Source organism: Aulostomus chinensis, chromosome 3, assembly GCF_037954235.1.
Source record: "Aulostomus chinensis isolate RoL2024-O1b breed Wild chromosome 3, RoL_Achi_v1.0, whole genome shotgun sequence".
Taxonomy (NCBI): domain Eukaryota; kingdom Metazoa; phylum Chordata; class Actinopteri; order Syngnathiformes; family Aulostomidae; genus Aulostomus; species Aulostomus chinensis.
The window spans coordinates 11,870,504-12,447,219 of record NC_141322.1 but is presented as its reverse complement, the minus strand read 5'-3'; the positions used below and the strand labels follow the sequence as shown (position 1 = coordinate 12,447,219).

General features: G+C 42.7%; 16 protein-coding genes and 1 long non-coding RNA gene across 51 annotated transcripts in view; 7 read left to right on the top strand and 10 right to left on the bottom strand.

Moving 5' to 3' along the window:
• slc2a9l2 (solute carrier family 2 member 9, like 2) overlaps positions 1–66,750 on the top strand; it is a 116,479-nt gene extending 49,729 nt beyond the window's left edge. For 16 of the 19 annotated variants that reach the window (XM_086198696.1, XM_086198698.1, XM_086198700.1 and 13 more), the window contains 7 exons: positions 6,871–7,003; positions 12,353–12,540; positions 13,932–14,042; positions 21,806–21,907; positions 22,377–22,452; positions 47,452–47,579; positions 63,626–66,750. In XM_086198696.1, the coding sequence (XP_086054822.1) occupies positions 6,871–7,003; positions 12,353–12,540; positions 13,932–14,042; positions 21,806–21,907; positions 22,377–22,452; positions 47,452–47,579; positions 63,626–63,868 (981 nt within the window). In that variant the 3' untranslated portion in view covers positions 63,869–66,750. Of the gene's footprint in view, positions 1–6,870; positions 7,004–12,352; positions 12,541–13,931; positions 14,043–21,805; positions 21,908–22,376; positions 22,453–47,451; positions 47,580–50,692; positions 50,969–63,625 lie in introns of all 19 variants that reach the window. The other 3 variants (XR_015112060.1, XR_015112059.1, XM_086198708.1) reach the window with 3 other exon arrangements.
• Positions 66,751–116,328: 49,578 nt separating this feature from the next.
• drd5a (dopamine receptor D5a) lies at positions 116,329–120,404 on the bottom strand. Its single transcript, XM_086198688.1, has 2 exons — positions 120,272–120,404; positions 116,329–120,078 (listed from the first exon to the last, which is right to left on the bottom strand). Exon 2 carries the CDS (start codon positions 119,404–119,406, stop codon positions 117,985–117,987), a length of 1,422 nt encoding a protein of 473 aa, XP_086054814.1. The 5' UTR covers positions 119,407–120,078; positions 120,272–120,404; the 3' UTR covers positions 116,329–117,984.
• Positions 120,405–121,091: 687 nt separating this feature from the next.
• Positions 121,092–128,858, bottom strand: otop1 (otopetrin 1). Its single transcript, XM_086198689.1, has 6 exons — positions 128,357–128,858; positions 127,986–128,122; positions 127,637–127,695; positions 127,355–127,485; positions 124,639–125,546; positions 121,092–122,642 (listed from the first exon to the last, which is right to left on the bottom strand). Exons 1-6 carry the CDS (start codon positions 128,727–128,729, stop codon positions 122,472–122,474), a joined length of 1,779 nt encoding a protein of 592 aa, XP_086054815.1. The 5' UTR covers positions 128,730–128,858; the 3' UTR covers positions 121,092–122,471.
• A 2,142-nt stretch (positions 128,859–131,000) lies between these two features.
• tmem128 (transmembrane protein 128) lies at positions 131,001–137,882 on the bottom strand. The gene is made up of 5 exons (XM_086200644.1): positions 137,730–137,882; positions 136,131–136,263; positions 135,674–135,835; positions 133,841–133,969; positions 131,001–131,708 (listed from the first exon to the last, which is right to left on the bottom strand). The coding sequence occupies exons 1-4, from the start codon at positions 137,827–137,829 to the stop codon at positions 133,870–133,872; spliced, it is 495 nt and encodes a 164-aa protein (XP_086056770.1). The 5' UTR covers positions 137,830–137,882; the 3' UTR covers positions 131,001–131,708; positions 133,841–133,869.
• Positions 137,883–138,274: 392 nt separating this feature from the next.
• lyar (Ly1 antibody reactive homolog (mouse)) lies at positions 138,275–142,263 on the bottom strand. Its single transcript, XM_086200643.1, has 8 exons — positions 141,653–142,263; positions 141,461–141,575; positions 141,182–141,289; positions 140,969–141,052; positions 140,386–140,689; positions 139,923–139,991; positions 139,683–139,768; positions 138,275–139,591 (listed from the first exon to the last, which is right to left on the bottom strand). The coding sequence occupies exons 1-8, from the start codon at positions 141,772–141,774 to the stop codon at positions 139,448–139,450; spliced, it is 1,032 nt and encodes a 343-aa protein (XP_086056769.1). The 5' UTR covers positions 141,775–142,263; the 3' UTR covers positions 138,275–139,447.
• Positions 142,264–142,351: 88 nt separating this feature from the next.
• On the top strand, positions 142,352–148,623 carry zbtb49 (zinc finger and BTB domain containing 49). Of its 4 annotated transcripts, none has more exons than XM_086200640.1 (8): positions 142,352–142,401; positions 142,722–142,953; positions 144,039–145,150; positions 145,252–145,298; positions 145,377–145,450; positions 145,756–145,838; positions 145,932–146,093; positions 147,025–148,623. In XM_086200640.1, the coding sequence occupies exons 2-8, from the start codon at positions 142,769–142,771 to the stop codon at positions 147,759–147,761; spliced, it is 2,400 nt and encodes a 799-aa protein (XP_086056766.1). In that variant the 5' UTR covers positions 142,352–142,401; positions 142,722–142,768; the 3' UTR covers positions 147,762–148,623. The 4 variants fall into 4 exon arrangements, with proteins under 4 accessions (XP_086056766.1, XP_086056768.1, XP_086056765.1 ...); XM_086200642.1 differs by having other exon boundaries at positions 142,363–142,953; positions 144,039–144,283; positions 144,367–145,150; XM_086200641.1 differs by having other exon boundaries at positions 142,371–142,401; positions 142,734–142,953.
• Positions 148,624–155,245: 6,622 nt separating this feature from the next.
• Positions 155,246–184,408, top strand: synpra (synaptoporin a). The gene is made up of 6 exons (XM_086198686.1): positions 155,246–155,391; positions 155,521–155,586; positions 179,709–179,833; positions 182,483–182,681; positions 182,826–183,017; positions 183,089–184,408. Exons 1-6 carry the CDS (start codon positions 155,374–155,376, stop codon positions 183,338–183,340), a joined length of 852 nt encoding a protein of 283 aa, XP_086054812.1. The 5' UTR covers positions 155,246–155,373; the 3' UTR covers positions 183,341–184,408.
• Positions 184,409–186,151: 1,743 nt separating this feature from the next.
• On the top strand, positions 186,152–195,244 carry LOC147267697 (interferon-induced GTP-binding protein Mx-like). The gene is made up of 12 exons (XM_086198684.1): positions 186,152–186,514; positions 188,103–188,240; positions 188,325–188,479; positions 190,095–190,233; positions 190,312–190,510; positions 190,595–190,673; positions 190,773–190,895; positions 190,975–191,116; positions 191,193–191,351; positions 191,732–191,808; positions 191,899–192,117; positions 192,739–195,244. The coding sequence occupies exons 1-12, from the start codon at positions 186,328–186,330 to the stop codon at positions 192,961–192,963; spliced, it is 1,842 nt and encodes a 613-aa protein (XP_086054810.1). The 5' UTR covers positions 186,152–186,327; the 3' UTR covers positions 192,964–195,244.
• Positions 193,038–196,212, bottom strand: thoc7 (THO complex 7). The gene is made up of 8 exons (XM_086198687.1): positions 196,089–196,212; positions 195,745–195,865; positions 195,533–195,660; positions 195,245–195,331; positions 194,601–194,658; positions 194,439–194,505; positions 194,266–194,335; positions 193,038–193,200 (listed from the first exon to the last, which is right to left on the bottom strand). The coding sequence occupies exons 1-8, from the start codon at positions 196,105–196,107 to the stop codon at positions 193,139–193,141; spliced, it is 612 nt and encodes a 203-aa protein (XP_086054813.1). The 5' UTR covers positions 196,108–196,212; the 3' UTR covers positions 193,038–193,138.
• A 1,619-nt stretch (positions 196,213–197,831) lies between these two features.
• On the top strand, positions 197,832–232,961 carry atxn7 (ataxin 7). 5 transcript variants are annotated; one of them, XM_086198680.1, is made up of 14 exons: positions 197,832–197,974; positions 199,413–199,507; positions 203,563–203,775; positions 203,969–204,037; positions 214,610–214,714; positions 223,318–223,609; positions 225,560–225,683; positions 225,765–225,888; positions 226,053–226,135; positions 227,011–227,291; positions 227,419–227,599; positions 227,792–227,913; positions 228,036–229,188; positions 229,607–232,961. In XM_086198680.1, exons 3-14 carry the CDS (start codon positions 203,571–203,573, stop codon positions 229,622–229,624), a joined length of 2,757 nt encoding a protein of 918 aa, XP_086054806.1. In that variant the 5' UTR covers positions 197,832–197,974; positions 199,413–199,507; positions 203,563–203,570; the 3' UTR covers positions 229,625–232,961. The 5 variants fall into 5 exon arrangements, with proteins under 5 accessions (XP_086054806.1, XP_086054804.1, XP_086054805.1 ...); XM_086198678.1 differs by having other exon boundaries at positions 225,560–225,888; positions 229,607–232,960; XM_086198681.1 differs by lacking the exons at positions 197,832–197,974; positions 199,413–199,507 and adding exons at positions 206,341–207,094; positions 207,413–207,544 and having other exon boundaries at positions 203,720–203,775; positions 225,560–225,888; positions 229,607–232,960.
• Positions 232,202–236,856, bottom strand: psmd6 (proteasome 26S subunit, non-ATPase 6). The gene is made up of 8 exons (XM_086198683.1): positions 236,586–236,856; positions 235,939–236,144; positions 234,586–234,731; positions 234,277–234,496; positions 234,032–234,140; positions 233,758–233,926; positions 233,162–233,239; positions 232,202–233,078 (listed from the first exon to the last, which is right to left on the bottom strand). The coding sequence occupies exons 1-8, from the start codon at positions 236,728–236,730 to the stop codon at positions 232,982–232,984; spliced, it is 1,170 nt and encodes a 389-aa protein (XP_086054809.1). The 5' UTR covers positions 236,731–236,856; the 3' UTR covers positions 232,202–232,981.
• Positions 236,857–238,183: 1,327 nt separating this feature from the next.
• slc2a9l1 (solute carrier family 2 member 9, like 1) lies at positions 238,184–246,186 on the top strand. The gene is made up of 13 exons (XM_086196738.1): positions 238,184–238,207; positions 238,503–238,586; positions 240,475–240,570; positions 240,750–240,910; positions 240,979–241,103; positions 241,679–241,808; positions 241,959–242,107; positions 242,945–243,132; positions 243,229–243,339; positions 243,764–243,865; positions 245,303–245,378; positions 245,465–245,592; positions 245,721–246,186. Exons 1-13 carry the CDS (start codon positions 238,184–238,186, stop codon positions 245,904–245,906), a joined length of 1,560 nt encoding a protein of 519 aa, XP_086052864.1. The 3' UTR covers positions 245,907–246,186.
• A 10,145-nt stretch (positions 246,187–256,331) lies between these two features.
• On the bottom strand, positions 256,332–342,623 carry prickle2b (prickle homolog 2b). Of its 4 annotated transcripts, none has more exons than XM_086198675.1 (9): positions 342,408–342,623; positions 341,613–341,698; positions 268,951–269,134; positions 263,941–264,054; positions 263,449–263,586; positions 260,930–261,133; positions 260,243–260,429; positions 258,614–259,483; positions 256,332–258,527 (listed from the first exon to the last, which is right to left on the bottom strand). In XM_086198675.1, the coding sequence occupies exons 1-9, from the start codon at positions 342,447–342,449 to the stop codon at positions 257,584–257,586; spliced, it is 2,769 nt and encodes a 922-aa protein (XP_086054801.1). In that variant the 5' UTR covers positions 342,450–342,623; the 3' UTR covers positions 256,332–257,583. The 4 variants fall into 4 exon arrangements, with proteins under 4 accessions (XP_086054801.1, XP_086054800.1, XP_086054803.1 ...); XM_086198674.1 differs by having other exon boundaries at positions 256,334–258,536; XM_086198677.1 differs by lacking the exons at positions 341,613–341,698; positions 342,408–342,623 and adding an exon at positions 274,537–275,015 and having other exon boundaries at positions 256,335–258,536; positions 268,951–269,130.
• Positions 342,624–348,176: 5,553 nt separating this feature from the next.
• On the bottom strand, positions 348,177–360,135 carry LOC147267691 (A disintegrin and metalloproteinase with thrombospondin motifs 9-like). The gene is made up of 12 exons (XM_086198673.1): positions 360,045–360,135; positions 359,720–359,896; positions 355,515–355,685; positions 355,133–355,327; positions 354,101–354,230; positions 353,626–353,720; positions 352,539–352,633; positions 352,256–352,389; positions 351,751–351,842; positions 351,309–351,413; positions 350,326–350,425; positions 348,177–350,213 (listed from the first exon to the last, which is right to left on the bottom strand). The coding sequence occupies exons 3-11, from the start codon at positions 355,605–355,607 to the stop codon at positions 350,336–350,338; spliced, it is 1,029 nt and encodes a 342-aa protein (XP_086054799.1). The 5' UTR covers positions 355,608–355,685; positions 359,720–359,896; positions 360,045–360,135; the 3' UTR covers positions 348,177–350,213; positions 350,326–350,335.
• Positions 360,136–364,196: 4,061 nt separating this feature from the next.
• On the bottom strand, positions 364,197–393,388 carry adamts9 (ADAM metallopeptidase with thrombospondin type 1 motif, 9). The gene is made up of 28 exons (XM_086198670.1): positions 393,148–393,388; positions 392,527–392,933; positions 390,890–391,034; positions 388,657–388,997; positions 388,014–388,097; positions 387,804–387,928; positions 387,528–387,568; positions 387,345–387,450; positions 385,505–385,651; positions 384,711–384,852; positions 384,101–384,205; positions 382,750–382,895; positions 382,159–382,340; positions 381,928–382,064; positions 381,005–381,122; positions 380,713–380,808; positions 379,502–379,668; positions 378,082–378,211; positions 375,481–375,607; positions 375,178–375,388; positions 374,906–375,070; positions 373,960–374,121; positions 372,060–372,179; positions 370,647–370,751; positions 370,398–370,565; positions 368,008–368,256; positions 366,927–367,088; positions 364,197–366,773 (listed from the first exon to the last, which is right to left on the bottom strand). The coding sequence occupies exons 1-28, from the start codon at positions 393,242–393,244 to the stop codon at positions 366,585–366,587; spliced, it is 4,374 nt and encodes a 1,457-aa protein (XP_086054796.1). The 5' UTR covers positions 393,245–393,388; the 3' UTR covers positions 364,197–366,584.
• Positions 393,389–402,784: 9,396 nt separating this feature from the next.
• On the top strand, positions 402,785–403,957 carry LOC147267689 (uncharacterized). The gene is made up of 4 exons (XR_015112279.1): positions 402,785–402,901; positions 402,993–403,098; positions 403,748–403,801; positions 403,901–403,957. It is a non-coding gene; the product is annotated as an uncharacterized LOC147267689 (long non-coding RNA).
• Positions 403,958–438,052: 34,095 nt separating this feature from the next.
• On the bottom strand, positions 438,053–571,784 carry magi1b (membrane associated guanylate kinase, WW and PDZ domain containing 1b). Of its 7 annotated transcripts, none has more exons than XM_086198663.1 (24): positions 570,943–571,784; positions 514,623–514,739; positions 484,899–485,018; positions 482,255–482,497; positions 479,082–479,307; positions 478,368–478,450; positions 477,631–477,666; positions 474,719–474,776; positions 473,766–473,890; positions 472,572–472,691; positions 470,550–470,735; positions 469,767–470,426; positions 461,450–461,481; positions 460,943–460,987; positions 458,086–458,332; positions 454,715–454,806; positions 453,993–454,185; positions 452,697–453,071; positions 450,808–451,011; positions 448,046–448,139; positions 446,953–447,040; positions 445,983–446,126; positions 443,213–443,351; positions 438,053–440,021 (listed from the first exon to the last, which is right to left on the bottom strand). In XM_086198663.1, the coding sequence occupies exons 1-24, from the start codon at positions 571,238–571,240 to the stop codon at positions 438,793–438,795; spliced, it is 5,154 nt and encodes a 1,717-aa protein (XP_086054789.1). In that variant the 5' UTR covers positions 571,241–571,784; the 3' UTR covers positions 438,053–438,792. The 7 variants fall into 7 exon arrangements, with proteins under 7 accessions (XP_086054789.1, XP_086054793.1, XP_086054791.1 ...); XM_086198667.1 differs by having other exon boundaries at positions 450,808–450,975; XM_086198665.1 differs by having other exon boundaries at positions 458,092–458,332.
• Positions 571,785–576,716: the final 4,932 nt, after the last annotated feature.

Below are 576,716 nucleotides of genomic sequence, written 5' to 3'. Positions count from 1 at the left end.
GATGTCTTTGGACTGTGGGAGGAAGCTGGAGTACCAGAGAGAACCCACACAGGTACAGGGAGAACATGGAGACTCCACACAGAAAGACCCCGTGCTCGAGCCAGTGCTCGAAGAACCCGGAACCTTCTTGCTGTGAGGCGACAGTTCTAACAACTGCACCACCGTGCCGCCCCACCTAACAAAGTTAAATCTGATATTTTTAAACCGGGGACCTCTTTGTCCACCATTTGTGGGTCTGAATGATTAAAAGGGACAAAAAAACACAGCATTGGGTCGAAGAGGAATAAAGATGCATGACTGGTAAGGCATGAGGTTGAGTGCCTCCATGGAAGCAATGGAAGCACCTCTACTGAAGGCTCTTGCTTTTATCATTGCCATGATACTTATTTTAGCTTGTAGGTAATAGGTAATAGGTCCAATCTGTGTGTAGCAGGTAGACGGCATGCATGTCATGTACCTATATCCACAATGATGGACTTTGCTCTCAGAACTGTGTTTTGGTGTCCAGTTGTTGCTGCTATTTTTCTGGCAGGGTTCATATTGGTGAGATATCTGTGACCTGCCCTGGATGCCATTAAGAATGTGCACAACGTTTAAAGTCCTAACTGCAGCAGGTTGGCTCTTTTCTGTGCCTCTTGACGACTGCTATAAGAATAAAGTGGAAATGCCAAAACAGGGTCATTAAGAAGAAGATGTTTCTTTAGATAGATTTATATTTGTCCTTTCCTTCAATTTGTATGAGATAATTAAAGCTGCAAAAATGGACAAAAGATGCAATATTTCTAGTTTTTTAGCTTTTTTCCCTGCGATGCCTTGTGCAATCCATCATGAGTTAGCTGCTAACCAGCTAACAATGAGTGACAGCCAATTAACTCTCACTGCCTGCTGTGGAAATACAGATTTTCAAGTGTTGCTGTTTGTACCAAGCCTAGCAATGATGATCAAGGACCAGGTTCATTTCTCACTTGAGGGTTTTGTCAGGTGAGGTGATTAAGAGTGACCTAACACTAATAGTGTAACTTGCATAATTGGATACTCAAAGATATGGTCCAGTTGGCATTTTCATTACGTCCACCTGAGAAGTTACCTTCTCACGCATACCCTCCTGTCTGCTTTTGTCGTCGTTGTTCTCCTGTAGCAGTTTACACAACCACGAATGAGTTTTATCTTTCACTCCAGAATGACATTGTACACCCTGTGTCCTCAGCATTCTCACAGGAGATAATTGAAAGGAAAAACTGCAAGGCTCTTGGGACACATCAATAAACCATTTGTTTCCTTTGTTTCGTTATAGAGCAGGATTACTTTGGATTGCAGCTGGATGTATGTCTCAAGGGATGATGGAAACAAGGCTCAAGAGGGGCTTGGAGGCAAAATTATCAACTTTATATATTTGTATTATTCTGGGCAAATAATGAAGTTGCGCACTTCCCATACATAAGAGGAAAAATCATTACATTTAACTGTTGATTGAAATACTGTACCTTGACAGCAGGGTCATCTTCTCTGCCATTTTACGTCCCGAATGAACAGACCATGTCCTGGCATTTTGCTGGGTTGTAACAGCAAGACTGTGTCTTTTCTCCAGTCCATGTCTCACATTCACATTTACACCGCTGAATCCACAAACATGAGGACCCGAGGCGAAACTCTGTTAGCAGGCCTAAAGTCACGGTTAAAAACCCAAGGTGGCTGCTTTTGCTGTTCAATTCTTAAGACTCAAAAAATTCCTGTCAGAGGAGATCAGGCATGGTAACCACAAATCCCCCAAAACACACTTGTATATAGCAGCTTCTTTACTTCTTTGTTTTATCCTTCCTTTTGTATGATTGTCATTGTCCATTGGTTCATGGACTCCTCTACCTTCACTTATTTTTGAAGAACAACATTTTGGCCTCCAAAGGGAAGAGCATTATTGTCCCCCAGAAAACAAAAACAAAAACAAAATGCTCAAACTGTGAAGTTTTCTCTAAAGCAAGCCTGAAAAAAGTCTGTTTCTGCCTACACCTAACAAACCATCCATCCATCCATCCAGTTTCTGCTATCCCGTTAGAAGCCTAGCAGCTACGGGCAAGAGGGTTCACCCTGGACAGGTCACCAGTCCATCGCAGGACCAACACATAGAGACAGACAACCATTCACACTCACAGCCACACCTACAGTCAATTTAGAGTATCAATCAGCCTCATCCCCTCTTGATGTCTTTGGACTGTGGGAGGAAGCTGGAGTACCAGAGAGAACCCACACAGGAACAGGGAGAACATGCAGACTCACACAGAAAGATCCTGTGCTGGAGCCGGGACTCGAACCTGGAAACTTCTAGCTGTGAGTTGACAGTGCTGACCACTGCACCACCGTGCCGCCATTGTCTGTGTCTCTTGTCGGTTAATTGGTCCTCGTCTGCCCCTTTTGTCCAACGGTCAGCCTGAGTCCCTCCCCATGTCTTTGCTGACACAATGACGTTTGCCCTTTTTCACCTCTTTACGTGCTGCTGGCTTTGATATTAGCAAGTATGTGTCATAGCTGGCCATGTTTAGGAAATCAGAAGTAAATTGAGTGACAAGCCCTGACTCTATCCTCAAGATAATCTATCCTCTCCATCCTCTGGTCCAACAAAGGAATACTGTGTGTGGGTTTTTATTTACAAATTTTCCTACAGTAAATGTCATTTCAAGTCGTTGTTTTCGGTGGAGTGAATTTTAAAAGTTAAAAATAAAGTTTTTATTTTACAAAAAAACATGAAGAGCCCAGAATGCTTTGAACCAAGGGTTTTGTGTAAACACCTCAAAAACAAAGAATCTTATTGACTTGCTATCAGCTTTGTTTCTATGGTGCTGGCATGTAGTTTGAACAGATGTTGTGGCACATCCTCTGATGCTGCTGCTGTGATCTGTGGGTAATAATGATGTAGCTGGTGGCAAAACGGTACCCGCCAGTGCCACCCACCCTTCTCAACTGCCCCCTGGTTTGAATCATTAACATTATCATCCAGACATAAAAGAAAATCTTGTATTTTTTAGTATTAGGTTACTTTTGAGGACACTGTCAATTTTTAGTCTTGCTCATTCTCTTTTGTAGTTGGACCTGTGATGCATTCTTCCTCTGTGCCCTCTGCCTGCCAGAACGACCGTGACCTGAATCGGAGAAATCTCCTCATCTCGCTTAGTGATTGGAATGATCCAGGGGTCACGGCTGGATGTTGAGAACGCACAATGAAAATTCTACATGCTGAATTAACTGGAATTACATGTCAGACATGGTATCAGCTATGAAAGTAATATCAAACGACATCCAGCTAGTTCTCTCCCTATGCCGGTCTCGTCCTGGCAGCTAACTCATCCTTCACTGTCTCACTTAAACCCCCCTGAAACCTCCCCGAAGCGCCTCATCAATCAAGCTGTTATAATCATAAATGCCACTGAAAATTCAGCAAAACTACAGGGGCCTGGATGAAGAGCTTGTAGTCATTTTGCAGCGTTTTTCCCTTGAGCTGGATGGGCTAAAACCTTCCGCAAATAAGGCACTAATGACTGGCTGAAGTTCTCACACAGCAGTAGCCCAGGCTGAAGCCCCTTTAATATCACCACAGTCAAAAAAGATTTTGGTTTCATTGAGCTGATAAAATGCTCCAGTGGGGTCCCCAAATTTATAGGAATTCAGGCAGAACGTGGGGCAATGAAACAGGCAGAAGAGATGAGCCAGTGATCCAGGCTACACGTGTCAGCATCAGATAGGCTTCTGTTGTGTCTGAGAGGTGATAAAAATCTATCGAAACAGTTTGGCTGGACTTGGTACAATAAGTGTATCTGCTTCCTCCAGAGAAAAGCCATCTTGAGAGAGTTTTACTTTTCACAGATGGAGAAAAATACAGTTCTGTGGTAGGAACCTGCCCATCTCAATCCAGCCCTCAACATCCTCAAAAGGAAATGATCCTCCCAAAAAAATCAATGAAGGCAGCAATGAATGTCTGACAAATATTAATTTATTCTGCTAGATTCCGACAGAGGGTGCCGTCTACATTTGAAATGGACTACAGGCCACAAGTTGATTCAGGCTAGTAATATTAGCATGTGATGGGGCGTCAAAATATAGAACGCACTAAGCATTTGAATATTTTTTGCAAGTTCAAAGGCAGCATGTTTTGATATAACAGAGCATCAATCAAGCGTGCTAGCCAAGACACAACTTGTTCATGTTGGAACGAAAAAAGCACTGAAAATGTCTTCTAACTTCATTGCCTTGGAGAATATTTTCACGAAGCCATCTAAGAATCGGCAATGAAAATTTACACAAGACCTGCAAAGGGGAAGCAGCTTGCAGATCAGAGTCAAGCTGATGTTGAGGGCCGGTTGTGTGTAAACGGACAAGCTGCATACTGGCAGGCTTGTTGAGGCAGGGGGCGTAGAGAAAACAGGATTAGCATGTGAAAAGTCAACAAGAACACAAGCTTTGAGTGAACAATTCAAAGTGGTCGAGGGGCAGAGAAAAGACTGGCGAAGAGAATCTGGGGTAGATTTTCTGCAGTGATGATGAGATGATGATATGCAGGTGATGAGGAGGAAACAGTGAATGCCCTCAAGGCGCAGAGAAAAACAAACCCGATGCAGGGACCCACAGGTCAGATTAACATACAAATGACTAACATGCTATTATAATGTGTGCATGATAGGTACCTTGTTAATTTGGTTTTTTTTTCCATGCACCTCCAAAATTATCAATATTCCTTTGCCTTGCAATTAACAAGTCAGTCAGTGTTTTCTAGGTTATCTGATTCTTATCAAGGTTGATTCGTTTTTTTTTTGGTTGCTATGAGAATGAAATATCAAATTTCCAAGTGCATTGTACATCAGACAATCTATTTCAGAACATTATATAAAAATGTATTTATTGTCAGGCAGAACAGCCTCCAAGAGGTCTAATCTGCCCGCCCACTCTCATCTCCAGCTGAGATAAGACGACCTACAGTGCATCATCATTGAGTGTTTGTGCAGCATTCTTCTGTACTTGGCTAATTCAAGATACAATGTACAGAGGATTATAGAGAAATGTTGGAACCTTAGCAGATTGTTTTATCAGTCAGAGAAAAACAAATATGTATCTTTGATTGCTTTCATATTCTCATAAGAAATATCTTTTAAGGGCTTTAATGAGAGAAGGGCAAATAGTCTCAAACCTTCAAAGAAGAATTGCATTCTGCTTCAACTGTTGTAACTACCATTTTTTTCCCTTCTAAACAGTATCCACCTGTTCTCAGCAGCAGGCAGTTATGTACAGCAAATAAACAAGTGTACAATGCCTGCTCAGCACCAAACAACAGACAGATTAAAGCTATTATCTAGCTGATGACCAATAAAGTAGTTAGAATTCAAAAAAACAAATACTTCCCTCAGGAGTTGGCGGAACGAAACAGAGATAAAGGGAGATTGGGTGTTAATATTGGACGTCGGTTCATTGTGTGAACAGAGACGAAACTCTTACTGAATGCTAATGTTGCTCCAGGCGCCTTTAGGCAGTTGAGGTTATTGCCAACAAGTACAGGTTAGGTTTTACTCCAAAACAATCAGGTTTATTTTTCACACAACTTGATGGAGGGATGACACATTGTTGTATATTAAAGGGCTGTTGCACATAATTGATATAATCAAAACCCTTAAAAAATAATTAAACAAACAGATATTGTTTCCCCTGGGAATTTTTTATTAATTCTGTAGAAATATTACTTGTACCCCCCTCTCTGAATCTTTTATTACCGTGGAATATTTTTAGTACAGTGTTGGAGAATGAATTATACAGTACAGCACATGTGAGTCTTGACATTGTGATGACATTTTGGTCGACTAGCACTGCACTGGTTTTTCTTTAGGTTGGATGCACAGAAGTTGGTCGAGTTTTCTCTTCAAAGGTCATCTTTCTCCATAGTCTTTGCTTCCCTACTCCAGTACTGTAATACTCTGCTTGTGGTAGCTGTGTGCCGTGAGGTCGCTGGCTTTATCCTTTGTTATCAACACGGACCAATCCAAGCGTTTCCCTTAATATCGATCATGAGTCTGGAGACTATTGTGTTCCTATAATGCACTGAAGGATGACAACTATAAAATCAAATATTTAGTTGTAGTTCTCAGTCAAACCTGCAGTTCTACACAAAAAAAATAAGCTATGATATGAGTCAGATGTTCTTTGTTGTTTCTCTGTATTCTGAAAACCCTGTATTTCACATTTGCTACTATTAATCTGCCAGACTTTGATAAATATCCCCCCTCTAAGACATTTTGTTAAGAAATAGATGTGCGCTGGGATGGAGATGATCTAAATGGCTATCCTCCTCCTCGTGAATCTGCTTTTGACTGGCTATTTGTCTTCGCTGGAACATCCAGCAGCCCTGTACAATTGCAGTACAAACAGAATTTTTAATAGTGTCCTGATGAGTAGTGGATTTTTTTTGTGCTTCACCCAGCACGGAACTCACTGGTAAAATGACCAACTCACTCTGTGAGTGAGTTTATTACATAGATTCTAGAACTGTTGAGGGTCTCAGCTTCCTCCTTCTGTACCGACATGAATGGAAATGTTCTGGGAAGAGATGAAGTAATCAGAGTTGGAAGCCATCAGTTTACTGGCGAGCGACCAGCTTTCATAGTTTCAAACAGTCATAAAGTTGCGGCTACATCTTCTCTTGGGGTTCTTGTAGACGGAGAGCCCCAGGTGCCCCCAAACAGACTTTTTATAGCAAAGTATATCATTTTTAGACAATTTGAAGTCTACACCTTATATTCTGCTGGCACAGTAGCTTGTGGTTTCCTTGTACAACATGATTCCACTGCATCTTTTTTTGGCCCTGATCTGATTCCTTTGTGGATGTTTTGCCTGCAGGAGTCCAGGTGGAACTACTTGTTTTCCTTTCTGGCGTTGCCTGCACTGCTGCAGCTGTGTGTGCTGCCCTTCCTCCCAGAAAGTCCCCGCTACCTGCTGATAGAGAGGAGGGACGAGGCTGCTGCAGAAAAAGGTTTATACACAATACATAAATATGCACTTAACAGATATACATTACGTTAGCACAATTACCGGTCTGCTTAACACATACAGGCTGCTGCACCCGCTGTCATCAACCTAATCTGTGCTCATTATATGGCTACGGTTCTGAATAGTTCCCATGTTGTACAGAATCTGAAACTACAAGGCTGAAACATTTTGCACAAAGAACCAAATATGACAATAGATTTGGTCATCACAAGCACTCACTTACTGATTACTCTCAAGTGTTCGTATTTATTGTTTTTAAACTGTGGTCCATGCATTGTTTTTGTAACTTCAGTTACGTAACAGTGCTGTTCTGAGTGAATGGTATGCCCAAGGTGGTAATGACGCAACAATTACAGCGCGCATGTCCAAGTACAAAGCAACCAGAGTAATTTGTGAGTCATTGCTGTTTAATGTCCTAAAAGATTAAGAAATGTATTAATTATGCTTTTGTGCTAATTATTTAGAAAAAGGGAACAAAGCTCCCACCTTTTTAGAGATCCCCTCCGGTCATGTTTTAAGAAGTACACTAGTAATGTGCTCAATGAGTTTTGTCTGACATTTTTCTCATGTAATATGCTGATTGCTCATTATGTCGTGAGGTAGCTGTTTCCCTGGATCCTGGCATCACAAGATCACATTTGAATTGGTCCGTCTGGTGATTCCGACTAATCGGTGGAGGAGATGTGGGCGCCACCCGCAGTGGCGGTTTCTGAAGAGGTTAGCATAGATGCAGCTGTCGCATCAGTGACATCAGAACTGGAGAGTATTTAGAATTAGAAAGAGTAGCAAAGGTCACTGAGGCTCCCCTCTAATGACTGGCCTCAGCCTCTCCACAGTTTGTTGGTCTGATTGGTTGAAGTGAACCCTTTGACCATGATTGACAGATTGTTTATCCAGTAACCTATCAAGTCTTTTTTCAAAGCGCTTTTCGAACCAGTGTCTTCCCTTTCTTCAACTTCCCGAAAGGGTTTGGTGAAACAAGCCTCCTGACTGGTCAGATCAGGTTTCTGGTCCTTTGTTGAAAAAATCCAGAATCTTTATTCATGTAAATTTAGAGTACAATTCAATAAAGTTGTTCAAATTGAAAATGATCACGTTTTTATTAGCTTAGTTCAGTTCATCTTTAATGAAATTGCCCAAGTATCGTTTTTATGTAGTGCACACAGTCACTGAGTCCAATAAGTGGACTAAAGAAGTAGCTGAAGAAGTTTAACACTTAGGATTTTTTTTTAAATGGGAAATTCGTACAGTTACATAAGATTTTGCGATAAATATTTGTTCCAGCTTTGCCATGCCCTGAGAGCACCAGCATTAAAATCTTTTGTCCCTAAGTGTATCCATAAGCACGCATCTCAGCAGAATTCAGTGTCTCTTAGGAGAACGTGTGTGCTCTCGTACTCCACGAGCACGCGTGCATCTTCTCACTCAACCAGCGTGTTTGTGACAGTAATTACTGTATGGAGTGAATATAGAAACTACGAGGTTGTTAGATAGTTAGATCAATAACATGAGGAGACACAGCATGAGGTGGAGGCATCCCTCAAACTGCATGCATTAATCAAGCCTACAGAAGACTTTGATGTCATTCATGCACTTGATCAGTTTTGTCTCTGGGGTGGTTTGAGCTCTTTGATGTGGATGATGGTTATCTCTGATGATTCCGGTCGTTGTGCTTTTGTAAGCTGAACCATCCTCTTGGTGTCAGTGTCAGAGAACTTTTGGACAATTCAGTGTTTTATGCTGATAAAAGTCATTAAAATTATGAACATCCTTTGAACAGCATTTTATGCTGTGGCAGGAAATCAATGACGCATGTGACTATTTGCTAAATCTGATCCACAAGATACTAATGGCTTACCGAAAGACATAATCCATTAATGTCATAGTACTTGACATTCAAATGTAACTTTAATGAATTGGTGGCATCTGCTCACTTGTCTTGGACAAAAATAACCTATTAATAGCTGATGGAAACATAATAAGTTATCTAGAATATTATGGGATGCTTACACCACAGGTGTCCCGGAACTGAAAGGGAACTCATGAGGAAAAAACGGATTTCACTGATTACAGAATTGCCTGAGGCCAACATGCATGTGGAAATGAAAAAAAAAACAACAACAACTAACAGATTACATTGTTAAAATATTTTTAATAAGATGGCGCTTTACATAAATGCCCCTCAGCCTCATGCATCTACCACAAAACAACAAAAGATCTCAAGAGGCATAAGAGCTACATTCAGGGTTTTCTACTGTACATTGACTCTGACATAATCAACCTCCAACATGTAAAAGTGTAATAGAATGGACATTAAAACTAGAATCCCAACTCCGCTACGACCATGAAGCCCAGGTCCAGTGATTTTGCCCAGCTGAAATCACGGCAGCGCGAAGTTAAACTTCTCGTCATTCGGGTTTTACTTGGTGTCATTACACCTCTCCATTCAGTTGATCTGACCTGTCACTCACCCACATCCTGGTGTCTGTGTGCATGTAGTCAGACTGCCTCACACCAAAACACTTAATAAAAAAAACTTCAGGTTGCTCCGGGCGAGTTGTAGTTTCCCCAAGTAGATGCACCGGAGCTTATTTTGACTGGAGGTCTGAATATCAAGTCGGAACTTTTGACTTCCAGCGGCGTGATAATGTTAATGATGAAAACGTGTGACACATGAGAGCGGATGAAATGAATGAATCTTGCTCTGGATTCATTTTCAGCTCCAGTCACATTTATATAAAGTATGAGTAGTTGAATATATTTTATTTTATCTTTTTCTGACTGCTACACACAGAACGTGGATGCAGTAACTCTGTGTGTCCACCTTTCATCAATGACACAATGGTTCAGCTGAAAACTGGGGCAAGAAATCTTGACCAACACAGGTTCAAAAAGGAGCTCCAATTTGGTGAGAGAATAGGAAATGTCCTCTATCCAATACATATATTCCAGCTTATTCCTGTTGTGTCTTTGACAACATGGGGAACATTTATTTGATGTTTAACCATTTTGGCAGTGAAATCAAATGCATCACAAAAAAATTGGGATTTGCATTAAAAAAGTTAACTTGTAGGATCATAATTCAACCTTTCCATCAGCTCTGAAGTGTGCACATCAGTATGAAAAACAAGCAACAAGCATATTGTTGTTATTACTGGGAAAAGGACAACCTGCTCATATTCCCTGCTGTCGGCCAACGTTTGCTGGCATGACCTGCACTGCAGATCCCTGTTTTTGGCTTGTGTTACAGCATTGCATTTAGGGAAATTGCAGCCAACATGCACAAATCTTGAGGGGTGGCCCTGTAGTGTCCTATTATCATCAAAGTGTCTGACTGGAACAGCATGTTCTCTTGCACCCCATCTTGTCTCTTGTCAACTTGTATATCTGCGGAGGTTCTGCCCTCCGTTTAGAGGTTACAGAGGTTGAAGATGAGATGGCATTGTTGTGTCAGTGTGATTACCAAAAGTGCTTTAATTTCAGGATTGCCTTGACTCAACAGCATTTAAAGCCTTGTGACAGTTATTTTGCTCTAACTCTTATAAACACTGCGTTATCCCTCCCAGCATCAGACTGTAAATATCTTACCTTAACATCTGTTGGAATTTACAAGCTCGGGGCCATAGGGTGTGGAAATATTATGAATGATGAAAATAAAACTCTTAGTTTTCAGTCTTTTAGCACGGTTCGTTGACAGTAGCATGGTCAGAAATGCACTACAGTGAACTTACAGTAGATTCCTTTCTCACATGCCGTCAGTTAGGCTGTTCGGTCCATGACAGGCTCCTTGTTTTGTCTCTTGCTTCTGTCTAGTGGCTCTATGAGGGCTCCGGACACAGCATTGATATGCAGTGCCCCACTGTTCTCCTGCAGGGAAAATAAAATAGGTTCCCTCTGTAGGGATGGTGCTGCAGTTGCACACCCCACCATCATCATATAAACATCAATATCCTGTCATGGCTCACCGCTGACATCACCCCAGTATGATTCTTGATTAAAGCAGGTTGGCATATTGTCTATCAACAGGGTGATGCAATTGAATACTCATTTATATGCGTTATTCTAGATCATATGATTTACTGAGGTAAGACCTTCAAGTCTTCAAGGTGATTAGATTTGCTGCTTTTGGTTGTGATCTTGTTTATCACCATTGCAGATAGTTTTATGTGATACATATTTGTCATACAGTATAGTTTATCTTTAGAAGCAAATAGCTCAGTAATTGTCTCCACCAGGTTAGAGCGTGTTTCCAGATGGCTTCATTGTTTAACAGAATGTGTGTCATTATATTAAAGGCTGAACTCCTGCATAACAATTGGTGGGGATAGCCAAAGGACAAGAATAGTTCACATCTGGGAGTTGCAGGAGAAATATATTTTCCTAGACATACTGCCAAGTGTACTATGAGTAATGGCTTTTTCACTAGAACTGGCCGTCTCCGTCTCTGACCTCTTCACGTCTTAAAAAGCAAGCAGCCACCCTGCAGATCTTGGAACAGAGTTTAAGTTGGCAGGTTTTTCCTCCTCCTGTGTGGTCACTGTCCTCGCCGTGGCATCCAACTCTCACATCCTCATGACCTCCTTTTAGTCACTGCCTGCATGAAGAATTTACTATTCTGGGATGTGTCTTGTACCTGTACACGCCTAGAGGTCAACCCGGGGACTCTACAGCAGATAAGATTAAAGTGAGGAAGGAACTGTCATTACCTCTGCTTTACCACATTCAAGGAATTCAAACAACCGTCAGATGGTCAAGTAGAGAAGGACTGTCAACAACCTGCTTAGACGGTTCTGTGTCACCTCTCAAATAGAAACCTGTTCAAAACAGGAATAATGTTTCTCTCTCAGGTGCCATGTATCAACTACAGGATCAATAGGAGTGCTTTCTGGCAAAGTACATCTGAAGGACTCTCAACGTTATCATTTTCAGTTTGAAATTTGCCTAAAATATTTGATTTTAGACATTTTTACAAGTTTATTTTTAAAATTTATTGCACTGAAGTCTATAACAAGTGAGGACAACACTTCTATATTCAACGCTAGAATGTGGACGACTGTTGTTGTGCTGGGATCTGCAATAAAGCCTCTGGAATCTTACAAGGTTTGGATTTTTAGCTAGCATGAGTGATTAATTTTTTATCCAATTCTGAAAGGATTTTTTATTATTTGCTATGACATACATACTTTGATCTCAGCACGATGGCTTTTTTTTCTTTTAGTACTCTTAAGCCATCCATGATTTATTTCGATATTTTTAACATTTTGGATGTGTGTGTGTGTGTGTGTGTGTGTGTGTGTGTGTGTGTGTGTGTGTGTGTGTGTGTGTGAACCAGCCTTTCAGAGGTTCTTGGGGAAAGAGGATGTGTCTGAGGAGCTGGAAGAGGTCCACGCGGAGGCTCGAGCTCAGGAGAACCTACACGTGGTCTCTGTGCTCCAGCTGCTGAAGAGTCCAACTGTTCGCTGGCAGCTCATCACAGTCGTCATCACCATGGCCTGCTATCAGCTCTGTGGCCTCAATGCTGTAAGCTGCAGCTCTTATTGTACTTGCTGCCTAGCTTGACATTTACAATGTTTCAGCTTTTTATATAAATGAAACATATAATCATACATGGGGGCGGCATGGCTCAGAGGTGGAGTGGCTCTCCTGTATATTAGCCAGGGACTGCTATAAGATGCTTGTCACACCTTCTATTACATTCAACCTTGTGAATCAGTTTTTGGTTCTGAACAGGTTTACAGAAATGTGAGGAAAGAAGTATCTGCTCTTCTTGGAACACAGACTGAGAGCCGGAGTCCAGTATTTTATCTTCAGATTGTCCTGCTCAATTACTTCAGACAGTGTCCAATGTTTTTTATGTACTTTTTTTTGTTACCTGTCAAAATAATGAATGGACAGAAGAGTGTTTGTTATGGTTTAAAACAAAAATTGATTAATGGATCACTCTGAAGTTGAACTTTACAATTTCCTAGTAAGTACAATTTGTGCTCTATTAGGTCCTCACCCATCAACAAAAGTATTGGCAGTGTTTGTCTTTTGAGGTTTTAGGTTTGAAATGGTCTGAATGTGTAACTGGACATACTGAAAGTATGTTGTAATTTAACAGCATCGGTTAATTTATTGTGGATGTGGTTGCTGATGTGTCGACGGCTGATTCAAATTAAAGCTGTTTAGCCAGAGGTTCATTACACAGGTGACAAACAGGCCTCAGAAACCTCAAATGTTCAACATGTCACTCTCAAGCGTCTTTGATAATAATAAAATAAAACAGTCCAGACTGGAATGTGAACAAACCCAGTAGTGAGGGGTGTCAACAGCAAACATGAATTCATTCTGAAACAAACTTGTTGGACATGAACACACCTGTACAGATGCAATCATCTGATTATTTGCAGTTTCTAAGGCTGTGATTCCTAGAGTCCTCCTAGAGGGGTATGCACAGTTACTTTATGTCTGTTTGAAGGCCAAAGTCTCAGTGGTATCCTCTCTGAGTGAACCAGCGATTTTGCCCTCTGCGTTTCGTGAAAACCAGCTCCATCTTTTTCTCTGATAAGTCTCCCTCTTCATGCCTAAATGAGGCACCACACTCAGGTCACTCTGAGGCAGACTAGAGCCATGAGCAGTCAGGAGGTGACACACCCGATGGGTAATGACTGTTTGATTCTGGCTTGGAAAAAAAATCAGGCCAATATGTTGCCTTACATGCTAGAATATGGCCTAAAAGATGTAAGTCCGCACCCATGGATGCATCAGAAACTGTCCTGACGGTTGAATCCATCTGCTTCTTCAGCATTAATGCTAGTGGTGCCAGCAGAGCCATTGGATGTCCTATCAGAAAAAAAGTTTGTGAGCCACTGGTATATGCATATAAAATGATTAGAGCACGTAAGCAAAAGATTTTGTATCTTCTCTAGATCTGGTACTACACCAATGGGATCCTACGGGAAGCCGGCTTTGCCGAGTCAGTCCTCCCCTACATAACTCTGAGCACAGGAGCCATAGAGACGCTGGCTGCCATCATCTCAGTGAGTATCCCATGTAACATTCTTTGTGTAAAATGAGGTAAGTCATCAAATTATTAAAAGCATGGCACAGAGAACACATTTAGCAAAGGCATTTAAAAAAATGAAGTTAATTACTGAGAAATACAAAAGCAAGTACTGTATAAACTTAACAGTCCAGGAGAGTAACACTACCACGGGCAGCTCACTACTGCATTGTACTGTAGATTTATTGTACTGTCCAGTCGCAGTGTTTTATAGCATATGTGGCGCGGCTGTTGAATCTCTCTGGTCTCTGACAATATAGTTGCCAGCTATGTTCCTGCCAAAATTGATTGATTAAGAGAAACTGTGAGCTGGTCAGACAAGCGGCCGAGCAGAGCACATGGCCTCAAACAGCTGCCAGCTTGTTGCATTTCACTCCGGAGCGTTTTGATTGACTCCCTGTGCTCTGTGCAACACGCCGTCGCAAGACATAAAAATGGGAAGTAACAACTCAAAATGATGAAATCCATGATAAAATAAGATCAGTATACAGCTTTTCTTCCTGAAGTATACAATATATTCAATCAAAAAAAGAGCTCTATGACTGCGGGAGCTGAGTCCCTCATGCAGCTGCTGGATATCTCACCCTTCTACCAATATTGGCTTGTCAGTGTGTCAGAAAATCAGAGACTACATTTACGTTGCACACAGAAAGTCAGTTCGGCGACACCGGGGTGGTGTTGCTGTGTATTTTTTTCACCTAGTAAATCTGTGTGTGTGTGTGTGTGTGTGTGTGTGTGTGTGTGTGTGTGTGTGTGCGTGCGCACGTGTATGTGATTGTGCCCTGGAGATGATGTAGCAGGAACTACCACAGAGGAAGGGTTTAGATGTCTGTGGACAGACTTTGTCACAGTACTCACAAACCTTTACATGTGAATTGAGATCGGGGGGGGGGGGGGGGTGGTTGTTCCCGCGGTACTGAGCGAGTACCCATGTAAGCAAGGAAATTGCTGCAAGTACAGGCAGTTTAAGACAGAAAGCAATAGTTAAAAAAAAACAAGTCTTACCTTTTGCACATTTTCTACCAGCCTCTAAAAGACCAACGTCATATTTAAAAAGTGTAACATCCCGCATTTGAATCTCTTTATTTTAGAGAAACCAAACTCTGTAGTTTTTGTCAGTTTTAAGGATTGTCAGGTCATCATGTACAGGTGTAATACAACCACAGCCGCGTACCAGGCAGTATATCTGTAGGGAATTCTCTCTGTCGTGCCTCTTCATTTAATTATACCCTGTTTGGGCTGCTATCTATTTTTCGGATTCCTCTCAGCATGAGTACAGCAGAGCTTACTTTGGATCCTCGGCAGTGAGAACACCCCTCTGAGTCATTTAGCTGCCTCCTAATAAATGCAGAAAGACAATCTTTCCCTGAAAGCTGTCTGCCTCTTTTCCTTTTTGAACGGTAATAGAAAACATTGTCTTTTATGCAATGCAAGAACTATTTTTTTGTTGTTTTTGTCTATGGAATAATTTTAAAGTCATTTCCTAACACTTTTGAATCTCACCACATGACACTGATGACCTTGAGGGAAGTTGCTCTACGACTACAGATGAGAAAGAACAAGACTGTTACTAATGGATTGATTTGCTGAAACCACAGATAGACTATCGGAGTGATAATGTTATATGACACTTGATATTATATTAGGAGATAAAGATGTATTCTCACTGCAGTGACCAGTCTGCCCTACTGTAAAAAGACTGAAGTAAGGACATGAACCTCCACAAGTAGGCTTCATTGTCTGTCTGTCATTGAGTAACATCTGCATCAAAGAGAAGTTCTAGACATGATTTTCTATCTTCAACATAACGTAACATGACATTTTTGACATTTTCTTGATTTGTGACTAAATGTTAAATTGAGTATTAAAAAAATTGAGAATGAATGATAGTGATGACATGAATTTTAATAAGTAGTGATCATTCACAATTTAAGAGACTTTGGTTTTCAACTCACTGGTGACCTGCCCAGGGTGAACCCCGCCTCTTGCCTGCAGGCTGCTGGGAAAGGCCATTGCTGTAACTGAGTATTTATTATAGTGGAATGTTATAGTGAACACCACATTAGAAGCAAACAAGTAACTTAAAAATAATACAAGATGCTTCATGCACAGGAGCGACTGAGTGGAAGTTTGAAATCATATTAATTGTGTTAGGAAGAGTTTGGCAGTTAGGAGTGTTTGCTGAGCTGTAACACCTTTGCATCGACAGAGAAAAAAGGGTAGGTTGGAATCCCCTTGGGGGATAGACACAGTTGGTGGTGGAGTAAAGCCAGTAGATGGAAATGGAACCTCCCGGAGGAGTCACCAGGGACCTCCGGAATAGCAGGTGGTGAAGGTAGGAGGTGGATGGCAGGAAGTACAATACTCGGATAGGTTTCCGGAACGGGGTGAGGATAACTGGTGCTGCGGAGGAGGTGGTTTGCAGACTCGCTCTGGATCAACAGGTTTCCTAGGAGCTACTCTGTGCAGCTCAGAAGATGGGTCTCATGCTTTTTTGGCTCTGAGAATGAGGATTTCCCCAAACTTGGGCATGCTCCTTTAAGGATATTTACCAAGGACTCAGTGATTTTTCCCTCTAGATGCTTTTTGATAATTACGTGTTGAGGTTCTTGTAGAAAGGGTCGTGATTTGTTTAAACGTACAGTATAAAATATGGGAAGGGGGAATTGAAATTTATTCAGAAAGTAGAGGCAGCTTGCCTCTTTCCATCACCACGGACTGACCTCCACAGGAGAGGAAACTGAAACTGAGAAACTCTGGAATGAAATCACTAGGTGCCTGTCTCATTTTCCACCAAGCCCTCTCCTTTGTGCTCTCTTTTTATGCAACTCCGGATATCAATGAATTTTTTTGTGTCAAGTTGTTTACTGTTGCCTGAGGCAAATGAATATCTGTTCATGACCATTTGGACCCTTTTAGATCTTTCCATTTGGTTTGTATGTTTTCATGCTACCTCTGAATTGTACATCCGACTGAATCTAAATGCGGCTTGTATTTTCTATTTTATCACTTGTTTTTTGATTGAGTATACGCTCAACCTAACACTCATTAGAATTTCTTTGTGAATGCTTTCTAGCGACCTTCTGCACCCTTTTTTTTATGCCCTACTGGGCCGTCGCCCTTTCACTGTGCACACTTGTCACTATACAGCTGGATGGTACACAAGACTGGTGGAGTGTGTGCCAGCCCACATTAAATCACACACGTTTGGCTCTGTCGTCACTCTCGGCAGCCCTTTGGTTAGTTCACATCGAAACACAAACATCTTATCATCAAATATAAAAATGACCTTCTGTTTGACTTTCTGGTTTGACATTTGTGTAGAGACGGGAGTTTTTTTTTTAGCTTTGCATATGCATTTTTTTTCCCGTTTTTCAGTCATATTTGAATTTTCCAGGTAAAGGGTAAATTACATTCCAGTTGAAGAAAAGGAAAAACTCGTTCAACAAAATGTATCCACAAATGACTTCCTCTGATGGGAAGAAGTTATAATTTCTTCTGATGTGGACCACCTGCAGCCAGGAACATTGTAAAGCAGATGGTTAGTGCAACCACATCAGTACTATCCTTTTTGTTTTGCACATTGATTTGCAGTTTCATTATCACCAGTGTGAAAACGATCAAAGAATCAATGTGTAATTACTAGGGGTGTAACGATTCATTTTAACAACGATTCGATTCGAATCACGATTCATGGTTGCTGATTTGATTCAAGGACGATTTTAATTCATTTAGAACGACACGATTCGATTCAGCGTCTTGAAATCGATTCAGTAACTTCTTGCCAAAACTTCAACTTTTTTGACTGTGAAATAAATACCTGGATACTGGACAGTTCAGGCGAAGTTTCATAGATCTCTTCTGTTTGTTTTAAGGGAATCAGGTTTAAAATAATGGATATTTGGATTTGTAATTTTTGTGTAATTTCTTTTGCCCAAGCTGAGTTTTAGCAGAGTTTCTTTGTAAACATACTAGCGACACTTGAGCTTCCTGCTGAGCTGGCGTTCCCTTGCTCTGCTGCAGCAGCGGTAACACTGGAGGAGTTGCCTGGACGGTCCTGGTCGGCCGGCCGGTGCCAAATCCCATGGCACCTCAGTAGGTGGTTGAACCGATCAGTCGTGTTGCCGTTGTTTTTTATTTCACATTTACATGTTCTACAAACAGCAACCGACTTATTTTAAACTCCTCCGTCTTCGTAAAAGCCAAAGTGTTTCCATGCACTTGACCGAAACGATGGCTGGAAAATTTCTCTCTCTCCTCTGCCATCTGCCATGCTGTGTTGTTGCTGAGATTTGAGGCAGACTCAATCGAGTAATGTTTAACGTGTCTAAAAGCGCCAAAAACCCAAGTTTGCCGTGCTTAAATCCAATGTACATTTTCACAGTATCGATTTAATCGATTCTCTACCATTTAAAACGATTTTTAATCCATATACAGCATGTCGTTTGGAAGGCCACTTGCCGAGCACACATTAATGCAGTTGAATAGTAGGAATAGATATCAATTCATTGATCTATAGATGAATTGTTACACCCCTAGTAATTATGTAACAAACTGCCTGGTGCAGCCATTGCCTCAGCTTGCAGAGACTGTGTGAAGGGCCAGTGGTGCCCTAAGCTGTGGCCAGTTGTCTTTAATGGCTCATCTCCTCCTTGATGTGATGAAAAATGACTAGACATGTTAGTCCTGTCAACCATGAGGGCTGAAAACACTGGTCTGCAGAGAAGGAGGATATTGGCTTGTTTATTCATGTTGTGAGAAATGTGCCTTTTAATCCACTATAATCAGTAATTCATTGATTTCTGTGTGACTAAAATCAATTCCTGGAGATATTTCAACATGTAATATGCAAGATGTTATTAGGATGGCTTTGATTTTCTTTTTTCTTTTTCATCAGAAGATATTACTTCTTTAAAGTTAGAGTTAATAACACTAGGACATTCGCTGAAACCAAATTAGAAAAGTGGACCCATCTTCAGTCTCTCTGGTCCCATCCCTGCTTGGTAATGGCACACGGGCACGCGCACGCGCGCGCACACACACACACACACACACACACACACACACACACATTCTTCCAGTTGTCAGTCATTTCCTTATGTCCCACTCTATTTAATATACAGACACATACACACACAGCCTCATAAATATTCATTCTCTTACACTTTCAGAGATCTTAATGAGCTGCAGTTTTGCTGTCGGTGGTGGTGTGTGTGTGTGTGTGTGTGTTGTCGGGTGGATAGTGTCTGGGAGGAAAATGTCCTCTGCCTTCAGGGCCAGTGGGATGTGTGAAGATAGACACAGCACATACTCATCGAGTAGGTTTTACTAACTTTCTTGGGGCAAGTCATTGGTATGAGCCCCTTTTTCCTTTTCCCGTCCCTCAACCATCACAACTGTACGTCCAACCAAAACCTGAACATAGTCACAAATAGGGCTGCAACGATTAGTCGACGTTGTCGACAAAAATCGACAATAGAAATGGTTGACAATGAATTCCATTGTCGACTATTGTCGCCAGAGGGGTTTTTCCAATAGAGTGAGGCATCTCACTGTATTATAATCTCTGCCGACACTTGCGCATGCGCAATAGCGTCTCTGTCGCTGAGCGGTAACATACAGAAATGGCGGCGTCAACATCAGGTACGCGTACCAAAACTTCTAAAGTTTGGGAACATTTTAACCTGGATACAGCGAATAAAAAGACTACTTGCAAAGTTTGCAAAGCAGACCTTGGTGTCATGGCAGGACCTCGGTGATGCAGGAACATTTGAAGAAGCCCGTCGGGCAGTTGAACGAAACGGAGTCTGACTCGCCTCGGTGAGATTCAAGTAACGTTCAAGCTAGTACGGTTTTTATGACATTCATTGTACATTTTATCAGCGTATTTTCGCTATAAAACCGAGCTTGAGCGTTATGCCAGACTGTGCCTGACAAACGTATTTTAAATTAAATACATGCAGTCCGAACACTGTGCCTAATTGGTTTTCGATAGGACATTTTTATTTAATTTTTGTACGAATCCGCAGTATGTTCAATAAAAGATGTATTTTTCATTGTACACATCTTTATTGTGTTAATTATCATCTGCCACATAATTAAATCAACTTCATGCTAAATTTAAGAAAAAAGTATCCGATGAGTCGACTAACCGCTTCAATAGTCGGTGACTAGTCGACTATTAAAATAGTCGGTAGTTGCAGCCCTAGTCACAATCCGAAGGTCTTCACTCTGTAACAGCCACAAAAGTTGCGAGGTTCACTATCCCCCCCCCCTAAAAAAAAATAAACACATCAGACACCACAAGTATTAGGGTTCTCACAGCTGCAGTTAAAAGTAGAGGCAACATCCTGAAAAAGCAGCAGCAGCAGCTCTGCAGACACTGTCACCACCACACATGTCTAGAACCACAAGTCGTAATTGAGCCGGATTCATTTTGTATGAGTCTGTTTTTTTAAGGAAAATGCTCGGACTCTACCTTTAGATACGGCCACATGCACAGCCACAGAGCAGTATGTGCACAGAGAATCTCCTCGTGTTATCTTTGCTTCGGTATTTCCAGTGAGAAGATCAGTGGTACAGGGATGCATACTGGACAAATACCAGTGACCTTTTCCACAGCCCCATCAAATCCCACTGGCTTGGTGAGGTGAGACGTGCACTGCAGAGGCCGTGATTGAAGATCATGCAGCTCTGGCTTTGCTTCAAGCTCAGTTTAAACATAAAGATAGCTGTGGATAGTTCCTGCCTCAATCTCATGTCCCTCGCTGCATCTACAGTATGACCACATAGAAAAGCACCCGGGAGGAGAATAAGAGATGCATGTGAAATAATTGATGAGCCATAGAAGTATTGTACACAGGTCTTTACCTTGGCTCCCGGAGGGCTTCAGTGCTGTGATTGCAGTGGAAAATTAGGTCTTACTTGACCGTGCATTTTATGGAATTCATACACTTTTTTTAAACACAGCTTTCCACATTATACTCAGATCACTTTGTTAATTTGACGTATTTTGGAGAATGATCACACTATGACATGGAAAGGAGCCAGACAATACCACAAATCAAACAAGGCTTACTTACTATGAAGGCAATGGAACTGAGAATCACCCCAACTTTCCTGCCAAATTCAAAATTCATTATAAAAAACTTGCTATTCACTTCAGCACTGATATGACTGGTTGATATAAACCCGGCTTTGGCTAAGGTGAAAAAAAAACAAACCTTTAGGCACAGAGTGGGTGCGTGACTAAATCTTTATGTGCGTATCCTTCTATACGTGACGTGATAAATCATGTACAATGCGTTGTAATGTGATTTTCTCGTGGCAAGGCCATTTTATTTCCAGTCTATGACCCATTTCCAGCACAGAACTTCACAAATCATGAGTATCACAGAAAACACAGTAAAGCTAAACAAGCCAGAAAATATGGAATGAAGCAAAGGTTGGAGGGGGAAAAAAAAGGAATCAATCAATAGAGATGTGCTCCCCGTTTGGAAAATCATTGCTTTCATTATAGGTTGTATCTTTGCGTCCCTCACTGCGTTGTCAGAATATATAACTTCGATTTACATAAATAGATGAGATACACATAAGATGTCTTCGTATTTCACCTGCCTTTATGACGGTAATTGGATGTGTCATAAAAAAAAAAACAACCCCACATGCAGCTTTCTCACATAAGCGCTCCAGGGAGTACGTCTAATATCGTGCTGCTGTATGCTCTCTCTCTTTCTCCAGGGCTTAGTGATTGAACGCATCGGGAGGAAACCCCTCCTCATTTTTGGGTTCTCTGCCATGGCTGTGTTCTTCAGCCTACTCACAGTGTTCCTCAATTTCCTGGTAAGCCACTCTCACACTGACCCCATTCAGGTGAAGTGCTGTCTCAATGCACACAAGTGTTCAGGACTGTGCTCCAATTACACCATGAATGAATGACCATTGGGAGTCCTGTTTCAAGGAAACCAGGTTATCATGTATCAACACTGCAATGTGCAGTCGTACAGATGTAAAACAGGGAAATACTCACTCGCACATGACATTAAAAGTATTGAACCTCATCTGGTACACCATTTGAAACAAACGATCAATACTTTGCCTGATAAGTATCGATCAGCGCTATAGGGGAAAATGCCATTCATATGTGCCCATTAGATTTTCATCATAAAACCCCATGAATGCACTTGTCCATGACAAATTCCCTCTAACTGTCTAATCTCACTGAGAGCAGAGATTTAATTTTGAGAATTTTTTCAGATGACATCCTGATGATAGTGGCTACAACATCATTTCTCTCCCTCTGTCGTCCCAGGACAGCATGTCATGGATGCCCTACCTCAGCTACATCTCTATCCTGGCTGTGATTGCTTCATTTTGCTCTGGACCAGGTAAAACCACTGACCCATTTTATGGGCTGACAATGTCTTCTCGATTTGTCTTTTTCTCTTAAACAATCTTTCCTCCTCGTTCTTACTTCTTTTTTTTTTAACTGCTTTTAAAGGTTCTGTATTTTAATTGGATTGTATTGGTTTGATTCTTTCTGATGCAGCCATGCACAATCAGAAGTGGGTATCAATAAGTATTCATCAGGGAACAAACACTCAGCCCAGACCAGCTCACAGCCTGGTCTGCGACCGGGATCTGGGTGAAAGGGATCGCTGCAATTATCAAAATGTATCAACACCAAATTTGAGACCTCTGCTTTGCTCCAAAAACTGCACACTTTATTTTTATCTCAAAATGTAGGTCGTACATGTTCAGCACATTCACAGTTGATAATGCTCAGCCAGATGTGCCCTGATCAGCACACCTGTGTCCGTCTGGCAGCAGCCTCACCACCGCGCCCCCACTCTCACCGCCCACCCACTGTGTTACTGTAGCTGTTAGCCTGTCCTCACTACTCAGTCAGTATTGGTACCTAAAACTGTCTAGACTTTAATCTGAAGAAGAGATAAAAACAAAAATTCTTTGTTCTAGATACCACATGTACACTCAAAACCACTCTTTAAAAATGGGTTAAAGGACTGTGAGGGAATCGCTTTGGCGGTCAAAGGTCACAGTCACCTCACATGAACACAAGAGTACATACTTCCTTGTACCTTCTTTAACTGAAGTAAAGTGAGCTCACCCTTGAGCCATGACTGGTGAGCACAGAACGTCACCATGCGGTTCAATCAAGTAGATTCCCACGGTGCCAGCAAATATGTGATGCACTTCATTTCCTACACACTGATAGCAAAAAGACAACCTCTGCTGTCCAGGAGCTTGTTGGTACTGGTACCACTTCACTACTGCTTCTGGATCAGGTCCTAACTGTTCACTTTTACTGGCACATACTCAAATTTTAGAGCTCCTGGACTAACATATGAAATCATCAGCAAACCACTGCCAGTTATCACATTCAGAATATGTGGATGAAAGGGCACCCATGAGAGTGTCCTCCATTTATTCTGGTGGTGTCCTGACGATAGACACCATATTCTGTAGGGGAGACAGACACACACTGTCTCTCCTGTGAGCTGCTCAGCCCTGTCACATTACACTTCCACTTAACCTCTCTATTGTTGATGCCTTGCTCAAGTGCACATCTGTGGTTGTCTTCCGGGGTAGAAGGATCGATTCCCATTTCTACTACACAGCCATGATTTATGGCCTGTTGAAACAAATTAAGTTCCATTTCGGTACTAACCTGGGAGGGGAGGACAATGAAATGAAGGGTGAGCCCAGGAGTGCTTAGAGCTTGTGAGTGGATCGGTGAAGCTACTGTTTGTCTGAAGATATGTCACCATGGAAACACTCGCATACATTTTCGCAAGCTAAGTAGCCTCAAGAAAGTAAAAAGATTCAGGGATTTTTTTTCCTTCATAAAGGAATAAGGTGCTTTTCATAGTACTTCTTTGTGATCACGGATCAAGTTTAAGTTTATTTTTATCCTAAAGGAACTCTAACCTTGATAAGTGAACAGGCAACTGCTGCAGCTTCTCTCCTCCAGACATTAAATCCACTCGAACCTTCATTCATAGTTGATGTCGGTTGCAGGAGGCAAGATTTGCAAATGTGCCCTACTCAAATAAACTGGACACGCTTCTTGAAATGCAGCAGAGATTTAGGAGCCCATGTGATGCTACTGAAGATACTCAGCCTGGTCTGGATGACGGGAGACACTGTTAGGAGTCGGGCCGGTTGTCTCGTTTCACCCCAAAATGTAAACAAGCATATTAGAAAAAGCAATAACTCAGCAAATCTGTGGTTAGGTTCTCATCAGAGAAAAATATTAAAATAACATATTAAATGTTAAAGAGGAAAAATCACATATTTATAGCCTGGCTCTTAATCTCCTCCACTGCTGCTGTGACGGGTTATTAAGGTACAGTAGTGTGTGGAAGAAGCGGCATCATTTGATGTATGGCGGCTCAAGTATCAAGATGTCTTTATTATCCGCAGTGGAGCAGTTTGTTGTGCAGCCAGCAGAGAGAACCCATTCATACACACATAGACTAAAGGACATGGCATGAAAACTCAGGCAACAGTGGACATAATAACATAAAAACACATGATACAATAAATCCAACATAAACCAATAAATAGAGCCAGTTAAAAACACTCAAGTGATAGTGTTTAAAAATCTAGTGACAGTGGGTACAAATAGTAGTTATGTCAGACAGGGAGATTCTGTCTTAGTAGATGATTAATACTTTGATGATGATGATGATGATTAGAACTGATATTTAAAGAATGCAAAACTGATCCTGCCGGGGGGGCTGCAACCGCTGAATGGAAGCTGCCGTATATTTAGCATCTAAATGGTTCTAATTTTGCTTGAAAAAAAAAAAATCACGACTTTCAAATGTGACGTATTTACAGCAAGCGTGTCTAGTTATAGGGAAGTCATTTACAACCGCCTGACCTCCAGCAGCCAATCAGATTCCAGTATTCATAAAGACCACGGTCTAGAGTGGGATACTCTGAAGGTACAGTGTTTATTGGCTGTTTAGACTTAGTTTTTACTTGGGATGGGAACGACACAGAATTTTGAGAGTCAATTGTCGAGACCCACATGTCAAATTTTGTCAAATTTTCTGCCTTTTTTAGCACAGCAGCAGCGTTGCAGAGGGCGGACATGTTCTACACTGCGCTGCTTCATTTTAGCCTCAAAAACACGTCTGTAATGTCCAATCCTGATCATCAAAGCAGCGATAATAAAAATGTAAAATGTCGAGGCTTTACTGAGGTAGAACAGTAACATTTATTTCCTACAGGACTACAAACAAATATCCTCTTTTAAACTGTGTTGTGCATGAAAAACCAAGACAGGGGCATAAGCGCTCTTATCCACTGGTCGTCACATTACTTTTTGCCATGCGGAGTTTACAAAAATAAAACAGCCCATTCTATTGAAGATATTTAATCCTATTTCATAAGGGATAAAAGCGGGACTTTCTAATGTTTATTTGAATCGGCAATGTAATAACTTGAAAGAAAAAATGCAATTCACAAATACACATGAAAATCCCACAAGCCCTGCCCCGCCCAACATTTCAACTCTATTTTTTTGTTGAAAAAAATGTCCCATCCCTAGATTGTAGAGTAATCTCCTGGTGTGTCTTTTTGACCCAAGCCAGTCAGTTGACAGTTTTATAAAACAAGTGTAGAGGCTTGTTTGCCTGTCTGGCTGTAAAGAAGTGCTAGAGTGGAGACGGTGTCTGCCAAATATTTACCTTTGTGTCTGTAGTCATACTGGCAACTCAACCAATGCACTTCGGGGTTGTAAGGGAGCAAAACTGCCTCTTAAAAAGCGGCTTCTTAAAGATGTGAAGTGGATCAGAACTTTTAACCAGATTATTTGAGCAAGTCTGGGCGAGTGTTACGTTTTCATGCTCTTGAATAAACATGTTCATTTATTACCAGCCTATGTCACGGTCTCTTGTTCTGATAGTTGATCTTCAATTTGGACTTTTGTCATGGACTGATTTTAGGACAGACAGTATGCTTGTAGTTTTTGGTTGTATTTTTCCCATTGTATTTCATTGACCTTTATTTCTTTTCACTGTTGGAGCGTCTCGTGAGTTCCTGTTTTAATTTGGAAATGTCCTCTTGTGTCTGTTTGCTGTTCTTGCGGTCTTTGTCTGTTTTCCCTCCTTCTCCGTCTGATCGCCTGTGACTCGACTGCGACTCTTATCCATTCAGCTCTTCCAGTTCTCTCACTTGTTTCCTGTTTTATCTTTCCTTACATTTTAGTTTGGTGCTTTTCTGTCACTCATTGTTAGACTGTCGGCTCCGTTTTAGTTGCTGCTCTGTTTGACTGCTCTTGATGCCTGACTTGCCTCCCTCATTCTTTATTTCATTTGTTTAATTTATTGCCTGTTGTTCCTGCACTCTCCATTTGTTTTACTGGATAAATAGTTCACTCCATCTATCCTACATCTCCCTCTGCATGTGGGTCCATCTGTCCTCATTTCCACCACTGAATGAGATAGACAATTTAAAAAAAAAAACATTTTCCGTCACTGGAGGTGGAGATTCTGCTTCAGTAAGACTCGTGAGATAAGCTCAGTAATTAGGAGATGAGTAAGAACTTCAGAATGACTTCTAAAAGACTTTTCTGGCCATTATTCAACACCCTGAGGGAATATTGATGAATTAATTGCAACAAAAATACACTTAAATCCTTTATTAAATTTCTTGAATTTCTGGCATGCAACCATGAGGAAATAGTTTTAGTTTCAAATATATGTTGTGTTATGGATTGCATTACGGGTGGTGCAGTGGTTAGCACTGTCGCGCGGGTTCAAGTCCCGGCTCCAGCACAGGATCTTTCTGTGTGAGTCTCCATGTTCTCCCTGTTCCTGTGTGGGTTCTCTCTGGTACTCCAGCTTCCTCCCACAGTCCAAAGACATCAAGAGGGGACGAGGCTGATTGATACTCTAAATTGACTGTAGGTGTGACTGTGAGTGTGAATGGTTGTCTGTCTCTATGTGTTGGTCCTGTGATGGACTGGTGACCTGTCCAGGGTGAACCCTGCCTCTCGCCTGAAGGCTGCTGGGATAGGCTCCAGCCCCCCGCGACCCTTAACAGGATAAGCGGTAGAAAATGGATGGATCGATGGATGGTGTGCATCACGGCTGTCTTTCAAACAAATGAATATATACTAAATGCAAATACAGCCAAAAGGCTATTTTTCATTGGCTATAGTGTTAAGCGTCTTAGAATGCTAAAAATAAAAACACAGTAGCACAATGATAATGTTAAATAAAAAACATAAATAAATAAAATGTTTGTATTTACAAAAAATAAAACAGTATAATTCTTAGATAATTCAAATACAACACAAAACCGATACAGCCTGAGCTGTTAAAAGTGGCTAAAACAGTGTTGAGGTGTTGACCCTTTTTCTTCCATCCACTTGCTTCCTATTAGCCCTGTAAATGATCTGTAAATGACATGATAAATGGCATATTTACAAACAGGTCTCCCCTGTGAAGGACAATCCCAAAGTTTGATATTTATTTCCTCTAATACTACGTGGCATGCTTCCTGGAGTTGTGTCACCTCCTGAGATGATTGTAGTGCAGAGGGAAAAAAAAAAAGTCTTTAACCTGAAATCTGTGGTAATCCCCTGTGGTTTTGCTGCAAGAAGAGGACAACAGCAAAGATGTTTTGGATGAATCAGCCACAACATTTGAAAAAAATTGTACCAGCTTGGGTTGAATTTGACTCCCTGGGGCACACGCCTGTGTGATATACAAATATTTTGAGACATGGCGTGCTTTCGCTGAAGTGGTTGTGTTTTATTGTCCACTAATTGTGTCGTAACACTTTTTTTTAAATCCATCATTCTGGATTAAACTACTCCTGAATATGCTGAACAGCTGTGAAACGACTACGAAGTCGATTTCGCCTTGTCTGTTTTATGATATTGTTATCCTAACATCCTACTAACACACCCTCTCACTCTCCTCTCTTGGAAAGCTATTACACAGCTTTAGCCACATCATTACCTTCCTCACTCAACAAGTGTTTAATCTATTTTCAGCAGTGCGAGTAGACAAAAATACCCCAGTACAGTGGAGTTCCGGCGAAGTTGTCTAAGGTCACTGGAGAGCAATACTGCAGGTCTACGCATGCACCTTGATGATTGACAGTGTCACTTAGGAGGATTTTGATGAAATTGTTATGGTAGAAATGTTATCTTGGTTGCACAAACATGTAAATAGTTCAATTACAAATGGAATTAAATAACAAAAATGTGTAACACAACGTGGGAATTACACAACTGCAAAGCTGAAAATAGTTTTTGCCGACTCCGACAGAGCAGCTCGACAGCACAGACTGCAGAGAAAGCTTTGAAGATCTCTGGGCTGCTGTGTCTCTCACTTTCTCTCTTCCTGGTATTTTCTGCACTCTGCGAAAACTGTAATGTACCCCTCCCCTTTGCCCTCCTCCTTAGGTCTCCACTCTGCTGCAATTGATAACCACCACCAGAAGGGCTGGTGAGCACTGCCAAGTACCGCCTCATTTCACAGGTGCAGGAGTTCATTCCTTTCAAGGCCTATTGTCTTACTACTGACGCACCGTAAACGCAGCTAAGACACTGGTACAATGTTATTTACAGCTTGGGCTTCTGACTCGTCTACTCAAACAAGTGATGAAGGAACAGCACTTTCCTTTAGCTCCAGGCTAGCCGCTACTCCACCTTCTTACTGGCCCAGGTTATGAACACGGTCCTGTGTGAAGTACCGTGAACAAACGAACACATTGTTCACGTATGGTTCTTTTGCTCCCTCCAGCCCCGCCTGTTGTTCGCCTCTTCAGGAAAGATAAACCAAATTTCCATCACACCCTAAAAACATTTTCTGGAAGCCATTGCATGATGTCACACTATGATGGGAGTGGGTTACAGCAGTAAAACCTCCTCGGCTTAGTTGGGCGGGTTTAGGGCTGTGTGCAGGCAGGGGGTCCGACCATACATGTATGTGGGAATCTGGATACACAAAGCTAACTGCAATAGCCTGCAGGGCTTAATTCCAAATGCACATACTGTACTGTGCATCATGATGTGACACCCTGGCATTGTGTAACATGAGTATCTGACGTTGCATCAACATTTACTGTTTGGAAAAGATGAAGTGCATCAGAAGGTCAAATACATGTTTTTTTTCTCCCGTTCATTTGTATATCTGGGGAGACTAAATCTAACTAGACAATCTCTGTAGTTTTTCTGTGCCTGTCTTCATCATCCCAACAACAGTTCATGCAGTCAATGTCCAACTGTGCATTGCTGATGCCCCGAGGACAAACACTGCTGAGGTTTGAGTTCAGGGGTCGAGGATGATAAAGAGGAGCGCATCATATTGATGTCGGTAGCAACTTCAAATTCAGACATTAAAATGCGAGCCTCGAGATCACTGGTGGAACTCCGACACCTGCTCGCGCTGTAATGAGTGTTTTTATGGAACCAAAGTTTGCTTAAGGTTTCTTCCTCGGTGAAAACAGTCTCATAAACTTATTCGCTATAAATACATAATTGAGCACATAACTTACTGCTGCTACTGTTTTGGCTGAGAAGTGGTTTTGTGTAATTAATCTTTGTCTACAGATTTGTTTCCCACATTCATGGCAGCAGCACTGATAAGATGTCAGAAATGAAGCATTTGCCGCTTTTTAATCGAGTTATTTTTCTCCACACATTTTCACGCGTGAGCACTGTTTGTCACCCACATGTCCCAATGGCTTAATTCAAAGCAGCTACCAGGACCTTTTAATTGTTTATGTTGTCCTGTCAGATTAATTCTGATGCCTGTATTTGAAGGGCCTCTAAAAGCACTATTGGTAGAATTCCTAAAAAAAATTAAATAAATAAAGAGGCAGTGAAATAATGACTACTGAGCAGTTGTAGCTTGGCTTGTAACAAAATGTTCTTGCTTTGGTCTCAGTATTTGAGCAGTTTTTTTCTGTTTTGTTTGTTTTGCCGTTTTTTTTGGATATTTGTGATAATGGCTATCTTTCAGTAATGACCTCAAACTTTGACATAGGATCGTATCTGTGTCTGGGAAAAGGAACATTGTTGAATGATTAAAAAAAAATACAGTTATACGTTTCATTCGGGATGATTGATCAGAGCACGAAAAGGATTGTTTTTGCAGATTTGTTGATTTAAGATAAAATGATAACTCCAACAACATAATGAGATTGTTCTCTATAATACAAGAGTTGTCAGAGACTGCCAGCAATGCTAAGGCTGACATAACCCCCAAAACTAATGGACTTCAGGATAATTCCCCAAACTGCATTTATTCATACTGAGAAAGGCCACTACGATTATTTTGAGAAAAGTGTCCAACAACAAGGTTAGTGCAAAAAGTTCAAATCTGTGGATATATTTCCAACTTTACTGAACTTTCTCCTCCTTGTATTAGCTGAGATTGCTTGGCTCTCAGCGGGCTGTGTGCTGGCTGACTCGACGGGGGCGACCAGAGAAAATAACGACAAGGCTTCGACAGTCGAGGTTACAGCACAGAACCTCGCACTACCTCCCTCTTTGTGTTAAAGTTTATTGTGCTGTTATAGTTCGTTGAAGAGAATCCAAAAAAAAAAAAAAATTCTCTTTTATTTTTTGGAAGTCAATTGATTCTCTTGGGATTTCATGATTGTGCTGTTTGATATTTAAAAACATTTCCAGAAACTTTGTTTGGGGTTACAACACTTTATAGAGCATTATTTTAATGCTAAATCCAAATATATATTTTCAAAAATGGGAGTGTCTCATCCAGCATCTTGTTTGAAAATACACTGCAAATATACCATCCAGGCCTTGTGTTTATGAATTGGTACTGGTGTTAAATTACGTGCTTATTCTTGAATGCTGCACCTGACCTTCCAGTGGCATGTATTTTGTGCCTTAAAGTGGTTATGTTTTTTCTTGCGGTCTGGATTTATGCTTGTTTTTATCGTTGCGGAAGGCAGGCTGACCTTGTGCTAGTTGCTAATCTGGTTAGTTTAGAGAAGAGAGGAGGCCTGGCAATCATTAAAGCAGCCCCTATTTAAGCCTGCCTTCCTTTTATCTAAGGAATATTCTATTTGTACTTTGCCTTATGTTGGTTTCATAAGTAGGAAATGGAAAGCCACCATAAAATATTAATATTGTCTCTTCAATTAAAAATAAATCCATCCAGCATATTTGTCACCAGAGCTTTGAGTCAGATTATGAAACGTTGTTGTTTTCACAGTTCTCTGTAGTTACTGGTGATATTTGACACACATATGAAGGAGCTCAAGGTCTTGAGATTCTGGATCAAACTGTCTTCCTAGAGACAGACACTCACTGATTTGGTTGGTGTCAGTAGCGTCTCTACTTGCTTCACAACTGTTTAGACGAATACTGTATGTCCTTGTCTTTCTCCAGCATTTCTCTAAAATATGTTTTTATCAATGAAATTCAACATTGTAACTGTGACTCTTGCTAAGACGCTAAGCTTCCTCTCAGAGATAAACTGGATGAAGCTACGATTTAGGGAGTGTGCGACATGAGTGAGTGTTTTTTCTGTTGTTTAGCATTTTAAATGCAGCTCATTTGCCATATAAACTTGAGTTAATTCATCACCGGATTGATTGCCTGTTATAGAATTTTTTTTTTAGTTGATTTCTAATTGTGCCAGGCAGCGGTATGAAGACCAACCTCCCACTATTTATAGGTGGTTATATTTATTTAGAGACAGTAGCAGACTCCTGCTGTCGCCCGCCACCTTGTCTCGGCATGCTGTTGAGCGTTTCTCTCACCGCGTCATTTTACTGTGAAGTTACACTTCATTGCTGTTGGCTGTGATACAGAATACATGTTTTCACAACCTTCTCTCATGTAGAAGGACAGCCTGAAACCAGTGGGTTGTTTTTGACATGTGCCAAACATCTGAATTTTAATTGACATTGGCAGCTGCTGAAGTTCCCGGTGAGAAATGTTCAGCAGATTTTTTGCAGATCGACAGATTTTCAGATGGTCTCAGTCAGATGGTTGACAAGGGGAACTGCTGCCTGTAAAAGCAAATCCATTCTTCTGCCGCACACCAGAGCTGGTGAGGAGCACCCATGGCGCAGATATATCAAGTCAAGGTTAATTGAGTCCATTCACAGCTGGAGGCTGTAACTGGGACTCACCCTATAGCTTCTTTGAGCAGGCCATTTCTTCAGCTGTGACCATAGAGATGGACGGACAAAGGGTATGGAGGTCATACTTAAAAGATAAAGCGCACAGGGAGAGTTTCTTCAGGGCTGCTGAAAAGTACCATTTCTTTCACTTTGTGGCTTTCTGACAGTTCATGTTGAGAACAACAAAATAAAACTCTTTTTGTTCAAATTAAATGCAACGATTTTCCTCACTTAGTTAATGAGCTGACGTTCATGAACCCTCTTCTACTGACTGCAATAGACCACTCAAATTTTCCCAGTCCCTGGCCAGGAATGTCCAAAACATTGTAATTCAGGCAGAGAGCAGCGGCTCTGCAGACCCGTCCCCATCAAACATGTCTTGAGGTCCGTGGGTGGTGGCTGATAACTTTGTATGAGTCAATACTTTGTTCTTTAAAGAGAAGTCTGCCAGACTCTGTTCAAAGGGTCAGAAGCTTCTGGTGAACCCTTGTTTGAGCCAGGAGACTCTCCTAGTGTCTCACTACCTTGTGTCCTGGCGGCTGCCCCGCTCACTCTGGCTGAGGCGTCCAGCAGAACAGCCTCAGTGCTGGGACGCCAGTTCCACCCGTGGATGAAGCTCTCCTCTTTGACCAAGTGCACTTGTGAAATGGCTTGGTTGAATTCTAGTGACTTGGATTGTCCCGGGGGGGTGCTGTTTCAGCTTTTTTTAAACTAATAAGAACCTTGCAGATGTTACTGCATCTGAAACACACCGATGACCTTATAGGAAAAAAAATGAAGAGGAAAATAGTTCTACAATAAAGACTTTAAATTCAGGGTTACTTTATTGAGGTCCCACAAAAGTAGTGGGATTGCAGTGGAAAGATTCAAGCTGCTGAACAAATCAATCAATTGTTGATTAAATTAATCAAATATATCAATCAATTGTTGAAGAAATGAACTGTTAATGCAATTCATCAAACATTTCAATTGATTATTTATGCAATTCATCACCTACTTGATCGGATCATTTGATAAAAATCTTAAAATCATCATAAAAAATCATCAGATCACAAGAGAAATACTACCAGGCACACACATCTCCTGTCTTCGGTGAAAGTCCTGGTGCTGATACCCCCGAACCTCCTGCGACACAGAAGCATAAACGAGGCTCATGGGCTAAGGAATGGGAGCTCAACTTTGCATGATAAGACCTAAGATATACACGTCTGAAGTCCTTTAATTTTCTAAAGTCCGAAGTGTCTGTGTGTGTGTGTGCGCGCGCGCGCGTGTTTGTGTAAAAAGTTCTGGAGATGTGACACCATAAACACCTTTTAATGTCCTCTTCATTCATATTCATTCCTTTCACAACTGAAAAGCCCACTTACACTTTCGTGAATGAAAAAGTTTTTCACACCCTCACCGCGGCGCTTTAAACTTCAAATCTGTTTAGTGCTTCTGATGTATTTATTTGGTAACTTGAGACAAAAAAGAAAAAAATAATTGAAAGTGAAAACAAAGCTGCTGCTGTTCTCCTTCACCTCTCCCTGTGGGGTGTCCACTTGAATCCAACCTCGTGTTTTCTTTTCCTCATTATTATTTTTCTCTCACTCCCTTCATTTCTATGCTGCAATGAGCTTCTTTTAATGAATTTTGATCTGAAATATTGAGCCTCTCTTCTGCCAGAGATCAAAGGAATGGCCAGCTCTTACAGTCGATGAAACAAAGACTGGTTACGTCATACTTTCCCTGTTTGAATGGATGAAATATTGTATTTTATAATTGTGGATAAGCGTCTGTGAGCATCTACTGGGATGTTTCCATCCAAGAATGAACACTGAGACGAGACGGGGGGGAATTAATCATAAAATTAAAAATATGGTCATGACGTATGCATGATATTGGATTTTGTGCCAGATTGTTGGACAATACAAGTTTATTCGATATTTACATATTTTTTCATACTGAAAAACACACAAAACTAATTTGATTTTAAAAGCACAACATTTTTTTTTCATTCCTAAACAAAATCCATTGCTGAGGCATTGAATCAGAATCATCATAAACAGCAATATTGATCAAAAGTGAAGAAGCTAGATCTGAGGCAATATTAATAGCTGGCATTGCTCCAATACCGATATATAAAAAATGACCCATATCTATTGATACAGATGATGTTCCTTTATGAGGCATTAGTATTTGCCAAATAGAGTAAATGCACGCGTTTAAGGGGCTCCTGCTTGGGTTCATGTCCCCCTGCCCTCACAGATGAGTTCAGCTCCTTTGTTGCAAATGCAAAGTGCCACTCTGCTTATTTGCTCATACGTCAATATCAATTCATAATTCCCTTTAAATTATAATTTGCACCAAAGGCACGTTTGTAAAGTGCAAAAAAAATTAATTAATTAAAAAAACCCACAAGGACAAGGTTGATTGATACTCTAAATTGACTGTAGGTGTGACTGTGAGTGTGAATGGTTGTCTGTCTCTATGTTGGCCCTGTGATGGACTGGTGACCTGTCCAGGGTGAACCCCGCCTCTCGCCCGAAACCCGCTTGAATAGACTCCACCCCCCACCCCCGGCAACCCTTAACAGGATAAGCAGTAGAAAATGGATGGATGGAAAAACCTACAAAAACAAACGCTGAATTTCATCATGTGTTCAGACACCAGTGCAAGTTAGTGTTTGTTCCACCTTCTGTTGCATAATCCTCTCCAGTTGGTACAGCCTGTGGTTTATGGAGCATTAAAATGAAAAGAGTGAGCTTAACACTTTGCAGTCATGATTTTTTATGTAGATGGTAGAAAAAGTAGGAAAGCCAATCGGTCACAACCTTCTACCAACCTGAATAGGTTTATCTTTCATGATCAGATTAATAGAATAATAAAACTACATGCACCAAACTTTTAAGCTGTGCCATGATGGTTTGTACTGTTTGTACACCTGTAGTTATGGTGTAATACGTTTGTGTTCATTATTTGCACTGTTAAATATCAAGTATTAGATAACTGGAAAGTGCCTAAGGTGGGCAGATATTTCTGTCACTTATTGCTGTGAAACAAATGATGACTAAATGGAGAAGGAATACTCCCTCAAGCAGAATCTACTTGAAAGCATCTTTGATATGCACATTAGCATCGTTAGCCCTCCTGTCAAATTGATATTGTAAATGTAGCCTTTCACTAGAATCATAAGGTGTGGCATATGACCTGCTACATTTTTGTAAATCAAAGGGAAGGAGCAGTTTTTGTTTAAAAGCAAGCACCAACAATGAGTGAACTCTGTGTACTGGTTGCGTACGTACTTCCTGTGATTATGCAGTTTTTACACGGACATACTTCACATATGTACATGTGACTAGAAGGAACAATAACGTTTCGCCTATATGCATTTGTTTAAAATGCCATATATAATGTGTGACTCATAAAATGCCTTATATCTGTGATGGTCGGTGGAAGAAACAAAAAAAATATTTTTTTTGGAAAACGAAAAGTCCAAAACATTTGAAAACAAAGAATGCTATTTAATTTTGTCTTTTTTGTTATATTTGTTTGTCACCCGCTACCTGGTCACGGTTGCTGAAGCACAAAGCCGAAAAGTCCACGCTACCTGCTCATGCTAGTGTTAGCAACAAACAAAGCAAGACTGTAAACAAACCATGATTGAAGTTACTTCCAGGTTGGATTCAGTTGGACTGAGGAAGAGTGAGTCTCCAGTGGGTGGTATGAGGTGAAGTTCTCAACGGTAAAACCATTAATCCACCGCACCTCAGACGGAACCTTTGAGACAAACATGCACAAGCCACTGATGCAGTTCATGTCCACGATTTAAACATTGGGTCATTGTGGTTCACAGTAATGGAGATAAAAATGGTGCTGAACATGAAATAACTCTGGAAGCAATCGTCATGAAGCCGTCCCAACTCCTGTGTTGTCCTCAGGATGAGCGCATGGTTCTTCTTCCCTGCTCTGGTTATTCTGTGGACATGAGCAGCGAAGAAGAAGCATGTGCTCACCCTCCACAGAGGAAACTCTGGTTGATGATGAATTACACTCTGGTGCTTGCAATTCTAAAACTTTATGGTACTTCACTCTGGGGAGAACCTGTTGAATTTGTGGCAGATTTGTCATCAAGTGGCAACAAGAATTTAATTTGCATTGTGGGGGTTGATCCAGGACGAGGCTGATTGATACTCTAAATTGACCGTAGGTGTGGCTGTGAGTGTGAATGGTTGTCTGTCTCTATGTGTTGGCCTTGAGATGGACTGGTGACCTGTCCAGGGTGAACCCCGCCTCTTGGCCAAAGGCTGCTGGGATAGGCTCCAGCCCCCCGTGACCCTTAACAGGATAAGCAGAAGAAAATGGAGGAATGGATGGATGGGGTTGATCCAGAGACATCTTAAATTTGGTCAGATACACCTCAAGAATCCAAGTGAGTCTTTGTTGACAGTGTAGAAATTACACTGTGACATGTCATGTAAAGCAACTTAAGTGTGTGCTCTCTAGCGCCACCTAGTTTTAACTGGGCAAACACAAGTTTAGATTCATGAATGCATTCCAGCACATGTTTAATGTTTCCTCCTGATTGTCGGATGTGTGGCCCCTCATTTTCACTTTTCCCAAGCCACTGTGGTCCACTGAGGAATCTTGCTGCCCTCCCCGGCTGTAGCTGAAGAGAGCTGCTACACTACTGTATTTCTAACTTTGGTCATTATGGGGTTGTTGAGCTGGTACTCGGTTGAAAAAAGTTTGAGATCCACTGCATGCACACTATAAGGGTGTATAAGATATATCCTTATACATATTATGTGTGTGTGTGTGTGTATATATACTCTTATACATATTATGTATGTTATACATACATTGGATTCTTAAGTGTTTCTGACTTGATCTGAGATGGATCTGGATCACCCGCCTCTACGCGGCATTAGTGGGAGGCATGGCTCAGGGGTAGAGTGGCCGCCTGGTGACCATGTTGAAGTGTCCTTGAGCAAGATACTGGACCAATAATTGCTCCTGATGAGTAGGTTGGCGCTCTGCATGGCAGCCTCCATCATCAGTGTGTGAGTGTGTGTGGATGGGTGAATGAGATGACACTGTAAAGCGCTTTGAGTGCCGCTAAGAAAAAGAAAAGGTAGAAAAGCGCTGTATAAAACTGAGTCCATTTGAGTCCATTTACGCAAAGTCTACAAAACACTTGCCATTTGATGACAAATCTGTCCCAGTATTTGGCACCTTGGGTCATTCTGCCTAATTTTCTCATAATCATACTGACAGAAAAAAAGGCAACAGACAGTACCCCTCGACTCCAAGACCTGAGAACCCTGTGGACCCTTGTACTGTTCTTCTGCAGTAGCAGTCTTTCTTTGAGCTGTCACACACAGACACATAAAATGGAATGAAGGCACCATTTGGACACCGCAGGGAGGATTATCCCTGTACTTAATCTGTTTTTTAATCATAATTGAGGCTGTATTATTTGTCATTGGAGCCCTGAAAGCCAATAAACTGTCAGAGGATTTGAGCCAAGAATAATAGTTTTTCAATTATATTATAAATTTAAAGGCAGGATAAAAAAATTTGTTCCTTAGATTTCATGCTTGTTCGATGATAAATGCTGCAAGATGTAACGAATATGGAATACAACACCAGTTAGTAGGCCACCATGAAACACTTGACAATGTGTTTGTAGGAAAGGAGTGATGTTTCCAGTTATCATGTTCCTGTTTTCCCAGCGCCTAAATTCTCCCAGGAAGGTTGTAGCATGTAGAGACACTGAGAAGTTACCACATAGTGCTGACGTACAGTTCATTGAGGAATGAGATTCATAAACATGCATACGGGGCAGGCAAACACGCCACTGGTCAGAGTTCCGACAGATGCCAGTGATAAGAAAACTGAGTTGCATCTGTTGCTTTTTAGGAGCTGCAAGTGAACCCAAGCCAAGGTGAAGCTTAATGGTGTGTGACAGGCAGTATTAAAACCAGATTTAATTAAAAGAGTAAGGGAAGTTTGGGAAGAAGTAAAGGCATTTGAGTTTGCAAGAGACCAATAAAAATCATATGTGCACCTGAATTTATTTGTGTCAGGGTGTGTATCCATTTTTGGTGGCTCTAATTATTTTTGTGTTTACTCCCCCATTTGGCTAATGTTTAATTTAACTTTATTGCTGAAAGATATCACAGGAGCAATTTGAATGTGCATCACTTATCATAGCAAAACAAATCTCTAGATTTTCCTGTAATTCTCCGCTGGACCTGGTTTAATTACATTTGACGCATAAATGGGTCTGAGGAGAAGAGTGCTGATTGTTGTCCTGCTTTTATGGAGTTTATTTCATGCCAAAAGATTATTAGAGCAAAACATGTCAATGCTGACTCACAACAGTCTTAATGTTGAAAATAACCAACGTTATTTCTGATATCAACCTGCTTCAGAAACACACATTTTATATATATCAGACAAAGACGAAAGAAAGTGCGAGGTTGCGCTGAGGATTTGCTCAAAATGTCCTGAGAAGTTCCACACTAACAACTGCAGGTGGCGCCACGGGTCAGTTTGAATGTCCAGGTGGTGGACATAGGCTCACAGTCCGTTCAATAGAAGCTCACTCGCTCATAGCGCCACCCGCTGCTCGTGGAGGTAGCTTTGTGTTCAAGTTCTGCGGCAGGACTGAAGTACTTTAAGAAACAGACAATGTTTGACAATGTTGACTGGTTCAGGGCCAGTGCCCACCCATCCCCCGGAGACGCCACTGTGTAATTTGAACCCCACATAAACGATTTGTGTAACAACTCCCACTTGTAATGTTTTGACAGAAATTTTCTTCCCAGTAAATATTACTTTATCTCTTTGGAATTGACTTTGTAATTGAATGTTTCCTCTGTGTAACTCGACCACCTAAAGTGGAAGGACATAATGTTTTCTTCACAAAGACAACAGGACCGTGACTTCGATCTTCTGTCAGTTCTGTCAAATCTGTCCTCTACAGGGTAGAATTTATTCTCCCTGGGGATCTTGAACAGTAGGACTCCTCTCTTCAGGATTCTTCCCTGGCTCCACATCACCAGGTGAAGCAGGTTTTTCCTCCACTATAGAATGGATCTGGCTCAGTAAACAGGGATCTATATATACTGGAATTCTGCACAGTTGTCCAAGAAAACTTTAATGTCCCCGGGGAACATTTGTCTTTACGTTTAAAAGTCCACCAGGAATACATTATATACAGTACAGATTCATATCACATACACTGCCCTCATGAATCATGGAAATGGAAAAGGACACGATAACACTACCAGGGGGTGTAGTGTGAAGCAGGGGAAACAAAGGACAGTATAGTCATGCAGCCCTGATGAAGCCATCTGGAACTCAGCATGTCTGCCTTTAAGATGCCATGACCTCCTACAGGTGCTGAGGATCATAACAGGTAGCATGGTTGTCATGATACAATAGTTGAAGCAGAATTATCATTCATTTATGTCCATTACAGTGATTCAGAGAGGAATAAACACAGAATTCATTACAATTGAAATTGCTCCTGAATCAGTTTCTTCTGTCCACTGATAGTCACCACTGTCGACTTCAGACCTTGTTTTGGTGTCATTTGTGCTGCCTCGTGATAGAATTGCACTTCTCTACCTTTCCAGTAGCAGTGACACCTTTGCAGCGGCTGAAGGAAAATACGGCCCTAGAACAGCAAATCATAGAAAAGACTCAGTAAAAGATGAATAAAACATCTTGACAGTTCTCATAAAATAGTCCTCTGTTCCTCCTCTGCATCCCAACCTGAGACTTGATTCCTCTCCACGCCAACCTCTGGTGACCGAGATTCAGCCCACCCTCCACTATACTATTATCCTCATACATACCTTTTGTCATCTTCATCACAGTGAGAAACTTACCGCTAAAAAGTTGCAGCAATTTTCTAATGAGGGAATCATCATTTTGTAAAAAAGTACATTCTTTGCAAGAAATCACGATCTGTACCTCAAGAATCTGATCTGATTCAGTCTTTCTCTTTCGGAACACTTGAGAAGTGGGAACCAAATGAACAGTGTTACGCCTGACAATCCTAGAGAAGACATCATTTACTGTATAAGCTCCCCCGGCAGCGCCTGACACCGGTCCCTCTGTAGGACAGATGACACGTTGGAAGAAAGAATTCAGGGACTTAAAGCTCACACAATGTCAGAAGCCTCCCTTGATAAAACTGGCTGCTCCAGGACATGTAGTCTGAAGACACTGCAGTGTTGACGCCGTTGACTGTGGCATTATCCCCATTTTTTGGGATGGAATTAATTAACTGTGACAAATAGTTGTGGAAACTCAAGTGGAAAATGAAACGAGTGAAGTGAAACAAATAAATGTTCAATATCGGGGTCACACAGTGTCCTGAGCATCTACAGGTCTGATGGGATTTGACGGTCTGATGTGCATCAGATGCAAGTGTTGATTATTGCTGTGTGTAATCCAGGTGCAGGTAAAGGAGGCAATACAATATCTCAGTTGACAGTGACAGAAACTTTGCATGAGCCTGTGGTTCATCGGTTATAATTAAATGACTGTGTTGGTACGTCTGGAGATGAGGAGCAAAGCACAGCTGCCTGCTCTTTAGTCTCAGGCGCTTACCACCCCGCCTTCCTCGTTTCTACAATCAAACAGTCCTGTTCCCACAAGTGCCAGCCTCCTCACCAAAATCTCTCAGGATTACCAGTGGAATTACATTCGGCTTCAGTGCTGCCACATTAGAATTGTAAAATGGTAACTTAGTTGCACTTTATTCCAAGATGTTGGTTGAACTCACAAAAAAGTGTAAGAAACATCAGGAAACAAAGTGTTGTATCTGCAATTTTGGTTTCAAAACAGAAACCCCAATCAGCGCTGTGCAAACCACTACAATAATTAAATACAAATACGCTAAAGCTCTCGCTAGAAAGAGTGATGCGAATTTCATATAAAGTAGAACGACTTGACAAGCCTTTACGAGAATTCAGGTGCAGTTTTATCTTTGCCCCAATACTGACTAACCCTGACACTTGGATAGAGGAGGACGACTTTCATTTCCTCGTGACTGCAGGCTCCCCATTTATCCTCCAAACTTTATACTCTGACTAGCTGTGCCCATTCCCTGACAACCATGGACTTATTGTCTCAGGATTTAAATCAAGGTCTTCCTTCCCCTGCACAGTAAAAACCCACCAGCATGATTGCTACTGACAAGGTCTTCAGTGATGCTCTTTTTTAAATCCAGAATCGGCAAATGAAGCAGTCAGAGTGATTTATCATCATATTTTCTGTCTCTATAAACTGCAATGTGATATTACATCTAATGAGGGCCACCAGTATCTGTCCCAGCTCTGCTTCCTTCTGGGCAACCACTCTGCTTCAACCCTCAGTGCAATCTATAGTTCAAGCTGGCTGAGCGAACAGGAACCTAGAGACCATGCTTGCACTGGCAGAGTGTGAGCCTCGCTGCAGCCGTGTGTCACAGGCATTTAGCCATCTGAATGTCAGACAGGCCTCAGAGAAAAGAGAGTGAATTGGGTGTATCAGCAGCTGAGGAGTTTGTCAAGCTCTCTTGTAGGAGTTGCCAAAGCCACGGCCACTCTCTCTCTCTCTCTCTCTCTCTCTCTCTCTCTCTCTCTCTCTCTCTCTCTGCCAGGACAAGTCAGCTGCATTAGGCTGATGAAGGAATGGCTGTCACTAAAGCACCTTCCTGTCTGTGTCACAAAACAACTTCCAGGCTCTGGTTTGATTAGGAACTTTTATGTGAATTTCTTTTCGACTAGCGGTGGACCAGTCGAGCATTCAGGTCATAGTAGTCAATAGGAGATGATGTTGATGGGTAAAATATAAATGTGGGTGATTATAAATTGATAAATGTGGGTGATTATAAATTGATAAATGTGGGTGATTATAAATTGATATTTTTAGTACACGTCCTAAATTAATTTAAAGTTTGATCTTTTGAGGCTTAAGTGGGACTGCGTGGTCCATCTAGATGTATGTTGAAAATAAATGAGACTATCGTGACGTCTCATTATTACATGATTAAGTAAGTACTCAAACAGTACTTCAAATTTGTATTATTATCCATCCATCGTCATCTTCTGCTTATTCCTACATTAAGGGTCGCGGGGGGGCTGGAGCCTATCCCAGCGTCAACGGGCGAGAGGCAAGGTTCACCCCGGACAGGTCGCCAGTCCATCGCAGGGCCAACATAGAGAGACGAACAACCATTCACACTCACATTCATACCTACAGTCAATTTAGAGTATTCAATCAGCCTAGTCCCCAATTGCATGTGTTTGGATGGTGGGAAGAAGGCATTTTACTATTTCATGAAAAAGATTAACTTATTTTGAATTTGATGGTAACAACACCATTCAAAAAAGTTGGTGTCACAAAAGGTTGACTTTAGGACCGAGGCAAAAAAAAAGAAAAAAAAAAAAAGAATTTCAAACTTTGATGAGTGTAATCACAGCTTTCCACTTCCATCCAGTCTTTTTTATTTTTTTACAGCACAGTTTATTTTTCTGTTTCTACTGTCTCCATGTGTACTGTGGACTCTGTTGTGTTTTCTGTGTTCAGATTGGTTTAATAGCTGCGTGTTTTGCATAATATAGAACTGAAAAATCACTTGTGACTCATTCAAGGTCTTTAACTCTAAAGTGTGAAGATCTGTCGCAAACTCTCACACAGTCTGTGTTTTTGTATGAGTAATGTGTGTTATTCAGTTCCCTCTGCTGTATAAGTCTGCCTGAATGTGTTTGTGTGGGAGGGCAGTGTGACGCGATTATCCCATTATATAATAGTTAGATTTACAATGTGGGTTCTGTCATTAGATAGTATCATTATATATATATATGAAGGTTTCATGTGTGAACAGTGGCGTAAACCACGAGTCAGGTTCCAGCGTCATACAGCTGATTTAGAAGGGAAGAATATTTAATAGCCAGTGGGACTCAACTCCTCTCAGCCATCGACTCTGATAAACTATACAGATGGGCTGGTTAGAACTCCTGTCAGAACCAATCGCTGGTGAAAAAAGCAGTGGCGTCTGGTGCCGCCTTCTCTCACCACTATCCTGTCATCTGTGGCTCTCTGCCTGAGGCACCACAGATCAAGGCTGCGGCACGGGTGACCCCCCCCCCCCCCCAAAATGTGGTGTTGAGGGAGGTCAAGCAAAAACTGAGGCAGTACACTAGCTAGCGTTTTAATCCAAATCAAAAGGAACAGCTGTGTAATTTCTGTCAGATCAGTTTATTTGCATTCAGTACATTAACTGGACTTTAAAAACACATTTTATCACATTAGTGAGACTAAAATGTTACTTTTATAAGTCAGAATAACATACCAAAATAAGGTGGTGGGTGATTCCCTTCCACATGTTTGCTCCAGTAGCCCTGCACGTACTGCAGACCTCCAAAGAAGTGGAACAGCGCACACCCAAGTGAGGCATCATCATGTCGAGTGAAAACACCACACTGGAGGAGACACACTTTGTGCTGTCTCAGCCTGAGATTGAATTATGAGTCAGTTGTTTGAACATAATGCAGCTTGCTAACTTGTTTGGTATGAAAATCAAACTGGAATAAAGTGTGATTGCAATCAGCTGTCAGGGTGCATACTGCCACCTACTGCCCTGCTAGCACACGTACTCCAGGCAAAAATGTATTCTTCCTCTGGTTCACGTATACTGGTAACCTGATACTCCAGATATTTTGTTACACAGAACCACCTAGGAAGTCCTCAGTAGAAACTGTGTGGAAATGGGCAGAAACCTGTAGGTTGAAGAACAAAAACCATAGAGACAACCATCCATATAGAAAAGCTCTCAGTGGTGTTCTTTGCTCCTCTTTCAAAGATACTCTGATGTAGATTCTGCAGCTTCTACATTGACCTCTGCAGGACCTGTCACTACCGACAGTCTTGCTGTCGTCACTCCTAAACCTCGCCCCAATCTCCTTGAAAGACGCTGATTGGCTGTACCATTTTTAGAGAGGACACAACCCCGGAAGCACGGATTCACGTGTAATCTTGGGGTCTTGTTGATTCAGTAGCTGGACTGCTGCCTTGTAAACCGACTGGCTATCATATGAGAAGGGAATATACACCAATACTGATGTAAATGCTATAAATGGAATGTGTTAATGGAAAAGTTCCTAAGCACACAGATTCTGTTTTTTTTTTTTTTTGTGTTTGTTTGTGAGTATTGGAGCTTTGAACCAGCAGAGTGTGTTTGAGCTGCCATGTTTGTGGCACTCTGGGAAGTAATGCATCCATGGACCACCTGCTCAACGTGACATATGCATCCCATTTAAACATTTCAAGCCCTTTTAATGACTGATGCATTATCAGTTTGTTTGTATAAATTCCTCCTGCAGGAAAAAAAAAAACAAGATACATTTTTGTGTAACAAAAATTCAACACTTATCAGTGAAACAAGCTAAAATTTTCAAAAGGTCTACAGGATTAATAGTCACATGCAGTAATTAAGGAAAAGTAAAACCTAGAGCTAGAGTTTTGTGTAACAAAGCAGATAGTTGTTTATTCTCGGCTTTATTGCACACTCATCAGTGAGCTGTTGTGGTGTTTGGCTGGAGGGGAAACCTACATAATTTAATCCCACATGATTCAACACATGCTGTTCCCTCTGAGGCCCACCGCAAGCACACACTGGCCAAATGACATAGATAGTCTAATTGGTGTGTCGTCCCCGAGAGCGTCCCAGCCTTCGGAAACTACGTCTACGAAAGGCCATGAATATAAATTTGGCTAACCGTGAAAGATGCTGCACTTGATTAGCACCCTCAAATGAGTTGTAAAGCTGAAAATAACTTTTTAGCATTTAGGCTCATTATTGTGTGAAGTATGTTGATTTGTTGTTGGCAGACGCCAGGTTTAGATGTACAAATGTGTCATCACACCAAATAAAACCTTTGGCACATTAATTCACATGCAGACACATGCACACCTTCAACTTACAAAAAAAAAAAAAAGAATACTTGATCTCGCTTCCTGTCCCTCGGAGCAGCATTTATATTCTTCACACGCATACAGGCCTCACATATTTTAAGGTGTGCAGCTCCCTGGAAATCACTACTTTGTGCTAAGGGGATTATCTTGGCACAGATATAAACCGAGCATTCTCGAAAAAAAAAAAAAAAAAGCACACACACAAACACAAACTGAGCAAACCATCTTTGCGTCAAGTGTGATGCACATTTGTCTTTTCCCGGGAGAGGTGAGCTCAGTGTCTTCATCCTGCAGCAAATCTCTTCCTAATGGACCCCGATGTTTGCTCGTGATGCTGGTGGCATCAGTGTTAAATTACTGCTGAACGGTGCTTACAGCCACTTCTGAGTCCACCGCATAAATGGCGTTTTCATATTTGGTATTGTGGATGTTGTCTCAAGGACCTGGATTCCTGCATAATGTGTTGGTGTCACACACAAAATCAGAGCTGCTTTTAATCATCTGGTCACTTTTTTTGAAAAGCGAGTCAACCTTTTCCAAATGATATGAGTGTTTACTATCACAAGCAATTTAATCAAGAGGGTGCGGGGGGGCTTATCTGATGAATGTAGCTCATTAGACGTCTTCTCAAACTATCAGACGAGAATAAAACCAATGGAGGAAATGCAGCATTCTCGTGATGTCCATGTTATGATTCTTGTAACCTTATCTGAAGGTTTTGTGAGAATTTTTGCTGGTAAAAAAGCAACCAAACCATATAAAATGTCACAAAACTAATTTATTTTGCCTCTGTATAGGGCCGTTATCATGCAGTTTAGCCAAGAAAACAGAGAGGGACACTGTGAGATACGTGGTTATATCAGTCAGCTTTCTCAAGTTGCAAACATACAGTATTTCACACCATGGCTGCAGCCTTGCCCTGCTGTGAACTCTATCTCCACCACCAATCGATTGGCTTGCAGCTTATTCAAGTGAAAGGAGCAAAATAGTCAGAATGAGACATCATGTATGAAAGTAGTATCAAATAGGTTTAGGCTATGAATATTTCTGTTTGTGTCTATTTTCTATCATTGTATCTTATTATTTGTTCAAAGGAAAGTATCTAAAATGTTTAAATCAAAAGTTCAGTTCTTCTTTGAGTCCCGGTGGACAGAGAGATATCACATTAACACGGATGGGATGGACGGACAGGGCAAAAATGTAATGCCTGTAGGCCATGGCTGTCACTGGGTTCTCTCCGGTACTCCAGCTTCCTCCCACGGTCCAAAGACATCAAGAGGGGACGAGGCTGATTGATAATCTAAATTGACCGTAGGTGTGACTGAGAGTGTGAATGGTTGTCTGTCTCTATGTGTTGGCCCTGTGATGGACTGGTGACCCCCGCCCCTTGCCTGAAAGCTGTTGGGATAGGCTCCAGCCCCCGCTCCCCCCCCCCCCCATTATGGTGAGAGTCTTCACTACTGAGGGAAAGAACAGACACTTTTAAATCGACTGGAACTGTAAGACGGTGAGACATCAATCTACTGAGACAGTTCAAATTAAGGAAATTCTGTTGAGAAGTTTTTTCCCCTTTCAACTAACTTAAATTGAGCCCTGTTTTTTGAATTGCTCCCAAGTTCTCTCTATTTAGTTTGCAATCAGCTGTCAGGATGAATTACTGGCTTCCACATATGAACTCAGTGGAAGTATTTCAATGATAGTCCTCCGGTTTGACGTCATCCCTCGCCGAAGCAAATGTCAGTGTGTGCTCCTGGAGGTTTGGAAATGTTGGTTGCACATTGTACTCGGGGAAAGGCCCGAGGGTCTTCTGGCTTACAACTAGGGAGCTTACCTACCTTTGTTACAGGATTCATCTGCGACCGCCTAATGTCTATAAATCTCTCATCAGATGGCCTGAGATGGATTTAAAGTTTGAAAAGATCTTACGTGGACGTGCTCAAGGTTTTCAATCTAGTATATTTCTGCTTTTAGTTTCAAAGTGACCATGATACAATAATACGAGCTAAGGACATGGAGAGATGTTCTGAATAAAAGCGATGATGTGTTGTTGAAACTGAACAGGACATGACACTCTTGTGTCAGAGAGGCACTCATGCACAAAGTAACCCATTCATTACACGCTGTGGGGAGCGAGAGAGATGAAAAACAGATATAAAATACACATTCAAAAGACTTCTAGCAGATTGTGTGAATTCACACGCTGTTCAGTTTATTGAAATCCATGAAGAGATGATTTTCTTTTTATCTGGTCTCAAAGCACTAAGTGATTTGTGTCTTTTCTTTGTCAGGGGGCATCCCATTTATACTGACAGGGGAACTTTTTGAACAGTCCTACAGACCTGCCGCTTTCATGATCGCTGGCACCGTGAACTGGCTGTCCAACTTTGCTGTGGGCCTCCTCTTTCCGTTTATTCAAGTGAGTGACCTCCTCTCTGTCCACACTCATGTAGTTCACGATGATAACCTTGTGAAAACAGAAACTTGTGTATTGCTAATTGTCATGAACACAATTTACTGACTAAAAACAAAGCAAACCGAAGCAAAGGGAGGAGATAGATGATACGCAGGACTGAAGTGAATGTAGTCGTGTACAAAATTGTGAATTTAATAGGTACAACTACAGTAGATTAAATCAGTGTAGATTAATACCCCCAAGACTGTTTCTTTGATTGAGTCTGACTGAGAAAGCACATTCTGTATAACATGGTGTGATTGGGTTTAGACAAAAAAGACTTGATGAGGAAAAGATCATGTTTGGGTTCAAATGAGCGCTGCTTCGATGGAAATTGGAACACTGGCCGCTGGAGAAACAAAGCATTGAACAGCTGACTCCAGCCGGAGCAGCACGGTATCGCCTCACTGCTAGAGACTGTAAGAAATATCTAGCAGCGTGGCTCCTCTCTGCCACCTCCAACGTGCGCCTCCTGCACTGTCATCATCTATCTGCTCCCTCCACCTACGAATACAGGCCTCTCTCCCTCTTATTGACATTGTATGATTTTTTTTTCTTTCCTGTAGTCTACATGGGGGGTCAGTCATATCCAATATACCAATATTGACACTGACATTGCTGATCAATATCAGTACTTATCGATACTCTTTTAGACACCACTCTCAATAGTTTTATGGCAAATGCAATGATTCATTGTCTTCCACTTATTCCTTTCTATTAAGGGTTGCGGGGGGGGGGGGGGGGCTGCAGCCTATCCCAGCATCTATGGGCGAGAGGCGGGGTTCACCCTGGACAGGTCACCAGTTCATCACAGGGCCAACATAGAGAGACAAACAACCATTCACACCTACAGTCAATTTATAGTGTCCAACTAGCCTAGTCCCCAGTTGCATGTCTTTGGACTGTGGGAGCAAGCTGGAGTACCAGAGAGAACATGGAGACTCCACACAAAAAGATCCCGCGCCTGAGCCAGGGATCGAACCCGGAACCCTCTTGCTGTGAGGCAACAGTGCTGACCACTGCACCACCGTGCAGCCAGCAATGATATAAAAGCTGTTATTTTTAACCATAAACTGAGCAACTGAATGACTTGTATGATTTGTGACACCGGCTTTTCAAATGGACGGATCGTTTTTTTGATATTCTAATAGTCATTAAATATATATTTAAAAAATGAGATGACAGGATTATATGACTTGACATATTTTTCTTTTTACTCTTGCTGCAGTGCAGGTAAAATCTTCATGGTACATTTAGTAACAGTTTGGCTGTTTTCTGAATGAGGGCAGTAAGAAATGTAGTCTTTGTTGACACTTTCAATAAAAACATGCAGGGACAAAGACAGCAGTCATTGAAGAGAAAACTGGAGAGATGCAGAACAGCAAGAAGGCAGAGCCCAGCTGCTGTTTGTTTACGAGAAAATTCTTTTGCTTTGTTGACCTGAGCTGAACAACACAGATGAGGTACAATATTTCTTCTCTCCTGCTGTCTGTGTTCACACTTCCAAGTTCCTTTATTTTATCAGCCGTATCTACACTGAAGCTGTTCTCAGCTACATTTTTGTCAATTTCTGCTGATAGTAGCATAATGAAATAATGACTAAGATGACTATATTTCAACTTTTGGGCTTGTTCCTCTGGGCAGGACAGACTGATTTTAAAAGCCAGTTTGGAGGCTATAATTTGTGCTGCTGTTTACTTTTACTGGGTTACACTGAGAGGTGCTCCCAATCAAGGATGTGTCAACCTCAATTCAAATAACAGGGATAGACGAAATGTAAGGACATGCAAATGGCACTTGAATGGTGAGTGAAAAGATATGAGACACTCTGGAAGCAGCGCAGCCACTCAGCGCACAAGTTTGTCTTTATTTCCTTTCATATTGTGTCAATCAATATGAGAATTTCACTTCAAATCTGCAAAATAACGGAGCAAAGCCTTGAACCTTGTCTGTGTCAAACAAATGCTGGGGGATTAAGACTTAATAGATGTATGAGTGAGTCATCGGGCTTCCAAATACTCTCACAGGCTTTTAGACAATATTTGTATAGGATGGTGAGTTGGAACTTTAAGTGTCTGGCAGTGTCGAACAGCTCATCTGTGGACTTTGATTGCTGCTGTTTTGTTGCTGCTGACATGCTGCTTTCACTGCTCAGCCCTGGTAGACAGTTTTCAGCGAGTGAAATCAGAGACATAACAGGAATAATGATTGTAAAGCCTGAAGTTTTTTCAGAGCCCAATAACAGATGTAGTTTTTAGAAGCCAACACAATAATTATGTTTAAGAATGTGATCAGGGGGCTGCACGGTGGTGCAGTGGTTAGCACTGTTGCCTCACAGCAAGAAGGTTCCAGGTTTGAGCCCTGACTCCAGCACAGGATCTTTCTGTGTGGAGTCTCCATGTTCTCCCTGTTCCTGTGTGGGTTCTCTCTGGTACTCCAGCTTCCTCCCACAGTCCAAAGACATCAAGAGGGGACGAGGCTGATTGATACTCTAAATTGACCGTAGGTGTGACTGTGAGTGTGAATGGTTGTCTGTCTCTATGTGTTGGCCCTGTGATGGACTGGTGACCTGTCCAGGGTGAACCCTGCCTCTCGCCCGTAGCTGCTGAGATAGGCTCCGGCCCCCCCACGACCCTTAACAGGAATTAGTGGAAGACAATGGATGGATGGAATGTGATCAGGTTAGTAGAGAGTATACCCACTAAGCTTAGAATGTAACGGAAAACATGTTTTAACAATCCCCCCCCCAAAAAAAAATTACATTTGAGCAGCAGCCAGTGTAACTGGACAGAGCTCCACCTGCAAATCTATGTCGTTATACATCAGTACTTCTCAAATAGTGAGGTGCCGGGGGGGGGGGGGGGGGGGTTCTGAGAGGTAGGGGGGACTTTCAGTATCCATCCATCTAATTTCAATACCGTTTATCCCTTCACATGGTCTCTGGGGGGAAGTGAGGTTCAAACTAGTGATCCTTTGGTTGCTTGACAATCACTCAACCTCTGAGCCGTGCCACCTCTGACTTTCAGTATTAGGGTCTTTATTCATGTCTGAATGATAAACAAGCCTCCTGTCACCAGGTGGCGGCAGTGCTCAAACTAATCAACAGGCTGCCTATTCGACCCAGTAGAAGAAGTACACCAGCGCAAGAAGATGATGGAGGAGGAGAGATGGATCGAAAACTTGATGACATTGGCAAGAGGCCGGTCGTTTTGTGAGCGCAGCATCGATCAATAAAAAAGCATCGTTAGCTTTGTACAAAGCTGCACACCTCATCACAAGGTGCCAAAAACTTCACACGATAGCAGAGGAGCTCATTCTCCCCTCAGCATTGGACATGGTGACATTCATGCTAGGTGAGAAAAATGCTTGACAATGAACACTATCCCTCTTTCCAGTGACACAGTCAGATGACATATATCTGACTTTTCATCCCTTCTGATAAGCTAAAATATGGAGATATCAAGAACCACTGGTATACGCTAACATTACTTAACTTCCAAAAGTTCCATCCATCCATTGTCTTCCGCTTATTCCTATTAAGGGTTGCTGGAGTCTATCCCAGCGGCTACGGGCGAGATTCAACCTGGACAGGTCACCAGTCCATCACAGGGCCAACACATACAGACAGACAACCATTCACACCTACAGTCAATTTAGAGTATCAATCAGCCTCGTCCCCTCTTGATGTCTTTGGACTGTGGGAGGAAGCTGGAGTACCAGAGAGAACCCACACAGGAACAGGGAGAACATGGAGACTCACACAGAAAGATACCATGCCCAAGCCAGGACTTGAACCCGGAACCTTCTTGCTGTGAGACCACAGTACGAACCACTGCACCACCGTACAGCCAACTTCCAAATGTTCTCCATTCAATTTAATTTATGGTTATATTCTTATGGTATTCTCAAAGTTCCTAAACTTTAATTAAAAAGGCTGTTTCAAAGGATAAGATGTGATGTTGAGCTTGCAGAAATGACTTCATGACCAGCATGGAGGTTTGATCTGCTCCTCTGTGAGAATGACTGGCAATGATAATGGCTGTGATTTTGTTTAATTCTTCATCACTGGTTATTTACTGAATTGTTTGATTTTTTTATTGGACAAAAGTCACTCTCTGCTGCCTCCTGGCGCTCTGTATTTCAGATTCTTCTCAATCCTAACTGCATCAGGCTGAATTCTTCTGGCAGGATTGTTCTTTGCAGGATTCTCAATTATATTCTCTTCTCTTCTCTTCCTCCTTGTCAAATCTTTACATTCATCTTCACCAAAATATTGCAGGTTCTCTACCATGACAATGTGACAGATGAGCGGTTGATCTAAAGTCACATGGCTGGCTCCTTTTTCATTCTGGAGTCACAAAGGAGTGATGCAGGAAGAAAAAACCGTCTTCTTTTTCGATATTACAGTTCCCTTTTTTTTCTCCATGTGATCTTAACAAAGATCACATGTAAGGTATTTCAAAGAAATTGACTCCTCGGTGTCGTGCCGGTACTCGTGTCCTTGTGTCAGATTGTGTCCTCCTGCTGTCTATTCCTCTGCAGTACCCTCACATGTCTCTCCCAAGGACTTCAGCTAAGTAGATGCAACTTAATCTGCTGTTCTTCTGACCTCTTTGACATTTTAAAACAACTATAAATACAATGTGCGCCTTCCTGTCCCTTTCATCCATCCCTCTTTACTCTCCCTCTAACTCGTCAATCCCCCAAGGTCACCATTTACTGTAAGTGTTGGAGTGTCTCCCTCTAAGCTCACAGGTTCATGGAGGGGCATTTCCGTACACTTGACCCCATTCGAGGATAGTTCAATATGAGTGGGTTTCCTGTATTTAAGTGTCTATTTTCAGAGCGTCAGCTTTAAAAGAGCTTGTTCTGTCTGTTTGATACCACTCAGATCCATTATGTTCGTTGAGGAGACAGCCAGCAAAAGCTCAAACCAGAGCCAACGTTCACACTTCCCAATTCCCAACAACGCCTCACACGTAACGTCGCACGTACCATTATAAAAGAGGCAGCCTCGGGATGGCTTTTTGGAAAGTCTTGTGCATGTGTAGATGGCAGGAGCATCCCTCAGTGTTACAGCTAACAAATGACCACATCCATCCACAAAATGAAATGTCACTATGACCATTTGTAGTTTAATGGGGAGTTGAGGAACACGTCAAGGTGTAATAGCCTTCCAGGGGCTGCGCTGTAATTAAAGGAACTTTGGAGAAATATATTTAGTTGCCACGTGTCCAAGAGTTTGATGACACCGTTGAAAGCATAAATAACTCTGGAGCTAAAGAAGAAGTTGTTAAGCTGAGCCTGGTAAACGCTGGTAAACACTCAGCACAGCTTTGTCTAAAGCTAAAAGTGACGATGTGGGAATTTGTTTTCCAAATGACTCACGTTCATGAGAGGTAAAAAAAACAACAACAACACCAACCTTGTAAAAAAAAAACAACATGATAATATTTCAGGATTAAGTATTTTGGTGGGCACACAGGAAGTCTATCATTTTGATTTAATATATCCATGTTGTATAAGTTTTACCATTTACAGTCATATTTCAGTGGTTTTCTGATTAAAGTGAATGGTGCCTCTTCAAATACGCTCAGTATCTTTTCTATATTTACCAAAACTTCAGTGATGTATAATTAATGGGGTTGGCAAAGGCACGCTCGTGGAGAGGTGATGAATTTCCCTTTTAAATACGTTTAGTCCACCTGAATCCTCCTGACAACAGGGAATCCTACGCTGACGTGGTTTCTACCAATATTTCAAAGCAGAGAGATGACAAATGCAGTCAGGTAAATAAAACATTCTCTGTTTCAGAGTTCAGTCCTCAACTCCACATTAAAAAGTTAAGAGAAGCAGCGCGTGGTTAAACAGGACGTCCAGATTTTAACGACTGCTGTAGGCTACAAGGATGTTCCACAACACTTTAAGTACACAACTTTACATCCAAGAGAGGTGGGTGTTTCTACAGTCTACTGTCATAACTGTGCTGTGAGATGAGGACGAAGGGGCAGAACTTCTCCCTGGGTCAAAACGTCCCACTGACATTTGACATTTCAGTCTGAGTGAGTTAAAAAGTCGAACCCACGCTGATGTCTATGCCTCTGTAAGTTGACAGTTCTCTTAACTTATTTGGGCATTTTCTTTACCTGTTTCCACTCTGGAGTTTGTGTGGAGAGAGCCTGGGGCTTGTCTTTTCATTGTTTATTGACCGTAATCTCTCATCGACATACTTGCAGGATGAGATGTTTCCCTGAAGGCTCTCATCTTTTATCAAAAGATTTTGGTTTTTGTTTTTTTGTTTTTTAATATATGTGGCCAATTTGTAGTTGCATGCCACAAGAAAGTACTCTGCAGGACATAATATTGAATTAATGACTGAATAAATGTTTATCCAGAAGCAAGTCTCATAGCAATTTACGGGTTGGGGGTGTGCTCGTAAAGAACGCTCCGTTAAAAAAGCTATGTTTTTTTTTCCTTCAATGACCTTTAAAACTCTTTGGCTACCTTGTAGCAGGAAAAGTTAAGTTAATGCATCAAAACTCTGAGAGGCAGGGTTGTTAAGGCATGGGAACATACTCAGATATATTTCTTTGCATAAAAAGCTACTGGTAGTAATTTAGTTTTTAGTACATGACCAAAGAAGCTGAAGAATTTGTAATCTTGGAATTTTTTTTCAATCTGGCCTTTGTGCCAAGAAATATCACAGTGCACATAAATAAGCATCATGGCTGCGTTACTCAGGAATGAGTCTGACCTCTAGTCGATTGAGTTGGATGAAGGCTTATAGCCCCAAGCCTTCAACACCTGTCTCCATTACAGCTTGAATTTATGTCTGTTCACAAGTACACACACACACACACACACACACACACACACACACACGCACATTCAGCTTCTACGCTGCAGCTGCTGTCATTCAGTGGCTAACTCCTACTGCAGGAGCTGACTAGGCCAACACCAAGCCGACCGACTGTGCTGTACTGCTCTCAGACTTCATACCTAAGAAGGTAAACACGAGATGAAACTGATTAATGACCAGTGAAAAGTCCATTAGGGAGCTCATATCCTCTGCTTTAAAAGCTTTGCATAATTTGGGCCGTTACAGCCCTGTAGCTGACCAGATCGCTCTTTTTTTTTTTTGATTAAAAAGAAATTGCCATATACACACAGACAGAGGAAGAAAAAAATAGTTAAAAATAACTATACTATACAAACAAACAACGGCAAGACAGTTTTGCCAGAGATTCCACTGAGTTATACCCCTTTCACACTGAAACACGCGTGTCAAAGCGGGTTTTTGTGCCCGCGTTTGCTCGGCATTAGAGCGCATTCAAGCTTCCAGCAGACGCGGGTCTGAGCTCCCGCTGTGAGGGCTGCGTGCCTGTGTTTTTCTCTCTCGTACGTCATCGCGCTGACAACGTCATCATTATGCAAAAAAGTGCACCAGAACACTGCGAGGTAAACAACAACAGCATGGACGTCGTCGAGTCGTCGAATGTTAGTGTTGTCGCTGCGTGCATTGCAATTTTGTCTGTTGTGCAAAGCGTACCAACCCAGGGACATCAACAGGAAGACTGATCTGATTGCAGAAGCCAAAACTTTATTGAGAGATGAGTGAGCAGCTCTCGCAGCCCAGCCTGATTTTTTTTAATCTATTTTTTCCCGGAGCTTCCACAATGACAGGCGGCACAGTGACAAAATCAGAATGCGACAGGAAGGTCGTGTGAAACCTGAGACAACACGGGTTGCTTTTTCACACAGCAGGTGAGCCGAGCAGAGCCGAGGCAAGCCGCTAAACACCCGGGTCACTTGGAGGGTCGGTGGACGCGGGTCAAAATGCTGAGGCGTCTCTTTCAGAGTGCCCAAACACCCGTGTTCACCCGCGTTTTTGGTGCAGTGTGAAAGAGGCTTTACATGAATCTAATTATTTTCTCATCATTCCTCAATGAAAGAACTTTCGTCTGCAACTGAAAGGGTTCAGATTCTCAGTTTTTGAACTAGTTTATCCTAAACAGTCTTCAGACTAAAATCTGTGCCTCTTGTTCACATTAATATTTGATGAATGTCCCTTGTCCCTCTAGTCATCTCTATCGTATCTCACAGGCCTGAGGCTTCACTTCCATCATCTTTAGTTCTATAAAGTCCTTCAGCCAGTGATTCAAATAAAATCAATTAGACCGCCTTAGTCTGGGTTTCAGGAGGATGATAATTTCTCAGAAAGGAATACCGGTACAGCTAACTGGATCCAAACAGGAATGTAAGCTGCAGCCACTGTCTCCTTTTCAGACATGAGGGGAGAATATTCAAGTCATCAATGTGAAGAGTAAATTTGCAGGAGTAACCCAGGTTTTTGGGCTGCACAGTGGTGCAGTGGTTAGCACTGTGGCCTCACAGCAAGAAGGTTCCGGGTTCGAGTCCCGGCTCGGGCGTGGGATCTTTCTGTGTGGAGTCTCCATGTTCTCCCCGTGCCTGTGTGGGTTCTCTCTGGTACTCCAGCTTCCTCCCACCGTCCAAAGACAAGCAATTTGGGGACTAGGCTGACTGATACTCTAAATTGACTGTAGGTGTGAATGTTTGTTCGTCTCTGTATGTTGGTCCTGTGATGGACTGGCGACCTGTCCAGGGTGAACCCTGCCTCTTGCCAATAGATGCTGGGATAGGCTCCAGCCCCCCCGCGACCCTTCCTAGTGAGGAATAAGCGGAAGATGATGGAACCCAGATTTTCATGTTTAAACAGAACAGGAAGCTGCCTTCTTCTTTTTTTGTGCATGTCTTTCAGCCAATGATGAACACTGACGTACACTTACAGGCAGGGTTTCTGGTACTACTGTACCAAGGACGTATTTAAAGAGATAAACTGGACGAGTTAGATAAAGGTCAGCCACAAAGTTTGAGATCAGAGTGAAACTTTGCTTGCGGCATGCAGGATATTGTAGTGACGGCGGGTTGACCTTTTGTCAAATGTTTTTTTCTCCACTGCCCCTGCAGATAAACCTAATTTTGTCCTTTCAGTCAGCTGCACCAATGTGTCATGAGTTGGAGGCAAAGAGTGAACTGAGAACTGAAATAGCTGAAAAGGACATATCAAAGCCTCGCGTAGTGGTGTCTTAGAAGGGAAGAATGATTTACAGTGAAACATACACACACACACACAAAAACACACGTACGCAATCATAACAAAGGGCAACACACGCCCATGGCTTTCAATCTCACGATTACAAGTGTTATCCCCCAGTTTTCAAAGGATGATCGGATCTGTGGTGTCATTACTGAACTAAGCCTCCATGCAGAAATCTTTTTCGGAATCAATTTTCTTGTTGTGTTGACTGTGAACACTTTAAAGTTGTTCTGCAGTACCGGAGCAGTCGTTTGATGAGTGAGGCCGCGTGCTGTTGGATGTAGTGATCACAGGGATGATGTGAGGATGACAGTGTCGCTCAGTGTTTTGTAACAGTGAAAGGAAAGGAAGGTTTCTTTTTTTTGTAAGAAAACTCCAGAGTTACAGCAAAAGCGAATTCAATTCAAATTTGTTGCTCAACAATATTCAGCAACTGGAGAGAACTTGGGTATCATCAACCACAGCCAAGAGCAAATTCTGGCAGTGGTCACCAGGCTTGTATGAATGAAGATAATATAATTCATCACCGTCGCCTCACAGCAAGAGGGTCCTGGTTTCAAGTCCCACGTCCTGTCTGTGTGGCGTTTGCGTGTTCTGCTTGTGTCTGCATGGGTTCGCTTTGGATGCACCACTTTCTTATCCATCAAAAGACATGTATGAGAGGTTAAAGCTGACTAAGGTGCTGCAGAAGATCAGGAATTGGCCCCCAAGTGCTGCACACTGCCGCTCACTGCTCTATGCAGGATGGGTTAATTGCAGAGGACAAATTTTGCTGTACTATGGACTTGAAAATAAAGCTTTCTATTAATTTCTTAAGTGATCGTGATGCAAATGAAATTCAGTGTGCTGCTGCTTTGTTGGTAGCAAGGTTAAGTTGGACTTTAAATACAAACTTACCCTCAAAACATCTGTGCGATCAAAAGTCCTTCTTTCCAGAGTCGCCTGTCCTGACTTCAGTTATACTGGAGTGACAAATGTGAGACTGCGTCATGAACACTGGACTTTCACTTGTTGACACTTGATTTATACTCGGCACAGATGATGATTGATGAAAGGACTTTTTTTTTTTATTATGGTCAGCGTCACGACCAACAAAACATCCAACTTTATTGGTCACTACAAAACCCACGAAGGACTTCAACTGGTCCTTTTGGTGAACTCATCAGCTAGTTAAACATTAGCTCGCCATCTAGTTCATTCTATGTTTGAGTCAAGATCCAAGTCCATCATACATTTTACTCAGGCAACACACGCCCATGGCTTTCAGTCACACTGTTAAAAGTGTTATCCCCCCAGTTTTTCACAGGATGATCGGATCCATGGTGTCATAACTGAACTAAGCCTACATTCAAAACTCTCTTTAAAAAAATCAATTTTCCTTTTGCAGCTTCCACTGTGGAAACTTTAAAGTTCGTCTGCAACATCAGAGCAGCCATTTGATGAGCGTGGCCGTGTGTTGTTTGTATCAATTGATCACACGACCCCTTTGTTCGTTGTGGAGCAAAAGAAAGCTCAGTCAAAAGCTGACACTCAATAACCTTCAGTGCCTGGAGAGAACTGTCGTGAAATAATCAGCGTACTCATGAAAATAAACATATGTAGGTTCAAAATAGCACACGCCACATATCAAACAAACCCCATGACAAACACATTCAAAACACACTGTAACACAACCACCCCCCCCCCTTCCCTCACAGAGATCACCCCTCTGACATCACGCTTACGCGATAATATGGTGTAAAAGGTATAGAGGGAAACAAATTAAAGCTAACAAATTCTTGAAAAATAAAACTCAATCCACGTGGCTCATCCGTGGGTCAGAGCTTATATAACAGCCTCGAGATTCTTCTGAAAGCACGTGTCGTTTCGCCAAAGAAGCTCATGACTTCATCAAGCCACTGAGTATATTGAGGGGATCCACATGAATCCGCTCAGACATGATGCATGTTTTTGCAGCTGTAATTGCTGGTCTAATAAAACTCTCAGAGGAGAGGATTCATATCGGCCATGACCCTCAGCGTTATAATCACGGGAGCTGCAGACTTTTGTTGAACTTTCTGCAGGTCCGTCTTTGCGAGTGTAAGTTATTTGTGCACCGGAAGATCAAAGGAAAGTATTTATTACACATAATGTGCTGGTTAGTTTTAATGAACAAAAAAATTGTCTTGAAGCTTTCGACATGTAGATTCATGAATAATGAGTAGTATTAGTCGCGCTGGTGACGATCGATGTTGAAGCAGATACGTAAACACTTCTGTGTGAGATTGAAGTGTGTGTGTGTGTAGTTTTTTTAGTTCACAATATTCATGTTGTGCAGTAAAAAGCTAAGACCCAAAAAAATGTCTCAACCTTCCCATTTTAATGTGGTTGAACCTTTTCGCTTTTTAAATAAAAATCCACAAACTTTCTTTTTTTTTCTGGACACATCTCTATATTGTTTCATCTTCAGTCGCGGGCCCCTGTCTTGACCCGCTGTCATACTAAAGCAGAACAAATAGATTACTAGTATCACACCACAGGATTCCTAAACGCATTATCATGCCACCTGACTGACAAAATGCACCATCAGCGTTTTTTTTCAGTCCGTGGCGGAAGTCGTGTTGTCAGCAGCATTACGATCCACCTCTGGGGCCGAGTCTCACCACTTAAATGGAGGGTTGTAGAATGAGCCCCTGAAGAATCCATAAATCTCAGGGCAGATTCGGTAGATATAGATGGATAAAATGTATTCAGGACACACAAGAGGTCCGTAGCACAATAAAAAAAATTAAAAAAACAGGCAAATACAAGAGATGTCATAGACAAACAGAAATCCGCAATAAAACGAATGTTCAAAAGGATCAACAGTCGAGGTAAAACTGGAGTCTGGCAAAGCGTAATATATTTAAGTGAAAGGAGCAGGATGGAAAAATTACAATTGCTACAATATTAATGGAAGAAATGAAACATAATTTTAATACACTTTTTACATTTGTTTATACGTCACCATAGCAACATATCATCAAGTGGAGCCTGTTTCGCTGTCCTGCCAAACCGTCAGACCTTTTTTTTTTTTTTTTAAACTCTTTCCAGGAAATGTTGTCATTCTGCCTTCTGCTTGACTCCATGTGAACGCAGCATCGGTGTCGCCGCTAGCATCCTCAGATAGCCAGATGTACATCTTTACATGAGGTTCCTGGGTACAACAGGGCAGGTCGATACACCAACACTAACCACCATTTTGCTTACGCTGCTCCACGGTGGCCCGGTGTGAGCAGCAGCCTCATACAGAAAGTTCTAAAAAGGGTACAGATTATGAAGACGGACGGCGTTGGAGAGTCAACATATTAATAACAGCAATAATAAATGACATTTTTGGGGGGGGCATCGACCAGATTCATCTCAAATTTGGTCAGAAACACCTTAAGAACTTGCTGATTAGTTTCCTCTTTTTTATGGCAAACGACTGTTGGCGGTCAGATTTTTACCAACTTCACCTGAAGACATCGATAAACTGAACTTAAGCTGTTGTCATCGGAACCTAGTAGTTACTAGGTTACTGTACCATTAGTACCAGTAACTACTAGTACTACTAGGTTAAGCCAGATGGGACATATTTGATTTAAATCAGAACTTCAAAGTGTTGTCTTCATGTGATGCATAACATACGTATTTAATATGTGTTCTCTAGCACAACCCAATAAATAGTGGCCATGACCCCAACAACACAGGACGGCTAGGCAGCCAATTAACAAGACAAACAAGCAACATTTTCTCAACAATTCATCACTTTATGATTCATGTCAGGAAAACAAATAAAAGTTTTCTCGTGTTACCTTACACCGATTGTACATCGGCATCCCCTCTCCACCAGCTGAATGCTCCAAGAAATACAGTCTTTTTCAAGATAACGCCTAGAATTAGAATAAATCACTGAAACCAGTTCGGAGTTTGCCTGTAAACATAATTGCCACAGCTGTCACAAGAAAAGGGAACATTTGTTTCTATTTTTCTTTGTTTAGATGATATAGCAGGGGGTCCCCAAAGTTGAGGTGAAACAAAGTTCGATTTTGATGAGTTTGGATAGACCATTCGTGTGTGTGTGTGTGTGTGTGTGTGTGTGTGTGTGTGTGTGTGTGTGTGTGTGTGTGAGAGAGAGAGATTGTGGGAGTCATGATCATCTGGGTTTTGTTCCCCCATAGACCCTACAAAATACCTGCAGCATGATTAGTTTCTCCTGTTCCTGCCGCATCCTCGGTGTCTTTGGAAGGAGAGGGTTTGATATGATAGATCATGGCTTGATGAATGACAGAAACAGAGCCTTCGCAAGTAAAACTTCAGCTTCTTCATGCTGTGTGTTGTTAGCTGTTGTGTTGATGATGCAGTTTTTTTCATGGTACCGAGTCCTGATCGAAGTACTCAAAGACAAGTTTGCTTATTCCTGGAATAGATTAGTCAGAATGATGCTGGCCTTGAGGTGGAAAAATACCGCAGCTCCACTCAGACTCGTCACCAAAACAGAAGTCTTCGTGTGTCTCATCATTAACAGCGGCAGCACACCAGCGACTCTGATATTATGATGTGTTTTTCATTTGCAGAGAAATAGGTGAAATAAAGTCAAAATTAGAATTTTTTTTTTAAAGTGTATAGTGTCAAAAATATGCCTCTGTGAGCTCAATGTTCCTACAGTACCCCCTGGCATAGGGTGGTCAGTAAACCAGGACCAGACAAAGTCTCTCTGCCCTCCACAGGTGTATGAAGGTGCATGGAGGTGTCTCCTGTCCAGCGTTGTCCATCCTGTCCTAGACAGCACAGTTGTACTCAATGTCTGATCCCATGGTCCTGTCCATCTCCGTCCTGTCTCAGCAAATGTTGCCTCTGCCCCCGCCTCCTGTCCAATATTGAACAGATCATGGATCAGGAAGTGAAGTGGTCATCCAGATCCATGTGATCCTGCACACAGTCACAGAGAAGGTTGTGACAAAAAGGTAGTTTTAGAAGGTTCATCACTACCAAATATGAGGCTGGTTATTTTGTTAGATAAAATCTAGTTGTGACTTTTTTTTTAGTGATTACACCTTTCTTTCTTTCACGTCATTGCAACTTTTGGGCGACCAGACTGGAATCCTCTCTGTTACAGGGTCGCTACAGGGTCGGACTACTCTGCCGTAGTGGTAAATGAGCTACACCAAAAAAAAAAACTTTAATTTTCAGAGGTAATTAGCTATAAAGTTAATTTTGGTTGCGCATTTTTATTTAGTTGGTTATTATTGTATAGTCACAACATTACACTCGGAGGTGCGCGTTAGAGTGATGAGTGATTGAGTGATTCTTGCAGTCTGACTGCATGATTGTCCTGTTCAAATGGCATTCAAGCACACGTTCTCATGTAACATTGCTGAAACAAGGGAAACCCTGTAATGTGCCGTGAGTGGTTTGAGGTAGACGGGAGATATATAAATAGTGTCCGTGAACCATCTGTCCTGGACTGCAGTCAGCCTACTCTGTCTTGTACTATCCCCTCTTGTCTTGCCCTAATTCATCCTTTCATATCTCACCCCACCCCCAATCGCTCTATTTGTGTCACGTCTGGATGCAATATGTTATTGGACTTGAAAACAAAAAAAATATGGTCTCTGTGTGTCTCCATTGTGTGCACTAATGAGTCCTTGTGTGTATGTGTATGTGTGTGTGTGTGTGAACATCTGAGTGAATCCAGCTGAGCCAAGCCAACATATCAAAGACTCATCCCCTGTGTCAAAGACAGAACAGCCCCATTCTACTCAATCCACAAGACTTTCGCCTCATGACAGACGGAGTGTGTGACCGAGTGTGTTTGCTGATGACTCATCTCCTACAATGACTGGGAGAGAAAGGCAGCGTTTTCAGGGGAAGTTGTTAACTTTGCAGATGAGCATTACGTCACAGAGTTGACATGAAAACTGGGTCAGGGCCTTTGTACACTGCTCCGTGTTTGTGTGTGTGTGTGTGTGTGTGTGTGTGTGTGTGTGTGTGTGTGTGTGTGTGAGAAATACATTCAATGCAGGGAAACGGTGTCAGAGACTAACAGCAGTGGTGATATAACAGCTAAGTAGTTCTTCATTCAGGTCACGGGTATTTGGAAAGCAGGTACATGGTTGAGTTCTTTCCCTTCATGAGCAAGAGATTACAGGTCAGTGACACACTGGCAGGGGTCAGTCAAGTTGATCTCCCCCATGAAAAATCTCTGTCTGTCTCTCTATCTGTCTGTCTGTCTCTCTATCTGTCTGTCTGTCTCTGTCTCTCTCTCACAAACACACACGAACACACACACACACGCGTGTGTGCACAACCCTAAATCTCCCTCTGGGTAATCAGTCAGTGTGCATTTTTAAATCTGTCACTAATCTCTATTATTGGCGTAACTCACTGGACAAGGTTAGCTGTTTCACCGTGGGTCCTTCAATGTATTTAAACACACAAACACACACATTGTCCACATATGTATCGAATACACAGACTTTTGGAGCGTAAAACTGCCGGCATGTTGTTTGTGTTCTCCGCATGACGGATGAGGAAACAAATGGTACAGACGGAGTCAATAAAAGTTAAGGAGAGTTCAAATGTGGATTTATGGAGGGGGCGGAAGGGTACATGAACCCTGCCACCTGCTTCAGCCTCCTCTCTGGTCACAGATCATGGCAAATTGAATTAAAAATCACTTTGGGAGGCGTTTTGTGCCTTCAGCAAACACTGTAGAAAGGGGAGTGAAGGAGGAACCTGAATCTTGTCAGTGAAACATAAAGAATCGTTTTTATATCTGACTCAAAAATAATTTCCTCGTGTTCTATTTGGGGACTTATGAGATGTGAGCTCTACTTTTAGAAGCATGGTTTGGATGTATCTAATAGCTGTGTGTTTTCTGTTTGTATAGGAGGCTCTGGAGTCTTTCGCCTTTCTGGTGTTTGTGGGGGTCTGCGCCTTTGGAGCCATCTACCTTTACATCGTCCTCCCTGAAACCAAAAATAAAACCTTCATGGACATCAGCCAGAGTTTTAGCAAGATCAACAAAATCCCCATCCCCCCGCCTTGCCATGAGATGGAACTGGTTCTGGACAGTAAACTTGATGCGAACGGAAAAGAGCAACCTGTCTGTAAGATAGAGAGTTCCCTCTGAGTCAAGGAACCACACAGAGGTGGATGACTGAAATAGGAACTGAAAAGTTTGTTTGTACATATTTATTTAGCAGTACAGCGATCAGCCAAATGAACAAATTATCTCAATAAAAAAGATATTTATTTAATATGTAAATGTGGCTACATTGTAACCCTGCAGGAGACGCAGAGCACTATCATATTCTTATAGAGTCCTGTTCGTGGCCGTCTGATGAATTCAAATCCAATCTTCTTGTTTTAGCTCTCTTTTGTTTTCCACGAACTCCTGAGGGAAATATCCATCTGGCATGTAATGCTGGGCAGCTACCACGCTTTTTGGGGGATTTTTCCACTGAAATCAGCAGCCTGACGGAGCTGAATAGTGCTGCTGTGGGAGAAGAGGGAGAAAAAAAATCAGGCAGACAATAAGCTTAGAGATGCTCAGGGAAGGGAACTGGTCGGATGATTCATTTTTCTCATTTTTTATTTTATCTTTTTATGTGACCTTTTGTTTTTAAAACCTGTTAAAATCAATTGAGAATAAGTTGTCACTCGCAGTGATGACCTGGCGAAGAGGTGTCAGCAAGAGCAGATAAATAGAACAGTCAACACGGACGCACATACAGAAGACAGCAGCAGAAACACAATAAGACACTGCTTTGTGAAGAGCGTGGACACCAGACTATAACTACTTGCAGATTATGTTTATTAGATATGATGCGAGAGTTTTAGTATGTTGCATTGTGTTTTTGCAGCTGAAAAATGAATGGAGCGAGGAGCTTGGAATGATGAGTGTCATGACATCACCGGTTTTTAAATGGTAGCTGCTGCAGCATATCTGCAGGAGGTTTGACAGGTGGGGAGGGAATGAGTGCAGCCAGTGTTGCAGCCACCTGCTATGGAGGGAGTGTTAATCCATCAGTTTAAGTACACGGTGGTGAAGGGGTTAGGTTCCAGGGTGGTGGAGTATGTCAAGATTACGAAGGGTGAAATATCAAGATTTACCACCATGGTAACTCCGTCAATCAAAATGAACAGTCTTCACAGTAACCCATCCACCTGAGGTCTCAAGATGTTTCTGACTGTGGAGCTGATCAGTCCACATGGAGGACATCAACGCACAATACATGCAGTTTCCTGTTACCACCAGGTGGTGCTAGGAAGACTCTGCCCTGCCTTGAGTCCTGTATGTGCCCAGGTTTCTAAACCCGAACTCACCCACACCTCCATCCATCCATTTTCTACCACTTATCCGGTTAAGGGTCGTGGGGGGCTGGAGCCCATCCCAGGTGGGGTTCACCCTGGACAGGTCACCAGTCCATCACAGGGCCAACACATAGAGACAGACAACCATTCACACTCACACCTACGGTCAATTTAGAGTATCAATCAGCCTCGTCCTCTCTTGATGTCTTTGGACTGTGGGAGGAGGCCAGACAAAGACCCTGTGCCTGAGCCGGGGCTCGAACCTGGAACCTGCGGACTGTGAGGCAACAGTGCGAACCACTGCACCACCGTGTCACCTGGCCCACACCTTTAAAACGCAATACCAGAATCCAAATGATACCCACAATCATCTCCAAGACAAATCTGAATCGACTGACACGACCCTTGACAGTCTCTCACTTTAGCGCTCCTACAAATGTGTTTCCTAGCTTGCGGTCATCAAAAGCAAAAACTTTTGGCCTATTGGCTCCTGACAATGTTACAGTATTATCACAGTCTCTGATCACACCAAATTTCTCCCAAATGTCCAACTTGTCCTCACATTAAGTTTTGTCCACAAATGTCATATTCATTGGCAACTTTTTTGTTTTTTTGCCTCATTATCTGTTTCACTTGCTCGCAGCAGCCGCTCGCTTTGCCAGATGCTGGGTCAGATGGGTAGTGGGCTGTCATAATAAAATAAAATCCTGTATGTGTTTCGGTTCTTTTTTTATCCTTGCCCTCACATGTGAATTTTTATAAATAGATCAGGTATCTGACCTACTTCAGGACTCTAATCTGCCCAGAAATGTAATGGATATTCTTCCATTGCACACCAGGTTTGTTGAAAATCGGCGCCGTAGCAATCCTGCAGACAGACAAGCGCCAATTAAAACACGACCTCCTTTGTGGAGGAAAAAATCCTAAAAGGGAGCGAAGCAGGCGCGTGTCTGAGGAGCAGCGTATTCAGCTGGATTATCAACCTAATGCTGATGTGTTAGTTAAACCTCTAATAGAGAGCAGAGTAAAGCTGATAGGACAGTTTTTTGAACCCTATCCAAAGCTGAGAGGAGTCCAGCAGATGGTGGTAGCCAACGGCGGAGGTGATGTGAACAGAGGCAGACAGGCGGAGCTCTGAATAGCAGGTGCCACAGTAGGGTGTCCTGAACATTTCAAAGTCTACTTCCTGTGGGGTTAAAATCCCCGACCTCGCTTGCACACGAGGACACAGATAGAAACGTGTGAGCCATGCTATGATAAAAGGACGTTCATGGCATTGTAGAGGAGAGGTGGGGACGTCTGACTGTTTCAGTAATTCCTGATTCCTCGTTTGGTGTCACAACATAGAAGTAGCACATTTAAAGTTATGTTCCTCTGGTGAGTGATCACTGCTGGGAGACTAATTATGTTACACTGTAGCTGCAAAGCCACAAACAATGTAACAGCAATGCTGCCTTTGAGAAATTGTTGTGTTCCTCTCAAGAAGTGTTGTTGAATGTTATGTCTCTAAACAGATTATGGAAAGTAGGAGATGGGTGGGGCTGTGTAGCTCCTCACTGTGTCAGGCATTGTACCTAATAAACTGACAAGTGAGTATTTGTCAAAATGTTCCAGTTTCCTTTGGCGTAATCCAACTGGTGCTGTAGAACCGACACTACCCAGGCTAACATGCACCTGCTCATGAATATTAGTGAGCATTCTTGCAACATAAATTGGATTATTATGGACAAAAGCTTGTTGCTCCTATGTCTGTGCCTTGTGCCTCTTTTTTTCTTATGTGTATTTGGTCCCAGGGCCGGCATGGCTCAGAGGTAGAGGGGCCATCTAGCAACGGAAGGGTCACTGGTTCGATCCTCACTTCCCCTGGGGACCGTGTCCTTGAACAAGATACTGAGCCCCTAATTGCTCCTGATGGCCCTGTGACTGACTGGAGACCTGTCCAGGGTGAACCCCCCTTGCAGTCCTTCGTGGATAAGCAGCATAGAAAATGGATGGATGGTAGGGTATTTTGCAGACTGACCAGCAAGTGGATCATTTCAACCTCTGAGACCAGCCTGGAGGTTTTGTGAGAATTTGTACTTGACTGTACCATAGCTTCAAGAAAATTCTTCACATTGGTATTTTATGAAAATGATTGGTGGGCGGCACCGTGGTGCAGTGGTTAGCTCTGTCGCCTCACAGCAAGAAGGTTCCAGGTTTGAGCCCCGGATCTTTCTATTTGGAGTCTCCATGTTCTCCCTGTACCTGTGTGGGTTCTCTCTGGTACTCCAGCTTCCTCCCACAGTCCAAAGACATCAAGAGAGGACGAGGCTGATTGATACTCTAAATTGACCGTAGGTGTGACTGTGAGTATGAGTGGTTGTCTGTCTCTATGTGTTGGCCCTGGGATGGACTGGTGATTCGTCCAGGGTGAACCCCACCCGGGATAGGCTCCAGCCCCCCACGACCCTTAACAGGATAAGAGGTAGAAAATGAATGAATCAATAAATGATTGGTATGAAGAGGCCTCCATTGGCACCTCTATTAGAAGACCGCTCTACCCCCGAAGCCCTTTCAGTCACAGGTGGTGTTTGTTTACCACCGTTGAGCAGTACAGGTTTTTTTTCCTGATTGACAACATTGAAAATGGCAGAGTTGTTTGTGTTCTTGTTACATGAAAACAAACAACAACAAAAAACACAAATAAAAACAAAGAGGAAATGAAAAAATGAAAAGTAACAAATATGCTACTCAAATTTTACTGTTCATCAAATGGTAAGTAGAGTGTACCACCAAGTGTGACCAGGAATGTAACTCACTCAGATCAGCCTATTTGGTCAAGAGTGTGGGAAGCATACTGTATGCATGGAGGAATTTCAGTGTCTGTGGAAATCGAAGGGCGGTCGATCACCCTTCACCGGGAGAATGGTAAATGGACTCAATTTTATATAGCGCTTTTCTACCTTAGCGGTACTCAAAGCGCTTTACAGTATCATCTCATTCACCCATTCACACACACACTCACACACTGATGGTGGAGGCTGCCATGCAAGGCGCCAACCTACTCATCAGGAGCAATTATGGGTTCAGCATCTTGCTCAAGAACACTTTGACATGGTCACTGGGGTCAAGGATCGAACCAGTCACCCTTTGGTTTCTTGACGGCCACTCTACCCCTGAGCCATGCCAAGAACAGTAGGAATGCGCATTATAAAGAGGCTTCTCTTTAACAGAATATATTTTGTGCAGTTGTCAACAAGTCTCAGGCGAAGAAATGGCTGATTTGAAAAAGCACTGAGGTGGTACAAGCTTTTTTTTTTTAATCTGTTGACAGCCATATTCACCTCGGCAAACTGGAGACGTTGAGTTTTACAATTATTAATTCAATTTTCTTGCAAAGTCAAACAACACATTGTTCTACTGAGTGGATCAGAGGCTTTTCGGTGAGTCAACATGCACATTAGCAGCATGCAGAATTTGTCTGACCTGAATTGAACCAAGCCTTATTAGTACCATTGATTAGGCCTCTGTTTACCCTTCTATTTCTAGAAGTACACTACAAGTGAAGCAAAATTTAATTGAATATGTACCCAATCGTAATCATGGCGACCATTCAAGAACCAACAACCTGGGGCTCATTGCGCAACTACTGCTCAAGCGTGATTGACCTTGATTAGTATGTGAGTTTGTTCAATCAGGCAGCAACTCACCACCTCTCACCACTGAAGAAGTGGAAGGAGGAGACATTCTTACTGATATGCCGCTGCTAGCAGATAGACTTTCACACCTGAACTCTGGACTCCATTAGGCCAGACATACCTTTTCACGACAGCTATATGAAGACTTCCATCAACTGCAAGATACAATTGTGAGCAACTGTAATAACTGCTTTTCAGTACACAGTGTTGCAGTACCACTGTACATAGACATACAGTATATTTGAGACTCTACATACTCCACTGCTGTACATACTTCTTCCTCTAACTTTTGTGTATTATTTTTATATATTAATTATTTTTTTACATTTGCACATACCTCATATTTATCTTCACATACTATTTATGTTAAATTCTCCTTGTTCTTGCTGCTGTAACAATGTAAATTTCCCCACTGTGGGACGATTAAAGGTTGATCTTATCTTATCTTATCTTATCTTATCTTATCTTATCTTAGACGACCACTCCACGCAGGTCTGTGGAGGTTCTCATGAAGGAGCTCAGCTAGCCTGCCTCAACTCTGTTACTGCTTCATGCACGTATGAAAGACAGATTGTTTAATAGTGCATGACCTGAATATTCAGTTATTAGTTCATATACGGTACGTTCTTCTTCTTCTTTAAATATGAAAAAAGGTAACAGTAAGTATGCGTCGATATTGTGGTGGCCCACGGTCAACTGATCATTTAAAAACGCCTTCCAGCTTCCGGTGCCCTCATCTCAGGCGAGACTACAGATGCTTTGTAGCTCAAATATGGTATCGGAGACAGTCTTATATAAGGTCCTGTAATTTCGTCTTCAGTTGACAGCGCATGAGAAGGTGGTTAAAGTGGGGCAGAATCAAGGTGGAGCATCCATGTTTAACCTTCTGACCTTCACCTAATGAGGTAATAATTCAGCTTTGAAGAATAGCAGGAGAGTCTTAGCCAGTCCACTCTCATTTGCAGTTCTTGGAACACGTATCAGACAAAAGGTGTTGTAAAGGAATTGCCAGAAAGCTTCATTGTTCAACTTCTCAGAGAAACTCTGTGGTTTCACTCAGTATGTCTGACTGAGCACAAGCCACAATGGTGCGATGTCCCCCTCCTTCCCTGGCATGGTGTCCCTGGGAAGAGTGATCAGGTAAGCCGCTTCGGCCAGATGCAAAGAAATCTGTAGATTCATGAAAGAAATGTGCATTCATAATATTTTCAGCAGCTTTCTGAAATGATGTGTCCGGAAGGTTTTATTTTACAAATGGACAGGTCGCTACACTAACTCATTCCCACATGAACTGCTGTTGCTGTAGATTCATTCTTTATGACAGTGAGAAGTAATGTTTGAGGAGGCTGGCTGAGTGTTAGCTGTTTGGCTTGGTGGGAGAATAAATATAAACCGTGACAAAAATGAAAAATCCCACTCTCATGTTATTTTCTTACACTTCATTCACAGCCTGCAGCCAAACACCCTGTTTACTCGTGGTGTGAAATACGGATGTACGACCAAATTATATATTAGTTTATGAACAGCATTTGTTCCTCTGGGCCCTGGACAATTCCTGATGTTTCAAAGCATGATTGAAAAAGACAATCCCCTTTTGACAGCCTGTCCGTTCTTCACTACAGCCAGAGATGCAAAAAATAGAGCATCTTCTCTGTGTCATCTTATCTTCCAAAGGAGACCTGCCTCTGCTTGTCTGGGCCCAAGGTCATAGAGGCCACGGACAGGCAGAGCACAGGTGAAATAGATGGAAATAAGTAGTGAATTTCTGTTGGGTGCCCACATTACAATAACATTAGTAATCCTATGTATAAAATGATACGTTTGCTACCTCTTGTCATTTTGTTATCACTCAAAATTGAATGGTTAGAAAAGAAGATGGCACTGCACGCCAAGAGATATAAATTGAGCCGAGGAAAAGAGAACAGCAAATCCCCAGAAACATTTCCTCAGCACCATTGTATCAATCACTTTTACTGCAACAAATTACCTTTGACAAATTACATTCTGAAGAAAATCAAACAATCATTCTCCAGCTGCAGCAACAAATGGATCATTTCAGTCTTTCTCCATGTGACTTCTTTCACACCTTGTCAAGACAAGAACGGATGATGTTAAAGTGATTCAGCAGAAATTTTACTGGGGATGCGGAAATGTGAGTAGCTATCACAGGAATCCCTGGATCATCAGCGTGAAATAAGCCGAGCAAATACACGATCAAACCAGACCAAGACTGCTGTTGTCCTCTGTGTGACCCTTGTGCTCACATTGAAGGGAGTCACTGGACAGTGTGACTGACCCTCTCTCGATTGCACCTGGACCTCCAAACGACGGTGGACCGTTTGCGATCAGGTTGGAAGGCTTTAGAGCAGAGACGTTTTGACAGAGCTGCGATCTGTGACGGCGACCCTGGGCTGACGTTAGGATGAAGTTAGTGGGCAGATGCCCCTTTTTGTCTCTACTGTTCATCAGGGCATCGCTCAAATGTTAGCATCCCACTAAGAGCATCTTTTCCTTTTCCATCCTCTAATTCCACTATGGCTGCTGGCACAGCTAAGGCTAATGAAAATAAAGTCAGTGTGTCTGGTAGCTGCACTTCAGCTTGATTAGTGCGACGATACTGACTAACAGAGCTAACAGTGAGCTACAAGCTTAGTCTAGGGTTTGTCCTTTACTTGCAGTATTGCCATTTTAACTTAACAATAAAGGTGAGCTGTTAGCTGTCTCCAAAACTGAGCTACTAGCTGTTATCACTAACTTGCTACTCCCACACCCAGTTGTGACATACAAGAGTCTTGCTGAACATAGGAACAACATGGTCATGTATTAAAGGGAGTTAACTTTTAGATGAGTGAACCAAAAGTCAACATTAGTTGTTTTTCTGAGTTGCCATCTGTTGATCACAGGCTCAATGCACAGGAGAAAAATGGCCATGAGGCCATTCACTGACATTGTGTTCCTTGAGAATTGGGCCAAAATACTTCTTCCTGTTTGGCAGCATGAACAGGATTCTTCTTCATAAAGTTTCTGGTCTTCAAAAAATACTTGCTGCAAGATGTATTGCACTTCCTAAATGTGGGTGGCGTGTTGGCTTTCGGGGTATTTGATGCAGTGGTAATGACAGGCCCGGGGTTGAAATCTTTCATTTCCAGCTGTCATCCCCTGGTTTAGGGCTTTGTGTTGGGGGTCTAGCTGAAACCCTTGTTCCTTAGTGGATGATGTAACGAGTAAAGCCCAGTTCACGCTACACAATTTTACATGTCCACTTTTTGTCGCCGACGTCGTATGCGACCTCCCAGTCCATTGTCTTTGAGCTGTTCACACCTCATTGCTTTTGTTGCGGAGGTCAGTAGTGCCTCACCCCGATTTGGGGGAGGGAAGTCGCCGACGCCTAAAATTGTGTAGTGTGAACTGGGCTTAATGACCGCCGCGACAGAAGTAATGAGGTGTGGAAAGCTCGAAGACAATGGACTGGGAGTTGCATGCGACGTTGGCGACAAGTCCTGGACATCTAGCACTGCTAGATGTCCAGGACTTGTCGCAGTGATGTAAACGGAGCTGCAGCCGATGAAAGCAGACATGGGAGGTACCGCGAACCCAGACGAAAAGAGCTCTGGCAGCGGGGGAGCCGCGCATACCGAACAACAACAAAAACTACGAGAGGCATGGATTCTACAAAGGGTTCGCGATATCCGTGGACACAGGAGGATCTGGAAGGCTTGGTCGAGCATTGGCGTGAGCACCCCTGCCTTTACACTGACCACGTTTGCCAATCCATTCCTTCGCCCACACTCTCTTCCTCTTTTTTTGTTTTTTCGCTACATAGTAGCGCACAAACGATCTGGAGGGCTGCGTTCTTCTCCGCGTCCATGTTTACAATGAAAGGGGTGTGCGCTGCGTTCAAGAGTTTCCTGGCCAGCTGGGCAGTCAGCCACGCCTACTGACAGGGAAAATCGTGTAGTCTGAACACTCCTGTCTTCCGACAAATCTTGTAGTGTGAACAGCGAAAAGCAGGGCGTGTCGCTGACAAAAAAAGTTGTGTAGTCTGAACAGGGCTTAACAGGTATTGGCTGATTATAGAGCCAGTACTTCACTATATGGGTACTCACATTCTAATGTTTTGTGTGTCAGCCTTGGTCTGATGTCTACATGAATTCTTGTCTTCTTAAGCACAGACAAGGACACGGGGTCCCATTTCTTTAAGGGGCGTGGCCAACACTTCCCTGATGACAGGCAGTGACTCTAGCATGTCCTTCCTCCACATGGCTCAAACTTCCCCGGATCTGAGGTCAGCACAGAAGAGCATGAAACCACTACTATTTTGGAAGTGGTACAGTTTGATGGATGAGGCAATTTGGAACGCTTGTCTGTGATGCCACCTGACCTCATTACCTCTTCCTTTTAGGATTTGGTGGTGGTTGCACCTCCTTTGTGGTGACCCCACTATGGGACACAGCCAGAGCCTTTGTGGCATGGAAATGCAGTAGAGAAAGCAGGGTGGAGCTAAGGGGGGGGGGGGGGGGGGCAAATATTGAAAACTTAACAAACAATAACTCCAACATGAAAAGAAACTAAGTATTTCTACTGTTTTGTCTGATTTTTATTTATTAGGTCTTTTATTTTTTGGTCTTTAGTCAATCTTAAATCATGACACATACGAGTACTGTGTATTTTATTTCACTTATCAGGACAGCACATTACAATCAACATCTCTGGCGATGTGGCAGTCCGCCAGCTTGCACCCCACAGGTGCCGGTTCTAGCTGCCCCACCATCTCAACAGGCTAAGTTAGAGTTGATTATAATTTGTCTTCTACTTTTTAGCAGCTGCATTTTTCAGCATGAAAACACTTTTTTTGCTCAATTCTGTACACGGCGAAGGCATGGCTGACCTTGGGATCAGGAAAAGAGAGAGAGAGCAGGACTGAACATTAAATTTTTTTTTTTTTTTCAAAATTAAGGGCTGTGTCAAATATTACACACAGGTGTCTTTCTGTCTGCAGGTGTGATATTTGAGGACACAAATTGGGGGTGGGATCTGGGGGACTTAGGAATTTTTTTTTTTAATTATCCATCCAGCCCTTTATTTCAGGCAGGTACAATAAAGATGATTAAGATAGCCACCTTTTTTTCTGTATTTTAGTGTGGCATAAATTTGCGTATCATCAGCAAAACAATGCTGGAACTAGAATTTGTATTTGCATGTATGTCCCAGTGACGGCATGTAGCTACTGAATAATGAAGGGGGCGAGGATGGAGCAGCAGAATGCCACAAGTCCGAGTCAGTCACTTTGCTGATATAAGAAGTTCTAGGACCTGAAACCTTGTTGATTATTAATGTTCATGCACGAAGAGACCGATGCTGTTCAAGCCTCTTTGAGAAAACTCTCAGGTGTGATATCTGAACGAGGTTTGATTTGATCAGTAATTCCTTTAAAGTGTGTAGTTAAAGGATCTGAGAATACTCGAATTGATTTTTGATTCAATCTTTTATGACATTTATGTTCATTCTGGAATAACTCAGAGGTAGAGTAGCCGTCCAGCAGCCGAAGGGTTCGATCCTCACTTCCCCCAGTGACCATGTCCAAGTATCCTTGAGCAAGATACTGAACCCCTAATTGCTCCTGATGGCCCTGCGATGGACTGGGGACCCGTCCAGGGTGAACCCCACCTCTCACCCGATGTCAGCTGGGATAGGCTCCAGCGCCCCTGCGACCCATGACGGATAAGCGGTATAGAAAATGGAAGGAGGGATGGATGGATGTTCATTCTGGAAAAAGGATCAAAATTATTCACAGATCACTGGAGTGCCTGTGGGAGAAGGAGAAATAATTCCACATTCAGTGGTTTGGAGGAAAATTCTGGCATTAGTTTACTGTAATAATATTCGTGAAAAATGAGACGCTGGCCTTTTTCACTGCTCACTGATATGTAGACACTTTTCATGATATCCCAACATACCACCAGCAGATTTCCATCGATGCGCCACTCGTCTGCATCTTTTCTCTGCTTCATGAAAGCTTGGAGCTGAGTTTGGAGGACACAAAACTACAGTTGGAGTTTGAGCTGGAGGAACGGACAAGGGTGGGGCCCTCAGCAGGAGATTAAATTTGTGGTTGATAATGACTATTAAATAATCTGCATTTGTAGGGAATCAACAAATAATGCAAGAGATTTTTGGCTTCCGGTTGAACAACTATAATGTCTAAAATGTATCAACAGTCCGTGAAAACTCCTACAGACGAATAGGGACTCTAGGTGTCTTCATTTCCTGTTTCACCTCAGATTTACTTAAATGTGTTGCAGTTTGCTTAATCTCCTGCCCTGAATAATGTGTGTTCTGAATTAGCTGTTCCCAGTCTTCCCAGTTGATTTCTGTAACTGCTTCAGTTTCTCAAATTTCTGCCCTCTTCCTGTCAGACTTGTTTTTCACCATCTTTGCAAAATAAACCTTTGTAGACCTTTCATTCGCTGCTCTTAATGCTTTTTGACTCTTCATTCATTTTGTGTTTTGGCCATCACACTACCAGCTATGTGTCTTTTCTGTCTTTGAGGCTTTTTTTTCCAGGACAATCATCATCTCATCCCCGTGAATGGATGGTGAACCTTGAACGGAGCTGCCAGCTTTACTCCATGCAGCTGTCAGCCACAAATGATCAGCATCTACTGCACAAAGTTTCTTGACCGTTTCTTCCAGAACTGTTTTTTTAGTGAACTTTTTAAGGGTTTGAGTAGCAGGAGCTGCTGCTGCATTCTGCATTCCTGACTGTTGTGCGTAGAGACGGACCTCTGCAGAACCATAGAGAATCATAACATTAACATGACGTGGATACACGCAGATGTCCAGCACTGGACTGCTTACTCCTGTTGCTTCTTTGTGCATAAAATAGACTGAATAGATTCCATAGCAGTAAAATTATTTTTAGAGTTTGTAGTGTTTGCTGATGTCTTTTGTGGACATTACAATGACAAGGGGTGACAGGGTTGTGGTATTTTTGTGGTTTTATATACTTTCAACCTGTTTTTTCAGGCAGCTTTTACTGAAGATTAAGAGCTCCACAGTGTGATAATTAAGTTACTTTTCTGTATACTGACCAAGACTTCCAAACATCAAACATTCCCAGTGAAATGTGATGACTAAGATATGTGAAAGATGATTATAGAGCCCCATCGCTCTCTCTGTAAAGATCACAAAGTAATCATTTCATTGAAACACATGGGGCTGCACGGTGGTGCAGTGGTTCACACTGTCGCCTCACAGCAAGAAGGTTCTGGGTTCAAGTCCCGGCTCCATCACAGGATCTTTCTGTGTGGAGTCTCCATGTTCTCCCTGTTCCTGTGTGGGTTCTCTCTGGTACTCCAGCTTCCTCCCACAGTCCAAAGACATCAAGAGAGGACAAGGCTGATTGATACTCTAAATTGACTGTAGGTGTGACTGTGAGTGTGAATGGTTGTCTGTCTCTATGTGTTGGTCCTGTGATGGACTGGTGACCCGTCCAGGGTGAACCCCGCATCTCACCTGGAAGTCGCTGGGATAGGCTCCACCCCTCACGACCCCTAAAAGGTTAAGCGGAAGAAAATGAAAATCACTTTTGATGACACATTAATTATGGTTTTGAAGAACTGTCCTGACTACTGTCCTCCATGAGCTGGACCCTCAGCATCACATCTCGTTTTAGTGGGGGTTTTTTCATCATCATCATCATTCTTTTTTTGCTTGGATCTGAGAGCTTCCTCTTTCCCCTGACTTCTATTTCTGTGCTGTCTCAATCAGTTGGTGTGTCCCACAGCTGCACAACGGAGAGTCAGCGCTGATTAAGAAAAGACAGAATTGTCACCTGTGGCTGAGCACATTTCCAGGCTGACTGACATGTTGTGACGTGCTGTGCTAGCGGGTCTGTATCTGTGAGCTATTGTGAGAGCATGATGAGGTTGTTGCTGATGAGTTGTGGGACAGTGGGAGTTCAATTCTGACATAGATTGGACTGGTCACCCTCCCCGAACTCAGTGTCAGCTCTCAAAACGAATGAACACGAGGTGTAGAGGACAGAGGGGAGCGTTCTTGATCTTTTTGTCAATTTTGAAACCAATAAGACTCATTCTCTGACGGATACCTGATGGTCACAGCACCCACGTTGTGGCTCTGTTAGATCCAATCATGCAATGATACACACACTGATGATATTTCACTAAAACTTAGTTGTTGTTGCATTTCCTCTCTGTTGCAAGTGGCTGAGGAGTCAACACCATATCAGGGAAGATGGAGGGGTGATGTCACTCTGGCCAATGATGAATTGAAGAGTAAATTCAGTCTTAAGACTGTGTTCTGCTCAGTTGCATAGTCGCTCCTTTATTCTGTCTGTTCTTTCCTCACGCTTGCTTAGTCTCACTCTAGCTGTCAGTTCAGGCTCAGCTGTCTCTTGCTGATCTCTTCTATCCTACAGCTCGCTGACACGTTCTCATAGCTGACCAATCACATTGCTCCACATCTCTGTCCTCCTGCCAGCTCAGTGTGGTTGCTGCTGTAGTGCGTACCCCCCCCCATCACTGCCCGGTCTTCACGGGGTCATCAGCCCATTCATCTGATTCCAGCCTCGCCACATCTTCCACCACCATCACTATCGGTGATGGACTCCATGGGGGGGGGGGGGGGACTATCACTCCACTGCTCTGGATTGGTGTCCTCAGGGGGTCAAAGTGACAAACATTTGTCTGTCATTTCTGCTTGTGTTTAATGCCTTTCATTCTTCTTAAATGTCTCTCCTGTTTGAAATGACGTCTGTGACCACTCAGGAACAGCACTCTTACTCGTGTTTAACTTTAAGCAGGAATGTAATTCAAAGAGTTCATCCCTGTATAGGCACCATTAAGGGGGAAATTCACCGTAAAGAGCAAGTGATCAAGTGTTTTGTTTTTTTATATGAAGTAAATAAAAGCACAAGAGCCTAAGGTGATAAACGAATATGATAAGCAGGATGATTAAAAAAAGCAGGTTGGGGCATAAAATAAAATTATATTTAGATTAATGTTAATAAGAAGGAAATGCTATGATGATAAATGCATGATGAATATTAATTGTAAGCCAATACAAAAACTAGTAAAACATATGTTAGTGTATAAACAGTCAATAAATAAGTAGATGAAACTCAGTTAAAACACAGACTAAAGAGGTAGGTTTTAAGTTTGCCTTTTTAAATCTCTACATTCTCTGAAACCCTCAGATCCTCAGGCAGGCTGCTCCACAAACGTGGACCGTAATAATTAAAGGATGATTCACCATCAGGTTTTGTTCTAAATTTTGGGATGATTAAAAGGCCACTGCTAGAAGACCTTATGGTTCTCGAGGGTTCTTAAGATGAGAGCAAATCTGGTAAAGAAAAAAAACGAAAACAGTAAAAGGATCGAAAAATCAATTCTGAAGTGGACATGAAGCCAGTGTGGAGATTTTAAAATGTGCTCTCTTTCTGTCGTCAGGAGCACACCTGCAGAGTTTTGCAGTATTTTCTATTCAGAGATATTCCTTTCAGGAAGACCAGACAGAGGAGCACTGCAGTTGTCAATCCTGCAGGTAATGAAAGCACACATTAGGGTCTCTGTGTGGGCTCGAGAGAGAAACGGTTGAACTGTCTCAGTGTCCTTAAATGGTAAAGTGCTGTTTTGGCTCTAATGTGTGGTTGAAAACTAAGATTCAAATCAAAGATGACACCAAGGTTGCTGACAAGGATGAAGCGCTAGTGTTCTCTAGTGCTCGTGCTAGTGCTCTCTCTCTGAGCTTCAGCACCAATAATTATAAAAACAATGATAATGTACTGGCAGTGAAAAACATTTGAGCATTGCACATTAAGCATTGCTTATTGCCCTCTGTATTTCAAAAAATAGTCTGTTATTGTTAATATTACTTATTAACCAAGGGGCAGCATGGCTCAGAGGTAGAGCGGCCATCTAGCAACTGAAGGGTCACTGGTTCGATCCTCACTTCCCTCGGTGACCATGTCCAAGTATCCTTGAGCAAAATACTGAACCCCCAATTGCTCCTAATGACCCTGCAATGGACTGGCGACCCGTCCAGGGTGAACCCCGCCTCTCACCCGATGTCAGCTGGGATAGGCTCCACCCCCCGCAACTCTCAACAGATAAGAGGTATAGAAAATTGACTTATTAACCACGATCCTCTGAAAATGTCCTTTGCTCTTTAAGTGTCAGGATGTGAGGTGGAGCAGGACTCAAACACAGAGATGATCAAGTCAAATAAAACAGTTTCGGTTGAACTCAGGCAAAGCGAGGGACAGGATGGTGTGAGCAACAGGAAGGGTGACATGAGACCCTGACAAGAACTGGAACAAACAACCAAACTACAGCTGTGGACACACAGCACAACTTTCACAGTACTAAGTAGATTATGAAAAGACTGACTGTCTTTTTACGGCAACTGACAAAATGGGGATCACACATTCAACAACTGGGCCAGATGATGGATCACACACTACCAGACTGACTCCAGAGTCAACTTGGGGAAAAAAAAAATGCGTTTGATTCGCTCCTTCTCAAGTCTGGAGGGGTCGCTGTCCTCAAGCACTTGCAGATTTCAGTACCTACCCTTATAAACTTGTGCATTGCTGTGTCAACGTGCCACACCAGCTGCACACAACCAGTGACGACTGGTGCATACTGGAACATACTCGCAACTGGGTATAGCTCCAGCTTTACAAACAAACTCAACTAATGATACAACAAGAAACAGGCTGGAGAAGGTAATGGTGGGGGGGGGGGGGGCGCTGGGAGCATGGCTGTGACTGACAAGGACGGATCTGCTAACAAGACACAGGTGAAAGACTAAAAATAGGCAAGGAACAGATAAAGAGTGGAAGCATAAATCTCAGAGGGGAAGTGATTACCAAATAAAACAGGAACTAATTGGACTCTAATCAAAGCCAAACCATAAACAAGGAACCACAAGAAACCCAAAGATCAAAACTGCCTTGGATGATAATACAAACTAAGGGCACTTTCTCACCTACTTTTGGACTTTCCAGATAGTCGGGAGCAAATTGACAGATGTGAAAGCTCCACCGCACCACGGGTCGGACAAAGGACCGAGTCTTTGGTCCTGCCTCAGGAGGTGGTCTCGGTACATGTCATGTTTAAACATCTCATTCCCGCCGAAAAAACATAAACAAAGCAAAGATGAGCCGTGGTAATACTTGGGGGGAGGAGGAAATTAAATATTTCATTCAGGTACGGTCAGAGGACGAAATAAAAAATGAACTGGAGAAGACCCACCGGAACTCGGAGACGTTTCGTGTTTTTTCGGAGAGGAGGGGGGGGGGGGGCATGACAGAACAGCGGAGCAATGTCACCTAAAAATGAAAAAGTTGAGGCAGGCATACAACAAGGCGTGCGATGTGTAGGAATTTTTCAACAAGTCGTCATTAATCAATCAGAAGGACCCACAGAGTATATGTATTGCGCTGTTCAAAATCCGGAGAGGACACCTTCCAGTTGGTTCAAAAGAATTTATTCAGATTAACAGGAAAGAATACAGAGCTCTGGAGATCGTCTTCCCCTATGCTGGAGTCAGCATACGCAGATGCGTCGTCCCTGGCGTTGGGGCAAGAAGTCCAACGATCTAACTATCTTCTCCAGTTTTTCTGTGTTACAGGGGAGGTGCTTATGTGATCGCTTCTGCGTGCAAGTGTGTATTTTTGATCTTCATGTCTGTTGCAGGATCTTCTGTCTGACCCCATGCCAGTCCCTTCTGGTCCATCGTGGCCTTGTTGTTGCAGCTGTAAAGATTAAAACCTCTTTCCGATTTACGGCCATGCTCTTATCCTTCACGGCCTCATCCCACCGTAGAAATTCTGTGGACTCTGTTCTGACTTAATTGGCTTGAGGGAGTGATGCTAGCATGAGCTACACTCCCGCTATTCCCTGTTGTGACCTTTTCACCTGTCCACTCTAAACAGTCTGGTCTGTGCTTCACTGCTGATAGTAAGTGTTTTTCTGTTGTCTTATATCTTGGAATGTCTATCTGTGTTGTCTCCAGTATTTATAAGTTCCTCCCTAGAGTCGCAATGGCACCAACTAATCCTGGTGCTTTGGAGATTTGTAGGACCCCTCTGTAAAACACCTTTTACTACTTCCAGATGTTCACAAGGTCAAATAAGGTGACTTGCAGCTAAGTCATCGATTCTGCCTGGGATGCATGAGCAGGAGATCCCGGTACCGCTACTAACACTAAAGAAATACATTGATGAACTAAATACAGTGTTGGAACCTTTCCTACCTCTTTGGGAACTGCCACAGAAACATCTTTATTACAACTACCTTGTGTATCCTACACTCTATTTTAAGTGAATGTATGTATAAATTTAACTACAGTTTAAGCAAATATATATAAATTTGTCTACAGATGCCATAAGAAAGAGTGGGGCGTCCACCAATGACAAAGTGAATCCGCAGATCCGTGGTTGATGGTAACTTCTTTGCTGCGACCAAAACAAATACACCGCCAGAGCACTTCCGAGGCGGTAACGTCAGACGCACGCTCATCCACAAGCCAATCAATGACAGGCGCAGACCTTGCAGTTAATGGCGTCATGACGTAGGTAGCTCCTTTGGTCCGCTTTCATTATAGTAGTGAGAAAGCGAGCTTCACTGGAATACATGAAAACAATGTAACAACAACAACAAAAAAGTCCGGACCTTGTACCAGACCATGAAGTGAGAAAGCGCTCTAAGTCCATACTTCACGATGGGACTGTGACACAAAGAGCTCACCCCTTGCAAACACTGTAAGTGCAGTCAAATCATTTGGCAGACTTGTGCTTTCCCCGGGACCACAGGTAGGCGCACATCTGCACGCTCAAGGACTGCACGGCCCAAGTTTGTTTTCCATCACAGAAGATGAAGTTAAACTGAGCCCACCTGTGAACCAGCTGCTGAACTACCGACATCATCTGCTGAAGAACCATTTACACCTGCGATCAGGGAGATGCAAAATAGTTTAGATCAATCAATTTCTGACATTTCTGATTTGGAAAAGCTTCATGCACAGACCCTTGGTAATAGGTTGGTGTAATCTGAATGTGATGATTTCCAATATAATGTGTAACTGAGTCTCGAAATGTTAGAGGATGCAAAAGCACTTATAAATATCTTAGGAGTGACTCATTTATACATACACATCATTTACCACAGTTGAAGAACAGGCCAGAATATTCATGAATTATTTAAACAATGTTAATATTGTGAGATGAAAATGCAACATTAACTAATTATATAATATAATATAATGTAATTATATTGTTAATCATGAACTCATATCTCAAGACCCACCGCTACCCTGTTACCACATGGCTGTGATATTGAAACTGCTGTCAAACCCACAAAACATAAATTCTGAATGACGAGTCACAAAAAGAGAGAGAATTCAGCTCGCCGTCACAGCAGGAACATCTCATGATAACTCAGAGTCAAACTAATGCATCAGGTCACGGCATAGTTCGGTCGGCCAAATGGGAGAGAGATAATTGTTGCTCATCTCATGAAAAACTTTCCAAAGACAGTGTGCCAGAACGCCATCTGTACAGCTGCTGATTGCAGCAACATACAAAACAGGACCTCAGTGTGGAAGTGAGCCACGTCTTTTCCTTTCAGGCCCATAAATAGATGGCTGATGTTCAGAAGCCTCTGCATGCTTTTGTTTCCTTCTGCCAGCACATGATGCTCATGTTTGTTGATTTATGTCCAGGGACTTTGTGAAAAAGTTTTGTTTTTTGTTTTTTTTACATGTTTTAAGCATATCTGAACCAAAATGATTAGAACTATTCAGTGTGAAGGCACTGTGATTTAAAGGTCTCTTATTGTATCAGATGAGCATTTTTCACCTGCTGCAGCACCAGTGACTCTCACAGTAATTACACTGGATTCGCCTGTGTGTGCACGCTAAATTCCTGCAACATGTGATGCAGTAATATAACTGAGATTACACATATATCGATATAGATATAGAGAGAAATATATATATATATATATGTAGATACATATATGTATATATGTACAAACACAAAATGTATATAATAATAATAATGAAAATAATAATGATACTATTATTTATATGATACATACATATATAAACATACTGTATAATAACACATACACACATATAGAATATATGTACATACTGTCTATATACACACACATGTGCAAATGTGACAATACTGGTAAAATCGAGATATGCTGACACTGGCATAGTTTGATAGCAATGTCACAACTGCTGTCATTACAGATTTACAGGGAAACAGGACCCAAATGCAGATGGCAACCAAGGGCAGTGCAAACAAAACTTTTTTCAATAATCAAGACAACATGTGGAGTTCAAAGCATCAACGTATAGGGTCAACAGGTCCTGGACAAATTTATAGTACAAACAAAACCAAGTTCTACACAAGACTGTAAACTAAGGAGTTACGGGACATTTGGAGGAGCAGGGAACACAAAGACAAGACATTAACCACAACATAAAACAGGAAATCAAGACAAGGACCGTAACAGCTTTGACAAAGTAGACAAAATCAATTTGAAACATTTGATGAATTTATAGTTTTCATCTTGCTAACATTTATAATTATCATTTTAATGAAATCGACAAAAAAAAATCCCTTTCACTCGAGGGTTTATTCTAATTATTTGTATGCATTTCCTGCACTGACAGCAGAGGTGTCCTGAGAGCAAAGCCTGCACTGGGAGCAACCCCAGCTCTGGTCTGCAGCCAGGGGGTCTCAGCTCACTGCCCCGATCGTGAATGTGAGTGAGTGAAGCGGGCAGGTCTTAGTGACAGGTGAATTGCAGTGGATACAGTGTGGCACATGCGGCTACAAGCACCTCCTCTCTGCAAAAATATTAGACAAAGATAAATATCAACATTTACAGAGGTTATAAAATTATATCCATTCTTTCTGTTTGTCTCCATTTCCCTTTGGCAATGTAGATTCACAGAGTATCCCACCATCATGGTTCTGATATTACCAGATTCAATACAATACATGAAAAGATATTGCCGGGATTATACTGCAATACATTCTGAAAAACAACGTTTTATCTGTCTTCTCATTTTGATACCCAATATACAGAGCCATTACTCCTTTGACGAAGCTATTTCCAGAAATAACACAACCAAGTTTAGGAGTTAATGGCTTGGGTTTGGAGATGGTGACTGACAGCTGAACACCAGCTATCAACACTGGACGAGTGATTATGTGGAGATGTGGCTGGAATAGAAGCAATAAACATGGATATTAGAGGAGGGATAAGGGAATCGATGCAGGATGAATGGTATGAGATGAAGAGTGAAATAAAAACAACAGCAACAACTTCAGCTTCACCTAGAGAGCAGAGGCACACACTAATACACAATATGCTGTACAACAAGACTTAAGAAAAAGTCACAGAACTTGATTTCTTCCATTCAAGAGGCAGTACATATACCCATCATTCCAGCAAGATCTTCCAGCAAATGTGAACATTTAACTTGAGGACAGAAGGTTGCTTTTATTCCCGATTATCTTGTAAAACCCTGTGTCTAAATCTTAAGGCCCAAAGTGAAACCAGGCCAACAAGAGACCTGCAGTCAGAAAATATACAGACGCATCATCAAAGTAATTAGTTGGCCTGTCATCACACCTTCATGATATCAAATTGATTCCACATCACCAGGAGGAATAAAGGCATTTTAATTCTTCGTTGCACCTTGGATTGTTTTTGTAAGGCGATGTTCATCTTTACATTTGTATTGAAAGCTCATCTTACCTGGGTGACACAGTGGTGCAGTGGTGCAGTGGTTCACACTGTCGCCTCACAGCAAGAAGGTTCCGGGTTTGAGTCGGGCACATCTTTCTGTGTGAGTCTCCATGTTCTCCCTGTTCCTGTGTGGGTTCTCTCTGGTACTCCAGCTTCCTCCCACAGTCCAAAGACATCAAGAGGGGACGAGGCTGATTGATACTCTAAATTGACCGTAGGTGTGGCTGTGAGTGTGAATGGTTGTCTGTCTCTATGTGTTGGTCCTGTGATGGACTGGTGACCTGTCCAGGGTGAACCCCGCCTCTCGCTTGAAGGCTGCTGGGATAGGCTCCAGACCCCCCCCCCCCCCGCCCCCCGCGACCCTTAACAGGATTGCAACACATGAAGTAAATGCAGTGAGGGGCCTTTTATTTCATGTCCTTAACAGGATAAGAGGAAGAAAATGGATGGATGGGCTCATCTTACCAATGTAATTAACCCCTCACAAGGTAAAACAAACACAGTGTATCTGTATGTGATCAACACAAGATCCTGCAGCACTTCTACTCCTTTGCCTTCTTGATTACATATAGTTATATATGTTGGGGGGGGGGGGGTTCAGAAAATGGTGTGAGCTCCGTCTTCAAAAGTAATTCCAACTCAGTCGTGATGTGATGTAAAAATATTTAGCTAATTGGCATAAAGATATGATCTCTATAAAGTGTTTTTCTTATGATGGACCGACGTCTCAGTATTAGGCATTAAATAAATCCTATATTCACTCCTCACTGTTCTATTTTTAGCATGGGCCAAAAGATGGTTAGCTTAGCTCAGGAAAACAACCAACCTCATGCACTTAAGGATCAGCGCTCACTGAAACATAAAAGATGTCATTGAATATTCAACCAGAACACATTTTCTGCAGGAGCCATTAGCAGGCGCTGCCCCCTCAACTGTTCTTCTCCTGTGGTCATTGAGACCTTGAAGGATTTTACTTTTATTGCCCAATTTCTGATGCAGATATTAGAGTAACTGATTAGATTACATTTAACAGTGATTGTACCTCATGATGAAGAAATATTGATTGATTAGGGCTGCTTTGGCTGGTTGCTTGGCTTGTGGAGCGATCGAGAGACATTTAATATTCTCCAAACTGGTCTAGGAAGGTTCAGCATTGCAACACATGAAGTAAATGCAGTGAGGGGCCTTTTATTTCATGTCAAAATGTCTTTTCAGCCCCCTGATTTTTACTGTGGAGAGATTTATTACAGGTACTGAAATCCTTATTAACACTAGCAGCACCTCTGTGGGTTGGGGCTGCAAGAGACACAGTCTTATTAAATGTTTTATATTATGTTGCGCTTTCAGAGGTGATATTGTTATAGACCGGGCTGAAGGATAAATGACCTATCTGGAGATATGCTCAGAGTCAGTCCTGCCCCACTGATCCCTGCACAGCTATAATGAGAAGCATCTTTTCTCTTAACCCCACTGAAGTGCTGACACAAGCAGTTTTGGAGTCTTCCACGGGTTATTTCGGCACTGAAGAAACTGTTCAATAAAACCTGACACTTGTGTAAAGGGTTGAATGTATTTTTTTTTTAAGAACTGAAAAATAACAAACCTAATGGTCTGCTTTAACTTTTCGTAGAAGTCTCTGTCATATTTGACTTTAGATATCAAATAGTAATGTAGAAAAATATTTTTCTCAGATTGAGGAAAGACAAGAAATTCTGTATTTTCTCTTTGTTGGAACTCTCTGGTTAAACACTGTTGGTTTTAGAGCGAGTAAAAGAAATATTTTCCTGGAAGGCTGAGACTCTTGAGAGTCTGTTGCAGTGATGAATAATAGATGACCTGTATTTCTGTCTTCTGTCTTGTTCTGATGAAAAGATAACAGTTATTATAAAACATACTTCTCGCAGGGCAAAGAGGAGACAAACTTGTGAGCCTATACCAAGAGGGAACACAGCATGTAACAATATCAAAAAAAAAAAAAGGTTGGGTTGACCTAAAAAATACACACCTTTAAAAAAAACAAAAAAAAAAAACACTACTGGCAGCGGATGCAGCAATAAGAGCAGCAGGTCAATGGCTGTTTCAAGCTTTACTGGTCAAAATCTATCAGCAGTGTCACCCTGAACAACAGTCTCTGAGATAAATAACAAAATAACCAACCATTGATTAGAAAGACAGCCCTCCTCCGATAAGACAGATAACTAATGAATGCTGCCATTGATCTACTTTGAATGATAAGATGATTGTCTTTAAATCCCTCAGTTAAGGTGCACTGAGCTGCAGGGAATTATTGTGAAGTATAATAAAAAAAAGAAATTGCAGCAACCTCCTGCAGTGATGAACTCAATTAAGTATTTTTTTTTTATGTTTTACAGCAGTGGTTCTCAAACTTTTATAACTTATCAGCAATATTTTTTTGTCAAGTACCCCCTGACACGCGCAAAACATTTTTGGTAGAAAATAAAGAGGTACAGTGCTGTGCCATCAGTGTTGATTTATTAAAGTTAAACAACTAAGAGCAATGATTTGCTAGCGTTGGCTAGTTGCTCCCCTCTCCTACTTCCGGTACTTCGTCAGCTCTGGTTTCGCCTTCTTTTTCACGAGTTTCTCTGTATTTTCAGCCGCATTGCTGCTGCGCTTTAGCCACATCTCCATCGTTAAAGTGCGTCGTCATGGCAACGGCAGGTTATTGACGAGTGATGCTGGATCAATGTGTAAAACTAACTTGGTTTTGGGAGGGTCCGTTTTTTTTTTAAGGATATTAAAATTGAATACTGAATATAAAATTCATTGTATGAACATACATTTGGATTTTATCAAACTTTTTCTGATATTATTATTTCTCAAGACTTAATTATTATTAGGATTACTGCTTTTTTGAAATATATATATTTTTGTAAAGCTTCACGTACCCCCTGGATTACCTCCACGTACCCCCAGGGGTACACATACCCCCATTTGAGAACCAGTGTTGTACAGCACTAGTAATCGGTCTTTGTAGAGGGCCACACCGATTGTGAAATTCTCAACGGATACCAACATTTGTTTTTTTTTTAAATGTATGTGTTTTATGCCGGGAGAAAAAAAAAACTTCAATAAAAAAATCAACAGCTATCTTCAAGTTATTTCTGAAATATCTAAGCTAAGCTCTCACATTGACAGACAAACACTGACCATTACCATCTGCGAAAAGAAATTCTCTTTGCTGATGGCAGTCGACATCGGCTGATGCACGGAGTTTACTGCAACTGGGAGGTAACCATTGAACTGGCATTAATTCCTTTTAGACAAAGCTCATGTGACATGATCATTTTGCATATAATTTTAAGTTTTGCATGCAATTGATTTGGACTTTTAAGATGAGTGAGCGCATTGAGAATGAAGGATGAGTGACAGCTGGTTAGAGTTGTGCAGCGAATGACAAGGGAGAGAGGAGAGTGTCGACCATTAACCTCTGACAGGCCTCAGAAGGGAATGATGTATGGAAGTAATATAGGACACTAATCCTGCTGACTGATGGAGAAAGGAAGAGGAGCGCCGGGATACCACTCAGAGACTGACAGCTGGCTTGAATACGCAATTTAAAAAAGACAATGTACATTAATCAACATTCAAATGCATGTAAATGTATATGATTTAGTCAGAGGAGAACTTGTGATCTGTGGTATTTGTGCCTGATGTGTTAATGCATTCAAAAATACAGCATAGGCGCACGACATGATGATAAATACATGATGGATGACAGGAATATTCAGCTCATATGTAAATTACTTAACTAAAGGATTATACATGTAAGGCCTCCAGGTTGTGTTGTCTTCAACTGTTTGTTGCATGTGACAGTGTAAGTGTTGACTGGGATGGCAGCCTTAGTTTGTCAGGGAATTCTGACCTGCGTCCAAGAGCAATCAACGCCCATTAAGAAGCCCTACTGTCTTCCCCCTCTAAGAATATGCAGGGTATCTTTAAATAATCAGGCGAAGCTGGTATTTAAGGCAGGTTGAACGCACATTCCCCTCCCATAGGTGATACAGACAGGATGGGGCCCACCTTCTAACAGCCTCTCTGGTTTTCTCTGACAGCGTCGCTCCAACCGGCCCAAGGCACAGAGTGAGACCGGAGATTAGATCCTTTGAAGTTTTACATGTAAAAGTTGCACAACTTGACATCGACTAAGTCCACCGGGCGCAGAGGGAGAGAAGGCTAGAATCTGCCGAGATAGGAAGATTGGTGTGTTTGCTTGAAGGCCTGTAGCTGGCAGACAGAGAGGAGGAGGAACAACAGCTGCATAGGTACCAGAGTTCAGTTCAGACGTGCTGGAAATTTAAACAAACTTAAAGTTTTATTGCTCACTTTATTGCTGAGAGTATGATGACAAGATAGATACCACTCACAACAATAAATCTGATATGCTGGGAGACTGCGAGTTCCTATTTCCATAAAGACAGGAAGGAGGGGGAAGCAGCCTGCTGTTCAAATGCATCTACCAACACCAACTGCTCACTCATTAGCAGCCTCCTTCAATTAGTACTCCCCAAAAACAACAATTTATGGACTTAATCAGAAAGCAAAACAAAAAAAAAGTACTTTTCTAAAATGTCCGACTATGGTTGAAAATTAAGGAAATTAATATTTCAAACTGTAGTTGTAAATGGATATCTGTTGTCGTTTATAGACTTTAAATGCTCTGAAGCGAAAACCTGAAGTCAAGAATGTTCCTGTTATTATTAAATCCACTGAATTCTCAAGTGTATGTACCTAAAGATACAGCAGGCGTTCCACCGAGTGAATAATAACCATCCTGTGCTCGCCATAATGAGTACCTATTGCACTCTTGGAGCCACCGTGCAGTCATTTGTCTCAAGCACTCACTGGTAACAAAGCTATTTGGAGTTAGTCCTGTTTAATGGTCATTATGGTCCAGTGTTGGATGCTTACAGAACACTTCTGTTGTTTTAGAGTGAGCCGAAACACAAGCTAACAGTGTTTTATGAGGATATAAAACAGCGTTGAGTTTCAGGTAACATTTAGGGAGAAGAGCAAGTAGATGGATGCCACCACTGAGCCCTGAGACAGTTCGATGTGGGTTAGGGAGATTAATCTGGTTATGTACAAGATACAGGATTTAATTTTGTGTGTATGCGCGTGTGTGTGTGTGTGTGTGTGTGTGTGTGTGTGCGCGCGCGCGCGTCTGAGTGTACAAAACATTTTGGCTGGTTTTCAGAGACCGGGTTTCACGGTCGGGGTTTGATTTACAAAAACAGATAAAACTAGAGTTTGCATAATTCAGCCCTATTTATTGTTATGTTTATGTTTATGTTTTTCTTTCCTTGGACAACACTACACCCACCCACTAAGTTTAGTGGAAATTGGTTTCATACTTTTGTTTCTGCAGACACACAGCAAAATTCCATCAAAACCTTTTTTCCTTTTTAGAGGGAAGAACTTGCATTTGATACTGAGATAAATCCCTACGCCACCGCCCATTTATCGTCGTCGTCGTCCTCCGCTTTATCTGGTGGGTCCAGGTCGCAGGGGCAGAAGCCCAGACTGTCCTCTTCCCAGCCATTTCAACCACCTCTTCTGGGGGTATCCCGAGGCGTTCCCAGGCCAGCCGAGAGATATAATCCCTCCAATGTGTCCTGGGTCGGCCTAGGGGCCTCCTCCTGGTTGGGCACGCCTGGAACACCTCTCAAGGGAGGCATCCAGGAGCCATCCTCACCAGATGCCCAAACCACCTCAACTGACTCCTCTCGACATGGAGGAGCAGCGGCTCAACTCGTGAATCCCTCCTGAATGACCATGCTTCTCACCCTGTCTGTAAGGGAGAGCCCAGCCACCCTGCAGAGGAAACTCATTTCGACCGCTTGTATTCGTGATCTCATTCTTTCGGTCATTACCCAGAGCTCATGACCATAGGTGAGGGTTGGAGCATAGATTGACCGGTAAATCGAGAGCCTCGCCTTCTGACTAAGCTCCCTCTTCGCCACAACGGACTGGTTTAGCACCCGCATCACTGTGGACGCCGCCCCAATCCGCCTGTCAATCTCCCGCTCCATTTTACCCTCACTCGTGAACAAGACCCCGAGATACTTAATCTCCTCCACCCGAGGTATGACCTCCCCCCCGACCTGGAGTGGGCAAACCACCCTTTTCCAGCTGAGGATCATGGCATCAGACTTGGCGGTGCTGATTCTCATCCCAGCCGCTTCGCATTCGGCTGCAAACTGTCCCAGCAAGAGCTGGAGGTCGTGGCCCGATGGCGCTAAGAGGACTACGTCACCTGCAAACAGCGGAGACGACACCCTCCCGCCACCGAACTCGAACCCCTCCACCACCCGGCTGCGCCTAGAAATTCTGTCCATAAAGGTTATGAACAGAACATTTATCTTAAGCACTAATTATTTCAGATCAATGCAGTGACAGAGATAAAAGATCACTTAAATTGGAATTGGGCTTTGACCAAAACAGCTATTTCTCAGGAGCTGGATTAAGAAATATGAGCAAGTGGTCAAAACCTCAAATGGATTTTAAATGGAGCTCCGTTAAATCTGGGAGAAAAATGCTGAACAAATTTGAGCTCTTATTTTGAACTCTAGGATTGCCCATTTAGTTTCTATCTGTTGTTATTTAGCTTCTCAAAGACAAACTTAGAGATCAGAAACAGGCCACTGAGAACCCACAAGCAAGCCTGAGGGTGAATCTTTCAACACTTAAAGGGAGTAAATCATTCAGAGCCCAGTGTGTATTTCATACCTACAAGTACATATAGAATAAAACATGGTAGGATCCCTGTGGATGATTTACGGCTGCTTCTGCAGTATGAAATATGATTTTTTTTTGTTAGTTTAGCTGTCATCAAATCAAGTGTGTCTTTCAACGCACAGAAAAATGGAAGATTCTGAAAGGACGTTCCACAGCAACAGGCCGAGCGCTTACAGTGAATAGAGAGTGCACACAAACTGGCCTCCAGCATCCCAAGGAACTGTCACATTGATGCAGTACACTCAGACAAAATGTTCAGAGCACGTAATTCCCTGACTGAGCCACTTTCCAGAAAATAATGTAAAGGGTTTCTTTCAGCCAATCACCAGCCAGTCTTTTTTATAATGAAACTCGCCCCAGAGGCATCAGATACGGCACGTTTGATCTTGTGCATTGTGTTACTGTGTGTGTGTGTATGCGTCCGTCTGTGTGTGCGTGTGTGTGTTTGCGTGTGTGTGTGCAGAGCATGAATCTGTGCATCTCTGAAAGATTATAAACCAGGGATTTAGGCCATGGTTTTCTGGGTTATACCTAAAAGCCACCTGTCTCTCTGTCTACAACACAGAGGATGATTTAAAATATTAGCAGAGAAATAAGTGCTCATGAGAATGGAGAGGAAATCTCTCTCTCTCTCTCTCTCTCTCTCTCTCGCTCTCTCCCTCTCTCACTCTCTCTCATTTAACACATCAACCTATAAAGCCGAAATAACCCAGTTTGCCCAAAATAATCAGGTGGGCGCCTGTCACTGAGTGCTGCATGTTGTCCGTCACAAGAGCCGAGATTAAGACCTTCTGGTCTCTTTTCAGTTTAGCATATTTATATGCACAGTAGTTAAAATGATATATTACACAATTAAAAAGTTATATTGCAGGAGAGGGAGAGAAGCTCAGCAGGCTCATAGGAAGACCGTCCCTTAACTCTTAAAGTAGTTAAGAAGCCAGCCATGAAACTATTCTGAGCCTATAAAGACACTGCGCTAAATGAGCTCGTCAGAAGCTTGCGTGGCAGCATTTGGGGAGATTTGCTTCATTAAACATCGCTGCCTATTTCTCTTTTAGACTGATGCATAATGAGCCCTGTCTTCTAATTTTGTGTAAAAGTAACACTTTGTGTTGTACTTTTTTAGGATGGAAACTGCAGGGCTGAACACTTCAATCAAAGTCTTCTTTGCCATTCAAAGAGCTTAAGCGTGGTATTGATTATGAGTCTACGACATTTCAGGGGAAGGCGACACAAAAGACAAAAGTGAAGCTCTCTCTTTGTCGGTGCATTCTGCCTCATTATCCTATAACTTGTGGGGAAAATGCATCAGCAGTCAAAAGCTCACATCACTACAAAGGAAACTTTAAAGAGACACATTCAGTTTGTTTTTTTAAAGAAATGGGATGTAATTCGTGATTTTTAAAGATGATGCAATCTCCTCTACAATGAAGTCCTGCAATAGTAGCACCAGAGTTATATTTATCTTCAACTTGGACAAAATTAGAACTAGAAGTATATTTTATGGAAGGAATAACGACAGAGGGCATCTAAGCCAGGAATTTCTCATATGATTTATTTCAGTCTCTTTGTGTGAGATGCTAATTGTATGCCTGAACAATATATTATGTGCCGGCACAATAGATAACAACAAAGGCCTAAAACCTAACACAATACCTTCTGTTGCTTTGCGCAGGGTTCATGTGCACACTTTCACACAACAAACATAATCCGCAACCAAACAGCGACTCCACAAGAACACTTCTTCGTGTTGGCGATGGTGAAGGAATGGCACTAACAAGCTTTGTGTTCCTTTCAACAACAGATGGATTGGCTTGGAAAAATCTATTTATACTGTTGCTCTCATTCCACTGAAGAGGTGAAAGCCTAAAGCTGAGCCTTTTCCTTAAAAATCCTAATTTCCTTGTCCTTAAACTGGTTGCTGGTGACCCGTTTCGATTCTGCAAAATAAGGACCCTCCGATCCGCTCGTGTGAAGGACACCTAATCAGCTTAAAGCGATGAAAATGATATTCCGCTTCTGTTATTTACTCTGTCTACTGAACTAATTGTTACTGCCTCAGCCAGCTTGAGCCCCCAAATTGCTAAACGTCTCTTAAATTCAGCTGCAGAGATAAAATACCAATTTGTTTGCATAATTAATTATAGCTCAACCACAGAGTGCTACCACTGATATTGTTAAGCTTTCAGGAAATAAATCAGTTGTCTCACCATTCAATTGTTTGCAAAATTCTCCAGGAATCTTAATATGCAATTGTGGTCTAAGAGGCAAGGCTTGAATGTCAAGGAGGACACATCGCAATGTCACATTTAGATTCAGGCAATTTATGGAGGAGCAGGATTTTAGTTCACTTCAAATGCTGCTTGCACGGCAGCAGGATGGGTCTCTCACACCTCACTGAGCCAAGGAAGTCAAAGATCATCACCTCTGCAGTGTTAGAATACAGATTGCTTGCCATCAAACTATTTAGTTTCATTCTACAATGTGTTAACTCGATGTTTACCCCAGTGTTGTACTGCTGCATTATTTGCTCGCTCTATCTTGTTAAGGGTTGCGGGGGGGGGGGGTGGGGTGGCTATCTCAGCAGCCTTCAGGCGAGAGGCGGGGTTCACCCTGGACAGGTCACCAGTCCATCACAGGACCAACACATAGAGACAGACAACCATTCACACTCACAGTCACACCTACAGTCAATTTAGAGTATCAATCAGCCTCGTCCTCTCTTGATGTCTTTGGACTGTGAGAGGAAGCTGGAGTACCAGAGAGAACCCACACAGGAACAGGGAGAACATGGAGACTCCACACAGAAAGATCCTGTGCTGGAGCCGGGACTCAAACCCGGAACCTTCTTGCTGTTGGGAGACAGTGCTGACCACTGCACCACCGTGCTGCCTGCTCTAAAGCAATATTTCACCCAAAAAGTGCATTTTGTAACGAGTGTCTTGAGCTCACAAAATGTACTCCTATGTTACTTTTCTGTGACTTTAGCCAGGTATATTTAGTATGACGCAAACTTGAAGCCTGAACTTCTTGGCCAACTGCAGACAGCAAAACTGTCCAAAAACATCAGATTACAATCTCTCAAGCATCCAGTATGTTCAGTAATCCACATACACTGAGATCTATCTGATCTAAAAACAAGCTAAATATAATGCTTTCCACCAAGGGCTACAGTGATTCCTGAGCATACAGACAGACCATTCACTTGAACATTTGTAAATTGATATTTTTTCTGTTTAGTTGCTGTAGTTGTTGCTATCAGTAAGTCACCATTAGCTTTAAGCCTAATAAAAGCCAGTAAATATTTGTGGCTGCTTCTTTCTGCAATCTGGAGTCACAAGGAAGTGATTAAGGTTGGAAAAAATTCTTTGCAAATTCAACACGTCTCTGTGTGAGTAACTGAAAGGCAAAAGCATTACTTTAAAGGTTGTCCTGCTTTTACTGGTCCATAACTCCTTTTTACAAATCAAACTTTCTACTTGCAGAAATTTGGGAATCTACTACAAGTACACAGAGAGATCCTGTGCCCGAGCCAGGACCTTCTTTCTGTGAGGCAACAGCGCGAACCACTGCACCAACATGCCACCCTGTATAAAATTTTTTAAATTTTTTTCTCCAAAACGAAATGTCTTTATATGCACATTAACATGAATCCATCATAGCGAATGGATAAATGACGGCAGACGACGTCATCTTTCAGTCAGCAATGCACACATAAGCATACTTAAATGATTAAAGCATTTGCAGCCAATGTAATATTTGAATTTTTAAAGTATGTGCCTATTGGGTCAATGAAATGGCAAAGTAAAATATGTTTGGTCAGCAATGATTTTAAAAGTTGAACAAATTTATAAAACCTGTAAACTTTTTTGAAGGTGTGCCTCATATGCGTTATCTTGCAACAGGGGTTTATTCTACTTCACTATGACTTCAAGATCTTTTACTCTGACAGCAGCTATAGTCTTTCACACACACACACACACACACACACACACACACACACACACACACACACACACATTTACATGCTCTTTGTGACTTTTTAATCAGACATCTTCCCACCATGTCTGCTGATGAAAGGGAATCCTTGGATGAGCTGCATCGGATGTTAGAGGAGCAGTGCTGCTTCTTTAGCTCCATGTTCCGTCCCCAGTGTCCTGCTAACATTTCCCCTGACTTCTTTATAAATAGCTTTTGGACTGAATCTTTTCTCAATTTAGTGTTGAAGCTTGGAAGTGGCAGTTCAGGCTGTGACCTCCCCTGATGCACAGTTGTCTATAGTGACGTCCTCCAGCCGTCCCACCTGCCTGGCTGATGCTGTATCTCTGTATGGGGAAAGCCCATCCCTCTGAACCCTACAGAGATTTTGTGGCTGTGTTTCTTCTGACGACAGGCAAATTGTTGGAAAAAATTAAGGAAAATAAATAATGACATGATCACATAAAGCATGTCTGTTTATTACAAATTCCTTAGAGGTCGAAATACAAAACAGAATAATGTATTCAAGAAACAGATGGGACCGAAATGAGGCTTGAAATGTGTGACTTGATACAAGTTTACCTCAAATTTGGAGCTGTTCTGTATGAAAGATGTTTTATTTTCAGGCCTAAAGCAACACTTTGTTTGTTGGGGGACTGATATATTTGTGTCTGATGTCCCACTGACATCCTTTGACTGATGTGGCTCTTCATTGACCCTCCAGACACTTCACTTGATGAGAAACCCTCATCTGTCAATGTGAAGCCACTGAAAGTGAGAGAAAGAGGTTTGAAGAGGTTGTGTGTCATGAAACACACACACACACACACACACACACACACACACGCACGCACACACAGCTCTGCACAGCTATCTTTGTTAGGATATTCCATTGATTTCCATTCATTTGGACAGCCAAACTCAAACCCTAATCCTAATCCTGACCCTAAACCTAATCACAAACTAATTTTACCCTGACCCTAAAGCCAAGTTTTGACCCTCTACCAGCCTTGTGAAGCTGTTAGGACTGATTGAAACGGCCTCACTTTCTAAAAAAGTCCTCTGTTGCTTGAAACCAAATCCCACTTGTAAGCAATTATAAGAACAGATGTTAGCGCTGCTGTGTTAGTGACAACATTCATTGGTCCTGTATATTCCTCATCCCTCTCACCTAAACATGACAACCGTGTTGACTAATCCCAACCCCTAACCTAACCTGCACCTAAACCCAATTCTAACTGTAACCCAAAAATCAAGTCTTAATCCTCAAACTGCCCCTTAACAACAAATCCTCCTAATCAATACAACCTAACATGTTGTTTGCTCGTACCTCGACCCAGTGGAGCGTTACTTAAAGTGGCGACCCTAGCAACAGAGCTTTTCAACATGATCTCAGGAATATATGGAAAGGTGTGTGCTGACGACACATAATAGCAGCCAGGGGTTTTGGTTCGTAGGGTACGCGTCACCCTGTAATCTCAAGATCAAAGCCCCAGCAGGACTGATTCGGAAGTCAGGTCAGAGGACGCGTGCGGTGGCATCTGACAACAGAAAAGAAGAAATCCCTTTTATTTCTGTGAAATATTTAATAAGCTATGACTGTTTAGCCAGCACTGTGGTTAAGGTCTGGTTAGGTTTAGGCACAAAAAAATACTTGGTTAGGGTTAAGAAATGATTAAACTACAACTCTATGACACACAGCTGAAAATATAATGGCGTCTAGTAAAGTGAAGAGAAACACAGAGAAAACGGATATCTAGTTTCTACTTTCATTGACTTTTGACACTGGCGGTCATTACTCACACGGCTGCTAGAAGTCGTGTTATGTCTTAAGCACTGGTTATAATAAGCTGCTTGTAAAAGCAACCCAGAGGGTCATTTTCCCGGGGGGGGGGGGGGGGGGTGTCTTAGAAAGTGAGGGCCGAACACTCACTTCCCCAAATTGTCCTCACAAAGATGGCTTAAAACACAAACTTAGCTGAATTTAAAAAAGCTGTACAAGACATTCCACTGACGTATGAGAGCCTAACCCACCGAGAAAAACCATCACTGGGATGTAATTCCGGTTCTGCATTCTGTTCCAGCTGATTCTTGTAAACTTGGAGAACTGATTCATCCCCTGAGCCGAAGGGCGTTCTCATCCAGCAGACCTCACCATAACAGCCTATTGTTCACGTATCACTCCTGTCCCACTATGTGGGTCAGCGTTACTTACTGAGGCTGTCGGGCTGGGACGTCACCTGATCTTGAAAGTGGACATTTAAGAAATTATATGCTTCTGCTGGTGTAATCTGAGTGACGAGTCCCACGGCAGCCTGTTAGAAGTAACCCTGTAAGACTGCAGGATGAAGAGATGAAGTGATGACTGCAGACAGTATCAGGATCTCTCTCCTCTCCTGTAACCTGTGACCTACTTTCAGGAAGACAGAAAAGAATGCTGCCTCTTTGTTTGATTTGTTTAGACATGTTGCATGAGAAAGAGATGATAAACGAGTTTAAGTCACAAGTTCTGATACAAAAAAAAAAAACAACAACCCAAAAAACAAACTCAAAACGAAACAACATCCATATTTGGCATCAGATTTATAAAAATGAAACAAACGAAAAGAAACATCTCAATAGCTGAATCTTGAAGAGCATTTTCAAGGTTCTGGTAAGGATCCTTGGACTTTCACTCTGCCGCATCATCACGTTCGTGAAGACACTGCTCTTAAAAACTGAGTATTCATCAAAATACTTGCAGGAGAAAAATAAGCATGTCAGCACTTAAGAAAGTAGTGAATCTTAAAGTTTTTCAAAGTTAGCTGGATATTAAAAACTTTGGCTCACTCTTGTCTCGACTGTCCAAACCCCAAAGAGTCGACTGCAGTTGAACCAGTCTGTAAACTGGTTTTGTTCTCTCCTCTATCTGACTGACATGGAGCGCTTTGAGTCTGAAAATCGTGAGGTTACTTACACAAAGAGCTCTCGATGTCAATAACAGCTTTGTGTGTGGCCTGGTGATTACTTGGTCTATTGATTGTCATGGGATGTGCTTTTTTATGTGTTGCCATTAAGTCTGGTTAATTGGTATTGTTTTAAGATGTGATCCCTCAAAACCAAATTTGTTTTCCAAATGATATAAAGAAAATAAAATAAAAAAAATCTGTAATAATCTAAAATCTGTGGTTTTGATGGTTATGTTTTATCAGTCCAGGTTGCTGTTGGCAAGTTTTCATTTCTACTTAAAACTTTCCTTTAAGTGTCATTTCTATGAAGATTAATATCGAACGCAGAGCGAGCAGCCACTACGTTAAACACTGGCGGTTTAATACGACAGCTCTGCACTAAATCCTCTCTTCCTGAGGATTATAAATTTTTAGAGATCTGTTTTTATTTCAATGGTCAATTTGGAGCCTGTATTTAGCAGAACAGTGTGGAGATTATTATACTGAACATTCCATATAAATACCATGAATATGAATAGATATTGGCGAAGTGAGAGATTTTGAGAAGTAATCCAAATACATTTAAGTTTTCAATTTATCCCCTTTTGATGCCGAAGTATGAACAAAGAACGTTTTTCTCTGTTTGCGTCTGCTCCCATAAATTGCAGCGTTTTTGCACCTCTCAGCCTCCGTATTTTCCTGACAAATGTAAACGGGCCGATAATTCGTGGAGAGACTCACTGTTGCTGCTGCTGCACGTTGAGAGATTGGACGCTACCACACCCTACATAGTCAGCAGCTTGAACTGCCAGGTTGAGGCTCAGCTCGTCTAGTCGAGCAACGCTGAACTGTCCGTTGGATATAAAAACATTAAAACTAGCATTCATCTGTGACACTCAGACAGGAAGCTTCTAAAATTTCAAGATTTATAAAGCACTGAACAATTTGGCGAACAAATCTTTCCAACGAGTCAGATTCTAGTGATTCAGGTCATTAGTGAACAGTCACTGCAAATCAATAGAATACTGATTGATCACCTTTATCCTATGACATATTTCTATCCTAATAGGAGTGTTCTCTTCCAGGATAAATAGAGAGGGGTCACTGAGGGCACTGAGTATGAAAATGGAGGGAATCATTAGCTCTGGCCTTCACGGTCACATCTAAACCCAATTGAACGCCTATTTTGGATCCATCCATCCATCCATCGTCATCTTCCGCTTATTCCTTACTGGTAAGGGTTGCGGGGGGGCTGGAGCCTATCCCAGCATCTACGGGCGAGAGGCGGGGTTCACCCTGGACAGGTCGCCAGTCCATCGCAGGGCCAACATACAGAGACGAACAACCATTCACACTCACAGTCACTTTAATCCAATGAGCCTAGTCCCCAAATTGCATGTCTTTGGACGGTGGGAGGAAGCTGGAGTACCAGAGAGAACCCACGCGGGAACAGGGAGAACATGGAGACTCCACACAGAAAGATCCCACGCCCGAGCCGGGACTCGAACCCAGAACCTTCTTGCTGTGAGGCCACAGTGCGAACCACTGCACCACCGTGCAGCCCCTATTTTGGATCCAATTTTCAAAATTCGTGTTAGACAGCACTCTCCTCTACATTAATAAATCAAATCAAAATTCATGTCTGACTCCTGATCAGTGTTTTGCCAAATTTTGGAGCTGATGGAAGTGATGCTGTGCAAATCAAACAAACAGACAGAAGCATGTGCAGCCAGGGAACTTTTTTTTGTTTTTTTTGTTGCAGATTTACACGCGGAGGAGTTCTGAAGTGGTTTGGCAGGGTTTTTTTTCCCCCTCCCTATGACATTTGCTTTATTTGCTGTAAAACAAAAAAACAAAAACATCACGTGAGTTGTTTTTTTTTAACTTGTTAAATGTTTAATAGTGAACCCAGGGTACTGTGATACCCAGTCTCACACATTCATTTCCACCTGCGTTGCGCGATAGACGGAGAGGATTAGCCGCTGTTTCACAGAGGGTCACTCCTCATCTACTTACAGGCTGGCAGAAACAGGATCTGTTAAGTGCTTAAAGAACATGCACACAAGAGTCCGTACACACAAGCTCACGTTTGACCTGAAACAAACACGAGAACAGAGGATGTTGTCATGTTACTGCAGGTTATGACGCAACCATACTGCGTCTCTCTGGGATAACTCTAGAGGTTAGGGGTTCCCCTAATTACATTGTACACTGTTGAAAACACACAGTCTCCTTTAATAGTCTCTTGGAAACCAAATTACATTCTTACCAAAGTTTTAAAGAACTAAAGGTTGTTTTTTTTTTGTTATTAGAGTGGAAAAAAATTACCATAAAGATTAGTACATATAAAAAAAAAAAAAACCTCTGCTAAACTGCAGAGGCACCAAGAAGAAAGGTCAAGGAAGAAATCATCCAAAGGGACTGAGAGAACCATGTAGTTTATCAAAGCACCTAATGTCAAACAAACAGAGACCGGAAGAAGCCTGAGGATCACTCACAAAACCTTGAACGGTTGGAAGATGCAGACATGAAAGAGAACACGAGGGAGTTTAATGATGAATAAATCACAAGTAGCTCAAACTGTTAAAAAGCAGCAGCTCTGAATGCGATCCTGCAGAATTCCCACCGGCACAAAGACTTTTCAGGTGAATCAACCAAGTGAACAAAATAATTTCTTCTATTCAGAGAAACATAATCCTGATCGGCAGCATCAAGCATGGTCACCGTCACTTTTCTGCAAGATATATTTCACAGTTGAATGCACTCGACTTCAATTGGTTGTTTCAGGTGATGTGATGAAGCGAAAACCTTGATGGAACAGCCCGGACCAACCATTGAATAAACTTCAATATATTTGGTGTTTGTTGGGAGTTTATTGAGAGTTCTCAGTTCTAGTATTCATCTGTCACATAAACACAGAGGTCAAGTAACATAGGAGCCAGATAGACACCAGCAACAGCTAGCTCTGATGTAACATAAAAATGCTTTTAAACTGGAATAGATGATTTTATGGCCACTTGGGGGCAGCAGAGACAAGTTGTGGTCACATCAAATGGCTTGGGAGTGACATCATTGTTTCACTTCCTATCACTTCCTCTCTACCTATCAGTTGTTATTGTAATGCTTAACATGCTCGTAACTTGTAATGCTTCACTTTTTTCACTTTCGCCTTTTCCTCTGTTTTGGACCGCGCAAATTATTCAGGGGACATTTGCAATCCAAAATTTCAAAAGCAGGATCTGAAATGTCCTCGAAAATGACCACAACTTCTTAACGGTGCAAGTATTTTGGGATTCTTTTGGAATTCACGAAAAGAAAATCCATGGTTCCACTACACATAGCATAGAATAGGTTCATGTTTTTTGTTTATTTTATCATGATTATTCAGTTTAAAATATACCATGAAATTGCTCTGTAATTTTTGCCTCTCCTTGCCTCTACAATTTCCCCACTGAGGGATAAATAAAGGTTTATCTTATCTTGTGTTATTTTATCTTATCTTATCCGTAATGCTCAACTCTTTTCTCCTAGCTACCTGGTTGCAATGTGTCTGCCTTAATTGTTCTTTTCACCTCTAAATAACACTTGCAGCCTGCTTCCTATCCCCAAGAGCCTGAAAACCCTTTACTTGACTGGAGGCAATGTCAACTCAATGCTTAATATGCCCTTGAGAAAAGTCAGGAAAATAATCCCCTGAGACATGTGGGGTGCAGTTGTTAATAATGATCCACCAAACCCTGGTGAAGATTGGAAATTGCATTTTGATGGAGCAGATAATTTAGTCCCACCACCAGAAACAGACAGTGGGTGAGACATCCAGTTTAGACATTTAGGTCAATTGATGAGGGGGTGGGGGGGGGGGTGTCAAATCCGCCTTCACCTCCTTATCGGTTTGATTTATTTTCAGCATACATTTTAAAAGAAGCAAGTCCCTGTTCTGAGAAGCGTAAAATACAAATCAAATCTCTGTGTATGTAACACATAGAATGTAAAAATGATTTCATGACTCAACACATCGAATGATGTGGAAGATTCAATAATTTTGGGTGGCTGAGAAGAGCAGCGAAAGCCCAGTAAGATAAAAAGCTTATTTGAATGTAGGCCAGGAAAAAGTGATTATTGTAATACTCCTGTAACATAATTCTTTCCCTGTACCAGTACTTTACATTCACCCACTAAAATTTGCTTGTCTGATTTTAAAAATATGAAAATCTCTTTGTAGCTATTAGTATAATAATTTTACTTCCCAATGGAGATTGTTTTTTCACACCTGGAACAGATCAGACACTTATTCGGCATCATTACAGAAAAAAGTGACAGACGAGAATTAGCCATTAGCTGAAGGCAGCCCCTTTTAAAAAGTCACGTGCTTTAAAAATCCATCTTCAGCTCCTGTTTAGGGTCATCTGGCATCAGGCGGGGCTGAGCGAGTCAGCAGCCTGTGGCAGGGCTCGCATGTAGAGACAGACAATCATTCACACCTGCAGGCAATTTGGAGTCTGCAATTAACCTAACGAGCAGGATTTCAGCAGGAAGGAGAACATGTAGACTCCGCAGTGGCTTTAAACCCCGAACCTTCTTGCTGGCAGCAGTGCTAACCTCTGCGACACCATGCTACTCATCTGCTGCAGAGAAAATTTGAAAGTGAGTGGATGTCTCTCTCTACATGTGAGCCCTGTCATGGACTGGCAACCTGTCCAGGGTAAACCCCGCCTCTAGCCATAAAACAGCTGGGATTGGCTCCCCTCCCCTCCCCCACCTGGACCCTAAACAGCTGATGAACAGCTGACAATGGATGGATGTGTTTTGAGATGAAAATATACATGTGTGGATGTATACAACAATGACTTACACAACGGAGGTTTGAGTCGTTATGGTCTCATAGATATGACACTAAAAAAGAGACCCAATCAATAAAACACCTTTTTTATACTTGAATATTCTTTTTTACACTCTGTATTTGTTTCATCGATGTTTGTCTGTTAGGATCTATGAAAAGATCCTCTGTCCTCTCTGCCAAAATGGAGAAATACAGGAGCTCAGTCTCACCCACCAGTATTCAGTAGTCACAAGTTAAAAAATGATGACAGAATTACAGGCCTGGAACAACTTTTAATGTGACACCGCTGCCAAACAGACGCATCGATCTCTGCTCTCCACTTCTGATTTAATGATTCAACATGGAGGCTCATGCTCAGGCATGATGATTAAACTCATCACTGATTACTTAATCTTTTTTGTATTCAGTAGAATATCCAGCTGTAACCAGAAACAAACGATTCTACAAGATAATTGAAAAGAACCCCTGTCTCCCAGCTCTATATTGCTACACCATGTTACTACATTATAACGACACTATGTTGTTGCAAACGTTGTGTACCGGCATTTTTTTATCCAAAAAAAGTGATATAATAATCCAAGATTGATGTTACATACAGTACAGTTGCCAAATTAATTTCTCAGCTCTATGATGCCAGTTCTGGTTTTATTACAACATCCTAATACTTGTCTGTGAGTCACAATCCTCATATAAATGTCGAACCTGCGATCATTTATTATTGGGCCGTTCCATTAAAAAGCTAAGTGCCTGTCTCATTGTCAATGAATAATAAATGTTGGCAGTCCAGATAAGCTGCAACCAGTAAACGACTGTACAAACCCGCATACACCACCACTCAAAAGTTGGGACACACCTTCTCATTTAATGGTTTTTCTTTATTTTCACGATTATTTCCATTGTAGATTCTCACCGAAGGCATAACTTAAAACATGTTATATTTCTAGACTCTTCAAAATAGCCTCAATTTGCTTTGATTACTGCTTTGCACACTCTTGGCGTTCTCTTGTTGAGCTTCATGAGGTCATCACCTGAAATGGTTTTCCAACAGACTTAAAGGAGTTCCCAGTGCTCTCCCTGCCTCCCCTTCCAGAAGCTTCCTTCTTCAACTGTTAACATTTCCATGTTTCCCACATTTTGCATTGTAAACTGTTTTCTTGTCTGTAGCAACATCTACTGCACGTCTGTCCGTCCTGGGTGAGGGATCCCTCCTCTGTTGCTCACCCTGAGGTTTCTCAGATTTTTCCCTGTTAAAAGGGTTTTCTATGGAGTTTTTCCTCAGTCGATGTGAGGGTCTGAGGGCAGAGGATGTTGTTATGATGCCATGTGAAGCCCTTTGAGACAAACTGTTGGTGAAAACGGGCTATACAAATAAAATTGCCTTGCCTTGCCAGTGATGATGAGCACCTGTTGGCCCTTTTGCCTTCACTCTGCCTTCCATCTCATCCCAAACCATCTGGATTGGGTTTAGGTCAGGTGACTGTGGAGGCCAGGTCACCTGACACAGCACTCAGTCAATCTCCTCCTTGGTCAAACGGCCCTCACACAGACGTGTTTGGTGTCGTTGTCCCGTTGAACAATAAATGATGGTCCAACTAAACATGTCGCTGCAGGATGCTGTGGTAGCCATGCTGGTTCAGGGTGCCTTCACTTTTAAATCCCCAACAGTGTCACCAGCAAAGCCCCCCCACACCGTCACACCTCCACCTCCACGCTTCACGGTGGGAACCAAGCATGTAGAGACCATCCGTTCACCTTTTCTGTGTCACACAAAGACACAGCGGTGGAACCAAAGATCTCAAATTTGGACTCATCAGACCAAAGCACAGATTTCTACTGGTCTGATGTCCAGTCCTTGTGTTTTTTGGCCCAAACAAATCTCTTCTGCTTGTTGCTTTTCCTTGGTAGTGGTTTCTTAGCAGCTGTTTGACCGTAAAGGCCTGACTGTCTCCTCTGAACAGTTGATGTAGAGATGTGTCTGCTACTAGAACTCTGTGTGGCATTAATCTGGGCTCTAATCTGAGGAGCTGTTAACTTGTGATTTCTGAGGCTGGTGGCTCGGATGAACTTATCCTCAGCAGCAGAGGAGACTCTTGGTCCTCCTTCCCTGGGGCCGTCCTCATGTGAGAGCTTGATGGTTTTTGTGACTGCACTTGGGGACACATTCAAGTTTTTTGCAATTTTCCAGACTGACTGACCCTCAGTTCTTAAAGTAATGCTGGACTGTTGTTTCTCTTTACTTAGCTGATTGGTTCTTGCCATAATATGAATTCTAACAGTTGTCTAACAGGGGTGTCAGCCGTGTACCGACCTGACTTCTGCACAACACAACTGACGGTCCAAACCTCATTGAGAAGGCAAGAAATTCCACAAATGAACCCTGACAAGGCAAACCAGAGAGGTGAGAACCATTTCAGGTGATGACATCATGAAGCTCACTGAGAGAAGACCAAGGGTTTGCAGTGCTGTCAGCAAAGCAAAGGGTGGCTACTGTGAGGAATCTAAAATATAAAACATATTACAGTTATTTAACAATTTTTTCCTTACTACATAATTCCATATATCGTGCTTCGTAGATTTGATGTCCCCAGCATTATGTGATAAATGGATACAGAAAGAGAGGAAGGATGGTAGGAGAAGACAAGGACCATGTAGATCTATGGAAGCACAAGGTTAGCAGGAGCAAACAGAGAACCAGTCCTCTGATCAATACTGCCTGACAGGTTGTTTATTCTTCCCCTCAAATACGACCCAGTTGAGTGTTTCCTAAATCAGTGCCTCCAAGTGGCAGGGCTTCACAGAGAATTGATCTATGATCTCACGAGTGTACTTAAAGATCTGTGCGGACGATATATGCTCTTAGGCTATGCATCAGTCACTCCATGGGATAAAAAAACAAAACTGCAGGGCCGATCCAGACATCAGTCCACAGAACACCTGCAGTGACGTCTGGCAGCAGGAAACAGGTGATCCCTTTTCTCGCAAGTGGAATATGCAATATTTCAAGATGGTTTAGACAGTGCTGTGGTTAAGGTCTGGTTAGGTTTAGGCATAAAAATCATTTGGTTTGGGTTAGGAAATGATTAAACTACAACTCTAATAAAAACTGAGATGCTGAAGTGGCTAGAAACACGGAGCAAAACAGATATCCAGGTTTTACTTTCACTGACTTTTCAGTGCAAAATAACTTGCTGACTGTCCGTGTTAACTAAAGGTTAACGTAAGTATGGGTCATACTTCATAATGACGTGATTGAAACAACAACCCTGTGAGTTGTTCTCCAGGGGAAGTCACCCTCCAAAGAGAGAGTGGTGACCTTCAGGACCCCATGTAGGGGACGTTTCCACATCATCTTCCGATTATGGAGGACCTTGGGCCCATTTCAGACCCTGAGTCCTGAGTGTTCAGAGCACCAGTCGACACTTCTAATGCAGGTGTGAATGCACCCATGAAGATTTCATCTCGATAGAGTTGGTCAGGGTGCGTTACGAGGAGGTCTGGCCACATATGACCACATTCTCTTAGCAGTGTGAATGTAACGTGGGCCACATTTAGAAGACTTCCTCATCAGGTGATTCCCTGAGAGAACATACATGTATCATTACTGTAGCACAAAGGACTCACAGAGACGCTGCTCAGCGATTGTGCTGTTCACCACCTGTCTCTGGAGCTGCAGGGTTTATTGTAAACAAGAGCTTTTCCATCCTGAGACAATGGATGGCAGCGGAACACACTGGGCTGCTATCAGGTTACAAATCTGTTGCACAGATTATCAATCTGAGAGATATATATGTTTATCTGTACTGTACATTTTTGTGATTACAAGCTAGCCACTTGTGATCAGATGACACAGGATGCATGCCTGAGCTCCCAGAGGGTAATGTTGTGGTGTCTGATAGGCTGGTACTCATATTTGCTTTTCTCTTGGAAATGCACCATGTGTTTCCTTGGTATTACATCAAAAATTTGCATAAAATTCACTTGACAGTTCGATGAAAATCCTCTGCACTACTGAGCATGCAATCTTTAAAGTAGCAAAGATGAGAGACAAAGCTTATTTATCAAAATACCAGAGACAACTCTTTCAGACCTAATATCACTTAAGTCTGTACTTTTATTTTCTCTGCTAGTTTATGACTGATGATGTTTTTCTGTGTTTTTTTAAGGGAGAAATTACGCTTTTGTTGATTTTTCTATAGCCATAGCTGGTCCACTAACAGTCCACTCATTCAAAAAAACAGCAAACCCACTTTAAACTCACTTTACAACTCGGCATTCATGTGTGCCATGTTCATTTGTCACCAAATCCCAACTGAAGTTGCAGGAAAAACATTTTTGAAGCTAAATATGATTTTACTATGTTTGCCAATGTTACATACATTTTGTGACTTTGTGTGTGATGACAAAAATGTATGTGATTATAGTACTTAACCATGAAGGAACATTTAGTAGGGATTTGTGTTTATATAGTATCGTAAATATGGATTGACAAACGTAAGTACGTGAGGTTAGCTCTCTTTTTTAACAGTCATTCCAGCCAAGCAATGAAATGCTGTTTGATAAACACCACAGGCATCAGAGCGGCATGTTAACTATCTGAACCTGAAAAATGAAGTGATGACAAAATCAATCAGGTTGATTGGTCAGGGGCCTGTACCTTTTATGTGTTTTGACCTCTAATCTTAACCTGTCCTGCAGCATAATCTATGACAGTAATATGTAGGTTCTTCCTTGAAAATCCTGATTTGATATTACATCAATGGGGTAGCTGGAAAGTTCCCCTGTTGTTTGGAAGATCAAATGTGTTTTGGGCAAATAGTTACATTGCGTGTAGGTTTCCTGACATTCTATCCAAAAAAAATGTGAAGAGAGAAAATTGTGGCTGTGATGATGAGTTTATAAGATGATTTGAACTCCTTCTCACGCTCAAGAACAGTTGTGGTAATGTTAACGAAAGTTAAAACAACCCATGTATCTGCCCTGGGATTCAGGTCTACACCTTTGGCTCATGCTCCATCCCTTAGCTTAGAGATATTTGGCTTTGTAGTTTTTGTGTAATCTTGCTGGACACACAGACAAACAGCAGTAAACACATCGTCCTTAGAGTTTTAATAAGAGCCAAGCAAGGACGCATATTTGCACTGATGCTGTGTCACCGTGCCTGACCCAGCATATTTGTGTTGAATGAAGGCACACATTACACCTCCTCTCTCTATTCATAATAGATATAAATATTCTGTTTCCAGAGAGAGAAGGGATTGCTACCATACATTTCCGTCTAATAATTTTACATACCAATGAACAATTTGGAATTGTGCATTTTATTTGGTCATTAGACTAGTCCTTGATCCCTACGGTGACCAGAGAAGTCAATAGACATTGAGATGGGAATACAACATGATGTCAATAGCACTGCTCCTGAGTTGCAATTAGCACCTAGCAGGAGCAAAATATGCCTGATTATAATTGCATGCAGGCAGCACAAGCTTTAGACTAATCAGGCTTTTGATCAGAACGTCGATGTAAACAATCAGTGTCCAAATGGAGCCTAGACAAAACAGAGGTTTGACTGTATAACATCTCTATACACGTCTCTGGAGACATGCTCACATTGTTTTGATCCTGCGTGGTTGTTGTAGAGCACCTGAACAGCTGAGGTCCAGAAAAACAAATTGCTGGCTCATATTCAAGTCTGAAACTCTCTGGATGCAGAGAATGAAGAGAGCTTCTTTTTATTTGATCTTGGAGTCCTGTCTTGAACCAAATCAGAGATGTGCGAAGACAAGCAAAGTTGTGAAGCTCTTTTTTATCAAATGAAGCTCAATCAGAGCATGTTGTCCTCAGTAAGCTGCTCGTGCCTTATGCAGCCATGTGACACATCTCGTGTGAGTTTGCAGTACATTTTAATGATGATTGATGTCTTGATCTCAGTCTTAGCAGAGCATATTAGGTCTACAGGTTAAGCACAAGTTGCCATGGCGATAAATCCTGATGAAAAATGGCCCACCTTTGTGAGAGGTTGCCTAACTAACCCCTTGAACCTGTTTGGTGATACCTGCTCCTGATCCTGTTGTCTTTTATTTTAAACCCAGTTTGTAATTCCCTTATCAAGCCATCATTGCGACACACTCGGGAATCCGGGAATGTGCAGAATCCATACTGGCTGTCTGAAAGATTAATGAGGGACAGCATGAGCATGATACTGAATCTGTTTAAGTTTCTGCTGCCAAAAAAAGCTAAAAGTCTTTGTCGCAAATGAAAAAAAAATACATCTGCAAAAAACTATAAAGAAGTATTGCAATATTAAGTCCCAGTTCATTCATCAAGAATTTCAGTCAGAGAATAGACTCCTGCCACTTATGAAGCAGGAGCAAATGAACAGCACAAGTGTGGTATTTCACATAAATGAGATGGATGAGGAAGCTGTGTCCATCTGTTATTACAAATGAGAGTCTGATGTTAATCACTCTGTAATGCTGCTGCACTGCTGCTAATTCCTCCATCAATATGAGATGGAGAGGTTCTATACTCCCAGAGTGACCCCCCAGTTAAGGTAGCAGAGATATCCATAAAATATGTTTTTAATGTCGAAATGTCTTTTATGCAATTCTTCATTTTGCAGTTAAGGTCCTGTGGAAACTCATAATAATCAGGACATTTGGTCGACTGTTGTGGGAGGAAGACAATTGACGCTAGCAGAAGGATTTTGGCAGAGGCAGACGGCGGCTTTTTAGAGGAACACCGGTGGATTAGAGTTTCATTCTTTTGTTATTGAGATTTATTTTTCTCGGCTAGTGTGCAACTTATTTGACTGATCTGCATTGATCTGCAGAGAAGATGATTTAAGTAGAGTTCATTTCATCGAGAAGCTCGCAGTTTATTGGGCCAAACTGCATGATGGCAGTGACACAACAAACAAAAAAAGTGGAGACAAAACTAGAGAGCATCTTTTAGTTGGGTCATGACAACATTTAAGTTCCTTTGGGTAGTACATGACAATTCAGAGCTAACGAGTCACACAACGCCCGTCCTCTGACTCAGCCTGAGTTTTGCTCTCACACAGTAAAGGTGCCGATGCTGCCTTCCTTACCTTCTGGCCCAATACGTCCGGTCATATACTCTCACCACTGATAATCAGTACAAAAAGGAGAGATTTCTGCTTCATTATCTACAAATGCGCACATTCTAAGGCTTCTGGATTGTTCTCTTCATAAATGCCCTTCACACATTGAACAAAGCAGCTCCTAGATTGAGCTCCTCAAAGCAGCTGCATCAGAATGTCTGCCTTTTCATTAATGAACACTAACCATTGTCGAGGGGAGGGGGGTCACAGGGGGCACTCCAGTGAGAGACAACCACTCACTCTGGAATAATAGCATTTATGATAATGAATCCTTCTGCTTGCGTCCTGTCAACCCGGAGAGGGACGACCTTTCTTGGAGGAAACGTTTTTCACATCACATTATAAGTGAGACATTTATTAAATAAATAATCAGATATGTCTGTATACCCTCTAATAACACACACACACACACACACACACACACACACACAGAGTAAAGGATTTCATATACTTCAACAAAAACTTTATGACTCTTGCCTCATTGCTTTCCCTCTCATGTTAAGGCTGTGCTGGTAATTTCCCTACTGGTGCCTCTGTTGAGACAATTCTTTATTGTACGAAAACAAGTAGTTAAGATCTGACACGCAATTTGTCTCATCACTTCGTAGGTGATGGAGGAGAAGAGAAGACGAGAGGAGAAGTTTTCTGGGCCTGTAATGATTATGCGTCTTCATTTCTTGATAGCTGTCATATGATTAAAACTACTTGGCTTCTCAGAATAGAAAACTACCTCACAGATGTAAAACTAGTATCTCATGCAAAAAAAAAAAAAAGTGTCACGTTATTAATGCAGTGCGAGGTTCTTTATTACTTTATCTGTAATGTGACTGTGTTGTTTGACTGGCTGGACAGCCTTTCTCACGTTACTGTGGGTTACGTTGTTTCGTCTTTGTAATGGATAAGGAAGGAATGCCCCAACAGCAACGGCATTAGAGTTTTTCATTTTGTCGTGAATATTTAAGGTTACAAGGAAGCATCATTTGGATCTAGGAACTGGAATGTCATCCTTTTTATCGTGAAGTTACAACTTTATTTTTCGCTTCATTATGACTTTGTTCTCGTAATATTACAACTTTTTTCTCGTATAATGATTTCTTTAATCTTGAAGTCTCCAAAAACTTTTTTTCCTCAATATAGCTGTAATACTTCATCGTGATCTCAATCCCCCTGTATGTTGTATTATCCATCTTAACTGCAACGTGACAAGTCAATTCCAGCCAAACTATGAATACATCCCTTTTTAACCCATAAAGAACCGGCATGTAGGAATTAGGGGTACCGGCAGAAATGGATGTACATGTTGCAGTACTGCCATCTGCTAGTTTACAATGGGCAATGACAGTGACCACGCAGAATGCTCCGATTCATGACACTGTCCTTTGTAGAACTCAGCCCCCCATGGTAAGAGCTGGTGTATTCACTCAACATGTCTAAAACAATTACAAGGGAATCACAACAAGATATACTGTTCCTCCGTAGTATTTATATATGTCAGTATTCATCACTGACGTTTCCTAGGTAGTTGAATTCTACTGCGGAAACTACTGAATGTGACAGCAGGTTGTCTCACATTCTTGGAAATTAAAGACAGCCTGACAATAAGTACTGCTCACCACTGCTGTCCAAGTGTTATTATAACCCTCAATACACAGAGTCTAAATGTGGAATCATGGCATCGCTGTAATAAAGTAACAAATGGTCAGTTATTTGAGCAGAAGTATGCAGCAGGGGGATTTAGCTGTGGGTCTATGAAAGCCACAGGACTACAATACCATGCAGTACAGAGTGGACCGGTAACCCTTTGGAAAGAGACACTGTTCTGGTATTTTCTTTCCATTCCAGCTCACTGACAGTAATTCAAAACCAAGAATACGTCAGCGTTTGAAAGCAGATGGGGTGGTTGAGAGCAGTGAAAGAAGAAGTATCAAAGAGGAAAACCTTCAAAGCTGAATGGTTCCATGGCTAACTAAGTGTTTGTGATCAGTAAAGACACTAGGTTCGAAGACAGTTTCTTTCACCAACGGTATGTAACGTGAAGTCACTGAAATGAAAGTTTATTTGATAGAAGGACAGTTACAAACTCTTTACATGAAATTAGATGTGAGAGGAGGTGCGGGGGTCATGCCCAGGTCAGTCAGACTACCTGATTTTAGCAGGTGAGGCCTGATTAACACTCACTGGAGTTTCATTCACCCGCCACTCATGCAACAATAGTATAAGCTCAAAGCAATCTTTCTCACCCTGCTCCTTTGAGAGGTGAAAAAAACAGGAAGACCCCCCCACCCCTGTTTTTCCTCAGGTGACTGATGTCATTTAAAGATAAAGACGGAGAGAAGCATGCTGAGAATTGATAAAAGATAGAAAAAAGAAATGCAAAATGGTGTGTGCATAAGTGTGTGTATCTATCTATCTCACTGGAACACTATCTGGTAGATGAGAATATCCCTGTGTTCTGGGGGTTTCTGGGTGCCCTGGTGGCTTGGTCCTGACCTGCCCTGGACTGGGGGCGTGATGTTCTGGTCCCCCACATCAGCTACACTCAGCTACCCACAGCATCCAAGACAAACCGTAGCACACACATACACACACATACACACATGCATACACACATACACACATGCGGTGCACAACTGATCCATAATCACACACTCAGACATTTATTTTTAAATTATATTAACCCAAATGGTAAATCTGCACTGGAAATTCTGCAACCAATGTTTTTCCTTTTTTTTCTCTCTGTTGTTATTGTTGTTACTGTTTTTTGTTTGTTTGTTTGTTTTTCTGCTATTGTTGTTTTTTTTGCCCCCCCCCCCTGCCTTGTCTTCCCTATCCCGTCCCTGTTCTCTCTTCCTATCCACTCCTGAGCCTCAGTCCGGTAGCTTTATCAATGAACCAATACCATTCCAAATAAAATTAAACACATATGGCAATAGGAGGAGTTTATCAGATTCCTCCTTTGCGTAAAACTGAGTAAAACTTTGAGTAAAACTGCTTCAGTACAACAAGGCACCAGGAACATCGATACTGCTTGCCCCAGCTACTGAACAGGACAACAACAACACAGATCACCTACTCTCAAGACTGTATAAACACCATGCTGTGGTGACTGGATACCTACAGCAGAGATGCGCTATCAGATCTGGAACATCAGAATCAGGTGTTGATACTGCTGTTATTCCTATACCTTTTGGCTGATTTTGTGTACTCATGTCTTTGATCGCTGACTTTGATCCAACAGCTCTTGCTTTGATCTGACTCGAAGCTATGAGACCCAGATGATGTCACTGGGTAGACACAGGAGGGCAGATATCAGTGCATCAATAGATTTAAGAAAATGATTTTGTTTGGCACAGATCCCCACAAATATCTCCCTAGTGACATTTCAATCATGTTTTTGATTAGGATGTGAATAGTGACGCACTAATGGTGACTTCTCCCAATATTTTGATTAATATCAGATTTGCAATATTAGCTAACCAAAGGCCTAGGAGACCATTCCTCTGTGTGTGTGAGTGTGTGTGTGTGTGTGTGTGTGTGTGTGTATTTGTGTGTGTAAGAGAGATCGAGACATCGAGGAGGGATTCAGAGTAAATCTCTCATAGCACCGCTGCATCTTCATGTTTTATATGTGGACATTTGTGTGTTGCATGCGCATGTGTGTACATGGGTATGAACATGAACATGTGTGTGTGAGCAAGAACAAAGAGTGTGATTTTGATGAATGTGTCCTGACGGATAGTGAAAGCCCCCCTAAGCTTGCCTCCACTTCCTCTCCAGCCCTCCTGTCACGGCTGAATATCGAGGTCAAACCACCTTTCATTTCTGTTCCACACAACAAGGACACAACAGAGAACAAGTAAACATCACATCCCATTGGAATTCTGCTCTTTCCTTATTTTTCATCACTTTTCAAAGTGTTTTCATCAGAAAAAAATGGAAACCCCTCTAAATGCACGGTTGATATCTTTTTTTAAAGTGCAGAAAATCTCAAATCTGTCAGGTGTCATAATTTCACTTTCAGCTGAATTCAAAAAGCAGCTGCATGGAGAATTTAAACCCTTGGTAACCTCTAACTGTACCCCTCTACGAAACCAGTGTTTGTTCTACATTTGCCCCAGTGGTGTTGATTTTGATGTTAATCACAGCCAGAAAGGACATTACCAATATTTCAGGTCTGACAGACATAGCCTCATCCACAGATCACTCCCCACTTCTTATTTCCTGTCAAGTCAAGTCATGCATTGAATCAGCAACAAGATGGAGGTGGGAGGTGAACGCCGCTGCCTCAGGGCTGCCTTAACAGGCTTTCATCTGGGTGTCATTTCATCTAATTCCCCGAGCAGCTGTGCAGATTTGGTCTGATGATAGAATAAAAACAGATTGTCTTAATTTCTGGAAAATGTGACAAGTGTGGCACTTTAATGCAGAGAAGCAATGTCGTTTAGAGAAATTCACATGTGCTCATCTACTGTAGATAACAAATCCCTCATGTAACCGCAATGCCAGGGTTATTTAAATGGTTTCTGCACATATTTTAGCCTTTTTCCAGTAGAAGTTTTGCAGTGTGGCACATCAGCGAGCCCTCGTCTGACAGGGAACACAGCCAACAATAAAGACGAGAGGACGATGGAGTTATCAATTTATTAGGGCCTGAGCCAGAAGGTACTTCTGGCGAAGACCCTATTATGTTTGCTCGGCAGAGCAACACATTAGCAGCACTAAAAACACTAAAAACACACACTAAACAGTGTCCCAGGCCCCCCCAACACCCATGAGGCAACTGGGCCAGACGGCCCGGAGCCAGTTTTCACATACACACCCATTCAAAACCTGGTATTATACTGTTCTTGCTCTCAATGAGTGCGCGCTATATGCGCATAATGCGCATAACGCGCATAATCTAATTTGACCCCCTGAACATGCATGAAATTCGCTGAAATTTGGCACAATCGTTCGGTATGTCTCAACATTCACTAATCAAAAACAAAAACGCCACTAAAGTCTATAGCGCCACCTAGGGAGCCACACAAAAAAAAGATAATTTTTTTTAATTTCGCGCGCTATAACTCCTCACACAAAACTCCCACAGACATGGGACCAACACCGTTGGACTCGTCTCATCAAGACGAACAATTCTTACACTCTGACCCCTCACCTATCTCCAACAGAATGTCCACAAATTGGACAAAACTGTCAAAATCAGGACTTTTTTTACTCCCCGAACAAAATCTATCTCCTCCTAAACCGTAAATGCCAGGGCTTCCAAACGTTCACACATTACTCTCCCAACTGTGCTCTTCAAAAATCTTTAAAGGCTAATATACTACGCGCTCGGTTTGGATTTTATAAGCCCTCAAAGTGGGGGAGACACGTTTTACGCTTACAATGGAAGTCAATGGGGAGGCCGTGTCCTCTCATGGTACATACTCTCGAACAAATGCTTCTCACGTCTATACCATACATCGCACAGCTTTTAAAAACATATCACTGTATTCCTGACAAAAATCCCTACAAAAATATGGTATTTTGTGTTACTTTCCACCAACGTAGGCCGAGTTATTCAGCTTTTACACACTACATTTCTCTTAATCCTCCACTCTCTCCACTCTAGCACAGATCAAAGAAAGTGCAGCGGGGGAGGGGTTCTTAATGGGCCAGCTGGCAGCTCTGCTCTCAGCTCTGCTCTCAGCTCTGACAGAGATGGCAGAGATTTGTTTACTGTAGTCATGGAAACCACAATTGGCACTTCTCTGCCCTCATGTACATATTCTCAAACAAACACTTGTCGCTTCTAAATTAAAACACTCACACCTTCAGAAAACACACCATTGAATTCCTGAGAAAAAACTCTACGAACTGATGTCTTTACATTACACTTTTGACCAACATATGCAGAGTTATGACTGTGTTTGTCAGTAAAACTGCCAAATCCTCCTCTGCTCTCCACTCTGACAGAGATGGCAGAGAGCGAGCAGAGAAGGGAGGGGCTCTTAAAGGGCCGGCTCTCAGCTCTGCACTCACACTGTGCAGCGCACTGAGGCTCGTATCTCCTAAACTACAAGGCCTAGGGATTTGCCGATTACACCGTTGGATTCGGGCCGGTGTCAAGGACGCGGCCGTAGGCCGCGTGGGGGCTCAGGCCCTAACAACGCTGCTTGCAGCTTTAATTTGAATTGGGTTTTGACGTTACACTTCAGCACATATACTGCAGCAAAGATGTAGAATTTACTGCTCACAGGCATGGGGTGTTCTGTTTATGCTCTGGTGGTTAGACCAATTTAAAAAAAAAAATACAGCTTTGAGTATGATAGATAATGAAAGCCTCCAGAAATAAAAGTGAATTTCAAATAAATTGTAAGACTGGAATTCACAAATTTGCAGTCCTATATTATTTAAATTCATTTGTAAAAGGCTGTTTATAAGAGATAGGACTTGTCAATGGAAATGGCTCCAGGGTATTCTTTTGTTAACGCACTCAAATAACTTTGGCCTGATTGATCATTTTGACTTAAAATCGTCTAAAAAAAGGCCCCAGGGTGAGAAAAAGATGAACCTCCCCGTCACTGACGTTACAGTGGAGCTGAAAATGAGCCAACCTGTAATGTTTGTTCATTGGAGAACCTCGAGGAGTTCCCCTCAGACAGGAAGACAGCAGAACACTCTGTTCCTCTCAGCATGACAGCATTTTATTAGGCAAATGATGACACACTTCACTGTTTAAAGGACAGCATTATACATTCATGTCAAGTCTTCTATACAGTACAAAGACACAGCACAGAGGTTCTGTGACATCCAGTTGCGTTGGCCCAGCGGCCTCACATGTAGGATCTCTAGAGCGACAAAACACTGAAACCTTTTTTTTTCTTTTTTTTTTTTTCTTCTGTCAGAGTAGCTGATTCACACCTTGAAATCTTTGGTCATGTAGGACAATCGATTCAAATATTTGAAAGTCATTCTTTCTTTTTGTTGCTCCAGAGAGATTTGAAATGTTTAAGCGGTTTTGGCCTTAATTAGACATGACTTGCCTTTTGATTCGATTCACTTGTCTTTCATTTGGATTAGTGGCTCCATTATGTTTGTTTATAAATTGTGTGCATTTACATAATCCATTTTTCCATCAAAGCCTCTGCCCATCTGTGTTTAGATCAAACGGCATAAGTCCCTGTGGGGCAAGCAGGAGTGACTGGGGTAGATGCTGTGGGTAAACACTGTAATACTGCATTTTGGCATCATTTAACTTAAACTCCATTCAACACTTCATCTCTGAAAACAGGTCTTTGAATGAGCTGTAAGGCGCTGAAATGACTGTCTTGTCTTGTTTGAACTGTCTGTAAGGCTACTCTCAGTTTTCAAAGCAGTGGTGGAGAGGCTGACACTGGATACGCGTGAGGTTATTGAGCAGCAAAAGTTTCCAGTACGAACCTTGGTGAGTCTCTAGAGACAAGGACGCTCCCATTAAGAAGCCTTCATTAAAAGATCAGCTTAAACGACACTGAACCTTTGAACAAATGAACACAGACTTCACTTGCCATGTAAATAAACACCTACACATCACTGTTGTTTTTTTTTGTTTTGTTTTGTTTTGTTTTTGTTCCCAGGACAACAACATTACATCCCATATTTGACGCAAAGCGGCAGCAGAATGGTCTGGTGGTCACAGCGACATGCGCGCTGCCGAAGTGTCCGCGAGCAAGTCACTGTAGATCCCTCATATGCTGTGAGGGTCACTCCGCGGTGACCTGCAGGCTCTCTGGAGAAGAGCTGCTGGGACAGACGAGATGAATGAACGATGGCGGTGGTATCAATATATCCAATTACGCACGGGGAGATGCTGGACTCAGTGTAATCCGTTAGGGGTGAATGGTGACATCCTATCAAGGCTGATATCTGCCTCGCAGTCCTCCAGGTCACACACCGAGTCTGTGGCGTTTTCGTTGTTGACAGAAAACTGTGAAATTCGGTCAAAATGTTCTTCATGCTCAATACATTCAACCACGTTGGGGATCATGTTGACGTAGGCGTTTGCGATTTCTTTGTGGATCAGGGTATCTTGGTTATAGGAGACCAGCTCGTTGCTGATGTTAACAGTTTCCACTGGTGTGTTGGAGCAAAAATAGCGACAGCCTAATAAACTGGCGAACGCCTTTCTGAATTCTGCATTGAATGCGTAAATGATGGGGTTCAGGGAGGAGTTGGTCCAGCCGAACCACACGAACACGTCAAAAGTAGTCTCGCTGACGCACGGCAGACCAGCGTCCCGGTCTGTTGCTGGCCTGTCACAGAACGGGACCATGCAATTTAGGACGAAAAAAGGTAACCAGCAACACACAAAGACACCCATAATTATCGACAGAGTTTTGAACACTTTGGTTTCCCGTTTGATTGACGTTTTCAGTGTGTTGTGGTGTTGGCACTCTATTCTGTTAGTCCTGCAACTTTGCGCGTGCTCTGCAGCTCTCTCCAGTGAGGCTATTCTTCTGATTTGTATTTGTGCAATCCGATATATTCTGGTGTAAGTCACAATCATAATCGCCACGGGAATATAGAAACTTATCAAAGATGACGATATAGCATATTCTCTGCTCAGGCTGGAGTCGCAGTTTTCCTCCGGCTGTCTACTTGTGGAAGAGTTGTGCGTCCCAGTCGTGTCGTCATCACTGGCTTTGTGCCAGTTTAGCTGGACCGGTATGAATGAAATGAGCACTGACAACGTCCAAGTGATGCTAATCATAACAAAGGCAACTCGCTGGGTCATTTTCCTCTCGTACCGGAAGGGGCTCGAGATGGCCCAGTATCTATCCACGCTGATGATGCAGAGGTTCAGGATGGAGGCGGTGGAGCACATAATGTCAAATGCGACCCAAACGTTACAGAAAGTGCCAAACGGCCAATAACCCGCCACCTCTGCCACAGCCTTCCATGGCATCACAAGGACGGCTACAAATAAATCCGACAAAGCTAGTGAGACGATGAAAATATTGGTGACTTTGTTCCGCAAGTGGCGAGAGCGCAGCACCGCGGAGCAGACCAGGATGTTCCCCAGTAGTGTCCACAGGATGAGCACAGACAGCAGACAACCCGTCACTGTGCGCACGACCATGTCCTTCCTCTGGTCGCTTGTTGCCTCCGTTTCGGTGCTGTTCCACATAATCTCCCCAAGCGGTGCCGGCGCAGAGTCAGTCACCCGCACCGATGATAGGTACTTAGCTGGGTTCTCCATTTGTCTCTTCAAGTAAAACTGCAGTCCATTGCTTCGCATGTGGGAACGGGCGCACTCATCAGCAGCTCACCGCATTGTCCCCGTTGACCTGCTCGGTTGCCAGCCTGGTTCAGAGTGCAAAACAGACGGTGTGTAAGCGACGTGCCAGGTGCACTGAGCGGCTGAAACGAAGAAAGCATTGGCGAGCGCATGTTGCAGCCTCGCTGGCCGGGTCGTCTGACCTGGCTCACTCTGTGAGTCCCTCAGTCAAAGATGAGCGCGGAGCGGCTAAGAGAGAGTCCGAGCAGCTACCACACTAAGCCATTAGGGCTGGGCGCGTTAACCATCACGCCTCCTTTGTGCGTGGTGTTACGCACAGCGTTACATTAAACAGGTGTGAAGAAACCTTAACATTTGAAGCGGTTTAAGTGGGTGGAAACTCTTCACTGCGTCATTACAATTCGTCTGTAGAGCTGGATTGTGTCTGCTTGTTGTGTGCAAATCTGACATCACACAACACTGTGATGAACGCGCTCATAGAAGGAAGTTTACAGACGACGTGCTCATAAACACCAGACTTAGATTATCTTCTCAGACACTCCCCAACACTCCTCCTAAGAATTACATCAGATGGACCAACGCGGTGTCCTGCAGCCTCACAGAGCTGTCCACGGTGCTGAAAACGCAGCCAGCCTAGCGCACGTCGCTACCGTCGTCCCGCCACAATCTCTCCTATTAAAAAACAAACACAAACAAACAAACGAAAAAAATCGGATGCATAATTTTATTATTCGGCAACATAATCCCCAAAGTAGGACTTAGGATCATCGTAAACACTAATGCTCGGCTGAATAACTTTTCAGCCTGATGTAAGGAGCTACATTTTAATACCGCTTAAGCCTACATCCAAAGTATCATTGAGTACCGGTAGAGTTGGTAGTTTGCCCCCGGACAGGAGGTCAGATCCCATCCACTCGTCAGATATGACTGCAGGTGAGTTACTTTCACACCCTCGGAGGGCATTTATAGCGACAGCTCGGTGCGCTCTGCTTCGCCGCACATCCACGTAGCGGCAGCGGCAGCGGCAGCAGCGGCAGCGGCAGCGGCAACGGCAACAACAGCAGCAGCAGAAGCGACGTTTCCGGCTTTGAAACGTCACGGTTATTTTTAGACGTGTCTGCGTGCCTGTCAAATCGTTCTGACAAAACGTCAAAATAATCTCCCGACGCCCGATGCCAAATTCTCTGGAGTAACCTAATCTCAGGATGTCGTGTCAGGAGGCAATCTGCGTCCGACACAGTTACATGTTGGGAATTTGCTCCAGATATTAGAGGCAGTGATTCTGACGAAGTTTCAAATAAAGATGATGATGATGATGAAGAAGATGTTTGCCCCACAATAACTTCAGCTCGTTCAGCGCGTGTATTTTCTGGGTACTGCTTGATTAGTAGTTTGTGTACCTACTTATTGTCATTCTCTTGTTTGGTAACGATAGGTCTTTTTTGGTTTTTTGATTGTATCGAGTGGTGGAATGTCTTCTTGTGTTTTACTCGTGGAAATGGAGCGTTTGCACTTCCCGGACTCACTCCGAGTTACACAAACACATGGCGCCACCTTGTGGTCGTCATATTAAAAAAAAATGAAACTCAACATAGAGAACAGATAACCGGCGAGAACATGAGATGTAAGAAATACGACCAGTTTTGTTTATGAAAAAAAAACTATTCTTTATTCCATCACTACTGTACAAATAATTTCATATGAGCACCATTTCTTATGAATTTCATAAAATCATATCACAGTGTCTGAATGATGATTTTGATGGAACGAGAGTATTTAAAAAAAGATGACTTACTAGTAAGATTGCTGTTTTCACCTAATAAAAACCCCACATGTTGGCACATAACGAGAAAATGGTGGATAGCACCAGGTTGAGAACTTGCTGGAGGGAAATTAAATCTCACCACAAGAATGATTTGTGTGTTATCATAAAAGGAAATAAGTGGCATCAGTCTGGTGTTGTACTTTTTTGTTTTCCTGGAACTCCAGCAGCAGTTTTGAAAAGTCTTGGGAAAACAGACACATCTGATTAGATGGTTTCTCATGTTATCTACATGAATTTGAAGGTCGAGTTGTTATCGGACTTTTAAACTCCCAATAACACAAAGGTGTAATTCACACAATCCCACTATGAATCAAAATAGTGCTCCTGCGCCATATAATTAATTTTACTCAACCTATTAATCAATTTCACAGAATAGAGAAATAATCAGCACACATTAGGGCACTCCTGAAGGGATGAATAACTGAGAGAGGCTTCTGTTACCGCTGAGAACCAAAGTCCAACACTTTAATACCTCCACCAAAGGGGATCATACCAAAACTTACCGATGAAGCTCAGCGTAGGGGTGTGGAACCAGATGGATTTTGGGGCCACACCCAGAGAACTTGGCAAGGGTTTGCACTCACTGAGCTCACTTTGGGTTCGTAGTGCCTTGCTGAGCTAAGATCGTCACTATCTTTGGCAGATATCTCTGGAGGTAAGTGAGAACTTTAACCATTTATAGTTGCATATTTCAAATGCAGATTTAAAAAAAATATATATTGGTAAATGATGCATGATGGCACTCGTGGTTCTTCGACAAACAGCGCTGCTTCTCTGATATTTGAGACAAACAGGTGTATCAGTGGCCTGACTGTACTAGATTTATTTATGAATACAAGTGAGGATCTATTATATACTGTAAGTCACTAAGAAAATGTGTGTGTCGGATATAGCATATACATTTTAAACGATGTAGCAGTCGGTAAAACCTACGGAAATGTGACAACAGAGAAAAAGAATACAAATTACCCTTTTAAATTGTTGACATGAAAGATATTTTTCATAACAGTCTTTAATAAAGCTCACAGTATATAAGGTAATTCTTCAAGGAATGCAGGCTTATCCCTAAATTTAAGGAACTACGTTTGTTTACCTCCATGGCTTGTTTTCAAGTCTGTTGGAGAGTTACCGAAACGCCCCCTCTGAACGGTTGACCTACGCTGTGACACACTCTGAGGAGCCGGTGGTGACAAGCGTTCTTGCGCGTGTTGTCTGGCATTGTCAGTCTTCTGTTATTCTGTCAGACCCGGCGAAAGACCTCAAACAGGGAAGCAACAGAGTGCATGCGGTAGAAAAGTTCCAAAGGAACAGCAAAATTGAGCACTGTGGTCCATATGGTGAAGCCGAATGTCTCCTGTTCCAGGCCGTTGTCGTATTGTGGCCGGCAGCCGAAGGCAGGGAGGATCCACAGCTGAAAGAAAAAAAGAAAGAAATGTTAGTTGTTTGAACATCGGTATGTTTTTCTAATCATAAAAAATAACTTTCAGGGTGCTCTGTAGAGCGTATTCTTTTGCCAATACTAATGTTTACATTTTTTTTTAGCATTTTTTCGTAATTGTAAAAAAATTGAGCTGCTTCAACATGTCACGTGTCCTTCCTAGGCCCGATTTACGCATCTTCACTAAGCTTCATGTACTTTTATTTAATTTTGTCAAATGAATCCAGCCAAAATATTTGAATTCTTTCTTTGTTGGCCAGTGACAGGCCCCTCCACCAAGTTTCATAAAAACCATCCCGATAACTTTTGTGTAAATATGCTAACAGATAAAAGAAGAAAGGCTGGAGGGAAGATATTTTTTTCATTCAAACTGTGAAGGAACTGATGGCAGTAAAGCAAAGAGATCAGAACTTGAGGAAAAGCTAGTTGGCCTCTGTCAACTCACAACAAAATCCACTACCGACATCAATGAAGTGCATAAATGAATCAATAATATATTGTTTGTTTAATCCGTAAACAAATCAGAGAGTTAAAACACCAGGTTGCTGTTTTCTAGATGTTCATTTCCTTAATTTCCTGGCGTCTCCACTAATTTTCTGGCTATTTTTTAGGAGCCAAGTAATAATCTAGCACATAGCTTCCAAAACAAAACAGAACAAAGAAGGCAAGTTCTCTTTTTTTTGCAACAGCTACAACAACAAAGCAAACCAGCCCCAAAAAGGTCCATTAACAGGCTCTTCTTTATCCAGCCGTATGCTCAGTAATTCACAAACACTTTGATTAGGGCTAAAAAAAACCACAAAACTATAACACTCTTGCATTACTGTGAACAAGAGAATGTGAGCAAGTTGACTAAACTGAATGCACCAGCGGGTGGTGCTCAGCGCTACCGTGAGCAACAAACTCCAAGTGTTAAACTTTGTTTTGAGCGCTAATCAAAGTGTCTGTGAATTACTGAGCATACCGGAGGATGAAGAGACCTGGATTATACCAGACAGTGAAAATGAGTTTGTAAACTGTTGTTTTTTTTTGACAGTTTTACTTTTGTTTTGTTTTGTGTTTTTTTTTGTAGCTGCCATCAGTTAGACAACATATATATGCATATCTATCTATCTATCTATCTATCTATCTATCTATCTATCTATCTATCTATCGATAGATAGATAGATAGATAGATAGATAGATAGATAGATAGATAGATAGATAGATAGATAGATAGATAGATAGACAGACATGTAAAAGCGAAAGTAGCAGGTCAACCTACTGCTCAATCGACCTGAAGAGATACTGGTTGCGCTTTAAATTTGACTTTAAATATTGTACTTTTTTTATGTTGTGAGACAAAAGCAGAAGTAGCAGGTCAACCTACTGTTGAAACGTTGGTAGCACTTACTGTACTTTTATTTAAAATGTATTGAATATTGAAAATGAGAGCAGGAAAGGTTAATCTCCTGTTGATTCAACCCGAAGTGTTGGTTGCACTTTATTTGAATAAAACACAAATGCATTGGCCATTAATTGTTGTTTACTTGTTGTTTGTGTATATACATAATTCATTTATGCCTATTTCCCTTACAAGAAGCAACAGGAATCTAGGAAACTTCACCTGCACTGTCCAGTGTCCAGGGATTTATTTCACAGTCACACTGGTGGAATTTTTGGGTAAAAAGTTACTGAATCGATTTCAAGTCACCCAATCGTTTTGGATGGTATCCTTCTAAATGAACCAGTGTCGTCCTTGAATCGTATGGGTCACCACAAATCGTTATTAAAACGAATCATTACACCCTAATATATAATAAAAGTGGGGTATCTATCTCCTCCTTTAACTCTCCCCCAGAAGGCAAGCAAATGTATTCTCTAAAAATGATGAACAGCTAAGGGTAACTAAATTTATACCAAAAAACAAAACTTCTCATCAAGCTGCTCTACATTCAATAACTGATCATTATTTGTTTGGCGGACTCACCGAAATGTTGCACATTATCAGGAAGACAGAGATGTTCTTCAGGATCTGTCTCTTAATATTTGGAGCCTCTTCTAGTCTGTGTCCCATCGGCTGAGGCACCTCGGAGGGTTTCCAGGAACACCTGTACACCTGTCCGCTGTCTTCCTGCTCGTTATCCAGAGTGACACAGGTCCTGTCTGGAGCTTCATAGGGTCGGTTAAAGATGCCGTTATACGACGGGGCCAAAGAAGAGGTCACTGAGAAGATTTCTGGCGCCACTGGTAACTCGGGGTCCTCCCTCTCCCTTTCCTCCTGCTGGCGGTACAGAGACTCTACAATGAAGATGTTCTGGATGTACCGCTCCACCACAACAAGCAGAGAATAGACCAGGTTGGTCCAGCGGTAAGGGGGGCTGCTGTTAGCGCCCAGCACAGCTATTATGCTGCACCATGACATGAACCAGGAGCCGATAGAGGATCCAAAAAGCAGCTCTGTGTCCAGCTGCCTGGACGGGTTCTTGGACATGTCCAGAGGCATGTGGTTGGCTCGGTATATGAGCAGACCCGAAGCCCCAACAGAGCACATGAACACCAGCATGATGATGCCGTAAATGTAGAACATGGAAACGGCCGACTGGAGTGTTTTTGGGGACTCCTCCACATGTGTGATGTAAACCACCAGAATCCCAATGGTACTGGCGAGGGCAACTAGACCCAGAATGGGACCAAAGGTCAAACCCCGGGTTTTTGTTGCCAGTCTTTTCTTATTGGAAGACAGGTCTATGGTCCGTCCGATATTCTTCCACATGACGAAGAGCATGGCGGAGACAAAGATGTGGTACTCAATGTTGAAAGGATAGAGATAGTAGAGGCTGCCAGAGAACATGGAGCAAGTGCTGGTGGTGCAGTTACAGCAAGGCTCCGAGTGAACTGCAAGAAGACGTCAAAAATAAATACAAAAGCATGAGGATTGAGAGAGAAATGACACTTATCAAACACAGTTTAGCTTTTAACTGACATTACCGCCCCCATCTATCAGGCTTCTACTGGTAGGAAGAACAAGAACACAAGGCACAATTTTCTGTTTACACAAGACTTGATGGGACACCTCTGATAGAGAAAAGCACCTAAAGCTGGTAAGAGTGAAATGCTTTGCTCAATGGCATACAGGTGGGCAGCATGGCTCAGGGGTAGAGTGGCCGTCTAGCAACCAAAGGGTCGCTGGTTCAATCCTCGACCTCGGTGACCATGTTGAAGTGTCCTTGAGCAAGATACTGAACCCATAATTGCTCCTGATGAGTAGGTTGGCGTCTTGCATGGCAGCCTCCACCATCAGTGTGTGAGTGAATGGGTGAATGAGATGACACTGTAAAGCGCTTTGAGTGCCGCTAAGGTAGAAAAGCATTACATAAAACTGAGTCCATTTACATAGGGAGCATCACAATCCAGCAGAATATCTGATTTAAGGACCCTTAAAATAAACTAAAAAGGTTTTTTGTGTCAGCGACACGGTGGTGCAGTGGTCAGCACTGTTGCCTCACAGCAAGAAGGTTCCGGGTTCGAGTCCCGGCTCCAGCACAGGATCTTTCTGTGTGGAGTCTGCATGTTCTCCCTGTTCCTGTGTGGGTTCTCTCTGGTACTCCAGCTTCCTCCCACAGTCCAAAGACATCAAGAGGGGACGAGGCTGATTGATACTCTAAATTGACCGTAGGTGTGAGTGTGAGTGTGAATGGTTATCTGTCTCTATGTGTTGGCCCTGAGATGGACTGGTGACCTGTCCAGGGTGAACCCCACCTCTCGCCTGAAAGCTGCTGGGATAGGCTCCACCCCCCCCCCCCCGACCCTTAACAGGATTAGCGGAAGACAATGGATGGATGGATGTTTTTTTGTGTCACCAACTGACAAAGCATATAATCAGGTGCATAAAAAAATCCATGACATTCATTGTTTTATTTGAATAATTTAAAGTAAGAAAAACATCCAGTAGTTTACAAGAAACACATGAAGAAAGAAATGTATTTTGCTGCTTTTTAGTTATGTTAACAATTGTGATCTAAAATGTAATGATTTATTTGGAAGCAGTTACAATGAAAGTCCCCTCTCAGGTGTTGGTATCCATGCACATCTACTCTTCTTAAAACCCACCACAACACGCTTTCGTAATGCTGTTGCCTTCTAAAGTTTGTCTCAACAAAACCCTGCCGTGTGCCCCCCCACCACCACCACCACCCCTTGTCCCCTCCTTCCCCCTCACCCCCGAAAGGCCACCACTATGGTCCTGCACCCTTTAATTAAAAAGGAACAACAGTCAGGGTGCAGCCAGCCTCACAGTCAGCCGGATATGAGGAGGAGCAGCCGAACCCCCCAACCCTGGGCTTAGATGTATCAGTTACTGTAATTGCAGCACCCTTGGGAGTAAGCAGTCTGGGACAAAGCCGTCTGAGGTCAAGCGGGGGTGGGGGGGGTGGGGTGGGGGTTGCCAAGGAGAGTGGTGGTAGCTGAAGTGTGGGGAAAAGGCTGGGGAGAGGGCCTCAGGACTCGTAATACTGTGTGCCTCCTGAAACCTAATAGAGACGCGTTCGACACAATCAGGACCCGCTGGGCTGGCGAGCTCACCTCCTTCCCCTCGCAGCCCTCCTCTCCCTCCTTCTTCTTTCATCTATTGAAGTGAAGCTCTCAAGTGAACTATTGTACTTTTCTTCCAGGTACAAGCCAGCAATCGACCCCTTGGCCCTTACCTATGGTGAGGTTCCCGTAGCCCAAGGCAGAGAGCCTTCTCTTATGGTTGTTCAGAAAGTGTTCAGCTTCTGACATCACACCATTGCACCACAGGAGGAGGTTGGTAAAAACGGCGTGGATTACACCGAATCTGAGGGAGTTGAAGCATTAAAATTCAGCTTGTTTTCATGTACATGCATTGTTTAGAACAGCAGATTATTTTAGTTTTGCCTGATGTCAAATTGTTTTCTATTATTAATTTAACGACAACTGAACCCTGAGTACACGATAATCTAACATACCTCTCAAATGTCTCAAAACTCTTGATGACATCCTTGATGTGGAACCAGAGGAAATGCACCTAAAGCAAAGAACAAAAGTTCAAAACTAGTAGATTGACACATTATTGTCCAAATGTCTTATAAGTGGAGGGGAAAAAAAGACTTCGAGAGTTCTTGAAGTCACTTTCTTGTCATTTAAAGTTGTATTAAAACAACATAGACAATGATAGGATTAAAGTGTGGCAGCAACTCAACAACTGCAAAGAGGTATTATGCAAAGACTCAGTCCACACAAACACTGGGGGAAGAGCATCACTTTCTTTTCATGAAACTGGATTATACATATATGAATATAAATGGAGACGTTTACCTGTGCGATGGTGTGAGTTGCATGAATGACAGGATGTACCCCGAGTACAGCAGACACACAAGACTGGTAACCAACATAATACCCGATTCGGAAAGCGTCCATAATCAGCGAGAGGAGCGCAAGTAGAGTCAAACCACCTGCAGAAGAGGAAGTGATTGGTTCACAAAATTAACTGATTAAATATTTGTTTTGGCTTTAAGGCAAAACGAAGGAGTTTATTTTCAGTTGCTTTGCACACTGAGATCTGTGACACTTATAATAATAATAATAATAATAATAATAATAATAACAATAATGATAATAATAATAATAATAAATAGCAAAACAGCGCCAATATGCGCATTTACTGCTGCGTGATTAATGAAACTCACCTCTTATCCAGCATGTGCTTGCGTGCACATCTTTGTCCGTCCGCGTGTTTTTCTGTCTGTCCCGCACCAGGATGTACCACATCATCCAGATCAGCTGGAGGATCATGAGGCAGGTGACGAAGGACAGCAGGTGGTCTTCCTTGACTGAGGGGCCATGGTGCGCAATGGCCAGCATCAACGCCGCCCCGATCAGCAGCACATTGGTCCCGTACTGTGCGCTGAGGATCTCTCCGTTCTTCCTCGGATATTCTCCTGATAAACTCTCTTTCAACTTGGTGAAGGTCTTCTTGTCGTTCTCGGAGCTGGAGGACGAGGAGGAGCTGTGGCAATACTTGTTCAGACACATTATATCCAGGCCGTTGTGTTCCACCATGGTGAGAAAAACGCAGACAAATCGCGGTGCCGGGAGAAGAGTGAAGTCAAAGCCGCGCGCTATAAGTGCATTTGAGGGAGGCCGGGAGTGTAACCTGTTGCTACAAGGTGGGGATTCAGCTGGATAGGTACCGTGCCAAACATGCTCATTCAATCTTCAGGGTCCGGCTCAGTGGTCACGCGTAGTTTCGATGTCCAGCCACGCTGAGGATGAACTTGATAGATTGTAACAGTGAAACTAAAATATCTCGAAATGGGAGATTGCGCTTCCGTCTCTGGTGAGCTTAGACCCCCGTCTTCTTGAAACTCCCATATGATTCAGGGTCAGCTGTGCCAACCATTCACCGCTTCAAGAAGCAAAAGCGCGGATTTATCCCCAATAACATGAAGAACAAGAAAAAAAAACGAGCTTCACCCAAATTCAACTCCTCGGTGCAGCTGCCAGCTTGCCTCTCCGACCCTGCCTGCTGGAAACCTCTCACCGAGCAGGACGCGCAACAAACCTGCGATTTCAAAGTGGTGAAAGACGAGTGACCCGTCCTGACAGCGCTCCAGCGTGCCAGCCACCCAGCTCTTTATAGTTCCACATGGCTTGAAAAGTCGGTTTTTAAATTGAGAGAGCAAAATCGGTGGTCAAAGTCAAAGTGGGTGTGTCGATATATAGCAGGGGCCTGTAGGGCGGATGCGCAGTTAGCAGGACAAGAGGACCGGTGACCAACCTGAAGGGTGACTGGTGTGATGACCTCTACTCTTTAATCCAATCTACCATGAAAAACCATATGATTAACAAGTGACTAATCATCAGTAAATTGGCTACATGAACCGGAGTGACAATTTAAGGCGTCTTGAACTAAAAAATCTACAACAAAAATGTAAATGAAATGTTAACGACGGTGGGACAGGCGACCTGTGCTGGTCGAGATGGGTCTCAGATTAAGAACTGTTGAACAAACGCAATAAATAACTTTGAATTAAGATTTCTCAATAGTGAACAACAGGTCTGAATAAAACTATTTTCATACAGTTGCACAAATGAATCCCCCCCCCCCCCCCCCCCACACACACACACACACAAAAGTCAACAACCCATGGACGTAAAGCGTGGCCCAAGCGTCAATGACGCGCCATTATGTTGATGGACAGTTAAACAATAGTCAGTTCACACACGCTGCAGTTTTTAATCATTGTTGTTAGGTCTGCTAAAATGACAAAGACACACAATTGTGTCTCATTAGCCTGAACTATCGTCCCACAATCGCGAGCTGCATTACACAAAAGCATCACGAGGTCTCCGGTCCAGATCAAGCTCCGATCCCGAGGAACACATCCCCTCCGCATCCGCCGTCTATCGACGTCTTCATCATTGAGAAGATGAAGAGAGAGCAGACTATCGGTGCGCGTTAATGGGCGGTTGATAAGGCGTTTTGATTTAATTTGGAAGTGATCCAATTAGCTCTAACTTCCCCGAGCATTCTCGCTGAATGTGAATACAGTTTGACAACGAATCAATACCAGCATGAAGAACGGTGAATGTTTAACTTTACCTCCCAAAGCAAATGCATTTAAAGGGGGGCAGAGACGCGGCGCGACGAGCTGTTGCACCGACATCAGCCCTCTTCGTAGACCTGAAGTGACAGTTTTGTACTTGATACTGCACGTGTGCGGCGCCCCGAACGTCAACCATCTGCTGTTGGAGACGTTCGTGATGTTTTATTGACATTTTGGATCGTCGGCGACGTTTGAATGATGGAGCCTCGCAAGAGCAGTTGTGGTTATAATTCATGGAAAAGACAAATATAGTAAAAGATTTTGCGAGTGCACTACCGTGTTAGTCATAATGAAATATTCGGTATAAAAGGTATGCAGTTTTTTTTAAATTAATGAATACTTTTATATTTGATGTATTTGTGCTTTTACCTTATTATAAATTAAGCACTGCTACTTAAAATGTCATGTTGACGCGGTAGTGTTAATCAGAGTACTTTTTGTTCACCTGCTGACATTAATTACACTGCATGATGAAGTTAAACACAACCGTGAATACTACATTCCCATATTTTGTCATAAGATGTGTGCAGTTTGCATTTGTTTTCAGCTAAAGTTCTTCTTTAATGCTCCTAATCATCTATCGTCTGACCAGAGCATCTTTTTTTAATCAAAGTCTACCTGGATTATAAATTTATTTTGTATCTTAGATGTTATCTCATGTCCACATGTCTTGAAGAGTTGTACTGGTACTGCAACAAACAATTCAAAAAAATATTTGCAAATATTAAAGTAAAAACAAAAGTTTATTCCAGAAAATACACTGCTGAATATAAGTTCACATTCCTTAACACAAAGTGAGAAACATCCTCCATGTCTGTAAAACCAATGAGCCTTTTTTTTTTTACACAAGAAACTCAGAGTGGTCACAAGCACAAAGGCAATAATAAACTCAGAGAAGATTCAGTTCTTGAGTTTTAGAGCTCAAACTCACTCACGCAGAGGCAGCGGTGGGCAATGACTTGGGAACGCTTTTGCAGTATTTGTACTTGGAGTATTTGTGTCTTTGAAAACGTATGACTTCCCACTACAACTCTATAAATGTTGCTGTCATTATTTTTTTCAATAAGTGAACATCAGAGCACCTGGCGGTGATCGTACTGACAGCAGATAATCGCAAAGGTTCCAAAGCTGAGGTCTTCTCTTACGTGGGTGTTGAGGTTTTCAGACATGAAGAACGACGGACATGTTTACTGCGAACATGCATCAACCCCCCCCCCCCCCAGAGGACTCGCCCTCCGACCTGACAAAGCATGTTGAGTTTGAAGTGTGTGTGGCAGTGGGATGTTTAAATACATTTATAATGGCTGTTCCTTTTGTCAACGCGACTCACGTCAATTCAATGCAATACTGTAGGCTTTGTGTAGCATCGTGGTTCCAAGGGAAGTTGATTTTTATATGAGGTGGTTTCAGAGGGCTACGGTTCTGTAATCCACTGCGAAAAAAAACAAAGCAAAGCATCACTTGATAGGAATACTTAACAATATTCAAGTTTTACTTCAAAGCAAGTACTCTAGTACTTTCATTCAAATCATAGAAATTTTACCAAACGGTTTCCACTTGTAGTTGTTTTTCAATCAGGAGTATTTATACCACAGGTGACCAAACATTTTCACTTGGGGTGTCAAATTCAAAGGTGGGCTGTGAGCAAAAAGTAAAAAAAAAAAATCCCTTTGTGTGTGTTCCATTGTGGTCGCATCCTGTCACTCTGCCGCTTCGTCCGACAACTCCAAATTATGAAAAAAATAATCAGCTTATTCAAAGAGCACTTTAACCTCACAAACAAGCAAAATCAAAGATTTATATATCTTTAAAAATGATGTGTGTGTGTGTGTGTGTGTGTGTGTGTGTGTGTGTGTGTGTGTGTGAGTGTGTGTGCTTTACTTTGGACAATTATGATCTACGTAATGACTCAAGGTTCAGGAGTTGTAGTTTTCCACCACTGCCAATATTAATGCCACTAATAATTCAACGTAAATGAACTTTACCCAATTGAAATGTCAATGTGTCAGCTGTGACACAGCCGTTCACTGAGGAGCTCATTCATCCCACAAAAGGTTTGCAGAGCACTCAGCACAATGCATTGCGTGCCTTGTCATTCGTTATTTTGACGTTACTCTGGGAAAACACCGTCATCAATCGTGCATCCTAATGTTGTAACTGTCAGTGAGTCCAAACCCCCACAGCGATCGGCACCTCCTCGCAGCAGCAGGTACATTCAGGATTAGTGCCAGGAAGAGGAGCAAGATTCTTTTTTTAATCATCATACATTTTTGAGATAAAGTTTTAACAGCCGGGTCTTTGGTATGAGAGACCTGTTCCACGTCTCGTTATGACCTCTTAGATCAATTTGATGGGCCGTTTGCTCAACCTGTTCAACTTTAAAAGGAAGCAAAAGACAACTCTGCGAATTCCTATTTTCTCCTTTTTTACTCTTATTCATACAGAAGTCTCATCTTCAACTTATTTGCTTAGCACCGTGATTGGTAGGAGGGTTGGAATACGGGAAAATGTCAGATTTGTTGTATTTTGTTTCTTTTTCAGTTGATAAAGTTGGGTAACATCAAGTTTACCAAAAGGTTTGTGTGAGGCTCAAACTCAGGTCGCCTACGTGGGAGAGCTGAGCTCTGAGCTCTCGGCTAACATGACGATCGTATGTGAGTCACTGGATTGGTGTTATCTAGTTTTTGTACTGCCAGTGTATGTATCAGTACTTCAACCTTATTCTTGAGAATTCCAATTTTCTCAAATTGCGTGATGAAAATTTGTTCCCCTGATTTCAAATGTATTCTCAACATTTGGTCTTTTTTCTCAACATTCAGACTTTTTTCCCCGAATTGCAAAATTTAAAAAAAAAAAAAAATCCTTCTCCTCTCAGCCCCCCCCCACACACACCTACACCTACACACCCCTGGTCCTATCACTCTGCTGATAAGTGGCAGCGACGTCATTATCAGTACAGTAGGAGCCGAGGATGCAACAAGTCCACAAGAAATCAGTGACACTGGAGACAGATTTTTAAACTCTACTTGTAGTCAAGCAGCAACACAAAGATAGTTTGCTTTTGTTTTAATGGCCAGATATATTCTGCCGCTGTATACGGAAGTGTCATCAGCCGGCCATACTGTTCACTTGTTGCATAAGTAGTTACACATTAAGTACGAGTGTGTTACAAGGTATTTTCAGCACAGCCCATGTGTTGTTAGCAATGTTTCAAAAGGGAGGCGAGTGTGTGTAGAGTGATGACAGTTCACAGTTATGAATGTGTTTGTATGGTGGGTGTGTGAGGAGATAAGGTAGAGGGGTTTGATGGGGAATTGCTGTGAGGAAAAATGTGCGCAGTTGCGCACTTAAAAAAAAAATATATATATATATATAAATTCATGCGTAAGCAACAGAGGAGAAACTAGAAAGACAAAATTCTAAATTGTTGAGAACAAAATGGAGCATCAAAACAAAGAAAGCATTATGTTTTGATTCTCCAATTACAAAACAGTAATAAAAAAAAGAAGTTTGGAGATAAGGTTTTAACGATTTAAGATCAAATAAAAAAGTATTCTAATTTACATCAGGCAGAAGATCCTCAGCTTCCACATTCATCCCAGCAACGAGATGAACATGACCACACCCATGAACTGTACGAAGAGGATGAGCGGAGTGAAGAAGGACCACACTGGCCAGAGTGCTATGTTAAAACTGCAAGAGAAAGACAAATAGTGCTTCAAAAAAAGATCTAGAGGCTGAATTTAATCACAAGTCAAATATTTACACAGGTGCCTCTCACACTGTGTTGTTACAGTTCAAGTAAAGGAGGAATGTAGGAAGATAGAAAGAGGGAATATTATACTAAATCCAAGCCAAAGCGATTCTGCTCTACGGAAGAAACTGCATCCGGACCAACTCGACCCCTTGAAGGATTGAGGGCCTTTGCACACTGAGTCTGTTTTTTTTTTTTTATCTAATATTTTAAAAAAACAAAACAAAAACAAAAAAACTCATGTGGTGTCACCCATATTTACTCACTGACTCCGAAGCTTTTGTCTATTAGTATTTTCTCCAGACAGGTTCTATTTTCAGCAATTTTTTGCATCCGTCCAAAGTGTTTAAAGTGTTCTTGGGCTATTCAGAGCCAACGTAGCCTACACTGCAAATGTCATCAACCGGAATGGCATCGAAGAAGCTCATTCGTTTCATGGACTTTAATTTCAAAAAGTGACAGAATCACAAAATGGATTTAAAATATGCATTCAAAAATAACAGACTGAGTGCGCAAAGGCCTTAAAGGTGCACTAGGCCTCGTTGCGTGGGTTCAGCGCGATTTCATTTTTGTCTCAAATGGTGGGCGTGTCTCCTTGATCCCCTAGCTGCCTGACCCCTGAATACACCACGAAAACGCCCGGTCTCTGGAGACAACACAAGGCTCACAAACGGCAAACAAACACTGAGTGCACAGGATGTGCACATAAACATAAACAACGCGTTCCAAGATGGATGGGGGGGGGGGGTTTAGTGCGTATGCATGCATGTATATTGGGGAATAAGCAGAGTCGCTTGAATGGCGCAGTGGCAAGCTGCTCGATAGCTGGACGACGTCTAACAACTCAACACATGCACTTGAGGAAATGGCCGAGGCACGACCACAGAAAAGACGCTCAGATAAATATTGAGTGAGAACGAAGACCGCGTTTACATGGGGGAATCGTTTCAGAGATGGTGAGACCTCCGCCAACAGAAGTGCGTCCTATCCCCTGCACAGTTGGCTAAGTTCTTACTTGGCAGGTAGTTAAACGGGAAGTATGGTTGTTGTACATGCATGCACTGCTCACTTGAGCCTTCATGCCCATAAAAGGCCATTCATTTCCACATCGATCCCGTGAGCTACGTATATCAGCTGTAACTCATAACCGAATATCGTAAAGATAGTGTGTAAAGACTTAGAATATAAATTTACTCACAGAACAGTGGGAGTTCGCTCACTCATCTTAGCGACATTAGCGCAGCACAGGTCCGGTTTCCATGTCGATGCGCGTTTGTGACATTTACAGAAACACGGGGGGGGGGGGCGAGCTTGCTCTGTTTTTGTTTGGTATTTACAACGAATGTCAACAGAAGTGATGTCACAACGCTTAGTGCACCTTTAATTGCAGGACTGGTGTACTGTCCCATATCTAAGCGTACCAAATATATTGACAAGGAGGTAACTGTGCAGCTAATATCTGCTCACGTCCCATCATGTACCGATAGAATTACAGGTTCACCAGGCAAACAGGAGCAAGAGGCGTAGATCAAGCACTTGGAAGTCCGATCTAAAATACTTCTTTCCCTGGCGTCTAATGATACTATCCTGTTGTTCTTATTGTAAACAGAAATACAGTTCTTTTATTTATGTGTTCATTTTACCTGCAAGATGCAGCAATAAAAACTGCAGTGGTGATGGGGGGTATGGCCGGGTACTGCTGCTCATAGTGCTCGATGCCTTTGAACCACTCCAGATACACGATGCAAAACATGGCCAGAGACAGGCAGACGGCAAGGAGTATCAGACCCACGTTGAACCACCAACTGGGGAAAAAATGACAAGGGAAGAGCACGTATTTTATCTCCAATTTTGTACCTCTTTGTAATAATACATATAAATAAATTTCAAAATAAACTCACTAAAAGAAACAAGTGACAGTGTAAGATTTACCATAACTGGAAGGCTGTCACAGAAATTACGACCTACCAGATCTGCTTCACTTTGGGCTTATTTTATGAACATTTAGAATAGCCGCACCAGAAGCAAAGATGTCACACACTGCCGAGCATTCTGTGAAAAGCAGTTAAAGCTTTGAGATCTGAAAGGTTGCCCAGTTACCTCTTGATATCATCGTTCTCCATGATGTTGCGAAAGAAGTCCACATAATAGGTCACGCTTATAGATGTCAGGATCCAGAAAACAGTGTGTCTGTTAATTCGGGGAAGTGGTTTGACATCTTTTTCTTCTTTATCTAAAATATAGTGCAAAAAAAGAAACAAAGGGATTTAAATCTACGTGTGCGTCTTTAGAGAAGAGTATATTAAGAAAACCTGACAGGAATAAACAATAATATCTGCTTGTCGTCTGACAGATGTGGTTAATTTTTCGTTTCTGTATTGGCCCAGTGGTTGATAATTCTCTTCTTCACTCATCATGTTTGTACACGTTAATTACCTGCATAGATACTTGCAAAGTAGCATTTCAGCCATCCAACAATGCACTGATGCTAAGAAGCACTAAAAAAAGCTACAGATTTGTATTAAATTTACTACCAAAAATCAGAGTTATCCGGCTTTACCAGGGTGTACTAAATCCTCGGAGACCATTCTGGTTTAAGGAACGTTTGAGCTGTAACCGATAGCTTTCTGTGAGTTAATCTTTCTTCTTGGAGAACTATTAATCTCTAATTAACTGGATTAAACGTATCAGTCTGTTGTTGGCTGCTGAAGTGCTTAAGCATGATGGGCTTCTCTGTGCTGAGTCTACAATGGACTCTGTGCCCTAAATAGGAATTTGTCCTACATCTTTCATTATTACAAAGTTATCCCTTTTGTACATCCATCCATCCATTTTCTATTCTTATCAACTAAGGGTCACGGGGGGGGGGGGGGGGGGGGGGGCTGGATCCTATCCCAGCCAACATTGGGTGAGAGGTGGGGTTCACCCTGGTTGACCCAGTCCATCGCAGGGCCATCAGGAGCAATTAGGGGCTCAGTATCTCGCTCAAGGACACTTTGACATGGTCGCTGGGGGAAGTGAGGATCTAACCAGCAACCCTTTGGTTGCTAGACAGTCACTCTACCTCTGAGCCATACTGCCCATGTTATCCCTTTTTGTCCAGCTCATTTACAACCCAAGATATACTATAGCAAGCTGTTGAACCACAAGAATCCCATGCGGGATGTAGACTGAGATAAGAATGGATGACCACTTAAGAAATCCTATACTACAGAAACTGGCAGAGAGACGAGCTTCGAATTTGGGGCAGTGTCTTCTTGTATTATGTTGCAGTGCTGACAGCGATTGCTCGCAGTCAAAACAATCAAGAATTGCTGGATGACAGCCAGTCAGAGCCTCAAAGTTGGGATTGTTCACTGTACGAGCTGCCACAAACCCACTTCATCTAATTGTGCAGGTCAGCAGCCAACACAGGTCCATCACGGGTTTGAGAGCAGCTCAGGATAGCTTGGTGAGAGGAAAAAACATCTATCCCTAGACTGACTACATAGAGAAGTAGTAAATAAACGAGACATTCAAGACATTTAAATGTATTTTTTGGATGAATTCTCTATCAATAAGTTATCCTGTATCAACCGACAAGCTGGGCTCACTCATCTCCATCACCCAGTGCTGGCTAGCTTGTTAGCTCTATCTGCTGGCAAGCTACATCTACAGTTAGCTAGCCAGGCTAGCCAACGCTACATGATTAACGCTTACTCTTTTCATCTCCGTCAGCGGATGCCGTTGTCTGGAGCAGAAACTCCGCATCTCTCTTAAATCTATTCCGCAACGTTGCCAGTTCGCTGTCGTTCAGCATTTTCAAGCGGGTAACAGCTCAAGAAACTAAGGCACTTCCTGGTAGACTCCGAGTCGCTTTTTATGACGCACTTGGAAGCGACGGTTGTAGTTGTTTTTTTTTTAGACGTAACCACCTACATAATCAGACCCCAGTTGAATTGAATTGAACCATGAAGTGACAGAACACACCAGTAATTTCACTTTAGTCATAAAAACGGATGAGCACTGGCCTGACATGAATATTAATATATTTTTCTCTCAGTCTCAAAACACAGAAAGTTCCTCAATGAGTCTGATGCTGAGTTTTGCATTTGATTATAAAATAGGTTGTTCAAGGGTTTTTTCTTCTGCTTAAGGAAGACATTTGATCTTAAATGGATAAAAGATGAGTTGAGCCTTTGGTTGTAACCAGAATTCAAGATAATCTTTATGGATTTGAATCTTAAAACAAGCACACATTACAATGGTTGAAAACAGAGATATGTTACTTTTGCTAATTAGTATTAACCTGCATATTTATTCTGTCATGATAAATAATATTTTGATTAATGTATCAGCTCAAGTAAACTTAAAATACTGGGGACTACTGCAGAGTAAAACCATTTGCTCCCATCCCTTATAAACTTTGCAAAATGCAAAGCTAAATCGAAATTGTTAAAACTCTCATTTTGATATCCAGGTAATCAGTTACTTCAGATTTAAATTAGGTGATATAGCTGTTATTAAGGACAAAGTTCAGGGTTGAAACAGTCATGAAAAACATAGTGGCCCACGTAGTGGATGCCCCCGTATCCAGTGGCAGAACTACAACACTCAGATTTGTTTTGCAACAGTAAAGGTCAGTCTCAGTTTCTCTTAGCATCCTGTGGGGTCTGGATTTGACCAAAAATATCAAGCAATATTGAGTCCAAGTGCGGACTTGAACACACCATTTTAATACTCCCAAACTTGAGCAACAGCTTGACTAATACCCAAAGTATGCACTATACAATTACAGGTAAGCAGCGTGATGAATGAGCAGCAGTGTTAAACCTGCCGGGATTAGTGGAGCTTCATAGTGAGGCATATTTCCTCCTGTAGTTGCCAGTGTGTGTGTGTGTGTGTGCGCGCGTGTGCACGCGCAAGGCAGAGAGGCTGCTCATTCTAGCAGTGAAAAATCAGACAGCATTAAAACTTCACCTGAGGCTGACACCAAGCGTCTTGCTTCTATGGAGCTTCTGTGTCCCTGGCCAAGTGAACCTTGTTCGGGGTGCCGAGGAATGTGCATTAGCTTCGTCCCGTGTGAGAGTCAAATTCACCTCAGGTGCACCTCTCTCATTTCCCTTCCCCCACGACAACATCCAATCCCACAGATAAGATGCAGTTTCCCAGCCTCGCCGTGGGCTTGGAATGTTGAGTCTCTCACAATTGTCATTTGCTACATTAAACTACAATAAAGCTGACCAGGCCATCTGCAATTAGTAACACCACCGAAAATGAGCAGAAGAAATAATTATATTTTGACATGATTTAATCTTCAAGATTATGTATGCCATCTGTATAAAACACCCAAGGAAGAATTGCAAACAACAACACCTTTTAAGATTTAAAATTCTTGGACGAAATTGCAGTTCATACCAAAAAGGAAAGCTAAATCATCAAGCTTTGTTTACAAGTCTAACTCTGTCTTTCACAACTCGAAACTTGGGATTCTTCTCAATCTTCTTGTTGAAAAGTGATAGCACCTCCTCTTTGGTTTTAAAATTTCCATCCCCAGTGAATGAGTTGTACGCAGCCAGGACCTGTGTGAGAGAATGAAACTCTTCTCATCACGTTAAACCAGCAAACAAGATCCGTAACCTCATGTCAATGGAAACGACTGCAGGCCCTCACCTTCTTCCGGAGTTTCTTCAATGCCAATTCCTGGTTGGGTGATTCTCTCAGTACCGCCTTGATGGTTCCTTTCCAGTTAAATGGGCCTGTGAGCGGTAGATGAATAAGCTCTTAAGTGCGGAGAATATTCACTCAAGCTCATCACTCACTGTCAACAAAAGAAAACAACACTGACCCCTGGTGGCGTCATTCTTCAAAACACTCTTACTTACTGATGGGCTTGAATCACAACCATCTCACCTTTGGGAGCTGCTGACTCCTCAGTCTCCTCTGATACATCTAAGTCAGCCGCCTCTGTTTTTTGGTGCACTTGGAGAGAAAAAGATGGAGCCGTTACCTACTTTGGAAGGAAATTCTAAAATACACAACAGCACAATTTTCTACATGATCTATACCACAACAAATGTCAACAACAAAAATAACCAATTCGATTTTGACAGATAAAAGGAAAATTTGTTATAACTTGTGAGGCTGCATATTGCATTTTTAAAAAATGTGATCGATAGTTCAGCCAAACTGAGTGTTAGGTCTCGCACACTTTCCATGAATTCTCAAAAAGATTACATGGACCTTGGTATGCTGATGAAAGCGTGGCCATTCAAACCTTGATAATAACAACACTTTCACACAGCTCCAATAACAGGAAGTTGACGGAGAAAATGAAGGCAACGGCTCACAGGAAAACCAACAAACACCTACTTACCCTTAATCTTCTTGCTGGATGTCTCCTCATCGACACCATCTTCATTTCTGTCTTCCTCACACTCGTGCGTTCTCTTTCTGTTCTTCTTTTTCTTAACTGCCTGCTCCACCTCTGGTTGCTGAGCAACGACCTCCTCAGGACCTTTCCCCGCCGCCTGCCTGCGGGCCTCTCGACGCTCCTGTTTGGTCAGTTTCTTCTTCTTGATATCTGCGTTGCCATTCTGCTTTGCAATTCCATTAGTGTCCACTTTGACCTCAGCTGCTGTCTCTTGAACTTCTTGAGGCTTCTGGGTGGCATCAGGAGGCTGTCAAGTGATGAAAGTCATGAAATATAGCATATTTTCTCTTTCTTTGATGGAATTTATTACAACTAAAATACAATTAGCTGGGCAGTTACTGTACTAACAAATAGTTGGTTACAGTAGCTGGGCCAGGAAATGGGATTTCTTTGATGCATGTGTCTGTGTACTTGGAGTTTATCAGTATACTACACAAAGTTTTCATCTGAGTCTGCATGGCACTGACTGATATTTTGAAAAATCAAAAAGAACATTTGAAAAAAAACAACAATCCCGCTTTCTTACATTGTCAGCTGTCGTATTGAGAATATCCCAAACTTCTTCATGCAGACTTGGGTTGGAAATTTTTAGGCTGTTTCTCATCCAGTTCTGAGGAGAAATCCACCGTTCGTGAATGCAAACACATTGTGTGAAAATTATCAAATAAATAAATAAATAAAAAGACAGAACTCTTTGTTAGACAGAAATTTTCAACTTCCTTTTCTGAGGAGTACTAACCTCAAACTTGGCCTTTTTTCTTGGGACGTTGTCATATGCGCTCACTTGTTTGAGCACCTCTTTAAGCTTTGCGCTGACTCCAGGTTTATCCATGGCTGCATGAACCCTCTAAAGAGAAGAGTCATCAGGTTCTAAACAACACTTTATTTATCTCCGACAGTGCACATTAATCGACATTGTACAATCAATGTAAACGTACTAGAGTTAGCTAAATGGGTAATAATAATTAGCCTCATTATTGACACACATTATTCTGGAACAGTGCGTGACATGGTTTACCTGAATCCATTGCTGCTGTTTCACGTCTCCTTTGTTTGCTTTGGCCGCAAAGCCTTTACCTCCATACTTCTGATCTTCACTTATGCATTTGATGTGGTTTTTGTAGTCATCGCCCCTGAAAACGAGAATAAACTGCACACTTTAATCACCTCCGCTAGCTAGACCCGCCGAAAAACACGATTGAAAGCCTACCAGAAGTCTTTCCCACAGTCGATGCAGGACAGAACCCGGCAGCCTCGGCACATGGTCACATGTTTATCGACCTGGGCTTTTTTCAGGGATTCACCACAGGCGTTGCACGTGAAGAACACCATTTTGATCGGCTTCCCTGCTACGATTACGATGCCGATTTGAACCGTAGAGTTGGCGAATGCTCTATAAATCGTCACGTACACAAAGAAATGGGTATCCCCTTATCGGAGGCGGTGTCTTGGTCCACAGCTCCAGTTCGGGCCAACGTTGTCCAAACCTAGCAAATGTTGAAGTAAACCAGCTACCCGGATGTTAGCTGACGATGTACTTGGAGATATAACAGCCGAACGGTGCGATGTTAACAGCGTGTTGCTTTTAATTCGCATTTAAATGCCACGAACCACATATTCCGACCCATGCGTGTAAACTTTTCAAAACACACGTGACGTTCAATTTGCCTACTTTTAAATCGTCCGTGTGGAAACACAGCTCAAGTAAGGTTTCGACCTAAAATAGATGCCGTTTCCTGAGTAAAGCTTTTTATTTTTATTTGGAAGAGTTATCTATAAATAAATTACACATATCATCATATACCATCTTGACATGTTATGACTATATAGCAAATTATTATCGGTTCTGTCTCAAACTAATTTTTGACGTTCATGTTTACGCTGCGGGAGGCGGAAGCCGCACCCGGAAGTGATGTAGGGTTATTACCGTGGAAAAGTGACCTATCATCCAAATAAAAGGTGATGTCCTCAGATTTGTGTGTGATAATACATTAGTTTTTAACTCTGCTAAGCAAGCTGGATGTTAGCCTTTCATCCCCAGCCAAATAAACCACTCGAGTGGGACTGGGCGCAACAGCCTCTCGCAGTTTAAACGTGGCTAGTTAACGTAGCTTTCTAGTTAACATGTTAGCTGTTTTTCTCAAATTTTTGCATGGGTGGTCTCGTAGCGATGACAGTAGAGTTAGCGCGGTTGTTGTGATATGTATGAATATTAAAGCACTTCTGAAGGCTGGCACACTCACATTGGTTTCTTTCGGCGGTACTACTATAATTTATAGCGATATTTACAGAAATATTTAATGTCCAACCTTGGGTGGCGAGCTGGATGACAGGGACGTTGGAGTGTGGAAGAGTGACCATGGATACCCTGTCTAGCCACAGCTCCTACCTCCTGCAGCAGCTCCAGGAGCAGAGGATCCAGGGGCTGCTCTGTGACTGCATGCTGGTGGTCAAAGGTGTCTGCTTCAAAGCCCACAAAAATGTCCTGGCTGCGTTCAGCTCCTATTTCAGGTATGTCTCTCTTTCTCAAACATGTTCATGTAATATAGCGTGTAGAGCTGGGGATATTCAATTATATTCAAATACCACTTAACTGCATCCAAAAGGGCTACTTGTACTCTAAATTACAAAAATATTATTACAAGGGCGGCCGGATGATTTAAAAAATGTGTCCAAATAATATGGTTCATGTCAATTAATCTAAATTAATCTCATATCCTTTTGTGTCAAGCATTTAAAAATATATCAGTCTACATAGATATTGTGCCAATAAATATTCACATATATTATGTGCAAGTAAATAAAGTTTAGAGGTGGAAGTCTTTTTATTTTCCATCATTCAGAACTCTTTTCACTGTTAACAAGGATTATGGCCATATGAATCAAAAATATAAGCCAAATATTAACTCCAAAGCATTTCCGGTCACAATTATACAGCTGCTAACAACAACATCGGCTTCCATGTGGTCTCATTATCATTTATTTACTGGCAAATTACACTCAGCCAAGACATATTTCTGCCCTCTGCTGGTTCTTCACAGTTCTCCATTTACAAATCCATACATGGGGCCCCATATAAGCCATCTATGGTGCCATGCAGTTGGCGGATGGGGTTATGTGTGCGCCATGCAGTATTTAGGTATTTAGAGAATGAGTAATCATAGCGCAAACCATGGCACACGATGCAAAGAGGCATTCATAAGACACATAATTATTCACAGGTGTGTCTCGGGCGTGACATCACCCAAACCAATGAGAGTGTCTCCTGTCTTCCCCTCCTCCTGCACAAGGTGAAGCTGCGGACGCACCTCTTATGTTTATATGAGGGAGCAGCAGGAGCATCTACTTGTCTATTTGATGCACCCTAAAATAGCAATTGACCAAATACCAGCCTCGTCTTGTCTATGGCTCAAGCATTTTCTGGTGTTCCAGAATGCAGTGCTGTCCAGACCACGCCTCATTACCATACTTAAGCACCTATTGGCACAGGTGGAGCGTAAGGTCATGTGGTGGTTAAAGGAGAGGGCTCTTGGCATGAATTAACCCCACCCCCCGATAGTGTGGCATTACAGCCTTTGTTACTTTGATCGTTCCAGATCGTTGTTCCAGAATTCCCCCAGTCAGAAGAATGAAGTGTTCAACTTGGTTATCCAGGATGTCAGTGGCATCGGTCAAGTTTTGGACTACATGTACACCTCCCATCTTGATATCAACCAGGATAACGTACAAGCTCTTTTGGACATTGCTCAGTGTTTGCAGGTTCCCAACATCCAAAGCATGTGTAATGCTTTCCTCAAGCCTTGTCCTCCACCAGTGGAAATCCAGTCTTTCTCTCTCCCAGGTATGCTGAACTCAGAGCACGACTGCCTCCTGGGTAGTAGTCTGCCTCATGATGTTGACCTCCACTGTCCCTCTGATGCACAGAGGCCTGGCTTCAACAGTGACATGGACCAAACCAAACGGATGCCACTCTCTGTGCCTAATAGCAGCTCAAATTGTGACACAGCTAGCAGCATTCAAGCACCTGTAGAAAAACAGTTAGTCCACGGCTACAAGCTGCGGAACTTTTACAGCAAGCAGTACTTCAAACAAAGTGCACTTCAAGCCTCAAATCAAGGCCCAGGCCCTTTAGTGTTGCTGGACGAACCACAGTGTCAGCTTGGGGTCACCCAGGGAGGCAACACACCTGTGTGCTCAGGAAACACAGTTCAGCCTAACCCTCCCTGCACATCTCTGGTCATTGACAAGAACCCAGTCTCCAGTTTGACCCCCTCTGACAATTTAATCACTCCAAGCTCCGACCCAGCTGACTCCCTGTTCAACAAGCCAGTACGTCCAAAGAAGGCCGTGTATCTGAAGAAGTACAACTACCTGCGCTCTCAGAAGGCTCTGGAGGAGATGTGTACAGAATCAGTCAGTGAACCCATCCTTAGCTGTCCCAGAGAGTCTCATCACAATGAGCCCGTGGTCCATATGGGACCTCTAGAAACTCCCAGTGAGAGTCTTGTCTCAAGCAGAGAGGAGGTACCTGAGACGCCAGCAGATCCACAAGTTCCCAGTTCCCCACCTGTAAACCACGAGGAACAAGATCCAAAGACGGCACCTGACCCGCCACAGCAAACAGGACACAAGCAATATTGTTGTGAGGTGTGTGGAAAGATCTTCAAACATCCGAGCAACCTGGAGCTGCACAAGCGTTCCCACACTGGTAATTCAAGTCTCTACCCGAAATAAACATGAAGTAAAGTTGCACGTTGCACTCTATCACTGATTTTTAACAACATCGCATGTATGTGTTGTTTAATGCAGGTGAGAAGCCCTTTCAGTGTAATATTTGTGGGAGAAACTTCTCACAGGTACGATCTGGTGTTTTCATTGTTATGTCATGTATCTCTTCTTAAATAATTATGTCTCCTGATGCTGTGTGTTTTCAGGCTGGAAATTTACAGACACACTTGCGGCGACATTCTGGGGAGAAACCATACATCTGTGAGTTGTGCGGTAAAAGGTAAAGCCCATTTACTGTTTCTTACATAGATATTTTGAAGTGTTTGCATTTAATTCTCATCGGATATTTTCCATTCTCCGGTATTAAGATGAAAATAGATAGTTATCCAATAATATAGAACACAAACTCGTGAAGGAAAGGCTTTATTTTAGTTTTAAGGCCCATCAGTGGTGTTTTTATAGTGAACTCAAGTTTAATTTCAGGCATCAACACGGAAAATGCCATTTTATTTTGCTTGCATAGCCCAAATCTAGGCTCAAAGATGTGTCTATGATCTCTTAATAATTTCAGTATTCATCCTGCAGCTTTACTGCATCAGGAGACGTCCACCGTCACAAAGTGGTCCACACAGGAGAGAAACCACATCTGTGTGATATATGTGGTCGAGGTTTGTACCATCTCTAAATACGTGACCTGGAAATTTGGATGTTGTGTTTATTAGATTGGTGTTGTCTTCACTGTACTTGTCATGTTGTTTAAGGTTTTAACAATTTGAGCAATCTAAAGGAGCACAAGAGGACGCACGCCACAGACAAGATGTTCACCTGTGACCAGTGTGGTAAATCCTTCAACACACACAGGAAACTTCTGAAGCACAAAGCTCGCCACGCTGGGGAAAAACCACACAGCTGTACCACATGTGGTAAGGAGCAGACTGGGTCTTGTAGCATTCTTTTCCATTATCCTGCAAGTGTCTTTGTTTGCTACTGGTATTTAATGTCGTTTGTATACATCAAAATTGATTTAATGTTTCTTCCGTCTTCTTTTCATTGTTGCTATACCTGTTTTGGAAGGTGGTGCTGGTTCCGTCTTTGCCCCCATTAAAAAATAGATCTTGTGAGTGGGACTACCTGGTTAAGTAGTATAAAAATCACTCACATTCTTGTTGTGTTATAAATGTTAGAATCAATTAGACAAGCTAGCAGAACACAGTCAAATTCAGCCACCACAACCCATTTCATTGGCCGTATTTGTCTTAAATGAGTTCAATATAAGTGAGATATGAGAGACCATTCAATGACGTGAACCATGTTTACTGTAGTATGGGTTGTGAATGGAGGAATGGGGGGGGGGGGGTCTGGACTCAGGATGAGGTCATGTCTTCATGTTCAACGTCCTCCTGCAGTTCCTAGTGATTAATAGATGAGAGACAAAGAGTTATATAGATGAACGTTAATGCCCTCACACACATCTTTGATGATTAAAGTAAACATATGTGGCTGTGGGAAAACATGCAGATTCTGCATAGGAAGAGCCTCAGGAAGACTGGGGACTGGGCCCAGGACCATCCTGCTGTGATGCATTGGTGCTAAACACCATGTTGCCAGCTGAAGAAGAACAGAGAAAAAGAGGGTTTTGGGGCAGGCTTTGAAAGCTGGATTGGACAAGTGGGTGTGGAGTTAGTGTAAGTCAGCTTATGTAAGTTTGCTTCGAAATAATGAGGCAGGGGTGTTTGAATTGGTGCGGCTCAACCCAACTTGAGAGCATGTAGTGAATGCAGAGTTTGAATTCAGTATTGACTGCAGTTTATGGCTGCTCTGGTTTCACTGATGTCTTGTTCTCCATCTTTGCAGGGAAGTGCTTCATCGGCTCAGGGGACCTGCAGCGTCACATACGTTCTCACACTGGTGAAAAACCCTACCTCTGTAACGCCTGCGGAAAAAGCTTCACTCGCTCAGCCATGTTGCGCAGACACAGCAGTATGCACTGTAAAGGTGTTCCAGCCGACCCCCCCGTGACAGACGAGCCTGACCACACCCGGAGCTCTGACAGATCCACTTCTTTTCCCAAACCTGTCAATCAGAGTAAAGCACCTCCCCCTACCAGTGAGGAGCCATTCTCTGCTATGATTCCTCACACAGGACCAGAGAAGCCTTCACCAACTACCGCATCACCACCCCAACATGCACCCCATATGGACAGTCCTTCCAGCATGCACCTTAGCCCAGCATCTACTCCACCCTCCCTTCCAGAGCTGCGCTCCCTCGTGCCCCATCACCTCCTCTCCTCCAGCCACCAGGAGAGAAGTGCCTCTCTTCCTGCCTCAGACCACATGAAGATGACTAAACCACAGCTCTCTCAGGAGGCTGTTTACGGGCCTTTTATGGAGAATGGAACTATGGAGATGGGCCGAGGTCTGGTGGGGAGACACTACCTGCCTCATACAGACAATAATTGCACTTCCCTTACAGGGACAGACAGACCCAGCAGTGGCTCATACAGGTCCAGTGACGGCCAGTTCATCTCCAGTGTGACTTTGTGGGGCCTGGCGATGAAAACTCTGCAGAACGATAATGAAATGGAGCAATGAAGTGTTTCCTTAGTTAGCGAGACTATACCCTGATCAGAGGATGTGCTCTTCACAGACTGAGTCAGCCTGATTAATCACAACTACAAATGCAAAAATAATTTTACTAAGCCAGCTTGAAGTGATGGTTACAAATTATCCACAGCTGGAAAGATGTAAATGTCTAAATCAAAGTGCTTCCTCGTCTTTCCTCATGAAATCACAAATGAAAATGGGATGAAAATTCCATTTGCATTGTTTCTTACACTGCAGTCACTGATGGTAGAGCAGATGGATGACCCCTTGTGACATCACTGGTTGGGATGGAAGTATGCTTGTGTGTTTTAACCCATAAAAGCCAGTTCAGCAGCACTTTCCCAGGTTCCGTCGTGCTCTTAAACATGATCCTGGTGTGTGTTTATGAAGCTAAAGACAGAAGCGCACTTTCTTCATGACCTGAATGAAGGCCACGGGATGGTCAAACAATAAAGTTGTCCGACACACTACAAGTGTTTTGATCTCTTTACACTCTTGGAGACAGCAGCCAGGGGAGCCGGTAAATATGTACCAGACCACAGGAGCCTTCCTCTCACACCGAGGGATTCCTTAACTCACGTCCAAATTCAATTATTTATTAAAAAAAAAAAAAACAAGTTTCAAGTTATTATTGATGAATCCAGCTCCAGAACTTTTTTAAACAAAATATTATGCCATACAAATCAGTTTTAAAGTGAAAAAAACAGCTGAATCTTGATACCAGGGTTTATGGAACTTGTTATTTCATACCGGTATTAATAATCTTTCAGAAAGTTTTTACATGCATAACTGCACTCGAAAAGATGGTGACGTAGAGGAGTATTTTGAACCTCCGGTGTAACATGGTGTATGAGAGTTTACAATAAACATTGTATTTCATGCCTGTGTGTTTTTAAGAACAAAAAGTAAAGTGGGGGAGCTCTCGCAATTCTTGTGAAAAATACCGCACAGTTTGCCTGTGGGGGCCTTGACAGGACCACCCTGTGTGACTGAAAAGCGGTTTGTGCGCTACTGGGGTAACGAAGATGTACACTGTTTGCTAAACTTTAGTTACACTCCTACATTTACTTCAATGTACTTCTCATTATCACGGGAGCTCCCTCTCTTCATTCTTGTTCATTGAACTCTGCCTGTGTGGTTTCCTTTGTTCTTTTTTTTTACACCTGGCTAAGAGAAATATCTCTGGTCACATTCTATCACAGGTGTGAAACAATCTTTTCAATCACCTCAAGCAGCTTGTAATGTCTTTGAGTTCATACTGATAACAGGCAAATGTATTGATAAAGCACCTTTCCAGCTCAGGGCGATCAAAATCAAAATGATACAGTAAAGGAGGGAGACGTGGGACGGGAGTTTGTTTGTGCCAACGCGGAGGCTCATTTTATTGTTGCACTATTGGACAGGCTCATTCATGTATGTAAATGAGTGTATATCAAATAAAAAATGGATTAAGAATAAGTCACAACATACAGAGTAAAAGCTTAAAACTTAAATGATTAAAGTCCAAAAAATACAAAAGCAACTATAAATCCAATAAAATAGAAATATTTTTTTGTTCCAATGATAAGAACAGCAAGGATACCTGGTCCTTGTGCAAGAGTTTCAAATCAATGATTGGGCCAAAGATTTGGTTTCAGAAAGAGCTCCAAGGGTGATGAGGTGTCACGTTAAATCGACAAGGGAGAAAACCTTAGATATTTTCCCTTTTCTGTATCCTAAAAACACATCATGAAAGGTATAACTGTCGTTAGCAGAGAAGCTACAGCTGACACGTTTGTGATCCACAACAGCATGTTATGTAATGCCCGTCCGTGGTAGTTGAGTCCCTCAAGGAGTGAACACTGCTCATGGGATTGATTTGGTTTTCATGGTGACTGAGTATGTTGGTGACATAGCTGTCACAAGTATTCGGAGTGAAACTGAATCATACTTGTGACAGCTATGTCACCAACATACTCAGTCACCATGTAAACCAAATTAATCCCACGAGGTTTCACCACTTGCTCAGAAAAATACTGCGCAGCAACCCCACAGCAGGCGACTGAAGAGCATTCACTTCAAGATAAGCGGCTGATAATCGACCATCATTGTAACAACATACAGACCCTGTCACCCCGGGCCTGCTGGATGATGGGTTGCCTAGCAACACATGGGATAGGCCTGTTGATTCTCCTTCATTACCCTTTAACATCGGTCTTCAAACCAATGATTGGTGAGAGACAGGAACCTGACCCTTAGAGTGTGTGTGTGTGTGTGTGTGTGTGTGTGTGTGTGTGTGTGGGTGGGTGGCCTTGTTTAACTGTACTTCCGGCATCCAATATGCTTCTGGGAGTTTCTGAATCCATGTGCCCTCCCGCTTTAATATTTATTGATTTCCTTGAATATTTCTTTACCTTTTAGGGTGAAAATGAGACACACTACAAAAAAGCATTAGGAGCACCCCTTCTTTATAACGTGGACACACAAAGTGATATTCCTTGAGTGTTCAGTGCAACTGCTGCAGCAGTAGAGCTATGAATAACGCTGAGGGGGAATTCTGCCTTCTTGTCAATTCACCGTCTCTCACTCACCCCATCATGCTAAAGCTAATCCTGATTATGTATGCCGTCCAACTGCTGCAGAATGAGACCAGGCCTAATGCCATTTTACCCAGAAACATTTCCAAAGTCCGTCTTTTGTTTCAGAATCGAATCATGTTTCATTGTTTTGTTATGTCACAGGCATGGAATGGATTTAATTAACAACTGATTGTGACATACAGGAATCAGCCTAAATATGTCTGTGACACTTCAGAGTGAGATGAACCAGGTTTGAGCCTCATATTTCACATGTACATCTTTGAGACGGACGTATTTTCATTCTGTTTTATGTCATTTTGGTTTTACGCTCATCTACAGTAGATATGCTTTTCTGAGAAAACAAGAATTCTCTAACAGTGGAGCTGCTCTACTACCTCTGCAACACAGTACTGGGTTTTAGTATTGCACTAAAACTGCATCAGCACCAGAGGATGGGGACAAGCTCTGGCAGCGCTTCCAGATGAGCAGTAATTGCTGTGGAGCTGCGGCGTGTTGCATTGTTGGATGAGATGGATAAGTGGCTGACCTAGTCTCTCCACTATAATTCCTCCGCGTGTCGCAATATGAAAGAGGCTTAAGCAGAGGGGAAGAATAGTGATTGTTCCTGCCGCTACTCGCCTGTTTCACTCAGCTCTCCTCCCCTGTCTTTCCACTCGGATGGTGTCTGTTTAGCTCCATCCGTTCACTTTAAGAGTTCCGGGCAGGTAAAATACACCCAGCAATCAAGCAGGTCCTGCAGGCAGTAAAAAGACTACCCTAATCTTCCTGCTTAATTTGTAGCAACAACCCCCCAACAAAATTACTAAAGAACTAGCAGGGTTAAGTTCTCACAACATTGATTGACTGACACATTACCAGTAACATTTTATATATATAAACAGTAAATGCTGGTAAATATTGGATTCATATATAAATCACAGCCCCTACATGTGGTGAATTACTTTTAGAAAATGGCCACTATCTTGAGGTTAATTATTCCATTTTGTCTGCTCCTTTCCTCAGGTTCTAATGTGCACTGAGACACCTGTCAGTGTGCGCGTGAGACAGGTGGTTGCAGACTGTTGTCAGCTGTATTAATTTACCCCACACGTGACATGAAGTCATTGAAAGAGAGTTCTGAGAGAGTTTATCTGGGTCCCTTCAGGTGCTTTGAGTCTATTTCTAGGTTCTTGAATTGTCTCAAAATGAACCAAACATTCAAACTAATTTCAGTCCCTATAAGGACATAAATCATATTAGAAAGAGAACATTTGAACTCTACATTAAAGACTTGCCTGTCCCTTTTAGCACAAACGGTGTATGGATAAATAATACAAATGATCTCATTCTGGTTTGAAATCCCCCAAACTATTGGTTCCTGGAGGGCTGTGGCACCCTACTTATATGTTTACACTGTGGTCTTCTCTCTGCATAACATTTCCATCATCTCAAAAACTGTGCACAGGCGGGTCTCAGGACAAGACCCCATGAGAGCTGTAGTGGTTGTGAAACAGATAAAAGGATGAAATGCATTTGAGAGACTCGGTTCTCCTTGCTTAGATCCTTTTGATTTCATGTGGTGAATGTATTAGCCAATCAGATCCAATGATTCCCTAATCGCTTGGACAGAGCCCTTCAGGCAGTGAGTGTGTGAGCCTGTGTGTGTGTGTGTGTGTGTGTGTGTGTGTGTGTGTGTGTGTGTGTGTGTGTGTGTGTGTGTGTGTGAGACCAAGATAGAGGCAGATGGGGGGGGAATGAAAGAGTAGAAGCAAATGAACGATGTTGTAAAATTAGCCATGCTGTCAGAGCGGTTTGCGCTCAGCTATGTAGGAATTGTCATCAGTGTAGCAGAATCTGAGATGCACCCTCAGTCTCCTGGGCAAACCCATTAGATGACAAATTGCCCTCGCTCCTCTGGTGAATCTGGATGCAAACAGCAATCAGGCAGTCAAGAGTCATCGCACAAAGTTACCTGTATCTATATATGTGTATTTATTTGTTTGTGTGCATGCATGCATGAAGTGGAGCTGGGATTCGTTCCTGGCTCTCACAGATTGCATAATCTCCATGCAGCCAGTCACATTTCCAGTAGGATAAATGCTGAGACTGGTGGGAGTGCTGCTCCTTAGAAATGACTGTAAATTTTTGAAGGTGGCAAGTGATGTCTGTGTCCAGATTATTCATCCATCGTCATCTTCCGCTTATTCCTACACATTAAGGGTCGCGGGGGGGCTGGAGCCTATCCCAGCATCAACGGGCGAGACGCGGGGTACACCCTGGACAGGTCGCCAGTCCATCGCAGGGCCAACATAGAGAGACAAACAACCATTCACACTCACATTCATACCTACGGTCAATTTAGAGTATTTAATCAGCCTGGTCCCCAATTGCATGTTTTTGGACTGTGGGAGGAAGCTGGAGTACCCGGAGAGAACCCACGCAGACACGGGGAGAACATGCAAACTCCACACAGAAAGATCCCGTGCCCAAGCCGGGACTTGAACCTGGAACCTTCTTGCTGTGAGGCCACAGTGCTAACCACTGCACCACCGTGCAGCCCCGGATTATTCAGTTCTACTAATCAGCCAAAGATATTAAATACACACCTTTCTAGAGTTAGATGAGATTATGCATTCCAGAATGGCACTGACAGTTCATACAGTGAGATTGTGTTATGTTTAATGTGGTGTTGTAGTTTCAGGAACCTCGGGAACAAACAAAAAAGAGCTTTCTTCCATTCTTATGCTCTCTACCTATTCTACATACGGTAACAACATACTATGTGCGGCATTAATAGGCCACAGTCCACATCCACCCAAATAATTCAGGGTTCTGTTGATGCAGACCTGTTAGCCAGAGGCCGTTTGCTTGGGTTAGCTCGCAAACATGCATTTTGCTACTTTTAATTTGGGCTTCACGGACCGACCGGGCGATCAGACCAAAATGACCATGTAACTGTTTGCATAAGCCACTTCTAGCCACATCACATCTGTTTCCTCACTGGCTACATTTTGAAAGGTTGGCAGCAATGGACGTCGAAGTTGAATTTATTTGGACTTTGAGGGAAAAACTTGCAGCGATATCTTGCCTGTGCCAGCTCTGCATGTACTCGCATTTGTGTGTGTGTGTGTGTGTGTGTGTGTGTGTGTGTGTGTGTGTGTGTGTTTTGACTACTCTGTCTTTCAAATGCAGTGAGGGTAATACTTTATTATATGCGACCACTTGTGACCACCATTTTGATATTTGTCTGTTCTGTGCAATAATAGATAATCAGGCGGTTGATGTGGTATAGTATAGTGTTGTTTTGCGGGTTTATAGTGTTAACAATACGCACTTTCTTTGTCCCCCGCTCCTCAAATACATGCTTCCTGTCCTGATGAGTCGCCCTGAGCATTTGCTGGCCTGCTCCAAATAACAGGTGGATGTTCTTGTTACAATGACGATGGAGTATCTTAGTATGTATTCATAATATCTACAGTGCCACTGACCAAAATGCCACAACCAGTAAGTGAGACATGGGTGCTGCTCAGAGAGACGATGAGTCAAATTCAAAGAATAATTTGTCTACAATGACAGAAAAGCTTCTTTCCCATGAGAGTTTTCCTCCAGCCTCAGCATACAGTACTATACTGTACTGTACTGTACTATACTGTACTGTACTGTACTATACTGTACTGTGCTGTACTATACTGGACTGTACCACACTATACTGTACTGTGCTGTACTATACTGGACTGTACCGTAATAAACTGTACTGTACTATAGTGTACTGTACCGTAATATACTGTACTATTCTATACTGTACTGTACCGCAATATACTGTACTGTACTATACTGTACTGTACCATAATATACTGTACTGTACTGTACTATACTATACTGTACTGTGCTGTACTATACTGGACTGTACCATAATATACTGTACTATACTGTACTGTGCTGTACTATACTGGACTGTACCGTAATATACTGTACTGCACCGTAATATACTGTACTGTACCGTACCGTAATAGACTGTACTGTACCGTAATATACTGTACTGTACAGTACTATACTGGGCTATACCATGATATACTGTACTGTACTATACTGTACTGTAATATACTGCACTGTACCGTACTATACTGTACTACACTGTACTGTACTGTACTATACTGTGCAGTATTGTACTGTGCTTTTCTATACTGCACTGTACTATACTATACTGTATTATACTGTAATATACTATACTGCACCACATTATAACATACTATAATCTTTTATACTGTACTGTATTATACTGTACTGTACTATACTGCACCACACTATAATATACTATTATCTATTATACTATACTGTATTATACTGTACTATACAATACTGCACCACACTATACGATACTATACTGTATTATACTATACGATACTGCATCACACTATCCTATACTCTGGCAAATGAAACTATATTCTACAGTACTCTACTCTACTCTATTATACTATACTATACTATACTATACTATACTATACTATACTATACTATACTGTGTGATAGCAGCAACAGCCTACAAGGTCATTGCAGAATTTGAACAAACACATTTTTTAATGTGTGCAATGTGAGCCTCAATCCAAATTATTATAAAGTCCAGATAAGAAAGATATTGATTAGTCTCATTCCAATCAAAATCACATCACGTGGCAAACCAAAAATATGTTATTGATTTAGCAAAGCATTGACAGGGCACATTTGAGGTTACTGAGAAAATCAAGATAAATATATAAAGAAATTAGATTGACATGAGTACAAATCAGTTCCATCCAATGACAAAAAAATGAAGGCGTCACTCCTCGCGGGGGACCAATCCCTGTCTGTCTCCATGGCAAACCAATTTATGGGGGGGGGGAAGCGGTGGTGGTGGTGGTGGTGAACGAACTCGGTTCTTTCCGGCTGGAGTCGGATTAGCGCCGAGAGCCGCTGGACTGTTACGCGCGACACATCAATCGGGTCTCGGTTTGCGGGTTGAGATTGTTTACATCCTATCAAAGAAGTAAGAAAGTCCTGCAGGGATGGACACCGCCAATCAGGTCAGTAAATCGATGAGTGACATGAACAGTTTGATCCAGATGTGTGCCTAATGATCTAAATTGACTAGTGTATCGTTAATTGATCGCCCAATGGAAACAAAATCACCTCTCTGCTCCCTCTTTTTGCAGCTCGCATCCATGGGGACGTTTCAAGTGCTTAAATTACCTCTCGGATTTATCCGTGTTTTGGAGTGGGTGAGTTGGAATTTTTTTTCTTTTCCCCCCACACACGTTAACTTCATAATGCAGTGCAAATACGACGTTGAATTACATAATATGGGGTGTATGGTGAGTGTGTACGGTGAGATTATTTTACAACCAAATTATATTTGGTTGTAAAATAATCTCTATATTTTATATATATATTTTTATATTTGACACGCAGCTCGCTATTGCAACTTAAAGTCACATCTGTCTGCTCTATGGCAACTGAATAGTTTGTTGTGATGGACATTCCCCGAAAACCAGCTGGAATCATGTTACCGTGACTAAGTGGATCAAGTTTATGTCAGGATTTATAGCTGTGATGTCCACATGCCAAAGTAAGACGCGATGGCTTTCCAATCATGCGTATTTCTGGATGTGCCAGTCCTGTGCGCTCCTGCGTTCGTCCACCCCCCAAAACATGTCCCATTTTACCCGAAGTGAAATGATATAACAAGAATCAACAATCAGAGCTATGTGTCCCAGCTTTGACGGAATCAAATCTTAACCACCTCTCTGTGTCTGGCTGTCGTTTGGAGTCTGTTTCTCATGTTTGTTGTGCAGCGCAGAGAAGCCTGAAGGCAAAAAGAGATAAGTGATTTTCTTTGATGTGAGTTAGGAGAAATTACTGTAGCCACGAGGGGATTCAGCTTGCACAGATAGGGAGTGTGTGTGTGTATGTGTGTGTGTGTGTGTGTGAGTGAGTGAGAGAGAGATTGTCTTTCCCACTTTTATAAATGGTTTAAAATATGCAGAGAATCCTTAAGCAGCAGAGCACATCTCAGCTCCATAAACAAAATAAATATTTGGACATTCAGAAAACCTGAACGTCAATCACTTCGGCTCGGCACATAATATTCTGGTCAAGCTAAGACGCGACCATCAGTGGCGAGGTGAGTTCTCCTGCGCGTCCCTCTCGGCTGTTTGTGTCTTTGACTACATTCACTGTGATATTTGTGGGTCAAAGCCAAAGACCAAGCAGATGATCCAAAGCACCATCTGTATGATGAAGATAACACTCTGTCATACCTCCCTTGGTGTCTTCTCATAGCTGTGTGTGTGTGTGTGTGTGTGTGTGTGTGTGTGTGTGTGTGTGTGTGTGTGTGTGTGTGTGTGTGTGTGTGATGAGAGGCAGCATCTGGGACTGCACCTGTGACATATTGATCCAGTGATAACCTGGTTATGTTCACTGAGGTGTAATTACACAATCTTGTAAATGTTGCACATTGTTCCTCCTCATTTATACACAGACGTGTGCACAACCACCTCAGGGGAATCAGCCGCAGCAACACAGTCATTACGCTGTTATTAAAGTGACCTTTTGAGAGGCAACTTTTTCTCCTGGTCGGCTGGTCAGTGAGCTCATAAAGATGCAAACAATTCAAATTATGACCCAGGTATTCTGATTTATTCTGCACTGGTGGTGAGCTTTTTTTTTTTTTTTTTCATTCTGAGTTGAAGCTTCACGGTCTCAAAATCATTTGTTTGTCTCTGATTCCAGCTCGCAGCTGCCTCAGTCTGATTGGTACAGCAGTTTAGAGAATTCTCTCTGGGCTTTACTTACGCAAAAGGCCTCTTACATGGTGTTGTTCTCTTGAGAGCAACTTTTATTCCTTCAAATTAAAAAAAGATTAAAGAAATTAAACAGGCCAAATTATGACAAACCTACACGCGTGGATAATTTGGTTTGCAGCTCTTTCCCATCAAGTCACTTCCAAACACCATCGTTCTAGCTGAGAAGGCCTTGTTTGATCCAGATGAGGTGGTTTTGTAACATTCCGACATGATCCTGAACTCTTCTGTCGAGGTTAGGTAAGAGATTATTTGGCAGAACATCCAGGATCTCCGGAATGTTAGGGTAATATCTTGGGGAGTCTTATCAATGGTTCCTGTTGTTCTTCAGTTCCTGTAATGTTGCTTTAACTTGTGCAAACATTCTAGAAAGTTAGGGTAAAAAAATCCAATCAAATAATTTTATCGACTGACTCGTAATGTCACTATAGACGCCGGGAATGGAGAGAAGACAGGATGTGTTTGATATTCCAGGAACATTGTAGACCGATCGACAGTGGATGCCATTATTCTCTTTCTTTTAAATGTGTCCACCATGTAACATCCCCCTAACCTGTATGGAACTGACATTGGGATTTCCAGAAACATTCTGAGACTGTTTAAAGGAAACATGCCATCGCTGAGATCCACTGAATAACCTCAGAACCTGCTGAATCTTCCCTGGTTGTTGTTCCAGCTAAATAATTGAGAAGATATCATTCTTTACACCAGCAGGGATGTTCTCAGAGCATTCTGGGAATGGAAAGCTTGTAGATGAGGAGCTTTTTCTTTTTTTTAGACGACTTGTAAAGGGTCCTACGGGTTTATCAACTTTACATCCTGAAAGTTTTCTTTGTAACATTGAAATGTTACAATAATAGAACCAAAAAGGAAAGCTGTCCTTAAATTATATCAACAACTTTGAACTTCAGGATTGTCTTGAAAGATTTGGGATGTCCATCATCTTTCATGACATTCATCCTGTTGGGAAAAAAAGCAAACAAACATTTCTAGATCATTTTGCTGACACTTTAAATTGCTGTGACATCAATATATATCTATGTTTGTCACTCAAGTCAATTTGCAGCAAACAACCCTTCCAAAATCCCCTCTATTTTATTACTCCCTTTCAAACAAAATCTTCCTTCCAACCATAGATATATTCAGGTGCAGCCACTGCCCAGATTATCTTATGTGAAATATCTGAAAAAACATATAAGTAATGTCAGCTTCAGTACTTTGTGTGTTTGCGGCGGCTTCATTATCTAAAGGCCCAGAGTAAATGTCTTTGCACACTCCAACTCTGGTAGAAACACATGTCTGTCACTTTGGTTTGTTTACACTCCCCCCAGGCAGCAAAGGCTTTTGCTTCAGTAGCAACTGACATTTACTTGGCTAATGACAATGAACCTATGACTGTGGGTTCTGATTGTCATGTGGACTCACATTACCTTCAGTGAAGAGGGTTGCAGGTATGAGTGGTCTCTTCCATCTTTGTTCAGCGCCGCACAAAAGTAGACTGATTCATTATCAGCAGTGTCTGCAGGAGATTCTGGAGGAGGTTTTCAAGACATGATTGCATGTGTGTGTGTGTGTGTGTGTGTGTGTGTGTGTGTGTGTGTGTGTGTGTGTGTGTGTGTGTGTGTGTGTGTGTTTGGCACACTGTCACTGGCTGACATATTCTGCTCCAAACAGCTGTAAGGTCCCCTTCTCTCCACCATGGACCAACTCATGCAGAAGCTGTCCTTTGAGATGTGCCCAAACTCTTCACTGCATGGTGTGTGTGTGTGTGTGTGTGTGTGTGTGTGTGTGTGTGTGTGTGTGTGTGTGTGTGTGTGCGCGCGTGTGTGTGTGCGTGCGCGCGTGTGTGTACGTGCGTGTGTGTGTGTGCACGCCCAACAAAGATGGGAAGAGAAAACGAGCAAAACTGTACAGTTGATTGAGCACATGATGCAAATGATATACATGCATTTTTTATGCACTGAAGCGTCATTGTGGCTGTATCATCTCACTCAGTGCACTTTTTCAAGTAATGTATCAACTCAGTATCTTCCTGTACCATCGCGCAAATCAAACGGGTGAGTCACAGAGAATGAGTCCATCATGAGTGTCATTTATGACTAAGGGTCCCCCCATTATCCAAAATGAAGCACTGACCCACTGTCCAGTGATGTCATCCTCAAGACTTTGCTGTACTTCGGTGTGGCCTGCCGTAGGGTGGACAGAGTACAGTGTGTTTATGTGTGCTAGATAGATAAAGGTTATGTGTCACAAGGGTTGTATGTGTTAAGATATACTGGAAAGTGTGCTACTGTAAGTGTTCTACTAAAATTGTAGTCTGAAAGTGCAGATTAATGGTTTTATTTTCTGATAAATTGATTCATTTGTCCAGAGAAAAGAATAAAAACTTAATTATTCAATGAATGAAATGAACACATAAGGACCCAGGTTTGATTGAGGAGCATGAGTTAAGTAAGCTGCACAGGGTGAAGTGGTCTGCCATGGAGAGGCAGGACTATCATGGTGATCCTTTGACCCTATTGAAGTGACAAAATCTATCCACTAACAGAAAGACAGACCTCCAGATGTCCACATGACAATCCAGAGACATCTCTACATCAATCTATCAATCGTGAAATATAAAAGCACTAGGAACTGCAGCATATATATCCATCCATCCATCTTCTTCTGCTTATCCTGTTAAGGGTCACAGGGGGGCTGGATCCTATCCCAGCATCCTTCGGGCGAGAGGCAGGGTTCACCCTGGACAGGTCACCAGTCCATCACAGGACCAGCACATAGAGACAGACAACCATTCACACTCACAGTCACACCTACGGTCAATTTAGAGGATCAATCAGCCTCGTCCTCTCTTGATGTCTTTGGACTGTGGGAGGAAGCTGGAGTACCAGAGAGAACCCACACAGGAACAGGGAGAACATGGAGACTCCACACAGAAAGATACCGTGCTGGAGCCGGGACTCGAACCCGAAACCTGGAACCTTCTTGCTGTGAGGCGACAGTGCTGACCACTGCACCACCATGCTGCCCCAGCATGTGTTTCTGCTGCAATAGTTTAATCAGTTTAATCTCAGTGAGCTGCGTCTGTCAACGCAACCTTGGGAAATGTGACTGTGACTTGAAAAAAAAGAATTATTTTCAAGTGAACAAAAAAATCAAAGCATTTGTATGCATCACTGGCTACCTTGACATGGACACGACCAATTCCACAAATAATATTACTGCACATAAGCTGATATTTTGGTTAGGGTATTTACATGAGTTTCATCTAACATTTCATTCCATGACTGACGACACCCAGCCACATAACATCCCTAAAACCTACATCTAAGTTTGAGTAGTTTGACTAAGTGAGAACCTGGACGCACATACACATAATGACGGGTTTTACGGGTGTATGTGTTTCAAAACGCTGCAAAATTTGCACCACATATCGTGGTATTTTTCTTCCTTGGGTCATCAGTAAATCACTCTCTGTGTCTACCAAAACTCAGGATTACAGGGAGTGATACTTGCCATTAAATCACAATAAAACATGTCACACTCTCACAACAGGAGGTTGAATTCACACATAATATAAAATAAAAGAACCAAAATAAAAATGTGATAATGGTCACGTTTAAAAACAGCTCAAAGTTGTCATTTATCAATGTCATCCTTTCCACTGATGTGATCTTAAGGCTCAGAGTGCATGTGGTTGTGGTTGAGCTCCTGGTTCTGTGGCCTTTACTGAGCAGGACCAGTGAGATAGTGCTCCACCATCTGTGACTCCGACACCGAAAGATTTACCTGTCTTCTCCTGTTGGACAACACTTCTGCTCAAACAAGGCAACCCAACATTGTAACTGACAGAACACTGGTGTGGAGACAGTGTGTCTACGCACACAGACAACCTGAAGCAGTGTATACATACAGTGACATCTCACACATGCGTGTAAACAGCATTATTGCAGTGAGTGAAAGTAAACTAGTTTAGGTGATTATAAAATTTGATTTGACAAAATAAACACCCTCTCTGATAAAAATCTGAATCACAGATACATACGTTGTAACATCATTCAATATGTTAATGCCATTATAGCATTTATATTTCAGTTGGGATGTTGTGTATATCCATCCATCCTACCATCCATCCATGTTCTTCCACTTATCCTGTTAAGGGTTGTGGGAAGGGAGGGTGGAGCCTATCCTAGCAGCCCCCAGGTGAGAGGCAGGGTTCACCCTGGACAGGTCACCAGTCCATCACAGGGCCAACACATAGAGACAGACAACCATTCACACTCACAGTCACACCTACGGTCAATTTAGAGTATCAATCAGCCTCGTCCCCTCTTGATGTCTTTGGACTGTGGGAGGAAGCTGGAGTACCAGAGAGAACCCACACAGGAACAGGGAGAACATTCAGACTCCACTCAGAGAGATCCTGTGCTGGAGCCGTGCTGTGAGGTGACAGTGCTAACCACTGCACCACCGTGCCGCCGTTGTGTAAATTTAATATGCAATTTGTTTTTTGTGGTCTGAAGATGAGCAAGACCAGAATGCTAGTCTTAAGGGTTAGAACGTGTTGTTTGCATGAAATCTGTGTGTGTGTGTGTGTGCGTGCTCATGTGCATGTCTATCTTTTCTTGTGTAAACACCCCCTTGACACAACACCCCACTATCGGGACATTGTGGCTTGTGAGAACATTTTCGGCCGGCTGTTTGAACTTTAAAGGGCTCTTTGAAGGTCATGACTAGGTATGAAGACCAAGGTTAGAATTAGGTCAGGTCTTGGGACAGGGTTCGGCATAGAGATGTGGTCACTAAGGTTAGGGTAAGGTAATAGGTGTGCCCTTCTTTGTAACCAGCAGATTTAGGGGGTGAACTTTCCTCAGGAGCTGTGGTCATTTGCTATGACAGACTCACTTTGAAGAGTCTCATGCCTCCAGAAATATCTCGCAATATGGTGTCTTGTATCTTCACCATCCTCTCCAAATCATTGGCGAGTTGCTTCCCTCTTCCTCTCTCTCAAAGTTCCTGCATCTTAAATGAGATTGCTCTAACACAACAGCGCCCTCTTGTGGAAAGTCAGTAGCTTGACAATCACCTATCTCTACAAACATTATCATACCAGTTATTTACTGACAACAGCTTCTTCAAATTAAATTTGCCATGGGAAAATGTTATAGTGTGTCTCTAGTTCAGGTCCGGTCAAGTTTAGAACAAAAACACTTCATTATGGTTAACACCCGTCTCTGCTGCAAAGTCTAGTTGTCATTGGTTACAATCACTATCCCAACCTGCCTCCTATGTTGACTTACTCACCACCAACCATCACATGGCATTGTTAAACCAGGGAATATGAGTTCCACAGCAAAAAATGATCCAAATTGATACTTGCCATACCACCACATAATGTGGTTGCAGTCATTTACTTTTTTTTTTTAAATGAGAGCGCCTTCTCGAGATGAAGGAAAGCCCCTCTGGTGTGCAGGAACCGCCACAATGGAGATCCTTTTCTTTCTCTTTAGACTGTATGCTTACAACCAGTACCATGCAAATACAGACTCTCACTTGGTGAGGATGAAATACACTTCCTGTGGGTACCCCCATCTTAATAAATGCCATGACTGTCACCGCAGGGTACACAGGATAGGTCCCAGCTAGGTCACCTGACTTAAGTAGCCATGGAAACCCTGTAGGGCGAAGAAGGCCACCAAGAAGGGACAGTGTTACAAAAATAAACGGAGATTTTCTGCCTACTTGTGGTCATTGGAGCTTACAGAGAGAGAGAGCAGAGAGATAGAGGGGGAGATGAATCTGGGCTATGCAGGGCACAAAGCGCCCCCCTTGCATGGAGGGATTAGCTACCACGAAATGAGCCCCTGAATTTGTTCTGTGGTGCTGCGACCAAAGCAAAGATCAGGCAGCTTTCACATGAAGGCTTGTGGATGGAGGACGTTACATTTACAAACAGAATAAAAATAAAATCCCATAACCTATATTGAATATATTTTCCGACCACAGCACCGTCAGCTTAGGAGTTTTTTGCCATTGTTTTGTAAAAGTCCAATTTATATCTGCATCTTTTTGTTCACGTGTGCTGCCAATGTGCGTTTGTCATTTTGTTTTCTACTAACTGCTGCACTATGCTTAAACTGTCCGCCGCAGCCAGAGCAAGTATGTCTATGTGTGTTTGTGGACTGTGGCTAATGCTTCTGCCTGAGTGGAGCGGGTGAGATATTTTTTAAACTCTCACATAAACACACACATGCACAAAGAGGTTATACACACACTCTGAGGTACACATGCGGCCATGATGCTCAACCATGGACTTATACAGTGGCTGAGTTGAAGTGCTGTATGAATACAAATGCAAACGTATCCGCTGATACAGTCACATATTTTGTTGTCACACACGGGTTTCTACATGCACAGGACAATATTATTTTATTTTCAACATATCGCCAGCTAATAACCAATAATATACATAAGTAACAGTATATGTATACGTATGTAACGTTAAAACCTGAGGCACATGAAGGATTTTTTTTTTATCTTACTGCTTCTGTGGATGGTTAAAATATTCCACAGGAAATGTTTTGACATCCTGATTAAATGACATCAATACACTTGGAACAGAGTTTCTTTCTTTCTTGCTTTCTTTCTTTCTTTCTTTCTTTCTTTCTTTCTTTCTTTCTTTCTTTCTTTCTTTCTTTCATTCTTTCTTAATTTTCATTTCAACAACTGCTCTTTACATTGCATGACCATCCGTTGCTCCTCTTAGATACCCTAAGAAATCAATCACAGAAACATTTTTGTCTTCTGCTTTTTTTCTCTAGCAGAGGCTGTGTAGGCCTACACATGCTAAATAGTTAGCGACCCACATATAAACTAACATGCATATGAAGAGGCAGCTAGTTGGTTTAGCTGCCATGTTCTGTGTGCAGTTGACTGTGCTAATATGCTGATATACATTCCGTCCAACTAGGCTGATTGATACTCTAAATTGACTGTAGGTGTGACTGTGAGTGTGAATGGTTGTCTGTCTCTATGTGTTGGTCCTGTGGTGGACTGGTGACCTGTCCAGGGTGAACCCTGCCTCTCGCCTGAAGGCTGCTGGGATAGGCTCCAGCCCCCCTTCCCACGACCCTTAACAGGAAAAAGCAGAAGAAAATGGATGGTTGGATGGACATTCAGTCCAACATTCAGAATTAGACATTTTTCTGAATCAACATCATTTTTTTATGGAAATTTGGACTCAGAATTGTTTAATCAGAGACAAATTTTGACAATGGAGAGGTGAAACATTCATAGTGAGAAAAGAATTTATTGCCCACAATCTAAATTGATTTGATTTCTAAAATGAGGAGGAGCAAGGTGAGAAATAAAAAAAAAAAAACACTTCTGTGAATAAATAGATTTTGGTGTTTTGTGAGCAAGCGGGTGTGTATTGTCAGAAAGGAGGCAACATCTTTGTGGGGTTTTTTTGTGAAGTGAAGTTTTGGCTCCATTTAGCATTCTCATCTGATGAAAATATCTGGCTCTTCATCTGTTAAATGCTCCACTTGTTCACCATCTAAATACGAACTGTGTCTGTTTGAACACAGGCTACAGTGGCTTTAGTAGAGGTTTTTTTTCTCTCTAGAAAACAGCTGCTTGCTGCAACCTAAAATGACACTGTGAGAGTAGCGACACAGAACCAAGATCACAAAATCACACAGTAGCAGCAAAATAATGAGATGAACCCGGGAAACCAGGAGTGGCTGAAGGTAAATAGATTCATACTAAAAAGCTGCTCTGCTCATGTAACAAATTGTTGATATTGAATATAGCATTAAATTTAGTAAATTAGTGGGACATCTCTCTCGCTCTCTCTCTCTGTCTCTCTCAATGTTTCTCTAGTTTTATCTCTATCTTTTTGTCCTCATAAAGAATGTCCTAGATCCTTCTTCTGCTTGTCAGGCAGGAAGAGGACCTGAACATTAATTTTCTCATCTTGAGGCATCCGCTTGATACGGTTATGGTACGATCATCGTCAATAGAGCAGGTCGACGTAATGTGTGTGTGTGTGTGTGTGTGTGTGTGTGTGTGTGTGTGGCATCTGTGCAGAGATAGGAAAAAGTCAAGTGCAGCTCATCAGTAAGTACAACTCTCAACTCCTCAGGCATGTCACATGATCCTCGGCATTCGGTTCCTCTGACGCTATTGTCTCTTTCTCTTGTTTCAGCAGCTCCTCCATTTGTTTTTGTGTTTATTTTACCCTCAACCCTTCTCCTCTTTCGGACTGCGTGTGTAGGTTTGGGCTGGTTGATGGTCAAGCCTGAAGCCACTTCATAATCCTCACCAGCTTCGGCTCATTTATGTCTCCATCCATCCTCAGCGGTGGAAAATCATTCAGATAGAGGCCATGACGTGCCTGATCAATTTCAGCAACAAAACAATTTGTAACAAATATTTCATTATTTGGCTGCACGGTGGTACAGTGGTTAGCACTGTGGCCTCACAGCAAGAAGGTTCTGGGTTTGAGTCCCGGCTTGGGCACGGGATCTTTCTGTGTGGAGTCTCCATGTTCTCCCCGTGTTTGTGTGGGTTCTCTCCGGGTACTCTGGCTTCCTCCCACTGTCCAAAGACATGCATTTGGGGACTAGGCTGACTGAATACTCTAAATTGACCGATGGTTTGAATGTGAGTGTGAATGGTTGTTCGTCTCTCTATGTTGGCCCTGCGATGGACTGGTGACCTGTCCGGGGTGAACCCTGCCTCTCGCCCATTGATGCTGGGATAGGCTCCAGCCCCCCCGCAACCCTTAATGTGTAGGAATAAGCGGAAGATGACGATGGATGGATTTCATTATTTGTGCCGAACACCTGAACAAATACATTCTTGTAATTTTGTTACATATGCAGGTGAATTACATACAATATAAAGTAAATGTTCCCAAACCTTTCAACACGCTACAACCAAAAGACAACAATCTAAACACATTTAAATTAAAAAGTGAAGACTTCTTGCTACTGTGTTTTAGCCCTTTATCCAGCAAGGAACTACAGACTTAACTTCAACAGACACCTATAATATACACATAAATATACATAAATATTTATTTTATTTATGTTCCATAAAAAAAAATGTTAAAAATAAATGCTCCTTTGAGTTTACATGTGTATTTCTTATATATATATATATATATATATATATATATATATATATATATATATATATATATATATACACGTTTTTAGAAAATGTTTTGCCCTGTAGACAGAGGAGGAACCATGTATGGTAACTTCTATGATCTTGGTTTTCAACATAAAAATTTTATTTTAATTTAATGACACTCTACTTTGGTGGCACGGTGGTTCAGTGGTGCAGTAGTTAGCACTGTCGCCCCACAGCAAGAAGGTTCCAGGTTCAAGTCCCAGCTCCAGCACAGGATCTTTCTGTGTGGAGTTTCCATGTTCTCCCTGTTCCTGTGTGGGTTCTCTCTGGTACTCCAGCTTCCTCCCACAGTCCAAAGACATCAAGAGAGGACAAGGCTGATTGATACTCTAAATTGACCGTAGGTGTGGCTGTGAGTGTGAATGGTTGTATGTCTCTATGTGTTGGCCCTGTGATGGACTGGTGACCTGTCCAGGGTGAACCCTGCCTGTCGCCCGAAGGCTGCTGGGATAGGCTGCAGCCCCCCCCCCCCCCCCCCCAATGACCCTTAACAGGAATAAGTGGAAAAAAATGGAAGGATGGTTGGACGGACACTCTACTTTTGTAATTTTTAATTTCCAAGTATTTCATTGAGTGCCTGAGAAAGGCTTAAGCGTGGACTGTGTACCGATAGATTAAATGTCTCTTATGTCTGTGCAAATGATGCCAAATATTGTGGATGCAGGTGCTGATATGTTGTTCTGGTGATGTCATGTGGAACCAGAGCACTGCAGCAATTTGGGGAGGGAGATGGTTATCGAGGTCATATGTTTATGACAGTAGAGGTTTTTTTTTTAATGGTGTGAAACAGAAAATCACAGTTACAAAAGAACATCTTCTCTAAACATTCTTATCCACAGTTCCCTTCACTCATGGGAGCCAGTGTGCCTTCTTTATGGCATCAAGTCACTGATTTAATTCTATCATGAATAACAGACTAATGAACAAGCACAAGCATGAAAAGAATGACCAAATGTGACAGAAACCGTCTTTCGTAGACATTTGTTTGACATGTAGTTTGATTGATTTGTTTGTCTCATGTCCCATCTTTCAGATTTAAGAGCAGAACTAAAGGCAGTTCATTTTGGTGAGCTCTCATAAATCTTTAGGTCTAGGATCACAATTTTTTTTGTTTCTACCCGAGACTCAGCTTCAGTATTCATGCGCTTACAAATGATTGTGTCACAGCCTGATTTGCATACCTGCCCAATCTGCGTGTGTGAGCATGCATCTTTATGCATGGCCAACTAAATCAGACCCATGTGTGAACCAGACTGGGCAGCTGCAGACTTCCTCCTCCTCCTCCTCTATCTTCTTCTTTGCCTCTGTGCTTCTTTTCTGGCCCTACCTGCTGCTCTGGTTGATAAATCAACCTTATCAGACAAGAATTCAGGAAATTGGCTCTTAATTTCATGTCAGACATTTATAACTTGATGAGGCCATTGATGAAGTGCTACGCACACCTGTCTGTTTAGCCCCCAGAGCTGTTGAGACACAAAGGCAAGTGAAGGGGTGGTGATCTATTTTTTTTTTATACCCCAAACCGTGTGATTTCATTTTCATGCAAAAAATGTTGAATATTGATTAAAATTTTTTTTTTAAATCATTCTATTTTTTGTGGTTCGGGGAGAGCAGTGTCTTGAGGAGATTAGCATCGTTGCCCTGTTGTTGGTGGCACCAATTAATCTACCCCTCAATTTGGTGGGCTTTTCCTTGGCCTCTACTTCATTTCTCCATCAACTTTGGTGAAAATCAGTCTTATATTTTTTTTGCGTAACCCTGCAGACAATAAAAAGACAAAGACCTCTGCGATCATTTCCTCCTCTGCAGAGCCAACTAAGTTATGGTCTTCCCGTGCGTTTCATGTATGTTAAGGGAGATGAGGGCAAACAAGGAGATGTTTCAGAGGATTTTTTGTATTGCAGATGTTTTTTTATTCCTCTACCCAAGACTCTCTTTCTTGTGCTGTTGCTCTCCCTCTCTCTCTTTTCCTTTCTATCTCTTGTTCCCCGAGGAGCCCAGCTGGGAGAGGCAGATAAACACACAGGGGTTCAGGGCTTAGCACCCACCCTCCTTCTACAATGCCACGCTCTCCTGTTCAAACGATGCAGCCAGAAATGAGAGGGGCTAAACCCAGAGAGGAAATCACAGGGAGAGGAGGCAGCTGCCGGAGAGAGAGGGAGCGATACTTATCTGGGGATGCTTGTGATAATTAAGAGGGAGTGTTTATTATCCCCCTCTTCTGGTCACTTCTCTTCATCCATTTGTTTGTTCAGATAAGCACATGCCACCACGTGCATGTAGAGTATGTACTCGACTTTTTAGCTGCATATAATTTAGCTGCATATGTTGAGTAGTGCTTTTTAATGCGTGGGCACTGAGCAGACACACGTGTGCTACTCTGTGTGGATTCTATTCTAATGCAGGAATTCCTTGCCGTGTTTCCAGTTGTACACTTTAACATGCAGGTAAACTAGAGATTATGGGCATTTTTCCATAGGAAGAAATATAATGGTTATGTACACATGGGCCTTATATCTTTATCGGATATCACAATGTTCTCAAACTGTCAAGTAATTCTCTTAAACAACACATCTTGCTACTCTCACTTCTTTATTTTCTGTGTCTTGTGGTCAACTCAGCACACAAGCTTTACCTTCAAATTGTATGTAACTGCAGATTCAACATAGCCTGAATGGTTCTGACCACCTTAATCCGAAATATCCCTTTAAGTATGGTTCAGTCTGATCCACACTTAAAAGGATCTTTCGGATTTATTGAAGTGGGGTTGTATGAGGTAGTCATTCACAGTTCCTGTTTTACCTTCAGTCGATGAGTTTCAGCTTGATTCTCAGCAAAGATGCCAGAAATAACGGAGGATTTGGTACTGCAGAAAAAATGTATTTTATATGCCAATTAAATTATTTATTTATTTCAATTTGTTTTTTGTGGACATGTGTACAGTCTGCAAACCTCCATTCACTGCTGATGTCCACACAAGCAGTCAACTCCCTGCCACAGACACTCTGGTCAGTTGAGGTGAAGACCCCATCCACGATGACAAAAACTCTGGGTCAAATGGAGCCGCACCCACAGACTCTGTTGAAGCTGCTTCCTCTGGCTCCATCAGAAGTCTCTTAAGAAACATTTGAATCTTCTCTGCCCGGCGCTATTGCATCTGGCCAAAAGTAATCTCTATGAACAGATACTGTATATAAGTACAGAATCTGTTGGCAAGGCTGGTTTCAGCTCGAGAAGCTTTGACCAATCAAATTCGAGAGTTCATCCTGTACAGGTCACCAGTCCATCACAGGGCCAACACATAGAGACAAACAACCATTCACACTCACAGTCACACCTACGGTCAATTTAGAGTATCAATCAGCCTCGTCCTCTCTTGATGTCTTTGGACTGTGGGAGGAAGCTGGAGTACCAGAGAGAACCCACACAGGAACAGGGAGAACATGGAGACTCCACACAGAAAGATCCCGTGCTCCAGCCGGGGGACGAACCCGGAACCTTCTTGCTGTGTGCCGCCGTAAATACAATTGATTAAAGTAAATTTTAATTCCTCACATTTTCTTTTCCTAACAGTATGAAAAATGTTGTTTATTAAATTGCCCACCACTAAATATTCAAAACTTTATATCAGCACATTCACTTAAACTCTGACATCAAAGGCAGAGATCAAAGCTTTTTTGGTTTCTTGGGGTCTTTTTTGGAATGATAAACAGATTCAGACTACTGCCACCTGCTGGTGTGGAGAGTTTTCTCACATGTCATCTTTGCATCGGGTTATAAAGTGACATTGATTTGTTTGTTATCCCCATTAGAGAGGATGCAGCTCTCACGCACAGCCACATTGGCTTCACCTTTCGGTGCCAGAGACTTTGTCTTCTTCTTTTTTTATAGTCCATGTAGTTACTGTATAAACACATAAAGGGTACATGAAATAAAATGTTGTACAGAAGATATCGTAGTTTTCCCCAAGTTTTAACAAAGTGGTTTTCTATGATAAATCATAGCCTTGCTACTAGAAATAGGCTTACATACACTTTCTGTTGCAATTATTGGATTTCTGGAGGCAAAGAAAGGGATCACGTCATTTTTTGTATGCTGATATCAAATTTCTATTGGCATGGAATTAAAACCCATTTTTAAATGGGGGCTGGATTTCTCTAGGAACATGGTGGTTACAGTGGCTAATTGGCCTGAATATTTCTGAGATGTTATCTCTTTAAAAGTACAGAGGATCATGCTGCCAGACTTCAATTTATGAAGAGTCAAAGAGTGATGCTTTGCTTTTTCATAGTGTTTTCACATGACTGAAATGAAATGCACCTCGGTGATAGTGAAACTAAAGATGCAACTGGCAGATGTCTGACATGTTACCAAGCAGCTGAGCACTGGCATCATAATTATAGGCTGCCCAGCCTGAAAGTTAAAAATGAATGGGATGCTCATGTTCTTTTGTTTTTGATGGTTTGTTTAAATGATAACTTGTCTATTTCTTTTGCCGCCTTGTGAAACACAGTAGCTTTTAAAAAGTGTTGTATAAGAAGGTAATTATAGTCATTTTCGTGAGACACCCATCATATCAGCTGCAGAGGAGGAACCGTATCTTGTGTTTAACAATATGATTTGGAAAAAGTGAAGGCATGTTACTGTCAAATGAGATTCATGCAAGTAGTCATCGGGTTACATTCAAAGTCAATGCAAAGACGTGATTTCATAGTAGGCAAAATAATGTGCACACACTGCCAAGATAAAACATATGAAGCAATCTGTGTCACTGATGAGGCATTATCTATGGTACTCATTACAATAATGTTCTTGGAAAAAAGTCAACATGGGAGATAAGCTGATCAATGCAGGTTCCCCCAGATTTAAGTTTGAGAATTTAAATGGATGAAAAAAAAACACCAGAAGGTATGAGGGCAGGGTGGCATAGTGGTGTCACAGCAAGAAGGTTCCAGGTTCCAGTCCCGGCTCCAGCACAGGATCTTTCTGTGTGGAGTCTCCATGTTCTCCCTGTTCCTGTGTGGGTTCTCTCTGGTACTCCAGCTTCCTCCCACAGTCCAAAGACATCAAGAGAGGACGAGGCTGATTGATACTCTAAATTGACCGTAGGTGTGACTGTGAGTGTGAATGGTTGTCTGTCTCTATGTGTTGGCCCTGAGATGGACTGGTAACCTGTCCAGGGTGAACCCCACCTCTTAGGCAAGGCAAGGCAAGGCAATTTTATTTGTATAGCCCGTTTTCACAAACAGTTTGTCTCAAAGGGCTTCACATGGCATCATAACAACATCCTCTGCCCTTAGACCCTCACATCGACTGAGGAAAAACTCCATAGAAAACCCTTTTAACAGGGAAAAATCTGAGAAACCTCAGGGTGAGCAACAGAGGAGGGATCCCTCGCCCAGGACGGACAGACGTGCAGTAGATGTTGTTACGGACAAGAAAACAGTTTACAATACAAAATGTGGGAAACACGGAAATGTTAATAACAGCTGAAGAAGGAAGCTTCTGGTAGGGGAGGCAGGGAGAGCAAGCCAGCTTGATGGGGGACTGGATGGCAGACTTGTTCATGGAAGGGGAGGCAGGGAGAGCAAGCCAGCTTGATGGGGGACTGGATGGCAGACTTGTTCATGGAAGGGTAGCACAGGCCGGTGTAACAGTAGGGAATAAGGGGGGGGGGGCGATGCAGGCGGCGGTTGGGGCTCCGGTGGATCTGTGGAAACACAGAGAGACTGCGAGACACCAAGGCCAAACTACAAAGTGCAACAAGTAAAATGTGCAGGGAGGAGAGGAGGAGAGAGGGGGAGAGGAGAGGAGAGGAGGGAAGGGCTCAATGTAACCTGATGTGTCCCCCAGCAGTCTAAGCCTATAGCAGCATAGCTATCAATGGTTCAGAGCTACCTGAACCAGTCCTAACTGAAGGCTCTGTCATAGAGGAAGGTCTTAAGCCTGGACTTAAACGTAGTTAAAGTGTCTGCCTCTCTGACCCATGGAGAGAGCTGGTTCCACAGTAAAGGAGCCCGGTAACTAAAAGCTCTACCTCCCAGTCTGTTTGTATTGATACTGGGAGTCACTAAAAGACCTGCATTCTGGGAGCGGAGTGCTCTGGTCGGACAGTAGGGACTAATGAGCTCTTTCAAATAGGATGGAGCTTTATCATTGAGAGCCTTATAAGTTAGCAGAAGGACTTTGAAGTCGATTCTAGATCCTACAGGAAGCCAGTGGAGAGAAGCTAAAGTGGGAGAGATGTGTTCTCTCTTCTTAACTCCCGTCAAAACCCTCGCTGCAGCGTTCTGGACCAGCTGGAGACTCTTTAGAGAGTATTTAGGACATCCTGACAAGAGAGAGTTGCAGTAGTCCAGCCGAGAAGTGATAAATGCATGCACCAGTTTTTCAGCATCACTCTGGGAAAGGATATTCCTAATCTTAGCGATACTTCGAAGATGGAAGAAGGCGGTCCTAGTCACATGCTTTATGTGGGAGCTGAAGGAAAGGTCCTGGTCAAAAATGACCCCAAGGTTCCTTGCAGTTGTACTCGAAGTTAGGGTGATGCCATCTAGAGTAGAGATCCGATTCAAGAGTGTGTCCCTGTGGTGTTTAGGTCCAAAAATGATTACCTCAGTTTTATCTGAATTGAGCATTAAGAAGTTAGAAGACATCCAGGATTTAATGTCTTTCAGGCAGTCTTGCAGATGAGTAAACTGGCTTGTGTCGTCTGGCTCCATCGACAAGTAAAGTTGTGTGTCATCTGCATAACAGTGGAAGTTGATCGAGTGCTTCCGGATTATGTCACCTAATGGGAGCATGTAAAGAGTGAAGAGAATCGGTCCTAAAACTGAACCCTGTGGTACACCATATGTAACTCTGCTATACTCCGAATGGTCATTATTAACATTAACAAACTGAAACCTGTCATATAAGTAGGACTTAAACCATTTTAGGGCAGTTCCTTTAATCCCAATGTCATGGTCTAGTCTCTGTAGCAGGATGCTGTGGTCGATGGTGTCAAATGCAGCACTGAGGTCCAAAAGGACAAGCACAGAGACAAGACCTCTGTCTGAAGCTATAAGAAGATCATTCGAGACTCTGACCAGTGCTGTTTCAGTGCTATGGTGTTCCCTGAATCCAGACTGGAAGGCTTCAAAGAGCTCGTTGCTGTGCAGATGTTCATGTAACTGCTCCAGGACAACCTTCTCAAGGATCTTGGAGATGTAGGGGAGGTTGGATATTGGCCTATAGTTGGCTAACACATCTGGGTCAAGAGAAGGTTTTTTAAGTAAAGGGTTGATGACAGCCACCTTAAAGGCCTGTGGCACATAACCTGTGACTAAGGAAAGATTAATTTGATTTAATATAGAAGTGTTGACTAGAGGGAAGGCATCCTTAAGGAGGCTTGTCGGGATGGGATCCAGCAGACAAGTGGCTGACTTGGAGGAACCGACTGCAGAAGTTAATTCTGACAGGTCAATGGGGGCGAAGCTGTCCAAGTATGCACCAAGTCTGGGAGGTGCTTCTATGGGGACTGTAGTCTGTCCTCCATTACTGGCAATCTTCGTTCTAATATTCACAATCTTTTCAGTAAAGAAAGAAAGGAAGTCGTTACTGCTGAGAGTTGGGGGGATGCATGGCTCAACAGCACTATGGTTCTTGGTGAGCCTGCCCACGGTGCTGAAGAGGAACCTGGGGTTGTTCTTATTCTTTTCTATCAGGGACGAGTAGTAAGCGCTTCTGGCATTACGGAGTTCTTTTTTATATATTAATAAACTCTCCTTCCAGGCTTGGTGGACTTCCTCGTGCTGGCTGGAATGTGTCTTCCTTTCCAGTTGTCTGGTCTTCTGTTTTAAGGCACGCAGCTCTGGGCTGTACCAGGGAACTATTCTTTTCTGGTTGATAACCTTCTTCTTCAGGGGAGCTACGGCATCAAGTGTCCCAAGGAGTGCTGCTGCAGTGCTGTCCACAAGATAGTCTACCTGCGAGGGGGTGAAATCAGCATAACTGCCCAATATATTATTACAAGATGTGGCAGCAAGCTCTGCTGGAATAAGCTCCTTAAATCTAGAAACAGCAGTGTCAGATAGACATCTACTGAAGCGGGACTTTTTCCCAGGTAGAATATAATTTGTTAAAGTAAATTCAAATGTAATTAAGGAGTGATCAGACAAGACGGGGTTCTGAGGAAGAACTGTGATTCGGTCAGCTTCTATTCCATAAGTGATAAGCGGTAGAAAATGAATGAATGAATGAATGGATGGATGGAATTATGGTGTATTTCACGTTTGTCCACTGCAGGCACATCTGCGCTGATGGCGAGGAGGTGGGGCTGTTGTCTACATGACTGCCAGTACATCTCACCATGCTCATGCTAAAATGGGACAGATGTTCACTGGTTGACAAATTGGTCTGTTGGTGTTGAAAGCAAGACACTATCAGAAGAGGGATGTCCTGTGACAGCTAGCATAGGCTGCACACAGGGCTAATATGTTCATGTTAACCACTATAGAAACATCCAAGCTAACTGCTACCAGTCCCTGTAATAGTTAAACATGAAATATATCATAATTCTCCAACAGTTCCTATCACATCAGCAAATTATTCCAACATTTGCAGCCGGGCACAGTAACCATTCCCGCTAGCAGCAAAGTCTAGCAGCGAATGCTTGCAAATGTTCACACTTTATTTTGGCTTTATACAGATTTAATGCATTGGATTTGAGGTTTAAATACCAACATTCTTGTATGGTAGATTTTTGAAATTCACATTAACAGTAGCATTGCCATAACACCAGAAGTGTCGTTCCTCTTAAACACAAACAATCCTTCGTCAGTTTGGCCCAATTCATGCAAATGGCTTGGATTAACCCAGAGGATCTTGTGCTGAAACCAATTCTACTCATAGGAATATCGTTGGTGTGGACATGTTGTCGTTCCTTTGCTAAAACCTCAGTGATTCCATGTTAGTTATGTGCCAAGATTAACACATGTAGCTGTTATTGTCAGCTTAAACAGCAGGCATAAACAACCATAACATGACTCACTCTTGTGTTTCTGGCACATATTTAACACATACTTGAATGAACTTTTCATGCATATTCCCAGCATGGCGATAAGTAGTGTACTGATACATAATCATGTATGATGTAACAAAGCAGAAGTTTATTGAACAGTGCCCTCCAGAGAGTGAGGAGCCACGTCTTCCCCCCAGCTTCCATCATTCTGCATGTCCAGCTGCCTGAAATATGAGAGGGGAGGCTCCTGCTAACCAGGCGTCAGGTCTGATTATGGTGATCATGGTTGTGAGAACTCTTGAGGCTAGAGGATCTTTATATAGAAAACTGTGCTGAGAGAGCATATTAAGTGCAGAGGGTGTTCGACGGTTCGATGTGATCATGTTTGTTTCACGCTTAGGTGATCAGAGTAGAGGCCTGTTTATCGGTTTGAGCCTGAAAAAAGTGCTGTCCTTCCATTCTAATGCAGATGAAGTAGGAAAGTAATAGTTCATGACCAGAAGTAGAAAATGTCACAATCTTAAATTAGAGAACATGCACCGTAATTTTCTGGGAGTTTAGATCTTCACACTAGTTGCATCTGCAGCTTTCCAGGCAGTGCTGTCAGCTTGTTTTGCAGCCTGTTATCACACAGAAGGACTAAAGCTCTTTCTACTTGTAGGGTATTGCAGAATATTGACACATTTTTTCAAGGTCAATATAGATTATCAGAAAGTCAAGCACCTCTTCCATGGACACATCATGCATCGACCTCCAACCAGAGTTCTACTATCTTCCATGATTTCTTCAATATTTTCATCAAATTCTGCTAACAGGTGGATAAACAATTGCATGTGATCACATCAACCTGGGCAAAGACAAGAAACAATGGCTTAAGACCCATCCACATAAAGGTGGAAGGATTTTGCAACCTGCGCTGCAACCAACCGCTAAGAGGTGATCAGCAGCTTTTGGCAAACAAAAAATAAATCAAAACAACAAACTGAATTCTGATTTCATAGTCACTCTGTATGGCGCTTCAAGAGCTGTACATAATGAACACATTTCTGGCTCTATACACATGCAGCACCAGGAGGAATTAGCCCTTTGACCAAGCTGATCTGAGGCTCAGCAGCACGGTGGTGCAGTGGTCAGCACTGTCGCCTCACAGCAAGAAGGTTCCGGGTTTGAGTCCCTGGCTTCAGCACAGGATCTTTCTGTGTGAGTCTGCATGTTCTCCCTGATCCTGTGTGGGTTCTCTCTGGTACTCCAGCTTCCTCCCACAGTCCAAAGACATCAAGAGGGGACGAGGCTGATTGATACTCTAAATTGACCGTAGGTGTGACTGTGAGTGTGAATGGTTGTATGTCTCTATGTGTTGGTCCTGTGATGGACTGGTGACCTGTCCAGGGTGAACCCTGCCTCTTGTCTGAAGGCTGCTGGGATAGGCTCCAGCCCCCCCCCCCCCCCCCCCCCATTTATATTATGATCTGAGGCTCATAATATAGGAAGCTGTTAGTTTGATGTGTTTGTAATGAACGTTCTACTGTCTGTCTGCAGTGGTGCACCCATATTGACAGTGTATTTCCAGAATGTAACCTCCAATTAGCCTGTAGTGACAGTCGTAAACTGATGTCTAGAAAATAGTTTGTGCTGCGAGGTGAGTTGTTCATTAAATATGTCTATAGCTTCATTTGAGTCAGCTGTGTAACACTCTCTGTTATAATGGTCGATGATGGATAGTATGATGGTGCAGTAGTAGAACAAACTGGAAAGTCTTGTACTTATATTTCCTAATATTTCCTCATGCTATTTAGTACTTTCATTACACTTCACATCACAATACCTTTGATTCCCTGCTCACTGAACAAGTATTTACATGAAAAATATCATCTTTGCCCTGATGTATCTCCTTGCTTCATAGGAGACTCCCTTCATATAAGTGGTGATAGAATATCACACACACACACACACACACACACACACACACACACACACACACACACACACACACACACACACAGAGCCATATACACTGACAGCTTCTTCCTGCTTGTGTTGGTCATCTGAGTGTTTCTGGGAGCCCTGCATGACGAAGAGTCTCCTCCATGTGCATGGTTATATTTGCACCGGTAAGTTGAGGTTTTTCATCCTAGTTAGAGATTTTTCCAGCATATGATGTTTCTGAGGTTTTGTTGATTGTTTGTTTGTCAGACCAGCCCTATAACTCTGTCTTACTTTATCAGATAGCTGTTATAACGGCAGCGTAAATCAAATGTTTACAGGTAGCGTTACTCTGTGGAGTTGTAATCACCTGCACATGCAATTTCATCATTTTATCCATCAGATTATATTTGATGTAATATAACAACACATTAATTTCTTTTGGTTAATGAACAGTAATAGCAAAATAAAAGACATATTCAATTATCGCACCCTCCTGCGGTGCTGGAGTCAAACCTGACTTTCCTAAATCGTAACTCTTTTGTTGTTCATTTGATTGCCTCAATGCCTGCTGGTGTTTTCCTCCACACCGTTGAAGGCTTTTGAACCGAACTGCAGTTTCAATGACTTTTGACAGGTTTAGTCAACAACCTGGATGTTCCTGCTCAAACACGACCTCAGCAGGAAAGGATTTACCCTCAGCAGACTTCAAACTGAACACTCGACTGGATAAGTTATCGAGCCAAAGACATACAGGCAGAGAGTTCATGCTTTTGTCATTAAATACTGGTTGGGAATTAAATCGAATAGAATAGAACAGAATAGATGGATAAATTTGGTGATGATTTCTTGTTTTCTGTTAATATAAAATCAGTTTTTCTTATAAAGTTGTAATATTTGTCTCTTTGTGTTTGTGTGTGTTGGTACCAGGACTTATTGGGGGGAAAAAAGTGAGAAGCAGGGGATTTTTTTTCTTCATCGTGCACTTTGAGAAAAAAAAAAAGTCAAAACGTTTAGGACAAAAGAGGGAATGTGAATAAAGTCAAAAGTACAAAGTTATGTTTTTTCCTCATTATGCTCTTAAAAGAAGAAAATCGAAATGTCAAGTGCAAATGTGGAAGAGTTGAGAGTAAAGTTGAACTAATTCAGCAGAGGAAGATTTTCTTTTCACTGTGCACTTCAAGAATAAAGATGAGATTTGGAGAATGAACTTGACATTTGTCGCTGTATCTTATTTAGTTGAATTAATTGACCTACGAAGGGCATTTTTTTAGGGGCAGTCATGCACTGTTTGATATGGTGTTAAAATGTCAAGATTATTCTAGCTGGATATACTTTATTGTCAATATTTCCATTTTTTCTTGATATTTCCACGTTCTTCTCACAGTGCAGAATGGAAAACTATATCCCTCCCGTTTTCAACTTCAGTCTTGACAATTCATCTTTTTTCTTGAAGTGCATCAGGACAAAAAAAATCGTCCTTTCGATGTTTTCCCCTCCTCCCTAATGCTCCTTCGTAAAAATATACGCGAATGTGATTATTTTTATCAATGAATTAATTACTCAGCAAATAATAAATTTGATTTTTTTTTTAATCTGACCTGACTGCCCTTGTTTATATGCTTTATTTGTAGAGGTTTTCTTACTGCTACACATGTGCATGCTAACAAAGTGTTAAGATTCTCTGCCTGTCGAGTGCACTCTAGTCACAGGAAAGTCACTGGTGCTATTGTTCGACCAGGAGCTAATCCTGAGGGAGGAATGTGGAGTTCTATTTTCTTTAATTGAGCATGATGATGAGGTCATCATCAGGTGACAATGGAGGGAGCCTCGATAGTGCTCTCTTTCACTCCCTCATTCACCCAAGTGCTGATGTGGCCTTTGCGTTGATGATAAATTTGCTGTACGGTGAAATTATCAAGATGTCAATTGAAATAAAGAATAGTTTTAATTTCTGTGTGACTTCAGCTAAAACTGTCAAGATGCATCACTGAAAAATGTACAAATGAATAATTGTTAACATGTATTGTTTTATTGAAGAGAACCACTTGAGCCACTGATTCGATGTGTTCTGTTTTTATGAGTTTGTAGAGGTACGGCAACATAATGGTGAGCTGATCAACTCAGAGAGGGTGACAGAATAGGGAAGCGTTTGTTTTTTTGACCAGGAAGGACAGGTTGTAAAACCTACTGAAGTGTGTTTACTTTATCAAATTAATTTCTCCTGCGATGTGCTTTGATGCCTTCTGTTTTTTTAAAAAAAAAAGCTTTTAGTTTTGTTTAAAGTGCGCAAGCAAATGTTGGTCTGGAGAGTGAAGCTTTCAAACATTGCACCAAGTGGTTTATCACCTAATTCACATCAGGTGTTGTTCTGCTGTCAAAAGCGTCTTTTTTTTCCCCCTTCTCTCCTTTGCAGCTCTTTGCCATTTTTGCATTTGCAACATGTGGAGGCTACAGTGGACAGCTGCGGGTTAGCGTGGACTGCATGGAGAAAGCCAGCAGCAACCTGAGCATTGGCATTGACTTTGCTTATCCTTTCAGGTGGGTGGACTCCAACTCAGCCCATAGCTGCATCATCGACCATGAGAGTGATGAGAGTGTTCATTCTGGCACTAATACAATAAATGCCCCCTCAGTTTTTTTGATGGTATTTTTTTGGCCACATTCATGAAATGTTCTTATGCGCAAATGTGTTCCTAAGTCTGATGGATATTTGTAAAAACACCAATAAAGCCTTTGCAAAGCTGGGTAATAACCTGTTTTAGCTGTAAAATAGATGTCAGGAGCAATGTTTTAAAATAGCCATCAGGCTTTATCTGCTGCCTGCCTGTAAGGCTAAATTGAGGGCCAAAAAGTCCAATAGTTTGTGGGAACAAATTTCTGTGTAAGAATAGTTTTGGAAGAACCAGAAAGTTAGAAATAACCACCAGGCTTCGCTTTCTGACTTTTTATGTCAGGGAGAGGCTTTTCCATCTTTTTGTAATTAAATTCTGATTTATGTTTTCAGCGTCTTTCTTTCTATCTGCAGTAGATTAACTTATGTTAATCATCAGCATTAAACATTGTTGTTTCACATCTTAAAGAGGTTTTAAAAAAATACTGTGATGATTTCTTGTTTATTTCTTTTTATCATAAGCCGAGTTAAACAAGCAAATTCAACATTAAATGCGGTGGAAAAGTTAATCACAGCCTTTCCCCCTGACCCCATGCGTGGATTTGGATCATAGACAGAAAGTGTCATATTTGGCTGATATTTGTGACTGCTGTTTTCATCATTACCTATGAACAGTTTAAAGGGGAATGATTTCTAAAGTTAACTATTTTGAATACTTTTTACAGCTACATTTTGAGTACAAATGCAATTAATGCTTATGATGAATTAAATCCCAGCCTATGACTGTCCCTGTTCATTCCAGGGATAGTAGTTACAACCAGGGGTGAAAGTGAGGCGGAACGGGCCGGAACGCAGTTCCGGTAAAATATTCACGGCCGGAACGGAGTTGCCTTAAAAAAAAAGGAGGAGAAGGGAGCTGTCAAAATCCCATATTAAATAAAGAAAACGACGTCCAAAGGAGGCTGCACGGTGGTGCAGTGGTTAGCACTGTGGCCTCACAAGAAGATACGGGGTTGGCGTCCCGGCTCGGGTTGGGGATCTTTCTGTGTGTAGTTTGCATGTTCTCCCCGTGTCTGCGTGGGTTCTCTCCGGGTACTCTGGCTTCTTCCCACCATCCAAAAACATGCTTTTGGGGACTAGGCTGACTGATACTCAGCCTAACTGATACTCTAAAGTGACTGTAGGTGTGACTGTGAGTGTGAATGGTTGTTCGTATCTCTGTGTTGGCCCTGCGATGGACTGGCGACCTGTCCAGGGTGAACCCTGCCTCTTAGCAGGATAAGCGGTAGAAAATGAATGAATGAATGAATGAATGGATGGATGGATGGATGGAATTATGGTGTGTTTCACGTTTGTCCACTGCAGGCACATCTGCGCTGACCCTTAATGTGTAGGAATAAGCGGAAGATGACGATGGATGGATGGACGTCTGAAGGAGGGTCCACTCTGAACGCGGCTGACACGGCGCGCTGCGCGGGGTGGGGCGCAAGCACGCGCAACGCTAACAAGCTGCTAGGCTTGGTTTCAGTGTGAAACCGCCTGGACACGGAGTCGTGCCTATGAGCTCATCTCCGCATGCGAGGCGTTTCTGGTTGGCTGACAGGCGGTCACGTAGGTCCAGTTACCAGCATTGTTAGTTTTGATTGGTTAAAACCACACGCGTTCTGTTTTCACGGAACGAAAAAAAGAGAAAGAAAACAAAACAGAGGGCAAAATCAAAGAACTCGGCTGCTGACTACCTGCTTTGGCACAATGCAAAGTAAAATAAGTGACATGTTTAAGCGAAAATGTGACAGAGTTGAAGAAGCAAGAGAAAAAGTTAGCAAAATTAGACCCACAGAAGATTCAGACTCAGAGCCACTCATTGATGAGAGTGAGTTCCAGGGAGAGACTGTCTCTGTGGAGTCTACCAGTGAGAGCCTACAAGAAGAAGAAATCATTGAGAGATGTTGATGATCTGTTTTTTCATGTATGCATGTCTGCCTGTTCCCTGTTGTTAGCACTGTAGTGGGCAGTTACTGTGAAAAGCAGTTTTCAAAGCATTTCCGGGGGTCGCGCGGGAAGGGTGGGGCTATGGGGGCTGCAGTTGTGTGGGGAATAGATACCCGAAAACTGGAATAAAAATCACCCCAAACCAATTAAAATCCTTAAAACTTCGTCGGCGGTTGCGCTTTTTTTTTTTTTTTTTTTTTTTTTACACGCGTGCGTACGGTTCCGGCAAGACTTTTAAGCCACTTTCACCCCTGGTTACAACAACTGTTAGATGGTAACTTTATTTCTGGACAGAATGAATATGTGCTGTTGATTGTTGCTGACCATGGGGCTGGGCTGCAGCCTCCGTATTGATGAGGAGTGACACGAGGTACCTCAAAATTCATTTACTGACCACGGGGTCATTTAGGTTTCTCAACATGTAAGATTTTTCCAGTCAGGGAGCATTAAAAGACTCAAAAGGCTCCAATTAGAATAAAGTCAGCAACACATGACAGGACTGCTTCTTTAAATAGTGCTTCAAACATCATTTTGGGACTTCAGAGCTTGGGTTTGACCACCGTGACTCCTTCTTTATTTGTTAGGCTGCACCAGGTGTCCTTTGAAGCACCTGTGTGTGAGGGTATCAGGAGGGAGCGCCTATTCCTCATTGGAGACTATTCATCCTCAGCAGAGTTCTTCGTCACAATTGCAGTCTTCGCCTTCCTCTACTCCCTCGTGGCCACCATCGTCTACATCTTCTTTCAAAACAAGTACCGTGAAAACAATCGCGGGCCGCTCATCGTGAGTATATTTATTGTCAATAAAGAAGACAAATACCAGTAGCATAACCATCATTCTGAGCAAAGACAGACATCAAAAATTTCTGTGTGATTTCTTCATGTTGCCTGCAGCCACCAATGTCTGTACTTGTGTCTCTTCTCTCAGGATTTTGTTGTGACAGTGGTGTTCTCCTTCTTGTGGCTAGTCAGTTCTTCTGCTTGGGCCAAAGCTTTGTCTGATGTCAAAATAGCTACTGATCCAGATGAGGTGCAGCTCCTCATCTCTGCCTGCAAAGTTCAAACCAACAAATGTGGCTCTGTGCAGGAACCACGCTGGTCCGGACTCAACACCTCAGTGGTAGGTTATAACCTGGGAAATAAATCAATGATGTTGAACGCCTACCTCTCTCACGATCTCCCTCCCTCCAGGTCTTTGGCTTCCTCAATTTTGTTCTTTGGGCTGGGAACATCTGGTTTGTCTTCAAGGAGACTGGTTGGCACAAGGGTGCTGGGAGGTTAGCAGGTGGAGCTACAGAGAAGCAGGCTGGCACCTTCAACCAGCAGCCCTACAACCAGGGGAGCTTTGACCAGTCAGGGAGCTACAGCACCCAGGGTAACCTTGGCCAGCCGTCTGAGTACAGCCAGGTCGGAGGTCCTACCTCCTACTCCAATCAAATGTAGTTTGCCTTTTTCATTTCCAGAGTGGCACAATTCTGCATTTCAAACAGGGCAATCGGCATGTGTGAGCAAGGAAGTAGATTTGTCATCAATCCGTGCAAAGAAAAAAAGAAGAGGAGAAAGATGGTCATGTAAAAGATGGTGTCAAAGGAAGTTGATACAAAGTGCACCCATTGTACATACTACAAGTGTTGTTGAGTATTGTACAAAATTATTGCATATAGTCTTTTATTCCTTCTCTTTTAGGGGTGTTGAATGCTGAATGTTGTACTTCTTGTCTTCTGGAACATATTAGTGTTGTGCTCGGTGTTCGACTTTCTCTGTTTTCACTGGATATCTTTTTAAACTGGTTTGGATTTGTGGAAGGAAAAGTGCTCAATGTTTATATGATTCCTCAAGTTTCAAAAATACTGTTGACTATGTGCATGATGTGTGTATATGTGAAATAATTTAAAACATATATATATATATATATATATACACACACATATATGTGTGTGTATATATGTATGTATATAAAAATATATGTATATATACATACATACATATACACACACATATGTATGTGTGTATATATATATATATATGTTTGATGGTTTACAAAACTGACATTGCCCTGGCATATGAATAAACATCTATTTTAATCAAACAGGAAGAGAAAACGGGTATTTCTATGCCATAGCCTGTACAGATTCAGGATATTCATTAATGACATTTCTCTGATATGTTCATTACTAAGACTACAATACAGTCCTACTTATTCATCACACTGATTTTGAAGAAAATCCCAAAGGATAAACCTGAAGCAATAATTCACGCAGTAATGTGCACTGCACTACATATTTTGTGTCAAAAATGTTTTATAAGGTGTTGTTTGGCTCCATGGTTGAAAGTACACAATTGTATGATTTATTTCCTTTTATTTCATAATGTACAGTAGAGGAAGATTGTTTCCCTAATTGTTTACAAGTGACTGCGTTTGCAGCGATTTACAGCTAAGAAACAAGGTATACCTCCATAAAAACTGCCAACATGTCCATGGACATTGCTAAAGCCCAGCAAAAAAAACAACAACAACAACAAAAACAACACAGCAGTACTACAGAGTACAGAGGAAGCTCATGTCTATACATATTATATTACTGAGGGTTTCCTCACTTTAAACTCACATTCCAGGTTCATACAATCAGAGAAGATGCATTCATGTGTAGTGATAATCAAAGGATAATACATGGCTGCTGTTCGTTTTATATAAATATGACTTGTGCAACCCTGTTTGTTGACCTCCTCAGTGTGTGACTTGCATCAGTGTGTTAAAGTGGATTGAACATCCATGTATGTATAATAATTGTGACGTCCATGATAATGTGTACAGGTCCGTACAATTAGCTCATGATGGTGTGTGATATTCTAAAGGCATTCATGCTAATAAAGAAGAATACATTTGTCAATAAACTACTAATGATTGAGAGCCTTTGTTGTTGCATGTCCTTGTTTAGAAGCAATGGGAGGAGAAGAAGAAGTTCTTTACATGTTAACTTGTTGACACGAGTCAAATGTGCTGCCTTGAGACCCGGATACTCACAAGGAAATGTCATTACTGACTGGTGAATCACTCACTTATTGTGGGGAACTTTGACATTAAGGTACTCATCATTGTCTTCCTGCTTTGTCTAAACCACGACTCAACTAATCTGAGTTGACACTAATTTAAACCAGCGTTACAGTGCGCAAGTAATATAAGAACAGTACTTCTCACCCGGTTCGGTTCGACATTGCACTGACCTGTGGCCGTGGGCCCAAGGCCCTTCTGCCTAAATACAGAGCACAGTCTCGTGTTGCACTGGGGGCCTCATGCACATTTTGGCCATTTCTCCTCCTTGGGACTTGATCAGATTCTTTTCAAATTTAACAGTCAATAGTACACCCCTGGCCCCTGACAAATTATCACCACCCAGGGCCCCTGGGTGGTGATAATTTGTCAAGCTTCAGAGTTTTCACCCCACTATGTGAACGTGGCAGAGTTTAGATCTTCTGCCATGAAAAACGTCATTAATGTAACTCCTCCCTATATTATATGATCTGTTACAAACATCCCGGGGTCCCACCCTGAAGACATCTATAGGAAAATACTGACCCAAAGCACCACCTACTGGTCTTGACAAAAACCATCTGATTGACATCAAAATTAGACTGTACTGTACTTATGCAGAGGCTCAGGCTGACCGCTTAGTATCAGTATTATTAGTCGTGGTATTCATGTCAGTATTTCAGGAAAAACATTCTTCTTATTATTATTAATCATCAGCATTATCAATTATTTAATACTACTACTACTAATAATAATAATCACCAGCATTGTTTTTTTTTTTTTTAATCTCACTAATAGCATTATATTACTTACGTTTAATGCTCATTTTCTGCTCAATTTTGTCAATATGGCAGTTGGGGAATGTTATTATTTTTAGCTACTTCATCACTGTTGCCATTTTTTCCGTTTTAGTGCGTGTTAGTCTCCCAGTCTCCTGTCTCTCAGTCTTTCTCTCGCCTTGAGTATTTGCTGCATCTTTGTCCCCGTCTGTCTGTCTCTCTATCCCTCTTCTTCCTTATAACTACAACTGTCAACAACTGCAAAATGCACATTATTCAATCGTTCATACTCTACTTGTAGAGTGTCATTAGATGACTTGTATTGGGATTTGCTTTTATCAAAGTAAAACTGACTTTACTTCCTTATTTAAAGTTACCTAAATGTGACGACAGGACGCCCAACCCAGCTCCTGTTCAGTTCTCATCCTCGTTTCCTCGAGCCTTTTCACTGTAACCGCAAGATAAACGAAACCTAAAGTTAAGTTTCAGTTTCCTCAGCTCGCTGCAGCTCAGCTCTCCTCTCACTTCCATCCGCTCGCCAGCTAGAAATATTATTTTATTCCCGCCTGCGAGACTTTGTTGAACATTTGTCCCAGTTCGGGATACGAGCTGTCATCAAGATGAACACCCTGAACCAGCAGTTTGAGGAGAAGGTGCGTCCCTGCATCGACCTTATTGACTCCCTCCGCTCTCTGGGTGTAGAGAAGGACCTGGCGCTGCCTGCTATCGCCGTTATTGGAGACCAGAGCTCGGGGAAGAGCTCCGTGTTGGAGGCGCTGTCAGGGGTGGCTCTACCAAGAGGAACCGGTAATTTACCTCAGTCTTTCTGTCTTTCTTGTCCATATCCATCCATCCATCCATCTTCTGTACCGCTTATCCGTTCAGGGTCGTGTGGCGGGGGGGTTACATCATAAATTGGCATAAATCAGGCCCTGGTACTCAAGGAAGGTTGTAAACCATTACAGGCGATTAACTCCTTGAGCTATAATCACAAATATATGCCAGCTGACACTATCTTTCGTAGAATTTTTCCATTGTTGTGACTTACTACAACAGGCCCAAGCCGCCCCAGAGAGGCAGGGAGAGGTTATGCAGGAAGATGGTTGATGAGATATAGAAATCACATCTGTTTTTTTTTTAAAATGGAAAAAATAATGTGTTTATCTTGTATTAATCAAATTGTTTGTGTATGAATTAGTAGGGGCCATAGCCAAAAAAATAAACAAAAAAACAACTAAGTCTGATAATCATGAAATAAGGGAAAGTGGATTTTTCATGTCAGAGGGAGTCAATGCACACCTGACAAAACAGGTAATTCCCACTTGTCACAGAAAGCGAGGAAACTAATCGGGGTTCATTTGCTCAGTTATTCAGTCTGTATCACAGGCGTTTTTAGCAGAGTTTTAACTTAGATTTGAGTAAAAATCCTGGTTTATTTATTTAGAAGGCTGCACGGTGGTGCAGTGGTTCGCACTGTCGCCTCACAGCAAGAAGGTTCCAGGTTCGAGTCCTGGCTCAAGTACAGGATCTTTCTGTGTGGAGTCTGCATGTTCTCCCTGTTCCTGTGTGGGTTCTCTCTGGTACTCCAGCTTCCTCCCACAGTCCAAAGACATCAAGAGGGGACGGGGCTGATTGATACTCTAAATTGATTGTAGGTGTGACTGTGAGTGTGAATGGTTGTCTGTCTTTATGTGTTGGTCCTGTGATGACCAGTGACCTGTCCAGGGTGAACCCTGCCTCTTGCCTGAAGGCTGCTGGGATAGGCTCCAGCCCCCCTGCGACCCTTAACAGGAATAAGTGGAAGACAATGGATGGATTTATTTAGAATGTTCAGCATATCATATAAAATGTACTTTTTTGTTGAGCTGGCATGTCCATTTGCTGAGGATGTGATTGATGAAAAGGCTGCATTATTCCATAGGGATACACGTACACACCAGGAGATGATTTTGATGATCTGTCCTCACATCATCAACATCAAAGCTACTGCACATTGAAATATCCACTGTATTAAATTTACCTTGTTTCATGCGTCATTCATGTGTAACATTCTTACGTTGCAGTACAGGAAACTTTCACTTTTTTTTTAGCTTCAGTAATCTTCCGTGTTCCGAGTATCTTTCTAGTTTTCAAGTGTGATGAAATAATAAATGAATGGAAGACATTCAATCGTTATTATTGTCTCAGCCAGCACGTTCCTCCCGTGTCAGTTCTGGAAACTCTTGAGGAAATCTTGGCTTCCATTTATCAATACAGATAAAGTTCCTAGAATTGAACTTGTAAAATGTGCCGGAACTTAAAAAAAAAAAAATTCAAAAACATCAGCAAGGAAATTATGAAAATAAAATGATAGACTGCATATCATCTCTTCTTCAGCTGTTATGTATTTACACAGGCATTGTGACAAGATGTCCACTCGAACTGAAGATGAAGAGACTGAAAGAAGGAGAGAATTGGAGTGGAAAGATAAGCTACAACGACACTGAAGAGGAGATCGAACACCCTGATGATGTGGAAAAAAAGATTCGCAAAGGTGCAGAATGTCACTGAGAGAAGCCAACCCAATGTTTTCCTCTCAACACTTGAACCTTTTATAATCGTCATATCTCGTCGACAGCTCAAGATGAAATGGCCGGGGATGGTTTAGGCATCAGTGATGACCTCATCAGTCTGGACATCGCCTCCCCTGATGTTCCAGACCTGACACTCATTGACCTGCCTGGCATCACAAGGGTGGCTGTGGAAGGACAACCACAGAACATCGAAGAACAGGTTTAGCTGATGACTGTCCACACCACTCCAGAAATGCCCAACACACATCAGCTGTTTTCCATTGGGACTATTTCCTCTGTCTTTCTCTCTCTTGCGCTCATTCAAATATATATATATACTTTATTAGGCACACCTGTCCAACTGCTCGTTAACGCAAATTACTAATCAGCCAATCACATGGCAGCAACTCAATGCATTTAGGCATGTAGACATGGTCAAGACGATCTGCTGCAGTTCAAATTGAGCATCAGAATGGGGAAGAAATGTGATTTAAGTGAACTTTGAACGTGGCATGGTTGTTGGTGCCAGACGGGCTGGTCTGAGTGTTTCAGAAACTGCTGATCTACTGGGATTTTCACACACAACCATCTCTAGGGTTTACAGAGAATGGTCCGAAGAAGAGAAAATATCCAGTGAGCGGCAGTTCTGTGGGCGACAATGCCTTGTTGATGCCAGAGGTCAGAGGAGAATGGCCAGACTGGTTTGAGCTGATAGAAAGGCAACAGTAACTCAAATAATCACTTGTTACAACCAAGGTATGCAGAAGAACATCTCTGAACGCACAACACGTCAAACCTTGTGGCAGAGGGGCTACAGCAGCAGAAGACCACGCCGGGTGCCACTCCTGTCAGCTAAGAACAGAAAACTGAGGCTACAATTCGCACAGGCTCACCAAAATTGGACAACAGAGGATTGGAAAAACGTTGCCTGGTGTGATGAGTCTCGATTTCTGCTGCGACATTCGGATTGTAGGGTCAGAATTTGATGTCAACAACATGAAAGCGTGGATCCATCCTGCCTTGTATCAATGGTTCAGGCTGGTGGTGGTGTAATGGTGTGGGGGATATTTTCTTGGCACACTTTGGGCCCCTTAGTACCAATTGAGCATCGTTGCAACGCCACAGCCTACCTGAGTATTGTTGCCGACCATGTTCATCCCTTTATGACCACAGTGTACCCATCTTCTGATGGCTACTTCCAATAGGATAACACACCATGTCATAAAGCTCCAATCATCTCAGACTGGTTTCTTGAACATGACGATGAGTTCACTGTACTCAAATGGCCTCCACAGTCACCAGATCTCAATCCAGTAGAGCACCTTTGGGATGTGGTGGAACGGGAGATTCGCATGATGGTGCAGCCGACAAATCTGCAGCAACTGCGTGATGCTATCATGTCAATATGGCCGAACTCTGAGGAATGTTTCCAGGAGCTTGTTGAATCTATGCCACGAAGTATTAAGGCAGTTCTGAAGGCAAAAAGGGGTCCAATCTGGTACTAGCAAGGTGTACCTAATAAAGTGGCCAGTGAGTGTGTGTGTATACACACGTGTGTGTATATATATATATATATATATATATATATATATATATATGTGTGTGTATATATAGATAGATATAGATATAGATAGATATTCATTATTCATTGGAAAACAGGAATTTTGCTGAACTCAAGATCTGCTTTACATGAAATCCCCAAAATAGGGTTCAACCTGACCTTTTCCATGAATAAGACCTTCAGAGTAAAATTCATAAAAACCCCAGCATGGCAGACTCAAGTTCAATAGTTAAAATTTGATTGTTTGACAAACTTCATTTACTTATACTTTCAGATAAAGATGCTAATCCGGCAGTTCATTACAAAACAAGAAACCATCAGCTTGGTGGTTGTTCCTTGCACCATTGACATAGCAACCACAGAGGCATTAAAGATGGCACAGCAGGTGGACCCTGAAGGAGAGAGGACACTGGGTAAATAGAGCTTACTCTGAATGTTTCAACACAAATTTATTCCTAGACTCTCATGGAATCTTCTCTGTTGTCTGTCAGGTATTTTGACCAAGCCGGACCGGGTGGACAAAGGCACAGAAGAGATGGTGCTTGACATTGTCCATAATGAGGTCATCCCACTGAAGAAGGGCTACATGGTCGTCAAGTGCAGGGGTCAGCAGGAGATCATAGACAATGTCTCTCTTATCGAGGCAATCGAAAGAGAGAGACTTTTCTTCAGCAATCACCAGCATTTCCGGTAAGTTCCTTCTTTCTTTTACTGTTTATACATTGTGGACAGGTTGTATCGCATACCCTAACTAGTCTTTTACTTTTGCTCCAGTGCTCTTTACAGTGAAGGGCATGCCACAATCCCTAAACTGGCTGAGAAACTCACCCTTGAGCTGGTGCAGCATATTGAGGTATGTTCCTCTTGCCATCTTGCAATTTATTGTATAAATGAGCTCAACTTGAGCACTCCGTCTTAGGTGTTAGAGCTCTAACTCCTGTATGACTTGCAGAGAACTCTGCCTCACCTGGAAGAGCAGATAGAGGAAAAACTAACACAGATTCAGACAGAATTGGAGAAATATGGCACCGGACCTCCGTCTGAAGCACCGGAGAGACTTGTCTTCCTCATTGATGTGAGTTCCTTTACTTCACATGATATTTACCTGGCTGCACAAACATGCAAGCAGAGTTTCTCTTTCTCTTGTGCACCAGAAAGTAACAGCATTCACCCAGGATGCCATCAGTCTGACTACAGGAGAGGAGCTCAAGTGTGCGGACAACCTCAACATCTTTTCTACGCTCAGAAGAGAGTTTGGGAACTGGAACAACTACTTGGAACGATCAGGAGAAAACTGTGAGTGTGGCATTTAATTTTGTCTAGTTTAAAGCTGTCCCTTCAAAAGACTGGGAACTTAATTTCTGTTTTTCAGTTAACAGAAAGATTGGCAAAGAGGTGGAGGACCATGAAAATAAGTACCGTGGGAGAGAACTGCCAGGTTTTGTCAACTACAAGACCTTTGAGCTTATTATCAAGGAGCAGATCAAACAGCTGGAAGAGCCAGCTGTCAGGAAACTCAAGGATATAGGAGGTATTGACTGATTAGCCTCATGAGTGTATTTATGTACGTTAAATTGTATAATGCTATGTTATGTTTTAGGGTTGTCTGTCTGTCATGGTCCATCCTTCCGTCGCGTTCGTTAACCTCATATCTCTAGAACACCTTGAAAGAATGTCTTCAAATTTGACACAAATGTCCAGAGGGACTTGAGAATGAACTAGAATGATGTTCGGACTCAAAGGTCAAGATCGCTGTGAAAGGCTCTCATTGCAGGGGCATACAAAGCAGTATTTCTAGTTCTTTGTTATTTCTATTTCTCTGGATAAGTAGACGTGCACTACTAATTTTTGACTCGTGTTCCTGGATGGAAGTCAAGTTTCTGTGGGTTTTGGTGTTCCCATCTCCTCTAGATGCTGTTAAGAAATTGTTCATTCAACTGGCCCAGAGTAGCTTCACTGGATATCCCAACCTCTTGAAAACAGCCAAGGTAATCATCTTCAGTTTGTTTATCGATAACTTCCTTTTGTGCTTTTCAGGAGTCATTTTTCATCTGACTAACCAGAATTGAATTTTTTAGGCAAAAATTGAAGCCATTAAGCTCGAGCAAGAGTTGACGGCAGAGTCCATGCTCAGAACCCAGTTCAAGATGGAGCTGATGGTTTACTCTCAGGACAGGACCTACAGCCGCTTTTATAGTGAGAGCATCGAAGGCGAAAATGGCCATCGCAAACTGTGTGGCATCGACTATTTTGCCACATTACAGCAGCTGAAGTTACACATCGAGTCCTATTACAGAGTAAGTCTTCACTTCAAAAAATGATTCACAGAAAGACAACCCTGTTAGTGGCTTGACCTCAATACTCAGTCCACCTTCCGTAGCTGAGTCCAACGCTGGTGCTTCACTGCACTTGCTACAGATGGCAGGTTCCTGATTATGTTAAGCTCCTAATTTTTTTTTTATTTACGAAAATTTAAAAAAGCAAAGTTTAATGAAGCCTACTTCTACTGCCATTCTAGGCTTTCTTCTAATTTATTTGTACAAGGTTTTTGGACTGGCGGTGGTTAGCACTGTCGCCTCACAGCAAGAAGGTTACGGGTTCAGGACCAACACATAGAGACAGACAACCATTCACACTCAGTCACACCTACAGTCAATTTAGAGTATCAATTAGCCTCGTCCTCTCTTGATGTCTTTGGACTGTGGGAGGAAGCTGGAGTACCAGAGAGAACCCACACAGGTACAGGGAGAAGATGCAGACTCCACACAGAAAGATCCTGTGCCTGAACTGGGACTTGAACCCGGAACTGGGACTTGAAACCTTCTTGCTGTGAGGCAGCAGTGCAAACCACTGCACCACTGTGCCGCAGTAAATCAACTTTTGTCAGAATGTTCTCTCTTCTTCTTTTCCACCTTCAGATTGCTAGCCAGCGTCTGGCTGACCAGATCCCAATGGTGATTCGCTACCAGATGTTGCAGCAGTCTGCACTCCAACTGCAAAGGGAAATGTTAAAGATGCTTCAGGACAAGGAGAACGTGGATGTCTTGCTGAGGGAGGAGTATGACATCGGCCTGAAAAGGGCCTCCTTGCTGAATCGCCTCAGTCGGCTCATGAAGGCCCGCACATACCTGATGGGATACTAAAGGTCAAGGTGTTATTGCTGCTTGCTGTTGCTGTGATCAACTTTCCGACACTTTTTAAATAATTGAGAAGACACTTATGGACAAATGTCACCTTTATTCAAAAATACATACAAAAAGTAACCTTTGACAAAATCAGAATCATGTTAAAAGGCGTTGACATTAACTCCGTATGTGGTTATTCGCCGTTCTCTGCTGGACTCTCCTGGCTGTTGTCATCGTTGTCTGATTTTTCATCATCTAGGAAGAGATTCAAATGATAAGTGATGAAAAAATACAAACATGTTTTAAAGAAAGACCTTTAGTACCACCTGGCACGCAGTGCATGAGTTGAGGTTTACTTCATGTAATGTTTGTTCGTTAGTATTACAGACTGGGCCCACTGTCCCCATCAGTTCACTTCATTTCAGGAATATCTCTGCACCGTTTCTTCATGTGTACTTAGACCACTCAACCGGATGTCCTTCTGACAACTAATGTAATATTATTTGCCTTCACTGAGCCTTCTTTGAAGCTGTAGGAGCATCCTACTTGGAAAACTCCTGATCTTGATCAGATTAATAGATTCCTGCGCTCAGTTAGTTGTGACTGTTTAACAGCTGTGGTGGGGTGAGGAGACAGGACTCTTATGATTTTAACACTGTGGATGCTAGTAGCTAGTATGGACACCTTTTTTAATGTTGTATCCTTTTTAATTTCCAATATGTAAACACTGCTCTAAAAATGCAGATCATTCTATTGGCTGCTCCTGCTCCTTAATGACGGTTATCTGTATCTTGTTTATATTAACTACCTTTTAGTTACCATATCACACGTGCTGGTCAACTTGTCAGAAAGATGTTAATAGAGCTTGCATCAATCATGGCATTAGGCTAACGTTGGTTAATCAAGTCACATTGTTTCCACATCGCTATTTATCTTTACAAAAGACCTTCCAAAGCCCAGTTCTCGTTTGAGGAACGAGCCAGCCAGAGGATGAGGAGGGGAATTGAGAGACGAAGGTTGAGCATTAAACACGCAGTAATTTACAGTGTCAGTCTTCCCTGGTGGTGAGTGAGAGGAACAAATCTGACGCTACAACCGGAAACACTGCTCGTCTGTTGCGTTCGACTTAAACATGAGTGTAGCGCTGAACACAACCGGTCCAACTCATGAGACATCAGCGGCCTTTTTGTGTACTTAGGGGGACAAATTGTGCCAAAGCACTTTGATGTCAAAAGACGTACATGTAAGGAATGTGACATGGGATGTCTGAAGATTCACACCATGCAAGTACAGCATCCAACGACATCCTGATCTACTCACTCTCAAGTGTCTGCTGAAGTTCCTGTATGGTGCTCAGTAGCACATGGAACTGCTTCTTCCTCAACTCCAACTGAAAGACACCAGGAAGAACACATTTAATCATCATTTCTTCAAATCTGAAAATGTAAAGGGGTTCGAATCGACGAATAAAACAATATTCTTTTTGGCTTTACCTTTGCATCCACGTTCTCCTTAATGTGAGAGAGCTGCTGGAGTTCTTTGTCAAGCGCCTCCAATTGTCTGTAAGAGCATGATGTTATTATCATTGCCGCTCTGACGAGGCGCTGTAGAACTCACCAATACTGGGATGATAAGAATAATAATGGATGGCTTACTTCAGTGTTTCATGACGATCCGGGTGCTGCTGAATGACCTTTGCCAGAGCATCGTATTCTACATGAGGAGGAGGACAAAGAAACGGCATGTACATAGATTAGTTTACATAATTCTGACAATGTGAGCACTCGTGACAAACATTCACTCGTCCTGAAGAATTAGAACACAGCCTTGCTTTACTCCTTTATATATTAGTGAAAATGTTTCCACTGATATTACAACTGCAATGTGACTTGCAATATTTGAGGAAATGCTGATTTTTTTACACCATTAATATCATTGAAAATATTCATGGTGTAGTATTCATGGAGTTCTGTACAAAAAAAAGTTGTGTAGAGTATGCGTGTAGACTGGATGTGCTGTACCACAATATTTCAATTTAAAATGGTAATTTGACTCAAGGGTCTCACAATCACAGTTTAATCCAAAATTGCATTATGGTCTACTGCAGTTTTAAAATGCCTTTTCACAGTAATCATAATCATTTAATATTTGTCCAAATACAATGTTATATTAAACATTGTGGTGCTGCAAAAATGTCCTTTTTATACATGATCAATTAAGTCGCCCCAGCAAACACACTTTGGTAAACATACCAAATGCATTCAGGCTGTTACAACAAAAAAAATTAAAATATTCTTACCTTGTCTGTTCTTTCGTATTCTCTTTGCTCTCTGAATTTCTTTTTTGCATTCTGCTATCTTTTCATGTGCAGATGTAATATTTTGTTCTGGGGGAGAAAATAGACATTATTTCACTCCTGGGCTTCAACTTACAGACAAGAAGAACAAAATACACGAACAACATGAATAGGAACTGTCCGTGATTGCCAAAGAACATGAAGGAGCGGTCACCAACAGTGTTTGTACTGTGGGGTGTGGGATGGAAATGTGCAGTATCACAGTCTGGAAAAATATCAGGCTTCCTCTACCTATGTTAGAGTAGATTTTTTCATAGTTTTCCATTTCCCGAAGATTCATGTCATACACCATCAAGGTCTTCCCCATGGAGAATTCACATTGGGCCAGTGAACCCAACATCCGCTGGTACTGTGTGAATCTGATTAGAAATAGGAGACGCTGGATGAGTCAAAGCAGATTCATGGAAAAGAGCCCAAGAACGTGACCCGCGGAGCCCACTCACCCTTCCTCCGGGGTCCCAGGCGAGTTGCACCATTTGATGAAAGTCTTCAACAGCAAATTGATTCTCCGGTCATCCCCAGCTCCATCCCCGTCGATGAGAAGACGCTTCCGAATAACTTCATCTAGAACAGAACCCACACCGTAAGTTAAACAGCCGGCAGGTAAATAAAGAGCCGCTAAGCTAGCCAGTACTTAGCTAGCTGAGCTAATGGGACGTCTCCGGTCTTACATGTTGCTCATATAAACTACGGATAAGAAATTAACATTTTTCTTGTTTAGGTACATACTTCCGCACATAGATTACACAAGAGATTCAATAAATTGGTTAAACTTGAAGTTATTTACCATCCGTAACAGCTCCCATATCAGAGCCGTGGAAGTATGAATCTAATAAACTTTATTGAACAGCGCAGGCGTCTCAGTATAAACGCTTGGGATTGGCTAGAGAAGCGAGCACGTGATACACTTGAAAAAACTTTATTTACAAACATTGACGATACAACATCAAAGAGCAGGAATAAAAGCTGAATGGCAGATCATTGCAATTTAGCCAGCACAAAACTCAAGTGGAATAATACTATTTTGCTATACGCACTGCAATTGCATCATTATTAAACAGTTTAAAAGTTTTGATGAGTCTCATATTATGAAAAAACTAAATTTTAGACTGAATGTGGTTTGTAGGAGATAATTCTGAATTAAAGACAAGCTAAAGATTGACTCAACAGAGAACTGACACAGTCTGCTTTAAACTACAAACCTGAGTGATTCTCACTTTAAAGACAAAAGTTTTAAGGACAAAAACATTTTTTAATAAAACAAAAGAATTATAATAAAAAATTTGAAGCTGAGGAAGTTATTTTTATCTGTTGGAGGGCATAGAAAGACAAATTTTAAGACATGACAATTGTCAGGGTTTCCCCTATGAGACTTTAATCAAGTAAAATATCAATATTAATCCACTTGTGTTCACCTCACACACAGGGGAGCTCTGGGGGTTCTTGTACAGTTGTGGTAATAACCAAAGAGGGTTTTTTCACATCAATTGGATATGAATCACACGATTTCCTGGGTTTGGAGGTGTGCCTGCACTGTTTAGCTGAAACATATTTAGGTCTAATTTTCATAGAAGCATGCACAGTAGTTATATTTATTTCATGGTACTTGACTTTTTAAAAACAAATTATGTTAAATGTTTCATTCATGGCGGCTTGGTGGTGCAGTAGTTAGCACTATTGCTTCACAGCAAGAAGGTTTCGGGTTCAAGCCCCGGCTCCAGCACAGGATCTTTCTGTGTGGAGTCTGCATGTTCTCCCTGTACCTGTGTGGGTTCTCTCCGGTACTCCAGCTTCCTCCCACAGTCCAAAGACATCAAGAGGGTACGAGGCTGATTGATACTCTAAATTGACCGTAGGTGTGACTGTGAGTGTGAATGGTTGTCTGTCTCTATGTGTTGGTCCTGTGATGGACTGGTGACCTGTCCAGGGTGAACCCTGCCTCTTGCCCGAAAGCTGCTGGCAGAGGCTCCAGCCCCCCCGCGACCCTTAACAGGGTAAGCGGAAGAAAATGGATGGAGTTTCATTCATCTTCGCCACTACTAATCAAACTAATGATGCACACTCCTTTTTCAGGGTGAGGATACTGTAAATGTCTGATTTTTCTATGGCAAACAATGTTTAAGTCTTTGATCATGTGGAAAGCAGCAGCGGACCACTTGATGTGAACTACATCATCATCACTACAGTACACCTACCTAAAATGATCGAGGCCTTCAAGTTTTGTACATAATGGCCCTCTTCTATACGTTTGACTACGTGCTCCTCTGTACTGCATATGAAACTAGGTATTGTTTCGAGCAAAGAATAAGAAAACGTAAACAAAATTGTATTCTTTGGAGTTTGTTCACGTGGGGATAATTAAAGGCCATATTCGTCTCGCCGGTAGTACCAATTATTGACCAGCAGGTGTCAGTGTGTCTATGTCAGAAAGTAAAAAGAGGGAAGCGTTTCGTGGGCTCGTGGAACAAAATATGCGCGCGTCTTGACGCAGTGACGTTACCTTCCCAGAATGCATTCTGGTAAACAGACATGGAAGCACCAGGAGAAGACCTCCACAGAGGCTAAGCACTGTACTCGCTGTTTCCCGCTGTGTCCTGTCCCCATCGCTCACTGCATCCAGCTGATTTACATCGGCCCTGGATTACGTTTACATCTACTGCATCCAGAAGCTTGGTAAGAGAGAATCTGCTGTCGATCGGTGTCGAGGGCTTTTGACTTCTGCTGTGCTGTCAGGCTCCTGCCAGCTTCCTCGCTAACGCTAATCATGGCTGGCTACAGGCTTCAGCTAGCAGGGCGATGTAGCCACCACTGCCCTCTGGTTACGTTTGTACCAGCCACAGAGCCACACTACATAAATCCTGCTTTAACCTCACATCTGTTAAATGTGGACGTTTTTTTCTTCCGTTGTATAAAGAGTTCCTGTATGATTTGGTCTTCCGTGTAATATTAATAATCGGTAGTTTGGTGGAGGTGGGAGCAATGCTAGCCTATAAAACTCCTGGCTCTTGCTGGTCTCTGCTAGCTAATGTTAGCAAGAGAGCTTCCCTGTCAATAACAAGTAGCCACTTCGTTTCTCAATAAATTACTTTTCATGGCAGCTGAAACACTATTTTTTGAAGAGCCGAAAGCACAATGGAGTTGAAGCTAAATCACGAGTGCTGTTAAACTAACAATAAAAGTTAGGAATAGATAAGATATTATATTACTTTGTCAGTAAATGCTAATGTTCCTTTATAAATACACCCATTGAACACAAGTTACACATTTGTGATTCACTCAATGTAAATATTTGGGACTTTGCTTTTATTAAAGGGCAAATTATTTCCGAAATAAAAACAAAATTGAACAAGTTCTTTTTTTGAAGAATTATGCATACCAATTCATTTAGAGCAGAGATCAATGGCTGACGAAATATTTAGGAAACATGGGAATATTATATAATCTTTTAAATCTTGTGTTTTTATTATATTTTAATTGACAATTTCTTATGTTTAATGTCAGTCAGATAAATGGAACGTTTAGACATATTTTTGTATTGTTGTGCTCACGCTCAGAAAAATCAGTTTAGCAGTACTTCAGCAGTGTGCAGGTTTCATTTCAATGCCAAAATTCACAGCAATACAGAGAAGTGAGTCACCCCAGGGAGCATAACTCACGTAGCTGCTAATGGTATGAAATTATATACACTCAGTGTTTCGTATGTGGGCACAGCTGTCTTCCTTAGCTTGTTCGAATGCACTTTGGATGCCATGATGTTGAAGTTTTTTAGTGTATCTACTTCCATGCCAGCATATTCTCATGGTTGTGAATTTAAGCAATGCTTAAGAACTTTTTCATAATTGAATGGTATTATGGTAACTGTGTATTCTGTATTTTGATAGAGGATTATTATGAGGTTGATTTGGAGTGGTGCTTTGTAGATTGAATTTCTGTTTAATGGTGAAGAACTCCATTGCAAGCCCCAGGGAGGACAATCTTTCCTTCCAAACACAGTCCTGTAATACTAAAATAATCAAGACACAACCAAACAAACTGATTCTGACTTGTCTCTTCTTGGGTGTGGGTGTGTGTGTGTGTGTGTGTGTGTGTGTGTGTGTGCGTGCTCTTACAGACTTCCTCTCCCTTGTGTGGCAGCCAGCGATCACCTAAACTGATGAGGATTGGCTGATAGTTAAAAATAAACTCCTTTTTTTCTCATTTGTCAAGGTAAGATTTCACAGCCTCTCCTTATGACACTCTTCTTTGATACCCTCATCTCATTTGAATGAAATACAGTTGGACAATGTATGAGTTACAGTAACAACCCAACAGCAGCAAAAGAATTACAGCCTCTAAAATGACCATTCAAATATATCACCTCTTTTGAATATGATAAAAAGAATTACAACCCTCAGGGCTTTTGAATTATACCGCATTGGATTTAGCACGTGAAGCAACAAACACATCGCCCTTTGGCTTGAAACAACCAGTGTTCTGGTTCCCAGCTTTACTGATGATTTGTGTAAATTAATGACTTAAGTTATTATAACCAAATACTTTGTCTGTTTACAGATATCACCAACTAAGGTTTCAAGTAATGTTTTTTTTTTTCTTTCACTAGATTAAAGACAAAAATGCTATTTATATTATGGAAAGATGAAACTTGTGTTCAAGTCATTCATTCAACCCTTATTTCAAATCTTATAACACCACTGCGGGTGAACAGCATGGGCTGTCAATGAAGGAAAAGCTTTGGCTAATCTTCAGACACCTGATCCAAACAAAATGTCCGTTCTGATCTGTGGAGGTGGGTAAACGGTAATTACACATTATAATCAATTAAATTTAATATGCGTTCCTCTTAAAAACAACTGTAGACCAAAGATTAGTGTTTGTGGGAGGTGCATTTCTGCGTTCATGGTACTCAAATATACACTGATAGTGGAGGCTACCATGGAAGAACCAGCTCACTAGGGTTCTGACTCAAGAAAACTGGACTTAATTAAGTATCGTTGAAGAGTGGATAAGCTAAATGGTCCGGATATTTTGCTTGTTATGTTTGCTCACCTACTTTTATGTATTCAGCTATTTAACAGATTAAAATGTCACTGACCAAGCAGGTACCTTTAACATGTATATCTTTCACCCAGTTGCTAAATTTAGACCTATTTGGGTCCAGTGCCTGATAAAGAGGATGTTGAATGGTACACTCAAACCCAAACATCAAGCCATTCCTCCAGAAACATATGATTGATGTCTCTGGTTTCCTACAGGCTTTTTGGACTGTTTTCGAAGCCAGTTGTCATTACGAGGGAATTCTGTGATTAATATTCCGTGTGAACTAAACAGCTAACATCTGGAACTATATATTATAGCTGAGTGCTCTTATCTTTTTTTGAATAGAAGGCTAAACTAGATCACCCTCAGTGAGTTCATGTAACAGATAAAGGCTAGACGCTAGAGGATATGAAAGCACAACTTTTCCGCTTGAGACACTGGCAGCTATCCTTAGTACAAGCCTTTAGATTTGAATATCGACATTTAGAGTTGGTCCGATGAAAAAGCCTCACTTCTGAATGTGAAGTCCAAGGTCTTTTCTTTTTTTTTTTTGTACAAGGTTCTTCAATTTGGAATACACTCAATTTTTCTGCCAAGTATTAGGAAGACTTTCTATTCTTCAGAAACCCTCTGATATAAGCAAGACAATGTAAAATGGCTGGAGAAACTAGCCTTGCAAATGTTATAAATATGTGATAGAAAAATGGTTTCAGAGAATCACGTTCCACGCAGGGCACTTGATGGATACTACAAATCCTTCACACCATGTTTTAGTTTGGCTAGTCAGGTTAAGAACTCATCTATTCACAAGATTCAGCTTTTCTTTGTCAAGGAAGGAAACAGCTTGAATGTCTCTATTTTTAGCATTTGTCAGTTAAATATGTGCGTGTGTTGCATTTATTAAAAACATGTACTTGTAAGTAAAACCTCAACAGTGGTAAACTTGATTGCCTACATCATGATGGGGAGCTGCTCAGGCACTCATGACTTTTACTAAGCAGTAAGACATCATTTCCATTTCTACTGCAGGCATTCTCTTTCATTAACAAGCATGACCTGATGAAGTCTGGCTTTAATTGCTAGTGTAGGCAAAGTTCAAATTAACTTATCAGTAAATGTTTCTTGAGTGTTCTTCAGTGAGAAACACATTATTGGTAAGTACCAGTCTAAAGTTTGGTCCTACTGATATTCGTCATCACATTGATGCTCGTGTATGAATTCCTTAGCAAAACTAACTTTAGTTTTTGGATAATTTTGTAGTTATCAAGGGAGGCAGGCAGAATCCAGACCGTCCTCAGTCTATTATCCTTTCATCACAAACCTTGAACCTAGACCCTTGGACCCCCTGAGACCTCAGACTTCATACTCTGCACACAGAGATCACGTTCACATTTGTTCCATCTCAGTCTATTATTGTGACTGAGACATCATCAGGGTGGTTATAATCACTGACATCATCCAATCGCAGTGCTTCTTCTGACTACGCGTTATATCACCATTGATATCATCCAGTCATGATGCTTCATTGCTTGGCCGTCTCCAAGGGAGAAAAACAATCTCCTCTGGATGGGTGTGTCCAAATTTTGGGCTGGTACTATCATGCATTTAAAGCAAATGTAAAATTTTCTCTTAGAATAAGAATTAAGTTGGTTAAGTTATTTTTTTTTATTGAGGCAGCATTTGACGTCATTTAGCAGGAACAGGAAATAAGTTTGTGTTACTGCTGAATCATTCACAAGGTTGTTTGAATATTTATCTCTACTGGAAGTGTAACTTTTCAGCATAAAGTGTTGATAACTGTTTTGCTTACCTAAACCAACATCAGCGAATGTATTCTACGTTACCTAACAGCTAACTAGATCATTTTCCCAGCACAGCACTTTGGATTAGTTGAGCTTTTTTTTTTAAACAGTCATGATGAATGTTGAAATGTTTGCATTTGGGTTTTGGGGTCCTGGGAACAGGAGAAACAGAGTAAATGAATGGAGAAACATGAGGACCGTGGCCCATATATTGGACATGAGTGATCACTGAATGGTTTGAGTGTGAACACGACGCAATCCTATGCTTTGGGCTTCGTTGTCAGCAGCTATCAACTCTGGTAAACACCTATGGGAGATTTTGGACCGATGTGTTTGACAGCACTTTCTACCGTCATCATCAGAAAAACAAAACAAATGAGGGAATATGTTTGGGAGAATGGGGGTTTAGAGCTCCCGAGACTTTGCGTTAGGTTATCTTTTGTTCGTCTACCAGCCTGCATATACATTATCACATATAAGATAGAACTGAAGATTCCTGACCAACAAAGAAAAAAATATCAGGTTCAGTGTAGGGATCCAGCAGTATGGTTTTCTTAGGGGCGATTATTGGTAAGTGAAGGAGTGAATGACTGATACTTGAGGCTGATATTCAGTTACACAAAATATTTAGTTTCACTGCCATATTTACAGGAATACATACCCGAACACAAGACTGCCTTTTAGATTAACACATTTAATGGAAAGTTTCTTTCGAGACAATTATATGAAGTTTAAATTTAAAAATAGCATATTATTCCAAACTTTGAACATGCTGAAAAATAAAAATGCCCATAAAATAACATTTTTTTTTAATGGAGGAACATGAACGTGTATGAGACTGAGGGGGGGGGGGGGGGGTAACACACTACTCAAAAGAGCTTGTTTTTTTTCCTTCTTCTGGTAAACTACAAAGTAAAAATTAAATCACCCAGCTGATAAAATTATGCTGATAATGTGAAAATGATATATATTTAACCTGATTTTGGCCAAAGCAATAATCGGTCAACCCCTATTTGTCACGGAGACGAGCGTTTATGGTGGTAATAACCGAACGATGTGTATAATCATGCTTTTACATATACAAGTTTACATTTATTATAACAGCTACAGCGACACAAAGTCCTTGAGCCCACATTTGCTCTTCATCGGCTATAGAAGTATACAAATATAGGAAGTTGCTAGGCATGATTTCCCATGAACCACCGTGTGTAGAGAAGATTAAAGCTAACTTAGCCGGGAAGCCTAGCAAGACTTTCAGTTGCACTTGCTCGTCAAGTGGCCACACACATAGTTTCTTTTTTTCCCTTCCTTTTCGAGGGGCGTGTGCGGCGCGACAGCACCGTATAGCCGATGTCAATCATCGGAAAAAGTCCTCCTATCCCGAGCGCCTTCACCGCTGACTCTTATGTTGTTACATTGTAGCGGAAAGAATGTCGGAAAGGGCCGAGGATGACGTCAGGGGGGAGCAGCGCCGAGCGGCCAGGCAGCAGCTGAAGCAGCAGCAGATCCAGCGGGGAGAAGGCTCCACAGCAATGGCGACTGTTGCGGAGCGGAGATCCTTGCCTAGTCCAGAAATAATGCTGGGACAACCCTGGAGCAGCTGGGTCGACGCCGCCAAACTCCACAGCAACGACGGTGAGTTCCCGAGCGTCCCGAATGTGCGCGTGGAAGCGAGGCGGAGCGCGACAGTTACCAGTCCTGTGTTTTTTTGGCCGATTGCATGCAGTTGTTGGTGGTATATGAAGAAACGCTACTGGTAGCAACAGCACGAGCAGACAAGCAAGTGCAACTATTTATTGGTCTCTGTGTCGGATCGCCTCATTTCCAGGTGCTGAATCGGAGGAAAGTTTCAAAGACTTCGGAAAAAATCGAGAAGCCATGCGTTTAAGCAGAGAAGGTAAGTGTTTTCTCTGTCTCAGGCCAAATGTGTATTTTGGTTCTGGTGGTTTGCACACACACACACACACGCGCACACACACACACACACATATATACGGATTCAAACTGTTTATCTCTCATCCAAAATGTAAACCTACTCAGCATAAAGCATTGACCGGATAACTGGGTACAATTTGTAAAAACATGGGTCAGTGTTTCATGTTCAAGTTGACATTTACACCTATCCTTAAAATAACTTTACAGATACAACTTGAGGCTCTGCTGTTGAGTAGAGGCCCAAACATTAGCGCTAATAACACAGTAGTAGTGTCTTTATCTATGCATGTAATCGTGGGGGATTATTCTGGAGATCACAACGACCACATCCGACAGTTTGCGTGTATTCTATCATACATTAAGTCCTTCAGCTTGAAGATGAGCGAGTTTACCAATCATTTAAAACTATACACTGTATTTTTTTTAAAAAAAACTCAAAATGAAAATATTAGTCAAACTGCGAGTAGGAGTTTCATTACTCTACTTGTCATAATTCTAATTAAATGGCGTGCCCTTGATTTCAAATATACCTCAACATAAAATATCACTAGCAGTGTGTATTTAATTAAAATTTTTTGAAAGAAAATAGAACAAAAAGCTCAAGTTGAATTTCACATGAATCTATTAACAGACTGACGTGAATGGCTCTGAAATGCTTGTTTATATTGATTCAGGCCAGACAAATGTAAACCCTGATCTCAAAACAGTGTAAAACAGCACCCAGACTCTTCCGATAACAGTGTGATAGTGCGATTATGCCTCTGCTTCTGACTATGATGCAAGGTTAAGTGTTCGGATTATCTCTAGATGTCCCTCTCAAGCTAAATCGGGTTTAGCTGATGAAACGTTACCATTTCGCATGCTGTGTTTAGGAATGAACGGTCATGACAGAATAAAGGGAACAGACATCTAAGAACAATGTCAGTGGCAGACGTCTGCCTTCTGACTGACAGGATGATTCCAGAGCAGTTTTTGCTGCACTTAATTTTGGAAATACTGTACCTTGCTTAGCGTTAGCTGGTTTACTCTGCTGTCACGCTGTGATGAGCTCGTTTAGTTACAAATCAACCGTCATGCTGCATTTCTCTTAGATTGATGTCAGAAAGAGCCGGTTAAGAATTTACAGGTTCAGGTTACTGACAGTTAAATTAATGAATGTTGAATCAGCATTAAGATATGATAACTGAATTTATGTTGAAGCTTTGAAAAGATCCTGCCCTTATTCTCTTCACATGCCGTGCATTTCAGCATCACATCTCATAATTTGATCCTGTTCAGACCTGATATCGATTGATTGATTGATTTAGAATTTTTCCTGAGATTCGATCAGTGGGACCATATTCAGAGGTGGTCTGGGCCCCACGAGGTCACTTTCTTTTGTCAGCGTGGATACAAATGTGTCCCAGGCTACGTTCAATAACGGTTCCATCAGCTGATGTTCTTTGTCAAATGGAAATATGTACCGATAAACATGCAATGGTGCTGTCTTATCACATCATTGGCGTATAATGTCTGATTATCAGCAAAGCCCATAGAGATATATTATGGATGCGTGAAATGTCTTGGGCAAATGATTTGTCAGGAACATGCCAAGGAACAGACCCAGTCCGTGTTGTTTTGATTTCTCTTTCTTCTTCGTCTTCTTCTTCTTTTACGTTCTTAATTATAAACGCATGGAAATATCACGGGGCTGTGCTCTTGTTTTAAGTCAATGTAGATCACTCGTCAGCTGATACCTCTCTCTCACTCACTCTCTCTCACTCTTTCTCTCCGCAAAAATAAATTTTACACCAGACGGATCATCCAAAACAACACGGCACTTCCTTGAGAATTTAAAATGTCATTCACATAGATATGAGCGGATGTGCTTGTCAACAGAATTCACAGCAAAAATGAACATGACATTATGGATACTGTGTTTCATCTCTTTATGAGGGGCGGCATGGCTCGGATGTATAGTTTCTGACTACTATTGAAGGGTCGCTGGTTTGAGCCCCCCCCCATGACAGTGTTGAAGTGTCCTTAAGCAAGATACTGAACTGCTGAGTGGGATGGCACCCGGTGTGGCAGCACCAGCAGGAGTGCTTTTGAATGAAGCAACATGTAAATATAGCTAAAATAGAGAGAGTGCTTTATAAATTAAGTCCATTTACACATTTTGAGCGATGTGCTCATGTGTCTGCTGTAATGACTGTTGTGAGTAAATAAGCCAATTAAAACGTTATAATCTGAAGTAATTCAGGTGTTTATTGTCATATTGAGCAGGGAAGTGAGATCAGATCACCAGTGGCCACATGGATCATAGGAGACGTGAAGAGACTCATTTAAAGCCGAGTGTGAATCGCCATCCTCAGATGTCCAGTCGTGATGGGCTCACCCAGAACAGATCTTAATATCGGTCTACACAAGGCTTCCCTCAGCAGTCAGGACTTTTATCTCTTCATCAAGGACACATGAGCAGCACATAATAATGTGACCTTGTTGTTATGGGATGGTCATTGCTGTTACTGGGACACAAATAGAAAGCATTTTTGTTTTTTCTTTAACTGTCTCAAGACTCTTTTTCTAGGGGCGCTTTCCTGAAATTGTATTATATTTTGCAGAAGAAATGGCACTAAATACACACAAAACCACTAGAACCACCTCCAGTTACTCAACATTAATCATAGAACCGACGACAAAGTGATGACTGCGGCGTCACTGATTTAACAGGTTTTTGACTTGAGGGACTTCTGATGTATAGTACGCCCTCCCACCTTTGGTAGGGCCGCATGCGTGAGAAGGAGGTTGTCTAATTATAAGGTCTAACACTATTTTTCCAGAACAGAATATAGGAGAACCACCATGAGATGAGAACTGCTTCTTAATTGTTCACTCCATATTCTTATACCACACAACTGATCAGTTCCTTTTGTCACATTTTTTTGGACACAAAAAAAAAACCAACACATTACAAAGCCTTGAATTTCTTCACACTGCTGGCAGTTGGCAACAAGGAAGAGTCACGGCGGACAGGGAGGTAGGGTCAAAAATGTGGCTTCAATTCATAAAGATAGATGACCGCAATGATAGCTTTAATGTCTGTGAAATGAAGCTCAAGTAGGGCGGAAGCACAGTAAAACATTCTACACAGGACCTTTGCTATATACTCTACCATAGAAGATACAGAAAACCTATATGCTAACAAATTTTCCTTCATTTAATCAGGTTGACACAGTTGCTGACGTGCAGTCTTTTTTCTGCGCCTGTTACTGCATTCAGGTGTAGAAATGATAACATGGATGCTATGTGTGTACCTATGTACGCTGACATTTTTTTTTTTTTTGACTTCTCACAGAAACCCCCCTCTCAGAAAAAACCCACTTGAGGTCAACATTTACCATCCTTGTTCTTGAGTCATATCTTGGTGGGGATTCACCATCAGTTAAGATGTAAAAGTATAAAAGGATGCATCGGAGCAGTCACTCAGGTCTAGTAATGGTGCTAAACAATATTCTCTAAATAAACCAAACAAATTGCGATGATTTGGGCAGATATTATGAGTGATTTTAGTGGGAATTGTCATTTTTGCATACATTTTCAAAATATTAATAAAATTGTTGATATGAATTTTGCTAGGTTCTATACGAAACTAGTATTAGCGCCGCAAGGTATTATTTATAATAGCATATTGTGAAACATTTCAACTTCATCAAAATTGCTGTTTCTGCCATTTAAATACTCTCTTGGCCGTATTGCAAATTCAATTAATTATGCAGTTATAATTTTGGCCCACACACGATGTCATCGTTGCATGTCCAGCCTCAGTTTTCTTCTTTCCATGTGTTGCTGTAAAGGAAAGGGTTAATTACAGGCTACTTATCTACTATTCACTTATCTAATGTTGCACTTTCATTGGTCAACAATGCAGCCTGTGTGCACACCATAAGACCATTGCACAATACTAGTGACAAATGTCCAAGAGCCTCCCAGCAATGCTTCCATACTTCAGTCTTCAGGGTTGCACAGAATATTTTCATTATTGTGATAGATATTCATCTGTTTGTGGAGATGGGTCATGATTTTTAAATATTAAAATAGATAATAGTATAAATAGAGAGTCTGAAAACTGATTTCCTATGTTTTAATCTGCGCTAGCTAGTATTGTTACCACCAGAAGATGTCAGTAACCCACCTGAAAGCCGTTTTCCTGCCTCCGTTTCATAACAAAAAGAACATGTTGCTGCTCGTGTCATTTCCTGCTCAGTTCAGCAAACCAAAGAACCATATTTGTGTGCTGGTTCAGGGGGGGAAAAAAACCCATCCAGACTGTTGTCAGAAGGCAAAAGGGAGACTTTAGTTTCTTACTGACCAAGGTTGATCATGCTAACGTAGCCCCTGCTCATGTTAACAAACAAAACACAGGAACCCGACTTGGTACTTGAGCTATACATGTATTATACGCACGTAGTAGTAGTAGAAATGTAGATGATTGTGGCATAATGGTTCACAAAAATGGTAGGTCTAATATGTAGAAATCTAAATATATAGTATTTTTTTCTGTCTTTTCATTAGGCAGAGGCTGACTGAGCAAACTGTCTTTGCTAAATAAACTCTCAGTGAAGGTGTAGCATTTGGAGGATCAACTGTACACGTTGGAATTGTCTGTAATGAGCTGATGTTCGTTTTTGGCTGAAGAGAGGGAGCTTTGTAACTTTGAACATGTGTTTAAAACCTGTGTGCTCAACAACAGAGTGGGGTCACATTTTTACAAAAATACTGACCATGTTTCTTATTACGTCGGCTCGGAGGAAATTGTTAGCTCGTTCAAATTTCTCCCCAACAACCACTAACAGTATTTGTCACTCACCGGCATTTTCTCACCTTTGATAAGAACAGAATATGTGCACACACTTGGCTCACAACATTAAAGACAGGAATCAAGATTTTAGACATTTTTATCACAGATTCTGTCTCTGTTTTAGAGCAGTTATACATCTGATATTGAAAACATTATTTTGCTGGAATGGCTCATCCTATCCTAGACTGACTGCTTAACAGGGAGGGATATCGTCCCAATCAAAACTCTACAATTATCAATCCACTGTTGTGGCATCACTTGATCTGACACTGGCTTGAGATGTAGCAGCGTCAATCAGTGATTGGTGAATGTGTCATTTGGTGGATCAACACGTGCTGCTTGTGGCACTGGTGTGTGTTCTCAGAATGATATTCATGCAGAGTGTGTGTGTACATGCTTGGTAGGGGTATTACAAGTGGATGACTTCACCTCTCCACCGTGACTCATACCGAATTCCTCCTGTGGTATAACCATCATTCTAAAACACACAGACGCACACAGTGTGAAATGCAGGCCAGCTAATGACTAATGAATTTACTCATCATCAGTGTTGTTTTTTTAATGAATATCCTGTGGCACTGTTACACTCAAGGTAGCTGGGAAACGTAGTGCTGTTGTCAGCCACAGGTCAGATTCAGCCTGTGTGTGTGCTGCTCAGAGGCTGCCAGAGCTGCTGCTATTCCACCTAGATCATTCATCACTGCCATGGATGAGGATGCTGAAATTAACTGGACTCTTTCATTCTCTCCTTCTGTCCTGTGCTCACAGGCTCTCTTTTCTCTTCCTCAAGCGCAGGTCCTTTACTCACTCTCTCTTGTCCTTACTTCTTTGCTGTTTCAGTTTTTTTCCTCCACTGTGCTCATTTCTAGGCGTTGTTCGGCCTCTTTCTCCTCCATGATGACTTCCTTTTTATCCTTTTCATCTCCTCCTCGCACAACACAAAAATGGAGATTGAGAATGAGGCAAAGGCAGTGGCATTAGACCACTTTTCAAGTCGGGTGATTTTAGCAGTACAGTTTTGCTTGTGCCAGGCTGCTGAATGGACACTGGCAAGTGGATCTGGCCAGGCTGCTTTTATGATTTCACAAACAGTTGGGAGAATTCTCCCAAGTGAGCAATGTTGGCAGTTTGGGAATGAATTTCATTTGACCTTGGTGTTGGTGTAGTAAAGGATTGTGATTGGCTTGTAGGGCTGAGCAGCTCTTGGTTTGTACCTGTGAAGAAACCAAGAGAATCCCCTCTCCTAATTCTAATGAGTCAGGATTGAGACTATGAGGTTATTGATAAACCAACATTGTTTCTTATCTGACTTCAGATGGCTTGGTCTATTGGATAACGACTCATAAAGAGAATGAGGTGAAAACAGATTCATGGTTGTTTCAGATGGGGTTGGGTGTGTGTGTGTGTGTGTGTGTGTGTGTGTGTGTGTGTGTGTGTGTGTGTGTGTGTGTGTGTGTGTGTGTGTGTGTGTGTGTGTGTGTGTGTGTGTTGGGGGCGGGGGCACTGCACTGATCCCCTCCTGTGAATAGACACAAGCAGATGAGCACTCAACTACTCAACACTAGGCGCTCTCTGCGTGGTTACTATGGAAGCTGCTCTGTGCACTACTGTATCAACATGTTCTCCTTATTGGCTATTAAAATAAATCTTCTAGGAAATATTAAAGGGCTATAATGACATACTAACTTGATAAATTAGCTGCCAAGCACACTAGTAAGTTGATTAGACAGTTCTTTGTGAGTGTGCTGTGTTTACTTTGTGCCAGTGTGGAAGAACTGTTCCAGCTAAGATCCTTTTGTAATGAACAAGAGCAAATAGTGTAGGCCACTATGGGTGTAACTTCATATTTGATTTCAAGACTCAAGCACTTAGAATATCACCATCTAATGAAAGAGCTCTAACAACACGGCCTCATCTCTTTCACTGGTTTAAGCTACGCATAGTAGAAAGTTCCAGTGAAAGTGAACAGCAAGGTGCGTTATGAGAGAGTGATAAAGTGATATCGGTATGAGAGGCTTCAACTGCGCCAACAAATTTGTCTGTGTTTAATTTGACACCTGCATTAAGTAGCTTTAAGTGATGTGATGCCTTCAATGTCGACTGTTGGGCACCAGTATGGAAACTGTGCGATTTAAATTTCACAAGATACATGATGTGTTTGGATAGGTATTTATAAGTAGCAGTAAGACTATCAACTGTATGTGTTGAATTTGCCTCCACAATGGCAATTATACATTTAAGCTCACATGTACCTGTCAATAAAGTAATAAGTTTATGTAAAACTCAGTGGGCCCTGGTGCATAATGAGAACTTATCATGATTTAGGTTCCTTTTGCTAACAATACTTATGTATTTCTTAAAGATATGATATTGTCTCATACCTTGAGTCAGGTTGGTTTTTTTAACGCAGAGAGAAGAATTTTATCCGCACCCTGCCAGGCTCAAACGTTTTGAAATATTGTACGTAACCTGTTCCTGGCCTAAAAACAACATCTTTGATTTTGTATTCTTTGCAGATATTGTCATCAGCCCCCATTATTATTCTGGCTCTAAACTTAACTGTAGTTTAAATATGTCTTAAAAAAAATTGGCTTGGAGATTGCAAGGCTTCCAATAGGCTACCAGAAAGTGTGAGACAGGCAAACCAGCGTGTGAATACTCAACATTGCTTTGCTGGACATGTTCTCCTCTGCAGAGCAGTGAGACCCTTGATTGTAAACATCAAATGCGTGCTTTTCTACTTGACTTATTTATAATTCACGTGCCTTTATCCATGAAGTGATATTTGCCTTTTTCTGTGGCCAACCCAGCCACTGTGAAAGTATTTTTGCTGCACTTATGCTGAATGAGACACTTGGCACTCTGTCTTCAGACAATTGACACCTATTAAGTAGCAGCAGGTTTGTCAATTCTTCCACACAAGACTGGCACTGGCCTCAGTGAGAAGGCATTCTTCAGGTAGACCCTTTTATATGGTCTTTGCTTAATGGCCCTCTTCCCTTCCAGACTCAGCCAGTGACAGTTGGAGAACCCTTGATGGCCCTGGTGGAGTACGTATTGGAGAGGGGCTCCACTTCTCCCCTCTTGTATCCTCTCCACTGCTCATCTCACCATAAAGCCCCAGGCAATCTCTTAATTAGCCCTCTTTATTCTGAGGTTTCTGGTTGTCTGTGCCAGGGTAAATTTTGATCACATTCTGGTGAGAGGCGGCACTTCCCTCTCATTTGCCTGAGAGTGTCTTGTGAGGCTTGGTTCAGCTAAAGGGTTTGCAGACAGTCAGCCCCTTGTATGTGCTTTACTACATTTGAGCTTTTCACAATAGGAAAAGTCAGATCTGAATTCTCCTTTACCTCCAGTCATGTTGAATGGCACCGTGTAGGTTAAGGGGTTCAATAGTATATTATTATATCCATCGATCAGATTCCATCCCAGGCTCAATTTTCAGAAATCCACTTTCCTAGGAGGTATTTCCCGCTTACAGACACTGTGCACATGTTTTTTTGTTCTTGTTATTTTATGTGCAGTGGTTTCAACCGCGGCACTGTTCAGATTGGTATATCTACGTGACAGCTCGTTTTGTGAGAGCAGGGCTGAATGCCGGCAGAAAAACGGACACTATTTTTCAGTACGAATCGATCGGACAACAACCAATAGAAATGGTCATTTAGGGCCCTGGTATTCGTGCAGTCTAAACTGGCACAGTCTATGTTGCATGGCTCAAATGCCTGTGGGACGTGTGCAAGCCATTGGAATTGGTAAACGATGAATAATCTGGTTGTCCTTTAAGTCGCAGGAACATTACTGTGCCATTGAATTTTCTTGTTGAACACATTGCATCAACATAAGAATGTACCTGATCATGCCCCCCCCCCCCCCAGATAAACTCACCCACAAACACTGGGATGGGTGCAGGGACCTTTGCAATAAAAAAAAAAAAAAAACAGCAAGAAAATAAAGGAGCAATGACATCTTCGTTGCACCGTGTGCCACTTTAATTTGATCGCAATCTAGAACCCTCGATGGCTACACTGTCCTATAGAAGACTCATTTGACATCAATAAACAGGAATAATAAGTTTGCCTATTTGTGCACTTCTGAATAAAACAGGAGGCAGACCATTACATTACAAAAATCACACCAGTAACGCAATAGCCAGTGGATATGTGTTCAGTCCCCCAACCCTGAGGCGTAGTACACAGACTTGAGGAATTTAAGGTCTGCTAATTCATGTCATACATTTTAAGAGTGGAGAGTTGCTCAGTGGTGTCTAGCGTGTGTAAACTCAGGCTGGCACTATGGTGTTCGTAGGTAAACAACTCTGGGTTCGTTACAGCTGATAATGAGCGCTACCTTGTCTTAAGATCTAACTTGTCTGGTTGTCTCAGGGGAAGCCGTGGAACTGACTTCGGAGGGCAGTGGAAAAGCAAGCTCAGAAACTGAATTTTTAAGTGTTTTGTCCCAGTCGTTTAGTTTAACAGCTTTACTGTTGTTACACGCAAATGTTGTTTATGAATAACTGGCTGTTTGGTTGCCTACTCTTCCTGAGCGTAATGATTGAGGCTAGTGGGAATTGCAAAATGTAAGAACCCTGCTATATGTTTGACCTTGCTGTAACAATTAGAAAAACCTGCCCCCCCCAAAAAAGGTTTGATTTGTTTTTTTGTTTTTCATGTGTTTTGAAGCAATAGGACACGTTGCAGATGTGAAAGTATCGGTTCTCTAGCGCTGTGTCATGGGCTTCTTGCATGTGTTAACAAATTTAATATTATTTCATTACACCTCCTTGCATTCATCACAAGCTAAATTTTGATGATGTGATAAAATAAATTTGGACTCGTGGGATTGTGTCCAGCCCTACTGAATTTGGAAGCTTCTCTGTAGCTCGTTGTGATGTTAAACTTTGCGAACACCTGTTTTGTTTTTTTGTTTTTTGTTTTTTTAAATTTGATACATTTTTTTCCCTGATAGTGAGACGTGAAAATAAATTTCACACATATTACAGTAGATGACATGCAAGATTTTAAAAAGTTTGTAAACCTCAATTAAAAAAAAGAAAAGAAAAGAATTAGGCCTATTCAAATTGAACAGTAGTATTCATCAGAGAATTGAGATACATTTCTCTGTGTTGGTGACACCAAAAATCACACACAAAAATTTCCAAAAATTCTCACCGTAGCAGAACAACACAGGGCTTAATATGTATGAAGTAATATATACAGTTTCGTAAATGCAATTCGTGTTTATGTTGGAGAAATGAGATTTGACATTAGGTAACCTTTGGCTTGCCAGCTTGGCTGCTTCTGAACACTGCGTTCCTCATAGTTAACCTGGACAAGTTCTTTTCGAGGGGCTGTCTGTATGTTTGTGAGCAGGTTTTGCTTGTTAAGTCACGTTGAGCATGATCATCTGTATTAAATGTTCTTAACATGGATCACATGTTGACATGTGTGCTCTATGTGTTGTGTAACACAGTGGTACATGACCTGTGCCCAGGACATGAGCATTTTCCCCTTTGTGGTTTGTTGTGTTATGCAAAACAATTATGCCATCTACCTGAAATTACCCTATCTTTAGCTATTATGCTGTTATGACAGCATAATGGATATTTCGCTGTCTGCTGCCAACTAGGGCAGCAGGTGAACACCTATCTATTTTGCCTCTCTCTTACTTGTTGATTCTTTCCCCTCCATATAGACATGCCCATATTTGGCCAGTGTCCCGCACAAGACGACTTCTACCTGGTGATGTGCAGCCACTGTGGTCAAGTAGTCAAGCCCCAAGCCTTCCAAGCACACTACGGTGAGTCTCGTGCACCAAAACACCCATTCGTAACCAAAAACAAATACAGGGCTGTTTGTTGAGAGTAGAGACAGTAATTCTGCAAAGTAGGAAGTCGTAGTCAGCATTTGCATGAAAGTTGCTTTAACCGTACCACCACAAGACTGTTGGGGACATTTCACACATTAACACTCTCTGTGGTATTACTTCTCCCTCTGCCCTGATACCCGCCCACCACTTCCCTCCTTAACAAGGTAACCTGAGAGGGAGCACCAGACTTTGATTTATTTATTTACTTGAGTGTATGTGCATGTGTGTGCTCACAAATCCCCTGTTAATATTTGATATGACTCTGTCTTCTGAGTGTCACACTGTTTTTTTAACACCTACCACTCAGATCAAATTTCTGCATTTGTTGATTCCCAAGGGGTGTGCACATGTGTGTGTGTGTTGGTGTATAGATTTCCATTGCAATATGAAACGTAAAGTTACTAGATAAATTAGGGATCTTTGAATAGTTACCATCACGTTGGACCTCACCAAACAGTCGACAGTATTCACTGCAAGTTAAGTTGAGTTCACAAACGCCCACCATTGCTGTAAGAAACGAGCTGTCTGTTCACCCTCTAACTTATTTCCTTGAAATGGTGAAAGTGGCAGCATATTAGTAAAAAGTCCCATGTCCTGTCATGTAGGGCTGTTTGTTTAAAGACAGCTTTCCTGAAGTCGCTGCGATTTCAATTTTAGACGATGTAAATAAAGTCTGTTTATCGGGCCTTGTTTTGACGGCAGCTTCAACCTTTATCAGTGTCACATACACTTCTAGTTAGGTTTGCCACAGTCATCGGTGCAAGGTTTTAGTCATTCAGAGTACACACTGATAACATAACTAATTACTATGCTGCCGTTTTTTTTATAATGTAAGTTACTTAGTTGAACTTGAATTTTCTTAGAGTTTATCATTGTAGTGCTCTGATATTGATTTTCCTAACAATTGATGACCAGCATTTTAAGCCTATGATTTCTTCAAAGTACCGGGAAAATCCAAGCTGCGTGGTTAAATGAATGTCACTTTTCTTGTAAAATGTTCACAGTGATTGCTACACTAGCGCTGTCACGTGGAGTAACTGGTAGGAATCCCTACTCAAAGCATAATAACCAGAGATTTCATACGATAGCAGAAATTGTTCAGATTGGTCTTATGTTTTGCTTTTAACATTCTCCTCTTAAACCTTTTATCAGAAATACAGACAGCATTGATGTGTTATTTTTAAGTGCGTGAGTGTGACTAGCTTGTAGTCAGCCACCAGAGGGAGGTAGAACAGCATATGGCGCGTAGAGGAACTGACACAAACTCTACACTAAACAATATGAGTTTGATTGTCTGCATCAGACTGTTGCTTGTGTGTGTATTAAAGCATCAAGCTGTTTACCTGCCTGGTGTTTTTAGATGGTAAGTAGATATGCATGGATGAGCATGTCTCTGTCTTTGAGGTTATATGAAATGATTGTGAGCTCATCACATTTGGGAGGGGGGTATTGGTGATGAAGACTGTGTCCGCTCTGCTCGGTGATGAGCAGTAGGGTCCCCGCTGATTATAGATGTCCTCAGCTGATCCTGAGGCCCCTTTGAAGGATGTGAATGTGCTAATCACTCATCAATATTAGAACCTGCCATCACTGTATTCTACAGTGGTTGTGGGCACTGTGATGTGCAAATTTAGTGTCCTACATCTGTAGAGTGAGAGATTGATTTTCCCACTGCATATATCCACATCCATCCATCCATCCATCCATCTTCTACCGTTTGTCCTGTTAAGGGTCGTGGCGGGGCTGGAGCCTACAGCTGCTTTCGGGTGTGAGGTGGGGTTCACCCTGGACGGGTCGCCAGTCCATCACAGGACCAACACATAGAGACAGACAACCATTCACACTCACAGTCACACCTACGGTCAATTTAGAGTATCAATCAGCCTCGTCCTCTCTTAATGTCTTTGGACTGTGGGAGGAAGCTGGAGTACCAGAGAGAACCCACACAGGAACAGAGAGAACATGCAGACTCACACAGAAAGATCCTGTGCTGGAGTCGGAACCTTCTTGCTGTGAGGCGATAGTGCAAACCTGTGCACCACCGTGCTTCCTATATATCCTAATATATGAAGAATCTTTTTAGAAGCTGTTAAACAAGAGACTGTTTTGTGGGTTTTTTTTTTCCTGGTCTGTCAGTCAAACACACGGTAAGACAGTATAAAGAAAAGCAACATGGAGGGCAGTGCCAGTGTTTTGATGGTTTCTATTTGATATCTTTTTGCTGCAGGCTGTTTTTTAAACACAACGCTGACTGAATAATGTTTATGCTCTGCTTGGATGCAGACAAGTTGAATTTCTGGCTGAGATGACAAAAAGTTGCAAAAGTTAGCAATTGAAGCGGGTTGCAAATCGCTGCGTCCAACTGGCCTGTGTGTTTACATCGCTGCTGATCAGAGCTGGAGCTGATAAATACCCGTGACTACTGCAGGGTCATTTGACCTGAGACTGAATCCCGATTTAAACCCTTTCCCATTGCAGACTAAAGCCTGCCGTTAGTGGTTTTTGGTCTGTGGGAAAGGGGCTTATGAGTGATTTAAACAAACTTGTGGGAAAAATAGGAGCGATCTTTTCTCTCTTTAGAGGCAACATTCATTTCAGGAGTTGTGTTCTTTTGTTAGAGAGTGGGAGACAAAACATAGCTGCACTGAGAACGAAGGGATCGATCAGAGCAGACAGAGCAAAGTTGGACGCTGGTTTGCACATGGATGGGTGGGTTTCATGTTCCTTCCCAGAGGTTACGTCTCCAGGAGGCAGGTGATCAGCTGATAGCAGGTCTGGGGCTTCGTTTTCCCACCACAGCCACGTGACTCTGTTAGAAGCAGCATCATCGCTGAAATTATGGAAGGAGGATTGGTTTCAAATAATGCTAGCAGCTAATATTTACACACACACGCAACAGCCCAATGCAGCAAGCGCTGGCTATGAACATCTGGTCTGAGATCAGTACATCAGAGAACCTTGCTGACACAGAGCATGTGTGTCTATTGTATTCATGCTCATGAAACAGATTTAACAAATCAGTGTTTCAGTCCAATTATCTGAAGTGTGGCCCTTTGCTTACTTTGGGACTTTCGTTGAGCCATGAATTTGTCATTTGGATACTGCGGTTCCTCATAGCGATCTGTCTAGCGTGTACTCTGCCCCTCCCTCAGTGTCAGCCGGTCCTCTCTGCAGCTCCCGGTATTGGACAAGTGGTTTAGTTATGGATAGACAGAGTTCCACAGACTGTGGAGAAGCTTGCAGATGACTGATACAGAGCAAAAATATCAAAACGTTTTACGCATTTGAAAACACCAGAGTAGTGTCGATGCCGAGCTTAAACATAACACAATTTATGCATTTTAAACTGAAAACATTTTCATGTGGGTGTTGTCTAAGTCACACAAAGGTTTTAGGGCCTTAACGTGTAACACGCGGTGCTTTGACAGCAGAGAGGCTACGTTGGAGATGACAAAGTGAACAAGGTGAAGTGAATTTAATCGCTCCTATGATGGGTGCAATAAAAGCTTTGCACCCATCAGTGTGGGAGTAGATTAGCTGTGATTCTTCTCTGTTCCCCTCCCTCTGCTGTAATGGAAAGGCCCTGTGTGGCGTCACTATGGGGCAAATACACAGAATGAGGCGCCGTTGATAGTCAGGATTTTTTTTTTTTAGCCCATCTGTCTCCTGTTAGATGTTTGTGCTTCTCTGCTGCGGCCGAGCCCAGCAGGAGTGACTCTAACCACAGAAAAAGAATCTTCAAGTTTGGTCGCTGTTTTATGCATTCATTTGAACTTGTGGAACAGCAATGTGTCTCCTTGCATTAGCCGAACAAAGGCGCACAAAAAAAAATGTTTAGACAAGCGTTTTATCTACACATTCTAGAAGTCATCAATATTTAGTATATTTACCAGTGGCAATAGATAATGTTATTGTTGCGTATATATTCTACAGAAGCCAGGCCATGTTGACTAGAACATGATGGCTTCAATGGCGGTAGTTAGACCATCACAATCGTACATTGGTGTTTTTCTCTCAGCCCCACAGCCAGGGATTCCCCCTAGCACTGAGCCAGCTGTTTGTCAATGTGAAAGAGGATATTATGGCTCCTCCTGTTCCTTCAGGGTGTTTTTTTGTTTACACACACACACACACACACACACACACACACACACACACACACACACACACACACACACAAACCTTTTGTCCTCTTGGGTTTGCCTTTAGTTGTACAAGAATTTGAAAGCAGGGAGGGCTGTTGACTGTGATTGAGACAGGACAAGATGGGGGGGGTGGCTTCAGGAGCAGAAGAAAGGCAATTGTTCTGCTGCTGAGAAGGGGTGGGGAGTGGGGGTCAGATCAGCAGTGTGTTGTGAATGGGTGTGTAGAGGGATGCCCTTGGGGGAGAAAAGAGCTCTCTTAAAAGCATTTTTTCCTCCTGAATCAAGGCATTTAGAAAAAGTCTTATTGGTTTGAATGTGTGTGTTGGGGTGGGGGGGCAGTGAGACTGGGAGCAGCATGTGTGTCTTGGTTCCTCCACTGTGTCTGCAGCTACCAGCTTGTTTGCAACTCATCTGCTGAGACGGATCTCAGGCTTAAATCCCAGTTTCCTGCTAATCCATGGAGTGGGCCCACTATGATACTGTACCTTGTTCACACTACACAATTTTAGCCCTGATTTTCCACCCGTTTATGGTTGTGGGAGATTACAGACAAAAGGACCGGAAAAGAGGCAATTCAGCATTTGCTGGAGCATTGGGAGACGCATGCGAACAGACTCCCTGATTTGCCACAGAATCTTCCCAGTTATCTAGGGGGCTGAATGTTGAGACCTGAGCGCTGTAAGCTACAGCCGTGACAGCCAATGAGAGCGCAAGACAGATTGTGAGGGGGAACCTGTGGGAGGGGTTGTTAAAAAAAATGTAGTTTTAAGACCGGATAGGCTGGTCAGATAGCTGATCTTCTGAACTACTATTTAAAGATTCTTGATTCAGGTCCCAAGTTGTGTCAAGGTGGGTGTACACTGCAGGATTTTAGAAATACACACAGCACGACTAGATTGATCCTGACGTATTGCCTTGGATGTGCAGACTTATGGTCATGCCTCAGCCTGCTTGCTCACACAATGTGCCTGGCACCTGCAGACCGTTTTGGATATTGAATAAAGATTAGTTTGAAAGCTGTGTCTTGAAGAAGAACTTAATGAAGTTAAAATTGTTGAAAAAGTTCTACAAGTTTATAAAGTGTTTTATAAAGCCAGTGTTTCTCTTTTTCTTATCTGTCATGAAAGGTGTGTGTGAAAAAAAATGCCCTTAAGTTGGGGAAACCACTGTGGGAGTGTGTAATGAGTCGGCAGACCAAAACTCTGAATTCTGATGGACGATGAAACTGAAATCTGAGCTGTGTTTGAAATGTATGGCGGGGCTGAAATACGCTGGTCCAGCTTGATGCCAACATTCCACTCACACAAAGACAGCTCATCTGGCTCACGGTGAGGGGGAGCCTCTGCAAATTTAACTCTCCTTCTATGATATAACCTACGGGGTTTTCCCCTTCCTTGTTCGTCTCGGTTTTGTTCAAGATTTCAAGTGTGGACAACAAGGGGATCAGTGGACATGTCCCCATGCGTCTCCCCTAAAGATCAAAGAAACACAAGCGTCTGCGTGTCCGGATGGGGGATGCTAACTACTTTATTGTTGTTGTTGTTGTTTGCTGAGTTGAGCTGACTGTAGCCAGACAGCTCGCAATCTATCATTATGTACAATTTATGGCATTCTATTTATTTCCACAGCATTTATTTTTCCTTAGGCAAAGAGTAAAATCTACAAAGCTTAAAAGCCTGGTGCTAACATCAGTAGAGCTGTAACATTGCTACTGATAGTGATTTACACCCATAGAAGCAGAGGGTGAGCGAGTGTCTCAAAGTTCCTGATTGATTTTCAGTCTTTTTTTTTCAGCTTTCAGGGACACTTGTGATTCTGTCTGTGATGGCTGAAATATGCTGAGCACGCTCGTGTGATGACACAGCTGTTGCATCCTGTTTTAATCAGCTGGAGCTGGAGCACTGACCAACAGGTCTCTGGTCCTGTGTTGCTGCTCTATTTTATTCCCCTCCTGGTGAAGACACTTCAAAAAGAAAAAGAAAAAGAAAAAAAAAGAAAAAGACAGAATTGGATACAAAAATTAGTCCAGTTAGTCTACAAATGATTCAAATGAATACCTCATATACCAGTGGCAATGCAATCCAGTGTTAGATTTTTTTTTTTCCCCATTACACATTAAAATAGATAAATCAGTGTGAAACATATCCTGTTGTTTAAAATGATTAAAATGCCCACAGTGAAGCTGATAATGGCTTTGAAAAATACTGGCAATGTAAACAGCAGGAGTAGAAATCTCCTCCTTAGTCACCACAGTTGGCCTGCAGCTGCACTCAACACAGATGGAGCTGGTGCAGCAGGTCAGGAGGCCTGCTGCACTCAGTGTGCTAACACAATGTTTTGGCTATCTGTCCGTCTGTCTGTCTGTCTATACATATATGTTTATGTTTAAATATATATGTATTATATATGTATGTATATATTTTTTATATCCATGTATTCCTTGATAGCTGTGAAATGATACTTTGTGGTGGAAATATCAATGAAATCGTTTGTATACATCTGTACTCTACCCACTTGCTAAAAATAGCAAGAGCTGAGAGCTTCCTTTGAAACCCCAGTGTCTAAAATTATTGTGGGTGTACACTCAAAAGGGAATAATGTTTAAGGATTTTCTGAAACCTTTTTTTTTTTTTTTTTTGAGGAAAATATTCCATTTTGCATGAAAGCAGTCAGTGATATGAAGTTTTTCTCTTCTATTTTTAACTTTCCCTCCACCAGTCAGTATCATCCTAACCTGTCATGCTGTCTTTTATCACAGCGCTCAGTAGCTGTTGGATGAAGCTCAGGCAGGAAATGAAACTCTTGACCTGTTGGCTGTTTCTAATTCTGGCTGAGCGAGTGTGGATCACAAATGCTTGTTGCTGGTGTGGTAAATCGTGGTGTACTTTTAGAGGGGGGTTTCTATGTCACTTTGTGTCTTCCCTTTTCTCTTCATTCACAGACCAATTATTTGCAGTTGAGGTTAAAGATATTTCTCACCATATTGTTTGATCTAAGCTTTATAAATCTTTTTTCTGGAAATCTATACACCTGACATGTGATGTTTGAATGGACCAGTGGCTTTTTGCATCTTTAAGAAAACGGGAGAGGAGCAATGGCTTATCTTCTTCATAAAGGTTCCCTCAACCATGGCTGAAATAGCCATATTATTGCTTTTATACTCACCAGAGTCCCAGATATGTAGGAAAACCAAATGCCATCCATCTGTGTACGTAAATCAGCTGGCTGACTTTCACAGCTGTCTCCAGGATGTCATCTTATGTACAATTCCAAAGTGATCCTGAAATAAGCGTATTGTCCTACTGTTATGTATAAATTCATGCTTTGTCATGTCAGGTCTTTCCGCAAGATACTATCACAAGTATTGGTAAGCAAGTTTGACAAAAGAAACAAAGAAACCTGGAGTAACAAACTCTGCCGGCTTGTCCGTTGTGGTCGAAGTAAGGTCTGGAAGAGATTTAACAACTGTAGATGGAGGTCATGAGCGGAACTCGTCCCCACAGACCACACACAGAAGGGCCCGCTGGTGCTGATGTGGCTGGCAGCAGGGAGAGAAGCAGAGGGCGGCGTTCACCGTCTGAAGCCTCATTCACACATGTAGCCTTTCCCAGAGGTGCTCCAGCAATTTCCCTGAGTTCATGTGAGAGTCAGAATCAAATTTCTGGGAAATCTGCACTTGATATTTCCCAACCCAAGATCTAGTAACCTTGCAGGGGATATGCCAAGAATGCTGTGTTGTGAGTGAAAGCAGGAACATTACTGGAAAGAGCCTATTCCTGCTCTCCACAGGACATCTTGGCCCACCTAAAACTGGCATTGCTGTGTAAATGTGAACAGGGGGGAGACAGAGCTGCACGTGTGACTAGTAAAAATTACCTGTGGTGCCTGGAAGGATTTCCTGGTAATTTATTTGGAATAAAGATTTTATTTTCATTCCATTCGCGGTCTTAAAAATGACACATAGATCTTAAGATCACAAAATAGGAATTTCCTAGACATTGAACAGAGAAATTAGGAGGCAGTTTTTGTGCGTGTATTTCCATTATGTCTGAGGGGAGACGGTGGACAAAGCTAGAAATATCGTGTTCCTGCATGTGCTTGTTGAACAGGTGGTTTGATGCCTAAATACTTTCTTTTGACTTTTCCTTTTTGAAGCTTTTATCGCAGTGACGAGTGTAGTTTTCCTCAACTCACCACGGCCAAGCTGCTCTCTGACTACTGTTTGCTCCTTGCGTGTGTGTTTGTCTTTCATTAGCTATATATTTAAGTGTCTGGCAGTTGATTTTGATAATGTTACAAGCAGAAGGTAAAGTGTCATCAGTTATGTTCATTGTTTGGTTCAAGCGGGACTGTCGTTTCATGCCAGACTGGTTTGTTCTCTCAATCCAGAGAGAAGACACAGTTTGGCCAGCAAGCCGGCCTCCACCTCGCCCTTCCCTGTGTTGGGCAGAAACCGGAGTACCGGCAGTGGGCTTGGACCTGGACTGGGCTCTGGGTCTGTAGCTGGAGTGGCAAGTGGAGGGATTCTTGGCCGAACTTCCACTGCTGGATCCAGCTTATCTTCCTCTTCAGCGTCATCGTCCTCCAATCCCAAACTCCTCAAACCAGCCAAAGAGAAGCTGCCAGGCATTCCACGAAGACCTACCTTTCCCCACTTCAGGATGCTCCAGCCAGACAAGATGTAAGTTTGACCGCATCACTGTTAGTATTGTCTGGTGATACAGATTGAAATTTTGGAGATGGGCTGTCAGGTACGCAATGTCGAGATCGTATGCTGATTCTGAAGTTCTTCACTCATCAGTTGACTTTGTGCTCAAATGGGATATCAGAATGATGGTCCAGATGCTATTCCTTAGTTGGCACAGGACCATTAAAATAATGAAACACGAGAGAAGCCATCAATCCTTACTTACAGTTTAAATGCATTTCTTCCAATATGTTCAAAGTTAAAATGTTAGTATTTTGTGCTCTTATTTTAATAACAGGTGCCATGCGGTTTGCTAAGACCGAATGACAAAAGTTTAAATACGATATCAACAAAAACAATAATAAGAGCTCTGATACCGGAATCAGAATTGGATTGGAGCTGCAAAAAAAATGCGGATCAGAGCGTCTCTACTTCAAATCACCTCAGTTTTGATTTGAACTCAAATGATAAAGATGTAGCAAGTGTGTTGCTTAAGTCCTCATTGATAATTTCACATGATTATCTCACAGCATTGAAAGCCTGACAGCCATACATGCTGCATTGACTCCTATCACAACACTGTGACATACTGTATGGCCCAGTGAAATGTCTGGAGAGGATGAAGAAATAGAAACCACATAGACCTGCTGATAGCTGTGATTAATGTGGTGATCACAAGGTCCTCTTCAGTTGTTTTGCCTTTGTTTAACTGTATAATACTACCTTGATTTATATAGAACATCTAATGCAAGAAGTGCTCTTCAGTGTAGTTTATGATACATGCATGAATACACGTGGCTGAGGGAGTACAGGACTTTTATAAATACATGACATGCCGATTTAAAATGCCATATTTGAATATCACTCTAATTAGGCCGGTTCACAACAAGCTGATGGTCAAAGATGCGATTCATCGGTTTTACATTTTGTAATAGCAAGTACGATGCAACACATGACAGGAACGGTAACATCTATAAAACAGAACTATAGCAATGTAGGAACAATACAGTATTGGTGCCAAATTTCTGTCAGATGCAAGAAAAAAATCTTAGTGGATTTACTATCATTCACGAATCAAATCAATTTTATTTACCGAGGCCAAAATCTTGAATCACAATTTGTCACAAGGAGAAGGAGGAGACGCAGCACTTTTTTTTTTTTTTTTAAAGTAGAGTCCGTTTCATGGTCCAGTGCAGCATGTAAACACAACGTTCATGTAAATCAAGCCCCTCCTCCCAGACTGAACAGCACCAGAAGCTTCCTTCCCCCAGCCCCTCAGTCACTGGTCGCTGGCTAGGCAAGCTAAACACCGACAAGGACAGGCTAAATGTGGGTTAGCACAAGCAAACAAGGGGTGTTTGTCCCCTACCTGCTCAGCAGCAAGCACGCCAACCCTGCATTGCTCTAAATCCCCAGCGTCTCCTTCAGTGCTCAAAAGCAGGTGAAAGCCAAACTGAGATTCACTCATGTTCTGGAAGGAGCTTCATCTTCAGCTTCACCTCAGTGGGGATGCATTTCCTTTTCTATATTGCCATGTGCACATCCGCAGTTTTCTGACAAACTAATATTGTCTAGTTGCTGTATTCGATGTCACTTGGGCGCTGTCATTGGCAGGGGGTTATGTACCGACTCCCTGACCGGAAGCATCCCGACAAAACATAAACGTAAGATAGTCATCACCACACCACATTTTTAGAGGCCAACAAGTGGTGATTGAACCAGATTAACTTTTAAGTCCATATTCTTTTTAAGGAAAATGATGCATATTCTACCTTTGTCTTGTGTGTTTGACTAATTCTGCATCATCAGAGTTATCTTTTGTCCCTCCAGCCCCATCCATATGTGCACATTTTTCTCTTACCATGCGTTTCTCACTGGCTCTCTGTGTCTAACTCTCAGCTTCGTCCTTGCTGCCCTCTTCATTTCTGTCGCCTTCTCTTCCAGCCTCACCCCGGCTGTCAAGGTGGAGAAGATGCATCTGAATGTGGACTCGTCAGCTAAACTGGTGCAGGCCACCTCTGCTCCCGCCACCACCTCATCCTCTTCCACATCCTCTTCTAGCACCACTGTGAGCTCCAACACTACCACCATCACCACCTCCTCATCATCAGCCCTTAAACCAGGCCTTAACTGTCCCTCCATACCAAAGCCTCCCTTATTGGCCCCGGGTCAGATCCCCAACGGAAAGGGCCACCTCTCAGTCCTCTCAGAGAAGAAGCAGGACGGCAGCAGCAGTGCCAGTAGCAGGCGCCACCTTAACAAGAAAGTGGCAGGTCAGTTTATTTATGGCATGTAGTTTCATAACTTTTGAGACTTTATTTTATAAAACATGTTTTTACACAACACAAAGGAGGAAAAACTAAGGGCAGTTGATTTGTTATGGTGTAAGGTAAGTCAGTCCTCTTCTTTCTCACGACTTTCCTGTTCCTTTGCTTAGAACGCGAGTTCAATCCAGATATCCACTGTGGTGTTATGGATGTGACAGCACGGAAACCATGCACAAGATCCTTAACATGCAAGGTAAAGTAGTCTTTGTAGCTATCTCTGTATATGTAGAACTTTAAATAATTATAGTATTTAAAGGACTATGTTGTTGAGATTAATTTCATTGTATTATGTAATGAAATCCCATGAAAAAACAGGTCACTCATTCAACTGTAGATTTGTTACAATTCTAGGAGCAGAAAGATTTTTGTAGAATGGACAAAATTACAAATCTGTTGAATGTAACAAGCAACGCTTTTTAAAATACTTCTGAGACAAAGACTACATTAAGTGTGCACCATATGCCTGTATTAATCAACGGCTTCATGTTTTGGTCACTTGACACATATCTGACACAGACGACAGCCGGCTGCAGCCCTGTGCTATTCCCAGTGTGCTGTGATTATGCCTCTCAATAAAAGAACGCTTCTTTTCATTTCATTATAAACTGTGATTCGAAAGTGGAGTGTTACAGCCACAGAACAGTTGCGGGGTTTTTATTTGCCCTCATTAGTAGAGCGAGGGAGACCACCAGGAGAATGCAAACCTTTTATCATCTGCACCTGTATTTTACTGATTTGTGGCGGGGTCCAAAACATATGAGGAACCATCCTATTGAACAGCCAGTTCTGAGTCAGGTAACGCACTGGTATTCTTTATATGGTGTTGAAAAAGCATCAACAGGGCAGAGAATTTCATCTGCGCATGAATAAAAAAGCAACTGATAATAATAATTGTTATCCTGCCATATTGGGTTATTTTCAGCCACAATTATGTACTGTTGTGATCTGGTTATGGGCAAAGACCACTATTTGTGTCACATCCCTTAAACATGGTTCTGGAGTGAGGCATCTTGGGCTGTAAGGATAATAGACAATAATCCTGAAATTTGACCTTTCCACTGTCGCCAGACACATTCCTTAAGCCAGCGGAGGGCGGTGCCAGGGCGGAGGAAACGCTTTGACACGTTGCTGGCAGAGCACAAGAACAGAGCAAGGGACCGGGAGAGGGAGAGAGAACTCCACCAAACCCATTCCCAGCAACCCCCCCCTCTCAGGGACCCACACCCCTCCCCACACCTCACCGCTTCTCATGATGCCCACCAGGTGGCTCATGGCAACGGTCCCGCCCCAGACGCCACAAAGCCTTTGCTATCCAGCAAGCCCAGATTTCACAGCCCTGGTCTTCCACGGTGAGTGCTCGTCAAGTTCGTGTTGATGCCTGACACACATGGTTACAATTGAGAATTTGACCCATTGGTATGGTTCTCAACCATTTGCCAATTACCTTGGCTTTCTCTCTGACCCTACATGAAACAGCAATCACGGGGGTGGTACCCCCGGAGACCCTGCAGTAGTCCACGAGTCACCGCATCATCCCCAAAGTGCTCCTGACAGTTTTTCCCGACCCTCCAGTGATGAGGGAGAGAATGAGGAGCGGGAGGAGAACACTGACAAACTGGACTGTCACTATTCAGGTTATCACCCTCGACCGGTAGCTGTAAGTCCTCTCAGCCATCACTACTCTCACCACTACGCTTCTTCATTGTAATGCACCACGCAATTGATTGCAGATTTTTGATGTGTTTAAACCAAAATGTATGTATGAGACCTAAGTTGTTTAATCACTAATTAAAGAGAATCATTGTTGATTACATTAAACTGGTCATTGATGACCCCTTTCTGTTTCCAGTACTGTACCTTTGGAAGTCGACTGTTTGGGAGAGGCTGTTACTCCTTTGACCGGCGATGGGACAGAGTGCGGTGTGCCCTCACCACAATGATGGATAAGCACGTCAACTCTCAGATGTGGAAGTAAGTCTGTCCTCCTCAGGTGTGATGCTACTTAAAGCAATGTAATAATGGAATATTTGGCTATTCTGTCTACTGGTGAGATAATATTTGTAGCTAACGAATGATGTCCTCACTTGTTGCAGAAAAATCCCCTTGGCCTTGGAAAACACCACCTCCTTTGCACCTACGCATAGGACAAGCACAAATTCCCACAGTAGCACTCCCTCTTCAGGCTTCCTGGGCCCCCCTGCCACCTTGCCCCAGACTCCCTACAGCCAATCTTATGAGGGCAAGTCAGTGCTCTCCTATGGGACCACCTTAAATGCCCGCAGCTCCCCACAGGGAGGGGCTGAGCACCCGGCCTACGGCACCACACAGGCCCGACAAGTGTCTTCGTCGCCGCAGATGCCTTCAGCCCACTTGTCCTCATCCTCTTCTTCTTCAACTCCTTCCCTAGCCTCAGGCCGGGCGCTTAAGTCCCGCTCCTCCAGCAGCAGCACTACCAAGTCATCGTCGTCCTTCAGGCCCAAGGAGATCTCCTCTGGCTCCTCCACACCTGTCAACCCCAACTCAGCTGGTGGGGGCAGCAGCGGAGCTAGCAGTAACAGTAGTAGCTCTAACTTCAGCTCGGGGAAGAAAAGAAAGAACAGCTCTATCCTCTCTTCATCCCATGGCTCCTCTGAGTCCTCTTCTAATGCCAACTACTCTTCCTCCTCCTCCTCCTCCTTCAAGAAGAATTGTGCAAACGTCGGCAGCTCAGGGAGCACCCACCACCACAGTTCATTAGGATCTTCATCCTCATCTTCATTATCCTCCTCCCACAGTGGAGTTCACAGTGTGGGGCTTAACTGTGGCCCCACCGTGCGGACCAACTCCCTTAGCCTCAAGGCTGAGCCTTCCGGAGGTTCGGCTGGTGGCTCCTCCGGGCCGTCAGCACGAGGTCCTCCCTCAGGCAGTCCTGCAGAGTCCATCAAGCGCATGAGTGTGGTAATGAACAGCAGTGACTCCACCCTTTCTCTGGGGCCTTTTGTGCACCACCAATCCTCATCTGACCACCACACCAGTTTCAGCCACCACTCCTCAGACGGGCGCCTAGAGGGCAAGAAGCGCAAGAGCTCTCCTGCCTCCAGTGGCATTAACAGTGGAGGTGGGGGAGGAGTGCTAGGAGGAGGAGGGGGACCTGGGACAGGTAGACCCAAGGTGGCCAAGTCACCTGCCATTAACAACATCCATGGGAAGCATGGAAGGAGCATTCCAGGGACACCAGGGCTGCCCAACAACTCTCATTTACATCAGGTGAGTTTCATAGCGTCAGGATGTATTTTGATTGTACATGCAGGCTCCTGCAGGGTCTCCAGAGGGCTTAGATTTGATCAGGATCATCTTGATTTAAATGTGTAGCTGAAAAAAAAATTGGTCGCTAACATCTAGAGCCTAGCAACCGAGAGCAATTTTCTGACCTTTTTGTCAGTATGGCTGTGAAATACGGCTTACATTTTATTCAGAGTGGTCTTAAATGTTATCATTTGACACCTGCAGGAACCCTGGCATGAGTGTGTTGATGGATTTTGATATATGTAGCCTGAAATTGTTAGTATTGATTAGAATGTAGTGGAAATTACTTTGGCCGATTTAAGAGAAGTCAGCATCTTGCCACCGAAAGGATCAAATAACCACCACACTCACATGGTTCTGCTTTCCTCTCCCTCTGCAGCCAAAGGCTCGTCCCTGACAGCGGTGTCCAGCTTCAGTGAGTGGAAGTGGCAAGCAGACCGGGAATAGTCCGGAGCAGTCTGCACACTGTTCTGGACTGCATGAGGCCTTCTAAAATCAAACCCACATTACTCTCAGTTTCCCACAATCCTCAGGGTGGAGATGATCTGGACTGCCCAGTGAAGTCAATGTGGTCCTTACTATTTCTCCCAAAGCCATGTGTGTTGGGGAGGGGCGGTGGCGCTGGATGGGATAAAGTCAAACACGGTGCGTCAGGGGTCTTATGAGCCAGCCGTGGACCTCCCATGCATTGTTGTCCCAGTATTCTGAGAGGTCTTCCTTTCTGGCCCGACGTTGAAGGAACAATAGCAACAGCCATGGGTCTCTGGAACTCATTTGGTTCCAGATTAAGGGCTGGAGCAAGCCGTTGAGATGCTGAGCAACTGGGGAGACACCAAGCCGATCTCTTCCATGTTTGTTAAAGAATGAGTGTGTGAATGTGCGTGCGTGCATTGCAGAGTATTTTTCTCATGTCAGATTCTGCTGGACTACTGGAATTTCCAACTTAATTACACCCCTAGCGCCTGATCTCAGAAGCCTTGGAAGGAGAGCAGGAGAAGCAACAAACTTGCAACACTTTAAATGACACACAATCACCTTGTTTCACTTTTTCATCGGTGCGACTCCGGTGACACGATGAGCAGACCCCCCCCCCCCCCCCCCTCCCGGGCTACATGCGGTAGCTTCTGAAGAGCCAGTAGGGACGACCTGGTCAATTCTTTTATTACCCAGAATAATTATGCAAGTGTTCCTGTTTTGTGATTTCTTATGAGCTTTTTACACTGAACTACAAAGAGTCTTTGTAGATGTAGTGAAGACAGTTGTGCTTTCAAATGTGAAAGGGATGCCTGATGCGCCCATTCGATTGAATATTTTGTCAGAGAAATAGTTTGATCTCTAGGACGCCTGTTCATTTCTGAATCTTTTCATTGTGCAAGATGATAGCCACAGTAGACCTACCCCCAACTGTGAACAGCACTAAATAACTTCTTTGTCCACAGGCACTGCTTAGTTGCTCATAAAGCTCGCCAACTACTTGTTTGTTTGTTTTTTTGGGTTTTTTTTTTTTTTTTTTATGTTTAAGTTGGATAGTCTTGCCTGTGATGCGGCGACAGCTTGTTGCCTGTGTGGATATCAAGAATCTGTGCAAACCCTATTATTGCCACAAAGTTTTCTCTTGAATAGCGTAAGAGAATTACCTTTACCCATAGAGCTGTGTAATCCACAGCTGCTTGTGGGCAGATGTGAATTGTAATGGGTTTTTTGTTTTGTTTTTTGTTTTGTTTTTTCCCCCAAGTAGGGAATCAGGTATGGTACGTCTTAACTGGAGCAAACTTTTATGCACGTTAGCTGTCTTCTGTGGGTATGATTGTCCCTCCAATGTGTAGCCAGGAACCCCAGCTCTGGTCGCCTCGCCGTAACGCTACTCTACGCTGGTGCAGGCTGAGAAAGATCTCACAGTAGAACGGATAGCCAGGCATTAATACTCTATTCCTTTGTCAAAATGGAGTCTTAAATCAGGCAATACTCTCCCATCTCGCTGGGATGTTGCTTATTTAGAGAGGTAGGTTTTATGGTGCGGGATTCATGGAGATAGCTTCATATTTCAACTTTCGGCAAAACCTGTTGATTTCTGGAAACTCCACTGATGTCAGTTAGTGTGGAAAGTAGAGAACTTTTTTTTTTTATTAAACTTTAATTTAGCTTTTTTTTTTCTCTCTCTCTCTCTCTTGTGCATATATGTATCAACCTTATTGAAGTATCCCTATTTGAGAATACATATTTTGTCAAATTGTACATAGTGAAATATGTATTTTTGCACAGGCATTTTTCGTACACGCTGAATTTTTTGGTACAGTTTAAAATAAAATTTAAAAAAAGTCATTATTTATTTAGTAAAACAAGATTTAAAAATAAAAAAGTCAGAGAACTTGATTATTTGAAGTGGTTCACTGCCAAGTCTCTATAATGCAATACGCCTATACGTAGAAGCTGAAGCATCTCATGAATCATGTACTGAGATCCTCTACGGAGCTAAGGTGAAGTGTTGCCACTGTAGCATGTGTCTGTATGACAGAGGACACCTTTATTCACTTTTCAAGGTCTCAATCACATGTGCTTTTACAATACATTTTATGTTGCCTATGTATCAACACAATAACAAGAAAAAAAATGTACATACGCGACCCAATTAGCCTGTGATTTTTGAAATGTCGCGCAGGCTCGAAGCTGTCCAAGACCACCTATGACTTTGTCGATGGTGTACCTTAAACACATTTCATGATTGAAACACTTACGTTCTTTTATAAGGCTGAAGGGACTAACGCAATCACTGCAAGGGAGAGGAACACTTCAGTCTACCTGCTTGCATCATCATTGCCAAACAAAGTAATTTGAATCACAGCTTTTAAAGAAATAGCCGCTTTTCAAAGAAATATCAAATTAAGAAAGTGCCTGAATTTGTTTCACCCTGACTGTTTGAGGACAGTGTTCTTCGGGTTGTTTTACCTTACTTGAATGTTTCAAAGTGTTCAGAGTTTGCTTTTAAATCTGCCTATTAACCCTAAATGTGGTAAAAGGAAAAAAAAAAAAAAAAAAACCTACAAAAAAAAAAACCTGAGCTTGCAAGCTGCCCAGTATGAAACACTTAGTATTGTGCGTTTTTGTGAGGAGGGGAGACAAAGGGTCTAGTTTTCCAGATGAGACGCGAAGATTTTTTTTCTGTCGGCGTGTGGCTTAAGACCCTTCTGGTTTACTGGGAGTTGTACATTTAAACATTCAATCAAGTGTTTTGTTTACCCTGAAACTCCACTGGCATCCTGATTTGCTTCCCTGTTGAGGGAAGAATTTGTAGGGATGTTTTGTTTTTTTTTTAAACTAGCACCATAGACTTGGAATGTGAAAGTGAGAGAGAGAATACAGCTCATGTGTGGGAGGAAAAATGAAATCCACCATTCATATTGCGAAAAAAAAAAAGTGTATAGATTTCTTTTGTATACATCAAAAATCATTTTCAGCTAGACTTATGTATTGGCTGCTATGTAATTCATGAACAAAACATAGGTTAGAATTAATATTTAAAGAAAAGATTGTATAGTATATTTGTTTTGTAACAAGTTTCTGTAAATAAAATAATTTATACTGTTATTTATATGAAATTTTGTCTCTGCCTCTTTCAATAAGCACAAGAGCCTCAGATGCCACGTCAACAGTTAAACAAATTTTTATTATATACACAGTATAAGATTCACTCTGTCAGACAAACTACAGGTGTGTTTATACCAAGAAGAAGAACGAATGATGATACGGCCTCCGGTTACATGTTGATAACTCTCGACAACTTCTGGACTCTGTTGAGCAGCAAGTCGCCCTTCTTAATGGTTTCCTGGTACTGCCAGTTTTTGCTATCAGGTCTGAGGGAAAGAGAAAGGAAAAAAAAAACACGTTATGGAAGTTCCTACTCAGCTGAAGTTATTTTGGTAGCAAGATTTCTTACCTGTTGGTTTCCACGATCTCGTTCACTTTATCAATTTTGCAGTGAAGACGGCCGGCAGCGATGAATCGGGACAGCTCCCTGAGGACAGAAGGAGAGAGTTCAATCAGACAGTTGGAACATAGTTTTCTAAAAACCTGAGCGCAACAGAAATTATGAGCGATCCACTTAATGATCCCAGAGTAAAAGCTGACAAAAACACCGCATAGGTAAATTTCAATGAAGCAGATTTAGAGCCGGTGTCCGTGTGTCCTCCTCTTCATGCTACAGCTGTCAGGCTGATGGTGGCGGCAGCCGCCATCTTTTTCTGAGGGCCGTCATCCTCCCAGTTAAAAGATAAACATCAAAGTAACATCTATTTCCTGTGAGGGGAAAAAAAACAAAAAAACACTGCAGACAAAGACCCTCAGGTTACCTTCCAACACATACTGTCACCTCACTGCTGTATGATGTGATCCAGCTGTACACAGACAATCACCACCTTGCTGCACCAGAAACGGATACAGCCCAGCTTTATGCAGTGCTGTCGAGCCTCAACTTGAGTAAAAGAGTCACTTTCAGACTCAGGTGTGACCGCCACGCAGTAGCGTTGTACTCACTGGTCGATGAACTCTGTGCTGACACCAAAGGCTTCGGCCATGTAGCCCAGGGTCAGGGAGCGGTAGGACTCGAGCAGCTGACTGTAGGCCTGGATCCTCATCTCCCTCACATAGTAACGGTAGTGTGGAGCAAAGAGCCAATCCTTCTTCATCTCTTGTTCAACCATGGCTGTGTGGTACGATAACGATGATGAGGAAACGATTAACGGCCGGGGTCTTCAAGTTACCGCGTGGCTGACAGGTTGTACACCATGTTTTCTAAAATAAAACTCACCCAGAGACTGGAAGAAAACAGAGTAGCGGCACTCGTAGAGGGAGAAAAGATACTGGCGAACAGCAGGCAGACTGTGCAGCACCTCCAAGATCTCTGCTCCTTTTATTACCTGAGGACAAACGGGTTGGAACACTGAATAGCAGCCATCCTGTCACTGCGTGCGGATGCTATGATTATGATACCACCTTGTTCTTCAATAAGTCACTCTTGGAAAGTCTCAAACACACACAGGACCTCTTGCGTACCTTTTCACGGAGGTCAGGCCTTTTGAGGGCGATCATGCAGACGTAGACGGTGTAGGTGACAAACGTCTTGTAGTCCATCAGCTCGTAGGAGGTGAAGGTGGACACTGTATCAAGAAAGAGCTCGGCAGCCTGCTTGAAGTCCCTGATGGCCACGCAGTAGAGACCCTGGTAGACCTTTAGACGATTCCTCCTGTCCCAGTCTCCTCCCTCCTCAATGAGGCTGCGGGTGAGACGTGCAAGAAGGGCGATAAGGAAGAGAAGCTTCTCAGAAGGGTCGTAAATTTTCACAGAGATCGGCGCCTTTATTACCTCTTGGCTTTCTCAGAGTTGCGTGTGATGAGGTCGCTATCCATGTAGAAGAGGCCAATCCTCAGCAGGTAGAAGACAATATCTAGTCTGTGACCCAGAGCTACAGTCTTGTCATACGTCTTTCTGAAGGCTGTTAGGGCGCCCTCCTGTGGAAGCACGAAACAACCGCGTCAATCTGTCCTACCACTGTTCAGGTTTGAGTCCATACAAACAGGTACATCTAAATCTCGGTAAAAGACTGAAAAGGGCATCACAATATAACTTATTCTTTAACTATAAAAATGTTAACGGCGATATGAAATGACAACCAATAAAAACTGTCAGAGCTCAACTCTCATTAGCAGTGAAAGCCACACAAACAGCCCCTGACCCAGATGAGGAGCTTTTAATCCTCACCATTAAATACTAACTACGCCGGTATGGTCGAGAAATTTGAATTTGATTCACATGTCAATACTCCATTGTTAACACAAACTTAATCTACAAAGGTGCAAATAAAAAATAAAAATAAAAAAAGAGCCTTACCCACCAAACAGATTACAATATGGGAAAAAAGCTAGGAATGATATTTTGAGTTGTACACCATAAAGGTGATGATTGCACCAACAACTGAAAACAAAAACTGTCCAAATATTCTCTTGACACTACAAACCTTTGTGGGCCTACGATCACCAAAACTGAGCAGGAATCAGTAAGAAAAGAAACAGCTTGATTCCCAAAATCAGTGATGATGATGATCATGTCACCATATTAAAGTTCTACCTGCCTCGTAATGTTGCCTTAAAAAATATGACCATCAAAAATAATAGAGATAACAATCAACATAAAAAAAACCTCTGGTTTTGCAACCAGTTTTAAAATTGGTGGATATATAGCAGAGGTAGCTTAGAGAGGAAAAACTCTAGACTAGTGCACGTGTAGTATACACTTATATATATATATATAATACAAACTAAACAAACACACATCTTGACCAAGAGGAGGATTTTTGTATTAATGGTTTCATGTGCATCATTTTAGCTAGAATGGTTCAGCAGACCTCAAGAGGTGCAGGGCAGGTCTTGTAATCAGAGGGTCACTGGTTTAATCCCTGGCTCTTTCAAATGCTCTGTTGAAGTTTTTATAATCAAGGCACTGAAGCACTAATGACTGCTGTTGGTGATGGGAACGTGTGTGTACGTGGGTGTGTCAGGGCACATTTCATGTGTTTATCATCCGGCCATATTGATGCAGGGAGAGAGCACACACACAGATCAGGCCAGTTATCCTAAACTTAGATGGCGTGTTAAATATTTAGCTGTGAACTCTGCTACCTGGGGAGGAGGAGGAGGAGGAAGGGTTGAGGGGTGCTACCTTGTCTCCGATTCGGATCAGATATTCAGCTTTGGACATCATGGCATCTCTGATCTCGCTCTCTCCGAGGTTCTTCTCTGCATCTTCCAGAACATCATCCAGGCGCTTCAGCTCCTCCTCGTTGGCCTTCTTCATCTTACTCAGCAGGTCACTGTCCAGCTGCCACTTCAGCTCCTTACACAGGGTCTCATAATACGGTGCCATATCTGGAGTAGAGATAAGTCGGGCAAATATTGGTGTATAATCACAGTTAGACGGGTCAAAAGCAAACATCATTTACATGAACCAGACAGTGACGCCTCCAAGCATTTTAATATACCTCAACATATTCCCCGTTCAACGACTACCCTTTTCTGTCACCGCTCAATATAAAAATAATTATAATTAAGTTAAGACGGGAAAGTATTGGACATTAACCATCTGTGTTACCCAGTCGTCCAGTGATTCTCGAGGGATCGTTACTTTCTATCTTCTATTAATTAGCAAGCTAAGTTTCCTGCAACGCTACAAATGCAAAAGTGAAGTTGCGGGTTCGAATGTTAGCAGCATTGAAGCAGCCAGCATTGTCCGTGTGAGTAAAAGAAAGTTTGAATTGTGCCGTTGGGTGACCAGGCAGTAGAGGCTAACGAAGTGAAATGCTAACTCACTGTTAGCTTTGATAGCATCCATGAGCTCCGTCTTCACTTTAACATCCTGTCGGTGACCATCCATTGTGAGCAGAAACTTGAGCTGCGCTATCCGAAGATCGGGGTTCTTGGGAAGACCCTCTTCCTCCAGATTCTCTAGCGGCATTTTTTGGCAAAAATTGTACGAGCTAAAACGCAAAAACTAAAGGCTGTCTTTGTGTGCACAGGAACCTGCTAGTCTACGATGACTACGGAAAACACCGAACTGTTGTTTCCGCCGGGCTGTCAGTCAACGAGGGGCAGACAAGAGCGGAGGCTCCCATTTACCAAGTCTATTGCCCCCTGCTGGACATGACTGCGAACAACAGCTCGCATCAGCACACTGCCGGTATTTTACTGGAAGTGTATTAGTTTTATACTGTCCAAGTCTCCAATGATGAATTTATTTATTGGGTATTTTATCGGTTTTGAAATAAATCTACAAGAAACCAATAATAGCAACTGAAAAAATAGCAATTAAAAGGATATCTCGTCGGTGACCCAAAGCCACTCTTGTCATATTTCACAAATGTCTTTCTGTAACAATATGTTATAATACCAGTAATATAAAAAAACAGAATGATTAAACACTTTTTTTTTACCATAGAGGAAAACATGATCTAAACGTCTAATACTGAACGATCTCAATTGATTTTGTTAACAAATAAACCAGGATTGATAACTTTATGGAAAAATTGTTAAAAAAAAAAAAAAAGCACTGTCACCTCACAGCAGGAAGGTTCCAGGTTCGAGCCCCGGCTCCAGCACAGGATCTTTCTGTGTGGAGTCTCCATGTTCTCCCTGTTCCTGTGTGGGTTCTCTCTGGTACTCCAGCTTCCTCCCACAGTCTAAAGACATCAAGAGAGGACGAGGCTGATTGATTCTCTAAATTGACCGTAGATGTGACTGTGAGTGTGAATGGTTGTCTGTCTCTATGTGTTGGTCCTGTGATGGACTGGTGACCTCTCCAGGGTGAACCCCACCTGGGATAGGCTCCAGCCCCCCCAACCAACCCCTTGACAGGAAGTGGTAGGAAATGGATGGATGGATATTCTTCTCAAAAAGCGCAGATAAAAAAATAATTTTTTTTTTCAGTGGCATAATATTGATCACACACGATTATTTTCATGAGGGGGATTTGAACAACATCTAAGGGAGGGCACAGAGGTACTTGTTTAAAAAAATTAGCAATTCAACTTTAGAAAGATAAACCCTCTAATAGACCTTCCTACCTGACTGAAAACATATGGTACCTGAACACACCATCAGAACCTGCTTGGCGATATGAATTTGGGACATGATAGCTTTTGTTCAAGCTAAAATGGTTATAAATTGCACAAATTTGCATCATCATTTTCTTGTTATTATTTCTAAGAGCATGTATACAGTGTTAAATTCTAAATGTTTTGATGGAGTTTCCAATCTTCCACAGTTTAAAGTCAAAGTAATGGTCGGGGGGATTTCTGGTAACTTTCTTTCGAGTGAGAAAAACTGAAAAGTTAATCATAACCAGCCTGAGATAATTAACTCCATGATGTCCATGAAGTCTGTAAACTAAGGTCCATGATACTGAAGACAGAATGGACACCCTGCTGAAGCAGCTGGTAGGTTTTTATGACGTATTTGTTTAATTCAAACCAGAATGGATTTTATAGGATGTGAAAATACATTTCCAGGACAATTTAACTTGATAGAACATCAAAGTTTGCTTATACACAACCTTTAAAACCTTATTCAAATGTTTCTGTTTTTGCTGCATAATCCTACAGTTACACGGCAGAAAAGTGTTCATACATAATATCACTTAAAAAATCTGTTTCTGAGGAATGTGACGTGGTGTGTTTTGTAGTTCTTCTGAACTCAGTGACTCATCCAAACCTTTTGCTGAGTCACTCCAAGCACCTGTTCCTGTCTTTTCGTTTCATTTCTTTCCTTCTTCTTTTTTTCCGAAACATCATCTTTGTAGTGCTGGACTTTCCCCCTGTAAGTGTGACTTTTTTTTCTCTTTTTTTTCCATTTACGAGTGTTTCAATCAGACTGCCGTTTTGTTGTTATTTTTGTTTTCCCATTGAATCTTTCCTCAATAGTCCTTCGGTTATATTCACCGATAAACCTACATTCACTATGAAATATTAGATGATTTGAATGTAAGAACAATTTTCAACAGGTGATCAATTGCTTGGATAATCAGCTTATTACCTGCTCCTTCAGCCGACTCTAGCAGGGTATAAATGTAAAAGTGTGATCTTCAGGAAACTAAATCCATTTATCTTTTACGCTGAGCAGCATCTGTTTATCTGTTTATTTCTAAAAGAGACATTTACTTGATTTTCTGAGCGTTTAATACAAGATGGACGATGTTGTCAGGGTAAATAGGGTACTGCAGTGAATCCAGGAGGGTATTGTGTCTACTCTACCTCTTCATTTAGATAGAACGCTGCATAAAAATACTACATTTTCCTTCAGAGGCTGTAATCCTGATGGAGTGGACTTTGCTCCGTTTATTGTTATTGCAAAAACTATATTCCCCTCATTTCGTAGATTTTATTCGGGGGATTTTGTTAAGTCTGTCAGAAGATCCATTAGACCGCAGGAGGCAAGGCAAGGCAAGGCAATTGTATTTGTAGAGCCCGTTTTCACAAACAGTTTGTCTCAAAGGGCTTCACATGGCATCATAACAACATCCTCTGCCCTTAGACCCTCACATCGACTGAGGAAAAACTCCATAGAAAACCCTTTTAACAGGGAAAAATCTGAGAAACCTCAGGGTGAGCAACAGAGGAGGGATCCCTCACCCAGGACGGACAGACGTGCAGTAGATGTTGCTACAGACAAGAAAACAGTTTACAATACAAAATGTGGGAAACACGGAAATGTTAATAACAGCTGAAGAAGGAAGCTTCTGGTAGGGGAGGCAGGGAGAGCAAGCCAGCTTGATGGGGGACTGGATGGCAGACTGGTTCATGGAAGGGGAGCTGGCCGGTGTAACAGTAGGGAATAAGAGGGGGGGGGGGGGCGATGCAGGCGGCGGTTGGGGCTCTGGTGGATCTGTGGAAACACAGAGAGACTGCGAGACACCAAGGCCAAACTACAAAGTGCAACAAGTAATGGTAGTGACAGTTCCAAAAATGTGCAGGGAAGGAAGGGAAGGAGGGATTTTAAAGGTTTAAATTGATTTTATTCAAGGTTTAATTTACTTTGGATTCAAATCTGCAACCTCCTGTAACAAACAGCACAAAGATAAAGAATAAAGTACACAAATTAATTAAACCACAGTTGCCTCTGTGGTTTTAAAGTGTGGACAGAAACAAAGATTTTTCGATAAAATAACAAGTTAAGTGACCTGTCCAGGGTGAACCCCGCCTCTCGCCCACCCCCCCCCCCACCCCCCGCGACCCTTAACAGGAATAAGTGGAGGAAAATGGATGGATGGATGGATGGATAACAAGTTAAGATCAGGGTGTAGTAGAACAGGTTGCAGGACACTGTCTCTAAATCAGGGTGGGGTACTTTTACTCTTACTGCTTAAGGATTTGATGAATTGATGATTTAGACTGCAGTATTTAGTATTTTAGAATTCGCTTCATTGAACTTGTGAATCCTGAACTTGTCTGTGTGGCTAAAATCCAGGATGATAGTGTAACGTGGTCATCACGCAGTCAGAAGGAGTCAACATTAACCTGATAGAGTTTGCAAACATCGTCATATCTATAATCTAGATTATAACATAGAAGGTCACACAGTCTTTAACATCAAAGAGGTTGGGACAATCAAAGAGAAACGCACTTCTGTTAAATCTGGTGATGCTCAACTTTTCAAATGGGAAACACCTTTGTCTCCCCACCACTCTTTTTATTCCTGTGTGTTCCAGACTCACGGGAATGCTCTGTTTCTCATCATTATTTTGGGTATTGGGGGAACCTTTCAAGGTGGATACCATATCACTGGCCTGAGTTCCCCGTCACCGGTGAGACACATCCATTATCTTGGTCTTCATGTCACACAGGACTCTCATATTTTTTTTCCCCGTTTTTTTCTGTAAATTTAAAAACTGTCGAGTTCCCCCTCTGAACTATGAACGAAAGCCGTATTTTCTTGATGTAAATGAGAATTTATCCAACGCCTGGTTCTTCCTGAAATCTGCAGTTCATCCAGCGCTTCATCAACAGCAGCTGGTATGACAGATATGAAGAGCCTCCGCCTCAGCAGACGGTCACAATCATCTGGTCTCTCATCGTCTCCATGTTTGCTGTCGGCGGATTCCTGGGTGCTGTCAGTGTCAAATTTATCTCAGGCATGCTCGGAAGGTAAATGAGAGTCAGTGAACACAGCATGTAGTCTAATAATCTACTCAAGATGTGCGTTCCTTCACCAGAAAAAGGGCCACCATCTGCAACAGCTTTATTGCCATTGTTGCAGCAGGGATCATGCTGTCAAGCAAAGGAGCCAAATCTTTTGAAATGATCATTGTGGCAAGAATCCTGTTTGGCTACTCATCAGGTAACAGAGTTGATACAACAATACACTTATCTGTTGTCTGAGATAGATCCCCTTCTCTCCTGTGTGTGTGGAGGACAGCCCCTCAGAGAACAGCTGACCGCTAGTTAGCTTAGCACAATGAATAGTAGTGGATGGGGTGTGGAGCATAGCTTTTTATCCTGTATTTATAGAATAAGGGTTGTGTAAAACTTTGATTATGAAATCCCCAACAATATGCTGTAATTTTAGAATCAGACACATAAGTAGCAGAACTACTTTCCTACTGGCGCCGTGATTCGATGCAGCATCTCAAAATAACTGCAAACAAAACCGAATGACTAGAAGAGAGACTGCTAGCACTGATCACGGCCATCTTTCTAAGAGAGGATGAGGAGGATTACCTCTGCAGGTTGTGAAACTGATCCGCTATGCTAACTTGCCTGTAACTATTTTTCATCGTGTTAAGCTAACTTGCAAGCAGGTGGGCCTCAGCTTCCTACACCCACATAGGGGAGAAGGGAACTAATTTCTTTTACTGGCTCTAAGGCCCCAAATGTTAGCGCGTTCTTCATCAGAGAACCTCTCACCACATGCAGGTTTAGGAGGCAGCACCCATTTAATGTACCTGAGCGAAATTTCACCCAGAAAGATAAGAGGCATCGTTACTCTGACCTCAGCCACCTTTGCGTCCCTTGGCAAACTATCGGCGCAGTTTTTTGGACTCAGGTATGAACCTATTTTCAATATGTAGACAAATCAGAGCCATTCTGTTATTAAATAATGTCTTCTAGAGGAGAACCTGACAATATTTAAGATCTGAGACATTGTTTTTGAATGAAACATATGCAAAGTTCTCATTTCCCTGTTTGTTCTCAGTGTGATCCTTGGACGCGAGGAGCTGTGGAACGTCCTCCTCTGTCTCCCTGTATGTTTCTCTGTGCTTCAGGTGCTGGTGTTACCTTTTCTTCCTGAAGCTCCCAGATATCTGTTCATTGAGAAAGGTGATGATGAAGCTTGTAAAAAAGGTAAAAGCAAAAAGAAAAGAAAGTAAATCATATTTTTCCTGAGACTCATCAAGCAAAAACATTGAACAGTAATTCATGTTTGGCCCACATCTGTTCTCCTATGGCTCATATTTGGACTTGAATGAATGTCTTTATTAAGGCTGAGTGTTGCTACCATCAGGCAGCACGGTGGTGCAGTGGTCAGCACTGTCGCCTCACAGTAAGAAGGTTCCGGGTTTGAGTCCCGGCTCCAGCACAGGATCTTTCTGTGTGGAGTCTCCATGTTCTCCCTGTTCCTGTGTGGGTTCTCTCTGGTACTCCAGCTTCCTCCCACAGTCCAAAGACATCAAGAGAGGACGAGGCTGATTGATCCTCTAAATTGACTGTAGGTGTGACTTGTGAGTGTGAATGGTTGTTTGTCTCTATGTGTTGGCCCTGTGATGGACTGGTGACCTGTCCAGGGTGAACCCCGCCTCTTGCCCATAGCCCCTGGGATAGGCTCCAGTCCCCCACGACCCTTAACAGGAATAAGTGGAAGAAAATGAATGGATGGATGGGTTGCTACCATCTAGTGTGACCTACATCAGACCCGAGTCAATACAACAGAGCAGCATTCGACCCACACAGCACTTACCAGTGCCGTAACTGAGCCATAAATGCCAAACGTGCCCCACGTTAGGCCCAAATGAGGCTGCCGTGCAGGAAGTACCTTCAACATGAGTATTTGAAATAAATGTACAACAGATTTTTTTTTCTGTCCTGGTCTGGTCCACCAACATCATTGTCCTCTTCTACTACTACTAAGCATTAAAAAAACAGCCTGTCTGACGGATACTTTGATCTGCCTTGGCACTGCAGCTCTCCAGAGTCTGTGGGGCCGAGGTAACTTCAAGCAGGAGATGGACGAGATGCTGGTCGAGCAGGCGGCCATCGAAGCAGTGCAGCCAAAAAGTGTCCTCCAGCTGCTGAGGGATCGGATGGTCCGGTGGCAGCTTATTACCATTTGTGTCATCTACTGCTGCAACCAGTTATCAGGCATGTCTACGGTGAGGATGACCTGAAACCTGCCGTCTACAGATCCCTCCATGTTCTGCTCTTTCCAGACACTGATAGTTGTCTCTCTTCTCTCTCTCCACCCCCAGATCAGTACGTTTGCTTTTGACATCTTCCAGAAAGCAGGAATACCCAAAGATCAGATCCGCTACGTCACTCTTGGTCTTGGTGGCGCTGAAATCCTCACCTCGCTGTCCTGTGTGAGTGTGCCCCCCCCCCCCGAACTGGCCTCCTCTTCTTTGATATTGACTTGATGGGGCAGAGAAATGTTGCTGTTTCTATTTTACGTCCTGAGCCGTTGACTAAAACTGTGGATGACTCAATCATATCAATATTCTTCTGAATGGTATGAAAATGAACATGTAAAAATATACATAAGTTGCTAACCAAACAGCCAAGTGAAAGTAAGTACCGCAAATCTTCCTGGCAAGTTTTTCCTACACAAGTGGCACTGTGAGCAGGTAGGAAGCCAGAGAGGGATGATGTTCTACTTTTTTTTCTACTTTTCATTTAATGGACACTTGAGCCTCAAACTTTTTCAGATGAGCGAGCTAAAAATACATCTGTTCAATTAGCTTAAAATCATTAAAACCATTGTTTCTGCTTCCCTCTCTGCTCTCGCAGGGTTTGCTCATTGAGAACACCGGCAGGAGGCTGTTGTTCTGGGTGGGTTATGGTGTCATGTCTGCTAGCTGGGTGTTGGTCACTGTCATGCTCAACTTGAAGGTAAACCTGTCAACTTTGAAACAGATGTAACCGTAGCAACGACTGACCCTCTGTCAGGTCATGCTGAAGTTCTGTAATGTTTTTATCAGTGACTGTAAAGATGACAGGACAGATGGAGGCGGAGTTTGGGGTTAATATTCACATGTTTTGAAATCTCCATCCATCCATCCATCCATCCATTTTCTTCCACTTATCCTGTTAAGGGCTGCTGGAGCCTGTCCCAGCTGCCTTCGGGCGAGATTCACCCTGGACAGGTCACCAGTCCATCACAGGACCAACACATAGAGACAGACAACCATTCACACTCACAGTCACACCTACGGTCAATTTAGAGTATCAATCAGCCTCGTCCCCTCTTGATGTCTTTGGACTGTGGGAGGAAGCTGGAGTACCAGAGAGAACCCACACAGGAACAGGGAGAACATGCAGACTCCACACAGAAAGATCCTGTGCTGGAGTCGGAACCTTCTTGCTGTGAGGCGATAGTGCAAACCTGTGCACCACTGTGCTTCCTATATATCCTAATATATGAAGAATCTTTTTAGAAGCTGTTAAACAAGAGACTGTTTTGTGGGTTTTTTTTTCCTGGTCTGTCAGTCAAACACACGGTAAGACAGTATAAAGAAAAGCAACATGGAGGGCAGTGCCAGTGTTTTGATGGTTACTATTTGGAGGAAACTGGAGTACCAGAGAGAACCCACACAGGTACAGGGAGCATCACCCAGAACCTTCTTGCTGTGAGGCGACAGTGCTAACCACTGCACCACCGTGCCGCCCTTTTGAAGTATGCATTTCCGATATTTCAGCCTTGACCAAAACAACATGCAAATATCTGGATTATTCATAAATTGAAACTGCTTTCTATAACAGAAACAGTGAACAGCACAGAAATCTCAGAGGCTGTTAACCCACAACTTAAGAAGATTAAACAAATAACAGAGAGTTAGATTCAAGTGCATCACATTGGGGAAAAATATGAGTGAAGTCAATTTTTCTCTGGATCTCCAGATTGTAACTCCCTATCTTAAGATCTTGGTGTGTTTAGAGGACGAACCTCCAGCAGGGTAAATACATGATTTCCTGAGAAATTAATGAAAATGTGTACAGACAAGAGAGAGAGATTTGACTGACAGAAATGTCAATCAACACGATAAAGCTTAATCACAGATGTATCATTAAAAAAAAAAATTAAAATGATCTCTAATTAGTCAAGAAACATTGCATGGACAGTGACGGAGATCTGCGATCTCTGAATGCAGTTCTATTTTTACGTACAGTATTTACCATTTGGGTCGATAGACGCTTTAATACCAAGCTGAATTGCGAAAGTCTTCAAATGCGAAATATTTGCTCTTGATTGCTGCACAGGCAGCCATTAATTAAGCTGATATTATTCTTGTTATTACTCCTATTCACATGGTCACTGTTGCCTTACAGGATTCCAGCTACTTGTTTCCGTACATCACTGCAGGTTCGATCATCCTCTTCATCATTTTCTTCTGTGGAGGGCCTGGTACAGTAAACACATGAAAGAAACACCGCCTTGCAGAAAAACTACGTTTGCATGTAACTGTAGGAGATCACGTGTGCCTGATCCAGGTGCCGCGACAGGAACTCTCAGCAGTGAGATCTTCCTCCAGTCTGACCGGGTTGCAGCATTAGTGCTGGTGGGGACCCTGCGCTGGTTGTTCTTCGCTGTGATGGGCCTCGTCTTTCCGTTCCTTATTGTTAGTAAAAACAGCCTGAAAGCAGATTACACACCAACCTACTGTAGGATAGACATTCACAGTAAAGCACGGTACCTCATTTTAACTAAGGCCTTCGTGAGCTCATCCTGGTGTTTTCTCCATCCCAGAACGCCCTGGACTCGTACTGCTTCGTGATCTTCGCCTGCATGTCCCTGCTGGGTTTTCTTTATACCTTCTTCCTCCTGCCTGAGACGAAAGGAAAGACCCTGATGGAGATCACAGAGGAATTTCAAGCCATCACTTTCTTTGGGAAATCCTTCGTAGGGGGGAGACAAGTGGAAACTAAGTTATGAGACTGTAGCTACTGTTCTTTTCGGCTTTCAGAGGAAGAATGGCTGTGTGGCCCCTGTGCGTGATTATTTACGTTTTTGGAAAATCATGCAAACGCCTCAATCAGTAAATACTTAATCCTCTACATAGAGCAGCATAGTACTTTGAGCACAGCAAATAGAGCGTTAGGACTCAAGCAAAACTTCAAGCTCCCAAGAACTGTTGTGTTTTGTGTCTTGTGTCAGTAAACAGGGGTCACTTCTAATGCAAGTTTCTTGTTGTTTGGTTACTTCCATGATTCTAAATACATCCTCCTTTACATCAGCAGCATTTATTTTCCCAATGAGTTCTTCTCTAAGAAAATCAGTTCACATCAACACCCTAATAAACTAAATAAAATACAACATAGTTCAAGAAAACTGCAGATTTAAATTGCTCGCTTTAGGTTTAGCATGACAAAATTGCACGGAAAGAGTGATACGTTTTTCTTTTATTAGCTTTTTTATTTCTAAGGTGAATTTTACTCTATGTGACAAGCACATTTTGCACAAAAATATTTATATGAAACATAAAAGCCCAAACAAAATCTAGTAGTGATTTGTTGTCCCTATTTCAAATTACTACTAGCTACTGAAAGTAAGAACATCAGAATTTTTGTATTTTATGAACATTCAAGGAATTTTTGCACCAAATTAAAGAAGTTTTTCCGATATTTTCCATCCAGTACTGATGTCTGGTGCTGCCTGGGACTGATAAGCTGGGAGCTTTGGAAAAAAGGAAAATAATCAAGTTAAAAAAAATTAGAATTGCATTCAGATATTAAATGCGTTAAGACGAAATAAAAACAGGTGTGTATTTTCCCGTGTAGTTCTAATATCTCATTTTGCAAACAAATATTTATATCAGACAACTTAAAATGAAATAAAAAGGGAGGTGTCCTGTATTTCAGCGCAGCACTATATAGCTTTGGAGTCTTATGATGACAAAATCTGAGAGCTTATTAAAAACAAACGTCGATTTTTGTGTGCAAAGGTTTTATAAAAAAGGTGAACTATTTTGCACTGAAATATTTATGTAAAAAAAAATTGTATAAGTAAGAAAATAAAAAAAAACAACAACAACACGTTCCATATTACCCTTCTAGTATCAATAACCAAAAATAATCCTAGGTGACATGGAAGCCTTCGGTGAGAAATTAATTAAAAAAAAAAGAGGGTTCAGACCAGTTCAGATGATAAACAGTAAAAAAAAATCAACCTGGATCAATACTGCTGAGAAACACAGTCAGGGAGAGAATCCAGGAAAGTACACGGAACTGATGATTGGACGGTTATGATGGTTTGGTGCCGATTCGAGTAGGTGTAATGACAAAGCCTTGTCAACAGATGGCGGTGTTGATCTTCTGCAGAGGTGCACCAAGACGGTAGCGACAGCGATCAGGATCGATTAAATTCAGACTCACACAAGGAGCTGTGGGTGCTTACGTGGAGCCGAAAGTGTAAAAGAAGTTAGGCTAATTTTATTTAACGTTTAGCAGGGTTTGGCACAGTTCGTTAACCTTGCTATTAGTTTTCCATCAACACTGTTTGAGGATTTTTCATCCATATGAAGCTTATTGATTTGGTGCACCTCAACTAAACTAATGCAATATAATGCCACCGCCCTGTAATGAAGCCTCTCTTTATCAGGATTGTGATGTTCATCTCTCTGTTGGAGAGTTTTCTCTTACTGCTTATTTGATTTGATTTATTTCAATTTACCTTTTGGAAGTTGTAAATTTTGATGAGATGCATTCCTCGTGTCTGTCTCATGAATATGAATTAAAGAAAATCTAAAAGTCAGTGTACATATAAATGTACAAATACCCAGATGTCTCTTCTGGATAGAATACACTGCTGAGGGTCAAAACCATGAAAGTCAGATTTTACAATAGTAGCAGCCTTTTATATTATCTACAACTTAAAGGTGCCATAGAGAGGTTGAAAGGGGTATTAATGACTGACTGAACTGTAACGTAACACTTAAGCCAAAATCGCATTGGTCCATTTTCCCGCAGCGATTCAGAGAAGGGGAGATAATTCAAACAGAGGTTATGACACTGCCTCACACTTCGTGTGTCTTCCCCACAACTGGGGGACGTTGAATAAACACCAAAAACATGAAAACAATGATTTGCATTCTAGGTGACCTTTAAGAAAAATATTCAAGGCCTACTCTGGAGGTGAAAAGAAAAGTTGAAGTATTATTCACGTCTGTCTCCCTGGCAACGCTGAGCTCACAAGCAACACTGCAAATGAGAGACGAGAGAGCTTGGTTGGATGTACTACAGAGGTTAGTCACTCAGCAGATATTCCACTTGATCAAGCTGTCCACTCTGCCTGAGGATGGTGGTCGTATTCATAAGTAAAAGGATATATCTATATTTGAAATAAACACGAATTAGAATACATAGCTTTGTACTTAAAACACTGCAGCAGGTAATGATGGTGCTCTTCTTATGTATGGTAGCACCATCTCAAGATGACACCCTGGAACTGGGGGAGTGTTTATGTGGAATCCAAGCACACTTTCTGTCCTGCACTTTTTGAACAAAGGGTAACTTAAAAAAAAAAGTTGCATTGAGTTGATTCTCAGAAAAAGAAGAGGACCGTTTTTACGACGTGACGACCCTTGAATCCTGAACCATAAACTTTCATTAAACGTCAAAGAGTAGTGAAGGTAAGAGCCAGGTGGCCTTCCTGCTGCTGAAGAAGTCACAGAATTTAGATAGCATGGGAAAGAGGATATGGACGCTTACATTTGTTGGGAGATGATTTAACGTGGGTTAGCAAGTGCTGTTCTGTGTGAACGTACGTTTTGTTTTGTCTTTTGTAAACTGGTGGTATTAAAGATCTGTAAAGAATTTTTTCCTGAATTTTAAGGCCTACGCTGATTTCTTAAGAGTCAATCAACTGAATGTGGCAACTACATATGTCAAACCATAGCATTGTGCTTTCACTTCAATGGTAATATGACCTCACACCTGGTGAAATCATGAAGATCAGTTGCAAAAAGGGAAACCGTTGCAGACAAAATCCCCTGTACAGTCCATTCTGCCTGTTTTCTTAAGGAGGGTTAAAGATATCATGGAGCTTTTAGAGCTTGTTAACTGTCGGCTTGCTCTTGTCCCCTTACCTAAAAAGGAACACATACTTTTGAGGAAATTTGCTCATTTACCATCTTTTCCAGAGCCAGATGAAAGACCACAAAAAGACTGGATGACAGCGAGTTAGCTTAGCACGATGAATGGTAGTGGATGGTGTTAGCATGCTTCTGTAACCAAGACTTCCTGCTTTCCTACGGTGCCGACTCTTCTCTGCTCTCTCTCCCTCATCGCATGCATGTTTCTGCTGATAATCTTGCTTGTCCTTTGAAAAAAAAAACCCTGAATAATCACAAATCATCAAGACTGGGATATGTTTGTAGGTATAGTGGGCTGCTGCGAGATTTCAACATTGGACGGCCTACAAATGGAACCAGCCTGTAGCTACTGAAGTGTAGGGGCAAGATGCCTCCTTTCTCCACAGCAGACTTCCACAAATTTCAGCAGATGATTGCAATGCTAGAAGCCTGAACTCATCTGCTGGAGGTGAATATACAGATATAAGGACCATGTTGGGACGACGCCACTTTACCATGGCCTCAAAATGGTTATCAACAGCGTGTTAAAATGTAGCTAAGTAACGCCAACAAGACTCCCAGGACAAATATTGATTAATTAATTTATAGGTCGCCCAGCACCCAGAGATTTGTGATGGGACTGTCTGGCCAGCACTCCAATCCCGGCAGAGCGCCTCTTCATCCTGCTCTCAGTAAGACACAACCATGTGCAGCTGCAGAAGGGAGAACCAGCACTGAATGGAAAAATTAAGTATACAAAAGACTTTTAAGCATAAATTTAAGGCAGAAGAACTTTGCCTCAACAAACCTGGAGTAAAAGTGCTTCTGATGTGTTCCACTTCCTACGTCATCTCTGTTGCCTCTGCCGAGGACAAGAGACATCAAGACAAGAGGAAGACATAGCAGGGCTGGTGAAAGTGGAGGTAAAGGTGAGAAGTCTTTGCCAAAAGCATACAATTAAAAAACAACTATCATTATCAAAGTTTCAAACAAACTCAGCGATTAGCTGATTGAAAGGGACCCCACAACGTTGCGAACACTGTAAAAGGTGGGCTCATGAGAAGTGAGTGCTGAATATAAAATCTCACAGTAATGAGAAATATTTCCTGATGAACAGTAAAGCCAGTTGGCAAATGGTTCTGTGCCAGCTTCACAACAATGACAAAACAATTAGCCACCAGAGCAGCAAATTTAAAACTGCTGGTTCAAAGTTACCGTAAATACGGTAAAAGACATCTGACAAGGTCAGTCGGAGGTCACTAAAATCAGTCTTGAGTCAGCGTGTACATTTGCAAAGATGATTTCGGACTCCATAGTTTTTCTCAGGACGCCTGCCTGATCCAACCAGAAATGACATGTTTAGCCATGTTTTTGGCATTTTCATCACGGGTGTTTTTAATTTGTCTCTTTTAGTAATCCCTCTCTTTCCTTCCCTGCTCTCCTGCTCTCTTTCCCCCCAACCGGTCAAAGCAGAAGGCCGTTCCCATCAAGCCTGGATCGGCTCGACGTTCCTGCCTGTTAAAAGGAAGGTTTTCGTCGCTCATGCAGAATTGCTGGGCACAAATTAAATGATGCTCTACCTGTAAAGTTTTGCGAGGTAACTTTTGTTGTTATTTGGTGCCACACAAATGAACTGAGTTGATTATTAAGGTTGGCTACTATAACCATTAACTGACACTGCTTAGGAGTCATTAACCAATTAACCAGCTTATAAACAGCCATTGACGAGTGTCTGGCCCACTGCAGTCATCTTTTTTTTATATGACAGTGTTTATTTTATGTGCAAACAAAGAATAAGAGAAAATGAGGATTCACTCACCTGCAGTGCTGCCGTGAAAGGACAAACTTCTACAACGACTCAACCACCACCATGGAAGGGGGCCTGAAATAGGCCTCACAACAGCTCAGGTTTCAGCCTCATATTAGTCACTTAATTTCTATTCGTTTTTGTTGAGGACATGAACAGTAGCATCCGAGTCTAACTAGGAGATTAAGAAGATCAAGAATATAGTTAGTCTGAAAGGTCAATCCACACAAATGAGGCCAAGCTGTTGGTTGTTGTACAGACAACATATTTATGCTGGCAAAATGACAAAAGTGTACATTTGCAGAACTCAACAGCAACAAATCTTTAAATAAAACAGAAAATAACCAGAAGACCAGATAAATATTATTAATTTTAGTCCCATAGACCATTATTATCATTAAAGTACTCTGGTTTTAGCATACTTTATGATATTTTTCCCCATATGATCCATCCATCCAACCATCCATCCATTTTCTACCACTTATCCTGTTAAGGGTTGTGGGGGGAGCTGGAGCCTATCCCAGCGGCTATGGGCGAGAGGCAGGGTTCACCCTGGACAGGTCACCAGTCCATCACAAGGCCAACACATAGAGACAGACAACCATTCACACTCACAGTCACACCTACGGTCAATTTAGAGTATCAATCAGCCTCGTCCCCTCTTGATGTCTTTGGACTGTGGGAGGAAGCTGGAGTACCAGAGAGAACCCACGCAGGAACAGGGAGAACATGGAGACTCACACAGAAAGATCCTGTGCTGGAGCCGGGACTTGAACCCGGAACCTTCTTGCTGTGAGGCAACAGTGCTAACCAGTGCACCACCGTGCCGCCCCCCAATATGATATTTAAGTATAATTTACATGAATGTAGTAGTATTGCCATTTACAATGAACAAAAGAAATCTCTTTTTATTCTCAACTTGCCTGCACGCTTCGGAGCACTATTGAACATCAAGGAGTTTCAGTATGACTGATATTCATGAGAGAATCATTGAAACAAATTGAATAAAATGGTGTCCTGCATTAAATGTAGAGAGCGGTGGGGATTTCATACAGGTGGTGCACAGATGGAACCCCTCCTGGGTCCTGAGCTTGTTAATGAGTCGCAGGGAGGAGGGGTGCAGCGGGCAGATACCGTGAGCCAGACGGGACCCGCTGGCAATGCAACACTCAAGTAGCCATCATGATTTTCTTAAAGCGAGCTGCCCCTTGGGCCACTGGGTCTGTGGATTAACCCAAACCTGGCAGCAGCTCAGTGTGCCACATGTCAGACAGCAAAGCCTGGAGAAGAACTGTTACTATTTTCTCTCACTAAGATCAACAATAAGGCCAAATGAGATAGATCCCCCACTGAGACTTATTATCAGCTCTTATTAATGGTGCAGCATCTTATGAGTTATGATGCAATTTTTTTTTTTTGCGATTAACAACTTTGCAAAGACCGAGTGAAGTCTGGCGAAAACAGGGATTTGAGGGTTGGATACAAAGTGCTGACAGTCACAGATGAGACGAGGTGAGGGCAAAGGTCGTGCTTAAGTGGGTGAAAAGGCATCTTGAGATTAGAGGGTTAAATCAAGGTCTACTAGACTAATACTGGGCTTGACTAATATCCTATCCTTTTTGGTGGTATAAAACAGCATAATTCAGATTATATTAGAGAGGCCATACACACCATATAGGCCATACTGTACATAGCTACTTCAAAGAAGACGAAAAGTTTCCTGAGCATGATCCGTACTCATTATGTGTCCTGAAACATCCCAGTGAATGTCAGAATGAAGTCAGGTCAGGTAAAACTGAGATGGTTGTATTCATTCTTGCTAATTGAACACACATGCTGAGGCTGAGGAAGGAGAAAGAGAGAATGTAAGGCTTCAGTCAGTCCAGTCACGGGTCTCCTATTCACAAGCCCAGGATATGTGTGTGTGTGTGTGTGTGTGTGTGTGTGTGTGTGCGTGCCTATGAGAGCAAGCTGCTTATATACTGTGTGTGTGTGTGTGTGTGTGAGTGGGTGTGCGTGTGTGTATACGTACGATAACCCACCACTGGCATTCTTCATTTGTAAATAATTGAATCCGGCTATTTTAGTTTGCTCAGAGCGCAGCTATAATTTGCAGCCATTCTGCTGTTAAGGACCGGTAATTATGGCTTTTAGAGTCTCCCAAAACAAGTCCAACAGCTTCAACTCATGACAGCTGTGCATCTGGGCCTTCAAATACACACACACACACACACACACACACACACACACACACACACACACACACACTGTTTGTTATTCGGCTCAGCAGTGACTAATTAATACACACATTTTGACCATTATGTTTACCCATTAAAACTCAGTCTGTATTTTGAGGGAGATGCCCAAAAAATGTATAATTAGAGAAAGATGTTATTTAAATTAAACAAACAAGGTTCTTAGCATTAACTAAAAATCAAAAGTAGGTTTTCTAAGATTTCTTATTGTGACTTGGTGGTTGATGCAGAGTTCTTCTCTAGAAAGCTGTTCTCATCACAACTCAGGCGGAGCCAATCGTCGCGCAGTGTGATGTGGAAACTTGACGCCTCACCCATTCAGAGTGGACTGTTTTTAAATTGCGTTCACACTGCAAGTCTTGATGCTCAGTTCAGAGTTTTTGCTCTTATCTGGTTTTGTTGTCTTGCTGTTCACAATGACTTTTAATTGTGTATCATACCTCACTGTAGTGTGAAGTGCTCAGAAGTGACATGCATGTGCAGAGGAGCAATATGTCACACACAGCTCTTAGTATACAGAAGTAAACAGGGACTTTGAGGCCACGGATGTGAGCATTTTACAATGTAATTTCAAGTTATTGTGCTGTGGCGGCCTGGCAAATGTTAAGGCAAATAATGGGTAGGAGAAGAATGAAGAGAAGGAAATTGTTTTTTGTAATTAGGCAGTCTGTGGAGTCAACAGCGGCTCCTTCGGTGCAGAGGTGTGTCTGCCATGTTTGTTTTGTCACTCCTCACGTACCGTCTGCGCCGGTGTCGATTTAGAATGAAGTAAAAGTCGCATTGAATTCTGACACAGGTTGAACATGACTATTCAAACTGAGGTCACATTCTAAAAAAAATCGGATCTGTATCTTATTTAGACCCACAAGTGGTCCAAATCTGATTTGAGAAAATCTGATTCCATGTGGCTTGTGCTTTTCTCATTGTCATTAAAAAATGAGATCCGGGTCACATTGGTTCAGGTCACTTGGACCCACTGTGTGAGCTTAGGCCTAGAAACGGGAAACATCATGTATGCGTATATCTGTGGATTAGAAATTTTTCAATTCAGAAAGAGGATGCAGGACTTTCATGAGACAATGTAATTAAATTGCGGAAAAAAGTCAAAGATTGTTATTCACGCCCTTAGAAAAGAAGCGCTGTGTGTATTTTCACAGTCACTTGACTTACTTTCTGTTTACGCGGTACACCTCAAAGCTAATGCATGGATGGTTGTGTGTGCCCAACACACTGACTACTCTGTGCAGCTTTTAATGAACCAAAGTGCAGGAAATGTAATTGAGTAGATGATTACTGTGGGAAGAGACCGGCAGAAAAATGAGCTCGTCACAACCCCTTAATGAAATGTGACAACTTGCTGTAGTTAAGCTCAGGGGGGAAAAAAATACCGTCAGGGATCTCGTATTATTGTCTACGATTTTTTGTTTCTCGTCTAACAAGGCTCTCTCATTTAGCAGAGCTTCGGTTTAGAGATCTCTGAAGTTATTTTTGGTGTAATTATCTTCATTATAGAAGCCATTTTTCCATTAATATTATTTAGTTTTCATTGTCAAGTCAACTTTTCTACCCAAAACTAATGAAACTTGTTTTGAGGATGCAACCGCCATGGACTGCAGTAGTGGAGGCACTCACTCTTTGAGTGCCTTGCTAAGTTTGCTACTGAACTTGTGCGTTCATGTTTTAAAAGTCTCCTTAAATCCAGTTCAAACCCATCCTCAGTTTAGGTGATTATGAATGAGTCAGAATGTACAAGTCTGACATTTGTAGTATTAAGAACAATATTTTCTTTTATGAAAATAAGAAAATGTGCTGGGAACACCTATCATGGAAAACGAGCAAAAGATGCAAGAAGAAATACTTTCACTTTCACCCAGTCACACTAAGTGGATTATGTATCATGGAATGGAATCTTAAGTGGCGAATTTGAAATTTAGACCTGCTCTCTATTGGTAATAGCCTATAAGCAGGAACCAATAAAACTTCCTTCCTGACAACTCTATTGTCTCGAGACTGCAACTTCTTTGTGTCCTCAGTTGATGCTGGCTGAACCAAAACACCCGTGGAACCTATTGACTTGCAGTGAGAGCGTGACTGACAATGTGACTGTCGCACCTGCAGGAATCCATGTAAAGGTGAGTATTATCTTCCTGCCATCCGCGACCTCAGACGTGGCAACTCCCAGAAAGCATACGGCTACATGCTGTGGTGCCCCGCATTGTATGTCCTCCATTTATTTTTAATTCAACACAAGCAAACACAGACATACACTGGAGGATAAGACTTAAAGAAACGAATCAAGCTCATGTCAAGAACAATAAAAAGTCTTGTTACTGAGGACAGAGGCTGGTGTGTGTTTTGGAGACAATGGTTGCATGATACACGTCCCAAATTTCAGCTAGCGAATGATAAAGCAGGTGGAAACGCACATCTACAGACCAACGCATGAGCAGTCTGACCTCTAATGTTACTCACATGTTTGGGTTTTGGTGTTGCATCGCTGACTAAATTAGATCCTACCCCACCCCCATCCCCATGGGAGTTACCCCCGTCTCCCAGAGTAAACATGAAAACTGGAGCACACGCCTTGGAAGTTGAGGTCAAGTGAAGTAAATGCAGCAGTCATGCTCAAGCATTAGCGCTTCAACATTTCTAATCAAGAGGGGTGCTAACACAACTTGCTCCAAACATACGTGTGAGTTTGTGAGGATTATGGGGGCTGGCGCTAATCCCCTGACCACATGGACATCAGACGTAATCCAATTTACAGTATGACACTAAGATACAACCTGATATGACCTATATTTACAAAAAGAGAGGTGAGCTTTTGCATTTTCACGTTGCTTTCTCTTTTTTGTAAATTGGAAAAATACTCCATGAAGGTTCAAAAGGTTGAGACTTAGCAAGCTTGTTAATGTTTCTATGGAAGAATAATTCAAAGGTGTTACATTGCTGTCAACTCTGTGACACTTGGTTCTCAGTCATTACTTTTTTTAATTTATGGTTTTTAAAAGGTACGTAGAACCTCAACTTCTACCCTAATTCAAGCCCCAACATAGCCTTTCTATTTTACTATTATAGGGCCACTGGTAAAAAAAATGGACATCTTTTTACAACTGGCGGAGAACAACTTCTGCTTTGGATTCATGTTTCAGACCATCTGCTCATTTATTTTATACAGTCATGCATGGATACAATGACAAAACTACAAAGGAACTTCGTAGTTTGTGTGGTGCAACCCAATGGAAATCCCTATTGAAGTTACTGTTGGCGGCACGGTGGTGCAGTGGTCAGCATGGTCACCTCACAGCAAGAAGGTTCCAGGTTTGATCCCCGGCTCCAGCACAGGATCTTTCTGTGTGAGTCTCCATGTTCTCCCTGTTCCTGTGTGGGTTCTCTCTGGTACTCCAGCTTCCTCCCACAGCCCAAAGACATCAAGAGGGGACGAGGCTGATTGATACTCTAAATTGACTGTAGGTGTGACTGTGAGTGTGAATGGTTGTCTGTCTCTATGTGTTGGCCCTGTGATGGACTGGTGACCTGTCCAGGGTGAACCCCACCTCTTGTCTGAAGGCTGCTGGTATAGGCTCCACCCCCTCCCCCCGCGAACCTTAACAGGATAAGCAGTAGAACATGGATGGATGGAAGTTATTGTATTGAGCTCACTAACTACTTTCAGATTTTCTTCAACCTGTAGAACTGATTGGCAGCAGCAGTTCAATCCAGAAGCAGGTTACACTCTTATTAACCTCTACACCTCATTATCATTAATTAATCCATGAAACAGATGGAGAAGGTAGCTCTGTGTGCACCAGGCAATGTGCTATCATTCTCTTGAGACATACACCAGCTGTCCGTCAAATCACTCACTGAAATACTCCTTTATTCCAAATGCAGGATCAGGTCAGCCAAATAAAACATGCATACGTTGTCATTTTCTATCTCTACATTATACATATTTAATACATAAATGATTCTATCCATACAAAATATAAAAATATGTGAGGCCTCATTTACAACCATATTTACACTGATGTCCTTAACTTAAGTGAAATTATTAGTTCATTTATCTATGTACATACTATGAACTGAAGACAATAGTACAGTATATCCTATATCTAAATCACATTACATGAAAAAGCTAAATTGTACCAAACAGGCTCACTTTTTTTTGCTGCATGGAGATTATAATAATATAAACAAAATTGTACATCAGCGTTTGTAAAATGTTGAGACTTTTTAGAGCGGTGCGTGTTACTGTTAGCCTTAATACTCAGGAGATATTCCAAAACATTAAAATGAAGAAACGTGCAAACACTGGTGATTTTTCACTGATTACCGACTGCAGTTTATCACTGACTTTCAATTACATGATATTAAACACTTAACAACACTGAATAAATGGACTGTTGGTTTGTTTTCCTTTGTTCCAGATGGAGGATGTTAGTGTACACAAGCTGGATGACAATGTGATGTCAACCGTTAAGAAATGATGCAGTTCTTGCTTTTCCTTCGTTTGCGGGTATGCAACTGCCCGCTGCGGTTGGGACCTCCCATCCCTGTGTTGCCATACTTATGGACGAGCTCCTGGTTGCTGAGGTAGCGCAGCTGGATGGGTCTAGGTATGGGTTCTCCCAGGAAGTATCCTTCATCCTCTGATTCAGAGGATGAAGAGCAGGTGGAGCACCAGTCATCATCATAATCATCCCAGGAGTATTGGTTCAATCCCGTACGACGGCTGGCTCCAGGATTCTGAAGTGTCAGATCAGATGTGGTCCTGGGGCACTGTCTGAAGAGTTGGGGCTGGTACCTTCCACCTCCTCCAACTCCAAACTGGTCCCTGGCACTCCTCGGTGGTGGGAAACGGTCGTAATCCTCCCGGACATGCAGCTGCGGTCTTTCTTGAGGTCTCATCCTCCGCTCGGCCACTAAGTGGAGAGCATTTTCTGAACGAGAGCGACGGGATCTACGAGAGCGATGGTGGTGGTGCCGGCGCCTCTGGGGAGTCTCCTCTGGTATATCTATCCGGATACTTGCTCCCCTTCCGCCTCCTCCTGTGATGCCAACCCCACCCACCCTGCGCTCACTGATGGGTGGCAGGCGGGCGGCATTGGCGCTGCTCACCAAACTTACCCTGTCCTCTTCCTGGAAGGTGAAGCCAGGTGGTAAATGAGTCATCCCCAAACCCACACCCATACCAGTGGGCTCGCAGTACTGCAGTTGGTACTGGGAGGATCTGGGAGGATCCATTTCCATGTAGGGTTGACTGGCGGTGAGGCTGTGAAGGGACTCAGAGCTGCGAAACTGCACTGATGAGTTGAGGGTGCCCATGTTGCTTTTCTCTGACACATTCATTCCGGAGTCTTTACTCAGGTCTGGCATGGAGAAACGAGACAGGTGCTCTTGGCGCTTCCCCTCTCTATCGGCTGAATTACCTGAAAAGAAATAAGAACTTTTATTGATTGTCATCCCATTGTTGTTAAAAGAAAACATCAAGTTCCATCACACCCACCTGTGGTGTTAGACAGGGCCAGGGATTCCATGGATCCTCTCGGGGTCTGCTCCAGAGGGGTCAACTGTTCAGTTAGGTTAAGTGCATTGATGGGGTTCCTGCTTCGTGCTACCTGGGTTTCTACTGGCAGCCCTGAATCCCTCTGGAAGCCATGCAGACTGATGGAGCGCTTGTCTGAGGAAAAGCCGTTATTGTGCTGCGAGCAGTGAGACACTTCAGTGAAGCTCTTTTGGGTCCTCAGCTTGGGTGGATAGTAGTCCTCTGGACCGGGTTGTTGGAACCATGTCTCATTTAGAGAGTGGCCCTTCATGGCCGAGACAGGTGGTCTCTTCAAGCCTCCGTTTTCCTTGATCCTGTGATCCTGCTGTTGACTGTTCTGTCCAGTGCAGGGGGGGTTGTAGGAAGTCCTGACATTACACTGGCTGAGGAGCTGGAGAGGGGTGGGAGTGGCAGTCGGGTCTGACTGAGATTCATAACTGTAATCATCACCAGCTTGCTTCTGGTTCTGCCAAGCAGGCGGCTCACGAGTCAAACTAGGAGTTTGGCTAGAGAGACTCAGAAGGTCCATTTGTATAGACAGAGGGTCCACCTCCCCTGAAAATCTCTCCGTCTGCACCGCGCCACCACTCTTTCCTGCCTTGGAGCTACGTCTGGACTCTCTGGTGGAGCGAGCGCTTTGGAAGGCAGAGTCAGAGGAATCTGAGCCATTGGGTTCCTCCCCCAGACTGCAAGAACGCGAGCAGAAAATTTGACCCTGCTTGGGCAGGAAGGGGCGGCCCAGCAGGGAGCGTTTACATCGGGCGCAACAGAAGCAGCCCTCAGTGGCATGCCAGTGCTGCCCATCGTATGTCATCTGGCCTTGGTCAATGCCTGCAGGAAAGGTAACCAGTAAATGAATTCAAATGACAGAACGCATGAAAAATGCACAAAACAACATTAAAACATTAAGATGCCTGTCTTTATTAAATAGCTTGAAATTATAAAATGTACTTAATGTCTTTATTAAATATGCTGTTTCTTAATCAGTGAGAAAATGCAGTTAGAAGCAGCAATCTAACTGCACTTGAGGGAGGGAAAACTCTTTATGGAGCTTACTCAGCCATAAATAAACATCTTGCATTTTCAGTATGTTTGCAGCACCATGCAGGGAGAAAAGCTGCTATTTAGTAATGGCTGCCATCTGTTGCAAGCATGTTTTCTAATGCTTTTAATTAAAACTCTTTTATTGTGCCCAATATTCACATATTTACCCATATCCTATCCGGCAAATAATTAGAGAGGCAATTTGTTGAGAGGCATGCATCCAAAATCACACCCGGGTTGGAACACACAAACACACACACACACACAAACGCGTACACACACGCACACGCATGTAAACACACACACATACACACACACACACACACTTGCTCTCTCTCTATCTGCTTCAGTCATAACTTTGCCGCAGGTTGGTATTCATTCACAAGATACATAGGGCAGATATTCCTCACCTTAAATTCCCAAGCATGGATAACATCATTCAGTGATAAACTACTATTTGGGCTACATGCTTTCTACCCCTTTCTCGTTTGTGTTCGATATAAAATTCTTACATGAGAAAATATATCAACATATTTTGGATCATACCGATATGTTCCCCACAGGAATCACAGTACTCAGCGTAGAGGGACTCGAAGCAGGAGCAGCAGTAGGGCCGTCCCTCTTTCATGATGTAGCGCTGGCCCCCCAGCACCGTCTCACACTCAAAACAGCAGAAGTGCTTCATGTGCCAGTGACGCCCCTCTGCCTCAGTGCACTCATCCGCAAAGATGATCTAAGGAGAGAGGAACAAGAAGAGGGGATAGTTTATCACAGGTCCTCAGAGCCAAATCCTCAGTTGGTTTATTAGGATGTGCTGAATGACAACACAAAGGCTCGGGTTGCCCTCTTTCCCCCTCCTCACACAAATTAGTACTTTTAGATCACCCTCTCTGTCATGTGCTGCGGTGTTTAGAGAGTTGGCGGAAGCTAGATGATTTACCTTTAATTGTGCTGGTGTTGAAACAAAGTGCTGCCTTTCACGTGTCAACCTTGCCCCCATTTAGAGACAGAGAGTCATGTTTGGGAGATCACCATAATGAGGGCTGACCTTATTAGATGGGAAAAACCTTGTATGCGTTTAGAAGCAGAACCTGTGAGTGTCATATGACAGCGGTTTGGTGTGCATGTAGGCAAGCATATGTGCAGAAGGTGTGTTCATGATTATAAATAGCTCTACACAGTCCCTCATAACATCCGTGTTCGTGCTCGTATGTACATGTGATGGGCGTCTACCTCGTCGCAGGCGGTGCAGCGTGGCTTCAGCCTCTCAGCGTGGTGCCGGCCGCAGTAGATCTTCCCTTCCTGGTAAAAGTAGATGAGGTCCACCAGGAGCTCGCTGCACATGTTGCACACGAAGCAGGCGGGGTGCCAACACAAACCATGACCGGCCCGAGATGCAAACACAGCAATGTCCCCACCGTTTATCTGGCCACCACACTACAGAGAGACAGGGGAACATCATTTTTAGCAAACTGTAGTGGCAGATACCAATTTCTAGACCACTGTGTACTATTTCTTCATGACAATGACTAAGAAATGAAGCACCATCATCTCATCTGTCAGGAGAAATGTGCATGTAACTGGGGACCTGTCTTGGTTTTGGTCAGGAGCCCAAACTGGACCACCTGACTGTGAGGCAACAGACTGAACCACTGGGCCCCCGTGCTGCCCCTGTGATGATGAAGACTTCTTCTTCAGTTGAATCCAGAACCCAACCCTGACCTTAATCATGAATGAAGTCCTGCTACATAGGACCAGCCTTTGACCCCATTAGGACTTACAGGTCAGGATAATGTTAGTGTTCATACCAGAAAATGTATCCAATAGCTAACAAAAACCAAGTGGGTGTACACACACACACACACACACACACGCACACGCACACCAACTGGGGAAGGACCTTTAGTGTAGAGCTGGAACAAGTTATTGATTAAAGGGATCTTCTGTCTTCAATTGCTAACCGCTCCCTCAACACTGGAGCTCATTCCCCTCTAAGATCTTAACTGACTAAAAACAGGATGTACAGCTGGTTCCACTTCTGACAAAATGTGCTATTGTTATTCAATTTTGGGGGGAAAAGTGTCCACTAAATGACATAATGTCATGCAAATGTGATGTAATGGGATCATTTATACGGGAATCAGAGCGACTTAGCGCTGGGCTGGCTTGTAATAACACTTTGTTGCTCTTGAGGCCACAGTCACCCCACAGAGGAGTGCGCATCCTCCACCCAAAGCTGAAGACCACAGGTGAGTGTTGGAATGGAAATTAACTGTTTAATATGAAGCAATCACCCGTTCACATACTCTCAGGAGAAACTTAGTTTGGCTGGTGTGTGTGCTTCTTAAAGGTGAGGTCACATGTGATGAGAAAGACGGTATCCACATCTCTTAATACATTCATAGTTCAAAAGCCCCACGAAATAGTATCATTACTACCTTAATGTGATGGAATCCCTGTCAAATAGAGCTGCTGCTATGGGCCATTAGATAGCAGGATAGTGAAGGGCAGAGAAGCAGAATGACGTCTTAGTTACAGCTGGGAGTGTCGTGTGAGGTCATCACCGATGCAGTTTTCCTGCCAGTTTAAGTGCCCGTTTTTTTCTTTAACGACATCAGTATAACTGTGTGTTATACAATTTCACATTAAAACTAAAGACCACAAGGGTATCTGTAAGTGTGTGTGGCTCACACAGAGAGGACGTTGGGTGGCTGCTTTCGTACACTAGTGGGGCCAAGTGGGTGGAACGGAAATTGAGAGGGATGTATTGGAGGATAAAACATAGAGTGGGAGCAGCGTGGAGGTGTAAAGGTAGAGAAACCCAAAGATAAATGACAAGGACTGCTACAGAGATTGGGGGGGGGGGGGGGTTCAGATGGGCAAAGTACATTTAGAGGGGTGGAAGGAGGATGGAGGTACAAGGGGGAGTTACAATCAGGTTATCTAACCGGCACCAAGCCCACTGCTGCTAGGAGAAAGAGGTGAGGGGTGTGTGTGTGTGTGTGTGTGTGTGTGTGTGGTGAGGCAGTCTGCTAAGTGAAACTCTACTGGAGCACCAACACGGCAGAGTGGCTCCACGCCGCCGGCAGTGTCTGCGCTAGCGTGTTGTTAAAAGAACACTATCCATTGCACTCTGACGCCCCTTAAGGCCACTAAAAGTGTGCATGTAGACGAAACAGTAAATATTTGATGGGCAGCCTGGTGCTGCTGTGATGAATTGGTTCCAGGGGGATTTGAGGCAGTTTGAAACCACGACTTTTTTTTTTTCTTCATGATTTTGAGCGCTTCTTTTCTTTTATTGAAAAAAACAAATTATCTCAAAGTGACATCATTCCTTTACCATGATCCATATTATGGGGTATATTAATTTGAATCGTCACAATCATCACAATCATCAAAAGACTTGGAACGTTCTTGATAAGTTTTTCACCGCCCAGTCCTACGTACAGCAACTTAAGAGCAGGACTTCAATAAAAGGCCTGAGATAAGACTGACAAGGTCACTCTGATGTGTCTTCTGCCCTTTTTCTGTCAACATAAATCACATCTTCAACACAATCACAATGGTCTGAAATGTTACAGTCGATTCAGTATTCCTGTCACGAGGCCACATGACACCTTTGACCTCCTCATACTTTAAACACTTGTGACTCAGGAACCATATTTTGAAGAGGAACACTGAGTTGTTGTAACTACTTCCTGCTGTCTCGACACTACACACTGATGATGGTTTCAATATTTCTGTGAAGCTACCTGTTCGCAGATGGCCCCCGTAATCGTCACGGGAAACGGTCGAACGTTGCCGCGGCCGAGGTTTTCACGTTTCCGTTGGTTACTGAAGAGCTTCAGTTCCCGTTTCTCCTCATCGTCCAGACTGTTACAGTAGCGCACCTGAACACACAAACAAACACGTTAAGAAGTGTTACGCAGCTACAGAGGCACTAGTGGATGTTAACTCAGGCAGTGTCAGCATTTCCTTGTCACTCTCAAGACCAAATTAACCACGAATGAAGTGAAATGCAGCGTGGAGATGCTGAGGGCTGCTGATCTCGACATCTATCCTTCTACTTGACATTAAAACAATAACGGGCCGCTACAGAAACACTTCTAATTCCACTCCTGTCTGTCTCCTCCTCCTTGCTCCTCTCTTATCTCTGAAACACCCTGAAGGAGAGGAAGGAGAGGAGAAAGATGGATGGATGGACGGACGGCGCTGATGGGGGAAGGGTGAGTTTGGATGCTCACCTCATTGTCGTGGGGCGGTAGCTGATGGAGCAGCTGTTTGATGCGGTATTTCTCTCCAGGGCTGTTCACGTAGGGCACCTTGTCCTCAGGCAGGGAGCTGTAGTACTGATGAACCTGACACAGAGGCAGAGAGAGATGACGAGATGTGTCTGGAGCTTCAAGAACATGCAATCTGTCTGGTCGTCTGAAAATAGACGCCAGGAGTGCTGCTGATTAATATCAATGAATCACTCTTATTTTGAAAAGCAGAGGTTTTTATTTGATTACATGAGTGACTGAGCAAACATGCCACTTGGTGATTAAGCTACATCCTCAAGATCAATAATCCTTAAATAGAAGTACACTGTGAAAAATATAAAACTGGGAGTGACTAACACACACACACACACACACACACACACACACACACACACACACACACACACACCTAAAATCACTGATTTATGGCCCACTAGCTAAAACCTAATGGAATCACACCTCTCCATCTTGACCCATCCTCATGGGAATGTATCACTGACCTGTCAGATGTGCGCGCGCACACACACACACACATACACACACACACACACACACACATACAGACTGAGAAAGTGATTAACTCATATGTGTGAGACGGTGTGTGCATACGTTTGCAACAGCAGGATTAATGCTAATCTGGTCATTCTAACTGACTGGCGCATTCCTTACATTACAGAGGCAGACAATGAACGTCATCTCCCTATTATTTATTGCAGTCTATCCATGGCACTGTAACCAGCCGGGTGGGAGTAGGAGGCGGGACTGAGGTGTAATAGAGGTCATGCTGGGGGGCAGATCCAGAGAGCTGCAGGATTTTAAGGAGTGATTTGAGGACAAAGGTCAAATACGGGGAGAAGAGCTGAGGGGGAATTAAAGATGGAAGGAAAATGTTTAACTCCTAAAATGAGAGAATCTTCAATCTAATGAGATGACCAAATACACAACAACAGAGGGAGATCAAGTCATGCGGAGATAAAAGAGGGGATCAATAGTTGCTGACGGGGTCGAGACAATCTTAATAACCTATCTGTCTCTTGAATAGATCCACTGACTGGAGACCATCAGCTCTGCCCTTGGCAATAACACACAGTTCGTCACACTCACAAACACACCCATCAACTGGCATAATGCAGTACGCAGGGAGCAAACACTATTTTATAATATCAAAATCACATCCTTTATCAGGTCTCTTGTTTCTTGTCCTGGAGCATCACATTCTGTCTCTTTCCAAGCTGGCTGCTACGGTGGAGTCTCTTTCTGTTACCCAACACCTTCTTGCTTTTGTTGGTTTCCTCAGGTGTTGGTGAGGGATGTAAGATATGTGTCCATCAGCATGAAAGACTGGGTGGTCAAAAGCTGACGAAAGGGAGGAAAGAGCACATTGCTGCTTCGCACTTCATGATAAATTACCAAACATGCTCCAAAACACAACACGGATACATCCTGGAGGTGAAAGGCCCACAGCCCTGAGGAAAAAGATCTCAAGGCAGATGCTCACGACCGCATATATATGCACGTCATGGATGTACGACAGCAGCGAGAGCCAGGAGGAGCAGCTTGTGATAATAACTGTAATCAAAAGCAGAAACTAAAGACAGGGCAGGATTTTCAACCGGCTTTCTTTTAAAAGCTAAAGCAAACGGCAGATAAGGGAGAGGCAAGACCGATCGTTTCACACAGCTGGTTTCTATAACTGTTAATGTCTGGACAGCCAGACAAAAAGTCACCAGAAGGCATCAGTTCTATCAACCTTTCAACATTTACTCGACACATTATAGTTTGGAGTACACACTCAAACAGCGTACCATGGTTTTTATTCCCTATTCTGTCTTCATGCATCTTAGCTGAGGAGCTGCCCAGATACAGACACCTCACTTTGGTTCATTTAGCTCAGATAAAACCCAAAAGTGCATGTAATAAAATGCAGCTGCCTGTTTAATCTGCATCTATGCTTGCTAGCACAGCTCTGAAGGCAGGAAGTTGCTTTGAACTACATGCTAACGCTGACAAAGCTAATATGCCGGTGGGATACATATGAGGGACACCAGTGTGCGGTCATTTGAACTTGTTGTATGCTAACAGATGTTATTAAAGTGTCGCCAAGGCTGATGGGGATGTCAGTATCAATTTGCTAAACACCCTGTTAATCTAAGCTGCATAATACATCAATATATATATATATATATATATATATATATATATATATATATATATACACACACACACACACACACACACACACACACACACACACACACACACCCTATTGTGATACCTTTACTCATGACAAGAATTGTGATACATAATTTGCCTAAAAAAACAAAAATTCAAACTAAATTCTGAAGACTTAAAAAAAAATTACTTCAAAATGATGACATCACACTTTTCACAACCATTCAGGACTGACGCGATGATAGAACTGATTATCTGACGGGATTTTGCAAACCTTTGCTAATTTAATATATCGATATCAAAAATGGCCTCTAAATATTTTTGATATAAGTTCGATCACCCAGCCCTCAGTAGCGCCATCAAAGACGTGAACATTTTGAAATGCGTTTTCCTAATTTTTCAAGTGATTGTTGCATGCTTTCTAGAGCCACATCATATACCTCTCTGGACCCTATCATAGTGTGATCGCCCCTTGTGATCAAAAATCATATATGTGATCAGTACTTCATGTTCGTCTGTAAGTTAAGACGCTACGCAGGAGGCACATCAGTACACTGCAGCTCCTGTTATGCGATGGTAGGAAGACAAACACACACCTCTTCCAGACCACTGCTGAGTAACATTCTTGGTCTTGACAAGCTGTGACTTGGCAACGTCCAGGAGAGACGGCGAGACGGCGCACGAGTAGACAGCGACATCTCCAACATGCTCAGTAATGAAAGAAGCCTTGAAAAATGCAGATGAAGTTTCGTTTTCTTTAAATAAGGCCACAACTACGTGGATGACGGTTCTCCCTCATAATCAAATATCTGACTGAATGAATACCTCAGTCCTGGTCTGCGATCTCTGGTTACACAGCAGACACTGCTGCTGGTGGAATAAAAGACTCATACAGAGCGTCGAGTCCCCGCGGGGAAACCTAAATCAACTGTTTAGATCTATGAGATTAAATAGAACCCATCTCTACCTTATATGGAGGAAGGCTGGGTGATGAAAAGCCCCATATTAGGCAAACCTCCGGCCCTCTACCGGAGGTCCCACATCAGCATAAAACTTGTTGCAGTGACACCACATGAAACATGATCACATTGACCATAGCCGTGACAGATTTTCCATCAGTGCTGATTATTTTTATCTCTGATTTCAGAGACAAAAATAATTACAAGGCAGTCATTGTTAAGATTGTTAAGCCTTGTTGCAATGCTTCCTGGCCAGCTTCAATTATGGCCCGACTGCTCGTCAAATGGTATCGCTACTAGACGAGAACCTAATTGACTTCAGGGTTAGATGTGTGACCCTGGAGTGGGGTAGTGGTGGCGGTGGTTGTGGTGGTGGGGGGATGAAAAATAGCAGCTCTGGGTCTCGAGGTGAAAACAGAGGGATGTGCCAGCACCACACTGACCGGTTCATCACCCTCAGCTCATCAACAAAATGGAACCAGCTTCCATTAACACTTCTGTGTCCTATAAATGAGGAACCCTCCCATGCGTGCACACCCACAGTTCAATAAAAGAGGATTTTTTTTCAGGGGCCGTGTTTCTCATGTTTAGCAAACCGCCACGATGAAACTTACTGTAAACATGTTTGTGGACGGAATGAACTGGGGATTAATGTGATTTTGGAAGCCTCATAATCCTCGTTATCTACTAGCCTGCAGTGGCTTCAGTCAGGGGGACGGCTGAGCGTCATATGGTGACATACAGGTCTGATGGAAAGTATGAAAGGCTGGAGAATGTACAGCTTATTAAACATGCTGCTGGTGCATCAGAGACATGCCAGGAGGAACATGCCTCACAGGAACAGGGAGAACATGCAGACTCCACACAGAAAGATCCTGTGCTGGAGCCGGGACTCGAACCCGCAACCTTCTTGCTATGAGGTGACAGTGCAAACCACTGCACCACTGCACCGCCTTGTCTTTATACCGTGTGAGTAAAATATAATCTGTGCGCTATCTGCAATCGCTCCTTCATAATTAATCTACAAACAATGCTTCAGGACAATGCTGCCAAAATTCAGCCTGCCATACAGTAATGTTACATCTGCTCTCCAAAAGTTGAAAATTGTATCAATAATAATAACAGGTTTAATAATAAAAAATGAATTCAAAAAACCCACTCTTAATCACTCCTTTTGCTGTTGCATTTTGTGCGGCAAAAATACTCTTTAAACATGTTGGATCCCAATTTATTATTATTTTTCCCTCACTAGAGCAGGCAAATGAGTAACACTTTTCTCAAGCTGTCATGCTGAGAAAGTAATAAACAGAAAAAAGGTAATTCAAAGACACCATCGTCGTGTGTGGCCCAAAATTCACTTTCAGTTTAAGCCGTCCAAGGGAAAATGTTATGAGCAACATCCAGCAGAGATAACATCGCTTGAGTAATTTTTTCTGTTTGCATAACTTAAGAGAATCTTATAGAAATACTCAAGGCTTCAAAAAAAAAGAAAGAAAGAAAGAAAGAAAGAAAGAGAGAAAGAAAGAAAGAAAGAAAGAAAGAAAGAAAGAAAGAAAGAAAGAAAGAAAGAAAGAAAGAAAGAAAGAAAGAAAGAAAGAAAGGCTTACAGCCAAAAATACATGTGAAGTTTGGGGATGGAGGACTTATCTAATTATTCTGAACTTTTTAGAATGTGGGCACTCTTTGATTTGATCTCTCAAAGGGTAACATCAGTGACAGTTGCGCTTTCATAGCACACAAATCTCCTCTCAACCTTGAGGAGTCATTCAAAACGACAATTCTTTGCAAAAAAAAAAAAAAGAAAAGAAAATTTTGCACCCTTGTCTGTCTTTGTGTGTCTTCCAGTGAGACTGTGAAGTACCTGTTCTGGTTTGAGTCCCGGTGGTACCCAGGCGTACTCCTCTAAGGCACAGCCTGAGTCGTCGTCCGAGGTGGAGTTCCTCTGGAAGTCGTACATCAGCTTGGTGACCGTCTTCTCCATTTCTACAGGCATGGCTGTCACTGCATGCTCCTCACGACGACACTTACAGTGCACGCAGATCTTCCTAGTACACGTGAACAGAGGAATGACAGCCATCAGGACCATCCAGGGTAGTACCTCTAGATTATACTGGTCACCCAGCACAGTGAGACTGCAAATGAAGGACTGGTTATACAGCTTTCTAAATTATAGGCCAAATGTTTAAGATTTGTGGTTTCAAAACTTTTAATTTAAACTCAGTGCTTAAGAATCCACACTGGTGGATTGAAAACAAACACTGCTGAATAAATCACCGTAGAACTTTTAGGGTGATGGTGTTTCAACACAAACAGTACGTCACACAGCAGTTGGTGTCTGGACCTCTGGGGCCCGTCATAAATTACAAAAAACAAAAATAACTCATTTTTGCTTTTTAAAAGAAAACCGTCTGTAAAAAAAGAGAAGTCAAATCTATCGCCCAAACACCACAGCTGTGGACTTAGTAAAGCCCCATTGAAAGTTCTGTATAACTCTAGACTTTTACTTAAACACAAGATGGGGCCTCTACCCATTAGGGATGTGAACTTCACACAGGCCAAAGGTCAAGGCCTCCCACTGCAAGTCTCACAGTAAAAAAGTTGGTGCCATGAAAATAGTGCTCAACAACCCTCAGAGGTACCAAGAACAAGGATATAATCACAAACAGGCTATGGAAATTAGCAGAAACCAGCTCGTGACAGTGATGGAAAGCAGTACTGTACAAACAAACACACACACACACACACACACACACACACACACACACACACACACACACACACACACACACACACACACACACCTATGTGTAGCACAGGGTTAGCAAGAAACATTAGCAGCTGCTAAGCCAGGACAATGATCCACTCTCATTAGTCAAGCAGCTCCACCCAGCTGTAAAATGGAAAGTATCAATTTCCATAGAAAAGATGATTGGGAGTGTTTGACGCTGACTCTCCTCCTCCTCCTCCTCCTCCTCCTCTTTCATCTCCAGGTGTGTCAAGAGAGTCATAAAGGGAGTTGTTATGTTTCACACACTCAAACATCTATTCGAGAGTGTTGTCACAAAAAAACAACAGCTATGGATTACTCTTTGGAGAGACATTTAACTTGTGAGACATCTCAAACCAAAAGCAGAACAGGATGTGGGTGAAATTCCTCAGTGCATAGATTAAAATCCAGATCTAGGCCACCTTTACTTGCTCTGTGGGCTTGACACGCTGCATGCATACAGATTCCCGTGTCCGTGACAGCTCTAAGCCTCCCAATGAAGAGGAAACTCTGGGTGGCCACAAGGTCGCATCCCACTAACCCTTGTTGCCCCTCAGGCGGCCCAAACAGGGAGACAATCTCATTACCTTCCCAGACGGACGCCTGCCTGTCTGACAGGGAAGCTTAAAGACACTGAGGACACTGTTTGACAGAGCGACAGCTTGGCTGCTTGAGGATGTGTTAATGTAAAGTGCTTGGAACGCAAAGCAAGTGGAGAGCTGCCAGAGACTCACCTTGTCTCTTGTTCAAACTTCCTGTCCAAGGTTTAGTCTTGGCTAACAAAGCACCGCAGTGTATTTGGCTAAACACTGATGGATTCTGATGACAGAACGAACACGAGACATGCTACACAACCTCTTGCAGCTCTCCAAGTAAAACATTCCCCTGCGACATGCCACAACTGGTCATATGACATATAAGGATACAAATGTAAAGGTCTCAAGCTGGATGAATGCTCCATCAGCACTTGAGATTCCTTACCATCCGCCAGAAGCCTGACTGCCTATTACTGTCATCTCCAGCTTTCAACGCGCCCCGAGCAGAAAGGCAGACATCTGCAATTTCTGCTGCCATTGTGGAAGGGCAAGCCACAGGGTTCACCAACTGAATCCATAAATATTAGCAAACCACACGCGGTGGCCAGATATGACGTCGGTGAATACTGATGGAAATGATAAATGAACACAGCCATCACAGCTGTCAAGCCAGCTGAATGCTACGTTGGTGTTTGGCAAATCTCCTTCCCATTTAGGAGGGAGCGACAGCCAGGGGCAACGCCGTCTCCCTCGCCGCAGCCCTGCATCTTCACTGTCACGGGTAATTTAATGCAGACAAACAAACGTGGATGAGAACACGCTCACTCAGGTTCGCTAAGAGAATTTAATGTGCAAACTAATATATGTGATGAAGGAATTCAGGAGGTATGTACATCTCTCACGCTGTTCTGACATCATGCCAGGTGATGTCCAGCTACTTCTGCCTTTGGGTGAGGAGGAGCTCTTACAGATAAGCGCATACAAATAGCCTGCGGGGACCTGAAGGGAAACATTTCACACCGCATTCCTTCTTGGAGGATACATCTCAACGTCCTGTGCCTCAAAGTCAAACTCCACAGAGACGAAAACAGGCTCCGACCCACCCTCTAAATCCAGATGTTTGATGACCTTCCCCTAGTGATTCACCTCGTAAACATCTGATCTCCCCACATCAGCACTGGCAGAGATACTGGAGGCCTACAGAGGCCGGCTGCTCCTCCCCTTCTATACACGAGTCGCCTCATGCAAATGCCTGGGATTTCCCCTCGACTGAAACCTAATCCCAGAGCTTCCCCTTGTAATCTACATGATTTCAATTAGAAGAGTTTGGGAATATAAATCAGGTACATCACTGTCGACTCAGAAATGACTCCAAGGTAGAGCGTAGGAAGTAAAACAGGCTTGAGTTTTTTTGTTTTTTTTAACTGAACCTCTCCGTCATGCAGGGAGATTTAAACACTGACAGACCACTGGTCAGCCAGAGGCAGAGGTTCACAGACCGGGGGGTATTTGGAGGGACAGTAATCCCCGTGACAATGATGTCAGTGGACAATCATTCACCATTTCAGGTTAATTATCGTCTGTTTCTTTAGATTAGCCCCGTAACCTTGGCAACAGGTTGTTTTAATAGGTAACTAGTGTCTGATAGGCTGAGGCCAACCCTGCAGGATAATTAGCGTGCATGCTCTGAAGTCTGGCCGAACAAACTGTCATGAAGGCGTGTTTTAAACCAATAAAATGAAGAAAGAAGCTCGATTTACATAAATGGAAAAAAAGGTCAGAGGATCAGTCAACCCAGGCTTTAGAAAAACATTTGACGGTATTTTATTTGAAACTGGTCATAAAAGTTTAACCTAAGAGTTTGAAGCTGGAGTCCAATACCAAGATCATGCATGAGCAACTCCCTAAACCATTGCTGCTTTTCCATGGCATCACTCTCCACGGTCAGATTATAATCCCATCTCTAAATGGCAGCTCTACACAAACGCGGGCAGATGAGAGCGCAGAGAGGAGAGAACAGCTGGGTGCCCGCTGAAGCCAAGTCTTTTATTTTTTCTTCTCTCGTTCGTCTATGCTTTTGTTTTCTTTGGAGGAAGACAAGGGCAAACATCTTTTCAACCTTTCAAGTCCTGGTGGGGGCAACATGTCTTTCCAGGGTCTAGAAGTCGTCGGAAATCTCTGGAGATTTAATGAGTCGCTCTTTTTCGACCGAAGTACAAGGATACAAAATCTATACCTGCACTTGGATGCCATTAGGATTTAATCACAGTTCAAACATGAGTGGAGGTGTTCCTGACAAGAATCAGGCTGGACGGAGATGTTTTCCATTAGCGGCCAATTAGTAACAACCAGATGCGACGTGTTCCTGACTACAGAGATTAGGCCAGCATCCACCTGTCATAACAGATTACTGAGAACCACAGTCCTGTCCGCTTGTTAGTGTAGCCTCTGGCCCATTAGCCCCAACCAGACCAATGATCTGCTGCACTTATGACCAAAATATTACAAACTGGTTTGCATTCAATTAAAAAAAAAAAGAGGCTGAAAAAATTCCACATCTCAGGCTCAGGTGACACACCTCAAGGATTATTAACCATATTTTGGGATTAGGTGAAATAATTCTTAGTCATAAAGGGAGGTGGACATTTCGGGGGCTATAATCTTCAAAATATATAATTACATCCACTTTTTGATCGCCAATAAAGATCATGCCACTTATGGCTACATCTTTTAGTCTCATCAGCGGCGGAATCATGATTTATTAATGTTGTTCAGTACAGTAGAACGCCACTGGATTTAGACATGCTAACGCACTTACCCACAACCAATAGCTGACGCAGCAGAAGCCTGGAACTAGCGGGGTCAACTGAGCCTGTGACTTCACGCAACGGAGACACAAAACTGCACACCCACATGCACATGGATGGACACCAAAGAAAACACATGTCCAGACTCAACAGGCGAGACATTTCAGCCAGAATTTCTTTTCCTCTCTCTGTTCCATCAAGTCATTGAAGTCTACATTTCCCCCTACTTTCTAAGAATTAAAGGGGCGTTTGCACAAGTACCAAGAATTTTACTTAACATCAGACAGGGATGCTTTTCCCCCTCAGATCCACTGTAGTGGAGCTTGAACCGCAGAACTTCTTCGTTCAGCATTGACTTGTTCCATAAAGTGAAAATGCGGTGAATGGGAAGAGAGGGACTCAAGTAAGGAAAAGTGCTTCCAAGAAAACCTCCCTGTGCTCCGGGCTTCAGACCATGCTGACTGGAAACTGCCCGCCAACAAACAGCAGCATGTATTAAAGGGCTCTAGGGTCCGTGTTGCTAATGAAACACTTTAGAGGAATTCTCACCACAAATCCGTCATATTGGAATATTAAGTGGGATCTTTTTTTGCCAAGTCTCAGTGGGAAAAAAGCAGTAAGCGATACTGAAATGTCAGGAATCGTGGTTGTGTGCCAGCTCAGCTTTTACAGTCGCGGCACTCAGACCTGCAACAAGCTGCTCAAGTGTCAATCAAGCTATGAGCCAATCACGTGACCCTTTACGCTAGTAACCTCTAACCCCTTAACAACTCAGTAAGTCTGAATTGACTCTTGTCGTCATCTCGGTGAGACAACAGCAATGAAGCTGCGCCACTTGTGACAACTTCAGCAAACTCTTACGAATCCTACATGCGAGAATAACATGCAGGCGAAACACGGTGGACCAGAGGAAAGGAGAAGTCAGAAGCCTGTTGTTCTTTTCCGTGCCTGTAGTAATTTACAAAGCAGCCGACAGTCCATATGTCACAAAGGCTGCGCAACAAAAGACTTTCTGGCTGGAAGGCGCACAGTAGCCTGACCACTGCGCTCCAGGGGGGGGTGGGGGATACAAACCAGCGAGAACACGTCCGTAGAGGGAGAATTACAAGTCCAACAACTCCGCGTTTCTTTGGCTATTTCTTTGGGGAAAAAAGTCATAGCTAACTGAATTGACTTTGCAGGAGCGAAATAATCTTGAATAAAACTGGCAGCCAGCTGTAAAATGGTAACCCTTCAAGTTTTCCTTAAAGCTCATCTCTTCCGTTACGCACAAAATGCCCCCAAAGGGCTCGCCGCAGCAGCTCCGACAGGACAGAAATCAATAGTCTGCTGCTTACCTTCTCAGAAACTGTGGCAGAGTGGAGCCATAGCTTTGACCTCGGCGCTGAAGATGTTAAAAAAGCCTACGTCTTCCTCATCCCAGTAACGGTAACGCTCCTCAACAACGCCGCCGCTCTGCCACGAAAACAGCGCGCTGCGACCCGCTGCTGGCGTGGACACCCTCCGCTACATCCACCCCGTCCCTTTAAAAAGCTTTTGTCAGCCTTCTGCTCTCTGCAGACACACTCAAGTTCTACAGATGAGCAGAGCGCGTCAGCCAGGAGCCAACTTTCAGTGCGTAAAAACAAAAAAGTCCCATTTCCAGAGATCCGATCCGAGAGAGAGAGAAAGAGAGAGAGGGAGAGAGAGAGAATGCAGAGAAGGTTTTCACTCCCAAAGAAGGGAAAAAAACAACAGAAATGTCCTTTGTTTGTAACATTAAACTACGCCGGAGAGTGAGACGTACGGAGCTCTCCAGCCTCCGAGCTCTGTACTGACCGACCCGCAGCGCTTTAATCTTAAACCGGTGTCAAGCAACTATAATAACACGACCGCTTCCGGTTGAAACCTTCACAACAAAGGCACCGATGTAAGCGCTCTGGTTATTTTAAAACTCGTCCCCTACAGCAGAATATAATGTCATACAGTAATTAATATCATAGCTGCTCTGCTGTAACTCATAAAATTGGGTCTGTACATTCAAAACTTTCATATTAAAATACAATTTAATATGTAATGAATTCCCTTCAATTTGGCAAACTGCAAGCCTTAAGAAAAATATTTATTCTAAATATTATTTAATTTTTTTTTTCAGATTTTAGCGTGACTGTAATCACCATCTGCTGAGAAAACAGCAGAGACAATGAAGCACGATGACAAAAGAAATATTATGTAGTTGGAATACATATGAAAATGATGTTGAAAGCAAACGTATGTAACGTTATCAACACAACCTACACACTCATTCGTAGCAAACGTGGATCCTGGGTGATTCTTTTGTAAATGGTTTTGCTACAAATGTGTAGTGTTTGATGAGCTGCACACAAAACCAGAGTACATGATATATGTCAGTAAGTAAGAGAGTATTACCATACACTGACGATTTTGCAAGTTTGATCACGTTTATTTCAAAGGAATAGTTGTTAACTTCCTATTTTAGGTTGGAATTTCACTGGCTGACTTGACACACACACACACACACACACACACACACACACACACTCTCTCTGTCTCTCTCTCTCTCTCTCCTCTCCCCTTGGTGCATACTAATACTCAGGAGTGATGTCAGCAAGTCAGCATCCCAACACTGGTATAATTAGCAGAGTAAATGTCGGCTCTTCTGACATCATTTGCATGTGAATCAAACCATTTCCCTGAATCAACTGGCCTGGGGAGGGAGGGAGAGCAACAGAGAGAGAGAGGGGGGGGGGGGGAGCTGCAGGGGGCTGACCTGCATTGGGAATCGGGGAGGCGACCTGCTGTAAACAAAACAGTGCTGTTTAACATAAGAAATGGACATTAGCTGGAGAAAGTACAAAAGGCTTCCAGACCAATGAATGGAAAACTAATGTCAAGCCAATTTAGCGTTCATCTGGGAGTATTTTGGGGTCAAATTATTTGCTAAACAATTATTAAGTAGTTGACGAATAGTTGACCTTTGTGTAATAAATGCATTATGTACTCGTGTTGCACATTCTTAATTAACCAGAATGCAGGCAGCTCTGGAGAGCCCAATTAAATCAGAGCACTGATCATCACACACAGTCATTTAGCCGAGCCAACCACCAACACTGCCGCTATTTTGGCTCCTTCATAATCTCTCGAGCATAATTCCATCTCGCCTCTCTCATTGCTGAGTGGTGGGAGTAGAGAACCATGTCCCGCTGCTCCTCCTCATCTGCTTGTGTTACGCACAATGTGTCAATAAAAAGGGAAAAAGTCCAAAGATGGAACAAAATCAAAAAAAGAAAAAAAAAATTCTGGCAATTAAATCTGAACAGATTTGCGGAAGGATGACAGCATACAAGTTTGTTAGAGAGTAATGAAATCCCAATTTCCTTTTCCAAAAGTACCCTGAGACTGCCTCATGAACAAACACCAACAGAGGAAACAAACGACAAATGGAAGAGAGGAAGGTAAAAAAAAAAAAGAAAAACCCTGCGTCCTTCCGAAATGACGTCTGCATGAGTAGGATTATTTTGTGAAGGACAGCGCTGCCGTCTTCTTCTCTCCTCATGACCTCTTCCACTGCTATTTTCCCCACTCAAAGATGCCTTTTCTTTCACATGTAGAGAGGCGATTTGCCTCGTACGTAAGACCCAGCATTTGATGGCAACCCCTTCAGAAATGTAAGAATGGCCTTTAAAACTCTGACGACCTGTAAATAACAGTCTACGCCATGGCAGTGGTCTGGTTTACATCAAGATTCTCTGATCCACATTTTGAGGAATTGCATCAGACAAGGTTGATGGGAACAGCAAAATGAAAATAAAACAAAAAGACTTTTGCAAAAATGTTCATACACTTGCTTGATTTTCTTTTTTCCTTTTCAAGAATAAAGCAAATGTGCCCAACAGCAGGTAGAAACCCCACCCTCGAACGAGCTCTATGAAGTGCAAGTCTCACTCGTGCGACTGACCCGCCGTTCCCACTGCAGACGTCTTCACCGACGTTCCCAAACTTCACCTTCATCCCTGCACAGCTTGCAAGACGGCTATAAGCTGGTCAGAAAAATGACAGTTTGCCCAACTGAAGGTTGTTCCTCTCCACCTGTCCCCATTTTCTTCTTCTACGCTGTTGTTACAGCAGCACCCACGCATGAGCTTGCCAGTACCACCATCTTCTGACGGCATTATGGAGCCTATTTGATTCACTTCAAACCAGTTGATGGGAACATACCTTATACACGATTCCTTTTTTGTTACATATCCAGTTGGTTTAAATTCTGAGTGACATTTCAGTGGAAATACAATCACAGTCTTTTACTTGCAGCAACCACAGGAGCTGATGTGGGGGTTTGTTTCGCCTTCCGTACGTTGTTCCATTCGGATATACTGCACATTTTAACATAACCTTTTAAGAAATTCTACTTAAGAAAGTGCAAATGTGTATTTTTGCCATATATGACTGACTACTGCGAACACAGAATTTTCTTTATTCCATCTTATAGAGCTTCTTTCATTCAGCCCATATCAAGCTTGTATCGATGAGCACCAATTATCGGGAGAATATTCTCACAACCTGGCTGAGATAGGAGTTTGCTACTCTCACGCTTTAATGAGCAGAAGTCCTACCTTTGAACTGGGGCTTTTGCCCTCCTATTAAATTATTACGGTGTGAAATTATGCTCTGAATAAAATCAATTCATTTCCTTGCAAGTGAAATTTGTCTTTATTTGATAATGCCAGTTAAATGCTCACTTGATCCAAACTTAATTGGAAAAGATGTTTCCATTTGCAATGGAGCAGCAGATGGAAAGAACCAAAAAAAAAAAAACTACGCAAAGCCACGTTTCTCAGATTTTGAAGTCTCCATCAGTCAAAAGTGATAATTCAGAATGAGCTTTATGCCTGCGTGGATCCCAGGCCATGAGCCGAACTAAGCCTCTGTTCAGACTTGGCACTGACACGCCCAGAGTGACCTGATAAGAAGTGGGCAGCTTTAAGAATGTGCATTTCCACCTGTGTCTCCAAATGCATCTCTAGCAGTGACTTGTGATCTTACGTCTCAGTTTGATATTTACATAAACACATATATTGTTTCCATTTGTATTTGGAGGGATCAGATGCGACATTTTGCGTTTACCTCAAGGGACTTGAGCAAGTACAACGCTCGCATTGGTTTTTCTTCGGCATTTGGATAATCTGACTGGAGAGAGTTGCAACAAAGTTATTTTCCCCATGAACACAGTTGGTTGGAAATTAAAAGCAGGCCAAGATGTTTGACGCACTTGTACGAGGTCTCTATGGGTTTCTTGAAATCAGATGTTATATAATAACAACATTCTGCTGTTGGCACACAAAGAGGACTTCAGTGGATTAGGTGGTCCTTCAATGTGGATAAATTTATGTTCACACTACTCAAAGATTTAGGCAATCGGATCTTAATGCGAAGGGCTTCCCACCTGTGCTGAGAGCTGTCCGCTTGAGACCGGACCAGTCGGGACGCATCTTAGTACCAGGTCTGAAAGTAGAGGCCGTGTTGGGCGACATGCCACAGATAGCATTGCATCTACAGACTCCTGGCATGCACTGAGCCTCAGCTTGGTAATTTTAGACAGAGGGCTAAACAGGTTTACTCCCTTCTGAGGCATGCATAAGCATACTGTGTCTTTTGTTTCTATCAAAGCACAGGATGAGCGATATTATAACTACATGTTACTCCGGGGCCTATCTGAAGAATGTAAGAAAGTTATAGCGCCTGGATGGATCTTATCCTACACGAACATTATTCACGTCTTACCAAGGAAGGAATTGATTTATATGCCGTCTGATATGGTCAGAAAACACTGCTGATAAATCACTGCCTTTATCTCAATTTGAAAAGCGGCCAACATCCCAACATGGCTTCCTCATCTTTATTTCTCATCTGCTTTTTTAGGAACACCAGTCTGCTCCACTTTCATGTGGCAAATGCTGATGGCTATCACTCTAGAGTCAACACGCAAGGCAGCTGGGAGTCACCCCAACAGCTGAAAGCCAAGACATGTTGAGAGGGAGGGAGGCTGCTTCCTCTCCCATAGAATTTTTCTTCCCACTGATGGAAAATGTTTATTAAGCAAATTTCAGATTACCCTAAATCTCGTTTTGGGCTGACTGCTCAACTGGTGCTCCAGGCCATTTAACGTACTGATGGCAGCAATGATGTTGTGGGAGGGTGTCATCCTCGCACCAGGTACAGTACGACATTCCCCAGCAACTCAGCTTGCTAGTATTTGCTACCAGCCAATTAACAACAACAACAAAACCTCATTGTAGCTTTCTTTAGATTATCATTGCTTCAATACTAATTGAGAAATTAAAGCACTTGTATTGCTGATCCTCTGTCTCCAAAAAAGCAAAAAATGCTCACGTGATCATAAGCTCTCCAGAACCACAAAGCAAAAATTGGTAACGAGCTTAAAGTTTAAAAAGGAAGTATCTGCAAAATAAAGTACTTTTTCACATAGAATGGTATTTTCAACCCCCTCTAAACCGTGTTGACTGAATTCACATTTCGAAAACACGGATGAAGGAATTCCTAAAGGGCAGTATAAGGGCATGGCTGGTTTTCTCAATCTGACACTGTTGATCAGTATGGTTGGAGGGACTTGACATTCAGTGGGGTTTTTTGGGGTTTTTTTGGGGGGGGGGGGCTGGACAGTAATTATTTAAATTAAAAACACAATGACCTACCCTGTTACCACGACATGTTTGTGCTTTGGCCTAACTGCTTTGCCCAGACAGCAGATTTATTCCGATAGAGAACCAGGGGCTCACTGTGGATCCTCCTGGTCTGTACCCATGTTCCCACCAGATAAGTGGCCATTATTCAACCCATGTTGAACATTAACTGGATTAATGCTGCACGGGTGGAGGGGTGAAATTGTATTTGACCAAAGGGAGGAAATGGCAAGGAAATGAGGAGAGCAGCCAGCTTGGCTGAAATTCTAATTAGCTTGGGGGTTCGTTAGCACACAAACTCCACTCATGCAAGCGGCAGAGGCCTTGCTGATACAGAGGACTGGGTACGATTTTAAGCCAGAGAGGACAAAGTAACGGGGGAAAGAAAAGGAGAGAAGGGGGGAGAGAAAGACTGGGCATGGACAATTAGTTTCAAGCATTAAGACCCAGGGAAAGGAGGCGACCTTGTAGCATCACTCCTCAAGGGGACTGGATCTATTTCTGCCAATCCTGGCTCACTTACACAAGAGCTCTTCATCAGAGAGGAAAAACACACTCCTGCATGAGTCCTGCACTTCAGTCTAGCCATCAGACCATCCATCTCCTGCGTAGAAAGCACTCTCCAGGGTGACACAGCTCAGTTTCCAGCTAACTGTGCCCAACAATGGCGGTTTGTCAATGAGTTTTTCTCAGCCATACTGTACATGTGGATTCTGATTCAAAACATAACTAGGTCATGCTCTAGTTAAAAGAAACAAGGAAAAGGGAGGAACACTTATAGGAAGTAAAGAAATACTCTCGTGGATACAGTGGGATCCGAGGAATGGCAAAAAAAAGACAATGAAACATGTGTTTTCCTTTTATGATTCCAGTGTCAAGGAATTAAAAAAAGACATATTAAAGAAGTAATTTTGCTCTCTGAGAGCTCAACATTCAAATCTTTGCAGGAATATCATCTTCAAAAAAAAGTCATACACGTAGTCACCCAATTATCTCCCAGCAGCACATAAAGCCACAGCAGTGAAGCAGAATGATCCCGTGCCTCCATGAATGAAGGAGCCACCTCCAAACCTCCCACACTCAACACCCTGCAGCCATGTTTCTGACTCAACTCTCTCTCGCTCAGCCTCCACTGATGTTCCTCTTCCTCACCTTGTCATCAAGACCCAGATGAGTGCTGTGGGTGTCAATGCCAACTCTCTCTCTCTCTCTCTCTCTCTCTCTCTTTCGCTCGCTCTCTCTGTTTATTTCATTCATATAAATTTCTTCTTCAACTAAACCTCTTTTGAATTTAATTTCTGGGGCTCTACTTAACAATCCAAGTCCTGGCCCTTGCCTGTGGCCACAATAACATACTGACTGACCAGATGTTCCATCATTAATAATGAATATTAGCATACTCATTATTTCAACCACAATTGCAGGGTAGCAGCCTTAGTCATGATATATGATCTTAGCTTTTATTTTCAGAGGGTTGGATAAAGCCACACTGACACAAAAGCCTTTATGTGGAGTTTGAGGCTTTGTATGAAGTCTTCTTTAGAGGGATCCCAGGTAAGCTGAATATATATCCAGTTGTTAAGCCACTGGAGTCAGTATGATATTTGCCGGGGCTTCTTAAAGTACCATAATGTTAAATTCAGTCCTAAAATGCGATAAAAATAAAAGTGAAAGAGAAAGTTAGGAATAAGAGGACAGTCTTTGCGATTGTGATTGAACACTTTTCTTTTGCCAAGTCGGTGGTTTTCATGCCCCATTCTCCAGATCTCTCTGCGTAATAGTTTAAACTCAAACATTTACTTAAATAAACTCCAGCACTCAACTATGTCAAGTTTAAATATTTAGCTTAAAATGACTTGTGTGTAGAGCAGGGGCGGACAGGATTCGGTCCACGCTGGGACATGCTAGAAAAATGTATATGAATGTGGTACTTTGCTTCTGTAACCATGAGTTTGGTTTTCAATTCGTTGTCAACACATTTCAGTGGGATGGATGAAAGAGGTTGTTTCAACACACTGACTGATGGATGTCTTGAGTTTTTAAATCATGAAACCAGACACTGTTTATGTGTGGGTAAACGAATGCATGACAACAAGCGGAATTGTAAAATTGGGTTTAATTTCCTTCATACTGGAGCCTGAAGAACTACTACAAGTATGGCAGTTTAAGATTCAAAGACTTTACATGTTCGTGAAGATTTTTTAATTAGTGGCTAAACTGGAGGAATACTTTCACATTCATAACACACACACACACATCCTTGTACTTATATCTTTGTGAGGACTTTCATTCACATAATACACTCCCTAGCCCCTCACCCTAAACTTAATCATCTCAACTGACTGCCTGACCCTAACCTTGACCCTAAACCTAACCAGAACCTGATTCTAACCTCAACCCTAAAACCAAGTCTTGACCTTCAAATGGCCCTCTGAAGATGTGAGGACCGGCTAAAATGTCCTCACTCTGTTGGTTAAATACACACACACACACACACACACACACACACACACACACACACACACACACACACACACACACACACCTATGACCAAAGACATAGCAGACACAAAGAGTCTGGTAGATTAATCAGAAATCTGTAAAAGGGCAGCTGAAAGATATGAGGCTTAACCCTGTTGACACACTGGAAATGTGAAAAATATAACCTGAGCACTTCCCTTCATCACCTGCTATGTAGAACGATGAAGGGAAAACCAGTTGCTGCTTTGAAATCTTGATGCAGCAAAGAAAGGTTAATTTGACAAATGAGGATGTGTTTGCCTTTACAGTCGGCTTTGGCAGCCTGCACCGGCTCCTACTGAGTGATTATTTAAATAATTACACTTTTTTTTCTTCTACCTTGACTTATCTTACCTAGAATGACCAAAACTGAGGCATTATAGCAGTTTCATATCAGTTCTCATGCTGCATAATGCGAAGAAGACACCTTGACTTGAATCCAGATTTACACACTTTCTTTTCATGAAAAAAGTTTAAAAGTGACATAACTGATCAAATTTGACTCGCCATACACCATCATGTGACGTGTAAATTCTCAAAGTGGGAAACGCTCTTTGGTCTCATTCAAGCTCTCTAAAGCCCCGCTTGATCAGGTCTGTGACGGCGTGATCAGACTCGACTGACTGGCATTAAAGCAAAAATCACTGTCAATCAGATTTGAGTGTGAACGTCACTCTTACTCAGACAGAGCAAATTCTGTGTTCGTGGCCTGTATAGTGAGAAGCTGGATTCAGACAAACACAGAAAGAAATACTGAAACAATTGAAGACTGAGTGGATCTGGGATGGTGGCACATTGTCACTTGTTTCACTGCAGTAATCCTCTCCACAGATGTCCCTCTCACGAGACAACTGTATGTTTATTTACAGCTGAGTTCTCCAGACAGGAAGTGAATGAGCTGCGCTAAAAGAAAGAGATAATCTCTTGATGAGATCATGGTGGCATATCGGGAAAAAATAAAAGGAGATTAAACTCAAATCTGATTTCACGCGAAGGGAGTCACTGAATACAGATATATAAGAGACCGATAAAACCATGGAGACCATATTCTGAAAGCCTGCGCAGACTCATCACGGGTCAGTTTTGGTCAAATAACAGAGATTCATTTTGAACTAATTCCCTCATACCTCTGTTTAATCTCATTATACTATTTACCCCAACACAGAGGGATGGAGGGAAAGCAGATCTCTCTCGCTCACACACACGCACGCACACACACACACACACACACACACACACACACACACACACACACACACACACACACACACACACACACACACACCCTGTCCATGACAATACAGCTCCCACCGTTGTCTCCTCCCAGAATCTTGGAGGTTATGGATCGGAGGAGAAATTACCATTATGTGTGTGACAGGCTTGCGGTGTTGGAGGATGAGGACGTGAACCAGGGGCTTATTGACTGATCACAGCTGAGAACTGAGACTGTAGGCACGTAGAAGAATGCAGAGAAGGCACAAGAGGAGGAATGAGTCACACTGAGCCATCAACACCCACTGTGATCACGCTCACTCAAAATCCCATTAAACAACTTTTATCAAACCAAGGTCAAACTTTCAGAGTGAACACAAGCAAAGATGCCAATCCATCACTCCTGCAGCTTTTTGAAATACTGCAGGCTTGTTATGAATAGGTCTAAGTTAAGTTTTTCTCAAGGTAGCAGCACTGAAGTCTCGATCCATCTCTAGTTCTCCACTGACTGCTGCTCCCCTCACTTCCCTATTTAAGGCATGGCCCATTAGGAGGCACTGAAAGAAAGCAGTGCCCTGAGAGAAAGTAAATCACCCGGCCCACTGCTGTTTACACCATACTCAGCCCACAGCTCAGGCCACTGTTTATTTGAACTGTGAACCTCCATTTGAGGTGTGTGAACATCAGGCGTGTGTGTGAGAAACAGAAAGAGAGCGCATGTGTACCGCTGAGGCGTGCAGGGGGAGGGAACAGTTCCATACAAAACCCAGTGTCTTGCCCTCCGATTTCTTTCACACCTCTATTAACACACTTTTCTCAGCATATTCATTTGGTCTTGGCGCTCTTTGGGTTCTCCAGGCCACAGACAGGCCTCTGTGTTGCCCAGTCAGGAGCTGCAGAAGTCGAAAACAGACCTCTTACACCCTCATGGTCCTCCAGACATAACAATGTCCTTTCTGCTGACCCACACATGACATCACAGCTTCATTTATTCACACGCTAACAGCCAGAACATGCATATTGAGCAAGAATGCATGCAACTGAATGCTTGATTACACTGCTGAATATTACCAATCAAAGGAGGCTTTAAGGTCACACACACACACACACACACACACACACACACACACACACACACACAAACACACACATATTGTGGAAACAGTGAGGTTAGTGTGAGATCAGTTGAAATGGTCCAGAAGGGTTAAAGGATAAGAAGACTTGAGCATCAATGAAGCCACTGTTTTAAAGGTGCAGACTGACTGGAAGAGCGAAGAGGAATATGAAAGGCTGCCAAGAATTCAGACACGAGAACAAGGACACACACTGATGGGATACACACACACACACACACACACGCGCGCACAGAAAGCTGTGCTGAACTAATTGCTTGTTGAACATAGTGAAAGTTGCATTTACCTATTGGGAGTATTTTATTGAGACCAAATGTCCATTTGTGTGCAAGTGTCTCTGAATTAACAGCACAGGCATCAACTGTCCACATACAGACACTCTAACAATCCCACTGTTAAAATGTGACATGACATCCCATTGTAATGAGTCACATAACATCTACTTTGAATTCAAAGGGTGGGAATCATCACCATCAGGTCTGTTTGTCACACCAGTTAAAAAATAACTAGCCTCAAAGTACTTTTTAGAAATGTAATCATGAGAAATATCTCCTCTCACCTAAAAGGTCTGATTGATGGATGCTTAGGTGGAAGAAATACTTAAAGAAGAGGGGGAAAAAAATCCTCTTTCGGTAGTTTAATTGGAAAAAAAACTTACGAGCCTCTGTCGCTGGCCTCCATGAGTGCCGACGCGGCAGGGGCTGCACACAAATACAAACTTAGGCCAGACAGAAAACATACAGAGGGACACTGCAAACAAACGATGTTGAGGAGGCGTGTGCCAAAAAGCATGTGTACAGGCTCACAAGCACACGACCATGCAAACAAACATCAGTTGCTGTTCTAGCAAATCCATCAGCTATGGGCAGCCTAACACAAAGTGACACTAATCTGTGAAAAAGCAGTGCTGATACCCGCCGTGTCTAATCACATCACAGCTCTGCAGCTCAAGTATGTTTGGTGCTTGCTCTGGCTCCTCTCTGGTATCCGGGGCAGCGTACCAGTGAGTAAACTCTGGATAGGAAAGGCTCCTCTGTGTTAGTGTGTGTCTGCATGCCAGGCACAAGACTGAAGCTGGCGTGAGACTGACTCACATTCAGTGTGCCATTCCTTCCCTGTAGCGATCACACCAAGAGGCTAGCTGGGAGAGAATGACAGAGAGAAGAGAGAGAGAGAGAGAGAGAGAGAGAGAGAGAGAGAGAGAGAGAGAGAGAGAGAGAGATCATAAAAACAGATCATAAAGGCAACATCAATGGGTGAAAGACTGAAAGAGAGAGAGAGAGGGAAACATAAAAGGGAGCGTGAAAAGCAGGAGGGCTTGTGATACAAAGCTTGAGAGGGAAATACAATCAGGAAGTAAAACAACAAAAACAAAACTCAAACACATGACAGGGACACAGTATCACCAAGCCCATCCATCTGCAGCGAAACAACATGCCAATACATTCATGCATTATTTAGATTTGACCTGCAGATATGTCTAACTGCTGCTTTCACCCTCCACACCTCCAGACATATGGTGTGTTAAACAGATTTTCTATTAGTTGACCAACAGACTCTCACTGGTCTGCTGCAAGAGTATCAGCCTTTCTGAAAAAAAAACAAACCCAAACATCTTATGCCATTTTCTATAAAAGTCAAAAGAGCAACCTTTCAAGCTCAAGCTGACTAATTGACAGTTTGCATGCTAGCCAGCTCAAAAAGCTTATTTGACAGACAAGGGTAGCAGAATCCCAGCTGGTTAGCATGTTAGCGATTAGCCAGCTCTGGCTACATTAGTTACGGGCAGTGACGTGTGCCATTTTCATTTCCCAGTGTCTTTAGTCGATATGTCCAATAGAAAGCATCCAGCCTCAAAGCCAGCCTTTTTACTCAGAGACCTAAAGAAAATCTGGCATCGATCTTGATTGATCATGTGCTAATTTGCATGTAGCAGCTGCATCTGACCCTCCTTAACCACTTCCACAGCCCAGAGGTCTGACCAATATTTCAGTGTGCTGCTTTACCATCTTGAACTCTATTGATTACTCATAAGAATCAACCATATTTCAACTGATCCTGAGGGCTTTTATTTTCTCAAACAATAACTGATCAATACATCGATGAGTCAGCAGGGATTGGTGAGAATGACCACTGGATCTTTGTTGGAAAATGAAATAGCGTATAAAGATTGACAATAGTTTGGGGAAATCTCCCATGCGGAGAAGCGGATATGAGAGAGCAGAATTTTTGATGACAAAGCAAAGATCTCAGGGTGCAGAGAGCACATATGAACCCCTTTCACATCTGGGACAAATTTAGCCCCCATGTGCAATGTATTACATATTTCTGGAAAAGAAGCCACGCTCAAGTCTGTAATCTGTCGACAGGAGTTTGCTATTTGTGTTTTGGTCATTGTGACTTCAGCATGGTGAGCTTTTCTGAGAGGAGCTGACAAAGATGTTGATTAAGTAACTAGAAAAGTAAGGAGAGCGAGAGAGAGAGAGAGAGGCACCCAATTGATTACAGATGAAGTAGCAAACCTACAAGGTCAGTGCTGCTCTCCCATCACCAGGCTTCTCACTCTCCCAGAATTCTCAGCTGTAAATGGCTATTTTAGAGCAGAGGGGTGAAATTCGTCACTGTCCTGGTTGGCAGGTTGGGTAAACTTTGAGATCCTGTGTCGGCTTGCAAATTCTGGTCATCAACTTGAGGAGTAGTACCTAACTTGGCGGTGGATGTAGCGATGTGGCTGGACAATACAGCCCCGCACTGACCTTTGTCAGAAACACAAGAGGAGTAGATAACTGCCAGCGCTGGCTTATGGGGGAAAAAAAATTCTTCCATGCACAGAAATGACAAAAATGATACAACGCTCATGTTTGTATGTTAACATCTGGTTACGGACGACTGGTTTAGCACAAAGGGTGGAAATGGGGGCGGGGGCAGCTGTCCTCTACCAGCATCTCCAAATAGCCATAATTAACACATTATATAATGTTTATTTGACTGAAACAAATGCAAAATGTGAAACCAACAACTTCAGCTTGTGAGATTATTCATCAGCTGTTTCCAGCCGCAATCAAGTCTTCATCTTCTGAAACCATTTTCAGATTAAATTTACAGACATGGGAGTGACATGAAAACTCTCATCGAATTCACAAAAATAATGAGCTTTTCAAAAATGTCCAACTATTTTTTTTTAACAATGTATACAGTGCATTTCGTTAGCATATTCCTGAAGCCTCTGATATTTTAATATGATGTGATGCTACTTGACTATTAAAGGCTATCACCAAAATTGTTGATGGAGCTTTTCTTTTTAAATGGTATAACATAATGAAATCCAATGCTCATTATTTTTGTAGTTATTCCAGTAATTGATATACTTCAGTGAGGACATTTCTTTAGGCAGTTTTACATAAAAAAGAGAAAGAAAGAGCTTGGAAAAATTAATCGTGAGGTGTGGCTTTGGGAAATATGTATTTATTTGTTTTTTTGCTGCAACTGCATCAGTAATTCAATTATTTTCACCATGATTATGAAGAACATTACCATTCCATGAATCAAAACTGCTACACTAGCCCAAAGCCATTAAAACTCCCATCACACAAACCAACAAAGAACAAAAACATGGCTTTAATAACCTAATTAACATGAACACTGGCCCGCCCAAAAACCTCTGCGCAAACCTCAACCAGCCTGTGTTTAGAGTCAGCACCCTATTCGTGGCTCGCTACTGTGTTCAATGGCTTTCAGGGAAGAATGCTTACCAGCTGAGCGGCGGTGAGGCTACTGGCCAAGCAGCCACTTGTTAGGTCTGTGGGGTTACAAAGCCACATGTCTGCCTGCACCCACTTAGAGCTCCACCGTGGTCGACTGTTGAGCCAAACCTCAGAGGTCAGGGATGCAATCAGCTAACGGGGGTGTATGTGTGTATACTGTATGTGTGTATGCCCCCTTACCCTCCCATTCATCCTACAGAAATAGGAGCTGGATGTAAATCTGAAGCAGTTGTGCTCTAGCCTAAATAAGTACAAGCTGAAGATTAAAGGTTCCCACTTCTACAGTAAAAAAAAAAACAAAAAAACAAAAAAAACAAGCTAAATAAATGAAAGCATTCAACATCCTGCAATAGAGCTAATTCTATTAACAAGCTTTTTCAACCATCTTTTGCCCAGTCAACTAATAAAATATTGGCCACAGATGCCTATGAAAAATACTCAAAAATAAAACGCGAAACAAAATTCACAGATACAATGTGCTATGTCCTTGTAACAAACAAGGAAATTCTAACTTCTTTGGCACAGGGTGAGGTGAGGCACAGAAGAGTCGTCGGTCGATTTATAGTCCAACACACATTCGTATTCATAAGGTTTGGTTGGATACTTTAACAAGTAAACTGTAAAGAAGAGCACACTAAGGCCAGCAGGGTTTCCATGTGAAATAAAAGGATATTTTTAGAAAGACAGAGATCCAGCGACCAGATTTGGACTCTGTCACTGCACAGATTGTGAACAATTAAGCCGGAAAGGCAGGTGGTCACTAATGTGTCATATTGAGACAGACATTGAATCTGGCATCAGAACACACGTAAGAAAAATACGGCCTAAGCTCATTTATGTTGCTTGCTGAATTCAACCAGGATGGAAAATGGTGCTTCTGAAGGACATGCCGCCGTAACGGTGTCACAGCAGGGGATCTGATGGTAATAATGTCACTTTGAGTTATTGTTGTTCACTCAAGATGGCTACATTCCTATTCAGCATTGATTTTGACAGATTTGGGTTAAATCTCAGGTGCAAGCAGAGAGGAGAAACAAATTTCAGTAGATCTTTGAGCACACGTACAGTATAAGAAGACCCAACTTATAAAAGTAGAGATTCCCATCCAGCTCATCATCTTTCAATACCTGCCTACCACACAGCAGCAAACCTGTATTCACTCACACACACACACACACACACACACACACACACACACACACACACACACACACACACAATAAATACAAACACATCAATAGTGACAGAAACAAAAGGATGGAGATAATACTCGCTCTCATCCGAGTGACTCCAGCAACTCCATTGACAGAAACGACAAGTGTACTTGCCATACATGAGTTACATGAGCATTTAAATGCTGGTTTTGTGTGTGTGTGTGTGTGTGTGTGCGTGTGTGTGTGTGTGTGTGTGTGTGTGTGTGAAGGCAGCGACTTCTCGTGCCAAAGGATCTAACTGTATTATACAACATTAATTAATTGCCTGAATCTGTTTCCCATTATGTGTGTATGTTTGTAGGTGGGGGTCTTCAGCCACATGCAGCGCTGCGTGGGGGGTGCGGTTTGCTGCGATTACATCAGAGTTGGGGCAATGAAGGATAATTTTAATGACCAGAAAAAGAAATCACCCATGATGCCGTATAACCCCGGAAACAACCACTTCCAGATAAACAAAATAGAAATAACGAAAAACACATAATTGTCCTGCTTTTCCCTGCCGACCCTGAGCCGGTCACACAGAAAGGAAGTCTAGGAAGTGTCTCCTTCTGTTTTGTGGGAATGGGATGTAGTGTGAATGTGTGTACGATGATAGCAAGAGAAAGAGAGTGTGTGTGTGTGTGTGTGTGTGTGTGGGGGGGGGGTGTTATCAAGAAGCAACAAGTTGGAGGTCATTGTCCTGCTTCAAAGGCGAACCCATCCCCCAAACTAGTCTGTCGTTACGTGCTGTTTTACGATGCAGAATCAGACAGGAACTGTGAGTTTCTGGTGTTGCCTGGTAGTTGGTTTCATAGATCTGGTCCCCTCTGGATTAGGAACAGGCTCTGGTTTGGATGGATGGACAGATGGATGGAGGGAGAGAAGGGGGATGGGCAGAGGAGGAGGACGAAGAGGAGGAGGGGAAACCAAACTTTCTCCCTTAGCTAACATTGACCCAGAGCAAACAGTGGGGTGCTTTTTGACTTCTGGTTGGGGGCTGGGGGTTAAAGGCAGTGACCACTTTTACACCTAAATGTCACCAGCATTTGTGTATTTATTTTTGCAGGACTGAGTTTTACCTATAAAAGAACTTAGCAACAGTGGAACAAAGCTGCTTGAGAGCAAAACAAGAGATGAAGAAACACTATTTTGGGGTTTATTTAAAGTTTTGTTACACTGTATAACAGTATAAAGATAAGAGCCTTCCAAAACAAGCAAGTGGGATTATCTAATCTGCAGCACAGCTCTGTCAGAGACTGTGGGAACACTCAAGGGTGGTCTGAAAAAAATCTGTTTTTCTGGACAGTAAAATCTGCTGCCTGAGATGTAATGATGCAACGCTGAAGGCTATGGGTCACTAATAGGCTCAGCAGCTGGGTTATTAATTCATATGTAGAGATCAACATGCACGCGCGCACACACACACACACACACACACACACACACACACACACACACTTATTTACACAGAAAATTCCAGCAGTAAATATCAGCAACAATACACAATAGCCTTCATACCTTCTAGTAGTTCAGTTATTTGTGAAGCCATTCATACATAGATGTTAACACACAAACACTAACAATAAATGGGGACTAATTTCCACCACATGATACTACAATGCACACTCAGCCTTGGTTTGAAAGTCATACAAATACTCTCCCCTAAACACAGGCGATAATTTCAGTAAAGTTCCGTGTGTATCCTTGTGTCTTTGTACATGCTTGTTCATGATCTGTGTGTATTTGTGTGTGTGCCTCATCTCCCAATATTGCAGCAAGCTCTGCGCTAAGCATTTATGAGCTAATTAAAGTCTGGCCAGGTCTGGAAAGCTGGTGATAAGGCCCGTCTCTGGCCCTCTCATTAATGTTACATGCTCTGCTGGGGTTAGACCTACACACACACACACACACACACACACACACACACACACACACACACACACACACACACACACACACACACACACACACACACACACACACACACACACACACACACACACACACACACACTGTCCTCTCCAAAACAACAGTGGCAGCACTATTCACTCATAATCAGGCAGGCTTCCAGGCTGATTTCTCAGATTTGGGAGACCGAGAGGGAATTCTTATTAGGTGAGAAACTGTATGAGCTAATGAGGACGCAGGAGTGTTGCGTTGCTTCACAGCTACTCTAACGACACATAACTGACCACGTCTACATTTAACTGTGGACAAATATTACAATCTGACTCTGAATTCTGCAATTAAGACCAAAAACCACGAACAGGCACGTGCACCCTCTTCCACAGAGGCACCCACAAGCATCTCGACAGCCTCTCTCCTCCATGTTTGATCGTTTCCTCTCTTCATCTCACTCCTATGCTCAACATTCCTTTGTGTATGGTCACTGCTGATGTTTATCTCCCACTCTTTAACTTCCTTCTTTCAAGCTTCTCAGATATAAACATGACAATTCTGGTAATGGAGACAAAATTTCAACAATTCAAATCTTATTTTTACATAGAAATTTTGACTTGTTCGACGAATGTCTCCAGAAGTATTTCCGGGGACTGACTTTACCGCCAGGAAAACAACAGAAAAAGGAAATGATGCTCACGATTCATGAAGTTATGCTGTTGCATGGATCTCTGCTTGCTTCTCAAAGTGAGAGATGTTGTCTTAAACAATTGGAATACAGACAAAAGCAGAGGTCAATGTACTGTTCGTCAGCTGTGCTCATGGGAGAATCTGGATGCAGGAACCCAGTCTAGGCTGGTGGGAGAGGATATTCATGAAGACTGGGTGTCAAAACTACATCTGTGCCAGTATGAACGCCCCCCTCCCACCACCTTGATAATGAATAGTAACACTTTGAGTAGTTTCTGCCACATCAGGGATGCAACCAGCAGAGTTGCTGTATGCAAACTGGAGACACATCTGCATTTCCACTTTTGTTCAATGTGGTCAAAATGCATCCTTGACCACCTCCCAAGGTGGTTTGGCAGATCGCATCAAAATCTATCCAAATTGCGTCTCTGGTGCAGCTACGCCTGCAGTTTTATATGATCAAGTACTATCCGACTGCAAGCTGATCACGAAAAACACATTTTCATGCAGGTGTGCAGGGGTCTTAAACGTCACAGGCTGCCAGATTTTAATTTCTAAAACATTAGTGGGTGAATTAAAGAACAACAGCAAGACGGAGAGCAGGAATAAAAACCTGAAGAAGAGAAAATGTGGCAGGAAAAAGCACAGTAAAGAGAGCAGCTGAGAAGAACAAGTCACAGAGAGCAGCATGTAGGCTGGTTTGCTGGAGAGATGACTTGTTTGGAACAAGACCAATCTACAGGCTGTGTGTATGAAGCTAAGCCAAAGTACACAAACACACACATATACACACAAACACACACACACGCAACACTCCAGTGATCTCCACCAACATGAACATGATAAGCTAGGCCAAGCGCTACTTCTGACTCTGTGTGTGTGTGTGTGTGTGTGTGTGTGTGTGTGTGTGTGTGTGTGTGTGTATCCATCTGCATGTGTAACAGAGAAACAGATTGTGAAAGGAAATACAAAAACCAGCAGTGGAATTTATGTGTGTATTTTAGGATGCACGTTGCCTGCATATGCATGACTAAATCATTTTCATGTGTTGTATGTTACATTATGAGAGAAACTCTTCAGATTAATAGGCCCCGGTGAAGCAGCAGCTGGCCAAGACCGGGGACCAACAATGACATCACGCGCCAATCAACACTCACCTTTAACCTCCTGTGTCTCAACATCCGCACCGGCTTGTTTTGAATAAATAAACACAGAAAGTGTCCTGGCTGTCTGAGTGTGACACATTCAACACTTCATCAGTCAGCAGCAGAACAGAGCACTGCCAGTGCAGCTTACTCATATATGGAGTTTAACACCGCAGCGGATGCAGCTTCAAAGTAGGGTGGCTTTCTCGCACGCTGTGTCATGCTAACATTCAGTGACAAGGAAACAATGACTTCAGTATATCTGTGAATCCTGTGCTCCCTACAGTCCTTCACAATTTAATCATGGTCTGACATCTCTGCTCTTTCTTTCTAAATGGATTTTATCAGTCCGAGAGCTCATCCTGTCCAATCTTTACCTCAACCAAGCAGCTAATGTTTGCCTGTTTTTGGGATGAGTGGAGTTGCCCCATGCTGTCCACTAATAAGAATGTAAGCTCAAGGGAATTCTACGTCGGCCTCACTTTTAAGTAGGGATGCACTGATTGATTGAATTGCAATGGTAGAATACCGATATGTGGCCGACACTGCATCCCTACTTTCCGGGAGCTACGATTAGCTTTTAGATGACTGCAACAGATAATCATTCAAAACTAATTGAACTGCTTTTTTGCAGTTTCTTCTTGTATGACTCCATTTACACTTAACATCTCAAGGGCCATCAATTAAGATACAACCCAACACACATATGGGACGTGTCTCCACGGCTTCGGAGGAGGGCGGTACTGCACCTGAAGCCGATAGAAACTCGAGGACATGAAACACTAAAAACATGAGAGCAAAACTAGAAAATAAAGTTACATTTACACAATAACATGCATTTAAGCAATTTAGTTATAGACTTTAACTAGTGTATAGAGCAGCAAATTCAAAACACGGTAGGATTTTTCAAACCCTGTGAGACTGCAGACACAACACAATAAACAGATTTAACCTATTTTTATCCAACAAATTCACACACCAAAACAAGTCTGTGAGGATGCATAAAACACGTAGTGATTCCAGGGAGTTGGGGTGTCCCAAAAACTCACATGATCAAACATTATTTCAGAAAAAAAGCAACATGTTTATCTGGCTGAGAGATGGAATCAGCCTGCTCTATATATCTCCAGCAGTGTGAGCACGGTGTTGGGATTAAAGATGTATTATTAGTCTGAAATGAGTGAGTTTGAGTTGCGTCAGCAAACAAGTGCAGAATCCTATTGGTGAGCTCACGTCAGAGGCCAAAGGTGTGTTTCTGTTACATTCCGTAATTTTCCCTCTGACCAGCCGTGAGTCAAGAGAAGCCTCCTCGAGAGCCACGGGAGGGTAATCAGACCAAAAATCGCCGTGGTTATTCTCGACTGTGGCGTCAGCTCAGTGCTATTTCTGCATGAACTTTTCGGTTTAAATTTCTGGAGCTGTTTTTTTTGTCACTTCAGTGGGGAATGATGTTCATGGAGGCTAAATTTAGTGAAATTACAGGGTGATGCAGCTGCTGTCATCACAGGGGACAGAGAGTGCTGAGGTTGCTTCCATAGATTGCCTACTGACGTACTTAAACCAATTATGTGTATGGCCCCCATCTGGGTCACATTAGGGAGGTGGCACTGTTAGATGTAACATCCAGCATCCAGACACGGTTAGTGTCAGGTATTTACACTGTTGAGGCTTTTTAACCTGGACATGTCTTGGGATCAGATTAGATTCTGCTGAGGAATTACACACGGCTCTGCAACATGTGCTCTCACAGTGTCATCATACAAGTGGCCTACACATGGGAGCTACTGGACAGTAACACACAGACGGATCCATCCACCCTGCCCTACTTTCAACAGCAGCACTGCTTTTCTCCACCAGATCCAGTCTTCGGGGCGGAGTCAGAGAAAAATTACTGATCAGCAATATTCAGCCACAGAGCTAGACTGTGGAAGGGTGCAAAACATTACAGATACAAGCTGGTAAAAATGCATAATAAACCCATGAACTCAATCATATTTCACCATCAAACCTTATTTTCAACACAACTTGCTGAGTGTGTTATTAAAAAGGCATGTCAGGAGTGTGTGAGAGGTTTCATTGAGCTGTGCATGTGTGTGTGTGTGTGTGTGTGTGTGTGTGTGTGTGTGTGTGTGTGTGTGTGTGTGTGTAGCAAAATCAAGGGGGCAGGCAACCACATGCAGAGACTGGATTTCTCAGAAGTGGATGTGAGGGAATTGTCTACACAACAGAGATTTGTGGCGAGTCAAAGCATTTTTCTTTTTGGGTGGGACTTGATTGGTTATGTTGCAACACGGGAGAATAATCGGACGTGCTGAGCTGCATGTTTCAGCTGGGTCAGACGCAGAGAGCTGTCATTGTTTTTCATCGCAAAATCGAGCAAATCCACCAACACTCAAGTAGCTTTGGACACTCACTGACTGACAGCAGTGTTTGGAATTTTCAGGACAGCCGCATCGCTGTGGTTTGGCCTCGACACTGTCGGCTCACATCTTGGCCAGACAGACGTCTGCACATCAGAGCGAGTCAAGATTTGCTTCGGAGGCTGCTGGTCATGGACAGGTGACAGATTCATGGAAAAGTTTAAATAAAGGAGTTACGAATCAAAACACTCAGTGACTGTTGAACTGATATTTATCAAAAGTTTTATTTATTTTAATTTCTGATAGGTACAAATAATAAATACAGCATAAAAAAAGTTGTCTTGCCAGACATTTATCAAGCCAGAAGGGTGGTAATTTATATGCAAGTGTTGGATTTGGTAGTCTTCCTTCTTAAAAAACAACATAGCTAAAAAAAAAAAAAGTACATTAATATCTTTATTAACTCTCTGTGAATGTTTGCTTTTAATTTTATTGTTTTTGCTCAAAGTCTATATTTTTTGGGGGGGATTTCTAATGTTCTTTTCAGGCACACAAGCAGGCATTTGCAGCAGATTCTCTCATAAAGGTTAATGGAAATTAAGGAAACAGTTGGCCTTCTTATCCCTGGAAAGACCCATCAATTGAATTTAATTTGATTAATCAAATTTTAATATTTTCAAATCCTTTCATTTCAACAAGCTTACACTTAGGCTACGGGGAAAAAAAGTGATCAGTGCAAACTATTTACTACAAAACGCTCCACTGTGGTGAAGGGCAGGAATCTTTCACGAAAAAAAACAAACGATATTCTACTGTATTTACATCGTTTATTAGGGAATCTGACTTCTGCTGCCAGTGTCTACTGCGTTGGCTGCTGCTGCTTGACTGACATGGCCCATTGTTTTTAAGACCATAGATTATTTAAACCTGTAAGAAACTGTCCTGAATTCGTAACACACACTTAAGAAGCTACCTTGACTAAGCGAGGTGAAAAAAGCATCAGAGCCATGAGGCCGCGTGCTAGCTACCGCCACTTCGCTAGTTAAACTGGCTGGGGTGCTTTGGGTTTACTAGCTCTCTGAGCACCAACCAGTGCCACAGCCCCGACGTAAATGAAAGGATGTATAACTGTCGTTGATCAGGCAAATGGAATTGTCTTTTTGGAAGCCTAAACACTCTCATGAAACCTGGTGGAAAATTATGCATTTAGAGGCTTTAGTCTGCCTACTGAGTGCCCCCTAGAGGTTTTCAAAAAACCAGCCCCAGCTGTTGAGAAGGCATAAACATGGCCAACCTAGAAGGAAGTCTACTGGTGCTCATCCTAACAAGAAATCCACTATCTGATCCAGCTTTTTAGCGTTTCCAAGGGGATTCTCTTCAAATCCTGTCAGAACGAAGGCATTAGTCTGGTCTTTGATTAAAAAAAAAAATCTATCAAGTTTCACAACCTTCAACTCTTCAACGTTCTTCTTTAAAAATTGCACACTTATTAGGGCCTGAGCCTGAAGGTACTTCAGGCGAAGACCCTATTATGTTTGCTCGGCAGAGCAACACAGTGTCCCAAAAAAGTCTACAGCGCCACCTAGGGAGCCACGCAACTAAAAGATAATTTTTTATAATTTAGAGTGTTATAACTCCTCCCACGAATGTCCCACAAACATGGGACCAACACCGTTGGACTCGTCTCATCAAGACGCAAAATTCCTACACGCTGACCCCTCACCTATCTACAACAGAATGTCCACAAATTGGACAGAACTGTCAAAATCAGGATTTTTTTTACTCCCCGAACAAAATTGATCTCCTCCTAGGCCATTAATGGTATCGCTTCCAAACTTTAACACATTACTCTCCCAGCTGTGCTGATTAAAAGTTATTAAAAGTTTTTATATGAATTGCTTGGTTTGGATTTCATAAGCTGTCAAAGTGGGGGAGACACGTTTCACGCTTACAATGGAAGCCTATGGGGAGACCGTGTCCTCTCAGGGTACATACTGTCAAACAAACGCTTCTCACGTCTACACCATACATCCCACAGCTTTTACAAACACACCACTGCATTCCTGACAAAAATCCCTACAAAAATATGGTATTATGTGTCACTCTTGACTAATGTATGCCGACTTATTCCACTTTTCCACACTACAATTCTGTTGCTCCTCCTCTGCTCTTCACTCTAGCACAGATCAAAGACAGAGCAGTGAGGGAGGGGTTCTTAAAGGGCCAGCTCTCAGCTCTGCTCTCACTCTAGCACAGATCAAAGACAGAGCAGTGGGGGAGGGGTTCTTAAAGGGCCAGCTCTCAGCTCTGCTCTCACTCTAGCACAGATCAAAGACAGAGCAGTGGGGGAGGGGTTCTTAAAGGGCCAGCTCTCAGCTCTGCTCTCCACTCTAGCACAGATCAAAGACAGAGCAGTGAGGGAGGGGTTCTTAAAGGGCCAGCTCTCAGCTCTGCTCTCACTCTCTGATCAGACTCAGGCTTCTAACTCCTGAACTACAAGGCCTACCAACTCGGCCAATACACCGTTGGGTTTGAGCCGGCGTCAACGCCGCGGCCACAGGCCGCACGGGGGCTCAGGCCCTAACAACACAGCTTGCAGCTTTAACTGCTGCCTGCAGTTTTCGAGCTAGGTGTTATAATTGTGTTTCACGAGTTTGATGGTAAATCCTCTTTACACACAACCACCTTTTTACATACGTTGTGCTATGTGTTAAACTGAGCCCACACTTTTTGCCCTGCCAGCCCTGACAGAATGTGAACGTGTTGTTAAGTCAGACATATTGATGGTCGAAGTTTTTGACTAATTCCTGCTGCATTACTACCACTATCACTGTCTATTCAGGAGCTTATCAGCTGGTACCAATTACGTAGCTGTTCTCTACCATTTCATTATAGGAAAGAAAGTCAGGAAAACTTTGTATCATAAGGGGAGAAACAGACCCGTTATGTTTCAGCATAACACCACACATAACTTCACCGTGGGGGGTCAAGCATTCAGGTTTTTCCTTCTATTTGTCACTTGTCACAGCAAAGGTAGAATCTGAACAAGAAACGTCATCCTAAGAAGCATCCATGGTAGAACAAAACATTCATATGCAACCATTTTCCCTGCTGACCTTTTCCATGTTGAGAACGCAGACTTGCAGAGGTATTGTTTGCGTGGTAGTGACTAACTGGCAGGCTGACACGTCGGCGTACCGGTGACAGTGGCACAAACCACAGGACAGCACGCCTTGTTTACTGCTTGTTTGCCATTTGTCTCGACTCCTGTCACTGTGTGGAGAACCACAGTGTCTTGTGTATTACTCCACTGTCATACTGAACAATGGCTTGTTCTCCTGCCACATCTGGTATGATGGGGAGACAGAGACACTGTAGAAGTGTGTGTGTGTGTGTGTGTGTGTGTGTGTGTGATGGGGATACAGTGGGTGGCAGCTAAAGAGAGATCATTTGTCTTAGTTCCTGTGTGTAAATGGATGTGTGTTTTTGCGCAGTGCTGGAGATTGACACAAACTCCCTTGTGTGTGTGTGTGTGTGTGTGTGTGTGTGTGTGTGTGTGTGTGTGTGTGTCCTCTCCCTGGCATGACTGAGCGGGTCTCCTGGGCGTGCCAAGGCTGCGGTTATTCTCCGGCCACAGAGGCAGGGGAGCACACACACTTCATTATGAGCTCATTCATCACCCGTGGGACATCTTGGCACCACTCTCTCTCTGTTTCTCTCTCTCTCCTCTCCTCCCTCTATTCTGCTCCCTTGCTGTTCACAGCTTACAGCTGCACAGGTTTCTTGTTCACCATCTCCTCCTAACACCACTGTTCTGTCCTCGGATCGGATGCTTCCTCTCTAACTCTTCTTCTTCACTTTCTTCATTTCTCCTCTTTCACTTCACTTACCTTTGTCTAACCTTCACTCTGTACCCCTTTACCTTTTTTTAATTAACTCTCTCTCATCCGCCTCATCCTGCTGTCTTGACTCATTCTCCTGGGCTTTCATTAACTCCCTTCACTACCTACCCTCTCATTCTTCCCATAAAGTTGCTTCATTTGTCATTCGTTCCTCATCTTGCCCTCATCTCACCTTCTGTAACAACACACTGAAGATGATGTGTGTGACTGCTAATGTTACAGGTAATGTGTGCTCAAATGCTGCTCACTTTAATAGCATTCATTTCAAGGGCGTACGTTTGCATATAAACAGCAGCGACACACCCTAACAGTCCTTGGAGTGAAGTCGTATCAGATAATTCTGGATGCCCTTGCAGAAGTTATGACTCTAAAAAGGTCAGTGGACAGCCAAGTCTGTGCCAGCAGTCAATTTAAAGTGAAATTAATAGTACTATTATTGTTAAATATACCTTGCACTATAGTGTTTATTACAATATGCTTTTGTATACTAATACAAAGGGGGGCGGCAAGGCTTGGAGGTAGAGTGGCTGTCCAGCAACCGAAGGGTCGCTGGTTGGATCCTCCCTTCCCTCTGTGACCATGTCGAAGTGTCCTTGAGCCAGACGCTGAGCCCCTACCTCATGAGGGGACGAGATATTGTCCCTCCCAGTGTTGAGAGCAAAAATACTCCATCTGTCTTTTACTCATCTACAAGTATTTATATTTTAAGGGTTTTCATCACAGTGAGGTGAGCAGCATGGATAGTTACATTTCAGGGTGATGCAACAGCTGTCATTTTTGCATTTTTGTAAGTGGAAGATACAAAGTTTTATTTAGAGATCTTAAGTAGCCTTGGTAGGTGAGTGCTACTGTAGAACTTTGTCAAGCTATCTGTTCCCCCTCTGCTTCCTGCCTATATGGCAAGTTAAGCTAATTGCTTCCTGATCCTATAGAGCTCCATACATGACACACACAGACATGAGTGTGGTATCCCTCATGTTACCCAACTCCCTGATGGGCAAAAACAAAGTATGTAGTCAAAAAACATGAATCTATTCCTTTTTGGATATCATTAAAACCTGGGAGGCTTTTTTTTCCCAAAGCCTTAAAGAACAAAGGACAACATACAGCACATAATGCTGGCTCTTTAAGAATCTGTGTGTGTGCATGTGTGTGTGTGTGTGTGCATGCGTGCGTGCGTGCGTGCGTGCGTGCGTGCGTGTGTGTGTGTGTGTGTGTGAAGACCACACGAGTGTGGAGCCCTACCTGCTGTCTCATATGGTTGGCATTCAGCCTAATTAAAGCTTTTGTTGCCCCACAAACTGGGTGTATTACCACAAGTGCTCCCCAAGTGCTGCTGTATTTATGGCAACTTGGCATTATAAACAGGGATAAAAGCAGAGCAGAGATGAGTTGGATTTCTCCGCACATCACCATAGAGACAGAGGAAAAGTTCCCAGGCAACGCAGCAGCTAACCAGCAATGCCAATTTCTATGCCCACATTATGACTGCAAGGCAGTTTCATTTCATTTCTCTAACTGTAATGATTTTTTTTTCCATCTAGAGTTCCAGTTCTGGTGGAAGACAAGATACACAGTCATTTAATTATTGATATTCAAATAAATAAATAAATACAAGTAAAGAGACAAGGAAAGGCACTTTGAAAAGATTAATATGCCTGTTCTTACCATCAATGACACTGATCAAGCCAGACAGTTATATAGTCTACAAAGCACTCCTCTCTAGTCTTTTCCACTCTCTCTGCTTATCCTGCATAGCTGTCATACCTCTGGGAGCAGCTCAGGGTGACCGGAGCAGAGGACACTTGAGCACACAGCCCAGGGCAGGGACGCCACCTTCACACAGCCTGAATAAAAAACAGGAAAACCTGGAGAAATTACAACCAACGCAGTCAGGATCATGAGAAACCGTTACGCTCACTGTAATTCAGCTCATAATCACTCTCCATCAGGACTTTAATGAACTGTGTGAGAACTGCCACTTCCTCTGCTCGCAGCGAAACCAAAAATAGCTGTTTGGTGTGGCGTATGCGGCACGAAAAAACAAAGATTTTCCACTGCTACATTTTCCACCATGACACTTTTCCACAGACCAAAACCTGATGGAAAACATGGGAGGTGTGGAATAAAATCAAATTAGCTTTCCACTAATGCTGTGGCTCAGCTGTGCATCTAATTCCCTTATTAACCCTCACAGGAGATCTGAGGCCGTTGTGGATGCCATGAAACTCCAATCCATCTCGGCGTGTGTCATGAATGCCGGACCGACATGGAGGCAGCCTTCAGACAAATGAAAGCTACTCGGACCGATTTCACAACAATGTCAAGTGATGGAGAGAGGAGATAGGTGAGGAACAACATCTGGGGTCTCTTTGATCTCTGATGACTCTACGTGGGAGGGAAACGGAAGGAGGTGGAAAAAGGAGAGGATGCATATTTCTTTCACGGTGTGTTATCAGGAGCAGAAATGACTCAAGAGCGACTGCTGAAAACACAACAGACAAAAACTAATTTCCTCCGAGAAAAGTACAAGCAGAGCTGGTTCAACTGGAGAGTGAAGCGGGCCAGTCACCTCTCAGTGACACATCCAGGCAAAACTGCTGCTGAAGAGATTTTTTTATCACATTCTTGAATTCTGGCTGTGTTTACAAAAAAAAAAAAAGAAGTCTTCGACTGTGAACAATGTGCTATTGTTGCATGGAGATGTCAGCATGACAATGAGTTGATTTCTATGAGATTTTTATGGTAATGGCTTTAATTTATGTAACCTAATCAAGGTTGGAGATAGTAAACAGTGGGAATAGAGAACAGAGGGTGAAGTTGTGGCTGGAATAGAGAAGAATGAGTTCGTTTTTTCTGGCATTAGACTCTCCTACAGTAATGTTAACATGAGTGGTTTGGCTGACACACAACCAGAGGGTCACATTCCTTCTAGAGATTCCCCTCCCCCCCCTTCACTCCTTCTGCAGAATATTTTTCTCTTCCTCTTCATTTTGCCAACCGTTTTATAGTTTCATGGATTCAAGCCTGAGCCATTTTTCCTCTCTCTGACCCTATTTCACTCTATTTCTCTTTATTCATCTGTCTCAATCCTCTTATTCCCATGCCACTCCATATCTGTCACCCCGCCTCTCCATCTTCCTCTCTCTCACACTCCTCCCCACTAATCACTACCATCACTCTATCGTGAAGAAGGGGGAAGCAGACCCTTGTGTTTGACGGACAGGCCCTGAGTGCAGCTCCATCTCCAGTGGTCGACCTTATCACTGGACCAGCTTGGCAGTGTTGAGTGGCAACCTACTTTTCCTGGCTGCACTTTTCGCCTTTAGTCTCCAGAGCGCTGTGTCTAAGTATATACTTTGTGTGTGTGTGTGTGTGTGTGTGTGTGTGTGTGTGTGCGCCTGTCTGATAAAGAGTCTAAGCACACAAGAGACTATAATGGGAATCGGTTGTCTAATTCAAATTAGGCTGATGCAGACACATATATTTTTTTCCATTGAAGTGACCTTCAGATGTCATTCAGTGTGACTTGAAATGAGCTTGAATGTCCCATGAAGTCTCACAACCCAGTTACCCAGTTCCTCTATAGTTTCTGTATCCTGATGCTTCAGCCAAACAGAAAGTTTACTCACTGGCAAAAAGCTGATGGACTGAGGTCGATGCAGTAATCATAAGACAGATGAAAGACGAAGGAAAAGAGCAGGAATGTGACGATTTGTTGACACACTGACCAACTTTAAAAGGCTCTTGTGTTCTCTGTTGTCTGCCTTGCATGATCAGTTGGTTCTAAAAATAATATACGGTGCAGTTGTCTTTACTTCAAAATAAGAGTAACAATGCTTTATTATTGTAAGAGCTGACTTTCATTGCCTTAAAAATTCTAACCAGGACTAAAGCAATTCTGATGCTAGACTGCCGTTAGCAGCTAAGCTTCCATCACTCCATCTCCCCTTTACAGGACCTGCTAATAGGATCGATAACCTGAATGTATGAGTTCCATTCAGGGTTTTCATAGCACCTATAAAAGCCTGTTTTAAAGCTAACTGACAAACATTGAATATTTTTTTCAGATATGCTGACAAGCAGAAGCCGTTCACATGCGTAGAAAGAACAGGTTTTGATATGCCAGACAAACATCTGTGTCAGTGTATTGACCTGATAGCAGGTGATCCTGAGGCATGGATGAGCACATGCCTATGTGACACTTTTATAGTGTACATCTCTCAGGTGGCGGCTTTTACTTGGACACGTAGTCTAACCACATACTCTTGTTTCACTGATGAAATGTACAACATTTCTATTTAATTATTTGTTTACTGTTAAGTATTTTACATTTGCTATGCCGATTTCAGTAGCAAACATACTTAGATCTTTAGCTCAAAGAATCAATGCCGGATGGTATAGTGAAGAACCTTCATTTACGAATTCAAAAAAAACTCTTAACGTGTCATCTCTTGCACCCAAATTTCCCTGAATTCTATAAATAACAACATTCATGTCTGCTGTCAAGGAAGCCCGATTATGTCTTTAAAAGGCGTCTCATATTCCGGTAGGAACTCTGCTGCACCGCCGGGCGATTACGTCTCTTACAGAGAGTGTGAAGGATATGGTGGGAGGTGAAAAATTCACAGCTAAAACATGAAGCATTACAGTGATGAATCTTCCCAATAACAGATCCAAGATTGTGTCATTTCATACATTTGGTAAGAGTCATGAACAGGAGAGACCGTCTGGGATAAAGTAACAACAAGCCGGAAGTGAATGAGTGACACAATTATAGACCTTTTTAGAGATTTAGGCGATAAAGCATGATTAGGATAAATTGATTGGTGCACAAATGCAGAGAGCGTATCTGCCAATGGGGGGAGGGCCGGGGGCAGCTGCATAGGAGACCACTCACTTACCAAATCAATTGCCACACTCACTGCCTGAGGATCCACTTGCATTCATCATTCATCTGTCTGTTTTCCACCCCTCCTGACCTGACTTCAAACCTTCCCTTTGCTTTAGTGAGCTCAGCACATTTCTCTCTCTCTTTACCGTGGAGAAACACTGAAGACAGGGATGTTTGTCTTGAGGTCTAGAAGGATGTGGCAAAAGGATGAGAGGGCAGGTTTTCCAATAGATGTCAACAATTCCATTTTATCCAATAATTCACTGATTATCTGACTTCCCAACACATACACTCAACTATATCGTTAAAAATACACATTATGTCTCCAAGGAACATATTAAGGCAGTGTAAATCAGTCAACACACAGGCCGATTAATTGAAGGTTGGGCCGGCGTGTGTGTGTGTGTGTGTGTGTGTGCGTGTGTGTGTGTGTGTGTGTGTGTGTGTGTTTGCGGTCCAGGTGCAGAGAAACTGTGAAGAGGCATGTGGCATGAAGCTGCTGGATTTGTTGTGCACTAAATTCAAACCTTTTTTTCCACCCCTTGTTAGTCTTTTACCAGCCTTTCACACGAGGGTGCCATCAACAGAGCTGGCAGCAAGTCGGTGTGGAATGCACTCTTGCAATTTACGGACACACTCACACGGTCAATAAAGACTGCTGAGCCAGCGCTGGATCTCACACATGAAAAACTTCTTAAACTTCTGACACGATATAAGCTGGAATCACAGGCTCTGATACCCTTAAGGATATGATACGGCTACACACACACACACACGTGTTGCACATGGAGTCCAAAACATATGCAGGCGCACACAGACACACAAAGAGAGCTTGGGAGACAATAGTCTGGACACTGCTTGTAGCATTGCAGCCTAATATAGGTGTCCGAGTTAAAAATAAAAAGGGGAAGGCATGTTGCACAGCTGTGAGATGCAGGCAGATTTGTGTGCTGTCAGCCCACTTAAAATCACAACAGCTGAGATGACAAGGTGCAGCCTCTTCTCCCTCCTGTCTTCCACTTGCTTTCTATCCCTCTTTCAGTCCAACTCGGTCCATCAATCCACCTTTAGCTGTTTCTCTTTCCTTCTCACCTGACACATTTTCTCACATCCATCTTGTCTAAAGATAAAGCCACCCACTCTTGACAACTCTGTTGGCAAAGCAGCACCCGAGGGACCGGAAAGACAAGATTCAAATGGCGCTTTTACTCAGTTGTCAGTTGTGATTCACTGCGAAAAATCACCAAAACACATTTTGCACACCAACTTCCTGTCACAGTCACTTTAAATTATGTCCACACTTGCGAAAGCACACACGCAAACTTTATCGTCATCGTATACAAGCACCCTCAAAATTAAGACATTCCATAATGTCAAGTAAGTCAACAGTGTCCTTAAGAAAACTAACCAATCACTGTGGTGATTGTCTATCCAGGACTTAAGTGTCAAAATGCTGGATTTACTTCACCCAGGGGGAAAATCTTGACACGTTGCCAAAGACAACTCTCCACCAATCACAGCTCCAGACACCAGCATGAACAAATCAGCAGCAGAATGAAAAGGATGACAATGTTTAAAAGTTACTCACTGCTTCCCGCTTCCCTCCCGGCTGTGTGAGGAATGAGGACAAGAGGGGCTGCAGCGGTGCGGCAGCCTGGAGCAAACACTTTCAACGGCTGTACCTAATTGAAACAGTCTGTTTTCATCGCTCTCTGATCAGCAAGAGCAGAGAGGGACCAGAAATGATTGCCATGAGCTGAGGCGGTGGTGATGAGGAGGAGAGGTTGAGAGAGAGCGATAGGAAGTGAGGGGACGACAGAGTTTTTCACCAGATGAATGCAATCAGAGGTGACCACCAAGCTGGGTGCTGAGAGGGCAAACAGCCCACAACATGAACCCCTCCCACTGCCTGCCAACAGCAGTCAGCATTTTTTTTTTCTTCTAAAGCCCCTTCCCCTCAAGGCTCAACCCGTAAAAGTTGCTGCAACTTTCTGTGCTGACATCAGGTTGGGACAGGAAACAGAGAAGACTGTCCTTGTAAAGGTTTTTTTGTTTTTTTGTTGTTTTTTTTAACAGAAATTTACAGAAGAAATGAGCGAGGTTATCCCAAACATGATTCAAGAATTAAGATTATTGGCAGAATAGTTGACATTAGAAAAGACTGACAGAGAACTTTAATAAATGTCCTTAGTTTTGTAAAAAAAAACAAAAAAAACAACTCCAATGATGGATGGAAACATGCATGAGTTCATTTATTCTTCTGACAATTTTAGAACTTTTGCATGAAAGACTAATTAGGAGATATGAGGACGGTGTTTCTGCAAACACGAGATTTCAGAGTGTGCTGCAAGAACTCAGGCAGTAGAGAGAGGAGATACCGCTAGCATAAATAGAACACTTCATATGGTCATAAAACTTAATGAACTGATTTGTGTATATGAACACAAATATCTTGACTTCCTTCGTAATGTATCTCCCCTAGAAGTATATTTTATATTATAATTGATGGTTCTGCTGTTAAAACATGAGAAAGTTCTTTGGGGGGGGGGCAGGTTGAGGTCGTGGTTGAAACCAATGGCAGACTTTTAAAAGAAAGCTCAGTGTTCTAGTGCCGTTTATAACGCCGTGTTTTACTACCATAAGTCAAGCCACAATGTTTTTCTAACCTTAACCGAGTGTATTTTTGCCTAAACCCAACCAGACCTTATAACTGTGTTCACATAAAAACAATGTTTGTTCAAGAGTAAATTTTATTTCAAGAAGCTGTCAATGAAAAAAGATGAAATTAACTTGTGTTTTTTTAAACCACAACACATGAACCACTGCTCAGCACTAAGATGTTAACCATAATTTAATGGCACAAAAGATATGAGTCTTGTGAAGAAGTAAATTATTGTCCATGTTCATGAATCAGATTGGGTGGTGGGGGGGGCCACCCTCATGTCTATGTGCCAAGAGCTGTGAGGCAGTTTTCATGGTGTGGTGAGAACACAGGAGGTACGTTCACCTACAAATGAAACTTGTGATTTTGGATAAATTAACAAATGGTGTGTTGGGTGGATGTTTCCCTTATTTGACGGCACTCTCCATGGGTTCAGTTTGTGATTTTTGTTGTGTTGCCTTGTTAAAACATAGATCTAGAATGTTCTTACGTTCCTGTGAGGGAAGTAAGGGAAGGCGATGACTTTGTACACAGTCGTACGTGTTTGGCATTACTGTGTTCTCAGCAGCAATGTGAGGATGTGTGAATCATCACATTCTGTTTTTTTTTATAGTTCCAATTCCATATGCAAGTTTGATGCACCCCAACATTTATCTTTATCACCCATGTTGGATGCCAACAGCCTTGGATTCATGATCTACGCTAAGCTAAGCTCCTGAAGACAAATAATCAGCCAGTGTGGTTGCTGTTGGGATATATATATTTATATAGAACCATGAATTACTCTGGCTATAGTCCTTATTTTTCTAATTTATGTGGAACCACATGAATGCATCAGAATGGCAGACTTTGGCAGACTGATGCCGTGTCCTCTGTTTTCCACACAGCAGCTCAATATCTGAGCCTGAAGGATAATAAAGTATGTTGCATGTACAAGCAAAGACTGTTGAATTGAATGTAGAATGACTGAAAGTTTATAGGACAGTGCTTGTGTTGTATTCCCTTCACGGTAGTCAATCAGGTAATTCTCCCTCCTCCACATTCACAGAGGTCTATGGAAACATCTGCTAGAGCACTTCTAAAACCCCTCCACTGTTTAAATTGAACTCATGTACATACAGTGAGCAGCGGAGAACTAAAATCAGTCCAAGTAGACTGTGACCTTGTATAATGTGTCTCTGGATGCCAAAGCTGAGACTAACCATAGCCCCAAAATGGCTGACCCTGAAGAAAGGTTTCCCTCAATCCCTCCCTGCCAGTCATGTGTCGAAAAAAAAAAAAGACAAGAAGAGAGCCGTTGAAGGGGAGAGTTAACACAGGAAAAAGTGATCCATCTCTGGAGTGTGAGGTGGATGTTTCTGGCACTGATGTGGAAGAATGTCATCACTTCCTGTGTGATGCTCTCACTGGGCACCTACTGTTCTCAGGAGTGTGAGATACAGCTGGGAATCTGCTGGATCTCCTGACAGGAAGTGCCTATCTACACACACACACACACACACACACACACACACACACACACACACACACACACACACACACACACACACACACACACAGGTATGCACATAACATCCAGAGGAACAGGGAGAGAATCCCCATAAACACGCATGCAGTATAAATGTCTTAATTTCATCCAGTGTCTCACATTTATGCAGATTAAATCAGTTACAGGCAACAAGCCACACTGTCTCATGTTTCCTTTCCTGCTTCTATGGAAACTACTGCAACTCACATCACTCCGATCTGGCACAGTTCAACCATCATGCCCCAAATATGCTGAGAATCATCCAGCTGTGCCAGGGACAATTGTTCCCATTTGTACAGAAGAAAATAACAGAAATGACCACGAACAAAACCTGACTGATTGCGAGAGCTCTCTAGCGACAGAAAAGCCTTCACACATCACTTTCCTAAAAGCCAACCTAATACTTTCAAAAAAATTAGACAATTTGTCACTGTTAAAAACCAGACGTGCATGAAGAGAGCCTGTGGTGCATCCAGGAAGAACGAAGGAGAGGAGGAAAAACCCCACCCCCCGTTCCCTGCAGCCCCACACAAAGAGGAGAAGTATCATCACATACTCATCCTACTCTTCCCTTCAGGAACGGATGAAGTTATCAATCAATCTCAGCGTCTCAAGGAGAGGACCAGAGGCATGAAATCAGCCAAAAACACAGCTGAAATACAAGCTGGCTGCTTTAGGACTGAGGCCTACACCACCGGATTTAAAGTTAAACTAGTAATTAAGGTTTTACATTCATCTATACAGTCTGTGTGTGCCATTGACAGGTGTCCCAACCTCTCCACCATGACGTATCAAAGAGCTTCACGACAAAGTCTAACTTTGAGAATGCACTCTCAGAAGATGATCATCCACGTTTTAAAGGTAGGGTTGGTTGATGACATTGTCTTTTGCCGGTGGTTTGACAGTCATCACCACTGAGCCAGTATATCCATGTCCCGTATGTCATTTTGTCAATAAACCTGTGTAGTTCGGTCAACTCGAGGTGCCCATCAGTTTTCTGCAGGTCACTCTCACTGTGTCAGTCAATTGTGCAGCTTTTGCTTGTAGCTTGGCCTGCTGTGTAGCTAGTCAGCTTACTGTGCTGTAACAGTTGCAGCTGTAAAAGTCTGAATAAATGGCTTAGCTTGGCCAGCGCAAGTCTCTGGCGATATAGGCTTGTTCTTCTCTACCGATAAAGCATGTGCAGTGTGTGTCCTCCCAGCGTGTCCCCACAGACACAAACTCCATGTCCTCTAAATGCAGAGATAGTTACCTGTCATCATTTAGCTTCATAAGAAAAGAGGGAAGCTCATATAAGAGATGTTCACTTAAATGAAAGTATGACGCATCATAGCTTTATGACTGAGAGAAGAAAAATGTGCTTTAAAATACTGCACCCATAGCAGTTGCACTAAAGAGTGATGAACTCTGAAAATGCTTAATCTTTGTTGTTGAGGTATTTCATGAGTCTCGGCTCTGATATTTATTTGCAGTGCCTGTGGCTCTGCATGTAGGGCACATTATGAAACAGATAGATGTCTCACACACAAGGAGGTATCCAAACGACAAATTAACTCTTTAAAGCAGAAATGCATTTCATGAAAACATCCGCATGGCTGTTCAGCACTTTAATTTGATGGAATCTATGCCAAATGTCGAGTAAAGAGACCAAGCGGTAGAGTTGCCATGCCTACCTGTGTGAATGAGCTTCCCTAGGAGGTCTATTGAGAGACAAAGAGAAAGTCGACTTTAGAAAGTTGTTAAATACAAAAAGGACACTGCGGCTTTTTCAGCCAGTTGTCCTCAAGGTGTTGAAAAGAGTTCTTAGGTAATTACAGCGACAGAAAGAATGATTGGAATCAAAACGACAGCCTGTTCTGACGGAGATGGATTTTCTTGGATGAACAGGCGAGGGGCCAACATTTCAACAAGGCCAGGCTTTCGTTCCAAATTTCACATCAGAGAGATTTGCATTCACGTCCACAAACTCTTACGTTTATCACACGTTGCCAGAAAAACGCATGGGATATGTCTTGTGACCTGGGATGTCCACCCAGTTCAGCCTCTGAGTCTCCGCTCATCATCTCATGGTTTCTGGCTGTCAGTCCACTCAGCTTACTCACTTGGCAGTGTTTCTCTCTAAGGCAGCAGGATGGGTGATGAGACGAGTGGCGAGGCCAAAGACCACGAGCTGAGCTTAGGCCAAGAACGATGCAGAAAGAAAAAACACAATGGGGGGGGGGGCAGAAAAAAATAGACTGGTTGAAATACTTGTGCTTTTGCTTGAAGGAAAATAAAAACAAAGTGTGGGGGGGGGAGAAAAATTAATGAAGCGTTTGACTGGGAGAGGAGTCAAGAAATAGAAAAAGATGAGAAGAACTTTGTGCACTCTTCTTCTCTTGCCTCTTGCCTGGCACTCGTTCTTTTGGCAAATCTAGTGATATCCATTACATATGGGTAACCCTGCAGACACACTAAAGGAGCAAAGCTGAAGCTACGCTGCAAACTGAGGGGATTTTGAGGGGATTTTGGAGGCTGGGTGTTTTTTTTATACAAAAACAAAGTCTGAGGCATTTCACCGCAGTTAACCAACAGGCCAAGATGGGGACTTATTAGACAGAATAATTTTCACAGCTGTTTCCGATCTGTTTGTGCTTCACGCAGGCCGAGAGGACAGGAAAGGAAGGAGAGAAGAGCAGGCATAAGAAAAACAAAGACGTAAGAGAAAAGACCAACGCTTTCACAATAACTTGACAGCCATAAACGAACACTACATACAAGACTTCACATCCACATTGAACTCCTGAGGAATAATCCTGCTACTTCAAAAGGCCCAGACGGTTCACTTGCACAAGTAAAGCAACTGCAGTTCGCAGTGAGGAAGCATCTCTCTTTCTCTCTCTCTCTCTCTCTCTCACACACACACACACACACACACACACACACACACACACACACAAATACATACTACCAGTCAAAGGTAGGGACACACCTTCTCATTTAATGTTTTTTCTTTATTTTCATGTCTATTTACATTGTGGATTCTAACTGAAGGCATCACAAGTATGAACGAACATATATGGAATTATGTAGTAAACAAAAAAGTGAGAAATAACTTAAAACATGTTTTATATTCCTAGATTCTCCTTTGCTTTGCACACTCTTGGCATTCTTTCATTGAGCTTCATGAGGTCGTCACCTGAAATGGTTTTGAAGGAGTTCCCAGTGATGATGAGCACCTGTTGGCCCTTTTGCCTTCACTCTGCCTTCCATCTCATCCCAAACTATCTGGATTGGGTTTAGGTCAGGTGACTGTGGAGGACAGGTCACCTGACACAGCACTCAGTCAATCTCCTCCTTGGTCAAACGGCCCTCACACAGACGTGTTTGGTGTCGTTGTCCCGTTGAACAATAAATGATGGTCCAACTAAACATGTCGCTGCAGGATGCTGTGGTAGCCATGCTGGTTCAGGGTGCCTTCACTTTTAAATCCCCAACAGTGTCACCAGCAAAGCTCCCCCACACCGTCACACCTCCACCTCCACGCTTCACGGTGGGACCCAAGCATGTAGAGACCATCCGTTCACCTTTTCTGTGTCACACAAAGACACAGCGGTGGAACCAAAGATCTCAAATTTGGACTCATCAGACCAAAGCACAGATTTCTACTGGTCTGATGTCCAGTCCTTGTGTTTTTTGGCCCAAACAAATCTCTTCTGCTTGTTGCTTTTCCTTGGTAGTGGTTTCTTAGCAGCTGTTTGACCGTAAAGGCCTGATTGTCTCCTCTGAACAGTTGATGTAGAGATGTGTCTGCTACTAGAACTCTGTGTGGCATTAATCTGGGCTCTAATCTGAGGAGCTGTTAACTTGTGATTTCTGAGGCTGGTGGCTCGGATGAACTTATCCTCAGCAGCAGAGGAGACTCTTGGTCCTCCTTCCCTGGGGCCGTCCTCATGTGAGAGCTTGATGGTTTTTGTGACTGCACTTGGGGACACATTCAAGTTTTTTGCAATTTTCCAGACTGACTGACCCTCAGTTCTTAAAGTAATGCTGGACTGTTGTTTCTCTTTACTTAGCTGATTGGTTCTTGCCATAATATGAATTCTAACAGTTGTCTAACAGGGGTGTCAGCCGTGTACCGACCTGACTTCTGCACAACACAACTGACGGTCCAAACCTCATTGAGAAGGCAAGAAATTCCACAAATGAACCCTGACAAGGCAAACCAGAGAGGTGAGAACCATTTCAGGTGATGACATCATGAAGCTCACTGAGAGAAGACCAAGGGTTTGCAGCGCTGTCAGCAAAGCAAAGGGTGGCTACTGTGAGGAATCTAAAATATAAAACATATTACAGTTATTTAACAATTTTTTCCTTACTACATAATTCCATGTGTTCATTCATAGTAGTGATGCCTTCAGAGGCAATCTATAGTGTAAATGGTAATGAAAAAAAAAGAAAAACCATTAAGTGAGAGTGTGTACAAAATGTATATTATATATATATATATATATATATCTGAGGATCAATGAATCACATAGGAATAGATAGGAATAATGGACACACACATGGTCACATTCATGTCTCCCCAGTTAGCTGTTCTGTCATTATTAACTGTCCGATCCACCTCCGGCAGAGTACACACAAGTTAATAACCTGTGACAGTGGCTGTCAGTGCTGTCAGTCAGACCAAAAAGGGAGACCGAGCATGGGAATAAGCAAACAGAAGACGACAGCTTGAAGATAAAGACTCGTTGAGAAAAATACTAAACAGAATTACTGTATCTTTATAAAGACATGAAAGTGAGAGGTGGATGAAGAGATATTTTTTTGGTACTTTTAACAATGTATTTGCTGATCCGATACTTGGCATTGGTATTGGCCAAAAAAAGGCTCATAAAAATGGATCAGGCCAGGAAAATATAATCCAATCTTATCTGTTAGCCAAAATTCCAATGTACATGCTCAAATAAACATTTTTGCAACAGGTCATGATGTTGGAAAAAGGGGAGTAACCCAAACAGCCTGCAAATGTCAAGTGATGCGTAGCTGGTTCCGATTATTTATTTTACATTTACACATTTTTCAAAGAGCAGCTGAGGCAAAATGCATACCAATCCATTATTGACTCCCTGTCTTCCAGAAAGACTGTCAGATTGGTACAGGCAGATACTAAAGGGAGTGGTATCAGTACTGAAAAATGGTACCAAGGCAACCCTTTAAAATACATTGAAGAATAATTCAAATATTTGTCCTCACTCATAGAGATGGCAATTGTCTTTATTGTTACAGACTAAAGAATCCAACCATTTCATTGATTATTTACTGCTTCTGATTAACTGGAGCTGTGGTTTGCCCTTTGCCCTTATCTTTCAAACTGGCAAGTTAGCAATGTCAACATGCTCAGGTAAGTCAGGTGCATTATGTTCCATGTTTGACCACTTTGGTTTTGTGTATTTGCTGATTGGCGCTTCACTCAGCTAAGGCTAATTCATTAGTGTAAGATGGATAGCTGGGTAACGTCAACGCATGACGATGCATTGGTAAACTACAGGAGATATTACAGTAAAATCACAAATCTCACACTCCAGGTGGTGGTGCAGGAAACTTCAAAAAACATCAGGATTCTTCATCTGGGAACCAGGCGTGTCTGTAAACTGCCAATCCAACAGATGTTTGAGTAATCGCCCGCTGGCTGCAACTGCAGACAGTCCATCTACAGCTGGTTTTCATGCTGGGCATTAAATACACATCACCAAGAGAGATGGGTAGAGTCACTCTCAAACTCTCTCTCACACACACACACAGACACACACACATACATACACATACACACACACTAACCCAGCCATGTCTGATTAGGCCATGACCCTCATGAACCTTGACCTGTTTGGATTATCTATGTGTGGGGTCATATTTGTATTTTGTGTGTGTGTGCGTGTGTGTGTGTGTGTGTAGCAGTGGGTCTGTGAAATGCTTCCTTTGTTTATTCCTGAAAACGTCATGCCAGGTTAATCCCGATGACGAGTCCTCTCCTAACACAGACCTCATAAGGGAGAAAACAGGTGGAATCATCCCTCAGTAAAACTCCAAAGATAAACCTTTAGCAACACCTCCATGCACGATGACAAGCCTTAGCCTCCCTCTCAAGCGCACCCAAGAAGAACATGTTCAGAAATTGAGAGCAGGGCAGAGGAGCTCAAAATGAAGAACCTACTTTGAAGCTTCACAACATGAGATTACTGGAGTGTTTCCAAACCAGACACGTGGCCCCTCGATTTGACAACAGCTGAGGCCCGGAGCCCCCAACACCAACCCATCACACACACACACACACACACACACACACACACACACACACACACACACACACACACAAGGTCTCTTGGGATCTGCCCTGTGTGATACAGTGACACAATCAATCAGTGGATATTGCTTCTATTGACAGTCCCCAGTAGAGTCTCCTTCTGTTTGATGATCTCCATCTCACGGGTTTTTGTCCCTTTCTCTTTGAGCTTTGGCTCCTTCATCCTTGCTTCAATCTTTCCCCCGACCTTTAAGTCCATCTACATCTATTCTCTTTCCACTTTTTCATCTTGAACATGTCACCACCATCCACTCAGCAAAACATTCTCCCTTTTTTCATTTTCACTGATTTATGTACAAAATATCACACACAACCATAAAGGCAAGAACACACACACACACACACACACACACACACACACACACACACACACACACACACACACACACACACACACAAACACACACTTGTGCCAGCAAAAACAATTCATAGATCCAAGCCCATAATGCAATCAGACAACACAAAATGATTCCGTCCTTGGGGGGTGGGAGGGGAAAGAAGGGATCGGTTAGAGAGTCACTGCACAAAAGCTCATGCATATTTCATATCTACTATGATACACTTTCTGGTCCATGCATAATGCAGACACTGTTTAAGGCTGAGCAATGAGGTTAAGTGGGGATTTCAGTTGGGGAAATGAAATGGAAAATAAGATGGCACCAACTAAAAGCCCATCACTCCATTATTTGTGTCTACACACAAACACCAAAATCAAAGATTACCTCCAAGCTATTCGTCAGCACAAAATCTAACATGGACTTCAACCGATTCAGTCCAGAAGAGACTTCACATATGGTGTGCAAGATGTGTCAACTGGACCATCATGCAGCATCCATTCAGAGGAAAATGAGCAAAAGGTCAAAACTTCCTGCTGCGGAGCGATGATTCTAGCTCCACGTTGACAGCTAAAGCTCTTCCAATTAAGGCTTCAGCAATGCCAACGGCGTGACGCGTGACTGATGGCAATGATGGTCATACCACTCCCATGTCAGGCTCTACCCCACACACTGCAACACTTACTGTCCTGGAGGGTGACACGTTTGCACCCAAGTTCCAGATTCCGAGCCAACGACAGGAGGATGATATGTGGAACAAAACGTCGCTAAACTTCACTTGCTCACTTGCTCTATGTACCGTGCTCATGGAAAAAGAGAGTGGGCACCCCCGTGCCCAAGTCCAGTGTCTGAGCAGGTAACATAGCCAGTTAGTAATAAAATGTATTTTGGCTAAGTTACCTGATGTGATGAAAAATTGGCCAACATCACCCAAAGGTGTGAGCAGGGAAATAAAGAAAGTCATTTTTTGCTAAAATAATCATGGTTTCAGCAAATTCGTAGGGCAGCAATAATTTTCTTACCCATTGAAAATCAGTGTCTTGTATAACTTACTTAGCAAAACAGCTAGTTCTTAATAAATTGTATGACCGTTAATTGTTCATTGTTCACTGATTGATTGATGGACGCCATTGTAGATCAAGAGGAAATGGATGCCTCCTTTAGAAGAATGAGGTGAAGCACATTTTTGAACAGACATCCTGAAACTGTCACATTCCCCTTGAAGTGGTTAATGTCATTCTTCAACCAGATGTTGTCTGTCAGGCTCTCTGTAAGAAAGCCAAGCTACTTGTCCCCTCAGTGATGCTGTCAAGACCTACAGTCTAAAAGTCCTGTGTGCTCTGACTTAACATTCAACAGAAGACGGTGTACGAGGGGGCTGATCGCTTCTCTGTGAGAGAGGAAATCCCTTCTCTTTAGTGTCTTTAACAGAAAGTTGCCAAAGTGTGTTATTCCTCTACTTTATCAGTGAGATCTACATGTCGTCAGGAAACAGCCAAAGTGAATACCGGGGGATGACAAGAGTTTAAGATGGTCTATTGCTCAGATGAAACAAGGCAAGGAACTTTCTGGCAGCAACATGTCAGTTTAATGAGGCCTGATGTTGGCCTTCCTCTGTCTTTGCAGCCTCGCTGTCCCCATATACATGTGTCATTCTCTCACTCCGAGTTTCCATACTTGTCTGGCTTCCTTCTTCCATTTCTTTTGCTCCCTGCGTTTCTCTCGCTAGTCTGGAATTGCTCATGGTTAAGGGAGCAATTTCAGTGGTGAACAAGCAAATCCTTATGAGTTATTTCCATTTTTAAAGAAAAAAAACTTTCTTCCTCCCTCTCTACAGTCCAATCCTTCAATCAGGATGCACAATGCACGGAGAAAACATCGAAGGTCTGTTTCTGTGTGCCACTAGGGACGTCTTCAATCCAATTCCAACAGATGTCATATATCAGCTTCTCTCTGAGGAAGCCACGCTGAGAGAGAAAGAGGGAGGGATGGAGGAACAAAGGAATGATGAGGGAGGGTTTTTGAAAGGCCCCACATGTTACAATCCAGGCAAACACACAAACACTCACCAAAGATAGTGACAATGGTGAAGATGCGTTTACCACACCGTTTCGTGACCTCAAGCCACCTGTATGTCATCATCTTTTGACACAATACCACCTTTTCCTTTCCTTCATTCCTCCTTATGACTCCAGATTTGGAAAAGCAATCATGGTTGTCATTTGCAGTGAATTTACTCTCTTTTCCATTGAGGGGAAACACATTGTGCTTTTGCTCCGAGGGTAAAAGGCACCATTAAGGTTGTCAGATGGACTCATTATGATTTGTTGGCACCGAGCAGGTCATCATTCAGGATGGGAGGAGGGGGTAGCTGGCTGTGTTTCTACATGGTGGTTAGCAAGATAGATAGTTGGATTAATGGACATATAAATGACCCTTCCACATCTGGTGTTGATATGTATTCGGGTAAATGAGTTTTTAATTAGAAAATGGAAAAATGCTTCAAATCCTGAGGAACATAAAAGTCTGGTAAATGTCAGTGAGGACTAAAGTGGTGTGACCAATACCACAATCCCTAGAGCCACACAATTAGAATGGCTATGAAGGTCTCTCCCATCAGCTTAAACGAGTATATATTAAACAGAATAACATGGAATAACTTGTAAAAATGGAACAAGCAAGACATCTAATTATCAAGTTAGCCAAGTATTCCGTATATGCTGATGACGCCCATGTCTTTGTTAGTTTTCCTCATGCGGCCGTTGGGTGAAATGAAAAAAAAAATTTCATTTACGGGGACAATTCATGCATAATTGCACCGTCACTGCTGGAAGGACGTTTGAATAAAGACGTTTAAACAAGAGGTGGGTTTGAGTGTCAGCTTCTCTATTCCACAGTCAGAAATATCCCATTGAGCTTATCGGCTAATGAACTCATCTTATAGGGCTCTCAATCATTTCTGAGGCAAATTTTGATCCAGATATTTTTTTTTTCTCTAAAAGGATATAAAATGAACAAACTTTCTGTCATTGCTTCGTCAAAGTTAATTATACATTAGCAGGAAAAAACAATGCTTTCCTGGATCTCACCGTGCCTTTTGCAAGGAAATAACTAGCAAAGGGACTCAATTTGTAAGATAAAATGAAAAAAGGGATTGACAACAAAATAATACAAATCTTTTATGTGACTGTTGTCTTTACAATAGTTCAGCCTACATTTGCAACATTCTTTTAACCTTACAAACATATTCTCTCAGAAAAAAATGAAAACAGACAGCCTAGCTCTTCCATGATTCAAATGGGGTTTTTTCTCAGCCATTTATCAAAATATTTATATTTAAGTTTAGAGCTTACATGGCATGTGTTGTGTATTCGGTAAAATTCAAATTTATCCATAATTGCTCCTTTTTAAAATGTATTTGATTTATAGTTATTTAATGTCACTCCTTATGCAAATATGCTAATACATGAACTATTAGGGCTTTGACTGAGAGCGGTAAGAGGCGATAAGAGGAGGAAGAGGAGAGTTTGGCGTCTGTCAGAGTATGACAGCGATTATAATTCTCCTCTTTGTCTCTACCCCTCTCTTCCTCACATTTACAGCTCCTCCGTTTCTTTCATCCTCCCCTCCTTCACCCAGCCCGTCTCTGTTGGGGTCCTATCTGTTTCCAGGCTTGCTGTTCATGGTTCAAGGCTTCTATCCGCCTAAGATGATTCCCTTGTGGCGCCATGAAGTAAGAGAATGGGAGGGGAGGGGAAAAAAACCTCATTAAAAGACGGATAATATGCTGTCAAGTATACCAGGCACCATCTTGGCCACGCTCGGACACAGAGAAAATCCAAATGGACAGACGGAGGTCCTGGTTATTTTGAATGTTGCTATGTGCCAGTCGTATACATGACAAATATTAAAGAAGACAGAATGGGAAAACCTCAATAGGTAAGGCAAAGTATTTTAATGGTAAAAACCCATCAAAGATTTCCTTTCTGTACATGCGGAGAAAAATACAATGAGGCATCAGACCAAGTGAGGCATCACCGCATGGGTCCTCTTGAAAAATCAATGCAACCTCTGCAAATTAATTGTTTAATTTTGGGGTACTGATGGATTCTTTATTGAATCCCAAGAGGAGGTGCATGTTAGGAGATGAAGAAGAGCAGGAACTGTATCAGGCCTGTAACAGATTCTTTTTTATTGTCGATTCACCCATTTGGGATTAACAGAAAATCAACATTAAGAACTGTGTGTCGGGTAATTTGATAGCTGCCAGTATAGTTTAGTGTTGCACCCAGACCCCTGATGTTTCTGTTGAGTTCTTTTAAGTGCACCTTAAGCAACTCAAAGCTAATTTCACTGACACAGACTGACCACCCAAGTGTCAATCTAAATGTTGTTTGAGTTCAGTTTGTCAATTTAATTCATTCTTTTTTTCTAATCTGTATTTATGTGGATTTTAATCAATCATCACAGTTTATAGTCAAACCTAACTTGATTCAGCCTAGCTTCATCAGATTTCATTAATCGTTCAGTATAATGTAATTAAAATTGTAATTTACTCTGATTTAATTGGAATAAGTTTAATAGAACCACATCAAACATTTCCTCATGGCGAGATTTTTAACCAAAGACGCGCATGTGTCTGTAAAAGTATCATAATTACAAAACATTATCCAAAGGATGGGTTGGACCCTCCTTCCTCTCTTATCTCAGGAGTTATGTCTCAATTTGAATGACAGTTGTTAACAACTTTGTGAAAATCCCTCAGGAGGAAGAGACTCAAGCATTTAGGCTATTTGGGACTCGAAGCATTAAGAATAGACACCAATATGGCTACTGGATCCTGGAACTGCAGCTGAACCTCAAAATGTTTCAATGAAAAATTAAAGAGACATCTTCAGACACAATGTATCGTCGTTTCAGTGATAATTTACATTTCTTTACAGCTTTGTTTAGTTTTAAAGCTCTCACCCGTTTCCCTCTGTCACCCCGAAATTGTCTGATGCAACATTTCCCCTCTCTTCACTACATACCTCTTCTCATAAAAAAACGAGTCATAAAAAACACCCTTTGATCATGAACTCATTCCAAAATCAGACAATAATAACTCTCATTATTTTCTTTTTAGCCAAGTCTTAAATTCCCCTTTCTGTCTCCATGCCGTTACGATAGGAAGAAAAAGCTTCCTCAAACCCAAAAATACTCTTCTAAATAACCGTCGCTGCCCTATTTTCCCAAATGATACTATCCACCCAACTTGCATTGCAAATTTCCACCTGAAAAAGGTTGCCTCATCCTGAAGTCGATTCCTCATTGAAATTAAGCGCTCATTAACGAAAAACTAAAGTATGCTTGCTTTTTGCACTACAAAGGTTGGAAACACGAAGATGTAAATCAATGCAAAAGTGCAAACGGGAGATCAAGAAGAAAAATGAGGGATAAAGACACAAAAACAGCAACTTCAGAGTGTTGCTGCATGAAAAAAAGGATTATTTCTTCTAGTGCTGGGACAGGTCATCACCCTCTTGGTGTTCAAAGAGCAGTGCATCCTGGAAATCTGCAGGTTTCCATCCACATACTTAATTTCTCATCAGATTATTCCCTTTCCTTTTCTGTAGAACTCTCGGCAACTCTTCCAGTGATGATGTGACCTCTCCTCTTCCCTGGTGTCCCCCAGTCAAGCCTCATTTCCTCCACATCAAAACTCCACCCCTATGAGCTGCTCTGGTCTGACAAACCAGGGCTCCTCTCAGGTGCTTTAATCTGACTTGACGTTCTAATAAAGTAAAATTCCCAGCTACAATTCATCCGGTTCCTTTAACCAGGACCCAGACCCTTCTTCTAATAGATGAAACCTGTGAGTCTCATTACTTGTCATTATGTAAGTGATGGGGACAAGGACAAACAAGCAGCACCTTCCATGACAAGCTGCAGTACGACAAGAGTTGCATCGCAGTTTACATTAGCAACCTGATGGACGAGAGACAGAATCAAAAGGTGGGCAGTTTTACAATCAGTGTGTGTTGAGTATTAAACAACATGGAAATGTGTGTGTGTGTGTGTGTGTGTGTGTGTGTGTGTGTGTGTGTGTGTGTGGAGTGTGTGTCTCCATATGGAGAACAAATAATACACCACACAAATCACCAGCGTGTTGAGCCTGAGTGGCCTCGGATGCTTCTCCAGCTGTGGAATTTGTTTCACTGCTATTGTGTGGAGGCAGGAGGTTCTGTATTGTGTTTCAGAAGTGAAAAGAATTTGTTGTTTGCTTTTATATCAGTCTCTAACTTGTTAAATGAAAAAAAATATTTGATCTGGTGGCACGGAGTTACTGTGGCCTCACAGCAAGAAGGTTTCAGGTTCAAGTCCCGGCTCCAGCACAGGATCTTTCTGTGTAGAGTCTCCATGTTCTCCCTGTTCCTGTGTGGGTTCTCTCTGGTACTCCAGCTTCCTCCCACAGTCCAAAGACATCAAGAGGGGACGAGGCTGATTGATACTCTAAATTGACTGTAGGTGTGACTGTGAGTGTGAATGGTGGTCTGTCTATATGTGTTGGTCCTGCGATGGACTGGTGACCTGTCCAGGGTGAACCTCACACTCAAAGGCTGCTGGGATAGGCTCCAGCCCCCCCGTGACCCTTAACAGGATAAGAGGAAGAAAATGGAAGGATGGTATTAAAATATTGACATGAAGACACAAACTTGCAAAAGAGAAGCTGTCAACTGCAAACTGTGCACATCCCACACACAGCAACTCAGGACAGGACCTCAAATTATGCCCGCCTCTGCTCTGTCTCAACCTTTTTCCATTAGGGAGCTAAAAGATTGTCTCCCTCAAGGAATAAATCGATGTCGCAATTTAAAGCTATTTCAGGTCAAAATGCTGTAAAACAGGATGACTCATGGCACAAAGATCGTCAGAAATATTCCTAAGAATAGCCGGAGAACAAGATGCAGTGACGCAAGAACCAACAGCAGCAGCAGCAGAGTGGGTGTAAATATGGCTTGCCTTGAAGTGGAGAAATCATCATTTACAGCATGACAGCAGAGGGAACAAACAAAAAGGCTCATTGAGGTTTAGTCAATTTAAAGGAGCAGTGAAGGCGTTTCTGATGTCTCTGACCAGACGGAGGGTCTGATTGTTCTTCGAAAACACATTACATTAATATTTCCAAATCTACTAATAATCAGGGTGGCTTCATCACAGAGTGGTGCTTGCTGTGATGAAGCACTCTCTGAAGCAAGGGGTCATTTCAGGGCTCTGGTCTCCTCATTTGCTGTTGCTACTACAGTTTCCAGTAGTTTTGGATGATTGAAGAAATACATTGGCTATGGGCGTTTGCTTTTTGAAGTGTGATTTTTAAAATTTTATTTTGTTGGTCCAATGTCACCCTGTCACTTCTGCAGTGATATTTTTAACATTTATACCACGTAAAAGTGATTCAAACTTACTCGACCATGGAGCGACGTCAGCTGACGCATCAGACGTCTTTTGCTCTCCACGGACTGTTTATGTGAATGAAAGCTTGTTCTGTGATCGGTCAGTACGACGAAGACTAAAACCCCCAACCTCCCGCAATGCCGAATTTGTTTATAGTGTTGAAATGTGCTAATGTGCTAACATGAACTGTCAGACATAGCATGCTACATCCTCACAACGTTACCAAACATCCCCTCCCCACTCACTAGGAGGAGAAATAAATTATCATAGTCCACAAATACAGTATGGCTGACACAGGAAGTTGGTGACAATGGCCAAAAACAATAAGGATCCATAGTTGATAGATGGATAGTGTACATTTTCATGTGATGGGATTGTGGAGTCAAAGTGAGTACACAAACAGTGTATAGCAGCAGTTGTGGGGCAAAAACATAGAACTCCTAAAAACACAGTCCCAGATACAGACAATTTCATCCTTTATTGTCAGGTTTTTTTTTCGAAGGCTACATTTTGATCCCTTTCTGAACTTTGGTGGGTGAAGGGACGGGGAGCAGGGGGTCGAGCAATCAACAAAAATGTTTTAAAAAAATATGAAAAAGCTTTAAATATAAAACATTATGAACACAAATGTTCCCTAACAACTATACAAACAGGATTTGAGGTGGCTCTCTGCCACAACCACCTGCAGCAACGGTGGGGGCTGTGAGTCTCTGGTATCTTTATTTTGGGGGTCCTGAGCTGAAAGTTTGGGAACCCCTGCTTGGACGGTAGCCCTTCATCAGTGGATAAACGCTTTCTTAAACACCACCATGATGGATGGCCACTTAGCAAGTGGACCCTCTAATCCTCGGTCCTGTCTGCCGGGGTAACCTCAAATAAGTCCCACATGTGCACCTTTGGCAGCAGTGCGACCCTATTAACCCCGCACAAGGTCTAGGGTGGGCCTGGCTAATGACACCCACCACCCTCCCTCATCTGGCCCATGATGGCTGACTGACAGTCATGGTCCACACACACAAACAAACACAGCACACTATTGGGCACACACACAAACGGAACCCACAGAGAATGTGTGTGTGTGTGTGTGTGTGTAAGAAGAAGGAGGAGGTCTAGAAACAGATGGCAGTCAAAGGATTAGTGCAATTCTCTCACTTCTAGTTAAACACACACACCATAGAAACCATCACAGTTTCACCAGCAATGCCCAGTTATGATATCATATTTCACCTTTAATTTACAGAAGTGTTTGGATTCCAAAAATCAGCAAATCTTTCCTGATGGCTCTCAGATTGCTTGGTAATGTAAAATAGAGAGCTGAGGCCTCTGAAACTGCCAATCCATGCTCCCCTAGACAGAGGGTTCACCTGCACATGGAAATAGATGCTTCCTAATGAGAAAGCTGGTGTAAAGACAGTTAGTCTGCAGATGCAGGATCTGTCTCTGCTCCTCTGTTTGGTCTCGTACAGCATCAGTGTTTTGATGCTACACACACACACACACACTCTCTCTCAGCTCTACTGTGGAGCTCAACAAACAAATGGACGTGAAACTGCGAAACCATCACACAGCATGAACAGAAAAAAAACAAATTTATCAAGGAGCATTCAGGGAAACTTTGATGTTCTAATAAATAAAGTGTGTTGTGCAACTATAAAGGGGCTGACACCAAAACAGAGCACCGTAAAAGTAAGCCAGCGTGGCAGTGATATGGCGGCTACAAAAGAAACACAGTCACTGGATGTGAAACTGAGACTTCCAAGCAACAGTGGAGGTCAGGGGGTCCAGTACAACACAATTATTCACCATGAGTGTGTAGACAGTGAAATTTCTTTGTTGTGCAACACTGACTGTAAACATTTTAGGTGAAGCGTGCAAATAATCCAGCTGCTCTGCCAGATTCAGTGAGTCTGCAGAGGCTCTTATTTCAGAGGTGTGTGAGTTTAGAAATCCAACAACACCACAACTCTGTCCCTTCTGGCCCAGACAGACTTCTCACGATCAGATGTGTTCAGCCTTAACCACGAGTAACGGTCTCTCCCCAACTCTTGATCTCTCTCTCTCTCTCTCTCTCTCTCTCTCTCTCACACACACACACACTTCTATTTTTAATCACTTACACCTCGTCATAAGCCGCTGGGGTTCACAGGTGCCAACTAACCGAAATCCAATTGCATCAGGCAGGCAGTGAGGCGAGAACAAAGTGTGTGTGTGTGCACGCAGGCGCGCGCATGTGTGTGTGTGTGTGTCTCAGTGACAGTCCAGCAAAGATCCATTGTGTTTGGGAAGCAGACCCATCCACTCCCTTCTGTTGTCCCACATCATTAATCAGAGCAGTCTCTGAACCAATGATATGCACCTGCATGTCAGGCTTAACGCAGTCAGTTCAATTCATAGTGTTAAAACACACACACACACACAAATATACTTTAACAACTCTTGAAAGTATAACTAACAGTCACAATTGATTTTGCATCTGATTTTTTTTCTTTAATTCCTCCTCCATTGTACAGTTACATTTTATGTTTGATTGTATTTATGTATATGTGCCTGTTTCAGGTCTAACTGCAGTATAATACCTGTATTATTACACAACAATTTAAACTCCTTCATTTTGTCAACAGGTTCAATAAGGGCCCCCTAACTTATAAAGGCATTTATATATGTGCATGCTAATTGGGACAGAACCTGCCTGCATTTTTTTTCTGGCGTCAGATGTGTGTGTGGTGTCAGTGAACATTTGTAGTCATTATTATCTATTTATTTGTATTTTAACCCAAAACCATAATCTCTCCCGAACTCGCTAACTGGACCTGAACCACAGCGATGTCACTCAAATCTTCAATTCTTGCATTTTCCACTGAGAAGAAAAGTAATGTCCAAAATTTTGTATTGGTTTTTTCTGCAGAGGTTTGCCCAGATGCACTGATCAACAGTGTTGCTTAACATTCGTGGGATTATTCATGAATATTTCAGCATAACCTTTCATACACAGATCATATATGGACTACTTGAACTAATATGCATTGATCTAATATTTGCATGTTATTTGCAGCAACAGAAGAGTGTTTATGCGTTACACTCTAAATAATCACTGGTCTTTATGTTGCATGTAACCCAGCATATTCATGTGGCTTATTTTTATGTTAATAATTGTTTTAAAGCAGCTAATTAGCCAATTAAAAGGTTGGAAGTGTGCAGACAAAGACTATTTCTGTATTGTTAACGGATTAACTGGAGGGAAAAACGTATAGCAGTCATTTTCTTGACAAGATTTAGATGAGAAATTCAATACCATACTGGTGTTTGTGCAGGTATACAGCAAAGGGGGGAAGGATGAGAACACAGGATGAGTCGGGCTCTGTTGAGTCCAGCAGTACCAAGAACCTTTCAGCTCTTCCAAAGCCAATTAATTAAAATGTTACATCTTCTTTTATTTAAGCCGTTAAATCATGTGTAACAATGACATCTTGTTTGTCTTTGTAGAGGTCACACTTTTGTTTGCCTGGGAGCAGTAACATCCTGGAGTTTGGTTGTCCCTGGGAAGTTGCCCGGCAACCTGCAGGCACTGGATCAAATGAGTATCTGCTGGTTTCGTGTAGAAAGATTATCAATCTTTCCAACTAAATGTTGGCAAAGAGCAACCAAATAGGTTTTCTAAAATGTCAAACTCTTTGATTTTATTACACTGAGGGTGTATAGATTCTGTAGACCAAATAAAAAATTCTGTATTTAATATGAATAGGATTATGGAGTTTCTTATAAAATGTTTTTCTTGACAAAAGACAATATTCTCTTTCATACTTTCATGAATTTGTAAAGAATTAATAAACAGATGTCACACAGATTAGCAGCAGCAGTGAGCCGGCTTCCTCTGACTTCAACAGCAGCCAGAGGAAAAGAAAAGTAACGGAAAAAAAAACCAAAACACAACAGCATACTAATCAGCTGGCGCGCACACACACAAACACACAAGATAACATAAGTATTCTCCTTCTGCTTCAGATTTATTATTCAGGAACTTGCTACTGAGTGTGTCTGAGCATCTGCAATTCAAACAGGCCAGAGGTGGAGCTGGGACAGTCTTCCCTACCTGCAGCAGCACCTTCACACACAATGAGACTTGACTCACTTACCTGGGGTGGGGGGTGGGGGTGGGGGCGAGACAACAGTTCAATTTAAATGTTATCACCTTGACAGTAGAAAAGAATGTAGGCATATAAGGACCTGAATTAGCCTGTCCACACCCCACAATCAACAATAGGAGGAACAAAGGATAGGTTTTTTTTCTTCTCATTTTTATAATTACAGGTCACAATGCAGAGAACAATGAAGGCTGTGTGTGAGGTAGAGATGAACAAAAACCCATTTACACACCCCACACATGTCTGGAGCCGTCACATCTTGCGTTGCGGTCAGAGTGGCACATTTGGGCTGAACACCACCTGACAATGAGCCATAAAATGAGGCACGCGTTCTGGTTCAGATGACAAGCTGTTAAATATTGCAGGTTTACTGAGGCCATCGGGCTCAGGCAGGCACGTGTAGCAATGTACACACACACACACACACACACACACAAACGTGTGCTACACCTGCTTCTTCTAGAGAGTTAAACAATGAGTCTCCTGCATTAAGCACCTGTTGTTACACACACACACACACACACGCACACCTGTAAACCTGACATTTCCCACGTCTTGCTCTCCCTCTCTCACACACTCTCTCTCTCTCACACACACACACACACATACACAAACTCTGCATATCCCACCTGAGTGAGAGGAAGCCGAATACCCACATCATGTCATCAATCACTTTCTGGTTTCATCATCTTCACAATTCATTTCCTCTCATTTGTCAATCATAGACAAGAGGCTCCATCTGATTGGCCAGTTTAGGAAACAACTAAGGGCATCCTTACACACACACACACACACACACACACACACACACACACACACACACACACACACACACACACAGATCACATTTGGTCTTAAGAAGAAAACAGCCTCAAAAGACATAAGAGGGCAAACAAACAATGAAGGCTCATAAGTTGTCCAGATGGAGGTTAAAAATGTGTTGTAAAAAAAAACAACAACACACAGGCCTTAACCCAGGCAGCTCCGTGTTCCCACATGACAGGAGATACGACTTCCCATACACTTTTGGTTATCTTCCTCCTGTTTCATCACCAGAGCTGCAGGCAAACTATTTATGTTTCACTCCAAATCTGCTCATTATATTTCAATTTGATTCTGCTGGGCAAGGACATTAAAGAGACCACGATGAGGAAGAAGAGGTTTGGTTTAAACCGATAAATAAATAAACTCATTGATAAATAAAGGGCGGACTGGGAAACGGTCTCGCCAGAATCAAACAAGAAACAAATTACACCCCAGGACCAGTTGTAAATATTACAGGCTTTGATCTCCATACCATGTGAGCAAGTCAGTCTGTGGGGGAAATGAGCAAGTGTGTGTGTGTGTGTGTGTTTGCACCCCCAGGTCAGATTATTTCACAGAGGAGGCTGAAGTGAGACTTAACTCACTGTTAAGGAATGCAGAGATCCACACTGTCTATCACTAAACTCACTGACTAAGCAGGTCTGGTCAACTTTACTGGACTAAACTATTGACTCTGTGTCTCTCAGAGCAAATGCAGCAAGGACACAGTACCACATGACCTCATTAACCTTTGAGAGGAGCATATATATGGTGGGTGGAACATAGCCCCTGTAGGGAACCATACCTGATACTGGGCTTGTACTTGTCAATGTGCAAGACCAACACTTTAAAATTGTACTTATTATGGTTATTTCTTCCATATCGTCACTTCTCACAAACTGCCAGGAGTCTATAAACTACATTACCCAGATGCAGTGATCACAATGTCAACCTAATGAGCGGTGCAACCCAACATCATATTGGACTTCAAGACCCTGAACAGGTTTAAGTTAACTAATCCAGGCTGTTCATCCTTGCTGTTGACGTCTTTGTTGGCTGTAGATGTTACACCAATAAGCTAGGAGTGGTGCTACATTCGCTTGCTGCTCCTGGTTTGCATTTAGTTTTGGTTCTGGTTGTAGCTTTGATACCAAAGCAACTGATTAATGTTGTTGTATCCATGACAATCAGGCAAAAACACACTCAAAGTTACACACTGGAAACACTATTTACACATTTACAAGTCTTTTCTTTCTCCAAATGCAATAATGAGAATCCACACATGATCCATTAGATATACACTATTTAACTCTTGTGGTGCAGAACTGCTGTGCATAGTCCAGGCATCTATCGCATCCAGGATTAAAATGGCACAGTGGTCAAGGACTGGGATTTCTAGTCTCAAGCATACAGCATTTCAGAATAACTTTAAAAAGAGTGCTTTTACAGTTTCTTTTTATTTGGAAGTTGCAGAGAGCATGTGTCACTATAACAGCACGCCGTCATTACAGACAGTACTTCAACACTAGATAGGGTGGTAACAACAGGAACCTGCAACACATAAAATGGGTAACAGCATAGCTTCAGCAGAGACCTTCTCACATCAAGGCTACAGACATCAAATTAAGCAACTTAAAGGAAAAACCTCACAAATGATCACGGAATCACAATCAATGAGCCACTTCATTATGGACACTTGGAATGTTTTAGGTGAATGTATGGTACTAACGAACCTATACCGAGGTTCTGTAGCAACTTATTGTGGCCCAACACTTAATTTGTTTTTTCTTTAATTTTTCATCTTTCTATTCTCTATGTATGATGAAGCAGATAACTGCATCGCAACAATCAAACGATATTGAAACATGAAAAAAAGAAACTTTCTAGTCACCATGAAGGGAATGCGTGGATTGTATAACCTGTCTGGGACTTGTGGAAGCCATCACGAGCTATCAGGCCCGTCTGTGCTCCGCTTGGTCCAAGATGAGCTCTATGGTGTGGGAAAGCCCCAGGACAGAGGATTAGAACAGAGAACAGGGGATTTGCTGGTTAAAAGCTGACCTCTGACATGCATACAACAGCCTTTTGATTCAACAGATCAACTCATTCGGTTCTCCGCCCCCAGACTTTGCAGTCAAATGAAGTCACATTCACTTACACAGCTGAGCAGGATAACATGGGCTTGCCTGCAGATCTGTTACATGACAGGAGATTGATGGGACAGTCTGGGGAGTGTGATCGCACATTGCTGGTGCTGCATCCGCCCTGGCACCAGCGAGAGGAACACTCGCTTTCATGTTTATCATCTCACAAGTCCAATTTAAAAATGTAGGCTCTCATTTTTTATTTCATCTCCAGGTGTCAATTTTTTTTTTTTTTGTAGACCCAAACCCAGTAGGCCATACAGTATTGGGTGTCCTAGTCATAGTCAAAGCTAATTTGAGCTCTTTCAACATCAAATTCATGAAGTGGAGCAGTCTGTCTGCTAGCTACAACTACAAGAGTATCAGGTTGAGGACTAAATCACAGAGGGGGTTTACAATGAAAAGCTAACTTGTTGGGGAGTTACTCCGCTCTCTGGTTTCACAAGTTTTCCAAACTTTGGAATGAAAGGCATACCTCTTCTGCTGAAGGACTCTTGGGGTCAGGCTACTACTTTCTCTTCATATGTATCCAAGTATTGCAACCCACAAGTTTTCACTCTTTTGATGCATGTCAGTGTTTAATGTGTCACAACTCAATGCAAAAAATGCAAATGATCTGGTTGCAGCACATCAATGCTGTACATTCTACTTGTGATTCCAACATCTAACATATACACTTGGGACCAATGGGATTGGATCATACCATAGATATTTCTTTTGGGGGTTGGTGTGTGTATCTTTTGATAATCAAATCTGAAGTTGGTCAAGTGGAGGAAAAAAGTTAAATTAGGGGGGTTCAACATGCTTTTGGAACTGCAATCAGATTACTGAAGGCAAAAAACAAATATTTCATTGAGCCACAATGAATAACAACCACAAGAATGCCTTTTGAGTATCAAGTATGGCTGTACAGTACATCCCGGAACACACAGAGAGAGAACAAATCAGCCGACGTCAAAGTGAGCAACACCAACCTCTTTGTTTCTCCATTGTCTTCCTGTCTTATGCATGTTGCGTCAGCCTGTCTTTATTTGTTCTGGGCCTATTGTCATGGTGACGAAGCACTTGTCTGGCAGCGGCAAACTTACAGCACACTCATCATCACCTTGGCAACTAGTCAACCTGCACAAATAAACTTAGCCAGATGAGTGATGAAGAAAAGTCAAAGACGAGAGGCGTGAGTGAGCATTTAATCTAAAATGTGGTGCTGTAAGTGGTGAAGATGGAGGAACAACGGCAATATTTTGCACAGTGAAGGTGATGATGGCTTCAGTCTGACATTATTTGACAGATGTCCTCTTTACCGGCTCTCTTCGTTTCTGTTAGTCCACCCGTCTGACTCCGCGTCTGTGCATGTCTAGGGCTCATGCTCCCTGGAAAAATGTGGCATCACTCACTGGTTCATTATTGCTAGAATTTAATCGCAAACCTTTATCACATGTCTGACTTTTTTATCCATCTCATCCAGATAAAGGATCTATTCATTCTGACCTGTTGTAAAACAAATACTCTTAAAATAACGTATTAATGACGGTAATTTAGGGGACGCTGAAAACTTGAGATACAAAAAGAGTGCATGAAATTCCAGAGATATGTGGCTGGTTTCAAGTGTTTGAGTAAAAAAGTATTTCACCAGTGGAAAAGGGGGAACTCTTATCATGAAATTGGAATGTCTACGCAGTAGAAAGGTACAAATCGGAAAATCAGATCTACAGAACAGAGAAAACAGATAACATTGATGGATGCACTGTTGCAAACAAACACTGTCCATCTTGCACTCACTCCACACTGAGACGTCTCTTTCAGCGAGGTGACTAAGGTGACATCATGTTGGACAGCCTGTTTCAATTTTAGATGTGTTCCTGATCAGACTGTCCATTGAGGCTGGCAAACAAAAACACTGAAGCACAATCTGTATTCCAAAGAGCCAGCAAAATTCTGCCGGATGACGCACGCACAGGACTTTGGCTGGCAAATGAGCGAGGAGCTCTGGGTGTAGGCAACATGGAGGGAACATTTGCATATAAAAACCTTCATTTTCATGAGAGAAAACTGGCAGATAAATGAGACAGAAATTCATTTTAATGTGTACCATTTGCCGCAGATCAGCATCATGCTGAGTAACTCCCAATGCAATACCATCACGATACTTGACTGCAGTATCACGACAGTATTGCAACATCACTCTACAATATCCTTGCATTGGTATCAACAGAAATATCGGCGTAACTGGAGGAAGACAAGTAACTAATACAAATACTGGCTGATATATCTATTATTAAAACTTGTAAATATACAGTATTGATGAGCTACAGCAAAAGGAGCTGGTTTGTACTTTTGAGAGGTCACTGCACATTACCTCAGGTCTCTATCAGAGGAAAACGCCTCAGAACCATTTGTCATTTCCTGTCCCCCTCCATCCTCCTCTACTCAACACATGACATGAGTGTCAGAGAAGGAGCTGAAGAGGAGCACAACAGCTTCACTGCTCATTCTGCCTATTTGATGAAGGCTTGACTCTTCCAGAGCTGAATAGAAGCAAGACAGCACCTCACCCACTCCTCAGATGATGACAAATCACCCAGAGACAGGAGGGAGGAGAGAGAGGAGGATATAGAGATGGTACCATTCAGTGGTTTACACAGGTAAGAACTATGAACATTTACAGATAATGAATCAATGCAGCAAATAAGCCTTGATTTCTCCTTAACCTTCTCTGATGGAGTGGCTGTCTCGGCACTTTCTTCAATATTAGACAGCGAGAGTCAATTCGCTCAGATCAATAATGCTACTCAAGCCAACCAATAATCAGCATGGAAGCAGAATCAATACACCAATCAAGTGCTTAAACAGCGCAGAGTCATCAAGACGTTTGGTCACAGTTTAGACAAAATAGGCTCTGCTTGAACTGGGAGTCAGGGTCTGTAATGAACATAGGTCACATGACTGATGAGACGGTCCTTGAGCTGGTCCCCTGGTCCCCTGGTCTGTGTATCAAGTGTCTTTCTGTATGGAGGTGGGTTCTTGGATGGGTAATACTACAGTACTTGTAGTTGTGCAATGCTGACCTCTATTGGCTGCCCAAGATCTTTGATATACTGTAAAACAACCACCACCAGATACCAAACTGTGCAGTAGTATGGGTCTGTTCAATGGTTTTTCCCTTATGCGTGCGCGTACACACACACACACACACACACACACACACACACACACACACACGAACAGGTGGCCGAACAGAGAGCATGGGGGATAAAACAAGAGGAGAGAATCAAAGGGGTCTTTGAAGTGGTGCAGTGCTTCAACCTCACTGCACTGGGCTGACCATCTTTACATTGGGTGGACAGATCAGGAGACGGATGGACAGAGAGAGAGAGAGAAGAGAGAGAGACAGAGACACAGAGAGAGACAGAGGGCTGCTGAGCGTCTCAAAATGAGAATGAATGAGCACATTTGTAAGCAAAGGGTTGGATGAAATAATAGATCAATTGTGTTGTGTGTAAAGAAAAGGCAGCGGAGCAAAAAAAGCACGATAAAGGAAAGTGTCCTCTGCACCTCTTCACCTAATGCTGGGATGATACACTGAATAACTGATATGGGACATCAGTAGCTGATCATTGGGCTGAAAAACATCAATCATTTCAAATTATGCTCAGTCGTTTACTTCATTGGGCTTCAAATCAACGTTTTGGGATATTACGTCATTTGATGATGCTTAACTTTCTCGACCCGGCCCCCTAAAGGCACTGCAGCATGAACAAACAGCCCTTTTTCACATCAAGGACCCAAATGGAAAAGAAGTTAGGGCACAAATCCATATTAGATGAGACTTTGTCCCCAAGTTACCTCGAGATATTTGCTTTTTTACTTACGGATTGAGCAAGAGTGAAAATGACTTGTTTCCATTCGAGCCGAGGACCCCCTTGAGCACCGTCCAAGACCCCTGGGGTTCCCTAGACCTTATTTTGAGAACTACTGCTGTAAACAAACCCAAATCATAGGTTTCACTGTGATATAGATGTGCAAGGAGCCATAACCATTCACACAGGTGAAAGCTTGAGCACCTGGTGGGAGACACGACAGGATGTGAAAGAGAATTAAGGTGAGCAGGTGAGGAAGGTGAAGAAGGCAGTGATGATAACAAGTTGCGCACCTTTCTCAGTTGCATTGTGTCAACCGCACCAGTCGATTCAGAGCAGAGACAAAGAGGAAGTTCATGTGCAGCTTTAAAGCGGGGGGATATCCTGCAGCTTGAGTGCATGAACTACAGGGAGAAACAGCCAGGATGACATGGATTAACTCTTGTTCTGGGGTGGGTGAGTTAGAGTTGTGGGCCTACGCACAGTAAATGCTACCTTGCTGTGCATGTGTCAGCAGTGAGCCTGCAGCCCTTTATTCCCAGTGACAGTTCAAAGGCAGCTTAGCATGCTAAGCCTTCATTAAGGCATGGATCAGCACCAGGGCGAAAATCAGGGTGAATTAGCATTGCTAGCGCGCAAGTCAGTGGGAATTACACAGGTTTGCTAATAACTTGAGGGTGAAAAATAGCTACAAGTGGTATGAGACTAGAGCCACAGCAGACCTACGCTAGAGACAGCTTTTATATTAATTATCTATTTTATTGATCTTATTTACATTTTTGGTTGGATTTGCAAGGCAACACAACTTTCAATCTCATCTGACAAGAGGCTGGAATAACTCGACTCTTTACACGCTGACACTCCTTCCATGCCAGCATCAACCCTTCAAACACTCTAGGCGGCTCTGGCTCTTTTCCACTTTTCTCTCTATCCTTGCATGCAGATCATATGATCATATTATTATGACCTGCACACACATCTTAGATTTTCTACAAATTAAAAGACTTCTAATGTAATTCATCTCCATTTGAGAGACACTTAACATCCAAAAGGACTCTTCTGATGCTTGTCGCTCTGAATCTAAAACCTTCAGCACCTGTTTACAGCTTCCAGGTACCAACTGTGGTAAAGGACGCAGAAAGACGTGCTTGTAAGTTGCTTTCATGCAGAAGCTTCCAGTAAACAGCGTACTGATTTACACAGCTTTTCTATATAACAAAGTTCTATACGTGAAAGAGAATGCGTAGACTTTGATTAAATAAAGGTAAACGATTCAAAGCTGTTGAAGCACAGAGATGCACTCAGCAGATACTGAGATGAACAGATTATGGATGTATTATTCTTATCTTTATGTTGTGCCGGCTCTGTTTTATATCCGTTGATGCACACAAAATCTTAAACTTCCTGTTAACAAGTGTGCCAATGGCTTTGTCATCGCCTCAGAACTAAAAGACTCAAAGTGTGGCCACTTTATTTACCGAAGTTACTGCTTTACTCACTGTCTTCCTACTTTTTTTTAAGTTTGTGTATACTTTTAGTATTACATTGCCATATCAGCCTCACAGTTCTGACCTCGGCTATGGGGGCGGCTGGCTTCGTAGGTTGGACATGTTAGTCGTGCTCGCCTCCTGCTGGTCAGTTTAGAGGCAGTGAACAACAGACTTCCAGTGAAACCACTTCCAAGAGCTTAAATAATCTGATTCATCTCACAAGATGCTGGAGGAGGAGTGAGTGCATGTGTCCATGAGTAACAATAGTGGGACAACTGCTATTTGATCTCAGTAAAGCTGTTATAATACCGGGAGGTTGAAGGAAGATTCCTCCTTTCATGGAGAAATAATGTGATAATCATTGTCACAGTTCTATTTCTCTTCCAGTCCTCCTTTAAGCCATCTAGTAACATAAATACAAAATAATATCACAATCACAAAGACAACGCAGCTTGAAAAATTTTGATTTGATAATATAACCCAAAATCTAATATCAAAATTTGCATCAGAGGGCTCCAAACTCTATTTTGGAAGTATAATTTACATATACTGGTTATTTACGGAGGCGATCACTTAGCTCTTTTACCCCAGCATGCAGGGCTGTATCCAGGAAAAACAGTAACAACAACAACAAAAAATTATTGGACTGTTTTTTTAGGTTTTTTTTTCCAGACACAAATAAGACAAATACAAGTAATAAGTAGCAGAATCCAGTTGGGCTGATGAGCCTGTTAAAGTAATGGCCCGATACTAATGACACAGGAGATACAGAACATTACAGTAATTACAAGAGGAGAGCACTTTCAAGCAACCCAAAACCTTGCAGGGGTTTCCTGTTACACACCCACCTGGTGGATGAGACGGCACCGCCTCCTGTTATGCCATGAAGCTGACACCATCATCATGTGGGGGAATTCTCCACATATATGCCTACGCAAACAGATTTTTTTTTTCCAAGGAGATAGATACCTTATTCAGCCCTGTGGGGATATTGGTTTTCCAAGACTCAAGTTACTGTAATTAAGTATTCTATTTGTACTTTATCATCTTTTCAAGTCATGTTGAAACATTGGTAATTTCATAAATTATTTCCAGCTATGAGTGTGTGATTATTCCTGCTCATCTTTTCAAGTTTGTAATTTTACACTAAGTACTCTACTTGTTACTTAGACATGGCCAGACCAAGTCACATCAGCCAGAGCAAATAAAACATGAGCGAGCGAATTTGTCTGGTTCCCAGGCTGCCTACAACGTGGCTCGTGTCCAAAACTTTCATCCGTATTTTTGGAGCCAATAAGGTTATCATCCGATTACAAACCAGCCAATGAAAAGCAGAAGAAGAGGAAAAGAAAAAAAAAGAGGCTGGAACAGGCCGAGTTTTGGAGAAGTGACCTTTCACTCAAACCCGAGGTGGTCTGAGTACAGTTCACTGCCCTCTCCCTGTTGTGGTTCGCTAATCTGTGCATTGTGAATAAAAGCGCTCCAGGTTCTCTTCGCCCTTCGCTATTGTATTACTGCCCACTAGGCTTGACGTAGACAGATCACATGCACCAGGAGGATCAGCGCTCGAAAAAAAAACAACCAAAAAACAAGTAGCCATCTTGTTCCAAGTGAAAATTACCCATAAATCAAAGCAGTCAAGGACTGAGGTCCCATCAGAGCTGAAGTGGACCAGAAAGAGAACCAAGACCTCTTTCAAATGATGTAAACACAAAAAGAACTGAATCTATTTTCTGGCGGTCCACATTTAGCTCCACTTTGAGAGGTCTGAATTTGGTTCTCTTACAGAAAACTACATGTGAAAACATCCTGAGGGACACAGGCAAACAAACAGAGATCGAACACATCAACAACATCGGAGAGAGTGAGAGTTGCAAAGAAAAAAAAAAGACTTGTATCACGTTAGCAGATGCGAATGTATGCATGTTCGATGTGGACCCCCATTCTAAAACATGAAACATCATCAAGTAAAAGTAAATAATACTCTTAATCAGGGGTTATCATTATTTCCTTCCGTAGACAGTCCCCTATTTAGCCTATCTAGCATAATATTGCAATTTTACATCACATCAGAGAACAGCAAATACATGAAAACTGTCTGTCCTGAGTCAGCACATTGTGTTCTAACACATATACGTGTCTGTAGCATCAGAAGCAGAAGAGCTGGTCACCCTGCTTATATTAGTCATTCAAAAACTGTATTGCTTGTGGGACCGATTAAAATTTTGATCTGATGTTGCTGAACAGGGGATGGCATCAATTTAAATAAAGAGGCTGTTGTCACCCGCAGTATGGTTAGCCTTATTTATGTCTGTAAATGTGCCTGAATACTTGATGATGCGATCCCAGACAGTTTACTGACCATTGTTCTTCTAACAGTCTTGTTCTGAGACTCAGTTGCTGCCAAGGCGAAATATAATGCAGACGGCAGAATCACACCACAATAAAAGCAAAGTAAAAGCTTTGAAGCGTTTGCTTTGTGGATACGATGGAGAAGCCGTTTCTTTTAAAAGTATGTCCTGCGCTGTGTTTCGGTGTTGGAAGTCAGTGAGGTCACCCACTATGCCAAAGGGCCATTTTAACTTCGTCTCACACATGCATGCATCCGTTGCAGACGAGTCACATCAACAGAAAAGACAGAACTAAGCAACATACATTCTATCACACCAACTTACGCAGGCGGAAGGGGAGACAGAAATACTTAAACATAAGAGCGTGACACCATTTGAGTAAATTTAAAATATCTAATAAAATCCTACCTCAGAATCACTGAGCGCTTCCTTGCCACAGGCAGCGAAACACTACACGCATCCAAAATTACAAATCAGACAACGTGTCGAGATTGTGCGCTCATTATTAAAACCCCCGGCGCTCTGAGGCATAAATGATAAAGAGAATGAGGAGAACTATTGGAATTCAGCTGTGGATCTTGCTCCATCTGTGGCCTCGGTGCGTGTTTGGGTCGCATCAGTATGGCTGTTGAATATAGATGCTGGGAGGTGGAGATCATTGGAATTCAGTAGCTGACCCAGTGGCCCGCGAGGATCACAGCTGGCTGCGAGCTTCAACCATCCTTGTTTACGTGACAGTCATACATAAGCTCCTTCACGCTGTCAGAATCCGTATACACACACATCCAACACAGTGCTTCCTCTCCTTCAGTCATGTGCTATGATACAAATAACAACAAAAAAAGAGTGGAGAAGAGCAGAGACAACAAGAGGGGGGGAGGGAGAAGAGGCTGTGAGAGCCCAAAGGTCAAACTATGATTTACACACAGGCTTCACAGGTTTGCATTATCTGTGAACATATATCATATATCATGTCATATATCACCAGCCTCGTCCAGGAAAATCACACTTCTAATCACCAGGCATTTACACAGCAGCCTCAACATGTCATTCTGCCACTGACCTTTAGGAGTGCTGCCATGCGCTATGGTTGCTTTTTGCTCCTAAGAAGTCCTTCGAGGACCAGACAGCAGGGCTGATGGAAACTATCTAGCGAGGAGGCTTATCATCTCCATGCCAATACAAACACAGCTTTCGTGATAAGTCTGCTAAGTTTCTATTGTGTGGCGCCGACCACCAGTGGTTTCTCCTTTCTCCCTCTCCCCCACCTCCTTACCTCAAACGGGGTCTTTTTCTGCTCTAAAACAGCTAAAACCTATTCATATGCTTTGGAGCCCTGACAGTTTTATTTGCCAGGCCATCTTGTTAACACAGTGAATAGCAGGCTGAGCTGTGTTATGTAGATCAGCCTGGGTTACCGAGGGGACAGACGTCAGGAAGCCATTCAGGAACGGGTTAAAGCTCAACTTCAATCCGTCTTGTGCTACTGCAGCCATCCTCCTTCCTGGCTCCCCTTCACCACGACTTTTAGCCAGTTTGCATACAAGGACAAGCTTTGTCCAGCACCCATCAGCTCTAGCACGCACGCACGCACACACACACACACACACACACACACACACACACACACACACACACACACACACACACACAACCTGAACTAAAGCTGCTGTCTTCAATGAAGTTTTATGTCATGCTGCTGGCTTAAGGAAATGAAGGATTGCAAATGGCTTAAATCCTCTTTTGTAGTCTGATTCATGTCTGAACTGAGCTAACCCTTAGCAACAGGTCAAGTGTAACCTTTTAACACGGGCCTTAAAAAACACGCCAGCATTGTGAAGAACGATGGTCATGTGATCCAGCCGATCAGATGGCACATTCACACTCAAGGCTTGTGTTAATAAACCTGGTAATGAGACTCATTAGCACAAGGGAAATCAGTCAAGCTAAAGGCAAGCATTAATAATTCAGAGGGAGTGTGTTTTTCAAGGAGAACCTGCTCCTGTTGCTCGCCAGCCCAGAGCAGCACACTCAGCTTACACACTGACACACAAGCCAGGTAACAGAAAACACTCTCTAGCATCGCAGAGAGAGGAGAATTTTGTGTGAGCGTGTGTGCTGACAGGCTTTTATAGAAAACTATATGAACTTCCTTCCGTCAATATAAAGATGCTGCAGTCTCTTGTTTCTTTTGAAAGTTTGCAGACAGGCAAGGAACAGCAAATTCTTTACGGTGATGTTTTCGTCGGCCCGGGTGATTTTAAATACACAGAAACACCCAGACCGGCTCCTCTTTTGACTGCTTCAACACACTCAGTCAACTTACTATAAAAGACCAGTGTGAAAAACCCACCAGGAGCTCAAGAGACAGTGCAGGGGGAGGCAAAAAAACAACAGGGAAACAGTCGCTGTACTGTATAGTAAGCTGTTGAATAATAAATGAATTATCAATATTTCAGTAAATTCTGAGACAAATATGTTACAAGAGTGTGGTAGCTGGGGATTGAGTACCTTCCTCTATTGGTTATGCCTGTGAAACACAAAAATGTGATAGAGAAGAGCTGGGAAACAGTTCTTTTTCCTGGAGTATCATCTGGTATGTGACCGTGTGAAGACGGTCAGTGCACACCTGCAGGCCACATCTCCTATCTCCTCACCTCAGGGTCACGCAAAGTCCACCACATTCCAAAACACACCACCATTCCTTGCCAAATGAGCATGAAAACACGTTTATATTTGCTTGAAAAGGGAGGCAGTAAATTCTTTGTGACTGGCGAGATTTTTTTTTCCTCGTGGACAAAGACTTGTTGGAGCTATAAAACAGCCTTTTTGAATTTTGCAAACAAAGTCAGGCTCCCTGTCCACTGACAACATTTGATCCCAGTTTGTCGAAGGGAAAAAAGTCAATTTTATTGTGAGACTGCAAAGATGGGCAATTAAAGAGTGCATTCCTGAGCCTACTGTTGCCCTGTAATAGTTTACTTTACAACAAAAGAGGCTCGCCTTTTATTGTGGATTCCTGCTAAAAGAGAAAATGGTCACGTTAACTTCCAGGAAGAACTACAGTGGCTCCACCAGGGTGGATTTATTCAGCCGCGCAAGGAAAATTAAAAGACAGTAATTAAAAAAAAAAAAAAAAATACAGTACATTTTCCTCTGGTGTTCTTGAGAGTATAATGTTTCCCAACTAATCCTCACTGGATCACATCACACAGATCATTTTTTGCAAGATCACCATGGAGGAATTTGTACATATTGTGCTCTGGGGTTTTGAGGTTTTCCCAAACTGTGCTCCGGCAGCCACTTAACAGCACAGACAGACACTGGAGTAGCTCTCACACAACAATGTGTGAGTGTCAGCGTGGCTTATAAGAGTCAGCTGATCCCCTTTGACTTTCCAGTTAATGTGATGCACTGTGTATTGAATTGCTAGTTGGTCACATTTGTCACACAGTGCTCCTTACAGTATTAAAACCACACAGCATCAGTAAATGCACGTCCTCCCTAAATGCATCCCTGCTGCATGAATGCTCTCTACAGTAAAAACTATTATCTTAGGGCACACAGGGGAAGAACAATGGGTTTGTCAGACTAGTGCGCATGGTTGAATCTATTCAGTGTATTTGTAAGGCTTCACCTGAATGCTTCCCTACTTCAAGGAGAACCCTGGGGTTGTTTTTTTGGACTTAAATGCAGGATGAGAATTAGCTGGGTTCACAGCGCCGAGGAGGGGCGGCGGAAAAACTTCAAGACTTAACCCCTCGTGAATAATTTAGTGATGGAGGCCTCAGCCCGAGACCGCAAAAATGCAATCATATCCACTGCACCCCGGCCCTCTCCTACATGTTGCATTAAAGAGGTATTGGTGTGATTTTGCTTCTATGAAGTAAACAGAGCTGCATACCTCCATTTGTGCAGGGCGAAGCCAGGACACTGCTCTCCACAGGTGCAACAAGGCTGTCCTCTCTGAGGTTCGTCCGCAGGGTTCAGCTTGGAACACACAGGAAGAGGAGAAGCTGGGTTGAACTTGAAGAAGTGCAGACAACACAGGGCTCAGAGCGGCTAACTGGTGGGGTTTCTTTTTTCAGTGGCTGCTCCAACGTATTGAGAGTAGCAACTAAGTAAAACATTCCAGCACCGCAACCCTTGATAGCAAATGCCCTTGGTGTGGATGTGGGCCAGGCAAACAGTTGCCAGGAGCAAAAGAGGAGCAAGGACAATCATAAATGAAGATCTGTTGATGCTTTGAAAAATTCCTTTACTTTTGAAAACATGCAAAAACGTTTGTCAAACAATGTTTATCTTAGTTAAAACAGTGGTAACAATGGCAAATATAAGGCTTACATTTAGCCAAATTTGTCCAAAGAATATTATTTTAAAGCTATGTCGTACATCTGGTTAAGATTTGGCTCTCATACTTAATATTTTGCCATATCTACCTTTCAAAATGTTGTCCACATCTGTGATCAGGGAAAAGAGTAGTTGAACACATAAAAGCTGCAACAACCACATATAAATACTTCATTATGAAAGTAAGCACAAATAATTTGACTTAATCTGGTAACATTTATTCCAAAATCACAGGAGTTTGACGATACAACAAACAAATTAGAAATATCAGGAGGGAACAAGTCGCATGTACGTTTCTTCCAATTAACTTCTTAATTAAACTTGCAGGCGAACTTTTTTTTCTACCTACCGATCTGCTGGATTCTCTCCTCTTGTAGCTCCGACTGAACATGACAGGCTGAATCCCAGAGTAGACACACACTCGGCAACACCGGGGACAATCAGTGCACAGAAGAGACCAGCGGTCGTGCGTACTAAAAAAAAAAAAGAAAATGAAAAAAGAGAGATCCTTCGCTACTCCCAGACGCAGCCGGTCCAGACCTCAGCCCAAGATCAAGCTCCTTCATTGATGAAGAGACAGGCGATGTTCCGGGTTACAGCTCCGCCCTGTTTACACACAGCCAATCCGAGTGGAAATCTAGAAATAATGATTATAGTTGATTTTTTTTTTTTTGAATGATCAGACAAAACTTGGTGTGGATGAGATCTGACCCTGACGACTAGTCTAAGAACATTTCATGGAAAAAAAAAAAGAAAAAAAACGACAGTGGAAATTTCCTTCAAACTCCACATCACCACTTTCTTATTTTTCAATGTTAAAGCATGCAGAACAGTTTTTAGGTTCATGACAGCAACTTTTTTATGACATAACATAACGACTCAGTACAGTTTGTCTTCCAGTTCCCACTCAGTCATTCATGCCAACACCAGCCTACACACATCCTCAACATCAACTAATTAATATTTGAAGAGAAAAGATGAATTGAGTTCACAAGAAACAGTCTGCCATGAGCCCCACAAGGCAGCTCTCCTCCCCCTGACTGTCTCAGGAAAGTGCCTGTTTATCAGCGGAGAGAAAGCTTCAGAGCCTCCTCGTGAGGGGGCTTTGACTCCACTCATCACCGAGATTGTGCTCTATTATTATTTCTCAACACATGTTTTGCTCAAGGCTCTGTGCCTATTATGAAGCCCTGTCAGCCTCTCTAAAGCTGAACTAAAAGAGCGGGACGAGCTTAGATTTCTGTCTATTGGTCACAGACTACCAATTTTCCCTGAAAAGAAATGGGGTGGCGCTAGGTTTGCATGATTGTAATTGCTGCCTATGACATGCTTCTATTCTGCTGCGAGGGTGGAGGTTGAAGTGTGCGCGTATAAAGACTGTGAACTGGCTGGGTCATATGAGTAAATGTGGTTAAAAAGAGCCTTGCAATTACTGCTGGAAATGGTCATTTGTGTTTAGTCCAGATCCAGAGGTCAATCAGTCATTCTGTGTATGAGTATTTTTGGTAAAATAACAGTAGAGCCTGGAGATTCACCTCAGCAGATATTAAAAAGAAGTGTTCACAGAGACTCTTTTCATAAATAGTTAGCATATCATGCCACCTGAAGCTTAAGGCCAACATGGATAATGAGAAATGCTGAAAATACTCTGGAGAATTAAAAGGAATGTGGAACAACAGCACACGTTCTGTCAGGTAATAGCAGGATAAACACAGGTGTAACTGATCAAACTAATTATGCTGCTGTTCCATTTGGTGCCACAGACATCGGCCAGCATGTACAGTACAATTACCCTCGCCCACCTGAATGGAACAGGGCCTTCATTTATGACATAATTATATCTTTGTGACCCTGCCTGCAATGGCTGCCGTGAAAATTATTTTGTTGAAACTGAGAGTTACTGCTTGTATCTCGTGGTGTGAATTTGTGAAAATTTTTTGAATTATAAACCTTGTAAATGAATTGGCTCAGCTAGTGTCACTTTATTGAAATCCATCCATCCATTTTCTTCTGCTTATCCTGTTCAGGTCGCTGGGTGGGGGGATGGACCCTATCCCAGCATCCTTCAGACGAGAGGCAGGGCTCACCCTGGACAGGTCACCAGTCCATCACAGGACCAACACATAGAGACAGACAACCATTCACACTCACAGTCACACCTACAGTCAATTTAGAGTATCAATCAGCCTCGTCCTCTCTTGATGTCTTTGGACTGTGGGAGGAAGCTGGAGTACCAGAGAGAACCCACACAGGAACAGGGAGAACATGGAGACTCCACACAGAAAGACCCTGTGCTGGAGCCGGGACTTGAACCTGGAACCTTCTTGCTGTGAGGCGACAGCGCTGACCACTGCACCACCGTGCCACCCTTTATTGAAATTGTTTGTTGTATTAATCATTCCAATTCTGAAGCAAAACTCTCATTTGATTCTATCGGGCATCTTTATTTTATAGCAAGTATTATAGACTGATACTTTTCCATCCATAAAGAAAAGAATCTTTGTCCATCCATCTGTCAGACGGGTTACGTGAAAACTGCCAGGCTGATTTTCACAGAAAATTTTAACATTGGGGTGGATCCCCGCATGTTCTTCAACAAGCTCTTTTTTTATTTCTTGAGTAATGGTAAAGGGGTAGGACATTGTTCAGATGACATTAGTTTTGTGGGATGATATTTGTTCATCCAATACAATGAAAGTGAATCTGCTTCCAGTTTTGACTGCTTTCTTACATTTTTTTGTCTGCTATAGACATATCGAGAGGTAGCAGTGTGGCGTGTCTGGGTTCAACTGAAATAATTCACCGCTGGACTCAATCCAGAGCCTTTGGTTTGTCTCAAGGACAGGCTGGCCGCCTTGACATGCTAGCATACACCTGGATACAAGGAAAAAATCAGCTTCTTTTTTAACAGACATGCAGTCAAAAAAATGACAGCAAGACAGAAAAAAATAAGCATACATGAAATCATTTGCTTGTGGTTGTATTGCACTGTAGACTGTGTGCTTTGCATCCAAAATGATTTACGTGTGTGTGTGTGTGTGTGTGTGTGTGTGTGTGTGTGTGTGTGTGTGTGCATGTGTGTGTGTGCATGTGTGTGTGTGTGTGTGTGTGTGTGTGTGTGTGTGTGTGTGTGCATGTGTGTGTGTGCGCATGCCTGGGGAATTTTAGAGGTCAAATCATACAAGGAATGATGCTGATGATAATGGTGGCAGTGGTTTGGTAGAAGTCAACAGCGGGTGATGGTGTAATCAGCTGTTACTGTACTGCACAAGGTTTTCCAGAACCGCACACTGACCCCACATTATCTCAAATATCTTGCCGGTGACCTTTAGACCTGAAGTCTGTCAGGGCTGATTTGGGTTCAAAGAGCAGCTGCTTTCAAGGTTGCTGGACATGACGCTGAGCAGTGTTGGGAATGGCTCGTCCAGCCTGCAGCAGCCAGCTCACTGCTCTAATCCTTGTGGGAAGGTCTCAGGAGCAGGAACGCTCCAGTCACAAGGATGTGCATTCTAGTTTGAGGTGTTTATTACATATTTTCATAGTCATTGCCTTTATTCACCATGGAAAAATCCGATATCCCCTGTTTCTGTTTGCAAACCCATTGTTTGGAACGTTGGTGTCAAATATGACCTTTTCTCTGTTACAATCTCTCCCTCTGTGTTTTCCACACACACTTGTACATACACACACTCTTTCCTCACCCCTGCAACATTTAAAAATCAATTGCACTTCAAAAAGCCTGAAAAATTGCATTTAGCTGCTTTTTCTTTGCAATACATCACCATCACACTCAGTGTCCTTCAGACTTCAGTAAGAATATCACATTGGTGTTAAAACATCAGGCTTTTACACAAATGCTTCAAGCCCAGACTGAGGGCCTGGGAGGCAGATGTTTGTCAGGAGGACAAGACACACCTCTCAATCCCCCCTGACCTTATCTAAGTCAATTCTCTCTCTCTCTCTCTCTCTCTCTCTCTCTCTCTCTCTCTCTCTCTCTCACTCTCTCTCTCTCTTTCCAACAGATCAGGTTATTGTTTGGTTGGAGTTTGTTGCATTGTGTTTCCTCTATAAATCATATTACACACACCCATACACTCACTGCACCACTGATTTGTACATGTAGTTGGAGTGAATACTGAGTTAAAATACACCAAATTTTTTTCTTATTCTTGCTTGTTTGTGCAGCCTCCCTGTCTGAGTGATGAATGGCAGCTTGTCCAGAATTATCACTTTCATTCACGGATTAATTGATACAGTCAAAATTGCAACATAAATTATATAATTTCAAATTAGGACACTTACCTGTAAGGTGGTTGTGATTCATAACCTTCATGGGTGAGATAATGGTGAGTGTGAAAATAAAACACCTCTGCGAGGGATCCATGGAGATGCAAACACTAACTTCGGTGCGCAAACACACTCTCTCTCACACGCACACACACACACACACACACACACACACACACACACACACACACACACACACACACTATGGATGTGGAGCACATGTTAAAGGGAAACAAACTGAGGTAAATAAGGTAGCAAAGTGGCACAAATAGAAATGTCCCTAGATTTATTAAAATATGAACTTATTTACAAGTATGCAAATGAAGCGTTGTGTAATTAAACATATGTTATATAAATATCTTGCAGAGATATCTGAATTAAAAAAAACAAAACATCCTAAATAAGTGCTTGGATGTTTTTCTGTCTGTGAGTTTAGCAGAGGGCAGGTGATGTAACAGAGTTCATAATCTAAAACCAGAGCATGAAAAAACAACCTTTATGCTTCCAAGTCAGTGTGAAGCCATTTTGACACATGCAATCATCGGCAGTGAAGCGCCGTCCTGCATGACTGCCACTGAGTAAAAAGGAGATTGTCATTCAAGTCTTAGTGAACTTAATGCACAAATTCATGCACATCAACATCATTATCAGCTCAGCACATCAGATCCCTCCAATGATGTTTTCACCAGTGACCGTGACACCGTCTGTCTTGTGAAGGGAAACACAAAATGACTGACATATCGCTTCCATCTCATGGTTCACTGGGGTTCCTGTGCATACTGACAGCACAGGTGCCATTTTGTGTTTCCATCAGATCTGATAACTGAGAGTGTGGAGAGGATACAGGCGTGTTTGTGATGTTAACCTCACTTTGATCGATCCGACCATTCATCACAGCTTTATGAGCAGTGAGGCAGAGCTTTCCTGATTGTATTTTTAGAAAGGTTTAAGCTTTTACTCAATCATTTCTTTCTAAGAAATAACTGGTGTCAGAGTCTGAACCCCGCCTCTCGCCCGAAAGCCGCTGGGATAGGCTCCAGCCCCCCCACGACCTGTAACAGGATAAGAGGACGAAAATGATTGGATGGAACTCCACACAGAAAGATCCGTCTTGCTGTGAGGCGACAGCGCTAACCACTGCACCACCATGCCGCCTGTTTGCAAATCAACTTCTGAAAAATGTGCTTATGTTTGAGTCACTCTGGAGCTGCTGTCATCCCCTTTTATTCTACTCCTTCCTCTTGACATGAGCTAACCAACAATGACAAATTTTAGTGACAAAATTTCCAAAAATGTATCAATAAAACACAAACGACAGCACCAATAGGCTTGCCAAGTTAGTCCGACCTTTTGAAAGGCCGATTATTTCTACACCTGCTATAAATGTTAGAAAAAAACAAAACAAAACACAATTTTGTATCACGTGGAAAACTTTTGCTAAACTCAAACTACTTGAGCTCACCCATACCAGAGCTGATGAAAAATGTAGGATTTGGCGCGATTCATTGATCCTCAGTGGGTTTTCGTTATCTCTGCCTTGCGCTCAGCAGGGAACTTTATTTATTCAAGACATGTGCTGCTGACACCTGGTAGATGGCCTTGATAATTCACCGATATCAACATAAAACCTAAAACCATAAAACATGTCACCATCTCTATAAAACATGTCATACAAACGAGTCTGGAAAGGTTTCTATGGTCCGACACGTGTTGCTGTGTGTTCATAATATTTACAGCCTGTATCTGATGATTTCAAGAACAGACTGGAGATGATTAGACATTAGTGTGTCACTTTATTATTTTCTCTCATTTCCCTATCAGATTTCTTACATAAGGCAGCACCACTGCTCTTGCAGTTCATAAACATGGCATTTCTATAAATGTTTTCACCAAACAGGAAAATATTCTTTCGGTGCTACTACACAATAATTCATAGTCAGAAGTCCATGTACGTTAACAAAATAAATATTTTGCAGAGAAAATTTAGCAAATATCATGACACATTTTATTTTGTTACACGATGGCAATTTTCAGTTACCTTATTAACATTCTGCAAACTTGTAAATTAAGATAAATACACTTAAATAATCCCTTCATTTCTGACACCTGAGAACCTGAGTGACTGAACTAAATTTTGACATTCACAGCGAGAAGTGCAGTTTTCATTTTTAGCAAAGCGTTTCCTTCCCCATGAAGTAATGTCAGACTTATGTACTGGCAGGTTGAGACTGTTAAATTCCCTTTAGTTCGAAATGTGAACGTTGTAATAGAAGGCAAAGAAATACCACCAATTTACAAAGACTTGTGTTAGCAAATATGGCTTCTTAATAATCACTGTATTTGTACCCTAAATAGGTAACCTTTACATATTGAAAGGAACGAGCAAGCTTTTTAGAAAACATGCTTATTGTCCATCATCCCAGTGCTTGTGTTAATTGCAGCTAAGCTAACTAACAGTTAGCCGTTGCCAGTTAGCTGTGTTTTCTCGTGCGCCACAATGCATGTAGGGAAGCGAGAGGTGTATCTATCTGCCTGTCTGATGCTACAAGTGATTAAAAATAAGTGGATATGCCCAAAAGTTTGCATGTTCCTTTAAGGCAGGAGGCATCTAAAGATCTGTGGTCTTCCTCTCATTAAAAAAAAAGGCTATAGTGATATTTAAACATACAAAAACACAAAAGTACCCTGATATTTTCACAAAGAACAACAAGTCAGGTGCGTATGTGCACACCCATAAACACAAAGATGGAGAGGAGCAGTGTGTGGTGCAGGCAGCATCTGGACAGATATCACGCCTGTGAGCTCAGTGAGGCGTCTCCAGGGCCGGATCAGAGCGTTACTTCTCTGGAGATTCTACTGGAATTGTATTGGCCTGAGGTAAAGTCTTTCTGGGTTCTTTTAAGTTGTTCCAGATAGGATAACCTCTAAAAACTGAAGGCTAATAGCTCTGCCTGGTCACTGCACACTATCTGAGAGGAGCCTGGTTTTCTCTGCTGCCCGGCTTCATCTCTTCATGTAACCCCCTAAACAGTAGACGCTCACATCCTCCTAATAAATCAGAATCCCTCAATTCATCGTCAACTCGCTTTAAATCTGAATGATCACTCTTATATCCTTCATAACAGCCTCACAACTGCTCTCCCCCTACCACACTGAAGTTCAGCTTTCATGTGAAATTATGTTTAATTACAGTAATGATATGTGGTGTATCTTTCTAGGCTGCTGTGGTTGTCACGGCAGCAACCTCCATTATTTTTGCACCTGATTTTTTTTTTTTTTTTTGCACCGGCACATGAACTGAGTCCCCTCTAAATTTCTACCCAACAACTGTTGTTTTTAGGCAGTACCTGGATATGAATATGACTATTGAAATAAATTCAAATGTAGAAGTTGAGCTTTTCCCTGTGCCAGCAGCACTTTCTGAGGGAACTGGAAATTACCTATACAATTATGCAAGTAAAAAAAAAAAAAAGGAAAAAGACACACTGGAGATGCCTCATAACTGTTTAAAACCAGGACAATAACCTTCTTTAACTAAATGCCGCTTTCTAAACGGGTCCAAAAAGAATCATATGGCTTTATCGCATGCAGCGAGGAGATGTGCCAGATGCAAATATCCAAAAATAGAGGGCAAAATTCTAGTGTACGGCACTGTGCGGTATTTGCTTCTGACAACAATTATTTTACAATACAAAAATAAATGGAGAGTAAAATAAATAAGATATTTGTCCTGCTATATACATTAATTACACCAGATTAATTTACACTATTCATACACATAGGAGTAAAAAGAGGTGATGGGAAACATGGACGAGCGCTTCATTGGCTGTAGCACCAGAGAGGATGGATGTCTTGACATGATGAGCACCTGAAGAGGCGAGACAAGACCGATGGACACAGACAGACCAAAAAAAAATCATCTTTTGAACTTATTTGGAGAGAAATATAACTGGTCAAATAATTTGTAAAGTGTTACTCACTGTTTTGGTTCTATTCCACAGTTACATTCAGAGTGGTGCCTGAAGATGGGGTACATTTACCACAGTAGCCTCCACAAATCCCTGACACTCTGCTGCCATCCTGTGGCCACAAAAAGAATTAAGTCAAACGCTGAGGGCGGTTTAATAAAACAATGTTACGTTCTGTCGTCAGTGCATTCTAAGCATTCAACAGATGTCAGCTTGAAGGCTCTGCACAGACAAAGGTCTCATCATTTTAGGAAACTGGTTGTACAATGATTTCACAACTTGGAAAGTTATTTAGTTTGCGCAGTATGTCTGGTGAGCCTCAACAGGACTTGAATAATCACAAGCCAATTAATCATCAGCACCAGCATCATTTGCATGCAGAACAATGGGTGTTTTCAAACAAACATGTAGAACCACAAAGGAAATCACAGATGAAAGTTAGACAAAGAACTATGCCAGAACAGAGCGCGTGGTGCGTCTGATCTTCTCTCCGACGCCTGTCACAACCTGGCTTTATTTAAACCGCCAGAATTCAGCCAAAGTGAACCAGCCTATGGATAAATGACTGTGAACACTTTTTGGCATCTCTGCTGCCTTCTGTTTTGGTCTTGCCAAAAAAAAAAAAAAAAAAAAACCCACTCTTCAGCTTGATCTGCATTTCAAAAGCAGAGGGAGGGTGGGCACTTGAGAGAGCAGCTGCCTAATAAGGGTCCTTTCTCTGCATGCTTATGAGGAGAATCCACTTGGGACGATGCCTACTTGGGGCTCTGTCGCCAAGAGGTGGGGGAGCAGGAGGAGGAGGAGGAGGAGGAGGAGGAGGGGAATATAAAAGGTACAGTAATAAGATAGAGGAGAGAGGGTGAGGCAGCGCCAAAAATAGAGTCAGATGGGGTGATTAAAAGAGCAAAAACTGAACCAGTACGAAAGAAAGGATAAAAACATGTCAACCCTTTATCAGTCTGAGTGATGGGTAACATCTCATCTATAACCGATACCTGGGATTTTTGTACATCGGCAACTGCGAAGTTGCCTTGGGAGATCCACGATGCGTCTTCAGCCACCTTCAAACCTGTTCCTGAGAGGTTGATCCTAAAACGCCCCTGAGAGAAGAGCGAGAGAGTAAATAAAAATGAGATATCACATAGGCATGGATAGAAAGATACGTTCGAAATGCAACATTCTGGGATGTGGTGGTATCTGATTTACTGTGAGAGAGAGAGAGAGAGAGAAAGAGGGGGAAGCATCAAAGGCACAAGAGAAGTAAATAGCTCAACTCACATATTACCGTCAAACCGCTTTTTAAAGCAGAGCAAATGAATGACAGCACAGCGTAAAAGAAAATTAACTCAGACTAACTACTTGTAACTGCTTAGTACTGAGGATGCACTTTTAAACTGAGGTTGACTGGCAGTTCTACTTTTTAATCTTGAAACTCACCTGTGGACAACTGGCAGCGCTGTAGCAGTCTCCGGCGGTGGCGAACGGGACCCTCTTCCCTTCGCGGGTCAAAGCAAACTGCCAATCTGTTGCTAAAGGAGACAACACCACAAGCTAATTAAGTCTGATGAATGAAGCCCTAAAAATGCCCGAATTCACCTCAGATGAACTTCCACACAGCTTGATCGAGGTGGATTTAATTCAACCTTAATCTTTAGTCAGAAGTTCTGGTTTTAGGGTCTAAATCCATCTACTTAGAGCGTCAAGCCTTGTAATTTAGTGTCGCCAAAAGAACACTGAAGACATCTTGAGCCCATTAACCCTTTGTGGGCATGGATGTAATTAAATGGCAAAAGAAGTTCTTATTTGAGAGTAAATGCAGAAAGGCAGGAGGCTTTAAAATGCTGATGATATGTAGTGAGAGTGATGGTAGACATTTGCCTAATTAGCTCAGGGTGCTGTTGAGTGTCTGTCCTCATCCGGAGTCCGTGCGTGTGCGACTTACTGATGATGTTCATCTTGCTGAGGTCCAAGCGCACCTTGGAGAAGAAGGTGATGCCAGCAGCAGTGTAGTCTCCCCGACAGTCACAGTCTTCTCTGCTGGAGGCGTTGGCTGGACACTGGGTGGGGTCATTGAGTCTGGAAAACACACATAAACACGAGATACCTTAGCTGAATTTTACACTTCCGTGGAATTTCTTCATTTACAGACAACAACACTGCCAAGAATCACCTGGATTCTTGTCATGAAACAAGCTGTTCTCATTGTTATCCTGCTGGTTGTTTACCTGAAGCCAAAGATCTCCGAGAAATTCTCCTCCTCTCCCGTTGTCAAGGTGATGTACTCCTGTGGATTCCCCGTCTGCATTCCTGCACAGTAGACCTGAGGAGAAAAAAGGCAGTGAAGGAGAAACGGGACGAAGAGGTGGCATCCAGCGGAGGGAGGAGAAGGGAAGGAAGGAAAACAATGGAGGTGAGATGGAGAGGGTAAACTCAAGATGTTGTGCTGGCAAAGCACAGAAGTTTGTGACTAAACTAGTGATACACAATCTGCACATTTCTGTAAAATGACCCCAACTGACCTGTCCTCCAATCGAACTTCCTTTGACTACTGTACGATATTCGATGAAGTTAGCTGCAACATTGTACATGAGCCTCCAGTTGAATTTATTCCCAATGACAGGCAAATTAATATAAATGGAACAAACCCATGTTTTGTCCAGCCTCTTCTGTGCTGTAGTCGGCAGCTGAGGCCCACAGAGACCAGCTGACTGCAAGTTAGCTTAACACAATGAATAGTAGAGGTTGGAATGTGTTACCAGACCTCATAAGTTATCTAACATGCATTTTGAATACCTTTTCCGACCAGTTATTTTGATTTGATGCAGCATCTCAAAACTTCGGCCAACAAAATGAAACGCGACCAGACGACGAGACTACTTATAAATCATGGCCGACTTTGGAAGAGAGGATGAGGGTGGTAACTTCTGGAAAAATCAAGATCCCGATCCAGATTTGAACCAGAATACATAAAACGGGAGCAGCAGGTTTTGGCAGTTGAGTGGGCAAGATGGAGGTATGCTGACCTGCCCATTCACTATAATTCATTATGCTAAGCTAACAAGCTACCAGCTGGTCTCTATTGGTCTCTGCTCCCGTCTGCAGCACATAGGGAAGAAGGTTATCTTTCTTCTTGTCTGACTCTCCCAAAGATAGAAAAAAATAGTATATTTTTATCAAAAAGTTGTTAAAGGCAGTGTTTCAGTGTTGAAGGAACCTGACACCCAAGGGGATAATCACTTTTCTCCCATGAATGGTGCTTTGAGGATTCATTAAATAATGGCATATTACAATGAATGAATGAATGTATCTCACCTTGAGAGGTTTTCCTTGAACACTGAGAAAGTGTTCACTGTCTGGGAGGGGCCCATTCATGTTCTGGATGTCCTGACAGCTGGAGGGGAAATAACCTTTATGGCACAGAAGAAGGAAAATAAATAAATACTGTAAAAAATGTAATCAAACAGAGCCTGTATACAAGGATTTAGCAGTGGACAGACAATCAGGCTGGACACACACATACACACACGACTTTCAGGAGTGCAGTCGAGTGTGGAAAATTGCTGCAACAAATCAAAGCAAATGAGAAGCAACCCACTCTTTGATGTCCTATCTTACTGTAGGAAAGTAAATAGCTTTGATGTTTGCCTTGGTTCATAAATATTGCACTAAGGGCTAAATCTTGGCGCTGACAGGATCTAGTCAACATCAACAGGAGATGCATTCAGTCTGCCTGCATCTGGCCGCCTTGACCTTTGACCCTCCACCAGCAACTTTCTCCTGTACTCACAGTTTAAGTTCCTGCAGACTTTTCTGGTATCTGGTGTTGCATCCAGAGAACATCTGTGGCTTTCCTGACCATCTGCAGACAAACACGTCACCGTCCTCTCCATCACTCCATCTCCGCAGCTCCTTGAACACTGCAGGGGATGTAGGGAAGCGTGGCAGTGCGAGAAGAAAAGTAGGAAAGTTCCTCAGTGTGGTTTCTAGAAATGTGAGGTTTTACCATTTGCTTGACTGCTATTTTGAAGCCAAGGTAATGTACAGCATCTATGGCATTATACTCTGCATCAATGACTGCACGGGCAAGTAAGAAATACAGTGTGTTTATTCTACAGATGGGCCTGTGATTATATCAGAGAAAACCACAGAAAACCAGAGTGACTTGTGCGTTTAATGATATCAAACTCAGATTTAAAACTAGAAAGAACTTGAAGGAGAACTAGACCTAGAAAGCGACGGTGCACAACTGTAACAAGGAGGCTACGTGGATACACGCACAAAACTATTTTCCACACAAAATAAGTCTGACAGATCACGATCCATACCATCTCTGGGGGGGAGCCGAATATTGATCCCTCTGTTTGAAATATATCAACTCAATGATCCAAAACATGCTCAATTTTTTTAAGAGATATTGGTTATTAAATACAAAATAGGTCTTTCGGACCTAAGATTCAGAATATATTTGAGAATATCTCCAGAAGTTGAAATTTTCTTCTTTCAACAATTTCAAATGAACTCAAGGAATTTGATAGAAATTCATCTGTAAAATATTGAGAAAAATGAATCGGGACACTCTGCCAATGGCCTAGAAGTCTTCAGGATCCGAGGTTTATGATTTGATGTACGTTGCCTTGAAAATTATTAATTTGCTCCATGTAACATATCTTTCCACCAAATTTCATCAAAATCCACCGTTCATTTTCGAGATATCACGTTAACAAACAAACAAACAAACAAACAAACAAAGCAAACAGATGCCAGTGACCTTGGCTGAGGTGATGACAAGACAGCTTTTAAGAGTCATGGAATCCCTCACCTCCCCCCATGTTCCCACCCTCCACTCCTGTGGTGGGTGACACGGGCCTAGATTACACGGCATGTAGCTCTCAGGGGGGGTCCCAGGACAGTTGGATAGAGACTGATGGCCATACTCATAGTTGTCATTCTCTACATGCACCTCACTGCATGAAATCAGACGCTGGCGGTAGCCCTGACCACAGCTGGCTGAGCACTGGAGGACAGAATACATCACTGGCATGAAATAACAATAATATTCCACGCAGGAAACATGGGTCATTTCTGTCATTTCCGCATCCTTGGATTTGAAGGTAGCGATTTACAGTACATGAATGTTGCGTTTTAAAAGCAAACTGAATCTTCGCAAGTGAGATCTGAAAAGGTCATTTATCCTCACTCACCTCGGTCCATTCCCCCGTGATCCAGATGAATTCACAGGCATGGGTGTTGCAGGTCTCTATGTCTGGAGGTCTGATCTGGTTCACGCAGTACATTTCATGGACCTCCTGCTGGTTGTGGTCCACACACTGCAGGGCTCTTCTCCGATGGCCGGATCCACATGACTTACTGCACTGTGGAGGGGACGTGTCACAGAAGATTGTAAAGTTATATGAATGAAAAGATGTAGAGAGATGATAGTTTCTGAGATGAAACTTTTTTTTTTTTTTGCATCTTCCGAGATGCTTCACCACATGGTGCTATGGATTAAGGATGTCAAAACAGTAGATAAGAGCTGGGAGGAACCAGTGTGTTGTTGAACAGAAGAACCTGAACAGAAGAACCTGGCCAAAAAAAAAAATGACATGAGATTACACAAATTGTTACTCCTGCAACCGTTTACCCTCCATGCTAACGATGTTACTGAACAAAGGTCAGAGCAGAAACTCACTTGAAGTAAAGAACTGCATCTAATTCATCTCGACAAGGGGTCTCAAAGTCTGAGATGGGGGGCCTCCCCTTGGACATACTGTAAATCTTAGAGTGAGGCGCTCCCTTACAGTTCCATTTCTGGATGCTATTTGGTTCCACAGACAGTCAACCACTGAGCCAAGCTAGCCTAACGTTGCAGTGTCACATAACTTCAGAGAACAGCAAATACATGAAAGCAGTCTGCCCTGAGTCACTTTCTGATTCTAGGAAGCGCCACTAAACTTCACTTCGAAATAGGTTCTTCTTTTCCGCTTATTTCAAATAGAACATTCCGAATGTAATGTCATGTATTTGACCCATTGCTCCAGGGTATGCATATCACTACTGAGCAACAAATTAAAATCTATCCAATATACAATCAGGATAAGGAGGTCTGATTTTATGGAATATCTTTTCTCGGTTTTGTTATTTTATTTCAAGTTAAAGCATTTTAGCAATAACACAGTTTACATACTTTATATTTGAAGATGATTTTGAGAAATCAGCAAAACAGTAATATTTTCAACAAAAAGTCATTTGAATGCAGAGCCATATCAAACCTGTGTTACCATTCTCATATTTGCCTGTTTGTGTGACGTTAGAGCCCGCAGAGATTTAGCATAGCTTAGCATAAATGCAGGAAACAAGGGAAAACAGCAAGACTGTGCCAAGAATTCGCTATGCTTGGCCAAGATGTAGTTGCAGCAACAAACATCCCGCAAAAACTAAAAAAAAAAAAAAAAAAAAAAATTTTAAAAATCCCAAGTCGTTGGGTTTTATTTGCTTTTGATAAGTGATTAAAAGAACCATCCATCGTCATCTTCCGCTTACTCCTTACAAGTAAGGGTCGCGGGGGGGCTTGAGCCTATCCCAGCATCTACGGGCAAGAGGCGGGGTTCACCCTGGACAGGTCGCCAGTCCATCGCAGGGCCAACATAGAGAGACGAACAACCATTCACACTCACAGTCACTTTAATCCAATGAGCCTAGTCCCCAAATTGCATGTCTTTGGACGGTGGGAGGAAGCTGGAGTACCAGAGAGAACCCACGCAGGCACGGGGAGAACATAGAGACTCCACACAGAAAGATTCCGCGCCCGAGCCGGGACTTGAACCCTGAACCTTCTTGCTGTGAGGCCACAGTGCTAACCACTGCACCACCGTGCAGCTCGATTAAAAGAATGTGCAACAAAAAATATTTCAATTCAGTGAGGGCACGTAAGCTAAATTACCTGCAGGATGGGGTGCTATATTTAGGGTACTTTAGGAGAGTGGTATCAATTTATTTAAGGTATCCCTTTAAACGGGTTAAAAAAGGCTTCAGGGGTGGCCTTTGTCATCGCCAGACAAGTGTTTCCTCGACTGGAAGGTCAGAGACAAATAAAAATACAATAATCTCGCTATACTGTTGCCTGTATGAACTCAAGTGTTGTGAAATTCCCATTCACGTGTAATTCAAACTGAGTGCTTGCGTCACGTACACTCAGTGGTGTTGCGAATACTGCTGACGCCAGCTGGTCTTCATCACTCTTAATACGCCGAACACTGTCAAACAAATGAAAGAGCTGGAACTGTTACAGAGCTGTGCTGTGCAGGAATGAACCTTCCCTGCACAACCGGTGCTTGAGGATTTCCTGGTAAAACTGACAGCAGAACCGGGGTACAGGAACAACTGGACGTAGGCTACAGGAAACAAGCATAAGCAGGGACATAAAATGAGATAATATCACTGGTAAGAAGTGTTGAAACCCGAGAAGAAGCTCGTGGCTACCCAGAAACGTATCCCGACTCTCGTGGCTACAAGGGTAAAAAGACGCTAGAAAAGAAATTAATACAGACCAACATAAAATAATAATATGAAATATTATTATTATTAATATAAATTAATATGAAACAATCATTTGGGGAAATTAGTTATTAGAGGCACAAAAATAGCTAATCTGCTTCATCCTGATGGACAGTGACCAAGAGATCCATTCATCCAGATTGAGACATGGCAACAACATAGAAGCCAGAGGAATGAAGGGTGGATGTGACCGAGACACAGGAGGGTTGCTGCAACATGTCAGTCACAGGTAGCGCCTCACATCCTGCTCCGTCATTTATTCAGCCCTAAACTGCATAAAATGTTTGACACATCTGGAAGGAAGTGATGTCATTCAAACAACTGAATGGGAGGGCCGTTGAGGTCGGCCGATCAGGAACATCATGATATAATTAGAATATTTTACACTATTTAAAGAAGCTTTCATTCATCCGGTGAAATGGAATGATGTGTCAGATGTGTCGTACACGTTACGCTTTGAACAACGGCTGGCCAGCTGAAATGTTGAACTTCAGCGCCGGTTTTCTGATCTAAAAAATTGAATAAATTGAATCATTTTTGGTTGGTGAACATCTGTTGAATCCTCTCTGATAATGTTTGCTGTTTGTTGTTGTTGTTGTTGTTGTTGTTGTTGTTGTTGTTTCCAGCCACCAAATCACACAACTGTCAACTTTTGGGGAACCAAATTCAGCTGAAGAGTTTTAACATTATCCACGTTCATTATCCTCATGACTCATCCAGATCGGCACCTTCAAGCTGTAAAGACTCGTTAGATTAGCAGCAAGTGAATCTCCACGTTTAGGGTTTATTTTTTACTTCAGCGACAAAAAAAATTCATACGGGAAGACCCACATTCCTCATGAAGTTGTTTTTTTGACAGTCACCATGATGTAAGTTCGTGATAAAGATAATGATATCTGGGAACTTTTCGTATTCCTTGGTTGCCTTTCTTGTCTGAGTTGTTTGCGTAATTAAATTTGTGAATTACCTTAAGGCTGGATGCTCCCCACAACCAGAACTAGAGCAAACAGATGGGATGCCATCCCGTCAGCCACACATGCCATTTAATGGAAAGAAAGAAGTCAATGAAACTTCAAAAAAAAAATAAAAAAAATAAAAATCTGTATAAGGAAGTGGAGGAGTGAAGCTCCTGAGTAGAGAAAGTAATTCTGATGGAAGTTGGTCCTGTTTTGCAACTGTTTTGAGATATGTGAGTGGATACCGGGAAACTGTTGTAGGATCCTGACCCCAAATTATGATCTTGGCCTAAAACTGACAAAGTGTATTTGTACCTAACACTGTGCTAAAAATGTTTTATATGAAGGACTTGGGAGGAAGGACTTGTTGGAGGCTACTGAATTATAGTTAACTGGACCAAAAATACATTTCTCTGGATTTGAACACTGAAATACACGAGCTAATGTTTACACCTCTGAGAAACACTAAACAAGTCCAATCTTTTTTTTTTTTAAACTTTAATGCAGAAACGTTTTATGTTTCACCTTTAAACCCACCTGCAAAAATTATTCAACTATCAAAATTTAAGTTCTGTTTGTTGAGAAACATATTGGAGAGTTTCACAATCACGCAGGGGTCCGTTCGCAAACTGTTCCACGGCTGTAACCTAGAATGACCAATTTCATAATGTCAGGAATGAGGGTTTGCTGAAAAAAAAAGGAAAAAAAAGCCTGATCATCTGATTTTCATCAGGGGCATGCAGCAGCTCGCCCCCGCCCTCCTCCCCTCCCAGGCCCTCTGCCTCCGACTGCGGCAGCGACTCGCTGCTTCCAGACATGACGGAGCAGATTCATCCACTCCAGAGAGGTAAAACTTCCTTTGTACTCTATCTGAGTAGAGACTTCTCTCAACCTACTGTCTGCCAGTCTCTCTCTCTCCACCGGTAACGGGAGGTACAGTCAGCCACCCGGCAGGTCTGACTGGTCGTCGGGCGGGATCGCTGCGGACAGCCGGTCTCCAGCTGGCTTCGTCGGTTTCCTATCTGGCAGTAAACCTCCCGCCGCTGGACGCCGTCGCCGCACGACGCCGAACACTGGAACCAGGACAGGTACAACTTTTAAAACCTTTCTTCAAGTACTTCTACTACTTGATTACATCAGCATTAACATGAGCTACATTCATACTACATGTTATGTATGACAATAAAGTATAGGTTAGAGGTAGAGTGGCTGTCTAGCAACCGGAAGGTCGCTGGTTCGATCCTCACTTCCCCCAGTGACCAAGTCGATGTGTCCTTGAGCAAGATACTGAACCCCTGATGGCCCTGAGACGGACTGGTAACCCGTCCAGGGTGAACCCCGCCTCTCACCCGATGTCAGCTGGGATAGCCTCCAGCCCCCCCCCCCCCCCCCCCTTAACAAAAAAGCGGTATAGAAAAATGTCTGGACAATAAAATATTTTTTCTAATCCATATCATTAGCATAGAAGTTCTTACTTGTACTTATTTGTGCTTTTAGATATCAGACTGACCACCCGTGCTGACTCAGCAACTTTAACTGCTATATTATCTGGGTTGTTTTTTTTCAGTTTGCTCAGCATAATTTGTGAAGGCGTGGCCACCGTGTGTCCCATCAGTTAATCTTAATATCTTATTGATATATTCTCCAGTAAATTAGGAATTGCTATCAATTTCCTCACTCATCTCATTCTACAATATTACAGTGTTGCGGTTTGAATGACTTGAAGAAACCTGCTTTTGCTTAATAATAATCCAAGAGACAGATCTTGATATTGATATTTGCAGAAGTGTAAAAAAAAAAAAGAGGAAAAATGGGTTGTAGCCAGGAAAATGGATTGTGTTTGTCAACATGTGACTGTGCTGTGATAAATGTTTCATGTAAAAATGTGTCTCTGCTATAATTTAGAACATTTTCCCACACAGAGTACCAAGAGAGCGATGAACGTTTAAAATGACAAATGTGTTTTGTGTTCTGCCAATTTATTAGCTATCAGTCCCACTCTGTAATAAATGGATATGTTGTTTTTTTTAATTTTTTAGTTTGACATGTAACCACTCCATTTGGCAGAGACGTAATGTCATTTCTCTTTTCAAATGGATGTTGTTGATCACTGCGTGAGGTTTAGGGTTTGTTAAAGATTATTCATGTCTTCTCATCCGTCTTACTGCATGAATACATCCCCTCCATTGCAACACAACTCAAGAGAAGAGCAGTAGAACCTCTAAGCAGCCTGTTGCACCATGGGTAATCATGCCTCTCCTGACTGAGTGTATTTTGTGTATATCTGTGTGATTGGACTCTCGGCCAGCGGGGAGAAATAAGAGGTGAGAGGAGAGAGAGGAAAAAAAAAAACAGAGGGAAAGAAGGAGACGACAAGGCTTCCCAGCGACCCAGGTGAGTGAGTGTCCGGCAAGGTGACGTGAGAGGATTGCATCTTTAGTGGGGTATTAAAAGTGAGGGATAACATGTGATTTCTATTGGGAAGGTAGAAGATCAGACAAAAGTGAGGAGGTGAAAGAGAGAAAGAGGGCTCGTGCTTGTGACCTGTGAGGAAATAGGAGGACAGAGAATGATAGAGCAGAGAGGGGTCGAGTTACACTGGCAGGACGGATCAAAAAGAGAAGACGAACCCTGCTGTCCTGCTTACTGCCCTAGGATTGTGCAGCCCCTCCATGCAGGCCTGCTCTGCAACCCTGCAGAAACCTCATGTGTTGTGTTAAAGCACCTCGCCTTCAGGTTTCACTGCGGGTGTTTTCACACATATGCACACACTTTCCAGCAAGCTGGTAAGCATTAATGTGGATGGAAAGAGAGAGAGAGAGAGGGAAAAAAGGTATGGCAGCGTGAGAACAAGAGTGGTACAAAAGTATTTTACAGCTGGCTCAGAGAGGCCTACCTCATCCCAGTCGCCAGCTTTCCACTTGGGACATCGGCTACCTCGGCAACGCCTCTGCTTCCTGGGTTTAGGGGACAAGTGGTGGCAGTTTTCCTCGGGGATCGAGCGGCCTGAGCCGGTCACACAGCTCACCTTCCGCGACTTAAAGCCCCTTCCACAAGAGGCTGAGCACTATGAGATGTGGAAGAAAACACAAAGAGTTAATGGAACTGTAAAGGTAGGTTTTGTGACAGTCAACCGGTTCAATAAAAAACTGTAAATGTGCGTGCTCATGTCAAATACATCTGTTTGTCAAATGTCTGGCTTTGAAGTTTAAACAGGAAAAAAGAATTGCATGACAGCACAGGTGTAACTGCTAAAACTGGGCCTGGATCAGCCAAACGTTGATGTGGATCGCATGGGAGAGACCCTGTGCCACGTGGTTGGCTCATCCAATCATAATACACATCAGATCACCCCGGCAGCAGTTTATTTCACATCCGGGTTCACCGAGTTACTGAAAGCCTAACTCAGTGTGACAGGCTACACACACACGCACGCACGCACACACACACACGCACATTTGGCAGCGGAGGGGGCAGAGAGGGGCTGGATTGTGCTCGGATAATCAAAGGGGGCGTAACATTTGGGGATGGATGGAAAGCGACAGGCTCCGAGTTGAACGAGTACGTGGCCCAGCGTGCGGTGCTGTGCTGACCAGCAAGAGACTGTACTGGACAGGAACACGCTGTGACCTGTCACCTCATTCAAGGAGGGCTCATCAATGGAGGGGCTAATAAAATGCCTCGTCCCCATTTCAGCCGGGACACCCTTCATGTCCCAAATCGATTAGTAGTTTTAGTCAGTGGTGATGATGATGATGTTCGGGGATTCACTTGTTTTATGCAAAGAAATAAAAGTTATATCTAACTTTTGTCATTCTTTTGCTCTGTTAAATGTAAATAAATTATGTAAATGTGTTGAAAAGTGCGTGTCCTATGGAAATTGATAAATTATTGCAAATGAATCAGACTTTATATCCTTAATGTCACTGTGAACAAATAGAGGAAATATTTGTAGCGTTTTGGTAAAATGACCACTACAGCACTTGCTCTGCTCTTGTAGGTGACACAGCAGAAACAAAAGCGGGTGATCGCCGGGGAAACTGAACAAGACATTCCAGACCTTTACCTCAAGTTGTTCCTCAACTTTTACATACCCTTTTTTACTAGGGCTTTCCTGCTGTTGCGCTATGCGGAAACACCCTGGGAATCAGTGCAAATGGCTCACATTAAAACACCAAGTGTTTATCAGTAAATTAACCCTCCTTTCACCCCCCAGTACGCGGGGTTCATTAGTTTAGCTCGCAACTTTTTCTCTGGGTTGTTTTTGTTGTTGTAATTCTCCTAAGCAGCGCACAAATACAAACATCACTGCTCTCACACATTTGACATTAATGGTCGGGCCGTGCAAGATTTTATTCACGTCAGATAATACTGCATTGATGGTGTTAGTCCCTGTGTCTTATATCTGCACCGACTTCAGTGCTCAATTCAAATCAAAGAACTTTATTAGCACAAATTCTGACTGGCAACACATCCGTGGGTCTCTTCATACCCCCCCCCCCCCCCCCCCCCCGGATAACAGCAATTTCCCAGAAGTCTGTGCTGATGGGATGAACCGGGAAGGGGCCCCTTTCCAGATCAAACGTGACCATTGACCCTACCAATACACCACCGCATTGTCTTGCTGACAGCTCTCTTCATTCAAGTCACTGTCACTGGCCCCAATGTTTTACACTGTCATCATCCTGCATTAGACCAGAGCAGAGAGGCCTGACAGAAAGGGGCAAAGGGCGCTGGCAACTTCATAGTAGAGCAGGGAGCGCCAGGCATCCTAGAACGTCCCGGCTAGGCGGTAAGAGTGAATGAACACACTAAACGAGCTGGGAGGTACATCGAGGCATTGTCACACAGGACAAACATTTACCTTGATAGAAAGAGCTTTGAACTCCTGCCACTGACGGTAAAAGCATGATCGCTCAAAGAGGTCAGCAGAGGCCCTGACCACATAGAATAACAAGGATATTGCTCAGTGATTTGTGCCTTTTCATTCAGGAAAAATACCCCGTTGAATAGACTGGCAGGGAGGAGGAAGCCTTAAAAGTGATTTTCGGGGAATTTCTTCAGCAATTAATGAAGGTTGTTAGTGGTTGCTACATGTTTTCTCTATTTGAGGCCTTTTTTGTGGTAAGTTGTATATTTTTCTGTGTCGTTACACTCACAAATAACCAAAAAAAGCTTTGCTCAAATAATGAAAAAAAGCCTTTAATAGTACCTCTACTTCACTTTAATCGTAACCTTTTCTGGAAGCGAACAGAAATCCAACAAATCCATAAAAAATTAAATATTGACATAACATTATAATGAAGTAACAATAAATACAAGTAATTACATAAATATACAGAAATCTTCTTGAAACACAGACTAATACTGCCATTTATGAATAAGAGACACACAATATACTTATTTCAAGAGCCTGTTGATATGATGTTAGTGCTGTACTGCTGTTTGCACCGAGAAGTCTGAGAATGAAAAATTAGACTTAAAAAAAATACAAGGAAAATCCGATGTGCTAATATCATGTTCTTCATCGACTGATACAACCTTGCTGCCTTGCAATCACACATGTGGGAAACATTACATGCAATAGTTCTCTTTTGTAAATGAAGTGCAGTGTAAAATGAAGCCACTGCTGTGTTAACAGGCCCTTAAAATAAGGTGTGATGTCAGTACAGACATTTATGACCAGGAGGAGTCAACTGGGTGGGCTGCAGGCAAACGTTGCCCCTAACCACAGATTCTGGATCAGTTCTCACTGTCCACAATAGGATGGTTAAGTATTTCAAGGTGGGATATCTGTGTTTAGGGCCATCATCTGCACTGGATAGCCTCAACAACTCATGCTTAATCTTAGCCAGCCAAAATCCCTCCAGTGCAAGGGAGAGAAAGATACGGCAGGGGGGCAATCATAACAGAGACTGAGGTAGACACATTAGGTTGGCTCAGAGTAAGAGCTCTGGATACAAAACACTATTAACTCCCCCTGTGGTCACAGGTATCATGTGTTCAAAATACAACATTTTAATAGGCCATTGTCTTAAAAGTTAAGAAAGTTGTTTGATGGACATTCAAAGACACATCAACATTATGCAATCAAATCTGTGGCACACTTTGCGCTACTTAAATGTATGATGAGTCCACAAAGTGCTCATGTAATGAAATGAAGAGGCAAAAAAAAAAAAAAAAGAAAAGAAAAAAAAAAAACAATGTGCCACAACACACACCGACCCGTTCCAAACATTTGATGATGGTTCCTTTATGATATTTATATCTTATATCTCCCTTGTTTGGCCAAAGCACCACTGTAGTGTAGGTTATCATAGTTTAATGGCTAGCTGAGTTGTGTTTTGTTCCAAGTGAGGTATTGTTGAGCATAGCATATTTAGCAACTCCAAGTACTTACTGTACAAAGCAAACATTAACTAACACAATATAAATATATCAAGCACCTTTGAAGCAGAGAGCTTTAAACCTACTGTTTTGGCCACGCTAAGGAAATCTGGGTCAAAGCCCTCTGCAAAACTGGAATACAATGGCTATTAGTTCTAATTACCACAAACTCAGGGAGACACTTTATTTTACAGTGTGGGTACAGCAGCTAATTCCTGGTTTTTCCTATGGAACACGACGAGCACTGTGATGCAGGGATCTACACCAAATCCGATGATTTTAAAAAGCTGTGATTCATGCGTTTACGGGTGTTTCCTATTCCATTCCACACGTCTCCATCATGTTTTTCATTTTTTTTGTGTAATGCAGCTGACAGACACACAAAGCAGCGCCAAAAACAGCCTCTTTGGTGGAAGTAGATACGATCCCGGACATTTCAGGAACTTCTGAGTTTACGTATAAACGCAGCAACGTCAGTATTGTATCGCACCATTTCGTTCAGAGACAGTACAATAACTGTAAAATAAAGTGTCTAAATAAGATTAATAACTTCTCTAACAAAGCACATGTGCCTTAAGACAAATTGAATTCTTGATACAATAGCCATTTCAAAGATGTATATAGTACAAAGTATATATAGTACACAGCCCGAATATAGTCCCATGTAAATTGGTGCTGGAAGTGTTCATGTCCGAACATCAAACTGTGTTGTGTAGCACCACATATTCAGAGAAAATGGGCCATTCTTTGGATAATAAATGAACAAGGCATCGTACTGTATATTCCTGATATACAAAAACATTCATCAGTATTTGCATATGAACAACGATTGGCTAAATGTGCGAATACAAAAAGCTAAGACACATAATAAATCAATTTTAAAGTTAATGCTATATACAAAAGGTAAAAAGGAAATAAATTATCTTTTAAAACAATATTTTACAAAGCTAACTTTGATCGTGACACAAAGTGATCCTGATTTTTTTTTTTCTTCTGTCAGTACTAAAACAAGGCTCAACAACAGTTTTTATGGTAACTAGGTTTGACAAAAACAAGTTCTTCTGGTCGCAGCTGTCACTGAAGCCTTTTGTGGTGATGTACTTTCTCTGGCAAATTACACGAGAGCATATCTTTGCCATTTAAGTGCAGCAGAAATTAACTTTCCAAACGTCTTGAGGAAATGTTCAATCGCAGGCACCAGATAGGGAGCAGGAAGTGGAGGAGGGGGTTAAATAAAAGTGGAGAAGCAGTGGCACAGTATATTTTCTCCAGTGCAAAAGCACCATAAACACCCCTTTTAGGATGTTAAAGAGTAAGACTAAAGGTTTCTTTTGAAAAAATGTGAGGTTAAAAAAAAAGGTGTAGAGTATTTTTCTATGAGCGTACCGAGCTCCATGGGTCTGTGCTCCAGTGGGGGCTAGACGGGCACGGCTGAGTATTGCACTGCTCACGATCTGGTGGCTTGTCGTGGATCTCACAGCTCAGATCATTGAAACGCTCTCCATTTGGACGCTGACATACCACCAGCCTCGTCTTTATCCCACCTCCACATGGCTTGGTGCACTGAAGAGAGGAGAGGTGGCGTTTTATGGAAGATTTTGAGAGGTCCATTGACTTCTAGCTGATTCAGCCTTCATGCGAACCAAACTAATTATTCAAGCACAAGCAAACCAAAGCTCAATATTTACTCCATGCTTAGCAATAAGTCAGTCTTACCTCTCCCCAGTTGCCGTAGATCCACTGTGGACATGGTCCGGACTCGCAGGATCGTTGCTCACTGGGCCGGCTGCGATCCTCACAGCTGTTGGCAGGGTAGCCGTTCTCGTCCTGGCACACTACCACACGCCGTTGAAAGCCTCCTGCACATGTGCTGGAGCACTGTTGTCAGACAGAGAGAGAGAGAGGAGAGAGAGAGAGAAAAAGAGAAGGGGAGGGAGAGAGAGAGAGAGAGAGAGAGAGAGAGAGTGCCCACTGTCAATTACGTAGTTTCTCGTGAACAGAAAAACTATCAGGAGGTTCTGTACTACAGATCATTCGCATGATGATGTTTCAACTCCTCAGTGGGTTTAACGCATGTGATTAATGAAGGCGTGTACTGAGTGAACATAGAGTTTCAGATCCAAAGAGAAATTTAATCTGTATAGAGGAAGAAGACTCACCATAAATAGCTTTTTATTTATTTAAAGATCATAGTTATTTTTAGGCAGACATTATTACAGACCGAGGTTTTTTTTTTAAACACCTGAACAATACAGAACAAGAGCTCAATGGGAGGGCAGCCTGTGATTCTGGGGTCACAGTGTTACATCACAATGGCCTTAAAAAAGAAAAAGCAAGCCGGGAGGGTTTCCCTTCGTGAGTCTGCACTAGGTCACAAGAATGCACCACGGGGTCACAAATTGTTCCAAAATTAGCTCACTGGATATTTATTTATCTATCTGCTTCCCTGCAACACAAAGCAAACAACAGATGGTGTCGTGAGAGTAATTTAGGACACCTTCATCTCACGTTTGCCTCAGCGCAGCTGTACGACAGAAATCTCACTGTTTAGCCAGACAGTGAATGTATTTCACATGATCTGAACCAACCATTCTTATTCTGTGTTTATATAGTTGCCTTGAATAGTTCCTGGCGTGTGGTCAGTTACTGTGTTATGGTGGTACAGTGCTGCCTCAGCTAAGCAGCTAACCTTAATCTCGGTTTGAAAGTGTCTGACGCGCAAAAATGAAGAAATGACTTCCAATGTCTCAGCAAAGAGAAATGGTGATAGGATACTACTGTATGTATGATGCCTCACCGCGCCCCAGGGTCCAGTCCGCCACTGGTGGGATTGGCTTCGAGGAATGTTGTTCCTAGTGCTGCTGTTTGGTGAGGACGGGAGAGGTCGGGACTCACTGGAGCGGGACGGGCACTGAGACATGGCGCAATCCTGCTCTGTGGTCGGACGATCGTCTGGGTCACACTCACTCACATTCACTTCTTGGTCACTGAAGTTGACACACAATACCTGCCGTGTGGTCTTCCCCTGGCCGCAGGTTACTGAGCACTGAAAACGTAAACGTAGATTACATTCTTTATGAATCCACATTAAGGCATGAATACTACTGGGGGAGGTAATGATATTTGGAAGTCAAAAATGAAACTATCCCCAGATTTAGTGTGCAAGAGGAGACAAGTAAATATACTTCATGATGCGAAATGATCCAATTTAGAGGATTATTTCTTAACTGCCTACTCCATTTCTCCATTGCAATAGTATTTCAACACATCATGCAGTTGAAGAGTCATAGGTACTTATAACAATCCATATATAACAAAATGATGATGTATTTTATGTGCATAATATATGAAAGTTTTCATATGAACATTCCACCGCCAACATATTTGGCCAGCAAAACCTAAGAGTCGCTAGTTTCCTTCCAACTAAAGTGTCCTTGAGCCGGACGCTGATCTGATCGCTCCTGATGGAGACTCAGGCTGCCTTGTAAAGCACTTTGACAGCTCCTGAGGTAGAATGGCGCTGTATACAACATCCCATTATCACTGATCCAATAATATCTTTCACTACCGATTGACAAAATCACGTGACATGATGCCTGAAGATATCTTAGCTCCACCTGTGGACCTCAAGTCTTAGTAATACTTGCACCTTTTCCCTGGGATCCAGAACCTTGCTCCAAGTCTGGTGCTCTTTTCCTCCAGCCTCACTGATGTTGAGCCCATTTCCAGCTGCGTGACACTCACTCTAGAGGCCTGCTGGAGGCCAAAATTAGATAGCAAGACAACTATATCAACCAAGCCCCTTTAGAGCTGGGCGATGAAAATATGCCCTGAAAGTACAGAAGTTCAACAACAATTTCTTTGTGTAATGCACTATATCCTGAAAAGACCCAAGCATAATTATCTCTCCTTTTAGGAAAAAAACAAAAAAACATAACACAAGCCAGATCTTCTGTCAAGCAAGAAGAGTCTCACTCAACTCCTCCCTAGAGGAGTCCACTTTCTGTCTTGCATAAGGTGATCTATTATTCTTATGCAACAGTGGTTGACTCGAAAGCCTCGCCTGGGATTACGCTGTCCAGAGGTTTACACTGCTCTGTCAGAATGTAATGGACTCAACATGATTCTAGATGCTGTTAATGTGTGTCGATGTGTATGATGGGACAGCTGGATAAGCGCACCGACCCTGAGAGAAATATCTGTCATATGAGAGTGTTCTGTGACTGTTGAATAAAGTGGGTGCTTTTGGGTTGGTAAACTCTGTGTGTGTGTGTGTGTGTGTGTGTGTGTGTGTGTGTGTGTGTGTGTGTGTGTATGTGCGCATGTGTGTGTAACTGGCTGAGAGAGGCTTTTGAATCTTTTTCAGTATTGGGATGAACTGTTTTTTTCTCTTCTGAGGGGTCAGTGAGTATCTTTGGCTTGGTGTTAGTAAGTGTGGGTGTGTATACAGTATGTTTGTTTGTTTGTGTGTGTGTGTGTGTGTGTGTGTGTGTGTGTGTGTGTGTGTGTGTGTGTGTGTGTGTGTGTGGTGACCAGACCTGCAGTCTACCAGTACTGTATCACCAGGATGCTGATGAAAACCATCTGTAAGCAAGGCTGGAGCCCCTAAATGCAGCCCCTCGCATCTCCCAGCTCAAGACATGCGTGCTTCACTCCAGCTCGCTCTCTCTCTCTCTCTCTCTCTCACTCACACACACACACACACACACACACACACACACACACACACACACACACACACACACACACACACAGACACAGCAGACACGAAAACAAGCTTCTTCTCTGGCCTAACTGCAGGCCTTAATACACGTTTGCCTCCCAGCTGCTACAGTGTCCCTGTCTCTGCTCACACAAACATCTTCATAGCGTGTGTGGATATGGAATGTTAGTGTTGATGAAAAATAATGTAAAGTATACTGAAATAATTAAATCTCAGAGGAAGAAAAACATCTGGATGGCAATATTGATGACACAAAATTTAGATTAATCAAAAATGCTGTCTGTCATTATAATATGATGCAGTCTGAGGGGAAAATCTTCATTGATTTAACAAGAAAGGCTTTTATTTTATCCAAATTTCCACTAATTTCCAACAGTCCCCAGGGTGAGCTCATGTAAATTGGAATTTCTGAGCAATGTATGACAGCTGGGCCAGAAACATGTAAATGAATGATGTTTTCTTACCACTGTCCATTCCAGCACTTTCCACTGTCCGCAGGCTACAACCGAGCACACTTCTCTGGCCGGGGGTTTTGGTAGATGGGCACATGCCGACTCCTCTGCCACACCGCCTTGGTTGTCACGGCAACTCACATAGCGCATCCGTGTCCCCTTGCCACAGCTGGCGCTGCACTATCGGACAGAAGAGAAAGGTTAAGGGGCTGTGAACTGACACAAAGACAAATTGACAGACAATAAAGCAGGAAAACCAACCTGCGTCCAGGAACCAAAGCGCCACTGGGTTTTGTGGCCCTGGGAGGGGATTTTGGTCCCTGGGGGAACAGGGTGGCTACTAGGGCACTGGGCCAGTTCACAGTCCTGTGGAGGGACACATATACCATTCATGCAGTGATTACCAAGATGAATATAGAGTGGGACATGAGCGCATTATACTCCTTACACGGGACATGTGTCATTCACAACTTTTACTATATTCCTACAGTTCTATGTTCCACGGTAGTTGTGTTTCCCATCAACCCTTTCCTCCACCTTACCAAAACAACATGGACAGGGTCGGCCCTGTCAGTTCAAACTATGGATTGTGGCAGTAAGCCACTCAGCATAAAGCCCTGATCCCTGTCATAACAGGTCATAGTGGAGTGGTATTCAGGGCTCCAATGCCCATGCTGGCGTGGTTCAAAACTCCACCCCTCATCCACCCCCTTGTCCCTCACCTTCCGCCCTTCCTCCTCCTCCTCTTCCCCCTCCATGCCCTGTGGTGCCCTCTGACCCCCCAGTCTGTAGGAATGAGAACCTTAATCGGGTCGCACAGGCTGAGCAGGCTCCACATTCCACACTGGGACTTCTAATGGTAGCAAATACGTCAGTATTTAAAGTAGCTTGTATGTGTATATTATCTAGTCTACAAATTCTGTAACAGGGTCTGTGAGGACTTCCTAAAAGCATCTCTAGCCTCCATCTCCCTTCATCATGAATCCACCATACATCCATCATACATCCATCTATCGGCTCCTCTTTTTCTAAGCCTTGCTTGGTGGCTGGTGGGACTGGCGGCCTGATGGCCCACTTCATGGCTGGCTGGTTAGAATCACAACAAGGTGGGGCGACTGCTTCAGGGTCACTGGCTCTGCAAGCCCAGGCACCGGAATTAAGAGCTGCTGCGACTAGAGGGGGGCCTCATCCTGAGTATGCATGCTCAGCCCTCTGAAATAGATTCACGCCCCACGCTGACCAGACGGATCTTTCATTCAACTCAAAATCGATATCTTTGCTGTTTCTGTGCCTGTCACACACACACACACACACACACACACACACACACACACACACACACACACAGAGTATGTGAGTCTTCCATAATGGAAGAGAGTTTTTACCAACACTGTATGAATAAATCAGCCAGCAGGTTTTTGAGGAATTCTGCTGGCTGCTGTGTGACTGTGTGAGGATGGGTTTGTGAGACCAGTATTTTTCTGTAGACTAGACCAGAGAAGACAACAGCTTTATTGAGACCAGGTGGAAATGATATGCACGTGTTTGTCTGTTGTGAGTGTCATCTGTCCATGGACGGGGACGCTTCGGTTTGAGAGATGAGGAGTTACAGAAAGAACAGTGACAGAGGAATTAACGATAATGCCCCTCCACCCCATCCCCCACTTCTCTTACCTGGGTGTCGGTGGGTCGGGTGGCAGCATTACATTCAGTGTCTTCCATGACAGCACCATAAGACCCAACTACACACTTCACCGCTCGCATCTGGTAGCCTGGCCCACACGAGGTAGTGCACTGGGTTCAAAGAGGGAAAAAAAGAGGGGGAGTCGTGGCGGAAGATTAGTAACAGTGAGCCAACAAGAATACTGAGAAGAAGGCAAGAAGGGTAAGCAAAAAAATAGTGAGTTCATGTGAGCCAACAAAGCCACCTCTCACACACACACACACACACACACACACACACACACACACACACACACACACACACACACACAAACAAATAAAAACAGCAAGTCAGTCTTGGCAAAGAGGGGCTTCTTTTACCCCTCCGCTCCCCTGACTAACAACCTTAACTGGAATGCTACGAGCCTCAAAGACCAAATACAGGAGGAATATTAACTCATATACGTTGCACTTGCCGTTATTCCACAGCAGCCAACTCAGAGGGTTCTACCTCGCGCTCTCTTCTGCCTCACTGCCTCCAGTGAAACAGGGTCAAACTTGTGTGGCGGCAACTTCAGCTACCATTTGGCCACGCTTCATTAAACAGCTTCAAATATACCTTAACATGCGCACATCCTCTGATGTTATGGGGGGGCGGCACAAAAATAGCTCGCATTTTTTGGGTGTTCAGTTCTCTGTCACACAAATCCGACTGCACACACACGCAATAGTGGAGTGCATGCAAAGTCTTTAGTATTTGTAGAACACCTTTGCCGACATTATTCATAGCTTTATAACATTTGTCTTCGAAGGATTTAGTCTGTGTCAAAACAGGAAAAAGTGTACGGACAAGCTGAAAAATGTGCGAAGCTTATCCGTGTCCTCCCCTTGGTTTACATCTGGAGAAAATTCATTAGATCTTTTGCATACGTCATCCTCTAAGGCTGCTTCTCATCAACTGGGCAGATTTCAAGGGTAAATAAATATGATGCCAGTGGTTGTAGATTAAGATATCAGGAGTATCCAAGATGACTTCTCAGAAGCGCCAGCTTAGAGTCCAATATCGGAATCAGATCTGCAGATGTAGAACGCACTCAGTCATCACTTCCTCGGAATTTTAAGTGTAAATGATTATCTGCTATGATTCAGATGAATCAAAGCTGTCCAGAATACAGATAAAGTTCTGTTCCATTACTGTAGCTGAAAGGATTCCCTGCTTAGTTACCAGGCTTCATTTAGCGGTTTCTAAGAATCGCCAACGCACAAACACAGAAATCACATCAATGTCTTTTCACACACACACATACACACACCGCTTTTTCATGCATGTTAGGAAACCTAAGGCTCTGTATTAAATCATTTTCATACAGTGTGACCATGTATGAATGTGCATATTCTGCTTTAGTCTGATTCATTGTCAACACAAATGAAATGGCAGTTAGCTGTTGCCGGTTCAGTTATTACTGCCCGGCAGCCTGATATATTCAGCTCTGGACAGTAAGTTCCCTTATTTAAGGATCAGTTTTGAGCATTTGTATTTAAGTTGGTTAGATTTGTACTTTTTCTCTCCCCATCACACATACTTGCACATGTATATAACGTTTATCTCAAAGTGGCGCAGTGCGTAAATCATTGATTTCGTTTCCAAAATGTGTCATGCGTTGTGAAAATATGAACAAAAGTGTAAAATTTGGGAAACCATAGCTCTCACGCCCACATTCAATTAGACGTCAGTCGTCATCTTTTCTTTGACGTCTGTTTTACCAAAAAAAACTGTTCTTTTTTAATGTGCCTAAAAATACCAACTTCACAAGTTTGAGACAAGTTATTACATTCACTGGAACAGTTCTAGCAGGTTCCACAAGGCCAAGCGTACCCTTAACCTGGAGTGTAAAGTGTGTGTGTGCCTCACCTGTCCCCATGGTCCGACCTGCCAGGAGGCACATTCCTGCTGCTGACACGTCTGCACTGACTCAGGTTTAGGGGAACCACAGAGGCGGTCGTCTAGACGGTCCTCACCAAACTGACACCATGTCTGCCGGTGCTTGTAGCCTTTCCCGCATGTCACAAGGCACTGAAAAGTGTGGACAAAGGTCCAGGTTTCAGAGATGTATCAGTCAGCCTACAGCTAGCTCATAGAAGAAGACCATCACTTGGCGCCATGTAAAGCCAGATATTGAGATTTCTAAACACACAGCCATTAGAGGCAGGGCCAAAAAACAAAACAAAACAAAAAAAAGAGGTCAAAGAGTTTATTTATGTGTGAGTAGAATACAGTGGATATATATTCGGAACAGTGTCGTTGTTTGTATTTAGCAGAGCCACATGGGAGATGTAAAACATTTCTGGAATGTAACCCGAAGTTTGCAAGCTGCTTGGTCAACAATGTGTAAACTGTGGAGCGGTCGACTATGATCTTACCCTGCAATCACCAAACCTCCCAAGCCTCATTGTTGTGGGAGAGGAGGAGTAACTCTCTCTAAGATGTCACAAGCATCATCAACACTGGGATTTTATATTCAACTCACATTACAATAGTCTCGTTTACACCAGGGCTGCTCCTATTTACACTTAGTACACCCGGCTACATTAACACCAGGGAGTTTCCCCCAGACACAGATAAATAAGCTGAAGTTTTATGTGTCTAAACAGAAACACTTGATTGACACCATTCTTCTGGATCTATGGAACTGTGCATACAAAGAAGTTAAATTTGATATTCAAATGTAAAAAATCAGTGTGTAAAAAGGTTCAAAATGCCGATTCAATGCTTATCTTCTCAACCTCTTCACTTCCTTCGTTAGAGCCCCTGTATCCGAGCCCTTATCTGACAGAGGAAACACAACAACTGAACCAACCTCAGACCAGTCGCCAGTCTTCCATTGTGGACAGAGGAATTCATTGCAGGGTTGGACGGTCAGCTTGTCCCTTTGACTGCACTTGCTCTCATCACCACCAGCCTCCGCTGCCTTTCGACACACTGCCCCTCGCCGGCGAGTGCCCCCACCACAACTCTTTGAACACTGAAATACAAATGTTTGAACATCAACACGACCTGTGATGAACCTTGACACGCACAAATCTGGGTTACGTTTTCACAGCAACCCCAGGTTTACTATGACAAACTCACCTCTGACCAGGGCGAGTACTCCCAGCCTCCTGGGTTACAATCTCCATGGCAACCTTCTTTGTCATCAGGTTTGCGCTGACCGCTACAGTAGCGGTCATCGACCTTCTGGGTTTTGCCATCTGTACGGCTAATTTTGGCACAAAATATTTCCAAGGTTCGATATCCCAGACCACACTGGGCTGTACACTCGCTCTTACGGGCAACATGCCACCTACATCAGAGGTGAAAGGACAAATCCTGTCAGTGTTTTTGCATGAGCAGGTAATAAAGGTCCAAAATGTTTGATGATGTGGTGACGCAAACCTGAGTTCACATTCTGTGTTGCAGGGCTCAGTGATGACAGCAGGTCTGGCCGTACCGTGACACCTCTGGTCTGACACCACCACCCTGTCCGACTCTCTGCTGCAGAGAATCTTCCTCTTACGCTCTCCTACGAAGACATAGGCAAGCAGGTTTGCATGTCAGCTCATTAAAAAAAAAAAATCAAAAATCTGTTTTGCATTTGAGCACACAATAAAGTGAAAATAATGCACCCACAACCGCTTTTTTGTTCTCCCCATGCTTCATTTGCAGGGATATTAAAGAAACATGTTGCAACTGTCATGTCACATTACATTTGCCTCTTTTCTGAAGGAAAAAAATATTGAAGTGATTTTCATACTCTAATGAATATTCTTAAATTACCTGGTAGTCATAAGCATACCTCATAATTTCAACATCCGGGATACAAACTTTACATGTCTCTGGAAACAGTGGGATTATATAACAGACTAATCAGAATGTTTCTTCTCATGGTATCTGTGTGAATCAGCAACTCCCCCCTGCCAGGACCTTCAGCAGCTGTCACACAGGCCTGTGTATTAAAGTGAATTTGGCCACTCACTTAATTTTGACACTTATCTTAGCCAATCAAATGTTGCTCAGTTGTGGGCTGTACAATATCCAAACATCTTCCAAGCATTCGAAAACACTTAGTGAAAGGAGTCTGCAAGTGAAAGATGGAAAACCAGAGCAGAGAGGAAGCAGGAATATGGCAGGAGAAAGCAGAGAGAAGACGCTGACTTATTGGAAACTCAATTTTCTAAATTGCCTTTTCAGGAAAATCATTTTCAGAGAATTTGGCCATCATCGTCTTACTGGGATAGTATCAAACTAGTGAGGCGTTGTCAAGGTAGCAGCTAAAGTCTTCGTTCATGACACCGACTCTTTGAGCAAACAGTTCCTGAATTTGGTGTCGATTTGTTTTACTGATTGTAGTGACGCAATTAATCTGCAGTTCTTATCCAAAGAGCAGTGAAGCAATCTCAGGTAATTCCAGCCAGCTGTCGTGGGTTTGTTGGTCTGACTGTCAGCAGAACTACATTAAACCTATGAGGCCTCCAAACATGGTGGGAAACACTTTGGTGGTGGGTTACTACAGGGTTAAAACGTTTGGACTGGATTGAACTGGATTCCATACGGTCAGATCATTTCAAAACTACCCCCGCTCTATGAGAGCCTGGCCTGAAGACATCTACAAGCTGAATTTAAGTCACAGCGCCACCTAGTTGTTACAGGAAGTAAGCCTGATGCAACACATATGGTGTGATTTACATCGAAATCAAACATTGTCATCAGTAACCTAATATTTGTGTTCTCTAGCGCCACCTCGCGGTTGCAGGAAGTGATACACACCTACACGTGCAGGGGTGTAAGGGCCCGCTAATCACTTGGTTCACATTGGCTTTGACTAGCCTTGATGGACGTTTGCACTCTTCAAGTGCCCTCTTGTTTGAGTTTACATTGTTGTTAAGAAACCTCCTGGGGTGAACGAGGAACAGGCACAAGCTCTTTGTAAGCTCTGACCTTAATGAAGCCATTTATTAGCATTTCATGTCCAAAGCAATAAAACTAACTACAAATTGAGGGTTTACACTATACTCCTCTCTCTCTCTTCCTCTGTCCTTACTCGTGCAAGCTTTCCTTCTGATTATTCCCGATATTTTACTTTCTTTCCAGTTAACCAAACATATAAAACCACTAATGTGTAACATTTACTTCCACACTTGCCTTGCCTATATATGTCACATTTGATTCAATAATATCATGATGCCAGCTTTGTGTTTTATGAACTAATATGCTGAACTTGCATGTAGCAGGGCTCCGGCAAATATTTTTATTGCTATGCTATGTTTGAATTTTTATTACCACATGTGGTCTTATTGAACGCCGGGGTCCAGGGCTTCGCTTCGCCACTGAGTTGCCAACTACGGGTTTTATAACTGTACTATTTCACATTGTACTGACCCCAGAAGTATCCAAGTATTTCTCTGAGTCAATGCAACACTTTCTTCAAAGCAAGTCATCACAGGAACCCCAATTAATATCAACAGCAGCAATGTGTGTGTGCTTCAGCTCGGCTCTTTTATTGACGTCCATACAGTGAACCACAAAGCAAATACTATACAGTAGGGGAGAGCGATCTAAACCTCATGTGGCTCCAGGAAATAGACTCTCTATCACTACCTTATGTTACCAAGAATTGTAACCCAGGGCTATGAGAACTTAGTTTCCCTCTGACTGCCAGAAAAGTCATATTGTCGGATGTTCAAGCAGGGCAGTGTCAGAAAAGGCGGATTAAGAGACTCCCAGACAAAGTGAGTCATAATGGGTTTTTCGAGTTTACCTGCAATCCACCTCTGCACACCCACATACTCTGATAATTTGCCGAACCCGAGACACACAGCTATATGTCTAGCAGGAGTCTGTCAAGTTTAGCCATACCCTTCTCTCTGTTCTAAACCGCTAACTGCCCCCCCCCCCATCCCAATCCTTCTGTTTCATCTCATCTTGACCTCAGTGCAACATTTATCACTCACTACTCCCGTAGCCTCACGCGGCCAACCCTTTGTGCCTCCCACTCACCTTGGCACAGGCGGCTGCACTCCTGCCATGGCCCATAGGCATCCCAGAAGAATTGCTGAGGTTTGTCCTCTATGGGGATGTTGAAGGAGTACCTGACATCTGGGTTGTAAAGGTTCCCCACAGACAGCACCTGGAGAAAAATGCAGAGAACACGTGAGTCATAATACAGCTAGAATGTGGAGTTTTAATATCACATTTTTCTTCGAGCACAAACCCAACATGTGCCCCACGTAGGCCACACCAGTCACACTTTTAGTCTCATGAAAGAAAGCCATCATGAGAATATGCATTTAGCCAGGGTGAGGCGAAGAAATTTTATTTTTATAACACATTTCATAACCAAAGGCAACCCAAAGTGACCAAAATAATAAAAGCAAGGGAGCAAAAAAAGCAAAGGGATAACAAGCATACAGATACAAGCTGTAATTTGGGGCTCAAACCTTTTCACGCTCAACAAAGAGGAGCGAAATCATCCAAATTTAAAACCGCAAGCATCACTGGGCAGGTTTCAGCTTCAGCAAAGCCAAACAAGATCTTTTGAGATCATGTCGATACTTGTTCCATCATTAAAATGTAAGGCCCACCACTTCTTTATCAGATATGAATGAAGGGAACAAAGAAAGGACAAGGAAGGACCGGGACACCTGTGGCTCAAACCCAGGACTCTCTTGCAGTGAGTGAGCCACCGTGTTTAGATGACTTGGTTTTTACTCTACAAGAATTGTTAAGATGATCTCTGTCTTTCTTTATAAACCCCCCCCCCCCCCCAAAAAAAAACTCAGTTCAGTTTTGTCTTCATTTAATTGGAAAAATCTTTTGAACATCCAGGTATTAATTTGTTTAATTACTGACTAATTAAGCATATTGTTCAGAATATGAGATAGTGTTAATCTTTTTGGAAGTACATCTGGGGAAAAAAATGAATATAAGGGTTGTCTTACAATCAGAACAATACGGTTATGAATTTGAAACTGTACAAATCTGATGTATATATTTGCACATCATCTGCATATATGAGGCATCTCCTCTTTTATGAGACAATCCATTTTATCACTTTAATGCATTTAATTTAGCTCTACGGATGCTTTCTACGTAGCTCAACTGAAATCAATTTAACAAAAAAATTAGAATTCCAGAGTAACGACACCATCAAAAGCCAGATAAGTGGCAGCAATGAAGCCTCTGAATCTGTAACCTCTACAACTGCTCTAAGGACAGGGAATCAAGGCAACCCGAGGGGGTTTGAGATGTAAACCAATTGGGAGGTTTACAGCATTTCTTTAGCAGATTAGTTCTGCTTAAATTGCTGAGGCATGTTCATTGAAATCACTTGAGGAATCACCAGCCACTGACTTAATCTCTCCATTTTCTTCTGTGAAAAAAAACCAAGATTGACTTTGTAGGATGGTATTAAGGTTACCTGGACAATGATCTCCTCCTCGATACGGTCAGTGCAGTTGATCCTCTCAATGACATGGTCAGAGCCACTGTACTCGACGATAGCATTTCCTACTTTGATTTCCCTTTTGAACATGCTGACCACAAACTCCCCATTAAGCAGGAACTCTCCACGGCTATTTGATATGGCTGCAGGGAGGCAGAAAGTAACAGTCACATATGGTACTTGATCCCAGTGAAAAAGATGGCCAGAATGTGTGGTATTTGATGTAAGATGAAAATATCTTTGCTTAAATTTTCAGTAAACTATTTAAAAAAAAGAAGAAAAGAAACAAAAAAGAAATGTTCGGTTGACATTACACAACAGCTTGAGTTAATTTAAAGAATGTAAGAGCTCATTTCTGCATGTGCCGGACCGAAATAGAAACACATATTTGGAAGTTTTCATTTACAGTAAGGCGCACAAAGTAGAAAAAGCCTTATTGGGGTAAAATAATCCCCTATTCCGGGAGAAGTCCCATCCAGGGGCATCCTGTTCTGCCCAACAGCCAGTCTGCTGCACTCACTCACCCTAATGCGATTATGCAGCTAATTTCCTGCCTTTAATTTCCTCGCCATTTCACACATTACATTAATATGACTGTGGAGCGGTCAACAGTGTCCCCACTTTGGGTCCCTACTGACTCTACTCATACACAAATTCATACAAATGCACACAAAGTATGAAAAATGTAAGCTTGAAGGGATGGCAAACATTCGAGCAGAATCAAAAGCAATATGCAGCTCTATACACACTACACATACAGACTTGTTGACCTTAATGGAATGGTACCCTGAGGGTTATCTGAGCTCAAGTATTAGCATGCTTGTGCCAACAAGACAGTAAATGCCACATCCACGGGAATATGGTAAAGAATGACAAACTCATAGAACCAAAGAAAATACACACCTGTGCACACAAAAGCTCGTAAACCGACTGACCTTGCTGAAATGACACCTGAAGGCCTAGTTCTGGTTCATTAAGATGTTAGCATGCACAACATATGCCAACTCCTTCAGTTTGCAGTACGTTTCTTTACATTATAGGCTAAACACACTCTGGCAGGCAGGGACAAAACACGCTGGTCAAAGAAGACTCAAGTGAGCTAGCATATGGCGTCAGCTGGTTCAGTATAAATGGAAATAAAACATTACATAGTCCCTCATTATAAGCGCCATCTACAAGTATCTTACCGAGGTAGTTGTCATCCTCCGGTTTCCCTGAGAAGCTGTGTTGACGCACATCTATGTTTGTAGCACCACTGGGTATCCGCACTACTTCATTATAGCCTGGAAATGGCATGTGTTCAGATCATTAGGACACCGAGCGCTGCAGCTTTTGCCAAAAATCAGCCAGTGTGAGTCATTATAATGAGTAAATACGCGTTCAAACGTGTTACAAGCGAAGATCAAGATGACCAACTGTATATAATGTACACCAGCTGAACGAAGAATGACAGGATGATGAAAAGAGTCTGTCTCTCACCGTAGCGTACAATGTTGAAGGTGCCTGCGACAGTCTTGCAGGAAGAGTTGTCACCTCCACACACACCACACTTATCCCTCCTGGCTTTGGAGTTCAATACATGGTCACAGCCTGCTTGCTGCTCAGTAACAAGATAAAAAGGATGGGATGGATATCGATATCAGAAAATACTCCTTTAGAGGTTTAAAATATGGAGGGGAAAAAAATGGGAAGACATTAAAATAAAGATACGCAGATGGTAAAGTACTGGGGGACTGAAACATACAGGGAATTCAAAGGGGTTTCAGGGGTTTAGAATCATGTATAGTTAAAAAAAAAAAGAAAAAAAAACAAGAAATATTGAATGGTTTTTGTGCAAAACATGTGCCACTCCATGAATATTTCAAGTGAAATACTGATCAGCAAAGAAGGAATCAAACCCAATGACCCTTTTAAAAAGATACAAACAATCCTATTGAGTCATTACCATATGACTGATCACTGACATCCATCTGAAATAAATTTCCCCTGTAAAACCACACTAGGAATGGCATAAAATCTGCTCCGCATGTAACGTGTTATAGCAAAAGACATTTTTAAATCTTTAAAAAGGACGGGGAGCTTAGCTTTAGAGCAACAGACTCTATCCAAATCCATTTGCCAGGACCAGTAAAGCAACTGAGTGAACCACAATCTAACCAGAACACTGCGTGTGGTTCCGAGAGAACACACAGCGACCCACTGTTTCTCATATTGATGTGTGTGTCAGTAATCACGCTTCCAAACTAAACATGTATTTGTCAAAGGAAGAATATAAACTACAAAATCTGGTTTGGAAAAGGTTTGAAACACATGTTTGAAATATGTTCCATATGGTTAGAGAAAGTGTTCTATCCACTGAGTATGTTTGAATGATGTGAAACTATGAACAGTAGGAAACTCACCCTGCACAGGCCCTGGACACAGATGTCGTTGGTGTCAGGTCCACATGGCGTGCCGTCAATGACCCTGTCCCTGAGCTGATAGTAGGCCGTGCTGCCTGCTACCCTGCAGAACAGCTTACACCTGTCCTTCATCAGGACTGACACCAGAGACGAGATGTTAAACTCCTGGATATTTGTGCAAACATTATGCCAATTGTGAATACAAAAAAGGAAAAAAACAGTCTCACTTACTTCCACTGTATTTGGGCACCCAGCGAACGTTAGGAGGTAGACCGTTGATGTTGAAGTGCCTGCCATCGAAAGCAGCGCACTGCTCCTCCCTGAAGTCCTTCTTCTGCTTGGAGCAGGGCTCAGAGTTACATGAACGAAACTTCATCCTGCGACCCACACAATACATTCCTCCGTTCCTAGGCCTGGTGATGATTGGGGGGGGGGGGGGGGGCATTGAGGACACAGGTAAGAAGACAGCATCTGCTAATTATGAACTCCATTTTTCTTTTACTGTCCCCTTTTTCCAACATCACATATTTACAATCATGCTTTGACGTAATACCCGTCATTCCGGAGCTGATTGTCAGGGCTCAGGTTGCTCTGAGTGCTGTCCATTAAAAACGGATGAAAGGCAGGATTCCAAAGGACTTAAGAGTATTTACCAGGAAACAACCTTTTAAGATTTGCCATCAGAGAGAAACGTCTTGATGAACACTAGCTATGGAAAGAATTCCCTCAAGGTGGCTTGATCTATGGAACACTGACTTTGGCAGCTAGAATGGAGACAAGGTCCAGCAGGCATGCATGACTACAAAGAGAAGCACTGCTCACACAGGTCGGTTGCATTCGCGCACGGCGATCTTAATGCCCCCGCCGCATGTCCGAGAACAGGTACCAAAAGGACTCCAGACTCCCCATGCCCCCTCCACAGGTGTGGCGTCATGCTCTTTGGCTATACACAGGCCGTGTTTGCAGTGCTGTAATGAGAAATGAAAGGAAAGGAGGGACAGAGTATGCAGGGAGAGAAAGAGATAGTGAGAGACAGAGATTGACGCAAGCAGGTAAAAAAAATGGAAGAGTAAAAAAAGATAAAAAGGGGAGAGAAAGAAACAAAGTGAGCACATGAAATCTTATCCATGGAACTGGCAACACATCTATCTGCTCTTCCGTGCTTTGATGCTAATCTGGGAGAAATTATACAGTGAGGCGAATGGAAAAAGAGAGACAGAAAAAAACAGTTCATGGCTTCGTCTGCCTGGACAAAAGACAAGAAAGTGTCACGCACATATCGTCAATAAATATATCTCAGCTCATAACACAATATTACAAGACTCAACAAACAGGGTCCAGCTCCAAGTGTTTAGAGTGGTACATTCTGGCATGGCATGATGGTGGGTAAACATCTACTCAACACCCACAATACACACACGCGCGCGCACCCACAATACACACACGCGCGCGCACACACAAACACGCGCGCACACACACACACACACACACACACACACACGTTTACTGTAACTTTCTTCACAGTCTGGGTTGTACCAGACATCTTCAATGACTGGCGTTTCATCTGCGTCACTGCGAATGTCATAACAGAAAACTTAAAATGGATAAACCGTCACAGATGAAACTGTGGTGTTAAAATATGTCACTGCTCAATTACAATGGAAGCATCTATGTAAGTTTAACAACACATTTCAGAATTTGAATTCTCAGCTTTGCCCTGCGACCAACTGGCGACCCGTCCGGGGTGAACCCTGCCTCTCGTCCAACGTCAGCTGGGATAGGCTCCAGCCCCCCACGACCTTTTTTGAATAATCAGTATTAAAAATGGATGGATGGATGGAATTCTCAGCCAGTGTGGTTGCTGTCATCCCATTGAAAAAGCTTAATCCTGATACCGTAATCCCATAGACATGGTCTAGGAGGGCCCTACTCTACCTACTAGTAGGTGTAAGAGGCTGTGATCACTGTTCCTTTGCTTGACCCAATGTCATTAATGCCCAGTAGGCCCAGTAGCCTTGTTATGGAGATTGTGTTTCCTACTCTTAATTCTAAGCCTAACACTAACCCTAACCCAGCATCCAGTCTCAGGATTAAGTTTATTCAGTGGCATGACAGCAACCAGCTCGGGTGGAATCCTTAGCTTTTTACTTAATGGTGATACCATTAGCCTTACCTTTCCAGGAGAGCAGTCAGTACCATCTGCCCACGGCATGTGCTGAGTCCTGCAGCCCCGCTGGGCGCCCTCTGGACTGGTACACCATAGCCTCCGACACTGGGTCTAACAAACACATACACACGGTATTAACCCTGAGGTTCAAGAAAAAAACACAATTCAAACATGACTCTGATATGCATGAAAAGAAAAGAAAAAAAAAAACAGCATTCCTTCTCAATGGTGACCTGCATGACCTTGAAATCACTATTCCACAAAAGCTCATTGGTGACATTCACGCTGCATAGTAACAAACACTTCTGCAGTATTTAGAGAAAACATGACATACAACAGCAGCGTGGTTGCCGTGGTGATCCCAGCCTGATACCTCCTCTCCTTATACTAATTTTAGGAGAGAATTAGTAAGATTTATAGATACTGAGATAAAGTTTGTTCAATGATGTGTTGGCTTTTTTTTTTCTCCCTCAAACAGAAAGGATTTAGATAAGTACAGAAAGGGGACTTGAAAGGCTTCAGATTTAGCTGAAAACTACTGCAGCGCATGATGATTATAACACAAGAGGCTTCCCTCAAGCATGATAGTTTAGATTTGCGCACCAACTCCACTCACCATATAAGGGCACACCTGTGTTCCCGGCCCAAATATCAATTCACACTGTTTATTGACATTGTATATCCGTCCAGGCAGCTGCTGCGAGAGACTGTATGGCCTAGAAATGGGTTCGTCGAGCAAGCACTCACCATATCCTGTGCTATTAAGAAATAAAAATAAAATGACTTAAAGAAAAAAAGGGAAAAAACAAAAGACACAAACAGACAGAAAGCACACTCAGTACAGCGGGATAGGTTATTTCTCTGTACACATAAAGATCCTGCACACACTGCTTGTGCTCAGGGGTTACACTATATCCCATCAGCCATATCAAGTAGGCAGGCGGTGAGATCAGGAGTTGTTTGGAAGGTTGGCAAGCGTTTTTTTTTTTTTTTTTTTGGAGCGTTGCCAGATACTACCCTGTTTACTTTTCCTTAAGAGCTCCCTTATCTTTTTCATTTGTTTGAAGAGACCTGGGAGGAACAACTAGAGGCTGCAACAGTCTTGAGAAACGATGACAGTGTTCATAACTCATACAAACGGCTGCCAAAAGTAAAAAAACAAAACAAAAAAAAAAGAAACAACAACAGCAGCACACACACAGTTCTTGTCTGTGTGCTTCTACATTTGAGGGGAAGCGGTTGTAGAAATGCTTTCTGCCAAGCTCAGGAAACATAAATCTACGATTAAGATATCTGATTTCATTTCTGGTTGTTTGACTTCTTTCTCCATAACAGGAAGAATACATTAACTACCTGATCTAAGGCCCGTGAATGTTTGGAACAATGGTGAAGAAAAGACATATGACATACTCGAGGAACTCTGTGATGTACTTCCTGCTACACTTGGACCACATCCAAGGGTTTGTGTTGTAGTTCAGCGTGGGAGCCATCACGTGTTGCTGAATCTTCACGCCATCCTCCTTACACTTGTTGCTGTCGTCATGAGGCATGTTGAACCTAGCAGAGAGAAAACAAAGTATTTGTCAAACGGAGACACGAGGTAGACCTCCCTCCTTTTTCTTGCACTAATTCTTCTTTGTTTTGGTCTAAAATGCTGTACTTAGAATACTTACAAACACTGAATTGCCTCCAGTTAAATATAGAATTGAATTTAAGGACCCACTTACGGTCCACAAGTCACTTCAGAGTCAAGAACCCAAAATATATCAGTGATTTGTTTGCTGAGTGTAAGAATGGCCAGCTGGTGGTGCCCAGAGTTAAAACCAAACATGGTGAAATGCTGTTAGTCAGTATGCTGCAAACTACGCAAACACAGAGTGTTCTGTTTTCCACTGCATTTAATACATTTGGTTTCATACAGTTAACGCAGTCTTTTTTAGTGATTTGAACTTGCTCTAGTGTTATTTCATTTATTTTGGGTTTTTTTTGTTGCATTGTCACCCTTATTATCCCCAATTACATATCACTAATTCACCATGAAGCTGCCCCCCCCACCCCCCCACCCCCGCAGTTCTGAGGAGCACCATGGACTAACACATGCTTCCTCAGTCACAAGTGGACTTGCGGTCCTTCGACCGGGTGTAGCCTTCCTGCTAGTCCTCTGCACCTGATCATGCTAGTATATACGACCAGTTACCCCCATGTTGGTGGGCAATGGTATAGTCTTGACCTTTTTTTTAATGTTTTGCTTGTAAAACACTTTGAATGACCTCTGAGCTGCTATGTAAACACACTGGCTGTACGTAACCAACCTATATTACAGTGAAAAATATGTCTGTTCTGTGTCTGGCAAGATATTTGATATTTTACTGTTTCTAAAAGCATCCATGACTCCAAGTGAAAAGCTTTTGTGTGTTTCCTTTCTCCAGCCGCAAGATTTAAGTCTAGTCATTGACTCGATTTCACCTCTGTCTCTGTGTTATTGGCATGGCGAGGCCTTCCCACAGTGTTTCTGTTGGCTGCCTGTGGGGATTTTGAAATGTAACCAGCACAAGATTGAATTATACAAACACTTGGCAAGGTAGAAAATATTTATGTCGAAATAAGAGGACAATGTGTATGCGGGAGGAGCTTTTAAATCCCCTCCGGGGTGAACACATACGATCCCAGTTGGTGCCAGATAGGTAGAGCACCACCCATGGCCCCTCCCTCTGCGCTACTCAGCACGCCACCTGACAGGTACCATATAACACTGCGCACGCACGGTGGCTAAGCTGACGTCCAGCATTCTGTCACAGCTTGATGCGGATAAAAGATGGAATTCAACAACCCCGGCATTTGTTTAGTGGTTAGAAAGAGCATTTGTTAGAGATGATGAGGGCTGCTGAGGTCTGTAACAGTCTCCAGTGCAGCAGGCTAACCCTCCAACCCCCCCCCACCCCCCCTACTCTCAGGCTGACTCGAGACTTTGGACAATTTGCTGAGGGGGGCGATAGTTAACAACCAGCAGCTTTACTTCAGTTCTGAGAAGCTCTCAAAATGAAAGGCAGACAAACGTTAGATGATGTGATCAGAGAATGGAAACACTGGGAAAAGACAGAGGAATGTACAGCTGTTGTGCCTAAATATGCAAGATTCTTGATCCTCCAATGCTGCCGAAGCATGTGGGGATTCCTAGAAAGACTTTGGAGGCTCTACCAATGTTACGCTGTTACGAAGCGTTTAATAAATTAAAACACGCTGCACTTACACATGGCCAAGTTCATGGGCGATGGTGAATGCAGTGCTGAGTCCATTATCCTCGCTGATGCTGCAGCTCCTGTACGGATCACACACAGTCCCCAACTCTGCAAGTCCTGCTCACAGGAGATAGCAGGTCATTCAACATCATCATGTCGCGAATATAACCGTAGAATGAAAATTAACCAGTTACCTAAGGTGTCGCACTTGTCCCTTGCTCTGCAGATGTCCTGTCTGTGGTGAAGACACATGTAAACAGTCAAAAATCACCTGCCAGCCTTCAGGGAATCCTCCTTTTTCAGGTAAACATTTAAAGAGCTCTTCCTTTCATCAGGCATCTGGACTCTGGTTGTTTCAAGCCTTTGATGCAACTAATTCTCAGAGAATGTATAAAGTTTCTGCAGTTACTTTTATTTAGTTAGGAAGTCCTTTTAGAAATGTAAATCGTATGTATATGCGTTTCCTGTACCTCGTGATGAGGATGGCAGTGTCATGGTGGGAGTGGTGGTTATCATCCAGGATGTTCTGACTCTGCTGCCAAATGCAGAAGTTCTTTAAAGTGGTTTGTGCATTAAAGGAAATGAGTGGGCCATCCTGAGGGGAAAAGACAGTGGTGGAGTTAAACTACGTTTGGATAGAACAGACTGATGGAACATGGAGATTAAAAGTGATGTCTTACCAGCTCGTTGTTAATTATGACTAACTTCACAATTACAATATTGATCAGATTGCCAATGCTGGGATCCTTATAGATGGAAGACACCTGTATAAAAGAGGAAAGAAAAACACATCTGAATGAGTAGTTTGATGCAGATGATACTCTACTGCAATTGTTTAGTTAAAGTCGCAGCAATTCTGGTGGTTTCAAGCCATCACAAGGGAATTTGGTTGATTGGAGGATCAAGTTGATAACAGCCTAAGCTCCTGTTGAGAAGCCAGTCTTTGCCAAGACCAGAATATAGGTCATCTCAACCTCCCCCTGGGGACTGACGGCCCCAGACGCCTGAAAAAGCTGGTATTTGAAGTGGCCGGGAATATGCAGTCTATGTGACATACCTGAGCTTATTTTTTAACATTCATCAAAGCTGCCAGACAGGCTGTGCCTCAAGCTGCCCTCTCTTCCCCCTGGATGTTTGAAAATGGTGTTTACCCCTGCCCTGGGCTGCCCTTTTCCCTCCCACAGCCCTCCTGAAATGCTGGCTGACTGACTTGCAGCACAAACAGGAAAGCAGAGACAGCAGGTACATACTTCAGCATGCAGCTATACCCGTGCATGTATGTTAAGACATGTACACACGCTTGGACATCAGAGAGGAACTTACTATGGACATTAATGTGAGTATGTAGTGTTGTAAGTTGCTGCCGTGATGTTCCACCATCTTGCTGTCGGCCACCAGCATGACTTCAACAAAGCGCGGGTAGGAGAGGAAGCGTTTTGATCTCCTGTGAGGTCTTGAGTCGCTATCATTGGAAGGTCTCGCGCCGGCATTGGTGCTCTCAGCTCTGAGCAAGGTGTCACCCACCAGACTGGCGCTCAGCGACTCCACATCGTTGAATATACCAGCGTGCAGCACCGGGGCAGCCTTAGACACAGCGGCCACCCCTGCTACCCCTGCTGCTGGCTTCCTCTTGGGCTTGTGCCTCTTAAGTCTGTGTTTGTGTCCTAGAGAGAGGAGAAATGGAGCATGTGTAAATATACAGATATGTACAATGTGCCAGAAAAGCAGACAGATGCGCATGCTTGCTGTGAGAATAGGGTCACGAGTCAGGTATTATACACGAGTCTGGAGGTGAGTATTCTTAAAATATGTCACCGCTTCTTTCCCTTCTGTTTATTGTTGCTCAAAGTGTGGGTTGACAGATGAACACTGCCTGGAGAGCGTGTTTTCTCTCTCAGAAGAGGGGATAGAGGAGGGCAAAGAGTTCAGGCTAGGTAAACCTGGCACACAGCCATTAAAAGGGAGCGCAAGCTAAAGTGCGCGCTCGCACACACACATACACACACACACACACACACACACACACACACACACACACACACATACTAAAAGAAGACAGTCCAACAAGTGGGAAGCAGCAGAATGCCTTAAGACTGAGGGCAATAGTCTGATTTTAATCACGGCATTCTGTTTTTTTTACTGTTCCATCAGCACACACACAAACACACACACACACAAGCACACAGGACCACCAGCAGTGACTTACCTCCAACATTACACTTACAACGTCTTGATTTACAAGGCTGATTAAAGTAATTTTCTCTACTTCAAAACCTGAAATATCACAATGTATTTTGCTCAACGATAATGTCAGACACACATTTCTATTCACAAACCAACTATCAGCACAAAGACCTTCAGCAGACTTATTTTTTGATAATTTGCCAGTTTCAACTTGGCATCACTTTGGTACGTTCTCTACTGCATGTTCAGGGCAGTGGGTCTACCCAAGTTCCTTATCAAAAAGCAAAAGGAAGTTTGAGAGTCAACAGGAAGTTCAGTCAGTAAACTGAGATGGGACGATACAAGGGTGAACTTCCAAATGATTTTTCCTGTGTGAGAGTTGGACAGTTTCCTTGCTACTATGTGGCAGCTGCAGGCGCTGTGCGATGCAAGCTATGACACGAAAGGAGAGCCGAGTTGGTTTCATACTTCCAGTTAGATGCAGTTACTACAGTTGTAATTGTTGGGACACTCACGGGGAAACGTTACATAATTCCATATCATGACTAAGTTACAGTAAGTAGCACAGAACTGAATGGTTAATTTGATCATCCATTCATTCATTAGCTACAACAACTGTTACTGGAGGGTCGAGCCAATCCCAGATGACATCATTGGACAAGAGGCGGGATCAACTGCAGGAGAGTGGAAATATGCACATGATGTACAGGTGCAGAGCTGGAAAAAAGAAGACCTGCGCCCTCACTCCAAGCCACAGGAGGTTTATTTGATAAAGTTTCGATTCATCTTGGATTTAAAGAGAGAACCAAGGACTTTTTTGTCATTTCATCTCAATCATACTTTACTCTTGGTTTTACATTGTTCTGTCATTTTATTTGTCTTACAAACTCAGTTCTTCTAATAGTTTTTGGTCGTCCTGAGTATCCAGCCATACAGAACATATTTACTGTTTTGAAACAGATAGGTATCATGTTTAATAGCACAATAAGTTCAATTTTTATGGTGTGGAACAATCAGTTCCTGACACAACTGATACTGATGAGTGGGGATGACGTAATACCACTCACGGATGCGAGACCAATTTAAAGGTCTGATAACACGTGTATAACCAGACTCCAGATCGCTTTACTTACAAGCACATGAGTTGTATGAGTACATACAGTATCAGCACAAACTGTTGAAACGTACAACCACAAAGTTCCTAGAACCAGGAGTGTGCTGCTGATCAGCTGAGTGAGAGTTCACTGGAGTGCTGTGATCGGTCCGGCCGGCTCAGACACGAGGAGCGATTCATAGATGTGTTTACGTTTGCAACCATATGCTTAGAGGCAGTAATGCTGCAAATAAAGTGAACACATGTGAGACACCGTACCTGAAGCGTCACAAGCTGCGCTCTCCCGTGCACTCTTCCTGTATACGATATGAGGTTTTGTGTGTTCCTCTTCATAATGTTCTCCTTGAAAGCTGTGAAGGGGCTCCACGAAATACTCCCCCTCCGGAGACCTGAATGTCCCGAGCTGGATAAAAGAAGAAACACATGGCCGTTACGTATGTAACCATCAATTTATCCATTGCCTGCAAATGCTTGCATGCAAAGATGGAGAGAAACCTAAACAAACCGCAACACGGGGGGTAGTTTTATCATCTGGTTGCTAATAAGCCAGCTGTGAGGCAAATCTAATGCTGCATAAGTAGTTGAGAAATATTCCGAGTAAGCAGCAGTGGAATGCGGCTCATTTACCTGCCATTAGCCAACAAAAGCAACGCCAAGTCCCGAGGCTTTTAATACAAGGTGAAATAAGTGAATTTGCATGCATGTAAGAATGGTCCCAAAACTGGAGGGGAACCAAAAGAGCGAGGCTACGATGCCTATCAGGGAACCAGCGAGACTGTACGTTGTTTTGTGATCTTGGCAGGCCCACCAGGAGACCTGCTGTATGCATTTCACGTGGCACATTTAACTTCTGTGATGGGCTGGATAAAGTACATGCCAATGCAAGCACTTTTCACAAGCTGCTCATTGGTTGGAGAATCAAAATGGCAGGCCTGCAGGCTAGAATCAATCTGACACAATTATGTTTGTCATCGTTATAATCCCTGATAATGGGAAAATAGCATGCGTGCTGTAAATGTATGAGACATATCAAAACATAAGATTTTCCCTGCTTCTTCAGCAAAGGGACAAAAGGTGAAGCTTCCTGCTTGCTTTCCCATGAGCAACACGCTAGTCCACCATGTCAGGAGCTGCACTTTGATTGACCTGGAAAGATGGTGGAAAAGAATATTTTCTTTGTAAGACAAAAAAGTGTCATATAATTTTAGGACGTACTGAAATAAACACAATTGCGGTTACCCTCACTAGTTAAAATGATGTGCCCTCAGAGGTCTTGAATACATAAAATATGCCCCATAAATGTCCGCTGGTCTCCCTGAAGAACTCAGCGGAGCAGCACACTCCAAACATTTCATTTCATTCGTCATTTGGAGGGGGGGAGACCACTTTCTCATAATATGTCACCTCACTCTAAACTGAGCGCGCACTTTTGCTCCGCTCCAAAACTCATGCTTCAGCAAGCCTGGGAGTGAGACCATTTCATGATGACGTCAGTGCACCCGTACTCCCGCTGCACCAGCGTGCGTAAACACGTCACTGACTGACCGGAGTGAGGCATGGAAGTGAGATAGAGCAATTCTCATTACACTTGACTACAGGAAATCACAAATGAGTCCAGTTCGTTGCTGTTCTGAGTTGTTCGTGTTTTATTTTTCATTTAACGAGTACCTTTGAAAATATACTGTTAGTCTCAAATTTTTTTTAAAAAAGTGTCTAAAAACGTCATAAATACGCTGATTGCATGACTTTTGCGCAAAGATCGGACTTTCGCGCAAAACTTTCGCACATCATTTCTCCCGGAGAAATGGTGAGACAGCGTTTTTGTGTTGGTGAAGGCCAATGGTGGAAAAGTAAAACACCCTCCAGTTTAGTCATCACGTTGCGTCAAAACTCACCAGTCCGGAGCACAAACTGATGACCGCGGCGTGCTCCTCTTGTGCATTTACAAGTCCTTTATAGAAGCAGTGCCTTAACTCCGTGTCTTCCTCCTCCTCCTCCTCCTCCTCCTCCTCATCTGGTGCAAAACCCGTTATGTTATCTCCTCTAGGTACTCCAAGTATTGTCACAGTGTAGAGAGGTGCGATAAATCCCGAGTCCAGCGTGAGGTTGAGGTGATAGTTCTGTCCGAAAGCAGAGATCCTGTAGTGGATGTTTGGCGAGGCCCAGTGATCCGTGCTGTTACCGGTGCTCTCGTCCAAACTTCGTCTTTTCCTCTTGAAGTGCACGCTGGTTGGAAACTTGTCACCGGCTTCATTCACTCGCACCGGTGTCACAATCTCATACGCGCCGATCTCCTCTTTAACTGGGGAAGAATAACAAAGCAGTCAAGCCTTCAATCAAAGAGCCTGGATGCATAAAACGATTGGATTATGATTAACAGTGTTGAACACAAATGCGAGAAAGTGAGAGTGAACTTTGGCTGTGCTGCAAGTTAAGTCATGTGGCTGAATTCAAAACTCATTCATTCTCCGCGTTACAAAATAATCCGCGGCGGATGTCAGAGCGACATTCTTTACCTGCGCTTGAATTCAAAAGCAATCTCCCCGTAGATGCGACTACATTCAAGAAATCAGGGAATAGCAGGAACCCCAAGCCCCAAAAGAGCACATGCATGATTGTCCACGTTCAGAGGAGAGCGGCAGCCTGGACTCCTGTAGTAATACTGTATTCCTCCGGTCACTCCGGGCTTTCCGGCTCCGGTCCGCCTGCCACATCCAATTGTATTATCCTCGACTCTTCAGTAGATGGTCTCTGGCCGGGGAGGTACACTGCTGGGACGTGAGCGCTTCGCGAATCCCCTGGCGAACATGCATACTGCAGAGAGGGGTGGGCTGCTCCGACTACAGTCTACTGCAACGGTCTCCTCTCCTCTCCGCTGCGAGTCCGTGCACCAGCTCCGCTCTCTCCCCAGCGAGGGGCGGGCTCAGCCAGCCAAGGTACACTCGCACTAGCCACTCCCGTTCTCCCCTCACAAGGGTGGTCGCATACGTCCACTCTCTGTGATGGAAGTGGGTTGTTCTGTCGTGTTGTTAACAGAATAATCTCAAACAGGGGTCTCCAATACTGCTTGTATGTGTGTCATTAAATGACATACTAACTCCCTTTAAATAGTTTGGGGTTAATCTGGTGTTAGAGGGGTGGGCGCTTGCAGCGTGCAGAGCAGAACGGTGACCATGCTTGGAAGGTGGGGCCCATATAGGAAGTGCTTGCCCTGGGGCCACTAGTGAGATAATCTGGGCATGGCTGTATATTTAGTAGTTCATGGGATCACAGAGTGACAAAATGAAAACTGGCAAGCAGCACAGCCATGTAGAGTTGCGGCTTCAGGTCTTAAGTAGGTGCTGAAAAAGAGCATTGTGTCGGGGATAATGGTCATGATTTTATGAGCCATAGTCAGCCTCCTGAGGGGGACAAAGCCACTGCCTGTATGGAAGCCTTTCTAGGTGCTTTTGTTATTTGGAGGATCAAAGAGAGGGGTATCCAGTCTCCCCCCCCCCCCCCCCCCCCCCGAGCCACAGACAGAATACACAACCTTTTTGCAATAAACAACACTACAACTATAAATCATCTGAATAAACGAGGGGAACGTTTCTGACTGAAGTTGTAGTTGATAACACATTACCAAAATAATTTATACAAGATAGATACAGATACATCATGATACATCATCTATATATATATATATTATACTTTGTGTTTGTTTTTGTTCAGATTTCATGTCCCAGGCATTTAAGAGTGAAAATAGAGCTTATTGGGTTGATAAACCCTCATTTGCAGTTTCAAACATACAGAAAAAAATTCAGTAGAAGTCTTCTTAATTTTAGTAAACCAGCAAGGTAAGTTTGATCGCGATAACTATGAGTTTTGTGAATATTAGTGGGGTTTTTTTAAATTCTAAAAACGTACGGAGTTTTACAATGTGTAAGTCTAAAGGTCTGTTTTCTCCAAAGTAGTTTTCTCATACTCTGAGTTGGATATCTCAACATATACATACATTTCTTTCCACTATATCTGAAGAACCTCAGCAGAGTTTAATGTACATATTGTTCATAGCATGATTTATGTAACACTGTATTCCTAAAAAATAAAAATAAAAAAAAAATCCCTAAAGTATTGCAGTGTTTTGGCTTTTGACAGCAGCTTCTCGTTCATGGAATGATAAAAACATATCCCACTCATCAAATGTTCAGAGTTCTTTTGGGGACATTTATCCAACATTGCTGCTCTTTCAGTCGCATTTAAGCATTTAATTTCAGAAAACTAGTGATACAAAACGATATCTGTCTTAACGACAGTTTTCCTGTGGATATCCCATTCGGCCGTGTCTCGCTTTCGATTTTTGGCTTCTTGTTAGGATATATTATTAAATTACAGAAACTTACCGTAAGTGAAACAAGTTTGAATTGTTTGAAGTTTGAATTGTAACTGCCACCATGTTTCAAGACTAGAAAACACAGATATCTCGCCCCCACATCACCAACATCTCTGTCCTGATTTTTACTCCACCGGTGTTCTTGTCCTAACACCATTCAGAGCATCATGACTGCAGGCGTCTGTAGATGTTTCCTGCCCTGCGTGACCTTATGTGCAAATAAATGCTAACATCTGGCACACAACTTTACAGCTCATTCGTTCTGTAAATCAACAAGCACCGCCACTATTTAAGAAGATTAACTTCAAATTGCAGGTGCATTCCAACAGCTAAAGACTCATCTGAAATGCCTGCAGTATCAGGAAAAACTAAAGAGAGGGTGATGTTTGCCTGCAGGATTCCTACTGAGCAAAAAAACATGCCAAAAATCTCTGTGCCTCTGTCATTATGGTCATTACATGTGCAGCCCTGTGGCAACACAGGCAGTCTCGATTCTTTAGTAGAGAGAACATCATTCGCTTCTTAAATCTGATCTAAACTATTCAAAAATACCATCTTCTAAACATGGGCCACCCAGTATTTTGCACCAGTTAGCAGTTATTTTTCCAGTATGGAACTAATTAGTTGTGATCTTGGGGGTCACTGAAATGTTAGCATTTATGATCACTGGGTAGAAACTTGAGTTCCCCAGAATAGCCAATCAAATCCTCTTTATAAACTCTCAAACTTGCTTACCTTTGCACTGAAGCTGGTTATTTGGAAATAGTTCCTCGGGGAAAAGCAAGCCTTAAACATCAGCACAGGCCACTATAGGTCAAAAACCTCTTTAAGAGCATCCCCTCTGTCTCAATTAGTGCTTCTTCCCAGAACTAACCATAAAACTGTTCTACGGCATAGAGGTCACAGGTACGTAAAAACATTTGGGAGAAATTGCTCCAGAGTCTGTGTTTTGATGTGCAGCCACTCCACTATAACGTGACGGGTTGTGTTTACTCTGTCATAGTCAGTGAGTAATTGTTTCAGAAAACCTTCATTAAAAAGTCAGAATAACTTTTTCAAATGTCTCTGAATGGCTATTTGACCTGCTGGTGCTGATATGTGGAGAGGAGAAGACATAAAACATGGGCTCCTAACCTTTAACTGCTACCATCTCCGGTTGACCAACCCTTTTCCATGTTTCTCAATGGAGCAGTCACTACAGCTGTGTGTGTGTGTGTGTGTGTGTGTGTGTGTGTGTGTGTGTGTGTGTGTGTGTGTGTGTGTTCTCAATGGTCACTGAGGTCATCAGAGTCACCCGCCCTCAGTTGTGCGCAGGCAGCATCATTCAGAGCAGCTATCAGCAGTGTAAACTTCACTTCCCCTCCAGATCAGATAATAGGCCGATAGCGAGCGGAAAGCTTGAATGAAGTAGCCGAGCTTGGGCTGGGATTTCAAAGCGATGTACTGTAATCATAGAGCTTTCAAAATCTTGTTTTACTCTCGTGAATGGATGGTCAAGATGGGTAAAAACTAGTTTTCAGAAATGAAAACAGAACCTAGTAGATCTGGTAACTGAAGTCCATGTGTTTAATCCAAGACATCCATAAAACACCCTCCCTAAACAGAGAGACAATCATATCGGTGTTACAGTCAATCTCTTCACCAACAGCTTTTTTCCAGCTGCCACTGTTATTATTATTATTATTATTATTATTATTATTATCATCATTATTATCCTTATTATTATTATAACTCCAACTGCCGATATTGCATCCTTTATACACTCATAAAGCAACTCAAGTTTTTGTTTCTCAGGCTCCTCCTACATACTTCTCTCTAAAGCTCAGTTTTCTCTTGTCAGTCATATACTCTTGATTTTTTTTAATGAATTTAGTACATAAGTATGTATATCTGAAAGAATATGGCTACTGGATAAGAAGTCACAAAAGTAATCTGTTGCATTTATTAAAACCCTATTATGTCATGGCTTTTATCTTTATGTACACAATAAAATTCATTTTTCTTTGAAGCAGCCCAAATTGGTGATTTTGTCGTTGTACAAGAAACCCTTTGGCTTGGTAAATTTAGAATAATTTGCATTTGCAACTACATAGTTGAGTTGTTTGTATTTTATGCAATTCAAATTATTTAACATCATAGTAAGTGAGGTCCTCTTATCGTGTTGCAGGATGGTAGTGTGTGTGTGTGTGTGTGTGTGTGTGTGTGTGTGTGTGTGTGTGTGTGTGTGTGTGTGTGTGTCTCTGTCTGTGTATGTGCACACGTGCACACACTGTTGTGCATACTAGATGTCATTGTAACAACTGAGTCCTGAAGCACATTTTTCCCTTAGAGACAAGAGTGCATGGAACCACTCGGACTTCCAGCAGTAATTGGGTAAACATCCAGTACCACAGATACTTGGCTAGCCAGATCCTGCAGGCATACATGTACGATACACACACACACACACGCACACGCGCACACACACACACACACACACACATACACACACACACGCACACGCGCGCACACACACACACACATACACACACGCACACACACACACACACATACACACACGCACACACACACACACACACACACACATGGAAAGGAGACCGCAGGCAGTGAGAGATGTACAAGTGAGGGTGGTGGGGTGTGATTTTTTAAATGTGCGTTCAGGATGGTCCTGGGTAAGTTTACACGGGGTGAGAGCAGAGCGAAAACAACGTTCAACATTTTAAGTGCAATTAGCGTCTTTGGAAGAGCTTTCACAGACCACAAGACAGGGGTCTGGACTCTGCTCAAGTAGAACAGCAGCTGTCAGTGGATCCCACCAAAATCCAAATACTTCCCAGATCCTCTGATTCTCTGTGGAATGGCAACAATAGACTTCTTGGTCCTGCTGGCTGGACCACTGTGTAAATGGGTCATCTAGGACTAAGAGAAGCCAACGAGCTCACTATGGCTGACAGACACACAGCAGCACGCACCGGCACCTTAGCTGAATGTAAGGGGGGAAACCAGGACGGGCTGCTTTCACACATAAGCTTCGTTCACACATGCACTGCAAGCTGAACTCATCTTGATATCACCCATAGGAGCTGTAAAGGTACATGTCCACAATCTAAATCTGTCCAGACCAGCGTCAGATTGTTGATGGCATGTCTGTCATTCTGCTGGTAGAAAATGGGAAACAAATACAAATACAGAACTACAATCTTATCACTCTTTTCCTATGTAAATAATGATAAACGCGTTATAAAAAACATGATTAGGTAAGACAGTTGAAGCAAACTGTAGAAGTGCAACATGTGGTCCAAGTCCTCTGTGCTCTTTAGAAGGGAGGTGAACCGTAACCCTGAGGGTGAGATGGTAGGGGTCACGGCAAAGAGGTCATTTTTCTGGTGTTCACCGATGATTGGTGATGATGTTCACTTTGACATTTTGCCAAATAAATACAGCGATGATTTATTCTGCGTGTATAGATTCTTTTATTTATAGTGCTAAGAGTATTCCTCTTGTTAAGCGCAGTTTAAATCTTTTGCGCACAATTGGAGAAATGTCAGTTCCGTATGAAAAAGGGGTCCCAAACCTCGACATTAAGTTTAGCTCTGATTTAGTCCGCTTGATGTAGCAGCCAGAATTTCTACTATAGTTACTGATCTGATTAGGGGCTGAAGCGAGGAGAATGAGGACTTTGTAATGTTTAACAGAATGTCACTTACATAAGTCGACATATTTATATGGTGGTGTCACTTGCATCGGACACGTGACATCATCGTCATGTGTTTTCTGACGGGTTTGAGTTATTGTTCCGGATAAGTTTATCGTACTTTACCTTGGTTGATCTCCAAAACAATGCAGTGGGTGTTTGAGGAGGGTACGTTTGGATTTCTTGTTCAGTAAGTTGTTTTTTTAAAATTTCTTTTCTGCTTTTAAAAGTTCCGTCGTCACTGAATGAGAGAGCGCAGAAGCTCCAGTATTTTCATCTCTTTTTGGTTACAGCCACAGAAGAAAAAGCTTACACTGAACTATATTATTTCACGGAACACAGTGTGTGCATGCATGTGTTTTTAATTTGATTCATATCACTCCAGCACCTCTACATCCCATACAAGGTGAGCAGTGTTTTTCCTCAAATTAGATTAACTTCTTCTGCAATTTCTGCATTATACACAATGTACAAATATGACTTTGGTGCAGTTCTTTGCAGTTTCCTATCGTGTACATGCTGTTATTCCAGGAATGCTACTGAAAGATCTACATTTAGGTTTAATGATGGTAAGTCAAAGTGATTCAGTCGCCTATTGCTTTTAGAAGAAAATCTTTTCCAAGAGATGGTCTTGACTGGCAGGTAGAAGGATGTGAACAGTCGTCTCTCTCGTCAAACTCTGCTCCATATAGAATTATTAACATAGTCCTTTGCCTAAGTTAAAGGTGGTTTATTGATGCTTCCGTGACAGAGACGGTTGGGTTCTTATGCATTGTGTTTCTGTGTAGTCTGCGCCTTCTTGTGACTGTGATATCACAGTAACAGCTTGATTGAATTTCTTCAGTTTTTTTTTTTTAGTTACTTGGACTATTAGATTTTGGCGCTCAAAGATCAAAGTCTGTCTGACCCGGTGTTGGGCGGTAATATGAGAATACTTTAGTACTCCTTTGGACTCAAGCATGAACAGTTTTGGGTGATCAAAAGTCAAGGGTCACCGTGAGTGCACAAAGTACAGTTTTGACCGTAAATCTAGAATTTGCACACGAATGACAAACGTCTAAAGAGAGAAGGTCGACAATGACATCATAATGTTCGAGCCAATGCCACCTCTGTGTGATAAACCTGAGACAGACACGTTCTGCTAGACGGAATATTTAAATGAATAAAGTCGGTTGTCATCAGCACAACTCCAGCTACTTAATGTGACACCTGAGATGTTTCCACCACTGGCTTAAAAAGCCAGAGGGAACGCTTTTTTCCACTGGTTAGAGTTCAAATGGGTCTCACTCTAATCGTTCAGAAGCAATTTAGGATTATCACTTAACAAAGAAATTGTTTTCACTAAATCTGATTGATCGCATTACGGTTTTAACGCGGCAGCACCAAGTAACGCCTAAAACTACTCTGACAGAATAGTGCAGACGCTGCAGAAAGCATCAAATATGCGACAGGATCGGCCTGGGGGGGGTGGGTCTGTGATAAGTTAAACTGTTTATGTGTAGGTAATGTGAAGACCATTCATCTCATCTTCTAAATTTTTTTGACAAGATATTTTTTGCTCCTGGAAATTAAAAGACAAAATGAAGGTTGTTTTTTGGTTGTTTTTTTTTTTGCCGCCAGTCCCCCCCCCCCCAAAAAAAAAGAAAAAGAAAAACAAACAAACCCCGAGACATGAACTGTGAATGTGACGCAAATAAATTATGAGGCCTACTGTCGTTTCTACACTGCACAGATTTATTGGAGGTTCTAAGTGTATTTTATCCTGTCTTAACTCAAGAAGATATTTTTATGAGATATTATTTGCAATTTGTAGTGATTCGTTGTTTTTATGCTCCCTGCTCTTCTTATTTGCCCTGATAGAGGGAAACTTGAGCATTTTTTATCATTTTAGTATTTTATCAATTTGTCGTTGGCCTGTCTGTTTTATCGCTGTTTAAGGGTCGTCGACGGTGTTTTAGCAGGGTTGTCATGTCACATCTATTTGGTAACCGTGTGTAAAAAAATGAGTATCATGATCTTGCTGGCTGCAAAACCAATATACCTCCTGGTACAAGCAAAGTAACCTGAACATGCAGATTGCACTTGAAGCGTATGACAGTTGAGCAGTGTGACCTGTCATAGTCAGACTGTGATTATTAATGAAGGGAAATAAGAAATGCTGAACAGATGCTTGTGTGTGTCATGCCGATAAGAATTTCAGGCTTCCCTCAATCAGACAGTAAAGTTCAGTAGGTTTTTTTTTGCACATCCAGAGCATCCATGCTTGATTGAACTTACTGAAATAGATATGAAACTGATAATACTACCAGAATGAAATCCAGAATATCTGAATGCAGCGTCATAAAATAGATGCTGCAAAGAGAAGTCACTACCTGTTTTGTTTTGTTTTTTTGGTCAATTGCTCACACATTTACAACTGATATAAAGATGGTAAAGTTACAAATGCGTGATATTGACTTTCACCCTGCTCTGGCCATCATGATTTCACATTACCTCCCACTTGGGTTGCCTCCTAGGTTCAGTTTCAGTCCGGTCGGAGCGCTGGCGTCGCACAGCTGAGGTCACATCATCACACATTAGCTTTGAGTTTGTTCTCACCTCATCTGAGTCGCCTGTGGGACTTGAGTCCTCTGTCGCACCTTTGGTCAGATGTTATGACGGTAATTTAAGCCGATTGAATCTATTGTTGTTGAATATGGTTTGTTTTTGTAGTTTGAGCAGAGTGAGGAGGGTCAATGATCTTCTGAGTGCATAATCAGATCCAGGCATTTTGAAATAGAGACTAACATTCTGACTCTTACAGGTACATCACATCTGATAAAGCTCTTATAACAACATTTGCTTTTTGTAGTAATCTGTAGATCAGTTAAAAGTAGAAATATACAGAGTAATAGGAAAGCAAGCATGACGTGGCTTTTGTTTGAGCTTTGTTGTTTTTGAGGCGTGGAGGTAGAGTGATAGTTTCAGAAATATCAAGCTCACTTCATCTCATCCATCTCTTGTGGCACCCCATTGTTAATCACATCCTTTAAGGTCTTGGCTGAAAAACATCTGCTCAAGAATGTTTTAATATTACAGGAATGCAAACTTTGACACAAAACACAATCCTAAAAGTGAGAAGCAGCATGTGATATGACTGAGTTTGAAGAGGCAAAAAGCTGCATTCTTTTTGCCTGTGTGGGAGGTTCTGTTTTTGACATTAGTCAATGAATGAGGACAGATTTTCATAAGATACATACCTCACCTCAAAATGCCACTACGGTAGGATAAGCAACCTGACAGCAGCAGCAACAAACTGGTGGTGAAACAAAGGCTTGTATCTAATGAGTGTGAAAAATGGAGGATTCTGCGGTGCTGAGCTGTCAACATGTCTACTTCAGAAAGACACAGCTATGCTGGTTGTCAGCAAAACAGAAGCAGTGTATTCAAGTTAACACCACACACAGATTTTAGGAGGTGTCTTGCTGACACAAACAAATTTACACTAAATATAATGTGAAGCCCGCTGACTTCCTTAAAGCCACAGTCCCCATCTTTTACACAGATAAATTACAGTCAAGAAAATGACTGGTTTTCTTGAAATAAGAATATAATGAACCTGTTACCAGAATGCAGTGAGTCCACATTTTTAGTTTTCAATCTTCCCAGGTTGAGGCAAACTGTAACTAATGCTTGACTCTTTAACTCTTTGAAACCTGTTTATTGGTTTGAAAACTCTCCAACTGACTTCCTAACGTAACCGCCGACCGACCGACATAAAGGAGCAGCATTTCTGTCACTGTTGAATACCTTAAATAAAAATGTTTAAATGCTGATGTAACCTGCATTGTGTAAGCATCACCTGCCATTGCACACAAGCTCACAACCATCTGCATGTGAGGTGGACATGCTAGCAAGAAGGGTTCAAACCTGCTAGTGCATTTTTTCCAGCTATCATGGAGCGAGGTTCGCGTTAACTGCTGGTCACCCCTTGTCGTCCGCAGAGTCTTTCATGGAACGGCGTAGAATTCCACCTTTGGCTGTTCCCACCACTTCTCGTCTCCCTGAACAGGTGCCTGACCAACCTGAGGAGGTGTAAGTGCAGAGACCAGGACACACAACCTCTTAAAGGCTGCGCATGTACAAATTCAGCCAATTCTGTCTGAACAGATGTCCAACCAAGCTGGGGGGAACACGGGGAACCGGATCAGAGGTCCCCTTGTTGGTTGGTGATGCAATAGATTTCTGTTTTATTAATAACGTTTAACTTTTACAAGATAAAAGATCAAATCACTGTGCCAGCTATGCTGTTTCAGCTGAGGAGTGCGGCTGGGGTTTGCTGGAGAATCAAGTCTTATGAAGAGCAACAGAGCCGTTAAGATGTGCTTTAAACTTTGACCTGTAACTCTGCAAAATTCCGAGGTGAGCCAGTGACACTCTTTGCTAATGTAATTACTGTAGGCAGTAACTTGGGCATGTTTGTGTTGGTTTTTATGAAGAAAAGAGCCTCTCGACTCTCAATATACCAGATTTCTCTCACTCAGCCCCATTTCCTTAAATCAAAGTCCTGAACATTGTTGAAAGAAAAGATCATAAATCAGTGGTGTACCGAGTATGCTCCCTCTCCTTCTCATGCAGGTCTCTTTCCCTCTCCTCTGCTTGCTTGCAGTCTGTTGGACATCCTGCTGACACTATTTTAGCCCCTTTCACAAGGGTGTGCTGACCGCAGCCTGCCTTTGTAGTTTGTATACTAAATGCACAGCAGAGAGGGACCCCTTTTGGGCCCGTGGTTTCCTGAAACGAGCCATCTGCAACTGCTCCACTTTTTACATGGCCTGAGGAAAGAGGACAGGCACATATAAAGAGGGTTCATGTACTGTATGGATGTCAACAAATATTTCATTCATTTGGTCATCCTGCTGGGGAAGGAATTACCTATAAAATCCTTTTACGGGCTCCAAACATGACAATTAACATCTCTTTTTGATGTTAGGGTTAAGTACTTTTACTCAAAATCTGTTTTTCAGTTAAACATCAACTCTCAGTTTTCTCTTGGTCTTTCTTTCATCAGAGCTCTGCCCAGCTGTCAGGTCTACGTGTTGCAGAAATGCGGACTCGGTCTCCGGTAATGACCAGTTTTCTGCTATAGCGTGATTTGGCAAGTAAATCGGTAATTTATAAGAATATTAAAATCAGACTATGTTTGTTATGTTTAAAATTGTAGATATATCCAGTGTCAACTCCCTCAAAATAAAAAAATGAAACATGAAAAAAAGACAAGTCACGAAAAACCAGAGGGGAGGGACCCCTCCCAGGATGGACAGACATGCAGTAACAGTGCTGCATGTACAGAGAAGACCAACAAAATCACATCCAGTGACAAACATTTCTGATACACATGAAATATAAAATGGATGTGATATTGAGCAACTTCAGAATTCGCCAAGTGGGCCCCGAGCCACACGACCTCCTCCCCACCCAGGAGATACAACACGGACGCATTTGGGAAAAAGAATATTCAAATTCTCACAGTTGAATGTTACATTATGGCAGAACGCAGTTGTGGTAGGAGGAGTAAGAGAAGCGTACACTTTGTGTGTACATACCTATAAAAATTCACTCAAGACTCTCTATGTAAGCATGATTCTCGGGTGCTGACCTCAGACCAGTGTTGGCACAGAGAGCTTGCTTTTCCGCAAGGTACTTTACAGATAGAAATGAGCTGCTGGCTAGCTTTAACTCTGACTCCTATAAGTTCAGCAATAATGCTGATTTCAATACAGATGAATGGCTTCAGGAGGATAGAGGTGGCATGAAGTAAATGAACACAAAGAATTTTTTTCCTGTAAAAATGTGTTCAGTTATTAAGAACAATAAATATGTTTTATTTAAATGTCGATCAAACTTTGTCTCTTTGGCCCATCGGTACACAAAAGTGCTTGAATATCCCGAGGGGCATTAGTCCTCCCTGACTTATTATCCAAACCTGCACCCAAGACACAATATCGTTATGGTCAGGTACTTGAACCGGAGATGTGGAGCTGATCAATGGGAAATCTCAAGGAAGCTTCACTTGAGAAAAGTGGATAAAAGCCCAACAAAGCAGCTGGAATCATTTTTGGAAACCAGCTGACACAGTGTAACGTCAGAGTGGTAGACAGTGATAAACCTGCGGGGACATGTGATCCTCCAGGCCGGGACCAGCTTTCTTTGTTTTTCCTGCATGACCCCCAACTCTACCAGCCGTCGGTGGATTTTGAGGGATTCTGTACAACTGTGGAGGGGCTTGATGACCTAGCATTCTGTACAAAATTTTTAAATTTTTTTTTTTAAAAAGTCAGTTTGAGGCTCTTCATCCTTGGTGAAGCTGTGCTTGAGTCATCAGCGTTCAGGTCTGTGCCTGAGAGAACAGGTAAGACTGGAAGCAGGAGGAAGACAGGACGAAAACGGAAAGAGTGGAAATCATATTTGGCAGGACAAGTGAAATTTCTCTCTGGAGGGTTCAAATATGAAAGATATAATTTAGAGGAGGGACATGTAGGTTTGACTTTCACATTAAAGTCAAACACCAACAAAACATATGGATAGGTTTCATTTACCTTTTCCTGTACATTCAGCTGCTCTGCTAAGGTTCATCCGGCCATATGACCGGCCTGGGTCGAAGCCCATGGCAGTAACATCGAACAACCAACGTTGATTCATTCACCAGTTTTGTAAAAGTAGTCCATTTTTGTTTATGAAGTATGTCTATAGTAGTAAACTCCAAAACTTTACACTGAAGATTATGTTTAGGGTGAATTTATGTCTTTATTCAAAAATCATACTGTTTCCTCTCTCTCTCTACTCACTGGTCAGTCAGGAGTTAAACCAGTGACTTGACGCTCTGGAGCCATTATCGGGTCGCACTTGTTTATCTCATTTTGTACTGAACTGAACAAGTTCTACTACAAGTGAACTTGCAGATGAAGCGATCAATCAAGATGCAAAACCACTGACTGATTTAGTGCGGAATATGATGTCATCGTGTCATTCGTGGCGCCTGTTCAGCTGGACTAGATTGTCTCATCTATACAAATTAAGCTGACAAAGACTTTCCTAGCGCCTCCAATAGTAAATGTTTCTGAAATGCACTGTGCGCCTCTTAGGATTGAACCAGATGAATCCTGAGAATCTCCAGGCTAAAGCAGGGTTTGACCTCCTCTGTCATTTTGACATAATCTATATTGAGCCATTAAAGTCTTTTGACTGAAGCTTCATGTAACTGAAACCAGCTTTTACCCATATGCACATATACGATACACCTGAAGTGTCGCACGAAAGACTGCAGGAACTTAAACAGCTTTATGTTCAGGTCAAATTCTAAATGTTTCATTAAGCCAGCATAGAATTGTATCTGCTTCAAATAGTAGGAACAGGAATGTGTCATCCTGTCTTCCACAGCTGACCCAAGAAAAAACAATTAAGTGTTTATTTGTTCCTCCTGCACGGTGAGGTTTCTCTGCATCGGTGTCACAGTACAACTCAGCGGTTCGTTCTATTAATTCAAAACCAAGGAGCCGAGAAGGGAGATGAAAAATCTTGAGGTGAGTGTTTGCTCACAGTTCAACCCCCATTAAGCCCAGTGGGTACTCAAGGACGGCCACTAAATGAACAACAGATGAACCTAATGACATCATTTCCATCTCATTAGTTTAAAGCTTTTATGCTGATGATTCCTTCAGTTTTCATTTTTATCTGATAAGGATGCAAACTAAGTGCCCTTTAGGCTGAAGGGCAGCTAAGAGCTGGAGCCCAACGTCCCCCTGAGAGGAACCTTCCCTCAGACACGGAAGCATTCGGAGGAATGAGTCAGACAAAATAATTCTTTTTATTTTTAGACAATTTCAGCAAGAAAATAGATATCTGTTTATTGTAGACCATCAGGTTTGGTGAAAGAAACACATAGCAAGGCATCATGGCACCAGTTTGGACTCAGCTCCTTGTTTGCTGGATTCACAAATGAAAGGTTGCAACTGTTTTATGTTGGTAATTATACAGAAACAGTGGGCAAAATCTGAATCTCTCCCTGAGATCATTGTACAATAAATATTCCAGCAACTTTTAAATGTTAAGAGCACATGGAAAATTTGTGATACTGCATGATACAGTGTAACGCAGTGAAGCAGATCCAGTATTTTCCAACAAGACTCCATGTGCGGTTCCAAATACCCACATCTGTATCCTGTGTCTTTTGGGCTTTTTAATAAAATCAATACCTCTTTTGACATTTTAAAGAGTATTAAATAAACAGCAGGAGGAGACGGAGGCAGATACAAAAATGATTCATTTTCTGTGGACACCGCCGAAAATAGAACAAAAATCCATCAAAGACCCTCACAAGCGTCCACTGAAATCAAAACCACAGATGTACATTGAGTTTATTTTCACCTTTTAGTCATGTCCTCCTCCGTTGCTCCACTCTGTTCATTCTTGTCAGAGTGATTGTTGAGTCCATTTCCAGTGTTTAAATCAGTGTTTACAGGAGGCTTTGCATTAGCCAGATATGGGTCGGATGTAGCAACCCAGGGGAGAAGGGACAGGCACCCTCCCATGCTGCCTGCTACAATCTCTAGAATCCCCCCCACACCACCACCACACACACACACACACACACACACACACACACACACACACACACACACACACACACACAATCACCCCACCCTGTGCCTTTTGGCAGGAGAGACGGTACTGCTGCTGAACAAATCGTTTCCAGCTCAGGTCACATTCGGGATGTTTAATCTGAGTAAAGACCAGATGTGCTCCTGGAGCAAATGGCATCTCTTTAGTTTAGGAAGGTCTTGATTTTCTCCGGATAATTTTAAGAGACCTGATGTATTGAAAAAGCATGAAATTATCACACTTCAAATGTTGCATTTTCTGATCAAAATTACGAGTCTGACGGGTCGAGGCACACACCTTCTGCACGGCGTGTACAACTGAACCATGTCAGTTTGATCACAGTAACATTTGCAGGATGTTCCATAATAATAATTTTTAAAAAAAACACACACACACACACATTTTAGAACAGAGCATAAAGCAGCTGCCCCCCGCCTAGCCTGACTAATAGAGACCGAGTTTAACTGGAGTTTAATGATGTGATTTGCTCTCACGGAGATAGTGTTGTGTGTGTGTGTGTGTGTGTGTGTGTGTGTGTGTGTGTGTGTGTGTGTGTGTGTGTGTGTGTGTGTGTGTGTGTGAGTGTGAGTGTTTTCCACTGGAAGTGTTTCTAGGAAAGCTGTGAATGGACCTGAGATGAGCTCATAGAAGAGCCGAGCCATATGCTGTGTGAACACTTTATAGTTAGATATTATGAAAACAGCCTTTCAGCAGTGAGAGCCCATCGGGAATACAACAGGCTGTGCCACTACAGATGTGAACATGTTGCACGCACACATCATAGGGATGGTCACACACTCTCAGAGCGGTCGTAAGTGCACAGAATTATTATTTTTCCTGATAAATGTATGTTTGGTCTTCTCTCGCACAGTCACCGAGACCATTTTGAAAACAAATGGCTCAACATGTGACTTCCCCTTAACTGGAACCCCTCAGTGAGACCTGCACTGGTCTAAATACCTGAATCAGAGACTCTCATAGGAGCCATCATGCTTCTGACTCTTCTAACAGAGGAAGATCGACCGCGAACTGCAAAAAAAATGAAAGTCTGGGTTATCCAAACCTGAGCAACACCCGGGCTCACTGACTTCTGGTTTTCTGGAGAGAAGTTTGATGGTTTATTCCTTTTTTATATATCGTACGGTTGACGTGCCCTTAACTTTGGGTACAATGAGGACAATATTATGAAAAGAAGGGAACCGTGGAGAGAAAAAATATCTCAGAGATGGTGAAGAAAATAAATGAATGAAAGAAAAGAAAAGCAAAGGAATTGGAGAAGGACATGCTGATAACAATATTTACTGAGCAAATGCACAAATGTGAAGTAATTCTCCGCCTCACAATACAAAGTTCTTATAGATAATGTTCCGAAAGTTTGAACTCATGAATACGGTTAGAGTTTTTCATTTATGGTGAATATTAAAAGACTTGGGATGAATTGCTTGTAGGCAGGTTGAGGTTTAACTTGATAAATGGCTGACATTCAATGCAGATGTGTGAGTGCATGAGAGTGCAAACAATTATTCTTAAGACACAGAGGAAGAAGAAGATAGTTTGATATCCTCGGGTGATTTAGGTATAAATTTTATCAGGGTTGGTGGGTCAGGAATTGATTTTTAGCTGGATCCAATTTCAGTGTTACGTGATTTATTGAAATTGTATGTTTGTTATATTCAAAGGAGCTGATACACAAAATTGGAAGAAGGATGCATTTTCCTATCATTCCCTGTTTTTGATATAAAGGTTGTATTTTGAATTTTGAAGCTTTTACACCAGGGAGCTACTCAGATTAACACACACACACACACACACACACACACACACACACACACACACACACACACACAGCTTCAAGACAAGATGGATGCACAAATACTCAGCAGCAAGGTCATGTTGTTCTGCAAATTATTCTGTGGTTTTCTATCAAACTGTGGGATATGTGAGAATAATTCAGCCAAAAAAAGCAAACACTCAATTCATGTGTGGTGTTACCTGACTTGACTCTTCAAGTAAAACATGCTGAAAAGAAACATTAACTCCGTAACACATACAGAGAGATTGTTTTCTGCGTTGGCGTCAACCCACACATCTCATTTTTCCTTACAAAACCTGATTTGGCCATGAATACTTTACACATCTGGGTCACTAACGAAAAAATTGAAATGGTCTGTTGCACTGACACTTGTTACTTTTTTCATTGCAACAGCAGGAGAACAAGCGATATCTCATGGCAGCCATGTTGCAACAACGTTTTGGGGAGGGATGTACCCCTGGTGGGAAAGTGATAACATGGAATTTTTTACAAACTAGAACCAAATGGTGAAATTATTATTTCATTAAATGAACATTGCAACTTTTTGGGGAATACATCTACTTTTCCACCAGCCAGACAAGCATATAGATCCTCTCTGTGTGCATTACAGAGAACCAGACCCCCGCTGGGGACCGCTAGTTAGCTTAGCTTCAGTGAACGCTACCGATGGGGTGTAGGAGCGAATCGCATCACCCATTTCACTTTAATCCAATAGTTTAGGCCTGCATTAATCTTTTCTTGTAATTGTCAAGATTTTTCACTACAAAAAGTAAACTCAGAAATACTATTAATAAAGGCAAAGATTGTTTTGGATTAAGGTTTATTTCATGACTTTTCAGATGTCTTTCTTTGGTCCGTCCCACTGCTAACACATACTAAGCTAGCCCACAGTTAAGCTAACTAGCAATCAGTAGTCCACTGGGGGTCTGGAGCTCCATCACGGTCTCAGAGTATATTCCTAAAAGAGAGCGTGTTCCTTTCAACTTCTTTTTTTAAAACATCTAAAGTACAAGTTATTCTCCTTCCTCCTGTCTGCTAATGGATAGAAAAAGTTCCAAGCAAGCGTGATCTACAATATCCACCTCATTCTCATCCATCCAGTATTGATGGTTGGAATAAATCCCCTGAAACGAGTGATCTGTCAGAATAGCAGGTTAAAAAAATGTAATTCACAGATGCAGAGAGAGGATGTATGGAAACAAGTACGAATTTACTGTGTGTAAGCATGTACACGCGCGCGCGCACACACACACACACACACACACACGCACAGAGTCCACAATTCAAATCTGTGCTGCCAATAATTCTGTGGTTTCTGCAGAAAAGCTCCGTGTTATCAATAAGTCCTTGGAAAGTTATGGAACAGACTAAATAGTCTAGTTCTGTTTGATATACACTGCGTCTTCTTTTCCTGTTTCCTCTCCATTTGATATGTCTGGTCAATGGCCTTGTGGTCAGGTGGACCATCACACCACAGTATCTATTTCTGCATCTGCCCTCATTTATCAAGCCTCAGTCCCCCGTGTTCCTCGGAGATATCACACATTGCACATGTGCAGCTCTGGCAACAATTCATTACAAGACTTTTATTTGAGCGTGCACTCTGACATTTAAGAGCAGACATGAAAAACAGAAATTACAAAGAAGGAAACAGGCTTGGAACAAGTACCAATCTTCTGCTTGTAAACTTAACTGTTTACATTGGATGCGAAATGAAGTGATCTGCCAGTCATGTGTGCTTACAGGCATTAAAGGATTTCATCAGAAGATACTTTTTTTTTTTTTAACATGTGCAAAGTGGTTCCAGCCACAATTCTTGCACTATAATATGATGATCTGCAAGACTAGGTTTTATTGTGTTTACTGAACACGAGAGTTATCAACCCAACATCCGCGCCATCTTCTCCAAAAGGCCACTCAAAAGGCCACAAAAAACTGTCAGACCAACTTTTTTGATCTTATGCCATGCAGGCTTTTCCTCCTTTTTGTTTCATTTTATATTCATCTCTTCGAACACTTGTTCATTCATAATTTTTACCCACAGATCAGTTTGGTGTCGCTACATGACATCAAGTTTCTGTCTTTCCTAGGAAATCTTTCGTCAGATCCGCCTAAACCTGCACCCTCATGTGGACTTCCTCATTCTTGGTTCGTCTTAAGAACTTATGTGCCCATTGTGAGATGCTAACACATGAATTACCAACACCACCCAGCGTGATCGCCACATATCTTCAGAAGGATGGCTGTGGTGTGATCAGGAAAGAAGAACCAGTGATTATTCAGACAAGATACAAAATTAAAAAAAAAAAAATCATCAAATTCTTCCTCTGCAGCGAATTCATAACAAAAAACAAGAACCGCCATCCATTTTGGCAGGACAGGGTTGAAAACCCAGACCATACATTTACCTGGGTACCTGCTGTCTTCAGCCAATCAGGTCAAGTCTCAGCAATGAATGCCACTTTGACACAACATGCATGGTTTCCTCATATATTGTTGTGAGCACCAATGATAGGACCATCTCTGATTTGTGGGAAGCAAAAATTAGAAGCAGAGGAAGGCAGGAGCTGAAGTAGAGATAGTTACTACAAAATAAAACACACCGAGTAACACGGAGCATTAAAGGTGGGGGAGAACAGGTGTAATGAAGTAACTATATAACAAGAGACAGGTAAAGACACAGACAAGGCTGAAGACAGACAGACAGGAAGTAAACCAGAAAAGACATACAAGGGAAGAACATTTCAAAATAGAATACCAAACACATAGAAAAACTGAATCCCCACATGTAAAAAAAACTAAAGTCACAAAAACACTAAATTCAATGACAGAAAAAAGTGAATATCCTTAACTAAAAAGAGAACAGTTCAAAAGGGATCTAGGCAGTGTAAGAGCACATTTGTGCTGGTTTCATTTGTAACAGTAAACTGTCAATCAAACAGTGAGTCATAATGTCGACATTTTCAGGAAAAAAAATAACATCACAAGACATTGTCACTGATTTTTCAAGAAATATAGAGCTTGGTGGGGTAATATGTGCTCATCTTGTCATGTAGGAGTCTGTTGGTTGATTTACAAAGATATAAAACCAGAAAACCTCAACCATACAGGGAATTTCAACTTCTACGGTTTTAAGGCTAGTCATTAGTGCTGAGCAGTAATCCTCATGGGACGAGTGAGAGAGTTTTGTGCTGACCATGTTCATCCTCTACTTTAGGATGGCTGCTTCTAGTGGTGTAATTAAGATGTTTTAATTAGGCCTATCCTTTCATGTTGGGAAGCGCGTGACCACCACTCTGCCTCTCTTTGTGAGAGCGCAGAAGAGACGCAGGATTTCAAGTGTACCAGATGAGCTGCGGTCTACCAACCACAACCCACTGATGCTTTTTATCTGTCTGCAGCACTCAGGGAGAACATTGTCAGTGAGGTTCAAAGACTATCCTCAACAGCACCGCAGCTTTTAGTGGCAAAAGAAACCTAGTATTAAGGAAATGTTGGTTGCAAAATGTAATAGCTATGGAACAGTGACATGCATTATTGGCTCATTTTAAGTGTTCCTGTCCACTACAAATTTAAACGTTCCATTCCCCAACCAAAACAGGAGGATAGTCTTTTTTTTTCTCTCTCTACTTCAAAAACAACCTAAAATGTTGAGGGTAATGCTTCAAGCTGAGACTGACACATCCAGAAGTCGTGCACCTGTAAACACTGTCCCACCAGCAACGTGTGCATTATAGGACGGCTCAGCCACAATACATGATTCCTCTGTCTGTCCGGGTTACTGCTCTCTGTGTTATAATATGTTCAAGTTTGTTTCTTATGTTTAGAGTTGAGCCTCAGCTGCAGTTACCAGGTAAAGGGAGTGAGTGAGCTTGTTAGTCATTCACTGCCGTTCAGGAAATGATCTGGTGTTTAGAAATTCGATTTCAATAAGCACAAATCATGTGCCTGGTATGCTAAGGCTACTGCTGCACAGTTCAAACTTTGAAACAGCGGGATCCCAACTTATTTCAGTCTCTCTTCAAAGATAGAATTTCTCTCGGCTGCTCGACTGACGGCAGCTTATCCAGTCAACATTAAGCTTGCTGTGTGTGTTGTTGGTGCCTACAGGAAGTTCATAGTCAAATTTGAAATCTAGGGTCTGAGGGTCTGAGGGTCTGAGATGACAGTCAGATATACCCTGGCCTCCAACACTACCATGAGGAACCTGGGAGTTCGCTTTGATCAGGATCTGTCTTTTAACTCCCACATAAAGCAAATCTCCAGGACTGCTTTCATCCATCAATGTAACATCGCCAAGATCAGGCACATCCTGCCTCAAAAAGATGCAGAAAAACTAGTCCCTAAAGACTCTCCTGCTGGTCCAAAACGCCTCTGTCCATGTAGACTACTGGTAGAGAGGATCTCTATATTTGCTCCCACTCAAATGCAGAATATAATTTAAATTCTCCTTCTAACATACAAAGCCTTCAACTATCAGTCACCTTCATGTTTGACAGAGCTCAGAGTCCCCTGTTGTCTAAGTAGAACCCTTCACTCCCAGGATGCAGGGTTACTGATGGTTCCTAGAGTTCTAAAAGTAGAAGGGGAGCCAGAGCCTTCAGCTATCAGGCCTCTCTTCTGTGGAACCGTCTCCCAGTTTCAGTCCGGGATGCAGACCCCCTCTCTACCTTTAAGAGCAGACTTAAATCTTTTCTTTTTGATGGAAAAAGGACTGCACTGGGTACTGGGCTTCTCTCTACTCCTCTCTGTTCTCCTGTACTCATACGTGTTACTAACTCGTCTTCTTCTGCAGAGTCTTGTGCTTCCCCACTTCCCAGATCCCTGACTGCTGCTGCTGCTGGAGGAGGCTACAGACCTGAAGAAGCTCAAGCTGCAACCCTTAGCATCAGTATTAGTATCAGTTCTAGTAGTACTTATATCAGTATTCTGAATACTGTAGCATTACCATCAGCATTGTGTTTGTATTGTATTTGCTAGCAGTTAAATGCTCATATTATGCTGAAGTTGATGGCGTAAGTGACCTGTAGATGTTGTTATTTTTAGTAGCTAGTTTATTATTATTTTCACTGTCATTATTTTTTGCTGCGCATCCTCCATCCCACTGTCTTTCTCTCTGCTTGTCTTTCTCTTTCCGTCTTGTTCACATCCAAGGTCTCTCTGTCATTCTCTCCCCCTCCTTTCTCTCTCTCTTTATCTCTGTCTTGCTCTCTCCTTATCTACATCTGTCTCTTTCCCTTATCTGTCTTTGACTCTTTACTCATTTTCCCGTTCCCATTGAGCCTGGATTTGCCCGATGTTCCTGCCTGTTCCAGCCCCCGCCCCCCCCCCCCCCACAACCCTTAACAGGATAAGCGGAAGAAAATGGATGGATGGATGGATGGATGGAAGGATTCTCAACTTGCTCAGCTTGTAAAGTTTCATGAGATAACTCTTGTTCTGATTTGTTGCTATACACATGAAACTGACTTGCCTTGAATACTGAGCTCAAAGTCAGAGGTTAAATTCATATATTGTTAGAGAGGTTTTGTGATGTCACACCAATGACAGTTCCATCACTCAAACTAAGGGTGCAAATGTTTTATTCTCCCATCCCTTCACCCTGGCACCCATCAAGCTGTTCATATTCCATGTTATTTCATGTGGTGTTTTTCTCTTTTACTTGCAAAACACATTGTTGATTCCAGAGTCGCTGATAGCTGCCAGGCTATAAAGAGGCTTTTCACAATCAGTATGATAATGTCGGTGGGCCATGAGAACAAACCTGCTTGAGCATTAGTGAGTCAGAGTGGGTGGAAAAGTGCGTGAAGGTCTTTGACCGCGGCGATAAATTAATCAGACTTACTTGAATGAACGGATGTGTTAGGAATGACGATACGACGACTTGGGCCGGGGAGTTCACGCGGAGGATGTGTTGCTAATTCTTCCTTCCTGGTCTTGCTAAGGGCCTGCTGCATTGTGTTAGAGCAGTTTTTGATCAGTAGAATCTGGCTTTCACTACGGTAGGTGGAGGTGTGTGACACACGGCCAAGGTCAGCTGTGGGGGCTTAAGAGTGACGTTGCATGTATGCAGAATGGCTGCAGGCCGCCCTTCCTCGACAGTAACACTGAAGACATCCTATTAGGTGTGTGTGCTTGTTGAAGCTCGGCGTGAGAGATTTGCTATGTATCCTTGCCAGGCTGCTGCAGAGCTGAGAGAAGATAATAATTTGACCCTGACTGTGTGGCAAGAAACCCAAATACTTACTTTGGAAACACCATGAATATGGATGCCGCCGCTGACAGAAAATAAGCAGTCTATTATTTTTTTAGACATTTCCCACCAGACTATCGCTTCTGATTTCACCATCAGTGCATGTTTAGGTATTCGTAATAGTCCTGAATTGAAAAACAACTTTCACTGCTCAAGTGGCGAGACCACTTTCACATCAGTTCTTCTCAGTGATCACGAATGCACACTGTACAAAACTTTATTCTCCTGATCTGCTGACAACTTGACAAACAAATCAGCAACAACGGGAGAGAGACATGTTCCTTGACGAAGAGTAATGGGCTGATAAGAGCAAGGGAAGATAAATCTGTGAAATGTGAGGGAGAGAGTAGTTTTATTTACAGCTGAGGAGAGATGAGCTCACAGACCAGCTGCATTGTGAGGGGAGCGGTAAAGCAGGAGTAGAGAGAGAGAGAGAGAGAGAGAGAGAGAGAGAGAGAGCCAACAAGCGAGGGAGGGAGGGAGTGAGAGAGAAGTCAGATCAGAGATCAGCTCTCATTCCCCAAACTCAGCTTCAAAGTCCTGCAAACGCAGCAGGGATGCAAGCCACAAATAGGGCTTCAGTCATCATATACACAGACAACATGCATCTGATGTACATCTGCAGCACAATTTTGAACACACCCATGCAGATGCACACACACAAACACAAGGAACATAAAAGAGAGGAGCAGCCGCAGCTTTGGTTAATAAACACAAACAAACTGGAACTCTTCTGCTGAGTCTGTGAAATGAACTGTCTGGGTTGGGAGAGGAGGAACGAGTGCAGGCGAGGGCTTGCGTGTGCGTGCGTGTGTGTGTGTGTGTGTGTTTGTGTTATTGAGTGATAAAAATACAAACAGCATTTCTGTGAGAGAGTACCTGCTGACAGCTCAGATGTAAGTGGATTGACATTTACATAGCAGGAGCTTGTAAAGGGAGGAGAGAAGTGACAACAAGACTGAGATGTTTATCAAAAGTTTTAGCCTATTGAGAGCTAAAGTCAGCACTGGAGAAATTACCAGGAAGATGAATTAACACATATAATGCCCTGAAACTGAGTTTGTTTTACTTAAATTGAAACAATGCAAACGACTACAAATTCTTGAAATTATATTTCACCCAAAAAGTGCCCTTTGCCTTTCAGTTATGTTAAAAAAAAAAGGATCTTGAAGTTACTGCATCACTTCTTTGTTTCGACAGAATGCAGAAAGACCCAGCCACAAATTTTAGCTTGAGGCAAATTGCAGCTGAAGGCTAACAACAGCAACAGCAAAAAAAACAAAAAACAAAAAACAGGAAGACAAAAAAAATCTGCAGATCTCCCCAAAAACATCCTTTTACAAACTCTCCAGCGCATGGTATAGTGCATATTGTCTCTATCCAGCCGGATGCTCAGTAATTTACAAACATTTTGATTGATTTGAGATAGAAACACACAAAAAAAGACTATAGTAGGTGTTATAGTTTGTTTGCTGTAACTGTTGTTCACCATTGTTCACCATTAGCTTCAAGCTAAATATGTGTGGCTGGCTCTTTCTGCATTCTGGACTAACAGGGAAGAAATGCAAAAATGTCCTTGTTAGCTTACTTTTCAGCACGACAGGCAAAAAACCGATGAAGTATGGCTTTAACACCCCATGACATGGTGGTGACATGATGTGTTCAAATTACATGTCAGCACCATGGAAACAGTACCAAAAAAAAAAAGTTAATTAGGATCTTTTTTAATGGTGGATGCACAAATCAATGTAGTACTATGGTTGGTGGTTTTTGTGTAGTTCTGAAAACTTTACTGTTGTTGGCTGACAACAGCTTCTTCAAATAAGATTGGAAGTGATGTTTTATGATGTGTCAGTTCAGTCTGGTTAGATTTAAGCACAAAAAATACTTTGTTATGGTTAAGAAGACATTGTCACTTAGGGAACACAGAGCTCAAACCCACGTCTCCAGATTTGTATCTGGTGTTTGTTAGTACCAAACAACACCCCGACCTCTCCTTGGAGGCAGACTTTCTCGTCTTTAACCACACGTGTCCACCATGAAGGAGGATCTGATTTGATTTACATTAGTGGTGTTTTTTTGGTGCCCCATAACACAATATTGACAAAGTACCTGCCGCTACCAGGCAACACGGTGGAGAACATGGTCGCTTCACATAATTTCTATAAGATCGCCTTCTCTCTCTAAAAAGAAAAAAAAAAAGAAAAATTTCAACACTGGCAGGAAACACCAAGAAGCTCTTGTTTCTAATGAACAGTCCTCCTTCCTCAGCCCCTGTGTGATATTCCCACAGTGTATTGTTGTTATTTCACATTCCACAAAGGTATTGTCCCATTTTCGCGCCGAGGTATACACCAGAGAGTGGTGTAATGAGAGGGGGTTGACAGAGGAGAATTACTGCCCGCCGAGTCCCTCAGCTGGGAGCCATCGAGTGCCAAAGCTCAAGGCTTTTGTCTCCAGCAGCAGGTCCCCGTCACCAGCTCCGAGCTCTGAGGCGAGTTCCTGAGTCCAAGCATCTGCTGGCCGCAGTGCCAGGACAATAATCTCAGAGATTTTTTCACATTCTCCTTTCAAAACCTGGATCCCAAGGCCTTTGCTTACCCAGAAATCTGGATCTCATCACCCTTTGAAACCCAACGTAGAGTGGGAAGAAAAAGCTGACCTCAGCTCTTCACAAACACAAACAGATTCAACCAAACAAAGTGGAACATTTCACAGATTCATTCAAAATCCAATCCATTAAAATGATGTGTTTTGAGTGACATGATCAGGATAGCAGACCAGTTATTCCAGTATAAATTCATCCAATCTGACAACTACTGGTTTACAGACACCCAGATCTGAATGTCCACCCACAAAAATGAAAACTAACCCCCACCCTAAAGAGCTTCACTCCCAGGGTGGGAGGTAAACGAGAACCTGGTGGTGTGGCAGAGGACCAGAGAGGCAGATGAAAAGCTCTGTAGGCTGATAAGGAAGCCAGACAGACTGCATGATGAAAAACTATATGGAATCTGGAAAGCTGGCCTGTAATGCAGCATCAGTGATTTATTGCTGCTCTGCTACAGGTTGTGGTTGACTGGTGTGACAAGACAAGGCCACCTAGAGAGAGCATGAGGACAAAATGACAAGAATAAGGAGACGTGGAGCCACAAGGAGGCTGATCACGAGCAGATTAAAGGATAGCTCAAAGATATTAGCGGTTTCAGCTCATCCAGAAGATTCATTTCGTTCAAATAAGTTTGTGCTTACGAGAAGAGTTCACCTTTTTGGAAAGTATTCGCTGTCTTGCTGAGCGATTAGAATGAGAACAGAAACAAAGAGCATGCATTCGCTGTCTCGCTGTCATATACAGTATGCATACCTACAGATCTATGGAATGAACAGACACATGCAAACATACAGATGATTTAAAAAGACAAATGTACAACGTAAGCGAGCATCAAGCAAGTTGAGGGAGAGAACAGAAAGAAAGAGGGAGATAATAATAAAGCTCACTGCTGCATCTTTGCTCTGATCTTGTCTTGCTGCCCCCCATCTCTGTCTTCAATCACCCAAAGCCTCAGATCCCCTGCATGCGAACACACACACACACACACACACACACACACACACACACACACACACACACACACACACACACACACACGGATACAAAACCACACACACAACCTCCCACTCACCCCATGCAACATGTGCCTCTGGCCCCGTTGTATGACACAGATAGCGTGAACATGGAGAGAATGTGCCTTCATCAAAACATGCTCCCACCTAATTACAAGCTTAACAACTGGATTTTTTTTTTTTCAAATGAGGTGACGGTCTCCTCCTCTTCCTCTCCTCTCTGGCCTACCTTTCCTGCCAGACCTGGATGATACAAAGAGAAGAAAGAAATAGGGGACGAGGGCAAAGGAGGGATCAGACATCATCAGATGAATATGGAATGGAGGGAAAGAGAGACACGTAAGCTTAATAAATATCAGAATTGAAGCTTGATAAATATCAGCCATGATAAATGATGATAAATTATCTTTTTCTTGTGTACATACATTAAATATCATTGAATATTCTCATTTTACATGGGTCGGCAGGAACGGCGAGCGGATCCAGACTTGTTACAGCACTGCACTTCCGTAAAGTGTAAGAAAGTTGACTTGAAATCGTTTATTCCAGCCAAGAAAAAAACCTCTCTCTTTAAATATACACTACTAAAACTTTCACCAGCGCCAGCACCTGCAGTATTTCCTAAAGTATATTTGTCAGTTTTGATGAAAAGCCCTTGCAGGTAAAAAAAATAAAAAATACAAATTACTACTTGTCTCACAATGTCAAGGGGAGAGAAGGAGAGATCCAGGCCTGCACCACAAGCTGATGGCTTTCTACATGAGTTGGTCATTTTTATGCCTCTGTCACTGGTGAAAGCTGCAGGCCCGGAGGCATCATGTTGTTTTTGGGTTGTGTCCGTCCTTCTAAGTTGCCACAAACATCCAGTGGGAATCGATGATGACCTGGAAAAGCTACTAGGGGTCGAAGGTCACTGTGGCAGGCATACTGCAGTGCTGTATTTCTATTTTTTTCCTGTAATTCTGTTTATGATCTTACGAACAAAGAATCACCTCAGTGGGACCTCTCTCGTCGTTGGAAAATTACTCAGATTATTGGGATCACACAATTATGCCGGATCTTTTTGACGTTGAGCCAATAATCCTGACATCCGGGGAACGTGAAGTAACGCAGGAGATCTGATTGAGGATGACTCTCATTGGTGCTAAAGGCTCAGGGAGGATTTTAACGTCAGTGCCAATGCATCTGAGTTTGATAGAATCATCTCCAGGTCCACTTAGCAGCTTTTTTCAGTTGAGCTTGATTCCATTTCAATTGTATGACCAGATTAGTCATGACTCATTAAGCGCACATTAATTCACGGATTCCTTCCCTTTATATCCATATAGACTAATCCTTGTTTGTTCAATGACACACTCAGTCATGCCAGTGAATCCAACCAAACGCAGTGCAAATCAGATCAGTTGTCACCTAACGCTGAAGAGACATTTAGTGGTGAGAGGTTTGTTGTAATTAAATAAACAACCGCAAATATTTTAAAGAGGCTTTTTGTACATGTGTTCAACAACATTATCTTCATAGCTGTGGTCACATAAATAACCCGGCACTACTCCCCTCCCAAGACGTGAATAACAGTTTACCCTCCAATGTTGTGCCAAGTGAAACAATGCAGAAAAACCTCCACTGAATCCAAATATTCAGCTCTATATCCAACAATGCTACAGAGATTTCACAATACAAAAGCTGAGGATGCTAAAACCCTCAAAAACCTCCCGGCAAACATCATCAACTCCGCACACAAGTCACAGCTAATAGCCCTCCTCGTTAGAGTTGTCTTCCAAGGTCAAAGGTCAGGTTAAAAAAAAAAAAGGGAGCAGAGGCAGTGTTTCTGTTAGTGCTCAAAGATTTCATCCCAACCCTGTGTATTTGTAGGAGGATGCTGAGTCAGCGCGCAGCAGCTTATTTGACTACTGTCAGTCTGCTGGGAGCGTTCAAACACTCAAGGCCTAAACTGCACTGATAACCCCTGATGACCTCTGTGTCTGACATCATCATCGCCAGACAGAGGTCACATTGAGGGGTCAGCCGTCTGGAGGGGGAGGGGGGGGGCGAGCTTCACTAACACAAAAACACAAAGAAGAGATGTGTGTGTGTGTGTGTGTGTGTGTATGTATGTGTGTGTGTGTGTGTGTGTGTGTGTGTGTGTGTGTAAAACTGTGGGAACATTTTTACCATCAGAATTCCCAGGTTAATGCAGCCTGTAGGGTTGAAGGGGTTAACAGCGATTGTTTCCTCCCCATATTTCACGTTAATCGCCATTTTGAAACATAAAAAATCTTGAACTAACAAAAATAGCGAGGCTGAGATAAATCACATCACCCACTACTGTAAAAACAGTTGCTCATGTGCATGCTTGGTATAATCAGAGCAGACAGACAACTCGCAAACGTCACAGCACTTGGAACATTCGTAGGCCAGTCACGTCAGCAGTTTGAAGTACGAGCGGGAAAACCCGCACTGACGCAGGCGTGCGTTCACTCTTTAAAAGCTCACTGACAGCGAGTCTGGGAAGTGTCGGTGCAAGTTTACCGTCATCCTTATACACAACTTGACATTCGCCCAACTCACAAAATCTAAATAAATCATAAGCCATGTCAGTGACTTAAAACACTGGGAGAGACAGAGATTGTCTGTGTGATTTCTATTTTCTCTGTGCACCATCCTCTGGGGGTCCCTCCCTGGAGAGGTTCGGCCAAAAGGGGTCGCTGAGCATGCTCTGTGCTGTTTTCCCACAGAACTGGCGTGGTTTGCATCCTTGCTCATGCTGTGTGACCCTGTCTGGCTACATACTGCCTTGAGAGCTGCCACTTTCTTGAGACTGCTGCTAGTGAGCCAAGACCTAGTTAAGCCCCAGTTTACATAAAAGTATTGCTAAAATATTTCCATTAATGAACATGCAGCATCTTTATTTTTGGAAGCGGGAGCTATAAATGACCAACGATAATCCCCCATGTTGAGACATAGCAGGCAATTCCAGGATGTATGTCTCAGTTATGAGGAAGTCCATACTGTGTGACGTTCTACTCCACCCATCCGGCTGAGTCAGGTATGAAACATGGACCATCCTGTTCACCGTCCACCAGTTACCACAGTATTGTCCAGCACAGGGTGGGGCAGGGTGGGATTACTGTCCCCCTCCCACAGTAGCTCACACACACACATACTCTCACCTTTAAACAATCTTCATTTAAATATAAGATCCTGGAAACACTCTTGCTTATTCACTCTGACGCTGAGGATGCAGTTGGGATAATAATTCCTGGAAGGAACATGGATTCACGCACACACTCGCCAGGTCCGTAAACCTGGTCCAACCCACCTTGGCTCAGTCGTCCTATCGGTGCAGGTCACCACATGACATCCCCATCCAGTCATAAAATGTCTTCCTTATTATTTCTGCAGTTAATGTTTGAGCCTCAGAATGATATATGAGCCAGTACTAGACAGCTGTTTTTCACATTTCTCATGAAATTTTCTCTCTAGTCATTAAAAATGTTGTTTTCTCAATGGTCCTCTGCTGATATTCAGAATACGCAAATACGATGTCGTACTGTACCTTGAAGCCTCCGGTGGTTAAACACAGAGAATGGACAGGAGGATGTGTCCAGCTATTAAACTTGGGAAATGATACAATACTTGCACGTATTTGCATTAGGACAGAGTAGTATTTGGCATTTTAAGTAAAACTGTGACAGAAACACATCATAGTATTTATAAGCCTTAATACTACGTGATCTTTAGTTGCATTGCTCAAGAAAACTCCTCTGAATCAACATTTTTGGCTGAACTTGCTGTGCAGGAAATGCTACTGTTTGTTCTCCTTGTCCTTGTACATGTAGTTTCCCCAACTGGGATACCCCTTCCCACCCCACCCTACCCCAGCCAAGCCCACCCTCTCTTTTCCAGTTATCTTCCATCCTTTACTACTAACTGGTCTTCCTGTGTTGAAGGCTGTATTAACATTCTGGTACAGATATACACCAGGGCTTCAGCACACATCAATGAAACCAGCTCCACTCTGTGGCAATGACATCATATTTCAAAAGGGACAAAAAAAAATTAAATCAACTTTGCCTCTAACTCTATTTCTGCTTCCCCGCTGTGCACTTTCGTACAATTTGTCTATAACAGCACCACAAGGATTTCCTTTGGAACATTAGTAATAGGTGGCCTCTGCTGGAGATGATAAAACTGACACTGTCCCTTCAGGCACAATAGAAAAATGGAGAGGTCACGTCACTGTTGTCAAATAAGAATAAAATACCCCCCTTCATGTATTCAGGGATGTTTGCCAGAGAGACGCGACCTCATTTTCTACTGCGTTCTCATTCATCATGGTGATTGAAGACTTTCTGAGTAGCTGACGAGGCAGGACTGGGAAGATGGATGAGAAGTTCCAGGTGACTGCGGGGTCTCACCTGTAAAGCTCCCTGACTTATCCGCCCCCCCCCCCCCCACCTCAAATCTTTGACAAATTCATTCAAATACCTCAAATATCTTTGAAATTAAAAAGATTTACTCCTGTCTGTAAATACTCGGTTTCATCAACATGTCATGGTCTACAAACACAGCTGATGATTAAACAACATTAGAATTGTCTTTGTCTCTCATAATAAATGTGCAGTGTTTACTTCCCTTCTTGCTTTTGTTCTCATCCTCTCCTGTGAAATAAAGCCAGCTGAAGCCTGTTTCATTCAGTCCAGAAAAAAAAAATTGTTAATTCTGAAAAACAGAGCAGATCTTTCTTTTTTTTTTTTTTTTTAAGAAAAAATATCTCTAAGGAGGCCAGCCATGACGGCGTGGATGGGTATCTACATCCGTTGACATGTTGAATGCGGTCGTGTGCCCTTTAACTCCCCCTGCAGTTATTATCTGAATTACTTCAAACTGGTTCCTCACAGCTTGTGCCAACATTTACTTGTAATGTTCTTAAATCTATAAGTGTCCAACAGGTGGCGTATGTCAAGTCAGACAAGGCAGTGACTCATCAGCCGTCACGTGTTTGTTGATGGACCCATCCCGACCACCACACTTTAGTGATAGGCCCGAGCCACAGTTAGAGAATCACTCGGATTTAAAGAGGTATGTTGCCCGTGTGCAGCGCAGCGGTTTGCTCTATCATGAGGAACGAAGTATTGTTTCACTTAGATCCACACACACAATATCTGCTACACATCCTGACACGCACGAATGGTGTGAGGGCCTGCTTAGTGCTGTTTGCAGCTTTTACGTATTTTTCATTCTCGCTCAGGCGTTTTACAAAACAAAATCATTTTGGCATCCCTAAACAGTTTCAGCTGTCTCCCCAGCGGTCTGGATGGAGCCAGGGTTTCTGTGATGGACGCCTCTGTGCCCACACCAAAGCAGCCAGTTTCCTCTGGTCAGCTGATCCACAACAGTTCAGTGCATCCAGCAGGAAGTTTACAGCCTCCACAGACAACCCAAAGCGTGCCTGCCTTTGTTCACTTTGGCAAACAGCCTTTGTTCTACTGCAACAAATAAGGAGCCTGCAACAGAGAGCACGGGGGGGAGTCTCCGGACTCTTTGGTGCCACTATACGACTTCATATTGTGCAGAAAACAAATGTCAGATTCTAGTTCTCCACAGCAAAAGCCAGCTGATAGTAATTGGCCCACACAAAAGACATTGTTTGTGGAAATGGTTATTCCGAATGTACCATTCATTATTTCTGCTTTGTTTTCCGCTGCAGGTCAGTGACGAGGTCAAAACACTGATTGGTGTTTTTCTTGGCCGAGTGGAAGCTGATTAGAATGCGGTAGGTTTGCTCGCTATTCCCCGAGTGCGTGTGTGTGTGTGTGTGTGTGTGTGTGTGTGTGTGTGTGTGTGTGTCTGTTCCATCCTCTGTTCTATTTGCCAAAGCCACACATTGGGGACTGGATTAAGTCAGGTAATTTCAACAATGTTATTCTTGACTGTGTGCACATGTTGTTGGGTGCTTTCTAATGGCAGCTGTCGCTGAACTCAAATCGTTGTTGTTAACCGTAGCTCGGCAGGTACAGCGGTGGGGTTATTACTGAGAAGATGCTATTAAAACAGAAGGAAAAGGGGCCATGAGAAAACCTGAAGTTGTGTTGGCTCAGCATATCTGTACGCTGCTCTGCTGATGACTCCGTGTCCAGGCCCTGCAGCCTCTCTTTAACTCCGCCATGTAGGCATGAACCAGGACTTTGAAGTAGCGATGCAGAGAGGCCTCTGCAATATGCACCATGCAGTGGTCAGGCAATAACTTCTCTTGAAAGCAAACCATGTGTTGTTAGTGTATGAGTGTGTTTGTCAGACAAGCAAGTATATATAAGGAGGAATGTGAGTTTTCATAGTAAACACTGATTCCACCCAAACAGGGCCTCCCTGCTTTTTTAGCGGGACTTTGAAGACGTAAAGCATGCACATCCACTCTGGGGTTTGTGTGCAGGATGAACAGAACAGCATGAAAAGAGAAAACACTGAATTCCACTTAAATTAATACGGAAGAAATTCTAGGTGTGCAATGCATGGAGCTCACTTCAACTACATGAGTCATAAGAGTCACCTACTGACAGAATCTGCGGTAGACGACTCAGAGGAAATGTTAAACTATAATTCACTGAAAACGTGTACGTAGGCTATCAAGTACACAAATAGGCATCTTATGCTTTCGAAGATGGTTTTCCACAGCTGCATCACTCCACAGTGCAGAAAGAGCCAGACAAGTTTAGCATGAAGATAAAAAAGAGATCGTCTCTGCCAAAAGATAAACTTGAACGTTTGTAAAAGGGCATTTTTTTTTAACAGTTTTGCTGTTGTCAGTAGTTGTGAGCCATGGACGGAATTAACGTCTGGCGAGCTACGTATGCGGCTGCTTCTTTCTACATTCTGAAGTCACGGAGAAGGATGGAGGAAACTTGTTGAGAATACTCAAAAGGCAGAATATACTCGCTGAAATACAGAGAAAAAAATCTGGATTGTGTTAATAGAAGGTGTTACTGAGTGCCATGACCAAGGCTGAATCTAGTAACCTGCTTACCCAGATACAGACACACATCTACAAATTCCAATGATGACATATTGATCGACTTCTCTCTCTCTCTCTCTCTCTCTCTCTCTCTCCCTCGCTCTCGCTCTGACAGAGTCCTTGGCCTCCATTGTTGACTGTGTATGACACCCTAGCAGCAAACTCACTCCATTATGATGGCAGATGGGGACAGAAAACACAGATTGCTCTCATTTCAGAGGATCTCTCACATTCCATCTTGTGATTTACGGCTATGGAGGTGACAGTGTGTGTGACAACAGGAAGTGACTCTGCTCTCTTAGTTCCAAAGCTCTGTCGACGTGGATGATCTGAGAGGGAGAGTGTGATGAGGTTAAATGGCCACAAGGTGACACTGTGGTACACAGTCTGTCACCCTCCTCACACACGCACGCACGCGCGCACGCACACGCATACACACACACCTCTAATATCAAAGACCTGCTTTTACAGAGAAAGAGTTTACCAACTACAAAAGCATAATTTTTTAATGACAGCAATAATTTAAAATTACAGCTAAATATACAGGCATCCTCCTCCAATGAGGCTGACAGTTGAAGACAACTGACTTTTAACACTAATAACTACACTTTACTTCAATTTCACTCTGAATTAAAACACAAATTGGGCTGTTGGTTTCTTTTTGTAATTTACTGATAATATTTGGTTCTACCAAACTGGTTCTGTGTTTGCTTCTGCTCCCCATCACTGACTTCAGGCTGTGACAGCAGTATTGTTGGAGTTCGAGATCAAGTCCCTCTCCTGCAGCACTCAGCATCCACTCAGCATGAGGATGATGAAGCCTCTTCACATGAGCCAGGTCACACTAGAAAGCTTTTACACTCATTACATCCGAGTCAATCACAGTCACTCTTTTTGGGCGAGGTAACGGTCACAGAAGCTTCGGCCCTTTGGCAGAGCAGCTTGTAAATCAAGGTGATGATGTCTTCAGAGCACCCACGTCACATCAGATCACAGCAAGACCCTCTGGTGAACCGGACATTACTGCCCAGCCTCTGTCAAAAGCAGTGGATCAAGCACTTAGTTACATTTTAGGCGCAGCTGCTGCTCTGCTGCAGCGCTTGTTTACAGCCGGTCTTCAAACACCTGATAGCCAGATGATGGTCCTGCCAGCCGACGAGGCAGGGGATTTTTAAAAGGGGCCATTTTATGTCTCCTCCTCAGTTTAATATTTGTATTTTGGAGGTGTATTTACTAAATTAGCATGCATTTGTGCTCTGCAGCTCCTCGGGCTGTGAATCCAGCCACTGATAACCAGCGCCATAACCTGAACTGACTCTCCAGGCAGGCTGAAATGAAAACACCCTCGAGGGAGGAGCTTGCACAAGACGCAAAAGACAATTACACTTTCAATGAAGCCCCTTGTGATGCATTTAGAGGCATCAAATCTGAACAGCTGGACTGCGCAGTAAGCAAGTGTAAGCCAAACTACGTCAAAATGAGAGGCTTCTCTTATGTCACCGTGTGCGCGCTCATCGCAGGGCCAAATAAATGAGCACAAGCTCCCGACTAGTTTTCCACGACACTTTAAGATTCTTTTGATACGCAAAGCAAATAAGCAACAAAATCACAGCACGTTGTGCTACAGCTTCACCTGCTTGAAGGGGTTTATCATTTAATAAATAAGCAGCAATCTTCTCCTTTCCATCTTCTCGCTAATCTACTGTAGACTGTACCTGACACTCATGGTGTGATATAGCGATGCACATAAATCTAACGTAGTGAAAGGTCCAATGTGTGAAAACACACTACTCATCTATTTCTCACAGTCGAAACATTAACATGATGGGTGTCAATTACATTATGCTGCTGGCATCACTGCCAAGATAAATATTTATGAAGCACACAAGAATGTGTCAGGAGGTTTTCTTTATGTATAGAGGTTTCAGGGGATGTATACAGTGATATTGATTTTTTTACCTCCACCAAGGAGTTTGCGTTTTCTCTCCCATCTGTCTGGATGTTAGCTGGATTATGCTAAAACTGCTCCACCAGGAGGAACCCGCCAAAAACAACGCATTAAAATTCGGAGGCAGATCTGAATCACGAAGGAGAGAGACAAGATTACTGATCAGCGTAGTCGACGCTGAGACTTTTTTTATTTTATTTTTTGACTGAATGTTCAGAGGTTAGAGTGACGGACATCACATTCAGCGTAAGAAAGTGTTAAACTGTTCTCAAAAATTTGTGACACTCCTCCTCACAGCTGCAGTTTTCGCTCTTCTCCTCACTCACACGTCTCCTTTTTGTGCGCGCCAGAAAGTAGGCCAATTTGTCTTCTTTCACACAACGTGACCATCTAAGCAAAAAAAAAGATTCACACATTTTGCTCGGAGACCCTCTGAGTGACGGAGTCGCCTCCAACTGCTCTATAGACCTCCACTGTTAGTCAGACCTGGATTTTCAGGAGGGAAACTAAAAAGGTGACACAGCTGAAACGTTGTCTCACACGCTTCAGCTAAGTTTGGGTATAGGAAGGACCTTGGGTGTTCAGCAGAGGAGAGGGAACATAATCAAATACCTGGGTACCTCAGGCACTCTACCTGAAGTATCTCACTGGGTCTGAGTGCTCACTGCAGGGCCGACACGTCTTCCTCAGAGTCAACAAGAACAAACAAAAGAGGGAAGGAATTTATGTCCTCCCACTTAAATGTCATTGACAGACAATTTGATAATCTTATCCTGTTAAGGGTCGTGGGGGGGCTGGAGCCTATCCCAGCGGCTACAGGCGACAGGCGGGGTTCACCCTGGACAGGTCACCAGTCCATCACAGGGCCAACACATAGAGACAGACAACCATTCACACTCACAGTCACACCTACGGTCAATTTAGAGTATCAATCAGCCTCGTCCTCTCTTGATGTCTTTGGACTGTGGGAGGAAGCAGGAGTACCAGAGAGAACCCACACAGGAACAGGGAGAACATGGAGACTCACACAGAAAGATCCTGTGCTGGAGTCGGAACCTTCTTGCTGTGAACCAGTGCACCACGTGTGGCCAAATGTTCAAATCATTGTTCCAATTAGTTAAATCAAGGTGGAAAAAACATGCAAGTATAATCATCTAAGTAATGATGATTGGCTGAGAGTGAACCAGAGACATCAGGTGGGCGGGTGTTTACACACAAACCAAGCAGGTAGCAACACACACACACACACACACACACAATCAGAGATGGCAAGTCCAGAGTCGCGGGGAAAGACGGCGTTTTCAAGATGGAAATATAGTCACTACTTTAACTTCATGGAGGTTAAAGGTCAAAATGTACGTTATGTCGTCCCAGTGCGAGAGCAAAGAGGCTGTCAACGTCCAATGTAAGCAACTCCAATTTAATGAAGCGCCTCTCCACGGCCCACACTTCTACTGAACTAGAGCCAGAAACACTGTTGACACCGCTAACGGTGACAGCAAGCAGGTGCTGCTAATGAGCCCCCTACCAAAGAGGGACTGGAGTCACAAGCAGTCACAGCTGGATTTTAATTTAAAGAAAAAAAAAATTCTATGACATTTTTAAACTTAAAGAGAACAGTAATGCAGTAGTTACTTTCCCTGGTAACTAGTTACTTTCATTGTGGAGTAACTCAATTAATAACTCAGATACTTTTGGGGAGAAGTAACTAGTAACTATCAATTACTTTTTCAAAGTAACGTTCCCAACACTGTTTTTGAGTCATTACAAGGGACAGGTGGAAGTCCAAATAAAGCCCATTAAAGCAGGAGGGAGTAGAGAGCAGAGAGCTCTGGACCCTGGAGCTCAGAGCGTCCTCCAACCTTCTCACACCTGCTCCTCATCAGGAGTAATTTCAGAGCAGACAGCTGTCAGTCACTTTGAGTGACAGGTGCCCCTCAAAATGGGCTTCATTCATGAAATGTGCTCACACACTATTTGCTTTTAACCTTCAGTTTAATTTAGTCCTACAAACAGGAAGCAATCAGCTGCGAAGACTTTGTTGTCACTAGAGGTGCACAGTAGATGAGGGAGCCAGTCATTAGCCATCAGACTTTACTTCCTGTCTCCTTCTGATTTTTTTGTCTGGCTCGAAACAACCAGTCATCAACGCATCAGGACGCTTGATACTAATGTGCAAAAATATGTTCTTGTTTATATATATATATATATATATATATATATATATATATATATATTTATTAAGTACTAAAAGACAGCCATGTTTTCCTAAAACAGTGAGCAGGCATGTGTGTGGCTCATCGCAAGAATACGTTACCTATCAATCTCTTTTTTTCCTCCATTTCCTCATCCAGTGAACAAAATTGCCACTCTCCTTTTGTATGATGCCAAAATAACAGTCCCTTCCTTCCTCGACTCTTTTGAAGCCACTTCAGAGCATCAATATTTAACCTGACATTGTCAAATCTAAAAAAAGAAATGATGCCGAGAGGAAGGCAGAGCTCTGAAGCCCGCATGCCTCTAGACCTGAGCTGAACACGCGACTGATTTCCTCTCGGAGTTTGACAGCTGCGGGGACACACAGTGTGGATTTACACCATCGCAACACACACGTTACAGTCACTGCTGATTATGCTCTCGCTTTCATAGCGACTAATCAGACCGAGCAGTAGGTTGAGCGGCGGCAGCGCAGTACACAGGACTGCTTGACACAGGTGATGGATGATTTCAAGCTTCTCATTTCAGTTTAAAATTACGAGGTCCGACGTGAAAACTGACAGTCGAGCAGCTTGGCCTGGAAACCAGGGCAAACACTTTCCTGTGGCCCTTCGGGTCAAACTTGGGCAGTGTGAACCACTTCTTCGAGCCTTGGGTTATTTCTTTATACATGTCCCTCCTCTTTGTAGCTCCTCCATTAGCCTGCTCACTCTCCACATCTCGGTTGAGCCCAGAAGCTCCAGATGCTGCTGAAGTGAAGCTAATCGCTTCATTGGCTTTCAAGAATTCCCACGGCCAACAACACAGCAGGGAATCGCACTGGAAGGTCTCTTGGTCCCTGGTGGCGCTGGCTGATGAAAGGTGGGCGGTGGTGTGTAATCTGATGCCTTTCCAGAGATTCTGGTCATCTGGATGATTTCATCTACCTGCTGGCAAGGCTTGACTGGTCCTGCTATCACAGCAGTGAAGCCATTAAAAAGCCGTCTAACTTGACTGTAGAAATGGCAGCGTTCGTGGCTGCAGCCTTTCCGCTCCAACATTGCAGCTTACGTCAGCAGCTTCGGAGCAATCCTCATGAAACTGCATTCAAGGTCTCACCTGTCCTCCAGCCAAGAGACCCTAACCCAGGGGTCGGCAACCTTTAACACTCAAAGAGCCATTTCGACCCGGTTTCAACGGAAAAGACAACACTGGGAGCCGCAAACACTTTTTATATTTAAAATAATACTAATATATACACACACACACACACTATTTCCGTAATTTCCGGACTATAAAGCGCACCTGAATATAAGCTGCACCAGCGAAAGTGAGGTAAAAAACAATGTTTTTTTCTGTGTTTTAATGTTTCATTACCCAAGTGTTTGGGGAAGCTTCCCACTTATTAGCATTTCCTACAAACAACAAGTTGCATAAATGCATAACTTATTCAAGTGTTACCATTTAGTGCAATAGTACGGAACATGTACCGTGCTGTGTTAACTCCACTGTATCACATGACACAGCGTTTCAGACACAAACTTTCACAGCATTCGAAACGTATTTACAGTGCAGAGATAAACGGTGCGCTCCCAGCACACGGACCATAAACGAAGCTCACAGCGCTCGACGAGGCTACGCCTAAATTGCTAGGGCTGCAACTAGCGACTATTTTAATAGTCGACTAATCACCGCCTATTGAAACGATTAGTCGACTAATCGGATAATTTTTTCTGAAAATTTAACATGAAGTTGATTTAATTATGTGGCAAATGATAATAAACACAATAAAGATGGGTACAACGAAAAACACATCTTTTATTGAACATACTGCGGATTCGTACAAAAATTAAATAAAAATGTCCCATCTAAAACCAATTAGGCACAGTGCTCGGTCAGTAGAGACATTAATCCATAAATAAGCCATTTTTTTAGGGACAGGCAAATAAATAAATCCAAATCAAGAAAACTTTTTATAGCGAAAATACGCTGATAAAATGTACAATGAATGTCATAAAAACCGTACTGGCTTGAACGTTACTTGAATCTCACCGAGGCGAGTCAGACTCCGTTTCGTTCAACTGCCCGACGGGCTTCTTCAAATGTTCCTGCATCACCGAGGTCCTGCCATGACACCAAGGTCTGCTTTGCAAACTTTGCAAGTAGTCTTTTTATTCGCGGTATCCAGGCTAAAATGTTCCCAAACTTTAGAAGTTTTGGTACGCGTACCTGATGTTGACGCCGCCATTTCTGGATGTTACCGCTCAGCGAAGAGACGCTATTGCGCATGCGCGAGTGTCGGCAGAGATTATAATAAAGTGAGATGCCTCACTCTATTGGAAAAACGCGTCTGGCGACAATAGTCGACGATGGAATTCATTGTCGACCATTCCTATTGTCGATTTTTGTCGACAACGTCGACTAATCGTTGCAGCCCTACTAATTAAGTGTTTTTTAAAAGTGCCTGTAACACAGCAGTAGGCCTAAAGGTGTAGTAACGTCTGTTTAAAATATAACCAGCCTACCAGAAACCGCCACCACCGTTGTATAAGACCCAGCGTTCAAAGCAGGGGGAAAAGTAGCGGCTTATAGTCCAGAAATTTTAATATTTCGAGATCACAATAATCTTACAATTTACAACTACAATTAAACAAATGAATAAAAACAAAGAAAATACTTTGTTCAGATATTGCGCAGTTTTGGTGTCGCTGGGCTCTCCGCGCATGCCGGCCGCCTGCTGACACGTCGAGTGCTGTCAAACGTCTCTGAAGAAGTCGAATGCTGATCACCGAAATTGCACAAGGTCTGAAGAAAGAAGTTAAAAACTTTGACTTAATAAGAAGACATGATACAAGTTTTTGAGACAAATAACATACACTTCAATCGGACACTGATAATTTATTTTCCCAAGCCACGCAGAGCCGCAACATAAGGATGAAAGAGCCGCATGCGGCTCCGGAGCCGCGGGTTGCCGACCCCTGCCCTAAACTGACTAAATTCTTGTTTATTCTTTATAATTCGTGTTTGTTCAACCATATGACCGCAGCCTGACTTGTAATGCCCTGCAAATCGAGCTGTGCACCACAGCCACGCAGACTGCAACAGTCAGAATAGCTATGATAGTGGTAATAATTTGGTTTATATCGCATCTTTTAAGAAACCCAAGGATGCTTTACAAAGCAAAAACAACAGAAATAACAGCAGATAGTACTGACAATGATGAATGGACTACAGGTCGTATGCCTTAGTCAGCAGGTGGGTTTTCAACTTGGACTTAAAAGAGACAAAGTGTTACTGGTTCACTTCATCCCCTCTCATTTCCTGGTCTGAGCTCTTTTTTGGCCTTGGATTTATTTCTGTAAATGTAATTTAGTTCAACATTTATCAGGTTCAACTGCTCTGTTTCAGTTGCCATTCTTGAAAGTGCCGAAAGAAACGGCACCAGAGGAGAGCTGCCGACGACCAGCACCTCAGTGTAAAAGTGTTACAAGCAGCTTAAGAGTGATAATGTGTACACAGGGTGGAATAAAGTGGCCAACAAGAGAAAAAACAAATGTTATTTGACCACAAGATATAATTAATTCTCTCTCTCTCTCTCTCTCTCTCTCTCCTCGGTCAGAAACAACAGATTCAACATTTATAAAGCAGATGAAAACAGCGGCTCTCCCTGCTGTGTGTTTCAGTATCGTGACGACTTGGAGAGCACCAAGTTGAGAAAGAGACGCTGTTTATCTCAGGATTTAAATAATTTAAACATAGGAACCAGTTACATTTTGTTGTCACAGAGTAAATTATTCCTCTCTCAGACAGCTCCGAGATTCACGTTTCAATTACTTTCATCAAGCTGGAGCGGAGGTTTTGTTTGAATTTGTTACATATTCTGCGAACAAATCTGAATAAAAGCCCTCATCAGGAAGTCCGTCTTGCACCTTCCTCCAACCAAGACTGAAAGGCCTGACAAAGTTGGAGATGAATCATTGAACAGTGTAACAAGAAAAGCCAACACATCCACATGCATTTCTCATGAGTGTATAACTATTTCATCGGCTCAGTCCGAGGCAGCCTTCAGAGGAGTGTTTCTTCTCGAAGAGACGATGAGCCACTCTTAAAACGGCATTATTCCCACCATGGGGTGCACAATTTGATATGGAGCGCTTGGGTTTGAAACGGGGATGAGGGATTCTGGAGACCAGAGATGTTGGGAGGGAAAGCAGTTGAATCTGTGCTGTGCCTCACGTCGGATGTGTGTCTTTACCTATTAGAGAGACGTACGCTCACATGTTGCAGCAAAGGAGGGAGAAGTTCACCTCTGGGGCGGGTCAAAGGTCACTGTCACTGGACACAATAGTTAGGGAGAACCTTGCAACCACAAACCTGTAGTGATCCTCCTTTTCCCGGGAAAATTCAAGATTTCTTTTTTCAAATTTCCCAAAACACTGCAGGATCTTGGTTAAGGTGATCGCGCCCGGAGGTAGCAGCACACCGCCGCGCCACCACACCGCCACACGCCACAGCTGTCACATGATGTCATGAGGAAGCAGGCGTAAAAATGGAGACCGATGCGGTGCAACAAGTTGCTGTAGTTTACACTTGAGAGAAGAAAGAAGAAAACAGGAGTTCAAACAAATCTTTTAACCGCCAGTTTTATCACCTGTAGCCATAGTGCAACATACTATCTCCTAGCTTTACTGTTGCTTAGCAACACGGTCAGGGTCTCCAAGATCGCTTTCTCATTGGCCATTGTGGTTCGACTCACACAGTATTGACTGATGAATTTTAAAGAAGATGGAGGAGGTTAAGAACAGATATGACACACATTTCACACCACCAGATTATGACTCCTGAGCAGCACTGAGTTGGGATGGCCCCTGCGAGGAGGCGAGGCGGGCCTGATTCCCCCGTAGCTCGGTGTCATTGTCACTAGTTTGGTAGATGCTCTGCTGTTCGGTGCACTTCACCCCCCCCCCCCCCCAAAAAATGTGATTGTTATAGCTTTAAATCAAGCAATACTACACGAGTGTAGGTTTCATGACTGTGATTCCTTGTTCCACTTCTACAGTTCTTCTGATCAAATAAGACATAGGAATAAATGTTTTCATAGTGGAGCAAAATGTTCTCTAAATGAAAATTCCTTTTGCCATTTCCGTCTTAAGTTTCTGAATAAAAGTCACACAGCACGTCACTTACCTGCTTCGCTCACTCGTGTTGAAACGACGACGTCTGCTCAATAAATAAATACTTTCCTTGGGTTGTCGCTCAAACTCACACTCAATCTAAGACAGAGCTGAGTGTCTGTAATGTATTCAACAGTGAAGGACGACTGAAATACACTGAACTCTCCGCCGCAGAGGAACCGGTCCAGTCTTGCAGTGTATGGAGTTCGCAGGTAACAATACAGGGGTGGATGGTTTAAGAATGATTAAGTAATACGAAAATATGCAGAAATGACTTCAGGGTGAGTTCCAGTCAGTGGAGGCGCATCTTTAGTCATGAAGTCGCTGTCGTTTCAACACTCGAATGGTTCTATAATGAGTCTCAATCAGGTGAACGCTCCTCCCATCGAGTCCTCTGGGGTGTGAATCCAAGCGCATGTATTCAATCTAAACAACTCCCGATGACATCGTCTTAAAGACTCAATCATTTGTTTGACCAGGAAATTTGAATCAATTTCCAAACAACCAGCTGCTGAAGCACGTGTGGAAAAAGCACCTTGTCTAAAATTCGGCATCTTTCCTGCAAGTTTATTCTAGAACCTCCAGGGCGAACCCTACCCTAAATGCACTGAATATGAAATGTTTGGACCACTGAGTTATTATGATGATGTTTGTTTTGAACAGCAGCTGATAGATGATTGTGACAACTGGAAGAGAACATTTTTCTTCTAAAAAAGCCATCCATCACCACAGCCTTCTGTAAGTTATCGTAACCACAGCCACGTCAAAACACGTGCAAGAGCAAGAGCTGCCCACTGAGCAGGCCAGCACTCCTCCTCTCCCGTTTACAGCTGAGAATAAGACAGGTGAAATTTTGACGAGGAGGAGACGCCGCCTGACAGCCGCATTGATGTCCATCACATGACAGCGGTGGGAACTACAGCAGGTTTGTTATATAGGAGGACGAGTCTCTAGTGAGATGCAACTTCAAAATTCAGGAGCGTTCAAGCTCAACTGAAAGCATCGTGGACACACATCCGAAAATAACCTTCAACTTGTTTTCCTTTCATTTACTTTCTCTCTCTCAGCCTTGTTTACACATCTACAACTTGTCTCCTCCAGCTCGAGATAGCAGCTCCTTGCATCAGCGTTTCCATGGTAACATAGGGAAGAGAGGGTCTCCAAGGTCGGAGAGCACCTGGAGCCAAGCTGAGGGGAGAACCGAGGCTTAACCTGGCGGGGCTGTCACTGCGTGGAGCTGTCGGTGTGTGGTTATTAGACTTTTCATGAACGTCTTCCTCCTTCCTTTGCCCGCAATGATTAATTGTCACCACTTGCAATTGGTGGTCCGTACAACACACTGGTTGATCATCATTTCTGGGGTTGCACAATATATATCTATGGGCCTGTGCTCCTGCATTTGATGATGAGAAGGAAGGAAGTGTGTTCTGATAAAGAGGGAGAGAGATGGATTTAAAGAGGGGAGGAGAATGTTCTGGTGCTGGGAAGTGGATTACATCCATTATTTAGGGTCTGCTTCCCCTTCACTGTGAGGAGAGAGAACAACAACGTGAAGCAGGATGCAACATTTCCACCGCGTCTCTTTGTTGACTACCTCCTCTAAATCCCCACTCTCACAGAAAAAATACAATTCCCGTAAAAGACACACGACGAGGTGTAATTATAGATCACATGAAAGCCGTCCGCACGCAACTTCTTACATTCTGTCATTTAAAAAATATTCTATTTTGTCTTGTTTAGGTTTTTTTTTTTTTTTTTTGCACAAGAAGTCAGATCCACAAATGCAGCCATGTAAAACCACTTTCAGATTGTTGCATCAAAAGGAGTGGGAAGCATTGAGACCCGGTTGCACAGAAACTGGGCCAAAAAAGCTCTGATATGTTTGCATTTGATCATGATGCTTCATCTCTGCTTTCAGCTTCCTCTCATGAGCTGCACAGATTGCTTCCACAGGGTAATCTGGAATGCATACTTTTGAACATATGGTATTAAGTACCTTGGCAAGTGCTGCAGCAAATAAGAGGGAACCTCATATGATGTAAGCTCAATCTATCGTCCTATCGTTCTCGGCTAGTGGTAAAAAGGAAACGCTACAGTCGGTCGTGGGGGATGAAAAACACAGTCGTGGGGGATTTTTATTTTAGTATTAAAAATGATGTCAGCAAATTAGTGGATCTCATTTAAAATAATTAGGCTTGGAATCAAGTCTTTAGCTGCCAAATCACATACTGGACCGTATAAAGGTGTTCCCTTCAAGAAGTGAATAATCCTCGGTGGAGTTCGCAGGTCACCAGCTGCCCCCCTCACACACACACACACACACACACACACGTCATCATCCACCTACCACCATCACCCTGATGCAGCCTTCCTCTCTGCTACCCTCCACTCCGGGGGGGGGGGGGGATGCATGGAGACACGTACATATCACAGTCAGCAGAGAAAAGGAGGGACGGTTTTTTGTTTTTTGTGGTTGCGACTGTCTTATTTGCGCTTTGATGTTGTGAGAGAGTGGAAGCTCTCCGCTTCACTTTCCTTCAAAGACTTCCCAGTTTAGGGGAGCTGTAACACCACCAGCATGCTCAGGACTGCGCCTTGTTTGCTTGAAATGATGAGAGCTCGGTTCTCTCTCGGCGCGTTACCGTGAAGGAACGAGACCCAATCAACCAGACGCGCTTGTTCATTTGCTGAATATATTATTTTATTTTAACATCATCATTATCGTCATAGTTTTACCTTTAATTTTCCCTTCATTCATTTAAAATGATCACCTTTGAATGTACACATACTGCAAACTGTCAAAAATATACAAACAAATGCAGGCTTGTGCTATAGTCTGGTCAAATGTCTAAAAAACAGTGGCACTGGGGAGAGAGAGAGAGAGAGAGAGAAAGAGAGAGAGAGAGAGAGAGAGAGAGAGAGAGAGAGAGAGAGAGAGAGAGAGACCGGTAGAGACATGCACAGCATCATTGTGAGCACCGGTTCCAGTGGTCTGGTGCGCGGTACTTCATGGAATCCATGTGGAAAAAAGTACATACGTTTCATCGTCTGATCTGACAGCGCGGCACAAAATGCCGCCGCCCGCCGCGTATCAAAACAAAACCAAATGACAGTCGTGAATGGAACTTTTAGGCACATCATCGTTTTTTATGGTTTTACATTTTCTGGAAAAGTCTTGAGTTACTGTAAATGTAGAATGTTAAAACCAAAAACAAGAGAAATAAAGAAATAAAAAATAATACATACGATTTCAAAGGAAAAAAATATCAAAGTCATTTTGGAATCATTGTCTTGTTAGTAACTTAACATTGTTACATAATCATGTCAGATGTTTTCCTGCTTGTGTACATGATTGAGCTCCTCTGTAGAACCAGTGGGGAGGGGGGGGGGATTCTTGAGGTGTTCGGTGGGTGTGACTGGCTGGTAGGCGTCCAATCAGATGCTCAGGTCTTTGGGGTTCCCCTTGTAGGTCTTCTTGGGCTCAGGGAGCGCGGGGTTGGGGGACCGACTGGTGTCGGACTTGAGCGTACTGTAGTACTCTCTCACCTTTGCCGCTACAAAGTTGTCATCGTCCTCTTCGTCCTCCGAGTCTTCCCGTCTGGGACTCCTGATGGGGGAGATGTCTCGTCCCAGGCTGCGGCTCCTGTACTGCGGCTCGGGGGTGCTGCCTCGGCTGGCGTAGCGCCCGCTCCTCTCAGTTGATCGCCCCCTCAGCAGAGAGCTGTACCTCTTGTAGGCTGAGTCTGACTCGGGGGTGCGCACCCTGGGCAAGTTGGCCTCTCTGTAGACGTCTATCTGGCCGCGGGACACCACGTCCCTCAGCAGAGTGTCCCCCCTGTACGGTCTCTCCACGGACGAGGCTCGCATCAGGAGACTGTCGTCTCCGAACAGGCGCTCCTCCCGCGGCAGGGGCAGCATGGCCTCTCTGTTGAGGCGTTCGAAGGCCGGGGGTTCACGGAGGACACTGTCCTCGAACGGGAGGCTGAACTCTGGAGTCTTGGGCGGCTCCTCATCCACGTTGGGCTTCTCGTTGCTGTGGCCGCTCGGTCTCTGCGGGGAGGCAAACCTGCGGTACGGGTCCAGGGAATGAGCGTGGCGTCTGGTGGGAGAGTGGTGGCGCGAGCGATGAGGGGACCTGTGGCGGTGCGGGGAGCGGTGAGGAGAGCGGTGGGGGGAGCGGTGAGGAGAGCGGTGGGGAGAGCGATGGCGGCGGTGAGGAGAGGAGTGGTGGGTGTGGTGTCTATGGGGGGAGCGACCATGGCGGTGCCCCCCGTATCGGCCGTCCAGGGCGTTCTCTGCACTGCGTGAGCGGCTGTGCCCCTTGCCGGTGGTGCGGTGGTGGCCGTGGTGCTGCCCGCTGGCATGATGGCGGTGGCCGTCGCTTCTCTTGTCATCCCTCTTCAACAACTTGTCGATCCCAGTGGACTTCCTCCCCTTGTATTTTCCTGCGGTGGTTTTCTTGTTGGGAGAGCGGTGGCGGTGTTTGTGATGGCGGTGCTTGCCGGTGCCCGTTGGGTGGTGGGCGGGCTCCTTCTTGCTCCGGGATGAGTGGTGGGGTTCTGGTTTGTAGCTTGACTCGGATGGCTCGTTGACCGAGGGCAGAACGCTCACTTCCGCAGCGTTTTGTAACCCTGAGGCTGCGCTGCTGTCGTTGGGGCCGCCGTCTGCAACACAGTGTGACATACAAACCAGGGCGAGGGGATCAAACATGCATCGTGACTTGTTACACACACGAAACATGCTGAGTCAGTCGGACACGCAGCTGACGTCATTTCCAATGAAAGCCGTCAGGATGTTAATGCCAGCGAGTAAGATGTTAAAGAGCACAGCAGCAGCCAATGGTGCGACGTTAGCGTAGCTCACACATGGAAATAAAAGGCAGTGGACACGTTTGAGAAGCAGCCATGGCTAGAAGTCACCGGTTACCCGCAACCAACCTGCGCCCCCCTCTACTTGCCTTCACCTCATGGCGGTTGGGCAGACGCCGCTGACGTCGATTAGCCATGCTGTTGTCACGACGCCTTTGACAATTTGTAGCTGCTTAAAGCAAATAAAAGGTTCAGGATGATGAGTTAAATAATGGCTTACGCTGCGGTAACAGCGAGGGCGAATGAAGTGGCATTTCACCGAGACTTGATGTTTCACAGCCGTTTCAAGCTTTGTTAGGACTTTAAAGTGTTATTTCACCAAAGAGTCTATTTTTCTTTACCAACGAGTCACTGTCAGATGTCTTGAATTCATTAAGGTTTGGTCCAGACCAAAGGTGGTGTGGTGGAATCCAGATTTCAGAAAATGTCAGTTATGGACTTGTGCAAAAAGCTAATTGAGATTAAAGATTATTAACACTAAAAGTGTCCAAACACACTCTCAAAAGCCTCATCCGATACAATCCCCATCTCTATCCAGCTCTATGAGCAACAACTTTGGTTTGAGCTGAAAAAAACTACGAAGTTGTTCACCATTTGGTTGAAATCACACCTCAAAACCGGACGGGGGATTCTAACTGAGTTGGTCATGCTCACAGCGTAGAGAGGAGAACTGGAACGCTTTTAGCTTCCAGCAAAACAAATGTGAGGCTGGCGTTTCTGGCTCCACCAAGAAGTCCTGCACTTTCATGAATTCGAGACATTTATTGGTGAGAGACTGATGAACAAAAGACACACTTAGGGTGAAATTTCACTTTCAGCCAGTTGCTACCAGCCTATCTGAGAAGCCAGTACAATTCTTTGCTCATCACCAGGTTCGTACCCTCCTCATCTTAGAAATCTACGTTAAAGGACGGAATGTACAGCAGATAAATGAGAGCTGCAGCTACAATAATGTGGATACTGAGCCTGATTCACAAGAATGAACATTTCAGCTCCAGCACTGTTGCTCAGAGGTGAAATGCTACTGGAGCAGCATGACAACAGCGACTACGGCGGCGATGCATTTTTGTGTGTGAATGGATTTCTATGCATGGAGTAGCGCACAGGCACAGGTGAGTTGAGGCTACACCAGACAGAGATCAGGATGGAGGGGAGGAGAGAGAGAGGGAGAAGGAGAGGGAGAGGGAAGGCTGGACGACAGCGGAGGACAGCTACAAACCGTGGTCTGATTTTGGAGGACAGAGGCCTCCCCCATCTTGTCATTTCTCACACATGCAGTGAGATGGGGAGCCACCATCCCTGAAGGAAGACACCAGCCCAGCGCAATACAAGAGGAAGGGAAGATAAACAAAAACAGATAAAAGAGAGAGAGAAGAGGGTTTAGATCACTCTGCACCATGAAGAAGAAGGAAAAAGGAGAGTTATCGTGTGTTGATTTTTCAATTAAAAAAATGTGTTTATTTGATAAATGAGTCATTCAGCATAAAGAGACAGTCCAGGAAACCCTTCAGTGGAAACCATCAGTTACAGAGAAAAGTCCTGGAAACAAGCTCACACACACACACACACACACACACACACACACACACTAACCCACACGCTCACACAAGTGTGAAGGACAGAAGCAGCAAAGACCCAAATCCCACTCCCCGAAAAAAAAAGACAAGTGAGACTCGCACACCCACAACAACAGCATATGAAGCAGTTTTACATCGCTGACAGAAATAAAAAAGAAACACCGTCAAAGGTTGTGCCAACTAAAAAGTACAAACAATGACCCAAAATATACAAGTTCACATGATGTCATATCGGTGCACGGAAAGACAGGACATTCTTAGCGCAAAATCAAATTACATTGATGACCTTTTCAAGACAGGCAAATGCATCTCCACTCAAAAAAAAACAAAAAACAAAAAGAAAGAAAATACATTTAAGATGACTTGTGACTATCGATCAAAACTCGTCAATACTATTGAAAAAAAAAAAAAGGAACGTTCCATAAATATTATGGAAAATAGACAATAGCAGGAAGAATGTACACTGTTGACAAGTTCATGCAGCAATAGACTTTTATCCATTAATATGTGGCTTCGGTTCATGGCTCTGTACATGGAACAAAAATACTTGTAAAAATGCCTCTATTCTTTTCATCTCTGTACAAAACCGTCTATATAACTGGAGCAACTGGTTTCTTTTTCTTTTTTTTTTTCTTTGAGCGGGGGGGGGGGGTGGGGGGGTGGGGTTCCTATCGTCACAGCTTTCAATGACATTATTAACAGTGGGTGCAAATAAATCCACGGATTAGTGAGTAATGTCAAGCACAGTAAGTGAGATTTCCTCTTTCATTACGGTTCCCTCTTAAAACCCTTAAGAGTTCAGTAGCTTACATTCACCTTCAATAAATATCATAAATATGTTTGCGACCTGACCCAGGCTGTGAGATTGCTTTTCCAAAAGCATCTCCTGTGTTATTACAGGATGCAACGGATCAAGTTTTCTCCTCTTCTTAACGCTACGATAGTGTTTTGAGGAGGAGGTTTTTTTTTTTGGAGCCATCAGTTTTACCCACATGATTCTTCACCCCTTTGGTCGTTCGCACCCCGTAAACAGTTTGTACTTCCATGTAGCACTGACATCAGACCCACCACCTTCCTGCAGTGTCCCAGCAGAGAGTTTCTGCTTAGTGGCCAGAAGGCGAAACGTGACAGTGGGATGACATGGAAAGTGGGTGATAAGCAGGAGAGGCAACAGCACCCAAAGATCTGCTCCCACCAACGATAAATCCCAAAGCCCCAAGAGTGACCTCCACCAGAAAGAGACCCAAGAACCACCCCTGCCTTGAGGGAGGGTTTGTCCCATGGATGGGTGAAGGGTCCTGGGAGGGTAATTTAGTTCTTTCCCCTCAAACCCACCACCGTCCACTGGGTGTCCCCTGGCTCAGGGCGTGAAGATGGGGGAGAATGGAATGTTTTCATAGATTGACCCACCATATTCAGGCACTGAGCCGTCACCCCTCTTGAGCACCAGATGGACACGTCGGCCTCCACTCTTGATGAGCTCGATGGCGCGTGCGTGCTTCATGCCCTTGGTGCTCTCGCCGTTGATCTCCAGGATTTCGTCGCCAACCTGGGGAGAGGGAAGGGACAGGGAGGGGAGGAAGGAAGCGAGGGAGAGGTAGGAGGCAGATGAGATGGATGGATGATGTCGAGTGACGGGTGGAGATGGAAAGGAGGCGAGGTAAATCAGAGGAAAAAGAGAGAGAGCAGAGTGAGACAATGCGGAAAACAAGTTGGGAGGAGAGAACAGAGGAGGGAAGATAAGAGGCATGAAGGTTCAAAGGAACACAGTAACAGAGGGAGGGGAAGGAAGGAAAAATTGAGAAGTTACACATCGAATCCTCCAAACGTAAAAACAGCACAACAGCAACATGTTTTTTTTTTCTCTATTAAATCAACAGTTTCCAGTGAGGGCAAATTGCGCCGGCGAGCAGCTACTGTGATGCTAGGAGGAGAAAATGAAAAAAAAAACAGGGTGAAAAACAGGAGCCAGAAGACAACACTTTTTTGCTTCCAGATTCTTTGCCTTCACACCTCAAATTATCTGTCAGAGCTGACGGCGCCGAGGGAACTCCTCTCAGCTAGAAGACAGATCTCTCCCTGACACTTCTCTGCCTCACAGAGCTGCTGACTATTAATATATTTGCTAATAAGGTGCACAAGCAAATATATTCATGTATGCATGTACAAATGCATCCCCACATGCTCACACACTCCCAAACCGCAGATGATTAACTTATATCAAAACTCCCTTATAGCTCACATGCTGTAACTGTCTACGTGAAACGTGTGTGTGTGTGTGTGTGAGAGAGAGAGAGAGAGACACATGCTAACACGAGGAGAGAATCAATTAACCCTGCATTGTAAATCTAATCAAGCAGACCAAGGAAAGCACTACTTTATACAATTAATAAAAGGGGGGGGTATTCCGGTTTCTTGACAACTTCTGCAGCTCGTGCCAACATTCTGCTATAGTCTCACGGTGAACGTTCATTAATTAAATGTACATATTCTGTCAGCGCTGCAGCATCTCACACAGGGACCCAGCCTGGAGGCGACCGTGTTTATATTCAGCAAGCATGGCTTGGAGTAATTGGGAGGTACATTGTGCACAAGCAATTATATTGATAGATAATAGCATTCTGATGGCTGGAAGTTTATCAGCAGCGCCTTGTTAATTACCATTGCATGAATAAAGCAGAGACGGAGAGCTCCTCAGTTCCTTGGCAGGTTATAGAAAGTTGTCATGAGACAAAACCTTTTCAATGTCAAGAGGAAAATGGAGAGTTTTAAATGACGTTGATTAATGTTGCTCTTACTGTAGCTACTAAGATGTACTCAGACCCACTAACGTCATCCAGCACTGTTGCCTTTACAGTTTTGTAGACAAACAAGTCCAATTGAGACTAAAATCTAAAATCCTAAGGGAGACGTCGGCACATAAAATATTTAAGATATTCTATAATTCAATACAACATCAAATAAGTACGCAGCGATTTATTATTTCCCTTCTACAAAGTTGGGAGACTTGTGAGAAGCACATCAAGAGTCTGTGTCCACCAAAGTGTCCCCCCCCCCCCCCCAACTGGAGACGCCAGGCGCTCTTCTGAAGACGACTAGCTGGGAGCAATGAGAGCGCTTTGGAGATGCAGGAGTTTCTCAGCGGAGACACTTGGGTTGCTATTAAGGACTTTATGGAGTATGAATGTAGGAAAGCAAAGATAACATAATACTAGCAGAATGAAAACAGACTAAACTGATTAAACTGCTGGTGTGTACAGTTACTGGTAGGACGGACACAACTGGTGTCACCGTCAGCTGGGACGCTAAAGGGAAAAAGCAGCTAAACAGCACAACCTGTCTGCTGTCAGAGAGAAGACACAGAAACAAATACTGATGTTTCCACACACTCAAAAATGCAGGTACCAGTGAAAAAGGTACGAATGCATGTACCTGGAGCCAATTTCGTACACTTCAGTTCACTTCATAACCTTGCTTTTCGCTGAAAGGTGCATTTAAGGCCGTTTTTGAAAGACAGGTATTGTACTTTGAGGTAGCAAACGAACTGTTGAGGAAACACGTTTCAAAAGCGTTCCTGTAAGCAGTCTTGTCCTGAGACGTTTTTGAGTGTGCAGTTGCTATGATACAGAAAATCTGACTGCACATGGTAGAATACTTGTTCTTTACAGGATTTGACCCACTGGGATTGGAGGGTCAGGTAAGAAGTGACAGCAACGATGTTTCAAAGATGCAAGTTTATCTCTCAGTGACCGGACAAAAACTCAGCTTGGCTCAGAACGGTAAAGACGCTCGATACCTCGTCGCTCTCCAGTAGGTAGTGGTGCAACATTTAAAAAAACAAAACAAACCCACAGCGCTGCCACTGTGAACAATTAAAAAGATACGCTGGCCTCCAGAAAGAGGACTTTGGTGGACACAGTTGCTTTACTCCGTCCTCTTTTACAAGCTCTGAGACTAGTGGGTCCAGGAACATGCATAAAAAACAGATTTTATTCGAATTTCAAAACCTACTGCTGCTCTCCCCTGATAGTATCATCAGAGCTGCTCCACAGCAACAGAGAATGTTCTACAAGCACCACACTGAAGTCAAAACTCTTCTAATATGCAGGTCACTGACTATAAAAATGTTCTGTACGAAACAAAATACAAGTTTTAAAGTGTGATGATACGTGATCCATACCCTCATCTTCCCGTTGCGGACGGCCGCTCCGTCCTCAGCTAGCCTCAGCACGTACAGGTCCATGTTGTATTCTCTTCCTCCCCGCAGACTGAAGCCAAAGCCTTTGTTGTCTCGCTCCAGGTCCACCGAGTAGAACTCAGCATCCTAATGGAGCCACACACACACACGCACGCACACGCACACGCACACGCACACGCACACGCACAGGAGAGACACATTTGCATCAAGGTGACTTTTGTGATTCAGATTTGAAGTGTGTCCTCTGAGCTTGGCTGCTATTTTTGGGACAAATGCCACCTTCAGGGAAGAGACACCTAACAGACAAGACAACCTGTGGGTGTGTGTGTATGTATGTATGTGTGTCTATACATGGTGTGTACATGCATATGCTCAGGTGTAAGAAATCTGAATTATTGATGCATTGAGCTCTGGGTAGACAAAAAGAGAGAGGGCACAGACAGACAGAAAGAGAAAGAGGCAGAGAACGAGAGATGGGGGGGAGGGGCAGGACAAGGACAGGCGGACAGCCACGGCACGGCCTGTCCTCACACCCTCCTAATCTGCTCTGCTGAAGGATCAATGCTATCTGTGAGCGCCATCTCCACACAGCACTAAGATTAATTCAGCAGCCAACACAGCCGACTGAGGGGTTACTTTGAAAGCAAACAGGACTGCGATAATGCCGGCAGGTAGATGTGAAGGGGAAAATAAAGAAATAAAAATACACCTTGTTTGTCCTTGGGCTGGTGGGTGGATGGATTCTGTGATGCATGGAGGGCTAGAGGATAAATGGGTCCGTGGGTGCTAAAATGGCTCGACGGATGTGTACTAAGACAAATGTGGATGTTGGCAGGATGTTGATGGGATGGAGGCTAGATTGCTGGGGTGTTTGATGGAGACATGAAATTGATGCATGGACGGATGAACGGCTTGATGTATGAATGAACAGACAGGTGGAGCCATTCCTTACCTGGGTGGAGACTTGCGTTGGGGGCTGGGGTGGAGGGGCTTGTGGGGCTTTGAACTCGAAGGATTCCTGTTTTGGTTTGGTGTTGTTCCTGAAGGAAAACAGTCAGTGTGTTTAGAACAAAACATTTACAAAAAAACGGATGAGTAAACACGTGGCCTTGACGCTGACACATGTACGAAACTCCTATAAACGTTAATTACAGGAGTAGGTTTAACTTTGTTGACTGTGAGCACTCACTCCACGCTATCTTTATCTAATCACTTCAATTCACATGCACACAGCTTGTACGACATCCTTGGCTGGTCAATGTCATAATAATCACAACCCCCATGTGGGTGGGACTCGTGTCAACAACCTTGTCAACAATGCGGCGGGAGGAATGGATCCTGGCTGTCACTCACTAACAGGGCGGTTATTTATCATCTACACCGATGACCATGTAGAGGGCTGCTGCTGACGGCCGGTTGTAGCCTCTCATCTGAAGCCCTTGATAAACACAATGTGCTTGAAGACACTTGGGTAGCCGTTTGTTAATCAGCCTTAAAATATACTTCACGATCTTGAAAACTGGCTTATTCCAGTCTCAGTCTTATCCCCGTCATTAACACCATGAATGAAGTGTTTAAATGTGTTTATTTCTAAAATGACATGCGACTAGAAACATATCATCATCATAAATCATTATTGAAGAACTATGTCCTGGATGTACACAGACAACAGGAAACAGCTTTGGAAGTTGGGGCCTCATTCATTCCTGACAGTTGCTCGGCGGCACATGAAGCTATAGATGCACGAGACCTCAGCTGGCTAACTTGAAAGGAGATAAAATGATTTAATCTTCAGTCTCTTCTTGACTTTCAAATGCTATCTGATCAAATTAAGATGAATGATTCTGTCCTGACTCTAAACACATTGACAGCCACTTCTTTCACAGTCCAAATCTTTGAAAACTCGTTTTGGGCGCGAGTGCAACACGAGTGGCGTACTTGTACTAACACAATTTGTCTACCAGCGTGCACTTGCTCTCTTATTACACATCCTGGGACAATATATGCTCTTTCCAAAGTGCTCAGTTTCCCAGTGTGGTTATTACCTGGCCTCAGGAGCAGCCTGTTGCTGGGGTGTGTGAGTGGTGGTGATAGTGGCTATCTTCTCCGCATTGGTCAATAAAGATGCATTTGATGACTCTGAGGGTGAGAGATGAAGGAAGGGGTAAGAAAACCAGTCAGACAAGTCACAACATTTTTAACTAACTCACGACAACATTTCTTAATGAAACAACAAACTTGATTTATAAAAGAAACTTTTCCAGGAAGTGCATTTTATGGAAGAAATAATTGCCTTTTCAAGAACCTCTAAGCCTCCAGCAAACATTAAAATCTCTTAATGACTTAAGTTTGCAAACAGAGTCCACGAAGTGGAACATTTTCTTTTCTTAAACGTGTAAATTCAAGAGCTGTCAGCTGCAAACATTATTTGACCCAGAGGACCACCAGCACCAGCCTCCAGGCTTCCTAAACCTCTTAGCAAAGTGCTATCAATCATGCTGTAAGATGCTTGTCAAATGCTGTTGCTTTTCCAAAAGGTGTACATCTCACTCTGCTCTCAAACTCCTCCTGTCTGCCGGTGATTGATCAAACAGGAAACGTGCACTTGCAGGCTCCGCAGAGACGAAGGCTCTTGGTTATTCTGCCTTTTATCGTTGCAGCGATTCAATCATTGTGTGTTATCAGTGAATCATGCTGGGCTCTAACCACAAAAATGGGATGTCATTACACTATTCTTGTTGCATAAAGAGTCCTTTCTTCTCCTTAACAACCTAATATTTCTTGGCTATCTACAGGTAGCCTCTATGTGATTAAAACTCCCCCCCTACTCGCTATTCCTCTCATGGTCAGTCTCCCTCTCATCTATTCATCTCCTCCACTTCCACTCATCCCTTTGGAGCATGTTGGCTTAACTCTTCCATTGCTCGTTGCTCACATGGTTACAGGGGGAGTCGTGCTGAAGTGTGTGATGAATGCTTCAGCTCCCTGCTGGAAATAAGAATTTCTGGCCTCAGAATCCAAATGTGTAACATTTCACATGAATTTTTGGTTCCAGTTCACATTTATCCCCATAAAACTTATTCCCTCCATCTGTTTGGTGACATTGCCCCCTCCCCTTCTGTTCTACTACTCTCTGTCTATCTCTCTTCCAGCTGTTTTCTGTCTGGAAATTAATCAAATAAGCTGTGTTCTATCTGTCTTTACGACCCGCTGCCTCTCTTGCTTAACAACCCTCCCCACGCACGGAAAAATCACTGAGCTGTTTCTGTAATTTGTCTCTGGCCTGAGCAGAAGGAAGAGCAGGGGCAACAAATTCAGAGGAGAGAAGAAAGGTGAAGGAGATAAGAGAAGTGGGAGGTCCGTATTACACAATGTAGTCCATGTCGTGCTAAAGAATATCATTTGATCGCTCGAGGCATGTCTCTTGCCCTCACACAATTGAAGCAATGAGGTGTGCCTGGTCTGCACCTCAAGTCTCTGCTGCAGAGATGAAGGTATTAGCAATTTGTGCATGGATAAGTGTTTGTTTACTGAGCATCAGTCACAGCACAACTCTGTCGGAAGAGAGGTGAGTTCAATAGAAGATGGCTGAACCCACGTAGAGCCTCTTCATCTCCTGTTTATTCACGTCAGAACTCAGGATTGATCCAGCTGACAATAGCCGTGTGTGGCACCGAGACAAAACTTTGACACGCAAGCCAAACCGCCTCCCTCTTTCTGTCTCGGTGTCTGTCTGTGTCTGTTTGACACATGCACACAAACACAAACTTTCAGATAAAGCATATCCCCTTACGTCTCTCTGACGCATCATCTCCTTTGTGTCTTTTTGGAAAAGCAATTTTTTTCTTCACTGTTCTCATCAAACCCTCAGCAGGAAAAAAAACAAACAAACAAACAAAATAAAACCCTTTCTCAGAAAGAAGTGAGAAAGAGAGAAGCGGTGGACAAATAACACCAATTTCTACCAGTGCACAGGTTGACAGTGAGTGTTGGCTTCCTCGCACACACTTCAGCAGTGTTTGTGGAGCATGTCAAGGTAATAATCTGTAAATTCTCAGCTCAACAGCACGATATACAATGACTTCCCCTACAGAATAAAAAGACACACCCTCATACACAGCATCTCCAGCTCGTCTTTCTCACTCACACACACACACACACACACACACACACACACACACACACACACACACACACACACACACACACACACACACACACACACACACACACACACACACACACACACACACACGTTTAAAGTACAGGCTTGCTGGAATTGTTCCCGACTACCTCCAGAGCTCGTCAGCAGGGGGGGCCACTAACAATAGCAGATGATTGTATTGATTGGCTTAGGTCAGCGTATTACTAAAGAATTCACCAAGCTGCTTTACAAATGACTCTAGTGCAGTAGTTGCATCAGTGTTAATATGCCGAACACCATAAATTTGTGGCAATATTAATTTCTTTTCTTTTAGATTTATATATCTATTCATTTAATTAATTAATTAAAGGAGGATGCAGAGCACATGAGTGAACATTTTCATGTAAGTGGTAGCCACAGGCTAATTTCCACCTGTAGTCCCTTGGCAGGTTGGTGTTACATATGGAGTGACAGTGACCTTTGACCACCAAAATAATTTCAGTTCACCCTGAAGTCCAACTGGATATTCGTGATAAATCTGAAGGTAGCTCTGAGATATAGCAGTGATAGAGGGACTGACAGTAGGAAAACATAAACATTCACATCCAGCTGTTGCCAATATGGAGGCACACTAATTAAAAACAAAGGAAGGACTTTACTGACCGTCTCCAGGAATGATGCGTAGCGTGACGGTGTTCCCGGCCTCCTTGATAAGGTTTACGATGTCGGAGTGCGACTTGTTGGTGATGGAGCACCCATTCACAGCCAGGATACGATCGCCGACTTTCAGCTTCCCGCAGCGGTCTGCCGGGCTTCCTTCGATGATGCGCCCTATTTTGTGGGGCATGGCCACACATGCATTGCCAGCTATTGGTCATTGTTTGATGTTGTGTCATTTAGAGAGTGTGTACGTGTGTGCGTGTGTGTAGTTAGACAGAGAAAGAAAAGAGGAGGGAAAGGGGGGCGGGAGCAGAGACAGAGGATCAGAAGGTTAAGCGTTAATTCACCAGCAGCCAGCAAAGCCAGAGTCACTGCGAGGAGCTATTCACACAGCCAGCGGAACAGAACGCAAGCGCTGACCAGGAAAGGAACATTTTAATGAGCTCTGCAAAGAAGTCTCTCATACTGTTGTACTCAGTACCTTTCCTGTAAACAGTTTGTTTTAATGAATTATTGGAACAACTGAGCTCGACTCCATATCTTCTAAGCTTGTCGCCTTCCACACTGTCTGTCTCACACCCCCTCGTACTTTCTAAAACGGGTGTCATTAATCCATTTGTATGAAAAGTCTCTCTGCGTTACAAAGCTAACAATGTCGTTTCAATCCTAATTCTTGCACCTGCAGAAAGCTGGAGACAACAAACATACATCAGAGCTGATACCTCCCCAACTAGCCTGCGGTCTTTCTCTTCTCTGCTCTCATTGCAGTCAGTCAGTCAGTCACTGCAGAAAAAAGGACAATAACTCTTTTTCTCAATTTATTTATTCTTTTTATCATAATTAATCCGTCTCTCCAGCTACCTTCCACCTTTCTTCCTCTATAAATTTGTCAAACCTGTCTTTTTAACTGATTGAGCATTTCAGACAGTAAAATACTGAGTGTAAAGTGGATGAAAGAGAATGATGCAGCATTTCTGAATAAAGTCAGCTGCCTATTTCCAGTATGGATCCACTGGTTTCGGATTCCGACGTAGAACAGAAATATTCTTGCAGCCATTTTGGGTTTCATGTCAGATTTCACATGTTTATTCATACGCAAACATGTACTCTACTCTGGCCTGTGAAAAGGATCTTTGCCACTTTGTAAGCTAAGCTGGAAAAATGGAGCGTTTTCTAACTTTTTCAGTCCACCCACATTGAGACAGAAGAGCACAGAGAACAGTGGAATGCCATAGTGGTGTAGGCAGGAAATCATGGCAGTAGGGCGAAGAGCGTGCTGCATAGGGAACACACTACTAGTGTGTAAAAAGCATTAAGAGTGTAAGGTTGAAAAACAGTATTTTTCTGTCAGGAGGTGATACAAAATTAGCTAAGAATGAATGAGTCTGTGCATCTCTCACATCTTTGCCTGTAAAATTAATCAAACATTACCCACTAATCATTTCCCCCTCTTCACCCTGTGTACAGTGCTCATTCACAGGAAGGTGTCATTAGGCGTTTAGTGCCAACCGGATTGACAGAAGCCATTTAAGTTCAGCTGAATAATACAAATGCCTTATGTAAGACTTTCTCTACTTGTGATCAATTATAGAAGGCGAGTGTGAGTATAGCAGCAGCTGCTTTCCAAGTCTCTGTTTGACTGACTCAGACAAACAGGAGAAAGAAAGGCCATTTTCCCATTGTTCAAGTGAGACTGTAAATAGCTACAATTTGCACCAGTTTTCAGGCAATTTAGTGCTCACTGGTGTTACAGAAACAAACAGTCTGTAAAGATAACGGGAGGATAAAAGTGGAGAGCAGAGGTTGCTTTGTGTGTTTTGATTTCTGCCATATTTCCTTGCAAAATCAACAATATTATTTACAATAGATATATATTTTGTGGAATTTCTTACCGAAGGTTGTGCCAGCCTCAGGCCGTGACACAGACGAAACGATGACAAAACCAAAGCCCTCATTCTCGCCGCGGCGGATCTCTACGTCGTACGGCTGCAAGGCAGAGGTGGAGGCAGTGGAGGTTGCGCTGAGGGGTTGAGAGGAGGTGGTAGCAGCTGCTGCAGTGACCACAGCGTTACTGCTGCCGCCCGTGCCTCCGCCGCCTCCCCCACTGCCAATGCCAGAGGTTGAGCCGCTGCCAGAGCTGACGGTGTTGAGGGAGTTCTGGCTGCCCTGTGGGGTTCTCTTCCCTATTTCCTCTGTCAGGCTAGGCGCCTGGGTGCTGCTATGATGAGAGGAGGCCGGCGAAGGAGGTACATCTCCCTCCGCTTTTACTAGAATTGAAAGAGGAGGATAAGGTAAGACATATGCTGTTGTTAAGTGTTCAGCTGGGAAAAAGTCAGGAGAGGAATTTAAAAAGAGGTGAGCTGGACAGAGATAACAGATAATTACAGGCTGGCCAGCGTTACATAAGAGAAATTAGAGTACAAGCAGAGTGTGGGGTTGACGCAGGATAAGGCTAAATATCATTAATCACGTGACGGCAAAGCAAAATGCTGTATCATCTGTACAATCTAAAAGTAAACCAGACAGTAAATCAGCACATCCGTTTATGTCCTCACGACTAGTTTAATCTGAGATGACGGGCAAGCTGGCAGGACAGTTTGAGGAGACGAGCCTTTCCAACAATCTCCACTGATCTGTTAAAGATGAGCTAAAGACACCGTCTGCCTAATCTATCGGGACATTTCATTCCACATTTCATTTCCTGTTCAGCTGCTAAAGGAAGGCGCCTCATATTCTCGACGCTCTGAAGCAGCCGGAGAGCAGCAATGCACTAATGTCTGGGTGCTGTCATCAGGCCGAAGGTTGACCAGCCTCTCCATCATATTTATGGGCCTTTCTTTATCGCCTGCTAAGGAGCGGAGTGTTCACACCCAGACTATTACAAAGAGAGGAGAGGGGTGACCCGCTGCACACAGCGCAGGTTGCCGGGCTCCTGATGAAGCAGCGATGAAAATAAATGGGGCCCTTGGAGGTGTAAAGTACAGAGTGCTTTCAGCTAATGAATACCATCGTACAATAAAGCAGAGGATGTAATGACATAATGAAGAAATCTGGTTTTGTTCGCAAATTGGTTTCATTAAATTATCCAGGATAATAAATGAGAGGTTAAGAGGCTAACAGAATGATATGAAGCCACTATGGGAGATGTTTCTGACCGTTCAGGTGGAAAACAGATGCGGGGTTCTCACCGGCGTAACTGGTTTTGCGTCGAACAGTGAGGTTGACATGACCCTGTTTGGCTGCTTGCTGCATCAGTTGCACCACTAGCTGGTGCGATTTTCCCACCACCGCTGTGCCGTCCACACATATCAGTTCATCGCCGGACCGCAGGCGTCCGTCTTCATCTGCTGCACCGTACTTCACTATGTGGCCGATATAGATCTGAACCCAGCCGCGGTAGGAGGAGGAGACACACATGTAAATAAGAATTCAAAGACCAAATTACAATACCGACTTTAGCAAACCAAGTTTGTCTTTCCTTCCCTAAAAATCTGCAACATCTGCAAGCAAACAAGATCTTGCTGTGCTGACCAGATAAAACTATGTTGCAGATTTCTTTGAAATTTCTTAATTTATCTGAAACAAAGGTTGACCCATCCAAGGGTGAACCCTGTCTCTCGCCCAATGTCACCTGGATAGGCTCCAGCCCCCCTGGCGACCCTTAACGGATAAGCGGTATAGAAAATACAGAAAATGGATCGACGGATGGAAACACACAAACACAGAAGGAGCAGATGTGCTTAAAAAAACATCTAAAATGCTCTTCACACCAGAGCTGGAGAGTGACATCTTATTCATCATAACAGCACAGTACATCTTGCTCGAGTTTATACATTTCTAGCAAAAAGCAAGTGAACAGTGAGGAAATTAAAATGATTCAGCTATGAGAGGCAGAAAGAGGATGATGTACCGGCTCTCCTGGCTCGTTCCCCCCCAGGATCCTGAAGCCAAACCCTGTGTCCTTCCTCCACAGGAAAATGTCCTGCTCCTGGAAGTCTGGCACTGCAAAATAGACAAAGCACCATTAACATTTCTGCCTACATGTTTTAAAAGCAGTGAAACCCTGTGCCTGCATAAGTGCGACTCAACACAAGCATTTCCCATCAATCTCTCTGTTACGGGAAGCTTTATCATGAAGAGGGCTGCGGACATCAACTTGACCATAGTTTTGGGAGTTGTTCTCCAAGACTCAAACCTTCTGTCAACATGCAAATAAGCCTCCTCCCAAGTGTTCTAAGCTTTGTTATTAACACGCACTTTGTACAAACAAACTGTCTGGAGCCTTTAAGAAGAGAACAAATGACTAGAGGGATCTATTTTGGATTAAGAACATAGGTATAAAGGCAGAGACACTGCCAAAAAAAATCAGAGCATGCCTTCATTGGTCCCATAATTAGAAATGATCCAGCTGCAACTCAAGTCTGATGTCTGAAATAGCAGAATTCTATTTTCTTGTCATTCTAGATATGACTAATAACAACACTGCCTTGTTTCTGTCATCAAGTGATGTGTGACATGCATCTGCAGTTTCATTTGTCCACCGTAAAGGGAGCAATCTCCGTGTGTGCTTCTGTATGCTACTGACTAGAAAAGGTGCTGGAAGACAAGCACTGCACTGACTGGCAGCACATGGTTCGTGTGTGTGTCTGCCTGTGTGTGGGTGGGGGTGAGAGGCTATTGGGAGCCAGGTGGGGCATGGAGTGTGTGGTCGCCTCTTGTGCATATTTATTCACATATGCGGGTCCATGCCTGCACGTGTGTGGTCACAGCTGTGTTGTATGTGCTGATGAACATGTATCTCTGAGCAAACTCCCAAAGAGATTTCTTTGCTCCAGCGCAGGCCCCCACTGCCAAGGCCACTAAAGCCACTAAGAAGCAGCAGGGTGGCAGACGGCACAAGCAGCCTGTTTCCAATCTGTTCCTTCTGTCAGCAGTTACAATCCCTGTGGAGAGCAGCCATCTCTTCCAATCTATCACAATGTGACTGGGGAGGAAGAGGAGCTGGGATCGGACCAGTCAAAGACTAACTGTCACATTGCGCAGGGGAGGGTTAAATTCACAGCTTCCGCTGATTAATAGATGAATGATCACCATAATGAGGACACCTGGGTGTAAATGTTTTGTCAGATGGGAGAACCTGGGCAGAGCTAACATGCGAGTACATGATGTCAGACAGAAATTACACTGGATACATGTTGAAATCAAATAATAATCACAATTGAGGATGAATCAGGGGCGTCTGGAACAGGTTCATGCTGCGTGGGTTTTGTGGGGGATTTTTCTGCAGATGGAAGTCATTCACCGCATGGTGGTTGAGACCTTGATCTCAGCAAAACCTTCCATTACAGGGATGTTGCAAAGAAAAATGTCTCTGCATCATCCAAGGTCTGAGCCCTATGGGGTGTGTATTGCAGGATTTTTGGGACGAGAGCTCAGTGCAGCATGAGGAAGCCGAGAATTTAAGCCTGCTGTTACAGGTCAGCCATGGTCCGTGTTCATCTCTACTTCCTAGATCGCACAATCCTTTGATCTCCAAAATGACTGACCTTTCTCTTATCACATTTCTCTTTCATGTCCCATTTATGTCTCCATGTTGCCTTCCTGTTTCATTATCCTTTGCGTGCCATCCTTTTTTCCTACAGGAAACCTGTTTAAATCAATTTAGAACCTCCCTTTGGCTCTTTGGGCAGGTACATAGATGCCGATCCATTTTTTTATGTCGCTCTATTATTAGTCTTTATCACCTTTCTGAAGAAGACACCATGGTACACTTAGCCCCTCACAGCTACTTGCATCCAGGCATCTCCACGAAAGGCCCATGTTCAGATATTCTTTCTATATTCTATACAATACAAATATCTGATGAGTGAGCCAGAGATGGTGATTAGATGTTAGGATTTCTTAGCCCTTACAGACTCCTGATTTTTCTCTTCCACTCTTGTCTTTTTTGTGACAGTGGATCTGAGGGTTATAATTTTAATTGGAGCTATCCTCACACTTTGGCATGGCACGACAGGGAGGAGGGAGATATGCAATCCACTGACATCCACACCACTGATGGTACTAATTATACACCCATGCATCTCTAAAGGGAAGTCTAGTCTAAAAGTGTGTCGGTGGTGCCATTGTCAACAATTGGACCAGAGTGGCGTCAAGATGCTCATGATCACACTTACTAGCAGTATCTCTTCAGTGTCCCCACACGATTTCAATGGTGAATGCAACTTCTAACCTCAAATAGCAGATCAAGAGTCCCCCTATTCAACTGGAACAGATGGAATCTAAAACACGAGTCCAACCTGTTGCTAACCAAAAATGTGAGAACTGAGGACTGAACGCAGATGATTAGTGTCACAATTGTTTGTTGCATTACATGTTTATGTGAAGTGACTGTATGCGCATCTATACGTAAATCTCCTGAAACAGATTAGTTTGAAACTTTCAAAGGAATCTGACAACAATGTAGTGTCAGATTACCATATTGTGTCATATAGCATCGACTTATTCTGAGAGACTATCTACCAGGTTTTAGGCAATTTCCTCCTTACCAGTACATCTAATTTGTTTCACGTACACACAAACAGAAACCAAAGCTAACCTCAAAAGAGTAAAGCTACTTTCATGTTCCTAGTATTCATGCTAAGCTAAGCTAATCAGTGGATGGTTCTAGTTTTATTAAAGTGCACAGATATTCGCGTGATGATCAGATTCTACGACATAAGGGAGTATTTGCATTTAAGTGAGTTTAATGTACAATGTACCCTGTATGTTTCAGCTTATTAGATCTTTAACATTATACTTCGTCCATGTTTATTGCACCCATATACAAAAGCACAAAGATGTTTATGACCACCTGCAGTACCAAATGAGGACCACATTTTCTTCTAGATACCAAAAGAAGAGCAAAAGTAAACTTCATATGTTTTTCCTTAGATTAAAGGGGACCCATTATATTTTCCTTTAGTTTCTGTCATATATGTGAAGTTTACAGTTTTTCACTTTAGTTTGAGTTGACATCAGCATTTTATGAATGTTTTTATGTTCTCAACTGGTAGATTTTTGTGAATCATGCAAGAAATTGTGTCTGATTAAATATATGGAGCTGTTTCTGAGCATAATAGGTCCACTTTAAGAGGATAAGGCATTTTACGCACAAGACTTTTCTCATCTCAAATCTTCCTCCAAAACGTTTAGTACCGTTTACAATCACCAGGGGTCTCCACCGAGCCAACAGCCCCCATGCAGCCCTCACCCATCCTTCACCAAAAAAATCATACTTACGCCTACTTTCATACATGCTCCTGGACTGGGCCCAGATCTTAAAGGGATCAGGTTTTCTCTGGATGGTCCCGTCTGCAGGAGAGTCCTGGAGCGGCAGGCCTGGCAGGGGCTGAGAGGGGGGTGGGGGAGCAGCACTCTCGCTGAGAGGCGGTGCCAGGGATGGGTGGACAGGCGAGTCTGTGTGGGTGCTCCGGTGGCTGGAAACACTATGCTGGGAGCTGTTCTGGCTGTCCTTCCTTGACAACTGCTGTTGAAGAAGCAGATCAATATCATGTGGCTACAGTGAGACAGCTGTGTCAGTGCATCTGTGAACACAGGGAGGGTTACTGCATGCTCAGCAGTGGAAAACACAAGAGGAATCAGGGCTTTGGTTAGTGAGAAGAGAATCAGGGATGAAGATGTGAGTACAGCTGACTTTTTGATGAGAGCTAAAAAAGATTAAAGATGGCTGCTCCTTGTGGGAAAGAAAGAGAAGTCAAATGTGAACTACTGTTGAGTTCTACCTACTACAGCACAAAGACTCATCCAGCTCTTTTATTCAGTGAATAGTTTCGGCAAACAAAGGAAGAAGAGACCTCAACCTTTTCATACGATTAAGCCTTTTAACTGGGCCATAGAAGGAAAAACTGCAGCTACTTTTACACATGTCAAAGTTGAGAATATTGCATGGCTGTTACACTTGGAAGTCTGTGTTAACTGCACAGAGAAGGATTGGTGGGACATAATGTCCCGCCACTGAGCCGGCAGCGGAGGTAGTCACAGCACTGAATATGTAAAAAGGACAGTCGGACTGGTGGAACATCTAGACACCGACACCGCTGTGTACCTATCGGTGTTCATCTCTGCTGGGAAATGCTGGAGAGCTAGTTTTACATAGATACTGCACAATAGGCACTTTGGGCCTAAAGATTAGAGCAAGACTTTGGACCGTTGATTCATTTAATTTAAATCTGGCCAGGAAAAGTAAAGAGACAGAACTTGTCCTTCCCTCATTAATGAGGGTCCCTTGAGCAAGGCCCCTAACTTTGACAGAGGCGACAGATCAGACTGAGGTTGCAACTGAGCAGCTTCCAGATGCCCATGTGACCAGGGCATTCCAGCAAATGCTCTGAGCAAACTTCTATTTCCCACTATTATGATGTTTTGCTTTAATACAGAACCAAACACCACCATCGTGATGCTGCCCTAGTATTTGAGTTCATATAGTGTACTGGCGCTCCGCAAAAGAAGCATGACAAATAAACACTACAGGATCTGTGTCTGTTCTGGCTGTCCACCCCCAATCTAAAATTGCCTTTTCAAACCTGGAATATTAAGCCACTGTTGGGCTTTGCCAGGCACATACCTGAGCGAGCCGCAAAGCTGCAAATGCATCAACGTTTGTTGTGGAGCGCCAGCATGCTGTAGAATAGTGAGCTGAGCAAAACGTCATAATGGTGGATCATATCTGAGATCATGTTGTGGCTCATTGTCCAAAAGTTGCTTGTTGGCTCTAATTATGAGGGGAGACCGCCAATTACCTCTGTTTAACAGTGGAATTTGTTAATTGAGAGGTGCGCTCTCTGCTGCTCATTGAGATATTCCTCGTGAATATAACACTTGTAAGGTTAGAAATGAAAGCAGGACTTTACTGGTGAAGACAGAACTGTGAAGCTCTTCATGAATTGGCACTGACCCCTCAATGACATGGCCACTTAAGCACCTCCTCAAGGATTTGAGGGGACTGTGCTTCAGAATATTATAGAACACTGAGCACAAGTACAAGTACATTGCAAACAGCAGTAAAAATCGCCCATGACTGTCACGTTATCTCTCTTTACAGTCAGACCTTCACTACTAGCCTCCAGCTTTCAAAAGGAAACAATCAACAGCAAAGAGTTAAAGAGAGTGCAGGAGAAAGAGAGGCAGATCTTTTCAGACTGTAAGAGAAAATGACAGCAGTTCCATCTCTTCACATCGCGTGACCTCGCCGTGCTTCGGATGTGGTGGACAAAAATACATCAGGAAGGGGTGGAGGCAAGCTCTCAGATATCAAAGTGTTTGGTCTTCAGTGTAGCTGTATATATTCAATCAATTCAGGCTCGTTACTCTCGGAATCTGCCTCAAACACCTCTGGAATTCATGTTTATATTCATCGTTCTTGTTAGGCATAAAAGAAGATGACGCCTTAGCAAATATTAAGTCAGGGCTGGAGATCTGGCTGGAATGCGTAAAGGGTTATTTGGTGGAGCAAAAAAAAAAAAAAAATCAATGGAGCCATGTTGTTAGTCGCAAACGCAGGCCTTGTGTGATGATGGCAAAATATTTTTGACCACTTACATTCCATCAAACAAAATGGCACCATGCAGGCAGCATTTCTTTTGTTTCTCTCTCAGTTTGAAGCAAACAAAATCCAAATCCTATTTCCCTTTAAAAGGAGAACAAATGTTCTTGATGGATCTATTAGATTTGACCTTCTGCAGTCAGTGTGTTCCCCCTCTGTGTTCCGAGACGGCTCTAATACACTGGCTTCGACTGCTCTGATAACTTATTAAGAAGGCAGACAATTGGAAGGATGGGGGAGGCTGGGGCAATGAAAACAAATCCTCGCTGCTTCAGATCGGTCCTGCTTTACCTTAGACAGGAACAAGCCTGGATGCATCACAGCATTAAGAGTCATTTTTAGTTTGTTTTGTTGAACATTGACAGAACCAAAAGCCTTAAAAAGCCTCATACCGGCAATGACCGGCTCATGCATTGTCAATTTCAAGGCTTTCATCACCTCTGTCATCTACTACCATCACCGTTATCCTCTACCCAGCACCGCTACTCCCACACCTCATTCCCAAACACTTCCACTCCGAATGACATCACCTACCCTCCTAGTGTAATCTCTGTATGGAGGAGCCAGCTCAAAATCATCCTGCAAAACAAAATTGACAAACACATCCGGTCAGACAGTTAGAGGCTCCCTCTGTGAATGCTGTCACAGGATGAGGTCGCTGCTCAGCTGTGATCATACATTCAAATTCAACTCTCACACAGCCAAGATTAGCACCCAGCGCGTCGCGATCATCATCAGCCTGTTAGAAACCCAGCTCACACGGTGCATCAAAGCCCCATGTCCCAGCCCCCGCTAGATGGGGGGGGGGGGTGGGTGGTGGTGGGTGTTGTGAAGCTACAGGGTTCGCACCCCCACACAATACAGCATCTCAAGTGTATAAACAGACCCACCAGAAGTTGCACCTACAGAGGAGAGTTAGCGAGGAGAAAGAGTGAGAGTGACTCCGATGTCCCTCTGACAAATAGAAACAAGTAGATGGAGGGCAGACCACTGGTGAGAGGATAGGCGTGGGGATACAAGTAGGGGAAAAAAGCTTCTTACCAGTTTTGGGCTCTTCTTTGCAGGTGCCACCCCTGAGAAGCCAAACAGAAGAGAAAAAGGAGGAGACGGTTACCAGTGCAGTTATAGTGTGAAGTCCATCTTCAGAAAATATTTGACAAACAAAATAATAAGAGAGAAGAGGGTGAAAAGGCAAAAAGCGCAGACTCCAAAACAATGTCAGAACAGTGCTCATCTAACCCTTATCTCTTCCTCCCTCCTTTCCTCTATTCCCCTGCTCGGTTCTTTTACTCGCACATCAGCGGCTGGCATTTGGAGGGGAGGGGGTGTGGAGTGGGGGGCAGGCAGCGCAATCTATCTGCATCACTGCCGCGGCCAGTGCTCGGCTTGACTGGCGCAGCGGAAGAGTGGGGCCAGCCCCGAGGGCTAAACCAGCGCTCTCTAGACCCTGGCTACCCGACGACAATGCACACATGACAGTGTTAGAGGGAGAAAAGTGAGAGCTGAAGTGCAAAGGAGAGAATCCTGTAGAACAACTAAGCCAGAGAATAAAGTGAGGAAGAAAGAGGGTGCAAAGCAAGCTGTGCTCTGGATTTCCTGGCCGTAGCATTACCCATGGAGAAGGAGTCCAAGATATTGAACATTAAATTATAGGCAACCGTCAGTTCCCCTCTTACTGAGACCATCTTCCTGTGTCCGCTGAGCGCCACACTCCGCTGTCGAAGGCTCCAGCATCTATAGGCAGTTGGCGCGTCCTCCTCGTCTCTCCCTTTCCTGCTGGCTTTTCCTTTTTTTCCCTCCTTTCTCCCTCTCTCACCTCACTGCACACTGCCCTCCCTTCTCTTTTCTTCCCTCAGCATCATCGCCCTCCCTCTTCCTATTTCTCTCTCTCCCTTCTATCTCAGTCTCGCTGCCACCCCCACATGCTAGTAAACATCCACACAGCTGCGCGCGTGCACGCGCGCACACACACACACCCCGTAGACTGCTTTGTACACCGCTCCCAACATAAATCTGAGTGTGCTTAAAGTACAACACAGAGGTCACTGCATGAATGATCAGTGACCAGAAATACCGTTATCACAGACAAGCCCACAAAGAAAGACTGACGGAGGACAAAACGCTAACACAACCCAGATAGAGGAGCAGCGATATCTACCGTCCGCCCTCCCTCCCTCCCTCCTTCCTTCAGCCCTCCTAAGCACAGTTGTGTGAAGTCATGGAAATAAGAAGAGAACGGAAACAAAGAAATCACAAGGTGAGTTTTTTTTAGCTCTTTAATATCTAAAACTCTACAATGAGTCAATTCAAAAAAAGCTTGTGAAATGAAGCACACAGACATGCGTGCACACACACCTCTGGCAGATGACAGGAGTGTGTAACACATGTATAGCATGACGGAGACTAAGCAGATCTGATCTAGGAAAATGGGCCAATATTGTGTGTCAATCCTTTAGGGAGAGGATAAGATCTTAAACACACACACACACACACACACACACACACACACAAACACACACACACACACACACACACACAGAGAAGTCTTCTTCATCTCTCTGACATCTGGGTTCATTCACAACTGACAGCTCCAACTGAGTTGCGTCTGCAGCTTTTTTCCTCTCTCCTTCCTCTCCAAATCTCCTTCCCCCCTCATCTCCCTACATGCTTCCCTTTATGCCTTTTTTTCCCTAATCAATAAGGATCATTCATGGGGGGTGATGTTGAGGGAGATAGCAATGCTCTAAATCACCTACGTATGCAGATGTACACTGCCAATCAGCGGGTATTCTCTCCAGGCTAAGTTGACTGTCAGTCAGAGTGGAAGCTGGCCTTTGATTATCCTTCATCTATCCACCGCAACTGATCTGCTGCTGCTGTCCATCAACATGCTCTCTCCTCTAGACTTTTGATATGAAAGGACACACCTGTGCAACACACACACACACCTTGAAATGTCTTCATTTATATTGTTCTAACTACACCTTGATGCCCAATGACAAACACTTAAAACTGACTGAAAACAAGGGAACAGTTGTGAATTGATCAAAATTACATTGCAGAGGTAGTGTGTGTGTGTGTGTGTGTGTGTGTGTGTGTGTGTGTGTATTTCCACTAAAGAGCCACAGTGTGTTTGAAGCTCCGACATCAAAAGGTATTGTGGATGTTTGGGCCAACCTCCAGCCCTAATTACATACAAGGGGAGGAAAAAGCAGTCCTGGACAGGTGGGCGAGCTCACACTGTAAAACCAGCTTCGCCTCAGCTCTAAAAGAATGACCACGGTGAGCACCCCCCCCAGCCCCCCACCGCACATGATTCTGTCCGATTGATTTAAATTGAATAATGAACGTCAAGTAAACCTGTAGGCAGTAAGTTTGTTTAAAATGTCAGTTTTAAAAATTAAAATACATCAAACTGACGTTATAAACTCTATCAAAGCTAAATGATATGGTAGCCAGAATATTTGAGGACTGCAGCAAGATTTTTATTGAGTTTGACAGAATAGCAGTCGTCTTCTTTCACTGCTGCAGGAATGGCTGTTCTCTCTCTGTGTGACAGCCCCAGATGAAATCTCAACATTTGGGTGCATTTGCAAGGTAATGCTCTTAGGTAGACATTTAGGAAAACATGAATAAAGTGAGTTAAGATCTTTGCAAAGGAAAAAAAAAAGCTGTCAAAACACTGCTGGTTGTGTATTCATCTTGGTGTACAAGTTGCTAAATGCTGCGCCCACATCTTGATATGTTGCACAGGAGCTGTTGTAACCTAACTGTTGGGGCGGCAGTTGCTAAATGCAGATCAAGCTGCCTGTGCATGGTGGTGTGAACATATTGAAAGATGTTGGCTGGGGGGTTGGATTTCACCTTACTGTGGCGATGAGTGCCTGGTGACTATGGCTAACTGACAGACAGTCTCCAAGCAACCGTTGTTGTGTTAAGTTGCTCTCCACTGTACAGTGAAGCAAAAGGCACACATCAGCTGTACAGCAGCAGGCTACATGTGTATGGTTCCATGGAGCTCTGTGTGTGTGTGTGTGTGTGTGTGTGTGTGTGTGTGCATTTACATAAAAAATGAAACATGCCAGAGTTGCACAGGAATGTACGCAAAAGTAAAACATTAGAATGTGGAATCTTCTGGTATTTTTCCTGTGAGGAAGGTCATCACGCTGTCAAGACATAATGAAGGCGGTGTTTTTCCTCTGGGCTATGCCTTGCATGGCTTTTAAATTAAGGGGTGAAATCCCCTCCTCCCACAAATGCACGCATCTACCCACTCAGGAGACCCCAGCACAGATTATCTGCAGAGCATTGTCATGGAAACAAAAGATTTACGATTCACCCAGCAGCTGTGGAGGTGTGTGACGATGGGGCGGCATGGATGGAAAAAGACACACCTTGCCCCTGTGCAACAAGCACTGATTCACTGGCTCCAGCAGCCTAAAGTGAGCAGAGGGGAATGTTGGGCACCTAAAGGGCAGGCCGCTGCTCCATCATTGCTTTCCGAGGCTGCACTGCTGTTCTTTATGGTGCCATTGGAAAGTGTAGTCAGCGGAATTTTTAATGCAAAGTGGGCAAAAAACAATGCTTCCTGCCCATACAGTGAATTGATTTCCTGGCGTGATCTGTGCAAGGACCCATCATCAGTGTTTATCTCTTTCCAATGGGTGGGTAGGAGACAGTCCTTATATGGGCCTTGAGAGTGCCAGTAACTGCCAGTGTATCCATGTTGGTTATGCACGTTCACATAGTTGTGTTTATGCCAGTGTGTGTGTGTGTCCCCAAATAACACTGAGTGCTTTTTGACAGGAGGCATTTACAAGCTGTTGTTGCACTTGTCCACCATTATGCCAATAAGAGCTATCTAGTGTTTTTTATACTCTTTAAGGCACTCATCCACGACAAACAAAGAAAAACATATGTTTTAACCCCCCTGTCTCTCTTCAAGGGTACAATAAATCTCTTTCTAACGGCACTCAAAGGCAATTGGGGAAATACACGCACATAAAAAAAAGGAAATGCACCCTCCTATGCTGTATGGATAGAGATGCTGCGCCTAGGATAGTGCCTTAGAGCATCATCCATATAAGAAGTCTTGCACTTGTCTTACACTGTTTGGCTCTTCATTTACTCAAAGGTGTTAAGAAAAGCGTGCAACAGAGGGGTTCGTCAAATGCAACGCCATCCATCCATCCATTTTCTAAACGGCTTATCTGTTAAGGGTCACAGGGGGCTGCAGCCTATTCCAGCTGACACTGGGCGAGAGGCGGTGTTCACCCTGGATGGGGCCATCAGGAGCAATTAGGGGTTCAGTATCCTGCTCAAGGAGACTTTGACATGGTCACTGGGGGAAGTGAGGATCGAACTAGCAACCCTTCGGTTGCTGGATGGCCACTCTACCTCCTTCGAGGGAGAAAAGTGACTAACGCTGACCCTTTCAAATGCAATGACATTTGCAAATTGTTTAAACACGTCTTGTTTGTGTTGATCCCCTAATTTGAAATTTGTTGGTGCGCTGGCTATGTGGGTGGAAGGAAAAGGTCCATCTCTCATTCTGCGAGTGCGCGGCCCAAATGCCCAGCAGGGATGACTGTGTCACCGTTGATTGATGAGTCATGAAGTGGAAGGGGGAGAGAGAAAGACGAGCGACAGAGGGGTTTCTGCATCGCTCCATCATCTTTCGGATCCTCTGACATCCTTCCATCCAAGCCCTCCCTCTCTTCCTCGTCTGTTCTGCACTGCAGCTGTCTATTACTCCATCCCTCCACAGGACCACGAGCGCTTTCTTCACCCGAGCACAAATTACCTTGCGTTCCTTCCAGCACCTGCCCGGCCTTACAAACAGATGAAAAAAGAAAGGCAAACGCAACGCTGCATCCAAGCTCGCACAAAGTAGGCTTATATAAGTGACTAATGACTGGAACTACTGGGATATTGGGTTTCAGGAATTTAACACACCCAAACACATTTTTGCTGACAAAGGGCTGTAGAGCAGGTGTATACATCCCAACAGGCCATCTAACTTTTACACCTTTTCACAGAGAACGTGGGAGGAAATTGACATCTGTGTGATGGTAAGACACTTGGGCAAAAATGAATTACGACAGATCATCAGCGGGGGCAGGGAAGACAGACAGGGGAAATGTGCACGTTACAGCAGTGTAATTAAACATTAAACAAGCGTGTATCACGACACGGACCTGACCTGACCTGATGGACCTCACCCATATGCTTTTAGGTCAGATTAGGTGCCATTCTTAGCTCAATAATTACAGTCATTTTGCCTGGTTTCAGATCCTTGGAATGCTGCGAGCAGCAGCACAATTTGAATGGTGTGAAGTTCAAACACGTTGAACAATACTCACACACTGTTTCTCAAGCTCATACGTGCACATGCTCAAATGGTGTGAGCAAAAAAGGGGGGAGGGGGCACACACTTCTGCGCTTTAACGAACGTGTACTGAGAAATGGCGGCCCTCGAGGATTGGCTCTTCTATGGGTGAGAGGGTGTGAATCTACATAACGGCAGTTGGGAATTGACACAGAACAGGGGGATGGGTGTTGAAGAGTGATGCATCTTCACCAATTAAGACTTTGCCCAGGTCTTTCAGCCTGTTCAAATAGTGAACAGGCTCAAGTCTAATTATAGATTTGAGGCCCGCTCTCGGTGTGTGTGGACATGCACCACAAGTGTTTGCTCACAGAGAAATTCTCGATGGACGGAAGGAAAGTGAAAGTAAAAGACAGAGAAGAAAGATGTATGCGTATGATAAGCAAAGCTGACATCAGGACCCCAATTAGAGGCCAGCGTGCCTAGCTGCTGCCAGTGGAGGGAGCTGGAGGGAGGAAGCAGTGAGGAGAGAGCAGGAGAGTAATTAAGGTGCCATGTCTCTGGCTGGGCTTTATTTTCTCCCGAGTGCTACCATCTCTCTCTCTCTCTCTCTCTCTCTCTGTATATGTTGGACACGCATGCAGAATTTGAATGATGAAGTATGCAGAGAGCACTGACATGTAAGAAAATGACATACCACTCAACATCTGAGAGATGAGATGTTTAGGGGGTGGAAGAAATATAAGCATTCAGTGTGTGTCTATGAAGCTCTCACAGTTCTTTGCATCTACAGTAATTGAATACTTTACAATGAAAATCTAATATATATGATTATTTCTTGTAATTCAGCATCAACAAAAGAGCATTTGACCTCACTACACTGACATCAAATGGTTTGGTTGTTCATATCAGTCTGCCAACAGGATTATTCAAACACTATGAGGCCAAATTTCATTAAAGTTGTTGGAGGGGTGTTGCAGCGGCCAAGAAAGAACCCATTTCCATTTTGGGTTAGATCCACGTAACAAGAGCAGATAAATGCACTTTATTACATGGGGTTTGGCTGAGGTCACATTGATGGAGGTAGGCAGTCCCTGAATACTCTCTTTCTATGATGACTTTGAGAAATAAGCACATTAAATTGTTACACGCTTTCTGAGCACGAGAAGCTGCGTAATATGAAACCCAAACCCACTGGATCAAAGATTAACTTGTGGAGATCACAACAGGTTCCAGGTTTCTGCATTTCTCAGTTGTCAGTACTCAGTGGTACTGACACATCTCAAATGGCACCAGAGAACATGTTTTGGTATCCAGACTCCAGCATAGATTGGGACACATTACACATGCAGTCAACACAATGCACTAATTGGAGTGACTTCCATCAGAATGGATGAAATTCATCCAAGAAGTTCTTTGTAAAAATAAACAAATAAATAAAAAGAACGTTGGTGAGTTACAGATATTTCACTGTGCAGGTGCAGTGAACATTTCTAGTATTTATCTCCGTGTGCTGCCTTGCATAAGTTTCCTGGTTATCTTGCCTTCTCTCTACTCAAAGCCTCCATCAAATACCTCTATAAGCTGCCCTTGAGCTAATTTAATAAAGCTGCTCTATGTGCTTTTCCATCATCTATAACATTTGTGTTTACTGAAACTGCTCTCTATTTTATTGACAGCCCATTAGGCCCTTGCCGATGATGAGGCTGAATGAATCAAGGTATAGCTTGTGTACACTAGCGCTTTGAAGAAACGTGCTCATTAGCTTAAGCCGGGGTGGTGGTGATGGGGTATTAGAGTGAGTATGAAGAACGCAGGCGGGGATCATTGCAGGATGGAGGGTGCGATGGAGATACAAACAGAGACACAAAGTCACAAGTATCAAGGACAGGCTGAAAGAAAGGATAGTCACTGTGAGACTACGGTGCGACTCTGCTGACCTTCATCTGACCAATTTCCTTTTACAGTTCAGAGCACTTGACCCACCGGAGGAGATAAACTGCACATAACACACTACAAAAAATCTTTTCGTTAAATTAATAAGCCCCAGAGCAAACTATGGACAGTTGAATAGAGAAAATTGTCCAATTACTTGGATCACACAGTGCAGTTAGAGCACTGGAGGTCTTTGAGTTTGGGGGAATTGGATGTAAACTACCAAAATTCAATCATTTCATCTTTATCCTCCATTCACAGTTGCTTTGTAACCATTTAGTGCTTCTGCGACAGCGATTTTCAATCAGAAACTGTGACAAAAGCTGGATATGACAGGTTGAATTGCAGCATTCACGGGCCGGTGCACCGTTTTCACACTGCTGGCACTCACCAACAAACACTGGAAGTACATGTTAACAGCAAATGCAGACTTAAGATCAAACCAAGCCAGACGGGGGATAAAAGCACGATCAGTGCTCTCCTTCAGGAGCATTGGAATACACAGAAGCCCCAAACCATCTTGACATGTTCTCATCCACCAAACCCAGAAGACAGAGACAGGAGGAATGGCTGGAGACAGACTGGAGGAAGAGTGAAGGTGCAGAGAGTCTGACCTCAAACACCCACACAGCCCTTTTTTACTTTTCCTTTTCTCAGCTCCTTTCCATTTCCACACAGCTGCAATGATCTGTCGATGCAATTCGGTGTAAACGTTCCTCAATTTCAGCCAACTCCTGAAATGTTATTCAAACTTTTCCTGCAGCTCATTTTCCACTTCCCTATCACCATTATCTTTCCATCTTGCCTTCTTTGTACTCTCTGTTTTGATTCTAACTTCCATTTACATGAATAAATAAATGTGTGTGTCAATACAAGGAGCTCTTGCTGAGTTCTAACAGCCTGGAAGGCAGAGGCCTATTATTTTTTATCAACACCAAAAAGATTCATGGGAAACTGTTGCTTTGTTTTGCAATATTTCACCATATGGACATATAAATCAACAACGGCACCACTTTGCTCATCTCTCTTGGTCATTACTTACAATACAAATAAAACACAGCAAGCATCTGTAAGTAGGCACTGGCCCACTCTTACCTCTCTGCACCAGCATGGTGACCTCGCTGCCTTTGGGACACTTGCTGAGCAGGTCAACTACCTGGTTGTGTGACATACTCTGCACATTTCTCTTGTTCACTTCCACGATGATGTCACCCTCCTTGAGGCCGCGGCAGCGTGGGTAGTCCACAATCTGCTTCACCCGCTGCCCTCCGCCTCCTAGGCTGTCGGCGATGGTGAAGCCGAAGCCCTTGTCTCCTTTCTCCATGTGTACAGTGATGAGCTCCGGCTGTGTGGCGATGGATGAGGCCAAGGTGACCACGTCACTGGGGTAGCCATGTTGGGAAGAGGTGTCTGAGGCCACCTCTGTAGAGGGGCTGTGAGGTCGTGGGAGGCCGTTCAGGGGTGCTCCACCATTGATAGTGCCGTTGTTGTTGTTCTGGCTGCCGTGGCTGGATGGTGAGTCGTAGGTGTTCGGGGCCTCCTGGCCATTAACGATGATGGGCTCCTTGTTATCAAGGATGGCCACTGATGTAACCAGACTTGTGTTGGGGTCATCAGGGTCAAAGGGCAGTGGATAGCCACGACACAGCTCCAAGTTGACCATTGAGCCGATTGGGATGGACTGGAAGATCTTGACAACTTGGGCGTGAGTGTAGCCAAGCACACACGTGTCGTTGACACTCACTATTACATCACCTTCAAAGTAAAGATGAAGCTAATGTTAGTTTGAGCAAAGATGACATCTTAAGGATTTTAGAGGCTATAATCAGTAATCAGAAAAAAAAACAATTAATCTTGATTAGCTTTGATAAATCCAACCTGTCTCCATCTTGCCATCAAGAGCAGCAGGCCCATCCAGGACCAAACTCTTTATCTGCAAGAATTCATCTGGCTCGTCGCCTCCCACCACAGTGAAACCGAACCCCCGGCGGCTCTTTTTCAGCTTGGTATTGATGAAAGTCCCCTTCAGCTCAGATCGGTTCCGAGTAAAGAAAGGCTTCCCTCCTGAAAACCCACGCACATAAAATTACATTATTTTATATCAAATACACCAGTGAACCAGCACAAACTGAATTACACAGCTTTGGGTTGTGTTTTTCATCTCAGCAGAGGTGCTAAAAAAAAGATCTGGGTCGGGTGATACTGTATCCTGTATCCTGTATCTGGGATTCAGTGAAATGCTTGTGCTAACTGGTGTAAAGAGAATGCTGAAACATTTATCATTAATCTAAATATACAAATACATATAACTCTCTGTGAAGACATGACAAATTAAATCCTACAGAGTGTGTAAGTAGTCATCCAGTGAGCGTGGTCTGGTCTGACATCTGAACATGATTCAAATTGTCTGCAGATTTTCAGTCATCCAGGTCACTGAATATCTTAGGGGTTTTTGACTGTTGCGTGCAAACAACATGAAGACGTCACCTTCTTTAACTCCATGAAACTATCTGGTTATTTTTACTGTCCCCTGAGATTTTTCATCCTTAATGAATGACAATAAAATTAGAAGACTAAACACTAACGAACTACATCATTAGTTGCAGTGCTGATACCAACCATGACCCCAGTGCAACCTTCTCATCAGCTAAATTTACCCTAAAAAGAGAGTTCCGTTCTTGGCGGCGAACGAATTGAAGTGGCATCTAGTCTGGCGTTTCCGGAGGATCAAATACTCACACTACGGCAATATTGATTATCATCAGACAGAAGACAGAGCAGTCAAGATATGATACAGATATATGAGATGGAATCTGCATCCGCCATCTTCACTGTTCATAACATCAGAAAATGAGAAGCACATTGGATGTGGGGCAGGCGGAACTGTAACTGTCCATTTAGAGACCTGGCGTTAGATACACTCAGCACGTAGAACCTCAGATTACAAATGTGAAGGAAGAGGAGATGTTGGCAGAGGTAAAGGGAGTAAGGAAAGCATGTTTGGAGAGGAGGATGGAGAGCGTACATAAACACAAGAACAGACAACAGTGCAGAATGATCACATCAGGTTATGGGAGTGAAACAGCTTCAGCGTTCAAGAAAAGAACGTTTTACTCTTGGAGTGTGTTTGTGACCATGTGTTTTTGCCATGGATGCTGTTGTGTGTTCATGTGTATTTTTCCAGAAGTGAAGAGACATAAAACTGTTAAATCTCTCCAGCTTTATCCAAAAGGGATGCGGAGACCAGGAAGCCAGAAAGACATGAAAGCAGGGAGTCAGACAAAGACATGTTGAATGAAACCTTTCTGTTGAGGAATGCAAAGGACTGGGACGTACTGAACAGTGAGTCACTCCTAAGGCAGGAGGCAGACAGAAGACATCGTGAGAGACACAGATGTACAGAAAGATGGACAGAACCAACAATTGAACCGAAACAGCAAGTGGCAGGAAACAAGACAAAAGACAGCAAGGCAGTGAATGAGAGCCATAAAATAGATCGATGGGGGGAACAGGAAAAGGCGTCCGACAGAGCAGCGAGGGACAGTAAGAGGGAAAGACGGTTAATTCTCTGGCATGGCTGTGCTAATTAGACAAGCTGCTAGTGGGAGGCTGGTATAAAAGGAGCTGGCAACCAGGAGAAGGAAACACGCAGCGCAGCTAGACATTGTGACTGTGTGTGTGTGTCCTTAAATCAGAAATGAAACAGAGCCCTTATTTGATACAGAAAATAGAGATGGAGATAAACAGCATGTAACCATATGTAGAGCAAATACTGAGGGTCTATTTTAAATACCTGTGTGCTTTTTTTTAATCTTATTTTCAAAATCCTACGATTAAACATGACCTGGGAGTTCAGACTCTGGCTGAGGAAAACAAGTTAGTGTTGAGCTGAGGACATACTTTTTTGTCCCATTGCGTTGGGCACTGTGGGTCCAGTCTGAGGGTCCCTGTAGGTCTCCTGGTGGTTGGCAGCATAACTAGCCAGTGGGGCTCCTGCCAGTGTAGAATCCTCGATCCATTCTGCAACAGCAAGAGGCACATGATCTCTAGGTGGAGTCTAGACAGGTGTAGAGCTGCCCTACTTCCAGGAAAACACAGAGCGAAGGTCTCTGTGATGACATTGTTGTAATTGGCGCGGTGTGCCGGTGTGCCGGTTTGCCTCTTTGTATAAAAAATGAGGATATGGTGAAGGAAGATGGGCTAAAAGGTCTCTGTGACGTTGAGACATTTCCTGGTATTATGTCTGATGTCTTCCAGTCATTAAGTAAACTTTACAACACAGACTTATAAGCTCGGGTTAAACAGATCGCCCAATATTCATGAATCTTGACATCACTCACTGGCTCTCAACTTGTATAAAAAGTGACGCATTTCTTCACAGTGGCAACCATCTTTGATTAATCACGTTGTTACTGTATGGTGGCATAGGTCAGACACTACCTTCATTTACATTCTCAGCAGCAAGACATTATATAATCAATGCCAGAGTGGGAAGTGGGTAAAAAGTCTTGCTTGAGGGTATTATGCTTCTGAAGAAAGACTGAAGTTTCAGATGGGATGAGAGTCAGCAGGTAATTGAGTGGAATCGAATGATTTCTGCAGAATGGGCAGAAAGTGGAGAGCTCCCATGAGGGCCGGCACGCATTTACAATTAATCTCTCTGTGGCACAACAAGGAAAATGCATTGTTACCTCATCAGTGAGTTGAAGAATCTGACATTTTAATATTATCAGCGCTGCAGTACAGCAGTTTGATTATTTTCTGCGGAGGCGGAACTCACCTGTCTTCACCTTGGGAGAAAACAGCCCCTCAAGTATTTGCCATAAACAAGTGTCCAACAGCAACACATAAACAAAGAAATTAACTTGGAAAAAGGCTGCATCATAAAGCCAGAAATGATAGTTATGCCTTTATGGAAGGGCACTTAGCAAATCAAAAAAAGTAGCGGACGACATCAAAAAAAGTACTGTGGCCATATTGGATTAACGTCACAATCTCAAACACACATACAGAGACACCTCAGCAGCCAACTCAGTCGCACATATGAATAGAAAGAAAGGAAATGACGCCCTTGCTGGGGGCTTGTGAACGAACCTCGGATGTAGCGCTCACCTTCAGGTGGCTGCTGGCTCTGTGGCTGAGGCTGCTGCTGCTCCAGCTGCCGGCGCCTCTTTGCCTCCAGCACTGGATTCTCATACTGGGTCTTCCTGTTAATATGACTTTGGGAGGGCGTGAGGGAGAGATGATGGGGTGGAGGTTAGGGAACAAGGAATGAAGGACAGGAGAAATGAGTAATAGGGTAGGAATAAGAATAGGACGAAAAAAGAGGAGGCAGGCAGGAGAAGGTTATAGAAGAGAGAAAAGTTAAAAGAGGGAGGGAGGGAGGGCAGATGTAAGGATATGTTTGATTAATACAGAAATTTGTTATTAAGACATAGATGACACACAACAATCACATCAAACAACTCAAAGTTGAGGGTGTCTAATTCACAGAAATCATGAATCCCATATCCAGCTCACCTAGTTACACTGACACCTAAAACTGAAGGAAATGCTGAATATATGTCAAGAGAAGTATTGCAGAGACAAAAGTGGAAAAAATAGAAATGCCACACCATAGAGCTCCGGAGTGCTGCTTTGAACAACATCAAAAACACATATTCACATTAATGTTGGGGCCCAAAGGCCTCACACAAGACGATGGGCACGCATGCACGCACATACACCACACACACTACATGTACTCCCAAATGATAATGACAGTGACAAAATGGCCTACATTTTCTAGTGCACAAAAGACCAAAATAGCTGTAGCGTAGTCTTACAGCAGAACTGTACACACAAAAGAGCTGCTCCTATTTACAAGAAGGTGAAGAGTTCTTTCTTTTCCGACGAGAACGTATGGATGCATTTATGTGTGACTAGGAGATGGAGCACAGCCTTTTCTTTTTTCTGCATGCCTGTCTACGTGCGTCTGTGTGCATTTGCATTTTGAGTGTCCTTGTGCAGCGTGAGTGCCTTCACACACTGTACTATACATCACTTACTCAACATAGTAGACCCCATACACTGGATCATCTATTTTTTCCCATCCTGGTGGAAGTTCTAAAAGAGAGATAAAAACAGGAGACTAGTGAAAAAGGTGTGAAGTTACCAGAGGACATGTATTACAGGTAAAGCCAGCAGAGACCTTTTGCCTCTGTCTGTCTGTCAGTCAGTCCCCACGGCCAGAGTGACCCCATGGGCTTCACATGCTGTCTTGGCTGTTCCCCCTGTCCCCTCACTCTACTGACATTTCCACACATCAGATAAGAACAGAGCAAGACCCCCTCTAGCAGAGACGGACGGGTGAAACAAACGGGGGGGAGGGGCTCTGAAAGGAGGTGTGCGAATAGATGAGGTTGGATTTGAAAGCATCATAAGAAAACAAAAAATAGAATTGAAGGCTCGGGTCTGATTAAATTTGTAAAATGAATGTTTTTTTTTTTCCTTTTCTTTCCCTCATTTCAATGAGATTGAGTCACAGCAGGCAACTACAGTGCAGGACACACTCCTGGAAATGTTGTTCGCCAAATTAATGAAAGACACTGGGCCTTTTTTCAGCTAAAGTTTGGGTTACTGTCAGTATCTAGGAGTGTATAGCTTGGCTGTGCCAGCTGCTGAGAGATGAAGCGAGATCACTGCCTGCGCGTACAGATGATCACCACTGGAAAGATTTCCACCGCCATCAACGCTGATTCGGAAAAGATAGGGAATATGACTGGGCCCACTTCAGCAGCGTATAATTTCCTGACACTGCTGTATTTCAACAGTGTTTGCCAGAAAGCGTGATGATGTCATTATCTCCAACAGAGCCATCGTGTTCAGATATAAAGGCTGATTACAGCAGCATTGATTACTGGCTGGCCTCCATGTAGATAATGCCAGAGGCTTCAAACTGGCATCACACACTGATTGTCCAATAATCATGTACGGTGATGTATCTGTTTTACATAATATTACCCTCTCAGTCAATTACACCTTGCCCTATGTATATGTAGTTGCTAAATCTAATCATCCAAATTGGAGAGCCTCCCTCTGCTTTCTAAAGAGGAGGTGTCCTCGGGTGGAGAGGAGTCGGGGCGAAGAGAAAAAAAAGCCATAACAGCTGACAGTTTACGATACGTCATTGCAGACCATCTGGCTTTTAGCAGCACTCTGATGGGTCAACAATCAGTCGTCATTTGATGCTTGAAAGCAACTTAAAGGTTATTATTCCATCTTTCGGCCTTTCCACCAGCTAAATGCAGCTAATAAAATATAACTCCAGGGAGAGAATGCAAGGTTAAGCGTTGTTGTGCAGGGGTGAAGCCACAAAACAGATGAGATGAATTATCATTCAGCGGATTTGAACTGGAACATGGTTACAGCTCAGCTTGTGCAAAATTTTAATCACCTGTTTGATTTCACACTACACTAGTTCCACTCCAGGAGAAGAGCGTGCATGTGTGTGTGTGTGTGTGATAGTGTGTGCAGCGAGAGAGAAAGAGAGAGAGAGAGAGACAGAGTGAGGGTGTTTGGTGAAGCAACCATCTGAATAATACTCGTGAGACCTTTCTGAGATCCAGATGAGGAAGCAAAAGAAGCCGCTAGAAAACAATGCTTCACCCAGTCTCCCTCTCTCCCCCTCTCCCCTGCCATCTCCCACCTTCTATAACATGTGTGATGAATGACATGTTTAACTGCTTGCATCTCATTCCGGCGATACAGTGCTGTGATGGATTTCTCTCCAGTGAGGATGTGCTTCAGAGAGAGAATTTGTGTGAGCGTGAGCTGCTGACACTCATAAAACGTCCGCTTCTGCTTCTCCTCGGAGAGACCGAGTTAATTGCATTTCGTTGCCCACCTGTATTGGATCGTGCTAATCGATAATAATTGAACATGCTCATCCAGTGGGGAGCTGTCTTATGGACTGGGGACTCATCTGATCTGATGATTATCACACGGCAGCGGTTTTAGCAGCGGAACAATGGGAGCTGCTAACGAGACTGAAGCCCATTAGATGATGGATTTACATTCACAGAGCCTCACCTCTTTTTTACTTCCTGAGCTTGAAGAGTAAATGGCAAAGTTATATTTACATTAACCGCTAGTTTATGTTGAAAATTAAATTATTGATTATTGCAGCTTTAATGGATGATGAAAAGTGCTATTTTCTGAGAGGCTACTTATTCCCCTTATGTGAAACAATACAAGTGCAATAAATATATTCAATGTTGAATTCTCATTGTGTCCTTGTTTTGTACTTTGAGGTTGAAACATGATAATCAGAAAAGGCTGGTATAATAATTCATCAGCTATCTCCTCTAAAGGAATGACATCATTCATCGTGAATACATAGCAGGCCATCATGTCAAACGCCATTTATTCCAGCATGAGTGGCAGCGGTGCTGTGTCTGATTGGCTTGTTTTTTCTGCTGATGGGCTGCTAGAGAGAGAGAAAAAAAAAGCCCATTGCTGTTGGGCTCAGACGGACACCCATTAGGAAATCATCATGATAAGAATCCCCCCCGGATCAGCACTTGCTTCTGAAGTGTGTTGACGCGTGTGTTTGATGTGTGTGGTGGAACGTGGATAAGGTAAGGGTTCACAAACGATGCGTGCTGACTAAAAATCAACACACACGGAGGGTAGGTGGGGTTAAGTCAAGTCTGGTGGTGGTGTAGCAAATTGCCCCTTTTTTGAGATGATTAAAGAGTCACAGTCAAATCCCACCAACTGTCGAACGACTACATATAAGCACCGAAGACAGCATGTCGTTTTATAACTAGTGTCGCCACCATGATTTTATTTTTAAAAAATTAGCTTCAATCTTTTCAATTGTAACAATGAATCCAATGTGTGCAGGTCCAGGGTGACGTTGGCGGTGGGGGGACTAGAAGAATGTAGGGAGTGAGAGAGTGAGTAAGTGTGCGCATACCTAGGTCATTGTCCAGCTCCTCTGTATGGACCCCTTCTACTCAGCAGTCCGACAGCACAGGATGCAGAGAGGGAGATGAAGGCAGAGGGAGAGCAGCTGAGTTAGTTAAATGTAGTAGCTACATTCGGCCACTGGGTGGCGAGAGGTAATCAAAGCCAGACCCTCATGTAAAGATCCATGTCTATAAAAACTGGGAAAGTTCCTCCAGTTACATTAAGCCCTATGTTATGGATTCTTCGCCAGTAATAACAGCAGGAACCACTTTTCAAAACATGAAAATGTGTGTATGTTACCAGAGGAAACCAAATACCTGCATTAGAAACAGTAACATGCCTGAGTGTGTGTGGCTGTAATCTGTCTGGTATGAAAACAAAAGTGAGTCCTGCAGGTCAAGGCAGCAATGACTTGTTTGAGCTAGATGACTCAAATTATGCAGCTTTCAAAGCTGTGGGGTATTTTGCTGGAATCAACAGCTTAAAGAGTAGAGCAGAGTCCTTTTCTCTGACCCAACAGTGTCACCTAAGGGCAACTGAGGGAACAACTATTCTCACACGTATTGGATTTTTCACAACACAATAATATCTCTGCTGAGACGCGGCTCTCAATATTCATACAGAGTTTGTGATTGTGTCAGCTGGACTCATAATAAACAAAAACAATCTCACTGGCTCGAAATCACACACACACACACACACACACACACACACACACACACACACACACACACACACACGTACCATCATCTTCACATTCTTCCAGGGGTTTCTGAGGCTTGTCCAGGCACCGAGGGTCTATCCAAGAGGTGGTCTTTGTATTGTGGCTAAATAGAGTATAAACATGATTAACAAGATGTTTCCAAGACTGAGATGAGTTTGGCAAGACAGTGAGGATTTCAATGAATATTTCAAATGAAATATTGGACAAGATAATACAGCAGAGGTGACCATTTTTTGATGTATTTCCCCAACTTCCTCTTACGCAGTCAGAATCACGAGTTAGAACCTTTATACATTAAAATATATACTTGTTTTTAGCTCCATTAAACTGTTGTTGTGATGTTGTGTTCCTACACGTCTTTCTTATGCATCTGACTTCCTAATTTTTTGATGTCAAACAAACATACCAAAACAATGCTGGTCCTGTTGATGTATCCCAACCAAAAGTCTTACAGCGCACAGTCAAGGCAGGTCATGCCATTGTAACATCTCAGCTTAGAGATTTGCCCCGTTTTCTTTCATTTTATTTGTCTCTCAATTCAAGTCCACCACTGAATGGGACGCCACGCTTACTTGATTTGGTATGTGAAAAAAACTGTGTGCCGCCAACACTAGGGCGCACACTTCCACCTATTGATGGTCATACTTCATCAATAAGCTGATTATTCCCTGCTTCTTATGTGTTGGGATAACAATGGTAGTCTAATTCAATCAGGTGTGTTGAAGGGTACTTACTCTATGAAGTAGACCTCTCCGTTCTCGGTGTAGGCCATCTCCCAGTTGTCAGGCAGAGGTCCCAGCGGGTCCTCCGGGGGAGGATGGCTCAGGTGAGAGTGAGTCTGCTGAGTGCTCTCCGTGGTGGCCGGTGGTAAGAGGCTTGTCCCAAGGTAGGACGGGTCACTCTGGTGGGGGGCGAAGGGTCGCACCGAGTGATGAATCTCGTCTAATTCACTAGAGTCTCCTGGTGGAGTGAAGACAAATGTGAAGAAGGCTGATCGCAAAAGGCAGCTGCCAAAACAGTCAGTGCTTCAAAACCCTTGATACATGGGTACAAATGTCTTTCTCATAGATAGATGGCTGATTCATCTGAGTCTATTTTGAAAAGGAACAGAACGCCACTGGAGACAGCAACAATTATAAAATGGTTGCTAATATGACAGACTAGGAGGCCTGAAGAAACAACAGCCAGGAGAAAGGAGGTAGACCCAGGGCAATCTCTTGAGAATCGCCTCTCAATGTAAAGTAGAAGTAGAGAAGTTGAGTTTTTAGGAATCGTAATTCTGCAGCCGAATCAAACTCAGAGCAGCCAAAAGATTCACAAACACACATGACATTTGTCTCAATAGCAGAGCTTGTTACTAGCTACAGCCACACAGCTGTTCAGTTAAATGAAGCCTGCCGAGTGGGCAGTTGGCACCTCAGGAACCTATCAAGTTCTATCACCTTGCATCCTCTTAACTCATTTTCACACTTGACTGTCACCCTCTGAGCTCACACAGCCAGACGGCAAATAAACGACTTTTGGTCTCAACTTGGAGGAACACATGGTCGCATTAGCTAAAGGCTGAGTCAGCTGACTTACAATGGCCACTGACCTACTAACACACAAGAGGGAATATTCAGTGAGAGCAGCATGTGACATTATTCCACATCGCAAACAGAATTCCAAACCAGCCTTGATCAGCATGATGAGGCTTCAAATGAAGCAAATACAATCTCTTCACATAAACAATGAAGCAAAACTATTAATGACATCATTAGGACTTCAGTCAAATGTGGAAGTTACTCAGTCATCCACTCTCTGTTGCTTGCAGCCAGATGGCAGTATTCTACATTTTTGGATGCATAGATACAGGCAGATGCAGTCGAACCCAGAGATTCTTTACTCACCAATCAAAGCAGCTCTTGTATTCTGCAGCCTCTCACTTCACCAAAGTGTTTTCTCTCTCTCTCTCTCTCTCCTCTTCCTTTGTGCTCTTTCTCCTACTTCTTCATTTTTGGAGCTTATCTTCCCTCACAAAATGCAAACCTAACTTGCTTCTCCTTCTGTCTCGCTGCCCAGTCCTTTTCAGACTTGCCCCCTTTACGCCTTCCCAACCACTCCCTCTTTCTCTTTCATTTCCTGCCACCATCCATCCCCTCCCACTTTATCCATCACCACTCAGACTCTCTCTCTCCTTTTCACTCCTCCAGAGCAGCACGAAGAGGGATCGCAGTCTAGTGTTATACTCCAAACTAAATAGACCCTGGCATGTTCTCAGGTTGCTGTCGAAGACGGCTCTGCAAGCAGCTGCCTGCACTCTCCCTGGTTTGATGTCAGTTTGTTTTAAAGGCGTCACACCAACAGAAGGACCTTGAGAATAACAGGGATGTTCTTCACAAAAACTAGGGTACATATTTATGACAGCTGATGATCAGTTGCAGTCAAAATGTTAAGGTGAAGGGAAAAAAAACATGTGAAATGTCAACACCTATGCTCACCTTTGTGACTACGGTGCTCTAAACCAAATGTGGTAATTCAGTTTAGATGCTGACTGCACAAACAGGCCCAATCTTATCAAGTTTGGAGAATAGTGACGGGCTTGGGAATTGCTCTGGCCTGGTATTGCCTATCTAAATGAAAAGCATTTGAGACGGACTTTTAAAAGACCACTTGTTGGACTTTACCTCCAAAATTGCAGTGAAAAGAGGTTCTTTCCCTTCAGAGGAAATCCAATGATTCCAAGAACTGTTGGAGGAACTTCCCTGTTTGGGAGATGCTCAGCAGGAACAAGAAACGATCATGCTTTTGAGAGAGCGTTAACACCTTAACTGTGCACGTGTTCACGGAAAATGGAACTCCGCAATTACCAGATAGTTGAGACCAGGCCTGTATGGCTACAACACACATTAAACACTCAGCTCTCATCTAAGCGTCCTGCATCTCCAATCACACACAGACAGACTTCCAGTTGGTAGATATTCAGAACTGGTGAGCAGTCAAACAGGTTCTTTCAACTTTTTAAACAGACTTGACCTGCATAGGAAATGACAGTGCAGGTTGTTTGGAAAACTCTGATTTCAAAACCCGTATTTGTCTAACGTTTGTTACTCATCCCACAGTTCGGTTCATGTTAATAATGTCCATTACAAAATACAGAAGTCCAAACTGATGTGCTCGGATTGCTTCGTTTGCAGTGCCAGTTATCTGGAAACCTACACAACACTTCAAGGGGTACACAACACAACTTAATAAGGTCTTTCACTGGCTCTTCTGATGACAAAGCCTTTCAATAAATTTATTAAATAAATAAGACCACTTTGAAAAGCAGAATTCTGTAATAAATTTAACATGTCCAAAGCAGAGCAGAGGAAATCCATGAAGACTGTGTCTTCTTTTAGGTCTCATCTTAAGACCGTCTTTGCCTTTATTGAGTTCTGGTCTACATTCTTATGCCTTACCCTTTTTACATGTAATTGAGTGTTTTATTCCCTTTGAGTTTCATGTACCATTTGTTTAGTTTTTAAACTCTTTCTGTAGATCATTTTGTAACAATAAAGTTTTAATTCGCCTCTCAGTTTTGACAGAGCTTCATCGAGAGCCATACAAAGGATGGAAGACATTGTTGACACTGACCTGGAAACAATTTTGTATTAAAGGTAAACTGAACATGATGGGTAAAAGATTTTCACATTTGAGGAATTGTGGTCATATTTCCCGGATTTTGCACATCTGAGATTTGCTCAAAATAAAGATCCTACTTGCCATCTTGTATTGCTACTGTCATGACTTTAGGTCCTGTTGGACCTCATGCCTATCACTTTGTTCCTCATGCTCAAGCTTCAGATTTAATCTGGCTATCACACCACCCAAAAGAAAGTTATTTCCACCAAAATAAGAGAACTCTCCTTCGTCCTAGCGTCCGTACCTGTAAAGCTACTGTTCATGTCAGGGAGGTCCTCGTCGTCCTCCTGCTGCTGCTCTCCAGGCACTATTCCAGCATTGTGCATGTCATTGTAGGACTTGGAGCGTCGGGGAGTGGAGTGCTGCGAGCCCGGCAGGCTACTGCTAAGCCCGTCTGGCAGTGGGGCATCACCACCGCTGCTGCTACTGCTAATCACTTTCCCACCGGGGGGCTGTACCGGTGGCTTGGGTGTCCCATAATAGTTACCTAGGCAACGAGGAAGAAGGCAGGGAGGGGGGATTAAAAGAAGAGAGAGAAAGAAGGGCATTTTAGTTGGGGAGGGGGTGTCAAGTGTGTGTGTGTGTGTGTGTGTGTGTGTGTGTGTGTGTGTGTGTGTGTGTGTGTGTGTGTGTGTGTGTGCGTGCGTGTGCGCTGGGGGTTTGGTCAAAGCCTTTGTATGCAAATAGAAGCTGAGATTGTCTCTGTGGGAATGTGGGTTATGTGTGTGCAACTACTTTCTTAAGTTTCCTCCAAAATAAAGGCGATAAACACACTATCAAAAACAACTTGAATGTGTGCTCCCTCTATCAATATTCAAGAAGGGTTTTCTTACAACAGTGTACTCATAACTATTTGTTTAAATACATTTGATATATAAGTTTCCATTGCATTAAAAGAGCTTGACTCAACTCTTCTCACTCTTGCTACCAGGAATTTGATTTTGTCTGCACATAATCTAGAAGCCCTGTCATCTGCATCCGAATAGAGGAATGCCTGCACCTCCTCTGCTGTCATGATCTTAAGACGGTGTTTCATTTCTGTTGCTATTTGATCGAGTAGTCTGGTATCCACCCAGTTCACTTGGAAAGTTGCCGACAGTGAAAAGACAGAGAAAAGCATCAGGAATTGTCCAAAACTTTTGCTCTGTGCAAAAACCAAGAAAGGTGAAAAATAGTTCAGTAAAGTTGGTTCTATGTGACGGAAAATAGAAAATTGTCCTTCAGTTTTTATACCTTAACTCAGCTAAACCAAATAACAGGAGCAAACAGAGATAAAAACAACTTTCTCTTTACAATCCGTAAAGACTAATAAAATGCTCCGACTGAGAAATTAAGGGCAGATGTCAATGTCTAAATCCTCATTTACCAAACAGTCAATGCAGCTACGAATAGGTTGTCATTTGTGTATATTTTTGATGGAATTTGATGAACTCTTCATTAGAAAAACCAAACAAACGGTTTTAAAACCTTTCATCTTCTACACTACACTGTCTTTCACATCAGCAGACGGATGTAGGTTGCGGTCTTTAATGAACGCCATTATATTTGTAGATGACAACATGGAGCATCTCGATAGATACAGATATACAGTTAATAAATCTGTACATTGCTACAAGGTAAGACAAGGCAAACCTAAAGGGAACGAATGAAAGGAAAATGATTACAATTTTTTATTAGACAGTTTGGAATCAAAGACATGCAGTACATATAATGTAAAATCATATTTTGTATTTTATTCAAGACGCACAAGATGTGATTTTGTTGCTGAGGGTTGGTAGAGAGTTTTGTTCACAGATGAATCATGGTTTGAACTTTAAAGTTGCAGAGTTTAGAAGAAGTTTTTTGGGGGGAAAAAAACTGCATGATAAGATAATAATAATGAATAACAGCAGCAGTGCAAGTGAACTTATACTCAGGTGTGTGGCTGTTTTTGTGGCCTGACACAAACAGGGATGTCTTCTGGTGTACCGATTGAGTGTGTGCCATCCTGACTGATGTGTATAAGCGTATACCTTTGGCTGATCTGGAAAAACATTTTTTGTGTGTAATAAAGTACCAGATATCAGCCCCCTTCTCCACTGGACAAAAAAAACTTGCTAGCATCTGGTATTGTCTGCAAAGGAAACTGGTTTAAAAAGCATTCCCTCCGGAATGAAATGACCCTGAAGTGCACATATATTTATTGTCTCCTAGTGACAATTAGCAATTGATCACCAGCCATGTACAAAGGCAGGCCCAGGCTCCGCTGTCATCAAACTATATACCAGTAACCTCCATGAGCGGTCGTCATCTCTGCCACAGAATAAATCCGCTACCTTCAAGCGGTGCTCTTACATCATTTGGTCAGTGTTCGGTTTGTAAAACAGACTGGAGCAAACGATATAAAATAGTAAGTGCGGACACAACAGCAATGCCCCCCAGGCTACTTTCTAAAATACTGTTTATTTACCCGGAGTCCCGGCGTAATATTGCAGGAAAAACAAAGGAACAACAAAAGCAACTTGTCTACTTACAATGGGAATGTTGTTTTTTTTTTTTCTTTCTGTCTAAGGGTATAAGTTTAAGTATCAGGGTCCCACTACGGCTGTCTTCCACACAAACCCTGTAAAAAAAATTAAAACATGGATTCTTTCTCTGGGTCTGCATAAGAGGTATCCGTACTGTCACACTATCACGCATGTTGTGGGGGAAAAAAAGCACAATCACACTGCAAAACTGGTAACATGCTTCAAAAATTTCAGCTCCAGAAAAAAAAGAAAAGAAACCATTACTTTTTATGGATCCACTTATCGACCATATGCCGCTCAAGACGCATCTGTAGGGGTCAGTTCCCTGTAGTCAGCAAAGCCAAGCAAGTTCAAATCTGTGGACTCTACAATGCAATTTACCTTCATATGTTCCAATCTCCAACAGTGTTCCACTTTTCTCCAACTCCAGGAAGTCCTCAACTGAGAGGAAGTTGTAGTCCACACCAGGAACTTCTCCTTCTCGTGGGGGGCGGGTTGTACCTGGACATCCAAACAGGGATAGAGTCGGAGTCAGCAAACAATAAGACATAAACAATACAGCTGAGGATCTCAAGAGCAGCGCACATGCTATCTGCCTTACATGCATTCTACTGTACCTTTTTCCAAATTTCTTGTGTAAAACGGGACATACTCAGTGCAATGGACGTTATTTATGGTGCCATATAACCAAAGCTCCTTTAACATTGGAAAACCAAAGCTCCTTTAATATTGGAAAACAAAAGATGGTGGCAGGAAAAAAGCAAGTATCCCTCTACACAGATTTGTATGATGTTCCTTCATGCTGGGGATGAGTGTGAAGTATCACCTTCATTGGATCCTGCCATATGTGAGGGGACTTGGCATGAGGCCTGTGAGAGATTGCCGCGCTCGTCTTTAATGACTGCTGACACTTGGCCAACGTGGTGACAGTGGTAAACAGTTTTACACCACTGACTAGGGTGAGAAGACAACACAGCAAGGCTAAAGTCATCCATCTATTTATCTTTAAACACGTTCATCCTACTGACTTTCTCCTCTTCACTCATTTAGTCTCAGACATTCCCAGTGTATTTTCATCTTTTCAACTCTTTGGAAGAGCGGCTCTTATTTTGCTGTCCCCTGTTTTGTATTGTAACCTACTAAAAAGTGACATTAATGTCAGATAAAAAGTGCTCACAGCATAATGTCTGTCTCATTTCGGTTGTTCTGGCAGACATCTTTGGCAACATCAGATATTCTTTCCTTACTTTCCTTGCTCTCTCTCTCCCCCCTGATCTATCAGTCTTATCTCACAATCACGCTGTCACCAGTGGGTTGGTAAGCAATAAGCTGGTAAAAATAGATGTGTGTGGATAGTGGGAGAGGCTCCCTCTGCAGCCACGTTCAGTGACACTGGTGATAAATCAAAGATACACAGATCCTTACTCAAGCAAGCATTAAACACACACATGCAGAGAGGCACACACCACGCCTAACACTACATCTCTCACATGCAAGTGGTTCATCCCCCCTGTCCCAATTAGAGTCTGTTCCTCCATGTTGCCTTTGTTAAGGACTGTTGTATGTGTGTGCTGCACAATAGTGGAAGGACACACAGATGCAGCTCAGGAAAAATCTGGGAATCACTAGCATTAATAATTCAGCGCCTGCAAACATCCAAATTCCATTGTTTGTGACCAAACACTCACGCAGCAGCAAGAGGATGTAAATGTCCCTGTGAACTCAGATCAGATGAAGTCAGTCCGTTCACTACTTCCCAGGCAACAAGTTTGAACAGTATGTCAACCTTGGAGAGTCCTCACTTTCCACACAAAAGTGGCTATTGATGTGACTCGATTTAGACACGGCTGCTCGAAGAAAACCAAAGAGGAAGTGGAATTGTGACCAGTGTTTCAAACTGGAAAGGAAAGCAGAGCTTTGGCTTAAACCCGGAGGCTAAGACACTATCATCTCTATAGACCTAATTTATTCAACACCTCCCACAGAAGCTCCATTGACCGAGCTGAGAAACAGTGTGAAGAGGAAAGACAGGTCAGGCCTGAGACTCGTGCACAGAGGCGCTGTTCAGACCTGCCATTAACATGCCTTCTGGGTCATCCAATCACAAGTGGACAGCTCTCAGTACAGGTGAGACTACACTGGAGGCGAGCTGGTACACATTGAGGTCTGATTACTTCATATTTGAATGTAGCCATAACTTCGTTCTTCTATAAAAATGAATGCAAATATGTCTCAGGTTACATTTAAGTGCTGCCGACACCTTACCAACTATCCTCTGTATGAGCGGAAGTATTTGCTCATTTGGACGCCAGTGGCATTATATATTCATATGACTATCAATGCATGATTGTTATTGTAATACATCTTGGTTTGATTTGGTTTGCCACAAATAGAACCACCTTTATTTTCTTGACTTGCTCTGTTAGGGCATACACACACACGGTATGATAGCCAAGAACATTTGTGCTCTATGTGCTTCTTTGAACCAGGTTTAACTGGAAGAACTGTGCTTCAGCATGATGCAGTTGCAGGTTAATGAGCTTGTGATGTGGAAGTTGACCAGGCATGTTTTGGTCATACGGCAACCGAGTGAGAGAATTCCAGCAAGGGCAGCAAAACTTTCCAGATACTGAACGAGAGATTAGGGCCCAAGAATATTTTTGCGTTCCGCTTTTCTCTCACCTTCTCTTTTCTTGCTCGCTGTAAGTGAGACCAGAAACAAATATACAGTTTGGGTTACAAAGTTCTCAACGCTCAGTACAGTATGTGGTGTATGTACAGTAGAGTCTGACTTGGGGGTGGGGTTACTCTGTTGTACCATTAAGCATTCCTGCAAGATTTCCCCATTCTTGTGACTCAATGAGATAAAACACAGAGAGAGACTCACTTCCAATTTTTCGACTTGTACAGCGCAGGAATGGCGTAAATATTCTCAATGTGGTTGGGCGATATCCCAAATTGTTATATAAGTAGATTCAAAACATTGCTGATCATGACATTTTTGCTTCTCAGAGGAGAAGGTGAGGGTTTAGTTGTCTCAAAACAGAAAAGCTGACTTGCTCCCCAACTCACCACTGTTCCTTAAACTGCTTCCCACTGGCTCTGACAACCTCCGGCAGTCTCCCTCAGCCTAGAAACCTCTCCAGTGAAGGGACCCGCATCTCTGCCTGGTCAACTTCCAGCATACATCCCCACGCCCAGTTTAAATGTCTCTTCGTTTTATGCAAGTTTTGCAAGTTATGGACATGAGATGTGGTGAAAAGGTTGGCCAGCTAGCTGTACAGAGGAGGCCAAGCCAAAAGCAATAGCTGCTTGATTGATAGACATACATTAATACTGACCTGCAGAAAAGAAGCACAGCTGCCGATCTAACTAAGGGTCTTGGGTTCACCCCACTGAGCAGGTTAAACGACTAAATAACAAGTGGGAAATCACGACACTACATTTATTTCAGTTACCTCTCCCACAAGTAAAACACCGAACAAAACTACAGCTTCACAGCAACTCTGGGCAGACACAATTACAAGAGGCAATTGAATCACAATGTTTTTATGGTGTCGGGCTCAGTGGCAGTTACTGTCGGGCCATCAACAATTTACAACAGACTCAACCATCAGCTCAAACCTAGTGCTCAGGTCCGGATCAATGTGGCTGTAAACCAGTGCTGGAGTGGGGACGATCGTGCTTCAGCAAGGTACAAGGCAACCAGACAAAGTGTGAGTGCAGTCTTAACTTTCTGATATGAATTGTCGCATTCTGCTGGTTAAAAACAATAATTCACTTGGTAATTTGCAAGTGCAAACTGTTTCCTTTTTGCATGTAGAGGAGGGAGATCTGATCTCATGTCACTCAACACTTTTAACATTGTAATTATGATGTTAGAGCTGTGAGAGCTTGTGATTGGATCACCCAAGACGCATGTTAATGCCAGGTCTGAACAAGGTCAGACTCCAAGCTGGGACTGGATGAGCCAAACCACAGACCTACAGCTCTTCCAGATGCTGGCCTCTAACATCCAGAGGAAGAAATAGGAACAGGACTTCCACAGAGTTGGAATAATCCTTCAATTTTAGCACACTGTAATGTAACTTTTGTATCCAATGTTTCTTATTATCATTATTATTATTATTAGCACATGCAACAAAGTCTTGGAGACTTTCTGGCAGGGTGTTGGCTTTCTCATGGTTTAACAGCTTCAACATTTTCGCCAGCTAAAATGGGTGAGTGGGTGTTGTAAAAAAAAAAAAAATTCATCGTTAGCATTTCAAGAAGATGATCAAGGAAACAAGTGGTGAAATGTTGGCAGTCGGAACTCCACAGCTCTGAAGCCCCACTGTTGCATCAAAACACATTCATGCATGCCCACAAAAAAACAATGCACTGGTGTCTGTGACTGGGACCTACAGCTATAGATGATCACTGCAAACAACAAACTGAGGAAGGAAAAATGAAAGCAATATGTATGTGCTTCATGCTACAGGGTTTCTGCAGTTGCTAGGGACAACCAAGAAGGGATAGATAGAGAGAGAATGAGGGAAATAAGGTGGAGAAGTTTGTCCTCCAGTGATGACGCTGTCCTCTACACAGTCTCAGATGGCTTCACAACTCTCTTTTCAATTCCATGCACTGAAATATGAAATATTCTGAGGCATGACTCAAAGGCTTGGTGCACATGAGGAAGCATAAATGATGCATACACACGCATGAAAAATGAGAGTGGGAGAGGGCTTGAAAGAACAGAAAACAAAAGTGTGGAGAGGTAAAAGACAATAAGTAGAGGTTATCTTGATGGATAATGTTAGATGAATTTAGTGGGAATGTTAATTATTGCATTTGCATTTGAATTTATGGCTGAGACACAAAAAAAAAAAGTAATGGCTCCCGTGGAGGCAACAAGCTTTCATTCCTCCCTGTATACTGTTGATAGCAGAGCTTTGACAACTCGCCATATGCATGTCAGAGAATGGAAGCCCTGGTAGCCGCCTGAAAATTACCGTATTCCTCAAGGATTTGTGTTTTCATCATCTGCAGGGTCATTTGACCTGGGAGTGAATGCTGATTAAAGCTGTTCCCATTGTGGAAAAACCCAGGTGTAAGCGGGTGTTTTTGGCAAGTGGATTGGGGCTTAAAGCCTCCTACAGACTGTGAGATTTTAGTAATCTTATAAATTTAGAGCCAGCCACACTGTGTGGCATAGATCTAATACCTTGGGTAAGATGCCGGCTGTACGATGGCCCCACCTCCTGAATCACAGGCTCCGACACGAGTCAATTAGACATCAGCAGCAGCATTTCCTGCCGCATTCCTATTAGTTTGTTGAAGGAAGCAGGTGGTAGCAGCTCTCATAGTGAGATGATTATCATACACCTCTGACACTGCCAGACTTGTCCCGGGTTATCTTGGGTCAGAAGATGGTGATAATGGCCATCTTTGAATCTCTCTCACACTGTGATGTAGGACCACCGTTTTGGGGCTATGACCAGATATATCGGCACCTTAAGTCATCTTTCCTCGAAGACAACCCAAAGTCACACAGCGTTTAATCGGCTTAAGACAGCAGGCCATTGAGAGCTCCTAACGCTGTTGCTGAACAGCAAAAAACCTTGTGAAACATTCTTATGTGTGGCATACTGACTTTGCCTATCTGAACTCAAGGTTTGATTGTTTCAGCAGTGACAGGAATTGTTGCTAAAATATGTACTATTACTACCTCAGTAGATGGCTTTTTCACAATTGAAACAGGATTGAGTTGTAATAAAACTAATAGAAACCCTTTATCCATTTATCTGGCTATCTTGTCTTAAAACTGCATTTGTAGCAGCTGTTTGCTAGCTACCATTTAACAACAAAATGAGAAGAACATGTCGTTTCTGCTTCAGAGTCTGTCTTAGTCAAGAGCCCTGATATAACTTCAGCACTATATAAATAAATGGAGTGTGGGTGGAGTCATGGGAGCACTGCAGCAGGATGAGGAAGCAGGGCTAACTGCTAACAGCTAACCCGAACTACCGATTCCATTTGTGACACTGGTTCATGTCTATTACTTGACCACATCAGTCTTCTGAGGGCTTCTCAGCAGTGAGAGAGGAAGTGCTGCGTGAAAACCTCACAGATGCTTGACCACCACAACAATTCCCAGTAAATATCCAAGAGGACTTCTGCTTGAAATGCACATCTCTAGATGGAATCATAACCTCTGAGCTCTGTCCCTCTCTACACTCAGATGAAAGAGGGCAGAATGCTGAGCCACCATTTCCCTCTGGCTATCCAGCAGAGGGTTGACTCAGATTCCCACATTCACAAAGATGTTAGAAATTTCTCTGAGTGTGTGTCAAGCATGCATGTACACTTGCTTTGGCCTCAAGCGGTACAAAACACATTGGGAAAGAGCACGCCTCATGTTCCAATCAGCAGCTGTTCCACCTCACTTTCCATGTCCGACAAATGGAACGGTCTCAGGCTAACAGGAGCCCTTGATGGAGGGTCATCACTTGGGGCTTTACGCAAAACACACACACACACACACACACACACACACACACACACACACAGTCATGACTATTACCCTGACAGAGGGAACACTGTCTTGCCTGTTCTGTGAGCCCCCTATGGTGTTTAGATTAGACCCCCCACAATGATGAGAGTGAGAAAGTGTTTGGCACCTCTTCCGTGTATCTACAGCTGCTCAGTTCTAAATGTTGCATCTCAGACAGCAACAATAATCACGGGACAGCCACACCACAGAGTTTCTGCTGGTACCTTCACATGAACTCCTTCTTTTATCCTGATTTGTGCCACACTGTCGATTTTTCTAATCAACATAATCACTGTTATCTTATTAAATATGTATTTCAGGATCATTTCACATAATTAATCGATGACTTTCATGCGTAACATGTTAACGTTCCTCCCCGGACTCCTTGAAACCAATGAGTTTCTTGACATCTACATTTTTTTATTTGCCCGTTTTCCTGTTATTACATCATGAGTCACAGCATTATGAAACCAAATGCAACACAATAGTCTTTTACCTCGATTATCTTGTTTTCATATCGTGGTAATAATTTTGAATATAATTAGTGATGCCCAGTCCCAATCCTAATCATGATGTTGATTATGGTTGTGTGCCATCGGTCTTGAACTGATCTTAAAATAGCCCAATTTTTCTGTTTATTTGATCTTGAAATGTTTTGTCTTTCCGTCAGTCATTTTAGGCCATGTAGAGAACAAACAGACCCTTTTCAAATGAATCCTAGAAACGCACACAGGGTTGAATCATCGTCTGTGCTCCAGTACACTTAAAAGATACTGAAAAGGTATTTGAGGGGGATGAATCGCCGTCAAGACAGGGCTGGTTGATTTATTACGATATGAAGAACATCCTAAAGTTTGAGAACTCGTAGTTGTGAGAAAATACATGCAAGCACGTTTCTCAACACGGTGCATAATTATGCTCCTCTGTTCTTTTATCCTCCAAGCTGCCATAGAGAAGAACCACATCCAAATCCTTAATAAACACCAGTTGGGCCACAGCTGAAGTAAAGGATACCTGCATTTGGTGGACTGGATGAGATTCAAATGTCTTGATAGACTTTCTTCAAACTTGCTTTTCACCTTTAAGGCTCAAAGCTTTCCACACACACACACACCCAGCATGTGTCAAAGATTGTCGAACCTCACGGGACTTGTTACGACGGTCCAGTTTTTCAGTGTTCACATTACTGCTCTGAGATCTCAGCTGGAGGAGGATCTGGGAGTCAAGAATGCACTGACTGACACCATATCGAGAAAAGGGAGACAAAACAACTTAAATATGATCCATCATCTAATGAGGAAACAGAAAGCATCATTCAGGCCCTTCTGCCCTCCGAGATGACGCATCCACAAAGCCTCCCGCAGTATCAAAGACCCCTCTCATCCTCCACATCTATTTGTGTTATGTTTGTGAACTCAAGCCTAACTTTAGTCATGTAATGGTTCTCTGACTGTCCCTGGACTCACTGATGCACTCTTAGAATAAATCACCAACAAGGACCAAGACACTGCAATAAGTTCAACGTTTGCATGACAGCAATAGCTGATGATTGTGGTCAGTTTTCTCTCAGGTGGGTATCTGTCTCTCTGTGCACCGTGACTCAAGAAAAATCCAGTTTTATCTGCTACAGTGCAGATTAAAAAAAAAAAAGTGATGACATTAGGAATACATTTTTTATGCAAAGCGTTTCTTATATAATCACGGAATCATTTACATAGGTGTTCCCTGGTTCCACACTGATGATCTTATCTCTTCCTCCCAGGGGTTCCAAACCTGAATAAATTACTTGATATTTTTCAGATTATTTCTGTTCTGCGTGTGAAAGTGTTATACAGGCACTACACGAGACACACAAACTGAGCCAAGTAAAATGGGGAAAAGCTCATGTATGAGGTTAACAATGAAATAACCTGTCTTCACCACCGTACAACACATTACATCCATCTCAGATGGGCAAGAACTAAGCGTTAGCTGCAGTAGCAACTGCTGACTGTGACTGAAGTTATAAAGACTTCACAGACGAATGTCCTCTCCGTTACATTTGATCAGAGTCCAAGGAGTTCCAGGAAATGATGCTCGGTGAATGCTGCTCATCCTGTGCCCATCTCTAACCACGAAATGTAAAGAGAGCCAGATATTCAGGAGATGGAGACCAAACCAAACCCTGAAGTTGATTTTTCTGTTGATTTTGATTTGTGTTGATATGGTCTTTGAAACATATGTGACCCCTAGCGCTGAGGAAACAACTGGTAAAACTTAAAAAAAAAAAAAAAAGATATTGATTGAACAAATTATTATTCACATTTAATATTTTTGGGAAAAGCAAATGTCTGACTTGCAACAAAGTTTCAAACATACAGCTTTTGCAGTTTTAAAAGCTAATAATTCCAACTTTGGTGTCCCTGTGACTTTGTAAAGCAGAATGTCGTCCCCTCCTCACAGTGTCTCAGGATCGTCAAACCACAGAGAGACTTCAGTTTCACCACGATATCTTTCAAACCACAATCGATACGTGACTGTGACTGGTCACAACCCTCGCTCTGACCTTGGCCTTCCCAGTTTGTCGACACTGTCACTTTGCTTACACGCGATCAATAGCAAATGGTATCCTTACTGTCTTTCCGTCGTCTCTGTACTCTGGGGTCATAGCCTGGTTCAAGGACAACACCCTCCACACAGTTTGGTGATCAGGATTTGTATTTTCATCTGTGTTCCAGCTCTGAATGAAACAAGTAAGTCTGAAATAAACCTTTCTGACCCGCCAACAAATCTGACTGGCAGATAAGAAAAAAAATTCACCAGCTAAAATGAACAATGGCCTTTCTGTTTGACGTACAGCCAGCATTCCTATCAGTGAGCTTCAGCGAGATCACCAGGTAGAAGGTGTGATCAAATGAAAGATGACAAAGCAGCATTTTAGCCTGTTTGTTTAAACGATACTGACAATGCATCACCGCAGACTCATTATCATAACGGAGCTCACCGCTAACAACTCTTACATGCGGAGGAGTGCAGCACTTCAAACAAACACACCACTGGAAGCTCATAACGTTTCCCTGATTATCAATTGATAACTTAGGGTTATAAAAGCAAAGTATAACAGTTACTGAGTGAGGAAGTGCAGGGGGAAAACGTTTTATCAAATAGTTTTATGTACAATTAAAATTACTAAAATTAGTGTTTTTGTAAACATACCCACCAACAAAATTTACTCATGTACAGAACAGCAACATGCAGGAGAAGGCTGATTATTTGAACTCAATTCCTAGAAAATGTCAATAAATTATGAATGCAATTGGAACTGCTGTTATTTCTTAAAATAATGGTAGTTATCCAGTCAAAGCCTGGATTTATTTATACCCCTGGCAAATTTTGACTTAAAGTTACTCTTATTCAATGGCAAGTTTTTTTCTTGATTGGAAATAACACAGGCATGTCCCAGAAGATAAGATGAGGTACAAGAGGCATCATTGTGGAAAAAAATATATATTTCTCAGCTTTTATTTACATTTGAAAATTCCAGTGGCTACGGTGCAAAATATTATTTAAAAAATACGAGACGTTCCGAACTGCGGAACATGTCATAGGAAGTGGCCTAGGAGATGGTGAGGGAGGTGAAATAGATTCCGAGGGCCACCGCCCAGGCCATCCTGGTGACTCTGCTGGTGGCAACGTCTCACAGCAAACGGTCCAACGGACACTGGACACTGCTGGGTTCCACAGACGTAGACCATGGAGGACGCCACTTCTCCAGTAAAGGCACACGAAACCCCGCTTGGCCTTTGCAAATGCTCATCTGGACAAAGAGGAAGACTTCTGGTCTCCTGTTTTATGGTTGGATGAAACAATTGAAGTGTTTGGCCACAATGATGCATCCTTCATTTGGTGTAGGAAAGGAGAAGCCTTCAACCCTAAGAACACCTTCCCCTCTGTCAAACATGGCGGTGGGAACCAAATACTTTGGGGATGTTTTGAAGCCAATGGACCAGGGAACCTAATCACTGTAAACAGCACCAGAAAATAGAGCAAGACATCAAGATCCTCAACAACATCAAGCAGCCCGCAGAGAGACTTGGCCTCGGGCTCCAGTGGACGTTTCAGCACGACGTCGACCCAAAACACACAGCAGAAGCGGTGAAGAAATGGTTGGCGGACAAAACGTACACGTTTTGCAGCGGCTCAGCCAGAGTTCTGACTTGAATCCAATCGTGGAGGAAACTAAAGATCAGGGTGATGGCAAGGAGACCCTCCAACCTGAAAGAGTTGGAGATCACCGCTAAAGATGTCTTATCACTGGAGACATGCAATTAAAGGACGCGTTTGATTGCTTTGATAGCCAAGAAAGGCTTTAAAGGGGATGAATCATTTTGGACATGCCACTTTTTTTTCAAATGTAAATAAAAGCTGAGAAATAATTTTTTTCCGCAATGATGCCTTTTACATTGTCTTATATTCTCCTCTGGGACATGCCTGTGTCATTTCCACTCAAGAAAAAACAAAAAACAAAAAGCGTGCTGGTTGAATAAAAGTAATGAAGTCAAAATTTGCCAGGGGGCATGAATGACCTCAGGCTTGACTGTGTATCCCCAATTATATATATATATATATATATATATATATATATATATATATATATATATATATATACAAATTGTTTCATTACCCAAGCTTCCCACTTATTAGCATTTCCTACAAACAACAAGTTGCATAAATGCATAACTTATTCAAGTGTTACCATTTAGTGCAATAGTACGGAACATGTACCGTGCTGTGTTAACTCCACTGTATCACATTACACAGCGTTTCAGACACAAACTTTCACAGCATTCGAAACGTATTTACAGTGCAGAGATAAACGGTGCGCTCCCAGCACATGGACCATAAACGAAGCTCACAGCGCTCGACGAGGCTATGCCTAAATTAAATGCGTTTTTTAAAAGTGCTAAATTAAAAGTAACACGTGCCTGTAACACGGCAGTGGGCCTTAAGGTGCAGTAAAGTCTGCTTAAAATATAACCAGCCTACCAGAAAATTCCAGTGCATTAATCTATTCATCCATCAATCCAGTAACGCGGCTGTAACAAGTCAGTCAACCATCCTCATCTTCGTCTTCTTCCTGCGTACTAAAACCACCAAAGTCCTCATCTTCAGTGTCGGGAAAAAACAGCTTCGGCATGGCTTCTTCAGCCACTGTCCTAGTCTGTCCTTCGTCGCTCTCAAAACCAAAGAACCCCCCCCCCCTAGTGGCCGTTAGCTGTAAAAAACCATAGATTAGCCGCACCGTTGTATAAACCGCAGGGTTCAAAGCAGGGGGGCAAAAGTTGTAGTGCCATATGTATATGAAATGAACGGCCACTAATTTCTGTCCACCATGTCAACTTTTACTGAATATATATTTGGTTGAATGTCTTCATGTAACTGCTTTCATTGGATGGCATACTTTATTTTAGTCTTCATGCTGCAAGCTGTTTCCTCCCCTGGCACCATAAATATGTGAACTTTAGATTTTACATGGAGCATGCACAGGAGGTGCATCGCCCATCACTGGCTGTAAAAGCCAAAGTCGCCTCAAACAAGCCTGTTCTTGGTAGCATACATTCCTCAATGTATGTGACGGTGTCTCAAAGTGACTTTAATATTTCTGACACACACACACACGCGCACACACACACACACACACACACACACACACACAGATTCTCATCTTGCTGTTTCACATGATGGACAGAAAAAGAGCGTGACATCGTTGAATATTTTCAGATCAAGCTGGTGCACCTGATTTAAAAAACAACAACAAACCAACAGTTGCATAGACTCCAAAATTGTCTCACAATGCAGCTGAACGTCACAGTCTGGAGTCTTGCAGCACACGGGTTTCTAGCAAGTTGTTGGAAAATAGTCGGACATTCCAAATAAAGTCCTGCAAACACAGCAAAGCTGAAAGTTCAAAGCGGAGGCGCCACTCATCCAGGATGAACCCACACACACACACACACACACACACTGGAATTTAACTTTGTGGGAATGAATCCAAGATTGATTAGATACTTTGCACTGACTAAACATGCACACACAACCTGAAATAAACCTTTGGATTTAAACACTGTAAAAATAAATGGATAAGATGACATAGAACTCTTCTAAATATACTGAGGACCTTCATGCCCCCCCTTCAAACTAACACTCACTGGCAGACAAATCTGAGCATCTCATATATATTTAATTGATGGGAGACTATTTTAAGGGAGTGTCTGCCCTTCCAGTAGCAGGTTAGGCTTCAGTTACTAACAACGTGAAGGCAGGATAATGAAATAAGAATGATCTATTGCGATGCACATCTTTCTCCACACACTGAAATACTGAGGTAAATGTCACCACTTGTGTAGGATAATACAGAAATCCTTGCAGAGGTGGAAATGTATCAGTAACAGCTGGGTGGAAACTGCAGAGAAAAACACACAGCTTTAGAATTAACCACCCTGAAAACACACAATGGCATCAAAACACACGGCAAAAGAAGGCAGTAAAGGCATGAATAACACCATAACCCAGCTTCTAAATATAACCGTGTGCGAAAAATCTGTTTATTTTCTATGCTAGCATTCCCCCCCAGAGCAAGACAGGACCCAAGACCCCCCAGGCCTAGCCTTATATTTTAAATGTGACCTACATTTAATCTGGTCTACGAGGACGATGTTGGGTTTGACTCCTTGAACGACTTTGGGTTTATGGCTACAGGCATCTTGCTTGACATCTTCATAGGATCCAGTTCGGTCTTGTGCTGGATCAGATCCAGTTTGTTCTTGTACTGGATCAGATCCAGTTTGTTCTTGTACTGGATCAGATCCAGTTTGTTCTTGTACTTCATCAGATATTGTTTGTTCTTGTACTTCATCAGATATTGCCTGTTCTTGTACTTCATCAGATCCAATTCGGTCTTGTACTTCATCTCTCAAAAGTTCTTCATCTTGCATAAATCTCTCTGCTTTCTTCATTTCAAGAGATGCAAGTGACCCTGATTGATACACATCTCTCAAATTTGTTCCGGGCCTCCGTGTCTTTTTGTGAAATCCACAACACCCACAAAATGTTAGAGAAAAGAGATTAAACATGATTATATGCAGCTACCAGCAAATAACAATGAGATCCATGTGAACAAGTCGGTCCCAATAAGATCTGCAATGCTGAGCTGTTGCAGAAGCAGTCCAAATGTACACAGCTTTCCTCTTGGATCTAATACATTTGATAAGAAGATATCGTGAAAAAAAAAATCTTTGTTTTTGTCACATGATTCTAAATTTCTCTTTGATAACAAAATAAACTGTTCACGCTACAGCAGTAGCAAAGTGCTACGTGGTAAAAACTCAAGTCTTCCAAAAGACTTCGAGTGTTTGCTGCACAAACTCGGAGGAGGACGTGGCTCTGGCCCCGGGGCTCCATAGGAGGGTCTCTGAATGATCGCTCCACCCAAAACAGGATTTCTGACGGTAACCACAACGAAAGGAACAGCAGGCACAGAGAAAAACAAAGCTGATCTGGGTGTGCAACGACGGAGGCCTCTGTAATCTCCGACGTACTCGTGAAGCTCCACCTTCTGTTTGGTTTCATTCTGGTATTTGCACTTCATATGTTGGACTGTGCATGGATTGTGGACACTGCTAGTAACCTGAGCTAAATAACAGGCTTGAGTTCCTCTGCACTTGTCTGCATTCCATGCAGATATTCCTTACATGTAGGTGTTGGGAAGCCTCTCGCACAGGGCAATTCAGCAAAAATTTCTATTGGGTTCCCAAGGAACACTGTGCATTATCATCAGCTTGATGTCTGAAAATGCGGTTGTCTTGACTGCAATTATCATTCGTGGTGCATGTCATTGGATTTTTTTGTGATATCAGGTTTTTCCATGCTATACAATATATCCAAACTGATTTTGCCAACAGCTGATATTCACCAGGGTTGATATTATAACTATAAAAGAAGTTGATACAGTAACATATTCAAATTTTGTACATATTGGAAAAAATGTAGACAGTGTTAATTTGAAAAAGTGGCATTTCTCTAAAAACATTTGGAAAAGCCAGCAGGTCATAAATGTTGGTTTTTCATCATTAATGATGAGTAAAGACGAAGAGACTTGACCAAACCTGGATCGATAAAAATATCTGCCATCAGACTGGTACAGATATATTTTTAAAATGACCAATGTCTACTATACTATCATGCATCTCTGGCGCTCCACTCATCACACTGACACTTAGCTCAAACACAGTTCAGCCTCTGGTTGAACAGCATTCTTTTTTATTTTCATATATCATCATCCAAAGGATTTCTGTCCTTGCATTGGTCGTCATCTTAACAGGACATAGTTGTTCACCTAAGTGATGTTCCAGGGTCTCATCCAGTTTATATGCAGATCACCTTTGGGTGCACCAACACACTTGGCCTGCTTGCCTTTTACTATTCTGATGTACAATTGTTCCTCCTTGCAACTCCTCCATTGCTCCAGGCCTGACCTGAGCACACTTACATCATAACTGAGCAGTATGTGCGCGCGCGCGCACACACACACACACACACACACACACACACACACACACACACACACACACACACACACAGAACCAAAAGGTGGCTAGATCACACCTCCACAGAATACCTGTCAATAAGCGCTAACCTAGGCTAACTCTTGCAATGCACTGGGTTGGTCCACCATGCATAATATCAGTGGGGTGGGGTGGGCTTTGGTTCTATTTGTTCTGCCCACCCTGCAGCACTAATGGAACCAGTTCTACAGAGTTTGAGTCATTGTGAATACCTTGAGGACAGCATCGTCACACACTCAGGAAAGAAAAATAGAGACAACCAGAGATGACAAACTTTGTCAGCACAGTTGCTTTGATTATAGTGATAAATGACTGCAATGAAAGTCACGACTCTCACGTTACGCATTGTGGACAGACGCAGTTTATTTAAACCATTACTCAGTGCTAAATGGGGGATCTGGTTCTCTCCAATGTTTTCCAGTGGAGCAGATGATGTTCCCAATTGGACTCCAAGACCGTGGCTGCACTACTTAGTTTAACAACCGTACTGAAGCCCATTTCTTGCAAGCCAGGGCCAAGAAAGCAAACTGTGCCAGGGTGCAGTATGAAGCAATCATTACATTAGTTAAATCAATCGGACATTGGGGAACAAACATGCTTGGGGACGGTGCAGCTCGGCCGGTGTGTGTACACCCTTAAATTTGCCGCTTAGACCTTGATGCTCGACACTAACAGTGATCGCTCATCACATTTGAAATCACACTGACTTTCTCATAGATGTCATCATTTCACTGCTGATGACATAAAAAACAAATGGGGTTCATGCGCACACCCTCTGGATGTTCTATCTTACATCCCTTGCAGCCATTTACAATGACCACTTTTGATTCAAACTTGTAAAGCAAACAGCACTATCTTGATTCTTCACCAGCTAAAACTTAGGTAAAACTTATCAGGAAGTGACCTCACCAAACAAGTTAGTCCAGCTCCACACAAACCGACCTTCCCAAACGGTGACACTGAGGATGTGCCTAAATACTAGAAGAAAATAACCACAAGAGGTCAAAGATACTTGTGTGGTTTTGAGGAGGAGTCCTGTCATTTTTAACTTACTGAAACCCCCCAAAAAAACAACAAAAAAAATCCTATCAGACTGAAACGGTTCCAGTTTCTCAACCACCAAATAATGAAGCCAGGCTTTTTCCATCACAATACATCATTCCATTTGAAGCAGGCCTTTACAGTATGCCCACACTACAACGGCGTGTACACACGCACACACACACACACACACACACACACACGCACACACACAGATCTTCGTATGACCTAGATACAGTGTTTCCTAAAGTCAGAGGTTTCAGACATGCACAGAAATGTGGGAAAACACCTCTAATTGTTTGCTATGAAAGACCATTTCTTGTGTAATTCAAAATAAACAAATATGCTACAATCCAAACATGTTAAAGCCAGATGTGTTTCAACCTGTTCATATTGATGATGAGCTTAAAGCAGGGCCGTCATAAACCTGTTTGCAAATGAGTCATTATCATAATTGTTCTATTTATAGACCTGCCTATTCTTATTCAGCTTGTGCGCAGGATTTCAGGTCATGCAGGACATGACTTATTTGAAAGACTGCATTTTAAGTAGTTTGTGGTATAAAAACAACAGCAGCTCTACAACAGTATTTGTGCAAAATGCCACTAATGGGTAAAACCAGTCACTGATAATAATGCACATGCGCCACGCGATAGCAGAAGCTGTGAACTCAATTCCAATGTTCACAGTGAGATCTAGTGGAATGCTGGAAACTTGCTGGTCTCCCTCCCTGCTCCATCCTTTTGCATCACTCCTTTCACAACAACACACTTCTTTCCTTCAGTTTTGTTACTGCTAGTCATTTGTTTCCATTACTCAAACCTTTAGTATTCACAATACCCGTCTTTTAAAACGTAGCCACTATTCATACTCTTCCTTTCCTATAAAAGGATATTAAGGAAGTAAATGCCACAAACTCCTCCACCCAGCCTCTGAACCACTTCATTATATTATTAAAACTGTCTCTGCTTTTGTGTTTGACTGGAGGACAACTGTGGTTTTTCTCAAGCCACTGACTGACTTTTGCCAAAAGCCTAAATTCCCTCTTGCCCCTCTCATGTTGAAAATGTTGTGTTATCAAGAACATCAAATCTCTGTTGCTTTACTTTTCTAGGCTGTCTCGTAATGCCAAAATCAAAATGTGAGGGGTGAGTATTTTGATAGCTCTCAAATTTACAAGATTGGATGTTTTATATGGAGCAAGTGAAGATTTAAGTTGACAAAAAAAGAAACTGCAAAAATGAGTGGAAAATGTAACAATACAAGTGTACAAAATGGTGCAATTATCCATATTTACCACCATCATGTTCTGCAGGTTCAATGAAGATGCTTAGCATTTCCAGTTTTTGCGTGATTTCGGATCAAGGTGACAGCACGCAAAGATTTAATCGGCTTTGGAGCTCAGTGTTGAAGACTGCTCAACTGACTCATGTTAAGAGGAGCAGTGACTAAAGTGACATCTGCATATTGGCACAGATATAAGTTAGCACTGTTGAACATCCGCTTCCCTCTTCTCAAAGTCAATGCGTTTCTGTTAAATGACTGAAAAGAGGTCCGTGGTTCACACTAGATTAAGATATCTCAACGCTTTGTGGCTATGAGGCAGCACCGCTCAGCTGCAGAAGTTAGATAGCTGCCTTGCTGTGCTTTAGCATCACTGGATGTGTGTATCCTTCATTTCTTCACTGTCTGAAGTCTGAGCACGTCTCATGTGAGAAAGTGGAGCGAAGGGGTCAAACAGTGGGCCAATGTGATATGCACGCTAACAGCTTTGGCTCCCTCTCTAATAAAGGTGGGTGCCTCAGCATACAGCCTGCAAATGCCTCTCAGTAGCTTTTCTGTAGTCCTGGCTATATGAGCTGAAAAAGAAACTGCTCTGTGCACTGAATCATGCCGCTTGGAAATGAAATATATGACTGTGTGTGCATTAAAAAGGCAGGCCTCGCACAGGAATGAATTAGCTCGCCATATGTCTTTCCAAGAATCCAGCCATTTCACTCTCAAGTCAAACTAATTGCACGTATGCAATCAATGATATTTATTTTCACAAAACCCTTTGCTGTGTTTGATTAAAGCAATAAACAAAATGCACCATATTTCCTCAAATAAACCACCAGAACTCCAACTAATTTTCACCTTACGGACACCAGAGCAGAAACTAGCTGAGTCAAAACCTCAAGTCCATCCGATCTTCTTTTACCGCTATTCCTACAACACAGGTAAACATCATGAAGTCAAGGAATGACGTGAAGAACTAATAAGGACAACTAAACAACAGTGGTATTATTATATTGACAAAATACCTGGTAGATATGCAACTGTGTACGACAGTGACGTGGGTCTGTCATGGAGAAACTACAAATAATTACGGACTACAAAAACTTCATGTTTTACTGTGTATAAAGTGTTTTTTTTTAAATAAAATTATTTGAAATTTCACATAGAATAAAGAGAACAGTCATAAAAGAGAAGCAAAGACAAAGGCAAAAAAATGTTAGCTCTGTATCTAAAACAGTACATGCTTATTCTTCTGTTTCGAAATATCTAATCACCCTGTCAGGTTAGTAATTGTAGCAAATCATTCCTCTGCTACACGTCCAAAAGGTCACTCACACACACACACACACACACACACACACACACACACACACACACACACACACACACACACACACACACACACACACTGAAATCCTTTCAAGTGATTTCTTTATCAGGTTGTATTGAGGTATTGTTAAAATGGCAGATTTATGTGGCAGATTTCTGTCATTCAGGTGCGCAGTAATATCTATGCAATAAATACTGTGGGACATCTAGGCAGCGAACGGTGAGAACCGTAGAGCTTAACAGGACAGAGGTCCCTCAACAGGTTTTCTGGTTTTGGCTATTTTAGTAATACATTTGCTCTTTTGAAGACAAAAACAGGACAAGCACACAGATTTTCTTTAAATACACGCAACAAAAAAGAAAACAAAAATGTGCTCAACAGTATTTTTGGACATCTGAATGCCACATCGTTTCAAATGGGGCTGCAGCAAGGTATTGTGGGACTGTTTCCTTTTGTAAAGAACGGTCCAGTAAAAGAAACCTTTCCTCTGAGTCATTTCGCCCAGTTTGGAACCTTCCTCAGCAAAACTACTGGTAACCTGGCAGACATGTTTATTTTATTCAAACTGATCATGTTGGTCAGGTTACTTTTGAGTTCACTCACTGAAATAAAGGAGTGTATAAGGAAAACTGTTAGAGCTTGATGATCACAAGATGGGTCGACCTTAAAAATCTGGCAACAGTCACACACCCTGCTGTTTTTACAAAAGCAATTCTCTAAATCCCCACACTGAAACATGCTCCACTATCAAGCTAGCCAGCTACACCACATTGTCCAGGAGGATACGGAGGCATGACTTCATGGATAATTATCAAGCAAGACCCACACACACACACGCACACGCGCTCGCACCCACACACACAAACGCACACGCACGCGCGCACACACACACACACACACACACACACACACACACACACACACAAGGGGAGGGCTAGCAGACTGTCATCATATTCCAAAACCCAAACAGATCCGTCCACCATCTTGGCCACAGCTACCCTGCCAGTGCGTCTTGTTCTTTTTTTTTTCTTTTGGGGGGGGGGGGGGCACGCATACACATACATGGGTGACAAGCTGACTGGGTTTTGTTAGCTCGGCAGGGGGATGGAGCCATCTGTCCCAATAAAGGGTTAATCCAACCAAAGGCACAGAGCACAGATTCCAGCATTTTCCAGTCCTCATATTTCTGGCTACATTTTTGTTTAGTTTCCCTTTTTTTTTTCATTCATTAGGTGGAGCAGCTACAGTCCACCATCAAGCCATATGGCTGCCTCCACCCTCTCACCTGATTCTTCAGACCTTTAAAACCTCTAGACCTCCCACCATGGTGGCAGGGAATGAGATATAAAAGTAGGCAGTTTTGGTTACGACTTCTCAGTGATTGTTACGGACACCTTTCATTGAAGTGTTTTGAGTTGGGGGGGTTCACTGCTCTGGCTTGCTGAAAGGGGCTCGCTATAAGGAAATGGCACAAACATCCATACCACAATGAGATCCAAACAGGCCTATCTTTGGACCTGCTCCCTTCATGGCCAGTGCTTTTAGATCTAATGATTCCCATACAGGAGCACACGGGGTCTGAAGACCGGGGGAAGGGAAGCGGGAGGGAGATTAGAATAAGAAAAAAAAAAAGAAAAAAAAAAACCTGAAGGGCCAGTAGTGCAGTGTGAAGCTAAATCAACCAGAAACCTGCCTGAAAATGCCCCCTGTAGACACACACACACACAGCCTTTGTCTTTTCATTCCAGCCAGTAAGACAGCACCATGGGCTGGATACTACCTACAGCAACGTGGAAATGGAAAAGAAAGGCTCTAAAATGATCCATTTAGAGGGGCAGGGAGGGAGAGGGGATAGATGGATGGATAGAGATGAGGAGGGGGAGGTCATCCAGACAAGACAGGGATTGAGAAACAGAGTAGGAGAGAAAGGAAAGAGGGAGGATGAAGGAGAGGAAAAGCTCCAGACAGACAAACAGACAGAGAGCAGTTTGCTGCTGAAGGTAATGGCTTCCCATGTTATCAAGCATGTCAACAGATCCCACAGCTTTAACACAGACATCAACCAGAAACACACACTCACACAAACGGGAAGTGACACTTTTCATACACAGGCATCAAACACACAAAGACACAAGCATACCTGAGACAGACCCACACAGACACACACAGCTTCCATTTGACCACAACACATCAGCCTCCATTACTGCCAGCGATGTGCTTCTGTCTCCCTCGCTTGCTCCTGATGCCTTCCGCCTGGTGCACAGCCATCCTCACTGCCTGCCTTTCCTTTCCCATCCCTCCATCCCAACCCCCAACCATTAAAATCACAGCAACCCTTCTCACAAATGAAGCACGAAGCAAAAAAATACCTCAGTCAATGAGCCTGCGAGGGGCTTCTTCTCCTTCCCCTACAGTCCACAGAGCAGCATCATGTCGACAGGAGACAGAGGAAACAAAATCCAATCAGGTGTGGATGAGTGAAAGAAAAACCGGTGCAGATTCACAGTTCCTTCTTCTTTTAACCCTCCCTTCCTCCTCCCGTGCGTCTGTCCTCTGTCCAGCTTTGGCTTTGTGATGCTAAGCTAATGGGAGCTAAGCTAAGCAGAGTCCACACATTGGCTTATAATGCGCTCTGTCTCATACCCACACACACCAATGTCTCGCAGGCACCCACATGCGCCCGCCCATCTCCCCCTCTTGTTCTCTCTCTCTCTCTCTCTCTCACACACACACACACACACACACACACACACACACACACACACACACACACACACACACACACACACACACACACACACACACACACACACACACACACACACACACACACACACACACACACACACACTTTCTTCCCCCCTCTTGGTTGTTCACCCCCATTTCTTTCTTGCTGTCAGGTTTCCTTTCACCCCACACCCCTGTATCTTTTCTCTTCCCCAGAAAACTCATGTCCTTCCACACGCAACACATGTCATCCTGTTTAACAACTCAGCCTTGACCAACTTGTGAGGAGGACAGGAGCCAGGGGAACAGACCTGAAGGTAACTGTGGACTTAAAGGCTTTGCAAACACAGCTGGACATAGAGGAGTGGACAAGAGTGATGGTGGGAAAAAAATGGGCTTCATTTCTATATTGTTCTTAATCATTTGTCACAAGTATATAAATGATGAACACAAGGCCATGCAAACCAACACATAGTCAGTGGGAATTTAATGATCTAATCTTAAAATATAATTTGAGATTCAAGAAAATCCTAATTTGGACTAATAAATGGGATTTCTACTCCATTATCCGAGTTGGTGATAACAATTAACTTTGTAGCATGTAAGCAAACCCAAAAATGCCTCTATCCAACTGGTCAAAATAAAAACTAACTTTTGATCGCAATAGTAAAGTTTAATCAATTGGCATTCATTCCTCGGCCAAATAAACCTGCAATAGACACAAGTATTCACTGACTCCAATCCGCACAGAATCTGTAAACTGCACAGTATAAATTCAAAACCCAGGTGAATGTGCAAACAGGAGTGTCACTTTTAGAGTTTCCAATCTTTAGCCCTTGTTACAAGCAACTGAGGCTCAACGATCAAAAACATACATCGATATGTTTGTGACATCTGTGACGCACAAGAATAAAACAGAGGGGCAACAGTTTGCCTCCTTGCAATGGGAACAGAATCGATCAAGTTTGTTTTGTTTTTTTGTTAGCTGTGAAGAACTCTAATTCACACCACTGAGGTCTATAAAGGAGCACAGTGTCGCTGTCGCCTCTGGGTGCAACAGCTCCAAAACAGCATTGGCTACCTTTTAATTCAACCAAAGCTGAGACTCCGAGGGAAATTAAGTACTTGTAGCTAGGGGTGTGCTAGCATCTGGTAACCCTTTTGACAGTTTTCTTGTATCGAACATCATCAAAAATAAAGGGGATGTCACATCTCCATCCATTGTCTTCAGCTTATTCCTATTAAGGGTCGTGGGGGGGCTGGAGCCTATCCCAGCGGCTCAGGCAAGAGGTGGGGTTCACCCTGGACGGGTCACCAGTCCATCACAGGACCAACACATAGAGACAGACAACCATTCACACTCACAGTCACACCTACAGTCAATTTAGCGTATCAATCAGCCTCGTCCTCTCTTGATGTCTTTGGACTGTGGGGGGAAGCTGAAGAACCACAGAGAACCCACACAGGTACAGGGAGAACAAACAGACTCCACACAGAGCCGGGACTCGAACCTGGAACCTTCTTGCTGTGAGGCGACAGTGCTAACCACTGCACCACCGTATAGCCCGGTTGTCACATCTGTCGTGAGTAATACATATCTTCTGGAGACTTCATATTTGTTAAAGCAGTTGTATGTTATTTCTGTTATTTCAATGTCTCTTCAGAGATCATAATGTATCAAGTGAAGGCTTTTGAGGAATTTAACAAGAGTGTAGCTTTTCTGTTCTTCAGTCAGGGCTTTGACCTCTCTTTATTGTCAATTGATCATTTCGTTCTATTAGACATTTGTGTGACATCGTTTCTTCATCAGCATGTAAAGTTACAGCAATCAATGGGTTTTGTGAGGTCACAGTGACCTTTGACCACCCAAAATCTTATCACATCCAAGTGAGTCCAAGAGGATTTTTGTGTTAATTTTGAGGGAATTTTTTTTTTTTTTAAACTCCCTCCAAGTGATCCTGAGACATCGCGTTCAACGTAATACCTTCAGGGCAGCAGAGGCAAAAATAAACTACTTATGCTGAGTCAAAGTAGCCAAGTGTTATGCACAAGTTAGGAGTCATGGCGTAGGTGTAATTTGTCATGCTCTCTAGGCAGTGGAGCGGGTGGGAAGATCAGCAAGACAATGCAGAAGAGAAAGGGGTCAAAGGTTGTGCGGCACCCCTTCAAATCTGCATGCGCCTTTGTTGCCTTGAAAATGAGATGATGGATCTTGAGGGTTCCAGTCTGAATAAATGTCAGAGCATGTGATAGATGGCTGCGGCCACTGTGGAGATGATACTCCGTAACAGTGGCAGTTATTTCATTTCTGTGGCGTAATATTGCTTATTGTACCCACCAGAGTACTTAGCTCTCTTTATCTATTGTTGGTCCTTTCAAATATGTATTAGATATTTTGTCCACTTTACTAACACAGAAAAATAATTCAGATCAGTTGAAAACAACTTCAACAAAAGACCAGTTATGTTTACAAGATGGCTGAAAAGGCTGATTACAAATTTGTATTCTGTTCATTTAAGGACAACTTACGCTCATGTTTTCAAATTGCCAAGTTGTAAATTAAGTAATGAGGTCATGCACAGTTAATTGTGCCTTTCTCAGACTGAAGGCATCGTTATCTGAAAACTCCCAAAGCAGGCTGGGAAACACAGTATAAGCTGCCATTTCTGCCAATGGAAATCTCTGTCAAAACATTCACTCACATAGAAGCACATGTGCACGTTAGGACATCCAGTCAATAATGTCCACACTAACACATCTATAGCTCCATCCTGCATTGCTGTGCACCAGTGCCAGAGACTGAGCATCACACACTCTTACGATCACTTAAGAGTGTGGAGGTGGAGTAGTTGGAGGCTATGAATCTGTGGGACTCCTCCCATCATTCACCCTCTCTTTGACCGGATTCCTTTGACTCCAGCTAATGGTTTTAGCTTAAAATATCCAAAGCAGCATGCGGCTCTTATTGTTTTCTTCAAGGAGCTTCTGATCTACCTGCAGCATGCTGGGATGCCCCCATGCAAATGTAATCACACTGATATGGATGTTGTGCTGTGACTGCCGCTCTCTCCCTAATACATAATATGAATAAAATACAATACAATATTTCTAGGATGGAATCAAAACAGTTAAAATATAAATATTACAAATTCAATATTTAGTTTGTTGAGAGTCACTCAATATTATAAGATGGAAACAAAAAAACGCTAATCTTCACAAAAGGCACACACACGCCACCTTCATGACTTTTAAATGCAATTGTTAAGGGTATAAAGGTAACGTTGAGCTATGTCTGAACTAAAGGTTACTAGCCTCTTTCACACTGCACCAAAAACGCGGGTGAACACGGATGTTTGGGAACTCTGAAAGGGTTGACTCGGCATTTCAATCTGCGTCCGACGAACCTCCAAGCAACCCACGTGTTTAGCGGCTCTGCTCGGCTCGCCTGCAGTGTGAAAAAGCAACCCGCGTTGTCTCAGGTTTCACGTGACCTTCCTGCCAGATTTTGTCACTCTGCTGCCTGTCAGGCTGTCATTGTGGAAGCTCTGGGGAAAAAAATTAAAAATTAAAAAAATTGGGCTGCGCTACGAGAGCTGCTCACTCATCTCTCAATAAAGTTTTGGCCTCTGCAATAAGATCAGTCTTCCTGTTGATGTCCCCGAGACTCGATTTCACTCCTTCTTCTCAAACAATTTACATGTGTATGATCGTAGGTGAATTAATCTCTGCTTGGGAACTCCCACCAATCGGGGAACCCTAAACGTGAACTGCACAAGCGCGATTGTGTTTATAAACAACTTGTATGGTGATCTTCACATCTTTTTTATCGATCATGGCAGCGCACTGGCAAGACCGTGAAGTCCACGAGCTGCTCGCCATCCGCGGTGAAGAGGAGATCCAGCGGCAGATTTCTGGAACTGTACAGGACACAGTGATTTATGGGAACTTCGCCGGCATTTTGAGACACGGATATATATATATATATATATATTTTTATATATATATATATATATATTTTTTTTTTTTTTGCGTAATGATGACATTGTCAGCGCGATGACGTACGAGAGAGAAAAACACAGGCACGCAGCCCTCTTAGGGGGAGCTCAGACCCGCGTCTGCTTGAAGCTTGAATGCGCCCTAATGCTGAGCAAACGTGGGTACAAAAACCCGCTTCGACACGCCTGTTTCAGTGTGAAAGGGGTATGCTGGTTTCTCTCTCTGAGTCTTAACACTTCCTCTGCTTTTGGCTTGATGACATTAGTAGTTTAGCCACGTGTTAGTAACTGCTACTTTTTAAGACACATAAATGCTTGGAAATGCTAGAGTGAGATATTTTACTGACACATTTTATTCCACTGAATAAAACATTAGTTAGCTAGAATGAACCATTGCCTATTTTTTGGGGCATTTATTGGAAACCCCCTGAATTCAAGACCAGGGAACTGGACTTTCAAAATGCTAAGGTGACGGTTCACTGGCATCCTCAGTATGTTTTTGCTGTAAAACTTGTCAAGCTTCTGCAAAACCATTTAGTGTTTGAAAAACAAGTGACAGAAACTGAAAATCATGCAGCACTTGAGCAGCAGCTGTAAAGATTTTAGGTTGAACACATTTAAGGGAGCATTCTAACAGTCTTGCTTATTAAACGATGGTTTTATCTCTTTCAGCCACTTTGAGAGAAATTTGATTCCATGCCAAAGGTTGTTAGCTCAGGGTCTGAGAGAGCTAACGTTGAAGACCAGTTTCTCTCTCTGAGCCTTAAATCTTACGCATATTCAGCAATTCATCGGTCACCCATCACTAACAGTTGGCTCTAGTTGCCTTGGTAACCCTCTCTCCTCTGTCAATCATCCCATCGCGCTGCTCAAACTTAAGATCGGTTTAACTTGGTACCACCCTGTTCATGTTGCCAGCGATTATTTTTCCCATCATCACCACATGACCATCTGGTCCCCACATCTCTGCTAGCCTCTTCCTTTTTTAATCCTGCTTGAGCTGTAAAATGGTGTGTAACATCCAGACGTATCTTCAAAAAAGCATCTGAAAAGATCATGGACCAGTGCTGTGTCATCAGGAGATGCAGCCACATAGAGCTGTGACAAGAGCTCACAAGAGATGGATGAGGTTTTCCTTCCAGTTGAGAGACATGTCCAAATATGTTTACATAGCCAGAACAAAAACACAGCCACTCATGTGATGAATGTCAAACAGGGGGTACACAAACAGTGCATTTGACTGACACACACTCTTTTCTTCAGTTAGATTCACATCTTGATGTTTTAGCTTTCTGTTTCGAATCTTTCTTCATGCCTGCTGTTGACAACAACAGTATTTTCTGGTCTATTCAGGTGACTATAACACCGATCTCATTCTGTTGACATACTGCTCGTTTGTGTTAGCCTCACTGGTTAGCTGGAGCCAGCATTGATATGAGTGTGTGAGAGTGTTTTTGCTTCCCTTCATCCCCTCCCCTGTCTCCTCTCCGCCCATCCTCCCCCCCCCCCCCACACACACACCCAAACTCCACCCCACCCCCATCTCCATCCTCGCAGCTTCAGCCCCCACCTCCCTCCGAGCCGTCCTCTTAGCCTATATACGGGCCGTCCAATCGCAATTCATTGCACACTCATACGTGCACGTGAAGCGAACCTCACTCATTTGAGAAGTGACGACCGACTTGTCTGCATCACAACAACCACAGCAGACAATGCTGCTGTGTTCCTTTAAGGCAAACAGACACTGATGTGAGCTTTAAAAGCAGGTATAAAGCTGAGAGAGCAAACCTCTCCTGTTCTTGCTTCGATCTCTGACTGGCAGGAAAAATGACAGCAAGAGGGAAAGCAATAGAGAGGGAGAGAAGGAGCAGCAGTGGTGACGAGGGGTTGAGAGGCATTGGCGTTTGGGGAGGGGGGTAAAAAAAATGAGAACAGGATAGAGGGAGTGGAGGGTCGACGGGGATAATGTGTGAGTGAGAATGCTGAATGTGCTGATGGGGTGACCACAGAGGAAACCGATGGACGCCTTGGCAGATGGGGGAGGGTGGGAGAGCTGTGGCTTCATATTTTAACAGGCTAATGGGAACAACTGGGAAGAATTATGGCTCTGTAGACAGCAGAATGGAGGTATTTCTCTGACTATTCAACTTCAGGAATATTGTCTGGCTTTCAAGATTCACATCTGAGTTCTGCACTTTACTCTGAATATTCAAACTAGTTTTATAATCGATAGGTGTACTTAGATTGATTTCTGAACACCAGAATTCTCTATACAGCCTAGCTGTAATAAGTGAAGGAGGAGGAGTAGAAAAAGACTGCACATATTAAACCTGTATACAAATGACAACATCTTAATCCATTCCTTCATTCAAGCTCTTTTCTTTTGCCACTTTCTCTCCTGGAAATCCATTTTCTGAATATTTTGTAAAGTCTTATGGCTTGTTCCGTCACTTCCTGTGTAGTGTTTCATGTCAACATATAGGTTTGCAGGCCAGACCTCTCCTTGACTCCTCATTATAAAGAGTAACAAACATTTCAGTTTGATTTTCTCATTCTTCACACACGCTAAAGACTAAGGTAAACAGATGAAGGTTAGCTGAAAGTACCAGAGGTGGTGAATGTAGACAAGGAGGCAAGAACACTTTGCCTGGTTTACAGGCAGGAGAAGCCACAACCTCCATAGTAAAACTTCTCCATATGTTTCTCCACCTGCTTGCTGTGCATTAATCACACCTTCACACGTCCATGAACAGAGTTCTGAACCACATCTGAACATACGTCAACATGAACATGAGCTGACATCTCACAACAATCCGCACAACCATCTCACTCCTGCACGCCGGCCACACACACGAGTAAAAGCACTTCTATTCAGTCACTGTGTTGGCATCGTCTCAGTGTGAAGAAAAGAAGGGAGTATTTGTTCACCATGATAGTCACTGTCTGTGGCACAAGCAAACAAATGAAGCGATGGCAGTGAATTTGAAAATGTAATATTCTGGTGATAATCCTCCTCCTCCTCCTCCTCGACAAGTGCACGGCAGCACAAACATCTCAGTCCTGTAAAACACACAGCCTGGAGAACACCTTCATGCTCTGTCTCCTGCTCATAACACCAGGGTTTTTACTAGCCGCCCCTGGACCACTCGGTGATTAAAATGGCCAGACCCCCACCCTCCACTAGTGTCTGCCTGACATATGGCAGCGGAGGTAATGCAGATAAAGTCCCCTAAACAAGCCTCCAGAATACATTTAGTAATTTGTGTGAGGGGATCATGAATAAACTAATTGAAAAGCCAGCCGATGAGAACCATTCAGGGAGAAGCTGGCACTTCCTTTCACCTCTCATATATAATACTGAAGCTTTGGAAATTGTGATTAGGTTTGCAGACAGTGGATTATTTTAGTATTCTATAGCAGACAATTGCCTCAAAGAATGCAATGGTATGAAACCTCTTAGTTGCACTTATAGAAAGTTGGACCCCCAAATTGCAGGATTGCTACTTGGCTTGTTGTCATATGTTTTCTTCATTGAGACGTACTGCTGAAATTTACACTTTTCGTCTGCTCAGCTGCCAGACATCCACGTTCCTGGCCTGCACCATGCTTGTACTGGGCCATGCCAAAGCCCACCTCTTCCATACAGAGTCAAACTATCTGAGCCTTGGGAGACAAACATGCTTAGGCAAGTACAGATCACCCTGTCTAATAAGTGAGTATTTCAAGAGTGAGTGAGTATTTCAGATTAAATGAACATCAGGAAAAACGCACAATCCTGCAGTTGGTTTCATCAAGACAACCATCTTCCTTAGTGTTATGTGTGTGTGTGTGTGTGTGTGTGTATATTATATATATACATATATACATACACACTGTATATGCGCGTGTGTATATATATGTACATGTATATACGTATATATTCATATACATATATACATGTACACATTTATATACATATATTTATACATATATACATACACACACAGATATATATATATATCTACATATATATATAGATACACACACACACACACACACACACACACACACACACGAGACACAATCAAGGAACAAGGCCACTTGCTTGGCAGCAGCATTAGAGAGATGAACAAACACCCCAAACATCTCCTTTTGGTTTTATGTGGTGGTCGTCAACAGAAATATGCAGCATGAAACTGCCTTTGTGACTTTAGGAATTTAGCAATTGGAGCCATTCAAAAAGCTCAGTTCCTGGATTCCACAACATTGCCACCTTGTCAAGTAATATTTGAACCTTTTGAAGTTTACTTTACTTTACTTTCTTTCACCGTTGGTTAAAAGAAGTCCAAAAACTTTCCTCACATCCCAAGTTAAATGGTTACTGATCTCTATGCAGTGGCTGTTTCGCATTGGAGACCGTAAGATATTTGTACTGTGCAGGTGTGACAAAAGCTTTAATTTAATTTCCTCATTCAAATAGTGTTGTTTTTTCACAATTCAAATTATATTTGGCTAACCAAATTTAAGACCAGCCCATGTTTATGCCAGGACTCGACCAAGAGAGCAGAGAGGAAGCTGAGGAAGACAGAACAACATGAACGATGGTCATGGACTCACAAGGCACAGCGTGGCGGTAGAGGTTATCTCGGATGGTCTGCTGCAGTTCGTGGTCAGGTGAAGATTTCTGGAAGCGCTGGCTCAGGTAGTGCTTCAGGTCCTTGTTTAGCTTGCTGCCTGTCATACAAACAGGAAAACGTGGCATTAAAACAAGATAGGAGAGAGTAACATTTTGACCCGTTGTGATGTTTATATGTCAAAGTCTGCGGTTAAGTGTTACACAGCCACATAGTTTGGTTCCCTCCTTAAGAAACACACAAGTCTTTGTCCTACAACAACAGCGAAGCCCGATGCTGTTCACTGTGCACATGCCATTGTCACTTGGAGGGGTATCTGGCTGCAGGCTCTCCATCAGCAGCCAGCCAGGCCTGGTCCAAACTAAAACTGCTAGCATCGCGGCTAGAACTGTGAACCAGGCCTCCTACCGCTGAGCCATCTGGACCTCAGACATACATTAGACTACTGAAGGGCAGCACTGCTGGAAAGTGTCTGTGCGCGTGTTTATTTCTGATCAATTCTGTGTGTGTGGCCATTAGAGTGAATGTCCACATTACAGGCCGTGATAAGCATGTGCAAAGACAACACAAGTATGATAACATTAGCAACAGAGCGGAGATGTAATACATATTTGGTCTGCTGACACAAGAGGAAAATGATTTACCTCATGAATATTCCAAACTCTCAGTGTGAATTCAGTGTTAATCAAGCTCCAGAGAACAGCAATTCGTTCTGTATTAGTGTACATTCCACTATTTACTAATGATTAATCGACTATCTTTGCAAGGCTGCTGAGACCATTTTGGGTTGTCTTGGGCAAACAACCAGTCATAAAAGGACTTGGATCCTGTTTCCATGGAAACTGTGTGAAAGTGTCCACATGTGCAAGTGTGTTTAATAACATGATTGAGATTGTTATCATTGTAGGAAAGAGCATTCTGGACTGTTTGGAAGAATAACTGTAGGTTGATATGATACAAATAAAACTGGAGCAGAGTATGCACATTCCACATGTATGAAACATTCATTCATACTCACAGATGCGGCAGGAGCAGAGGAATGAAACGTTGTCAATATAAAAACATTAAGTAGAAGCTGATGGAGTCTCGGTGCAGTAAAAATACCAATATACAGCACAGTTAAAAAATTAGTTGTGAAAGAACATTTAACTGCAGTTTCTGTAACATCCAAAAAGTTACATAAATATATATAAATATAAATTAAAAAGAAAAAAATATGGATGAAATAAGAAAAAAACAAAAACTAAAATAAATAAATATTAACATTTACATTATACAATTATAAAAAAATATATTTCCATGTACAAAAAACAGGTGGTGTAAATTCATGTGTCCTCATCCTTTTTGAAAAGCAAGATCTCATTATCTCATCCTGGAGTCCGGGTCAATGTTAGAGCCACACTTGAGGTAATTCTCTCTAGGCGTGAATGAGATATCATTTTCACAAGAAAAAGGTTGAAGCGTCTCATTGTCTCTGAGAAAGAACAGAAAGTCTGTAAATTTCCATGATATTCCAGGATTATATTCTGGGATGAAGGAGTAATTTGTTTGCTGTGGTGCAAGTCTTCCTGTGTTCACTAGGTGGCGCAAGAAATCACAACCTTACTCTGTGGATTACGTGAAGACAACACAGTGTAATATTGATTTAAATCAATTGATATTTGTCGCGTCAGACTTAATTCCTGTACAGCTTCATGTTCTATGGTGAATATTAATACTGTCGGCTCCTTCACGGTAACACCGTTTAACAACAATTCTTCACATAGTAATGAAGTTAATTTGGTCTACTCAAGGAGATAAGGGTGCATGTTCTGAAGAAACTCAAACAAAAAATTCGTCATTGTTGCTCATCACCAAGGTCACAAGGTATTTCTGATCGAATGTGAAATGGTCAATCCACGAGGAGGAGTACATTAAAGTGTAACAAATGAAAAAAGAAAAGAAAGAAAAAACTAATTTCCTGCCACCAGCTGTTGCCATTGTGACTCGTCTGCCCCAAAATGTATTGGGTTGTTCCTTGGTTTATTTTACACCCCTCCACCAAGTTTTTTTAAGAAAATCCCACTGACAGAAAACCAACGCCACCAAAAACACCGACCTCCATGGTGGTAATAACCACTGTCTGTGCACAGAGCAGAATTAGTTGAAAATCTGTCCAAATTAGGAAAAATTTCAGTAATTGATTCACCTATTTATGTCACCACTATTAGTACTGAGAGTCCTAGTTCATGACAAAGTACACTGCAGTGATATGTAACTGATTGGAGTTTTCCAATCAAGGCTAATTGATCATCATCCACCTAGATTATTAATATCACCACTTGATGACAGTGACATGAAAGGTTGGGCCTCTACTGCGCCGTCTAAGGCCCTCCTGGGAGGAAATCCTGCTCTTGGCCTTGTCCCATCCAGACATATCACTGTGTCGTAATCCTCACAACAGGTCATGAGCCAACACTCAGGCCAACAGAGAGCCTAATACGCACCCTGACGTGCCTCGTACACACACTCGCTGGAGAGGAATGAGCTTCCCCAGCCAACAGAGTGTTGAGCTGGGTGGGAGATCGGTAACACAACAAGACTCCAAATGATCTCCCACCTACGCACTCATGAGGAGGCCACAGCAACCACAGTCCACTGGATAGTTTTAATCCATTTATTGTATAGTTTGTAGAGATCTGACAATTCTACTGTGCCATGACGACAGGTTGTTCACTCCCCCCTGGAATGGCAATTTAATGTTCCTTTATTTCTGCTGCTTTAAATAAAACTTTCTGAACTATCATATTCAAAAGAGGGTTCCCGAGATGGCAACCACACCTGAAATGAGAGACAAAGTTACCACAATGGTTTAAGCTAAAGGGAAGATAAACAGGATGAGGTTCTAAACATTTGAGGTGTCTGGCCTGACCTGGACCTTGTTGAGACCAGTAAGTGACATTCAAATAGCTGATTTTAAAACGTGATATTTTCTCCTTGTCATTTGCAAGGAATAATTCAATGGTGTGTGACCAAATCCAGGACTTCATATTCTGAGTTTTACCCAATTTTCAACGAGTTACTACTGCCGCACGACCCTGACGAGGAAGGGAAAGTAAGAGGCAAGCATCAAAGTTCTGCTGAAGTCCTTGGAGTTCTCTCAGACTCATCAATCCAATTTAATTTGCCATTTCTGTGTGCAGGCTAAATTTCCTTTCTCTTTCCTATTTACTTCTTCAAACAAAAGTGCAGCACCTTAAAGCTCCTCAAAATTAAATTTTTTTCTGGCTCTGGTTTTGGTCTTAATTGGTCCAACTGTTCGCACAGTCACACAGTGCACTGTAGTATCTGAGACATCAATCCTGCCCTTGCAATCCTTATTTTACGTGCAAGAAGATCAAAGAGATTAAGGCTCACTTAAGCAGCTAGTCAGACCCTTCACACAACTACCAAGTATGTTAATAACGCCGTAAGCCCATTAACTGCTACTGCAGAGCATCAGTCTGTTGTGGGTTTGTGTGTAAACAATGAAAAGGCTGTACCACAATAACATTCAGGAATACCTCTGACAGAAGAGCTTCTAGTTATAATTCTGCTAAAATAAATCACTGCTTTGTTTAATATCGGATGGTCTCACGTGCCCCCTTCATGTGCTATCAACATGAATAGTGATGTTTAACCAACTCCAGGTGCCTGACCCTGTCGTAAGACTTGATACAGATTGATAAGCTGGTTTCCATTTGCAATTGCAGACAGGACTGGGTCAGGAGAACATTTGGGCCCCTAGACCACCCACCCGAATCCCTCTGCAAACAGATAATTAGAACTGACATATCCTCAAACACAGCACACCTGGTCTAGATTTTCCATAAACCCCTAAAATAAGCAAGATTTGTGGAAGGAGACATGCTGTCCATGGCCGAATAGAAGTGAGAGAGGAAGGTAAAGAGAAAGGGAGAGGGAGAGACCAGACTCTGTCACAAAAAGACAAAACATCAGACAAAACATCAAATATGGTTTAGACACAGCTGAAATGTGGAAAGTGCCTCTACTTTCCAGGCATCTCCCTTTGAGACCCCCCCTCCCATCAGACATGCAGAGCTAGACATGGCCTGGCACCAGCCCCTCTGCGAGAACTTGACATCTGTATTCACGGCATGGAAAAACCAAACTTTACTGAAACACAATCCGCCCTCTCGCATGGGCCGCCGTGGTGGGAGAGGAAGGGTTTGACCGATTTCTGCTGATTTTGGAAATGGCAGGAGTCACAGACTTGAACAGGCCCTTCACGCTCCAAACAAGTAATGTCATTACATAGCAGAGAGTCCCGGGATCTCGCTTGATTTTCAAGACTTACAGCTATATGGCTAAATGTATGACCTGACTGCTGTTCCTGAAATTAATCTTACTCATGTGTGTACTCTTAAAAAAGTAGCTGAGGCTGCCGATTCAAGGAATGGGCCAAGGCCAAAATCCAAACTTACTGACACATGAACTGCTCTTGTGGAAGTTTAACATGCTGCAATTATAATTCCAGAGGATCACTCACACAGAGTAAAGATTCTTCCATTTCCCACAAAATACTCTGCGCAACACACATGGAAAACATTAGACTATCATTTATAATTTCTGTTACATGTACACAAAGGCCAGGGGTGTCAATTCAGACTAGCGTCCCAGACATAGCTAACCCTGTTTGAATGGAGCTTAATGCACAACAGTGCGAATAGAAAAGCGCCCCCCCCCCCCCCCCCCCCCACACACACACACACACACACACACAATCAAAGCCTCGGTCTCTATGTGACAAAGCAGAATACAATCTCATGCCAGAATGCCAGCCTCGTTCACACTAAGCCAAGTCTGATTTGGCAGCACCAGAATGTCTGGCTGGACACGATTGAGTGTTGCATCAATCTAGCAAACAGTCTGGCACACAAGGTAACAAACTTCAACTGTCTTGTTGATCTCAGGGGACACATTGGCAGGCAGAAGCTATGATTGGAACTGAAGCTGTGTCTCCCTGGGCTGGTTATTGTTAAAATTAGTTGCTCCAAAGTGAGACAGAGTAAAGAAGCTGCCTCCCTGCCGGTCGACTACCAGTTAAATTTAACTATGAGGCATAGCCAGCTAAATAAAGTCTTAAGTAATCAACTCTTAAATGAGCACTCCATCCGTGGCTGCAGTTAATCAGATAATCAGGGCTAATCACCGTTTAATTGATTCAACCAGTGGCAGCTACAGTTAACATTCTTCATCACTCAGATCTGATCAGGGCTTAACCATATGTCCTCATTATTGGAGCAGGGAGGACAGAGAGAGCTCAATCTGACCCTTGACTAGTGATTAGGGATCTTTATTCTGTATTAGCGTCAACTGAATTAGCCCGCTGTGTTCTTTGAGGCCACTTTTGTCAGTGTGGAGAAGCCTCAGATGAAGATGTAATTGATATATTTGCAAAGTATGCAGCGGTAATTCCATTAGAAGCAGTTAAAGAAGCATAAACCAAAGGAAAAAAGTCAAACGGAAGTTTGGTATTAATTGTATTCATTTTTAAACACAATAAAGTAAGTCTCTACAGTTGAATGCTATTCAGAGTCTTAAATGAGAGCTTTCCCCACCTAAATAACTGAAAAGAACCAAATGCTTCATGAAAAGACCCAGGTTGGACAGCAGCAGATCATTTTTATTATCCTCCATTCTGTCCATTATTCTCTCAAATGGTCTATAAAATGACAGAAAATGGTGAAAATGCGACCTCAACTTATGCACTTAAGCATATTTCCGTGAATGAGGCAGTTCTAAGCAATTAAAACTTGTAAAAGTTCCTAACCCAAAGATATTCAGTTACGCACTGTCATGGGTGGAAACTAAAATATTTCATATCCCACAATCAGTAACAGTTGATTAATTTCCAATCGATCACTTAATCAATGAATCACCTCATAAGTAACTGCTCCAAAAATCTGATGTGGGGAAGGCGATTCAAGAGGGAGGACAGATGGGTGCAGTGCTTCCATCCAAGCTCTTCAGTTAGGCTGCAGGTGTTACAATGAGAACACAATAAGTAATTTGAATCGCAAGTTCCACGACAGATGGCTGAGATGTGGAGAAGACCGATCTTTCACATTCTCAGCACAGACAGGTGTGTGTGTGTATGTGCGTGTGTGTGCGTGCGTGTGTCTGTGTCCCTGGCTCCCCTTCTGTTCCTCTATTAGATGTGGCTTACATCACAGCAATGGCCGGTCTGTGTATCCATAGCAACAGCTGCCAGATGAGTAAAGAGACCATGGCGAAGGAGATGGTGGCCACAGCAAGGAATAGTCTGCTGCCCCCATCTGGACTAACGGAGTATTACAAAAACATTGGAGCACTACTCCCAACATAAGCATGAGAGGCAATACTCAGAGCTCACTGATTGTTCCTTCCTGTAGTAAATGTACCATATAGTGTTGTGAATGTAATGTATGCATTTGAATGGAGGCATTTTTCCTGAACTCTATCCAATGAGACAAAGATCTCAAGTGAGGATGAAATGTACTTGGGCATTAAAATAATCTAACATAGATGTTTCACATCATGCACAAAACTTCTGTTTTGTTGGGAGAAAATCAGTGTTTGAAGTCTTTAACCCTTCAATGAAAAGGTACTACTCAAATGTGGGTTTTTTCTCATGAGTTTCTTGATGTCTTTTTTGTTGTTTTGCATGTCCTGTGTGGAGCCGGTGGGTTACCTGCATTAAATAGTTAGTGCCTGACCATAAAGGGGTTCTATTTTTAAAACCCATGTTCTCTTTTCCTTTAATTTTCTTCAGCTGGCATGTGCATCATGCACTCAGTTTCAGTGTGCCTCTGTAACATCAGTCCAAAGACTGAAGATGAAAAGCCGACTCTTGGTTAACTCGGATCTCAGGGTTTAATATTTATAAACGTGCAAAAAATTGTTCCAGAATCTTCCTAGAGAAAGCTATTGGGAGTTGGATAATGTAGTTCTAAGCAGCAGCTACACCTAAGCAACCACTCTGGGGTTGAGACTGTAGGGAGACACCAGCCACTGAAAGCTAATATGTCAATGCTGCTGTGTAACGACATTACTAATTCTTATCCTCCAGCATCTGTTCTTCGTGCAGCCAAAACTGGAAGACACCAGATCCAAGATGGTCAGGAATAAATCTGTGATGGGTTTTTAATCCTCTCTATACGGTCCTAGAGAGCTTACGATGTTTCAGATTGCTTTCATTGATCGTGGTCGTCCACACAGGGGGAATGAATACTCCAGGGATTCACTTCAGCACAGAGAGTGCAAAAAGGTTGCAGCAGAGGTGTAAATTTCCCTGTTACAAGCACGTAAGTGTGAGTCTTGTGGGTTTGGGTAGCATGTGCAGTGTCCATTAATAGGCTGTAGATTTGTCTTTGTGTGCATTTATTTGTAGAAGCCATGATTTATACAACGCTAGCACCTGTCTAATCTAACACACATCCCGATCTGCCGTTCAGCTCTCAGACAGGACACGCGATAGAGCAGCATCTGCATTCTATGCATATTCTTGGGATGATTCCTACATACCGGTTGATGTTCTTTCCCTATTCATGAGGGGTAAGAGGATCCATCAACCAACGACATGCAGTTTTACATTTATCATCCACAAGTAGTAAAGCGAGAGGTACAAGCCAGCCATGACTTTATATACTTTATAATATATATTCTAAAAGAAAACCTCCAAAGAACCATAAGAAAACCTGACTAAACCAGGACCAACACTGCATTAAAGGTTTCCTCGAACCTAACTTTCTATGGAGTGCAGCTTTGGCCAGCTGAGGACCCTTCCATCAGCGGCTCTCCCCACTGGTAGGTGCCACGTTAAGACCAATGAGACGATTAGTGTCCTGTCACACGCCAGCAGGCTCTCCAGTCTAACACTCGTCCCTTGATGAATAACCCAGATAATTACTTTTACATTAAAATATAAGAGAAGCAAGGAACAACAGAATGGACAAGAATGGGGAAGAAAGAACTGGTGAGACTCAAGAATTCTGCAGAATACAAATTGACTATAAAGTAGCGTGTTTGCGGTGAGAGGAACACGTGACTGTGAAAGCTGAATTACGTGTCGATTCACTCACCCAGACAGTGGTACGCGCTCAAGATTTAACACAATTCAATTGTCAGCTAAATGAAAGCAAGCCTTTCTAGTAAAACAAGCAAGCGGAGTTTCTGGATACATCAAATTCATTCAAAGAACAGAGGAATTATTTGAGAATCAAAGATTTTTGTAAAAGCACTTCATATTTCAAGAACAATTAGTGACAAAAACAGCTGTGAACAACACTTGTCTTTTTTGACTTATAAAATATATAAACCACATAACTAAAAAAAACACATTATATGAATACATTAAATGTATTTTTTTAACATTTAAACAGATAAAAGAGCATAAAAACAAAAATTTGCGAAAAACTGTTCAAAAACCCCAGCCTGCTAAGTATCTCAAACTCATCACAGTGAAATAAGATCAAGTAATGACATCAGCAAATTACTCCCAAAGCTATGAATGTATATGCATGACTAAGCTGAAAATGTACAAGTTTATAAGGCCTTTGCAGTTGTGCGATCTATCCCCATAATATCTTCTGGCCTCGCTCCACTCATATCCCCCTTCACGGCCGATAAATGGGCGACTGCTGGGGTGTAATCAGAGGAGGCGTGTTAAGTCATGCCAGGCGCGCAGTGGGTGAACGCTGCACTGACAGACCAACCACTGGTCACATGGAGGGGGTGGGGGTGGGGTGGAGGAAATGCGAATGATGAAAGCTTAATGATAATGACTGTTTTAGTTTATGTGTGTGTGTGTGGAATGAAACGCAGAGGGAGAATCAATGACTGCTGTTGAGGATTCAGACTCTGTCCACTTGCAGCCCTGCTGTTGAGACTCTTCATCTTCATCACACACTTCCAGGCTTCTCACCGGCCACGAGGCAACAAGTCATTCAATAACAGAAAGCAGGTCGGCCACAGTCCGTCTCACCTGGAGGAGGGGGCCAGATCAGGATCTCTGCCACCAGGGGGCAGATGTCATTCAGGATCATTACATGTGAGGGGCAGTAGGGATAGTGTGTGTGTGTGTGTGTGTGTGTGTGTGTGTGTGTGTGTGTGTGTGTGTGTGTGTGTATGTGTACGCACGCGTGTGTTTGTTCAGCTTACTGACTGATCTCTTTAGCAGTAGATGTGTGTTTTTTTCACAAACCCCGAGTGAATGCTGCACATTTGAACTTCGTTGCTTTGTGCTTGACTAATTGTCAAATTACTCAATTAACTGTGAAATCTATTAAAAGAGAGACATAAAGGTGGGGTTTTCTGTCAAACCAAAAGCCCAAAACTATAATGTTTGAACAGAAACAAGAAGCAAGTTTTCTAAAAACTCAGAGGGCCTAGTGATTAAAATGTTTGCACTGGATTTTTATTAATTAAAACATGAATCCACAAAAATTCCATTGTAATGCAAAAAATAATATTAATTTAATAATTATTGTTATGAATCAGCTAAGAAGACACACTTAAATTAAAATCAAGAGATATTTTATATGTCAAAGGAGGTTGCATCATATGATACATGATGTTTAGTACGAGATCAACTAATGAAAAACACATCAACTGTAAAATGTGGCGTGACTGCTGCATTTTTGATCACAGCATTAAGGCTGACGTAGTGAGCTGTTCCTGTATTTAAACTTTTATATCCTTCAATTTTCTTCCCTGTCTCTCCTCCTGTCTTACATGCTTTTCTTTTTTGCTTCTCCTCTTCTTATGTAATAGGAATTGGGAAAGTTCCCATTTGGAAACACCCCACCTTCAAGTTAAGAGTGTTTGCATGATGTCAACAAACAGGCCCCATGGTCGGCCACAAGGAATCTGCTCTATTTCTGCTGTTAGAGGACAGACAAGTGACAAACGTCATCACCCACATAAACCAACACTGGAACCAAATAAAGCTCAGAGGGTCAATAATTCAATTCCTGTATGGACAGAGAGGTAAAGTTAGCTGGAATGCTACATGCTGAAGCTGAGTGTAAAGTCCAACATACATGATGTATGAAAGCTTGACATTTGTGCACAGAGCAAGAACATTGTCTATCTTTCCACAGAAACACAGCCATGTCGAGTGGAGTCAAATATCTTTCCCAGAGGGATTCTCTCAGTTTGACAGGTGTGAGTGTGTGTGTGTGTGTGTGTGTGTGTGTGTGTGTGTGTGTACACATGTGTATGTGTGTATGGTCTCCCCCACCAAGACAGAACTTCCCTACTTTCACTAATCATGAACACACCAAAGTTCACTTCAGGAATTCTTTATCCCTCATCTGCACCTTATCAACCTCGGTCATCTCAATCAATCCTTCCAACCATCCACTTAATGCTGAGAAAGGGGACGACTGACCCACTTTCCTCTGTCCATCACCCTGCTGACTCAAGAAACACTCAAGATGTTGTGTGAACACATAAATGTAGTCACACAGCCTTGCTCATGCGGATGAATACGTGAGGCAACGCATGCATACAAAAGGGACACTCAAACACTGCACATCTGCTCACTGATGTAATTTTAGAAATAGGATGGCATCAAACACACTCACAGGCAGAAATAGAGTGATAAGGCTAGGAACTACTAGGCAGTCGTAGTAGTCGTAGTCATGGGAGGTGAAAAACAAAGACTGATATGTTCATCATCACAGGTGCTTGCTTTCAGTCTACAGTCTCATCATGATCCCACCATGAATCTGACAGAAAGAAAACACATCAACCATAAAGCAAACATTCATGTCCTCACGCAGACGGACAAAAGCCTGGGTTGTAGGGTTGTGGAGTAATGGGCCAGCAGTCACTGCTGCTCACATCTATGGTCCTTTCTGGGTCAGCATCAGGCAACACTCATCCACTGCTGCAACCCTTAACAGCTAACTGTAGGCCACACACACACACACACACACACACACACAATAACACAGTTGTGATCGTAATTTACAACCAGCAGGGGCATATTAGTATGAGCTGAATTTAATATGACCACATTTACAGAGCACTAAAGGAGACATGTCAAATTAAGAACCTGTGTCAACTTAGGAAAATGTAAAATAATTAATAAATCAGTGACAATGAGACAAACTACTTTTACTCTGCGTGTTTGTTTCATCCACTCACCTACAAACCAGTACAATGAAGCCTCTTCACACAACACGTGATGAACCGAATGCACTAGATTACATTTTTTCCTCCACACTACATGTATACGTGTATTGTGCCATACATGTGCTATAGTGTGTGTGTGTGTTCTCTGAGTGTTAAGAGAAGCGCATACTAAAATGTGTGTTATGTGCCGTGCCCTTGCAGCAGAGCATGATGGAAAAAGATAAAGCTTGGTGAACCGTGGGGAGACCTTTGTGTGTGCAAGTCCTCCGTACAGAATCTGCTCGTATTAAAAGTCTGAACCATGTGACACCTAGATGACGACTCAAGACTTTCTCTAAAACTCACAGCTGCATTATGACAGAGGCTGTGGCTGGAGGCGGCCCAGGTCTAAGGCTGCCAGGTCAGGGCCGTAATCCACAACACTTCCAAACCCCGATGACGAGACACACACACACACACACACACACACACACACACACACACACACACACACACACACACACACACACACAGCTAGATGAAGAGGCTGCCTTGGTCATCACATTTCCTGGTTGTGAGTGCAGACACAACTTCTTTGTGTACAGGATTCACTTCTGTCATTGCCGTTTCTACGCTGTTGAGGATTTATTCCCCCATCAACTCACTTCTGTTTGGAAAATAACAAATAGTGTATAGAGAGTGCTGTAGCTCAACAGACCCAGTGCTTCAACATGGCGGAATGAATGGCTTTTTTTCAGGTTGCAGATTGACAGAAAAGTAGACCAGTTGCTTTTATTTTTAAAAAAAACAACAACAACAGTAAGCGCTGCATCATCCTCAGGTCTACAATCAGAGTGTCGGTTCAGTTAAACATTAATACACAAACCCACCCATCATCTGGCCTGCAAATCAAGAACACTCCCATTTTTATGTATGTCCTATACAGGCATGTGGGTGCGCATACACACACATACACTTACACACGCACACACACATTCTCTGATTTTATTTTCAATTTTCTGAAACACTTAAATACCCAGGACAGTGAGTGATATAGAAGGTAATTAGTCTGACGGTGACATTGGACCAGCAGTCAGCTGCTCTACATTCCAAGTCAGAAGACAACATCAAGTCAGTGGCATTCGAAGTTCAATCTGAGACCGTTCTGTAAATAGTTAATTTAGTCCTCTGATCAAAAAAATTGGTCTGAGGCTTTTAAAATAATTTAGGAATGAGTAATACTGTATATACAGTAATTCTGATCAATCCCTATGAATATCTAGCACCCTCTTTCACATTAGGCCATACCCACTTCTGGTTTAAGCCCCACCCACTTCCAATTAAGAACCCTATTTTGCTTATTTAAAGCATGAACAAAAAGCCTTGTTAAATTTTTGGCTTGCAATACCTGAAATAATGGAATTAGCAATTTTTTACTTGATACTATTGCTTGATATATCTTACATAATAATGGCTTAGGTGCTTCTTGCATCTGACCACATCACGTCTTGATCAAATGCCCTTTAAGATCACCCTCGAGAGTCATACTGCCTAAACATCATAACTAAACCTACTGTCTACAGGCTGCACACAACACGGTGGGTTATGCTAACACTGCATGCTAACTGTCATGCAGTGCTGCTCAGTGAGCTGCAAGTTGTGAAACCATGCATTTACCAAAGTGCGCTACAAAGAGGCTCCAACACTGACAGGATGTGATCCAAGGTGACAGAGCAGAAAAGACAAAAGCAGGGGCAAACTTGTCTCTGCCAACACCAATTTCAAAAACACACATTTGAAAAAACACACATCCTAAAGGATTTAACTTTGACATTTTATTTCAAGACCTGGCCAATTGACTTTATGTCCTTTCGTGGTTAAATATCTATCGCCTTAACTATGCCAGGTAAAGGAGCAACAGAACAGATAGCACAGAGCAGTTAGCCACTCAGTGATGGGACAATGGATGAGGCTGAGAGCAGGCCTACACTCCAAAACTGGGTTATAATCCCTATGGAGTACATGGACAACTACAGATACATTGCTTCTATGTTTATACTTTCTTTCTAGGGGCTGCTTTGAGGATGCATTCCACAAAAGCTGCGTGAATCAGTGTTTACTTGAAGGGCTGTATTTATTTTATGGCCCATGTGCCCCTGAAAAGTCCATGAGGTCACAAAAGATCAGCAGGTAAGCAGATGTCAGTGAAGAGCTACATAAACCCTGTAATTACTAACTTTATTCCCAGTGGACCCTCACACACCCTTCAAACGTACTACAACAATGTTAGCACAACAAAGGCAGACAATCACCTGCCTAACAACCTGTATCCAGTATTCACTGTGAGCAGATGACATCACACAATGATGTGCTGGAAGAGAGTCAAGCAAAAGTAGCAAAGACAAACTCATGAACAGACTGACAATAAAGTCAATGGAGAACTTCCCTTTTCACTGTGACAACTAATAGTCAACAAGGCAGAGACAAACATGCCAAGTGAATAAATGCTGCCCACAACACTGTGGAAGAGCCATTTTCTCCTGCAGACAGACTATTGAACCGTTCCTCAGTCAGCCAGTCAATTACATTTTGTGCAAACGTGAGTGTGGCAGTTCCAAGTAATAATAGAGGTTGAGTCAGTTTTCTGTCTCCTCTCCCTTGACAACATTTCCCACAGTTGCTTAATCACAACTCCAGCCTCCATGTTGGGTGACGGATTAAATGCTAACATTGTTTACTTTGTATGAAGTTTATCCCCAAAAATAAAGTCGATGTGTGTTCAACTTTACTACACATTCAAAGATTTGGAGGGAGTGACGATGAAAGCTGCCTGAGAGGCAGGCATGAGATTAGAGGCAGGACCAGGAACAGAGGGATGAGCAGGAACAGAGGAAGGGGAAAAAAGGGAAAAGGGTGGAGAAGAGGAAAGCAGAGAGTCTTGACCTTGTGCCAGGGCAGGGGAGTGTGCCACAGATGTGGCCCAACCACCCAGAGTGGAATGTGCTGAGTGGACAGGAACGCCCTCACATGCACAAAGACTGGACCTCAGAGCCCTCCAAAGTCACCTATAGACCACACAACCAACTCTTCCACTTCTCTTCAAAATTGACCCTGAGGAGGAGCTGTCAGTGGGATGAACATCGAAGAGTGGAAGATTGAAGGAAAGGTTTGAGGGTTATTAATTCTGAATATGCTTTTAGAACTCTTGGAATGTATGAATTATTAAACCTAGGTAATGCTCTAAAGCTAGAAAATCAATGATCAAGGTACAGAGGGACATCAGGGGATGGATTTTACTTTTTTTTTTGGATAAAAATGAGCTGGAGTTTCTGTTCTTGTAACCCGCCGGTCTTGTGAAGTAACCTTCCAGGGTTGAATACGCACTACAGCCAATGTATGCAGGTTTTAAGCGTAATGTATGTATCTAGAGGTAGCAAAAATGTATTCCCTCAAGGTACTGTGAATGTAAACACAAATCATGCCTCATCACACTGCATATTCATGAGTTAAACTCAACAAAAAGTGCACGACAGCATCCCTCTGTGAGCTTTATCATGCTGCCGTTTCACGTTAGCTTTACACTGAGCTGTGGAGGCAGGATCCTCACCGTAGTGTTTGGATTTTTAGAAGATCAAATGGAACACATACTAAATGTCAGTAGCAGTGACACACTGAGCATGGATGTGGGGTGTATCTGTGGTTCAAGGGATTGTGGACACCTGAATTGGGTGAGTGGAGGAAAAGAAGTCATCATCTTTGCAATGGCAAAGAAAGAAATCCACCTCTGTGTCTCTTTGTGAGAAGCCTTCAACACCTTGATGCACATCAGGCTTCCAGGATAAAGACACACAAGTCATCCACCTCTTAAATGATCATTTTATCCCCCAATGAACAGACAGCACTGTGGAACATCTACCTCAGGATGCCCTTGACTCTTTAGTCAAGCATTTGTAGAATGATGGAATATCGACGGATTTATTCCTGTCAAAGGTAGATGAAGGCATGTGTGCTTTGCTGTAGAGCAACAATCTTTATGATGTGAGGACTCCTAATTACAACAGGTGAGGGCATTATTCGTCTTACCTGATGCAGAGAATGAAGAAAAGTCATCGTATCATCCAGCAAGGGAACCATGACAGAGATGGACAGAGAGGAGAGACAAAGAGAGACGCATGTTAGAAATTATTTAAGATAAGTAACATAACCAGCTGAATCGCTTCAAAGAAATATGCTCATTCATTTGTTCTGTCAGAGTCACATTTATTTCTTTACGACATTAAGAGTCCAAACTGGTGGTTCTGTGAGGCAGCAGTATGTTGAGCTGAAAGCTAGTGTGCTAACATGCACATCGTGATCATCTTCAGCAGGTGTAAGTCACCATCTAACTTTAAAATGTAGCGCCTGATCATGGATCAGGAAATTTTCGTCACTTGCCCTGATGTTGGTGCCATATTTGGTGGCCTGAGGATCAAATTATTCAGATATTTGACTTGTCAAAGCTGACAATAATACCAATAATGATGGCGACATTCCAGGAGCCCAGAAACTGGCTCAACTGGGCCTCCACCTGTGCTTCCCCTGCTTGACCACGTCAAAAATGTCTGTCATCAAAAGGCTCTGATCATCCATTCCAAGGGGTAAACACATTTCATGGTTATTCATCTAGTAGAAGCTCAGACATTTCACTCAAAACCAAAAATCCAAACTTCATGGAGGAAATGTTGTAAGATCACCAAAGACAGTCGGATGTATTATCTGGAAACTTCGGCAGGAAAAATATAGAGCTGTAGGAAATGGTCAAAGTAATTACTGAATCCAATCTATGTGCTGAGAACCATAGCAACGGCTGAGTGACTGAGGAACCTACTTTCAGTGTAAAACTATTAAAAAAAAAATTCATTTGGCATATTCTGTAAAGTAAAAACACAATACAATACCTATGAACACTTGAGATCAACACTGAGTTGCAGGAACAACACACTGCACACGTCTGTGACACTAATTACATTCACATATTGACTCAAACTGCCCGAATCTTGCTAAGCGCTGTTACAGTAAAAGCCACACAACTGCTAAAGCTCACACAGTTTATGCAGAGATATAGTGAGATGAATCACACGGACACTCTTCACTGAGATTTGGTACAACACAGCACAGATTATCAGCACAATTTATCTTTCGAGAAGGTGATTAAAAGCTAATTACTAATCCTCCAAGTGTAACAGAATCTAACATGGTAACCTGAAACCCTGAGCCTGTTCTGCACTAAACACACCATCACAGCAGCTTCTCGCAGGCCTGAAAATGTCACAGATGAAAATGTGGGACCCAACTGTTTTAATTCGGTGGTGAGGGCTTATGGTGTTGATGTTAGCGTTCCAGCTAAGTCCTGGGCACAGTCAGAAGCCTTAGCATTAACTCGAGCAATGTGCAGAAGCCAGACTCCAAGCTAAATGTACACAGAGCCGAGGCTGTTGAGGCTTACACGCGTTTACTTTAAAGACTGACTGCATAAATGAAGAGGTGTCACTGGGCAATGCTCTCAGCTCATTGAAGACTCACCAGCATAAAACACCACAGCAAAGGCTCTGATGCTGTCACCGTGTACCTGCATCTCCCATGAAAACTGCATGGAGTAGTGATGAGTAACGCCACGGAATATCAACTCTTATCTCTAAAATGGAACAGAGGGTGAACTGATGTGAAACTAAACATGTGCATGCAAAGAAAAGTGAGGAAAGACAGGGAGTTTGTCTTAATCCCAATCCCAACGCTTCAACAGTTGTGTTTCCAATGAAACTGGGAAGCAAAAAGACCAAACTGGGGATGAGACAAACCATCTCACATCTTGATACAGAAAGCTGATGACAGGAGCTTTATGCATAAACGCTTGTTGATGCAGTTAATATTTCTAAACTAGGGTGTGTTTGCCATTTCTGCCTACTCAGAAATAGAGCGTCATTAATCATCATTTCAGATGTGAAGGCAATCTACCACTGCAGGAACACTAAACCCTCCAGCAACCGCCGGCATGTACGCGCAAACAATGCTGCTGACTTTTAAAAAGGTTAGTTATCGAAGTAGCTCAACATACTGTGACAAATTATAGTATGAGGGTTTTTAAGATGACTGTAAAATGAACAAGCAAGGTCACAGAGAGTCCTTTCAATTTTTGTATTGTCTGACATTTTTGGTATACCCCAAAAGAGGATATTTATAGCATGCAGCCATGTTTCACAATAAGAAATGAGCTTAAGAAACGGAACCAAACACGACCAGCCAAGTGAACAGGCGATAATCAGCTAGTGTAACAAGTAGGGAAAGAACCAATTATCCACAATAAAGACAGTCTGGATGAATATCGGACGAGGAAAGAGGAGAAAGAATGCAGGGAGGATATGAGTCAGAGAAGGGGAGGAGTGGGTGAATGTCAGGAAAGGGTGGGGTCGAACAGAGGTCAGAGGACAGGAGAGTTTCATTCGTTAGCCAAAGTCTGGTGGTTCTTCTCCCTCACTAGCCTCCATTTATAACCTCTCCTGCTGCTTTTAATGGACAGATCGGAGATAAGAGGAATGGAGTGGAAGCTGTCAAGAGAGAAAAAAGGGGCGATCCATCTGTCCCTAGATCAGATCTCTGTGCACTCTTGAGAGACAGAAAGACAGAAACACCCGGCAAGAGACAAGAGCATGGGCTAGCTCCATTACAACAGTCACGTGATCTGCTCGATTGGATGCAGACTGATGGACACCTTCCTGCTCCGCTCTCAAAATAAATGGTAAAAATGGAGACATGTCTAAAAACTTTCCTGAGGCCTCTCTTTTTTTTGGTGTTGAAAACTTTCAACTGAGCACTATTAACGGGGAAAGAATTGGTTGTCTATTTATATGCAAATGAGTTTCAATCAGTGACAGCTCTATGAAAGGGGTGAATGCAGCGAGGTGTGGCTAACCCCTAAATCCATGAGAGCACTTCTTTCCTGCAGAGAAGATGGCTGCTTGAGTGACGTGAGGTGAAACAGAGAGCGCGCGCTCTCTCATTAAAAAAGACTTAAGAGATGTTGACCAACTTCATTCTTATGCTTCCTTGAGACCAAGACAAGTGTACTATGAAGTAATCTGCAATGGTACATTTCCATAAATACAATACCAACATGATATGAGGTGAGACGTTCAACTACTCTTACTGTTTTCATATAACATGAAACAGATATCTGAGGTGGGACAGTAGATGGCGTTTCCATATGTTGATGTGTGCAGGTTTTCCCAAATTAAACTGAACGATTTACAAAGAGCGGGATGAACTGATGACTTCCTCTATCATCCCGTTTGAAATTCCGCAGTATCGTCTCTGCAGAGTTCGAAAGAGGATTCTGTCTGGTTAAAGTAAAACAAATTTTTATATATAGGGCTGAATGATGTTGACAACCTATACTGTGGTTACTTTTTTTTGGATAGATATTATAATATGCCTCATTTTTACATTTCATTCCCAAAAAAAATAAAAAATAAAACACAGCATGCTGGTAAACGTATGTTCGAAGAACATGACTGGGAGGCCGTGTTATCTCTGTAGCACCACAATGCTTCAAATGTTGCAACATACAGTATTTTACTTTGATTTTTAAAAATGGAGCTGCTACACTTAGGTGATCTAGACGATGCTAGTATTATCGGCCAAAGCTTTTTTGGAATAGTTCTCCCTCTTTTTATGACACCTCTGAGCATCTTTAGTCGAGTTTCCTTTTCGGAATTCACACTGCGTGCTAAAAAGAATGTGTTGCACCTCATCAGATAATGAAACTTAACACGAGTTTGCTAAAAGAACTAATTGGATCAAATTAATGGAGACTGTACTTTAACAGTTTCTAGTCAGAGAGGGACTGAAACTCCACAAACACCCAAAGACTAACACAATGTTTAATTGTTGATTCGCTGATGACTCCAGATCCAGAACTCCTCCATTCACGTATGAAGATGAAACCAAATATCTTCATTAACTAACTACATGAGCAGGGTATTCCTGGTGGTTTTAGAGCCCTGGAACCACTGGAACGTCCTCCACCAAGCAGTGGAAAATGCAGACGCATGCACTCTAAATGACAAACTATACTGACTCTGATAAGTAGAATTTGTTGGGGGTGCAGCGATTGTTGTTCACTTTTTGTGCCTAGTTAACAGGTTACACTGCCACCTGTTGGAGTTCCCAGTAGACCGCAGAGATAAGCAGGTTGAAAAAGCTCTACACCAGCTGCTGATAAAGCAGGAAGACCATAGGTATCAGCTGTAGATCGACCAATCACACTCAGAGATTATTGGCAGCAAAATAAAACATGATCCTTTGTATTTCCCTTTGTGCCTTATCAGTTCTGACCCAGTCTTTCAACAGCGTCCAATGTTCACATAATTCATCAAGCAACGACCAACTAACCCCCCCCCCCTCCAGCTTACCCACACTGAGGTCAACAGCAGCATGTCAGAGTGGAAGACTACACTGAGCTGAGAGGGGAAATCACGCCTGATGACATAAGTGTAGGAAAAATAAACACTGCGAAGGAGTGGATAAACTCACTGAGTTGGGTTTGACTCCCTGGAGAGGTGAAAAAGGTGGAGAGGTGTGTATGTGTGTGTGTATAAGTGTGTGTGTGTTTTTTGTGTGTGCGTGTGTGAATGGATGACGTTCTTTTGCAGGGCTCATGTGTGCATGCATCCATGATAAAGTGTGCATTCCAGACGACTGAGGAGAGAAACACTCTGAGGCAATTTGATGCAGATTGACAGAGATGGAGCGACTCAGAGTCGTGCACAGTTAGACCACATTACAACAATTAGTCAACTGCACCCCCCCCCCCACCACCACCAACATCACCACCTCATACTAGCCCCTCCCTCAACATGCTCGCTCCCCCTGCAGCCAAGTCTGTATGCAAAGCTGCTGAACGAGAAACTGCTCTCTAAACCACTGACTGGCTTAACCCCTCGCTTACCAGCACACTTCAGCTAGCAACAGTCAGTCGGTCATCCATCGTTTAGTGTTTTCTCCAGAAATACAGCTTTACTAATTAAGTCCCTCTACAATGAAGAAATGAAGCAATATGTACTGTTGGAGATCGATACCACCATCATTGATCCTCTTATTGATTACTGGTCTATTTTTTTTCTCCATGGAAAAACAGATTCTCAACATCAAGGCAACGTTTTTACTCTTGCAAGTATGTGACTCAGGTATGCAAACACTCTGATCATGAACAGATGAACAGCATTGAAGCATCAAAACGAGGAAGTTTACCTCGCCTCTGAGAAACTACCTCTGAGGCACGTGATCCAGATAGGTCCTGGATTCACCAATATCATGATAACAAAATGACATTCGAGTCACGTTAGTAACTCTGTGATGCTCTACAGCGGCAAGCAGTGATTTGAGTTAAATACTGCGAGCAAGCAAACATGTTCACAAGGACCACACATGAACTGAACTCACAAAGCTAGTGGGACTATCATGACGCAAAGTACCTGTGACCTGATGACGGTGCTAAAGCCAATGAAAAACAAGAAGGACATAAATGCAGCATTTCAAAGAGATTCAGAGTGGCACAAGAGGGTCAAGTCGGGGGACAACAGAGTCACGAGGGTTGATCCTCTGGGGACTATGAAATGGGTGTGTAAAATCCATGTCCCTGCAGATATATGAGGACTGAGAGCTTGGCGACACACGAGAGTGTGTGAAGAACAGCTAAACGTTAAGAGAAGTGATAGTATTTGGCCGGCATCCACCAGCCATGTTTCCATTAATGTATTTTCATGTAAATTTAGAACAATTTGATGGAATACTTGCAAAAAAAAAAACTACCTCTGGTTTTTATGTTCATGCACTTAATGACTGAAACATGTTCCCCAAATAAGTCCAGACGTGGCAAACATTTCACTCTTATTATGAAAAAAACAACAACTACTATTTGCAAGGAAGAGATTTTAGAGATAGATGAAAATTACTTCACACATACATGTATGCGAGGCTAAAAAATATAATTGCTGTTCGAAATGAGTGATGCGGATAAGAGCAGAAATTTTAGATAACATTTCATCACGACCTCTGTTGCGGCAATAAACCTCAACTCTTCATCACAAGCGTTGCTATGGACTGAGAGTTTGGTGCTGTAAAAAAAGTAGACAGACATTCAGCAAGCATCAGGGAACCAACTCCTACTACCGTATTCACACAGGAGCAGTAGATAGAAAAGTACATATACTTGTTGTTTCTTTACCAATTCTCTTAAGATGCATTTAGAAGGAAACCCAACTACTGACATAATGCACTCAAGTAGAGAGCCAAGTTTAACAACTTAAGTTGGCAAAACCTCATAATTGATTGCTAATTTCTAGCTGTTACAGCAATATATATATAAAGCACTTCAACTTAGCTCCATTAAAAGCCCATTTAGTCTATTAATGACCATTCAACAGCAGAGGTTTCAACACATACAGTTTCTGTAATGGCATAAATGAGTTCCTGAGCTGGCAGCTACTTGAGCAAGAAGTACTTAACAGCCCAGAGTAATGCAAAGATAGATAACTGAATCAACAAGTCACAGCAGACACAGCACGGTGTGTGGGAGTGAGCGGCGAGCTTGCTGAGGGATTTATCATGCAGCATTAACCAGGCACAAGCACAGTGGCTTGAGTGACCCCTACACACACACACACACACACACCTCCAAATTCCTGCTAAAGCTGAGCTGAAGGGAGTGGTGGGAGAGAGTTTGGATCAGAGGTCAAAGAGGATTACAAGGCACTGAGACTGTAGGTAGAAGCAGATGCTGTTTGGTTATCAAAGAAAGAACACTTGGTAACTGGGAACCTCAGTCAGAGGTCCAGACCAGGCTGCAGCTCCACAAAATACGGAGATTGACAATAAAATCGACCACACAGTGCAGATGATTAAATCTTATTCAGAGAGCTCCTCAAGTGGATGTCAAGGAGGAACACTCACAACACAGAAATAGACATTGGGAGTGAAGGAATTAGGAAATCTATGATTGAGATTAGCAGCTTGTTAATTAGTGGTGTTTGATACCTCAGAAATCATCGTGATGGATATTTTGCTTGCTTGCTTGCTTGTTACTATTACACAAGAAAGACAAAAACCATTCAGCTATCGTTTCCAAGCTCTTCCTGGCTTTCTGTCACCAAACTGAGAGCGTCATTGCAAAACAATGTGTGACAAAATTCAGTGTTGTGGGAGGATAAAACTGTATCGTGGAAATACTACGTGAATGACCTCCGCGAGGTCTCATTCCCTCCACTGTCACCAGGTTCACATACTGCATAATAAATCCTACAAGCACTTACATGACAGTTGTACAACTGCTTTTAATAAAAGATCATCTTGTAGTAGAGTTGTAGTGTATACATCCAGAGTTAAAAGCATGTGGTTATGATTTGCAAGCGTACTGTACAGGAACATAACAATGCATACCATCACAACTACGTTCACTCCAGTCTCCTCCACTGCCTCCCCTCTTTGACAGCCGTCCAACACTATGACTTCAAGAAAGTACAATGCTACAAATGACTGTTGTCATTTTAAATCAGACTTTAATGACTTGAAGATGCGATGTTCAAGATAGTCTGGTATTTGGCAATGTGGAAGGCTGTCAGTGCTTCGCTATTTTGGCATTTCTACTCAGCACTCCTCAGAACTCCCCTGTGCAATTAAAATGTGCTGGTAGGACTTCAGAGTGTTTCTCCTTTCTCTGGCAGTTAAGACTCAGTGGTCTTGGCTGCTCCGGGCGACTACTTAGCAAACTAACCAAATGACTTACCAAATATTATGTGTTTATTCCTGCAAATTTCACAGGAAGGACACACTAAATTTCAATCAGTAAATGCAAATGAATTATCTGTGAAAAGGAAAAAAATGATAATTCAGGCAATTTTGTGATTTTTTTTCCCCATATTTGTAAAGAAATGTAACAATAATTTAGTCATTTGGTGTATAACAGCTATTCATGAAATTCTGTTTTACATCTTCAGTTCAAAGATTTCCGCCTGAGTTAAAAGCAGAAGGAGATGAAATAAAAGATGACACAAATACATACAAAGATGATTTAGAGTGACTTTTTGGTCCAATTAAACACAGCTGGGAGAGATCCTGCAATCTTAATCAGCGCTCCGCTGTAAAAAATACGGCACCACACAGGTCTGAATGCTCATCATTACTCAGCCATGACCACATTATACTCAGCTAGCAGATCCATGCTAATAAAGTAGCAGTGGGAGGCCTCGTTGAGGTGAAAAGGTCACAGGCAAATATAGATTAAGCTGGAGCCAACAGATGTGCATGGCAAAAAAACAAAAAAATCAATGAGTAATCGAGATGTATAAGGAGAAACTGTGGTGGGAAGAGGTCAGGATGGCACGCTGTCCAGGGCTCAATGGACGTTATGAAGACGGATGACAGACCAACAAGGGCCTGGAAAGGATACTAATGCTAATGTGTTTTCAGTTTTCTTTTAATGAGATCGGACAAGAGATAGTCAAGGGGATCAGGATGTGCTTCTGCGTGTTGCTTTAATGTTTGCCTTAACGCACAAAATTAAAGAGGCAGGCATCATGCTTCACTGAGGGTCCAGAACAATGCAGTATTGTTCAACTCTGACAAATACCACCAGGAAATCATGGAAATTCAAGCATCAGAAGCTGGCCACAAAAAAACAATATTGGCATATGGAATCTGACTGAAACTTGGATTGACAGATGAAAACCTGCTGTTGGCCTGTAGGCTTGTGGTTAGAGCCTCTGATGGGCCAAAACAAATGTGATTAACTACTCCTTCTACTCTGACTATTTGACAGTGATGCAAAGGGTAGATGGATATGTGCTGATACATTGCTTTACACATTACAGCCACTTTCTGGGTCTACATGAAATACTAACCCCCTTGCAACTGCCCAGAATAACAGATAACACTTGCTAACACCTGGGTTTTTGTGCAGTGGGAACAGCTTTAAATGATCCTACAGCAGACACGGGTATTTATCAGCTCAGCTCTGATCAGCTTTGATGAGAATACAAATCCCAGGTGGATGCAGGAATTTGTACAGTCTCTGTCCTCCATGCTGCTCCCGCAGATCGTATACAGGCCCAAGATACACTCTGATGACAACGCTGCTCACTTCTTCCCAGTGATATTGCTATCACATATGACACACCAGGAAGAGAAAGAAAAAAAAAAAAAGCCAACAGAAAAGCCACTTCTAAATTCCTCACTCTGGGAACAGGATCATCCGTTATTGGCAGCTTTACCAGGTCTACATGGGTCCTGCAGTAGCAATGGGGTCCTAACCACATCAGATTTCAGGGAACGTAGCAGTATTTCGGTTTCTATGTTTTTAGCAGCCTGCGACTCAAATAAACTCAAATTTAAAAAAGTAAACGAGGACTCTGTGTGATACGGGCACAGTTGCAGCTCGTCTCTCTCTGAAGTTATTTAATTATGAATCTTGGAAAACTGTGGAAACTCTTGGAACCTCAGGCTATTTAATTAGCATTCCCAGCTCACTATCTGTGTTATCACACCCTATTATTTGGGACGCTCAAACGGGTCCACCAAGGAGCAGGGCTCCATCGTTGTAATTAGGAAACAGTAATGACAAAGGCAGCAACAAAGCTCTCCTTCATAGTCAATGCTGGAGTCTCCTGATAACCTCCATTTGATTAGACACTTGGATCAAAAGGGCCGAATGCCTGTGTTATGCACCAGGGTGGAGGAGAACACACTATTGAATTAGCTTCAAAGTCAGGCTGGAGCCTCCCAGCCCAAGTGCAAAAACGCTTCCTGCTGAAAAATATTGAGGTCTGCAAAACAAAGGAGACCTATCTGCATCAGGGATCCCTAAGTTCAGAGGCTTTTTTTGTTCAGGGTCACTCATATTTCTGTTGTTCATCTGCCTCTCTTCCCATCAGTGTCATAAACGTTCATCTCCTCTTTCTAGTCTTAACTGGTCAACCTCAAAACATAGATTACCATCTGATTTTATGTCGATGCATTTTCTCAGGAAAAGCCATCAACTGTCCCAATGTCCTGCGGTTACCACAAACTCACCTTGAGGCATCTGGAACATAAAACTGACTGAAAGCTGTGACAGGGAAATCACTATGACAACAAAACATGTTGCTGTCAAAGTTTTAGAGCTGGACAATGAATTAAGTTAGCTTCATGCTTGGAGGCTGAACAGCCAAGTCACAGAGATTGATTTGTCATCTATAAAGTTGGTAAATCAGGAGGGTGTGTGTTTACTGCATGAATAACATCTGTCATCATGATGTGTCACTCTGGCTTTTCTGAATCTTTTTTTAAAAAATAAATACAAACAAAACATGTCTATACTGATCAAGGGAGCTGTTTTTGGATCTGCCCTCTGAATGCCAACGTCGTTCATTTGCATTCATGACAATATAAGAGGAGACTCATTTATTCACTTTGTTGCTTCTTCGGAGCAAGCTGTGTTTTAGTGGCTAAGACAGAAGTGAACTGCACTTGCTCATCGGGCAGCGGGCAACTGACCAACCCCCCAGCGCGCCCACGGGGCAGCACAAAAGCCAACGCAACACAATTCAGGATGTTCCTGCGTCACTGGGTCAGCCTCTGAAACTAACACTAAAGTGTTACTTAATGAGGACGGCCTCATTACTCAGTTTGAAAGATTACTTTCTTTTGCTGCAGCAAACAGGCCCCCCGATGGTGTCTCAAACAGTTCTTAAGAGTTCCATAGTGTAAGGGGGTTTTAATCTCCAAGTGAAACTGCAGTCTTACCCGTGAATATCAAAATCACCATAATGGTACACACAAAGGGTTTTCAAGGATGTGTCTCACTCTTACTGACAGATTTAACATATTTTTAGTATGTAAAAAGAAACAAAAGAGGAAAACTTGGTTGTTTTCAAGCTTTTAGTTTGTTTGCTTCAGTTGTTGAGTTTCTAAATTTCCACTTTGTCATGTCAGTTTGGTCCACATCCAAATGCAACGTTGGAATAGACCGGCCCAATAGAAGTGCACTATTAAAGGAAACAATTCAACAATTCAATTCTGCCAGACGAAACTGGAAAAGTGTGAAAACACACAAATGCCTCTTTCCCTGTGCAAACCTGTGGGCACAGATTTTTCAGACCAAGGTAAACCCACCAACCAAAGTCAGTTTATCCTGCTTCAATTGCTATGAGACGGAGAGTTACCCTTTTTCTGTTGGGTCACATTCAATGTTACAAATGCAGTCATCACACTGGGAACAAGTGATCAGAGTTGTCAAATGAACACCAGTGTGTACCATTTTAGGCTTATACTCTCTGATAGCTGCAGCGAAAGCAGTATGGAGAACCGTGACCATGTTTCTGATGTTTTCTTATCTCCAGTCTGTTTTCAAAGTCAACACCGACTGACTGGCTCACAACAGAAGGGCTTAGTTTGTCGCTGAGAAGACCAAAAGTCACATCAGTTATTTGTGGAGGAGACAAGCTTTCATTCCTCCCTCTATATTGATTGTTGATTGCACCACTTTGACCGTTCACTGTAAGTGTGTTAGAGCTTGGAAGTGGCAGAAGCTGGCTGTAAATGACCATGACCATGTTCACCTGGGACTTGTGTTCCCATCAATACTGATTGGAGCAATGCCGATAGCTACCAGCTTCTCCAGCAGGGTCATTTGACCCAGGAGTGAATGCTGATTAAAGCAGTTCCCATTGCAAAAAAACATGAAGGTAGAAGCAGGTGTTTTGGTTTGTTTTCTGTTTGTTTGCAACCGGGAATGTGTCTTAAGTGAAGAAGCACTCCTGTATAGAGGCATTGTCAAGAAACGGTGGCTGTTCAACGGAGTTGGGATCAGCTACTAATGGCATGTGCTGACTGGCCATTTCTGGTTTTCTGCTCCACATTCCATCATTGGTCCTTTCACACTAGGATTTTTGATCTTGGTGAGCTCTCCAATGATCCAGTCAAGGACACAACATTTTCATCTGTTACCCCCTCACAATGTAGGATCATCATAGATAATCAGTTCTGACCAACCCAGATGTGTAATGACTCCTGAAGGGGTGAACCAGACCAAACACTGGCCTGATTATCTTGTAGTGTGCAATAGCTGCTTCTCCAACTGCCGATCTCAAAAAATCAAAAAAAACAAAACAAAACTATGCACCCTCAAAGTGTTGTCAGGTAGGGATTTGTGATTTCAGGCTGTGTAAATGCAATCTTATTTGATACCAAATATGCTGTCAATACCACCAATATAGCTTTTCAAGATTGTATGGGAGTGTAAAGTTGCAATAAATACTCAAGTATGCTCCTCAGTATTTGTAAGTTAACCTGCTGTTGACCACAGAGTCCTCCAGACCATCTGCTGACGAGCTCATTGGCCTCCAATCAAATCCCTCACATTCCACAAATAAGTGCAGAGCTGGGTTCTGGGCTCTTTGGACGACCGGGGTGGACTGTGTTTGCCCTGCAGACAGGCAGCCCCCATGCTCTTTTAATGAGGCTCTTTAATTAGTCGTTAAGCAGTGGGGCCAGCCAGCCTGTTTTGCCCCTGCTCTCTCTGATCAATAGCCATGACATTTCTGTTCTCCACTCCACTAATTACACTTAGTAGAAAGAAGGGAGTTTAATTCTGCTGCTGTTCTACATTAGCTGTACGACTAATACCACATATAAACAAAACAGTATAAAAGCTCGCCAACCTGAAAAGAGTTGGATTTTTGGCATTGATTCAGGTGGTAACGCCATTGTCTTGAATGTTTGCATACATGTAGAGACAGGACAGGACACACGAACCAGTTGAAAGCCTTCAACCTCTAGGTGGGGTTAGCTATTGACTTGTGTTTGTTTGTGCTGTGACATCCTACAGATCCTCCTCATGTGTCTGTGTATGCTGACAACATGAAGAGGTCCCTGACTGCAGAGCCCCTCCTGTGACCATGAGACAAGAACTGAAGCATCCATCCTAGCCTAAACGCCACCTCTCCGATGGTGTATCATAGCAACCAGAGCTCTACAGGCTACAGCAGCAGAGCAGGTCACCAGCCTTGAGGCTTGATCGAAAGAGTATCCAGTTGAAGACGATCCATGTGTGGTGTGTACTTATTGCTGACTCAACTCCCTCTTCACTGCCTCCAACACTCCACGCAGTGACACAATCAAGCTTCATAATGACCACATCACGCTTTGCATTACATCACTCCTCTCATGACCCTCTGAAGTAATCCCGTCTCTGGAAAGTACAGAGTGGGATCTGTGCGATGTGATTCATGAATGTATCTTCTTACAGCAGGACACATACCGCAGCACCTCAGAGTCTGAAACATGGTGGTAACCTATGTGTGACCTCAGCCTGAGTAAATGCACAAGCTGCTGCCAGCGCTGCAGCTACAGCACAGCTGGAATAATAAGCCATACACTGCCAGTGACACAGTCATCAAAAAGAATGCATGAAAGCAGAGACAAGCAAAGAGTTCAATATGTAGTGGTGAAAAAAAATGTGTAAAGTGTTTATGGCCCCTTTTCACTGTGTTCACACAGGAGATCTTTCCAAACCTGAGTCAGAATCAAAAGAAACATTACCCCGTCACGCTTGCAGACTCTCTCCTATCAGACCTCACAGTCATTTTTCCATCCTCATGTCTCTTACACTGGTCCAGTGGTTCCAGAAAGACTGAGGCTACATCTGGCTGCACGCAGCTCCCACCCGGACAAAGCAGCTGGCCGGACTATATTCTGCCCCCCCCCCCCCCTCCCCACCCCCCCACATGTACACGCTGTGAGAAACACAGCTAGAAGTCTGATCCAACTTTCTACATGTAGCATTTAATATTAAATTATTAAATTACCTTGGAGACATTAACCTGACGACCATAAAAAGAAAGACCATTAGTGAGAAGAATGGTGGGCTATTTTAACCTTTAGATTGCTCCGAGTCTGGGTTTCATGGGGTAAATTTGCCTGGTGGCTTTATAAAGACTCACAAATTACAGATCAGGAACACAATAAACCGCGCATCTATGTGAAATACGTAAAAGTCAAAGCAATAATCTAATCTGTCAAGAGTAATGTTTAGTTTCCCACCACCTCACAATGAACTTGCACTGAACAATGATGATGTAGGTACAGTGAGGCTACGCTCACTCAGTGTGGAGAGCAGTCAAGATAATACAAGTACATCAGCAAATTAATCGACTCTTCTAAGGTCATTGTGTAACACTAAATCAACAGAAAGGATATTTTCATACGCACACAAACACACCCACACTTGGACCTTTGTCAAGACTGAACACTGACACACACATTTTTCTTTTTAAAATTACACACAAACACTCACATTACTCCCTTCAAATATCAGGTTGGGGTTCACTTTGAGCAAAGTACAGAATGTTGGAATGTGTTGTTGGGAGCAAGTTCATGTCAGCAATCACAAGTCCAAACTCGTCGTATTTCCTTCCAAATGTATTGTAAATTTTAATTAAATTTTCAAGAAAAGGCAATGCAAATTTAAGAGGATATCATCAACTACTGTTGTACAAATATTAAACGTTTGTTCATGGAGATCAGGAGTAAGCTATTTGTCCCGTCTACAACTGTAGAAGAAAAGGGTGCAGTGAGCCAATGTAATTCATTCAGTCAATCTTTATTTCAGACTCTCAGGGGATTCATAACAAGAAAAAAAAAAAAAAAACAAGAAAAAAAACAGGACAATTAATTAAAATGGCACTGTCGAGCCCTGGCTTTTTAAGTACTGTACTTTTTTTGCAATATTAAGTTTATTTAAAATTTCATTGTTACTACACAGGTTCTTTTTAATGCACAAATTCAAAATGAGCATTAAAACAGATAGAAGGAAATGCACATTAACAGCGATGAGCTCACTGACAAAACATTAGTCACCTACCAACAGATGTACTAAATTCAAATGCTGACACAAACAAAATAGGACTGACTAACTTTTATACCGTCAAAAACTGCCTCTTCCTTTTTGTAAAAGGTCAAGGATGGACTATAAAAGTAAGCATTTTAATTGTTGGCGCTTTTTTTTTGGTAGCGACACAGTAAATTTAATGTGGAACGAAGAGTGATGTGGAGCATGCAGCACCATCTTCTGTAAGAACAAGCAACTGGTTTTATTGGGAGTGTGGTTTCAGTTTATGGGCACAACAAAATAGCAGTACTGTGAGTTGTACTGTGTGAACCTTCTACCGTGGTCTTGTTTGTTTCCGTCTTACTTCTTATCTTTCAGTTTTTATCAAAGAGAAGTGGGATCTTATACTCAGAGTTCATTGCATTTCACCAGCTTTTCTTCCACCTCGTCTGAGCTGCTTACTTTGAAAAATCAAAGACACAGAAGAGCTCTAACTTGCATGGAGGACGAAAAATGGAACGAGCGGATAAAACAGGAAGGTCTATAGACTGACTACAGAGCTCTGCATTTCATCTCGCAGAAGTGGAGACACATGCAACAAGCTGACTAGGCAGAGATGCAGTCACTGTATTTTCATCCTCAACATTAAAAGAAAACCATCATTCTCATCATAAATACCGGCAGGTGAAGCACACATTTCTTTCCCTTTCAGCACTTTCGCAGCCCACGCCAACGATTAGATCAGCCTCTGCAATATGACTAGCAACAAAACTCTCATTAACTATATTCCAGTCAGGCATTTATTTCTAAAATGCCAAGCACAGAATTGTGTAATAATCGCAATACGGAAAGATTGCTCTTAGCAGAGAGGTGCTTGACCCTGCGCAATAGTTAGAAAGCATCATAAAGTGAAAATCATACCCTACCTGAGGCCAGATATTACAACTTTAATTGTTCAGGGATGACAAACCAACTTTAAGAGTTTTGTTCAGCTGAGAAGGCATTTTCCTGGGAAAACAGCCAACCAACTGATTGTACCGTGGTCCGGTCTTGTCCACGAAGGCTTCTGTGTTGCAGAGTGTGGTGTGGGAATGGAGGTGACTTTCTTGTCTCCTCAGCAGTATCAAATGTGACTGAACCTGTATGCTGGTGAGACCTGTTGGTGGCCCGGGAGTACGGGCAAGCATGCGCACACATAAACATCACAAATGGTCACAGTGGGAGGAGTCACAAGTATAACCACAACCCTGAGAATAAAGACAGGATATTTGGGATGGGATGTTTCTGGCTGTAAAAGAACAAAAGACCACCAGCATTCTTTGTGAATATGTCTTTAAGTGATGTCAAGGGGTTGAGAACATTCTTTGAAAATGTGAGTGGTGGCCTGGGATCAGAGCGCACATCTGTTGTTTGTACAGCTATTTCTTCCTGTGGTCCTTTGGAGTGGAACAGACTAGGACCTTGAACACAGATTCCAAGTGCCTTAAGAAATGATGTGATGGTAGATCAAAGAATAAGTGAAGAGGGAATTCAGTGTGTGTGTGTGTGTGTGTGTGTGTGTGTGTGTGTGCGTGCATTTGCACTGAAACTGGAGGCTGGTCATGCAGCATGAAGGCAGAAACTGAGACATAGGACCGCCAACAATCCAAATAAACAGGTCCAACCACATATGTAGCGTACAGTAAGTGTGTCTCTCTTCAGCACCCTCTGACACACAGGTTTTTTTTTTCTTTCTTTTTCAGTTTTGCTAATCTGAACCAGCTTCCTTTTATATCAAAGCTAATAAAATAGTTTCTTGTTTCATTCTGCAGCAACAGGTCATGATTGTCTCTGAAAATAATCAACCAGAAGTCAGTCAGTCAGTCTCCTCCTTGGTCATAAATGGACACACAATGCCAAGTGGATTGAGAGAGTAGGGGGATCATGTCTGTCAAATCAGACAACACAGCTGATGAACGCAAAACTCTTAGCTTGGCAGAAGCAATCAATCACATCCTGGGAGGGCAGAGCCACGTCAGATAGATATGAGCGATTGAGCGGGAGAAAACAGATGACAGGAGACAGCCGACCGGGAGGGGACTGAAGATTGGAGAGAGAGAGGGGCTTATTATGAAGAAGACACAGGTACTGCCAAATGAGACAAACACACACTAAGTTGCCATCTGCCCTCCGCAGTGGTGTGCATCGCTGTGTCCTCAGATAACCTTCCTGTCTAATTGAGTGGTGAGATAGAGCCTTATGGGGTAACACTTTTATCAGCCCCTCAGCGCCACCTAAAACAACTCAAGACACTCTTCCCACTATCAGAGTCACGCTAAATAGAGCGAGAGGGCTCAGTATCAAGTCCTCTAAATACGTGACGAGCGGGATAGTCACTAGACACTTCTACACATGAGATTGCTACTGTATGTAACATGACAACGCTATTATTGGTAGAAAGACTCTTGCTGGAAGCTGTCGTGTGCGTGCCCGTACCACTGGAACTCTTTCGACTTTGACCCAAGGTTTAACCTATTCAGATTCGCTACGCCATTCAAAGAGTCTGTAGTAAATTGTTCACATACAATGTTTCCACATTGTTTGCAAAATAAGTATATTGGTCTGCTTGTTAATATCTGCCAATGTCCATTTATTAAGTTAAAAACATGCGATTCCATAAATCTACTCTGCCCCAAAATTTCTTCATGGGAAAAAAGGTAAGCGTCAAGCCCTGAAGGTGCTGATAGACGTGTTCGAGCTGAGTAAATCAACAAGCTGGCTTGCAGAGTGGCTGTCACATTACTGGTCCAATTGCAGACAGGACCGGGATCCATGTCTCTGGGAGGTGGGGGGGGGGGGGGGGGGAGTGGATGCGAGGCATATGGTTGTGATTAAAAGAGGGGCAGCAGAGCACAGGGTTTACATTAGCATGCTGCCTGAGGGGACGAGGAGCTTTATGAGGTGCTGTGCCAGTCACAGTTGCTCGGCCTGCCAAGCTCAGAGCTCACAGAGGTTCGACCCACATTGGACACACAATGCAGGAGTGGATTTCTACCTGTCGGCCACATCAATCGCGTTCCACATTCTCTTACAGTAACAGACTGATGTTAGAGGATTCCTGCTGTTTTGCTTTCAGAGTTTGGGCTAATATGCTGATTTCATGGTTAGGAACAAGGACTTATTACCTTAAATGAAATGATCGCGCTGTTTGTTCATCAGTTAAGTGTGTGTTTGAATGTAACAACCTCCCAGTGTCTCTTATGTGATCCCTGGTGTGAGTTTGCCTGTTAGCAGGATTACTGATAAAGTAATGGATGGATATCGATGAGGTAGGATGATAGAACTTAGCAACAATCAGATACATTGTGGAATTGATCCAAAACTAGATCTGATGATGTCATATCCCCTTGGCGGAGGTACACACTCTCTCTCTAGTTTAAGGCTTTTGTTGGATTAGATCAACTTAAGTGCGCTAAAAACAGAAAATGGCTGAAGAAAAACCTGACACAGCAGTCGACTTTACTTTCTTTCTGATTGTACCAACATTTCACTCAAAATGGCAAAGAATGGAAGGAAAACCTGAAAATTACCACCATCACTGAGGGACAGAGAAAAAAAAACCTTTACAGCTTTGATGGTGTTTAAGCAGAGCTGAAAGAGAGTGATGGGTGATGAGCAGAGGAAGAGAAGGATGAGGAAGATGGCTTGTTTGACTATGTTTGCACACCTCCTTTTCGAGCAGTGGGAGGGAATCATTATTACAGACGAGCAGCCACAGCTGACACAATTGTGCGTCCAGCAGATCCATCACACACACAAGTACAGTCACACTTCCAAATAAAGGGATTTAAAAAAAATCCTATCATCAATCTGTGATGCTCACTGCCTTCCATGAGTTATTTCAGGATGAAGTGTTTTGTTTTTTAAGTTTCCTGCAATTTCACCATGTCAACTCTACATGCACACTACAACAGCGCTTGCTATTTAAGCAACACCAGAACTTCATGTTTACATTTATCATTTGGGGTGTCAGGCTTTTTTCTTCTTTACCTTTAAATATCAAATCCATCCATCCATCTATTTTCACCACTTATCCTGTTAAGGGTCATGTGGGGAGGGGGGGCTGGAGCCTATCCCAGTGGCTGTGGGCGAGAGGCGGGGTTCACCCTGGATGAGTCCGCAGTCCATCACAGGACCAACAAAGAGACAGACAACCATTCACACTCACAGTCACACCTACAGTCAATTTAGAGTATCAATCAGCCTCGTCCTCTCTTGATGTCTTTGGACTGTGGGAGGAAACTGGAGTACCAGAGAGAACCCACGCAGGAACAGGGAGAACATGCAGACTCCACACAGAAAGATCCCATGCTGGAGTCAGGGCTCGAACCTGGAACCTTCTTGCTGTGAGGCAACAGTGCTGACCACTGCACCACCGTGCCGCCCTAAATATCAAATCCTTTACACTATTTCCTCATAATACAGCTGCAGAGTGTACACCTATCTTCAAGTGAGTCTATATTAAAATCAGTGAAGCTCATCCAATTTAGTCTGGCAAACAGCTCTGCATTAAGAAAGAACCATCACAGCGTTCTGTTCCTGCTGCATTAATGGTTTTGGTTCTTATTCAAAGAGAGAGAAGAACTTCCATCTCTAACTTCTGGCAAGACTGTATGGGCACATTTTGAGAAGCATGAACACATTTTTAGAAGCATGGACACATTTTTAGAAGCATCCAAGTCAAAAAGAGATGCATCTGTGTATGGTCCTAAACAAGCATGCAAACTTGCATGCAGTGCAGTGCAAAAAAAAAAAAAAAAAAGACTGCAGAGTTGAATCAGAATGCTGTTAGACATCTCCAACAGCTGGAATGCCCACAGCACCACTAATGATTTAACAGTAAATACATTAAATCGAAACAATCTTCTGTGCAACAGAAAGCACACAATCATGCCTTGATCAGCACCCTTACTGAGCTTCTACAGGGTGATGCATACTGTGAGTCAAAAAGTAATCCAACTGTACTGTAATTATGTTAGCTACCTTAATTATGTTCAAGATTTTACCTCTAATTTATGAGCACTTAGTGGGTGAAAGGACATAAACAGCACACATGCACACAGAATCTCTCCAGAGCAACAAGATTCCTGTCTGTCGATCCTAATCAGTCATCAACATATTACCACTACCTACACAACATGATGTAGGTTCAAAAGCAGAGAATTTGTGACAGAAATATGGAGAAAAACAAGAGGATGCCTCAGTGCAAAACAGGAAATGAGAGTGCTTTGTGGCCAATGATTATTGGAGCAGTCTACTTTGGGCTGATTAGACAGGAGGATCGTCGGGGCACGTCCATTCTTTCTGCCATGAAATATGGAGGTAATATCGGTTTCCGTCTGTTGGAGGATTCCGACAGCTTAATGATTCAGCCAGCGAAGTCTGACAAACACAAACACACACACACACATACACACACACACCACCCAATCCATCCCTGCATTACAGTTGTCAAATATAAAATCCATTACCACAAATCTGCTGCTTTTTCCAGGTTAAAGTTAAGTGAATGTGTCAAAACAGGGTCCTTGAAACCTGTTACCTCCCCTATTGACTTTCAAAACAATTATTTTCCTTCTCAAAGTCCAAAGACATTCAAGTCCAGAAAGTGTACAAATGTGCATAAATATTTCTACCTGTAAACACTGTTTCATTACTGACATAAATACTCAAATACTATAATCACAGCCACCAAAGGCCTGTCAACATAAAAGCTGTGTTGTCAAGCCTAACAACTGTGACCTTGTTCTCATTCATGGTTCACCTGCTGTGTGTCAGAAAAAGGTGACAACAGTGCAAGAACAGTGTCAACAAAGCCACTGTTTAGTGTGGGAATGCAAAGAAAATCAGACACCCAGGCACGAGAGGTGGGGCAATGAGGTGACACTGACCCTGGACTGAGTGATACATAGGATGTGTGTGTGGGGGTGGGGGTGGGCATTAGGAAGCAATGAGGGGGAGATGAGTTCAAGAAAAGGAGTGGCCTTACACTGAGTTAACCCTCCTGTGATGTAATTGGATTCCAGCAATTGAGGCTGAGGGAGAAGGAGGGAGGACAGGAGGAGATGATTGAACAGAGTGAATGAGAGATATGAAAGGAGGAGGAGAGAGATTGATTTCAGTTGGAAGGATAGAATGAGTCTCAGGAGAGGAGAGGGAAAGGGGTGTTGACTGGTGGAAAAGTCCTTCAGTCTTCTGTGGCTTCGTAAGGCAATGTCACGCAGACTACAGCCGCTGGAAGTCACCAAGCACTCCCAGATTTTATGACATGCAACATCTTCTGTTGAACTAGGGAAGAAGAGAGAGAGGGAGAGAGAAAGAGAGATCCCCAGAGAGAAAGAAGAAGAGGATGAAATTAAGCTAAGGAAGGGTGTGACCTAAAATGCTAATGAGAGCAAAATGAGGGAATCTCTTTGTTCTTTCTGGTTCCCACGACTGAAGGCTGAGAATCTCCCAGCCTCGAGGTAAGGCTGCTGCATGGAGGCAGAAATCTCTAACATTTTGGTCAATACGGAGTTCAGGATTATGAGTGCTTGCCCCTACTTTGAACACATGAAACAAGGATCTGTAAACAGCTAAGTTATTTTTATCTCTCCTTTCAAACAAAAGCTCTACAGGTCCTCTTGTGTCACATACCAAGAGTATCACTGTAAAATGGAATGTGACAGATAGATTCATCTGGGCTTCTTACATCTAGAACCCAGTTCACATCTGGCATTGACATGGTCCAGTCAACAGTGGACGGACAGGTCTACGATGGGGACTCACCCAGGATGCACTGAGATTAGATCACCTGGACCACCAGGGTCTGAGCCATATGTGGCCACATTCTTTAAAGCAGGGTACACACCATTCCTGCTCCTGACCCAAGTCAGCAGAGGCCTGATAACGTGATTGTTCTAACCATTATTTTTTTGAAGATCGGGGCTGCACTGATTTGGACTCACAGTCGCTCTCTGTGGGTTGTCACGTAGAGCGGAATAATAGCCAATCAGGAAGCAAGCTGAAGATGGAGGCATAGGAAACATAGACATGGTCATGATGATAAATGAGAAGCATAAAGTGAGATGAATCTCAGAAATGGGGGAGCAACTTGTTGATTTGTGGCAGCAACACGAGTGTTTATACAACGTGTCCTGTAAAACACTCCCCAATCAACCTGCTCTGTCATCCACTGTGTTTTTTTACCCTCAAGTCACATTTGTGCAAGCGAGATTTTGAGTTTGGAGAGTTGATACTCCAGTTGCTGGTGGACTGCATCTGTTAGTGTGCCGTGTGCTGTGTCGGTCCTCTTGTTTCACACCGAACACCGTAAGCGCTAAACTGTTAAATCTTTGCCGTTATTAGAGGAGTCTTTCATTTATCTAAATCGGTTAAGATTTGAAAAATCTTTTAATGTGTGGCAGGCTTTAGCAGTGTAAAAAGAGATATTACCTGAACCACACTAGAGGACCGCCTCATTCACTAATGTCCCAGCATTAAGCAGAAGTATGTACTCATTGTGAATTATGTCCTTTAATCTGTAACTCTAATAAAAAAATCCAACTTTTATGAAGCTTAAAAATGAAATATGAGAGACTGATGTATTCATTTTAATGCATTAGTGTTTATTGCGATGGAGTGACATCTGTAAAAATATGGATGTTTTGAGCACTCACATAATCACATTTTCAATGATAAAATAACAATTTATAAAGGAATTCTATCCAAATGATATACAACACTATCTCTGTGAGGCAATCGGTTAATCTGAGATCAGCCCTTATACAAAGACCTGCTTCCAGGAGGAATAAATCAGAAGATGGCTGCATTGACAATGCGGTTTAATGGTCATGTTGTTTATGTTGCTGTCTTTTCTTCAAGCTGCAGGGTTTATTGTAAATAAGAGAGCGTGGCTCTGCCTGGAGACAAGTGAGTCAGAGTAATGCATCAGCACACATTAGTACAACGAAAGTACACCTTACAAAGTGGCTCTCTTTTCACAATTCATAGAGATATAATCTGAGCCTGTCAAGTATCTCGAATGGTTCAGTCTGGCTGGAGCGCGCCGACTCTGTATGGTTTTGATTACTACATTGAATTTAACAGATGAGGAGCAGGAGGTTAGGCAGCGTTGCTGCCTTCTGTTAGTTAAAGCAACAAATGATGTTCAATGATGTTTGCATTTAAAGCAGAGAGGTATTATCACTAGAATGTGGACACACATTCTAAAACCAGGTCTGAGCGCAGGTACTTACAGCACCTACAAAAAAAATTCACCCCCTTGTATGTTTTCCAGGTACTTGTTTTAAAAATCATATCATGGTCAATAAGATTTGTCTTTGTTGACAGAAAATTTTGAAAAAAAAATCTCTCTTTGATGCAAAAGTTAAACCAGATTTATAAAATGAAAAAAAAGTGATGTCAGTCAATTTAAAAATATAAAATTGCATAAATCTTCACCCCTTGACTAATTCAATAGACAGTTGGTAGTAGTAGTCTTACAATTATGGAAATGGAAATCATCTGAGCAGTGAATGTGTCTAAATACGTGTAGGATAAGACACCTGAGTCTGGGAGGTCAGCAGTAAGTCAGTTGTCCTGGCTACAGTTACATCATGAGGACAAAGGAATACTTCAAGCAAATCAGAGAAGAGGTTGTTGAAAGTTTTAAGTCATGGTATGGATAAAATAAACATTTCCAAATGACTGAAAATCTCCTTCAATTCAGTTAAATCCATCATTTATGAATGGAAGGAATACGGCACATGTGCAAATCTGCCTCGAGCAGGCCGTCCTCACAACCGGAGGGACCGTGCAAGAGGAGGCCACATAGACACCTGTGACTACTCTATTGAAGGAGTTTAAAGCTCCATTAGCTGAGATGGGAGAGGCTCTCCAGCTGTCCTCAACAGTCAAACTTTATGAGACAGCAGCAAAGAGAACGCCATCTAAACTAGAGTTCACCCAACAGCATGTGGGAGACTCCAAGGACAACTGGAAGAGGGTTCTTTGGTCTGATGAGACCAAAATGGAGCTTTAATGTCTGGTGGACCCCAAACACTGCACATCACCACAAGCACACCACATCCAGCATGAAGCCTGCTGGTGGCAGCATCATGCTGCGGGGATGCTTCGCAGCAAGCCCTGGAGAGCTTAAAAAGGAAGAGAGGAAAATGAATTCAGCAAGACATAAGGAGGTCCTGACAATCTGATTTATTCTGCAAGAGAACTCTGACTGAGGAGATGTATTTTCCCATGACAATGACCCAAACAAACAGGAAAAGCTACACAGAAGTGGTTTAAAGGACAACAAGGTGAACGTTCTAGAGTAGCTGCAAAGACCAGAACTCAATCCAAAAGGAAACTTGTGGCTGGGCTGTTCACGCCTAACCCCAGTGCAGCTGCACAGAGTTTGAGCACTGACTCCTATCCACACAGACTCAGTGCTATGATAGCAGCCAAAGCTGTGTCTGCTTATTACTGAATTCAGAATCACTATTTTTACATCATATATTTCAAATAAATTGACATTACTTTGTATAAATCCATTTTAGCCTTGACGCTGAAAAGGTTTTTTTTCACTAAATTATTGTTGAAAAAGCAAAAAATGTATTGACCCTGATTCAATTTTTAAAACCATTAAAAGGGGAAAACATTCAAGGGGGTGAATACTTCTCATAGGCACAGTAGCTATGATGAGATCAGGGCAGATGCATGTTTATGGTTGGACTTAACAGGACATGAGACAGATAGAATAAGGTGTTGATTTGCATCTAAAATTCCCATCCTTCAGAGGGAGAGGATGTTACAGGGTGCTGTGACTGATGGGTGTATCCAGCGGTGTTTGTCTGTGTAATTGGATCCAGGCATGAAATCATAACTCACTAAGAATTCCAATATCTGTTGGATGCACCATCCCCATTACAGAACCATCGGTTTCAAGCTGTATTTCACGTCAAGGGGAACAAGGTGAAGAAATCATCACATGCTTGACATTCATGCCAGAAGCTGAAGTTGATAGCCAATCAGTCAACGAACAACCAGAATATGAATATCCTCACTCATAAATATCAGCCAGATCTGCACTGTTCTCAGCCTGTCATTCATTTGACTCTAGATGAGTGATGGAGCTCTGTGGTTGACCTGGGCTCCAGCACGCTCAGGTAGAGAAATAGATGCCTGTACAGCTGGCGCTTAGCAGGACAGAAACATGGCAGGGAAATGAACCAGATGAGCAGGTATAAATACAAACACAGGCACATTAGAACAGCTCAGATATACCCTCTCCTCTACCGTGTCTGCTCTAATTCATCTGAATGTCAGGCAGATGGGAAACGTGAAGAGGTGTGTGTGTGTGTGTGTCTGTGTGTGCGCCAGATTAAGTGAGTAGAAGTTTAACTGGAATAACAGTTTCCCCCACATTTACTGGGCCACATATAGGCACATGAACCCTTTACAGCAGTGACATGTGGCAAAGGCGCATGTGATAATTACAGAAATATTGCCCTGGGTTGACATTTGAGCAAACAGTAGCTGAATATGGAGCCATCGCTGACTCACACCCAACAAAGACAGAAGGGCCTGTGGGAAATGGTTAATCAAAATATAGAGCTACTCTATGTTTAGGGCAACAAAACACAGTCACTTTTATGACCTTGTTTGTGCCTTTTGGCGTGATGATTTGAGCAACAGAAAAAGCACTTTATTTAGATCTCTCTCTCTCTCACACACACACACACACACACACACACACACACACACACACACACAAGCATGTGTGCTAGAGTACAGTTGCCAGAACACACACACAGACACACACAGGCATGCACTCACACAAACATGAACACACAGTTTGTGGTCAAGAGTCTGGATGGTTAAAAACAAAGCAACACATTTTCCCCTGTGTTCTTAAACAATGGAGAACAAATCTATGACATCATGTGTTTTAAACTGTATTTAACTACATTCCCAGAAACAATTACGGCTATATTTTCAAATTTCTCTGCCACCCTTCAACAAATAAACCCTTATACCAGGAACACACAAATGTATATTCAGTACTACCAGTATTTTTAACTCCATAATACAATCCCCTAATGTGGTGCAGTGATAATTGCTCCACTTTGTCAAAGCTTGATAAAATATCCCCACATGTACAATGACTGTAGTAAGTCATCACCACATAGTTTGTCAAGCTAATTCCACAGCTGTCTCTTATTTATGCCACAGATTAGCAAGAACTGGAAAATCTACTGATTTTTCTGGCAGTGGAAGACCAGGGAATAAAGGTGAAACTACGTCTTAGAGCTTACTGGTAAATCTTCATGACAGAGAGGAAGGAAGGAAGGCTCCAGCTGGTCTTGTTGGGAAATACGCATATTGTCCATCATTATAGGGCCAAACAAAGATACCCATTTCTCCTCTCGGTGTACATCATGGAGTTCCAAACCTGACTGCTAGTTAGCTTAAACCCAATAATTGCTAATGGTGGGTCAGTCGAGAAAGTCGTCTCAATAGTCATCAAATATATAAGTTTCTTCAATTAGAGTTCTATTAATGCAGGTAAAAACTGTAATGGAGAAAAGTGTGTTTGATGCGAAGCTAGCTAGCTGTAGGCCATCTGATGGGGGTCTGAGCTACTTACTCCTGCACCCATCTATCTGATTGTCCAGCTCTAGAAATGGTTGACAGGTAGTGTATTTCCGAAAATGTTGGCATGTCCCTTTAAGAATAAAACTATGTTATGAAATGTATTCTTTAGGAAAGCTAGCCATGTTAACAGTGCTAGTCAGCATGCTGATGCCAAATCAAGAACCCCAAACAGCCAGAGCAAATGAGCGGGGGAGAGAGAGAGAGAGAGAGAGCGTGTGTGTGTGTGTGTGTGTGTGTGTTTGTGTGTGTGTGTGTACACACCTTTCTGCTCAGTCTGTGCTGACACTGACTGATAAAGTGAATGTCCATGCTCAATTTAGCTGGAGCAGCTGGTAGTGACAGACTGTATGGGATATTCAGTGTTTCTGAATATACACAACAGTCAGACAGCCTCACAGGTGGTGTCGGGCTGTTATTATTCCCATCAAACTGTGAAAAACTTGTGACTTGTGCCCAAGCTTATGATGAATCAAGAGTCTATTTTTTAGTCTTCATACTGCCCAAACGTGGCTGAGATTCGGCTCTTACCAGACGTGAACAACAAGACTGTTGTACCTCAGTCTGGGCAGAGAAATGGAAGGAATGTGGCCTGTCCGTACTCAGATATCTGCCTGCAACATCATGAGACTCCTCTCCCCAACAATGTTTAGCTTTTACTTTCCAAGTCAGAGTGTGTGTGTGTGTGTGTGTGGGGGGGGGGGGGGGTATTTAGTAATCAGCCAAGACCCTGGAGATGCCCAGCGCCTTGGGATTTAAGACCATGTTGCCGCAGCAACCAAAAGGTCACCAATCACCTCCGACGTCATGTTTACACACTACAGATTAACAGAGAGGACAGGAGTGGAGGAGGGATAGAGTGTGGTATTTAACCAGGATGAAGATGCATCAGCCCAAACTGCAAATAGATAATCAATCCCTCTTACTCATCACAGCCACAGCACTCTGAGTCACACAGTCACTCTGGGACAGACTTATCTGGGACAAAGTCAATTCAAATGTTAAGTTAGAGAGGTTGGAGTTCCTCAGGGGAATTCACGACGATTGTATTAGTGAGGAAACAACTGGATGTGTGATAAAAACAGGGATGTGTGTGGGTGTGGTCTTGTTCACAGGGAACATGGCAGCTTCTGGTCTTTATCCTGCTTTCATGATGCAACTGAGCACCACCCAGTTCACCTGCTGATAGGTGGAGCGGAAGTATGTGGCAGTTTCATCCAAACCTGCCTGACTCGCTTTGCTGTGGGAACAGGTGCCAATACACACACTGTGTGCGCGCGCGCACACACACACACACACACACACACACACACACACACACACACTCGAACAAGAACATAAAGGTTGATACATGCTTTCTTGACCAAAGACTAGTCATTAGGATATTGCTAACAAATTGCTTCCCTATTAATGAAAAAAACCTTTGAAACATCCCACTGCTGTTCTGAGAAAAATATCAATGTGCTTCTAATTTCAACAACTCAAACTCTCAAACACCAAACTTTAAAACCTTCTTGCATTTTGCCACATCTTCTGCAGTCAATTATCCAGAATGAAGGACTGACACAAGCTGCGCTGTTAAGTGACAGCACACCAGAGATGATGAACATTAAAACAGTCTCCACTAGCTGTTTGAGATTCCAACCATTCCTATCAGAGGGACAATGAACCGGCTGAGGCTGAGTGGCGCTAACTTGCAGGCAGGCAGTGTGGGCAGAGTCTTAACAGGGAAAAAACAGAATGACTGAAGATATGGTCGCACAGTTTAGACTTAAAAGGGCATTGGATTCAGTTGTAGAGATGTGCCCTAAAAATGGACATGAGCACCCATGCCTGACAGAGACTAAGTGAATGTTATGTGTCAGGAGGAAGCAGTAAAGTGCGATGAGGCAGATATCAACCACTGAATGATACAGCAAACAGATCTTGGACTGGCATTGTTTTGCTATCTTCCAACAGGCTAACAGCAGGAGTCAGGTTTCACATGCACTTTGCAGGCTGTCAGTCACTTTACCAACATGCATTTTATTGGCCCATTTGTATTTGAACGCTGACAAAAAAAAGGGGGGGGGACACACCCCTTCTTCAGGACTTGCTCTGCAAATACACAATCATGTCCCAGCCATGTGCAAACATCCAGCCAACAGTGCAGGAAATGCCAGTAGTACCTCTGAATATCAACCAGCAGAAAGAGCGAGGACAAAAACACCACAATGGCTTGAGGAAGTGACACACAGGAATGACGTGGGGGGGTGGGGGGTTGGGGGGAGCCAGAGATAGCAACAACAACAAGTCCCTCAAAAGGAGACAAGAAGTCAGTAGCGGAGCTGGGAAATGTTTGACAATGCTGAAAATCACTGTGCTTATCACAGGTTCTCCCACTCTTTTGTTTTCCAGCTGTTTTTACTGATATCATTGTTCAAGAGTGTGTTTGTGTGTGTGTGTGGGGGGGGGGGGGCTTTCTGTGACAGTCTTGGGACCAACACAATTTGACACCTCTAATATACTCTCACAATTGTGAGGAGGCAACACTGAACTGCCTGTCATGAGCACTGCAGCGGCCCAAGCATCAGCGAGACAAGAAGAGTCAGTCTTGTCCACAGTGACTAGGCCATGATCCAGCTCCACTTCTGTCCCCATATCAGCCAATTTACATCAAGGAAAATAGAAATCAACCGGCCCTGAAAAGAAACAGTGTGTCTCTGTGTCATGGGCGCCTAAGAGCCCCACAGGGAAATTAGATTCCTTGTCTAATTTATGAGCTCTGAAGCCCAGTTGAGCTTGAGGACATGGTAGGACATCTGCGTTCACCAGCGACTTCTATCAATGAGCTTTTAAGAAAGCGGATGATTCTCTATATGTTTAACAGATTGGTGCAATACATCACTGATATAGGAACTGTCCGCTCGTAGCAAGGTGCAGAGAGAGAGAGAGAGAGATCATATAGAAAGAGGTGTGCTGAGGTAGCACATTGCTTTCACAATGATGCAGAGGAGGGAAATTCAATTTCAGAGGCAGGTAGAAGAGATGGCTTCTGCCTGACAATCAGTGTGGCTTTCATTCACAGCACAGTCTAATTTGATCAGCTTTCAGCAAGGGTATAATTCACAACTACATGAACCAGCCCAGTATCTCATCCCCACCTACGACAAATGATGTCAAGTAGGGAAGTACAGGCCAGGGTGAACATGAATTTGTCACCGTGGCAACATTTCCAGCAAGGTAATAGCAAACCAGATGAACAATTTAATTCAATTGTTTTGTCCACAAAGAATGCAACTTTTCAAAAAAAGTTTCTTATAAACTTAATTCTGGAGTAAATTTTGCTGAAAGTATTAAACTTCTCTTTGCCTCTAGACCAAAAGGAGTTTCAGGCAATGTGAAAATGGGAGTTCAAAACCATCCGAGGCTTATAAAATAACTGTCAGTGACACACAGCAGACACCTGAGAGACTAAAATACAGATCTGGCCCAGCCGTAGCTACGTAAACAGTGCATTCCTGAACAGTAGGAGTGCAAGAGCAGTGCTGTGTGCGTGCGCGCGTGCGTGTGTGTGTGTGTGTGTGTGTGTGCCTGTGTGTAGTCAATACCCTTGTATGCCAACTTTAGAAAAGACTTGCATTGATTAAGGTTACATGTTTATCTAGAGGGCATAAATCCTGAAGTTTCCATAAAATACCCTTTTCCCACTGCACACACCCACATACACACAATACAAGTTTTTTTTAGACCCTGGTAACCCACGACGAAAGCAGACTGACCCCTTTTCCCCATTGTGAACAGAGGAGTTATCTTCCTGTTATTTTGTTTTTGTCTGGCCATAGGACATGCTCCAGAGAACTTGGTAAACACAGTATGGAAGGCAGTGACAACGTCTTGGTGGTCCTTATTTTGTCGGGCCAGGACTGAATGCTGATTAAACCTGTTCCCTTTGCAGACAAGAGCCTGAGACTCGACGCTCTTAGTTGTTTTTTTCATGGCTTATGGATTAGGGACTTAAATATTGTGTGATTGTAGTCATGTATTACTAAGTACCCTTGCAAGAACATCAGCATGAGTGTGTAGTTATGTTTCACCTCACATCACCTCCATAGAGACCTGCTCCAGACTGTCAATGTGCTGCTGACCTGTCATTAGAGAAAATGAAAATACAGGCTCGATGATGAGGCCTGGAAGGTCTGTGTCAAGTTATAATGCTGCGGTTTGGCACAGTTTCCATCTGGGTACTCTACTTGTCATGGTACCCCGGCTGACGCTCTCCACACGACTCTGTACTGGTCTCTACTGAGGACAGGCAGTGGAGTTTGGTTGAGCGATTCTTTGGGGTGAATGTGTGAAATGTTGAAATCAAATTTGAGTGTTTTACAATTAAGTCAAGATTAGCCGCGCTGAGAATATCTGCAGCACATTAAAGAGTCCAGCTGCTAGTATTCACATTAAATGTTAATTTGTGGGTGTCTACGACCAGATGTGAACTTGTGAAATGAGAGAACAGGGTGCCAGTCCAGAACTGTCACACAAGTACGTTCCTGCAAGAGACCAGACAATAACATCTGTGACTGGTGCCAGCAGTGCAGAGAGAAGATGGACACGGTGACCTCTTAATTAACACTCAATCCTTTTCCCGTCTTTGCTAATTAGTCTCTGCTTGTCTAATTAAGATTCTATCAAGACGCTGTCACACTTTACTCACTGTACTGCTTTCTTCAAGCCAGCGCAGACTCTTTGTGTTTGGACTGCTTCTGTCAGGGGAATGAACGCAAACGAGCGCAGTTGTTTTTGTGTGCAGACCATTAAATGATATATACTGAGATTCTATAGTTCCTGATGCCCCCTCAAAGCCCCTTTCATTGTCCTGCATGCTTCTACGACCACAGAATGAGAGAGAAACCAGGGACCTAACCTTGCAATGAAGAGCTACAATTCAATGATTTGTCTTAACAACCTTGTTGTGAGGACTACAATGATCGTTTCAATTTCAATTCAAAATGTCTGTTAAGAGGATTGCGTAAAAATATTTGAGGCAGATTTCCAGCGACTCACAGATATTGTAAAAAGTGCAATGTGTATGGATAAAACATATTTTGTGGTGTACCTTTATTGGGTAAAGGGCAAAGACTGCATTGTTACATCCAAGAGAGTAACTGTAAAACAAATCTTTTCAACAAGACTTGAGCCACAGAGTAAAATATGAGTGATAAAGTATGAGCTCTGGCATTCTTCAAAACAGATATAAGCAAGACCGCACACGCAGGTCAGTTACTGGACATTTCATTTCAATAATGTCTCAATCCTTCATACTAGGAGATTACAGAGAGAAGGTAAAAGGTCAAAATTATACAAAGGCTCCTCAAAGGACCATCTGAAGAGCAGGTCTGACTCTGGACCAACTCTGTCACTAGCTTTCGCTTCGACTCAATGATTTGGAGCAGGAAAGAGAAGCCGACGGTCTAGGAGCTCTGAGAACCCAAAACAACTGCCAAAAGCTTTCATTGTGAAACTGAAACCGTACGGGATGGCAAAAGGCAATAAAATAATATTCCCTCAACAATGCTGGCCATTCTTTAACCTTCGAAACGACTTAAATTTCTCAAGCCTCCTTTCAGAACAATCAGATACAACCTTCAGCCTTTAACTTGACCAGACAGCGAACCAAAAGTGGAGGAAACTTTGTGCAGCCCACAGCATGAACTGAATTCTTCAGTGTGCGCAATCCTAAACTGAAGAGGCATGAAACTGGAAACAATAGTTTAGTGTGAGTGGTCCGGGGATCTGTGGTTATTGAGTAATGCAGCGAGTGCCCAGCTCAGCTTTAGAGGATGCACAAACACAGCTGATGCAGACGTGCCATGCAGATTGGTCCACTCCCCATAGTTGGACTGCTTACCGGTTATTACTGAACATCAATCAGCAACAGAAGGGACCTACAGAGCTGACAACACACACAACCCTATCTCCCCGACATCAGAAGAGATGACCACAACCTCTTTTTGTCCCAAGTGTTTCCAGCTGACCACAGAAAGCACGTTTTCTCAATCAAGGCTGCTTCACTATAGTCGCTGTCACACAGGCAGATATTTCCAACCCTAAACCACACACTCCACACCATACACACATTAAATAAGCATCTGTTAGTTAAATACTTCAGGGAAGAACATTGCCGCAATATAAGTCATTCACTATGTCCTAACTGTCAACACTATCATGTTACCAGTCTGTCTTCCACACTTCAAATCTTCCTCAGCTCATTTATTTCACCTATAAACCGTCTAACTCTCCCTTCCTTCTCTGCCACCCACACAGAGCTGTCTTCAGCGCATTTCTGCCCATCGTCATCACTGTGAAGTGACCTGAGCTGGACGATTCTTTTCATGAGGAGACTTAAGCAGGAGGAAAAGGATGGGTTGGTGGGGGTGGTGGTGGTGGAGGGGACTCAGTCAGCACGGGCTGTCTGTTCTTAAGAGCCATCACGAGGCCCACGCTCTGAAAATGAGTGTGGAGTGACTATACATTTGAAGACTTGAGAGCCAGAGAACAGATGTGATGTATAAAGAAGGAGAAGAGATAAGGCAGTGTGGCTGAGCAAAGCTACTGTTATGTTGCCACGTAATTGCCACTGCAGGGAGACCCCAGGAGTTTGTGTGTATGCGTGTGTGTGTGTATGAATTTGTGTGTGTGCGTGTGTGAGCTCACTGCAGCAGACCATCAGGCAGACTCTCATCTAAATCCTCTTAATCAGGGCTAGACTGTTCTCCTAAACCTGGAGATACTCGCTTGTTTTGTCTACGTGTGCACTTGATTGTGCACGAGTAAGCTTCCCAAAGACGTTACAATAATGGGATTTGTGTAAACAGAACCCAAGTCCTCAGGAACAAATTTAAAGGTGAGGGAAAAAAAAGGGCACAGACTGGGGAAATAGGCTCTTATAATTTAAGGAGATTGAAATTTAAGGTAAAGAAGTTCTGGGTCCAAACACAACTAGAATGATAATAGGCTGACAATTGGCAAAAACATCAACAAACTACTTCTGTGTGAGCTTTCTTATATACAAATGAAACGAGCAAACATAAGGGCATAAGGGCCTGTGCCTGAAGTACCTTCAGGCTCAGGCCCTAATAAGTACTGTAAAATTCTGCAACATAAACATCGGTCTGGGTATCAGATTTTGGTTCTTCAATGGCACCGAACAAACTTCTTCAATACCCCACTAAGACTTTTGGTGTTTAATTTTTGTACCAATAAACTCATCTAATCATGATCGTCAAAAGGCCTGTGGTATGCTTAAATTGAAACCACTGGTGATTAGCTCTAGCCGTTAGTTAAACGTTGCACCCAGCAGAGACCGATGTGTGCGCCGTTGTGTGCCACTGGCATAGGCTAAAATTCCACGGCTATAACACATCTAAAGAGTGGCTCCATTTTATCAGGGTTGATGTCGAGATCAGAACACTGACGAGTCTACCTCTGTGTTTGAATGCAAGAAGGCGGCGACTTCAGTCGGGCCACTAAGCAGCACCCCAGTTCAGAACCACTGACTCCTTCACCGGCTCCGTCTGATGTTACTGAAGGCTGACAGTTCCAATTTTAGCACGTAATGTTACGTTAACATTGAGGAATCAAACACTTATACAGCACATATCGTTACATAAACATGAGGAGGTGGATGGTATGAAAAATCCCAAGTTTCTTCATGCTTAATTTAGAAAAACTTTTCAAAAGATCAGCAGCCTTTTCCTGGGCACATTCACTTGAAACTGGGCCTCCTTTTCAGCCATATTACTGATGCCCACAGCCACTACCAATCCCATCATCTTACTTCCAAGTCATGCTTGCTGGAGGCATAACCACATCTCAGCCGCGTTTCAGTGCAGCAGAGCTGACAGAGAGACTTGGCCACGTCAGCCTGTCTGGTATATGCACATGCATTGGGACTCATTTAGACACACACAAACACACACAGACCTCTTAGCTGAAATGCATATGAGCCCATTCTTGACTCAACACAGAAAATACAACAGGAAAACCTACGGTCAACCGTAGTGAAGACTCGATGGAGGCTGGCAGAGTGACTGTGGAGCTAATTCTGACATGGTTTGGGAACTGCTGAGCACTACTGATGGACATAACATTTGTTATAAAAGGTTGCTCTCGTGCTAACAGATCATTTTAGCCATGATAACGGCTAAAATAAAGTCAGAGAAGCAACGTAATATTTATTCCTACAAACTTCAGCAGTGACAGCTCATGAGCCCAAGTTAACACACTAAAATAAGATGGAAGTGGACAAAGCAAAGAACCCTTTCTTTGAGCATGGGGGCAGGCTAGCATTCACATTTAGCTTTAAAATACGATACCTTACAAAGTTGCTAGCATAGCTACCCTGACAGGTACACCTCAGTAGATCCTGAAAAAGCTCTTTAAAAACTTGTGACTATAGCAACAAGCATATGCACAAGATCTTAATACTCCTTTAAAAAGCCTTAATGTTCACCTGCTTGGAGGTTGGAGGTTAATTATGCTAACACTGAGCACCATCACACCTGCTAGCTGAGAGATTATGCTAACAAGGCAGATGGAATGACAGTGTGGGAATAAGTAAAGGCCTTTTGAGTAGATTTGTCAACCCATCCTACACTTTGTCTAGATTAACAACCAACCGGATATGAAGCTTAGGGCTTTCATTTTCCCATGTGCTCATAAGGGACTCATCACTTCAAGGTTTGACACATGGAGAAAAGAAAAGCCTGGTTAAATAACTCAACACTAAATCTTCAAGAAGTGACCAGCGAGAAATGGCTTTGCTGGCAGATTTTCTTGGAAATGGATCAAAATAACGACTCAGTTATCTAATAAGTTACAACAGCTATTAGACAATAATAAAGTCAATGAAAATAGCAATGAATTCATTAATGGTTTGTCTTTGGTCCTTAACTGTGTTGGCCACTAATGGTGTAGACAGATTTGTGCCTTTACTTTGATATTATTTTTGGGTAATGTGTCATGAGTAAGTGAGGGGTTGGTATGTATATTGTTTGTTACATTCATTTCATTAGCAACATTTGATTCTAATATTCTTCTCTTCATACAACACACCTCAAACAGAAATACTACAAGAGGTATTGTTCTGCACTGCAACTGTTTTTATCTAATTCAATGCCGAATTACCATGAAACTTACTTCAATGACGGTAACCCGAAATGACATTTTTGGTGTTGAAGTTACAACCAAATTAACTTTTACATTTTTTTCTTGATTATATTTCAAAGGTCCAACTTAACGATTTTGCCTCAATTTAATTCTGTGACGAGAACTTATTACTTTCACTGAAGTCCCTCTGACAAGGAGAGGAGGAGGGAGCTCACTCCCTCCCCTGCCCCACTATTGTAAATTAGACGGCCTTTCTCTCCCCTGACAGAGTGTGTAACTGCATGTGTCAAGTGTTACCAATTCCTTTACACTCCGAATACAACAGCTACACTTGAGCTAATTAAGAAAAGAATACGGATTCTTCAGCAAACAAGAGGAGACTGCACACGTGTGCATATGTACCCCTTCAGCGGGATTACAAAAAGTGCTGCATTAGTGAGACAGCATTTCATGGTCTATTTAGTTGGTAACAGACTGCCCCTCAAGTGTATTTAAACGCAGAGCTTAAGCTCAACACTGACACACATAAACATAAATTCCGGTCAAAGTAGGCAAGATGATTATACTTTACACATCTGACTTCTCATGCCCACACACACACACACACACACACAATTGCAGAGAGAAACACAAAAATTGAAACCAGAGATCGTTCCTAATGCCGGGCTATAATGGAGGAAGTGGAAACCCTCCACTGCTGTCAGAGGATACAAAGGTGGAAGAATGGTTTGGGGGAAGGAGGGGGTCCAACTTCCTGCTGAGAGAAAGGAAATAAGCACTTCCACATGCAAACCCTCCCAGGAACACTGGCACACATCACCTTAATGTGGTAACACCGTTGTAAATTTGAGAAGGAGAGCTCTAGTTAGCTACTCATGTTGGCATATAAAAGGGGAGAATATTTTCTGCTTCCAGAAATTTATAGCTAGTGAGGCATCCTTCATCACACTGGCTCCATAACACAATACAGCAGAGAAGAAATATACAGTCCCCTGAAGGTGCAGCCGCCCCAGTCCTGCTTGGTCTGTGGAAAACCGAAGTTGGTTTCATACCAAGTGATTCCAGCCTCTGTGAATGTGTGGCGACACACAGCAAATCTTGACTATGGTGACCCACACACACCACATCCCTCCTGGGGGAGACCCTGAACTCACTCTTGTCCAGATCATACAGTTCTTGTAAAGACTCTGCTGCTGCACTCCCCAGCTGTGGCGGAGCAAGGAAAGGGGGGCTGCCCCTGGTTATCCCTAAGGGGCCCAACCTGCCTGACAGAGCTAGCACTTGTGTTGCTTAGTTGGGTATTTCAAATGAAGTTTGTTTGCATTCTGAATGTATCAAAAAAAAAAACTACGTCCGCCAGCCTTCAGCAGAGCACAGAAAGATCTCCGCCACTGCCTCGCTTTACTGAGGTCTTGTGGATTTTGGCTGTTTATAGCGTTGATTGTTGCTGCCTGTGTTGTTGTCCACCATTTACTTGGTTACTGTGGTAACAGCAGGCCAAACATTATTTCTAGACTTTTGGTTGGATCCTGTGACTTGATTGTGTAATTTATGGTGGTGTGTGACTGTATGGGCATCCAACATGAATGGAAGGCAGCTTCAAGGAATTAAATGGTCACATCCATGACATAGACCAACTCTGAACTGGCAAATCAGCCGAGCTGCTGCTTGATGATAAATCCATCCTGCTTCCATCTCCACTTCTCATTGGATCATACTTCATCTCCGTACAGCTAAGAGGCTCTGTAGCGTCCACTGAAGGTCCTCGCCGCCCCTTCTGCAATGAGCCATCCAGGTCTGCTCCCAGCCCCACCAGTAACCTCATCTATGCTTAGATATCACCATAAGCGTTGATAATGTTACTCTTAAACCTGAATAGTCCCTGATAGACATGAAGAATCACATGTTTCGCTTAAAAAGGTTTTTCAACAAAACCTTCGACGTTAAAAGAACACACACAAATACATAAAAATATTTAAATTGTTCTCTAGTCACTGTAATTTGATTGATATAAAAGGTGAGAGTGCTGAATACTGGAGAGTGTGACACTAACCTGGTCTCACTCTGAAACCTCTCTTTTGATTATATGTTTGCACAAGCATGTGTTTGTGCATCTGCCCATGTGTATGTGTGTGGGTGTGTGTATCAATAGTGTTACCCGTGATTGTGTTAGTAATTGTTATGAAGATTAGAAGAAAAAAAATTAAAAAGCAGGGGGTTTATCAGCTAGAACCATCATTATGGATACCTCTGCCTGCAGATGCAGGTCAGCATCTTTGTCATCGTAGCGTGTGCATGTTCGTGTGTGTTTGTGTGTGTAATGACTACGCTGCACTACGATAAGGTCAGTAGCTTTTGCATGTAACAGTCCTTCATTACATAATACTGCTATTTTCCCACAACTTTGCCAGATCAATACACAGTAAAAATCAGACTTCTCCTGGCTCATGGGCTCAGCAGCTCACTTCATGCTAACACTTTTCAACACTCCTCTTTATACTGTGTTGGCAGTCAACAGCAGCAAAAGCTTCTCGATTATCAGAGCCAAGACACTTCGACAATACTGCTCTTCACATCTCACTTGATTAAAAATGAGAAACTGGCACAAATTCTGGGCGAAATTAGGTCACTTCAATTTTACAGATGGCCCTTGTTGCAAAGCATATTTTCCCAATTAGAGCTGATTAGGGTGGGAAATTCCCAGACAGCGTGAATTATTAAAAACTTGAAATGGAATCTGATCATGTGATGTTGTATGGCGATGACACCCAACATCCCCAGATGGCTCTTGGAAAAAAGAGGAGCTGGAAGCCCGGCGGTATTGTACTTGTCAACACTAATTGCTAATTTTTGTATTCTCTGAAATAATATCTATCATTCAGGTAATTACCAGGTTTTGAATTGAACATAGTTGTTTCTTGTTTACACGTTACACTTACCCTCTTTCCACTGTTATAAGTCACACTGTCTGCGAAGCAAAGGGATAACTGCTTTGGGGACATGATATAATTACAGACGCCCATCCTCAGCCTGAACAAGTCTCTGTCAGTCAATAAGAGTGCCCTGGTCACACCGACACACATTACCTACACTAATTGTAGGTGTTCACCAGCTCCAGGTGTAAGCAGCAGAAATGAAAACATGAACATGCAAATCCTGCATTCAAGGAATTGGAAAAGTTTCCATTACAGATCACGACAACAACAAACAGGTGATACGGTCATCGCCAGGAAATCTGCTGGTTTCTGCAGACAGTTTTTATGGCTGAACGAATGTTATTTTACCTTCACCAGAGAGGTCATGTCTTTGTTTGTCTGTCAGTGGGATTAACTACCGATTTTCATCAAAAATGGTGGAGGAATATAGAATAGGCCAAGGAAACAATCCATTTTTGGTGCAGATTAGTCGTTGCGCCACCCCCTGGAAACCGGAGGTGAAAGGATTTTTTTTAACACTTCGATGTCCTCCTTGTGAATCACCAATCACTCTTCAACTTGTACTTGAAAATTGTAACAATTTTTCTATTGTTAACTGATCAGAAAAGGTCAGACGTCCAAAAAGGCATTACCTGGATTTACTGGCTATTGCTAAAAATCTCAGGCTTTCTCGTCTCTTCTTAACATCAAAACTGCTGGACATATACGACACTTGTTTTCTGCAGATGTCACCACTGACCATGCCATGATTGGCTCGCGCACATGCACATGGGATTGTGGGGGATATAGGACCACTGTGACTACACAGGTCCATCCTAGAAACTCTCTGGCTAGAGAATTTAAAGGATCTTGGACATGGAAAAATCCTTCAGCTGGTTTCAATGATGTGACATCCTCAAAATGCAACTGCCCCAGGACGCTTCCTTGAATTTGAGAAACACTGCAGGACTTCATTTACTGGAAGAATTCTTCCTGTTTATTGGAACAGTAAGTGATATCCTCCTCTGCCAATGCTAACGCAGTGTCCCAAAATCATAGTATATGCAGCATCTTTCAAAAGCCTGGTGTCACTTCTGCGCAGGCCCAGTCGATACTGCTTCCAGGGTTCACAGGTTATAAATATGTGAAATTGTCCTTGAAGAGCTGTTGCTCTTTTGTGAATCGCTACAGGAAGTTGGACTGGTCCAGACGAGGTCTCGAGCATCCCTTCAGCAGACTGCCGTGCCACGCTGCGAGCCTGTCAGAGTGGCTCAGTGTCAAAGTGCCCAGCCCCGCTGAGTCAAGCTGACCATGAACCAGCCACACCAGTCTGATGTTGCCAATCCTGCTAGGTGAGACCGACGTGGATCCAGTCAAGCTTGTTTGAGGAGTGGCGTCACTCAAAAGAGCTCCAATAAAAACAGATAAAACCAGAAATACCACATGGGACATGCTTTTCTGTCACAGTGACTTTGACAACCAAAATCTTTTTCGTTCATCCTTGAATACCAGCGCAGGTTTGTGCTATATTTGAATAAATTTCCTCAAGGTGTCCCTGAGCTTCTGCACTGATGTAGAGTGACACTGGCCTTGACCTGTGATCAACTAAATGTTCTTTCTTGATTCCCACGGGACATTTGAGACAAATTTCAAGATATTGCTTAAATTAGAAGGTATGAAAGAATGTGAAAGTGACCTGGCACCACTAAATCTTTTTCCGTTCATCCTCGAGTCCCAGTGGACATATTTGCCAAATTACAAGAATTTTTCTTGAAGAAGTCGTGAGATATCACACATTGATGAGAATGCAACCTGAAAACACATCTCCAGAGGCATAATAATCCTGTTCAGTCTTGATTACCATGTGGGAAATTAACAGATTTGTAGTTTAACAACCAAATTGAGTCTAGATTATTCAAATGTAAAACAGTGACACCTGCGTGATGTGTGATAAATTCTTATCTCAGTGGAGTACAAGGCTAGTAGGCTAAATGCTTACTGTCTTCCTTTTGCCTTTGTGTTCCTTTAGAAACATGGGCCTCTGTTAAACCGTTTCCACCTCACGTTCAAGTATACTAAATTTAACATATTTGTCAGTTTATGTTTCTTTTTTCCCATTTTAATGGAGTTGGTGGGCTTGTAGAATTAACCAGGCTAAATAAACCGTTTGAGAGCTAACGTAGCAGTGATGTAAGAGGCCCATTTCTGCCTTTAAACACCAATAGACCATCTGACAATTCAAGACGGACCTGCTCGTGCACAGGTGCAAAGTCACGAATTAATTAAACCAAACCTATGTTTCATCTACTGCAGCGAAAGTCCGCACTGGCGGCCAAGTCAATTTAACTTCATCGTTTAATATATTATGAAGCTCAACTTTAGGTAACATAGACGCCGAATTGACCGGTGGTTCATTTCAAGTGAATACATCTGCGTAGGGGTAAAGTCGTACGCCGCTGTCGCTACTTAAAACAACTGTGCAACATTAAAAGACCAAAAAGTGAATTGAGTTTGGTGTGTCTTTCTTCACTCCTTACCTTGTCTGACAGTTTTCAACCTGACGGCACCTTTACAGTTCTTTATAACTGTCTGTAGGTCGTACAAGGGTAATCCCGAAATCGCGAGGTTTTCCACCTCCAACAGGAGCTCTCCTTCAGTTAATTTTCCACTTTTGTAAACCACCAAATCCTCGTTAATTTGTCCGATACAGGCGAACTCTCCATTCTCCGCGCCGCCGCGCAGCGGCACATTCAAGTCACCGCGGGCATCTTTGCAGACCGAGCTCTCGTTCACTCGGGAGGTCCAGTGGTTCTTCTTTAGCACGGGTTTGGACATTGTGAACAGTTCTGAGCCAACACCACTACGGGCGGGCAGGGTTACAAGGACGGTCAGAAGTCTCAGCAGCGATGTCTCTCAGAAAGTGGGCTTGTATCCGAGGGAAGCGCAGCAAACTTTCTGTCTCTTCCACAGCAACATGAGTGTCTCTGACTGTATTGTCCCACCGCTGTCCCGGGGTGACAAATCAAGCCATTCCTGTCCACCATGAAGTCACTGCTCAATGTAGAGATCTTGTTTTATCATTTTCTTAGCATCCTCGCAGTTCAATCCTCTTTTAACAATATCATATTAACGTTACATCTGCCGCGGTGCCAGCTGACTCAAATCCCTCAGTTGTTGTTGGGTTTTTTTGTTTTTTTTTTAAATAAACTCACTTTAAACGTCTTTCTGTACTCCGTTACCAGTTCGGTTACGTTACGGTTCTCGCTCCTCTCCGTGTCCGACCGCTGACTTTCCCGTCCTCGGCTCCTTTAACCAGGTACGAAGCTGCCCGGGTCTCCTTCCTCCTGCTCGGCTCCAGCGCTGGGAATGTGTTGTTGCTCACGATGCCTTCAATGACTGTAGGACTCTTTGAATCCGTCACCGGCTCACGCCTCCCATCGTGTGCTACCCTTTTGGAAAGCTTCAATATATCAAAATTGAAGCATAAAGTTTTCAATATCTCTTGAAGAATGAATTTTAGAGAAATATAAAAGATAGAAAACACTGATTTAACAATCAAAAGATATGACCATGATGCAAAATGTTATGTCATAGGCCCAAAATTATTTCAAATTATTTCAGTCGTTAATTCACATTCATTTCAATACTGAATGAAACAAAGAAACATCAAGTTAAAATAAAACTTTGGCAAAGGCTGCATTCAAATTTCTAATTAATGAGTTATGTTTGTCTTTTTTGTTGCCTCATTCGTGACTGCTTTTCATAATTATTTTTTGTTATATGCTTCAAAACACTCATTTATACATGTGTTGTTTTAGTCTCAGATTGGGCTGATAGTGTAAATTGAAATGCGTTGGAATTGAAAATAGGCTATATATCAATGTATCTACAAAATCAATGAACATTGGTGAAAAAAACTGACTAAATATTGTGTACCTATGAGCTTGCGGCCAACAACCTTAAAGAGGATATATTCAACTGGAATACACGCCACATGAACTTGACCTTTACAAGTTAATTAGTAAAAAATCGGAATACACTAACTGTATGTAAAATGTGTACTTTTACTTTATTGATTAAACAAAACGTACAGATATATATCCATCTACAGATTGCTGGGATCGTTTTTAAATTAGACATTGTGAAATCGTTATTATACATGGGGCACCTGAAGGCAGCAGTACTACAAAGGGCGCATGCGTGCTTCTCGGAGCTGAGAGCACGCATCTTCTGTGTACTCTGCCTTCGGCCACCATAAATTAGTTTGTCAGTTCATGTTTATTTCAAAACTATCCAAAGTATTTCACTGAAATCTAAATGAATAAATTTACAATTCAGTCTTCTCATATAAAATGAGTTGTTATAATTATGCGTTATAATTATCCGTAAAATGACATAATCAGCAAAGAAAACGAGTCATTCATTCTACAGGATTGAGAGTGAAACTCCTGATCTGGAGCTCCAGGGGTCATGACAGCCATCCAGCCTGTCAACATTCCTGCACTTCAAGTTACACAGGTGGCAGAGCATTTTTTACATTCTTAGTTGTGTGTGTGTGTGCGCGCGCGCGCGCGTGTTCGCGTGCGTGTGTGTGTGACAGAAATATCCCTTGCATCACGCTCATATTTTGTTCATCAAAGAAAGCTGTCACAGGCTTTGAATTCTGTTCCAGTTCCTCAAGAATGATCACAATGACAGTCACAGGCCAACCTTCTTTCTCTACTGTGGGTCTACAGAGGAAAATAAAGAGAAGCGGATGTTTCTATAACCATGGACGTAACAAAGGACAATAGCTGGACATTCATATAGACAGACAGTGGGTGGGCATTCGGCAGCTGGGCTGATCCCAATCCTCCGTGGGATGTAATGGGCGAGGCTTCTCACCTAGGGAACAACGGATGTGGTTTTCCCAACCTAAAAATAACAGTAAAAGTACTTTTAGTCCCACAGGAAGAAAAAACCATCGGCCTGGATGAGCAACTTTCTCATATCTTCACCTATGATCAACTCTTCATACATGAAACGCACATTTAATATTTGCTCTGTTCAGTGCAGTTGAACTCTTATGCACCCGAGGGAAGACTCCTCACAGGCAAATGATGAACAATAAACACGAATATAGAATAACGCAAGCATTATGAATTATGAACAATTCCATTCACCAGCAGAACACTTAACAAAACAGCCCTGACTATAAAATATACATAAACCAGAGCTGTTAAATAGTACGAGAAACAAAAGAGATCCCCGAGAGATTAGCCTTTGGTGGCGCAAAGCTTTTTATAAGACAAGGAAAAGATGATGAATATTATGGATGCACTGCAAGACATGAAAGGAAATAGAGGGACAACAAACCATTTCCTGTAATTCTTACGATCAAATCGTGCAACTGTGATGGATTCTGGCTGAACCAATGTCAGAGCTTCTGCCTCGGTGAGACCTGTGTTCCCAGATTATGGATGGGCCTCGCTGATCTGGTTTCATAATCATATAAGTGAGTGATTTGTAAGTATGTAAGTAAAATGTGTGCGGACGGCACTTTTCACAAACATAAGGCACAAAGCGTTTTGCAAAACCAAAAGTGTCACGCAAAGAAATCATGAAATGTAGCTCGATAAAAAGGCTAATTCACAGTCAACACTGACGTGCTGGATTCCATTCTTTGGATACTGAATAAATAAATGAATGTCTGTATTAAGTCTGCTACTGCCATTCTACTTACATTTTTTATAAATGCTTTTATCTCTGTGTGAATTATATCTGTTTTATTCTCATAATGTATTACTGAAACTTATATTTTTGTGTATGCCTTTTAATCTTTATGCAATCTTTTGTGTGTGTGTGTTTGTGTGTGTGTATATATATATATAAAGATATATATATACATATATATATATATATATATATATATATATATGTATATATATAATGTAATACATGAGCACTGTAAATAAAGTTTATTATTTCATATCTGCCAGCCATTTCCATCATGATCTCCAGTTAGGATTTTTTTTCTCGGGGGGGGGGGGTGCACTCAGCTCCTCTGCCTGTTTCCTGTCACACAGTGTCACCCAAATCAGATCGACAGAGGCAGACACAACGCCATGGGCCCAAAAATTTCCTATTCCCGTTCCACCCATCCATCAGTCTCTATGTGTCAACGTCTTCTTGCTGGCGTTTGCTGCCTCTCCAGAAGTCACTGTCACACACACTCTCTCTCTCTCTCTCTCTCTCTCTCTCTCTCTCTCTCTCTCGCTCACTCCATCTGTCCCTCTCTTGCACACATCAAATTTTTGCATGTGCGTTCAAACGGAGAATTATGCACATGAACGTAACATGTTTTGATTACATGACTCTGAACCACAATTGGCCTACAGCACTAAATTACATGCAGTACATAATACATTTGATACATTACAAAAATAATGAGTTTTGCATCATGCAGTGCAGCTTATATAACATCTGTGACACGCATGTACCTTATAAATTTACATATCAAATTCATGGCAGCAGAATATGTAATAAATGCAGTGCTGATCTTGAAGAATTTCTAGAAATTCATGACCATGTCATGGGAAATCTCTCATTTAAGTGTCCATTCTGTCTCATACCAGCAGGATACCATGTTGTGGCAGCACGCAACGAAGAATGAAGTTGTTGGGTTTTTTTTTTTTGAAGCAATGACTGTAGTAATGCTGCTTTCAAGCTTGTGTGACTGTGGATCTACACTCTGGTGGGCTGTTCATGGTGGCTGCTCCATCCATCACTTCTGATTCTGAGGGTGTGTGGTTTGAAGTGTTGTGGATGTGCAGTAGTCTCCGCTTTCATAACAACAAAGTACATAAAAGCAGAATTTTTGCATTTTGGGCGCATGCCTTCACAGCGTGTGACTGACACAGTGACCCTGACCTTTGACCACCAGCAGATTTTTTCCGGGTCGTCTGTTAGTCCCAGTGCCTGCTTGCCCTGTATTTGAAAATATTTCATCCAGACATTCCTGAGATATCGTTTGAGGTGACAGTGACCTTTGACCTTCAAATTATTTTCACTTCATTCTTGCGTCCGAGCTGACATCTGAGGCCAATTTGAATTTAGTCCCTAAAGCTTTGCCAGAGATATATTAATTTTACGTGACAGTGACCCTTGACCTACAAAATCTTTTTAATTCATCCTTGACTCTGGTTGGATATTTATGGCAAAATTAGACAAATTCCCTCAAAGCATTCAAGGAATATCACGTGACTTTAACCTTTCACCACCAAAATAATTTCAGTTCATCCTTGATTCCCAGTGGGTATTTGAACCAAAAAAAGAGAAAGTAAACATAAATAATGGATTTGAAATTGGAATAAGCAATGTCCTGTAAAATGGGAGACTGAATGATTAGTTTCTGCAGCATCTAAGGGGCTACAGACAGTTTTCACCCCAGCCCGGCAGCCCCCACATAGAGTTTTGAGGACGTATATTTTCTCACAAGGTGTCGCAATGTCACCTGATTCCCTTTCCTGCAGGAGGCAATAAAAACCTTGATGGAAGAAATCAGCCTGTCCACTGAGCAGGTAAATAAATGTTGTCACAGTTTCACAGTGAAACTGTAAAAAGCAAAATGTACAATGATGTGTGTCTTAGTAAAGCCTGTTTGGAACAACAGTATTACTTCACACTACTCATGTTAGTTGGTGGTTCTAGAATCAACTCCAGCCTGGAGCCTATCCCGGATAACACTGAGCGAGAGGCAGGGTTCACCCTGGATGGGTTGCCAGTCTGTGGCAGGGCCTGATAAAATTCAGGAAAATATGATGACAATGTCTCTTCTCGTCGTCCCCCCATAAACCACACATGAACTTTCCAGTACAGAAACATGGCAGCTGGACGCAGCCGTCTTGCTGCTCTTGCTCCGGAAAACTCATCTGACAGGAAATAAGAAAAGTAATGAATAGTCACATGATTTTTTTATTTTACACTTTTCAGTCCATATTGAATATTCAAATCACATTGCCCATCTCTACTTATTTCTTTCTCCCCTGCAGATATGAAGCACCAGCTGCAAATTGCCGTGACCAAAAAAAAAAAAAAAAAAACCTTCCGTGGCCACTTTAATGAAAAACAGAGAAAATAAGAATCATCTAAAATTACACAATTTTATTCCACATGATAACACTGGATATGCCTTAAGATATTTTTTATTATGAAATTGTTTATGCAATATTTTTGTAAAGGACAGTTTTGAAGTGAATCACTTTGACTTGCTGCTGAAACTTACACAGGAAGCTGTTGGGGAGGAGGGTGTTAGAGATGTAGGCAGGGAGGG

Excerpts from the sequence above, each read along its gene's own strand:
- LOC147267691 (XM_086198673.1), bottom strand. The coding sequence starts at position 355,607 with ATGTACTGCGTGAACCAGATCAGACCTCCAGACATAGAGACCTGCAAC. Across the intron at positions 355,328-355,514 it reads TCACGGGGGAATGGACCGAG|TGCTCAGCCAGCTGTGGTCA; the intron begins GTGAGTGAGGAT and ends TCTGTCCTCCAG. Across the intron at positions 353,721-354,100 it reads AGTCTGCAGGAACTTAAACT|GTTATTTCCCCTCCAGCTGT; the intron begins GTGAGTACAGGA and ends TGTGCCATAAAG.
- magi1b (XM_086198663.1), bottom strand. The coding sequence starts at position 571,240 with ATGTCCAAACCCGTGCTAAAGAAGAACCACTGGACCTCCCGAGTGAAC. Across the intron at positions 482,498-484,898 it reads GGAGATTGGAACATATGAAG|GTAACTATTATGGGACACCC; the intron begins GTAAATTGCATT and ends CTCGTTGCCTAG. Across the intron at positions 448,140-450,807 it reads ACGCATCATTCCTGGAGACG|AGTCATCAAATGCATCTTTA; the intron begins GTCAGTAAAGTC and ends TCTCACCCTCAG.
- tmem128 (XM_086200644.1), bottom strand. The coding sequence starts at position 137,829 with ATGCTGAACGACAGCGAACTGGCAACGTTGCGGAATAGATTTAAGAGA. Across the intron at positions 136,264-137,729 it reads CGCTGACGGAGATGAAAAGA|ATAAAGAAGAAAAAGATGTC; the intron begins GTAAGCGTTAAT and ends ACTATATTTTAG. Across the intron at positions 133,970-135,673 it reads TTTATTGCTGCATCTTGCAG|TTTTAACATAGCACTCTGGC; the intron begins GTAAAATGAACA and ends TTTCTCTTGCAG.
- synpra (XM_086198686.1), top strand. Across the intron at positions 179,834-182,482 it reads GACTTTGCTTATCCTTTCAG|GCTGCACCAGGTGTCCTTTG; the intron begins GTGGGTGGACTC and ends TTTATTTGTTAG. Across the intron at positions 182,682-182,825 it reads ACAATCGCGGGCCGCTCATC|GATTTTGTTGTGACAGTGGT; the intron begins GTGAGTATATTT and ends CTCTTCTCTCAG.
- atxn7 (XM_086198678.1), top strand. The coding sequence starts at position 203,571 with ATGTCGGAAAGGGCCGAGGATGACGTCAGGGGGGAGCAGCGCCGAGCG. Across the intron at positions 203,776-203,968 it reads CAAACTCCACAGCAACGACG|GTGCTGAATCGGAGGAAAGT; the intron begins GTGAGTTCCCGA and ends CCTCATTTCCAG. Across the intron at positions 226,136-227,010 it reads CAAGATCCTTAACATGCAAG|ACACATTCCTTAAGCCAGCG; the intron begins GTAAAGTAGTCT and ends CACTGTCGCCAG.
- slc2a9l1 (XM_086196738.1), top strand. The coding sequence starts at position 238,184 with ATGGACACCCTGCTGAAGCAGCTG. Across the intron at positions 238,208-238,502 it reads ACACCCTGCTGAAGCAGCTG|CACCTGTTCCTGTCTTTTCG; the intron begins GTAGGTTTTTAT and ends AGTCACTCCAAG. Across the intron at positions 241,809-241,958 it reads GCGCAGTTTTTTGGACTCAG|TGTGATCCTTGGACGCGAGG; the intron begins GTATGAACCTAT and ends GTTTGTTCTCAG.
- lyar (XM_086200643.1), bottom strand. The coding sequence starts at position 141,774 with ATGGTGTTCTTCACGTGCAACGCCTGTGGTGAATCCCTGAAAAAAGCC. Across the intron at positions 141,290-141,460 it reads AACAGCAGCAATGGATTCAG|AGGGTTCATGCAGCCATGGA; the intron begins GTAAACCATGTC and ends TCTTCTCTTTAG. Across the intron at positions 139,992-140,385 it reads ATCCAGCAAGAAGATTAAGG|TGCACCAAAAAACAGAGGCG; the intron begins GTAAGTAGGTGT and ends TTTCTCTCCAAG.
- drd5a (XM_086198688.1), bottom strand. The coding sequence starts at position 119,406 with ATGCGAAGCAATGGACTGCAGTTTTACTTGAAGAGACAAATGGAGAAC.
- adamts9 (XM_086198670.1), bottom strand. The coding sequence starts at position 393,244 with ATGCATGTGCTCTTTTGGGGCTTGGGGTTCCTGCTATTCCCTGATTTC. Across the intron at positions 382,341-382,749 it reads CGCGAATGCAACCGACCTGT|GCCTAGGAACGGAGGAATGT; the intron begins GTGAGCAGTGCT and ends AATCATCACCAG. Across the intron at positions 382,065-382,158 it reads GGTGCCCAAATACAGTGGAA|TCCTGATGAAGGACAGGTGT; the intron begins GTAAGTGAGACT and ends CTCTGGTGTCAG.
- prickle2b (XM_086198674.1), bottom strand. The coding sequence starts at position 342,449 with ATGTTCAGTCGGAGCTACAAGAGGAGAGAATCCAGCAGATCG. Across the intron at positions 260,430-260,929 it reads GCTGCACCGCCTGCGACGAG|ATCATCTTTGCGGATGAGTG; the intron begins GTAGACGCCCAT and ends CTCTCTCCTTAG. Across the intron at positions 258,537-258,613 it reads GGCCCTGTCTAACACCACAG|GTAATTCAGCCGATAGAGAG; the intron begins GTGGGTGTGATG and ends ATTTCTTTTCAG.
- LOC147267697 (XM_086198684.1), top strand. The coding sequence starts at position 186,328 with ATGAACACCCTGAACCAGCAGTTTGAGGAGAAGGTGCGTCCCTGCATC. Across the intron at positions 190,234-190,311 it reads TGAAGGAGAGAGGACACTGG|GTATTTTGACCAAGCCGGAC; the intron begins GTAAATAGAGCT and ends GTTGTCTGTCAG. Across the intron at positions 191,117-191,192 it reads GGAACGATCAGGAGAAAACT|TTAACAGAAAGATTGGCAAA; the intron begins GTGAGTGTGGCA and ends TCTGTTTTTCAG.
- zbtb49 (XM_086200640.1), top strand. The coding sequence starts at position 142,769 with ATGACAGGGACGTTGGAGTGTGGAAGAGTGACCATGGATACCCTGTCT. Across the intron at positions 142,954-144,038 it reads GCGTTCAGCTCCTATTTCAG|ATCGTTGTTCCAGAATTCCC; the intron begins GTATGTCTCTCT and ends TGATCGTTCCAG. Across the intron at positions 146,094-147,024 it reads ACACAGCTGTACCACATGTG|GGAAGTGCTTCATCGGCTCA; the intron begins GTAAGGAGCAGA and ends CCATCTTTGCAG.
- thoc7 (XM_086198687.1), bottom strand. Across the intron at positions 195,661-195,744 it reads CCTGGGACCCCGGAGGAAGG|ATTCACACAGTACCAGCGGA; the intron begins GTGAGTGGGCTC and ends ATTTCTAATCAG. Across the intron at positions 194,506-194,600 it reads GATCGTCATGAAACACTGAA|ACAATTGGAGGCGCTTGACA; the intron begins GTAAGCCATCCA and ends ATGCTCTTACAG.
- otop1 (XM_086198689.1), bottom strand. The coding sequence starts at position 128,729 with ATGGTGGAACACAACGGCCTGGATATAATGTGTCTGAACAAGTATTGC. Across the intron at positions 127,696-127,985 it reads CAACTCACACCATCGCACAG|GTGCATTTCCTCTGGTTCCA; the intron begins GTAAACGTCTCC and ends TCTTTGCTTTAG. Across the intron at positions 127,486-127,636 it reads AGTTTTGAGACATTTGAGAG|ATTCGGTGTAATCCACGCCG; the intron begins GTATGTTAGATT and ends CAACTCCCTCAG.
- psmd6 (XM_086198683.1), bottom strand. The coding sequence starts at position 236,730 with ATGCCGCTAGAGAATCTGGAGGAAGAGGGTCTTCCCAAGAACCCCGAT. Across the intron at positions 236,145-236,585 it reads GGATGCTATCAAAGCTAACA|ATATGGCACCGTATTATGAG; the intron begins GTGAGTTAGCAT and ends TCTCTACTCCAG. Across the intron at positions 234,141-234,276 it reads GGCCTGACCTCCGTGAAAAG|GTAATAAAAGGAGCAGAGAT; the intron begins GTACGCAAGAGG and ends GTTTGTCCTCAG.